The sequence below is a fragment of the Microchirus variegatus genome, assembly GCF_963457635.1.
Source record: "Microchirus variegatus genome assembly, chromosome: 20".
NCBI lineage: Eukaryota > Metazoa > Chordata > Actinopteri > Pleuronectiformes > Soleidae > Microchirus > Microchirus variegatus.
This window is the reverse complement of record NC_139821.1, coordinates 8,108,094-8,597,790: the sequence shown is the minus strand read 5'-3', so window position 1 is coordinate 8,597,790 and position 489,697 is coordinate 8,108,094. Positions and strand designations below refer to the sequence as shown.

At 40.7% G+C, this 489,697-nt stretch overlaps 11 protein-coding genes and 1 long non-coding RNA gene across 16 annotated transcripts in view; 4 read left to right on the top strand and 8 right to left on the bottom strand.

Moving 5' to 3' along the window:
• Positions 1-10,816: 10,816 nt before the first annotated feature.
• Positions 10,817-126,349, bottom strand: LOC310941400 (ELKS/Rab6-interacting/CAST family member 1-like). 2 transcript variants are annotated; one of them, XM_083906564.1, is made up of 22 exons: positions 126,169-126,349; positions 116,050-116,850; positions 115,066-115,143; positions 114,694-114,849; positions 101,309-101,565; positions 101,047-101,218; positions 98,932-99,006; positions 97,676-97,831; positions 96,922-97,014; positions 95,311-95,478; positions 95,049-95,216; positions 92,038-92,175; positions 90,641-90,781; positions 88,483-88,623; positions 86,037-86,224; positions 70,950-71,085; positions 68,726-68,857; positions 64,236-64,396; positions 45,934-46,081; positions 40,197-40,304; positions 35,055-35,240; positions 10,817-12,980 (listed from the first exon to the last, which is right to left on the bottom strand). In XM_083906564.1, exons 2-22 carry the CDS (start codon positions 116,533-116,535, stop codon positions 12,843-12,845), a joined length of 3,426 nt encoding a protein of 1,141 aa, XP_083762690.1. In that variant the 5' UTR covers positions 116,536-116,850; positions 126,169-126,349; the 3' UTR covers positions 10,817-12,842. The 2 variants fall into 2 exon arrangements, with proteins under 2 accessions (XP_083762690.1, XP_083762691.1); XM_083906565.1 differs by lacking the exon at positions 96,922-97,014.
• A 3,316-nt stretch (positions 126,350-129,665) lies between these two features.
• LOC310941468 (ninjurin-2-like) lies at positions 129,666-159,936 on the bottom strand (the record flags this gene model as incomplete). Its single annotated transcript, XM_083906648.1, has 4 exons — positions 129,666-129,835; positions 130,414-130,493; positions 130,578-130,714; positions 159,841-159,936. 4 exons carry the CDS (start codon positions 159,934-159,936, stop codon positions 129,666-129,668), a joined length of 483 nt encoding a protein of 160 aa, XP_083762774.1.
• A 15,129-nt stretch (positions 159,937-175,065) lies between these two features.
• wnk1b (WNK lysine deficient protein kinase 1b) lies at positions 175,066-267,389 on the top strand. The gene is made up of 40 exons (XM_083906951.1): positions 175,066-175,616; positions 179,172-179,281; positions 179,372-180,839; positions 225,827-225,999; positions 229,993-230,213; positions 231,665-231,822; positions 235,870-235,958; positions 236,393-236,532; positions 236,641-236,720; positions 236,846-237,172; positions 237,612-237,681; positions 237,941-238,125; positions 239,328-239,633; positions 240,964-242,409; positions 244,897-244,992; positions 245,463-245,537; positions 246,754-247,023; positions 247,948-248,018; positions 248,115-248,268; positions 248,447-248,563; positions 248,854-248,964; positions 249,258-249,309; positions 249,403-249,540; positions 250,288-251,152; positions 251,605-251,918; positions 252,847-252,908; positions 253,230-253,286; positions 254,406-254,489; positions 254,574-254,610; positions 254,704-254,783; positions 254,867-255,151; positions 255,733-256,025; positions 256,113-256,188; positions 256,283-256,412; positions 256,785-256,982; positions 257,352-257,444; positions 259,548-259,589; positions 261,222-261,394; positions 261,860-261,916; positions 262,671-267,389. The coding sequence occupies exons 3-40, from the start codon at positions 179,895-179,897 to the stop codon at positions 263,103-263,105; spliced, it is 8,505 nt and encodes a 2,834-aa protein (XP_083763077.1). The 5' UTR covers positions 175,066-175,616; positions 179,172-179,281; positions 179,372-179,894; the 3' UTR covers positions 263,106-267,389.
• LOC310941733 lies at positions 248,701-251,697 on the bottom strand. The gene is made up of 3 exons (XR_014593086.1): positions 251,564-251,697; positions 249,202-249,294; positions 248,701-248,940 (listed from the first exon to the last, which is right to left on the bottom strand). It is a non-coding gene; the product is annotated as an uncharacterized lncRNA (long non-coding RNA).
• A 10,273-nt stretch (positions 267,390-277,662) lies between the features above and the next one.
• LOC310941421 (proline-rich protein 5-like) lies at positions 277,663-294,195 on the top strand (the record flags this gene model as incomplete). Its single annotated transcript, XM_083906593.1, has 9 exons — positions 277,663-277,688; positions 281,674-281,862; positions 284,145-284,225; positions 285,513-285,619; positions 286,416-286,507; positions 286,913-287,053; positions 293,318-293,462; positions 293,558-293,827; positions 293,915-294,195. 9 exons carry the CDS (start codon positions 277,663-277,665, stop codon positions 294,193-294,195), a joined length of 1,332 nt encoding a protein of 443 aa, XP_083762719.1.
• A 2,390-nt stretch (positions 294,196-296,585) lies between these two features.
• Positions 296,586-303,478, bottom strand: napepld (N-acyl phosphatidylethanolamine phospholipase D; the record flags this gene model as incomplete). The annotated part of the gene is made up of 10 exons (XM_083907132.1): positions 303,361-303,478; positions 299,773-299,848; positions 299,121-299,225; positions 298,782-298,922; positions 298,102-298,326; positions 297,917-298,020; positions 297,651-297,816; positions 297,366-297,514; positions 297,056-297,170; positions 296,586-296,717 (listed from the first exon to the last, which is right to left on the bottom strand). The coding sequence occupies exons 1-10, from the start codon at positions 303,435-303,437 to the stop codon at positions 296,586-296,588; spliced, it is 1,290 nt and encodes a 429-aa protein (XP_083763258.1). The 5' UTR covers positions 303,438-303,478.
• An 840-nt stretch (positions 303,479-304,318) lies between these two features.
• yeats4 (YEATS domain containing 4) lies at positions 304,319-306,059 on the bottom strand. The gene is made up of 7 exons (XM_083907381.1): positions 305,929-306,059; positions 305,678-305,797; positions 305,508-305,574; positions 305,279-305,373; positions 305,090-305,179; positions 304,694-304,781; positions 304,319-304,605 (listed from the first exon to the last, which is right to left on the bottom strand). Exons 1-7 carry the CDS (start codon positions 305,977-305,979, stop codon positions 304,436-304,438), a joined length of 681 nt encoding a protein of 226 aa, XP_083763507.1. The 5' UTR covers positions 305,980-306,059; the 3' UTR covers positions 304,319-304,435.
• Positions 306,060-306,637: 578 nt separating this feature from the next.
• Positions 306,638-318,739, bottom strand: cpsf6 (cleavage and polyadenylation specific factor 6). Of its 4 annotated transcripts, none has more exons than XM_083907317.1 (11): positions 318,671-318,739; positions 317,182-317,391; positions 316,991-317,094; positions 316,745-316,890; positions 316,445-316,642; positions 315,730-315,837; positions 314,404-314,905; positions 314,207-314,322; positions 313,929-314,082; positions 313,573-313,794; positions 306,638-309,072 (listed from the first exon to the last, which is right to left on the bottom strand). In XM_083907317.1, the coding sequence occupies exons 1-10, from the start codon at positions 318,728-318,730 to the stop codon at positions 313,587-313,589; spliced, it is 1,806 nt and encodes a 601-aa protein (XP_083763443.1). In that variant the 5' UTR covers positions 318,731-318,739; the 3' UTR covers positions 306,638-309,072; positions 313,573-313,586. The 4 variants fall into 4 exon arrangements, with proteins under 4 accessions (XP_083763443.1, XP_083763446.1, XP_083763444.1 ...); XM_083907320.1 differs by having other exon boundaries at positions 313,573-313,773; XM_083907318.1 differs by having other exon boundaries at positions 316,445-316,621.
• Positions 318,740-321,065: 2,326 nt separating this feature from the next.
• On the bottom strand, positions 321,066-389,701 carry cacna2d4a (calcium channel, voltage-dependent, alpha 2/delta subunit 4a; the record flags this gene model as incomplete). Its single annotated transcript, XM_083906901.1, is given in 41 exon segments — positions 321,066-321,158; positions 321,262-321,332; positions 321,555-321,561; positions 321,566-321,680; positions 322,144-322,264; positions 322,930-322,950; positions 324,296-324,351; positions 325,009-325,061; positions 325,158-325,233; positions 326,334-326,404; positions 327,002-327,064; positions 327,313-327,357; positions 327,821-327,835; positions 332,469-332,530; positions 372,580-372,648; positions 374,164-374,291; positions 374,609-374,701; positions 374,804-374,897; positions 375,195-375,292; positions 375,377-375,422; positions 375,527-375,594; positions 375,762-375,823; positions 375,943-376,014; positions 376,102-376,188; positions 376,280-376,354; positions 376,710-376,790; positions 376,915-376,992; positions 378,590-378,723; positions 379,505-379,583; positions 379,707-379,820; positions 379,942-380,031; positions 381,211-381,285; positions 381,870-382,020; positions 383,215-383,275; positions 383,760-383,891; positions 383,975-384,137; positions 384,266-384,325; positions 384,407-384,523; positions 386,212-386,293; positions 387,581-387,768; positions 389,673-389,701. Coding segments are annotated over 40 exon segments (3,345 nt in total). The 5' UTR covers positions 387,748-387,768; positions 389,673-389,701.
• lrtm2a (leucine-rich repeats and transmembrane domains 2a) lies at positions 355,327-366,544 on the top strand (the record flags this gene model as incomplete). The annotated part of the gene is made up of 6 exons (XM_083906902.1): positions 355,327-355,402; positions 362,987-363,216; positions 363,454-363,579; positions 364,013-364,101; positions 364,712-364,869; positions 366,027-366,544. 6 exons carry the CDS (start codon positions 355,327-355,329, stop codon positions 366,542-366,544), a joined length of 1,197 nt encoding a protein of 398 aa, XP_083763028.1.
• Positions 389,702-393,547: 3,846 nt separating the features above from the next.
• On the bottom strand, positions 393,548-405,530 carry dcp1b (decapping mRNA 1B; the record flags this gene model as incomplete). Its single annotated transcript, XM_083906642.1, has 10 exons — positions 393,548-394,925; positions 395,326-395,538; positions 395,747-395,988; positions 396,501-397,263; positions 397,369-397,467; positions 397,718-397,946; positions 398,135-398,201; positions 404,202-404,329; positions 404,911-404,951; positions 405,378-405,530. The coding sequence occupies 10 exons, from the start codon at positions 405,528-405,530 to the stop codon at positions 394,845-394,847; spliced, it is 2,016 nt and encodes a 671-aa protein (XP_083762768.1). The 3' UTR covers positions 393,548-394,844.
• Positions 405,531-415,462: 9,932 nt separating this feature from the next.
• cacna1c (calcium channel, voltage-dependent, L type, alpha 1C subunit) overlaps positions 415,463-489,697 on the top strand; it is a gene marked incomplete at both ends in the record, with an annotated part of 156,889 nt that continues 82,654 nt past the window's right edge. Inside the window, 3 exons of the mRNA XM_083906641.1 lie at positions 415,463-415,520; positions 469,115-469,547; positions 474,582-474,687. Of these exons, the coding sequence (XP_083762767.1) occupies positions 415,463-415,520; positions 469,115-469,547; positions 474,582-474,687 (597 nt within the window). The remainder of the gene's footprint in view (positions 415,521-469,114; positions 469,548-474,581; positions 474,688-489,697) is intronic.

Sequence of the window (489,697 nt, the reverse complement as noted above, 5' to 3'; positions counted from 1 at the left end):
GCTCTTTTATCGTCAGCCAGTACAAGAAATAAAGACTGAAGACATAAACTTAATCATCACGTTAAAACACTATATATTTCACACACACACACACACACATACGTACATATATATATATATATACATACATACATACATACATACATATATATATATATATATACAAACATATTTGTATGTATATGTATGTATGTATATTATACATACATATACATACAAATATATACAAACATATATACATACATATATACATATATATACATACATACATACATACATATATATATACATACATATATACATACATACACATACACACATATATATATATATAGTATATGTATTATATAGAATTAGAGAAACAACCAATTCTTGGAAAGTAAAAGAAAATACAGTATAAGGAACAAAAAGAAAACCATTATCTGCTCTCTCTTTATTTCCCAGTGTAACAGTGTTCTGTATCACCCGGCAAAAATCCTCCGCTGCACACAGGAAGTCATTTGTTTGAACGCAGACAGACAACAGCGACAAAACACTCGTAAAGTCTGCAAACAGATTCTATTTGTTTGGATTATGAAAGCACAAAAGAAGAAGAGCCCATGAATAGTTTCAGGAGGTGAATCCTTCTTGTTCCCCGCCCGCCCCTGTGACGCCTCTGTATGCACACAAACGCTCCTTCAGTCAGATCTGATCGTTTACTGATGAAGTAACAACATCAACAAAAATGTCACGCACCGGAGCTTTAAGTTCAATCACGTAATAAAAACCACACCGACGTTTAAATAGAACAGCAGTTCAATCTCAATCTGAGCTTCTTAGAAGAGTGAATTTGGTGTAAATGAAGGCAACGGTCGGAAATATCACTCATTAGCTCGTTAGCCGCGTGTTTAGTTATAGCAGCTCCTCTGGTCTGGTGGTGTTTGTCTTGTGGACGTTTGGTCTGTCCGTGTCTCCTCATACGAGCCCTGCTGCATTTAGAAAAACAGCCCCAGACTCCATAAAGTGTCCAATAAAACACTTTTACTATGAGTGCAGGACACTGCGAGCATACAGCTGCTGCTGCTGCTGCTGCTGCTGCTGCTGCTGCTGCTGCTGCTGCTGCTGCTGCTGACCACTGACCACATATGTACATCACACACACACACACTTACTGGTCAGACACATTTTGAGGACAGTTGGAGTCAGGACCTTTGCCAAAGTCTAACCCCATGTCACCCCACCCTGCCGCCCTGATGACATCACTGCATAACCCTGAACCACCAGCCCAGAAAGACCTTCACACACACACACACACAGTCTGGTTTCCATGACTTCAGAGGACATTACATCGACTTACATTCAATTCCCTGGAGACTCAGTATCACCTTAAACATAACGGCCTTATAAAGAAGACATGTCCCCATGATGTGCCTGCGTAAAACAGATAGGTCCCCACAACAAGAGTAACACCTGACGCACAAACACACACACACACACTTATGTGTATTAAAACCAGCTCTTAACCTTCAAAAAGCACTTTTAAAGAGGTGACGGCACAAAAATGTCCTCATTTCCCCAAAATGTCCTCACTCCCTATGGTTTATTCATTTGATTGGTCCTCACAAAGACGCCCATACAAGAACACACACACACAGCAGATTAAGTGCAGGCTGGCGACAATAATTCAAGTCACTGACCTTGTATTGCAGTGTGTTTTAGTGTGAGAAACATTTTTTATTTGCCAATATTGGCGACGGAACGTGACATTTTCTCTATTTTACCTCAATATTTTCTTATTTATTAAAGTGTGTCTCGTCGCATCCGAACAAACACTTTCTACCTGTGAACAGACCCACGTGTTGTTCTACAAGTTTCATCAAACACCTTCAATGTGCGTGGCATCAACCAGTGTGACTAAATCTGAGTGGACAAGCGCTCACACACACTCACACACACACACACACACACACAGGAGTGAAGGGGGCTCCTCTCTCACACACACTTTCCTGAGAGAAATTCCCACGATTCAAGTCGACCAATCGGAGACGAGTGTTTGAAACGCTGGCTCTTGAGCTGGAGAGGACGTCCACTTCACATCCACCACGGTCTGCATACGTGTGTGTGTGTGTGTTCTTGTATGTGTTACCTCTTTAGGTCATTCTCTGGCATAAACACACTGACTTTGGACCAGGACCAGTCGTCCTCATGGAGACCAAAAACATGGTCCTAATGAGGCAGAAACCTCATTTCTGAGAAGCGTCTTAAGTTAGGGGCTAGATTAACTGGTTATCATGCTTTGTTTAGATGAGTCCTAATGAATGGAAGTCAATGCAGTGTACTCAGGAGAACAGCTGCACAAACCTCTGTGTGTGCGTGTGTATATATATGTGTGTGTGAACACTTAACACTGTGTCCCTTCATGCCATATTTTCACCTGTGTCTCTGAGTTAGAAAACACTCCACGATCCATTGTGTGAACATGTGACACACACACGCACACACACACACGGACAACCTTGAGGATCCATTGATGCTTGCAGCAGACAATCTTCTCAAATATCTACAGACACACACACACACACCTTCCCTAATGACCGTGTCCTAATGGACGAGACACTTGAGCACTCGTGCTCGTCTTTGTCAGCAGTTTTTCTGTTCAGACACACAGGAATAACCTGACGATGAGAGGACTTCTCATGAACCTGTGTGCATCTATAGAGAAACATGACGTTTAATATGGTTTCTTTAGCTCAGCGTGAAGGAGTCGTGTGCAGACGTCTGTGGTGGTGATGATGATGGTGGACAGAGACGGAGCAGGAAGACGGATTATCTCTCTCTAATGGCTGACCTGTTGACAGCAACACTTTTCACCACCTCTATCTACACATCTAACTTTACTATCTACCCTGTCTCTCACACACACACACACAGACTTTTTAAAAAACAACAAAAAAAACAGTGCAAAGAGAACCGGAGACGTCACCGCTGGAGCTGGACCTCCACTGCAATCTCATCACATGCTGAAAATGAATCTAATCTGCTCTCCTATGTGCTGACAGACGGAGAAACTCGCTTCCCTCTGCTCTGACTGACACCGACGCGTGAAGACGAGATCTTTTTTCCTTCTTGAAAACCAATAAATATAAATGTGTTTTTATGCGGAGGAAAGTTTCACGCGCTCAAAGTGAAACGAGGAGCGTTGTCTGCATCTGTGCTGTTGTCGTACAGGACAAAAAACTCTAACCTTAAAAAGAATAGATCTGCTTAAATCTGGACACAACGGAAGGACATCAGACATGTGAACCTGCGGATGGAGGCTTTAGAAGATCAACAAGTCCATACACGCTGGGATCTAAAATGACTGATTTAATGTATGGACTTTTGGTTAAAAAAAAAAAGGCAGAATATGGTGAAATTAGAGATTAACGATCACCTGAAGCTTTGACCGCATTCTCAGAAATGCAGTGGTGCAAGGGCATATACACAAGTATATAAAACTATATGCATCAGCACCATAGCTGTTTCTTGCTCTACGCAAATGCATCAGGCCTCCAAGCCACCGGGGGGGCCCAAAGCTGCATGTTCAACCTCATCTGAGTTCATTAAATCCTTTATATGGGTATAACACATTTATAAACACATTTTTGTGTTTTTTATTTATTTCCTTGCATTATCTTTAACGTAGAGTGGCTCAACTTAAGATGCTTTAATATTTAATATGACGACTGTCGTCTGTTTTGGTTGTGAAGTTAAATAGATCTTCATGAATCATCTAAGGCCACATCCATGGAAACAAACACACTGTTTTCTTTGCCATTTTTAAAAAAAGTTCCCTGTAAAGACGGTGTCGTTTCAGGATATTTCCACACCGAACCCTCTGAAATTACTCAAACTGCTGCAGTACATACACCTGGCCTGCAAGTGGTGCTGTAACGGTTTTAAACGTTAAAATGCTGCTGAAAAAGTGGAGAAGAAGAAGTGGGGCGAGCTGAGTACAAACTCAAAACAGGAAGACGGCGAGAGCAAATTCAAAGGCAAGAGGAGAGAGTCTTCGGTTTGGAGCGTTTACTTTGTGTCACTTTGGACAACAAGTACGATGTGCAGAGACATAATGGACGCATTTCGGACGCAGCGTCAGAGGGACAAATTGCGGGGGAAGGATTTCCCACACGACGCCAAAAGCACGTCAAAAACTCAGCTCATCGCCAAACTGAAAAACACAGCAAATACAGACAGGCAGTGGATACCAGACACCCGTGTTGTTGTTGTTATGTCCCGTCACGGGGGGTTAAGGGGTTAGGGGGAGGTGGAGCTATGACATCATTATTGTCGTAAAGTGGCGTATTTACGATCTACACGGAAACACAAGGCTTTAAGGTTTTCAAAAAAGTATGCGTAGTCATCCAGAAATGTGGATGGCCCCTAAAGTCCCGCCCAGCACCATCTAGCACAGGGGGCCCCCCACAAAAGCTAGAAGTGGCCCTGATAGGCTTCTTCACCCACAGGAGAAAATTTAAAAGGCGCCATATGTAAGAATGTGGCCAAAAACAGTTACTACATTCAAATTCAAAATACCGAGGTCTTTAACGTAACTCGCAACCCGTGGTTGCTCGGCAGCTGAGACTCTACCGACTGCAATGATTGGTAGACGGCGGTAGGTGGCGCCACATGCCAAAACATGATTTCAAAACATAAACATGATTTGCAGTCTGCAAAATGTTTTTTTTTTAATGCAAATATTTTGTCTGTACTGTTGTTGTTGGTGAGTTCAGTTTGTTATATGAACATTATTCCTGAGTCTCTGTGACATATTAGGAGGATTTTATGGCCACTTGCTTTAGATTTATTACATAATGCACCTTTAACTCAAAGCTCATACAGGACCGCATCATCTGACTCCAAACAGAGCTTTTCCCTCGTCTGTCTGCAGAAGCAGGAGGCATCACAGATGAGGCCAGAGCCGCCTCTGCACACTCACAGAAACATTTGTGCAACATTTTCGACCCAAAAATAGTCCTGGTCTTCACCGCAAAAAAGCGAGAGGGCCGCCTTCATTCAACTGGCACATCACTGTCACACACACACACACACTGCAGCTCAACACTGTCTGCAAGAGTCAAAGCCAACAAACAAAAAAAGTCATGAAATGAAAGCATTATTTCAGTGACAGCAGCGGAAACACTGCGAGGACAAGTTCAACTGGAACAAAGTCCCAAAGCAAAGTTTGAAGCAGCAGCAAATGCACATTATTCTCTGTGCAGCATCATAAACATGTTCAAGTGTTTCCCCAAACTTTAAAAAGATGACAAACCTGCACATATTTAACACTTTAAATCATTTTTTTTTAAAGAGTCACAACTTCTATTTTACGCACATGTTACGCACATAAATGTTGGGAGATATCTGAGTAAATAAAACTAATGATAATAAAAGTGATTGTATTCGTTTACCTGGTCTGTTGAGCTTAAATCCAGTAGTTCCTGCAGAAGAAGAAGAGAACACGGTCCTCCTGGCACCATCAGGCGCGCTCAAGTCCGAAAAGTGCGACTCTTTGTCCGGCTGGGAATCGACAAACACGTCGGTGTTTCCATCCAAAAACAGCAGCAGCAGCACTTTAAACAGCAGAGTCCTCAGTCCTCAGTCCTCACAGAAGGTAACGACCAAAAGACAAAAGTTGGACAGATGCGTAAAAGCAGCGCGCGCCTCTGTCCTTTCGCAAAAGTCCGAGTTTTAAAAAAAGAAGAAGATTTTAAAGCCGAGCTCGTGTCTGTCTGTGTACAACTGTGTGTGTGTATGTGTGTGTGTGTGCCGCCGTGTCCTCAGCAACAGGTGTCAGAAATAAAGTGAGATTTTCTCCCCGGCCATCACAAGTTTCCAACTCAACTAATTACGCACGGAGAGGAAAAAGAGGAGGAGGAGGAGGAGCGAGAGGGAGGGAACACGAGAGAGAGAGAGAGAAAAAAGAGAAGGAGTGAGAGAAGTTTTCTCTCAAAGAGACTGAAGTGAGTCTCCACCTTCAACTGTGGTGTCAAAAATCCTCTGTCAGGAGTGGGATTTGAACCCACGCCTCCATTCGGAGACCAGAAGTCCCAGTTTCTCTGGAAGGAGATTGTCCTTGAGTCTGGCGCCTTAGACCACTCGGCCACCCTGACGATGAGTTCTTGGAAACACACTCTTCACACACATTTGTCTCTACTTTCTTTCAACTGTTTTTTTTACAACAGACGCCAAATTCCTTTTCCTTGTGACGCAGTTTGCTCATTAACGACTTGATTGAAATCACGTGTGCAGCTGATTCAATGAGTTTCAATGAGTTTCAATGAATCTACTGTCTGTGTGAATTACATCTAAATGGAGACCAGAGGAAGTAATATATATATATATATATATATATATATATATATACATATACATTTTCGAGGTGTTTCACTCAGATGAAACAAACTTTTTCTTGTTAATCTCGACTTAATAATCTCACCTGTGCAACTTCATTAAATGTGTGCTTAAAGTAAAAAGTGTCAGGAGTGGGATTTTAACTACATTTGGAGACTTTCGGTTCCCGCAGCTTCATCCTTCAATCAGATTTTTCTATATTTCAGTAAACTATTACAAAAATGTCATAAGTGAGATTTGAACACGTGCCACAAATCCAATTTTCTGTGATATATTTATCGATGTAACTGGTGTTTTCTCATTTTTACTCAGACAAAACAAACATTTTCTAGTTAATTTTTCAAACTTAGACCACTCGGCCATCCTGACACTATACTAGACTTGTTTTTCATGATCTACGCCAGTCATTCTTCATTAAAAATGAATTAAAAGTGAAACCTCCAACTTTTTTGTGGGATTTGAACCTTCACACCTTCACATGGAGATCAGAAATCCCATTGTTCAGGAAACAATAAACCACTGAGCCCCCATGACACCGCTCACGAAGTGTTTTCTTCAATACTTCTGGACTTTCTGAAGGTTTTTTATTTAAAAAAAATGTTTTTTACTTCGCATATTAAAGTAATTATAATCTGTGATTTCCCCAAAACTAACTTGAGAAGAGGTGAATGTTGTCGCCTGAGCGCTACAGTGTGTTCTTTCCTTTGCAACACTCTGTCTCGTTACTCCAGACACGAATGTTTCTGCCACCATGTGTTTTTGCCTAATTTAAATGTGTGTTGAAAAGAAAACACATGTCAGGAGTGGGATTTGAACCCACGCCTCCATTCGGAGACCAGAAGACCCTTTAGCTGAGGAAGGAGAGCATCCTTGAGTCTGGCGCCTTAGACCACTCGGCCACCCTGACGGTGTACAAACCTTGTTTTTCATGATTTTCGTCAGTCCTTCGGGGTCAAATATGTTTTTAAAGTGAAACCTCCAACTTTTTGTGGGATTTGAACCTTCACACCTTCGTCAAATCCCATTGTTCAGGAAACCATAGACCACTGAGCCCCCATGACACCACTCACAAAGTGTTTTCTTTTCAATACTTCTGGACTTTCTGAAGGTTTATTTTAAATGTTTTGCTTTGCTTCACATATTAAAGTAATTATAATCTGTGATTTCCCCAAAACTAACTTGAGAAGAGATGAATGTTGTCATCTCAGAGAAACAGTGTGTTCTTTCCTTTTGCAACACTCTCGTTCGTTGCTCCAGACACAGATGTTTCTGTCACCATGTGTTTTCACGATTTTATCTCATTCAAATGTGTGTTGAAAAGCAAACAGTTGTCAGGAGTGGGATTTGAACCCACGCCTCCATTCGGAGACCAGAAGTCCCTTTAGCTGAGGAAGGAGTGTGACCTTGAGTCTGGCGCCTTAGACCACTCGGCCATCCTGACGAGGGTCTATGGGGAGTCACCAACGTTAGAATCTGTCAACATAAGAGAGACTTTGTGTGAGAGCAGCAGAGGTTTATCGATGGAGAGACTGTGGAGGGAAAGAAGAAGAGGAGGAAAGTGGATGTTTGGCCTGTCAGTGGCTAACAGCTTATTTTAGAAGCTCTCCTCCACTCATGTTGTTTTTATTTCCTCTCCGAAGTTTTCCGACCGCCCCTCCCTCCCTCCCTCCCTCATTCCACCTACACTTCAGTAATTTATTTACTTTGCACGCCATTTATTAGAAGAAAAAAAAAGAACAGCAAACGTGTAAACGCGAAGTGAGAACCATCAGGACACAAGTTAATGCCCCCTCGCAGCACAGCTGAGGTCATTAACTATTTAGCTTGAAAACACGTACGAGAGCGTTTTAAGTCGAGCTGATGTTTGTTTTGGTCTGAGAACCTCCGTCTCCTCATCTCTCTGTTTTCTCTCTCTCTCCATCACCCTCTCCGTCTTTTCCTTTTCACTCATGTGTGATGTGATGTGTGATGATTGAAACCACATCGTCCCAGAGCCGGCCTTTGCAGGACCTCCCCACTTCCTCTGCAGTCACACACACACACACACACACACACACACACACACACACACACACACACACACACACACACACACACACACATATTGTATATGAGTGTATACGTGCAGCACACTATGGAAACGACACTTTGCCGCACACGTGACCACAGACGTTATCTCAAGGACATCTGTTGGGTGTTTTTTTGGCGTGGCGATCCCGTATCAGTGGGATCTTATCAACACTTTTTTTTAGTGCGGAAACATCGCGACTGTTACGCGGAGCATAAAGAACACGTGACGCTGCTCTGACACACTTTTACACTGCTCGAAAATGGGATTATATACATACGCCGTGTTCGGTATATGCTAAAAAAAAAGAGCTTAAATAAATTTAAGTTGATCAATCTCTTATCCATAATCTGAAATAAACAATAGATTTGATCAGATAATGATAAAACATAGTCTGAGTCCATGATGTTATCATCTGATTGCAACGTATGGCAACGTGTGACAAAGATAAGGAATAATCTGATTATACCTCACAAAAGTACGAGTTTAATCAGGTTACAAGTATGAGAATATTCTGTTTCCATGGCAGACTGTCGTCTTAGTCAGATTAATATTGACATATTGCATAAGCAAGACACTTAGATTAGGAAGTGCTAAACTAAAGAGGAACAAAGTTGTAAAAAAAAAACCTAAAACTATATAAAACATATAAGTAAAATAATAAATAGATAAGATAAAGCAGATAGTGACAGTATGACCTGAGGGCATAGTCCGATTATGACTGATGCCAACATTAACTCCAGCGCTGTGAAAACTCCTATAGGATGTCGTAATACAATTAAATCAGATTAAAAGATTATAATACCAATACTTCAGATTATTGTTTACGCAGAGATCGGTAAAATGATCTTTACATGGCAGTGTTTTAATCCAGATTAGTGTCTGAATCAGATTAATATGGGGATATATTGGTATCCATGTAAGATCAGTCATGGATAAAAACTGGATTAATGGTCAGATTATGTTGTTTTTGAGAGTTCATTTGCTTTCAATGAAGACAAACAGATAAAGGACGGACCTTTAGGACAGTGAGAGACAGATGAGCTGAGACACAGGTGAGCAACAGGAGCCAGGTAACAAAGCCCAGGTGGACACAATCGTCTCCATTCTTTTCCCGTTCTCTCTTTACTCGACATAACTCGTCCTCTTCTGTCTCCCTCCACGGGCTTTTATGAGGACGGTTGATGGAGGGAGCAGAAGTGATGCTCACACACACTCACACACACACACACAATCAAAGTGTTGCCACATGTGAAGGTAAACGTCGGCACATATGCTGCGGCGTTTACACACCGTCAGGAGTTCTGTTCTCCGTGCGTTTGAAGTGTGTTACAATACGAGAGCCCGAGTGACCTCGGTGACCTGATGATGTTTTCAGTCCCTGCGTGGAAATACTTCACAGAGGAGGTCAAAGTCAAGGTTAGGGAGGGGGGGGGGGGGGGTATTTAAAGCCGAGCTGAGCGGGTCTGTTAACCCAGATTTTCTAGTTGAATGAACGAGCTGACGCCATTTATGAGAAATGTAAATGACGAGGAGGAAGCGCGCTGTTTGTTTCGGGTGCTGCCGTCTCAGTTTCGGTATAATTAACCTGCTGCAGTCACCTGCCGCTGCCCTCAAACACAAAAGAATTCACCCCATTTCCATGACTATGTCGTGATGCATCTGAAACCAGTTAAAGCCGTTCATTCGTCTGGTCTCCAATTTGAACAGCGCACAGAAGAAACTAGATTTTTAATTGTTAATTAAAGGACAACACGTGAGATTAAAGTGTGGATATTTAAGTGAACGGTTTGACGTTTAAATCAAAAGTAACAGTGTGGTTCGAGTGTGTGTGCAATTGTGGGCGGACTGGAAAATAAACCGGTGGTGACGAGATAAGATAAAGAGATTATTTCTGATTAGAAAGGGAGGATAAAGGAAGGCAGGTGAGGACAAATGACTCGTCCACTCAGTTTAAAGTGTCTGCGAATGAAAAAAAATTAAAGCTGTAGTACGTGAGCGACTTTTAAATATAAACAAACGTCTACTACATTCAAACCTCAAATGAGTGAAGCCTTTCAGCTCCACATGACTTCTCCTTGTGTTTTCCGACACGTTTTAGCTACACTATGCTAGTAACACGAGACGGCTGCATACATGTGGAACATCCATGAAAAGAGTCAAGTTTTTCTAGTGCAAAAATACATATATACATCACAATAACGATTTTAGTTTTCTCACTAAACGTGATTGTCTGGTATTGAAAAATGTGAACTCTCTACTGCTGTTCCTGCACGATGCGGCTCCAAGTTTAAAACACAGATATACAGCACATCTTACTTTGCATGAACAGAGAGACAAAACAAATAAAATACGACCCCCCCGTCCTCGAAAAAATTAAAGATAAATTCATATTTTATTCCATTCTCTTATTTCAGTTTGAAGTCCAAAACAAAGTCACGGTGAGTTTTTCCAGTCATCCTCATTCCCCCCCATAGATGAAACATTATCAGTATAAAACACACAACTGAACACTGGATTTACAACACAAGCTCATTCCTGACAGAGTTTCATTTCCCTGCTCCCCCCAAAAAAATAAAATAACCTTCATTTGTCAAATGTTACACAAACGTTACTCTGGAAAAAAAAAAGGTTCAGAAATAAAACTTGTGTGTCGTGTATGTAAATGTAATGTAAATCCCTGTCTTTGGGTTCTGTGTCCACCAGGTTTGTAGTTTTTTCTCAGGTTGCTAAGTGGCTAACGGCAGTCACGTCTTCTATAAAAGACCATAAAAACCCCCTTTGACTCCGGTGCGAGCACATCCATCCATGCTGAGGCCGCCACACTGTGGGAAACATGCACTCCGAATGTCATGTCAACTGTAAACAACAACAACAACAACAACACACAGACGTGATCGTGATGAAACCAGTGAACACAGAACCTGGAGAGAAGGTGTTATGTTAAAACTGTCCACTTCCTGCAAATCATAACACACAATAAAAGATATAAACACATAATGTAACCTATCAACCAGCAGAAGACAATATGTTTTTTCATATATATTACCAAAAGCAAAAAAATATATATATAATAACAATTACATTATATTCCGTCCCTCCCGAGAAAGAAAAACATATGTTTTAATAAAAGAGGGGAAAAGAAAGAAAGTGCAGACTCCTCCTGATGTAAAGTCTAAAGGGATTGTCAGAGAATGTGTGAGGGAGAGTTCATCTGAACCTCTGCGTCGTTTCAGCGTCAGCGCCGACACCAAACTGAGCGTTGTTTTCTTTAGTTTGAAGACAAACACGAGCCCGTCGCCGCCGCCGTGTTTTCGTAAAGGGAGTATTGCAAGATTTATTGTCGCTTGTGGCTTTTTGCGTTGTTAATACATGAGAAGTGTCATGTCATGTCCCCTCCCCCCTCGATGGAGCCGTGTTTCTGTTTAATTAAAACTTCTCTTCTTTACAATTTACATTAAAAAAAAAAAATGCAAGGCGCGACGTTTCATTAGATACCTGTCAAACTTAATAAGAAAGATAGCAGCAAATGATGTACAGACGGAAAAAAGGCAGCTGAAATAAACCAGTATCAATCAGTCAGAACCGGTTAGAACCAGTCGGAACCAGTCGGAATTAGTCAGAACCAGTAATAACTAGTCAAAATCAGTAAGAACTAGTCATAATCAGTAATAACTAGTCAAAATCAGTAAGCACTAGTCACAACCAGTAAGAACTAGTCACAACCAGTCGAAATGTTGTGACAAGTGAAGATCTAAGCAAACACCACACTAGAGCTGAAACAATTAATCAATGAATCGATTATTAATCGATTACTAAATTAATCGTCAACTATTTTGATAATCGATTAATCGGTTTGAAGCTTTTTTCGTGATTAAAAAACATGATTTTTGATTGTTTTAACTTCTTAAATGTGAATAGATTCTGGTTTCTTTGCTCCATATAACAACAAAACCATTGAGAACATCGTCATTTCCAGGTTTGACAAACACTGATCGACGTTTTCTGACATTTTATGGACCAAAGAGAAATCGTGACTAAAGATTAATCGTGAAAATAATCGTAAGTTGCAGCTCTTCACCACACGTGTTCAAATACAGGTTTTTTTTTTCTTCCTCCACATAAAAAAACACATTAAAGTCACACCCAACATGGCCGCTGTGAGGGGCTGAAGGCTCCTTCTGTTTTGACGTCATTAATTAGTGCGCCGACAAAGCTCTGCGGTCTGAAACGTAAACAGTGATTTTCTTTGAAGGTGTCGGTGAAACTAAGGTGAGTGCAAAGCAGGTGAGAGAAGGACATGTCCTCATGTCCTCATGTCCTCACGTCCAACACTGTGGTTCTACTGGTGTTAATGAATGTGTTCATTTACCCTCATTTACTCTGTGTGTGTGTGTGTGTGTCAGGAGCTGTCCTCCAGCGCGTTGACGACTTGTTCCAAAATGTCCGGGCACCTGTCGGCGATCTGCTGCAGGATCTGATTGGCGTACTCCTGGAGCTCCGCCCCCTCCCTCTCGCACAGCTCTAACTCCGCCTCCAACTGAGAGAAAGAGAGACAATTTACAGCCATGTAAATAATAAGACAATCCAAATATGACACAAACATCATCATCTGTGGACTAAACTAATTACCTCCTAATTCATGTTTAAGTGATGGATATGTGAGCGGTTTTCATGTAATCCTAAAGAAAGCACATATTTTTCCCATAACGTGGAGCTCTTAGTTGAGTTTGAGTGAGCGAGATGACAAAGATAAGAGATTTAAATCTAACTTAAGTCTTCTCACAGCCCCATGGATGACCACACACACACACACACACACACACACACAGGCTGTAATCTGGAAATACCGCAGTGTCGCTCTCTCTCTGACCAAACAGTAGGAAACATTTCAGAGAGGCAGCGCTCGTGTTGTTTTCTTTGGCTGCAGCTGCAGCTCAGAGTCAAACCTAAATGACCGATACATCTGTATCAATAAGCGTGCCACTCAAACACCAGCCCACTGTGTGTGTGTGTGTGTGTGTGTGTGATTCCTGACTCAGATATCCTCTTCCCTCTGTTTCTCATCTGTGAGCCAGAAAACCTTGTCATGTCGGAGGGTTTATTTATTATTCAAGTGTGAAACGGCAGCGAGTAATAACACTGTTTATAATTAATGGAAAAACACATCAACAAATATGTAAATGTGTCTTGTAATAATAGCGTGTTAATTAAACGCAGAGCTCACAGTAGTTTTCATCGAGTCCGTGCTATAAATTCATGACGCAGGTACAGCAACGTGACGCTGCATTGTGGGATCGACCTCAAATATCTGTCTTTTTTTCACTATTTTCAATCAAATCTCTTAACTTAACAGAAGCACTAACACTCCCAGTCACTTTATTAAGTACACTTGTTTCAGAAAACTAGAGCAAAACTAGAAAATTCCATGCTGAAATTTTGATCGTGCCTGCTTCTTGCTGCCGATTTGGGTGGATTGAACCTTTAAAATGTAAAGTATTTAGACAAAGTAGTACTTTTGCGGACTTCCCCTCCCCCCCTTCAAAACACCTGTTTCTCACTATCCAAAAACAGAGAAAGCAGTGTGTTTTAAAGTTGTCGTATTTCAAAAACGGTTTATGATACAGATTAAATTTTCGGTTTGTGACTGCAGGACGCTTTCAGGAACTACCATATTTAAATTGGTGAAAAACAGGTGTGGATTGACCGAGAAATGACAGTTTTAAAATCACCCTCATCTTCATTTTTGAAGTTTGTTTTAACATGTGAGTCAATGGGAGGTTTGACCAGAACGCTCTGTCTGTGCCTCTAAAAGTGTTAATTTACTGGGGTTTGTGGTATAGATAGAATATGTGATAGATAGAAAGGCAACAGTTACTCAAATATAAACTCTAATATCAAAGGTGTTGTAGGAGACTATTTTTGAACACTCTCAGCACCTTGAAGCAGACGGACAATTATTAGGTGTTCTGCGTACCTGATAAAGTGGCCACTGAGTGAACATTAATAACCCTAATAATAACCACAGGATTCAGGGGGCCGTGCGGCGGGATAGCGGCGTGCACTGTTGCCTCACAGCGCCTGGTTCTCCCTGTGAGTGTGTGGGTTTTTCTCCGGGTTCTCCGGTTTCCTCCCACAGTCCAGAAACATGCAGAGGTTAATCCTACGCTCTAAATGAAACGTAGAGTGCGTGAGTGTGAGACTGATATATGTTGATGGACAGTGTGTTACTCTATGTCTTAGTGTCTTGACTTTGGTAGAAGTTAAAAAATAATATTACTTAAGTAAAAGCCTTAAAGTACATGACATTTACTGCACTTAAGTATGAAAAGTCATTTTCTCATATACAATGTACTTAAGTTTTAGAAGTAAAAGTATTAAGGCCATGGTGGCTCAGTGGTAGGGCGAGTTGTCTTTCAAATGGAAGGTTGTGGGTTAAATTCCTGGCTCTTTTATTCTATATGTGTCCTTGCAAAAGACGAGAAGAGAACCTGAGGGCAAAAACAAGCGGTGATAGTGAAAGAAGGAGGGAATAAGAAGAAGAATGGAGAGAATGAGGCGGTGAACGAGAGAATGAAGCCATACGAGGAGAAGCAATGAGGCACGACTACTCCACCCTTCCCTGTGTGTGTGTGTGTGTGTGTGTGTGTGTGTGTGTGTGTGTGTGTGTGTGTGTGTGTGTGTGTGAGCATGATGTGGCCTATTCTGAAAGCTCAATTAGCATCAGACGGTGGGGAACCACCCACCCACGACACACACACACACACTCTCCTGAAATAGGAAACACATACTTCTCTGTGTGTTCTGCCAAACAATCCGTGAAACATTTCAACAATAAGAACGATGTGAGTGATAAACTGACACGGCAGAGAGAAAAGAGCAGAGCGATGAGTCCTGAGAACGTAGTCCATCTTTCTTTATCAGCGTTATCTATCGGAGCTTTATCGGCTTCTCTCGCTCTACACCTTGATTTTTATCACTTGTGACCATTTTGTTATTCACATCTGCCAAATAAGCTTCAGACCAACATCAACACACTCTCTTTGTGTGTGTGTGTGTGCGTGTGTGACACACATCAACATATTTCCTACATGTCAGTTTAAGTGCGCGCAGGTAATTCAGCTCAGCGCCTTTTAGCCGTAATCCCACAGAAAAACACCGCAGTAAAGATAAGTGGCTGTGATACCAGTGAGGACAGATAAATGGTATGTGTGAGTGTGTGTGTGTGTCTGTCGTCTGCTCTCGCTGACTCACACAGCCCTGACCTTGTGTGTCCAACAAACACACATTTGAATTCAAAAATGGGATTCAAATGCAGAGATGATGCTCAGGAGAGTATATACAGTTTATATAGAGAGATATAGATATAGAGACGATCGGACAGAATTATCCTATATATCTTATTTTTAGTGCTGGGCACGTTAACATATTTAAACATTGTTACTGTTTTATAGTTTTATTGTTTTTATTTTGTCTCCTATGTTTTATGTGCCATGTTTTATTTATTGTACTGTTAAGCACTTTGTACCAGCTTTAGCTGCCTAAAGCGCTCTATAAATAAAGTTGAGTTGAGTTGAGTTGAGTTAACGGCACGCGTGACAGAAGAAAAAGATGTGCATGTTTACGTGCCACCGCACCGAAGTCCATGCACCGTTTACCAATTAGCTCTGTTAGCTCCTTTAGCGCCGTTAGCGCGCCTACAGTCGAACTGGAGTGGTCTGTTTATTAGTGTCAAACGTTAACGCGTCAACGGCGTTTAACAGCATCAACGTTAATGCACAACACGTTTACATGACGACTGAACGGAAAAAGACGCGAATGACGTCATGTTTACGTGACTCCCGATTGTTAAAATAAGTTTCTAAAGTATGGCTAAACTTCAAAAACAGAGGCACACATACGCAGTACACAGGTACGCTGGTTATTTGTAGCACCACTCTTTTCGTTTAATAAACAGACCGCTCCAGTTCGACTGTAGGCGGGCTAACGGCGCTAAAAGAGGTAACGCAGCTAACTGGTAAATGGTGCCTTGACTCCGGTGCCTTGCCACGTAAACATTACATCACGCACGTCTTTTTTCGATCAGTCGTCATGGAAATGTGTTAATGTGCGTTAGCGTTGAAGTGCCCAGCACTACTTATTTTACAGACTGTAAACATGTAAAATAAAAATCAGCAAGAAGCATTTTAGCCAAGTCATGTTTGGGGTATTCATTTCCTCATTCGTTCTCTTCAAACGTTCATAAACGGCCTAAAAATGACTGCATTGGGCTAATATTGGTAGAAAGTCATGTTTGTGATATCTGTATCAGTATTAGACACAAAGAAATGGCATCATCCCACCATAAGCAATGAGAAAATGGCTCCATACCATTTCTTTATGTTTGATACTGACCAATATCTACCCAAAACCAAGAATGACTAATTACCAATCTGTTACTCAACCCCGCTAACCTCATGTGCTCATGTAACTGCTGGTTCTGATACTGTTTTACTCACTTATTAAATGAAATGAGTCTAAGAGGCAGTTTTAGACTCATAAAAGCTCAAGCAGTGAAACACATGTTTGACATAATCACCACTTCTTTTGTTTTTCTCGCACATCGCACATGTGTACGATCTGTGAGCAGCTCCACGGAAAACAGCTTTAACTGGAAACACACTTTAAATTCATCCTCTAAACAAGGATGAAATAGTGAAACTGTGATGTCTTCTGGGGGAGTCAAAACATGGGAGAATGAGCCTAATTCTCACATGATTTATAACATCAGTAAACATTGTTCTGAGGAGTTAATGATCTCAATCACGGAGGCTTTCGGGTCTTCTTCAATAGACCATGATGTCACTTTGTAAATGATGTTCCCATTAAAGTGGAAACTAGACAATAAATCACAGCACATGTGAGCAGACACCAGAGTAATTAACAGCTGCTATCGTCCAATAAGAGCTCGGCTGCAGGTTTTGAGTATGACACAAGTGTGAAGTGCAGAATCTAGGCATGGACACAGGGAAGCAGGGGTCTCAGGAGATGATCCGACTGCCTAATCAAATTATTCCCCTCCCAACACTCCTAAAATGACTGAAAAGATAACAATTTTATAAATAATTTGACTCTAAAGGTTTAACTTTTGGAAGAGTTTCGTGACCAGTCACAATGTGGAGCCTGGTGCAGATAGATTTACAGCGAGGGATCAGGTCACAATCCTTGATCAGGACTATTAACCTGAGGAGTAACATGTTCTCATAACTGAATCAAACCTTGGCCCCAAAACGAGGGAAAAACACCAGCCAATTTTCCTGAGAAAGAAAGAAAGGAATCACAATTGATTCCTCCGCAAAGGAAAACATCCCCGCGTTGCTAAGCGATAAACGTCGTCTCCTGCTACACTCGATCCAAAGCTCATTTGAAGGAATTAAGTAGAAAAAACATGGTTGCACAACACGAGAGCTGTGAGTTCAGATGTGGTTTACGAGCTCTCGAGGATCACGTCGCAGGCAATTCACAGTGTGTGGTCAGAGAGACATGTGGATGGAATAATGTCAGTGGGCAGAGAAGTGCTGCTGCCAGACTCCTGTGTGTGTGTGTGTAAGTATAGAATGCAGGAGTGTAGCTGTTACTGAAAGTGTGTGTGACACAGTGGTTTGGGTGTTTGACATGACAGGTGTGTGTGTGTGTGAGAGTCTAAACTGTATGTTGTATGCTCAAGTTCTAATTTAGTGAGTGATGGAGAGGAGCGTGGGGAGCAGGAAGCACATCGAGGCAAGGGTGAGCTGTGTGTGTGTGTGTGTGTGTGAGAGAGAGAGAGACGGTTTGTTGAAGATGATCTTTACTGCAGCCATTAAAGCTCCATTATCATGATGGATCATTATCTACCTTATCGCAGGCCCAGAGGAACACACACACACATAAATGTGTACCTTTATGTGCATGCGGTGGCTATCAGCTTGAGAATGAGGACGAGGGTAAGATCTCTTTCTCTGTGTGTGTGTGTGTGTGTGTATACATTGACCCCTTGACACACATTATAGAGCTTAAACCTCTTTGCACTGGAATGCTAATGTTTTCTAAAGAAATCATAACTCAGCAGAGAGAGAGAGACATGGAGATTAACACACACACACATTCTTGTACAGCATTCTCAGTGAGGACACTCATAGACATAATGCATTCTCTTGCCTCTTACCCTAAACTGAATGCCTAACCCTAACCTAACCCCGAACAATAGTTCTAATCCTAAACTTAATCCGTCTTAACTCTGAAAAAGTCCATTAGATTTGCAAGGACCAGCCAAGCTGTCCTCACAAAAATAGGTACTATACACACACTCATGTAGGTTTTGCATTCTTTGTGTGGACACTCACAGACATAACCCATTCCCCAGTCGCTTTCACTAATCATAACCATCACAACGAAATGCCTAACCCTAACCTAACCCTAACCATCAGAGCTAAATGCCTAACCCTAACCTAACCTAACCTAACCCTAACCATCAGAGCTAAATGCCTAACCCTAACCATCACAACTATATGCCTAACCCCAACCCGAGCCCTAACCCGAACTAAATACCTAACCTTTACCACAACTAAATGCCTAACCCTAACCTAGCCTAACCCTAAAACCAGGTAACGATTTAATGATGATACTGAACTCCACAGCTTTTCATTTACAGGTGTAATTTTATCAGAACAGTCTCCGTCCACTTCACGCCTGTGTATTTTTAAACAGTTAACCTCACCTGGCTTTGACTGCTTAAAAGGAAAACGGTGTTCTATGAATCAGGAGGTGATGTGTCCTCACAGTGAGGCCCACTAACCTACTTCCACGGGCAGTATCAAGTGCTGCACAAATACTGTCGTTAGTCCTCCTGCTGTCAGGAGAATATTAAAGGGTTTTGTTTCTGTTTTACTCAGAAACAAGACAAAGTTAGTCATAGAAAACAGTGCTTGATTACTGATAACGCATATTAAAAACTCTGGAATGCCATCTCTCTGAAATAAAGCAGCCTGAGAGCCAAAAACAACTACATCATAAATGTAATGTCGTGCTTTAACGGTGCACATGAATTACACAAATGGAAAAATTACATGATTCATACGGTTCAGTAAAAAAAAAATTAGGTCATGGATGAAGGAAGGGTTTTTTAAGTTTGGCTTTAAATTACGGCAACTATACGAGAATTTACGTTTTATTTTCACGCTCTGCATTTTTTTTTCTCTACTTTCCCACCGTTATCATCCAATTTTCCACACAAGTCGAAAACGCTAAAACAAAGTCTGATGTTATGGTTATATAAAGAAGTAAATATGCAGGGTATGAAAACACAAAAAAATGTAGCAGATAAGGTTGACTTTCAAATGATTACATATAGATAAAAACACACTTTATTTTCAGTCAACGCGACCGAAAGACAGTGGGGGGGGGGGGGGGGGGGGGCGAGGACATGAGGGTCAGAGAGCGTGACGACATACTTTCACTGTGTGTGTGTGTGTGTGTTGATATCGAGCCTCTGTTTTGGTAGCAGGTCTGGTAGTTGCATTTGAGTAGCTTGAGAAATTCAAACGGTGCTGTTTAACGAGTGAAACCCCCCCCCCCCCACCATATTCATGGATGTTAGGATACAGCTTAAACAGCTACAGTGGTGTAGAAACATTGTTGTGAGTGTAAAGGGAAGAATAAAGTAGAACTAGCACCGCAAGCGGTGGTAACGGGTTCGAGCTTGACGCTACGTCGCGACCCGCGCCCACCTCGTCGCTTGCGCCCTGATCTCGTCTCTCGTTCATTCGCTGCTTGCTGTCGTAGTTCTAATTGGCGCCGTCCGTGCGGATGTTGGGCTGTGGAGTAAAGTCATATATTATTTCCTGTTAAGTGCGTTACACTTTCTGTCGGGAGGACATTGTTTGCGTGTTCAGGATAGGTCCCTGGCCTCACATACCAAGTTCCATGCAGAGCGGTCAATGTACAGTAAAGTTAGAGGGCACTTCCTGTTAAAATGGCTGACTTCCTGTTGGGTCAGAGCGTGTCTATTAACATGTTCAGGGAAGTTCCCTTGACACACATATAATGTTTCGGGCAACGTACGGCAAAGTTAAATTCTACTTCCTGTTTTGGCGTTCCACTTCCTGTTTGGAGTTTAGCTTTTGCAGACATGTCCAGGATAGGTTCCTGGTCTCACGTGTCAAGTTCCGTGCAGATTGATCAATGTACGGTAAAGTTACAGGGCACTTCCTGTTTAAAATGGCTGACTTCCTGTTTGGTCAAAGGCGTGTCCATTAACATGTTCAGGGAAGTTCTATTGACTCACATATCATGTTTCGTGGCGATCGGGCAATGTATGGCAAAGTTACATTCTACTTCCTGTTGCGGCGGATCCACTTCCTGTCAGGAAGTCATCTGTTGCTGACATGGTCGGAGCGGTTTTGTGGTCCCACATATCACGTATGAGGATGATACAACAATCCCTGTTATAGCAGCATAAAAAAGTGTGATATGTAATGTTATATCCAGCAACCAGGGGGCGCTGTTTTTTAAATTGAAGATTTTCATATAGACTTTTTCAGGGTAAGACTGTCATCAATCCAAGGAAGTTTGGTTCAGATTGGAACAGGATTTACAAAGTTATACCAGTTTCTTTTGTGTTGCACAGTAGATGGCATAGTCTGCTGCCACCAGGGGGCGTCGTTAAGACATTGAATATTGTCATATAGACTACTCCAAGGCATCAATCCAGGGAAGGACATTGGATCCTCCATCGCAAAGTTATAAGTGTTTCGTTGTCTGTCTTTACAAATCAGAATGTTTGCCAACTTTAGCGCCCCCTATCTCGTACGCCGTGCAACATTTTAGAAAGCTTTCAATAACATTTGATCCTCAACTCGTCCACATTGACCTCGCCAAGTTTGAAGGTGATAGCAGAAAAGCTCTAGGACAAGATAGATTTTATAGCAAATAAAATTCTTTCTGTTGCCACCAGGGGGCGCTGTTTTCGAAATTAAATATTTTCAGGTAGACTTGTTCAGGGTCGGACTGTCATCAATCCAAGGAAGTTTGGTTCAAATCGGAACAGGATTCACAAAGTTATCATCATACATGTACTTTTTTGGGGTAATATTCCTCTCACCACTAGAGGCGCTGTTTTCGAACGTGACCGTTTTTTCATATTCATCTTTAAGAACTATCGATCATGAACCACGGCAAGTTTGGTTCATATCTGACCTTCCAATGCAAAGTTATAAGAGATTTGGTCAACATCAGAATGATCGCCAACTTTAGCGCCCCCTATCTCGTACGCCGTGCGACATTTTAGAAAGCTTTCACTAACTTTTGATCCTCAACTCGTCCACATTAACCTCGCCAAGTTTGAAGGTGATAGCACAAAAGCTCTAGGACAAGATAGATTTAATAGCAAATAAAATTCTTTCTGTTGCCACCAGGGGGCGCTGTTTTCGAAATTGAATATTTTCATGTAGACGTCGTCAGGACTGGAGGAACATCAATCCAAGGAAGTTTGGTTCAGTTTGGACCAGGACTCGCAAAGTTATAAGAGTTTGTTTTTTTGTCGCAAAAATCCGACTTTGCTCCGCCCACGCTGCTACACCGTTAAAGAATGCGCTATCATATTCAACACGCATCATCTACCATGTGTTTTCAATGTTTCAGTGTCATTTTGAGTGACACTTTTACAAACTCTGTAAAAGTTATTACCGAAATCGTAAATAAACTTTTTTTTTGTATATTCTCTTCCACCACCAGGAGGCGATGGTTTCAAACGTGATCATTTTTGCATAGCTGTCTTCAGCAACTACCCACCATCAATCATGGCAAGTTTGGCTCCGACTTGACCTTCCATCGCAAAGTTATAAGCGTTTCGTTGCGTGTTGGGAAAATTTGGAATTTTCGCCAACTTTGGCGCCACCTATCTCGTGCGCCATGCAATATTTCAAAAAACTTTTCAGATTAGATCGTACCTTAACTGGTCCACATCGACCTCGCCAAGTTTGAAGGTGATTGCTCAAAAACTGTAGATTTTGGTATCTACGGCAAGTTATGCTGTAAATTCGCCAAAAACGCCTCCGTTTTCGCCTTCAATCCAAGATGGCGGCCTTCCTGTAGGACTCACAAAAAACTTGTGATTGACTTTTGCCCATGGCACAACCTAATGAACGTGTGTACCAAGTTTCGTTCATGTACGTTATTCCCGACAGGAGTTGACCTAGAAGCACTTTTTTGCGTCAGTATTTAGCCCCGCCCACTTCCATTTTTTGATGCACATTCCCCGAACCACTTTCGTTCGGCGATTTAAGCTAGGTCTGATGTTGTCCCAAAAATTCGTGAGGTTTGAGATCCGTTTAGGCCTTCAAAAAAGCACTTTCTTCGTGGGAAAAATAATAATAATAATAATAATAATAATAATAATAATAACTAGCACCGCAAGCGGTGGTAACGGGTTCGAGCTTGACGCTACGTCGCGACCCGCGCCCACCTCGTCGCTTGCGCCCTGATCTCGTCTCTCGTTCATTCGCTGCTTGCTGTCGTAGTTCTAATTGGCGCCGTCCGTGCGGATGTTGGGCTGTGGAGTAAAGTCATATATTATTTCCTGTTAAGTGCGTTACACTTTCTGTCGGGAGGACATTGTTTGCGTGTTCAGGATAGGTCCCTGGCCTCACATACCAAGTTCCGTGCAGAGCGGTCAATGTACAGTAAAGTTAGAGGGCACTTCCTGTTAAAATGGCTGACTTCCTGTTGGGTCAGAGCGTGTCTATTAACATGTTCAGGGAAGTTCCCTTGACACACATATAATGTTTCGTGGAGATAGGGCAACGTACGGCAAAGTTAAATTCTACTTCCTGTTTTGGCGTTCCACTTCCTGTTTGGAGTTTAGCTTTTGCAGACATGTCCAGGATAGGTTCCTGGTCTCACGTGTCAAGTTCCGTGCAGATTGATCAATGTATGGTAAAGTTACAGGGGACTTCCTGTTTAAAATGGCTGACTTCCTGTTTGGTCAAAGGCGTGTCCATTAACATGTTCAGGGAAGTTCTATTGACTCACATGTCATGTTTCGTGGCGATCGGGCAATGTATGGCAAAGTTACATTCTACTTCCTGTTGCGGCGGATCCACTTCCTGTCAGGAAGTCGTCTGTTGCTGACATGGTCGGAGCGGTTTTGTGGTCCCACATATCACGTATGAGGATGATACAACAATCCCTGTTTTAGCAGCATAAAAAAGTGTGATATGTAATGTTATATCCAGCAACCAGGGGGCGCTGTTTTTTAAATTGAAGATTTTCATACAGACTTTTTCAGGGTCAGACTGTCATCAATCCAAGGAAGTTTGATTCAGATTGGAACAGGATTTACAAAGTTATACCAGTTTCTTTTGTGTTGCACAGTAGATGGCATAGTCTGCTGCCACCAGGGGGCGTCGTTAAGACATTGAATATTGTCATATAGACTACTCCAAGGCATCAATCCAGGGAAGGACATTGGATCCTCCATCGCAAAGTTATAAGTGTTTCGTTGTCTGTCTTTACAAATCAGAATGTTTGCCAACTTTAGCGCCCCCTATCTCGTACGTCGTGCGACATTTTAGAAAGCTTTCAATAACATTTGATCCTCAACTCGTCCACATTGACCTCGCCAAGTTTGAAGGTGATAGCATAAAAGCTCTAGGACAAGATAGATTTTATAGCAAATAAAATTCTTTCTGTTTCCACCAGGGGGCGCTGTTTTCGAAATTAAATATTTTCATGTAGACTTGTTCAGGGTCGGACTGTCATCGATCCAAGGAAGTTTGGTTCAAATCGGAACAGGATTCACAAAGTTATCATCATAAATATACTTTTTTTGGGTAATAATCCTCTCACCACTAGAGGCGCTGTTTCCGAACGTGACCGTTTTTTCATATTTGTCTTTAAGAATTATCGATCATGAACCACGGCAAGTTTGGTTCATATTTGACCTTCCAATGCAAAGTTATAAGAGATTTGGTCAACATCAGAATGATCGCCAACTTTAGCGCCCCCTATCTTGTACGCCGTGCGACATTTTAGAAAGCTTTCACTAACTTTTGATCCTCAACTCGTCCACATTAACCTCGCCAAGTTTGAAGGTGATAGCACAAAAGCTCTAGGACAAGATAGATTTAATAGCAAAGAAAATTATTTCTGTTGCCACCAGGAGGCGCTGTTTTCGAAATTGAATATTTTCATGTAGACGTCGTCAGGGCTGGAGGAACATCAATCCAAGGAAGTTTGGTTCAGTTTGGACCAGGACTCGCAAAGTTATAAGAGTTTGTTTTTTTGTCGCAAAAATCCGACTTTGCTCCGCCCACGCTGCTACACCGTTAAAGAATGCGCTATCATATTCAACACGCATCATCTACCATGTGTTTTCAATGTTTCAGTGTCATTTTGAGTGACACTTTTACAAACTCTGTAAAAGTTATTACCGAAATCGTAAATAAACTTTTTTTTTGTATATTCTCTTCCACCACCAGGAGGCGATGGTTTCAAACGTGATCATTTTTGCATAGGTGTCTTCAGCAACTACCCATCAGCAATCATGGCAAGTTTGGCACCGACTTGACCTTCCATCGCAAAGTTATAAGCGTTTCGTTGAGTGTTGGGAAAATTTTGAATTTTCGCCAACTTTGGCGCCCCCTATCTCGTGCGCCATGCAATATTTCAAAAAACTTGTCAGATTAGATCGTACCTCAACTGGTCCACATCAACCTCGCCAAGTTTGAAGGTGATTGCTCAAAAACTGTAGATTTTGGTATCTACGGCAAGTTATGCTGTAAATTCGCCAAAAACGCCTCCGTTTTCGCCTTCCATCCAAAATGGCGGCCTTCCTGTAGGTTTCACAGAAAACTTGTCCACGACTTTTATTTAAAGCTCAACCTAATGAACGTGTGTCCCAAGTTTCGTTCATGTACGTTATACCTGACAGGAGTTGACCTAGTAGAAGTGTTTTGCATCAGTCTTTAGCCCCGCCCACTTCCATTTTTTGACGCACATTCACCGAACCACTTTCGTTCGGCGATTTAAGCCAGGTCTGATGTTGTCCCGAAATTTCGTGAGGTTTGGGATCCGTTTAGGCCTTCAAAAAGGCACATTCCTCGTGTGAAGAATAATAATAATAATAATAACTCTTTCAATTACAATAGGGTTCTTGCACAGTCGTGCTCGAACCCTAATAATAACTCTTCCGATTACAATAGGGTTCTTGCACAGTCGTGCTCGAACCCTAATTAAGCTTTTATAGATGATAATCAATGTCTCTTGCAACAGTAACAGGCTTAAGAGTGTGTAGACTGAGCCATGTGACCAAATGTATGTGAAGGTACTATATATATATATATATACATATATATATATATATATGGTCATCGTCCAGTACAGCTCAGGCTAACAAGCTGCAGTGGGAATAGAGCTCGCACCAGGAGGAGTAAAAATGTGCTGTGCTACGTTCTTCACTGACTGTTGAAGAAAAACAGAAGGGAAGGCTGCTTTGTGGGCAATTACGTGTTAGCATTTTCTTCTAACTGGGTTTCTTTAATCTGCCAAATTAAAGGATTAAACCACTAAAATCTTTGATTGAGCACTTAACGTACCTGTTAAAAGAAGTATAGATGCATTTCACAATGGTTTGGGAAGTTAAATCTGTCACTTCAAGTCTCCAGTATTGACTGAAGCACCTAAAAATGCAGGTTAAGTGAGTCGTGGGTTGGCAACTACAAAAGAATACCTTAAAAGTGAGCAAGTCTTACATATATGAGAGTAAATAAAACAGACTTTAAACCTTAAATTGGCCCCCAGGTTCAACTTTACATGGCTGGACTTAATGGTTGCAGAAATAAACAACAACCAACAACAATTTAGTGCACTCCACTCCTGTATAGTTTAATTTTCCCCAACAAGAATACCAGACGTTATTAATACCTGTGATCAGTCACCTTTGCTTGTTATCCACAAAATCACGTACACATAGATAACAGTGCCATGATTCACCGAGTTTAATCCCAGTCTGAAACACAAGTTGACATTTTCTCATAGAAAATAAGAAAGTTACCAGAAATGACTCTCTCTCTCTTCGGTACATGAAGTTTACGACATATGATCTAATAAATGTTTGTGTTACATAACGCAAGTGTGTGCATGGCATTTGTACAATTCACGCTGCTTCCAAATAAATGTTCTTTTAAAGCTAGTTGAGTGTTTGTAGAAGTCAGAATGATTTTTTATGGCTGTCGTTGAATATACAGTAAGTGGCCATGAGGCAGTGAAAAAAGGAACTTGAACTCGGTGGAGAAGGAAATGTCCACACAGCGCTAATGCAGGAGAAAATGTGTCTGCCATTGTGAATAAAGACGAAATGAAGAGACAGAGACAACAAGCTTCTCCCTTCTCCTCACCTGTAACCACCATGAAATGATGGCTTCACAAAAAAAGTGTGTGGAAGTGGCAGTGACAGAGGGATGTATTATGAAAAACTGGGAAAGAAAATGAGGACAAAGATTTAGAAGACACAAAGGAAACAGTAAGACAGCATGAAAGAGAACAGGAGGAGGAGAAGCGAGTGACAACTCAGACACAGTGGAAAAGATCAAGGGAGAAGGAAGTGAAAGAAAGGAAAAGACAAATGCACGTAAAAAGAAAAAAAAGGAGGTCGACTGACTGGTAAAGCCATTAAGTCTGGACTCAATAAATCTGCATAAAAAAACCCAGCAGCTAGTCTGTAATGACCAGCAAATGTGTGTGTGTGAGAGAGTACACGTGAGGCTATGAATTACAGGAGGTTCTGAGGGTCAGACGTGTCTTTTGGACCGTCTGTCCTTTTTGTCTAGGAGTGTGTGTGTGTGTGTGTGTGTGTCATGGTTGTCAAAGACCTCCGTGTCGAATTTTCAGAAAAAAAATAAAAACCCCAATCATCCTTGGAGCAGAGCTGCCCTAATGAAAGTCAAGAGAGACCACACCGCAGCACTAATGGATGATTCTCTGTCTTTCCCTCAACACAAGTCAACCTTTTTAAGTCACTCTTCTCCAGCAAGTTCAGAGGTCACCATCGAATCACATGAATTCCTCAGTCCGCCCGCAACTCTCTCGTTTAAATGATGCAGCATCTGCACATCATAAAGCTGAATTAGTAGCAGACACTAAGGTTACATCCACGCTAAGGCCTATAGGTCATAGTTTCCATGCTCCGTGTTTGCAGAGAGCCACTGCGCATTACTGCACGCCGGTACTTGTTCCATTCATACTAAAAATGAGGGTCCGCCGCGTTAGTCTGGGTTTCCACGCATGAGTAGTCCATCTCACATTCCTTCTCGCCTGAAGTTCACCCCCCGATTTCTATATCCTTGTAATCTTTGAGTGATGCCTTGCAGAGGTGTGAGTACTGGTTCCTTGTCTGTTTTTTGACCAAAAACTGCACCATCAGCATGCAGAGTCAGCACATACTCTATGGTCTGCCCCGGTCACAAAATGCAAAGGTGCTTAGGTCATCTTTATCCTACACTTGAGGGTCACGAGGGTCGCTGGTGCCAATCCCGGCTGATATAGGGCTGAAGCTGGGGTACATCCTGGACAGGTCGCCAGTCCATCACAGGGTTACACATTGAGACAAACAACCATGAACTCTCACACTCACACCTAAGGTCAATATAGAGCGTCCAATTTGCCTAATCGTCAAATCTGGATGTTTTTGGACTGTGGGAGGAAACCCACACACACATGGGGAGAACATGCAAACTCCATGCAGAAACTAAGGCCCTTGTTCTGACCCAGATCTTCTTCTTCCTTCTGCATGTGCTAACCACTACTAGGTCAGTTCAAGTCATGTTTATTTATAGAGCACATTAAAAACCACAGGAGTTGACCCAGAGTGGTTTACAGAAGGCTCATATAAAATATAGGACAGAACACGAGACAAAAGATGAGTCTTAAGTCTTGGACGTCCACAAGGGTCCACACACACCGCCACAGACAGGTGGGACTACAGTATACATACATATTCATATCCCAAATGTTCTAGCCATTAGATTCCTGGTAGCCAGGTTCAACTACCATTATGGGAAACTTATCACTGTTTCATGGTTTGAATCCTGGATCAGGTCAAGGGCTGTGTTTCTCCTGAGCAAGGTCCTGCTACTGGTGTGTAATGAGGCAGACTGACATAAATTATCACTAATTGGCATGTATGTGCAAATCTAAAGAAACTCTAACATGCCTGTGGGTGGTTTCTCGTTTCAACTCCCCAGCAGAAACAACCCACATGACTATTACTTAGGTTTTTATGTGACGCACTCTTGTGTATGAAACGGGCTATACAAATAAAGTCTGATCAGTAGACAAAGTTATGTGAACACAGGTGTAACAGGGAAGAAAGAGAATACAGAACTGGATCAGACTGAAAGAGTTCTGTTTTATGGACTTTAACATAATGTTAAAACCAGGCACAATCAGGCAGAAGTGATGTGTGAGTGTGGAGGCCAAGCGGGGCCAACCTGACACTGTCTACATTACTGTTATTGTTGGAGGATATCATCAGGTCAAAAACCTGAGATGAGAGAATGTCTCATAGTAGTCAGGTCCAAGTCAAGCTGACCTTGAAATGGATATATCAAGTTGTCTGGGGGTTAAGAACATAACAAAAGAAAGAAGTAATCTTCACAGGAAAACGACACATACATCGCTCTCTCACTTAATCTTCTGCCTACATTACCTTTCTGATCTTGGTCGTTTCAGAGTCGTGTGTTTTTCAGCTTCAGTGTGACCTCTAATCAAGAGTCATTTCAAAGAAACCACCACAGATAAGAAGAACACAGACACTGACGCCGCACTGCCTATCAGCAAACTTCGGAAACTTTCTGTCACACACACATATTATCCACGCACGTGAATATCAACATAACAGTAACGGCGAGCGTTATACAGTGGTCTTTATCAGCCGAGACGGACACGTTTCGGCTCCACCTCGTCCTGTTTTTGTATCTCCTGTCAATCAGACATCGTGACACAGTCGCACAGTTCACTGCTCTGTGAAGAGGCCATCGTTTCACCGCAGGGTCATCAGGCTGCAGGAGCTGACAAAACAATGATTGTGCTCATTTCAAAATCTATTTGTACGGCCAGACAAGCTCTTTGTAATGTAGGTGTTATTTTTTTCCATAATGGATAACATGATGTTGATGATGTACTCACATGTTTATCTGTTAATGTGCTAAATGATCCCAGTCTGGCTGCTTTATTTATGAATCTGACCACACCAGATTTTCCTCTGGTCTTTAGCTTTCTAAGATGTGGGTGTATTTTTATGATCTTGACATCTTATCCATGCTACATTGTATTGAAACTTGACCTAATAATCGTCAAACCCTCTGGAAATCTGAGATTCACTACCGTTCAAGTTTGGGGTCACTTGTGTCCTTATTTTTGAAGGAAAAGCACTTTTTTTCAATGAATATTAATCAGAAATACACTCTATACATTGTTCATGTGGTAAACGACTATTCTAGCTGCAAACGGCTGGTTTTTAATGGAATATGTACATACTACACATGTACATATTCAAGTAAATCTCGTTGTACAACTTGTATAATGACAATAAAGGCATTCTATTCTATTCTATTCTACACATACATAGAAATAAAAGTGCTAAGTAGAACCAAGGTTCTTTGGCTTGTCCTCATAGGAGAACCCTTTTAAAACCCTTTATTCAGGAAAGGGGTTTTCAAGGGTTATCTGGATCAAAATGGTTCTTACTGGAACCATTAGTGCTACCAAGAACCCTTGAAAAACCTTTTCTTCGGGAAACGATTTTTAGGAAGCAAATGGTTCCAGGTAGAACCTCAGCCCTTGTAGAAGAGCACTTTTGGAACCCTTATTTCTAAGAGTATAGGTGTATAGAGGCCCATTTCCAGCAACCATCTCTCCAGTGTTCTAATGGTACATTGTGTTTGCTAATCGCGTTAGAAGGCGATTGGATGATTAGAAAACCCTTGTCCAATTGAAAACAGCTTTGTTTTGTTTTGTATTTTGTATAAAAATCAGTATTTCTACTCTTGTCAATGTCTTGACTACATTTTCTATTCAGTTTGCAACTCTTTTGAGAAATAAATGTGTGAGTTTTAATGGAAAACACAAAAAATTGTATAGGTGAGCCCAAACTTTTGAACGGTAGTGTGCCTGGTGTGTACGTTTTAAAGATGGATGTAAAATGAACCAAAGAGAGAGTAAAAAAACCCCAACATGTTTTCTCCTGTGAGAATCTTGCTTTTGGACATTGTAACAACTTAAACATCTGACGTCTGTAATTGTGTGGGTTTTTTCCCCCCCTTCATTACAATGACATGTGGAGTTGTAAATATGTGTAGTCAGTTTTCAGTGAGGTTTCCTTCGGTTTGACTTGGCTCACTGAGTCCCGCAGTCACACACACTCAATGGGAGCCATTTAATTGGAGTCGATAGAGTCATGGGCTGACAATTCGTACTGGATTCATACGGGCAGCGGCGGCAACGTCCGGCCCCGGCCAATAACACTTACTACAGTTTTTTTTTACAGCACCAAACACATGCAGGCATGAATATAGAAAACACTCAGTCACACCCACAAACCCACCAATTCTTGTACCTTCACACTTAAGGCTGAAGACAGAGAAACGTCCTCAGTGTGTGTGTAAGATTACGACGCCAGTTCTCTTCAGTGCTCATTAGAGACGTCGTTGAGCCGTAAAGGTTATTATTATGACTATGGCACTGAAAGCAGCTCCTTGAGTAAAACCTCACATTTGGAATCAGCGTCGCTTTTGTAGTTCAGCTAAGGTTAAATAGAGACATGGAAACACACGCGGACGAAATAATATTAAATAAACATCAGTGCAAATCCATCTTTTTTGAAAATTGGCCTTTCTCTTTGCAGCAGCTCGTTGCTGGACTCCAGGCGGCTCGAGTGATTAAGTTCAGACTGCGCACATATCAAAAAGACCACAGTCTGCATCATTCTGGACCAAAGAGTTGGGACCGGTTCACAAAGCAATACTTCAGGTGTTCCAGTCAACACTGACTCTGCTGAGCACCACCACTAAAGTACACCTCAGTCTCCATGAGCCAGCCTGCAAACGGCACACATTCATTCTCATTGATAACATGGCACGATGCTGAAGGCTGCTGGCGTACGTTTTGGGAAGAGAACGTTCAGCAAATTGGCTAAAATCTGGTTTTTCCTTCTGTCCCTGCTGAAAGCCATGTTATCTGTGAGAGCCAGTCCCAAACTGGAAATGACGGTGAAGTTAGTGTGGATAATGTGTCAACCTAATACAACTACACTTTGAAAAGAAAGCTTTAAAGGAGCCATATTATGCAATATCAACTTTTTAAGCATTTTTAATATTTGGGACTCTGGAGGCCCTATGAGTAGGCAAAGTGTGAAAAAAGTCATGTTTTTGTGGTCCACCTCAGTCTAAGTACAGGAGATAAAACACACGATGTTGACTTCTGCGCTCATTGCTATGTCACAATGAGACATTCCTGGAATTGTTGTCTCGCAGAGCTCCGCTTTGTCCCTAAAACGCAGAGTGCAGGCCAGGGCAATAGTATCCGGAAGAGCGGAAGTCGGCTAAGTGTTCTATTCTTGGCTGCACAGTGCAGCACAGAGTTCTACACAAACTTCCAGCCTCTAGAGGATTTACGTGTCCAGTGGATACATTTTATATATGACGGCAAATTATGGCTTTTCCAAATGCTAACTGCTGTTAGCTGCCGGAGCCTCAGTGACGCTGACATAGTTTCCTGTTTTCTATGTGCAGTTCCAGTGCATAGTCTAGAATCAGAAAGGACTAACACTAATTGAGGAAAAATGACTGAAATATGATATGTATGTATGTTAGAGGCTGCATCCAAACCTAAAACACCAGTTAACAAGGACTGAAACAATATGTTACATAGTTGTATTGAGACGCACTTTCCTTCTGTTACACCCAAGGCCTTTCTATTTGTTGAATTGCAGCCTTTTAATTAGAAGATTTTCCAGAAATGCCGAACCCATCTAAGGTACAATCCTTTGAGCTTATCAGTAGAGGAAGGAGGAGGAATTTTTCCTCTGCGATTCTTTATTTATGGCTTAACCTCCCTGAGTTTCCCCTGCTCTCAGTGTAACCAGTTATCTGTCATGGGAGGTGTTCAGTTGATAAAACCTTAAAGACCGACGTGTTCTCCCACCCACCACTCTCTAACGAGAGCCGAGGCTGCTGCCTTCGCGGCTCTTTTGTTCCAGCTTAACAACAGAAAGTTACATCAGATGCTCGCTGTGTCAGCGAGGTGTTGGAGCTGGTGACGCGCGCCGCAGAGGCAAAAACTGTCAGGTACACGAGGCGCTGGTGTTTATTCACAGCTACTGTGAATTCAAGGGTGGGAAGCATAATATGTGGGTGCGGGATATGTAGATTTCCATGTGTGTTCTACATGCTATTTCAGTACGAAAGCTAATGGCTTTTTACAGAGTGCCAGGCGTTTTCACAGAGCCAGGGAGAGGCTGTAAAACACACACACTTACACACACTCACCACAGGACAGAGGAAAGAAGCTGGCACACTGGAACATGGTGGTCTGGAGGGACTCTGTGTGTGTGTGTGCATTAAGAAGGTCAGTCAGGGTGATGGCGACACATGACGAAGGAAAAAGGAGAAACGCGGGTTTGAATCAAAGACTGGCAGTGTGTGCATCTGTGATTGTGTGTAGGCAGGGTCGGGGTCTGAAGCAGACGCATGGCGCCAAGTGGCACTGCCTGCGTATGGGTGGATTTGTACAGAGGAAGTGAAGGAGAAGGAGAAAAAAAATCAAAATGTGATGTTTTAGGGGAAAAAAGCAGCTCTAAAAACAGAGCAAAGAGTGAGTATTTTTAAAGCTGTCACACCTACACTGACACCGACATAGAGCAAGTGAGAATGAAGATGTGAGAATGACTGGTGATGGAGGCACTTTGTAAAAACAGTGTGTGAAAGAGAGACTCTCTTTTCTTGAGGGGGAAAGGAAAACATAAAGGCATGGAGTAATAAGAGGGTTTGAAAAGTGATGGAGAGGATAAAAGAATGTTAAATACAAGTTGACAGAGTTTTCACGTCAAGGTCAAAATGATCAGAATGGCTCTATTGAGTGCGGTATAAAAGAATCGTTTCAAAAACGAGTAAATATGTTCGGTCCTGTCCTCTGACATGATCTAAAGTGAGTTTTTACAAAAATCTCTACTTGGACCAAGTCCATTTTGAACAGCTTTACTAACCCAGTCCCGTTTTTGAAGAAAATTTCCATTCGCTTTCTAACGGCAGTCACGCAAGGCTGAACCTTGACTGTCGAGGTGGCAGATGAGAAATTGCACACAAATCAATATACGAAAGGAGTCATAGAGAGAATATTAGAAGATGCTGCCAAATCTGGGTAAGAGGATACGTTAGGAGTGCATTATTCCGTGCGAGGATAACCTCAACAGTGATGCCAGGCGCAATGTTTGGTGTGTAATGGATGAGTTGGTTTTTTTTCGACCCTGCAGTGAAATAAAATGTGCCGAATACAAAAAAAAAAGAGCCAACCGAGAAATTCAAAACATTGCAGCGTGCCACGAAACTGGTTAGCGGCAACGTAACATGTAGGTGATTTGTGGTGAAACGGGTGAATATGATCGTGTTTTCCTCCGCTGTAAATTTGACTTGGATGTGGTCGCAGTTTTGGTCGAAATGTTTTCGGTTTGTTTTTCAGATGTTTTAATAAATACGAGGTTGGGATAAATAAAATAGGGCTGTCCGTCCGTCGAAAAAAGTATTCAATCTTGTCAGATAAGCTTTCACAGCTGCTCACATAATCAGTTTCAATTCAGAGAACGTTTTTTTTTTCGACTGAACCGCAGAGAAACCGTCTGCCCTTCCATTCATGGGCTGATTATGAGAAATACGTACAGTAATTGTCTGTCCGCGGACGTCACCCGGACCATCGCTCTGTGCCTTTAATGTACAACGATGATAAATGACGACTTAATTCCCAGTTTATCTAAAGTGACGCCGAACCACTCGGCGCCCGTAGCTGAGGCAACTCACGCTAAACAGAGACATACAATAGGGGTTTTCTGCAGGAAACTAGTGCCGCTGTGCCCTAACCACACACTCTGTCACATTACTGCGAGCATGTGTACGTCTAGAGTTACCGTTTTTCAATGTGTACCACATGTAGCAACCGACGCCTGATATGTTTTCAATATGGAGGAAGGGGCAGACTACTACAGCGAAGCAGGTTATCGAATCTTTCTCCGTCTATACCCTCTTATTTCCCTTCCTCTTTCACCAGAAAGACAAATACATTCCTCTCTCTCTCTCTCCTCCCTTGCTCTCTATATGAACCAATCAACTTCCTGCTGCCAAATAGTTTGAAGCAGCGCTTACTCCCCCGAAAAGAGCAGTATTTGTTTCTCTGCCAGGCGCTTGTCGTCAGGTGACCTGACAGAGGCAAAAATCTCCTCGACGATGTCAAAAGCGGTGCCAAAAATGTGCCGCGCTGACCAGTGCGCGCCCTACTCCTACACAACTACACACAGACGCACACATCTGAGTTCTTTTTTCCCACACACACATACCTGTTCCTGTGTCATGCTGTGCAGCTGGGTATGCCAGGAGGCGGGGTCAGTGCGGTTATAGGAGGGAGGCGGGGCAAAGTCCTGCAGTATGACTGGGTCTCGCTCCTGACACAGCGAGGTAAGGTGACTGATGTACAGCTTCAGTTTGCTGCGGTTCTGATTGAGATCCAGGAGGGGAGCGAGAATCTGTAGAAGGGGGGAAAGAAAAGCGCGTTAAATTTCGTATTTCATTGTATTGTCACTTCACGTTAAGAAGAATCATTGTGTTGCTCGACATATGAACTATGAAATGCACAAGCATAACAGGAATGGAGAGAAATACATTTTAGGGAGGCTGATGCAGACATAAACACTGTATATCACAGTTACATGGGAGAAACCTGAATTTATTATTGACCTCCGCAAAGGAGGTACAGTTTTTTCTGTTTGTCTGTCTGTCTGTCTTTTAGCAACATAACTCGAAAAAGTCGCAGGCGGATCTGGATGAAATCTTCAGGAAATTTCCACAATGGGACCAGGGAAATTTTTTCCAAGGACATTTTTGGTGTGATCCGTAGACGCTAACACTATTTTTGTCGCTATTTTGTGGCTGCCTTGGTGGAGGTCTGCGCTCTCCGAGTGCTTTTCTAGTTAGATAATGCAATCACTTTAATGATGGTAATCACATTTTAACCACACTGAATTCAGTCCTCTGGATTTAGTTGAAGAACACGCTGACTGATGTGAAAACTACTGCTTTAAATCTAAATTTGAAATAGATAGACAGGCCCGGGCCGATTATCGGTGCCGATATTCGACATTTTTTTTAAATCCGACAGCTGATAAAAGATCAATTTATTTATTTAAAATTGTATTTAACTTAAAGACATGCTGCTGCGCATGGGAGCTTCCTGCACTTTTTGTTAGAATTTTAAATCAAAGATGTCTATTGTCTAAGATAAAAAAAAAATCTTTAAAATATGCTAATGCTTAAAAGGCATTTAAATGAAGTGTTGGTGTTTGTATTATCCAAATTTTGACGCCAATATTTTAACTTTTACTGCAAATGAATATCCGCTCCAAATATCGGTTATCGGAACTCCTTGACTACTAATAATCGGTAACGGTATCGATCCTGAAAAACCATATCGGTCTATCTCTATTTGAAATCAGCTACACGTATGTTCAACTGTGTCTTATCACATGTTAGAGCAGACTTTATACAAACACTGAAACAACATTGACCAAAAGTAAAACCTAAGAGCAGATGTAAAGGATTTATGCTGCCACATCGGTGTTGAATGACCACGTCTCAGTTGCTGATGAGAAATGCAGTCAAACTCATGAGATGACTCTGATTCCCATGATGCCGTTGTTTTACTGCGGCCATGACCGACGTACGACCAAAACATACACAGTATATAAACACATTTTTTTTAGGGGGGAGGAAACGACAGAGGGACCCCCCAAGACACGCAGGCCCACACTTGCAGATAAGACATGCTGACACACTGCTCTCCTCGGGGGAATAGCAGGATTTAAGTGCAGAGGAAGCATGTTAAGAGGCTGTTGGTGTGTGTGTGTGTGTGTGTGTGTGTGTGTGTTGGTAAAAGTGGATCAAATCCCAGCTGCGTCTGGACTCATTGTCACTCAGCATGGACATTTGACACACAGCAGGATGCTTTTACGCTGCCCTGTAACATCTCTCTCCCCCACACACACACACACACGCACCATTGTCTCACATCTTAATTTGACATTTATTCCTAAAAAAACACATGCTGTATATTCTTGATTCTGATGCTAAGTGCCTTTGCATGTATGTACTCAAAATGTGAATTTTACACACAGCTGTAACGTATTTTCTGAAAGCCCCAAAACTGTCTCAGCTGTCAAAACAGTGGGGGATATAAAAACACACACGTTTGAATAAAACACAACACATAAACCTCTATTACTCATTATTCAATAATGTAAGCTATCCTGACAAACAAATTAAAAGAACTAGACGTGGGTGGTTTTCGTGCGGGGGGGGGAAAACTTGTCTCTGTCAAAATAAAAGCTGAAAGTAAAGTGACATCGAGTCAAAGTAACTGTCACGTCTCATTCAGAGCTTTATTTATTGAGAATACAGCACACACACACACACACACACACCACAAATCAACCTCAATAGGTGCTGGTTTCTCATCCATACAAACACACACTTAATAAATATGCAACCTACACTTTGTGTGACCCAAACACACAAATATTTAAGTTTTCCAGTGACTTCCCATAACTGAACATTTCTTGCCTTGGAGAACAAGAAGCAGCTTGACAGGGGATATCTCCAGAATATTCTACATTTAAATGTCGCTGTATGGCGTGATGTGCGCTGACAGTTGCAGTGACAACGCCGCTGTGTGTACAATGACAATATGTGAACACGTCGCTCAGAACGCACAGTCAACATATGTGCGGCAGCTGTTCTCTCTTAGACCCAGTTTAATCTGGACTATTCTGTCAAAAACGTCCACACTTTCCAGCTCTGTGGATCAAATACACAAAAACAAATGAGAAACAGAAGTAACAACACTGCTGCTTTCTCCCCCCTTTAAGAACTCTACTACTACAAATAATGTGTAAAAATAACTCATGCTAGTAATAACAATAATATGACAAATGAACAAAACACTCTTTTTTTAATTTACTGATTTTATTAAAGTGAACAGTATGTATGTGCCTACATGGTTTTTATTGCATTACACAACCAGCAGCAGTCAATGTATGCAGTGTGTGCTTTAACGAGTCCACTATGACTCCCGATGTCTTACTGTACTGTGAGACAATCCCACAGGAGGCATCATTTTATACAGCACTGTTTGTGTGTGTGTGTGTGTGTGTGTGTGTGTGTGCCTCTTTATTATCCTCTCATGACTGCAGAGCAGACTCTACTGTTCTATGAAACAACTCCAAAGAGAGACATTCACTGACCAGCCGCATTTAAAAAAAAACAAACAAACAAACAAAAGAAAGAATCTATGACCACATGTGGTGAAAATCAGGACTTTTTGTTTCTCCACAGATTCCTCTGTGACACACACACATACACAGAAGCCCTGACACGTTTATGTGACCAGGAACAGCATCTATGGAGGAGGTAGGATTTCAAAGCAGAACACTTTCAGAGTTAAGAGTTGTGGCTGCTGATGCAATGTGAGTAATAAACACTCGGTCAGAGGGAAGTCTCTGAAAGGTCTCAAATAAGACCTCTTCAATACCACCTTTTAAAACTATTCAGGAAAGGGGTTTTCAAGGGTTCTCTGGATCAAAATGGTTCTTACTGGAACCATTAATGTTACCAAGAACCCTTGAAAACCCCCTTCTTCGGGAAAGGGTTTTTCAGAAGCAAATGGTTCCAGGTAGAACCTCAGCCCTTGTAGAAGAACCCTTTTGGAACCCTTATTTCTAAGAGTGTATGTCTGCTATGCCAAGACAGATCATGAGACGATGCTCAAGGTCTGAGCAGCGCTATACTCTGAATACAGATCAAATGTTTGCATTTGCTGGGTATTTACTGTATTTGAGGGTGTTTTTCTAAATACTTAGAATCTATGAATGAATATATCAATATATAAGCCTCACAAAAACCATAACTTTTCAGAGTCATGTGTGCTCCCTGTCCTTTTTAACTGATGCATCTCGTACAACTCAACCCCTAAAAGCACAAAATACCATAATAATCCTGACGACAATGCTCCGCGTGTTCTCTGCCGCAGTTGTTTCTCGAGCATTTTTCCCTCTGCACACTGCACAGCACAGAATCCTCCGAAGAAAAAGCGCCACAGTCGTTCACTGTTCTGATGTAATGTGCTGTGGCGAAGGCGCCCACCTCACACATACACACACACACACCCACACCGAGGAGTCTGTACATGTGTGTGCAGCTATTCATGAGCATGTAATGTTAAAGAGATGGAGTGTGTGTGTGTGTGTGTGTGTGTGTGTGTGTGTGCGTGCACAGCCTTCCCTCATGGCAGGGAGGCGCTACTGCTAATTAATAACCAGGGACAAATTTGGATCTGCTCGAGAACCTTTGGGCTTTTAGCATCCTAGTGGGAAATCCTGCTGCAGGGACTGTAGAGCGCTAAAAGCAGCATGTGCTACTCATATGTGGCTATTTCCGACCAATACCATTCTTTTAATCAGGTGAGTGCAAACTCACATCCCATCGTTACATTATTCTCAAAATTTCTGCACATTTTCAATAATATCCAAGAATTTTGCATGAGTGGCTTCATCAGATTATGAAGTATTAAAGTTGCACTGGAAACACCCTCGATTTAATTCTGCGTTAGATGAAATTACGAGGGATTTACAGCGGTGTGTGTTTTCATTCTTGCTCGACTTGAAGGTTGTCATGCGTGTGCGATTAATGACCTCAGGGGGAGGCCTTCAGAATTCTGAAAAAAAGCCCTGTTTGTGTAATTTGAAAAAACATAAGAAGGCAAAGGTCAGTGGAAACAACCTTCCTTCTAATATTCCTTTATAAAAAAGAGCTTTCTTTGTGGTTCTTCTGCATCGCAAACCTGTGAAATGACAGTCTCATCGGGGTCAAGCAACGACGTGAAGCAACACGATGAACACGTGAAGTTTCCGATAAGAAAAAGGTAGAACAAAATGGTGAAGACAAAAGAGGAATGAAGAGCAAATAAATTAAATTAAATACTGCAGGCAGAAGAGGAGTTTCAAGATCCAATAAACATGAAGCGGGGGTGAAAATGCACAACGTAAAAAACGAAGAGAAATCGCAACACCAGAACGACCACAAAGCCATGGATGGAAAAAAGAATGACACGACACGTACACGGACTGTATCCAGATAAAGAAGACGCTCACCCTTCTGTACAAAATGGCGGACTGAGGGAGAGAAAGAAGGCAAGTGATTGGCTAGGCCCAAATGCCCTCCTCATCGTCCTATTGGTTGGTTTTCGTGTCCAACCGCAGCGTGAGTTCAGAGAAAGCAGGAAGTTAGTGAGTAGGAAATAGAAGTATTAAACCAAAGATGTAAATGAGCATAGATTTGTTAATGAATGTAATAGAAATAAAATGAATTATGTTAGAGCATGTTGTAGAGTAAAGGGTCTGGGATGTTTTGTGGAGACTGTTAGAGGTTCTCACCTGATCTGGGGAGGGTTTGTGATTATTGGGCAGCTCTGTGTTTGGAGACGAGACCTTGACATGGTCGTCCTCGTAGTTGTCTGCCATCAGCTTCATCCGGTTCTGAGTCTGCAGAGAAAGAGAGGACAATTAGGATCTCACTGAAGACAGTCAAAATGTAACATGAGTCAGCTAATAGTCCTGTTTGTGAAGAAGAGGAAAACCCTCTCTCTCTCTCGCTGAATTCCTCCAGGAGTTAATTTGCAGGGAAGAAGATGAGAGGAGCACTTTGGACGTCTGCCACGAGCCTTTTTCCTTTAACTAAGACGCGGTTTGTGTTTTTGTATGTGTGCGTTTGTGTATCAGAGAGAGAGAATTAGTCAGGAATGGACAATGAGGAAAAGGGCAACGGACAGACACACGTGATTATCCACACACATTCACACACACACCACCTGATGTGTAGCTTGTTCACTGGTGCGGAAAAATAACAGGCTTGTTAGCTTGCCTCTGGGGGGTAAATCTACGAGGACTTGGACAAATATTAGGACACACACACACACATATTCTGGTTCCCATGACTTCAGAGGACATCCATCCAAAAGTCTCCATAATGTGGCTGTGCAAACAGATTTAAGTCCCAACAGCTTGTGTGTTTTTATAGTTGTGGGGACCACATTTGTCCTCATAACTAAAGAAACATGTTATAATACTACAGGACGGAGGCCCGGAAGAAGCGAGGTAGTGAAAGAGAGAGAAGGAGTCAGTCTAAATCTGTCTTGTACGATCTAAATCCCTTTAGTCTCTCCCTGAGCCCTGCAAGGACGAAGGGCTTAAGTTGGCCAGACTGACGTTTAATGCACATTTTTTTTTTGAGACATAAACTGGAAGAAATATGTGAACGGCAACATTAGCAAGTGATTGTTTGACAGCTAAATGGATGATTGGTATAAAATGTTTTACTCTGTGTTTGTACGTGGGACCACACTGGTATCCATTATTACTTGAAGGCAGCCTAAAAATACATTAAAATATCCACTTAAAACAAACTAACTCCACTACCATCTTATTTAATCTTGTATATGATGATGATGACAGACCGAGGTGTGGCCCATGTTAACATCTGTTTTCAGTGACCTGATCACAAAGTACAAGTGAGAACGCATGTCGGGACTCATTTGAGATGGGACCACCAGGACGTCTGAGACACGTGTGGCTACATCCTAGAGTCAAAAGCCACCTGAGCCACACTGAAGGACCAATTACATGGCCTCTGACTCACTCCTTTTTACATCAATGGACCAAAAAGACCAGGGTTCACAACCTGGTTGGATTTCACTAGGTTCTCCAGTATCTTCCCAGAGAGGTTAATTAGACTCTCAACTGAGAGTGAATGGTTGTTTGTCTCTTGTGGTGACCTGTCCAGGGTGTAGCCTACAGAGTGGAGGATAAATTGGTAGTTAATGGATGGATGGATCAGTGTTTCCTATGCTTTGTTGTTCAGGTCACTGCCACAAGTCTAACAACTATGAAAATTATGCTTTCAACTGCAGGAAAACCCTCTGTAGTTTATAAAATGATATCAGGTGATGGGCAGATTCTCTCTCTTTCTCTAAAGGTGGCAGATGAGGCTGAGATTTGAGAAGACCATTCCCATCCTGACATATCCAGGTATGAGTCCACCTCAATAACCCTATGTACAGAAGAGTCTAATGATTACGACATTTTGTCTGTTGATTGCATTCAAAAGATGTCGCCCAACGTGGGGCTCGAACCCACGACCCTGAGATTAAGAGTCTCATGCTCTACCGACTGAGCTAGCCGGGCTGGGCACAGGGGGAGTGGTGATCCGAATTCGACGTGGAGTCAAAACAGGTCGGGTTTCAAGTCTAACTTCTGCCTCCATGTCCAGAAATAGACACAGTGAAAACTGTGTTAAAGTCAGACTGTGGCCTTAATACTCTTTTGTACATCTTGGAGCTTATTAATATGCATTTAAATATCCCCTTACGCCCCAACTTTCCTATTTTTTTATCTCTCTCGTTTTCCCACATGCACATTATTGATCTCTCCATCCTTCAACAAACATCTAACCTCTTTGTTTTTATTACTCATTTTTAGTGCAAAACAGTATTTTACATATCTTGACATATCATCAACAAGCCTTCAATCGGTCGTTCTCTTTACTCTCCCTTTCCATTTTAGATTGTGTTTGTGCATCTTAATTGGAACATTCTTCTCATTACCTACACAAACGCACATAATATACCAATCTCTATCCATGTGGTCTATCACACATCCATAGAAAACCCTACTATAGTGGTAAACGGCCTATTGAGCGTCCTAACTGACAGTAAAGAAGCACTTAGCAGGCTTGTTAGCGTGAATTGCTTTCTTTCACATGTTCAGTGGATTGTCTTTGTTGAAAGGAATGACGGACAATCCTGAGAACAAAAGGACAAGACGGACTGAAGGTGAGAGGAAAGGCAAAATAACACCTCTCTATTCAGTCCCATTCTAATTCTGCTCTCTGGGCTTTCTTTACATCTTCCCCCTTTTTCTCTCATTGTCAGGAATGCTGACCTCAGCTCTCTTGTTTCCGTGCCAACCACCTCTTCTCTTAATCTAATCATCACACCATTATTTCACTCCTCTTCCTCCCCCTCATTGTTCCCTTCTTCCCTCGCCTCTCCTTCCTTGCGGCCTCTGCTGCAGCCCACTGACAATGTGGAGAATGGGAAACAAATGAACGCTGAAAAAAAAAAAAAAACCGAGGAGGGCAAAAACTGCTGAGTCATGCTTGGCAGAGAAGTATCTCATCGTTATGAGGCTCGGCGGAATATTATATGAGTATATTGTTTCATCGTTCCCTGCAGTGGTGAAAGAAAAACCCTTTGTTAATATCTATTATCAATTATGAAAAGTTGCTGAGTCATGAGTGGATGAGAATGTTTTTCATCTTGATAAAAGAAATTTGCCCCCCCCCCCACTACCCACCCCTTGTTTTTCTGTCAAGTTGTTGATACTGTAAGTGTAAAATTACAAATGGCAATGAGAAGTGTCAGAGTTGAGCACTGTGGGTTATCTCATTTTAAAAACATCTGTGTAGACCGATAAATTAGATTACATCCACATTTTTTCACTTTTGTCAGCCAACGGGAGAGGTCGCGAGGATTATAAAACCAAGAATGAACAAAGTTGTCGAAAGAGAAGTATGAAAATAATTTCTCTCCAGCCTCTTGTCCTTCTTTTAAAAATGTTCAATAATAATAATCTGTAAAATAACGAATCATCTGATGAATGAAAAATATTTCCTCACAAATGCGGTAAAATATTAATCTGTTCACGAGTCACTGAAGGTGAAACTATGTTTTACTGTAGAGAAGTGTTTTTTTGTGTGTTTTTGTCTTTTGCTAATGTTAGTTCAAAGTGCAGTGCATAACTTTTTTGCCGTTGTTGCCGCAACATCCTTAAAAAACAAGCTCTGTCAAGCAATACTATCAGACCTGAATGAGGGAGTGCGCAGCAAACTGGAAAAATTTGTTTTTTTGAGCATTCATTTGACAATGGTTAACAAGCAAGGTTTTTATAGCTACAGTAACTACATAAAAGCTTCACACAGGTGGGAAACAACGGCCATTGTCGCACACAACCTGTTAACGTTGACCACATGTGTCTGTCTCTTCTTTTCACCTTCCCCTCCCCCTCTTCTTTCACTTCATTTAATTGAATTATTACAGTCGCTCGCTGGTTTTCTTTGCTTTCACACAAGCGGTTTCAGTCTCATGTCTCTCCAACACGCTGCTAAAGTAAACTACAATAAGAACGAAAACAGTATCACAGTTTTAAAGAAAGCAGAGGAGCAGAGAGTGAAGAGAAGTGAGGTCACCTTAATTTATAGCATCTAAACTGCTTGGGGGATACAGGTCAAGATGCAGGAAACACACACTTTGTTCTTATGTAATTTAAAATAGTGGAAAGATCAGTTTAGATGATTATATCCATTCATTCAGTCTCTTTATTTTCAGTGCACACTGTGCAGCATTAACACAACGCGATGCTGTAACATAGCATTCAGCAAACATCCATCAATTCAATAAAAACTGCGTCTGTGTGTGACCTCTGATTGACCTTCAAAAAACGTCCAGACATCCATGACATTTGAAAGACAAAGACACATCCCCATGTAGGTGTCTTAATCATTCATTTAAAGGTGCAGTATGTAAGAGTGTAAAAAAGGGAGGACTCCTCCCAAGAACTTAAGGGAACTACAGCAGCATTTACATAGAATGAATGTACTTTTTTTGTTATACCAATGGGAGGATATGCAACACTCTTACATAAAGTATATATCATTTAATTTCATATCACAACACAGGTTATAAGTGGCAAAGTATGTGCATGTCCCCACTCTGAAGGAGCAAGCTAAAAATACCACATCAGCCTTACGCTCTCCATCATACACACGCACACGGATATTAAGAAAGTCTTAGCCGCGATCCATCATCGAGGAACTGTAAATGATGACATCACAGAGAAAGCCCAAAAGACCTCTCACACCTTGGAAATCACACACACACATGCACAAAACCGTATTAACAGACAGTTAAGAGCCTCCGTGTTGTCAGTGACCACCTTCCAGACCCCGAAGTGTCATTAATGACTTCAAACAGAGATGAATATAGTGACTGGGCTATGAGGGGAAGGAGCAGGAGGCGAGGTGGTGCATGTTATAATGACTTCATTTTGACACAGCCACTTTCCAACACTTCCTAATTCACCAGTCCAGACTGTCATTGGCACACACACACACACACACACACACACACACACGATGGTGTTGTCTGTCTTTTTTGGCCCACATGAGTCTTCAGATGTTCTCAAATTCAGCACTTTTGAGGGCGAAAAACTCAAGTCATGAGAACTGAACAGCAGTTCAATTGCATAGTTTGAAGATTTACAGATTTGATGTTTTTATGCAGCAAAATCTGCTATGAACACATGTTAAAAATGAAAAAAAAGAGGCATGTGTACATCTTGTATGTGTCATGCATGGACAGCACACACAGAGAAGAGTGAGGACAATCAAAACCTGTCCGAGAAGGTTTATCCACTGGGTTAGTTCACTATAGGGCCACGAGAACCTTTTTACTGTGTGTGTGTGTGTGTGTGTGTGTGTGTGTGTGCGTGCGTGTGTGAATAGACCTCTGTGTGGAACCACAGAGGCATTTGGTCATGTTTATATCCTTGTTTTTGGCTCGGGTGACTGTGTACATATCAGGGAGTGTGCACATATTTGTGTGTTGGAACTCTGTGGAAGTGGATGCATACCACCGATGCTGCATGTGTGTGTGTGTGCGTGTGTGTTTGCGTATATACGCTAAGCAGACGAGCAAAAAATGTAAATAATATGAATACAAACACATATGAATACAAAAAGTCGTAGGAAAAGGGCTGTCAGCAGAGATTTGAAGCAGATTTGGACTCGGCGTGTGTTTGTGTGTGCGGTGAGCGTCGGCTAATCCTAAATTTATCGTTGGTGGTCGGAGGCGTGTGGTCACATCTGGACTCAGTTTCTTGTACGCATTGCTCTCTTGTTTTCTTTGCGCCCCCCTCGTCACAGCCACCTCACCTGTGCTCTCAGCCTCTCTGACAACTGATTTTCTTCCACTTTCTTCTCATTTTAAAAATATCTTGAGACAAACTTTCTTTGTTTCCACTTGGATGACGCGTCGTGTGTGTGTGTGTGTGATCATACCTGCTGTTTGAGCTGCTGCACCAAACTGTCCTTTTCCCTTTTTAGAGTTGCCACCTCTTCCTGTGTTTTCTTCTTCTTGGACGAGGAGAGCTCCAGCAGGGCAATGTTGGCATCTTTCTCACTTATGGCTGCCAGCAGCGCCTCTTGCCTGCAGAAAGAAAAATCACACTTTAAAATTAATGGATTGTCTTTGGCACTTACTTTTCCGAATTAAAGGTGCAGGTAGATGAGATAGAATGCTGTGGGAGCACTTCTATAATCACTATAAGACATATGAATGCCGTTTCAGCAGAAACACCTTTCAGGGTTTCAAATGTGTCCAATTAAATCGAGTCATATTTAGTTTTCCGCTGCTGGTGTCACGCTCCTCCAGTCACCTCCCTTTTTAATGACTGGGAGACAAGAATCCCAGAGATGAGATATCTAAAATCTGGATAGAGGAAACCAAAAGTATTTGCATGACTAGATACCAATTTGGGGTGTGCTTTAATGTTATGGTGAACCCACGGCATGTCAACAAAAGTAGGGAAATCTTCTTAATTAGAGCACCGCATTGTGATAAAACTGGGCCATTTTTGCAAAAACGCGACTCGAACCATGTAATCAAGAAGTCGGCCGGTTCATTTATGGTGGAGATCATATGGCATATGTATAATCTTTGTCTTCCCTAATTTCTACCCACACCAAAAAAATATACTTAATCTTCTGTGCAGGAAGCAGTAAACATGTTTATCTCAAGTAATAAAATAATGAGACTTTTAGTTCCAGCAGCATATACAGTCACTTGGGCCTGTATCCCATTTTCAACCCCCACTAAGAAAAGATCTATAAAGGCTAGAGATTAAAATCTACTGCAAAATGGGACCAAACACAAGCAGACGTTACTTACAGTACATGTTTTTGTCAAGATCCATTAAACCAAAGCAGAAAACAACTTGATATCCTGGGAATACTGGTGAACCTATTTATGCTAGGTATAATTTATGCTACGTATGAGTGCAAACAAGTGTTGTAATGGTTCGTGGAACCAACGTAAGCGTTGTGATAGTAGCTGTAGCATCCTAAGATTTGGTTCATTTTTAGCCTACGTTTAACCCTTGAACACCGAGCGTATCGCAGACAGCGCGTTTGTGCTAGCGCACTTTGCATTACTGCAATTACGTGATTAACGATTACTGGAAATATTCCAACGTTTCTGAAAGCTACACGTCAAAGCTAACATGTGGTTATTACGGTAATTACACCCAAGCCGGAGAATCAGCATTTTTATCACCAGAAAGGAGAGTTTCAATTTTAAAGACAAAAACTTTAATATTTCATTTTAAATATCATTAGCCTAATAGCATAGTTGCCTAAGTCATATTTGAACATTTTCGGAAAACAAGAAAAAAAACTTTTTTTAGCAAGCACATTGGTAGAGTTAGGCAGATATCACAATTACCAAACAATTACTGAGGCAATTATGCTAATAGGCTAACGATATGTTTTATACTATTTAACACACAAGCTCATGTACAACTACACTGTTTGTTCTCAGTTTATCTTCATTTTAAATTGTAAATAACTGCCATATATGGATAGTTATTCTGGAAATATGGGCAAAAACTGGCCCTTTTATAGTTAAAATAAGCAACAACAACCAAAAAGTGCGATTGGATATTTTGAGGCTTGGGCGTTAAAGGATTAATAGCTCTTCACTTCACAGTAGTCCTCTACCTCAACAGGAATCGGGACAACCTACGCCTTAATGTGAATGTGCAGAACAGAGATATAGAGCTGAATTGTAGGGTCACAGGGTGAAATGGTGATTAAGCCTTGATTAAGGGGAAAAAATATATAGAAATCTAGTCATCTGCATCCTCTGTTAGTCAACTTAGCAATTGATAACAAGGTGTTTAAACACACAGAATGTATCTCATTCAAATTAATAAGAAAAGACGAAGTTTGATGAAACTGGGAATCAGCATCAGATCATGACGAGGTACCAAATTTTTCTTTTCTCTCTCTCTGACATATCATAAAGGTTTTGCCGCAGAAGTTACAGCAGAGACAGTCAAAGTGCAACTCTCACATACTATATCTTTACCAACACAATCACACACTCACATATGACTGCATCTACTCTCTTTCTGTCTCCTTCCCTGTCTGACAGACAGATAGCGTTCTGTGTGGTCAGGAGAGCTGCATCCCATCCATCCCATCCACCGCAGAAGAAGCCACACTGCCGCCTCTGGGGGATCCCCCCCTCCCCTCCGTGACTCCAGTTTTCTCTGGATTCAGTCAGCTTCCAGAGGGACTGTGAATCACAGTGGTTTCCCCCTTCCACAATCACACAGCAGGGCTCAAGGACTGACCACACACAAACGACACAAAGGCTCACATATGAAGAAACAAATGTCTTCCATCCAGTAGATACTGTATATTTTACGCAGTGTGATATCAAAGTTGTGTGTCAACATGCTCCTTGTCATTTCTCTTCATGGACATGTCTTTAAGCCATGACAAACAACATTTTACTTTTATTTCTCCAGGACTGTGAGACACTGGAACACTGTTGCAGTGTTTTCTCTTTGAAATACAAACACACACAAAAAGCCAATGGAACTTTGGTCTTTTGAAAGCTCACGGTGCATCCAGTTCAATACTACATCCAAGAGCGTTACCTGCCAGCACTTGCAGCTTGTAAACCCCAGTGATAAAATTATATTTATTCCAGATGCACTCATCTAACTCTTCATCTCTAATGCACACACACACACACACACACACACTGAAAAAAGCACTCTCTGCTCGGGCCTTTGCAGCTAAACACGAGCTCGTGACAAGTACAGGTTGTGGTTACTTTCTGTTACTTTTGTGATCAGTATAAAAACCAGGTGTTTAAGTGTCGCAGTATATTCTGCTGAATCTTGAGAGAGTTTGACCATCAGAGGACACTTTAAAACAGTGTGTGCTCTCAGCAGTGCTGGCAGCGTGTCCTTTCAGTTGAAAACAGTGAAGGCAGTGCTGCGAAAAAGACGAAAAAGTTCCCAGCGGATATGATGCCTTGGATGTGTAACTTTTCAAGTCTCTTCTACTGTGTAGCAATATGGAGGATAAAGGAAGGTCTGGAAACAGTAAGTGAAGAATAAACGCTCGATATAGAGGTTATCACTGAAAGTAGACATATTATACCCTATTTCTCCAAGTTAACCGAGTCCCCTGGTGTCCTAATGAACATGTCTGTGACATGCTTTGGTCAAAATACCTTAAGGATGAAACACCACAGCAGTTCAATCACCCTGCCAAAACTGCCCTGTTCAGAACTCGGTTTTGAGTGCCTGTATCTAAATGCAAATGAGACACAGGAAACTACGTCAGCGTCACTGAGGCTCCAGCAGCTAACAGCATTAGCATTTGGAAAAGCCATCATTTGCCGACTCTAGTTGGCACATTGCCGCCATATATAACATGTATCCACTGGACACGTAAATCCTCTGAGGCTGGAAGTTTGTGTAGAACTCTTCGCGGGGATCCACTCTTCCAGATACTATCGCCCTCGCCTGCACTCTCGCGTTTTTTAGGGACAAAGCTGAGCTCCGAGAGACAACAATTCCAGGAATGTCTCATTGTGACGTAGCAATAACTGCAGAAGTCAACATCACGTGTTTTATCTCCTGTACTTAGACTGAGGAGGACCACAAAAACGAATTGTGGTCATCTTTTTTCACCGACTCATAGGGCCTCCAGGAGCCTCATAGGAGCTCCGCTTTGTCCGTAAAACACGCGAGCGTGCTGGCGAGGGTAATGGTATCCGAAAACCGGAAGTCCGCGAAAAGTTCTAACCTTGGCTCCACAGTGCAGCACAGAGTTCTACACAAACTGTTATATATGACAGCAATGTGCCTGCTAGAGGCTGCAAATGGTCACTTTTCCAAATGCTGATATCATTTCCTGTCCTTTAAGATACTACTAAACAGAGCATTCTCAACAGGGCTGTTTTGAACTGCTGTGGTGCTTCATCCTTATGGTATTTTGACCAAAGCATGTCACAGACATGTTAATTAAGACACCAGGGAAATAGGTTAACTTGGGAAAATAGGGTATAATATGGGACCTTTAAAATGATTAAAAAGTTGATTTAGCATAATATGTCCCTTTAAATGACCTCCTTCTGTCATTTTTATAGCATGTGCTGCTATCTTGCATGCAGTTCAAAGAAACACTGCTCCTTTCACATTGCACAAAAAATACACCCTAAAAAAACCATCCACTACACATCTGGCTTTTGTCTTATAGAGGGGAAAGGGGGTACAATCACCATTCATCCCCAGGTGAAATGACTCGGGAGCAGCAGCAGTCACAGATACTTATTGGCCTCGGCTCCGATGGAAACATTACACCTGATTGGACACGCTGAATTTTCATCCCGTCTCTGCGTCATAGCGTCGCGGGAGGCAATAGAAACTTGTGGCCTCTGTCAGTAACTTCTCAGACTGTTTGTCTCCTTCGGGCCACAAATTGCATTATTCTACATTCAAGCAGCATGTGTGCATATTTCAGTCTGGAAGTCAGAGTAGAGGAGACTGACTGAAAAAAAACATGAATACATAACGTTTAAACATCAACGAAGAAGACTCGCAAAAACAGCGACAAATTCCACCCCTCTCTCTCTCACTCATTCCCTATCAGTACCTCTCTCACCCACCCTGCCTTCCTCATCTTCCTCTTCACTTTACCCCGTCACTCACCTCTATCTCTCCACCCCCCCCCCCCGCCTGTCATCTTCACAGACAGAGAGAAGGGAGGGGAATTCTTTCCATTGTTCGCCAGTCGTGTGCCATGATGTCATCGCCGGGGCGACGAGGTAGACAGTAAGCAGAAACGCACACAAGTGCACCAGACACCTGACCTCGACACACACATGCACAGAGGCTTACTCTCTCCCCCCTCCCTCCATCCTAAAACCACTTAAGGCCCCTCGTTTTATCAGAAACACCAAAGCCTCGTCTTAGATCACTCACATATTTCTACACACACACATTAAAGCAGCTTCCAGCGTGTGCTGCATTGTCTCTTTTAGCTGTCACCCTTTACTGCAATCTCCAGTGTGTGTGTGTGTGTGTTCAATGATAGCTGTATGACTGTGTTATGACAGCATGTGCTTCCATGTGTGTCCATGCGCTTATAAGGATGTACTTGAGAGGATTCTGTGTGTGTGCGTGTTCACAGGTTGTCTCTAACTTCTGTGCATTTGTATGTGTTAGAGAGAAGTGTGTGTAAAGTAGATTCAGTGTTGTGTGACAATGGCCAGTCTTTGTCGAAGACAAACACAGAGCATTATTACTATTTTTAATACCCCCCTCTCTTCTCTCTGTTTCTTACTGAACAAAAGCAGCCCTCCGTTGATTTCTGTGACACTGTCTGATCTGGTTACACATGTGGCCACGCTCGCAGGACACCACCGTTTACTCTTTAACCCTCAGCAGGATGCGGTGAGGGTCAAGCTCGACCTCATTTCTGCGAGGGGGGAGCTTTACAGTCCTTAATGGACTCTGAGAAAGAGTTTTTGCCAGAAAAGATTTTGAGATTTTGCCAAAACCAACTCAACAGTCAGCAAGTTTTCACGCACAGTTATGCAGTTTTATTAGACTGTCCTTGTCCCAGTATGCTAGGAAATAAAGTGTGTCTGTCCCTTTCAGCTTGTTAACGTTATGCATTTTCAGGTTGACCTAGGATGTCACCAACCACTAGGGTTGGGTACCGATTTGCGTTACTACAGAGTATTGGTTAACTTTTAATCAATCGGTGCCAAATTTCGGTACTTGAAATGTCTGGGAGAGCGCGAGAATGTGAGAGCTGCGCGTCACGAGACTACGAGAGCACGACAGCAATAATGGCAAGCCGAAAGTGGTTGAAAGGGTCATTGCATTTCACACGAATTAGACGAAGACATCGCTCAAAGTAATATTTGCGACAAGAAATGCAAGGTGGGCCGGGGAAACACCTTGTAAAGGCAAATTCAATTGCTTTGTCTCAGAGCTAGTGCCTTTCCTAACACAAGATACCAGGTCCTTCTGTGTATTCAAATTAGGATGTCTAGACACAACTTGGCCCCAATACCTGCAGTAGACAGAAGGGGTGTAAAAGTACGGCCTGGAGAGGCAGACCCCTTCAACAGACAAAGGGATCTGAAAGTGGTGTTTCCTCAGGTATAAATGTTTAGGTCTTCGCCATGAAGAACACCCAGTCAAGCTAGAAATGTTACTACTACTTGAAAAAGAAGAGGTTAAAAAAATAAGAAAATGGGGAAAAAGTGATATAAATGGTGTTCAAGAGTTACACACACACACACACACACACACACACACACACACACACACACACACACACACACACACACACACACACACACACACACACACACACACACACACACACACACACACACACACACACACACACACACACACACACACACACACACACACACACACACACAACTTCAGTTTGTGTGTCTAAAGCGAGGGGGCCCCTTTAGAGAACTGCTTTTCTCTTAGCTGACAGCTTCTGTCCTGAAGTACACAACTATCGAGCACCAGGCTTCGATCCTATTCTCGTCTGCTCTAACACACACACACACACACACACACACACACACACTGAAGGTGTGAACTGCTGCTGCTGCCTCACAACTCCACTACTCAACAGTAAGAAAGAAACAGGTGCAGATATAAGAGGCAAGCATGAAGGCCTCTTTAAAATTTCATACACCTTTTAAAAAACAGTTTTATGGCTGTACACGAGCATAAATGACAGATCAGTGCAAGCTTTATGAAACATTTCATGCTGTTCTGCTTATATGTGCATCAAAGCAAAGACAGATTTATAATAAACCATTCACTGCTGCTCTCCGTCCTGCAAATGTATCAAAGTTTTCACTTCACAGAATTATTAACAGCAGTTATTTGAGGAAAATGACCGACACCTACCACAGTAGTTAGTTCAGTGAGAAATGTTAAAAATGCTCTCCAGGGTGACATTAAACACAACAAAGGGATAATGGCATGGAAAAAAGAGAGAAAGATGATTGATAATTGCAGTAAAGAATGTAATGTCCCCTCTGCTTTTATTCAACGCCAAAACCAAATTGTGTTTACTGATCTGGAAAATTGTTTGTAATGACAAAAACGGCTGTGTAAAAAAAAAAAGAAAGAAGAAAAACGTATGTGCATTCTGTCCGGCAGGCAGCAAGTTTGTGATTTGGTTTATCTTTGACTCTTTCAGGGAAACATATCCAGCATGTATGAATTAGTTACATCTAATGGTGAGATTACAGATTATAACAAACAAAGGATTCAGTCTTTTTGCCCTCCTTTTGCCCGAGTGCATCAGGGAACTACAGTGGCCTTCGCATACCAGAAAGAGCATTGTTTTTTGTTGTTGTTGTTTTTGTATTTTTGATTCCTCTTGAAATCATGCTCTGGCTGGTGTGTCTGTTCATGCTGCTGTAGTATGAAAGGCAACAATTTAAAATATTACACAAAGACATTATACACTTATTCGTTATTGTTATACTTAATTTCTGCCAATTAGCATTTCGGCTACTTTTTCCATTACTATATTTAAACGAATATGCAATATAGAGTGTCTTATATCCTTCAGCACAACAAAAAAATACATATAATTTCACCAACTATATAAACACACTCAAGCAAAAAGTACTCAAAATGTTTAAAATCAGATTAAATTCGTGAAATTTGGAAATATGTCGCAGTTCAAAGTTCACTTTCACTCGTTTTTATGAACAAAAAATAAAGAAAAAGGTCTAGTTTTTGTTTAACTTCTGCACAATTATTACCACTATATCACTACTAAAAATGCGTTATATGATGAACTATTACTTTGACTTAAAAAAATTGTTTTTTTAAGTCTGAATATGACCTATAAACACAGACCCCCTGGATGTCCATATAAGGAGTTGTGTGTTATTCCCATGTCAAATTACCATAGGTGCACAGTCTGCGGCATGCACTAAGAGTTAAAGTACCCTGTTGTATAATGTAAAACAACACACAGTAAGAATAGTAATATTTTTAGGTAAGGATTTCTCTGTCTGTGTGTGTCAACCCTAGTGAAAGTAGGTCAGAGACACTGGACCTAAAGGGGTGAGAGACAAACACAGAGAAATTGAATAAGTGAGAGAAAGAAATTGTTCGAGCTGGTGTACAGGATACCTCTGTGTGTGTGTGAGAGTTAAAGAGGGAGAGAAAAGCTTCCCTCAAGGAGCTGTTGTACATCAGAGAGGCTTAAAGAAAGACGGCAAGAAGACTTACACACACACACACACAGAGAGAGTGAGAGAAACAGCACTGACAGGGAAAAACGAATAGAATAACAGGAGGATTTGGAGGGAAAACAAATCAAAGAGATGTGAATGGGGACACGAACGGAAAGATGGGGGGGGGGGGAGTAGCAGGAAGAGGAGGCAGAGACACAAAGGAAGTGAGAGGATGGTAAAAAAAGAGCGAGAGTGCAAGAAGGGCAGGTGGGACTACTGCATGACAGAATGAGGATCAGATTTTGACATATTTCCCCCCCCTTTCACTCAAACACTGCTTTGCTCTCGCTGGCTCCTTCACCTCCTACTCTCTGCCTGTATCTCAGACACACACGTTTAAAAAAAAAAAACACACTGTGACTAATAGGAAAGGTGTAAAGAAAGCATTATCCATGGTCTGCGGGAGTTCGCAGGACCACACACACACACACACATACACAGTGAAGTGTGACTAAAGATGCAGCTTCTCTTAACACTAAATCCATTTTTATGCTGAACTCCAGAGAGCGAGACATCTGCTTACAATCTGTCAGCACCAAACCTGCTCCTTTAACAACACCTGGACACCTGTGACCCTCTCATGTTTGTTAAAACACACAGAAGAGTGGCAGATGCACAGTGTGACAGTCTGTGGATCTGCCGGATCAATGGACATTCTGTCACACAGCTCTATCATGTGTTCAACCAGACTGCGCTGGAACAAAACAAGACGGATGCAACTTTCACACATTCCTCAGTGCAGTGAAATCTAGTACGTCTGTCGGGTTTAATGGTTTTGTGTGGTTTTCCCTGAGATGGACGTCATAAACACTCGGATTTTGGCAAAGAACTTCAGATGTAAACGTTTTTAGAGCATCATTTTAGAGCAATCGCTGTAAAAATCACTTTTGAATGAAACTCAAGCCAAGATATGGTGAGTTAGCAGCAGCATCAAATCACTACATGTCATGGGGTACATAAATTTGGCAGTCATCTGCATAAACACAACACAAAGGACAAGATACAGGCAGATGATCCGCTGTCGTGACCCCCTAAAGGTAGAAGCAGAAAGAAGAAGATCTGCATAGAAATCCAAGGGGAATCAGGTACAACAAAAAAAGGAGGGGTCCCAGAATGGAACCCTGTGGCACTCCACAGTGTAGAGATAATGCGCAGAATCGTTCAGACTGATGCAGAAACTTCAGGTAGGAATGAAACCCATCCAAGGCTGCACCTTTAATGGCCATCCAGTGCTTAGGATGAGAAATGGCTAATTTATGCTATGCTAAACTAAAGTTAAAAGGCGCCAATGGTTTAACGGGGAAGAAAGAGATCAAATAAATACTGACACATGATCTGAGAACACCAGATTAACTGCAGATAGACCACACAATAAGACCAGGTCACATGGTCAGGACAACACACGTCAATGTTAAAATCCTCAACCACTATAATATATATATATAATACATATTCGCTGTTTCAAGGGTTGTAAGGAACATTTTTGTAGGTAAGGAACTGTATCTAAAAAAAAATCCAACTGCTTTTTTATTCTGTTTTTACTGCACTCAAGTGTAGCAAAGTACAAACACCAGCCACGTTTAATTGCAAACAACACAGTGAGATATTTTCATTATCTGTAAAAGCTAAATTGCTGTTTTTATTGCATATATAAAAAGCCAAATCATTGATTGATTACATATGTGCTTGAATCTAAAAAATCTGACGTCTTCCTTTTTCACTTTAACAATCCCAATTCTTCCACTGGTCCATCCTGTCCTCCTCTGTTTGTCCGTCCACTACCGCTTCATTATTTCCAGAATAGAAAAGTAATCGCTTGGCAGTCGTAACGTACAATCAGAGGGATTGAAAAAAAATGTGTGTTTTGTTTTCTACTTCTTTTTCTTTTTGATATGTTTTCCCTCTTCATTGCTCCGTCTTCCTCTTTAATTGCTGTTTAATGATCTGTTTGATGGCCTGGCACCAACAACGTGTAATCAGCTGAGGTTTTGCCGCATCCCTTGTTTTTTTTTCCTTTATCTGCTCTTTTTCTCCACTTGTTTCTTTTGGTTCCGATGTTGTCTTCACGTCTTTGTGCTTAGTTCTTACCGTTCTTTTTTGTTTCTACGCTGAAATACGTGTGCAGACACATGCAATAAGTGACATAATCACGACACATTACGACGCAAAAGGTCAGGACAATAAAAAGAGGCCCTGTCGCAATTTCAGCTGAAGTTTGCAAAGCTTCGGAAAACCCTATTATTTAAATACAACTTCTGACTGCAGCACATCTTTTATAGCCTCTATTTTTCCCTGATTCGAATCTCTCTCCCAGTCTCTCACAAGGGAGAATGAAATAAATCAAAGAGGACAGACGAAGACAGAGAGAGAGAGAGAGAGAGAGAGAGAGAGAGAGAGAGAGAGAGAGAGAGAGAGAGAGAGAGAGAGAGAGAGAGAGAGAGAGAGGGCGAAAAAGCGAGCGCTAAGAGGGGAGGACGGAAGAAAGAGAGCAGGGCGCCCTGTTTTCAGCGAAGTGTCAGAACCCCATTTTTTGTCGCACTAAGCTCTCGACATGTCTGCTACGCATACACACACACAACAACACACAACAATTACACAGACTGGTTTTGGCACAGTGTGGATTAATCTCATTGCTGTCTGACAGGATCAAAGCTCTCTTCTGTGCGTTTAGAGGACTGCCATAAGCATGTGTTCATGCGTTTGTGTGGGAGGACGTGTGTGTGTGTGAGTGTGTGTGTGAGTGTGTACGTAAATCTCCAAACATTCCTCTGGGAGCGAAATCTTCTCAGAAGTCGTCCTATCTTGTCAGTTTTTTTGGATGTGTGTGTGTGTGAGCTTGCATGTGTACCTTTGTGAGGACCAAAAACACTGTAAGAAGTGAGGAATTTGGGACATTTTTGGCTGGTTTTCACTATTTTACTTGGGTTTTTTCAGGTTATATGAAATGCATTATGTCTGTAAGTGTCCTCACTAAGAATGCTGTACAAGAATATGTGTGAAGTTAGTGATGACTCTCCGTCGCCCGAATCGCAGACGCGTTGAGAGCAGAATCGTTTGATTACAATCATCGATTATTTTTGGAACCTCGCGAGAAAATAAATGAACGAATGGAAGAATTAACGCTCGACCGAAATCCTTCAATAGCGGCACTTCTTGACAGACGTGGGCTTCGACGGAGAGGAGACGGATGGCAAGTCGAACGGAGGAATGGAGGGAAGCCAGGATGCAAGGAATGAGAAATGAAGGAGGATGAAGGGGGGGGGGGGGGGAGGAATACCAGAGCAAGCGAGGGATGGAGGGGTGGGAAGAATGAGAGGAGGAATGACGGAAGGGGTGCAAGGAGTGGGTTGAAGTTTACAGGGAAAGCAGGGAGAGAGATAAAAGGAAGAGCAGAGCAGCAAAGGAGAAATAAAGCGAATTTATAGTGTTCACCTTGAGGCATCAGACAAGGCTCTGACAGCAGGAGCCACAAGACGGAGCAGCGACTTGCTGCTGCTGCTGCTGACTTTCTCTATGCCTGTAATTATACACGTGATTCAAAGTACAGTGTGCGTGTACAGGGTTCACGGAGCGGAGGATGTCCAGATCCTTCAAGACTCACAGACTATAGCAAAAACAGCACAATAGATTCATATAGGTTTTTCTTTCTACGTTAATGCATGGAGCGTTTCCATGACGACTGACCGGAAAAAGACGGGTGTGACGTCATGTTTACGTGCCGCGACACCGGAGTCCGGGCATAGTTTACCAGTTAGCTCCGTTAGCTCCTTTAGCGCCGTTAGCACGTCTACAGTCAAACTGGAGTGGTCTGTTTATTAAACCAAAATAGCAGCGCTACAAATAAACCAGCGTACCTGTGTACGGCGTATGTGTGCCTCTGTTTTTAAAGTTTAGCGTTACTTTAGAGACTCATTTTAACAATACGGAGTCACGTGAGCATGACGTCACGCGCATCTTTTTCCGGTCAGTCGTCATGGAAACGCGTTGTGCATTAACGTTGACGCCGTTAAACGGCGTTGACGCGTTAATGTTTGACAGCACTAATAAACAGACCACTCCAGTTCGACTGTAGGCACGCTAGCGGTGCCAAAGGAGCTAACTGGCATGCGTTAACATTGACGCCGTTAACCGTCGCTTATATTAAGTGAATATTAAATACAAGAAATCAAAAAACATCTTTTTAATTTAGCTTTTAAATGGATTTTGCAGCATTTATCAATCTTCTGATGAGAAAATAAGCCAATTATGTCCAACTTTTACTACAAAAATGAGAGAAAACAACACATTTAATATGATTATTTTGTTTTTAACCCCAAAGCAAATTTAATCTACTAAGCTTCATTTACATAATTATTATTTTAGGCATATACTCGGTGTTGCTGGTAGTGTTATCAGGCTGCAGCAGCCTCCCACATGCAGACAAAGCAACTACAATATCACATTATTCCCCCTGACAAAAGCAAACAAAAGTAAACGTGACTCATCGTTCGTCGCCTGCTGCTGGAAGCCTTGACCGACAGCGTCGCCAAAACAAATTGACAAGTGCATCGCTGCCTCTGTTTCTGCACAGCGGGCCTTTGCCTCAGTGTTATTACTTGTAATAAATGTGATTTTTAAGCATTGCTAATGTGAATAAAGTCCTTAATAACCTCCCAGTGTCTCAATCATCTGCCAAAATCTGCAACAGATACATTCTGGTAAAAGATCAGGAAATGAAGGTAAAGGAGGATGTTTGTGCTAAATAAGTGCTAATATTTACTGTAGAGAGATTGATAGATGAACGGAAAGAGCGCGGGAGACGGAGATGAAGGTAATATAATTTTTTGGGGGATATCACACGGCTCCGTTGGCTCGTGTGAGTTGTTGTTGGACAGCTGTCTTTCTCCTCAATGCTTTCCTTCCTTTTCCCTCTGCCAAAAAAACATTTCAGCTTCTTCTCTTTCATTTTATTATCCTCCTACTGTCTCTCTACCCTCAGAAAAAGAGATTTACAGCTCTCGCCGTGACCTCTTCAATCTTGTTTCTTGCTCTGTTTTTGTCCGCAACTTGTTTCGTGTCAAATCCCTCGCCTTTGTCCTCTCCTCTCCATTAGTGAGTCGGGGCAATAAAATAAATTGACTGCTTTAAAATGGAGCGATGTTTGCCAAAACCACATTTTAAATTAATTTACAGAAAATATTTATGCATGTGGCTGTTCTGATCAGTAAAACACATGAGCTTCTATGAAAACGCAATCCTGTGATGGAAAGACACTCCGAATTCAGACTACTTCTTGGAACAAAAGGTGGGGGGGGGAATGTTTTTCAATAATTCTTCATAAAGCTGTCACTGTCACATTTGCTGTAACAAATCACACGTGATGTACGAAAAAGTTCAAAACCACCAGATTCTGATGTAAAGCCAGTTTAAACGTCCACAAATCAAAGGTTGTGTTTAAAACACAGCGGGTCTTTTTCACCCTGAATAAAGTCGGCGTGACAAGGTCATCGAGAAAAGCCTCAGTGAGATTTCCAATGTTTAATTTCACGTGTGTGTGTGTGTGTGTGTGTGTGTGTGTGTGTGTGTGTGTGTGTGTGTGTGTGTGTGTGTGTGTGTGTGTGTGTGTGTGTGTGTGTGTGTGTGTGTGTGTGTGTGTGTGCGCACTGTGGTTATGACTCTCATTAAGAGACCACCGAAGTAATATGAGATTTTAAGTAGCCGAAATGTTCTTTTTCCTCACAGTCAAGTTACAACCAATTAAATCCAGTTTATGCAAATCAAAACCCTAAAAACAAACTTCCTGGGCTTTTAAAAGGTGTAGAATATTTATTGTCCAGTGAAAGCCAAAGAACATCTTTGTATGTTACATTATATTTTTCAAATACACAAAACCAGACCTAAGAAACATGTGTCTGTGAGGTGCTGTTTCTCACACACACACACACACACCTGCAAAGCCCACGCTCTGCAAACACATGTGCACACAACGCTGGGAAGGAAAGCGAAAACCGTGTCCATATTTTAATATATATCACAAAGAAAATATGTCTGTGTGCTTTATGGGTGTGCGCGCATGTGTGAAGGTCACTGCAGGTGATTTATCAGTGGGGGGGGAGGTCACATGTTGGAGCACAGATGTGTGTCTGTGTGTGTGTGTGTGTGTGTAATTCTCTTCCGTTTGCTTTCCATCTTTAGATTTGTGGGCTATTTACTCATTATTTTCATGTGTATTACCATGTTTATGGATCCTATAGCATACAAATAAATAGTCAAATATACAGAAACTAACAATAATCACTTATCAGCCACATTATTAGGCACAAAGGCCACCTCATTCCTTACCCTTTACCTTACACTCAGAAATAAAAGTTCTAAGTAGAACAATTTTTGGCTCCAAGTAGAACTTTTTTATAAAGGTTACACAGATTACCACTTACTGGATATTAACTCTTTTTTTGGACTATTCGTTGTAAAAACTACAGAAAATTCCAGTAAATCAGCTGTTTCTAAAATACTAACGACAACCATGCTACATTCAAAGTCACTTAAATCACATTTCTTACCCATTGTGATGCTCAGGTTGAAATTCAGCAGGTCGTCTTGACCATGACTACATGCCTAAACGCAGTGAGGTGCTGCCGTGTGATTGGCTGACTACACATTTGTGTAAAGCAGCTGATCGGGTGTACCTAATAAAGTGGCCAGTGAGCGTATCAGACTTAAGATGACTAAATAGACAGGCTGAGGAAAACATGTACAAATTGCTTGTGAAAATGACCAAACACAGACACTCTAATAACTACATTATAGTGCGCTTGTGTGTGTGTGTGAGGCAATACGATTAAGGAAAGGGAGGAAACAGGGAAAGAGTGTGTGCGCTCTTCCAGCTGTACTTGGAATAAATTTCTGCATGTGTGTGTGTTAATATATTCCGTGTCTGTCCCAGAAACCTCTGAAACATGCCGTATCATATATCATGTCTTACAGTAACATTAAACCTTACACCAATGTAAAAACTGGGCAACAAATCAGACATCAAGCCTCTGAGAGTTATGGCGGCCTGTGTGCACGGAGACAGTTTCATGTGCATTACACCGTGATATACGGACACCCAGGACACAGCCACCTTAAACATCTCGTGTTTTACATGTGGGAGAAAGCCAGAGAGAGATGACGTCTTCTCCCCGACCAAACCCTAATGTCTTGTGAAAAATACGAGCGGGTGGCGTCATCGCCGTTCCTCACAGCTACCTGAAACATCTAAACTCCTTCACCGAGGGTTAACTGGGGAAGAAAACGCACCGTATCCCAAACGTGAGAAGAATAATCTTCCCACAAGCTGAGAAAATATCATGTATAATGCAAAAGTAGAAGTTTTAGAAGAAAGAAAATTCTCCATTTTATCCCGGTGAGCTGTTAAACACTAACACACGAGTGTGACAAAGTCTACACAGGCTCCTGAAGACGATTCAAACGCACACTTCAAAGAGCAGTTTCCACTATGTTCTGTGCTTTAATCAGAAAAAAACCCACACACACACGACACATACGTGAGAAAACACTAGGAACTAAGAAGCTGTGGTAGCACTAGGCAAAAAAAATAAAAAACATGAGTTAAAAGAAAACTGCTGGCCAACGCAGACACTCTAACCAACAATAAATAATTTATCCTGAAAATGTAGAAACACTGTTCAGGGAGCAACAAACTCTTCTTCAAGGTCTGCTGCCACAGATTTAATGATTTAAAGTGCTTTTTTTCTTCCTTTACCAGTATGTGCTACCAAGGTGTTATCAATAAAAGTGGCCTCCAAAAAAAAGGAAATAACACTTACACACAGCTACAAAATGTGTCTTGTTACTGTCACAAATGACTCGCATTTTAATTAACTATGGAACATGGAAATGGCTAAAGATTAAAATACATTTTTGCAGCTATGCACGCATTCGTACGTGATATCTTAAGTATTTGCAATTAACAGAGAAGTGTAGACTAGAGAAACAATTACTCGATTAATCGGTTTGAAGGTTTTTCCATGATTAAAACAAGATTTCTCATAGCTTCAGCTGCTTAATTGTGTATATTTTCTGGTTTCTTTGCTCCACATAACAAAGAAATCATTAGAGCTGCAATTAACGATTATTTTCGATATAACGATCAATTAATCCGTCGATTATTTTCTCGATTAATCGATTGGTCCATGTCTCAAATGTCTTGTCTTGTTTTCTTGTCCAAAACCCAAAAATTATTCGGTTTTAATGATTTCTTTGTCATATAGAACAAAGAAACCAGGAAATATTCCCATTTAAGAAGCTCAAGCAAAGAGAAATCTTGTTTCAATCATGAAAAAAGCTTCAAACCGATTATCAAATGAGTTGACGATTAATTAATCGAGTAATTGTTTCTCGAGTCTCCACTTCTCTCTTACATGGCAAATACTTAAGATATCACGTACAAATGCGGGCATAGTTGCAAATACGTTGATCTTTATTATAATCTGTAATTAACATATTCCATATTTAATTACATTGCGAATCAGAAAACTTCCTTCAGAAAAACACTCAATTAATTGACGTTTCATTTAGTCATCCATTAATAATCAATTAATCGAGTAATTGTTTCAGCTCTAGAAATCATTAAAAACTGAATCATTTTGGTTTGTGGACAAAAACAAGACATTTGAGAACATCATCATTTCCAGGTTTGAGGGTTATTCTGTGGACCAAGCGATTACTCGATTAATCGCGATAATAATCGTTAGCTGCAGCTCTTTCAGTGCAGACTGTGTGTCTGCGACAGAAACACGCAGATGCAAACATCTGGTCTCTGTATGATCCATCAGTGGAAACTCACAGAGTATATACAGTACAGTATGCCGGAGGGACACACAAGTTAAATGATAGCACAGACTCAACTACCGACTGGAGAGGGATAAATCTAATCATGCATGGTTAAGATCGTCTGCATGTTTGCATGTTGTGCTTGTGTATCTGTATTGACATAATGTGTACATCTCTTCACCTGTGTGTGTGTCTGTTACATAAAGACTCATCGCGGAGCCCCGCGCGGTCATAAAAGGAAACAGAGGACAAAGACGTGACATCCATAAATCAATCAAGCACGCGGACAAACACATGTGTGCGCTCGCGTTCACATATGGAAACAAGGCTATACGCATTCTGGAGCGCTGACGCCTGTAATAATCACACGGGTCATTTACTGCAGCTATAAAACGGCCAATAACTGGCTCACCTGGGCTGCGAATGGACATACTGCTAGACACACACATACACTCGATACAGAAATGCAATGTAGGTAGAAAATGTCAAGGACAGCGTGCAGGACGCCTAAATCACACAGCGTGCACTCGTTTTCCCATGATGCCACAATATAAGATGTCCCACGGCTGTGTTTAAACAGGCAGGACGGCGCTAACTCGGACCTTCTTCTTGGCTTCTATTTCAGCCCGATAAATTATGTCTTGTTGAATGTAACACACATAATCATCGGACCTGCTGGAGCAAAACCATCTATTAAAATTGCACTGAAACGTATTAATTCAGTGTGCCAGCGTTAGGAAATCAATTACACGAAGAGCACGGACAGTGGGTAACGTGGTTATCGGTTAACAGCTTTTTAAAAGAGTGAAGAGAAAGACAGAGGAGATAAAAGAAGACAGCAGAGAGAGTGGAGGAAGTGGAGGAAAGAACGCAGTGTTGATGAGGTGTCGGGTGAAGTTCACCGCGACAACTTAACACCTTCTGGGAACGCCGGAGACACGAGGGGACGCGACGGCAGATATCGTAAGAGTTGCTAATTTGAGAGGAAGTGTTGAGGGTCAAGACGATCCTGGTTTTAAGTGATTCAGTCATTTAAGGTTTAACAAAAGAAGAATACACTCTTATTTTGTATTGAATAATGGAATTTGGGAATATAGGAACCAGATATATATGAAAAAAACTACATGTTAGCATTAATATAAGTATTAAGTGACTGTGCTCTTACTTCATCTCCAGCAGCTCCCCCAGGTGCTTCCGCCTCTCGGCCCGCAGGGCGGTCAGGTGACCTTCCTTCTCAGCCAGCGAGAGCTGAGTCGACGACAGCTTGGCTTTCATCACGTCCAGTTCCTGTTTCACTCTGTCCATGGCAACCAGCAGGTCCTCCACCTGACACACACACGCACAACGTAGGACATGATTTTAATATACTCGCTTTGTCATGCTTTAAAATGCTAGTTTTTTATCCCACATTTATGGTCAATTTAATGCTTGTGTGTTGTTTTTACATGAAATGCTTCGCTGTAACACATCGAATTTGTATCTTTTCTCTCTCATGTTTCTTTGGCTACTATACAATTCACACTTCCTCCCCTTCTGAATTGTTTAAGGGGGGAAAAACAGAAGAGCAAAAACATCAAAAAGACAAAAAGGGGGATACCTTATTTTAATTACTCCAATAAAAGAAATAGTGTATTTCATGTTTTTCTACCATTATTACATTCATAAATAGTTACTATTTCATTCTTGGAAGAATCTCATGGAACACCCTGAAGATTATGATGGAAAAACATGATCATTTAGTGAAAATATTGGCTTTTTTTTTTGTTTTCTTCTGGATCTGTATTGACTTTTAAAGTTGGTAGAGTCTAACAAATAATTTCTCTGGTGTCATCGATAGCAAACATCAACACAAACATGTAATGTTCTCTTCGTTTCACGTATTGAACCAGCTGTTAGAGCCGTGGTGTGCACAACAACAGCTTTCATAAATCTGTGGGGGGGTTCTTCGTTTACAAAAACACAGGGGGGGGGGGAAGCAATGGTGAAGTAAATAATACTGTTTCTGTTTGTTACCTTTGACCACCTAAAGCCGGCTGTGGTGAACTCATGCATTGGAATATGAGAGAGCTGCGTACAAAAAAGAGCAGAGATGGAGAAAGAGAGGACAAAAAAAACGGAGCAGAGGAACGAGGTGGCGGCGGTGAAAGGGTGGAGAATAAACCGGAAGGGAAATAAAGAAGAATAAAAAAGTGGACATAGGGAAGTGAGAGGAGCGGAAGAGAGGATGAGGGCATAGAAAAAGGTGATTAGAAAGAGATTACAGAGTTAAAACAATACACGGACAAGGCAGAAAGAGAAGAATTGTGACACTCGAGAACATGAAAAGCAGATGAATATGCAGACAGTGCAAGTATGTAATACAGTCATAAACACAGGCAGTGTTAAGAATCTGATTCAGAGGTTGGGAATAAAATGAGAGGACAGATGTGACCTGAAGGAAAGAGAAAATGAGGAGCAGGAACACTTTTTGGCTGACATTAAGAGATGTAGAGATGGAAGAATGAAGCGGTGAGGAGTGAAGGGCCTGGAAATGAAGGAGCTGGAGGACAAGAGGAGGTCAGGAGGACTGCAACCCTTTCAGTTTAATGGCCCTGTGTGTGTTTGTGTATTTTTGAGTCAATCCACGTTTATTCTATTCCAGAGAAAAGAAGAAGAAAGTGCAGCGAGTTCAGAAACTATAATTGTCTGCAAAAAAACGAAGAAGAGAAGAGAAGTCTGTCTTTGGTTTGGTCTGTGAAGACACTGATGGAGTGTGTCACTGATGACTCACTTCACTGTCTCACACACACACACATACACACCTTGCTTCAGTGATCACACACACTTGTGAGTCATGTCTCGCAGAAAAGGTTGAATATGATTTCATGTGGTCAACGGTTTTGCCGGTCGAACCCAGCGCACAGCTATTCTCCAGACCTTCATTCTGTTTGACAACCTAACCCTAACCATCTATAACCAGTTAATGCCTAATACATCTTAAAACCAACCAGCCCGTAAACCACTTCCTCAGAAAATAGGCTCAGGACCAGGCTTTGGTTCCCATGAGGACTGCTGGTCTTCACAAGGTCAGCATTAATACCAGAACAGGGTCCTCGAGAGGTAACAAAAACAAGCACACGCTCGCTAATTCAGCGCTCATTAAGAGAGAAAACTGCCTCGGCCTCTGTCGTCATTTTAACGAATCATTATGCGAAATGATGTGGTTATAAAACAAGGACGCACAAATGTTTATTTACAATTTGCTTGTGTATATAAAGACACGTTTCCCGTTAGAGGGCCGCGTCCACCTGGCTCCGGCTGAATGCTGCGCTGTGCCCAGTCGGTGTACTGCTGTTTAACTAGCAGTTAGCACTTCTTTCCGCCATGTTTGCGCGTCTGGAGCAATCTATGCATGTGTAACACTGTCCTGTGTATTACTGTCCTGTCTGTGAGAGCATATATATATATATATATATATATATATATATATATATATATATATATATATATATATATATATATATATGTGTGTACTGAAAGGCTGAGTTAGCGTTGTTGATGTTGGGCGACGACTGCACCAAGTGTTTTGGCTCTGCCGCCTCCGCTCGTCCACCGCACACTGACATTTCTGCTCCTTCACTAAAGCATTTGAGTGCGAGGACGCTCTGCAGCACCCCGTCCTGGACTAAATGACCTCGATTCAGCCTAATTGAAGCTGCCACTTCTATCATTTTTAGGGTTTTCAGTACATTGAGAGCTAAATTGAATGTGATAGCTTTGGCACAAATGGGTCTAAACAAATTAAAACGAGAGGATGAACATGTTGGAAGTGACTTTTTCATTTTTTTCCCTTTTCATTTTCATCGTTGTGAACGTTTGTTGTGAGTTTTGTGCACAGTAAACCTATTGTGTTTAAATACAAACTGCTTCTCTTCTTGCTTTACATCAGTACAGATGGAGGCAACAACAACAATGCGCTAGTAAAGCGAGACAACTGTAAACAGGTTGCAGTTTGACTGAAAACTAGTGCTGTCAAACGTTAAGGCGTTAACAGTGTTTAACGCTTGACACGTTTCCATGACGACTGAGCGGAAAAAGACACGCGTTACGTCATGTTTACGTGACTCCCGATTGTTAAAATTAGTCTTTAAAGTAACGCTAAACTTTAAAAACAGAGGCACATATACGCAGAACACAGGTACGCTGGTTATTTGTAGCGCCACTCTTTTCGTCTTATAAACAGAGCGCTCCAGTTCGACTGAAGGTGCGCTAAAGGAGCTAATGCAGCTAACGGAGCAAACTGGTAAACGGTGCCTGGACTCGGATGTCGTGGCACGTAAACATGACGTCACGCGCGTCTTTTTCCGGTCAGTCGTCATGGAAAGGCGCCATGCGTTAACCTATTGCACTACTGAAAACATGAAGAAGTGCCAATCAAAATTTCCGAAAAGTGAATTCTACTGCTCAAAAATCCCAGCGATTCAGGAGTTTGCTGTCACACGACCATGCACTGCCGCAGTATACAAACAAACGCTCCCTCAGTCAAGTTTAAAGCTGCAGTTTTAACTGACAGAGCCCAGTACTGAATTACTCTCTGTATTCTATTCCCCCGATTACTCCAATAAAGCTGCATTTATTATTATATTCAAACTCAAAACAAGATTTATTTTGGTTGCATCATTAAATTAAATTAAAGAAAAATAACCATGTCTGAAAATGATGCACCACAGGTCTGTTCCTGTCTGTCCGTCTGTGCTTCTTTTCCATCATTCCCTCCTCCGTATCTGTCTCTGGTACTGCTGTCTTGCTCATTAACACGCGCCACGAACGGAGGTGTCAGCAAAAATACCTCAAAATAAAACATCTGCTTGCATGCCTGCCCGTCTTTAAGGTGTCTGTCCAGAAGTAGTCTGGGCGAGCAGAGGGCCAGAGAGGACGGCCAACATTCAGAGGCAGTAATAACAATGGAGTCCAGCCGTTTGTGCCAAGAGCTACAGCGAGCCGTGTTTTCACAGGACAGTTTTCATCCCCCACAGCCCACGCTGTTTTTTCCCCACTTGTCAAAACCCATCCTGGCTCCGAGGAACGTTTCCCATCTCTATGGCCTCGTTAAGTCATTGGTGCCCAGGGGAACAACACACACACACACACACTGGTCTGTGGTTGAATCCACTAAACCTTTCCCTTCTGAGCCTCGGAGCTTTCCTACTGTCTCAATATAGATGTAACGGATTACAAATTGGAGAGGTCGGCTCGCGCTCGGTTTAAAGTAAACCCGTTTTTGTGTGTTCGGCTGGCCGAGGAGGACAAAACACGAGCTGTTCTTTAAATAGGGATGTGTTTACCTCTCCTCCAAATGAGGAGTGACTGGGCAAACACATATAGAGAGCCACACCTGAATGAGCTCAGCTGGCACAGGAGGGGGGGCATGTGTGTTGCCACTGCCGTAAGCCACATTTTGGCAGCGGCGATGTTGGACTATGTCAAAAAGTTTTTAATTTGCCCTAAAGACGTTTTGTCTGAGTGCGTTTCCTTGTATGTCCGTCTAAAATGTCCCACAAAGACAGGAGAACGGAGGAAAGAAGGCTTAGAAGTGAGGATTATGTTTATTGGTTGAGGGGGAAAAGAGTCATAGACAATGCTGGTGTTTGTGTGCTTCTTTTTAGGATAAAGTACCTGTCTCTCAGAGTGTGTGCGAGCGTGCTCCTCTTGGGCCAGCACCAGCTCTCGCTCTGTTGTGATCTGAACGCTTTCCCTCAGCGCCTCCTCCAGCTCCTCGATGCGCTCCTCCTTCAGACGGAGAGAATCCTACAGAGAGAGACAGAGAGGGAGAGCAATGTGAAGACAGCATGGACAAGTGTAGTCTCCAGAAATACAAAGTATGAGCGATGAGAATTGCATTAGTTTTGGAGGATTATGATCACAGATGACGACATCTCATCTGAAGAGAAACATCTGCAAATTCTTCTCTCTATTTTTTTATATGTTTTCACTTTCACTTATAAGTTATATATTCTTCATTCATTTCACGATACATCCAGAAAGCTCCTACAATATTATATGAAATAATAATAAGATCAAGAAAAGCCCTGCGGTGAGATGGCAGAAAAGCCAGGTTCTAAACAATATTAATGCTTTTCTGACTTTATAAACTCTTTATAAAATTATAGAGATAATGCACTCTTTTATTTATTTTGTATTATTATTATTTTTATTATTATTATTATATACATATATAATTGTTTTTTTTAAAGAGCGTGATAACCACAAATGTGAACAATATATTTTGACATCCTTTTATAGCAATACCAGCAAAAAGTTATTTTTTTTATTTTTAAACGCTAATTTTTATTAACTATGAAGACATTAAATGTCTTTAATTTAACATAGATTCTTCGAGAAGTTCCAGGTTTCATGAAATAATATTTTATTTTTATTTATTTTTTTTATAAATATTTGTATGTCCCATGTAGACTTCCATCTTTCTTAAAGAACTTGGGAATCACACTTAGAGGATTTTTATTTTTAAACATTATTATTATTATTAATAAATTATTATGATTTTTTAAAAACTATTTATTTAAGTTTTCAGGTTTCTCAAAACAAAGAAAATAATAAATTATTAATAATAATAATAATACAAAAAAACAATAGAAAAATGCGCATATAAAAAGCAAGAACACTCAGGTTGACTTAGGCCAGACAGGCTAAGACATTAGAGCAAAATGGTGTGATCTTTTACACAGAGGAGGATTAGAGGATTATTTAAAGTAAAATTAAACTTCCAACCACTGAAAACATCTTCCTTCTTCTTGCCAAGTCCATTAGAAAGAAGTGAAGGAATAACTGGGACAAAGAAGGTGAGACATTACAGTGTCTGTAACCAAACCTCCAGTACGACACATGTGCTGTAACTCTGTAATTCTTCTCCAGGTCCCACATGACTTGGTGTCTAACTATGCGACGACGCAGACCGACTTAAATTGGATCAAATATTCTTATTGTTTTTGAATTAAATTCATGGTCTAAATTACACTCGCATTCCTTTCCCAGTCCTCATTGGTGGTTAAACACACACCAGTTATGGTTGCGACCACTGCGGTCTCATAAGTCTGAGTGACTCACACAGCTAACAGCTCATCTCCTTACCGCACCATATGCACAAATGACAACTTCCCCAACCTCCTGAAACCGATGATCGACCGTCGCTACAGGGAGCAAACGCAGAGAGAGTGTTCTCATCTGCCTCTAATCAGAGAGGCCAGTGAGGTTAACGATTACTGGAAGAGGAGGAGGATGAGCGAGGGAAAAGAGGAAGTGAGGGCGACTTGAGATGAAATTTAGGGTGAAATTAAAGGAAACGATTGAAACATCGAAATATGAAGACAACCACCGTCGCAATCATCACCCCCCACACATGACTATTCATCTTGTGGCCACTTGACACCGCAGTAGACAATTAAGAGATGCTCTTACACCACAGGAAACATTTAAAACCCACAGCATTCACTTCATTGTTTTGCGGGTGTCTTCTTTTCCTTTTTACCCCCCTCCATCTCATCACTTCTTCTCTCGCTTTATCAACCTTTTCTCCCAGTTCACCTCACCCACCATTTTCCCTCTCCGTCTTCCATCTGCCCGCCGTGTCAGTCATCCTCCTCGGTTACCCGCGCTAACACTCCCCCAGCATGAGCTGCACCATGTGTGTGTGTGTGCGAGTGTGAGTGTTTGACATTGCCTCAGGCTGCTCCCTGTCATAACTGTCACATTACGATGAAGCATTGTTGTGATAGCAGACAATACTTAAGGTAGGACATCGAGAGAGAAGGTGGAGAGAAACTTTTCACTTTTCCTCACTCTCTAACTTCAGCCCTCCTCCTCTTCCTCCCTCCATCCATACCTTAATCTGCTGGGAGCTCTCGTTCAGGTTATCCTCTCTCTTCTTGGCCTCCTCCATCATCTGAGCGTTCTTGCTCTTCTCCAGCTGCTCTTTGTGTTTCAGGTTGGCCACCTTCTTCGACTGGTCCTTCATCTGCCTGCAACCACATACACACATACATTCATTGTCAAAAATGCAGCAAATACAGAATTAGTGTATGCAGATGTCAACAAAAGCCATCACAAATAAACATTTAACATGACAAAGTGGGTTGAAATACATGCAATAATAAATTTCGATGACAGGAGATGTTGCTGGACACCTAGACATCGTCAAGGACTCGTATTATACCCTGTTTCTCCAAGTTCACCTAGTTCCCTGGTGTTCTGCTTTGGTCAAAATACCTTAAGGATGAAGCACCACAGCAGTTCAATCACCCTGCCAAAACAGCCCTGTTCAGAACGCTCCGTTTTGAGTGCCTGTCTCTTTAAATGCAAATGAGACACGGGAAACTACGTCAGCGTCACTGAGGCTCCGGCAGCTAACAGCAGTTAGCATTTGCAAAAATGTATCCACTGGACGCGTAAATCCTCTGAGGCTGGACATTTGTGTAGAACTCTGTGCTGCACTGTGCAGCCAAGAATAGAACACATTTTTCGGACTTCCGCTATTCCATACACTATTGCCCTCGCCTGCAATCTCGCATTTTTTAGGGACAAATCGGAGCTCCGAGAGACAACAATTTCAGGAATGTCTCATTGTGATGTAGCAATGAGTGCAGAATTCAACACCGCATGTTTTATCTCCTGTACTTAGACTGAGGCGGACCACAAAAACATGACTGAGTCATCTTTTTTCACACTTTGCTGACTCCAGAGTCCTCATTAAAATGATTAAAAAGTTGATTTTGCATCATCCCTTTAAAGATTTGTGACATCTAATGGTGAGATTGCAGAAGGCACATCCACTCACTCCTCCTTTTCCCAAGTACATCAGGGAACTACTGTGGCCTTTGTTTGTGTAGCTTCTGCTTCAAAATAAGAAATGCATGCTGTGGCTGTTTGTTCTTCTTTGGTAAAGCAAAACCATAGCCTAAAGTACACATAAAAGTCTTTTCTAAGGCTACGAAAACCACCCAAAAGTGATTAAACACTCAAACTGTCTTTTTCTTTTCTTTCTGCCATTTAACATTCCTACAAAGATCCCACTAAACCTTTAAGATTCGGATTCCAAACAACAAAGAATCTACAAAAATAAACAATTTACCCCCAAGTAAATCCTATTTTTTGTTTGTGTGTTTGTATCAATTCAGTCCTATAAAAGACAAAAATGTTGGGGGGGCAAAATCCTAAAAATCTAAATATATTTGAACACATATGAAAAGGAGGATTATGTAAAAAAACACATCCAAAGAATCTTCAAACCTAGTGAATGTGCTTTCTCCACAAATGCTTTCTGACTGCACAAAACAATCCGACACAAACACGACAGCAGCAACAGCAACAGCAACAGCAACAACAACAACATGAGCAATGCTGTCAAACATTGGGTATTTATTTATTACAATGTCGGCTGACATTTGATATATCGAGACAAACCATCACATTCTGGACTCAACGCCTGAGATTCTGCTCAATACAGAGCATGAATAACACCGTAGGGCCAATATAACGCAAAGATCGGTGACTCGAATGCAACGGAAAGCGGCAAATCAATGACACGGGATGACATTGGAGATTTCTCCACGGTGGGAAGCATGCGGATCATTTCAGAGAGGGATTACAGGGTGTCGGGAAGCCGGGTTTAAATCATCATTTAGGGAATAAATGAATAAAGGGGGAAGGGAGGAGAGAGAGAAAGAAATTCTTCATGTGAGAGAGCAGAGTTGGAGGATGGAGAAAAGGGCTTAATCCCTGTTTAAGATGTCTGGAAGCCATTGTGGCTCTGTCACCGACCTTACAGTATCAACTATCACCGCAGCTTGATTTAATCAAGATCTTTCATACCTTTCTCACACACACACACGGACTTAGATCATCCCAGAAAGGTTTAACAAAAGTCTGCTGGATCATGACACAAACAAAGGGAAGAAGTCAAACACTTGGGGATGGATGTGTAAGCACACACACACACAGACGCACACATGTTCTTCACACAGTGGCACTTTTCCAACGAAGACAAGTCGCGAGACGAAAATAAACGAAGCGGCTGACGCATCAGAAACTGATCAAACTCAATCAAAGGCATTCTTTTTCACTCGGCTATGTTTGCCCTTGAATCTGTTGTATGTTTGTTTTTTTATGTGTGCACAATGTCTGCCTGCGCTGTGCAAATGTTATGCTGTTATGTTTTTTTACAGGCTCAGAGATTATCTATAATCTCACTGCCAGTAAAAATGACTCCAGTGATGGGAAATCCTCAAAAAGTTTCAGTTTAGTTTCGCACAAACAAAATCATTAATCTATAAAGCAAGTTGTGTCTGTGTGTCATATTTATTTAGCATTAGCACGCTACTATTTTGCTTTTAAAGGGTTCTCTGGATCAAAATGGTTCTTACTGGAACCATTAGTGTTACCAAGAACCCTTGAAAAACAATATCTTCAGGAATAGGTTTTTCAGAAGCAAATGGTTCCAGGTAGAACCTCAGCCCTTGTATAGGGAACCCTTATTTCGAAGAGTGTAGGAATACATACTTCCGACAGGCACTGCACTAGTCTGAATGACACTACATAGTTTGTATTTTAATTTCAAGCATTTCATCTCCATAAAGAACCATCCCATTACACTTACTTTTCATTACACCTGAAGTAAAATACCTTGTCGTAGAGTGTAAATATTTAACTGTATGTGAGCCTTTAACTACCTGCTCCGCTAACCTGAAATACTGGTGTTAATCCATCAAATTTCTTTTATGTCAGCGTCGGTGCCAGAAAAAAGTTGAGAAATGATATTGGCAGAGGACGGGGACATAAAATCCTCCCTCCCCCCCCTAACTGCAAAGCGTCCAGAGAAATTTAGTAACCTGGATGAAAATCTGATCCTGTAAGTGACGATGGGGCCAAAAACTCTGCAGCACCTGGCTGTGCAAAACTCACACAATAATAATGACTAAGAGAGTCTCTGTGTGTGTGGCTTTTTCTTTAAGGATTAACATATGTGGCGTATTGTTAGAGACTCATTATGGGGTGATTTTTGTGTCCCCGTCGGGGTCCCACCCTGAATGAAAAGTTATTTGAATATTTGGGATCAATTTTTGTGTGAAATACGCCCCTGTGTGCATGTGCAACAGGTCATAAACAGGCAGGAATGTTCCTACTGGAGGATTTCCAGGAAGCTCCGACCATCTGGTTAGCTCTCTGAGGTTCCCCCCCCCCCCCGCTTCACGCTATATTGACTCCACGCATGTGAGCGTATGTGCATGTGAAATGGACTTCTGGTTTGCAATATTTCCAATTGAGTCAACACTCGAGTCCCCACTTACTCTCTCTCCGTCCTCTGATTTCCCTGATACTTAACACTTGTTTTGCTCTAACTTCACTTACTTGCCCGACGTATCACTCACCGCGCGTGTAATATGAATGGCTAACTATCACGCATTCGCCTTCCGACCGCAGCGACTTCCTCTTCATCTTCCTCTCACATCAGCCGTCCAAAACCAAAGCCCGACTCCCCCCCCCCCCCTCTCCCACCCTTGTTTGCCATTTATTTGGACACTGCAGCAGAATCGCTTGCTTGAAAGCAACTCTTTATTTACACCACGTCAATCTCGAGAGGACAAATGCACTTCTCCTCACCGCGCTCTCTTTTTCCTTCCAGCTCTGAATCCAAATGCAACATTAGCCTTTACTCTTCAGATGAAATATTTTCATCAGACCATGAACCATTTACTACTTTTTCCCCCTCTGCCTTATTCCTGCCTCTCCCTCTTTAGTCACTCTTGTCCTGTGTTTTACCTTCACAAAAAACTGTAAAACAACCGTTTCGACCATAATGTTTCACAATCTGCAAATATTTCAATGTTATATGTATATAAAATGCATTAGGGCTGAACAATTAGGGTAAAATATCTACTGTGATTGCAACTTTTCTGACAGATATTGCAATGGGAATTTGTTTTAGGATAGATTTGATGTATGCATTACATATTCTAATTGGTCTAGAACATACAACTATCATAAATGGAACAAAAAGCTGTGGCTAATTGAAGAACAAGCAAGTTTTAGGATTGTTTCAGCTTCTTAAATGGGAATATTTCCTGGTTTTTAAGTCAAAAACTACTCTGTAAAAGTCTGGATATTGGCTTCAATGCTGTGTTTTATATGAAGAACCTTTAATTCTGCCAGGGTTTAATAAATTAATATCATGGCACTGACTGTAATTACTATTCTAAGACACTAAATACATCATTCATTACATTGAGTTAATAGATTTAATTGTTTTGGATGTTGCCCTGCTCCAAAAACACCTGATTCAGATGAAACATTACATTTAATTAATAAATGAATAAATAACAAAAGTTGAAACTCTTTTTGAAAAAAAGGATATATATATATATATATATATTGACAAAAAATATAACTTTAAAAAATGACAATGGCTGAAACAACATTTTTGATTCTTTTTTAAACATTAAATTATTTGAAAAAAAAAAAGACAAAAGTTCGTTATCAGGCTTGACGAGCTGACGATTCATTTGAAAAAGTACCTCACAAGGTTTGAAAGAGTGTTTAGATTCTACTACATCACACCAGCTCCATCCTTTCTTTCCGCTTTCTCCGTCTCAAATAAATACAGTTTATATAAAACTGAAGTTTTGATTTGAACTCGATTACTCTGCTCGGCGAAGTAGTGTCAACATGTCAAATATTCCCTTCCTCCTAACCCCTGAAATCACAACAAGTTCACTTGAGCCACAACACTGTAAACACAACCACGTCCGCACACACACACGTACACAATCACACGGTATAAACAAATCCAAACACAACCTGCATGGATCAAATGTCTGAAATTGGACCACACGCAAATCTGTGTACGGAACATAACAACATGCATCCACTGACACACACTCAAAACACATGTGTGTAATAATAATAATGCTGTAAACATACACAAACACCACCCAATTGTGCGTAACCACAGCGATATCTCGACGATAAACACGCAATCATGTGATCTACACAAACACAGAGCAGCGGCCTTCATTAAAAATGTAAGGTTTTAAAGGAAAAGTTTTCAACTAAAATAAAATAAAATAAATAAAACACACATATACACACGCAATCTTCAGTAAATATCAAGAAAAAAAAAGTTTTAACTTCCCTCATTAGCATGCAGCTAATACCCAGGGAACCACATTAAGGTAATATTAATATTACATTTGGAGACCTGTATAAATATTTGATCAGAAATGCTCGAGGGGCTCATGTATGTTTACTGCACTCAGTTCACCCAACATTAACATCAAGGATTTTCATTTAACTAGTCTGAATTCTGTATTTCCTTTGAAAATGCAGGAAATATTGGTTTGGTTTAGTGAGCCTATAAAAATATATAAAACGTAAAAAAAAAATTTTTAAACGGTACTTTTACTATACTTTCACGTTGCCGATGATGTGGAATGGTACAGGGAGGACGTGAAGAAAGAAAAGATAACAATTATTTATGAATTACAGAAAGACTGTAGGAAATTCCTTTAGCGAGGCAGTAAATTTGGTTTGTAAATAAGGAGGTGAAGCAGCTGAGACTTGTGAGTGTATGTGTGTGTGTGTGTGTGAAACTGAAATTTAGGAGCTCTATGCACACTTAAGAACAAACCGTACATTAACACTCAAAGTGTTTAGATAACAGTAATCGTGTAAGCATGTGAGAAAGAGCTGGGGGTTGATGTTGGCAGTGTCTTTGTTTAACGTGGAGAACATTTTAATCTCATACCTGGCATTGACAGCAGCCTGGTGCAGATCTAATCTCATGTGGACAACTTTCAATAGAGATGTGATCGCACTTCACATGTAAATGAGGACGCATTCAAATCCAATCACTCAGATACTCACAATATTTCCTTCTTTGGGAAAAATCTTATCGACTCGGTTCTTGACAAAAATTCCAAATGAATATGTGTATTTTGTATTTTGATAAGGTTTTCTATTTAACCCTAAGTGCTCACGTGGCATGGATCTGTGCCGCAGGTGCACCCTTGGGAATGGGAATAATACACAACTCCTTATATAGACATCCTGGGGGTGTGTGTTTATAGGTCAAATATTCAGGCTTTTAAAAAAGTTTTTTAATTTTCTAATGTTGTTGTTGAGTCAAAGTTATGAATCATTTTGTCGCATTTAGTATAGTAGTATAGTAGTGATATAATTGTGCAGAAGTCACAAAATTAGAGCGTTTTTCTTTGCTTTTGGTCATAAAAACGTGTTAAAGTGAGCTTTGACGTTCCAAATTTCATACATATTGAGTCATTTTTGGTCAGGTGTGTTTATATAGTTGTTTAATTTTTTTTTTTTTCATCAGATTACCTAGGATATAAGGCTGACTGATTTTGAATAAATATCTAATTGCGATTATTTTGACAAGAATTGTCATTGCGATATGATATGTGATATCGGAGGGAATGGTGATTATTATTATAATTTTTTTTACTAATTTTCATTCGAAAAACGTATTTAAAAGGGTAATAGTCTTTTCTCTTGTGTAGAGTAATATGTGTATAGATCAAGACAATAATGAATCTAAAATGATATTTTGACTTCGACAAATATTGCACTTCCTGCAATTTAAAAATTGCAGTATGTTCAGCCCTATTATGTTGCGCTGAAAAAAAGGATATAAGACACTCTAGCCTCTGTATATACTGTACATTTAAACATAGTCATGGTGTTCTAAGGGTTAAAAAAAAAAAGGGCAAAACAATAGAATAGAACAGAACTACAATAGCTTTCTTTGGTCTCATCATAAACTATATCCAACTAACTCACTCACCATCAGTGCATTTTTCAATCAGCATTTTGTATGATGTCTAGTCAACAACCACACAGACAGTTGTCAGGATGGCCGAGCGGTCTAAGGCGCCAGACTCAAGATCACACCTTCCTGACTAAAGGGACTTCTGGTCTCCAAATGGAGGCGTGGGTTCAAATCCCACTCCTGACACATCTTTGCTTTTGCAAGTTCCCTGCTGTAGGATGAACAAAGCATTATCTAGTCTTATCCAAGATTTTATCCAAGAAGTGTAATAATCAGCATTCATCCCTTTTCTGTGTATTTCCGTGTTTGTGTGGAAGACAGAAGAAAACAATGTGCATGTTTGGTGGTAGCATGTGTTCTTGTGTGTGTGTGTCTGCTTGTTTTCACACATTAGCTGACAAAGCCAAGCACAACCACAGTGCTCCAGAGTTGGAACGGGGACCTCAAAGGGACCACACGCACCAAAGAAACGATGCAATTCCCTTTAAAGCTCGAGAAACCTTGATGTCAGATGCTTAACAGTGGAAGAGGAGTTCCTTAGCTTGAGATCAAAACAACCAGAAGAAGAAGAAGAAGAAAAAAAAGAACAAAAACCCAAACGGGGGACAGAAGAAGAAAGATGCGTTTTTTCGTCATGTTACCAGACAGCATGGCAATGCTAACTTTTTCTTTCACTTCTCTTCCCCCTCCAGAGTTGAATCACAAAACACCAGAACAACAGCGATGAAAACGCTGACAAGACAGCAGCGGGAACAGTGGCTCGAGAAGTTAAAAAGAAAAGAAAAGAGAGAAGCGAAGAAAGAGCTGGCACTTGGAGCACGAAGTGTTACAGCAGAGCAGAGCGGGGCCGAGCACACACAACACACAACACAGACCACCAGATTAATTCAGGAAACAGCAGGAAGAAGTAGTTATTATGCGGTTGATCACAAAGTGTAGGTCAGAGAATTTGCAATACGACTTTGATACGTCTGTAAAATTCAGACTCTGGGTTTTTTTTTTGCATGCTGAACTCTCATCATGGAGCTACTCCACGTCATATTTCTAAAAAGGATGACAGATTTTCAAGCTTGGGATGGGGACCCAGATATATGTTGCCATAGAGAAAATAATAATCTGACATATTCACTTTACAGATTACAATAAAACACATCCGAGAGACAGCTAACATAACCTACATCAACTACTATATTGGCATTTTATAGATAAAATGATCTATGGCAGCAGATGACATGCACAGACTGAACTGATCAGTCAATATAGATACGGTTCATATGTTTAAAACATAAACAGCGGGAGAAATGCAAATGTGCTTCTTATCTCAAATCTGCCATTTTATTTTCTCGTTTATTTGCCACTTTTAATATCGTAAATCTGTGACTCCAAGCCTGTGACGACTTCCGGTCCATGGAGCTATCGCTCCCAAATTAGCCAATCAGCAGACATTGTCCTAAGGGCCGCCCACAAACGTAAAACCATGGCGCAACAAACAAATCAGGGAGCGCAAAGTATAAATCAGGGAGCGCAAAGAACAAATGAATTTTCAAACAATAAAATAATATATTTTTGAATGATTAAATTCATTTTTTTTTGCTTTGTGAAAAGTGTTGTTTGAAAATATTAACACAAATCTGATTCCATACAACGAAAGAATGAGGGCTTCATTTTTCTCACAAGTCACAATGAGGTGAGACTGAAAGTATTTCATTGGAGCTTCTCCTTCACAGTGGACAGCTGAGTCGTGACTAAACAAGAGCCAATCAGGGAGTGAATGTGAATAACCGTGTCATCATTTGTAAAGGTCTTGGGTTTTTTTTCCCCCTCGTCCAGAATAAAAACTGCAGAGCTGCAGTTTTCAAACAAAAATAAGAAGCCATTATATTTTTCCTGGGGATGAAGACAATGGAATAATATAATATAAAGTAGGTGTTGAATACTGAGCTTTGCAGTAAATGTGCTGCTAATGAGACTTAAACACTTTTGGACAGAGCATTATTCTTCCAGTGTTAACTGAGCTAACGCCTCCTTACCAACACTAACATATCTATTTTCCCTCCTGATAATAACGTAAAATAAGCTTGTTGCCTAAAACTATTTATTTAGGGACCTCACACATTAGGTTAACAGGCAAATTGCTGAGGTCAAATCCAAATACAGGGAAGCAGACCAGAGATTATAATGAAATCCGAGTTAAGGGGATGAAAAATAAATAGTTAGCCACATCTTGAGCAGAATCCCAGGTCATCTTAACTGCGTCATAAAACCTGGAGCGATTTCTCAACAAAAGACTTTGAGTAAGAAAGTTCACGGTTGTCAAAGTTATAAATTTCAACACCATGTTTGCTGTAGTAGCCTTAAATTCAAAATTATTCAAAGTTCAAATGCCGGCGAGGCGATGAGACGTGCGCGGTGTCGTAATGGAGGGTGAACGAGGAAGACAATCGTGTTTCCTCTTCAAATAGGCAGCAAAGGTGTCAGAGAGACAGAGGGAGAAGAGGGAAATGTCAAGGTGTCTCCTTCAAAAGAACAGACACATTTGATGAGAATGATTAAAAGAGCTTGTGACAGCGCGAAGGAGATGAGAGAGTGTCTCAATGCAAGGACAAGAAGTGTGGCAACTGAGGAGACAGATGAGGGAGACAGTGATGGAGGGGGGGGGTTGAGAAAAATAGGCATGCAGTACTAACCTTGAGGCAAGACTGGGTAGAGCAGTGTTGCATTGTAAAGATAAAAGAAGGAGACAAGGAGGAGAAGGAAAGGTGGTGGGGGGGGAGGGGGAGACAGGAGTTGAGCGTTAGGTTAGCCGGCTTGATCACCCTTCAAAGAGGAAAGAGATGAGACACAGAGGAGGTGACAGAGAGAGGAGGACAGAGAAAATGCAGACAAACAGGACAGGACAGGCATGACCAAGCAAACAGCTGGACAGGCAGGTCGACGACCACATAAACATACTGTCGCTCAAATGCAGGTATCTCTTCTTTCTTTTTTTTTTTAGGAGAGTCACATTCTATCCAAGAATCAGATGTCTGGGGGGGAGAGGGAGTTCAATCTCAAACATTGAAAGCACATTAGAGTTCAAAATATACAGCATAGAAGTGGATTAAGCCTTATAGTAGAGCAGATTTTGCATTTTGTTTCCAGGAAACTCGTTCACAAGTGGAAAGAAGCCCTAAAATTTGACTGAATGTACCTCTTGGGTCATCCATCCATTCATTATCTACAGCTTTATCCTGTGTGTATAGGGTGCTGTGCCCATTTCAGCTGACATAGGGCGTTAGGTGGGGTACACCCTGAACAGTTCGCCAGTCCTCTTGGGTCATTCAATTTCAAAATGTAAATTTCCAACCGTCTTTTACATCAGAATTTTAATTTCCTGGCCCGATTTCATTGATTTTGGTGTCAAATTATCGGTAAAAATTTGAATTCTAATTTGTATATCTCTTTCTCCCATTTACTTGGAATATTTTCAAAAATAATGTACAAAAATGGTCATCATGAGGAGCTGAATCATTTGCTTACTACTGTACATATCATTTGTACAGCATGGCATACAACTAACACAATGGTATAACCAATTATAACCTGAACATTAGAATCAATGTATATAAAATGTTCTTTTCTGAGTAAATGGCAGAAAGAGATATAAAAAGGACTTCTGATTTATTCATTCAAATTTTTTACCTATCGTTTGACACTGAAATCACTGAAATTGGCCCAGGAAATTAAATTCTGATGTAAAAGATGGTTGGAAATGGCGCCATTTTAAAATCTACGTGACCCAAGACCCAAAGAATGACCCAAGAGGTACATTCAGTCAAATGTTGGTGCTTCTTTCCCGTTGTGAATGATGTTTTTGCTAATCTGCTCGACTATTAGCTTCTAGCAGAGAACTGTGAGCACAGCTTGGCCTAAAAACCACTGTGAATTTATTTTGTCTTTTGGCTGCTGCCTCCCTAAAGGGTCGCCACAGTAGATGATGCGCACATTTGATTTGGCAAAGATCAAAAGCCCAGGGGGACTTGAACCAGCAACCCTTCAGTCACAAGCCAAGGTCTCTTTTTCTTTGGCTACGAGCCGCTGCGTAAAAACCACTTTGAAATACATCACGAAAACAAGACAGCGATGATCTAATGTTGGGGTTTAAGTTCTTAACCTCAAGTTTGGACACAAAGAAACTAAACCGTGTTCCCAAGTGAACGATCACAACACCAAAGCGCCTGAAAAGTGGCGTGTGGGAATATTTCTGGTTCTGCACCACAGACGACAAAGTGAGGAACAAATAGTGGACTCACTGTTACAGGGACAGCCCTACCTCCTTTACCTCACATGACCTCTACAAAGACGATAGTACACACACACACGCACACACACATGAAACTGCAATAACAAACCATTGAAAGTGAGCAAATAGCCAATCAAAGCAGAAGCAGAGACCGCGCTCACTCTTCTCCATTGGTTTTAGACATTGCGGACGACCTCTTAAGCGCCTTGTTGGGGCCACTTGAACAGTGCGGCGCTTGTGGAAAGTCTCTATTAAAAAGACAGGAAAACAATTAGCGTGTGAAATTTGAGGAAAATTTACTTCCCCAAATTGGTTGACCCCAAAATATATTCCACACGATCGCTCTTCCTGTAACTGGCAAAGCCCAAACTCCAGGGTGAACTTATGCCTGGGAACACACTCACAAATGAGAGCGTGCCAGAGACAAATTGTCCATTACAGAACAATATAACACGCAATAAACTTCTCTAATTTCCCATTACTCTGGTTTATATTCTTCATATCTCCAAACCAACTTCCTCTTTCTATTATTTTCGACCACTTTTATCCCTCTCTCTCGCTCATTTGCTTCCCCTATTCCCACTATGGTGCCTGTTCTTTTATACGTCTCCACCCATTATTTCAGTTCCATCTTGCTGTTTTTCTCCCTCTTTGCCACCACCTTCCTTTCACTTTTCCTCTTTCTTTCCAGCTCTCTCTTTTCCACTCTTCCATCCAAATCCTTTATTTTGGCCATCAGGGCAGATTTTCAGCTCCATTTCCCCTCAGTGTGAAGTCACTCAAGTCTGTTCCAATTACTATCCTAGTTACTGAAATAAATAACCTGGTACCATTACAGCTGGTTTTACACTGGAGAGGAAGACGTATTTTTTTACTCTTATTTAACCCACATCTGATCTTTTCATGAGTAATGTTCCCACTGCTCACTCGTAAACCCAGGGAGATTAGCCTTGGTGCCAAGCTAAGAGTTGGTGGAAGGTGAATGCGTTCTCCTCTGGTCTACCCGTTAGCTTGAGGCTAAGTATAATAATTTACAGCAGGGTTATGTAGCCCTGTAGCTATGTACACTTAATGTTACAGGGTCAATGCTTGTGGGTCAGAAAAAAAGCCTGGTTAATGAATATATTACAATCTTAAACACACAAAGCTTTTTGAAGTGTTTCCTCAGCACCATGCAAAACACCGCGATATACAGTTACTGGGCAACCAGTGACATAGCTGGGTTAAAATGCCTTCACAGAGAGTTTTAAGACAGTAGTAAGTAAAATCAAATGAGGCTGGGCATCACTACTGATTTCCAGATTTGTTCTGATTCAAATTCACAAAGTCCCAATTGTGTTGATTCACTTGGAGAGCACTTAATATGAACAAACAGTACAATCATAGGTGATAATTCAAGCTCAAACTTAAGAAAAAACCTGTTCAAGTTCAAAATATACAGCCTAGAAGCGCTCTTTGATCATCAGAGGAAAACAGCAGCGCAAACTAAACTATCCTCTTGAGCATGTGGGAAACCTATATAACCTATATAAACCTATATAACCTTGCATCCTCTAATATCACGTCTTCACAGGAAAGAATAATTCCACTTTTCTAACCATCTCTGGTGAGAAGTCCTTCATCCATGTATTCCCATCATTACAATCTGCATCTGTCAGACTAAAACAACACACACACACACACACACACACACACACTAAAATCCACTGGTTTAAATGCAGCAACAGCTGAATTATTTATAGTTTATTCTATTTCAACTGTGCAGACTGAGACTCAGAGAGGAAATACTGAATACCCCTTAAAAAAAAAATCATTATCAACTATTCGTTTTTAATGAACACACAGGCGGACAGAAGCTGAGAGGAAGGTGACAGTAAGATGGACCGGACAGACAGCAGATATGAAAGGAAGGAGTCTTTACTCTTGACCCACTTTGGCCTCTCCGTACACTTCAGTTTGTTAATAATGTTATTCTAAAACTCTTGGCCCCTAAAAAAAGAGGGAGTTTTGACTGTTTTTGTACTCGTCTTCATACGGTGACAGACTGAACAGACAGGAGGAATGAAACAGATTTGAAAGGAGACAGTTAGACACAGGCAGACATGCAAGCGGAGAGATAATAGGACAGAAAACAGAAAGAAAAGACAGATTAATGCTACCTAATGAGGTAGATAGAAGAGTACATACAAATCAAACGACAGGTAGATCCAAAATTAGACAGACACATAGAAAAGCAGACAGAAACAAATTGTTAATAGAAAATAAATAGATTAAAAAAAAAAAAAAATCATAGCGAACTGTCCAGTGAACTCCACCCTCTTCTGAAAGTAAAACAAAAGTGATAGCGTGAAAAAACAGAGCCACTGAATGAAAGAGTTGCATCATTGACAGGAACAGAGGCTCAAAGTCTTTTTCAGGGCTTTACAGCAAAAAGACTCCGCTGCCAAACCTTGCCCTCGTTTGATGAACCTCTCAGCTTTGGCTTGTCGTACACACGCCTGAATAACAAGAACCTCTGCTCAGGGTTCAGAGGAGAATGACTTCAACTGGAGCGCTGATTGCTGAACTTTTACGGGCTTTCTTTTCTGTTACAGAGTAGCTCTGAGTAAATAAATACTGATCCAATGCTGCAACTCTTTGATTGGTGTTATTAGTGAACATACTGAGTGTTGTTCCCATATGGAGGACCAAACCTGACGTAATAATTAATAAACAAATAAATTATTTAATTAATTAATAAATGCATACATAAATAAATACAGGAATAAATAAATAAATAAATAAATAAATGACTACTTTTCTATTCACCTACATTTATTTGTTTATTTATTCCTGTATTTATTTATTTATTTATTATCACGTCAGGTTTGGTCCTCCATAGTCCCATGTGGAAAAGGCTGGTAAAACGTAAAATCTCCTTTAATTATTGTGACAAAACCTATATTATTGTACTGATGGAGGTTACTAGTTTGATTTTCCCTTCTCCCATTTTTCAAAACAAAGATATTCCGTTTGATTTTATGGATGACAGTGCGTTTTTTTATTCAAAATGTTGAAAATTACACATTATTTTAACTATAGGCAGCTGTATAGAAGGTATGATTACAGTATGGCCTAATCATAATGTGAATGTGACTTTCATTTGATATTTTAATCTGAATAAAGGATCCTCTCTGAACAATCTAAGTTCCCAGGGGCTTGTGGTCCTCTACGATGCTTGAGAAACTTTGAATGAAACTGTCCTCCATAATTCACGTCTGAAATATTACATTAGAGAGACTTTTCCACATGGGAGTAATTGCTCTCACGATGCTTTCACATCCCGGTCCCTCTGACAAGCAAAGTGAGTGCTGTTTTTTTGTGGGTTTTTTTCGATCGTGCATTTGTCAAAAATGACTGACAGGGCTGCCAGCCACTCACGTGCCCAGGTAGTCCCACATCATCAGCCCCCCCATAGGCTGCTGAGATGCAGCAGCGGGGGAGGGGGTCGGATTTTGCGACTGCTGAGAACGCCACAGATGAGAAGCAGAGGGGGTTCTGAGGTGTGATGGACACGCACACACGCACAGTATCATGTGCATCATACACGCATGAATAAGGTAAACAAAGGAGATAATGGAAGGAATAAAGTAGAAATTAAAGGATTGGGGAGAAAGAAGGGTGAGAAAAAGTGAAAACTGGAGGATTAGTTATTTAGGAAGACTCCAACTGTAATTGAATCGAAAATGATCAGCAGAGTGTTGTTGTGTTAATTTACATTTCAATAAGTAAAGACAGTCCTAGTTGTTTTCTATTGATTATAGAAGAAGGACAGAGTTGCAGTTCCAGTCATTCTCCTCCTCCTCCACTCTCACCTCTCCAGTTCATGGATCTTCTTCTCCTTGTCATTCTTCTCATTCTCCATCTCCCTCAGGATCTCCAGCAGCCGCTCCACCTCGGTCTGGGCCTTCCCGGCATCCTCTTTGTGCTGGGTCACTTCCTGCTCCAGGCAGAAGATGCGTTCGGAGAGTTGACTGTCAGAGCCGGCTGCTGCACTGTGGGCCTGAAAGAGAAAGGCCAGACACTGGATTTGTAAACATTTATATACACAACATTTGCTTTTGATTAAGTGCATTCAGCTGTTCGGGCAGATTATGTACAGTAATGTGTTTTTAAAAAGCAATGCTGATGAAACATAATGTGGCCTCATTAGTCGTGATTAATATCAAAAGAAAACGATGGTGGCAATATTGAGGCCTTGCTGATGAAAACAAAGGATTTTCATGTATTATATATAGAAATAGGGCTCTTTGATGCCGTTTGAACACGCATAGATTTGTTTTAATGAAGAGAGATGGCTGATATGCTAACAATCGCATACTAATCGCATTTTTATCACTTTTAAAAATCAGTAATCGGAACGCAAACAGCTTTATTACAAGTCATCGTATGAGAGCTGAGTTGTAAATATGCACTGAATAAATGGAAGGTTGGCGTCGTTCTCTGCTGCTCGCCGCAGCTTTGCAGAAGAGGCAGAAAATGAGAAAAAGAAAGAAATAAAATCAAACAAAAGAAAGGAAAAAAACACAAGTTAAAAGCAGCTTAAAGGTTAGAACAGCTGTATGTGTTTCCCAGAAGCAGATGTTGCTCTTGGGACAGATTGAATTTGTGCATGTGTGTGTGTGTGTGCACATCTCTTGGTCTCACAATGCATAAAACCTATTAGTTTTGGAAGTGCACAACAGTTTTTTACAGGTCCTTCTGTGGAGAGGAAATGTTTGGGTGTCTGACTGAAAAAAGATCTGGGTGGAGGAGAACAGAGAAGGAAAGAAAGGCAAATAATAATAAAAAAGGATAAAAAGAAACATCACACACACACTATGTCATAGACACAATGTCAATCAGCTTGCGCACGCAGACACAATTTATTTTGTCTTTTTTTCTACGGTAACAGAAAGAGACTGAGAAATAAACTCAGATAAGATAGGAAAAATAGCAGAGACTCGCTGCCACCTTCATACACATCCTCACTCTCTCTCCATCTCTCTCACACACACACACACACACACATACAAATTTGAGGGTGTGGTGGAGCTGCTGTCTTCTCTGCTCTGTGAAAATGACTTTAAGGCTGTCAGCGAGCCGTCACACACACACACACCATTTCATGGTGCTGCTGTGTGGGGGAGAATATGTGATATGAGAACACTCTCACACACACACACACAGAGTGAGATGTTATTAAGTTTAAAACTCTCTACTTCTCTTCAGTTGTGCTTTTACCTGTACACTGTTTTATTTCCTCCACAGAGATCCACTCATAATGATGAGTGATGTTCAACTGAATCTTGTCTACACCTATCATGGCCAACATTGATAGTACTTATATTGAAAATAAGCTTCATTTACATAGCGCCTTTCAAAACACAGTTATAGGTAACAGAGAGAATAAAATAAAGCAATGAAAATGAACAAAAATACAGGTGGAACAAAGAAGTTAAAGTGTTAGGAAGCATAACAACTAGTGCTGGGCACTAGGTTAACGCATGTTAGCATGACGCGTTTCCATGACGACTGACCGGAAAAAGTCCAGGCACCGTTTACCAGTTAGCTCCGTTAGCTGCATTAGCTCCTTTAGCGCCGTTAGCACACCTACAGACGAACTGGAGCGGCCTGTTTATTAAACGAAAAGAGCAGCGCTACAAATTACCCCCAAAGGGCCAGATGTAACTGTCATACAGAATAAATGTAACTAAATGTAACAAAATATAATGTAAAATAAAGGTAACTACTCCGTAACATATTGCTAAATAACTTCCTGCATTTATTACTTATTCGATTTCACTCGTCGCATGATGCATATACAATGATACGCTGCGATCTAGTGGCGATGCCGTCACTTTGCGGGGAACGCAATCGCCATGCATCGTGGGAAATGTAGTTTATGGTCAACACACGCCGTAAAGCAGCATAGACCTATTTTAACACAGACCAATTAATCACTCGCAGGCCACATAAAATGACGTGGCGGGCCAACATCTGGGGGGGCCTTGAGTTTGACACGTGTGCCTTAGAGACTAATTTTAACGATCTGGAGTCACGTAAACATGACGTCACAAGCCTCTTTTTCTGGTCATTCGTCATGGCAACGCATCATGCGTTAACGTTGACGCCGCTATTTCGTTACCGCGCCCAGCGTCAATAATAACTAAAAGCCATGTTTAAGAGACAGCAAGGGGTATATGGAGTTAAATGCTCAGCTTAATTAAGAAGAAGAAGGATTGTCATTTTGATGCTTTAATAACCTCCTCTCATTCTCACCTTTTTAACCTGGTTCTCCAGTTTGACACACTCCTCCCTCTTCTGCTCCAGACTGATCTCCAGACTCTTCAGCCTGTTGTCCTTCTTCAGAGTGGAGGAAGCCAGCGATGACGCCTTCTCCTTCAGGTCCAACACCGTCGTCTGGGGGGGAAAACACAAGTGAAGGAAGTGAATACCACAACCAGTGTTGTCAGTATAGCCCTCGTACAAGGATAACCATAGTTTATTATTTTAACTCTGCTCTTATTTTCCTCTCATTTTCCTCTGCTTAAGACAACCTTGTATTAACCACAGTAATTATTCTTCACCACACTATTACGTAACCAGAAGGAACAAGTACATGTGAAGTGTCATTTGCAGGTTTTAAAGTCAAATTAAACATCAGTGTTGCTGCAACTTATCTTTTTTCATATTTTTGCATTGATATACAGTATAATTGGCAGTACTGGCATCATAAATAATGACAAAAACTGGACTAGAACAGCTGGGTTCTCCAGCAGAAGTTTTCCCATGACCTGTCTCTTTTCTCACTTGTTCAGCTTCATTCCTCCATCTCTGCAGTCTCTCACTGCCTTTCTTTTCTGGTCTTTTCCTCTTTTGGTGGGGGCAGTGAAAGAGAAACCAAGCAGACACTCAGACGTGTAATTTTACCCTTGACTGACAATACCAACTCCGGACTATGGATCATCATGTTTGACTGGGCTGTTGGTCAGAGAGAGACCTTGATGCTAACTCCGATTATATTTAGGTAGGCATATATATTGTTGTTGTCAGACAAACCGCACATCTGTGTTTAGCAGTGCAGAGAGGAATGTTTTAGGGTTTTTTTTTTCATGTATTTCTGAATTTATAACACTGGGGAGGAACGGGTCAGGAACATTTGCTGAGCAATCACAAAAAAGGCAAAAGGGATTTTTCCCTGGGGCTTTTTAAGAAGCTGAAGTCAAGCAGGTGATTAGCTCAGCTTAGCTTTAGCTTCGTTCTATATGCATGAATGAAATCATCTTTCAGCACTTTCTGTCTGTGTGGACAACCTTCCAAAATATCTCCAAAAATGTAATAAATTAGACTCTCATCACCTCTGAACACCAGGCTTACACCTGCTTCTTTTTGTGATTTAAAGGTGATATATGCAAGATTTTTTTTTTTATATAAAGACATAAAATGACCATGATGTCTCATCAGAGATTTAGGAAACATTACAGTATTTGAGGGCAGAGGTTTCGATTGATCGGTTTGAAGCTTTTTTTCATGATGAAGATTTGATTGTTTCAAATGTGAATATTTTCTTAGTTTATTTGTTCCACATAACAAATAAATCATTAAAAATGAATCATTTTGGTTTGTGGACAAAACAAGACATTCGAGAACATCGTCTTTTCCAGGTCTGACAAACACCGATCAACTTTTTTGAACGTTTTCTAACATTTTATGGACCGATCGATTACTGGACTAATCGAGAAAATAATCTACAGATTAAACGATTACAAAAATAATCGTTAGTTGCAGCTCTTAGCCCACAGGATGCCAACAGAGTGAACTGCTATAGGTAGAACTATTTGAACAATACCAGATATAAACAACCTTTGTACCCCACTTAAAAAAAACACTGGAAACTTCAGCCAAATTTACCTACTAACAAACTAATTTGCCACAAAGATGGTGTGACATTTATGTATGTGTATGATGTGTAGAGTGTAAGTAGTGCAGTGTCTTATTTCCATTACATTTTCAATGCTAAATATTGCCATTGTACATATTATGTTTTTTGTTATGCGGTACATTTTGCTGCTGTTAAACTGCAGCGGGGAGAAAACGGAGAAGACGTCCTCTTCTAAAAAGGCTTTGTCATTCCCCCCATCTCTGCATCTCTGCTTCAGCAGTGCGGTTTGCGATGAATCATGTGGCTTTTTAGAGCAAGAAACAACTCGTCTCCCCGTCACCGTTTCCACTGGTTATGAGTTTTGCATATCGTTGTCAAGGAAACGGGACTATTTTATCACGGTTGTCCTTCAGCACGCGGGGACCCTGGGAGGATTCAAGGTCTTCTTCTGCAGTGATAACTCAATCATGTTTCCCTGACAGAGACAAATAGAGTGTGTGTTCTTCTGATAAATAGCACAGATATGGATATATGTGTGTGTGTGTCTTTTCCAACCTCGCGGTCAGCCAGGTCAGCCTGCAGCTGAGAAACCTTCTGCCTCAACTCTTTCAGCTCCTTCTTGCTGGACTCCATCTCCTCTCCCTTTTCTCTCTCCTCCCTCTCTCGCTGCTCCTTCAAGCGCTCGATGATTCGCTCCTGAATTTGAGAGAGGAGGAGACAAAAGATAGGGTCAAAAGAAGGAGCGATGGAAAGAGAGAAGCAGACGGGAGAATTCAAAATCACCTCTTTGACTCCCAACAGTCACTCAATATCAAGTTTCTATACCAATAACACTCGCATTAAACTTTATGTACATGGCAGCTTTGACAGGATCTAACAGCCAGCAGTGATTTTCAGACACATTCTGGCTCAAGATATAAAATTTACAGCCACTAAAACGCTACAGACGTGGACCAGCGACAGAACAACACGGCAGCCAGTTCAGGAAACAGTTCAAAAGTTCACTCGCACAAAAGAAGTGACATTTTTTTGGAATATGAGGATATTTCATTTACAGTCAAATAAAAAGACTGTAAGTAAACTAGTGTGTGACATAATAGTATAAGGTTCACTTGAATAACATTCGACAAATTTGGACTAATTTTTTTGGTCCAAAAATAAAACAAATCACATATGATAGGAAACATACGTCTTGTTTATACAGTAACGCATCGACAAAACATAAAACCCAGCAATTATCATTAAGTAGCTTGAAACACAAACAGGATGTTCCACATTGGAGCATGAAATGTTTGCTTTGAGACGTTACAAGATGAAAAACAGTGTGTGTGTGTGTGTGTGTGTGTGTGTGTGTTTGTGTGTGTGTGTGTGTGTGAGGAAATGATTCAAAATGAGGTCGGAACGATCGAAAAAGCATGAAACCAGGAAAGAGAGACGTCCAAAAGAAGCAGAACAAAGAAAATGAAGTGATGAAAAATTCCTGTTAAAAGTTATTCGAGTGAAGCAGGAGTTCATCCGGCCAACACTCACACACATCGAGTGGACACCCCGAATATTAGTCACTGTTGGAACAATTAATATCCCTGTTTCCTTTACGTGTGTGTGTGCGTGTGTTTGAGTGAGTTGGTAACAATTGTGCAGAACATTCCAACAATGTGTTCTCATTTAAAACGTTTAAGGGTTTAAGCTTTGAATACAAAAACAGGGAAATGATGGTTTAATTCCCTGTAGAATAAATAGATAAGTGGACAGATTTTAACTGTTACTGCACGTGTACAATGGAATTAGGAAGCTATTGCCAAGGAGCAACCTAAAATATAGATAAGGATAGATTCTGAAAAAGAAGAATTAAAGACAAATACTTCATGACGAGGGTTTTTTATACACCAGCAGTCGTATTAGGGGTTGGATACTTTACCCAGCAACCCTCTGGTGTGTATGTGTGTGTTTACCTTCTCAGCCAGAGCCTCCTCCAGTGTTCCCAGTGCGGTGTCAGTGTTGGACGTGTCGGTCTGCAAAGACTTGACTCTGTCTTTCAGGCCGCCGAGCTGTTTCTCTTTATCCCTCAGCTGATCCAGGAGGTTCTCTATCTGCAGACGGGACAAAAAAAGCAGAAAGCAGAAATTCAGTTTTGACTCTTGTACTTCGGCCCAGACAAAAGTGGATTTCCAAACAGCACGTACTGTAGAACATTTACCTAGTATATCTATTAATGACAAAACTACTAATTCAACTTTACACAACTTTAATAGGATCTAAAAACGTTATTGTTTTGCCTGTCGTCCAAATCTCCCACATTTCCTTTCCTATTTTTCCTTGACAATGTACTTCTACCACATTTTTTCTTAACCACAAGCAGCAAATTCTTTATAAAATGAGTCTCATGTGATTCTATGTGGAGATTTTCTAAGACCTAAGAAGAATATGAGGTGCAGCTTCCTCAACTTTAACCCCCTCCTCCAAATCCATCCTCTCCCTAACCCTACACCTTTTCCTCCCCTTCTCCATCTCTCATCCAGCTTCCTTTCACAGTGATTTTTGGTAGTAGACTCACCCTAAGCCTAGTGTGTGTGTGTTTGTGTGTGTGTGTGTGTGTGTGTGTATGAGAGAGAAAAGATCACAGACAAAGATAAGGCGTTATGTCAACTTTGCGGTCTTCATTAAAACACGGACGGAACGAGCGGTTGAAAAAGCGCAGAGAAAATATATTCGGTAGAAACGACGAGACGGGAATGGAGCTGATGTAATGTGTTATTGTGAGAGGAAAACTGGTCAAATTGAAAAATCTCTCTCTCTCTCTCAGTCTGTTTCTCGATCCTGGCAGATAGAAGGGCAAGACGAGCGATTGACAACCTGTCACAGAAAAAAAAAATGAAAGGGAGATTGGTATGCAACCTTTGACTCCACTGCAGCCAACACACACACACACACACACACAACACACACACACACAAACATTTACAGTACAGCAGAAAGAGTGTGTGTGTGTGTGTGTGTGAGTGTTCATACGGTAAAACGTTTCAAGCGCCTCATTAATCTATTGACCTGACAGCTTGACTGACACCTTCCCCTCTCTTTCTCTTTCTTTCTCTCACTCACTCACTTTCACACACACACACACACACACACACACACACACACACACACACACAGTCTACATGTCTTTACCACATTGTGGGGACCACGTTCGGGACTGGGCATAATGTCCCCACAAGGAAAAATGTCCCCACAAAAAAGGTGTTTTGCCAGGCGGTGGTCCACACAAGGATAGAAAGACAAGAGCGCACACACACATCTACGTCTTTACCACATTGTGGGGACCACATTCGGGACCGGCATAAGGTCCCCACAAGGAGAAATGTCCCCACAAAAAAGGTGTCTTGCTAAGCAGTGGTCCACACAAGCATAGAAAGACAAGAGCACACACACACACACACACACAAGAAGCAGTGAGACTCTTTGATCCTGTCTGCACTTCCTGAATCTGACAACTGCTGGATGGCTGATACGTGCACACATACGCACACACACACACACACATGCACAGCATCTGTCCTGTCCTATTTCAGGCCACAAAATCATCGGTGATAATGAACTGGAGTACGTTAACAAAAGGAGAATCTGCCTGACGCCTCTTTTCATGATGTTCCTCACATAAAACAGAAAATTACATTGAACAAACAAAGAAAAGGAGGACGATGATGGGGGGGACGTTAATTGTCAAAGCACTCAGGTAATTTCCTTCATTTCTAACAAAGAGTGACAGATGAAAACCATGTAGAGGAAAGGAGAGGTGGACAATGGATATTTTTAGTTTTTTTCCACATGATGAAATAAAGGAAATCATCAGCGCAAATGATATAAAAGGAGGAGTCAGCAGCAGCAGCTCTGTCTCCCTCGCAGACACTGGACTGTCTTCTCCACTGGCACAGCGTTTGAAGACAGCAAAGGTCATCATTTATTGAACAAGAGCAGCTCATTAGTATGCATCTCTCCTCCCCCTTCTTGCTTTATGTCTGCTTGATTGTCTCAATCAATTACCCCCACACACTCTCCATTTCCATGTTTTTTTTTTTTCTAAATGGGGCGAGTGGAGGGAGAGGGAAAGATGTAAATGTTGATGTTTTAAGTAAGAAATAAAAAAAAGTCTTAGTGTGTGCATACATACTCATAACATATACTGTATATGGCATGTGTTATTGTCTTAAGACCTGCACCATATCCATCCCTTCAAATCCACTACAATACCATATCATTCCATCTGACAGCATCACTGCAGAGATGCACACAGTAAACAACTCTATATCTGTCTCTCGCTCTCTGTAGGTCGCTCTGCTTTAGCGACTTGATCTCAACACTGTCTTACAGCTCCATCTAGTGGTTAATCTGAGAACAAGCAGATTTCTGTCAGTATGAATGAGTGCAAACCAGAGAGTAATTGAATAAATGTGTGACTTCTCAAAAGCTACTAAAATAACTTTATTCTACTCTGGAGAGTCAACGTTATCTACACTACCGTTCAAAAGTTTGGGGTCACCTATACAATTTTTTGTGTTTTACATTAAAACACACACTTTTATTTATCAAAAGAGTTATTCAAAATGAATCGAAAATATAGTCAAGAGAGTGACCAGATTAGAAATAATGATTTTTATTCAAAATAATAAGTTTGCCAAAGAGTTGGCAGGGTTGTCAATCATCCAATATCCTTCTAACAAGATTAGCAAACACAATTTTTCACCAGAACACTGGAGAGATGGTTACTGTAAATGGGCCTCTATACACTTATGTCCATTAAAAACCAGACGTTTGCAGCTAGAATATTCGTTTACCAATTTAACAATGTATAGAGTGTATTTTTGATTCATTTTATGTTATATTCAATGAAAAATCAAAGCGCTTTTCCTTCAAAAATAAGGACATTTCTAAGTGAACGGTAGTGTGTAGTAGTGGCTTGACTTACCTTCTTCTGCAGGACGTTAACTTTGCGTTCCTTGACATCCAGCATGTCCTTGAGGTCGCTGATCTCTCCCTGCTGAGTGCTCTTCTCCTCTGACACCTCTGATATTTGCTGACTCTTCTTGGACAAAAGAGACTCCTTTTCTTCCAGTCGGAGGCGTAAGGCGTCCACCTGTGCACACACACACACACAAACATGGTTATTTCTAATGTTACAACACGTATTTTGCAGCAATGACGTTATAGTTATAACAGAACGGCTGTACCTCAGTCTGCAGTATGGCAGCTCTCTGTTCTTTAGCGGAGAGCGACTCTTTGAGGACGTCCACGTGTTGTTTACTGTCAGAGAACTGGTTGTTCAGAGTTTCCAGTTTGGTCCTGAAAGCCAGGAGCTCGCTGTCCTTACGACCCAGGTCCTGCTTCGCCTGATCCATCTGAGTAACACACACACACACACAAGACATGAAGAGTATGGGTAAAGTGGAAAAGACCTTTGAGTGTGTGTTAGAGAACATTACATGCGTATTAAAGCATATTACTACATAAGCACTCATTCTACAGGGAGAGTAAAGGTTTTAGATACTGGTCATAACTCGCGTGAAGCGTTAAAAACCGACTGGAACAGAACAAGCGGAGAACAATCTGCACTGGAAAGGGCAATGGACTGAATATTTGCAAATGGATATGACTGTGACATTTCAAAAAAAAGAGAGAGGATTAACATAAAATCACACATAATAGTCAGTCCTTTAAAACCCTTGCGAAATCAGATCCCCAGCTACTGAGAGAAATCTCATGCAAGGAGGGAAGAACAAGCAGGTTAAAGAGTGTAGGACAGCATGGGTCTCAGTTAAATGTCAGTAATTGTACAGCTCAGACTGCAACAACAACTATTACTATCAAAAACCATTGGTGACAGACAGACAGGGAAGAAGGCTAAAAAGCCTTCTATTTTGGTCAGAAAGTATCTTAAATTAGACTGTAAATGATCAAATACATTTGTTTGTAGCTCTATAATTTTAGACATGCTAAGACATGGACTGGCTTCTATATTGGTCCTGCTGGATCTCAGTGCAGCATTTGACACAATAGATCATGAGATCCTGCTTCATAGACTAGGGCAGTTTTCAATTTGTTGTAGTAACAAGGAATCCTCCATACTCACAAAAGTCAACTACGGAGTTCCTCAGGGTTCCGTGCTCGGCCCAATTCTTATTTACCCTGTACATGCTGCCACTAGGCAACATCATCAGGAAACACAACATAAATGTCCATTGCTATGCAGATGACAGCCAGCTATGTATCTGTACGGCCTAATGACCCAAACCCCTCAATTAAACTCCAGGATTGTCTTTAAGACATCCAGAGTACAGTAGAAAAAGCAGATCAATCAATGATGGCTGAATTCCAATCATCTGCTAGGGGTGTAAATGTCTTACAGTCACATCTTTAACTACAGAGAGTCAACTTTAAATGTTAAATGTTATTTTATTGCTTGAACAGCTCCACTACTTTATGTCTGGTGATTCACAGAAATGAGCGTTAATTACAGAAAGTATGTGAACATAAACCCCGGGAATAAGCACAAAGGTTAATTACAACATTATGAGGAGCAGTACAGTTGTGCATAAATTTAGAGGATATTTTTAGATTATCGTCTTTATTTACATGATGATGACAAGATTAATAAGATACGACGAGATGTGGCTTTGTATAATTGATGTTTGAGAGTCATAGTTGCTGCTGTCTGAGCACATAATATTCACACGACTAGGATTCTAGTGGGGGTCTATTCAAGCTGCAGCCGTTAGCCAGTCAACCTGGAAGGAAAGAAGGAAGTAAGGAAGAAAGAACAGACACAGGGGCGTGTCTCTTACTGCTGACACCTCCCGCTGAAGCTCACTGGCTCGTTGCCTTAGCTCCTCCTTCTCTGATTGGCTGTGAGTTAGCTCTCCCTTCAGCTGCTCAACCTGGCAGAAGAGGAGGGGCGTCACCGTGACTACAACACATCCAAGCACCTGACATGCTGACAATCACTGAACTGGCTTATTCTAAGGCTACAAATACAGCTTTTTAATGTGATTATTCCCTTACTGCATGTAAACAATCCAATCCAATTCCAATAAACCCTGTTACTGTTACACACTTGACATTTAAAATGGAACATGGACATTTGTTGTAGCAGCACTTGATTCATCAAGTGCTGATCATGTACAGTATGTGCGGTGTAGTGTTAGTACACCAAAAAGACATTTAGTGTACATCAATAAACATCCTAGAGTGCAATCAAAGAGAGAATCACAGAAAGAGTATAAAAACACTTTCCATATGTGAGATACATAAAAAAATAAATTCAACTCTCTCCTAACAGAGAAAAATGAATTTCTAAGCTATGCTCGACTCCCCTCGTGACAGAAATGACGGTTTCTGCTCCCAAAGAAACACGACTACTACTGCAGTATTGACATTGAAGCTGTATCTGTCAACGGTAGGCAAAAGGAGCAGAGTCATTTTTCCAGGAAGCCAGAGATTCCAACAGTTTTTTTTAAAGCACAAGGTGAAAAAATGATGAGACAAGCAGATATGTCTATGTGTGTGTGTCTGTGTGTGTGTGTGTGTGGTATGTGTCACCTTGTTCTTCATGAATTTGGAGTGGGATCTGTAGACCTCCATCTGTTTGATCTCCTCCTCCCTCTCCTCGCTGCTCAGCGCGCCGTTGGACTTGAGCATGTTTACTTCCTCCTCCAGTTCCCTCATGCCGCGCTCCATTGAGCTGATCTTTGCATCCTGACAGGACATCAACATACGCTTGTGTTAGAGGAGCTGCTGTGACTGACTCTTACACAGCCAGTGTAACAAAGGAAAATAAGCCGAGTTCTTATAGTATTTCAAAAATTTACGAGCAAAGAAAACAGATGAAACATAAAAGATGTCAGAGAAGCTAAACCTGATTAATTTATAATAATTATAAGGTTTTATCATAATGGCTCTGTGGAAACAACTGACATGAACAATAAATGGATTGATGGAATTATGGGATTATCATATTCCAGCATGTAACTTTGCCTGATTTGATCCGTGTGGCCTCCTGGAAACACTTATTTCCTGTTAATACTGTCAATATTGCAGATTTGAAAATCTGTAACACATTGCAGAATTACTGCCGCCAGAGGAAGCTTCAAAAAAGGAGGAGTTTCAAAAAAACAAAAACATTTGGCTGAGTTGTGATTGAAAGACTACAAAGGGAATTTATAGAACAAAGAAAACACTGTATTAATGAAACTGCACTAAAACAACACAGCTGTGTGTTTCAATCTCAAAAAAAATCTTGTTTTCACTCGATTTTGAAGAAACATATTTACTATATTATATGGAAATTAACGACATTTAATCCATGATTGCATGAAATAACTCAGGGGTGTCAAACTCATTTTCTCTGAGGGCCACATCAGCATAATGGTTAACCTTTAAAGGGCCAGATGTAACTGTCATACAGAATAAATGTAACTAAATGTAACCAAACATAAAGTAAAAAAAAGGTAACATATTGCTAAAAAACTTTCTGTATTTATTACTTAATCAAGTTACAAATATGATGCATTATAGATATAACCTGGTGATGCCGTCACTTTACGTACACCCTTTAAAACCAAATTAAAAATAAATAAACTGTGCATATTCAACAATAAATGATAATAAATGTAACATAACCGAGGACACAAATATACAGTATACAAATTATTAATAAAATACTAATTATGATGCAGCAGGGATTTTGTTGCATGAGTTCAATTCAGGTTCTATATCCATGTATGCCTCGAAATACATTATTATTCCTATATTGAGGTGACATATCCAAATAGAAATAATTCTCAGCACATGTTTACCTTCATTTCAATGACCGTCTGCAGGGCCTTAGTCTTTGTTGACTCTGGAGCTGCTTCATATCTCCTGTGCAGCTCCTGAGGGACACACAGACCACGATGGTCAGCAGATGATAGGGACAGAGGCGCAGGAGGAGGACGGAGAGAGGGGTTAGGGTTAGTAATAATAGGAGAGGAGACAGCAACTGATGGAAAGGAACGGAAGGAAGGGTGGACGGCAGGTGTGGGCCGCGGGACAGGAGCGCGGAAGGAGTGCTCTTGGGAAGGGTGGACAAAAGAAGGATAGTGGGGAGGACAGGAGGACGGCAGGACTATGGGATTGATGGAGTGGCGATGGGACGGAGAGGAAGGCGCAGGGAAGGAGGGAGAGGAGCGGAGTGAGGAGTGGCGTGAAGGAGGAGAGGGCAGGAAGGGCGGAGACACGTGGAAAGGAGGTGGAAACGGGATGGAGGGAGAGACGGGGAAAGAGGGAGAGATCGGAATGGAGGGAGTGGCAGGACGGAAATGTTTCCCTCTGACTGAGGTGCCGCCTTTTAGCCTCCTGGGGTCGAGCCGTCCATCCCACATCTTTAAAACTGTAAATACTGGAATAATGTATCTTCCTAAAAATCCTAAGAATTCTCAAAAAAATATTCCAATATCAAAATTACAACACAGTGATCTACAAGCAAGAGAATTCTCTCTCTCTCTGTGTCTGGCTGTTGTTACCACATCACATCTCACTCATCAAATGAAGAGACAGTGAAGACGCAGGGGGTGGTAGTAGTGGTAAATGTAATGGCACTAAAAGAAGGACAGGGAGAAAGAAAGAGAGAGAAAGAGAATGAAGGCAGAGACGAGGTCGAGGCAGAGTATGCATCACCGCTTTTCTTTTGAGGAAACGCAGCTCAAGGTCTCACAAAAGGCAGCTAATGCATGAGCCCGGGAAGCAGGAGAACACACATACTGTACGTGAAAGGGACACTTGGGTGCTAACTTGGCCTGAGGCACAAGTTAGTATAGGAGCTATGAAAGCTCATAAATGCACAGGAATTCATGTTTTTATTTTGATAATCATTTCATAGAAAGTGTCTAGATCAGGTACTTGATAAGATGTGAGGTAATCGTGTGATGTGAGGTGATAAAGCGTGACAATGCTCGACTTCATGCACGTTCCTGAGCTGTGGCTCAAAAGCTTCATTTCAGAGCCGATTGGTTCAGTGTAACTGAAGCAGTGAAGGCAAGATGATCTTCACTGTCACGTTTACTGTTATGGCATATTTGTATTTTACAGAGTGTTGTGGGAAAAAAAAGAAAAAACTAGAGAAAAGCAGTATTCAATCAAATGTATGTTGTCTTGCACGAAGGCAGGACTCATTTATAAATGTGCATGATTTTGCTTTAATTCACTTTATTTTGTTTGCCTATTAAATCATTTAATTTTCAATTTAATTTGGGCTGTTGGAAACTTTCACTAATTAGTATTAAAAATGGTTATTGGTTACCAAAAATCATGAAAAAAGATGGCACAAAAAAAGGCATTTACTGTCTATTAACAATATATCACCACTAGAGGGAGCTGTTACATAAAACAAAACACTGGAAGTTTTAATAGCCGAGAAAAAGAGAGAATTGGAGAGTCAGAGAATTTTAGTCCGAGAGTTTCTGAGTTATAATAAATCTAAGTTAAGAGCCAACAGTGGAAGCTGCCAAAGGGCCTGGCCTAGAAATCTAGATTTGACACAGACTGAGTTGTGTACACGGACATCTGGCTGGGTACACAACACACACACACACACACACACACACACACACACACACACACACACACACACACACACACACACACACACACACACACACACACACACACACACACACACACACACACACACACACACACACACACACACACACACACACACACACACACACACACACACACACACACACACACACACACTGACTTCTTTTCATTTGGAGTCGAAAAACAAAGTGTTATTCCTTATCTTATCCATAACCATAAGACTAGGTTTTTGTCTCCATGAGGACTACCGGTCCTGACAAGGTCAGTGTTTATGCCACAAAGACATTAACACAGTAAGAGGTAACAAAGTACACACACACACACACACACACCTCTCTGAGTTGTAACATCTCTTTGTCTTTCCGCTCCAGCAGACCCTCCAGTTGATGGATGGTCATCTCAGCATCGGCCAGTCTCCTCGTACGCTCGTGGTCTTCTTCTGTTGCCCGTGACGACAGGCCTTTACTCTGCAGCATTTCCAGTAATTTCTTTATTGACTCGTCCCTGTTACAGAAAAAAAATGGATTTAAAAACAAATAGAAGGTAAAAAAAAAAAAAAGGAGTATATTTCAACCTCTGGCCCTGTGTCTCTACCTGGCTGTAAGAGTGTGTTTCTGCGTGTCTATCCTCAGCTCCATCTCTTCCACGGTCTTCCTCAGGAGGAAGAGCTCCTTCACCTGCCGCTCGTACTCGCCGTGGAGGCGCAGGAAGTTCTCCTCGGTCATTTCCTGAGGGTGGAGGGGCTGGTGTGGCAGGTGCCCGGACTCCGGGTAATCGGACTGAAAGAGCTGGTTGAGATCTCGCTGGATTCGGAGCTCGTCCTGCAATGCCTGGATGGTGCACTGGAAATGCTAAAGAAAGAGAGAGAAATTAATTAAAAGTTATTATATTAGGTAGATGTATTGACTTTAACTATCTTTTTTTTAATACAAATGGAACATCATATTTCTGAGGAAACCAGGAAATGAATCCACAGTGTTGCTTTAACGGCAGCGTTTCATACACAATGCATTCAGTCTAGCACCCACACATGTACAGTACAGTAAATATATGTATTTTTTTTCTATTTCAGCTTCAAGCATCTAGAGAAAAATATTGTGAAACTACAAAATTATAGGATGAGATGCAGTACATGTAACCATAGAGTCCAACTGTTTAAAATAGATTAGAAACGGAGAAGAAAAAAAAAATTACATTTTCTTTCTTCCCTTTTCTTTCTCCTGTTGATTTTGACAGAAAATAATTCATGAATTTAAACAATATTTACAGCTCTGCTAGTTTTGTGTTCATCTGTGAGTACTCTAATAAATATATAAATATAATAATACATAAATAATACATAATTAAATGTCTGATTTATGATTGGTTGAAATGACCACAGAGAGATGATACAGTATGTTTATGTCATGTTGCGTGAGCGTGTTATATAACAGCGTTGCCAGGTTTGCATCGCTACTCTATGACACAACTACGTCTGAGTCACACAACATACAAGTGTGTGTGTGTGTGTGTGTGTGTGTTAGCGTGTGTACAATGTCACTACAATGTCCTGAGGCGGCGTCACAAAGCATCACGCATAACCTGAACCGCGTAGAGGTCACAGTGCGTTTCCAGAGATGTACAGAAAAATAATATACAGATAGCACACGGCGAGGCATGAACAAGAGTAGATGTAAACAGGCGATAAGTTAGGAGATTAGAGAAGGCAGAGATGCAGCTCTGTGTCGTTAATCAACACTGACATGAGAACAACATAAATAAATAAATAAATAAAAAGGAGAGAGAGACAAATGCGATGTCAGGTGAAGAAAACCAATTCTTAGACATTGAGGGAAAAAAATACACAACAGCACACATTGATTACAAGTGAACTACAACGCTAACACAAACCGTCATGATCACTCTGCTTTATGTTGCGCGGCAGCCATGTCAGTGCGCCTCATCTCTCTGTTCATTTCTGTCTACTGAGAAAAATGCATTTTTATAAGGCTTTTCTGTCCTCAATATATATATATACATACATATATATACCCATATATATATATATATATATATATATATACATATATATATAGACACATATATATACACATACATACATATACATACACATACATACATATATATACACATACATACATATATATACACATACATACATATATATACACATACATACATATATATACACATATATATATATAGACACATATATATACACATACATACATATATATACACATACATACATATATACACATACATACATATATATACACATACATACATATATATACACATACATACATATATATACACACATATATACATACATATATACACGTACATACATATACACATATATATACATACATACATATATATCTACATACATATATATACACATGTATATAGATACATATATACACATATATATATACATACATATATATACACATACATATATATACACATACATATATATATACAAACATATATATACACACACATATATACACACATGCAGAGAAATGAGCTGACATTATGCTGACATTTCCAGGATTTCCCTAAAGAGTGACACAGACCACATTCCCTCTCTCTTTTAAATATTCCCTTTGTGGTGTGTCTATCTGTTATCGTGCCAACGCTAACTCCTCCCATTGGACAACACACGCAGACACGGACACACCCGAATGATGAACGCACGCAAGAATTTGCACACCATCTCAAATGTGTTCTTCATCAAAAGTCAAACTTCTGCTTTTTTTTTTTTTTGTCAAAATAAGCACTTATAAATATCCTGCATGGGAACCTGGGAACAAATGAACATCGCACTTTTCTTACATTATGTTTAACATCATCTTATAGACATAAATGTGTTGTGCAAAAGGGAAAGTCAGAGATAAAACACGCATGTGTATATAGATTCTTGCCTATCACAGTAAATATAGAATATTATAACACACAACAGGCTATAAAGACATGCACATGCACGCCTACATACACTTCAATCACTCAGGCAAAGAAATAATCACACACACAATTCCATTAAGCATCGATAAATATGTCAGAGCTGCAGAAATTAACACACACACACATAAGCAGCCTCGGTAGATTTGCTCACACAAATACAAATCAGTGAGCATGAAGTCAAGCAAAATGGAAACGCGCACACGACTTCAAAGGTTACATATAAAGAATTCCGAAAACACACTCGAACAGCACTCCTCCCAACACACACACACACACACAGCAGGAATGTCGAGCTGAGAAACAACAGGCCAGCTGAAAAAGGAAGGAATGGAATATAAAAGGGCAGCAAAGCAAAGAAAAACAAAAACAGAAGAGGGCGATAAGGAGGGACGGAGCGAGAATGCAAAGAAAACAGAGTGTAAATTGTAGCCGACGCCAATTGAACGGGTGTCGAAAAGAGGAGGAGAAGACGACGAGTAATGTTTTTCCATCTCAGTTTCTGCTGAGTCGTCTGTGGCTCGTTCACCTTTGATCCTGTCAAAGGATTCCTGATTCCAGAGGAGTGAGGGGTTCACTCACACAGTCACAGAAGTATGCACATACTATGCACACATTCAGGTGTTAGAATTACACTGTGAGTTGCACACAATGCAAAAAACAATAATGCTATCCATTTAATAGAAATAAGAAACATGTTAATACCAGTGCATATTTGCATTTACAAATGAATAAAGAGCAAGAAAAAAAAGTGAGCGCTCATATTTTCTTGGTGGGAAGTGGCTTGTAAAAAATGAGAGCATGCATTAACAGATTTATATCACAGCAAAGTGGATTAAAATGACACAGCCGTGTAATATACGAACGGAAAGCAGCGAGACACCTCCTTAAATTTAATAACTGCAAAATAGCATGTGGGGCAACCACAACGACTGCATTTGCGCAGACAAAACGTTTGTATGCATGTGATATTAATCCAAATTATTTCACAACAACCTGAATTCCTCGGAGGAGGGACAGCAATTCATAATGTTTAATTCACGAGTAACAACGTTACCTGTGACACCAGATTAAAAACAACTGAAATGAAGCCTCATTTGAGCCTGAGTATTTTTGCTCGACTCATGTCTCGTCCAGTGAGTCATACATGAGTAATACTGTATTCTTGCTTCTACAATCTTTCCACAACTTGTTTCGTTTGCCCCAGATCTGGTGGAAGAACCAGACATGAGTGGAAAATATTCAGACAAAAATCTCACTTTTAAGCCAATCCTGCACAGGCTCATGTACTCAGTCAGTTACAGCAGCGTTCATAGTCATTTCTGTTAGTGATTCCTTAAGATGAAGGAGAATTTAATTGTGTTGCCTTGTCAATGTTGTGTCCGTAGGTTTGATACATTATTGGATTAATTGTGATTTAGCTTCTTTTTTTTTTTTTTTAAACGGACCTAGAACGGAAGTTCCAATTAACGTTGTAACTTCTGAGAATGCCGGTCTGGTTAGATAACCAGCATTTCTCCTGAACAGCAGATCCTCCTGGCCGGGCACTAGTCCAGGCACATCGGGTTGCGTACATTGAACGGCAGAAGAAGAAGAACGTCCGTTGTGGAGACGTTTCGCTTGCGACAGTGTCTTCTGACTCTGGGTCTGACTCCGGGTCAAAGGCGTAAGTCAGGGAGTCGTGACGAAGCCCTTTTTAAACACTGTTAAAACAATGTTTTGATAATGAGTAGCAGTGCATCCACCGTTCCAGAGGGGGAGCTGCGCTTCTGAGAGCTGGTGTGCTGTTTACGTCACTTCCAGGTATTGGCCAATCACAAGACAGTTGGGAAGGCTCTACGCTGGCTGGCCAATCCCGACACAATCTGTCTTCTGGGGGTGAGATTTCAGTCTAAAACAGCGCAACTGACGAGAGCTTCAGTCAGGTGTTTTTAGCTGCAGAGATGTTGGCCTTTACTGGCATTTTCTGTTTTCTTCCTTATAAACATACAAGTCCTTGTATGTTTATTACTTACCTGGCAATAAAACTGATTCTTTGTTTTTGCTCCGTTTCAGATTATTTCTGGGTAGTGTAGCCAATAATGGCAAGGAAGTCGGGGCAGTCAGGTGTCGTTGGGTTCAAAAGATAGAGGTTGAAGCAACTTGAAGCTTAAGTGTCAGAGTTCCTACAATAGAATAGATTGCAGTGTACATTGCACACATATGGAGAAGTACGTCTAATTACAGTGGGGTTTTTGACAAACTAAATCTGTACGTCTGTAACCTTGTCTAGTTCTGATTTGGGACTGGCCTCACCTCACCATGAGGATTTAAATTAAACGTTAAGGGCTTTATTTACACGACAGCTGCCCAGTTAAATAAATACACAATTCTACTTACTGTACACTGCATGTTAGCGAATAGACGAGAAGACAGAAAGTTCATGTTAATGTTGTCACCATTTTTCCATCCACTCCTCATCCTCCTCCTCCTCCTCCCCCCTGAGGTCACTGCTCATCTGTCATTTAACATTAACTATATCTCTGTTATCTCCTCCTCCGTCTCATCCCTCGCTCTGGGTGAGTCACGCTCACAAACAGACACACACACACAATGACGGGCACAAAATAATGCAAAGTTACGCACGTGTGCAGAGAAGACACCATAAGGGTTGCCACCATGTGTGTGTGTGTGCAGTAGTGTGTGTGAAATCTCTGTGAGCAGTTTGAAAGCATCGCCCACTAAGGAATCAGACAACAGGCAGATTAACACGACTCTCCATCCCTGTCTTTTCTCCGAAAATAACGATGGCGGATGAAGAACATAATGAGAAGGAAAAAAACACTCTGAAAACCCCTCAAAAATGGGAGAAAATAGAATCAGGCTGTATGAAAACAAACAAGGACGTCAAGAAAAAGAACAGATGAAAGAGAGAAAGAGCTAACATGTAGCTAGAGGGAGGAGGAGGAGGCAAGAATAGAATGTTGACCCGAACCAGTGACTTTGAGATGCACCATCAGGGTCAGTGGTGGAGTTTAAAGAGCGAGAGGGAGGGAAGAGGAGGAATGAAATCTGTGGCTGTCACATTTATTTAGACGCATTTATACACAGGGAGGCAGACCTTAAAGAAGCAGAGTGAGAGAAGCATAAGAGGAAAAAGGGGGAGTGACTGTGCTGTAATTCTGTTCATTCCTCACCAACTCTTCCCCCAAACCCCACACCTTATAAGGAAAGACATGGCGACCACAGCACAACCACACGCTGTCTCACTCTCGCCGAGAGAAAGTGGCAAATGTCAGAGAAGGAGAGAAGAAAATCACAGCCTTGTTGGCAAACAGGACAAACAAGACTCTTTCCTTTCACTCTCAAATCTCTCTATTTCTTTTCCACAGGAAAGTGAACACTGCGCCTTTTGTAAGAGAAAAACAGTAAAAAACAAGGCACACATATTTCTCTCTGTGCAGTGGCGTCACAGGTTTATGTGACTCCCGAGTGTGGAAACCTCTATTTTTTCCTTTCCCTCCTTATTTTGCAGATTCTCCATGAATCTTCCCTTTCTTTCATTTACCTTCCTCTTTCTCCTCTCTTCATCTGCCATCTCCTCCCCCACTATCATTCTCTGTATTTACCTTCCCTCCGTCCATCCATCCCTCTCACCTATCTCTCTCGCTCCCTCCATCCTGACTAAACAAACACATATGTTTGAGGGCCATCTGCTTCTGCTGAGCATTCATGTGTAAAAAACAACCACACACACACACACAGAAGACCTGATACACATACACACACACAGAAAAGCAGTGGTAAATTTACAAAAGAAAGGAAAAATGATCACTATGCACATGCACACACAGAAAAAGAGAGAGAGAGTGAGGAGTAGAGGAGGAGAAGCAGGTAGACGAAGCAGTGAGACGATTGCTGTGACCTGCATCACATTCAGATTCAGTCACATGGTCATACAGGTTTTTAGCAAACTTTCAATTTTGTCCTAATCATTTTGAATATGCAGCAAAAATAGCCTATGTTTTATTTTCTGATTTAGTTGTGATCTACTTGACTCATTATACAGGGTTTTCCTCACTTTTACGTCTGTGACCTCAAAATAAGACCTCATCCAACACATTGTGTGTCATGTCGTGTTTAAACAGAGTTAAATCAAAAGTGAAATCGCGTTGCTGTTATTCTAACCAGCAGACGCTTACAACAGATAATACTTGAGGTTCCTTCACATTCACAGATCCTTCATATAAGACAATAATCTCACGTAAACTGCAAACAGCACACACCCTCTCTTCACATGTTGAATGAGATCCAGGTATTACTAATGTTGTGGGAATTTAAACGTGTTTACACAATCACACTTGTCGTCTTGATGGACAAAAAAAGCAAGTCCTCTTTGCATTGGAGTTTGCATTTATTTTTATTTAACCTTTATTTAACCAGGAAGGTCCCATTGAGATTAAGAACCTCTTTTTCAAGGGAGTCCTGTGCGAGTATGGGTTTCCTCCAGGTTCTCCAGTTTCCTCCCACAGTCCAAAAACTTGTAGATTTGGGGATTAGGGCAAATTGGACTCTAAACTGACTGAACACTCCTTTTATAAAGGTTCCACCTGGAACCCTTAGTGTCACCAAGAACCATTTTAATACCCTTTATTCAGGAAAGGGGTTTTAAAGGGTTCTCTGGATCAAAATGGTTCTTATTGGAACCATTAGTGTGACCAAGAACCCTTGAAAAAACCCTTTCTTTGGTTCCAGGTAGAACGTTAGTCCTTGTAGAAGAACACTTTTGGAACCCTTATTTCTAAGAGTGTAGGTGTGAGTGTGAGAGTGGATGGTTGTGTCCCTGTGATGGACTGGTGATCTGTCCGTAGTGTACACCGCCTTTCGCCCTATGTCAGCTGGGATTGGCACCAGTGCCACACCCCCGTGACCCTCATGTGGAGGATAAAGTGGTAGAAGATGAGCGTGAGTGAGGTGGACACATGATGTACGGTTAAATGGGTGATGGACAAGATGGACAGATGTGTCAGTTAGGGTTAGGATGAGAGGAAGGGAGATAGGAGGAGAGTGGTCAGAGGATAAGGGAGGTAAGGGTAGGGTTAAGCCATTAGTAGATATGGGTTAGAGTGAACATAAGTCTATGTAATGTCCTCTGAAGTCATGGAAACCTGACTGTGTGTGCGTTAGTGTTTCTCTCTCTCCATAAATCCCTCCCCTCCCTCTGCCTCATCTCCGACTCTCATTCAGGAGATTTACATCAAACCATTTAAAACAAGAGGAAACATCTCCTGTCACCTTGTGTGATTCCAGTCTAATTCAAAAACTCAATTCTGCACACTTTCACGTTAAAAGATAAAACAACACTGTGCTACCTGCCTGGACCTGTTATGGTTCAGATGAGAAGATAGCACGTTGATAATACATATACATTACGAAACAGCTGGCAAAGACAATGTGTAACTGGAAGCTCGTGTTATTGTGTCGGTAATTCACCCTTGGGCTCCTGCCATTTCCCCTTCTCCATACTTAATCACCTTCATCTATCAGTTCGTTTTACACACACACTCTTCCTGTTTGCTCATTCCTCTCTGTCAATCAGTCTTTCCAATTCTTCTACATTTCATCAGGGTTTCTTGAGCTCAGCTCATCCATTCATCTCCTCTACCTTTCCCCTCTCTCCTGCTGGCACACATCCCCAGCTTTGATCTATCCTCTGTACTTCCGATCTACTCCTTCTTTACACATCTTTACATCTCAATCCATCTTCTCCATCTCCGCTCTCTCCACACTCTCCTTTCCCTCCAGGTTCCTCGCCGGTATATGGATTGTCAGGCAAAGCATTTTTGAAGCCAGCTGGCACAAAAAAACTCTCACTGGCAACATTTTTTTTCTATACAGTAAATAGAAAAACTCACAGAGGAAACAACTGGCCGTATCTGTTACGATTGGACTCAAACTCATCCTAGCGCTCGGGTACGAGCTCAACGCCCTCTTGGAGTAATGACATTAGAAATGCAAGATGCTGAACTTAAATCCAGGTGTAATAACATTAAGTGCTTGGCAGTGATTATAAATCTTTTGACTCAGTCAGCAAAGATGCCGGTCTAAAGTGCTTTTCCAGTCAATTTGAAGAAGTGAATGAAATCAGTTTTACTTATTTCAGGTGGTTGTAAAGGCACAGTATGTAATAGCTGCCGCGAGCAGTTCCTCTCTGCCACTAGGGGTCAGAAATGTGATGTGATATATTATGCGTTTAAGATTTAAACTGTAGAGGCAGACCAGTTCTGATATCAGTTTCTATAACCTCAGTGCGTTTACATACATGCTAAAAGTCTGGCTTTAGTCAGACTAAGACAATAGTTTAATTTTCTGAGTGTAAAATCAATGAGTGTTACCATGACGACTGGCTGGAAAAAGACACGCATCACCTCATGTTTATGTGCCGCGACACCGGAGTCCAGGCAACGTTTACTAGTTAGCCACACACACACAAACAGAGAGAACTTCTGACATTAAACCACTGCCAAGTGCTTTACGACAAGCAAATAGTCGCATGCAAATAAAAAACAGAAATAGCAAATAGAAATGGTCGCTGCAGTACAGAGCAGTCCTCGTCGACACATGCACAAGAGCGTACAGGTCCTTCGCCATGCGCACGTACATGCAGCAAACACTTTCTTGTATGTTTTGTTTTGACCATAAACCAAAAATTCTTCCGTTTTTATGATTTATTTGTTAAATTGAGCAAAGAAACGAGAAAAAATTCACATTTGAGAAGCTGAAAAACTACAGAATGATTAATTCTGTAATGGATTTATAATCAATTAATCAAACAATCATTGTACACACATAAACATACGAACAACCATGCAAACACACACACACATTTGTGGTTACAAAAAGCCCATTTGTCCTGACACACACACGTAAGCCTGCCAACACATGCAGGGACAAAGATTTCCTCCTGCTGCTCTCCCACTCCCTCTCTCTCTTTCTCATAATAAAATGCACACAACCAAGTCCCCACATACACACACACATTAGCACACACGCAGCGTCTGATGTCACATGACAGGTCCTGCAGTACAGTGGACCACAGAAACCCGGAAAAACAGACAAACACAGTTGTTATTGTTCGCGGCTGTGATTCATTGCTGGGACATGCCACATAAACCAGAGGAGTCTGTTTAAGTCACTTCCTGATATATTGTAGGAGAACGGGCACATTTTTGATGTTTGTTGTCCTTCATTGTATTGGATATGCCTTTGAGTGAGTGGATGCAGAGATGCATCATGGTTACGAGCATGAACTGCTGATGTATTTAAAGGAGACATATTATACCCTATTTCTCCATGTTAACCTAGTTCCCTGGTGTCCTAATGAAAATGTCTGTGACATGCTTTGGTCAAAATACCATAAGGATGAAGCACCACAGCAGTGCAAAACAGCCCTGTTCAGAACGCTCGGTTAAGTTGCATCTCTTTAGGTCCACCTTAAAGGTACACCTTAAAAAAAAGTAAAAACGAAACTTAAGGAACAGGAAATGACATCAGCCACAGAGGCTACTGGGAGCTAACAGCAGTTAGCATTTGGAAAAGTTATCATTTGCAGGCTCTAGTCGGCACATTGTCGTCATATATAACATTTATCCACTGGACAGATAAATCCTCTGAGGCTGGAAGTTTGTGTAGAACTCTGTGCTGCACTGTGGAGCCAAGAATAGAACTTTACGCAGACTTTGCGGACTTACAGTTTTCGGATACCGTTGCCAGCACTTTCGCATGTTTTACGGACAAAGCGGAGCTCCGCGAGACAACAATTCCAGTAATTAAGTGCATTGTGACGTCCAAATGAGTGCGGAAGTCAACATCGTGTGTTTCATCTCCTGTACTTAGACTGAGGAGGACCACAAAAACATGAGTGAGTCATCTTTTTTCACACTTTGCCGACTGACAGGGCCTCCACAGTCCCAAATATAAGCATTTAAATTATTTAAAAAGTTGGTTTTGCATAATTTGTCCCCTTTAAGTGAAAGCTGACCACTGTCGGCGGGCAGAGAAAAAGACAAGAAAGCGACAAATATTGTGTACGTCTGTCAAAATCTGTGCAAGAGGCAAAGAGAGAGAAAAGAAAGTGGAGCTTTCCATTGACATTCCACACATTCCTTCACCTTCTGTTTCCCCCCAAATGCTTCACTTTATTTCTTTCTTTGCAAAAAACAGAGTTCACCTGCTGTGATCAAAGAGGTGGAACAAACTGGGTGGACATGATCACTTTCAGTGCACAGAGACTGACAAAGGACAGCGACGGCAACACTGACCACAGTCGTTACACGCTGAATAGAAAGAGCGTGTGCGCTGCAGTAGATTTGCGAGACCAGGGTGTGTCTCGTCTATTGAACTGTGTTTCAGTGGCACAAGCTGCTCCACAGGCCCAGATGGAGGGTGAGGAGACAGAGGAGCAACAGAGAAGATGGAGAGCGTCATGACAATGAGAAGAAAAGTGGTCGAGAGCAAATGACTGGTTGTGGGTGGCGGAACAAGAGAAATCAACTGGCTGTTAAAGAGGCAGAGAAAAGCGTAATTTAAAGCTCATCAGGGGCGAAACATTGCCTGACAACTATATACAAGTATGAGAAGCAGCAGTTCCTCACATTCAAGCATTTCAAATTAATAAATACATAAATAGTTCCATAGATTAATTATCAGATAAAAAAATTTATTTAATGGCTTTTTAGTTGGGTTAACTATGTAGGTATCATTGTTTTTATGATATTGCGACCTGATATTATAGTAATTCTTTTTTTTTTTTTTTTAATAAGTAGACACATTGTTTGTATTTCTGTTCTGCTTCTTTGTTTTTATTTGTGAATTTCTGAAATATAGCAATATAAGTAAAGATAATTATTGACCTCCGCCAAGGAGGGTATGTTTTCGCCGGAGTTTGTTTGTCTGTCTGTCTGTTAGTGACCAACATAACTCGAAAAGTCATGGACAGATTTAGATGAAATTTTCAGGAAATGCCCGCAATGGGACCAGGAACAAGTGATTAAATTTTGGCCGCGATCCGTAGCCGATGTCTGTGTGTATATTGTAGGCACTGAGCTGCCATGGCGGAGGTCTGCCCTCTCCGAGTGCTTTTCTAGTTGTTGTTGTATTATTATCACTACATCAATCTTCTGAGGCCCACCAAAATATGCAAGGCTATAGGTTAAAGTGTTTTCATATATATGTATTATTTATTTCATAAACATGTAGAGAATAACTTTTAAACTATGAATCAGGCCTCTGCATAGCTTAAGTACAAAATTAAGCACTTATCCATTCAAATGAATGAAACAGTTTCTAATAATCAAACATTAATATGTCTGCATTGCTATTTTTATAATCTCTCATGAGGACTATACACCACCTACATACGTATATGCGCACCAGGAGGCGCACACTTTGAGAATCACCCCTATTAATAATGAATGACGTTATCATTTATTGGCTCTTGTTTGTGTCTGACAACAAGCACAAGTTTGAGATGTGGAAAATGTTTTGTTTTTTTTGTGTCTCCTTGTTACGTCGTAATGATATGAGAGGAAAGGCGTCACGCACGTGGGAGGAAGAGATAAAAACAGAGGCGAGCGGAAAGAGAGGTGAAGATAGTGAGCAGGGCAATGGAGGAGGAGGAGGTGAATAAGAGAATAAGAGAGGAAGTGTGGAGGAAAGAAAGGAGGACGTGTGGATATAAAATATGCATTCCTGAGCAGGGTGTGTGTGCACGTGTGTGTTACGGTGTCCAAATGAATGAAAGAACAGCTACACAAACCTGTGTGTGTTAATGTGTGTGCGTACTTAATTTGATTTCTAACACTAAGACAATGGCAAAGAAAGAAGAAGAAGAAGAGGGAAGGTAGGAGGAAGAGAGGAGACAGAGAGCAAGAGCTGACTCACCATGTGATGACAGAAATAGAAGAAGAGAAGCAGAATGAGTAAGGAAGGAGAGCAAGAGAGAAAAGACGGAGCTGGGGGACAGAGGAAAAACAGATGAGCAGAAAGAAAGAGGACAAGTAAAGAGGAAGGAGAGTGACAGGATAATGAGAGCAGGAAATGAAAAGGATAGCTCGGGTTAAAAAGATGTGATTTGTCTTTTGAGAGAAAGACAGGGATTGGAAGTTAAAGCAATGAATGAATAAACAGAGAGAGAGAGTTGCACAATTGGAGTAGAGGAAAATATTCAAATACATGTCAAAACATGTATTTTATCATTATTGACACACACCCAAGCAGGGAGGTACGGGCAGGTGTTAAGATGTAATATATCTTAACACATAATATTTTGCATACATTTTGCAGGGATTAAAGCAGATTAGATATATCATAGATTTATTAAATGCTGCTTTGCTCTGTTGCTAATTCGCGCGCACACACACATTATGACATTTTGATTTAGGGATGCACACGCGCCAAAAACACTACAAATCTAATTTTCTTCCAGTGATTTATCACAGTTTTTCTGACATATCATTCCACAATCTTACATATTATACCCACACACAAGCTAAGAGCAAGAGTGTTAAGAGTGTCAATGACCAAAATGCATAATTATGCCCTTAAAATAAAAAACCAGTGCGTTAGAGCACGCTCTATGCGCTGATTCACGACAGCATGAGAAATGTGACACTGCAAGACAGCCAGCGACGGCATGTGTGCATGTTTGCATCTCTTTCATAATATCTCAGCCTCCTGCCAGACCGGCTGTGTCTCTATCTCATCCAGATGGCTTCTGAACCAAAAAGACAGCTGGGAGTCCCCAACCAGGCAGCCCGCTTTATCTGTTTTTACCCGTCTTCAAGGTCGCAAATCCACCAGAACAGTCTGCCCCCCCGTGAGCTGCTCCACAGTTAGGTGAGGATAAACCTCCTCCAAAGCAAGGCTTTGAACAGGAAATGATTTCCTTTCTGTTTCCTTAAAAAAAAAAACCCACTTGGCTTTCCTCGTCAGTGTTCCGTGGACAAACACAAACACATGTATCTTCCTACCTGTGTTTCCTCCTGCACCACTTTGTATTGCTCCTTCCAGACGGCCATCTTTGTGACTTCATCCTTCCTGAGCGCCCTCTCTTTCTTCAGTTCTGGACTCCAGAACGTCTTAATGGAGTTCATGGAGGAGCTCAGCTTGGATTCTTTCGCCTCCAGCTATAATAAAAATAAAAAGAAGTTTGATTTAATAAGTGTTTATTAAGGTAAATCCAACAGGATACTTCTGTTGTTCCCTTTATAGAACCACTTATGTTTTATTTCTCCCCGCTCGCTCCAATTTATTTACATTTGCATATAGCTGCACTCTGCATGCATCAAACACTAAATATTTAAAGTATCATGCTTTTGTGCGTCTGTTAAAAACGTCTTTACTTCTCTGCGTAGCAGTTCGTTTTCTCTCAGCACTTCTCTGAGTTGCGTCTGTAGGTCCGACATGGCGCCGTCTCTCACCTGTTAGAAATAAAACACACACAAAAAAAAATCACACAGGTTCAAATTAACACGTCAGGAAAACAACATGAGTGAGAGTGAACGAGTGTGATGTTGCTGAAAAAAACAACAAAACACTTTTTAATCTACTTTTCTGATTGTTACCAAAATAATGTTGCGCAGTAAACCATTTGTAGAAGGAGTTCCTGTGTAATCGATTAACCTGAAACCTTATCATCACAAAATACATACAAGTTATAAACTGTGTGTAAGTGTGTCAACGTGATAGAGATGTGATTTTATGGAAATAAGGGTTAACTAAGATGTAAGAAAACAGATAGACAAGCTTTTAGGTAGTGGGGGGGGCAAGCCTTATCTATTTTAAGTAACACAATGTAGGATTTCCTCTCGGGTTCCCCCCACAGTTGGAAAACAGTACTGTTTGTAACAGCTGTCACAGTAACCACGTCTTCAGACCAGGAACAGTAGCCTGTACAATAGCATTTTATACAGATATGACTACACTGTGGGGGGGTGAGACGTATGCCATAAAGTAGAAGTGTTGTAGTTCTTTTTTTTTGTGGCCATGACCTGAAACTAGAAGTTGGTGCCAGTGTAGGAAATGCAGAGTCAGGCTTTTACAGAGGTGACACTGACCCTGTTGTAAGCTGATGTACCATCAAAATAATCTCAGTGACATTATTTAAGGGTTGAAATCCGACCTTACATTGTGTCACTTTAAGAAACGATAAGATAAAATGTTTTTTCCTCACTGTCTGTTCAATATGAAGCTGTAGCCAGAAACATTGACCAGGGTTTAGCATAAAGACTGTTGGACAAATAAATATAACTTAATTTGTAAGTTTTGGAAGGGCTGGTATTTCACCATTTATCACATCAATAGAAGAAGACACAGCAGCGTCTCACCTGTCTCATGGAGTGTGGCACAGTAGCTGCCTGTGGAGGCTGGTTTTGAACTTCTCCAAAGGCTATAGCATCAGTGGGCATGGCCACTCCTCCGCTGTTTATATTTGGATTGCTCCCCATAACAGCTGTCCTCAAACCATAGGGAACCCTGGCCCCGGCTCTCCCCAAGGTCATAGTGGTTTTAGGCACCAACGGATTCAGCCCACTGCCCAGACTCCCGATCCCGACCGGGTCATCGGCTGTGTCCGAGAAGTACATGGGACCACCGGTGGCATAGGCGGCGTTAATAGACTGAATATTCTCCATGGACAGAGTTTTACCAGAGCCCGTTAGTCCACCGGTGGAGCTGTTGCTGCTGTTCCTCCTGTGTCCAAGGTGCGGGGAGCGAGGAAGGCGAGGGGAGCGACCTGGACTCCCAGAAACTGAACCGTTACCATTGGATCCAACAACGTCCAGCTTTGAGATGGAACGCGAACTACCGTACATGGTGAAACAATCAACGGTGTATAACAGGGAGAAAATAAGGGTCAAATTATTACTTGAGGTGACTCAAATTAAAAATGTGAAAAGTCAGCTGATATCCTGAGAAAAATGAAAAAGGAAAATCTGAAATACTCGAGGTGTCTAATGTCAGGCTTCTTGAGTAAAAACACTGTGATGCAGCGTTGACATGGCTGTGATCAAGGCTTCTCCAGACCCCTCAGTCAAATCCATGGGCTTTGTTGGAAAACGGTAATAAACAGGCTATCACTATGAATAACGAAGCAGGTCATTCCACAAGGCCTGGTGTGATGGACTCACCTAGAACAAGACAAAAGAAAGAGATTTAGTGATCATTAGTTTGAAGAGTTATCCTCACCCAGGTTATTGTTTTGATCCAAGTACCTTCTCTCTTTTGGTTTTATTTCATTTTGTTTCAATGATCATTTCACAAAGTGTTAATGGTGAAAATAAATGTTTTAAGTGTCCTATACGCGTCTGTTTGAGCTCACCAGTCTTAGTGCTTAGTGATGGGTAACATTTACTGCACGTCTGTCCGTCCAGGGAGTGGATCCCTCACCTGTGGTTCTCCCTATGGTTTCTACCTCTTTCTCTTTCCCTATTATAAGGGTTTTTTCCCCTGGTAGTTTTTCCTTAACCTGGTTGAGGATGTTACCAACACTGTGAAAGCCCCGTGAGACCAACTGTGTTCTGTAATTCTGGGCTATATAAATAAATTTGATTTGATTTGATGCTTTAATGTGATTTTCAAGGTGGGATTGTATCAGTGCAGAAGGAGGTGGAGCCTGCTTACTTAGTCAATACCACAAAAAAATGTATTGAGGAAACAGATCCAAATCATTTTTGCAGTCTCATCACACAGTAGCTTAAAAAAAATGAGAGTGATACTGGGCAGCTATAAGAAAGAAAAAAAAATCAGTTCAAAGAAACAGCTTACAGGCCAAAAATATTCCATTTACTGTAGTTTCAGATCATATGACAAAAAATGTACTGCTGACATCTTCAGTCCACGGACTGGAGTCAGAAATCGCTTGGATTCCTCTGCCACGGGCACAAGCATCACCCGATGATGTGTCAGTTCTTATGATCGCACAGACTTTGCTTTGTCTCTTCACCAGCCATTACAACTCCTTCAGATCACACTCTCTCACTCTCTCTCTCCTGGCACCAAAATCAAAGCCACTGTCCTGCAGCTGTAATCAACAAGGTGATGGTAGATGACGCTCAATCTGCTGATTTAGTTCACACAGGGATAGTATTCTGTTGGACAAAGTGGACGAATCGCATGTATTAATCTGTCCACCGCATGAAAATAAAATCAGGTCAAAAGGAACCTTGTAATAATTAACAGATAAATAATGGAAAACATGTCATTCCTGTGACACCATACACTGTACATAATTTCATTTAACACTGCATTTGGCGACATTTCACACAAAATAATTGGAATTCATAAGCACTTGTTGGCACACGTTAGTCATGGATGACAGGGGAACTGTTTTGGATTGGATTTGGAATTGCTTAAATTTGTTTTCATATACAACAGGGAAGAGGAAACCAATGTGTGTGTGGATACTGGATAAATATACTAGAAGAGTATTATTATAAATTATTATTATTATCATTATGACAATAATAATTAAAAGCTAAGATTTACAGTCTAAAGTAACGTGTGACATACTGTGTCTGAACATGCAGCGTTTTAACGATTGCTAACTTCAGTCAGTAATTACCATTTCAGTTGAAAACTGATCACCAGCGTCGCTCTTTGGTTTCCTCCTTTTCATCTACCCGCAATTGTCCCTACCCAGAAATGTTATCTTCTAACCTGATGTTCCGCAGGAGGCTCAGTCAGATCTTTGTTTGGGGCGGGGTGTTCTCACTGACAGCCAGTAACAGACACTTGAATTTAAAATGGGGACCATCTGCTCTCTCGGCCCTCGGGGCAAAAACACACACCTGGACAGAAAAGAGGCCAGAAATGCTGCAGCTGCACGTACACAGCTACGCTTAAATACGTGTACAATGAGCAAAAGCTGTGCAGGCGTATATGCACAGCTGTATCAAACACTGGAAATAGTCAACAGCAGCACGCTTACGAACAACACACACATCTAATGCTTCATTTGACATGAGACCGTAGGGACAGAGAGGGGTTTCATCCTCCTCCTCCTCCTCCTCCACTCTGGACTTGCTGACCTGTACATAATGTATATGCTCATGTCCTAAATCTTTCTATAAAGCAAAAAAAAAAAACACAGAGTGATGTCTGGCTTCTTTTTTGTAGCCTGTGTTTAAACGTTTATCTAACAGACACCAGCACTCTCGCTGGTCATGACCCGCCGCTGCTGAGTGGTTGCAAGATTAAAAGCCTTGCTCAAAGGCATCTCATAGATGAAGGCCTTGGAAAATAATCATTCACCTCCTCTGCGGATATTTTGTTTTTCGCCCGTAGGATTCACAATCGCTCCTCTGTGGCCTGAAGGTCTCATATTACTTCAATTCAGTGGTGACTGTATATTTTCCTGAGTCATAAAGTGTCATATGGTTTACTGTATCTTCTTAAGCCACATGTGAAACAAGTGTTTAGGCAAACACACACAAAGTAAAACCATTATCTGCGTCTGAACTGTTTATCTAGATAAGGGTTTCAGGGTAGCTGGAACCTATCCCAGAATCCGAGGTACGGCCTGGATGGGTCATTCATCTAATCGCAGAACACGCACGTCTTTTTGTTTTTCTTGGCTTGAGGACCTGATGGAAACCACGACACACACACTGTTGTCTTTCCTACAGTTCGAGTTCTAAGGGGTCACATGAATAAAACAGTTTGACGATTTATCTGCGGCGGTTTCAGACCGAGAGAAGACTCAGGGTTGGGGGGGACAGCACAGACAGTCGGAAACACATAAAGCTCAAGCGCGTGATTTTGTATTAACCAGACGACACAACAACAAAAATGTTTTTCATCACTGCACTTTTAACTGAATTTGCTGGAAATGTTTTGGAAAGATTAAGTATCAGGTCCAAAAATACTGACGCACTCGGAGTCATGAGATGCAGCAAACACTTGCATATGACCGTCTAAGACCCATTTGTCAAGCGCCCCCCCGCCCCCTTTCTTACACAACTGTAAAAATCCAATGTGTCGTCTGTTTGACACTGAAAGTTCATGGGTGTCTGTTTCTGACCTTAAAGACATGAATGTTCTCTTAGTACGACTTGATTTGCAGATGGTGTTTGGTCATTGGGGAGCTGGGTAAAGATCTTTTTGTTTGCATATTTAAGTTTATGCTTTTGAGGGCCGCAACTATTGACCCTTTAAGGTACGGACCAAGAAAAAAACAAAGTAAAAATTATTTCTTTGCATATCTTATTTTATTTTTATTTACTTATGATAACAATAACGACAATCACTTTTATGTTTTTTATTTTTTTTAAATTAGACCCTACAGTATTTCAGATACAGGATTCTACCAAATGGTTGAGACGTCTGTTCATAATAAACCTGGTTTGCATAATTAATAAAGTACAACATTCAGAACAGGTGACATTAAGTGTTAGTGAGTAGTACCTTAAAGGGTTAATCCTTTAATCAATTATCTGGATTGAGTGTTTTTTTTATATAGTTGAAACAAGCTCTCTAAATCTTTCTGGTTTCTTCACTCCATTCAACAATGAAATCGTTAAAACTTAATCATTTTGGTTTGTGGACAAAACAAGATATTGTGAGAACATTATTTTGAGGTTTGGGGAACACGGATCATCAACATCTTCTGACATGTTATGGAGCAAACAACTAATCAAGAAAATATTCAACAGATTGCTTGTTGAAAACAATCCTACTGCAACTTCACCGGTTAGATCTAAGCAAGCATGACCATTTTTTTTGTCCTGCATCTGGATGACCACGAAAATTTAATAATTTGTTCCATGCACTGTAACAAACATTCCCACAAATCCAAATCTTCCCTCCGCTAACTGAACTATGCTACCCAAAGACAGACAAATTGACAAATATAGATCAATTTTGACTGCAGCAAAGTCCAAAAGCTTCAGCCCTCACTCAAAAGCAACTGTGTTTGTGACTTAGCTCAGCTGCCTTTTATCACGTCCTGCACCACAACCACAACATACCCAATTAAAGCCACTCTACCTACTGGATGTGATCTCAAAACAGCCCAGGAGAGAGCTCCAGAACTAAAATAACCTCACCCCATTTATGTCTAAAAACACTATGCGGGAAACACCAGGACATAAAGATCCTTTTTGTGTGTGTGTGTGCCTGTGTGGCCTTCCTGCACCGTTTTCTAACAGTATAATCTCATCTCCCCCTCCACACACTTCTTCCTCACACACACTATGTTGTCTTAGGCCTCACAAAATTCTAGAATATCACACCAGGCTACTAGGAATTTCTCCGTGGCTGAATGCCAAGTACTTGTACTTGGGCAGATCCAGTATGTGTTGGCACAGCAGAGGACAGACAGAACTCCAGTTTTATCATTCATATGCTTCGATAGAAACTACATTTTAAACATTTTAATAGCAATGCAAAGAAGATATTTTAAGCAAATACAGCAAACTTCACAGTCGAGGTCCACTGACTTTTTTTTCTTTTTTTAATAAAAATAGTTAAAAGCATGAAAAACTGAAAGCCCATAATCGGCTGACTTCAGAAAAAGATGAAAAAAAATAATAAAAGCTCAATTATAGTACATTTTAAAAACAATAAAAATAGCTACCTAGTTAATCGATCATCTACAAGGTTTAATTCACGAGGATCACTGAATGCACCTCTAAGCTCAATGGATCCAGCAGCAGTCTGAATCACATCATTTCATTTGGAGATTTAATTGTTGTTTTTGTTATACAATCACAGATATACAGAGCAAAATTGGCCTTTTAAATGGGTTAATATCGCATTGACAGTGAATCATATATTGTGCTTGGTGTGCTACTGGCCAGTAGCAACCATTGCTGTGGAGAGTCGATGAAAAGGAGTGAGCTGCGTCTCCACATGATGAATGGAGGCAGTGCAGCCACACTCTCAGAACCAGGGTCTGCTAAATGTGATCGGTTGCAAAATGTCCACAACAGAGATGATTAGTCAACTAAAACTCTGGTCGTGGTCTCCAAAGGGATATATTAGACTGTTTAGCAGCTGATGCCTTATTATTTTCACCAGCTAAGCTGTCAGATCTTTGGCACTGGGCTCATGGCCTACAGAGGAGATTGTATGGGGTTTCTGTTTTCAGCAAAAAAAACAGACAGTACACTCCGAATGACCCAAAAATAGTGACGTTACTGCTTGGAAAACAAAATGAGCAGACACCAGTGCTCGATTACGTATGTAACTCCACACAGCTAGAGCTCCAGCTAAGCAGGCATGACAGGCAACTTTTTTATGTTAACTTATACAAGAGACAGAGGTTTTTATCTAAACGCATGAACTCGTCTCTCCCTCTGTTACCGCTCCCACTCTCGCTTTCCTCCGTGATGATTTCACTCCTTCTTACAGCCTCTCTTATTCTCCATCAGCATTCCTGAAGGTGTTCAGCATGTTCTATTTGTGTGACAACCACCACATATCCGTCTGTCACGCCGCACAAAGCAACACACCACTCAACCTATACTTAGCCAGCTTGCGTTTCAGGCAGCGTGGGAGATGAATTTAAAAAAAAGTTTGTCTCTCGCCTGAGGATCGGGTCTCATAAAAACACGTTACACTCCACGCAAACATTATTATTACTTATGTGATTACGATGATGGGACTGGAAAGGACTCACTGGTGCTGTCTGGGGATTCACATGCCACTGAAAATCAGCTTGACAGCTTCGCTGAAGGGGAGAGCCACAGTTGCTCTGCATCTACTCTGCCTGATGATTTAAAGAGATGAAGCACTGTTCGGCAGATTCAACATTTTTAACCTTTACAGCCGCTTTTTATCAGGACACCGATAACATTCTCTCGGTGAAAAGCTGGCTACTGTTGAATGAGTGCAAAGGTGAGGCGAATTATCTTCAAAAGCCTAATAGTATCAGTGTTGCGTCACTGTAAATACAAGACAAAGCAAGACTATTAGCAGCTACTGGTGATAAGTTAACTTCTAACAACAACAAAGTCATATGCTGTGTATTTTTATGAAAAACTAACAAGTCTAATACAATTTTTTGAACCCATTTTTTAAAATGATAATCACAACTCAATTCAATGTGTGCATATAGTAACATTGTTGACTACTTTTACTGCCATCTACATAAAAACTGCCATTTTCAAGAAATAAATCACAACTTTGTTACACGCATTTTATCAAAAACATTGCTAATATAAACTACTACCTGTACACAAGATACATTAAAAACAGGGTAAGGAGCTCTGTAAAGCTTTTAAATAATATAACAATCTGTTCTTTTTCATGAGAAACATGATGGATATGAGTGAAAGTGAATCATATTTCTATCCATTTTCACATAGGTTTGATAAATAGTGGCCCTATAGGTCACAGTGCAGTGGAGTTTAGCAGGATTCATTTAGCATTGCTGCGCAATAAATAACAATGCTGCCATTTGGTTATCAGTAGTCTGGCTCTGATCCATGATAACAGGCCATAAATTAGATTAGATTATAAATCACTAATCATCATCATCATCACTGATCATTTTTGTGTAGATTGAAATAAGCTCTACACGATGTGGAAATGTTATTAAAGTATTTAAAAGAAGCCAAAACCACAGAGGGAGTTTTATCAATTAACACCAGCATCCTATTTACATCGAGGAGAAAACATCAGCATTCGTCTGTGACAGTGAATATTGTGTCAGGCAGAAGATGTCTGGGCAAGATACGCCAGACAGAGAGACCAAGCCACGAGTCCTGTCCTGCAATAATATAGAATACAGTTCAGACACTGGAGAGCACAGCGCTGATAAGCAACAAGATAGCATCAGCTCCACTCTGTTGTGTACCACAGGAAATTAATCTGCGGCACAGACTGGGGCGAAACAAAGCACAGAGCGCACACAATTAGGAGGTAACACAAAGACAGTGACTTGTACACGCCCATGTACAGTACATAAACACAGAGATGAAATTATGTCGATTCCATGCACAGTAAGCGTACTTATCTGATCTTTGCTGATGATGCTGCTGCCTACATAAAAAATAAGGAAAATGTACTGTAAAGATTCAACAATTAACTCAGTTAGTGGAAGAGAAAGTGAGCTATCTATCTATCTATCTATCTATCTATCTATCTATCTATCTATCTATCTATCTATCTATCTATCTATCTATCTATCTATCTATCTATCTATCTATCTGTCTATCTATCACGTAGCATGTTTAGCTAGCGTGAACAGAAAACTGTCAGTATAATAAGTCACCATAGAATGTAGCATGTTGTGCTAATGACATTTTCAGCTAGCTACCAACTGGCTTTAACCTTTCAAGACATTGTTTGTCTGTCTGTGTATCTATCTATCTATCTATCTATCTATCTATCTATCTATCTATCTATCTATCTATCTATCTATCTATCTATCTATCTATGATAGATAGCAGCTTGAGGATTGTGCAATAGTCTTTGAGTGTTTTTAACCACTGGTTGTGTGCAACGTTAATTAGTGCAATTTTTTCATGTTGTTTTGTTTACAGGGAACTCTGTTTTTGTTCGGTTGGTAGTACGTAAGTGAATAAATAGTACAAGTACCTTTAAAATCAGTCCAGTCGAACTGTTCGGCCCACAACCACAGCATACGACAATAGAGTCCTACAAGTCAACATGAATATTCTACATTTTGTGCACAAAAGGGATTTGTTTTTGCCAGAAAAACAGCTCTGATTGTTAATCTAAGCATCTGACAACATTAATGGAGCACTGGTGTGACTCCATTCTCATCCAGTCTCAGTGTGAATGCCCTATCTTATCAAATAACAGGAAAAAAAAACATAAATTAAATAAATCACTAAAGATTGAATGGTCCTACAGTGTGAGCAGTAGGTTTATAGAGAGGTCTGATGGCATTCCAGAGAGGCTCATCAATATTTATCAGGTCAGACTAAGTTTTTAAAAACTACAGTGAAAACATTCTAAATCAATATGAGAATAAAGTTTACCCTTTGGCGTGCAGCACCGGGACATTTAAAAATGTCCAGTGTTTACAATAACCTCAGAGGAAGGAAGCGGCTCAGTTCCTTGACTCGTGTTCCCAGAGGAGGGGGCGCTGCAAAGACACTCCTCCCTCACAACATGAGTGTTGCGAAACAAACGCAGTAGATTTCCACCTCATCAATACGATCATAAATTCAATAGATTGCTTAAATAACTGTAGTTTGCCTGTTTTCAAGCCTTAACTCGTGGGGAGTGACCTCTGCTCAGCTGGCTGTTGACACTAGTTTTTTTTTTTTTTTTTTAGTAAGTTCAAACATGAGGAGCAAGAAGGATTGCGTTTGAAATACTGCAACACAAGCGGAAAGTCCCTGTGGGAATGGAACGGCAAGGGATGAAACATAAACATATTATTGACTACAACAGGCACACTTCACATCCCAGTGGGAATATAAGTAATATCACTGAAGATAGTATAACCGATTCTGTTTGCATGGACAGCAATATTTCTGGATTAACCAAATTAAGACGATAGTCTGAATGTGAAACTGCCATTTTTTGATTACTTTACCTCTCAAATAAGGCTGTACTTGGAAAAAAGGTTCATGTGGAGCATTACTGAAATTAGCTGAAATGTGCATGTCCTAAATGGATTGTACCATCTGATAGGAGTATAATCACATTACGCTCTGTGACCTGTAAACAGGAATATGAATGGATTATTCTATTAGCAATACGTGTAAACATCAATATAAGGCCAATAGAGAGATTATTGATGTGCATGTAAATGTTGGCTTACATTAATGGTTCTCTAATGGGGCCCATGTTTTCTTTAGCTTGTAGAGGGACCTTGGCCCGAGAAAATATTGATAAACTCTGGGCTAGAGAAAAACAAGGTCTTCGAAATACAGATGAATAGAACAGGCTAGCAAGATTGTCAACATTAAACCATTTATGTTTATTTTGTGCAGGTAACTTAAGGCACAGCTATTTTTTATGCTAACCAACATCGACAGCTAACAAATATAGCCAGTAAAGGTAAGAAAAAGAGTATCGTCAACTGTAATTGGCATTAATAGAGTCTCAAACTACTTAAATGTTTGTTTTTGATATGTATAAATTAATTTCGCATCATAAATAACTCACTCATGTGAAATGTTGCTATGCTAATTTTTTTTTTATCGCGATGCGTGACAATATCGTCATGACACAAAGTCCACTACCCTCTACTGGCGGAGTACTGACAGTGCCACTACCACAGCTGACCTGAGGCTGCTGCAGCTCAAAACCACCGCCATCAAATGTTAATTGTGTGATTGCACAATCGTGTAACCGTTAAAACGGGGGCTAACACAAACACACACACGCATGAGGTGGACCGAGAAGTGACTACATCACACACAGAGACACTCTCACACACGGAGGCCTGTGTAATAAATCATGTATGTGTACATTCACTCACACACACTCACACACACTCACAGACAGACTGAACTTCCAGTACTCACTGCGGCTGTTAACGTCCCTGTCCTCGGTTGTGAAATAAAGCGTCAGTGTTGAAAAGGCAGTAGTTAGCGGTAACGTCTCTCCTCGACACGTCTCCTGCAGCTGTCACTGACGCTCGGTAACGGCACAGACGGTCAGCTGAGGTGAGACGAGCGTCGCTGTCTTCCTCTTGTCTTCTGTCTGTCTCTCTCTCTCCGCTCTTTTTTTCTTCCCGTCTTCTCCAGCCTCTCTCTCTCTACCACTGGTGGCTTCCCCCGCTGCTCGGGCGCTCCCGTGACGTCACGACGGTGGAGAGCGCGCCCCCGACACGTAATGGACGTCAAGTATCCCACCCTCTCTCTCTCTCCTCGTCCTCCTCCTCTTTCTCCTCATGTCTTCCTCTTCCATTAACACCCACCTCATCCATTCATCATTTTGTCATATTCTGTAGCTGTAAAAAAAAACAAAGAAAAGCCATTTTACTTCTTTTTTTTTACTATGATTCAGCAATGTGCTAGCTTTAGCAATGCTAACATCACCTGTAGCCCATGATGTACAATGTTGCATACCTGAGTATATCTCGTTCTGAAGCTTCAAAAAACGAATTGTTTTCACTTTAAAGGGATTGTAAACCTAACAAAAACATATTTATGTGCAGTGTATGCACTTTCTGTTACACTCACAGTTAAGCATCCCCATTTTCGAGTGCTGCATGTTCTTTGCCAATTAAAAATACAACTAGTTTACATCCTTACTGTAAAATACTGTAATAGGGCTTGGGCACCGCATTGCATTCTGGGATGTGGCGGCCATGTTGATGGCTTCACATGTACAAGTACAACAAGCTCATACTGTATATATTCTGATTACTTCATGTCTATAATGTAATACATTCTATTTTTACCTTTGCACGTCTATTATTTACTAACTTTATCTTGACTGTCTTTGCTCCTGTGACCCATTGACCTACATTATAAACAGAGAAAATTAAACATTAGAAATAAACATAGAAATTGAGTTATAAGACATGTTTCTACTTTACCTTTGAATAAGCATCAGTATTCAAAGTAAATGTACAAGATGAATGAACAACAGCAGATTTGTTGTTGTTGTTTTAGGATATGTCAAAAACAGGTGTCACTAATAATAATACTTTTATTGTGTTGCAGCAGTTCCTGAAACTGAGCTATTGCCATCCACCTGTTGTTTATTTTCCTTTAAAAAGTAAACATGTCTGTACTTAATGTAATTTAAACTGAACGTGCTGCACCAATCTAAGGTAAATTATTGATGCTTTTCATCTTCTGCTTTTTTGAAGGAGGTGTGTATAAAGAGTATGTGGCATATTTTTCATCCAGTATCCGCTGACTCTGACCTCGCAAACACACACACACAATTGCACATCATCTGAAAGACATCTCTGCTGCCAGACACTGACCAAAAGACACACACACACAGTGTCCCGGTTCCCTGGGCGCCAGTCAGTCACACAGCTGAGGTATAAATAGTTTGCTGGCTAAAGTTCCCCTTGAGAGACAGAGAGCAGGAGCAGTGAACCAGCGCTCTCTTCTGAAATGTCTGCACTAACGCCGTCAGCGAGAACATTTACTGGTGAGCGTAGCTGCCAGGGCCCGTGAACTTTTTCCTCCTATCATGAAACGTATATTGATAATAGGTTTGAAATGATTGGATTTAAGGTACTACTCAACCATTTGGTCGAGCACACTTTAAGTCACTATATCTCATTGAAAAATGCATCACGCTAAACTCACTAACACTAAATTAATGTGACCTGTTCTGAATGTTGTACTTTATGAATTATGCAAACCAGGTTTATTATGAACAGACGTCTCAACCGTTTGGTAGAGGATCTAGATCTAAAATACTGTAGGGTTTAATTAAAAAAAAGACTCAAATGTCTTGCTTAGTTTACAGAAAAAAGAAGCAAATTTCTTTGAAACTGTTTTATTAGGGCGTTTACGAATACATACTATAATATATAGCAAACACTTACAGGTTTTAAGCTCACAATTAAGTTAAATTTTTTTAATGTTAATTAAGAATTAGATGAGGGGGGAAACAGTGAAGTATCAGTGATGTCATCAGCACATTTGGCTCATCCCACATATATAAACAACCAGAATAGAATATTTATGTTTTTGTCTATTGTTAAACTACAGTATACGTGATGTGCTTTTTTAAAAGTAGCTATGAAAAATTTCTAATGATGTCATTGATGTTTACTCTATTGCAGATCAGAATATTGGTTAAATTATGGTGCCACCCGCTGGTCAAGAGAAGGTAATGCAACATGTATGTATGTGACTGGCCTTCACCTTTCTTATAAACAGTGATGTGATGTTACTATGAAGTAATGAAGCGTGTGTGTGTGTGTGTGTGCGTGTGTGTCAGTGAAAGCGCATCATTAGCCACGGGAAGTATCCAGTGCGCTGCATGCCGAAAGTGCTGATGAAGAAGTTGAGGCCGGCGGTGATGACGACTATAATGGTCTTTACGTTGTTCAGATAGTCCAGGCGCGTCTGCAGAGCAGAGTTATTCAGGTTCCGGCGTCCTGTGACACACAGACACACACACAGTGGGGTCTCTGTGACTTCAGAGGGCAGTAGATCAATATTATAAGCAGTGTGACTGTGTTCAGGTCCCCACAACATGAGTAAAAACCATCTCACGCTTTCTGTGAAACACATTTTTTTAAATAAATAACAATAAAACAATAAAATTATGCTAATTTTTGTCCCCATGACTGACATGTGTAGAACACACAACTGGGCAAATGTGCAATAACAGTTGGTTAAAGTGAATGTTAGTAGGATTAACAGCATGAAAGCATCAGTCAAACACCTTTCAATGAATGGATGGATGAATAATATATACAATGTAATGCTTGTTCCTTTCTACTTTTTTAAAGCATTTTTTTAAAGAGTGTATATGTGTGTGTGTCAGAAGTGGAGTCGAGCCAGCAGCCAGCGGAAGAAGCCTGTCCTCTTCGATCCGAAGAAGCTGACGAAGAAGTTCACCACGGTGGTGACGAAGATGACGCCCGTGGCGACGTTGTTCAGGTAGTCGAGTCGTTTCTGATTGGACACCACGTTCAGGTCCCTGCGGGCTATACCACACACACACACACACACACATACACATTTTAAACACACACATACCCCCATTCAAACAATGGTACAATTCCCACAAGCAGCAAATCCACTCGCAGTCCACAGTCACACACCCTCCAGCCTCTGTCCAGTCTATCAGTTTGATTATATACAATACAATTAAATGCTGAATGTGCAAAAGTGAGTGCAAATACAGAAATGGATGCTCAACAGGTGCAAATATGTGTTTGACAGTGACGTCACCTGCAGAAATAAGAAGGCAATCAACTGGACATCAAGTAGCCAATGGGGTGCTTTGTTTTTCTCTTTGAATACAATCACAATTTGACGAAATGCTTGGCAGATTTTTGCACGAATAGCTCAGTACGTACGGTCTGCGTGAGCGCGTCTCATAGAACGAAACGCTGAAACAGCCACTGCAGCAGGCAGCTGCGCTGTGTGCCGTACGCGGCTTTGATGATGTTGGTGATGAGGGTGAGGAAGATGACGCCTGTGACCAGGTTGTTCAGGAAGTTTAAACACCGCTGACAAGAGGGGAGGAGGGTCAGTTCCAAACGAGCTACACACACACACAAACACACACACACACACGGGTCTAGTTGGTCATTTGGCTGAATAAATTACATTTAAGATCTCAGAGTAGACTCACACTGTGGCAGATTAGTTAAGTAAGTAGAGCCGTAAGTCACACTCCTGTGTGTGTGTGTGTGTGTGTGTTAGTGGGTGTGTTGTGTACATCAGAGAGTCAGAAATGCATCCTGGGAAAGAGGCCAGTCCTCTCCATCCCCATGACGGAGATGAAGATGTTGGTCACAAAGATGAGGAAGACGAGGATGGTGAGGAAGTTGTTCTGACTGTCCAGGCGTTTCTGGTTGGCCTCGTCGTTGATGTCTTTCCGTGCTGCAACGCGCCGTGGAAACACACAGAACAAAGAAAGAGAAAAAGCGTGTGTGCTAAGGAGAAATAAGTACACACACACAAACACACACACTGCTAAACTGGCTGAAAAATGTGGATTAATTTACAAAAAAAAATGGACCAAAGTACATGAATGCAAGTGTGAATTAGTGTGTTAATATGACAGATTAAGCCATGGGCGGTGGATTTCTGAAGGAGATCTTTGAACATAACGCTTACCGATGATGATGATCAAGACTCCAGCCACGATCTGCAGCCCCAGGGAGAAGGAAATGAGCGTCAGCACAGCAGCGTAGTACCTGAGGACAGTGACGTGACGGAAAACACACACATTTAATTCGGTCAACGTTGAACAGAAATGCAAAATTTAAATGATCACACACCTGTATCCGGCTCCCTGTTCGATGACGGTCTTCATGTGCGTGATGTTTGCCAGGAACAGAGCGATGTCCAACATGCCCTCAGCTGCTGTCTTCTTGGTGGCGTACAGGTTCATGTTCAGGTTAGAGGGTGAACCTCCCTGAAAAATAGAGCAACAGATGATTGATTCTGCCCATCATTCAAGCTTTAACTCTCAGAATAGTGGATTTAAAGTGTGTCGAGGTCTCCAACTCAATTTGACGTGTCCCACCACTTAATATCAAGTCATAATTACCTATTTCCGTATGTTTTTTAAATGTTGCATTATAAAAACCTTTAAATTCTAAACTATATATCAGTACATATGAAGAGAGAGACTTTTATTTTGAAAAGCTGCAACAAACACCACTCCTCATTTTACGGTGATGAAATCATAAGTATTGACCAGCAGAGGGCAGCAAAGACCATATATATCACACAGGATACTGCCAGGGGAAAAAAAATCATACTTACTGTATAATGTAACAAGTTCAACAATAATTTTAACCCCCCAAAATCCCCTTTTTAGCCCCTTTTTTTAGATTTAGTTTTAAGCATTAAATGTGAACAGAGAGAAAGTCTTTATAGTAATTTAATCCGATAGGGTTTTAGGATTAGAATGACTCTTAAATACACTTTTCTGTTTTTGTTTGACTGAAACCATGTTGGGTTATCGTATCAGTTAGAGATCATAAAGTCTTGGTTATTTTTGGAGTTACACTGTCTGTGCACTTCATGTCACGTGTGTGTGTGTGTGTGTTGTTTGAGTTGAAAAGTCTGTGCATGTCTGTGCATGTGTGTGTGCAGACGGACAGAAAGGAGCATTAAACATCATTACATAAGACCCCATGCATGCATGTATGTATGACTCATAGCACATGTCAGGAGCTCAAATTTACAGATCCAATTATTGCGCCGCTTCACTGCGTGAACTCTCCGTTGCACCGGCTGCACATGCTGTACGCGTTAACGCTGAGCTATAGATGAAAGTATTCAGCGTTTTTCCACAAATGGATCATTTTAATGCAAGCTGTGTCAGTGCCGTTTAAATCAGTGCAGTGTGTGTGTGTTTTTTTTCTTTAAGATGCACAAAAATCTTTGTTTCAAGGACATTTAAAAGAAAAAGTTGCTAATATCAACTGTACCAGTGTCTGGTTTCAATTGTTCTCATAAAAAAAAGAGGTCGCACACAAGAACTACATGTGAATATGATTTGAAGAGCAACAAAGAGATTCGATCCTTGACGTTTTTACGACATATTTTGACACCAAAAAACACTGTGTCGTGACTTTACTGTCAAAAAATAAACATAATCAACAATACTTTCACTGACAGACCCTCGTTTGTCGCTGACATTTACATCTCTATGCTTTTTAAACGCCCTCTTGTGGTTTTTGCAGATAAAAGCTGCACATCAAATTCAGTCCTCACCACTTTGTTTTTCTTTCTTTCCTCAAACTGAAGCAGTCGTTTTATTTATAGTGCACAAATAAAACTGCCTCAAATCAACCACAGTGTAGTCGCGCCATAAAACTGATTTATGTGCAATGTGTAGTTTTAGAAGTTACATCAGAAGCAGCTTTTTACTGCGTCTTCCTCGAGAGGATGAGGGCGAACAATGTGAGTTGTTGTTATGAGGGCGGGAATATTTTGATTTTATCTGATAATTGATATGACTTTGTTAAAAAAAACAAAAAACTGACACATGGGTTCAGAGTGAGCTCTCATATTTGCCGTTTCCTGTATACCAGTGTTTCCACAATCCTGATGTTGCCCTCTTCCAACACCCCCGATTCAAATGAACCGCTCGTTATCAGGCGTCTGCTGAGCTCTATGACGATTCGCTGACCGTTTTAATCAAACGTGTTGGTGATGTTTCCATGGCTCCAACACACCTGTTTCAAATGGTCAGCTCGTTATGCAGCTCTGCAGAAGCCTGATAACAAGCCATTTATGAGAATCAGGTGTGTGATTCTACTGCTTTATCCTCCACATGAGGGTAAAGTGGTATGTTGTCAAAATTCTGACGACATACTAAAGTATGACTTTATTTTTGTCAAATTTTGGACTATAGTATGTATAGTAAGTTTGAACAAAAGGTCATAGCAAAAAGACATACTTTAGTATGTCGTCCAAAATTTGACCAAAAAGTCATGCTATAGCATGTCATCCAAAATTTGCCAAAAAATCATAGTATAGTATGTCATAGTATAGCATGTCGTCCAAAAATGTGTCAAAATTTTTCATCCAAAATTTGACCAAAAAGTCATAGCAGAAAGTAGTACTTTAGTATGTCGTCCAAAATTTGACCAAAAAGTCATTGTATAGTATGTCGTCCAAAATTTGACTAAAACATCATACTTTATCATGTCGTCCAAAATTTGACAAAAAAGTCACAGTATAGTATGTCATCCAAAATTCGGCCAAAAGGTCATAGCAAAGAGTCATACTAAAGTATGTCGTCCAAAATTTGACCAAAAAGTCATAGCAGAAAGTAGTACTTTAGTATGTCGTCCATAATTTGACCAAAAATTCATTGTATAGTATGTTGTCCAAAATTTGACTAAAACATCATACTTTATTATGTCGTCCAAAATTTGACAAAAAAGTCACAGTATAGTATGTCATCCAAAATTCGGCCAAAAGGCCATAGCAAAGAGTCATACTATAGCATGTCATCCAAAATATGCCAAAAAAGTCATAGTATAGTATGTCATAGTCCAAAAATTTGTCCAAATTTTTCATCCAAAATTTTACCAAAAAGTCATAGCAAAAAGTAGTACTTTAGTATGTCGTCCAAAATTTGACCAAAAAGTCATACTTTAGTTTGTTGTCCAAAATTTGACCAAAAAGTCATACTTTAGTATGTTGTCCAAAATTTGACCATAAAGTCATACTTTAGTATGTCGTCCAAAATTCAAAGTCATAGCAAAAGTCATACCCGCGTTAAACTCCACAAAAACTCTTTACAGAAACCTCACAAATAGCCACAGAGAATGAATCTGTCTCCCATGACAAGTAAACATCAATCCAGAACCAGGATTGAGAAACCCTGATCTAAAACATGCAGTAGAGGGGTCTCCGAGGACCAGGATTGGGAAACACTGCAGTAAAAATCAATTAATGAAGGAATCAGATCAGCCCATATTATGGACTGCCTGTGTTCAGATGAAACTTCATACAAACAACATGGACATATTGAAATGTTTTTTTACGCTGACCCTGCACTATGTTTTCACTCGCTTCCTCGACAGCCCTTGTGAATAGGAGACATTTTTTGTGGCGATAAGCGCCAGCATCCAACCGAATCCGCTGTGCAGCCAAGCCAGCGTGTTTTCCACCCACTTCCCTGTGGCACACCGTTTTCTGCACGCAGTCACTACCAAAAAACTGTGTTCTTATGAGGTCTGTGGCTTATCACAGCCAGGCCAGGGTTTGTGGAATAAGATGTTGACATTTTCAGCTGTAGCTTTTGGACTCTCTCAGTGCCACAGCCAAAATAAAAATGCATTAAAGGTATGTTTTTTTGTTGGTGTTTTCTGAATAAGCTTGCACCTTGCAGTTTATCCAGATGTTTGGCAGTCACAGTTTGTAATTTGAAATCAAATTTTGGTGACCACGGATTTACCTCTTCTGTACTGTAGCATCAAACTAGTGCACACACGATGTTGTTTTTGTTCTGGAAAACTTCATTTCACCCCCCCCTCCCTGTATGTAATAGTACATTATGTTCCAGACTGTGTTAATCTTCAAGGGAGTATGAAGCAATTCCAAAAACTGCAAGACTGTCAAAACACCGTGGACATATGTACAACAGCCTCTGGTATGTTTTTCTGAGCATGTGCAACAGATAGAGCCAGAGAATTTTTTATTTTTTTTAAAAGAGAAGGAACTTAGAAATATTGAGAAAGACAGAGAGGGATGAAAAATAAGACAGCTTCAGATATCGAGACGCGGGGAGAGGAAAAACTATGTTTACATTCTGTACGTTCTGGCTCGACTCCATCATTTCACCTTTGGGAACTCAAGTGCTCACATTTTATCTACATCAGGCTTGGGAATGATGCCAACATACACTCACACACATACACAACCAAAACACTGGAATCTCTCATACAACTTAATGAGCTATGCATGTCCACTTTTTGTCTCTAAATGTACTGACAGTCTGTTGTCAATCCATCCAACAGGTGAATCCATAGATGTTTATTTCCAGCTGCAGCCTGAGGAGGTGGCTGCAGGAGGTCAGTAAAGTTTCAACATTTTTTTTTTACTCTCAGAAGCTGTGAATTACAACCAGGCGGCCACGGAGCAGCTCCATGACCACAAACATGGACATGCACATATGAAGCCCAGGTGACGTAAGGCAAGGGCCCCTTTTGACAGACATTTTTATTGATATATTTGGATAATCTTTATATATACTGTATACATGTGTATATGTACTGTGTACATATATATACATATATTTATATATATTGTGTATGTGGCCCACAGCATCAGTTCCCTATTAAAAGTGTATAATACTGCCCTAATCTTGCATATGAGTTCTGCGAGAGAGCAGTCATTTTGTAAAAACTTGTTGAGAAAGAGTCTGCATGATAGGTAGTAAGTAGGTACAAAGACAGTAGGTAGATATGCAGGTACATAGATAGTAGGTAGGTTAGTTGGTAGGCAGGTAGTAGGTAGGTGGATAAGTAAATAGATAGGAGGTAGGTAGGTACATAGATAGTAGGCTAGTTGGTTGGTAGGTAGGTACATGGATAGGAGGTAGGTAGGTAGGTACATAGATAGTAGGTAGGTAGTAGGTAGGTACATAGATCTAAGGTAGGTTGGTAGGTAGGTAGGTAGGTAGGTAGGTAGGTACATGGATAGGAGGTAGGTAGGTAGGTACATAGATAGTAGGTAGGTAGTAGGTAGGTACATAGATCTAAGGTAGGTTGGTAGGTAGGTAGGTAGGTAGGTAGGTAGGTAGGTAGGTAGGTAGGTAGGTAGGTAGGTAGGTAGGTAGGTAGGTAGATACTTAGGTAGGTAGGTAGGTAGGTAGGTAGGTAGGTAGGTAGGTAGGTAGGTAGGTAGGTAGGTAGGTAGGTAGGTAGGTAGGTAGATACTTAGGTAGGTAGGTAGGTAGGTAGGTAGGTAGGTAGGTAGGTAGGTAGGTAGGTAGGTAGGTAGGTACATAGATCTTAGATGGTAGGTAGGTAGGTAGGTAGGTAGGTAGGTAGGTAGGTAGGTAGGTAGGTAGGTAGGTAGGTAGGTAGGTAGGTAGGTACATATATTGTAGGTAGATAGGAGGTACATAGATAGGAGGCAGGTAGGTAAATAGACAGTAGGTAGATAGGTACATAGATCGTAGGTAGGTTAGTTGGTTGGTTGGTAGGTAGATAGATAGGTAGGTAAATAGATAGTAGGTAGGTAGGTAGGTAGGTACATATATTGTAGGTCGGTAGGTAGGTACTTAGATAGTAGGTAGGTAGGTACATAGATCGTAGATATCGTAGGTAGGTTAGTTGGTTGGTAGGTAGGTACATACTGTAGATAGTAGGTAGTTAGGTGGGTACATCGATGGTAGGTAGGTTAGTTGGTAGAGAGGTAGGTACAAAGATAGTAGGTAGTTACATAGATATTCGGTAGGTCAATAGTTACGTAGGTAGGTAGGTAGGTAGGTACGTACATAGATATTCGGTAGGTCGATAGGTATATAGATAGTAGGTAGGCAGGCAGACAAACATACAGATACTATGGATAAAGGAGTGTGTGTTTATAAGAACAGGATATTATCCAGGGCCAAGTCTCCACCAGCTTCAAGTGTCTCTCTGTGGACTGATACTCAGCAGCAATTTGTGAACCTAGCATATAAATGTATCCCCACCCTCAGCTCTTACATAACTATCCAGATGTTAGCAATTGTTGAGTCGAAATGTACACAGACACTATAAGGATGAAAATTGCAGAGCCTGCCAAAAAATGTGCAAATGTGTTTTTAATGTGTTTCAGCCTCAGGGGATGCGATGCTATGGAGACAGATGTGTCATCGAGCAACCTAAAGAAACCTACAGGTATGCAGTAGAACATTTATCACATTATGAATAACACATTACGGCTGAGTGTTTTCTTTCACTTACTATCTTTAAAAGGGCCAGTGTGTAACAGTGTGCGTGTGCATTTATTCTGCTGATTGATGAATGATAGAGTTACAGTTGAATAATAATAACTGCTGGGATATTTACAATAACTCTGGAGCAACGTGGCCAGGTTTTCCATGTGGTTCATGCATGACTGAAAACATAGTAACCCTGCACAGGACTGAACTCCACCTCCCTACACGTGCTGTTGAATGTATGCTTACATAACATAACTCCTCTCTAAGAGAAGTCCAGCGGGCTCGTAAAACAACCGTTTTAGAAATTCACTGACCACACACACACACACACACACACATGCACATAACACACCTGTGCATTTGTAAAAGAAATAACCAAAGCAAATTGCAAACTATACTTTTTACATTTTTGACTACACACACACACTCACTCACAGAGAAGGCCCCCCTCGACCTCACAGGAAGTGCTCCTCCCCTGGACTCCTATTGGCTGCTATAATAACCAATAGGAGCAAGAGCCCCACTAGGTGTGGAGCTGTGGTTTTCTTAAGTGAATACCTTATTTTAACTCCATCAGTCTGTCTGTCTGTGTCTGTCTGTCTGTCAGTGCTTTCCTATTCATTTTTTCTACCCCACGCCCCCCTTTTTCTCCTCTGCATTTTTCCACGACTCTCGCCGCCTGAAGGCATCGTCTTTCTGTTTGCTTATGTAACTCTGCACTTAGTGCAAGGGAGTGGGACGAAAGCATAAAAGCAGATGAGGAGAAGCAGATAGTGACACAAGGAAGAGGAGTCAGCAGAAATGAAGGAGCGAGTGAAGGAGCAGTGATATATTTTTCTATATCTCTCTCTCTCGCTGGCTCGACAGTGTCTGCAGTTACTGCTTTCTCGGATTGTTTTAGCTGAGGATGTAACTCAGTTTATGCTGGAAGCTATGAGCATCTCTGTGAGATGTTTCTTTATGTGAAGCTTTTTACTTATGTGCTTTTTTTTAAGTTTAAGAAACAACCATTCAGTGTTGGTGTTCTGTAAATGCTTCTATATGCACTTAATGTGTTTCCTCATTATAAAAGAATACTTTCTTTCTGCTAAATTACTTTTGCATACATATGCCATTATGCATTTCAGTCCCTGAATGGAAGATGCGTACACTGCTCACCGCATTAGAGGCACACACCTACCTGCTGTTACCAACGGCAACCTAAGGTGTTGTCAAATACAACTTTAAAAAGAGAGTACAGTTTGTTTTCTATAAGTCAGGTATGGATAAACACATTTCAGCCACTCAACAAAAGGCTTCATCAATAAAAATCTATTTCCTACACGACCTTTTATTCGACTGGAAACTGAAGTTTGTAAACCACCAAATTCCATACAGAAAACCAACAATTGTACATTATAGCACACGGGGGTCGTTGATCCCGATCTGTGTCCATCATTAAGTTTAAATGTGCTATTGTGTGATTTCGGCATTTGACATTCATTGTTTGGATTTACTTAAGTGATAAAAACTCAACAAAAGAGGCAGAAGAAACAGCAACAGCAACTCCTGTGCGCCCCCTCTCGTTAAAATGCTAATTTTCTCTATGGGGTTTGGTGTGCGGAGTGGGCAGTTTACAAAGTGAAGTTTCTAATATATATATATACATATATACTTATATATGTATATATACATATATATATATTCACATACATATATATATTTATATACACATACATATATACATATATATATACACATACATATATACATATATATATATACACATACATATATACATATAAATACACACATACATATATGTATAAATATATATACACATACATATAAACACACACATATATACAGACATACATACACACATATACATACATATATACACACACACATATACACAACTATAACTGCTTATCGAACCATTACTTGCTGAAATCTATTTAAACATTCAAACTTTTTAGAACAAAAAAAATTGAAACTGAGACATTTCCTGTTTGTTTGAGCTGCAGTCGACACGTGACACATTCTGCATTAGTTTGTATATGTGAGTGTGTTAATGAGGGAGGATGGTGGCGGTGTGAATGTCGCTGAATAGACTTACTATGTTTTGAAACAAACAGCCACATTCTGCACGTGTATACAAGGAAAACTGAAGACTAATTAGGTAAACTTTTGACATGGAGGGAAAACATTGGGCAACGGGATGTTAGCTCTACACATGTGCACACACACACACACACACATGAACACACACCATTTTCACACACGTGTAGTAACTCCAGAGCAAAGTGACTCTTGACCTTTGCCCCAGTTCCAGCTCTCATCGCACTGACCGACCGGCCTGCAATTAGCAGTGCGGGGAAAACAACTTTTTTTAAAAATGCGAGCGTGCGTTGTCACGCGCTGAAGTGAAGTTATCTCTAACAAACCTGTTTCCTGCTGCGTCCGCCTCGTCTCAGCTGAGTGAACACACGTGTAGTTTTTAACACGACGGATACAAGCTCTTCATCCTATTTGATGCTCTCCTTCCTCCTCACTTCCTCTCTCTTTACAGTCACATAAATCTTTCCTCTTACGTCCACTTAGAACACTCGTACTCAGCTCGAGCCTTAGTCGTAGGAATTTGACTGCATTATAGAGTCTTTTGATGGTAGTCCCTCAATAACATCTGGTTCTAATCTAATTTTCTTACACAGTGCCCAAAATATTCACTTCAATATTCATTTTTAATTGCTTCATGTTCTATTTTTGTCCTGTTGGTGAATCGCGACTAACACAGGAAGTCATTAGTGTTTCACAGATCATTACGACTGGAGACTTTTATTGATTCAAACCCTTCTTTGAAAGGACTTTTTGACCTTTTTGGCTGGCCTTCACACATTTAAAGGGCTTTTTGAGAGTTAAAACTTGACTTAAGTGTCATAATTGAGTTTTAGGTTAGACATGGGGGGGTAGAAGCTGTTTCCTATCATGGTGGAGAGGAAATGAACAGTACATCCTCCTATATCTTTGCCTGCATGGTTTTGTACAGTCCTGGGGTCGACCACCTTAAAGCGGTTCAGTTTTAGTCATGGCCTTAGTCCAGGCTGTATAGTTTTTATGTAATAGAAAAGGTTTAATTATTTGTTTTTACATTAAACTGTCTTTCTTACCCTCACACAACGTTTCAACTCCCTTGCGTCTGAACCTGTGTGTGTGTCCGTCTCTGTGTGTAAGAGATAGGGTAGTGGGGGAAAATCAACAAGCCACAAAACCTCGGCGACCTCTCCCCTTTGACCTCTCACCTCCTCAGCGGTGAGCCGAGTTAGTTCGTCGCCCACACACAGAGCCGTGCCGTGTCTCGCAAGGCCAGAAAGCAGAGATAGAAAACCCTGAGTGGTGATTTAGCGCGACACGCGGAGACACCGAGTGGAGACGTTCACAGCATGCGACTCCCACACCACTGCAATACACCTGCTGTATATGAGGAGAGGAGAAAGCGGGAGACTTTTATCTGACATCAGGGAGTAAAGAGAGAGCAGCAGTGATCTCATGTCAGTTATCTGTGATTATGATCCTGTGGTGAAGCAGTTTTTCACATCACTGACTGAGACCTGAGACAGCTGCTGCTTCCAGCCCTGCAGGAAACTCCTATAAACTTACTCTGGCCCAGTGTCCGCTCCCTGAAAGGACTATATTTTATTTCTTTATTTGCACTTTTACAATGATGCTCAAACAAAAATGTTGCGTTTGTTGTTGTGTGTCAAAAATTGAGAAATAGACCAGTAGACTAACTCGACTAAATAGTCAATCCTTGGAGGATAACTGCTATTGTTCTACTTTTCAAACATACCCCGTCAGTTTTAAAAGAATTTAAAACCAGTATGTGTGTGTCCACATCCATACACGTGCATACATGGTTGTTCTATGACATCAGTCATACTAAAAGTGACTATTTCACAAGAGGCACACCGTTATGGCTTCATGGAATACTACGACCCTTTGTGTGTGTTTGTTATCTCTTTAGAACCTGTAGGACCAGTAGTCCACACATAGGCCAAATCCTGGTCCTCTTGAGGCAAAACCTTATTTCTGGGAAACTGGGAAACCGGTTTAGTTACTGTATGTGGTCAGGGTCAGGTTTTAACTAGTTATAGATCTGTTTAGAGATAAGGCTTTGTTTGTTGTGTTTATCTGCATGTTGCCAAGTAGGTACAGTATGCGTGTGTGTGTCACATACCAACAATGTATAATTTGCTCATGGCAACACTGCAAACACACACATAAACAGAAATCATCCAAATGCTTTCTCTGAAACTGTGACCTCACTTGTGTTCCAGTGCCAACGAGCAGGAACGATGAGCATGTGCAGCCACAGTTACTTCACTGATTCAGAGCACATTTTAGTCCTCTTCAATGTCAAAGCCCAGGAGACCAGGAGGACCAGCAGCCCTCCATCTGACCTCACAATTCTGTTGTACATAATGTTATATAATGGTATATAATGACAAAAAAGATAATTCCCTTTTCCTCTTGACACAAACCTGAACCTTTGTACAGATTGTGTGCACGATATAACGTCTTTGATTCCACTTTTACTACATCCGCTTCAATCTTAGACCTCCTTAAGGCCCTGGGATACTTCGGCGACCCTGGTATACTCGTGCGTCAGGGGTCCTGTAGTATCCCACTTCACCATCGGGTGGTGGTACAAGTCTGAACGCTGGGAATAGGACGGAATTCCTACCAAAGAAGAAGAGAATGATGCTACAGCTCCCTCGGACACGTCTGGTTCGAGTGGCTCACGGATGAAAGGCCAAGTTTTGGTTCTTGGTTCTATTGATGGAGGTCAAGAGGTTAGCATTAGCAGATCAGAGACGGGCGGGTGGTATAGGAAAGGTTGTTGAGAGCTAACCAGGCAGCGGAATGTTGTATGTATTGCAGTTTTTTGGAGGTCAGTAGAGAGAAGGCAAGTCTGGAGGTTACGAAGGCGTTGACGAGTATATCTGCAGCGAGAGTGAGAGAGGAAGAATGATGTCCTGGTGATGTTGCTGATGTGGGATTTGAAGGAGAAGGCCGAGTCCACAAAAGCCTCGGAAAACACAACAGGCACTTGTGGGGAAATGTTGGTTATAACTTCCAGCGTGGCTCGAAGGATTGAAGTTTGAGACACAACCCAAAGTTTGGTCGGTACCGCAGAAGCATTCAAGGTTGATCCAGCCCTCGGTGTAACGATGAGAGGAAAAACCAGGACACAACCGACACAAAGGATCTTACACGAGAGTAGAAACGGATAATTTCTGCAGGAATGTTATCAAAGAGAAACAAACCGGCGAGGCCATCGTACGTATAACTACCATACGTAGTTATGGTAGTTATACTTGATTACTTGACCCCGCCTTTATTGTTTGCACCATAACGGTGCAAACAATAAAGGTGGGGTCAAGTAATCATGTGCACAGGAAACAGGAAATAAAACAGCAAATGAAAGATGTAACACCAGTCTTGGGTAATTAATGAAAATGAAGATCGAGGCAAGAATGAGATGAGCAGAAATGCAATAAATGGTTTGTCTTCGGGGAAAGGAGTCGCAATTAAATGAAGTTTTCATTCCCTAAATCACGTTTCCTTACACTAAGATGATCTTCTTGTTTGCTTCAGAGTCACCTTGCAAGTGAGAAACACCCAAAACCATAAGTCCTGCAAATACAAACACGTCAATGTCAAGAACAATATCGAAGAAAGACCTCAGTCATGTAGAAAGACCTCGGTCGCCTACTGATTTGTGGGGGGTTGTAAAAAATACCTCGGACCATTGTCGAGTGTTTGCCGTGAGGTTTTACTACAGGGTGGGCATGTTTGGAAAGTGACCGACTGATGTCAGAGATCCTTTGTGACGACGACAGCGACGGCGGCAGCAATAGCTGGAATTCCTCGTGTTTCTTTGTGGCGTTGCACCCGTCGTTAAAAAGACTTATATATACACTCACTCGCTGAGGCAAAACAGTGGGTTTTTGTTCTTGAATGGATGCCAATTATTTTATTTTTTTTTGTAAAACCCAAAGAGAAATAAGGGCAATCACTATGTTTATGCGACGCTTCAGGAGGTCAAAGTTGAACAGACAGGCGCTCAAGGACTCGTCAGCGGTGTGGACGTTCGCTCCTGCGGGAGCTGCTGTCAAAGCTTCCATTTGAAGTAATGCCGTCTCAAAACATTGACAACCACCCGGCTGCAGAGGGAAATGCCCCATAAACTAATGACTACGCCGTGAGATTTTGCACCCACCCACACACAAAATACTCGGAATATTTTTAGAGTGGCCTAAGATTCCTGTTAATCTAAAAATTTCCTAGCGGTTTTACCAGAAAAGCAGCAGTTCTGCTCTTTCTGCCAGAACGACCAAGGAATGGAGGCTAATATATAAATACAGCAGAGGTTAAAAGTGCGGCGTTGTTGCACAAGAAGACTTGACATTCCTGTGAACTCAAGACAACCTGCATGAGATATGTTTTTTAAAATCACAAAATGCCGCGACCATAAAGGCAGATTATATACAGATACACTACCGTTCAAAAGTTTGTGGTCACCAATACTATTTTTGTAGTTTTCCATTAAAAGTCACACTTTTATTCATCAAAAGAGTTGCAAAATGAATAGAAAATATAGTTAAGTCAATAATTGCACAAGAGTTTTCAAGGTTTTTCTAATCATCCAATAGCCTTTTAACGCGATTAGCAAACACAGTGTACCATTAGAACACTGGCCTCTATACACCTATGTTCATATTCCATTAAAAACCAGACGTTTGCAGCTAGAATAGTCGTTTACCACAACAATGTATAGAGTGTTTTAATAAGGGCATTTCTAAGTGACCCCAAACTTTTGAAATGTAACCACAGGCTAACACAATCTGTGAAAGTACGTATTTTAGAAGCAACCACCGTGAGAAAATCAGGTAAACCAAAGAGAAGGAAGTCAAAGTGTGATGGATTGTACACAAACAAGACTATCTGCTTATTTATTACAATATAATAAACTGTCATATTGAATGTCAGTCATGTTCTACACCACAGGTGTGGAAATATATAAAACTTGTACCACAGACAGATTTATCTTCTGTCTCTGATTTATTTCATGGATTACTAAGGGTGCAGCACACAGATGGAGCAGGTTAGAGTTAAGTTTTAATATTCTGTGGATATGAATTAGGTTCCTCTTTTAGAAGAATACTACTTTATTTTTTAAGTTTAATTTCGCTCCCAGATCAAATGTTTGGGAGCGAATCAAAAGTATTTTAATCACATCAGCGGGATATATTCGTTTCTTCTTTATCTCTTCTATCTTGCCCTCGTTGCACAAGAAATAGCGCAATTTGGCAATCAAGCATGAATGTTTGAAGTGATCCTCGCTTTTTTTAAACATGGAAACAGCAGTCAACATCCTGTATTTTCATGAATCATATCAAACGATCAATTTAACGAGAGACAGTAGTAAATCCATGCAGGGATGGAAAATTAACCGTTTTTTTTAGCGCCTTCACCCAGGTTTAAAAACAACACGCCAGCCAAAAACACCACTGCTGATGTCAAATTGCTCCTCATCATCATCTGTTGTGTTCTCTGCGAGTGTGAGAACAAAAATCATTAGCGTGTCACGACCAGCTCCAAACTCGTTAGGGTTAGGTTGCATTATCATCATCCTGTAATTCGTCGAAGAAGCTCGGTGAGAAGCTTGTGATTAAAAACCAGTCCTAACAATGTCTGTGGTTTGGTGTAATTACAGCCATATTTCATTGAGAAGTTAAGATTCGCACAACAATGAGATCTCAGCGCTCAGTCACACATTTCAAGCGACCGTATCGAAAAACAAACAAGATAACACTCACAGTGTGAGTTTGTGTTTATGTTGTAAACAGATGTACAGGGTTTTTTTTCCGGTTTTTTTCGGTTTAAATGTCCTTCAGGCACACGAGCCTTTGGGCCTCGGCCATGTGTGACACTGCAGGACATTCCTCCCAAGCACTTCCTGGCTTTTATTACTCCACAACACACACACTTCCTTTCTCTGTGTCCAGAATTCCACCAATGCTGCTGCTTTGTATCCGTCTGTCACAATATGTATGTGTATGTATATGTATATGTATATGTATATGTATATGTATATGTATATGTACATATACATGTACATATACATAACATACATACATATATACGTATAAACAATGTATATACGTATGTATTCTATGTATGTATATACTGTATGTATGTGTGTATGTGTATGTATTTATGTGTATGTATGTATGTGTATATATGTATGCATATTATACATACATATATACACATATACACATACATACATATATACACATATACACATACATACATACATACATACATACATACATACATACATACATATATACAAATAAATACATACACACATACATATATACATACATACAATACATATATACATACATAGGGCAGCAGCCTGATTACATTAAAAACAACAAACAGCAGATACAATTTGAACTCATTCAGTGTAATGAGGGCTTGAATTTTGTTCAGATTGTAATTTGTTCCATGCATTAGGTGCTGAAAATCGCTTTCTGGCCCAGTTCAGTTCGTACTTTGGAGACGAGAAGTCGCAAAACATTTGTCGATTGGAGATCGTGACTTCCTTGTTTCCTCGTTAAAAGACAAGACAAAATAAAAAAAGGGAATAATACCCGGAATGGTTTTGTCAGTGACTGAGGCGTCGGGCACATTAAGAGGTCCAGTTAACTTTAGAATAAAGAACACAAAGGGACCACAGTGCCGCATGGTAAACACTATCCGGCTTCAGCATTCATCTCTGTAATCAATAACAGGCAAAAATATTCAATATTCTCCACCAAATAAAGTCATCAGGGCATCTAATGGCGCAGCAGGACTAATACTCGGTGTGGTTCTCTTCTACTGCTGTCGTCCATCTCCTTTGGTCTTCTGCAAAGCATGGTTGCAGTATTTATATCTAAGCATTTAGTAGATGCTTGTATCCAAAGCAGACAGATGGTGAGAGTGCAGAAGTGGATCCTAGTGCAGAAGGAGATCAAGGACAGAAGATGCTCTTAGAAGAGCTGGGTCATCAAGAGCTTCTTCAAGATAGAGAACTACACCCCCTTGTTCTGGTAGCGCTCAGTAGGTCATTCCACCAGCGTGGAACGAAACATGAAAAGAGTCTTGATTGTCTTGTGTGGGGTGTTGGCACCGCCAGACGACAATCGGAGTAGTCGAGGGGTAACATAAGCCTTTATGAGACTTTATGAGACCACTTTGTAGTCTAGCATCAGTGATTTGAATTTGATGCGGGTGGCTAAGGGTAAGCCAGTGGATATTTGAGATATTGTTGACTTTCGGTCTTTTCTGACCAGCCTGGGCGTCTGCGTCAACAAGGCATTTCTGCCCAGAGTACTGCTGGTCAGTGTCTGGGTATTTTTTTTTCCTTTTTTTGGACCATTTTCTGAAAACCCCAGACATGGTTCCATGTACTGTAGATCAACAGAAGCAGCCTGTCTGGCTCCAACATCGATGCCACATTCAAGGTCACTGAAATCTCCATTCTGATGCTCAGTTTTAAAAAGTGAATGTTGTGAGGAGAACACTGAGGGAAAAACAGAGAAATATCCCCTGAATCTGAAAGCAATCTCAGCTTGATCTGTCGGAAAGGCAGCATTACAAACCCTGAGCCCTTTCTATCGCATGAACGGATTATTATTAAACACAGTGGATCCACATGTATTCCCTAAAAGTCACGATATTCTTGACCAATGCCACATAAATTATCATTTTAAAAAAACAGTAACACATGTCCTCGTCTTTTCCAAGAACATAACTCGAGAGGAATGTGCGTGAGATTATGGCACGTTACTGATAACTAGGTAAATAGTTACCATATGGACACAACTTCAGGAACAAAGACGACATATCGTGCAAATGTAATCGTCAAATAATAAAGTTTTGGATTTCATTCACCATCACTTACACCGTCACCCAGAATATAACTCATATCCATACATACAGTATATATGTTCTGGTCTTTATTAGACATTTAAAGTTACACTCCCAGCCTCCTGAGAGCGGCCCAAAAAGTGGGTTTCCTCCCTCAATATACAACGCTTTGAAAACTTAGGCCGCCATTAGTTTTGTTGCTTCAGCAATGCTCTAATGATCGTACCGTATATTTATCTTGCAATCACCTTTTTGGAACACATCCAGAAAAAACGGTACGTCTAACGTGTAAGTGTCAAGTGTGAAGTGTGACCTACCCTTAAACTTGAACAATACCACGACCCTGGATCTTTTAAATTTGGAACGGGGCCCTAATTTGAAAGAAACCCCCAAAAACTTTTACACAGTTCTGTGTACACTGAGCTCGCTCGGGATTTACTGCGGGATTAGGTTTAGTGCAAACAATGATCCAAAACCACAGTGTGAGATCCTTTAAAAATCCCGATTCCTGTTGACATTTCATAGCGGAGACATAAGAGCTGGAAATGTACTGAAGCTGCACGTTTTTGCATTTTTACGAGTGCAGTCACGTACGACTTTGATGCTGCTCAACCAGTCAGACATGACCGACCACGCGGCGGGTTACTACAGTCTCTGTACGTGCTCCTGCACTTGTCTTCCTTATGGGGTAAAAATCAAGTCCCCGTAATGTAAATTACTACATTTTAAGGTGAAGACATGTTTTAAAGTCAGGCTGCTGAGGTGATGGTAGGATTACGACTCACTCACAAGAATAAGACTTTATTCTCAAAAGATTGCAATTTTATTCTCATAGTAGGACTATTCTCGAAGATTACTACTTTACTCTCGAAAGATTGCGATATTACTCTCGAAAGATTGCGACTTTACTCTCGAAAGATTGCGACTACTCTCGAAAGATAGCAATTTTTTTCTCGAAAGATTCCGACTTTTTCTCGAAAGATTCCGACTTTACTCTCACAAGATTCCGACTTTACTCTAACAAGATTACGACTTTACTCTAACAAGATTACAACTTTACTCTCGAAAGATTCCCAGTTTATTCTCACAACATTCCGACTTTACTCTAACAAGATTCCGACTTTACTCTCACAAGATTACGACTTTATTCTCGAAAGATTACGACTTTATTCTCAAAAGACTACGTCTTTATTCTTGAAAGATTACGATTTTTTTTCCGATAAGATTATGACTTTATTCTCACAAGATTAGGACTATTCTCATATTACAATTTTATTCTCATAATATTCCGTCTTTATTCTCATAATATTCCAACTTTATTTTAATAATATTACGACTTTAATCTTGAAGGATAACGACTTTAAAATTACGACTTTATTCTCATAAAATGACAACTTTATTCTCATAAAATGACAACTTTATTCTAATATTACGACTTTATTCTCGAAAGATAACAACTTTATTCTTGTAATATTACAACATTTTAATGTGGCCATGTAAAAAAGCAGCCTCGATGCTCTGTGTTCTAAGGGTTAAGACAGAGTAAATCATTCCATAATGTTTGAATCCCTTCTGCTCAGATTTTGACTCTGAGTCAACAGATAAACACACATAAGCCTCTACAACATGGTTTGGCAAGTAAATTCAGCCTTGGGGCAATTTTTATTTCCGCGCAATTGAATACCAGGTCGTATCACTCCTAACCTTTTTTTTCTTCTCATCTAAACTATACAGTCTTGTTGTCTTCAAGAATTTGCCACAGATGTTTACTCGTGTCTGACTGGGTTCTTGTTTTTTTTTTTTTTTGAATAAAAGCCAGTTTTTTTTTTCAAATTAAATGAATTTTAATTCATTCATTCAGCAGCATTATGTGTGCATAACGTGTGTATGTGTGTGTTTGGTCATTCAGGAATTTTCATCTACCCCTTTGACCTCTTCAGGGAAAATAAACAGCCATAACTCCTCTTAAACAAATATCCTCCCTCTCTCCGTCACACACACACACAGTTGACATATTCATGTAGATCTCGCTGTAGAGGCTTATGTGTGTTTACCTGTTGGTCCTGAGAGACTTTTAAACACAACAAACACATTTGAACTCAACAAGTTTATGGCGATGGAAAAAAAGAAAATGCCGTTAAAAGATTAATGTTTGGGGCTCGTGAGATTCTTCGGCGTGCTGCGACTAAACCGCTACTTAAATCCCAAAGACATATTTAAAGCGACTTCACAGCCCACATGCTTTCAAATGCCATGCAATTTTCTCTCTTAAAAGCACCAGAGACTGGGATTTCCCACAGTCTCTCTGCGTAATAATTTAATATCAAAACATCTACATATGCAGATATATTATTTTTCCCTGATTTAAAGAGTGTGTGTTCCTTTAAGGCCATGGTGGTTTTAAAACAGAGAGCCATTAATAATAATAACAACAACAACAGAGTGTCATTGTTTCACTTTCTGGCGTGACCTCATTGTGCTCAAATCAACAATAGTCCCATGAGCACCGCGGGCACCAGACGACATCAGCTGCACAATGAGTGGATGAAGTAAGACGGAGCCTCACCCTCGTCGCCACATTACAATCACACATGACCTCACACACACACACACACACACACACACACACATTAAATGTAATGGTTACCATCCATCCATCCAGAGTGTCATGAGCTGACACGGGGCGAAAGGCGGGTCACACCGTGGACCAACACATAACGGACGAACAACCATACGCTCTCACACTCGTGCAAATTCAATGAAGAAAGGTGCTGGTACTGACCAGAACCCAGGACCTTTTTTTGCTGCAAGGCATCAGCACTAACCACTGTGACACTAGGTGGTGCCATGTTGCACTGTGCATATTATAAAGAAACACATTTCTGTTACATTCAAGCCAAAAGCTTTGTGAAGTTGATGAGCGCCACACGACTCTGGGAGGGAAGCTGGAAGCCAGCTACGCTAGTAAAGCGAGACTAAAGCAAACTGAGATTTAGGTTAAGGAATCAACCCCGCTTCTCTGAAACATGAGAACGTGGTTGCACTAGCAGTGTATTGGCAACAGAAGTTACGCACGGAAGCTTGACATTTAAACTCTAAACATTTGTATAAAATTCAAACATAACGCTAACTCTATAGCATAGCTAGCATGTCAAAAGTCTAAGTAATGTTATTTTGACCTGTTTTTAGGTCGCCACTTATAAGACTTGTAATTGTAAATAAGGCCATATACTCACATATAATATACATTTTGATACACTTTAAAACATTTTAAGAAAAGTTAAGAGTTTATATACACCAATTCCTTTCTTATTTACATTATTTAAGTCTTAGTAATGTTAATAACACTTAACACAAGGTATATATATATGTTAACAAGCCTATACGGTTACTTAAAAGAAAAGAAAAAAGTTAATAAAAGGTTTTAATTAACACTTCATAGTCCAATAATTGCTAATACATAGTTTGTCAATATTTATGACACCTATAAAAACTGTTTAACAGTGTCGTAATTATGGTTTTATTAGCACATGTATTGACTTATTCATGTTTAGACGCATCTTTTGTGGATTATTATTTGTTAATGATGAGAAAGTGAGAATGTCCTCCACATACATGCAGCCATACAAGACACACGTTTTACCAACATATCTACACGTTACATAACGTCAGTGTTTCACATCTGTAATGGCCAACGTCCAGGTCTGGGTTCTTTCACACACACACACACACGCACACATGCTCAGTCTTATTTCGATGAGCGAACACTTCTGCTGGAGGGGAAGGAAAACAGAGCTGCAGCGAAACTCTGTGTTTACCTTTAGATCACCCTTCAATTAACATAAACACACTCATACACACATCCACGGACCAGCAGCCACTGCAGCGTAGCAACACGTTTGAAAAAACACAACACGAGGGGTCAGATTCTGATTTGATTTCCCCCTCCCTCTTATAACCTTCTCTATGATTTTACTCCCGATTCCTCGCTTTGTTTGTGATTTCTGCTGCTTTGAATCAAAACAATGACAAAAGCATTAGTTTGATGACATTGGGATGAAGAAGAACGAGTGCTTTTTCATCCAAAACACAATAAACTAACTCAGGGTCAAGAGGGGGTCAGTCTACAGAAAAAAGAAAAAAAACTGTTAGCAAGGGGGCAATACAAGAGATCCATGATGATATTGGACAGTTTTTCAAAGTAAAAGTGCTTGTTTTGATATAAAATTATGCATACGTCATAATTAAAACATATTTATGATGCACAAAAACAGAAATAAATAGAATGATGAGGATAACTGTAATTAAAACAGCTTAAATATATGTAATGTAATGTCGAGTGTCATATATTTAATAAAGTAATTACACTTTAGCAAATCCCAAAGTTCACAGACGCTTTTCCGCTATAATCAAAAGAACCAGTGACCAGCTAACCGGACGTTTTTTTCTCCATGCACCCAAAAGTCAATTAGCCAATCTTACATGTATAAAGCACCACTTCCTGGCTTCTTCTGGCTTTCAAAATAAGAGCCACGACTTCCATTTTTTACTATTTCTTATATCAATCTTTTGCCATAACATTCACTGTATAAGTTAATTAAAAACTGGGTCTGTCTTTGGTACATTCCCTTTCTGTAACGACTGGCTTTTGTACAATTGTTTTTGGGATTTGCAAAAGTATTTCACGTTCTGTAACAACGCCTTGCTATAACGTACGGTGGCCTGGAAGTGCAGAGACGATAAAGCAGATACATTCAGACATTCATTTAAGGTTTGAAGATATTTGAATTTTCTTTTACATATTATATCTTTACAAACACATTTTTTAGCCTATGTGTTATATTTAGTTTAGAAAACACATTCATGTTGTCTTTCTAAGAGAAAGAGGAACAGACGAGTTTTGCTTCACTGAGCACACAGAATGATGCAGCCCCACCGCGCTCACAATCTCACGAGCGTTGTTCACGTTTACGACATTTTACATGTTTATCCTTCCATGGACGTGTGGCCGCACGTGTGTCTGCATATTTCTCTGCCTACAACAGCAGCAGCAGCGGAGTTACAGCCGCACAACTCTGCAGTTAAATGTGTTATTATACGTCATTAATAAGCAACTGGGTCATTCTGTAAAAGTGAACAAATCCTGATGAAGTGTTAGAAAAACAGTTACACTGTAATGAGTTAAAGGTGCAGAAGTCTTAAAGTGTGAAGTCTTAAAAGATTGTCATGTAGTGAAGTAGGATTTAGAGGTCTGTGTGCATATGTGATTTATGTCCATCTGTAGCCTTATATATGTGTGTGTGTGTGTGAGAGTTATAAGAGTATGAGTTACAAGGTTCCTCAGCACAGGGAAGGGGGTTTTCCTGTTCTTTTCGTAGGCTGGGTCAAGTGTACAGAGGAACCAATGTGCGACACACGTGTTGTGTGTATAAATAACACATACAGAGTGATGGTCGCTCGGTTTTAAAGCTGCAGTGTGGAACTTTTAGTGACAGTGAGAGGGCATAAAAGCTGACTGCAGGTCAGGAGGTCAGGGGTTATTCTAAGTTCAAGTACACATTTTCTAATGTTCCAAATACTCTATTTGATGTTAAAAAATCAAATGTATGAGCTGGAAACACAACGCTGTACAGTTATCGCATGACTCGGCTCTGCATTCGTGATAGTACCTGGTGCTTTTTTTAAGTAGTTGCTACGGAGATGTTTTAAGCGAGCTGAGCTGATACTACAACATTGTAGTATCGACAGACTGCCGACCACTGATTGGTCAGAGAGTGTCGTCACTGGAAGAGCCATGAGCGCGGCGTCCGACACAGAAATCAAGCCGAACAATGCCAATGCAATGAAAAAGACGCGCGTGCCGTCATGGTTTACGTGACGTCATGTTTTACGTGACTCCAGATTGTTAAAATGAGTCTCTAAAGTAACGCTAAACTTTAAAAACAGAGGCACACATACACAGTTACACAGGTACACTGGTTATTTGTAGCGCTGCTCTTTTCGTTTAATAAACAGACCGCTCAAGTTCGACTGTGGCGCGCTAACGACGCTAAAAGGAGCTAATGCAAGCTAACTGGTAAACGGTGCCTGGACTCTGGTGTCGCGGCACGTAAACATGACGCCAATGCGCGTCTTTTTCCGGTCAGTCGTCATGGAAACGTGTCGTGCGTTAATGCGCGTAAACCTATTGCACAGCACTACATTTAACCCTTTAAAGTACTACTCAACCGTTTGGTTGACCACACTTTAAGTCACTATACCTCATTAAAAAATGCATCAAGCTGAACTCAACCTGAATGAGCCATCTCTACTGTTTGGTGTATTTGTGCAATGCTAAAAAAATCCACTAGATTGCACTGTGTCTGTGAGCAGTACGCCTTTTAATACACAGCGAGAGAGAGCGTCATGTGGAGCTGATTAGGCTTAATCAACATTAAGTGACCTCATTAATCAACGGTTTGAATGGACGCTGACATTATGTTTGCATTTAAACTGCAGTTATATGACAAACACTGTGATGCCAGGCTTACAGAGGGGTTTTATTTTTTTTCAACGGGTGAAAAGTGAGAGTAAGACTTTAAATCCCGCTCAAGTGTCTGTGATGACAACACTCGTGTTTTATATATCTGCTGTAGTTCACTCGGGACACAGACGCTGCTCTGTGATCCACTCATCTCATACAAACTATTATTTTACACACACACACACACACACACACTAACGCATACATTACACATAAGTACTGCAAAGCTGTTTCATATTCAAACAGAGTCCGCTGTCATCTCCCTCCCCCACATGAAAATGAAAAGAAAACACACATTACCCCCTGGACAGAGGAGGTTGTAGAAAAAAGAGGAATGTAAAGAGAAACAGGCAGAGCTTAAAAAAAAAGAAAAAAAGGAGGATAAAATGATGGACATATGAAGAAAGGGGAAAAGCAGGCATGTAAATCCGAGCATTAGGAACAATGCTTCTTTTATATACTTTGAGTTTTGATCACCAAAAAATGTACACGGGACAAAACAAACGGCTCCACTGTCTCACACAGGGCTGTAGTAGAGTATAGTATGGTATGGTATGGAAGCACATACACCCTGACAGCTTTGTTATACTAAACACAACCCATGTGTTGACACAGGGATATCTGTGAGCGTCTGTTATCAGACGACTGCAGGATGAAAGGAATCCACATTAGTCATTTTGGTTGTGTTTTTCCTAAAGTGCACCCATTTCCACAAGGTCTGAGAAGTAAACCTTGGGGTTATTTTATTTGCTGCGAACCATTAAAATAAATGTGTCGCCATGTTTTAAGAATTGACAGCACTTAATAGAGATGTTTCTAGTGTGTGGAGGGAAAAGGTTGTCTTTAAAAAACCTCACTTTTTGGATATTAGTACCTACAGTACATGTGGACTAGGACTGAGCGAGGGCCTGGCGTTAAAGGTTGAGAAACCAAAATGATTCAGTTTTAATGATTTCTTTGTTTTATGGAGCAAAGAAATTAAGAATATATTCACATTTAAGAAGCTGAAACAAGAAAAAAGCATCAGAACGATAAATCGATGATCAAAATAGTTGATGATTAATTTTGTATTTAACGATTAATTTACCGTAATTACGCGACAGTTTGTGCGATCAGAAAAATTCCAACAATTTCTGAAAGGAGTTGCACGTCAAAGGCAAGATGTAGTTATTACGGTAATTTCTTTTTGTCACCAGAGAGGAGAGAGTTGGAAAAACGGCTGCATCCTGCAAACTCTGGTGTTTTTTCAAATAAAACTGTGTTTTTTTCTTCATTTTAAATTGTTAATACACTATTTTAACATGTAGTAAATTGTAAATAACTGCCAGATATTGAAAGTTATCGTGTAAAAATGGACCAAAACTTAGTTCCAGGACATTTTCTTGCCCTTTTTTAGTCCAAATGGACATTTTGAGGCTTAGGTGTTAAAAACATACAGCTCGAATGGACAAAACAGCAAAACCAAAAGTCCATTTGTTACAATCTGCAGTGTCACCATTAGATGTCTGGACTTGAAGTGTTGTTTCTTCATGTGTCATAGGAAACCGGACGATATAAATCTACCAATCCATAGATATACACTACAGGGCTTCATGGTAAATGTTGGAGGAAAGAGAAGCGGATATTCTGTTTCTATAAAAACATACAAGAGCCTCAGAGAACACGTGTGCCACAGACTGGACGCACAAAGCATATTTTATATCACACACACCTGTTACGTAACAACAGACGTTTAAAGACGAGACTCGGTTCAGTCTCAGAGGGAAGTTCCCGGAATCACACACACACACACACACACACACACACACACACACACACACACACACACACACACACACACTTTCTCGCACTTCACACCCACACTCAGAATGTGGCATTTGCCATGCAGAGGCCAAGATGGGGTTACACACGCTAAAACACACACACACACACACACACATGTAATGTCAAAGAGTGACAGTAAAAGTATTCTGGGAGGTGAGACAAGTGGGAAGGAGTCGAAAAAAAAGGGGGACGGTGGTCACTGAGGGACACAGTGTGTGTGTGTGTGTGTGTGTGTGTGTGTGTGTGTGTGTGTGTGTGTGTGTGTGTGTGTGTGTGTGGCACAGCGCACGCTACAACACAATCAAAACACATGCTATTGTGTGTTAGGACACATTTTTCTTTTGATACACATCAGTTTTTTACTGTTATTACTTTGTGAGTGACATGGAAGATGTGCAACTGCCAAAAACTGCTCGGTGGCGAGTTCAGGCGTGTTCACCTGGAAGAAATGACTTTACACGTGAAGTGTGAAATCAGCTGCCGCGCACCTAAAGTCTGCTGTGATCTCAGCGTCAGCGCTCCAGGTGTCTTCCACCGTGGAACTGGATGGTATGTTCCAGTGTCAGTCTGGGACCACACACACACACACACAAACACACAATCTAACAAGAGTTTTTATTTTTATCTATATGATCATCACATCATCAGAATCTTTACAGAAATGATGTAAACACAACTGTGCCATAGATTCCTCTGACTATAGAGAGTAGAAACTAGAGAGTCTGTAATCCTTTATGGTCCAGTGTCTGTCGTCAGAAATGTATACAACTCTGGATTACGGAGTATTAGGGCCACATGTAAAAAGAGCTTTTGAGAGAAAGTAGATTATTCTTTTAGAAAAAAAAGTAAGAATTCTGCATCTCAGTATTCTTAATTTAATCTCTGACTTTAATCTCAGAATCCTGACTTTAATCTCTGACTTTAATCTCTGAATTCTGACTTCTATCTCAGAATTCTGACTTTTATCTCAGAATTCTGACTTAAATCTCTGACTTTAATCTCTGAATTCTGACTTTAATCTCTGAATTTAAATCTCAGAATTCTGACTTTAATCTCTGACTTTAATCTCAGAATTCTGACTTTAATCTTTGAATTCTGACTTTAATCTCTGAATTTTGACTTTAATCTCAGATTTTTAATCTCAGAATTCTGACTTTAATCTCTGACTAAACTCAGATTGACTTGAAAATCAGAATTCTGAATTTAATCTCTGATTAATCTGAGAATTATGACTTTAATCATAGACCATAATCTGATCATTTGACTTTTTCCCACTGCTTTAGAACATATGTCAATTTATGTTACCTTTCATCAACTTAATAGTTGTGTTCTTATTTCTTGTTGACTCCAAGATGAAATAAACTTTCAAATCCATTTAAGTCAAGTGTTTATGAATCAGCGGGATTAAAAAAAATCTTGTTTCAGTTAATTTGGTATAAGCCTTAGTATGATTATCATTTATTCTGAAGGTACAGCGGAGTCTTAAGTTTAATATTAATATTCCAGTCACTGTCCTGTTGCATCTTCTCAGTAAACTGAATTATTCTATTTTTTCGATTACTTATTGACTTCTTTCTCTTGTCAGAGTGAGGTCATCGCCCCGGTCACTGAGTCATGTCTGCCATGCTTGGAGAGACTGTGCGATTCCTACTAACGCTGTGTCACAGCTCCACTCCCCGCTGCTGCGCTCTATACATAGAGAGTGACTGAGATGTGCAAAGCATTCGCACCGTAGAAATAGATTCATCACGGCAGCTTCACACAGACGCATAAATCTGATCTTAAGCCAAGTGCACGCCTCCCTTTGGACCTGGTTTGAGTGTTTTTATGTCTGCGCGGTGATACTAAGAGGAAAATCAAACGGATGAAACGGTCAAAGTGACCCGACTGAACTTTTGACGCACGAGGGTTTCATGTGACAACTCAGACGCTTGGATTATCCCACAAAATTTACAGTGTAAAAGTATCGCTGAAGAAATCCAGTGTATTCAATGTCTCTAAGGTCATGTTTGTAAGATGATAATATAAAAACTAGACAAGTATTAAGGTCATAAAATAATATTACATCAGGGTTAATGTTACTAAAATGGTGGTGATAAAGCTCCTATACTTAGGAGTCGCTCTTTCATTGTACTTAAGTTGTGTAAAAAACATTTTACACAAGGGCGAAAATTGTTGTGGGAATAACACACAACTCCTTATATGGACATCCTGGGGGTGTTTGTTTATATGTCACATATTCAGGCTTTTAAAAAATGTGTTCTTATGTGTTGTTTGAGTCAAAGTTATGATTCATTTTATATCACATTTTTAGAAGTGATATAAAGTAGCGATAATGGTGCAGAAGTGAGAAAAATAGACATTTTGTTCTTTTCTTTTTGTGCATAAAAACAAGTGAAAGCAAAATTTGAACTGTGACGTGTTTCCAAATTTCATAAATTCAATCTGATTTTAAACACTTTGAGTACGTTTCGCTCAGGTGCGCTAATATAGTTGGTGAAAATGAAAGAAATTGCCTAGTTTGTGCTGAAGGAAAGGATACAAGACAGTCTATATTACACATTCATGTACGTTTTAACATAGTAATGGAAAAAATATTATTTCTTAATCACACATTGTGTACCTTCACTTTGCATATTTTAGGATAAGATTCAAACGGCCAACGTTGAAACGAAATAGCTGTGGCGAGGACTTGGCACGCGATGTGATCGTTACGCCAAACTGTGTCACGAGTTCCATGGTGATCCTTTATCATCGTCTACAGCTAAGTTAGTCATTTTGACTCTCGCTGTGAGAATGTGCACCCGGGGCTCACTGTGGTTACGCTAATCACTGTTTACGCTCGACGAGATACATCTGCGACACATATTCTCTATGATCACATACAGAGAACGTGTGTGTCTGTGTGTGTTTCTTATTGATTTAAATGTTGAACTTCTATTCATTATTTGCGTTATTGTTTATTGTCATGACTCCTGGAACTGAAACTTTATTTTGATTTGATTTATTTGAAGACTTTTATAGTTATTATGTCTTCTTTGTCCTGTTTTTGTCTCGCATTTATTGGCGTCTTAATTTGTGTGTGTGTGTGTTCAATCATCTCCTCCTCCCTAGTGTATTTATGTATAGTCTCAGTCGCTTTTTCTCTTTGTTTCTTTTATGTTTAGTCCCTGAAGGAAGATGGGAAACAGTAACACACAACAGTTTGTCTTCCCTCCTCCATGTCCTCGCGTCCCCCTCTTTCAAACTGTACAAACAGCCTGAATCAATCACAACAATATGTCTTACTCTTTTCTCCCAATCCTACCCCCACACCACCCAGAGAGGTTATTACATTACAGGTTACATACTGTATAAGAGCTATGGATTGGTTTCCTGCATACATTGATCATAATCATCACGCTTGAGCTAAGAACGACTAATCTTTCTAGGGTTCTTCTCTGTCTCATTGAGGATTCTGCATCGCATCGGGCGCTAACTTCTTGGCAAAGCAGCAGTCGAACTTACTGCATCCATTCATTTACAAAAACTGTAGACTGGCAGATATATTTTTAGATGACTTTCTAACCCTTTACCGTTTTACATGCATCAACAACTGATTTTTTTTATCAGTCAATGTAGCTCTAAACCACATCTTCAAGCTCATTTCATTGAGAGGATATACAGGATATGAAGCCATTAGTCTTGAGCTTCACTTCCATTTTTCCACCACCAAATCGGAATTAATAAAATACAACATATTGTTATTGTTTGCACATTGTGTTTGTTCCAATCTGTGACTTGGGGAAAAAACCTAATATATTTATTTACAGCCAAATCTTGAAGAAAACCAGGAGATCTCAAAAGGCTCAAATAATTTTCCTTGTATAAAACTAAAACAATTCCATTACAGGCAGTGTTTAAGATTATTTCCAGATAAAGCAGATGTCTATCGTGTACGTTTATCTCTAAAGAGGTGGTGTCATTGAGTAAAAACATGCTTGCTGTGAGTGAAGGATGAGTCTCCATCACTAAATGTCTTCACCACGAGTTCTGTTGGACTGAGTCGACTGGACGCTGCAGTGACTCACTATCGCCTCTTGAGGTACAACGTGGTATTAGAGAAAGGCTGTTCTTCATATTCTGTCGATCATTTAACTTAAAACTTTGCATATGGCAACTTTAAAGCTCTGCTATGATTTTTAATGCCAAGTATTATTCCAAAATATCATTGTTCTATTGCCACACATATGCAACTGCCATACCAGAGTCCCAAGAAGGGACATTACTGGCCCCAACACCAATAAATAGCAACAAAAACTTAAGCTAAACTCAAAAATATTGGAAAAACAAAACTGAACCGTCTGTTCATAAAAGTCCTGTCAATAGCCACAGACCTGTTCTCCAAAATTAACCCTTCCTTCTTGGCATTAGCGAGTACCTGCTCTGTTGACCCATGCAGCTACATTGTCTTTATAAACCTTTTGCACCCAGACTCTAATTGATATTTGATGGACGTCGTGATCAATTCCTGGACTCGGAATAGATCAGAGACACTCGGCCGAACCCAGAGAGACACACAAAAACAACACAAACAACCCTCTGATCCCCAGCTCTCACAAAGGCAGGACATACCACAGCTCTGTGGCAAAGCTAAGACAGGAGCAGCAATTTAGAGTCACACATCGACCAAGACAGAGAAAAAGAGATGAAAGTGTGAAGGGGACAGGGACGGAGAAACAGTTGGACACACAGAGGAAGAGCGAGTATTCACATTTTTTGCTTTTTCTCTTGCAACTTCTACCTGGAGTGAACTGAAACTGAGTTTTCTGTCTGATTTGGGTGCACTAACCTGCAGGGGGCCGCTGGCTGGCATGGTGGATCTCAGCGATGTCAGGTCAATGTCCCGGCCCTGCTCCCCTCTCTCTGTCTTCCCCATTCCCTGCATAATCAGACGCACACTCACGCACCAACTGTTGCCCCTGCTGCAGCGAAAATGCTAATGCACGGATGGCAGTGTCCGTTATGAGAGGAAATCAGTCCTGATGCCAGGCACCAAGCGCCAGTCAAGGCCACAGAGGACAAACAAACGGCTCATTCACTGCCCCATCGTGGTCTCTGTCTCGCTCTGTCTTGGTCTTTGTCTGTGTCACACTATTCTCCCTTTGTGCAAAATCATTTTTTAAAAGTGGTACGTGAAGCACCACAGAGAAAACCAAGCAAACACGATGAGAGATTTCAGTCTTGTCCTCATCTCATGTACGACCGTAAATTCAATCACCACTTCACTGTAAACCAATAGCAGCAAATCCCAACCAGGTTCCTTCTATTTATGCCTGTTTGCTCAAGAGAAACATTCGGCCGTATTTCTGTTCAGTTTAACTAAGGTCAGATGTATTACCAGTAAAGAACTGAGACTCCACTGTGCAGAGTTTACACGTTACTGTAAACCAGGAGAACCCAAGGCTCTCCAACATTGACCCAAAGACACCAAGTGCTACGGAACAAGCCTTGTAAACCTGTGAGGACGAATAAAGCCACATCGCTACAGGCGAATAAAAACAAATACCTCTAATAATTTCCATAGAAACAAAAGTCAGTTTCCATGACTTTTGTGTTCTCAGCAGACTGTTCCCGTCATGACGATACAGCAGTGGTAAAACTTAAGTAAAAACAAAAGTATGCTTGGAAATGTTACACAATCGATACCTGATGAAATCTGCCCTGCTCTTCATTGTTCTGGATAAATAATTAATAAATAGAATTGATGAGTTATATTTCATGAGAAACTCAAGTGTAAAAGTCCTGGGAAGTCCTCATAGGGATTGGGAATGATAACATTTCCACATTGACCGCGCACACTTCATGAGAAATATAATGATGTTCTTGTATAACGAGTATTATTTCAACATTCTGACTTAGACAGGGGTCTAGATTCATACGGGAGCCCAATGTGCAAAGTACCAAGACAACACAAAATGCAGTTTAAATAATGTTGTATTGATAAAATAAATAAGCAATCATGAAAAAAAAAACACAAAGCAGTCATGTCAACAAAAATAGGCCTGAATTTAAACTTTTCCCGTTTTGAATAGTACTTACAGTTCCAAAGTTCAAGAGAGTTCACCATCCTACAACAATCTGTGACATCCTTTCTCCTTGTTCTTGGGGTTCGCTCGCCATCATAATGCCCCTTTATGATAAAAAAAACCTGACCTATTATAGATCACAAGGTATAATTAATCATTACATTGTACAATCCTTTAAATTGAATATTTTATGTTCATAATATTCAACAATCATTATTGTAATCAACCAGGTCAATCAATTAATCAATCACTAAATCAGTCATTAAATTGAGTTAACCAATGCACCTATAAATCAAACAATTAATCATTAATCTCTAAATAAATAACACTGTAAACTTTGTTGCATGCGTAAACAGTGCTAAATCTTTTTAAACAAGAGTCAATTCCAACAGGCTAACAGAAAATGCAACAAACAAAAAGGCTAATGGTCTAACATACAAAGGCTGACACGTTAACAGTAAGCTAGTAAGCTGTAAGCTAACGGGCTAACATACAAATACTAACATGCTTATAAACAAAAGCTGTATTTGGCTAACATATAAATGCTGACATGCTAACAGTAAGCTAGCAATCTGTAAGCTGATGGGCTAACATACAAATACTAACATGCTAATAAATAAAAGCTATATTTGGCTAACATACAAATGCTGACATGTTACAGTCAGGACTTAGAATCAACCCAAGTCAAACTCAAAACAGAAATCAACAACTCACCGCAAACTTGTGAACATTCCATGCTACACACACACATTCAGGCTGTTAGTTTAGAATGAGTTTAGTGTGTGTGTTTCTCTGGGCTCTCAGGTTCAATTGTGGAAAAGAGGAACAGGAAGTGACCTCAGTGACCAGGAAATAGTAACAGGAAGTAAAATCTCCTGGTCCGGTCGTATCTTTATTATTAATTTTTTTAATTTGTCTAATTAAATTGTACATTACAATACCTTTGCCACTATTTATTTATGTTTTCAATCTGGGTTACACCTGTGAGAGAGATCAATTTTCTCTGTTGTCGTGCAAGGCCTTTATTTGGACTTGCTGTTCTGTGCTTGCACCAAAATGTCCTCCCTGATCGACTGTTCTATCATGCTGTCGAGGATATAGATGACATTTGTTTTTGCAGTTTTAAGTGTGAACTGGCACAGCACCATCAGTTACACCATCACTGACATAAGAGTTTATATAATATCTCCTCCGTTTGAAGAAGAACGTGTTATTCCTTCTTTCAACAGCTGCATAATCCAGCTTTAATGCTGAAGAAGCTCAACGCAAAAGCCACGGTTTTAAATAAAAATGCAGGATTATTAGATTATGAGGGTTGAATTGAACGGCCTTTAATTAAAGCGGAGGTGACACAGGAATGTGCTGTTGTTGACTTTCGGACAGAAACTTGGAGGAAAGAGGGAAGACAGGCGGAGGAGAAGGAAACTGGTCTGTCGCACACTCTCCGATTGAAGCCAGGAGGAGCTTGTGATAACACACAAACATAACATATCAAAATAAATGACACCAGTTAATACTCAAACTGCTTCTCACAACACCAACAATGAAGGAGAAACACAAAAAAGAACAAAGTATGTCTTTCTCTTTCTCTCGCTCTCTCCTGTTCAAACACTCCAGCACAGAGAGTCCTGTCACACATGTCAACAGTGATTAAACACACCGCGCTGCCCTGAGCCCGTAATCCTCAAAAAATGATCACCTGAAAGGCAGGAATTTCATTATGTTAAGTGTACGTGAACAAAAGCATCATACGTAAGCACGATAAAGTGTTGTATCGTTTGGTGAAGACGCAAAGGGCCACAGGTGTGGGAGTGAGCAAGGCCCATGTTTGTGTCACTTTTGGTTTTAAAGAGCCCATATTATACCCTATTACCCCAAGTTAAACTAGTTCCTGATGCCCTAATGAACATGCACGTCATATTTTGGACAATAATACGACTTCTTCTGACCTCTCTGTGTGTTTCTTAATCATATCACACTCAGGACTTCATCATTAAAGGTGCAGTTGGCAGGATGGTTTTTTTGTGATCTGAGTGATAACAACACTTCTGAACCTCTTCTCACAAGATAGTTCAGAGAAAGTGGACGCACCTATGAGGTGTTAGCCCACACCAACTCTACATACAGCTCAGCTTAATAGAAAGATCGCTACACTCTTAATAATAAATAAGAAATAAGGGTTCCAAAAGGGTCCTTCCACAAGGGCTGAGGTTCTTCCTGGAACCATTTGCTTCTGAAAAACCCTTTCCGGAAAAAAGGGTTTTTCAACGGTTCTTGGTAACACTAATGGTTCCAGTAAGAACCATTTTGATCCAGAGAACCCTTCCTAAATAAAGGGATTTAAAAGGGTTCTTGGTGGAACCCTCCAAAAGGTACCACCTGGAGCCAAAAGGGTTCTCCTATGAGGACAAGCAGAAGAACCTTATATGGTTCTACTTAGCATTTCTATTTATAATAGTGCGGGACATGTACTGCATGGCGTTTTTTACTCAAAACAAGGACGCAGTTGTGTCCAGAATCAATTTGGTCAGCACTTTTTTTTAAAGTTGGAAACATCTTCCCTTTGACTGCATTTTTTTTTAATGTCATGACAGTTTGCATTAACAAGTTTCCAGGAACTCTTCTAAACTTGGCTCTGAGACGTTCATTTGTGTTTGCGGGTTTGCTCCAGTTGCACTTTGTGAATATACGGGTTGTTACAGTGCAGTTTAGTCACTCATATGTGCGTCTATTGATTCCACCCCCCCCCTCCTCCAAGTTTAAGCAACAGATTCCAAGTTGTCCCCAAAGAAGAGGTTAAAAATAAACCGGCCTGCCCACACATTTTCCTAGAAACGCAGTGGTTGCATGAGACGACAGTTACAGAGCCAGTCCTGCTCATTCTCTGATTCCTAGAAGCTGAGTTTTCAGTAGATACCAATTACAGCATGCACTGACTTCTCCCAAAAAACCCTAAAATGAATCACAGTTGTGCAGCTGAAAGAGCTGGACTAATGTGAACTTGACTTATCCTGTTGGCTTACAGAGACTTTACAGTGCGGCGTTTTTGATCGACAGCCTGCTGAATAATGTAATCCTGCTTAAGAAAGGCAGCTTTTGTTTTGTTTTCACGCTGCGCAAAGTAGCTCATGAAGGACATTGTCGAACTGTTCCCCGGGTGTTTCTGTGTTTACATGCGGGAGCTAAAGCGGCAGCTCTAAAGACCATATACCTGTACTTCAGCGTAACATCAACACCGCCTCCTCAAGAATAATACTCACCGGATTTTGCGGCACCTCAGTTTTTAAACTCTTTCAGCTCTTAATGCAACATTTGTGCTTGAAGACTGTGTAAACAAAGTTGTGGAAAGGTCTTGCACAACCTGAACCAAAGCTGCAACCCCTGTATCTTCTGCACGACATTCACTTTCTTTTGTATATATAGGAGAAACATTCTGTCCTATTTTCCCACGAGTCAATGTACTCCACTATCTGGCAAGGTTTAAAAACAATGATCATGAACTTTCTTACCCTTTAAGGTACGCACCAAGAAAAAACGCAAAGGAAAAATTATTTCTTGGCATTTTTTTATAATCTTATTATTTTTATTTTATTAATTATGATAACAATAACAACAATCAATATGTGTTTATTTTTTAAATTAGACCCTACAGTATTTCAGATACAGGCCTCTACCAAACGGTTGAGATGTCTGTTCATAATAAACCTGTTTTGCATAATTCATTAAGTCATTAAGTGAGTTCAGCTTGATGCATTTTTCAATGAGATATAGTGACTTAAAGTGTGGTCGACCAAATGGTTGAGTAGTACCTTAAAGGGTTAAAAAGGCTGCTCATAGTCAAAGACAACTTCCTAGGTGGAGGAACATGAAATAACAGTGTTTATAAAATAAAGTAAATGCAAATCCATGGCCTTGTCCTCGCTCAAAATGATCAGTGCATCATTTTAAACAGCACAGAAGAGACGTTTAAAATGCACAATGTAAAAACCTGACACTTTGTGTAACTGAACAGAACAAAAACAGTCATTTGTACTCACTCACACACACACACACACACACACACACATTTGCACAGCTAGTCTTCTTAGAACAGCTGTGCAAATCATATCCAGCTAAATTTAGCGTCTTAACTAACTCAATCATCTCCGCAGAAAGTAGGACGGGTTTTTGGGCTCCACGAGGACTGCTGGTCCTCACAAGGTCAGTGTTTAAGCCAGGAACTGTCTGACAGAGGGAACAAGTACACACACACACACACACACACACACACACACACACACACACACACACACACACACACACACACACACACACACACAGAGTGGTGTACCAGGCAGTGACATCTCACTGTCTTCCTCCGTCTGTCTGTCATACACGTGTGTGCACACATACGACCACACAATAACCACACAGTGCCAGTCACTCATTTTGGTGATGATAAAAGGCCTTTTATTCATGACACACACACACACACACACACACACACACACACACACACACACACACACACACACACACACACACACACACACACACACACACACACACACACACACACACATTTATGTACAGCTATCTTAGAGAGGACACTGATAGACAACAAATACGTTAACCCGTTAACACATAAACGGGTTAAACACGTTAACACATAAATTAACCCTAATTCTTATGTTGACCCTAAAACCTGCTCTCAATATATATACATACATATATACATATATATAGATGTATATATTATATACATCTATATATATACATAGATGTAAGAACTGTATTATATTATGGCAGAAAATGACCATGAAGTGACACCTACGGTTATAAGTCGTGTTATTCCTGTATTTTAATTTTATATTCTATATTTACAAAATAAGATGCATTTTTAGGGCCGTAAACAGTGTTTTTTTGTATGCGTGTGTTGGTCTGTTGCACCATCAACCTTCCTCCATGCAATTACACAAATTATTGTAAGTACTTTCAACACACAGGATGCCGCCAGAGCAAAGTGCTGAACCGGGAAAAAAAATCCCCTGCACCCCTCTCAAAAACTGCTGAGGGACATGCATGTGTTAAAATATGGAGAAAGTAACTTCAGCTTTTATGTTCTCTCTGTCTCATACATTTTGTCGTATATTTACAGTGGCGTATATTCCATTTCTTACTTTTACTCCATGAACAGCTCTTTGAAGGTGTGACCGACAGCAACACAAACACCGACATGAACGGACACCACACATGATCACATTCACATGCACAAAGACATGTGATTGGAACAGTTCGCCTTGGGACATGAGAGCGAGCGCAGCGTAATATTGCACAACACACACACACACACACACACACACACACACACACACACACACACACACACACATTGATGTTGTTGTTGCCAAGTTATAATAATAAAGCCGCGCTTCACAGAGACAGAAAAAAACTGTGTGACTAACTGACGCTTCTCCAGATTAAGATTGTTTTTTTGTTTCAAATTTCGGTATTAGTTTCACCGAAAGAGAAGAGACCTTTGATAACTGAAATAGCAGTTGGTGACTTCCTATAGAAGGGTTGGCATCTTCTTGACATTTGTCATTATGTTTGACAGTTTATATATATATATATAAATATAAATAAATATGCTAATTCACTTTCCCACATTCATACAGAATGTGTCTGTTAAATTTCTGTCAGCACCTTCTGGGGTTTGGCAGCTAAACAAAGAAGTCTAACATCACCTCCACTGCTCATTAACATACTATTTTAATTGATTTAATCATTTAATTGAATGCAAACAGTTTACTTTGTCTGGGATTGAAGCGAAAGATGAGAAACTTGACCCGTGCATCGTCATCTGACGTCAAGGTTGAATAATAACCAGCATTTTAATGCACTTACGGGTCAAAAAAAGTGGGTTTTTTTATGTAAGTGCTTGTGAGCTCTGCAGGTCCTGCAGCCATTAAAACTGTTTTATAAGAACGACCGACCGCTCCAAATAAAACCTGAGTGATTCAGTCGCAGTGGGAGGCTGAATAAACAGGATCACAAAACGAGGCTGTTTGTTTGTGAGAGACGGTGACAGAGAGTGCAAAATAAAAATAATAATAATAAAAAAAAAAGAGACAGTATGTAAACAGTAATCTTCTTAAAAATGTTGTTTTTGTGTCATGAAAATTAAAAAAAGTCAGACTCAGTAAACTTTGAAAATATGACTTCTCAGACACACATCATTTCCTACACTGGGGAAACAGGAAATTACATTTTCAATCAGGGCAGCAGATAATAACAAAATGAGGCGTATACACGTTCTCAAAATGCAATATTTTCTATACCTTAAGTCTTTTGACAAAGTCTCTTCTATCTTGCATTTTACATTCCAACAAAGCGCACATGTGAACAATAACCATTTTTTCGTGGAACAAACGGTTGCAGGCTGAAAAAAAGTTGAACATGTTTTATTACCCTTGTAACTGGGCTACTACATTTCAAGGCCATACTTCAATATTTATGAGAATTGTGGTTTTGGACAAGGTTTCCTTGCCGTATAGTGCAACCCGTAGTCTACCCAGCCTTGCTGTTAGTCTGGCAAAAAAAGTCCCTCGGCCATAAAGTGTATCTTCATCAGAAGTTTCCACCTAAATCCTGTTTTCCAGGTACCAAAAACAAACAAAGAATGGTTAGCAGTGCAAAAACTAGTTTAAAAACAGGTTCAAACTGTAATTTTCCATACATACTATAATGATTACAGGACTGTAATGTTTGTAGAATAATTTAAAAAAAAAGAAGCGTTTGTTGCAAATGCATAAAACACAGTTAGGAAAAAGTTCTTTGTGAGGTAGAATCTCCAGGGACTGAGTACGGAGCGTGTTGTCCAGTTGAATTACTGAGAGATCATGCAGAGAAAACAGGAGACTGCCTTTATAATCCAATGAGATGAAGACACTGGACTCTTTAGTGACACGACCTGGTCAGATGATGCACTGCACGCTGAGAGGACTTTTTTTTTTTTTTAATTTGACACAATTCATTCATGCATTCACCTGCTTCTTTATGATTTGGACGACACTCAAGACAAATGCCAAAATGTGCCAAAAACAACACGTCGACATCAATGCATTTCCTCAGGCTCGTAATAATAAAATATACAGTTAATGAGCACAAAGTACACACAAAAAACACATTGTAAATCAATCAATGTACAAAAATAGAAATAAAATAATGTTTTGTGAAAATGTTGTGCTATTTAAATACCGCATACATAGTTCCTGTATTGTCTTCTTGTATTCCAATAGAGATATTAAGATGTATATGGTGTCATGGTGCTTAATAATAAATTACAATGGTGACAATAATAATAGTAATAATTATTATTATAGTGCAAGTATAGTGAAATACACACAGTGCAGAAATGTAAAAAATAATATAATAACACGACTTATAGTACATACTTTTGACACACAGGATGCCGGCAGAGCAAAGTGCTGAATCGGGGAAAAAAAGCCCCTGTACCCCTCTCAAAAACGGCTGAGGGACTGTAATGCAGTGATGTAGTGAAATACACACAGTGCAGAAATGTAAAAAATAATTTAATAACAATATACAGAACTGAAAAATAACAGAATATGTATAATATGCTTCTTCCTACTTCTTCAGACATAGTAGTGATAGTAAATATTAGTATTATTATTAAGTATTTGTTTTGTAATATAATCTTGTATATTTACATGAAAATGTTCAGTAATATGCCTGTTTTTTCTATTTTAAATTCAAAAATAAATGTTCTTGTTGTGTCTCAAGTGAAGTAAAGTGAATATTAATGACAAATATAATATAAATTATGATATAAGGCTGCAATACTGTATGTCCTGGTATCTGCATACATGAAACCAAAGTCTCTCCCTCTCTCTTTCTGAGCTGCACACAGTGACAGAGTAAACAGGGAAGTGACAGGTTTTCTGTTGCGACACGAGGGCATATTTTTAAAAAAGCACATCCTTTGACACGTCCACTGTCGCACAGCACATAACAACATAACTGCACACGCGCCGAGTCAGTCATGATTAAACAGACCTGACTTTGAGAATGTCAAACGGAACTAGCCAGAGGACAAAAAAAAAGCAGCAGCATTCATGTCATTTTTTCTTGTTCCTTTTTGTTATGCAAAATGTTTCGAGGTAAAACAAAATGTGCCTGTTACCTGACAATGAAATATGAAAATAGAGATGGAGAGGCGACAAGCTCACCAACCTGCTGTTACTTGTTGGTTTGTCAGGTCACACTTTGCCCTTTAATAGAGCAGACACTTCGGATCTTCACTGTCATTATTTATTCTTATAAAGATATTTTTATATATATGTGCTGACAGCAGAGTTTCACATGAACACATTTCCCCTCTGCACTTTCTTCACTTTCACTGTTCGGCGAACGGTTTCACTGTTAAAGGTCAAATAAAACAATTCTGGGAAGAAAAAAAATAAAAACCAGCGAGGTGTGAAGTTGGTGCGATTCAACAGAACAAATGGCTGAAAAAGAAGAGATATTTATAGCTTGTTAGACATTATATAGACATTTTTTCCTCCCCACATCACCACAGAAAACGTTGCATTCCAGGTCTGCACTATAGAATGCGTGGATATTCCCCCTCCTCAATGTAAACATAGCTGCTAAAGGCTGGCAGGCCTTGGTGTTGGCAGCACTTCACTCAGCCACTCGTCGGACAATGGTTCTGCAAACGATTTACCTTCCTTCCTAGAAAAATACTTTGCCACGATAATATTTTCTGTTGGAAAGTTTGTTTGTTTGTGTTTAAAGGAGAGAGCGAGAGAAAAAAAGGCTATATTTGACACTTGGACACTGTGAGTTCTTCAAAGTAGGAGAGTTTGATTAGACTGTGCAGTGAAAGTCTTGTGTAAACATTTAGGTTTCAGGCATTTCATTAACGTCCGAGAAAAAAGTCAGAGCTGGAGCCTAAACTGTGGAAGTTGTTAAGAGAAACAAGTAGTAAAACTTTTTTTGGGAAAGTCGACTTGTTTTAAGCACACAGGCAGCAGTAAGTTAAAGGGGATTACTGGTGTTTTCCTGACCTGGGCCCTACACTATGTTTATAAATGTGTCCGAGTTACGAGAATAGCACTTACAACAAGTTTCAGAATTGGTCCAGTGGGCCATAAAAAATGTGCTTCGCGATCTCGCGAGACTATGTGAGATCACGCGAGACTACGTGAGATCGCGCGAGACTTTATGAGATCGCGCGAGACTTTGTGAGATCACGCGAGACTACGTGAGATCACGCAAGACTACGTGAGATCACGTGAGACTTTGTGAGATCACGCGAGTTGTTTGCAGGAAGAAGAAGAAGATATGTATGCAAATGACTGCTTCAACTGCTTCCTGATGCAAACATCTAATAAGCAGCCATTTAGACATGTCAGCATTGTCAAGATGAACTGCTTACGTATAAACCGAGCATCAGAATTTGAAAAAATGGTGATTTAACCCTTTACCAGGCAAAGAAATGTATTTGGTAACTTCCGGAGAAACCTAAAACTGCAATACCACACTCTTAGAAATAAGGATTCCAAAAGGGTCCTTCTACAAGGGATGATGTTCTACCTGGAACCATTTGCTTCTGAAAAACCCTTTCCCAAATAAAGGGTTTTTCTTGGTAACACTAATGGTTCCAGTAAGAACCATTTTGATCCAGAGAACCCTTTAAAACCCCTTTCCTGAATAAAGGGTTTTAAAAGGGTTCTCTTATTAGGACGAGCCGAAGAACCTTATATGGTTCTACTTGGCACTTTTATTTGGAGGCGTGGGACGCTCAAAACTTCAAGTGCAGTTCCAGAAGGCAAAAAGCACGGTCATATGGCTCGGTTTCCTTCTATATTCTTATGTGTATTTGGGCAAGGAACCATACATGGTACTTTAATTCAAGGAAAAGGGTCTTGTTTTTAAGTATCAATGAGTGCCCTGTAATGGGTTAAGTGTCTTTTAACACGGTTTGGTTGTTGACATGGAGTATTTCAGGAACTACTGGAATTTTCACACATAAAAATGGCCTGAAAAAGAGAAAATACCCAGTGAGCCGCAGATCTCTGGGTGAAAACATCTCTGTGATGTCAGGGGTCAGAGGAAAAATGACCAGGCATGGTTTTGAAAGGACAGAAAGGCAACAACGTAAATCAAAACAACCTTTCATTACGAGGGTGTGCAGAAGAAGACGAAGATTTCTGAACACGCAAGTGAACCTTGAAGCAGATGGACTTCAAGACCGCACCAGAGGCCACTCCCACCACTTTATTAGGTGTCTTGTTGACCTAATGCAGTGGCTGTGTATGAAAGGTATGAAGGTATGTGGAGATAAGTGAACTTTAGACATTCTGTGACTAAAACTGTCTCCTTATAGCCTTGTTTTTAAGTTATGGCTGAAAAAAAGAAGAAGGCCAGTGTAAGGTCAGTGTGTCAGTGAGGACAGTGGATCTGACACTCAGGTCTCCTGTCACTGACACCTCCTGCTTTGTGACTATCTCAGTCGCCCGAGGCTGCTCCGCCGTGTCCCTGCTTTCAGTCTGGTATCGCAGGAACACTTGAGGCCAAGCGCTGGGTGAGAGTCGAGAGCAGGTACAGGTCAGAGCACAGAGTGGAATAAATCATTCATCGTGACAGAGTCATTTTCTGGGGCAGTTTTACAGCTCGCTGAGGGAGGAGGCCGAGGTGTGCTGAGGTATGTGTGTGTGTGTGTGTGTGGGAAAGCTATACTGCAAACAGTCAATAAAAAAAAGGGACCACGTGTTGTGTTTCTTTCCAGGAGATTGTTGTATCCTCTTCGTTCATTTTCATATTCCACGCTCGGTTTACAACAAAATCTGTACTGAGTGGGGAGGATCTGACCAATCACAGGCCAGTTCAGAGAGTTAGGTCACTCCCATTGGCTGGTGGGGGGAAAGGAGAAGAAAATGAAGAATAAAACAATAAAAAGTGTCAGTGCAGTAGTATATAATACACAACACTTCCCTTTAAAGTGGGATAAGATTGTAAAAGTAGAACCACGGAATGTCAACATGTAGATTGATGGGGTTCATGAAGATTGCGCTGATAAAGAAATGGACCACGTACGCATTTTTGAGGTTAAAGAGCAAAACACAAAAAAAAGTAAAAGAGAATTTTAATAATCTTGGTGAGAGTTTGTTGTCCAAACAAATGATCTGGTTTCAACTTCTTAACCCTTTAAGGTACCCTACAGTATTTCAGATACAGGCCTCTACCAAACGGTTGAGACGTCTGTTCATAATAAACCTGGTTTGCATAATTCATAAAGAACAACATTCAGAACAACATTAAATGTTAGTGAGTTCAGCTTCATACATTTTTCAATGAGATATAGTGACTTAAAGTGTGGTCAACCAATTGGTTGAGTAGTACCTTAAAGTGTATCCATTTTTCATAGCCTTATAATATGGCTTTATATGTAATTCATTCAAGGGCCTTGTTTTATGGAGGTCATGAAGCATTTTTTTAAGCAAACAGAGAGAAACAAGATTCTGTCTGACATGCAAAGGCCACCGTAGTTTACTAACATATGTAGGGAAGGGAGGGGTGAGGGGAGGAGTCGCTGTTTCTTCCATAGTGGACCTTTAAACGTGGACATGTTCTGGTTTATTTGCTCCTCGATTAACCTGAACAACCCTTAATGTGCAGATTAATCAAGAATAAGTTGCAAAAATGATTTATTTTTTACTCCTGGTTGGTGCGTTTCTCAGTATTAGCATTTTTTTTTTAGTAAATTTTAAACTTTCAATGGCTTCAAGTCCTCACTTGCCACTTGTCATGTTGTTGTGTGGAAACCTCCCATATTGTTCAAATGCCTCGGGCGGAGTACAGAATAAACATGTGCGGCATATGTGTGCACAGGCAGAAGAGCAATAACCCCCCAACCCCACCTCCACACACACACACACACACACACACACACACACACACACACACACACACACACACACACACACCCACACACACACACACACACACACACACACACACACACACACACACACACACACATGCACAAAGGCATTAACTCTCCTTTAGGACCCAAATTGAATAAAATGCGCTGAACACACACATGGGCTCATATTCATGTTCTGCTGCAAATCATATGAAGCCCCAGAACAACACAAGTCCGTGACCCAGTTTGTGACATGCAACCTCCCTGTTGCTGTGAAAATTGCAGATATACATAACTATACATCAGCAAAAGGGACTTAATATAATGTCAGGGTTTGTTTGCCGATTGTGCAACGGACAAATTAACCCTGCTCTTATCAGAAGAAGTTTAAATAACAGTTACATTTGATAAGATAAGGCCGTTTATCGATTAGTTCGCTTTATTGCATATTGTGATTTTTTTATGGGACGTTTTAAGAGAGTGAGCATTTGCACTGATATGTGGTGCAAGTGTCCTGTATTGATGTGTGTTTCTTTGCTGACATATTTGTCATATTCGGAATGAATAAAGAAAAGAAAATGACTGTCCTATATGAATTATGCTTCATAAAAAGTAATTAGTTTCTACTCAGGCTAAGGAGGGAGACGCCTACCACGGCGTTTGATGGATATGTGGTGGTTATTGTGTGTCAGAGCGTGTTCCTCTTTTTGTGATTCATTTTTTATTTATTCACACTTGAGGGTAAGTGAGGACATTTAAATCAGGGGATTCCTCTTTTGTATCTGGTGTCAAAATGTTTGGACCCCTGATGACAAATACAAACAGGAAGATCCTCAGAGAAAATGGAACAATAGAACACACACTCACATGCACACACAGGTTTGAACGGCTATTCTTATAAGGACACTGCACGAAACAAAGCATAACCAGTTCTTTAGAAATTAGATTCTGTCTCATTAGGAGCAGGATTTGGTCTAAATGATGACTAACTGGTCCTGACAAGGTCAGTGTTTATGCCAGAAAAGGTCACACACACACACACACACACAATATCACACAATATCAATAAGCATCAATTATAAAGGTTAATACTGAACAGAAGACATTAAAATAAACACATGATGAATGGCATGTGTTGGATGACACTGCAGCTGTTGATCAGTTTTTTTCTCCACACACCATCTTTCGCAACAAGCTAGTCAAGATCAACAGTGTCTTTTCCGGTTACGGATGTCAAAATAAAAGCTTTATCAGTAAGGAGGTGGCCCTTCTAAAAATACAAAAAAACCTATTAATTTAAGAATACATTGGGTTCAATATCATAGTGGTAATAGTTTTTTTCGAAAAATGACAGCAGATAAGTGCATCAACAATAACATTATAAAGTCAGTGAAATAGGAGAATCTATTTTTAAATATTTTTTTAAAATATTATTTTAAATGTATTATAAATTATTATAAATATTATCAGTATTACTATTATTATCACAACAATCATACACAGTGTTGATGCTACAGCAACTGCTACTACTGCTACTACTACTTCTACTACTACTACTAATACTGATAATAAATGAAGAATAATAAATATGACGACAATAATAATATAAAGTTACAAGATGCTTTACAGTACAACGTAATTAAAACTAAACTAATGACCCAGATGTTTATTACTAAACTATTAGGTATTATAATAATAATTATAATAATAATAATAGTGAATTACCAAAACACAAACATAAAATATGACAAAAAAATAATTTTCTTTCTCAACACTGAATTTAAAGTTTTTTTTAAACTATGTTAAGGATCTCCTCTGAAAGAAAAAAAAAGCTGTTGAGCAAAATAAAATGTCTAATCAATTAGATTATTAAAAGTAAAAATTGGCTGATTTTGTGTGTGGTTTTATGGACGCTAAGTTGCTTTATTTTGAAATAAGCACACTTCACACGCTTCCTGTACGAGCTGTGTTCACTTCCGCTGAATTGACTGCCTCTTCAGCCTGAAAGCGCACAGCCGTCTCCGTGTCGAGTCATCGTCAGAGCAGAGCAAAGCGGAGCAGAGAGTGGAGCACACGCATCCCCGCCTGATGCCTGAGAAAACACACACTCAAACGTGGGTCACCTCGGATTAATCGCATCGCACAAACCGAGCGGCGGGAAACGGCGGCGTTCGGACGGGTCTGGACGGATGAGGATACTGCGTCCTGTGACCGAGGCTGGTGCCAGGAGGTAGCGGAGGCAGCCAGGGAGAAGTACCGGAGCCGCCGCGACATCAGCGGGCGAACTTGGCTTCCCTTCCCGGTGGGAGGCGTGTGTGTTACTCCGCCGTGGAACGCTGTCCTTCTCGCCCTCAGCGTTGCTACCCGGACCTCGCAGGAGAACACACGGCTGTAGCTGCTACTCTGTAATGATTGTGGACATTTTTTCGGGGTATTTTCATCAACCAACTGTGGCTTTAAAGTGACGCACTCCACTGACACAGCGCTGTGAGTCGGAGCGGACCCCCACTGCAGCAGAGGAGGCTTTTAAAAAACAGGGCTCTTAAATCAAGTTTTTGACCCACGATTTTTCTACCGTGACAACGTCAACCCACACCAATGTAACAGGTAAGGGCACATTTCGAATTCTATTCAGAGGCTTTATTTAAAACCGTGGTTATTTGTGGGTCGTGTCTTGTTTTTTGCCTGTAGGTAAAGTTAGCTAGAGTTCTTCCACAGGCAGCAGGAGCAACGTGAACCCCACAAAACATGCACTGTTGAGTCACAGGTAAAATTCTAAAAACCCACTAGTTTACAGTTTAGCTAAGTTAGCTAAGTTTTTATTTACTTAAAAATAATAATAATTAGCACCAATTTGTGTTATTCGTCTAATTAAAAACACATCAGGAAACTTGTAGCAACCACTAAAATGAAAACAGTATTTTCAAAGTCGGTTCTATTTTAGTTGATATGTAGCACCTCTCTGTGTTATTTGTTAAATGTTAGCCACCAGTGTCTAATTAAAAACACTTAAAAATAACTGGTGGCAACTTATAACCATTATGTTGTGAATATTTCCTCATAATTTATACCTATACGCTTCGTGTCGTGTTTACCTGCTAGCTTATTAACTCGTAGTGCAGCTAAAGACATTGGTGCCACTTTAATGTTTAGTTTGTTAACCCATTAATTGAGAGTATAGCTAAATTAACTATTAAGTTAGGTGACATGTTTAGCCTTAAATCTTTAATAGGTCTACCTCAATGTAGTTTTATTTAATTGCACCTATGTTGCACCCTTTCTTAAATGCCAGGCACTAAATTAAAAAAACAAACACCTGTAACCTTCCTGTTTAGTTTTATCACGCTGGAGTCATTACATGCATTATATTAGACATGGAGTCTGTGAAACCTGAACAACAAAACTGTTACAAGTGTATTTGAGTATCTAATTCAATTCTGCATGTATTTATTTTAACAATAAACCATGAATGGATTCGGTTGAAATAGATGAAAGGCTAATTTCAGGTTAGCTAATTAGTCGTTGAGGGACACCTGTGGTGACAGTGATGTGTCTGTCACAGTTTAAATGCAAATCTTGTACAGGTGATCTTTTTTATTATTATTATTTTTACCGTTACAGCAAACCAGGAGAGGTTTTACTCTTGTGAAATCAAAAACGTCTCATCATGGTCCACTTCTTAAATAAGCTACACGTCAATCACAGTGACAGAGAAGTCGTTGAGCACCATAATTACATTTCATTTAATGTATGCGTTTATAAACAGTTATGTATCTGTCAATTCTAGCTTGTCTGAGAGATTTGTTCTGTGACGTAGACGAAACACAACCCTCTTAATCTCATACCCGTCTTCAGTCAGTGTCATTTTATTGTGAAATGTATTAGCTCATCAATCACTGAAGGTCTTTTCTCTGTAATGCACACCTGGACTGGAAGATGAGACATCTGGTTGAGTGAAAAATGCGTCCATCACCCTCTGCGGTGATATAAACGCAAAACAGTCCCAAACCCCATAATCTCAGGGATTATTTCATCCGCATTAATAACTATGCAGCCCGTCATTTGGAGGGAAAGATTGGGGGGTAGGATGTTGATCTCTTTGTTGTCATTATGTCATCCAGCATTTTAAAACAGAGTGATGAAAATATAATTGCACAAATAAAAACATGAGCTTATGAAGCTGCAAAATTTAACGGATTGCCTTAAGGCATATACCTAATATGTGATGTGACTGTGTCCGCTCTAATCCCTCACCAGCTTCTCCTGTGGGGTCAAGTCAAGTGGCAACTGGTTGTGATGTCGCCCATGAGAATCTGAACTTCTGTGTTTGGAGCCTTGAGTTTCGCGATTTGGCTGGCAACATGTTGACGCTGTGCAAACACGTTCACCTGCGACCCAGGCGCCTACTGGACAAAAGCAATCCGTCACTCTGACGTCCACTCATGCATATGCCGTTTTCCTCAAAAGGGAAACATAATTTACAAAACTGACATCATGTATTATTTGTAGAAGAGCCGAAACTAGTGATTCAGACCATTAACTGAGTAGAACAAAAGTAGTAGCCTCATGTTCTCTTTGCAGCCAGCCCCCTGGTGGCCAATCAGTGTATTACTTCCTGATTGACGTCTCTGAGGAAACCAGAAGGCTCTGCTCATTTTTGATTATGTGGTTTATGGGTCAAGTGTAATCCCCGTTGTGGAGTATGAAAACTGTAAGCCCATGTGAGGACTTTGCACACAGTAGCTCAGTCAGGGCAAGTTTAATTCCCTTTTCACATGCGACTGATATAATTAAAGGAAATCTGTCGACAACTTCACAAATATGTGACAGTTCTTTGCTGTGCTGGAGGTTCCGAGACGTGAAACGAGCTGTTTTACACGTGAATAATTTGTGACTGAATGATTTCTAGCATCATACACCAAACGCAGCTGCTGCTCAGCAAGAATATTTCTTACCTCCTCCTCCATAAGTTTGTCTCTTTTACAGAATGTAATGTAATACACTTGTACACTGTCATCACTTATGCACTTAGTTTCTGTGCAGTGGCTCTATCTCAGTCACTCTGAGTGCCTTCCCACCCCCTCCCACCCCCATTCTCTCATGTTAAGCTGCTGAATTGCCACACAGGAGTAGTCTAACCCTTGGGGTCAGTCAGGCTGTGGTGACTTTGGGCTAAATTTGGAACATGGAGCAATTAGGTGACACTCTGCTCCTTCACTCCACTGCATTAAGTATGCAGCCGTTATTTGGAGGGAAAGACTGTGGGGGGTGGGATGCTGATCTCTTTTGTTGTCACTGAGATTGAATTTAAAGCTCCTGCTGGTCAAATCCCAGTCAAATGATCATATTTAAAGATATATATTGTGATGCTTTTTCATTATAAGATGGACTTTGCAAACACACTTTTTGGCACAATACATAATCGCTATTAGGGATGAAACCACAAACCAAAATGATTCGGTTTTGATTTTTTTGTTATATGGAGCAAAGAAACCAGAAAATATCATATTTAAGAAGCTGAAACACCAGAACAGTTGTTTTAATTATTAAAAGTAACACTCAAACTGATTGCCAAAATAGTTGACGATTAATTTAGATAGATCTTTATTGTCATTGTAAAGAATATATAAGGAGATTCATGGTATCTGGTCTTAAACCACGTTTATCTGCTTTCTTTAAAAAAAACTTTAAGTAATGATTAATTTATAATTATCTTTTTTTGCAATTTAATTATTTATATTATCTTATTTCAAACTTATTTTTTAAAAGCCATGATCTATCTGTTGTCAAAATCACCCAGAGCCCTGCATTTTTGGTGTGAAAGACCCACCATGTACCCATGACAGGAAAGCGGGAGAGATTTTCCAGTTGTAACATTCTGTGGCAGGATTTGGCTGGCGTTCACTTCCTGCCCCACTCGTGCTACACTGGTCACAGACCCATTGGTGTTAAAACCTCACAGTCTCTGACAGCTTGTTTTTCTACGAGACACTTTGGCAGAGAATCAAGTATCACTTGGGGAATCTCGTAAAGTGGGTTAGGTCAGGGATACAGTCAAGTTAAAGTAGATACTGTACTGCACTGTATACTGTACTGCACTGTATACAGTGTGAAAAAAATGTTTCACTTCTCTTTTGTCTCTCTTTTTTTTTTCTCCTTCAGCAACAAGAGCAGAAGAAGACCAAGCTGGGCCAGGCTCGGCCAGGCCAGGCCAGGCCAGGCTCACCTAGCCTTCTGTCTGGCCTTAACAGGCAGGCCAGCAACCTCTGCCTGTAATCCTTCCTCCAGTGAGCACTGTTGGTACAAACACTCCACTGGCCCTCGGTAACACACTGGATTCCCACCCTATCTTGTCTCATCAGCCTTTTGGAGGCCACGCTGGTCTGTTGGATCTCCAGTTCTTCCATGTCGTGGTGGTTGCTCTCTGGATGTTTGCAGCAGGATGGATTCAGGTGTTAATTTGACAGGTGTCACGTTGTTGCAGTCCCTGCACTCCCCCTCCTGTGACTGCCTTGTGTCCCTTCCCTCCCCAGTCTTGAAGAGTAAGCCCCTCAGCCTCTCCTGGGGCTTCTCTCAGCCCTGTATGCAAAGGCCTTTCAGAAATTGTTGTATGTCTTGTTGAAACAAGTTGACACTGCAAAGGGGCAGTAGAGTTCATAAACCCAACAACTACAGAACACAACGAAACTTGTTGTAGTCAATAGATTTTTGTTTTTTTGTCACTTTTTCCAGAGTTTGATCAAATGCTTTTCATTTGAAAAGGGAGCTTGCTGGTCAAGATTTGCACCCACAATCAGTTTACATATATTGGTCTGATTACAGATACTTATTTTTTTTTATTTATGCATATAGAATTTTATTTTGTGGTCTGAGCCGTGTGTAGGAATGTCTGAAAGTAACAGTAGCAGTAAAGCAGTGAAATTATTGGCTCCAGCCCCGCCTCCTTCCTCTGCTTCTCCTTGTCCATCACCCCAGACCCCTCACAAGAATGTGAATGGCTCTGCAAGTTCCGACTCGAATTTGGTGGAGAAGCTCGGCGGACAACCAGAGGTCCGACGTCGGCGCCACACGATGGATAGAGACTCTAAAACAGCCGAGCACCGCTTTTTCCGTCGGAGCGTCATCTGTGACTCCAACGCCACAGCTTTGGACCTGCCCAGCAAAGCAGCCGTGATACTCACCTCACCTCCAGACTTTGAAGGGCGGCCCATCTTTCTGTCTCCACCGACTTCAGGGCCTGGACCTGGGGTGCAAGATGTAGGGGAAGGGGAGGCCTCGAGCGGTTTATATTTGCAAGGTCCTTGTCTCGTGGTCGGTGGGGCTTTTGCAGAGGGGCACGTGCAGAATGCTGAGAAAGATTTAGGTCTGGGCAGCGTCGCGGCTGATGTTTCCACCAGTAGCAGTGTTGAACAGAGTGCAGATGAGACAGAAAAAGAGCCCACCCCGGCAGTATTGGATGTTACAGGCAAAACACCAGGCAAACCGCCAGATGTCACGTTGCTTCCCAGAGGGTCTGAGAATAGCCAGCAGTTGGTAAAAGATGAAAAAACGATAGGACCCGTCGAGGTTAGCAGCGTTAGCAGTCCGACTGAGGAGAAAGAGAGGGAGACAGAGGAGGAGAAGGGTCTCGCCAAGGCTCGAGCTGAGCAGAGAGAAGCCGAGAAACGAGTCCAAGAGGATATAGAGGAGGTGGAGACGAAAGCTGTCGGGACTTCCCCCGATGGACGCTTCCTGAAATTTGACATCGAGATTGGAAGAGGGTCCTTCAAGACCGTGTACAAGGGACTGGATACAGAGACTACTGTGGAAGTGGCGTGGTGTGAACTCCAGGTAAGTCCACACAAGTAAAACTGCCACCTCTTCTGCTGTCTCCTGCATCTCTTCCTTGCTTATATATCCAAGTTTTCAGTAAAATGTCAGTTCGTCGTCATCCTTGAGGTCTTTACAATTTCTTGTACAGTGTGTGTTTTTTTGAGGCTACATATGCAACAACCTCCTGCTCCCCCATCTGTTTGCTGATTGAGCTCGAGATGCTTTCACAGATTACAATCTGGCTAAAGCTGCCTGTGTTTGGTGCTTTGATTTTTTTTTTGTATTTTTTGTATTTTTTTTGGACACATTTTTAGTCTAAAAAGGCCAAAGTCCTACCAGCAGGCAGCAAAGTGCAAAGCTGGGAACATATTTATTCAGATGGTTCCTATCAACAAGTAATTAGTGGGTAATTTAAAGCAGCATAAATGAGGTAGTTCATGTTCAGACCTTATATTGGGTTAAATTCTTTTGTCTTAAGTATTCAGTTACTTTGGATTTAATTGCACAGTTCTCCACAACTGTTTTATTGCACGATATCTCTCAGAAGACTTGTTTTGAAACAGTTTTAATAGCTGAATGTCTTCAACTTTTCTTAGAAACTGATCTTTGGTGCTGATTTTGCTCGACAAATAGACAAAATAAAAGAAAATGGGACAACTGTTTGCCCGCCACTATAGCTCAGGTACTTCCTTACCTCTTACATGTGGTTTTGTTTTTTTCATTACTACATGTCTTCAGTTAACCTGCTCTTCAGACGCCATGCTGCTAACACCTCATTTATGTATGAGAACGGATGCTGTGGCTAATCAGATTACCACTGCCGCACATTTCATACATTAGCATCAACGATGGAAGAGGATGCTGATCAGTCAAAGCCTGAAGATGATTTTCAGATGACTAAAGCAGTCTGATGTGCAGGAAAAAACAAACCTCATAAATCTGCCTGCTTGAAACTATCGAGTGTGGGTGATTTAGATCTTTAGAATATTCACGTTTAATCTCTACAGAATTTCTGGGAAATTCTGGGGTTTGGATACTAAGTGAATCTGTTGCGTTTGCTCACCTTTATTTTCAGGACAGGTGATTTCTCTGCTGCTGCACAGTATTCTTTCTCTGGCTTATCTCAATCGGTGCATACATAGAGGTTTACAAAAAGGTGAAACATAAGATGCTGTTGCTTCACTGTGGAAGTATAATGTATGTACAGCATGTTGGGGAGAATTGAAAATGGAGCTGACCTTTACGGCACGTCTTGTTGACAAGAAACCAAGATAATGGTGCGTCATTTAGCAAGTCTTAATCAGTCATAAGATTTCCTGGACTATGAGGAGAGATTTTCACAAATAAAAATGAAACACGAACTCACGAGGAACTGCTTGACCTGATTTACAGGATTAAAAAAAATAGTTTTACTTAGTGTTTGTCAAATAACAACACGGAACAAAAATGGCTTTTCTTCTCTTAATCGAAAGGCATCGGTATCACAACAGTCTTTGTTTCACTTCATGACCGATTGTTTGCTTAATTACGTTTGAAAACTGGGTCAAACCAGGTCAGATTGCGTAAGCAAATGCTTTGGCTACAAATCTGCATTTAGAACAGAGCAGAGCAGTTGTTTTAGTGTCACCTCTGTCACAAGTTCTCCTCGAGTCCCTCTGAATCCCAGGAGATAAAATCAGCTTCACCTGATGCCCAGCGCCTAGGAAACTGCAGTTTGTTTATCAGCAAACACGTCTTACCCTCTGAGTCTCCTCGCATGCCTCTTTCTTTCCCCTTTACCCTCTCTGACATGGTTACATGCATGCAGAAACAAGTGCTTTCCTATACTACCTGAATGTGCTCATTTGTGTGTCTGAGAGAGAGAGATAATACGATGACTGAGCAGCTGCTGACATGTGGCAGTATGATGGGGGTTAAGTTACATACACACATGCACACAGACGCACATGCAGCACACACACACCACCACCAGTCACCTCTACTCACTGGGTGGGCATGGCAACCGGAGATCTGTGGGAGTCCACGATCATCTGGAACTTGTCTTTTCCTGCACGTCCCGGTGTGCGTCTGTACCTAAGTGTGTAGGTGGTATGAGCACGTCTTTTGAGTCGCTGCATGTGTAAGTGAGCTGTTGGTTTTCTTTGGTGTCTGCCGAGATAGATTTTGCAGGGGGGTTGTGGCTTTAAGCTCTCTGGCATCTGATCCAAACCAGGTTAACTTTTGTTTCCAGAGGAATCCATTGAGGGGAGAGCAGGAGCAGGAGGAGGAGGAGGAGGAATTAGATGGAGCAGATAGTCTTGCCTTAGCTTTAAGGAAGGAATAGATTGATGAATGGATAGACAGATGAAGAGAGAGAAAGGAGGAAGGTCACGTGGTTGCTTATCTTGTGGTGCCTTGTTAGGCTGCTTGGTAGATGATGGATGGGGAAGAAGAGACTGACACAGTTCTCCAGGAATGGGAGGAAAACAGACAAGGGAGATCGTTTGAGGTCAGTTTAATCTCAGGGCAGCAAACTAGGAAAAAATGTTGATGATAACAGTGTCTGCATACGGCATAACTTACTTGAATTATCTGGAAAAAAAACACAGTTTGTCATGAAACTTTTTGTGTGAAATTACAGATGACATGATGCTTCTTAAATCTTTGAGTTTTAGCCTCAACGACACGAAACATTAAACATCCAAGTAGACTTCATTCCTTAGCTCATGGAATTGTGAAAAAGATGTACATGATGTACATGCTTCAGCACACTAAGGACAACTCCGCTATGTGGTAAAAAAGAAACTAGAAGAAGCTCTAATAAGAGGGCACAGATGGGAGTATAGGCGGTTAAAAGTCAGAGTTTAGCCTTTCGAGAAAACGGTGGTCACTTGGAAGCTTTCCAGTCTAACCCCAACCACCGCTGGCAAAAACATTTAACTAAAGAACAAGATAAAGAGTGGATTGAACAAATTGAACAAAAAAACATAAAAAAATGTAGTTGAGGTGAACTCTGGAGGACAGGAGCAAGGGTTAGAGGAAGAGGAGGGGGGGTCACTGAGAGAATAGGGAAATGGGAAACATGGGTGGGAGGGAGGAGGGAGGAAAAGAGGGAAAGAAAAGACAAAGTATAAAGTGGAGGAGGAGGGAGAAGACGCACTGTGTGTGTGTGTGTGTGTGTGTGTGTGTGTGTGTGTGTGTGTGTGCATTTGTTTTGCTATCTTGGTGGGGACATTGATCTGAATACACACCAACACCATAGGGACCAGAAGACACCGTGGGGACCAAAACCATGGTCCCCACGGGTCGACCCCCTTTAATGAATAGGAAATGACATTCCAATATGGCTGACGAAGTTTCCTGAGAGTCCCCTGCGGACTTGTTTTTTATGACTTTGTGTGTGCTCTATAGCAAACCCGGAGGCCGAACCTGGTATTGCAGTGTTTACGAAAAGTCCCCAGCAGACTGGATTTTCGGAATTTGTGTGTGCTCTAGAGCGACCCCCTGAGGCCAAACCTAGTATTACAGTGTATGAACAAAGTCCCCACGAGGACTGGTTTTTCAGTGTAAACTTTTTAAGTGACTGAATGCCATTTTTTGTCATTGAAATATGTATATTACCCTTTAATACCATTTTTGTTCCTTGATCATTACATTTTGGACCTCTTATCTCATTAGAATTAAATATAGTTTGTTTATTTGTTTAATTTTGTATGCTTATTACAAACTGTCCAGGGTGTACCCTGGACAGTTTGTAATCGCCCAATGTCAGCTGAGATAGGCACAGCACCCCCTGTGACCCTCTGGTGGAGGATAAAGCGGTAGATGATGGATGGATGATGTATGCTTATTACAATTCACAATTCAGTTTTTCAGTTTACAAAGATAGGCTTGACACGGTTTTAACATTTTCCCACCAGTTAATAAAACAACAACACCATGTGCAAAATCAGACAGACTCACTGCTCAGGATGAATGTCTTTATAAAATGTTTGGTTACCAGACCACAATCACATATATTAATCAAAAGCTCACAGCTTACAACAGGTCGTGCCCCAAATATCCAACATGACCTTACCAGGGCCTGTGCAGGTTCTGTCTGAGCCTGGTTGGACCCATCCTATTACAGTTATGGGTCCAAAACTGTTTTTAACCGGACATTTTCTTAATATGTTGGCTTTTATAATTAGATGCCACGAGGTGGGAAGGAGTCAGGAGACACACTGTGTGTCCATGAGTTTATAACGTTACTTTTAACGTTTTTAACTATTATATATTGATTCCAGTAAGGTTACGGTTACAATATAACGTTTCTAATTATCACAGTGTGGAAGGAGAGCAAGGTTCACTGCAGTTGATTGGCAGATATATTTTCAATAATTGACCTCCGCAAGGAGGTATATGTTTTCGCTGGCGTTAGTCTGTCTGTCTGTCTGTCTGTTAGCACGATAACTCGAAAAGTCGCCGACAGATTTGGATGAAATTCAGATGTTTGCAAAGGGACCAGGAACAAGTGATTACATTTTGGATGTGATCCGTACACGCTATCACCGGCTACAACACTCGCAGTCTGACCATAACGTTATCGCTGGTTGCAACACTCGCTGTCTAACCCAGGCGCACAGGCAGGGTGTATTTTGTAGGCACTGAGCTGCCTTGGCGGAGGTCTGCGCTCTCTGAGTGCTTCTCTAGTTACTTAATCATTTCCACAGTACTATAAGGGTTTGGGTTAGGCTCTGTGGGGGTCCTATCATAACAGGACAAAACAATCCTAACAGGAGGCTCTGTGGTGAACGACATAGTCAAAAATCATAACACCCTACCTCGATGTCTTTATGAATTTTCACAAAAACACACACCTCAACGGCTGACCTTTGACCTTTCCAAGGTTGCACGATTCTGAAACTCCGCACCCTTGATCAGTCTTAGTTCTTGATACACATACTCTAATTTCAGCCCCCCAGCTCAAATCCTTTTAGAATTATTGAATTAAAAAATTTCCCTCCTTTTTAGGTTTGAATTTTACACACTGTCTCTTTGGCTGCTACACGGTGACCTTTGACCCCAGGGCCCCCAGACTCAGAACAGAGGATCCTCCGGAGCCACTGAACAATAATCCGGACAAAAAAAAATAAAAAGTTCTTTAGAATTTTTATGTATCTGTGTCAAAAACTGAAAATCAGATCCTGTCAGACTCTATACAGTCTCACACCCTTTGGTCAGAGTGGAAGTTTTGGAGGAAATCTATTTCTAAAGGTCACAGGAGTCTGATTTTTTTATATGTTGTTTGTGGTCCTTAGACGAGCTGATAGACGTCAGTCTTGTGCCGCTCAGACCTGTACTATTCGATGGGCGGAGCTTTGAAAATTCGATTTTTCCTGGCTTTGAGTGCTCGTCGTTGCCACAAAAATGAATTGAACGGCGTGAAACTTGACCTGTGGACCTGACCTAGGACCCTTATCAGTCTACCAGAGTCCTAACTCTGTAGACCCTCAGCAAAGCTAACTAGCTCTGTGGGGGTATTATCGAAATGGGACAAAACAATCCTAACAGGAGGCTCTGTGGTGAACGACATAGTCAAAAATCAGAACCCTACCTCGATGTTTTTATGAATTATTACAAAAACACACACCTCAACGGCTGACCTTTGACCTTTCCAAGGTTGCACGATTCTGAAACTCCGCACCCTCGATCAGTCTTAGTTCTTGATGCACATATTCTAATTTCAGCCCCCCAGCTCAAATCCTTTTAGAATTATTGAATTAAAAAATTTCCCTCCTTTTTAGGTTTGAATTTTACACACTGTCTCTTTGGCTGCTACACAGTGACCTTTGACCCCAGGGCCCCCAAACTCAGAACAGAGGATCAGCTTTAGCTCCTAATACACATACTGAAAAAAAAAAGAACTCTGTCTCAATGCATTTATGAATTATTACAAAAAAATACACCTGAATGGCTGACCTTTGACCTTTCCAAAGGTAGCGTGGGTCTGAAACTCGACCCCTGGATCATCTTAACTTCCTGATACACATACTGACATTTCAGCCTCATAGTTCCAGACACTTTTGAATTACAGTTTTCCCTCCTTTTTTTGTTTGAATTGTTGACAGTTGACACACTGTCTCTTTGGCTGCTACACGGTGACCTTTGACCCCAGGGCCCCCAGACTCAGAACAGAGGATCCTCCTGAGCCACTGAACAATAATCCGGACAAAAAAAAAGAAAAAGTTCTGTAGAATTTTTTTGTATCTGTGTCAAAAACTGAAAATCAGATCCTGTCAGACTCTATACAGTCTCACACCCTTTGGTCAGAGTGGAAGTTTTGGAGGAAATATATTTCTAAAAGTCACAGGAGTCTGAATTTTTTATATGTTGTTTGTGGTCCTTAGACGAGCTGATAGACGTCAGTCTTGTGCCGCTCAGACCTGTACTTTTTGATGCGCGGAGCTTTGAAAAGTCGCTTTTTCCTGGCTTTGAGTGCTCGTCGTTGCCACAAAAATGAATTGAACGGCGTGAAACTTGACCTGTGGACCTGACCTAGGACCCTTATCAGTCTACCAGAGTCCTAACTCTGTAGACCCTCAGCAAAGCTAACTAGCTCTGTGGGGGTATTATCGAAATGGGACAAAACAATCCTGACAGGAGGCTCTGTGGTGAACGACATAGTCAAAAATCAGAACCCTACCTCGATGTCTTTATGAATTATTACAAAAACATACACCTCAACGGCTGACCTTTGACCTTTCCAAGGTTGCACGATTCTGAAACTCCGCACCCTCGATCAGTCTTAGTTCTTGATACACATACTCTAATTTCAGCCCCCCAGCTCAAATCCTTTTAGAATTATTGAATTAAAAAATTTCCCTCCTTTTTAGGTTTGAATTTTACACACTGTCTCTTTGGCTGCTACACAGTGACCTTTGACCCCAGGGCCCCCAGACTCAGAACAGAGGATCCTCCTGAGCCACTGAACAATAATCCGGACAAAAAAAAAGAAAAAGTTCTTTAGAATTTTTATGTATCTGTGTCAAAAACTGAAAATCAGATCCTGTCAGACTCTATACAGTCTCACACCCTTTGGTCAGAGTGGAAGTTTTGGAGGAAATCTATTTCTAAAGGTCACAGGAGTCTGATTTTTTTATATGTTGTTTGTGGTCCTTAGACGAGCTGATAGACGTCAGTCTTGTGCCGCTCAGACCTGTACTATTCGATGGGCGGAGCTTTGAAAATTCGATTTTTCCTGGCTTTGAGTGCTCGTCGTTGCCACAAAAATGAATTGAACGGCGTGAAACTTGACCTGTGGACCTGACCTAAGACCCTTATCAGTCTACCAGAGTCCTAACTCTGTAGACCCTCAGCAAAGCTAACTAGCTCTGTGGGGGTATTATCGAAATGGGACAAAACAATCCTAACAGGAGGCTCTGTGGTGAACGACATAGTCAAAAATCAGAACCCTACCTCGATGTTTTTATGAATTATTACAAAAACACACACCTCAACGGCTGACCTTTGACCTTTCCAAGGTTGCACGATTCTGAAACTCCGCACCCTCGATCAGTCTTAGTTCTTGATGCACATATTCTAATTTCAGCCCCCCAGCTCAAATCCTTTTAGAATTATTGAATTAAAAAATTTCCCTCCTTTTTAGGTTTGAATTTTACACACTGTCTCTTTGGCTGCTACACAGTGACCTTTGACCCCAGGGCCCCCAAACTCAGAACAGAGGATCAGCTTTAGCTCCTAATACACATACTGAAAAAAAAAAGAACTCTGTCTCAATGCATTTATGAATTATTACAAAAAAATACACCTGAATGGCTGACCTTTGACCTTTCCAAAGGTAGCGTGGGTCTGAAACTCGACCCCTGGATCATCTTAACTTCCTGATACACATACTGACATTTCAGCCTCATAGTTCCAGACACTTTTGAATTACAGTTTTCCCTCCTTTTTTTGTTTGAATTGTTGACAGTTGACACACTGTCTCTTTGGCTGCTACACGGTGACCTTTGACCCCAGGGCCCCCAGACTCAGAACAGAGGATCCTCCTGAGCCACTGAACAATAATCCGGACAAAAAAAAAGAAAAAGTTCTGTAGAATTTTTTTGTATCTGTGTCAAAAACTGAAAATCAGATCCTGTCAGACTCTATACAGTCTCACACCCTTTGGTCAGAGTGGAAGTTTTGGAGGAAATATATTTCTAAAAGTCACAGGAGTCTGAATTTTTTATATGTTGTTTGTGGTCCTTAGACGAGCTGATAGACGTCAGTCTTGTGCCGCTCAGACCTGTACTTTTCGATGGGCGGAGCTTTGAAAAGTCGATTTTTCCTGGCTTTGAGTGCTCGTCGTTGCCACAAAAATGAATTGAACGGCGTGAAACTTGACCTGTGGACCTGACCTAAGACCCTTATCAGTCTACCAGAGTCCTAACTCTGTAGACCCTCAGCAAAGCTAACTAGCTCTGTGGGGGTTCTATCGAAATGGGACAAAACAATCCTAACAGGAGGCTCTGTGGTGAACGACATAGTCAAAAATCACACTCCTGTCTCAATGCATTTATGAATTATTACAAAAAACTACACCTGAACAGCTGACCTTTGACCTTTTGAAGGTCGCACAGTTCCGAAACAGTCAAATAGTCAAAACTGAGGGTGAAGGCCCAATAACACAGATCGCTCCCAAACCACTGACTTCGCCACATGATTGTAGCCACACATGTAATCAGTCATTTCTCACAGTTAGAATTGATTTGCATGTTGGTGATGTTAGTTACAGTCAAGCAGCAGCAAAGAAGTTGTGTGTTTCTTCATAAATGAAACTATACAAAAGATATTTGCCTAATATTTTCTTCATGATGCATGTCTGTTAAAGTTTGAGTTCTCTACACAAATAGAACAGTCTCGCTGAATCAAAACTGAAAAGGATCTGAGTGGTAAACTGTAATATTTATGAGTATGACCATGTATTTGTTTAAAAGTAGTGTCTGTGAATATTATTTTCCTCATTCAGTGTGAATGACTGATCTAGATGATTCATGTCAATGAAAAGGAACGATTTAGAAAGTAATTTCCCTCTGAAATGTTGTTGACTTTTAGCCTTAGTCAAGTAGGCTAAAAGTACTTCAAATTTTAACTTAAGTACAGTACTAGAGTAAAAGTACTCAGTTACTGCCAGCCACTTTTTAAGTGAAACGTCTAAGAAAGTTAAGGAGAGAGACTTTAATATTAACAAGTTTCTAATTTGCAGCGTACTGTTGTGTTAAATGTGTGTTATTTGCAACACTAGCCTGTGAGTTTGTGTGGAGAAATATTGTGTGGTCCTGGCTGAGCCTTAATTAATGGCCCATCGGCTTCAAAAGGGCTCCGCCCCCTGCACCTGCACTGCTCTGTGTACTGAAGCAGTTCTGCTGCTGAGGAGCAGTTCTGCTGCCCATCCCCCACACACATGCTCTGATCATGACCTCAGCGAGAGAAGACCTGCAGAGGTTCAGACGGAGAATCAGCTCATTAAGGACTCATCACAATGACTGTTTAACAAGGCATCAGCAGATGGTAAGATTTTAAACATTTTAATCTTATAGTATGTTGTTTGTCTCTTTTTTTTGTTTTGTTTTGTAAAAAGTCATTGATTTTGTAAAAAAAAAAATCAGATTACCAATGCAGCACATATTTGAGTGGATTTTATTTTTTGAAGATTTATTTTTTTTATATTTTATTATTATATTATTATCATAAAATAATGTATTTTTTATGAGCAGCAGCAGGTCAGAGGAGTCGACATATAACGAATAACACGTGTTTGTAACAGGATGTTCTTGTTGTTGATGACAAACATAGGAGCAGAGATATTTTCATATGAAACATGACAACTGCACTTATAAAGCTATTATCTGGCCTTTGTTAGACAGGGAATCTGCAGACACACTGTTTTAGTGGGAAAAAACTCCGCGAAAAAAAGTAAACAAAAAAACTCCGGGGCATCATGGGAACTCGTGTGCTCCAGCTGCGGTGCAGACAGGTGCAGGTAGACTCTGCAGCTCAGGTAATTTACCGAATTAAGTTTAAAAATTAATCAGCGATAATGTGTGTTATTAATCACAGGCCGCGAGGTCACGTGCATGAATGATTTTTAATCGATGGGTTATGATAAACAGCAACGGAGCCATGCTAGCTAGCGTGTAGCTAACTACCGTGCTAACGCTAAGATGCGTGTTCCGCTGTCGGCTCGTCGCCAATATTCCGCGTGTAAATCATGCACACGGAGTCCGGTGTGAAATGTTCGCATTCTTGTGTTCTGATTTCGTAACTTACTTCGTAACGAAAAAAGTCGCGGTTCATTGTCTGACAGGAGTGCGCAAGCTCCGCAGCGCGCACAGAGCCGGCTAACAACAATAACAATAGCAATAGCAATAGCAATTGTCTGGGCCCAAGCATTTGTGTGTGTGTTGTTGTTTTTAATAACTCAGAATAATGACTGTATTTCAGCTAGAAAACGTGAATCTCTCTCCTCCCTCTGTTATTGTTTACATTTGTGTCGCTGCGTGGCGTTCACGTGACTTGTCCTCGTGTTGAAAACGTGACTTGTCGCACACGTGACATCACTCGTCACGTCTTTGACTCCCAGCAGTCAACTACAGTCGATAATAATCACTATTATTATTTTACATCCATATAGAGCTAAGTTAGTTATGCTGATAGTGAACTGTTATTCGGACTCAAATGTAAGGATTGAGTCTAACTGTTGTGGACATTAGACTGTGAACTAGTGAGACCTGCAGCCTTTCTAAACAGTAGCATGTATTCATCATTTATGACTAATGTCACATTTGATCAGTGCATTGATCATTTAGCTGCAGCGCTGAGCTGCTTTTGAAACCATAGAGAGGAAACACAGAGATCAGGCCAACCTATCCACACTCATACAAGTGGTTACATATTTGTGTTTGCACTAGTGCTGTCAAACAATTAAAATATTAAATCACACGCACATTTTTATCTATTCTAAATGTCCCCTGATTTATTTTTGTACCATTATTTTTCCTCATTTTAATACTCCTATCAACATAGAAAAATGCACCACCTTGCTTTGTGTAAATGTTTTTCTATTGAAAACAATATTGGCATATACTGTAGTGTTGGGCTGTACAATTAATCCAAATGTATCTAAATTGTAATACAGTCTACTGAAATTTAAAGACACGATTCCAGATGGAGAAACACACACCACTCGCCATCCACTCAAAACGTAACGTTAGCGTGCTGCTCTTTGGCCTCACGAGCCCAAACAAGTGAGCGCAGTGCGTCTGTTGTTTTGTTTCCGGTCTAGCTAGATCAGGTGTGGTGTTGTAGTTGTTCTAAAAAAACAACCAAAAAAAGAGCATTGACGCCGTTAAAATGGGTTTGCATTAACACCGTTAATAAAGCGTTTAACTGACAGCACTAGTTTACACATAATATTCTTTGATAGCATAGGTGATCAAAAGGGTCACACTGTACAGCCATGATATAAGGTTGTTTCTTGTGTGTCAACTGTATTTTTTATCATAAAGAACATGAAGTTAGGCATATGTGAGTCCTCATGGAAATACAATGAACAAAGTTGTGATTTATCAATTGTATATTTTTTCTAAATGGCTGATTTATTTATCTAAGTATATAATTTATAATCAAATGAATCATGAATAAGTTTCTTCTCCTGTCCTGCTCTTTCATCTAGGTTGAAGCCATGGACGACCAAAAGCAGCAGCAGCAGCAGCAGCAGGGCTCTGCAGCCCTGAAACTGTCGCAGCAGCTCAAGGTGGATTTGCCCCCAGAGGAGACGACCACTACCACCACTGATATCAGCCCCCTGAAAGACTTGGAGCTGCTCCTTGCTAAGGAGAAGAACAGGGAGGTGAGATGGAGACCTGCAAATACTCTAATACCTACTAGCCATATTTTATATAACAATTTAAGAATCTTGAAACATTAATACTCAAACGCAACGATACAACAAATGTAGGCTATTTTATTAAAAGTAGTCAGCAGAATGAGCTCGTTGTGACCTTAGTTAGCATACAACAGTAAAATAAAACAAGTAGCCTTATTGTTTTTTTAAATTAAAGGTCAAAAAGAATGAATCTGCAGATTTTTTTGTATGTCTCCTGTTCTGCAGAAGTTCTGAGGCTGTTTACATCCCACAGAACAGCTATTTTTTATACAGACGGTGTTGGATGGCTTCAAACATTCACCGAGGGGTTTGTTTTTACTTCAGAGAAGTGGACGTGTTTGTAAAAGTCACATGTAAGGGCGATGTGGGGGAAAAAGAAAAATCTAAATTTTTTTCAATTATCCGATAAAGATAATCTGACAATATCCTTTAAAATGTGATTTTGTTTTTTAGTTTTTTTTCCAGAACATGTTGTAAAACTCTAGTTACTTGCTTACCAGGACATCTATGGATAGACACAGCTTTTCAGAACAGCTCTTTTCTGTTAACTTAAGCACTCAAGATACTCCCAGTTAAACTCCAGTGTGGAAACATTAAATGAGTAAGGTTCTCTACTCTGAGGTGAATTGTACAGCATACAATCATTGAGCAAATAGATGACACATTATTTCTTAATAGTGTTACCAATAAGAAGTGTTACTTCATACATGTTCTGCAGAACATACATACACATATGCTATGAAAACGTTGTGCCTCTGAGTTGATATTCCTTGGTTGATGTAATCTACAGGAGTGCTCCAGACTACCTGTAAACACATGCCTAATTATGTCACTGCTGACTGGTATTTTGCATGTTCTTATCTCAGTTACAGAGCCAGACCTCGCCTGAAAAGTCAGACGATCAGGAGGAGGGAGACGACACAGATGAGCTGCAGGAGGTAAGTGCAGTGGATGTCATGTTCATTTGATATTGATCAGAAACTCAGCGAAATGTTGTTGAACGGTAATTAAACTGGTTCTGGCCATTTTACTGCCAAAATGTTATGCAGCTGTTCTGGTCCACTGTTTTGAAAAATGTATTAAAAAAATGTATTTAAAATAAATGAACAAGCAACGAGACGAGGCGACCTGCCACAGTCTGTCACAGTAAAAGTATTATGTTTTTAACGGTGTTTCACCATCTTACAGCTCTGTCAGTCGGCTTGTTCATATTCGCGATCATCACACTTTTATTTTGCAGCTTGACAACACGTAGAAAGATGTTTAAACATGTAAAGAGAACACTATGTTAAATCCGAAAAGCATGATGGTACACACCGCGTCATAGGGTCATGTCTAGTGAGTTGTGAGTCTTACTTTACGAGAGTGGATGCACTGTGTAGACGCAACAAAGCTTAATTTAAGTGATTTATAATTTGAGAATTAGACACATTTAGTTAAATACAGGGATACTCAAACATTCCTTGGCATTTTATTCTTGCTCTCAATGCACACAATGTAAAAAATGATTATTCTGTAATTGGACATTGTATTTGACAGTATGTTTTTGGTTGCTCTTTCAGGAAATGGACCAGTGCCCTTCAGACCCAGACGTTCCTCCACTGACGAGAACTGAGAGTGTGTTTGTAAGTTTGCAGACAAACTAGTGTGTATTTTGAAATCAGTTGTGATGACAAAATTATGAACTATATTATTTTTTGATGCGAAAGGCATAATTGGAAAATTAAATGGGAAATATCATTTAAAAACGTAGTAATTGAGTCTGACTTCCATCTGACTTTTTCTTTTCTAGCTTACAAAGAAAATGCTTGGGATCGTTGTAGATGAATCTATGACGAGCAGTGAAATAAGTGAGGATGAGTATGTGCCTAGTTCTAGTTCTACAGAAGAATCGGAGGAAGAAATCAAGCTGCGGAAATCTATAAGACGGTACAGTTCATCAAGTAAGAGACAGAACACATCATCCTCTTCCCATTCCATGGCAGACTGTGAGATATCAGAATCCTCCAGTGACAAGGATGTAAAAATCCTGACGCTGAAAAAGAAAATCAACGGCAGTAGAGTGTACAATAAGAGGCACTACTGTCTGTACTGTTTTAAACAATATGCCAAAATCGCACGGCACCTGGAAAGAAAACACAGCAACTTGGCGGAGGTAGCACAAGCGTTTAGTCATCCAAAAGGTTCAGCGGACAGAAAGATGCAGTTAAATCTACTTCGAAATAAAGGCAATCGTCGCCACAATTTTGAGGTCCTGGAGGAGAGAAAAGGGGTGATGGTTCCCTCTCAGCAAAGCAGTGAACCAGTGAATGTGAAAGAGTATTTACACTGCGTATACTGTGAGGCACTCCTCAAAAGGAAGGCGCTATGGCGCCACGTGAAAAGATGCAAACTGGCAAAGCAAAGAAACGCTGGAAAGCCAGGCAGAACTAGAGTGCAGTCACTTTGTGCTGCTGGACAGCCTGTCCCAAAGGAGACAAATGGAAAAGTCTGGGACCTCGTAAATGACATGAATCAAGACAACGTAACACACGTAATTCGGCAAGAAAAATATATTCTGTGGTTAGGAGAACACTTCTACAACAAAAAAGGCACAGACAAAAGCCAACACCAATACATCAGACAAAAGATGCGGGAAATGGGAAGATTAGTTCTCCAAGCAAAGACCCTTAGCAAGCTGAAAACAATAGATGACTTCTTTCTGCCAACAAACTTCTGCCATGTTGTGAACGCTGTGAAGATGGTCTGTGGATGGAGTGAAAATACCTGCATCTTCAAGATTCCATCCTTGGCACTCAAACTAGGCCATAGCCTAACCAAAATAGCAGATATTGCAGAGTTTGACACAAGGATGTCTGGGAACAAGAAGGCTCTTGAAAATGTGATGACGTTCAGGACACTGAAAGAAAAAAAATGGGACGAGTGGGTGTCGTCGCACGCACTGAGGAACCTCAGAGAGTCAAGATGGAATAAACCTCTTCTTATCCCCTACTGTGAAGATGTTGTGAAACTGCACAACCATATTGACGCAGAAAGACCTAAGTGTCAATCCAGTCTTGAAGCTGCACCAAATAAGAGGAACTGGTTAAGTCTTGCTAGACTGACGCTCTGCGAAGTGATCGTCTTCAATCGTAGGAGAGAGGGCGAAGTGTCGAAGATGTCCTTGAATGACTTCATGTTGAGAAATACCTTTGCCAGTAATCCAGATCTTGACCTTGCCTTGACCGACGTGGAAAAGAAGCTCTGCAAATATTTTGAGCGTGTGGAAATCAAAGGTAAGCGGGACAAGAAGGTCCCTGTCTTACTCAGCCCAGACATGGTGTCCTCCATACAGATGCTGGTGAATTATCGGCGAAAATGTGATGTGCCGGATGACAATCTGTATTTGTTTGGAAGACCAGAGGCAGAAAGTCACCTCAGAGGATCTGATGCTATCCGTGCAATGGCATGTGAATGTGGGGCGAAGGACCCTCAAACATTGACGTCAACGAGACTCAGGAAACAGATGGCAACAATGTCACAAGTACTAAACTTGAGAGACAATGAAGAGGACTGCCTAGCAGGGTTTATGGGTCACAACATTAGAGTCCATCGACAATATTACCGGCTCCCCGAAGGAACGTTGCAGGTTGCCAAAGTTGCAAAGTTGCTTATGGCCTGTGGGAGAGGAGAGCTGGCACAATATAAAGGGATGACTCTGGACGAGATCAACGTGGATCCAAATGGTAAAACCTCACCGTGCACACACTATTTTTATCATTTTAATTTGAGATGGTTTAAATGTGTCATGTACACATGAGTTTGTCATGCTAGTTAACAACATTTTTTGCCGTGTTTATTCAGAGGAAGTAGCTGAAGACAGCTCTCTATCTGGAAGTGAAGATGAAGATGTGATGTTGAGTCCATCCTCTAACTCATCAGGTACATTCACTGAACCAGAGGTTCTCCTCTCGGGGTCTGGGCACCTCCTAGGGAGGGAAGCTTTTCTAACATCACATCTTTGTGTTTTTCAATGAAGGTCAAAGACCAGTGAAAAAGAACAGATCCATTGAGAGGACAACTACAGAGGACGACCCAGCGTCTGATGTTTCATCACAGCTGAGCAGAGGTATTTTAACAATAACCTGTTTCACAGAGTTCTTTCTCTAGTATACACAGCACTTGCTGTTCTCTGATCAGTGCTCCTTTTGAAGGAGCTTTTTAAAAAATCTACTGTGAATCTGTTTGCTTCAAGGTAGATCAACTGTGAAAAGGACCTGGACAGAGGAGGACCTTGAGTCTGAGACCTCATCACAGCCCAGCAGAGGTATTTTACCAATAACCTGTAATAATCCACTTCATTTCATCTTAACTTCATATTTTTTAATTATCGACTTATTGTAATATCAGAGTACTTTCACAATATAATTTCTCCTTTTTTTGTAATTGGACTATTTATTTAAAAAAAACAAAAGCGATTAACTTGACAACAATGCCACTTTAGCTGTATTCTATTTCTCATGAAATTATAAACCCTATACCAACTTGGTGCATTGAGTGCTTCAAGTGAACGTGTCTACCATTGTATCTGTTGTTTTCTAGCAGAGCCTAGAACTGTGAAAAAGACAAAGAAACTGATCAAGAGGAGAACAGAGGACAATGATTCTGAGACCTCTTCACAGCCAAACACAGGTATTTCACCTATAAACAACAAACCACTTAATACACCATTCATTATTTTAATTAGCAACTTTTTAAATGTCACACTTTTGCTTTGTCATTTATTGGTTCTGAAGATGTGGTTCTTTTTTAAAATTGCACTGTTTACTACTTGGGTTTATTTGAACTCTCCTGTTGTCCTCCTGGGTCAAGCAAGGAAGGAAAGAGGGGAGGAAGGAAGGAAGGGAAATGGATTGTGGAAAGAAGAAATGGAGAAAGGAAAGAAATAAAGATGGGGAGGAACAGGTTGGGTCAAGGAAGATAGAAGAAGGAAGGATGGAAGGTAGGGAAAAGGGATGGACTAAAGAAGGAAGGGGAAAGGAAGGAAAGAAAGATGGAGGCAGGGAACGGATTGGGTCAAGGAAGGAAGAAGTAAGAACAAAGGGGAAAAGGTGGTGAAAGGGAACATAGTGAGTCAAGTAAGAAGAAGGAAGGATGAAGACAATGGAGGGCGGAAGGAAGGAAAGAAGGGAAAAATGATGGTGGAAAGAGGGACCTGTTTCAATGGATTTAATAATACACAGTTAATATTTTTTTTTATGATCTACTTCTAGTAATACTAGTACTTTTCCTATATAATTTATTGGTTTTTAAGCTTTCCTCCTTTTTTGTGAAAAGTAAACAATAAAAACTATTAACTTGACAACAATGCCACTTAAGCTGTATTCTATTTCTCATGAAATTATAATCTCTATACCAGCTTGGTGCTTCAAGTTAACTCGTCTACCATTGTATCTCTGTTGTTTTCTAGCAGAGCCGAGAACTGTGAAAAAGACAAAGAAACTGATCAAGAGGAGAACAGAGGAGGACAATGAGCCTGAGACCTCTTCACAGCCAAACACAGGTATTTTACCTTTAACCTGTTTAGTGAGTTCTTTTCTAGTCTCATACAGAAATTGTTGGTTGAGTTTGGTGAGTTCAGTTTGTTATATGAACATTATTCCTGAGTCTCTGTGACATATTAGGAGGATTTTATGGCCAGTTGCTTTAGATTTATTACATAATGCACCTTTAACTTTTATTCTATCTTGTTTTATTTTTATAGAGTCATCAAGAAAGCAGAGGAAGGTGTGGACCAAGGAAGAAGTCCAAGCTGTGGAACAGAAGCTGATGCACAGCATTAAGAGTGGCAAGGTTCCTGGTAAAGCACAGTGTGTTGAGTGTATCCAAGCATTTCCAGAGGCACTCAAAGGTAGGAGCTGGGATGCTGTGAAATACTATGTGAAAAACCGTATAGACACTTGGAAGCGGCGGTCTAAGTAACTGCTAGATGATTATTTTTCTCTTGTTTTAAGTTTGAAAGAGAGGCTGTTAATGAAGCTGTGAGAAAGTGACCTCTGTTTGTGCTGTTGAAGCTGAGCCTCACAGGCCAGTGTTTGAAGTTCCTCTAAAATAAGTTATCTGCTCAGGTAGATCAGTGATCGGCCCAATTTGCACTTTATTACAGTGTTTCCCAACCCTGGTCCTCAGGACACACTGCCCTGCATGTTTTACATGTTGTCCTGCTCCAACATACGTGATTCAGCTGAACAGCTCGTTATCAGGCTTCTGCAGAGCTTGATGAGGAGCTGTTCAGCTGAATCACGTATGTTGGAGCAGGACAACATGTAAAACATGCAGGGCAGTGTGTCCTGAGGACCAGGGTTGGGAAACACTGCTTTATTATATACTTTTATCTTATTTTATATACATTTTATATACTGCTGGCTACCTAAGCAGATTCCATCCATGCCAGTCCACTGCTGCACTGTTGAAGCTCTTGATGTCGTATTATTTTTATACAAACGATGAAAGTTTACTTGAGTTTTGAGTTGAGTTTTGCACTGCGATGTCTGCTCTTAAAAATAAAATAAAGTGCAAGTGTCCTCTCTCTGTCTCTCGTCTCCCTCCATCCTGTGTATGTCTTTAACCCCTCCCCTCCACTCTCCTCCCTCTTCTGCTCAGTGTGGACATGCAGATGCGTTCACACATCTTTACCAATCACTTGCAGCTTTCACCGAAAACAAAGCAGCTGCCCTTGTTCACTTCAAAGATCCGACTCTCAGCTGGATCATTCGTGACTGACACATCACTATTTGTAATCTATATTTCCACATCATGTTGCTTTTCCACAGCAAATTTCATCTTAATGAATAGTTCAATAGAAAAGTGGTAAAAGAGACATGTTCCCACTATTTTAGTTTAAATTCTACTTTATACTTTATTTAAATGTATGTTTCCACACACCCCTCAAAACGGTTTAAACCTACTCTACAGAAATTCATCTGTTTTTTATTTAGAATTGTAATTTTTACAGTTACTTCTGAGTGTAAAATGCAATAGCCTGCAGCCACCAAAGGGGGCGCTACGGTCCCCTTCGGTCCCCATCGTGTTGTTAAATTTCATATGCAGTAAGTGAAAAATTAGAAATGAGAAATCTTGATATTTAAAGTGATATATGAAATTCTAAAATTAAAAAAGATTTTTTGGACCTAGAACCATGTCTGTATCTCATTCAGAAAGGGTGGTTCCCAGCAGACACCTCTGTGTCCATAGTCCTCACCAGGCAGTATAAACGAGTATGTGTGTGTGTGTGTGTGTGTGTGTGTGTGTGTGTGTGTGTGTGTGTGTGTGTGTGTGTGTGTGTGTGTGTGTGTGTGTGTGTGTGTGTGTGTGTGTGTGTGTGTGTGTGTGTGTGTGTGTGTGTGTGTGTGTGTGTGTGTGTGTGTGTGTGTGTGTGTGTGTGTGTGTGTGTGTGTGTGTGTGTGTGTGTGTGTGACCTCAGGCTTTCAGCGCTATTGGCATTCAAAGACCTTGAAATATCTCTCTCAACACATAAGGTGGATTATCCTTTTTCCCCACAGAGACATATACAAGCCTCTATACATACTTTTGGGGCTATAATGCCCCTCCTTCAACAATGCTTACATTATTAGCGTAATAAACCGCTCCAATAATTAGCCCCCATTATCCGCTACTATAAATCAGTCCTTTGAACCACGGCTATAAATCACTTTCTAACTACTATAGAAGCTGATCTCTGAGCTCACACAACGAGTCCTGCAACAATGCACAATATCAGCTTTTTAATTTATATTGCTCATGTTAAAATCACTTGTATGTATTTTATTTTTTTAACTATTTAATCCTCATTTTATTTTGGTAAATCAGATTCGTTATTTACATTTTGCATTGTGCTTAAAACACAACATGTGGATGAATCGCTTAAGTTAGAGGCAGAAAGTGAGCGGAGCAAGAGGGAGAAAGAGGATAATAAGATGTTTGTCAAGATTGTTTGTACCGGGCTTTTAAAGTGTCATTTCCCAGAGGCACTTTGACTAAACAGTGGCTTCACTGTTCCACTTTGTCTCTGCTTTGCTTTTCTTTTGGCTCTTCTAAAAGTCTTACTGCTGATGACTTCTTAATTTGCTTAATTTGCTGTGAGCATTCCCTAAAAATACTCAGCGAAAAAAGGAATAGAAACTGTGTTTGCAGCTCAGACATTTTCTCGTAAATATATTGACTACTGACTACAAATAAATACCATGGTTCCTTTTTCTTGTTTGCAGCTTAGGTGTGACCTCTATCACATGGGGATAAGAAATAACTATTTTCCTTTAATTTAATTTCTTTTCTTCTTTTGTCACTTTGCAGTTTTCCGCTATGCAGGCAGAAAAATTTGCATGAAGGTAACGACTTGAACGAGTTGAGACGATGTAAAGTAAAAGGTCCATGCGAGAGACGTTTGCCCTCTAAACATGTTTTACCACTTGCATAAGAATCATATCAGGCAGTGCAGAGAGAGTATCCAGTTGCTGTTATGACTTGCATGTGCAAAGATGTGTTCTATACAGTTTAGAAAAAGATTTACGAGTAAGTTCTGAAGTTGATGAGCATTTAACTGTAATATACTGTATATACCTGGGGTGTGGCTGTGGGTGAGAGTATTGTGGCAACATGCATGTTCCATATCTGTGCAGAATATGCCGTCAATCATCACGACACCATCACTCATGAGGCTGTTATTCTACTCGTAAAAACCAACTGTTGCATCTCCACTGTTGCATCATCATCGTCATCATCATCATGGCCAAACAAGTTTGTTGTTTGCTGGCCCATAAACTTCAGGAATGACCGGCTTCTTTACTGTGAGAGTGCAGTTAGCGGCTTAAACAAACACACTCTCCTTGTTCTGTAACATTTAATAATAATAATAATAATAATAATAATAATAATAATAATAAGGGTGATGATAGGATTTGTTTGGCGAGTTTGCATTTATGAGCGGTGAAACAAAAGAATGTTGTTGTCATGTTGGTGTTTGGCTCTGGGACTCAACACAGGATAAGGATTGAGGCACTGAGGAAATCTCTTTTTCATTCGTTTGATTGCTCTTTCTTCCCTGTCGTCTTCCGCTTGCTTTGTCTTGCCTCCTCTGTCATATGTCAGTAAAGGAAGGGAAACAGAGCAGCAAACACTTCCTCAAATGCAAACCATTGCTGCACTTCCTTCCTTGTAATTGGTGTGTGTTTTTGTGTGTGCATGTGTGGTTAATGATGATTAGTAAGGTCAGGCAAACGTATTTTTAAATAGCTAATCAGAATTAATGTGAGTGGAGGGTATGAGGAAGAAGAAGCCACAACATTAAAATAGCACACGCTTGTGCACAGTCACTGAAACATTGTTAAAATATCGCATGTAGTGTCGACCTTCCACCCCTGGGAGTGCTGCATTTTATCACACTCACATAAATCTCTCTAAATAGCTTAGAGGCCTCAGATGTATGTGTGTTAATAGCCAAGTAATGTCGTGTGTGTGTATGTTCACGATGAAGAATTTACTAACCGTTCTCCCTCTCATGCTTTATTTAGGAAAAGATAGTAAGTATAATTCCCAGCTAAAGTTGAAGAGAATGTGTGCGTGTGTCTATAATGTATATCTTAATTGTATCATGGTTTAATTGGAAACAGAGTGTGTGGGAAGCAAAGGCGACAGTTGATGCAGGGCTTGTGTGTGTGTGTGTGTGTGTGTGAGTTGGAAACTCTGAATGCATCAGGCACATGATGAATGAAGTGAGACACGATGACGTTGCTCGTTCACCGATACCTCTTTTTTTATCTCCGTCATTCATTCCTGCTCCTCTGTTCGGGTCTGCTCACCTTCATCTCTTCTCCCTCTCTTCCATCTCCTGTCCTCCTTAAATTTCACACACGAGAAAGATTAAGTTCACGTCGTCGTCGTCCTCCTCCTCCGCTGCATCGTCATTCATTTAATCATCAGCCATCACTGGTCTGCTAGATACTACGGTGCTTAGAGAGAGAAGAAGGGGGAATTATGAGTTTTCCATTTTTAATGTTTTGCCTGAAAGCTGCTTAACAATACGGACATTGTCGGCATAATCACTTCCAGGAAATTTAGGGCAATTATTGGCTGACAGCTGCAGATCAGAAGCATGCTATCGGGTCACGTCCATTAACAGTTTCTCTTAATTTTCAGACTAGAAACCCTGTCATACACTGATAATTGTACTATTTTGATACTTAATTTTCTTTGCATTAGAGGAAGTTTAAGAGTCTGGCGTGAAAGAATGTAAGTGTGTGAGACTGCAGAGTGGAACAAACGGAAGACCATTTCCTCCTCCTTCTTCTTTGTTGGTATATGTGGGTAGAACCGTTCTTGTGGGTTTGCATTGTCCACCTCAAAGGATGAAAAGGCACGTCCATGTATTCTGCTGTGTAAGGCTGTCACCTTGTATTTGAAATTGGATGTTGTTTTGAACACAGGATGTAAAGTTCACAAGCTCAAACTGCAGGCTGCACCTCATTAGCACCTATTTAAGTCACTTACAATCCAGCAAATTATATGAATAAGAAACTGACTTTAAGTTTCTATGTTATAACATGGAACGGATTAAACATACTTATGTTTCAGCTGCTGGAGCTTCCTCCTGTTGTCAGTGATTTTAGTAATAAGTAGTTTAGTAAAAGTTAATGGTAAGAAAAAAGTAAGAAAAATTGTGTGTTCAAACTTGATTTTTGGAAAAAGTGACCTCCCTAATATAAGACAAAACAAAAACATGTTTTATTTTAATGTCGTTATACAAACCCTCCTAAGTTAATTTCCACATTAAATGTGCTAACATCTGTGCTGTTGTTGTTTATCCTCATTTGACCCTCCTTTCAACCTGGTTTAGAATCCGAGGGCTTCTCTGGTTTTGTAAACATCCTCCCTCTCCAAATAGAGAATTTGATTAAATGTTAACAAGGCTTTATTAACTTGTAATAAAAAATTAAACAAAATTGAAAATGACTCCCTGATGAAAAGGTCTCCCAAACAAATGTGAGACCCTGCAGTCGCAGACATCTGTTTGTGATACAACAGCCAGTAACTGCAGTGCTGAATGGATGCAATGGACCACTTTATTCCCTGTAGGAGAGAAGATTGTGTGTGTGTGTGCGACCTCAGTCAAAAATAGATCAAGTCTCTAAATTGCCTGTCGTCTGCATCAGCGTAAAGTGACCTGACCTGCACATCCAGGCTGCTTGCTACAACAGTGTGTGTGCATGTTTATGTGTGTATTTTCTTCATCTTGTTTTAGTCTGCACTGACTGATCTGCTTTGTGTGTGTGTGCACTCAAGTCTGCCTATAGAATGTGTGTGTTTTTTTCCTTCTCTCTCTCTTTGTGTTCAGCTCTTATAGTCTGTGTGGGTGTGTGTGTGTGTGTTTGGTGAGGAGGCAGCTCCCTGGTTTCATTGTATCCTTCCCAGATTCCCCACATTCCAATGATAAGATGTCATTCCTTAGTTTGATGGGCCCCTGGTTTGGGGGGGCTGTCATAAAGTGAGCCCCTCCACCCTCAGGGCCACAGATTTTTTCATTAACAGTATGTTGCAAGGTGGCATCAGCTTTTGTATGGCGGTAAATTGTGCAAGTGCATATCGGTTTACAGTTGCCACTAAGCGTCCGAGTAAGCCATATTTCCGTTATCTATAGCAGTTCATAGCACTATATTGCAGGGATACTTGAAACCACTTTTTCATGTTCAATTCTGTTTTCAATATCAGGCTGATGCAATTGTTCTACGTCTTTTAAAACACCTGGCTCCTGGAAAGTGCATAAATTCCCCCATATTTCCAGTTAAAAACAAGCAGAAAGATATGGTTTTGTCGCCATATTAACTGGAGACTGAAATATTCTACTCAAGTACCACTATTTTTGAAATGTAACTCTAGCACATATTTAGGAGTAAGAAAGTAGCTTGTTTAACATTTACTCAGAGTAAAAGTTTCTTGGTTACTTTTTAAAAAAACAAGTTTGGGGACACAAATCTCACATTAATTGTTTTTAATTAAAGGCAAACCTTTACAAATGAATGTGCTGACAAAATAAAACATGTCAACACATAATGTATCAGTCAAGATGGGTCAAAGGTCACGAATGCTTTAAATTTCCTCCCCTTAATTAGTGCCAGTTCACCTGTCCTCATCATTCACTACCAACATTTCTGGTGCATAAGCCAACGTATTTTTACTCGGTAACAGATGTGATTTAAAACATGCAGTACTTACAAAATACACACTTAAGTTCAAAGTAAAGTACTACCTACACCACCTACCTACTACCTTTGAGTAAAAACCAGTTGATGCTGAAGATGGAAATGTACACTGAACAAAAAAAGAGGTAAATTTGCATTTGGAAATGGAACAGAAGACCAGATTCATGGGAAGAACAAAGTGTTGTGTTGATGCTGTCTGTTTTTTTGTGTGTTGTTGTTGTTATTGTTGTGCTCTTTCTCTCCTCTGCCACTCTCCCTCTATCGTCTCTCTCTTCCTCTCCTGCCCTCTGGCTCTGTCTCTCTCCGTCTCTGCATCCACGGTGACCTCAAATAAAGCTTCATGGGAAAAGAGGCGAGCGAGACAGGGACCGAGACACAGAGAGAGAGAGAGAGAGAGAGAGAGAGAGACGGAGAGGAGATGGGATTTTTCCCTCTGATTTTTTTTCTTCTTCTTTCTTTGTACTCTATAAATAGCAGTGTCATCTGCTGACCCATAACTAGAGCAGAATGAGTGGGGACTTTGTGGCTGCATGTGTCAAAATGGATAAATGTGTCAGACAGAGTCTGTGTTGGGTCTATTTTATGCACTTTCCTTAATTAAAAACCAAACAGTCAATCCTTACATTTGAATTGTGGGAATTGTATTAACATCTGCCCAGTTTGTCGTTTCCTAGGAGCCAGTGGTTATTTTCATTCCTGGATTTACATGCTTATTCGATACTCGTAAACCTCTGCGTCACATCCCGTGAGCGCCACATGTTTTGAACGTTAGCCCGACCTTCTCATCCTAACGGTCACTTTCATGGTCGGCTTGTGGACACGGCATCAGGCTGACACGATGCTGAGTCAATTGCAGTATAACGGGATAAAGACATGCACAAAATCAGGCAGCGTCACACACACACTGTGCGGTCAGCGAGGTATAGGAAGTTCTCACCAGATTAGGAGTCAATCCCACATAAGCCACAGTGATTAAATCACCACACTGCGAGGTTGCATGGATGGTATGCAGCGCTTAGTGCCGTATGAATTAAATTGGGAAAACCCCTTCTGTCCTTTTATGCTGCGGTTGGCTGCGAGGACGAACAGCTGCATGACGATCAACTGTCCACTGCCACAAATCACTTTTTAATGTGCTGTAAAGCATGATGTTGAGGGACAGCTGACTGCATAACGGTGTAAGTCTTAGTCTTGCATGTGGACATTAAAAGCATTTAATCCTCGTGAAATGAAAATTTCTTGTACTGTATGCCTGTATTAATAGTTGGCTTGCGTAATGCTGCATAGTTTAAGGATAAAGTCAGCATTTTAGCTGACGGCAGTTTTTGTCTGAAGATGACGCATGACATATAGAGACATAGTGGGAACAATGCCATCCAAGAGATCACTGAGAGCTCGTACAACCAAGATGTAATGAGTTATGATGACCGCAGTTTGTCCGAAATGTGTATATTTAGCTGTTAAAGCTATAACTTACGTATACATACTCACACAAACGCGTACTGCAGCGCAGACTTGCACACAAATTATAACGAGACAGGGTTGACTGAGAGGTCACGTCTGTTTGTTTGCTGCTGTCCTCCTTTTGTGTGTGTGTATGTGTGTATGTGGACGTGTGAGTTATGTTGCGTTGTGCCTATTCATTGTGTATTTACTGTGATGAACAGCTCACCCCTGTTACCCTTGTTGTTGACTCTCAGCGCTTAGTTTACAGAGAGAAGAGGGCAGATCTAAGGCATGGAAACCTATACAATCTTTTTCCATTTTGTTTTTAAAATGTCCTTGTCCACAGGAAAACACCCAAAATGACTCTAAATGCTGTAGTACATGTGCCACGCCTGTAGATGACGCTGTATCTTTGTTACAGTACTGTAATGCACCAATTTATTCAAATTAGCATACATTACAGTGTATATAATAGCCGATATAGAGCCAGGGTGACTATGGAAAGATAATAAAAATCATCATAAAGCGAATAGACTATGATATCATAATTTTCCTAAAGTAGTGTATTGTACATGCAAAATCATAAGGGTGGCATTTTGACATTTTCTCTACTAAAACATCGTTTTTAGTGCTCCTAAAACAGTGGTTCCATGTTGAGCTAAATTTCATGTGTACGGCCCCAAAATGAAGTAATCTCATGATTATTTCCTACAATAATCAGTTGATTGTTTAATCAATCAAATGTCTGTAAATATTAAGATATTTCACAACAATCAGCCATGCAGGGTGTTTCCCCCTGTATTGTTGACGTCATATTATCGGTTCTGCTGCGTCTCTTTGTAAATTGGTGGTTAGCAACCAAAGTGAAAATGGACACGCAGGATGATAAATAATATTAATTTTTATTAAAGGAGTGTACTCCCTTACCAGGCAAATGTACATGTTAAGTGTATCATCCATTTTCTACCATATACTATGGTATACCACAAGATCAGTGCAACCCAATCTTCCAGAATCGAATTGCACGATTGCTCATTGTCTTTTATTTCCAAGCTGTATCATATTCATACTTATATACTATTTCGATCTTATGTGTGAAATGTATTTTGTTTTTCTCATATCTGCAGTTGCAGTATAGTGTTGTGATTAGTTTGAATGAGCAATTATTTAATGCTCAAATGGCTCCATGAAAGACTATAGATTTGTTTAGTTTAAGAAGAATGCACAGCCTCGTGAACTAAGGCTTCCGCCGCGACACGAAAAAACAATCTTGTAACAAAGACAAATACAGAAAAACGGTAAAGACAGACGGGAAAGGATGTGAGCGCTGAGAGATGGAGGTGAAGACCAAGGCAAGGGCAGAAACAATTCAAAGAGCCAGAAAGGGACTGATTATAAACAAACTAAAAGCGCGATGTGAACAGATAGATGCAGACAGACGGAGATAAAAAGAGAAAAAGATGGCAGACAAAGTCAGTGAGACAGAGTGAGAGTAAGTGAGGGTGACGCAGACAGGGAGAGAGTGAGACGGGAAGTTAATGGGGAGCTTTAGAAGGTAATGGACTGTAGATCCCCTGTGGTCTGATGGTCGTCACATTCGACCTGTGTACTTTAGACATTGTCTGCTCCATTGTATATTCAATATTCAGATGTTCCCCAGCCCTGGGGCTTTGGCAGAAGAGCACTGGGCAGTTCACACAAACACCCGTAGTACAAGCTGCACTTTAGTCTCTATTTGTATTTTGTTTGTATTGGATTTTATGTGCGTTGTTATGAGCTCGTTTATTTCCAGAAACTAAAAAGAAACTGAGAATGTGAAATTATCGAAAAATGTCCTTTCCTTTGTCTTCAGTGCCTCTGTGTGAGTGTCGTAGAGTTTGTGTGTTTGATGTGTGGGTGGCCATGTGCATTTGTTTGCAGAAGAACAGGATTGGTTGTTTCCAAACATCTTTGAATATCAGGGATGCAAGGCTTAACGCCTTATTGGGAATCCATAGTATTCAATAAAATAAAGTAGGTAAGGATTTCAAGCAGTGCACATAGTAGATTTTCTTCTTTTGTTGCAGCAGTGCAGTCTGTTTTGCAGGTGGTACCAAACCACACTACAGCACATCCGCATTGTTTGGTAACTGCATGTGCACACAGACACTTTGCACGGTGCTATTTCTGTACGTTAAAGAGGCACATGTCAGTTGAAGTGTGGTCAGCCGCCAACTATCTGCTCCCTGTGTATATGTACTGTAGCTTTGGTGTGTTTATACACACCACTCCATTTCCTGCCAAACGCCGGATTGACACATTTGCCACAACAGACTCCTGCTGGTATGTTTCTACAGCCAAATGAGGATGTGTGCATTTTTTTTAATCACTATGAAGTTCTGCAAAGTGTTTAGTTTAAGCTGACTCCACGGCAGTGCCAACCAAAGTGCATTGTGGGCCCTTTTGCCTCACTTTGCGTGCAGCAAAAGTTGTGAAATGTCACACTTTCCAAGAAGCAGCGGGGACAACTGACCAATCGCATGTTGTGCAAATATTCTAACACGTTAGCAAGTTAATGTGGTTAACAGAGTGCACCAAACAATGGTGTCTATCAATGTAGAAACATTGAGATATCTTGTTGCGACCGTTAAAGCGATGTATGTGTGCTAGTCCTCTGTAAGCCAACATGGACGATAGCACAACAGGCTAGATATGATATATAACAAAAATGAAACAGTGAAGGTCATAATATGACAATGCAATAATGCTGTGAAAGTATTTACTATTTGCATTGTTTTAGTGTCTTTTAAATCAACAGTTTATTAAAACTCTGGATGTACAGTAGAATGGCAACATGAAAAAACAACCCAAAACATTTTGCGGGTGTGTAATTTCAGTATTTTATGCGATTATGCTTGCAACAGAGCGCGTCTTTGTTTCGGGTTGGGTCATGAGCCAAAAGGGCGAAGACCTGCTGACATTTTTAGTAAGTATCTTCCAGCACAATTTAGGGAGGATTTAACTCTGAGCGCTTTAGACAGCTTCCTTTTTGTTGAACCAGCAAATCTTCTCTGACTGCAGCGGTAGAAGAATGCCTTTAATTAGCCCCAAACATTAGCTCTGTTTCAACTCAGTAGCTTGAAGCGGGGCAAGAGGGAGGATGAGAAGAACGAGAGGAAGATAAAAAGCTACCAATAACTATGACACTGCTTCTGATTCAAGCTCAGCTTTTGGCACCCGTTCCTGTAGCTGATGTTTATTTTCATACCCTTCGTTGTTATTGTGGAAAAGCAGACACTTTGAACGACACCTACCAAACTATTTCACCGTAGCTTACAAAGAAATGCGTCTGTGTGCCTTGGTTCAATATTGGGCAATTAACCAAATGTCTCTGCTGATGTGCGAGTTGTTTGTCGAAGAGTAAAGGGACGGGCAACGTGAAAATGACCCAAGCCGAACCACAACAATAAATTCCACCGTCACCCACCATATTTCAACATCCCTGTGACTGATTGTTTTATCAGACAAACACATCTGTGGTCTGAGGTTTTTTTGTTGTTTTGTTTTTCTATGATTTCATCACATTTCTCATTTATTTCGCTGTACAAATACAAATATATACCCTTTTATTATATATAGCAAACCAGCCAGTATTTCTGGTTTGCTAAAGAAAAACAAAACTGTTTCAGTTGAGTTTTTGTTGTGTCTTTAATGAGACACACAGGCACCTGCTACACACCTGCTTTTGTTAAAGAGAGTTTATAAAGCTTTAGCTCGGTTTATTATTAGAACACAAACTATGACGTGAGTGGCACTTTAATAGACGTGCAATAATACACAAACAGCAAATGGGTTTAATTAGGCATGTCAAAAATGGTTTTGCGGGTTTTGTTCCTGGATGCTCGGAGTGCATTTGTCTATGTGATGGATGCTTATTTAGTACCGGACCATCATAAAAATCCATTATGTGTGGGTTGTTTTTTCTTATTCCAGGGGAAACATTGTGTCATCCAAAGCCCGTACAATGAGTTTAGCGAATGAGTTTAGGATAATCCGCAGAATTGTGTGTATTGCATTGGCTTTTTGTACCCACAAAACTGCCGTTTTGGAAGCCCTGAAATGCTATTTTTGGCACCAGTGGCCTTTTTTCGTTTATACAGCCAATACACAACTTGTATAAATATGATGATGTCATTGCCTCACGAGTCTCTTGCATTCACCGTCACTGTCTTAATCATTGTCATCTTTTTTTTTCACTCTTTCCTACTCCAGCTCTGCTCTCTTTTCATCTCTTTAGTCTACAACTCTGGCCATTCAGAGGATTCTTTTCCTTTTTTGTCTTTCATTCTTCTCCTCTGCACCTCTCTTCCTGCTGTCTAGTCTACGTTTGTTTCTGAACTTCTCTTCTTCACTCTCTTTCTGTCTGTCTGTTCTCTCTCTTTCTGTCTCTGTCTATAAATAGCAATCTTGTGGGCTGAAGGTGTTTACAGCATAACACCAGCAACAGCGGTGCATGATTCATATTTCTCATTTGTCATATTCTGTCTCTCCTCTCCTCTCCACACATGAAAACATCTGGATCACATTCAAATGACTTTCACCCCAGCAGTAAACTGCGTATCATTGTCCTCCACGAGGAGAGGCCACAGAAGATCTTGACCTCCATTCATCATCAGGCGGTCTCCTCTTCACACACAGTGCACACGGGCCATAACATAGGAGAGTCTGGTCGTATGGAGAAGATAAACTAATGAATGTGAAGCTAGCAGGGTGTCCAGGGTGATGTAGAGTAAAGACATTGAATGGATGTCATTGTATCAGTAGAGCATGTTTCTCATAAAGTCGTTTAAACTGTACGATGACTTTGGGGGCCATTTTGCTTGTTTTACATTCAGTCATAGTTGCTTCTCAGATTTAACGATAAATTCTGACGGAGCGCGCTGACAGCTGGTAGTTACTGTCAACACCAGTCAATATCAGCAACAATTATCCACATGGATTTTTTCCAAACGTATAAATCATATCGTCAGACATTTCACATTCGTCAGATGTCGCTAAGGTACTTTCTCTTAATTTTTGTGAAGCCTTAATTGTGTCTTGAATTTTAGTCGAACTAGTTTGTATTTGCACTACAGCAACACTTTAACGCTCACTAAGGCCCTGACACGGTGGCTTTCATACGTGCATTGTGTTCCTTAAACTTTTTTAGACTTGTGAACAAAATTGTCTAAGTTAGCTGAACCATAACATAGATCCCTAATACTCAGCCCCTGCTTATATTGAACACAGTATTTTCAGTGTGTTCAATGAGGCTGTAAAGAATATTACTTGACACACTATTCCTTTTGAAGATATTGGGGAATTATCACATAAACAGGACATTATTGATTACTTGTTGCCATCAGTAATGCCTCATACAGGTGGCGCTAACGGCTTACCAAACAGGTCTGTTTGTTACTTTGCCATCTATAGTCTTCCACATGCAGCTTTTAGATGCTTTGGTGTCGTGATAGTCCGATTCGAACAGTTTGGCTTACGTGTGTTCTCCATATTCGTAGCAAAACAACAACATATACTGTCTTGTTTAGGATTTAAGGCCAGGCTGTGCTCACAGCACCCTCTACTGGATCACAAGCTAATTACGTCAGATGGTCTGATTCACATTTCGTTAGCCATTTTTTTGGTAATCGTGATATCTGCCGAACTTTACCAATGTGCTTGCTAAAAAATTCTTATTTCTTGTTTTCCCAAAAACGTTCAAATATGACTTAGACAACTATGCTATTAGGCTAACGATTTAGCCTTCATCTTCTGAATGATTTTTCAGGATTTTTAAATGTCCCCCCATGTTTGAACAGATGTCTGAACTATAGCTGCAACTAACTATTATTTTCATAATGGATTAATAGTTTGGTCCCTAAAATGTCAGAAAACTGTTGATCAGTGTTTGTCAAACCTGTGACAGACGATGTTCTTGAATGTCTTGTTTTGTCCACAAACCAAAATGATTCACTTAATGATTTATTTGTTATGTGGAGCAAGGAAACCAGAAAATATTCACATTTAAGAAGCGGAAATGATCAGAAATCTTGTTTTAATCATGAAAAAACCTTCAAACCGATTAACTGATTATCAAAATAGTTGACGATTAATTTAGTAGTCTGATCTTCTGATAAATATTAATAACCTTAGTCTATGAAACTCTATGAAAACAGCTTGTGATAAATGCGCACGCAACTGTCCACATCAATGTATTCACACACAGTGAGAACACACAAAGAAAAGGGTCGTCGAGTGTCTCACTGAGAAGAGGGGTCTAAGGGCATATTTAGGGTCAGCGTTCGGGTCACTGGAAGGGTCCGTCAGCGTAGATCTTCTCTGAATGATGACACGTAAGCAGAGAGAGAAAAGAGGAAGATGAGGAAGAAGAAGACTTTCTCTACACATGATTCATATCTGGTATCCTGTGCTGACTTCACAGGATGTGAGTGTTCATGCTCATTGTTAATTCTGCTGTGTGTGTGTGTGTGTGTGTGTGTGTGTGTGTGTGTGTGTGTGTGTGTGTGTTTGTGTGTGTGTGTGTGTGTGTGTGTGTGTGTGTGTGTGTGTGTGTGTGTGTGTGTGTGTGTGTGTGTGTGTGTGTGTGTGTGTGTGTGTGTGTGTGTGTGTGTGTGTGTGTGTGTGTGTGTGTGTGTGTGTGTGTGTGTGTGTGTGTGTGTGTGTGCGTGTGCGCTCATGCATGCAAATCTGTCATCACTCTTCATTAATGCTGCTTGGCTCTGTGGTGAGCTCACAAGGCAGATTAGCTTTTGAGTAAGAAAACACGGACGCATCGGTTAATATTGTGCTTCTCCTGACTCCACAGTCACTAATAATCTTTATGCTGTATTTCCTTTCTGTTTAAGTTGACTTAACGCAAACTACCATTACATCGTTATCTTCTCTTTTTTTTTTCTCCGGGACTGGAAAACAGACGAAGAACAAACCCGTGTCTGTTTGTGTACTAAACTGTGCTGTACATTCTGTACTATACATTGTCCACATGTCCACAGGCTTGTGTTAGAGGCACGCCTTTGTTTTGGCTTCGCGTTTGATGTTGTTCCCTATTTTACTCTTAATCCTATCCACTTTTGTCTCAAATTAAACATTCTTAAGCATTTCCAGTGAATAGAAATCTTAATTTATATAAGGAAGTCATCTAATGTGACTGACATAAAGCATGACATGGTGCTCAAATGTTCTTATTTCAGCACGTTGTTGTGTTGTATAAATGAGGTGGTCAGAATGTGCAGAGCATTTATTTGGCACCGGTCTTTATTTGTTCAGAAAAGCCATGCCTAACAGCCATAATTGGAGACCTGGCAGGTATACCGGTTCGGCAGGTTGTTTTTCAGCGATGATGTAACTGCAAAATAGTCTCATCTTCAATAGATAATCTGTCAGCATACATTAAGACCCATTTGGATTTTTTTCATTTTTTTTATTTTGTTATGACAGTGTTGGTTATTGATATAAAAATAAAGGATGACAAGTTGCTGCAAAGTTGCAGCATCATCTGTCAGTGAACTATGTTGGTTGCACATTGATTAATATCACACCTCTGTGTTGACCTTTTGTCAAGCTTGCACCCAACACAGCACATTATTCCGAATTCCGTCTGTTTTTTTTGTGTGTGTAGCAATGAAAACACCATGCTATGAGTCAGTAAATCTAAATCCCTGTGCCCATGATGCTTCTTTGACAGGACACAGATGTTTATATAATTGTCAGAGTTACAGAACATGACTGGGAGGCAAGAGAGAGAGTGATACGGTTCAGGATTTTCCCCCAGAGGATAAATAATTTTTACCCCTGGGCTCTAATGCTGCTGTAGGTGTTGGCTCCAGCACTTAAGTGTGTTGCGTACAGGTGTGCACATTCACATAAGCTGTTTGATCGGGCTGCCGTTTGATAGTGAAACTGCCTTTCAAAAAACCAAATGTATCGGTGCAAACATCCTGCTGGAGCAGCACATCCTTTAGCAATTCAACAACACGTGCTTTGTATGCGTGTGTCTGGCCTGAGGTGTTCTACTGTACAGTGTGTGTTCACAAACTCAAACTCGTAAACCTTTTTGTACCTGCAGTTACTTCTTCCCTCTGACTTTAGCCTGTTTTCCAGCTTCTCACAAACCTCGAGCAGAATGATGTAACCTGGGTTTGTGTTTGTGTACATGCGCATGTGCTTTTGCGTTGTCACGTCAGTTAAAAAGTCTACCAGAGGCATTTCTGTCGCCTTTTACTTCCCCCTCGTTATCTGTTCGTGACCCTCGTCTGGAACATTTTGGCCTCTGTCGTGCATTTTGCGCGTTGACGATGATCTGTCAAAAGGAAAACTTTGCCTCTTCCTTTTGCACTTGTTATGACAGTAATGTTTTATGTGCACACCCATCTGCCAATATATATATATATATATATCCGATATTGGCCAGAGAATTTTTACTTACTTACTTACAGTGTAGAGAGTTGCTCATGGACTAGTTTTATTGACCAAATTTAAATATTTGGTATCTGCAGTTACTTAAATTAATAATAAATCTTTACAGAAACAACATAAGCTTAACAGTCATCACTAACATTTGGTAGCCCATCACATACTTGGCGTACCACGATGACAAATTGGCATCTGCAACAGTCGTAGCTCTGCTCATTTCCCCTTCAGGCAGTTGTCACTGTACTCTGAGGAATCTGACATTACCTTATTCAGTGTCTCCTCCTCCTTCTTGGCCTAACCCTTTTTTTATCATTTCATCATCCTTTGTGTGTGGATATTTTAAGCACTGTGTTGTTATCCTGGGCTTTAGAAGTCATACAATTATTTCTCATTGTTGTCATTGTTCCAGAGACAGAAAGTTGGACATCATTTATTGTGTCCCACATTCAGGTGAAAAATAGGGTGGAGGCACTATATAAAAGTTTTTGTTACTGATCACGTGTGTGTGAGAACGTGGATCCTTAAGAATGACAGTGTACTTTTGTGTGTGCGGTGCACACATCGACCGCAATAGGCACTCAGCTATTTCTAAATCTTTGTGCAGCTAATTGTAGCCAGATGTACTTTGTGATTAATTATAGTGTTTCCCTTACCGAGGTGTCAGATCTGTACATTATTGTAATTATCTAGCTGTTCTCCAAAAGTCGAGCTAAGAAAGTCTGCCAACCATTACACTGAAGCACAAGCAGGTGGAATAACAAACTCATGAGTTTAGTGAGTTTGGCCAGGGATCCACAATGGGACGCAGGTTATAACATCAGTATGAAATGTTTGTGTTAAGTTTAATTTCAAGGTGTATGGATATTTGAGTATTTGAAGATCTAATTTTGGGTCAAATTGGTCTTGAGTATCAACTTTTTTTGTACACTGTATAAAATTGTCTTTGTTAAAAGTTTTAAAAGAGTCTTGTAGTTATCAGAGTATAATCGTTTCTTCAGCAAAAGGTTTTTGTGAATCGCTATAGAAGTCTCATTAGCAAGCACTCATTATGAAACATTACAATGTTTTGCTTTTGTTTCAACTGACAGCTCATTATCTGAGCCATCTGTGCCATCCCACCTCCTACATCAGGCTTCTGCTCCTCGTACCCAGTCTTTCAATAATATCCTCTCCCACCTCCTTTTTTAGCTTAGTACGTACTGTATGACCAGTCATTAACACGTGACATCCTCTCCTCCCTCTGGTCTTCAACCTCACCTTTTGCATGTTTTTCATCTCTGTACAGATTTCTACCCTCCTCCTCCTCCTCCTCCTACTACTGTTCCCTCCTCGTCTTCCCTTAAACTTGGCACATCTAGTGCGAGGAGAGTGTGCCAGAAATGATGTAACCACCACTGGTGTGCAAGTGCTCAAAAGTGTTGAAGTTTTTTTAAGTTGTGCGTAACTGACGTGTATGAAAGAAAACTGGCTGAGCAGATTTGGCTTTTTCTGCAGCTCTTTGACCCAGAGACACTCGTTGGCTTGTATGTTTATTGTGCCTTTTTACTCCCCCTAGTGGTTCTGAGGATATTGACGCACATTGCACGGCAACCAAAAATCGCTGCTCCAAGGTTATAAACAAGGCCTTTACTTTTATCTTCGAGAATACTCCTGCAGGGTCTGGAATTTCAGTTCAGCAAAAGACAATCTGAACTTGCAGGGTTGAGTTTTCACCCAGCAGCAGCAGCAGCATCATCATCTCTCCTCGTCTGTCCCATGTGCTTTTTGAAGTGATTTTTTTTTTTTTGCTTGACAAAGGCTCAGTGTCTATCTCGTCCATGTAAGTGCTAGGCTGACTCAGTCCTTGTGACATTGACATCTGTCTCTCTGGGAGGCGTTACTGAGACAGACAGGCACCTCTGAAGTAATCCTACCCTGTGTGTGTGTGTGTGTGTGTCTTTCTGTGCACATGATGGTCACAGTTATTACATCATTGTGTCATACAATCCAGCCTCCTTTAATGCCTCTCAGTCTCTCCTCATCTAAATCAGCTATAGAACAGTTGGCTACACATTTGCTGTCAAGGAAATAGTTCTCTTTTGTTGTTCTTCTTGAGTTTTTCTATCAAATCAACAGTGAATTTGTCTTGCTGTGGTTTCAAAAGAGTCTGTAGTATATGAAAAAAATGTATGCATTGTATGCCAATACCTCTTACCTCACTTCTGTCTTCATCATTGCACTCCCCCCTACTCTTCAGTCACGTGGCTGCATCTGGATATGCTACATAATTATTGGTGCATGTATTGTGTTTAGAAGGTGAGCTCATTTTCTATACTCGTACGTGGCCATCAATGCGTCATCATGTTAGAGATGAGGTTAACATGTCTGTTTTAAAAGATACATGCATATGTGTGTGTGTGTGTGTGTGTGTGTGTGTGTGTGTGTGTGTGTGTGTCTGAGTGTCCTAGAGACAAAACTAAGAAGAAAAGTAGGCTAATGTCTTGTAACTGTGCACTTCGGGCAGTAATGGACTCTCATCTGGAACAAATTAACCCCGAAACCTGCATGTAACAAAACCACAGTCAGTCATCACTCAGACCCGCACAAACATGCTCACAGCACACACACACACACACGTCTTTTTGGAAGCTGGATGTTTTCTGGAGCCCGTCCAGTTGTCTGTCACAGATTACTTTGGTCTCTAGTGCAGCGCTCTGTCAGTAGCCTGTATCTGTTTAACTTCTCTGGTTACCCTGTCAGGGCCGGAGCCTAAATCAGTTCCTCGTCTAAACTAACCAGCTGCCGAGGATATGTAGGCCAGTGAGTGTGAGGAGGGTAGGAAAGAACATTGACCGAAAAGACAGAAAGGGACATAAAGATATGAGCGGGAAGAAGAGAGAGGGGAAAAATGATCCATGACTCATATTCTTTTATTTCTAGCCCTGCCTCTGCCTTGTTACCTCCCTCCACTCTCCCTTTTTCTTTACACAAGCTAACCCCCCTGTTATGTTTGTTGTAACGATGGCATGTCTTTGTTTTTATGTGTGTGGTTTTGTTTATTAGTTCCTCTATATTCTTGGGTCTTCAGTGTTTCGGTTAATCTATATTGAGATGATATGAGCACAAGCTCTCGCATACACAAACACAGTGTGTGTAGTATTCTTAGAGTCGCCCAGTATTTGTGTACATGTAAACAGGCAGTTTGATACTCTCGCTATAATAGTTGTTAGGCTGACGGAACATAAATATTGAGCGCTCTAAATACTCAACACAGTTTTTAAGGAGCTTATTTTACTCTCTTCACTCTGTTGGTGATGTAAACATTTCTCTTGTATGCAAATTATATATATTATTTATTACTGTGTCACCATTTGAATCTGATTGAAGATTTTGGTGCCAACCTCCGTGGTGAGAATCAGACTCCTCTGACAAGACACTGACAACACTGCTTAATAAACATAAAAGAAATCACTATAGCTTTGTCAAAGTCCTGCTATCTATACTTTAACATGAAAACAATTACAAAAGTAAACTGCATTGAGAGTTTATTTACTGCCCTCTCTAATTCTCCCATCTTTTTCATTTAAACTCCCATTTTCTCCCTCACTTTTCTACTCGCTTACAGAAAACCGTCGTCCAAACACACTCAAGTTTTTGTTAATTGCTGAATTAGTGCGTTCTTACTGTTTGCTTAATTATATTACACACACAAAGTGCTGCTGCGTGGTTGGACGCCTATGGCTGTTGCGATGATGGTCCTCACAGTGAAACCGGAGAAGTGCTAAAGGCCATCACAGGCGTTTAAAAAAGAGGAGGCTTGTATAGTGTGAAGGGATAGTCTTCTCCGCATTATGTAATAGTTTTATGTGCGATGGCCCTCGGCCTCTCTCAAACACTGGCTGTAGCCCGCGCTGTTAGGTCATCACTTACTGGAGAAGTGTCAGGACCTCGCTTTAAGGACGTCATTTACACCCTTGTGGATTCCAGTGGGTTCTGCGTATGAGCGCATGCCACATTACAGGCATGGATATACAGTATAATGTTTCTTGGTAATGAACTCCTGGTAACATCTGTTTGTATTTTTGTAGGCTTTAGGAGGGATTTTGTCCATGATCCTCATGCTGGCATATGGTCAGTTTCTTCTTTCTTCAGTCCATAGTCGCGTTTTTCATGATTAGAAAATGTCGCTCCTTCACGTTGTGTGAAAGAAACATCTTGAGCAGTCGACAGCTTGACACATGAGGAACACAGATCGTATCCATCGACATATCCGTGACTCTCTGTTTGTTTATGAAGTGTTGACAGAGAGGCAGGTGGACACGGACTATATTAAGGCTGCAACCTTTTTGCACGACAACACACAAGCACACACACACACCTTCAAAACCTATGAATATGTTACTACACCTGTGCGTGTTTAACTTGCAAAATTAGGGACATAGGTGAAAAAACAAAGCTGTGGAACTGCAATGATGAGCCAATTAGCACGGTCACAAATGTTATTATGCTACTCATTTACATATTGGATAGTGTCGGCCTGGATTAGCCCTGAAGCTGTTGGCTTCCCCTCCTGCTCTGTGTGCTCAAGGCCTCTCCGTACTTTCCATACTCTGGATCTGCATGTAGAGCTGCATGCACTCTTCAGTCGGTGTTTACATTCATACTAAATTGAAGGCCTGTGTGAGTCTGGCGTCACAAGCGTTCGTACCTGTTTCCGACACTCTGTTCCCGTTTATTGCCCTCCCTGGAGCATGTGCAGTCGGCACATAGAGTCCTCGTGGTCGGACATGGAGACGTGTGGACAGGCACACTTGGAATGGCTATGAATTGGCCTTAGTCCATAGAGGTCCAGTGGGTAACATTTAGTTTATTGTCTATAGGTACAGCATGTATATACTATAGGGTATAATTGCTTTAAAATCAAGATTCTTTTGAGTTCTTGGTACTTTTTTTTCTTGGCAGTGCCAGCAAGCATTGGTACACTTCTATGTTGTTATCACGTCAACATGACCCATATAATGTAATAATGCTAAATGACTAAATGCACATTACTGTAAAACATTCCAAAAATATGTTTGAAAGACTCCCATCCTCTAATACTAATTGAAATATTAAAAGAATTCCTGAAGCAAACAATGCAAAGCTTTCTCATGGACAACTTTGGATCCTTCCTGTTTTCTTCCTCTGACTTAATTAGAAAAGTTGTTTCCTGTTTGAGCCACAAAGACGACTGTCACTTGCATCAAATCCACAATGCAGCCTTTTATTAGGACCCCATATTTCAACAGGTTTGATCATCTAATTCGTGAATTGGGTATTAAATTTGTATCATTTTATTAGTTTGAGAAGGAGGATGTCGTCACATATTATTTGATACCAGTGTTAAAGGGAGAGTCTGGCCTGTTTAACTCATTAGCTTCAAATATGGAATTTTTCTTCCTCTGTTCAGGATTAACACTTAAGAAGGAAAGAACTTCACACCAGAAGTTCCACTCATTATCCTCAGATTACCTGTTTGTTGCCCTTGGATCGAGATGATGGGCGGATCGAGTGGCTGAACTGTGGAATATGATATGGGACAGAGGCCAAATGCTTTTCCGTATTTTTGGGGAATCCCATAAATAAGAGGGAGGGGGGGGGAGTTAGTAAAGAGGAAACAATAGGAAAAGATTCAATAAAAAAAAAGGTGGTGGAGAGGGAAAGCAGTGAGGCATGGTCAGCAGAGCAGAGGGTAATGACACATGGTGGGTGTGTTGTGTAGATCGCTTGTGTATTAACAATAGGTGCCATCCCTGCCTGCCCCCGACTGTGCACTCTATTGTCTCCTTTCTCTGTGCCTGGCTGCGCACACACACACGCGCTTGCATCCTGATGAAAGGATTTCTTTGTGATGCCTGTTAAAATCACAACAAAAAGTGATTAATATGTCCTAAAAATAGATGTATTCCTGATTAAAGTTCACGCAGAACACCGTTGCAACTGACTTTTCAGCCTCAACTTGGTCAGAATTTGCACACAGACGGACACATGGTGCTGGTTACTGCAATTTACAACACAGTGATTGATGGGAAACCAAAAACCACCTAAGCAGGAGAAAAGAAGGAGAAAGCGGTGGGAAGGAGGGGAGATTCAAAGAGTGAGCGATGCGGTGTGAGAGGAAAAGGGAAGGAGAAGGATAAAGCAAACACAGGGATCCAGGAGGAAGAGGTGCGAACAAGTGGACGCTAAGCTTAGTTTTTCCTTTGTTTTTTTTTTTTTGTCAAACAAAACTTAAACATTTTTGTTTTCGATGATGTCAGTCCCCGCCGCGTTCTCTTCTCTCCCTTTTGACTAACTGGAACAAATTCATCGACTTTTCAGTCATTCTTATTCATAACAGATGCTCTCTCGCTCACTCTCTTGCGCTCTCTTACTCTCCCTGGGTAACCATAACAAGCTGTGGTGAAGTTCTTGGAGAGGATCATGTGACTGTGTGTGTGTGTGTGTGTGTGTGCATGTTTTGGGGTGGTGGGGGGGTTGCGGCTCTTTGCAGGAGAGCATTTCCAGAGTTGTGGGGGGTTTGAGTTGATACTAATGCTGCACACTAATGGAGCATGCCGGTGAACACACACACACACAAGCACCTATCCACCTCCACTGTAGGTCTTTACTGTATGTAGAAACAAATTGGCTTAATCACTAAGCCTCGTCGCTTAATGTGGGAAAGATTTACGTGGCCTGATTTCTTCTCTAGAGCATGGAGAGAAAAATGTAGGTGAAGTCAATCAGAGGAAAGTGAAGAAATGACTTCATGATTATGAGCTTTTTGGACATATTATTTGCTCAATAACACTCTGTAGAAATAAGCTTGACACCTGCAAGCCAGAGCTTGCCTTTTGGGTTTCTCTTGGTCTCTCAGGGTTGATTTGAAAAAAAAGCTAAAGTGGAACAGAGGGCAATGAAAGGGATGATGGACTTGCGTTATCCTCCCAAACTGAGGACACAAGGGCAATTGTGCAGAAATGTGCTGCAAAAATTATATAATGGATTGATATTGTCATAAATATCAGTCTATATAGGAAATGTACAGTTTTTCCCTTATCACACAGCCCTGTTTTAAAGCATTGTCAGTGCGAGGAACCTTTTTTTGAAGGATTTATTTGTCTACTTTTTATGTCCTTTTTGCTTCTTATTTGATTTATATTGTGGTCATGTGGTGGGTGTGCTTGTGCATTTCTTGGCATATTCCTCAGAGACATACAGGATGAATGCCATCATTGACATCATTAGAAATCCCCCGTGGAACATCTCACAGCACAATTGTCTCTATATGTTGGTAAATGCATTGCCATTATGTGCATAGATGACGCAGAGTTGAACATTTGTCCTCAAGTTTGGGGGGAAAAAAAAGATTACTTCCCTAAAATACTTCCAGAAAGTGATCTTCCAAAAGTTGTTTGCCTTGTTTAGCCTCACTTTTTTGATATGTAGTGATCTGACTTAGTCATCAAGAGAAACTGCTGCAGGTGAGAAATTGATCCCGTTTTATTACTATAATGACGTCAGCTCAAGGTCACACAATATCTGTGTCGACTGCGTGGAAGCTTTATGAGCTCTCTGTTTCAGTGCATATGATATTCTTCCGTGTCTTTGAAAGCGCACACAACACAAGCATGTGCTTGCAGATCTAAATTCTCAGGATTAGTCTGTGACTAAACAGTGAACGGAAACAGTAGAGTATGTTCCCCCTTCTTCCATTTTCTTTGGCCCATCTGCGACTATAGGTCGAGGCAAGGGCCTCTGCCTGGATTACACGGCTTCATATCACTAAATGCTGCGCAGGGTTCATCTTATATAATGTGAGTCCTGAGAACCAGATCCTATGGAATGATGTTATCCTATATTTAGGCTTCCGCCGTCCCCCAGAAGAGATGAAGCACTTTAGATAACATCCTGTGAGTTTGGAGTACAGAAACTATACAATATCATTTTCTGCCTCCTCGTCTTTTTTTTTCGTCTTCAGTTGCGACCTCTGTCCATCTGGTGCTGTGTGAGTTACTGCTCAGCGGCTATGGCAGACCAGAGCAGATGATCGCGGACCGTTAAAGCACAGCAGGAAGTCCAGACGAGATGAGTTGATCAGAGGGTTTCACGTTTCAGCCTTCGCTGCAGGAAGCTGCATAATTCTTTAACACTGGCGATTGTGTTTCTGCTCGCCTGTCTGGCTGCCTGGGGTTTATGTGTGCAGAAACAGGACGGATGAACTTGGACTTTATTGTGTCTACTGTGTTTGTGTGAGCCTCTGTGTATGGAGAAAAAAAAGGATGGAAGAAGAGAGAACATTGGATGGAGAGTGACAGGGGTATTTCTGTGTTTGCCTAATTCAAGTCTCATGATGTTTTGAAGCTTGTAGCCAAAAAGAATGGATGAAGAAAGAACAAGGAGACTTGGATCAAATTAAATACTCAAACAGATTTGTTTCGCGTGCATATGTTGGACCTTTTAGATCACGGTGTGTGTGTAAGATGAGCATCGATTGACACAGAACAATGAAGAAGGAACATTTCTAATGGATAATAATAGAGAGGAAAGCCCACCTAGACTTGCTGACTGCTCTGTCTTTCCCTGTAGTAAGACAACGCTGAAAGAGGGGAGAGTTGTCTTCACAGTGATATGGGTGGTCAGAGTCTTTACTAAGTGCTGCTGGGAAATGGTATGCTGCCTTCCAGCTAGTCAGGTGACCTACTGTGCTTTTTTTTTTTTTTTTTCTTGTGACCACTACATCACATGGTCATCGGAGTCAGAATGGAAGAGGAGGAGCATCCATGGATGTTTTTGTGTGTCAGCTGCTAATGGGCCATCATCAGTAAATGGGTTGCTGCAGGATGAAGGGATAAGCCGTTACGGACAGACACACTTGCACAGATGCTCGCATTAATGCATTCGCTAAGACACTGAAGCTTTCAGACTTTCTGTAAAATCATATGATGTAGACGAGGTTGTTTTGACAAAAAAAAGAAGAAGAAGAAAAAAAAACTGGTTATACAATTTGATCGCATCACCGGGTCAGCTCATCGTGACCTGGCGGACTCTTCAGTCGCGTTGAATTGATTTATTAAATAAAACAATGATACCGTCAAATTGAAGACACGGTGTCGTTCATTGTACCTATTTAAGAACTGGTTGCCGTGGTGATCATTTTTATAATATTGCTAGAACCAACATAATCTGTCACCTTAAAAATACCTTAATTTCTTCCTGCTCTTTTCACCCAGAGTTCTAAGATATTGTAAGACATGACAAAATGTTCTGCATCTTTGTTATGGTTCGTCTCGTGGAGACTTCTCATAGCTGCTCATTAGCCGTGAAAGACGATGTTTGGCAACGTCACTTTAAGTCGCAACCATGTTTGTGCACTTGGGAATGAATCCTCTGAAGGATTTGTCGCCTTCTTTTATGCTTGTGCTCTGATTTTGTTTATTTCTGGGGCACTGGTGTGCTGGATGTGTCGGCTACAGTTAAGACACAGAGCTGATGAAGAATCAATGTGAAAACACACTCACATACACACACACTCACGGCCCACACAATATCCAATGAATGAAGATACTATGGAATATATTCCTTTTTAGATAAAAACAAAACAATGTCTACGTAAAAGATAAGTTCATTCTCTGTATTTTGTGTCAGGGATTTTCTTTCCCTCATGTGAATGTTTATCTTTGTGAATAAAAATAGCCTCCATCAGTCAGTGCGAGAGGACATGTGGCAAAGTCTCAGCGATTTCAGATTTAGAGTGGGTGAAATTGAAAGATGAAAGCACAACGTGTCGCCCGTTTCTTCATCTCGTTCAGTGTTTATTTGCGTGTTCTCAATGGTTGACACCCAGTGGTCAACCCTGGTATTAATTCTGTCCTACCTCGGGGGGGGCGGAACCCTGACTTCTCTACGAACACAAAACTCAGACTGGACACAGCCTGCGTAGCTGCATTTCTTTACCCTGGCCAACTTACCCACACTTCCATTTACATCTGTGTTCATTGCCGTATCAGTGGTCGAGCTGGAATGACCATTAAACTGTGTGTGTGTGTGCTAACGTGTCTGAAGTGGCTCATCTTCTACAGGGTGGAAGAATGTAGCCTGTAACTTTCTTTTCTTTTCTTGGCTTGTTTTTTTTTGGTTGAGGTCTAATAAAGACTGAATTAAAGTCTGGTGCAAACACTCATGAGTAGGTGTGACTGAAATCACTGCTATTTTCCTAATTCCCTCTGTGACAGACGCTTAATTAGAGCTGAATTAGTGATTAGTGGATTTGTCAAGTGAGAGAAAATTAATGAGCAAGTTGGAGTTTAAGCATGTAAATGTCTTTCTGGCTTCTCCGATAGGAAAATCTGATTTAATTCATCCTCGAGTCGCTGACCTTTTATAGTCCTGATGAGTTACCAAGAAGTGAATCAAAGACAATTTTCTTTTAGCAGCCAGACACTCAATAGCTAGTAATATAGCTAATATATAGATCAGGCTTTTGCTTGTCCAATTTCACCTCAAGTGTGAATTGATGTCAGTTTGTTATTAATCCCCGTATAAACCAGTTTGTCTCCACATATAAACCGAGCAGGTAGTGTGTACAAAAAGGATGGATCAAAAAAAAAAGAAGAAAAAACAGCCCCAGACAAACAGTAATGGATTTTTGTGGCCGCTTTGAATTGAGATAAAGGGACAAGTCTAGTGTTTCATCTCCATCCAAATCCTCTGCTGGAGCTATTTTAATGTACTCAGACCAAATTTTCTGAGTGCACGCCTTGTCTCAGATTTCATTTGAATTTGTGTTGAAATGCAGTGTTTTTGATGCCGCACGCATCCAAGCGAGAGTTCCTGTTTGATTTAATTGTAATCGCCATCATTGTAATTGTGATGTGTTTAGTTTGGAATAAATCCATCTTTCTTCCAGATTTCTCGATGAACAAACTTCCCTTACTTATATTTTCCCTCTTCTGTCCTTGTCCTAGGATCGTAAGCTGTCCAAGTCGGAGCGACAGCGCTTCAAAGAGGAGGCGGGGATGTTGAAGGGTCTCCAACATCCTAACATTGTCCGCTTCTACGACTCGTGGGAGGGACCCTGCAAAGGAAAGAAATGCATTGTTTTGGTCACTGAGCTCATGACATCTGGCACGCTAAAAACGTGAGTACATAACATGTTCAATTCATTATTTAAAATGTCAAGTATTGACAAAGGGTCTGCAGTTTTTACCATTAGCTCACTCTACTCAGTCCTGGCACACTAAACGGGATGCTGTGCAGTTGATTTTTAACTAAGACAGAAAACCTGTGTAACCACAGACGGTGTTTTTGGTGGTGGTCCACTTACGGTCAACGTCAGTGCAGCTATTGAGCAATTTTGCCCATTTTTTGAAGAGCAATGTCATTACAGATAATGACTCGCCCACCTTTTTAATGAAATGTAAAATTGACACAGAATTACACACATTTTCCAAACTATTCTCCGGCTCAAATACAAACAGGCACTTTTTCCACTCTTTTTGTCGTCTCTCTTCAAGTGGCCTTTACAGTTGTGTCGTAAGCCCCCTCGCGTCCCAGCGTGGTTTCTGTGCTGAGTGCAGCTGTTACTGGGTCATCCAGTGTGTTTTCAACTCATTACACGTATAAAATGTGTTTTTCGTTTGCTTCGTGTTGGGCATTTATGTGATTGTGAGTGTGCATGCATAACTGAAGGGATAATCACACTGTATATAAACTGTATAAGCATCAGTTTATGGTGTTTACAGCATACTTTCACCCTGAGAATGCACAGGATCTCCATCTGTGGTTAGCACCACTAAATTCTTTGTGTATAATACTGTTAACGGTTGTGTGTGTCACCGTCATTGTCCAGTGTCATCACCGCTGTGCACCAGTGCAGTCTGTTGACCCTGACAGAATAGATGCGTTACAGTGGATTCAAAAGTGATGAGCCACAGGAACAATGAAAGCTTTAATGTGGTGAGAGTAGCACACAACATGGCCCGTGCAGTGCATTGTGGGACTCTGGTCCACCTGACTGCTGCTGATTCTGCTGCAGATTCCTCTCATTCCTCACAGAGAGGGACAGAAAGTCTGTGTGACAGAGAGTGATACAGTCATATTTACAGATGCAAACAAATAATTATCTACTGTAGGTATCCTCTTTAAAGGCAGACAAACCAATGATTTACCTGAGTGGGACAAGCATATGCATGCACTACCAAGAGCAGTGGCTCCCTCAAGTGGAAGAAGGAATGAAAAAACTTTGCTGACACTTGCTCAAACTTACACCTACGCCATTAATTCAAACAATTTTGAATAAATATCTAATTGCGATTATTTTTGACAGGAATTATTACTCATTTTAAAATGAACATGTTCTCTTAAGTCTGTAGAGTAAGATGTGTATAGATCAAGACAATAATGAATCTAAAATGATATTTTCACACACATTTTGGCTTTAACAAATACCGCGCCGTATTGCGATTTCGATATAATTCCGATTAATTGTTCAGCCCTAAATTCACAACAACAACAAAACCTCACCTGCAGTATAAAAAATGCAGATTTTTTTTTAACATGAGTTAATTACCAAGTTACCAGAATAAAGCGGCAAATTGAAAGTGAAACAGTGTTAGGATAATTTATTGGTTAATGTATAATCAACAGGCCATAACCCTAAAGAAATTCAATTTAGAAAAAGCCCATAAAGAAAGCATGTACACATTTCTACTGTAAGTGCTCTTCACCAAGTGCAAACATGTACATATATGAGCAGGTTCAAGGCTGCGCTGCCATTTTGGCCATCGGCCCAGATCCAAACTGGGAAAAAGAGATCAACTCATGGAGTGAAGTGGTGGAAAAAGTCAGCGAGAGAGAGAGCACTGATAGGCAAGATGGTGAGGATGGAAACGCTGACGTGTGTGTGTGTGTGGGGGGGGGTCGTTATCTTTCTGTGTCCGTGGCATGGAGGGGTGTTTGTGTGTGTGAGACACACATATTCTGTTACTTATTGTAATACACTATGTATCTATACTGATAGTAGTAGTGTGTGTGTGTGTGTGGGGGGGGGGGATGTGCTTTGTGCACCGTCACTCCAACATTGCTTGCCTCAGAGATGTACCTGTCCGTCAGCACTGTTCAAACTTCTGATGATGAAGAAAGGGAGAAAAGGCAGAGCAGACAGGTTGACTAGAGGAGTGCAAGAGTGTGTGAAGAGAAGGAGGGTGCAGTACACAAAGAGGAAGAGGTGAAAAGGACGCCGTTTCTTCAGAGACGGAAAGCAAGAAATGGAGTGTGATAGTACGGGGGTGGGTGTTGAAGTGTTTTCGTGTAAACCCTCAAATAGGTTCTGCTCACTTGAGAAGTGAAGGTCATTTATTGTCTGTCAACACATTTGATCAACTTAAAGTCACATTTTAGTAGCTTAGATTTGTTGTGGTAATAAATTTAATTCTTACTAGTGCATTGCCCGTAGGAAGTATATATTCTATATAGTGGGAGCTGTAGAAGCTTTTTCAGTTTTATGGTAATGCATGATAAGGAATGTAAAGGCTAACATAATACAAACACTGTGCAACCTCATCAGGCACAAGGCACAACTGGCGTGGCTGACAGTCACAACAGCTAGCTACGCTAATGCTAATCGAAAATTAAAACATATGCGTTGTGCCTAATGAGGTTGCACAGTGTTTGTTTTGTTAGCCCTACGCTTATGCTAATGGTAGCCTCGCTAGCTTACCTTTGGAAACAGGTTCGCCAAGTTAGCTGCAAAATAGTAGCATGCTAATGCAAAATAAATATGTGCTTGCATATTGGTGAATGGACACCTGGTCGTTTCATTATAACACCATGTTCTGCGGTGAACTGTGTGAAAATGTCTCACCCGCCGTGAGGACGGCCTCTTCACTCCCACCTCCCCGCTCCAGACAGCGCAGCTGCTGCTGATGAGCTGCTGCCTGCCTGGTGCAGTGTGATAAATCAGCGAAAGTGCAAAAAAATGATATATAGTGGGACTTTTAACTGTACTGGTCTAATCCACGTAGCCAGACCGATAATCTGGACTCGGCTAGAAGATCCTTTTATCCTCAGCTATTGTAAGCTTCGAAACCAAGCTATATTTTGTATATTTAAGTACCTTAGAATGACATGAAATTGTCGTCCACTCTGGTAAAGTAAGTGAAATACAGCTGTATCATGAAACTTAACCTATCACTTCATGATTGTGACAGAGCAGGTTGGTTCGTGTCAATGTGTCCACACTTGTCTGAACTGTCCCTCATCATTGAAGACCGATTTGAGGTTGTTGAATTATTGGAGCAGCTGCTGACACTCAGGGATGTATGGAGCTGCCAGTGATGATGGAGCCAGTCCTACTGATGCTGTTGCTGCTGCTGCTGCTGTGGCTGAGCTTTGTGGATTTGGAGCAGAAATGCAGAGAGGGCTTCAGCGATTGCGGACAACATCTGTGCAGTGTCAGTCAGAGCAGAGGAGTTAAAGAGATAAAGAGTCATTAAATGGATGATCTCTTTTCAATCCTCCGGCTCTTCGAGCTGATCACAGAGTAACCCAGGAGCAAATTTCAATTTCACTGATGATTTCTGCCAATAAACCCTCAAAGTAGATTATTATAAAATGAGACGAAGCAAACAGAAAAAAGACCTGATGTCTGTTTGCTTTTGTGTGTACATTTAATTGAATCAGATATTTTGACAAATCTATTTAATCTGAATTGTTTCTCAATAATGCACTAGGGTTGTATAAAATTGAATTTGTTATTGTGTGTCTTTCTCCCATGTCACTCTATTAACAGACTATTGTCTGCCGCTGCAGGCTTTGGCATGATTCATTTCCACCCTTTGTTGGTTTTTGGCGACGTCCTTCATTAATATTGCTCTAGTCATACAAAACCTTTATAAAGCATCATCCGAGTAAAGCAAAAGCTCAATTCAAAGATAGCGCACTGTTTATTACGAGTTCTGTTTACAGCATCCTTCAAATAAGAAACTAATGGGTAGTTTTATGTCAAGACAAATGCCTCTTAAACAAACTGCGGTTGATATACAGCTGACCCTGATACTATCTATACATTTTTGAACACTTAATCTCACTGTAGAGTGACGAGCCGCCTTCTGTGTTTTTCCTTGTCTCGCAGCTACTTGAAGCGTTTCAAGGTGATGAAAATCAAGGTCCTGCGCTCGTGGTGCAGACAGATCCTCAAAGGCCTGCACTTCCTGCACACCCGGACGCCGCCCATCATTCACAGGGACCTGAAGTGCGACAACATCTTCATCACTGGGCCCACGGGCTCGGTGAAGATCGGAGACCTGGGCTTGGCCACTTTGAAAAGGGCTTCCTTTGCCAAGAGTGTCATAGGTGAGAAGATGAATGTACACAAGCACAAAGGGACACGGAATTCCTTATCACTTGCACACAGACACACCTGCCTGTTGTCAAGGTGTAATGTTGTGTATGTGAATGAAATGTGTAGGTTCTTAAATAATTTGCCTTTGCAATAACATCTGTGTCTTGTATAAGCAAAATATGAACCGCACACATTCTGTACAAGGTGCACACACCTACTCTAGATTAACTTTACTGCCGCTGAAACGTCCGGGTGTTAAAGCAAACTGCCGATATTTAAAAAGTGAAAACCGCACAGTCTGTTACTGAGCTAGGATTAAGCTGTCTGAACATGCACTGGCTGCAAACACACCCTGCCTGTAACACACACGCACACACAGCAGCTAAAGACTGCATGTTCTGCTCCATAATACCTGTGGTCAGCTATCGCTGACCACAGGTATTCTGCTATTCAAGCGTTTTGCTCCCAAGCAAAGAAGACAAATGCACATTCTCTCCTACTCTAAAGGCAATAAACGATCGGCTTTATTCATTTCACAACTGCTGCGTAGTAATTAAGCAAGCCTCAAATATTTGAACACATGAAAGGAATCCACAAACGCTAACCGTACTATGCTATGTGCAGTTTGACATGTCCGACTTTGTTTACAGAGTCTTTTGGGATTTATTTCCTCTCTTCATCCCTTACTGTACTTTATAAAAAGAGCCTCATACTGTGCAATTTAAATGTTTTTCACTCTGTCATGGGATTTATTTGGAGCTTCATAATCTGGGAAAGGATCAAATTCTGCTCATGACAAATGCATAGTTGTCAAAGACCCATTTCCCAGAGGGATAAGTGAAGTAAATAAGAGCAACGAGACATTTTCTCGGTCAAGGACAAAAACAAGGAAATGATTTAAAGTGATTCAGCCTCTCATTATTTTTGAATGATCATAAATTCAATCATGCAAATTTCCCAATGACCTTTAATATAGCCATTTTTCACATGACATATGTTGTGTTTGAGTGAAGAACAAAGAACAAGGTTTTTTAAGGTTGTTTATTCTTATTTATATTATATATCTACTTATAAATTCCAGGAACGTCTGTGTGTTATTCACATATCTTTCAAACCGACGGTCAAACTTGACGGGTGTCTTGCTACCGGCTCGAGTAAGTGCAGTGCCAAGTTTGACGTTGTTGGGATAAGTAATGCAAAAGATATTATCTTTAAATATATCGGTAAAAGAAGCTGCAAACATTGGCTTTAGCTGCTCTACTGTAGCTACTCCCCCGCTCACTGACACAGCACTGTGATTGAGACAAAATGTGAATCAGAATGAAATCATTTACAACTTTCACAGTTGTATATGGACAGATACAATGGCCATATTAGCTTCCTTTAATAGCTATATTAAAGGATAATTAAAGTATGGTGACCGGGTTATTAAAGCCGAGTTATGTTTTTTTGTTTTCATCAGGTACGCCTGAGTTCATGGCTCCAGAGATGTATGAAGAGAAGTACGATGAATCCGTAGACGTCTACGCCTTTGGGATGTGTATGCTGGAGATGGCCACCTCAGAGTATCCGTACTCTGAATGTCAAAATGCCGCTCAGATCTACAGGCGGGTCACTAGTGTAAGTCCATTCATCTTCTGTAAAAAAAAAAAAAAAAAATTAATAAGTGGAGACGCCAAGTTCATATAAGACGTGTTGTTTATCACTTATCGACTTCCTCCTCCACTGGCTTGTCCTTGCCACTCTACCCATACTTGTTTACTGACTGTATTAATAAGTTTGGCATGAGCCACAGACGATCCTGTCATATGACACTGTTTTTTTTCGAAACTGATTACTCTCTCTTGCACTCGCTCTCACCACACACTTTGTTTTGTAAGAGGGAAAAAAGAAAAATGGAAATGTGGAGTAACACGTTTAGTTTTTTTTTTTTTTTTTTTTTAACTCACAAGGGAGAATTAGTGAGCATATTTTGTCGTGTCAGTCCAAAACTAATGTTCCCTTCACAGAATCTGTTGTTTTGGCCTTGAGCAAAACTAATGCTGTTAGCGCTACTGGCCAAAGGTGTTTTTCACACTGAGAGAAAGCTGAGGAGGAAAAAAGAGAATCACATTATGTATCCACTTCAAAAATGATCTGCAGATGAAAACAAAGAACTAAATGAAATATAGGGGCAACCAGTAATATGAGTTATTTTATGGCCAATGCCAATCTTGATATGGCATTTTCATCATCGACTATTCTGTCGATTATTTTCACAATTAATCGAGTAATCGTTTGGTCCGTAAAAATGTCAGAAAACATTGAAAAAATGTTGATTAGTGTTTGTCAAACCTGGAAATAATGAGGTTCTCAAACGTCTGTTTTGTCCACTAATCAAAATTATTCAGTTTTAATGATTTCTTTGTTATACGAAGCAAAGAAATGAAGAAAATATACACATTAATGAAGCTGAAACAATCAGAGAAACTGGTTTAAATCTTAAAAAATCACTGAAACAGATTCATTGTAATTAGTAATCGATTAATCGAGTAATCGTTTCAGCCTTAGTTCCTCCCATCTGATAAAATATAGCCGTTATGCAACTAATGATGCACTGAATTGCGTAATTTGCATAACTGCATTGCACAAAATGTTATAAACAGGCCATCAAAACAATACCAATCTGAAAGGTTTTCATTGAAAAATAAAGGTTGGACCTGTTACTACCTCCTAAATATCTTTTTAAAGACAGCAAAAGGATTCTCTGCCTCAACCCCTCAAGTAGTGCATCAACATTTACCTCTATATTTTTCTTCAATCACATGGTTTTAATGTTCTAGCATCAGCTCATTCTGATTTGCACCTTATTCCCTTGTTAGTTTTTCTAACACTTACAGGCATTGTTAAAAAAAAAATGTAAACAAAAATTAAATAGAAACAAAGAGAGAGATGAAAACACACACGTGGGGAGAGACAGATGCGATCACGACCTGTTTTAGATTAAGTGCTGCTGAGCTCATCTCTCTCACACACACACACACACACACACAGGCAGATGAGAGCTGTTTCTGTGGTTTCCTCACGGGACTGAACAGCTCTGTTCACGCTGACAGTGATGGTTAATGGCTGTTGGAATATACTAGAAATCTCTTTTCTGTGTTTATCCCTCTGTTGTTCCTCTACCATCTCTGTTTTGTCTCTGCACCTCCCTCCCTCCCTCTCTCTCTCTCCTGTTATTTATTTAATTTCAGTTCACTAAGCTTTATTATGATAAATGTGTGTCTGCATTTAATTTACTTTATTAAAAAAACAAAGCAAGTATCATCACAGCACGCCTAAATATTTGACTGGTAGTACTATAGAATTGCGGTGATATGAATAACTTATGGACGACTGCATCACACCCCCCCCCCCTCAGCTGAACTAGCGCAGCTGTTACCTCAGAACATTAAAATTTAATGGTAACTCAAGACACATTTGCTGTTGGGGGAGTTAAAGTTTTTTTGTTTTTTTTTACGTTGTATGCCAGATATAAAAAATAATGTGTAGCAGCACTTATTCTTGGCTCGCTATAATTTAGATAACGATAATCAAATGAAAGCTCCTCGAGCTGTGTCTCGTGACCTATGCAGCTGTCGGCCCATAATGATCCAAACGATTTCTTTAGTCATGGGTCTACGTTGCACCGTTGTCATGGTCCTGTGACCCCAAGATAGACTGCGAACATTTTCGGCCAGTGTCAGAGACGTTTCATTGACCGTTTCGCGCTGCTATCTTGGCCGTTCGTAACCTTTGACCTCAGTATCTCAGCCCCCTATAGTCCACATACATACATCAAACACGAGTTGCAGTGATCCTGTAAGATTGCTGAAATTGCACAGTCTGTCTGAGACGTTATCTACAGAGCAGAATAAATTGAGATAGTGTATTTGAATGCATTCCCTGCATCAGCCTGGCCTTCCACTGTCATATCCCTATCTTTCTTCTCTTCTTCTGTAAGTGTTTGACAGAAGATATTATTTAAGATATTAAGTTTTAACATAATCGTACTGAAACAGTATTTGCTTGGTTTTACACAAACGGGTTCCTTCCTTGTTACAGCTCTATGAGCTGTAACAGCTCATAGTCGATGTTAAGGAAGCGGTCATTCAACTGTTAATTGGTCATTTGGCATGAGTCAAATGGGTCGAATTTGTGTTTTTCCTCCACTTTCTGGACGTTTCCCTGCGTCATCTGACCCTGGAATCAGACTCTTTCTTGATTTGCCACCATCTGACTTGATGCATAATGTTGTTGACCACGTCCCTCTGGAACATTCCTTTTCTTCCTATCAGCCCTGCTAAATTAAAATCTTTCTTTCTGTCCCTCTCTCTGCTTCATCTTAAGACTTAATACCATTACCTCCTCTATCGCTCCTAACTTTGTTTGGTCCTTTTTGCATATATGTGTGTGTAGAGAAAGCGACATGGGGGGGCAGTTATGTAACAGCGTGTGGGGCGGTTGCAGGGGAGAGGCCAAGAAAGTAAGAGAAAAAGGCAGAATGAGGTGGTCATTTGCTGTCACAGACAGTTTGAGATAAAGTGTTTTGTCCGTTTTGTCCAACGACCTTTAGAACTTTAGACTTCTTCTCCTGAGTACTTCTCCTGGTGAGTCACTTGTGCTGTCTTTTATAAATCCTTTTGTATGCATTAACCTTTTAAGATCCCATTAAAAATTACGATCTGTGTGATTTAAACGTCTTGTTGATTAGTTTTATTTGAATTCCAGGAGGGCACTACCAACTAGAATCATGAAAGGTATTCAGATGCATGACGGAGGGAGAGAATGTTGAGTTTTCTGAAGTTTTTCAAAATTCAGGATTTAGTTCCTGCTCTATTATTTTTTTTGCTTCATCCTTTGTTTCGCCCCTCCATTATCAGCGTTTGAACAAACTGACAGGTTGTTAAGTTGCCTTGTGGTGAGTTATGTCGGACTTCCGAATGCTTTTTATCTTCTGCCATTTACTTTTTTGGCACCTGAAAGAAGCAGTCTTTTCACACCAGCCTTTTTAGATACACTTAAAACCCTACAATCATCTTGTTAATAGCTGTGATTAAATGTTGCTTTTTAACTTCCTCTTCTTTCCTTTCTTTTTCAAACCAATTGCACTTTTGCAACCAAATGCCTTTTCATTTATTCGCCTCAGAAGTGTCTTCTCTTAGAGCTCAGCTACTGATTTTACCCCAACTGTTATCCTTTAAAAAGTACACTGCGATTCGTCATTAGCTGTATATATATCTATATATGTATGAAAATATATATGAAAATTATCACTGGTCAATCACTCACACTGTCGGATGCCTTCCTGTCACATAACAGTCTATTAGAGTGACTCACTTTATGATGGGTATTTCACACACCACAGTTTTAATTGATTATCAGGAAGGATATATTAGGATTTTTAATTTTTTCCAGTCTGGTAGCCTTTTCCTATATTCTCTTTCTATTTTACTTTTTAATCGTTGCTATATTGTTCCCAAAGCAAAAACAAGACTAACAAAAAAAAAAAAAACAGGTGGTGAATACATCTGTTGTATGGATCAAAAAACACATTTCCAATATTATGCTCCAGTATGTGTGTGTGTGTGCGTTTGACTCCAGTTTCTTCACTTCAATCCTCTTTCTCTGTGCGTGATTTTGCTGCAGGGGGTGAAGCCTGGCAGTTTTGACAAGGTAGCCATTCCAGAGGTGAAGGAAATTATAGAGGGCTGCATCAGGAAAAACAAAGACGAGAGGTGAGGCGCACTCAGAACACAAGCTGTTTTCTTGGATTTAAGTTTTTGGAAGTTCTGTAGTCTCTCGAAATGTCCATATAGTCTTTAAGGGATGATAAAGTGATTTGGATTTGAGGCGTTGCACTAATGTTCAACTGAGTTTTGTGATTTTTTGAAAAGTTAAATTCAAGGGCTTTGTAAAGATATCTCTGCTCACAAATTAAAACAACACAAATGCAAATGGAAAGATGTCTGTGGACTTTTAATCATGTCATGTTGAAGTTCCAAAGCAAATTAATGAACTTCAATGCCCCTTCTGTTTTCTTATTAATGTAGAATTGGCGTACAATGCCTGCCTTATTCAAGGACTAACAAGTTTAATCAGTTTAATCAGTTTAACCCTCATTTTTCACAATTTATTTTCATTTCACCGGTTCCTTTCTTCGTTTCTACAGGTATGCCATAAAGATCCTGTTGAACCATGCCTTCTTCCAGGAGGAAACAGGCGTCAGGGTTGAATTGGCAGAAGAGGATGACGGAGAAATGATTGCCATTAAACTCTGGCTCAGGATAGAAGACGTCAAGAAACTGAAAGGCAAAGAATTAGCTCCTTTTATCATATGATTAAGAAATGCTTCCTTTAATTTACAAGACATTTGTATTGAGTGAGTAACATATTTACATCCTCGTTGTTTAATTTTAGGAAAATATAAGGACAACGAAGCCATCGAGTTTTCTTTTGACCTGAACAAAGATGTCCCTGAAGACGTGGCCCAGGAAATGGTATGTGTGTGACGGAGAGAGAGATGGATGAACTGTAGAGTGGGTGGAAAAAGAAAGTGATGGATTTAATATAAATGAAATAAGAGATTTGGATAATAAGAACATCTGTCACTAAACTCCTCCAGGTCGAGTCTGGCTATGTTGCTGAGGGTGACCATAAGACCATGGCCAAGGCAATCAAGGACCGTGTGTCTCTGATAAGGAGGAAGAGGGAACAGAGGCAACTTGTACGAGAGGAAGAAGAGAAGCGAAAGCAGGAGGCAGAGCAACTTCTGCAGCAGCAGCAACAACAACAGCAGCAACAACAACAGCAGCAACAACAGCAGCAACAACAGCAGCAACAGCAGCAGCAACAGCAGCAACAACAGCAGCAGCAACAGCAGCAGCAACATCAACAGCAGCAGCAACAACATCTGCAGCAACAGGAAGCACTCAAGAGTTCACACACACAGGTTTGTTGACGTTGTTCGCAAGTCAGTTTGTGTGTGTGCTTCATGTTTATTAGAGTTTTTAAAGTTTAGGTTTGGAAGAAAACATCTTCTATTCACTGTTTTTATACCCTCAGACCTAACTGAGGGAGCGCTTGTGTGTATAGCAACAGCAAAGGGGCGGGTGGGGATAAACCAGGGGCTACACAAGCATTTATCCCATCAAACTTCTAAAAAAAAGTGGATTTTTTGTGCTGTAGAATTCACTTCTTGTGTTTTTAGTCACACTCCAACCTGTTGCAGCTCTCTCACTATAGTCTTTGGTTGGCGCTGACAAACAAATCACTTCCGGTGTGCAACGTGGGAATTTGGCCAGGCGACATGAGATCTAAACACCACTATGGCTTGAATGTGATGGGCATTTGTTCATTTTGAAAGGTTCACTCGTGTTTGTTATTAACAGGCCGAGGCAGAAGAATCTGAAGTGGAGCAACAGCAGCTTCACTATCATCAGACGGGGATCCCTCACATATGTAAGATCATCACATCCTCAACCTTTCTGCCTCCATGTTATCATATTTTATGAAATAAATACCTAATTTAAGTCGATTATTTCTGTGATGTGCTGATTTGTAAAATATGATTTAAGATATCTTGGAGTATTTTCATTAATTATGAATGTTTGTTTTGGTCCTTATTTGAGGTTGGCATTAGTGGAGCACCTTCAGTATAATGATGGGTAGGAGAATAGTTATTCTTCTTCTGTTATCTTAACATACTTCTCTCTCTCAGCTGAAGGAACTATGGACAGTGGCCAGGGTTCCTCAGTGTTCTTGGGAGACCTTGCTCAGCTGACCATGTCGTACAGCTGCCCCCCCTCCTCGCAGCCTCCTTCCCAGCCTCAGACCCCCTATCCCCCCACCCCGTCTGCTTCCATTCAGCAGCACCCAGGCTATGCCCAGCCGCTGCAGCCAATGGTGAGTGGCGATGTCGTTCCAGATAAGATGTGATGCATGTGTAGGTGTCATTTGAGGTGTTTTTTTGCACAGATCTATGAATGATGCTAAACTCACAGATGTGCTGAAACGAGTGACTCATCAGTGTGAAGTGATTTTGGAGTGGGAGTGAAATGGAACGATGTTTGCAGTGTTTGTGAGTAGGCTAGGAATTCAAATTACAGTTAGGTCTTTTAACCAAATACACAAGAGCATAATACGACTGTTTTTGTTATTATTATTATTATTATTATTATTATTATTTGGACCTATCTTTAGAACAATCAGATATGATTCAGTATGACATTTATTGAAATCTTCAGCTGATGAAATAGTCTATGGCACACAGCCTCCTCATCTATACACATAGCTGTTTATTTATTTATTTTAAATTCAGTCGGTGTTCTGTGAGTGACTGGACTATTTTGAAACACTGTCATTTAACTGTTGACTTTTTAGCAAAGCTGAATCAGAAGACGTCTTGCTGAAAAACCCTCTTCACGTTGTTGCTAATGAAGAAGTTGCCTTTTTTTCCTCTATACTTTTCCGTGGAATGACCTTTTCATGACACGTTGTTGTTTTTTCAAATTACATCTACCCGCTCTGGCTGATTTATTCCTGAAATGGATGATCGCTCTGTTTGTTGGCTGATTGAATAATTCAGGGATGGTTCTGTCGTTTTTTTAGATTTGTATTGAAGTGACTTGAAATGTCTTTGTTAACTTGTAAACTGTAACTTACTAAATTATTTTTCATAATTTTTATTTTCTGTTTTTGCACATTTGTTTAAAATTATATTGATTTCAGATACATTTTCTAGGGTGCATTGTTCTGCTTATTTTGTCTCGAGATAATTACAGAGTCTTTCTGTTATTATGTTATTTAGAAATACATTTTAATGGTATGAAATAGAACATGTAAAGAACATTTTCTTTTTCGACCATTCAATTTGTTAGTAGCTGTTTTTTTCCTGTTAATTTATTCTAACTATGTTTTTGAATTCCAGATTTTTGTATTTTCTAACTTCAATCATACAGTTGATTTTGTTTTCTGTTCCTTCCCTTTAAACTTCATGTTTTTCTCCTGTTATTGTTGTTTTCTGTTTTAAGTAAACTCTTTTTTTCTATTTATTTGTTTTACATGTTGACCCCACCCCCTTTCATCACCCCCTCCCCGGCCTGCAGTCTGCGTCGTGTCGTCGTCGAGGTCGTAGCATGTCCATTTGCGTCCCCCCCTCCTCCTTCTCCTTTTCCCATGCTCCTCCATCCTTGGCAGTTCCTCCAAAGCGGCCCTCCACCCCTCCTCTCGATCTGTCATCCTCCTCCTCCTACGTCACCTCTTCCCCTGGCATGCCTCTCGCTGCTGAGAGAGATACATTCGCCGGGCGCCTCTCCAAGGCCCTGGAGACCGTTTTACCCCTTCAGCCTGCCTCTTCACTGCCCAGCGCCAGGCAGCGGAGGGCCAGCCTGCCTGCCCTGTTCTCCACCCCCGTAGGTTCACAGTCTTCATCGCTTAGAGACTGAGAGGAAGGGAGACAGACATATTTCAAGGGTTTGGGCCACATCAATGTCTGAAAATTAAAAATAATCTTTAATGACTATTTGACAAGTTTCCATTGTTGCTATCGACGAAAACCCCTCATAAATCAAATGACCTCGGTTCGCTTGATTTTTCCTTACTAATTAACCCAGATTGAAAGACTTGTTGATGCAAGTACAACATACTTAAATCAGTATTTGTCACAGGTTTAACAGCTAGGTAGACTTAAATATTAAATAAGTAAACCATATATTTGGAAAAAGAAGTACAAGCAAATTTTGGGGACTGGGCCAATATGGTAAGTTTGTTAATTAACAAATAAATAAAAAAACTGAACGTGCCGCATACTCTAAGTGTATGGCATTGTCTTTTACCTTGAGTAACTACATTTTTAGAAGCTTTACGTTGCTTTCAGACATTGTTGTGACTCCTCATACCCAAATATTTCTCACTCTTTCTCTCGCTCACTTTCTCATAAACGTTGTTACTTAAACTTCTTTCTTGAACCTTAATGTTGCTCTAAGGTTCAAATACGTTCGACTTTGTGCATCTGCCACCAGGAAATCTGCTCATTTTAATATCAAAGTTTGTGTTTTTATTCATTTAGCACAAAGTATACAGAAAAACCATTTATCTTAACTAAAATTGACTAGTGTTTCAACAGAAGAAACTCAGATTTTCTCTCATATATAAAGTGTTCATATGTATACTGTGTCAAAGATATGTAAACCTATATCTATACCTATAACCTATAATTATTTAGATACATTATGATCTGTTCTTTTTGTTTTTAATAACTCGTGTTTAAATTTAAAGTCACTGAATGCAACAGCTCAGTTCCAACTTGAGAACTTTGAAGGTGAAATTCAATGGTAAAACAGTCTTCTTGAGTGCAGATGTATCAAGATAATGCCAAGCTTAAAGCCAGCGTTTGGCCTTTTTTTCTGTCTGTGTGTGTTCTACTTTGACTAGTGAACTATCTCTGTGTGTCTCTTGTCCCTGTGTTGTCTGTCCTTGGCCTGCACCAGTGTCATCTGATCCGTCTTAACCCACATTGCCTCTCCTCACTACTGAATTTCTTCATCTCATTTCAGCTCTGTTCACTCTGTCCTTCAATAACCACTTCATTTGTTTCTAGCGTGGAGAGAAAAATTGTATTCCTATTTCTGTTGGTGTTTGTTATGAAAGTATTAATTACAATGTGGGCCTTTTGGCTGTGGTTCTCTCTTTCTCACTCTCTTTAAGTTTTATTCTTAAATCCATTGTATCTCATTGTCGCAGCAGCATTCAATGCCGCACCCCTACAGTGGAGGAACAAGCACAGGAGGAGGAGCAGGAGGGAGCATTCCCCTCCCAACTCTTCCCGATCCCACTGCTATTTTCTTCCCCTCCATTCCTGAACGCCCCATTTCTTTCTCACCTCCACCCTCTGTACCTCCAAAGGCGTACAACACCCAGCGACGCAAGAGCACATCCATTCTGGAGGCGCACACTCGTCACTTCCAGCCTGCTTACGTTCGATATGGGGGGAGCTTGCACCCCTATTCTGGAATGGAGGGTGTCGAGACCCCGTCTCTGTTCATGGTGAATCCTGGTTTCGCGGCAGCCGCTCAAAGACTCGGCGTCGGCGAGACGCTGCATCACCCAGGACAGTCTGACCCGAGTTTGTATGGCTATAAAGACATGAGAGCAGAGCATGAAGAAGTAGTGAGGAGGTTAAGTTTAAATCAAGCTGCCTTATTGGACCATTATGAAGCGATGGCGTATGGAGGATACCCAATGACTGCACACCAGCTTGGTCACTTAAGTTTTCATCAGCAGAGACAAGCAGCTGCAGCTGCGGCTGCTGCGGCGAGTATGGGTTTTGATCCTGGTCCTCCACCTCAGCCAGGCTTTCTGCATCCTCACATCATGCAAAGGATGAGCACACACAGTCCCATCCCTCCACCTTTACCTCCGATGAATCCATCCACTGGTGGCTCCGTCTCTTCTTCCTCATCCGAGGGCTGCTATCCTCCACCACAGCATGCTTCTCCATCCACTTTCCCGATCTCTGCACCACCGGTAATGGCTGACGCGCCGCCGTCTTCTGGAAGTGTTTTTGAGTTTCATTTAGCTGCTGCCGCTGCAGCCGCCGCCGGAGACCCAAACCTTCTGGCATCCAGGCTTTACCGGCCCAGAAGAAGCTCCATGGACCTCCCCTTGGAGGACAACAGCGGAACTGGATCAAGCGGATCGGGTTCATACAGCCGTCTCCAGCCAGTGACAGAAGAGCTGTACACTTATGTCAGTCCTGAGCTCCCGTTACCTCCTGGGAATCTCCTTCTCCACCACACTGGTGTCATTATGAAGGACAGAAGCCCAGAACCTTCTAGTGACTCTTTGACCTCTTCTGATGCAGGAGAGTTCCAGTCACCTCCTCCCCCACCTCTCATCCCCTCATACGACTACTCAGCCGCTCAGTCCATCCCTCACTCATCCTCCAGCCTGCTCTTCGACTCATCGGCAGGAGCGTTCCCCATAGAACCACAGGGACATCCACCATCCATGCATAGCTTTCTACCCACCACTCCATCCTCTGAGCTCCTGCTCGAGGTAACGTCATCCGCTCACATGGAGCCTCTGATCCAGAGTGCCTGGGCCCGGCATGGAGGGGTGGTACCAGCCCAACCTGATATGACATACCATGAGTCATTACTGGCCATGCAGGCTGCAAACCCCACTCTGGTACTGAGGTCAAACTTTTAAAAACACACCTTAGACCCCTGGGTCAATTACTAGTTTGAATTGCATGGCTGATTTTTGAAAATCTACACCCAATTAATGAAATATTGTTATTTAAAACATTCTATAGATGGTGCCAATTCTACATAATGGTAGAAGAAAATTCAAAATGAACATAATCCATAATTTACTTTGATAGTAATTTGACCCAGAGGGTGTAATACCAATCCCTATTGTTGTTTTTTTTAATTTTCCCACCAACCCATGAGCCCCAGCAGATGCTTATTTGTCACCCTATTGTCTTAAGTTTTGATTTTAACCCCCTCCAGACCTCACCACAGAGTGAGTCTCATGGTCTGCCTTCACGGTATCTCGCGTTATTCATTCCTTGACGGCGTTTGCTTGCGAAAGAAGATTTTGTAGAAAAATATTTGCCTCAAGCGGGAAATCTTGGAAATCTGAGACCAAAAATATTTGAAACATTCAATTTCTAACCTTGTTATTGGTAGATAAGTGATAACTTCTTTTTAAAATATTCCGAAGGCAGTCTTTGAGACGCTCTCTGTTACACAAGCTTGATAAACCAACAGTCTGAGCCTCCTCCTTTCTGTTTTTATGTTGTAAGTTTCATTTACTTGTCAAATTCAGTAAGTAATATTTTTGTCTGTATGTTCATATACGAGTTTATATGAGAAATGTGTGTTTGTCCAAGTATACTGTGGTCTATGGTATATTTGAAATATTGATTATACAAATCCAAAGTCCAATTGCACCAAAGATGAACAGAAATACCACTTACTAAGCATTTTATATATCAATCAATCTATATATATATATATATATATATATTTATACTATACTTTATTCTAGATTTGCACTATTTATTTATTCAAACAAATACAGTTAGCATGATCTAATAAAGGTGGTGAGACTTTGTTGATTTGTATGTTCAAACACACAGAAACATACAACAAAACTGAGGGGGCTCAGACGAAACCTCGCAATGTTACCATGCAGAGAGACTTTTCATTTGTTTCTGTTGTTTTATTCCTGTGTTGTAATTGTGAAAGATGATTTTTTTTTTCTTTTTTTAGCATATGTTGTTGTTTTCTCCACAACTCAGTTGCCACACAGGGTTCAAAGGTTGCTGCAGGAATTCATTACACCCTTAGAACGCTGATATTATCAGTGTCATTGTTTACAATCACTTACCTCCCTTAGTTTCCCTCAGTCGTTCTGTTCTGTTCCTTCATTATCTCAGCTATTTTTTTGTTTGTTTCTTGTTCTTGAGTTTTTCATCTTTTTTTGTTTTCATTTTATTTTTGTTATTAACTTTCTGTGCTGTGAAAGACTATATGTGACTGGCTATGATGTTAGAGCAAGGCAGGTTGTTAGTGTGTCTTATACTTCACTTCAAGCTTAGTTCACACTTGATGATGATGATGATGAGCTTATGGTCAAGTATAAAGCTGCTTGCAGCCTTCTAAGGGTTCAGTCAACAATGGGTCAGACATTAATGCGTCTTTAGTGAAGAAATAATTTGGGTAACACTTTAGCGAACACATATTCACCATTAACTAGGTGCTTACTAACATATATAAGTAGCATACTAGCCCTTTATCAGTAATTAATTAAGCACGTATAAACACCTTTTTCTGCATAACCTTATTCTACTTATGAAGATTTCCTACATAAGGTGTTAATACATGCTTAATATTTACTAATAAAGGGCTAGTATGCTACTTATATGCATGTTAGTAAGCACCTAGTTAATGGTGAATATGTGTGCCCTCATCTGAAGTGTGACCGAATAAATACATAGAAAAGGCACTTGCACATTAGCTCTTTTTATTGATTTGTTTTGGTCTGGTTGTTTTTATTGGTCAGTTAGCATCTTCCTTAGGTTCCTTACGTTGCAACATCAATTTCAAAGGGTTTTAGGACACTTATCATTTCCAGATACCTTAGCATACTTGAACTACTTCAATCCTCAGCTTTTCATTTTGATGTTTCAAATGTTAGCCGTTTAGCTACTACTCGATTGTGTAAAAGCCACTTCAATCATCAAAGGTCTGTTCTGCATGTTAAAGACAATCCCCCCGTACTCACTCCCCTCCCTCCTAACCCCAGCAGTGTCTGTACTGTTGTACACGCTACACTGTGGCCTGTGTATGTATGCATATACATGTAGACGCCGTAGGTTTTCGTTGTGCATATACCTGTTGCCAGACAGTTAACACATGTAGCGGTCGTGCATGTGTGTGATGTTCAAGACTAAAATCTGTTACCTAGAGAAGAAAACCACATAAGTAACTGTAACCGTTTTCGATCCAGAAACCACAGACATGTTCTGACTTCTGTTGATTTTTCTCTCTTCCCCTCTCCCTATTTCCACTCTCTCTCACCTCTGTCCTTGTCTGTTTTGTGTTGTGCATCATTGCATATGCTCCTCTCTATGTCTCTCTTTGTCTTGGATCTGTTTCTAAGCAGCAGCAGATCCAGGCTCCCGCACCACACCAGTCAGCACCAGGAGCCCCTGTAGTCCCCTCTGCCTCCCAGCCAGCTCCACCCGGGATCCCCCAACAAGTAAGAGAAAAACAACAGGAGAAATTCAGACTTAGACTCTTAGATTATCACTTTTCATGCAGGTATACACCATAAAGGTGAGATCTGTGACCCTCACAACTCATCACTGCTGTGAACTCGTTGCAGCACTTTATTTGATTAAGCATGGAATCTTAATTGCAGATCAACAACTCCTTCTTGTCAGAATAACATGGACTGTAATTTAATATTGTTTCTCTTTTAAACCACCAAAACAGACATTCCTGCACGATCGGTGTCACCATGTTTATGTAAGAGTTGCATTTATCCTCCAACTTTTATACATTTTATGACGGGTGTTTTAGCATTTTAACTGAATATAGTTAATATGGCATAACTGGGAAAGTTCAATAAATTAATCAAACCAAGGATGACTTTCAAGTGAATGTAACAGTAATTACTTTTTTACTGTTTATTTTATCTGTGCGTGTATGTGTGTTTTTTTCCTCCAGGTCGTTTCATCCAGTCAGGCGAGTTCATCAGTTCAGAGTCCCACACACACCTCTCTGCCACAGGGGTCTTCACAGGTACAAACAGCACTCTCAAATCCAATTGATCTAATAATCGCGGAGACGTTTCTGTCACTAAACCAGCTGAACAACCGATGAAAACAAGCTTTCTGCAGCACACAAACATGTTGAGAACGTCTCTTTGGTGCTCTGCCATTCAGCGAGTTTAAGTGTAGTCACGCTGCCAGTTAACAAATGAAAAGGAAATCAAAGATCACGTTGCCTTTTCCTTCATCTAAATGTAATTACTGCATGTTTAATTTTTTTGTGCTCGCTTATTCATTGGCTCAACTTGTTTCTCCCAATTTCTTTGTGCTCTCCGGCTCACCCATTGGCATGCTGCCTGGTTTGTTTTTATTCGTGTTTATACGTGTACTTTTCTGTCTGTGTACATGTATGTGTTTTTTTGTGCTTAGCTGTTTGATCTCACGCCGTCTCCGAGTATAGAACGGCTTTACTTTCTGTACCAAGCTGCTGAACACGCTCTGGTGCAGGTACACATTTGAATGGTCATATTATGTTGGCGTGCTGTAGGTGTCTGTATTGTCCCTATTGTTGTTGTCCATCTTTAATGTGATGTGGTTGGTGAACAGAATGTGGATAGGTAAAATCATTCCCCTTGTGACTTTGTTCCTTAGTTCTGTCTTGTGTTTATGTCCTTTGTTATTAGTTTTTATGTGTTCTTTACAGTTACCTTGTTCTTTAAATGTACAATTAGTTTTCTACTAACAATCCACGACATAGAAAAGACTAACATTACACAGTATAGTTGAACCAGGTTGTCAAAAAAATGTCAATCTTTTACTGATAATTGACATTTGGGTAGCTTTTCACTCCTTGAACACGATGTTAACGAGTGCTGCCCATCTGCACGACACAAATCCTTTTGCCTGGCGATGTTTTGTGGTTGCATGGTCTTTGGTTGGTGTTGTTTTTGACGGTTGTTTCACACGTTGTCACTAACAGGCTTGATCTTTGATCTATATTTGTCTCGTTCATTAAATAGCCAGTTGAGTCTTCATTAGTTAGCTGTAGGCAATTGGACGTGCTTGACTTAAGACATTGGCCCCATGTAGAAGAACTTGATGGCGTTACCTACTTCCTCTTACTTCCTGCCTTTCTGTTTCTCCCTTTTTACCCAACCTCTTGCCCCATTTTTCACTTTCTCCTTTTTATTTTCATTCTGCTTCTTCTTCTTCTTCCTCTTTCTGGCCCTTGTGCCTCCTCCTCTCAGCCCAGTAAAACTCCTCCTTCCTCTACCGCGACACTCCCTTCTCCATCGTCGTCCCTTTCTATTCCCATGACGACGGCGGCTGTGGCTTCCATGCCTTCTCCGCTGACACTCCCTGTTGGGGTGTTTTCTACTTTTGTTTCCCCTCCTCCTCCTCTTCCTCCTCCACCTCCTCCTGTGTCCACACCTGTGCCTCAGCCATTGGTCAACATGGTGCCAATCATCAGTGTAGTCACCGCCCCACCTGATACTCCTGTCGAAGAACTTCCCCAGGTACTGGCTTCTAGATGGTCAAACCCACCAAGTGGATGTCAAGTGGCACGCTGTTGTCGGTTGTTGAACGGGAAAAAAGCAATTAATCTAGCGATTGTTCCTAGATTAACAAATGATGTGATCGTCTTAGAGTCTGGACTCTATGTGTGACTTAACATTTTTAAAAGTCAGTCATGCAAGTGTTGCATCTTCAGTTGTCAACTGTTGGATGTTCTCCAGATTTATCAAGTATTAATCCATAATTCCTCCTACTTGTTAAAGGATTATACTTGTAGTAATGCAAATTGATGAGAGTGATTAATGTTACTGGAGTCGCAGTGAGGTTGTTGGTGGTTTACTTGGAGAACCTGTTTGTGGCTCATGCTTAATACCTTGTGTGGTTTGATTTGGAGTAGAGCAATACTGAGTTGTTTCTTTTAAAAAAAACATTACACATTGTGAAATTGAGCCATTACACAGATGAAAAACATTTGTAGAAGCACAGCACTTATTGGTCCATGATTAGTCATTGTTTAATACAATGAATCTGTCACTGTTTGCAGATTTGTTTTTTGGGCCCAACAGCAAGAGCCAGCCTTAGATGAATTCCATATTCAGGACCACTTTGTTTTCTTTTTCAAAGGAAGCATGTGTAGTTGTAGATACTCCATGTATCTAATAAAGGAAATATGATTTTATTTTCTTTACGACAGCTCTTGCTCTGCGTCATTTGTTCCCTGCTCTAGTTTTTGTTTTTGTTCAACCCAGCTCTTGTTATTTAATCTATCCTGCACATTTAAATTCCTGTTGCCTTAAAATCATGCTTTGCAGTTTGCTTAAATGTCTTACTTTCCGTATATATTTTATGCTTTTGTGCCGTTTTCTGTTCCTCATGTTGGTGTTTGTGCTTATGTATGTGTATTTTAATTTGTCCGTGTGTTTCAGTCTGCTTCTCAGTCTTCAGAGCTGTCCCAGTCCCAACTACCACTGCCTCAAGTTCTCTCATCTATAGAAAGGTAATCACTGCACAAAAACCAAAATGTTCCTGGTCACTTTACAATCTCTTTTGGTTTGCTTCATGTTTTTTTTTTTTGCTTATGTTTGTACCTCAGTGGCCACTCTGAGACCTCAGGTCTGAGTGATGGCAACGAGGGAGGAGGGGGAGGTCGCCATGAAGGTCGCTCCACCAAGCGACACCAGAGGCGCTCCGTGCGAAGTCGATCGCGTCACGAGAAGATCTCCAAGGCGAAGCTCAATGTTCTCAATGTAAGAGCGCAAACCATAAACTGTACAATGTCATACTTAAGTCATAAATCCTCCTGTTCTACTCGGCCAACGGTCTGTGTTTTCGATAAGAAATGATGGTGTCATGAGCAAAACTAATGAAAATCATCAGATTCACTCATCTCGTTTTATTAAAGTGTCTTTCTTCCCATGTGCGTAGATCTCCAACCGAGGAGACCGGGTCGCTGAGTGTCAGTTGGAGACGCACAACAGGAAGATGGTGACCTTCAGGTTTGACCTGGACGGTGACAACCCCGAGGAGATTGCTCAGATCATGGTATGCACGCCATCATTGGTTTCATGTTGTCCAACAGTCCTTTTGATTAATCTAATCTCATTGCCCATCCTAGTATTATGTTAACAGCTCATATTAGACTGGAATAGTCCTCACATGTCAGTGGACGTGCTGCTGTTTGTTCTTTGTCCTCTGAAACCACTGAAGTACACATGATTATGTTGCTCTTGTCCTTGTGCTTTGACTGAGAGCCTATTGCTTTGTTTCTGGCACACACAAATATCTGGATTTCACATTTAGACTGTGTGTGTGTGTGTGTGTTTTTTTTGCAGGTCCTGAGTGAGTTTATCCTGGAGAGTGAGAGGGAGTCATTCATTGAGCAGGTCAGAGAGGTGATACAGAACGCTGATGAGAAGGGTCTGGAGAGAGATGCAAACAACCAGGTAAATAAAACCCCCAACATGAAAATGCATTCTATTTTATTATTTGCACAAATATATCATTTAAAATAATATAAACAATTATTATGATTGGGTTGTGCAAAGGAAAGGTCTCCAATGAAGACGTAAATCAAAAACCCCATTTGTTGTAAACAAAGGCAAAAAAAGAAAAGAAACAATTAAAATGATAACAAGAATAAGGATAAGAATAAACGCTGTACAATAATAGACTGAACTCACTGTGTAATCATCTGCAACTTTGAGTCTTGAACATGTGTTGTTTTATTGATCTACAGATGTCAGGTGGCACAGTGCAGCAGATTCCTGCAATATCTGTCCCCATGCCAGGTAAAAAAAACAAAAGAAATACAATAGTATTAAAGTAACAACTTTCTAATAGTTTGGTAGTAAATAGTGTTATGATTTTTTTTTCTCCCTCAGATATCCCTGCCAGTCCATCGGCACAAGTGGTTCATTCAGCCGGTCGGAGGTTCATTGTTAGCCCAGTGCCTGAAGACAGGCTGAAAGAAGTGTTTCCCATTTCTCCTCCTCCTGCCACTCCGACCACTCTTGAAACTGGTAAGGACTGTATCTTATGTGCATGCTTGTCATGGTTTGAATGCTAATATTCCTCTCTCTGCATTGTACTCCACTGTCAAACATTGAGTGGAAATAATATTTCCAATTGCCTCATTTTAATATGCTGTCATCGTGACGACTAACATGAAAATGGGGAATAATGAGAATAAGGCACAGGTTTATGTCCAATGTTTTAGCTCGAGACTCCTGAAATTCACACTAAATGACAGACTGTGTTCTGTGTACCATCCACACACATGTTCCTGTCAGGACACTCATAACGCAATGTATTCCTTAGCCCATTACCCCAATCTTAACCATTTTCTAACCCTCAAACTAACCCTAATAAAAGTCTTTATCCCTAAAAAGCATGTTGAAGTTGTAAGGATAGACCAAAACTTGCTCACAAGGTCAAATTGTCTAGGTATTTATAGCTGTCCAAATGCAATAATACACTGGAATTCATTTAATTTGATACTGTACGATCATCAGATAGAACACTGGAATATGAATAGCATTTTGACCAATTTTGTTATAATCCATGTTTAATTTTCTGGTATTTACATACATTTGCAAAGCGTTTGGAAGGCTCAGTAGACTAAATGTAGACAAACTCAGAAGAGGCACATGCTGAAACCTGTCCATCTATAATGTGGTAATATCCCTTGATAAATGTGATATAAATTGTGTGAAGCTGTGCTGGGATAGCAGACTTTTAATTAAAACTGTCTCTTTCCATTTCTTCAGCTCCACCTGAGACTCCAGGTCAAGGTTTGCCGTTGTCCCAGTCTGCAGGAGCAATCAATTTACAGCAAGCCTTCTCTGAGCTTAGACGGAACCAGAATCAGTTTGACGAGGGCCCCAGCACTGCCCCGGCTGCCATCCACTCCACCCATCCTGCTCTGCAACCTTCAGCTGCCTCTGTCCCTGCACAGGCTAGCATCGTCCCCTCTGCTGCTGATCCTACTGTCCCGTCTAATTTAAACAAGGCACAGGAGCAGGCCTTGGATGCCTCCCCTTCTCCCCACTCCTCGTCCTCCACCCCCTCATCTGTGCCTGCCGCCTGTCTCAGTCCTCCTTGTTCCTCCTCTCCTCCACCAGCCTTTGTGAATCAGCCCATGCTTCCGTCACAGGTACTGACGCAGACGGGGACGCAGGATGTGTCCCAGGTCCAGGGACAAGCACAAATTCACCCCCAGACTGTTTCAGCTGTCAATCCTATGACAGTAACTCCCACTTTAGCACCGGCAAGCATCTCCAACATCTCCCCGACAATGCTCACCTCCCCTCCCAATGGCCATGCTGTGTCCTCCCCTCCGTCCTCCACTCTCACAGCCAGTGAAGTGTCCTCCAATCATCTGCCCCTCTCCTCTATGACATCATTTACTCCTTCCCTCTCCTCGTCTGTCGTCCCGACACCTGCCATCCCAGGCCCACAGCTCACCCCGGCTGCTGCCTCCCTCCCCAGTCCCCCTTCCTCCTCGACTTCTTTGGGGCTTCAGCCAGTGACCACAAATGTCCCATCAGTCCAACCGACCTTGGTCCACTCTCAGCCTCAGACAGCAGCGCTGCCTGGGCAGGCCCACACACACTGTGGGGAATGTGACGCAAGGTGAGAGGTGATCGATGCATTTTTAATTATTAATTAGGGCCATTTAATACCGTGAGTCAGGCACAGATTGCCTGCTCAGTTTCATTCCTCTTCTTTCGCCTATAAAATATTAGTGCATATGAAGATTGCACTAGTAAAGCTAGACAGCTACAAACAGGTATGACTGAGAAGACTGAGAAGAGATCACGTTACATTTCAGAGGTGCCCCAAATACCCTGTAGTTCAGCATTTTAACAGTATAAATAAGTCTTGTCCCTGCATGCCCCTGCACTGCTGCTGTTTACACACAAAAGCTCCCTCAGTTAGATGTTATAGAGTTGCTGCAGAGCCCCTTTTCAGACCAAGGAAGCAGCATACAAATTTATGTTTACAAAGACCAAACAAAAATCACCAAACATTATGCACACATACCTGAGAGACTCATCAAAGCATCGACAATCCTCTGTTCTCAGATGCGAGGCGTCGGCTGAGTCCCAAGGTAAACCGGACGACATCCAAGCTCTGGAGAAGAAGCTGCGGTCTCTCTTCATGGACCTCGGCGTTCCCTCCACCCAGGGGGATATCTTAGCCGGTGACGTCGCCTCTGTGGCTGGTACCACATCCCCGGGGGGGCCCAACTCTACCTCCACCTCATCCGTCAGCACACCTGGCTGCAGTCTGCCAACCAATCCTCTTCAGCCCCCTTCCAGCCTCCCCCTGGGGTCACTGGGGTCACCTGCTCCTGGCCAGGCACCCGGGACACCTATTTCCACTCCAGTACCAATGGGTAGGTTGAAGAAAAATGTCAAAGGCCTCCCCCCCGGTTCAGATTCAGACAGGGTATTAATATCTGTCCTGAGAGATTGACTGTTCACACCCGGCATTAAAATGCGTCCCCCCCATGACATGTGATCAGAGCTCACATCTGTGTGTGGTATGCAAATACACACAAATATAATTTCTGCTCACAAGAACAAACACAAAAAACATATACACTAACGTTCAAAAGTTTGGGATCACCTATACAATTTTTTGGGGGGCTATCCATTAAAACTCACACTTTTATTCATGAAAAGAGTTGCAAAATGAATAGAAAATATTGTCAAGACATTGACAAGATTAGAAATAATGATTTTGCTTTCGTCAAAGAACCAGCAAAACATCATTGCACAAGGGTTTTCAAGGGTTTTCTAATCATCCAATAGTCTTCTAACGCAAACACAATGTACCATTAGAACACTGGAAATGGGCGTCTATACAGCTATGTACATATTCCATTAAAACCAGACTTTTGCAGCTAGAATAGCTGTTATATATAGAATATTGTATTTCTGATTCATTTAATGCTCTATTCATTGAAAAAAAGTGCCTTTCCTTCAAAAATAAGGACATTTCTAAGTGAACCCAAACTTTTGAGCGGTAGTGTCAATGTGTTTGTGTGTGCACCTGTGTCTGTGTGAGTGACGAGCTTACTGAATAAGAAATAAATAAGTTATGCAGTCATTATGCAACCATTAGAAAAATAAATTATGCAGTCACTTTTAATGTTATAGCACTTGCTATAAATAAACCAAGAGTATAGGCACTAATCAGTATAAAGAAATACTCAGAAACCACCTTGGAAAGTGTTTTTTGTGATTAGATCTTAGTTGTTGTGGTGTGTTGGTACGTGTTTTGTAATATTACTTTCTAACTTTCATGTTTTTTCTGTGCAGGCATCCCTGCCTCATCCTTCAGCCAGACCACTCCATCCAAAACCCCCCTCTCCAGGGTCCCGGTGAGTGTTACAGCTTTTGCATTACATAGAAATATATTACTTCATTTAATAGCTTCCATTTAACCATTCGTTGTATTTTAATTCCATGGCCAAGAGAGCATGTGCATGTCGAAGGTGAAACTTTGAAGCTAATTTACATTACTACACTTTTTAATGGTTGAAAAGTCACAGTTTTGTCTCCTTGCCCGCTCATCTTGCATGGAAATTTCTTTTTTAACATTCTCAGTGAAGAATTTTCTTATAACCACCTCTGCAACAGATTTTCTCTCTCATTTCTCCCTCTTTTCTTTCTTTCCATCGTCACTGTTTTTCTGGGATTAGGCCAGTTCATCTCCTTCAGAACTCCTGCCATCCTTCCCTGGACCTTGTCCTATACAGGTGTTTTTTTTGTAGTTTTTTCCTTTGCTCATTTTAAAAAGAGTGCCTTAAAAATAATGTTAAGACTGTATTTTATAGTTCCTTATTTACCTGTATTTTACCTAATATGGGTACGTTTGGTTTATAAATGCTTTAGCTCAATTCTACTTGATTTAAAATATGTTTTAGTGAATCTTTAATACTTAAAAACCTGGCGGTGTTGCAATTTTATCAGACAAGAGACAGAAAGACATTATTTGAAAGGTACATGAATAAAAGAGAGAGTGACCAGGTACTTGAAGGCTGAGAGACGACTGAGAAACTTTCATTTCCAGACTGTTGTATTGTGGCTGTGCATGCTCCATCCCAAAAATAGAAAAAGCCAATTTAAGTGGAGCGGAACACACAAAGCGATATGACTTGTAGCCACTTAATGAAAAATCAGACCTGACATGTTACTGATATACACTTCTCGTCTCCCCCAACCCTCATGGAGGAGACTTGTCTTGTTCAATTAACATAATCCTTCTGTGGACCAAGCTCACATGAGGCTGCATGTTAATGATTAAAAATGATGTAATCACATTCAACTAAAGTTAAAATATCTTATATAGTCATGATAATTTAAACTATAGTATATATTTTTGAACTGATTCTTTAAAAGACATTTAAAAGCATGCAAATTACCACAATATTAATATGAGTAATAATAATAATATATGTATTTAGGGTTGCCTTTCAAAACACTCAAGGTCATCGTACAGTACATGATTAAAAAACAGGACACAATAAAAACAAATAAAATACCGGTGATAAAAATACAGATGTCAAAGCTCAAATTTTGAGAACTTGAAATAACAAAAAAGCTAAAAAGGTAACGTAGAAAAGCTGGGGGGTCAGAGGGTTCTAAAAAAGTGTGTCTTAATTCTGGATTTGAAGATGTGACGGTAGTTTATATTATATAGGAAGTATTTATAGTATCGGCTAATAAAATAAGTTAACTGATGTTTAAAGCAACATTTGTGCTTTTTTGTGAGGTTTCAAATCAGCAACAGATTTGTAGAACGACGAATGTGAATGAATGTTTGTCTTTTAATGTGTTGTTCATCAACTTTTATGCGTGTATCAATCCTTCTTTAGTCCCAGCAGCCACTGGAGGATCTGGATGCACAGTTGAGGAGAGCTTTAAGCCCAGAGACTGTTCCTGTCAGCTCACACTCACAGGTAAACTCACACTGTGTATAGTATACACCGTTACAGTCCCGCTAATCGTTATTAATGTCTTATCTCTCTCGTTGGCAACCCCAGGCTTCTCACAGCAGCATATCTGGACTAGGACAGCCAAGTATGTGTTCTAAAGCAAAACAATCAATCAATTTAATGACGTTTTGTTTCTTGTATTAGTTTCTGTTTTATATCTGTGTCGTTTATCTTTCAGTACCTTTCTCTATGGATGAAGACTCTGTGTTCTCTCCTGCTACTCCTCCTGCTGGTGGAATAAAACTGGGCAGATTTCAGGTAAATGCTTTTTTCCCTGCTGCAGACTCTTCATGAATACAGACAGTTTTCTTAATTTCCTTCTTACTCTCTTTCCTGCTTAGGTCTCATTGGCGACTGAAGAGCCCCCAGTCCAGCACCAGATCTGCACTGAATCATCCACCACATCGTTGTCCTCATCCTCCTCTTCCACCTCCTCGTCCTCCTCTCTTTCCAGCCCTGAGAACACGCTGCATAAGAACTCGTCTCCTCTGAAAAGAGCAGGAGGACAAAGAGGAGACATTGTGGACGGGCTCCCCCAACGGACCTTGATAGCATCTCAACAGTCCACCCCTTTTACCTCCCCCTGTCCCTCACCGAAACCCACAACTACCATTGGACGTTTCCAGGTATTTACTGGGGGGTTACTGTTGTATGTGATGCAGGGATTTGGATTAAAATATTAAATTAAGAGATACACCATTCAAAAGTTTGGGGTCACTTAGAAATGTCCTTTTTTTTTTTAAGGAAAAGCATTTTTTTTCAATGAATATAACATTAAAAGATTCAGAAATACTACTACTATATATACACTCTATACATTGTTGATGTGGTAAACGACTATTCTAGCTGCAAACGCCTGTTTTTTAATGGAATATGTACATAGGTTTATAGAGGCCCATTTCCAGCAACCATCTCTCCAGTGTTCTAATGGTACATTGTGTTTGCTAATTGCGTTAGAAGGCTATTGGATGATTAGAAAACCCTTTTATTAATTATGTTAGCACAGCTAAATCATTATTTCTAATCTTGTCCATGTCTTGACTATATTTCCTATTCATTATGCAACTCTTTTGATGAATAAAAGTGTGACTTTTAATCGAAAACACAAAAAAATTGTCGCCAAAACTTTTGTTCTCCACGTTAAAAGCCTTTTCCAGTTTATTGAAAAGCGACCTGCCAACACAAATTCTTTGTGCTACATTCCCAGGTCACCTCCAATCCAAATGAGGCTCGTGTCGGTAGATTCTCGGTCAGTCGCGCCCCCCAGGAGCAGAGCGCCAGAGTTCTGCCAGAGTCCAGGCAGAACCCACTGCCCGCTGTCCAGACTGCTAACGGATCCAGTGGTCCTGGACAGATTTTAACACCGGACTCCCCTCATAAATCCTCCCTGCTCAGTCTGAACAACAATAACTCCTTCAACAACTCCTACATCAGCAGTGATAACGATTCGGAATTTGAGGATGAAGACTTCAAACATGAAGTCACCCGCCTCAGAGAAAAGTAAATATGTTTTTCTCCCACTTTCCTCCATGACTTGTCTTTCTGTCTTTATTCCAAGTTTTCATCACTTTTTCCTTCTGGCACCAGGCACATGCGTGAGATCCAGGCCCTCCACTCCCGTCAGAAAGAGGAAATAGACGGTCTCTTCACCAAGCTGGGAAAGGTAAATCACTTCTGGTTGCGTCAGTGGAGACACTTTAAACACCAGCACATGCAGTGAGTAACAAGGAGCCATTTCTCTTCTGGTCTTGGCGCAGATTCCTCCGGCTACAGTTATTCCTCCTGTCGTGGCTTTGACCGGCAGGAGGAGACGACCGACGAAAAGCAAGTCCTCCAAATCGTCCAGAAGCAGCTCCAGACAGGGCAGCAAGAGTCCTTTACAGCCAGGTAGGTTCTCACTCGTAGACACTCGTCGCACAGTAAATCACAACAGACAATAAGATCGCAAACATTTACACTAACATTACACCATCTTTTGTTTATTGCATCTGTGTGCACGTGCGCGCGTGTGTGTGTGCATATTTCTGCATGTGAATGTTGGGGTGTGTGCTGGAGCAGAGGCTCAACATTTCTGACTGCTTTTCTTTTCTGTTTTTCTCTGTGTGGATGCGTCTGTAAATGTTTGCGGTAATGGGTGTTTTTTTTGTGTGTGTGTCCGTCTGCTGTCTTTTGTGCGTGTGTGTTTTTGTGTGCGTCTCTTCCCTATTGTGTGTTGTTCCTGCCCTGTCCTCTACTGCCACTGCCTTGTGCTATTTCTAGGCAGCACTTTATCCGCCCAGAGTGTCCCAACCATGCACCCCGGACAGCTGGCTCTGTTAGCCCCAGGAGGATTAGCTGATTCGGGCAGCATCCCTCTGCCCCAGCCACTCAAAACCTCTCCCTCCAGTGATAACCTGTGTTCGGCCTACACTAGTGAGGCAGCACTCTCTGTGCCCAGCCTGTGTGCTCCCACCCCAGGTAGGCATTTTGCTGGGAACACTGCTGAGACTGTCATAACACTGACATAAGAAAGTTTGATTTGACACAAACATTGAGCTTAAATTGCTCATTCTATCCTTTTTTTTAATGCAGGAAAAGAAAGAAAAGACAAATTTGTTTGTCACTTCCTGTCTTGGTCTATTTCTTTGCCTGTCTCTGTGTAAAGCAGCGTGATGGCTAACTGTGATAATGACATTATATCTGAAAATCCATTTTATTGTATCCTCCTTGTCTTTCATCTCTCTTTGATCCCTTGCTTTCCTGTCTTCAAAATCTTCGCCTATCTCTGCATCTCACTCTACTCTCTCCTTTCTCTTCATCTCTTCTCTCATCCCTCCCTCTCTTCAGGCTGTGTAAAGTTCAGCTGGGGTTCGGAGCGTTTGGCCTTCAAGCCTGGTGGCAGGAGGACGCGCTTTCTGAGTACGCCCTGCTTGGCTCTTTGTGTGTAACGCTTTATTTCTTTGCTCTTCTCTTGTATCCGTCCTTCCTTTCATTCTCTTTCCTTACTCCTGTATCTGTCAAGTCACAGTCGCCCCTGTCTTCCTGCGGGGTTTTTTCCTTCTTTTACGGAGAAAGACTGCCTCTTATATCACAACTGTCCTAAATCCTAAACAAAAATAAGCTTACAAGGCATGAATAGAGATGATTAATGGATAAGTTTTATGTTTAAGTCGGTTAAGTATCAATAAGCCCCAACAGTAAAGTTGTAATGTTGATTTAATGAGGCGGTAGCACAGGTACAGTAAGTACAGGTGGTGTAACTGTTAACACTAAAGCTGAACCTACTTCTGTTGATTTAATAAAACAAAAAAATAACATCATTAAAATCCTGCTGTTGTGGGGGATTACTTTTAGTTTTAAAAACAGCCCAAACATTAATGAAGTGGTGAAGTTTAAGTCCTTTATCCAACAAGCAAGACAAGTCGAGACGTGATGACTTGAGCGTTTTCGGTGCCGTACAAAAGTCTGAGGTCACCATGAGAGTTGTTGTTTTAGCAATGCCGTAACAACCATACAGTGTCGTTATTTCCTCAGTCACACAAAAAAAAACCTAATGGGTAAAACTTCTTAATGCCAGTGATGACAGAATTTGACAGACATAAAAACAACAAAGCTGGTGGTTCCCCTGAGGCGTTTGCACAGCACGTAATTATTATATTCTTAGAATTTATCTTAAGACAAACTATAAAATTAGTGTGAATGAAATATTTTGTGATAAAGGGATATTTATAAATGCATCTAAACCCCTCTCTGCAGCTCAAACCCTTCCTCTCTCTCTTCCTTTTCCTCACTCCTGATCCTCACCCCCTCCCCCTCTGTCACTGCACAGCCAGGAGGAGAGAGAGACAGACCTGGGTCTCAATTCTTATATAAATTCTTCTTGTCATTTAGCAGGTTCTGTAGCTTAGGGGGGAAAAGTCTATTAAGTATTCTGTTAAAGATCCATAATATTTGCCTGAATATACCTTTGGAATAAATTGGAGTTGGAATGAGATCCATCTTTATGTTTATACGATGTTGGACCCAGTTCTGTTGTGGACCTGTGAGCTGTAGAGGAGACTCAGAATCACGTTAGAAGAAACGTGTCGTTCGTTTCCCAAAAGCATCACAAAGCCACGGTACACGGGCGAAAACTCTGAGGTCTTTACCAACATATACTGCGTGTTGTTGGTGTAACGTCATTGTTTAAAAAAAAAAAAAAGAAAGGTTATTCAAGAGCTTCCTTTTGAAAAGTATTTCTACTCAAGGAGTAAGTGTTGCTTGTCAGAACTTTGCCCACTCATCATGGCTTTGTCAAAAAAGAGGATCTTTGACCATGTTGTTCTTATGAATAAACATGTCAACATCCTGCCTCTCTCACAGTGCAGCATACGGATCACATAGAGTTTTCACGTGCACTGTAGGGCTGCACCATATCAGGAAAATGTGAAATACAATAACGCCGATACAAGCAATTATTTATCCTCCATTGCTACCACAAACCAACATTACTGCTATTTTCCTTTGGTAAATAAAAAGTGCATGGATGCAGGCCAAGCTGCATTCACAGCAGTTTGAATTTGAATTATCACCAAAGTCTTTACTTTTGCACGTTGTGGTCAAATTAAGCAACTTTGGTCTCTTTTAAATGTAAACATAATATTTAGTAAGTTTTTTAATGATGCACCAAGTGTATAATTCACAGTATTAGTTGACAAGCAAATTGACATGGAAACTGAAATATCTCTAAATGAATCAATATGGAATCAATACCTATCCCTACCTACAGTAAGTACACACAGTACTATCGGTATCGGGATCAACTTCCTATATATTGCGCAGCCCTATTTCACTACATTTTAATATATAACGTGCACTGTGTGAGAGGTCGTGACCTCTGTTAAGATGTTGTTGGGCAGCTGAACCTTCCCCATAGCATTGTTTATGAACTAGTTCAAGTGATAACAGTTGGATTCACTGCATTTCTTCTTCTTCTTGTTGTGGGCGGGGTTTAACTTTGACTTTCTCCCAATCCTCCCAATTGTTGTCTTCCGGGCCGCACAGGGAAGATGGTGAAAAAAGTCTGCCCCTGCAACCAGCTGTGTAGTAACTATCTCTCTTTTTTTGGTCTCCTCCCTCCCTCCCTCCCTCCCCTCCATCCATTTTCCCGTTCCTCCATCCTTGCACTCGCTCTCTCCCGTGTTTCTCCTGCTCTCCGATGCCCTGTAGATTTAATGTTTGAGATCAGATCAGTTCAGTCGTCGCAGACCAAATTCCAAATGATGAAATGACTGATCTGATCCGTCATGGCAGACTCAAACTGACAGTGCATGCCCTCACACACACACACACACACACACACACACACACTTACTCATCAGAACGGCTGTTTGCCTCTCTCCCCTCCCTTTCCCTCTCCCTTGTCACAGCTTGTGGTCTAAGACTACGTTGCCCAGAGTTCCATGCTGCTGCAGTCACTCATGACTCAGCGTCTCCATTCATTATTTTTTTTACTCCATTTTATTTGGCATGATGTGACAGTTTTTTGACCAGGCAAACAACAACGTGACGACCTTTCGTTTGGACTGATTCCTGCATTTTATGTTCCTACTTATGTGTGTGTGTGTGTGTGTGTGATCGGAGTAGATCATGTAAATATTTCCCGGCTGAGATCATTTTTGTCAGCGTAGCTTTTTGATTTCCATCTGCTCCTGGTTCTTATACTGTGGATTTTTGAAACTGTGCAGTAAAATATTCATCATATTACTTAGAAATAAAGATAGTAGTTCTTTAGTGTTTAACTGCCTTGAATTATATGAGAATTATATACGTCTGTATATTTGATTGAAGGAGAATACCTTAATTCTAGAGACTATGTGAATTATCTTTTAATGGTTTGATAGTGAGGCACTAACATGCAGAAATACAGCAGTACAGAGATGGTCCTGGTATCATAGAGTATGATCTATTCCTGTGTTTCATGTTGGATATACAGGAGTTTGTAGTGTTTGGCTTTTTTATTTGCAGTGATTTTGTCATGATGGATTTCTGAGGGGTTTGGAAAACGTCCACCTTCTCTTATGAGGCTTGAGTGCCACCTAGTGGTCATAAATTGAAGTCAAAACACCCAGGATTAGTGCTGCAAGAGGGCAACTGTGGTCAACAGCAGTTTAGAGCTGAAACGATTAATCGGTTTGAAGCTTTTTTCATGATTTAAACAAGATTTCAGATTGTTTTTGCTTCTTAAATCTGAATATTTTCTTCATTTCTTTGCTCCATATAACAAAGAAATCATTAAAACTGATTCGAGACTTTCGGGAACATCGTCATTTCCAGGTTTGACAAACACTGATCAACTTTTTTTTAACATTTTCTGACATTTTATGGACCAAACGATTAATCGAGATCAATCGTTAGTTGCAGCTCTACAGCAGTTACTGGCCATGTCAGCGTTGCTTCTCTGGTGTCCTATTTATAAATTAAAACATATTAAACTGATGAGGTTTTCATAGATTTTTGGCTGTTTGATCATCATTAAAAACTAAACTAGAACTGTAGGACCATGTCATCTTCACTGATCTTCCAGTCACCACATAACAGCCCCCTTTTCATGGACCAAACTGGACAGACATTCACATTGACCCATAATATATAACCACAGCTCCATCATGCTGTTGTTGTTGTTTGAATAATCCCTCACATGTTTTTCCTTCTCCCGCTCTGTGTTTGTCCTCGCAGGGACGAACAGCACCAACGCCGTGAGCGGTTCAGGCGGCCTGTGCCAGAGTCAGACGGGTTCTCAGTATCTGCCCTCCAGCATGACGGTGCCGCATCAGAGGAAAGGAACCTTCACCGACGACTTCCACAAACTGGTGGACAACTGGGCCAGAGACGCCATGAACCTCTCACAGGTTTTTTTAAACCGCCGTGTTTATTATTCCGAAAATGTTCCGTCAACAATGACTCACCGGCTTTATTTCACTAGCTCTGCTCAAAAAAAAGACAAGACGATGAAAAGAAAACGCCACAAATGATTGATGGAGTAAACAAACCTCAGGCAAAACAGTCTGTCTCACGGGATGTTTTTAAATCTGCTGTGATGGCATGTGTCCATTTTGCCATTTTGAGTGTTAAGTCAACAGCAAATCTAAATTCTCATGTTATTCTCCACCCAACCCTCTAGCACTAATGTATTTATGTATTTTATTTTGAAAGAAAATAGCTGAGGGTTTTAATTTGGAAACATTTTGGACATCTTTTTTTAAGTTCCCAGCTTATCCCAGTCTTTATTCATTGATTTCTGGACATTGTAAAGATCGTTTGTGTCGTGATGAATTATTATGTTCAAGAATTAATCACAAAATAATCTTTTCCAGGGGAAGAGGAGTGCCAAACAGCTGCCGCAAGCTCCAGCACAGGGACACAGCTACGAGGTTAACAAACAAACACAGACACACAGTGCCTTTTTAAGTACATATGAAGTTTGATACGAATTAGCTTGTCACTAATATTATGGTAATCATATATTTCTATAGTAATAGCTCGGTAATAAAGATTAAGAAATGTTTGTGGGACACAAGAGAATGAATATTAACTTAGTAAAATGGAAATTAGCACTTTATTAGCACAGTTATTACACTGATAATAACCTGTAATAATTGTCATTTCCAAGATATAACTTTGAAAATAACATGCTCTTACTTTGAAATTAATATCACCTCACATTTCAGTATTATTACTGTACTATTACCATTCATGTATCTAAAATGAAGGCTTTAAAATTTAGTTCAATGGTCTTAAATGCATTAGTCAAAGGTCTTAGATATTTAAGGGAAGGACTATTTATTTATATATTTTTTCTCTTTCTCATGGGACTTGGAGAAGGAGGTATACTATACTATACAGCTATTGAACCAGAGAGCACTGAGTATCACTTTATGTTCAATAAACAGACAAAAAGTCATCTTGAATGAGTCTCATTGAATGACACACATGCTATCCCCCATCCATCGCCTTATTTATAGTGTTTTTAGTCTTAAATTTCATTCAAGGTGGCATTAAAAATTCTTAGTCTTAGTAATATAAAGCATTGCCATTTCGTCAGACATCAGATCAAATGTTTCTTGGGATTAAAGTACTTTCTGACCAAATTTGAACATGTTCTCTTATGTTTCCTGGTCTGTGCAGGTCATTCAGTCAGCAGGTCTGGGCAGGAAGTATTCAGCTCCCGGCCAGCTGTGTCCCAGCAGTATCGGAGGCTCTGCACACCTCCCCACAAACCCCAGCACCACTACCTCTGTGGCCGCCCGCAAGGGCTCCCTGAGCCACGTCCCCGCCTCCTCCTCCGCTCCGCCCCAACCCCAGCCTCCTCAATTCATTCACTACAACCCCACCCCCGCCTATAGCGCACAGTGGTCCGGTCCAGCTCTCGGTTTGCCAACGCCACACCAGGCCGCCGCACAGCCTGGACCTCTGCTGGTCAGCACTTCCCAGCCCCTGGGCCCCTACCCCACACCACAGGGCCATATTCCCGGGCAGGGGCCATTCCAGGCTTTCCACGTGACCAACGCTTTGCAGAAGTCTGTCAGCAACCCAGGAGGACCCAACCTGAGGACCACGTAGGGCTGGGGGTGAGGGGCCGGTGTGAATCACTGCCCCGCCTGGCCTGAACTGGTGTGGAGCAGAGTTAGAACTGGAGTGGGTTAACGTGTCAGAAGCTGTGGATCGGAGAAAGACGGGACGGACGAGAGGAGGAAGGAGAAATTGCTTTACTGTGCAGTTGCTTTTACTTCCACGCAAACGCAGCCATGTATGGATCTTCCCACCCTGCTGTTTACCGCGTGCGGGGCCTGTGACGGCAGCCAAAGGAAAGGACAAAGACTGAGGAGTGCAATGTTGAACGGCCAAAGAGGTTCTGAGTCAGGGTATGGGACTGGTGTTAGTGACTGTGTCTGTGTGCCGTGTCGTGTATGGACTTTCATGATCTGTCAGGGTTTGTAAGTCCATACACGATGACGGCGGGGATGAAATGAAAAGGTTGAAGGGGTTGAAGGGAAGAAGGTGGTGATGTGAATGTCTGCTGGTAAAGGCTTTGATCTGAAAAATCTGTGATTATTACTATTGTGAAAACAGTCCAGTTCAGTATTCACATTTTTTTCCCCTAAAAACCATTAAAAGCACAAAGGATAGCAAGAACAAAGTCACTCGGTGAAGTCGGAGAGAAGTCGTGTTCCTCCTCCTCCTCGGTACTGACGAATCATTCAGAGAGAGGAGGAGATGGAGGGAGGACGGAGTAGGTAAGAGAGAGAGATTTGTATAAAAGCCAAACACCAACTGTTGTTGAAAAAGCACTTATTAACAGACACGACGAATGCTCCTCGTCCTCTTCCTCCATCCCTCCGTCCTCTTCCTCCTCTCTGTTGCCAATCAAAGCAATAAAAGCAGTAAAAAAAAAAAACCTTTATAGAAGGAAAAAATCCCGAGCATGAAAGGAAAACGTGGCCTTGTTATCAGAATAATATCAGAGTCCCTGTACAGTTAGTGTTTATTTTTCAAAAATGTCAGAGGTGATGATGATGATTCCATTTTGTTTTGGTTTTGTGTTGTTGTTTTTTTTGGGTCAGGATTGTTTGCTAGCAATCACACACACACACACACACAGATGTTAATCCCTGAATACACACACAATTTATTAGTTTCAACATCTGGGTTGAAATGATGTACATTATTGTTAATGATTATTATTCTATTTAAAAAAGAAAGAAACAAAAGAAAAGTGTGTTCTCTGGACGGACCTGTCACACACACACACACATCGGTGCTCGATGTGGAAACACTGTGATTATTGTTGTTTGTTAGATTTAGGGTGAAATGTCAAAAACAACATAAATAAAAGGAGGAGAATACAGAGGACGGTTTCACTTTCAATTCACTGCTTCCTCAAACGGATCGTCCAAAAAATAACAAAAAGTGAGAACTGCTCGCGACTAATCGAGCGCGGTTTGGTTTGCATCCGTCGAATGGAATTGAGAGTTGAAACTGACCTTTAAGCCTGACATTGAAAAGAAAACGGTTGATTTTTAAGACTTCAAAAAAAACAAACAAAAAAAGTAATGCTAGCTATTTTTTGTTCTTCTCTTAATACAGTACTTATATATCAGACACTTTAAATAGCCCTCCTCTTCTCTTCCTCCTCTGGTTTTTTTTGATAGATGAATGTGAATGTATAAACCAACGGTGTCCATTTTAATGTACTTGAAAAGAAAACTGTTTTTTTTTTGTTTTTTGTTTTTTTTTTGTTTTTTTTGCTCTGTCTGTTTGCTTCTCCTGATCCGATTCTCCCCCCACAGCCTCTGGTGAATACTGGAGGTATTTACTAGTGCCTTGCATCCTTCATGTTGCTTCTTTATTATTCTGAGGGACGTGTGTGTGTGTGTGTGGATAGAGGTCACTGTGAGGTCACTGTGAGGTCACAGCTGGTTCTGGGGGGGTTTTTTTGTTGGATGAAAACATGAAATTACCCTTTTCTGAGTCTGACCTCTGGTGACCAGACGTGAAGATGTCACCATTTTTTGACGTCAGTGTTCTTTTGAGGTGAATGCTGTGCTACAGGCCCAGAGGTTGGAGAGAACACGATGCGTTATATCAGTGCCATTTTTGTTGTTGTTATTTTTCAGGGTTTTAATTGTAAATATGTGGAGAGCGGGGTGTTGAAGATTGTATTTGAAGCTTGGACCACTCTGTACTTTAGAGGCACAGGTGCAGCATACAGTGAGGAGGAGGATGCAGTGGTGGATTTCAGTTGAATCCTTTTATACCAAAAAAAACATGAGTCTTTTTTTTCTCTCTCCCCTTTTATTCAGTGAGGAAAAAGTGAATTGCAAGAATCTTGCCTTTTATTTTGTGCAAAGGTCCAGTGTGTATTTAGTGAGTATGTCTATTTTAAGTACCTAAAGAACACAAAGTAATTAATATTTTAAGCAATTTTACACACACACAGTCATACCGATCCAAAGTTTGGGGTCATTTCCATTAAAACTCACTCAAAAGAGTTGCAAAAGGAACAGAAAATCTAGTCAAGACATTGACAAGATGAGAAATAATTAGAATTAGAACCAGCAAAACTGTTTTCAGCCGTGCTAACGTAATTGTACAATGGTTTTCTAATCATCCAATAGCCTTCTAACGCGATTAGCAAACAATGTACCATTAGAACACTGGAAATGGGCCTCTATACTAATATATTATATTAAAAACCAGACGTTTGCAGTTAGAATAGTCTTTTACCACATTAACAAGTGTATTTCTGATTCATTTAATGTTATATTCATTAAAAAAAAAAAGTGCTTTTCCTTCAATAATAAGGACATTTCTAAGTGACCCCCCAAACCTTTGAACAGTAGTGCAAATGTGGGTCCGTATACGCCCTCCTGAATGTGACACACTGGACCTTTAACTGACCAAATTGATGAGGCTGTATGACCAATGCAAGAATATGTATGACATACTGTCACCTTTTCTCCTTTTTTTTTAACCAAAGTCCAACCCAGTAAGGCGGGAAAAAAACAAACAGTTTTGTCCCACTAAAGCAACAACACGTCAGGCGTCTCCTCAGCGCCGCGCTGTCGTCTGTCGCCTTAACAGATCGGTCAGTGAGGGCCCTCCTCGTCCGAAACTGAAAAACAAGTCTGCAAAAGGTATGAATATTGTGTTGTGGAGGCTGCACCGTTCAGGGTTAAACACGGCGGGTGTTAGTGGTGGTGGTTCTGATGATAATTGATGCCTTTGACGCCCTGTTCTGCTTTTCAGTTCACATGCTCTGGTACAAACTTAAATCTTATTTTTCTGGGGTTTTTTGTGTGTGTTCTGGATTCACATAAATAATATTGTGCCATGGTTATTTCTGTAAAGTTTGTACAAACAACCTTTTTTTTCCCCCATTTCTCATGAATAATCTTACTACTAGGCAAGTTTGGTTGAAGCTGTGAATAATCTTTGAGCCACTTTTGCTTTAGTTCAGTCAAATCTCTCTTCTTTTTTTTGCCGATTGCGTGTTTTTACCTGCTGTTACTCACTGGAGCTGGTTTTGGTTGCCAGGTAACATCCTAGAGTTTGTCAAGTCTCGCTTGATTTCCACACAAGTTGTTTTTGGTGATATTTTTACTTTTGAAAGAAGCGCCTTCTGTGCAATGGCCACAGTGCAATATTATACAGGTGACAGTTTTCTGAAGGGTTTTGGAAAGCTTCTAGGGTTCAGTGGTAGTTGTAGCAGAGAGCTCTTACTGTGAAATGGCGTGTAATTGGGGGGAGCTCTTATTGTGAAATTACATTGAAGTTGTGAAGTGGAGGGGCGGAAAAATAGCATGTGCAAAGTGTAGCAATAGGTTTATTTAGGTTCTGTCTGTGATTTACAGTTTAGTGTGTTCAGGACTCGCTTACCTCTAATGCGTTGTTACTGTAGAAGTGCCCACATGTTAAGAAAATAAAAGCCTTTTTTATTTACACTCACACAGACGACTGATGCATCTCCTCACTTTGTCGCAGCTTTCTCCTGTGGATCTTTGTCTAGTCTCGAGTTTCTGTTACTGAGAAAAAACATGTTTTTCTGTTTCTCAATTTTTTATTTCCTCACTCATTTTCTCTGCAGTGTTAATGTCGAGCAGCGCCTGATGTAATTCAGTGGTTTTTATTTTTTTCGTCTGTATCGTGTTTGACCGTGTACAAAAGTGGTTGAAATAAAACGTTCAAAAACATGTGGATGAATGAATGAAAAACAAACAAACAAAAACGTAGGGAGTCATCGGCAGCCTTTAACGGTATGTTTTGCACTAAGTATAGAGAGTGTTCAAGCTTCATCATTAAAAAAAAAATACAATAAAATTTGTTACTTTATTTGTAAAGACTTAATAAAAGTTGTTAAAATGAATGAGTGGTTACTCGACTTTCTGTGTTTTTGTGTGTAAAATGTGTCCTTTCTTAAAAAAACGGTGACGAGAACACAGTGAAAACAACTTTAATGAAAAGGATGGACAAACGTCAGGATGGAGAGGTGTCCCTCATCTTTGAGCTCCGGGGTGAACGGGGAGTACCCACATTTTGGTTCCGCCTCATTCTCTTTCCTCCTACGGCGGTTTATCTTCCACAATAATTAATGAAATCTTATTGAAATGAATACAATAATGTATAAAATCATACACTCATGTAAACAACAGATCTGGACTGTACCAAACAAATGTACCCACTTTAAGGTGTACCACATTTGCCTGGCCTAGACCCATGGATGTAGACCTTTTTTTTTTTTACTCGTTCTTAAAGCTAGGGTGAAAAACAACAAACAAACAACAAACTATGCCTCTGCCAGGCTCACCTTTGTCACTGGGGTCGTATCTTACCAGGAAAATGACTTTGGTAGAAGTTGCAGTCACTTTTTTTAAATTATATTACTTCAGTAAAAGCCTTAAAGTATATTACATTTCCTTTACTTAAGTATCAAAAGTCATTTTCTAATAGAAAATGTGCTCATCCACAGATGAAATTAAGACCATTTTGTTTCCTTGATGTTGCAGTACTTATTCTCGCCACACGGCTGCAGCACTTTACTTCATGAAGTGTTTTCACCTGCAGGATGTAAGTGACTGTTCTCCTCCCTCCTCCTCCTCCTCCTCCTCCTCCTCACCCTGACCACAGTGAACAGCTTCTTGCTTCCAGGATGTTCAGGAAACAGCTTGTTATGAGGTGTGAATCCTGTACTTATTATGTGTCGCTATGGATACGGCGAGGATACACACACACACACACACACACACACACACACACACACACATACATACAGTCAACCCAGAGAAAAAGAGGCCCAGAGGAAGGAAGGAAGGAAAAAAGAATCATGAGTGATAGATTATAACAATAATATTCCATCCAGCTTTGACATAAACATATCTCTGTGGAAACAGTTAAACTCAACGAATTAGTTCTGAGGAAGTAACACTGTTTAAGACCGTAACAATACAATAATGAGAACAATATACATGCGACACATAAAGGCACAGGAAGTAAAATATATATATATATATATATATATATATATATATATATATAAAACACTTCCTAAAAAGTGGGTTTTGTATGTTATGTAAGTTTAAAAGAGTTTTTTTTGTTGCCATATGAGTGGCTTTTATGACATTTGTTTAATTTTAATGGATAAGAAATGTGTCTCTGTTCTAAAAGAGACTTTATTACACCAGGAACCAGGTGTTAGACCCCCCCCCCCTCCCATGGACCCATTTGACCTTTAAGTTAAGGTCATTCATATGTCAAATCTGCTGCCATGACGAAAGAACGCGACAGATATTTATTTTATTCTGTCGACTGTGACGGAAGTGAGAGTTTCCTCCGCTGAGGAGTTTGTGATTTGGAGCAAAACCTTAGGTTATTTATTAATTTGTCTCTATTACAGTTGAATGTGGTGCTGCTGTCTGCTGTATAAAGTACCTTAAAAGTATAAATATATCGCCAGACATAACTTTGGTAGAAGTTGAAGTCACTTTTTTTTTTTAATACTACTTCAGTAAAAGTCTTAAAGTATACGACATTTACTGTATTTAAGTATAAAAAGTGAGGGTTAAGTGTCCTTGAGCAAGACACTTAACCCCATGTTGACGATGTGTGTGAATGAGTAAAGCAGATCATCAAGACTAGAAAAGCTCTATATAAATAAAACTCTTCTTCTTCTGATTTTATTTGGTAGTAACGAGTAGTAAATGTAGTGGAGTGTAAAGTACAGATAGGGGAATTTTGTACTTAAATAGAGTAAGTTACATGACAACACTGACCTTGACCTCTTGACCTCTTGACCTCTTCCTGGTCATAATAATACTACTAATAATGAATATTTGTCTCTGCTCCAGACTCTAAGGATCAGGGCCTGATTACCTCGTATTCAACCCCCACAATTATCTGCCCAGTGGAGCGCACACATTAACCACAAGTAAACAGTGGAGTCACAGAGTGTAATTACACATAAACACAGGAAGAGAGAATCTGTGTCTGCACTGCACTGTCCCACAGAAGGACTGAACTACACCAGCGTGGGAGTGAAAATTGTCATTTTCCAAAGAAAAACGCGACAGAGAAGAGTGATTGAAAGTAGAAAATCAGCTTCACTTATCAAACTATACAGGATTTATTTTTTTTAACCCTTTAAGGTACAACTCAACCATTTGGTCGAGCACACTTTAAGTCACTATATCTCATTGAAAATGCATCAAGCTGAACTCACTAACACTAAATTAATGTGACTTGTCAATGTTGTACTTTATGAATTATGCAAACCAGGTTTATTATGAAAAGACGTCTCAACCGTTTGGTAGAGGCCTGTATTTTTAAAAAAAAAAATATATATTTATATATTTATTGTCGTTATTGTTATCAAAAGTAAATAAAACATTTTCTTGGTGCTTACCTTGTGATAATGGTTTTAGATATAGACGGAATGAACATTTGTTTAAAGTTATCGTCCGCCTCTGTCGAATCAAAACTTATCAGCTGAACAGAAACACAGTGACTCTAAATATGTGACAACTGTTCTCGTAACATCGTGAGAATGCGTTATCGTCGGTGTTTTTGTTTATTTAAATCCACAGATAAAACACCTCTTATGTAACCGGTTTTAGCTGACTGAGAGTTTCCATACAGGACGCAGCGAAGGCCTATGTGTGTGTGTGTGTGTTTGTGTGTGTGTGTGTGTGTGTGTGTGTGTGTGTTTACTAAACACGCGTCACCCTTGAAAAGTGTTTTTTTTTTTTTCCTCTTCTGTCCTTCAAATCAGAACATCCTCACAGATAGACTCATCTGTCCATCTGTCTTGTATAAAGTACATAAAAGGGAGTAAAAGTACAAGTATTTTACCAGAAAATTACTTTTGTAAAAGTTGAAGTCACTTTTTTTAAATAATATTACTTCAGTAAAAGTCTTTACTGTACTTGAGTATCAAAAAGTCACTTTCTGATATAAAATGTACTTTCGATGTATTAAAAAAGTGAGGAGTAAGGATTGAGCCATGGTTCAATTCCTGTCCTTGAGCAAGACACTACAGGCCATAATATCAACTCTTCTTCTCATTTTATTTGGTAGTAACGAGTAACAAAGAGAGTTAGAGGAAATGGAGTAAAAGTTGCTCAAAATATAAACAACAAAGTAAAGTACACATATGTGAATTTTGTCCTTAACCCTTTAAGGTACGCATCATGAAAAAAAAGCAAAGGAAAAATTATTTCTTTGCATTTTTTATTTTTTAATTATTTTATTTTATTTACTTATGATAACAATAACAACAATCTATTTTTTTTTATTAGACCCTGCAGTATTTCAGATACAGGCCTCTACCAAACGGTTGACACGTCTGTTCATAATAGTTTGCATAATTCATAAAGTACGACATTCAACAAGTCACATTAAGTGTTAGTGAGATGAGATGTAGTGACGACCAAATGGTTGAGTAGTACCTTAAAGGTTTAAGTACAGTAACAAAGTATTTGTACTTGTTCCATTACAACACTGTTGTATTTATAATAGAACACTTTTGTCTCATCTTAAAGCTGCTTTAAACTAAAAAAATTTACCACTCATTCATTCACACAATTCTTCTTCATTCCCCTCCATCTTTAATCCACTCCCCTTGATTTGCCCGACAGACTGAAGCCTCTTTGACCTCGTGGCTTCACACTCGAGCTGTGACACATGTGGGTTCAGGACGCCGGTGAAGTGGAAACTGTAAATACGGGTTGAACTCTGACTTTGTGGAACGAAGCAGGCAAAACGAAAAGTCTATGAGAGCCCAAATCTGCCAAACACACACTTTTTTTTTTTTTTTTTTTTTTTTTTTTACCATGGTGACACCAACCAGGAAGCTGTGACTGCATGACATCACCTGGTTCTTTTCAGGGTTAGGATCTTGTTTTTAGGATTAGGATTAAGATTAGGGTAAGAGACTATAGGGAATGCTTTGTGTGTGTGTGTGTGTGTGTGTGTGTGTGTGTGTGTGTGTGTGTGTGTGTGTGTGTGTGTGTGTGTGTGTGTGTGTGTGTGTGTGTGTGTGTGTGTGTGTGTGTGTGTGTGTGTGTGTGTGTGTGTGTGTGTGTGAGCAAGAACAAGAGGAAATGACATAAAAACCTGTCAAAAGAGTTCATCATTATATAAGTGTGTGAGTTTCACATACATGAACATCAAAAACTTTTTTACATCATACATGTACAATCCTCTACGCACTCGTGTGCTGTGGTTTCTGAGCCTACGCCTTCCTTGTTAAAATGGACTTCAAAGTGCAGCGTAAAAAGCACAAATTGCCGTCATAAACCATATCAGAAAAGAGGTTGTGGAAAAAAACAAAACAAAAAAACACAGGAAAGCATTTTTACTGCCGCTGTACTGCGGAAATATACGAGCACATCAACTCGTGATGTGAGGCCACGTTATTTAGAATTACCTCTCGTGTAAAATAACACGTTAAATAAAAATGCATTCACAAAAAGTGAAAATGTATATGGTTAAATACACTATTGGATTAGTCAAAAACACTAAAACACGTATACAAAATTAAACATACACAATAGATAATGATGTGTCGCTAATTTACAGTGTTTATGTGACGTCAAAGTGTTTTTTTCCGTGCTTGTGTTAAAGTCCTGATAAAGTTAAAGATAAAAACTTAAACCTGTTCCTTATTACACTGGGCTAAAGGTTGTGTGTGTGTGTGGGTGTGGTATTCCTTATGTTGTGGGGACCTCAATCTGTTTACAAGTCAACAATAATGTGAATGACTACATTTTAAGGTGAAGACATGTTTTTTAAAGTTATGTTATTAAGGTCAGGATTAGGATTAGGTCAGTAGTAATTATAGTTAGCGTAATGTCCTCTGATGTCATAGAAGCCAGCATGTGTGTGTGTTAGTTTCTAGCATACAGTGTTGTACAGATACTTTGTTACTGTACTTAAATACAAAATTCACTGTATTTGTACATATTTTACTTCACTACATTTCCTCTAACTGTCTTTGTTACTTGTTTATACAAAATAAAATCAGAAGAAGAAGAGTTAGCAGAGCCTGGAATTGAACCCACAACCTTCCAGATGAGGAAAATGACTTTTGATACTTAAGTACAGTAAATGTCATATACTTTAAGACCTTTACTTAAGTCATATTATTTTAAAAAAGTGACTTCAACTTCTACACTCTTAGAAATAAGGGTTCCAAAAGGGTTCTTCTACAAGGGCTGAGGTTCTACCTGGAACCATTTGCTTCTGAAAAACCCTTTTCCCAAAGAAAGGGTCTTTCAAGGGTTCTTGGTAACACTAATGGTTCCAGTGAGAACCATTTTGATCCAGAGAACCCTTTAAAAGCCCTTTCCTGAATAAACCCTCCAAAAGGGTTCCAGGTAGAACGGTTCTACCTATAACCAAAAAGGGTTCTCCTATGAAGACAAGCCAAAGAACCTTATAATCTTCTACTGAGCACTTTTATTTCTAAGAGTGTACCAAAGTCATTTTCTGGTAAGATACTTGTACTTTTACTCAAGTACTACCTTTAAAGTACTTTATACAAGACTGTTTGGTGCAGGATTGAGAGCAGTTCACCGATTCCCTGAAAAGCCTCAAACGCTGACGACATCTTACCCTTAAACCTGACTTATCTCTTCAATATATTGACCTGCAGATTAGATATTGCTGCTGCTCTTGTCGACATAGAGATAATTACATTTAAAGGCACATGAAATGAAAACAAACACACACACACACACTCAGTGTACAGGAGCTGCTGAGTGTCCCTCAGTGTTGTGATGTCAGTGGGAGGCTGTTGTACTGCTGTGCCTGTGAATTATTTCAACATGAATTAAACATGACTGCGCTCTAATCTGCTCGTAAACAAAGACGTCCAGTGTTTTCAGTCTGCTGACAAAAGCTGCTTCTATCCTGCTCTCTCTCTCTCTCTCTCTCTCTCTCTCTCTCTCTCTCTCTCTCTCTCTCTCTCTCTCTCTCTCTCTCTCTCTCTCTCTCTCTCTGTGTGTGTGTCCTCTCTCCTCCACACTTTTGTCTGAACAAGACATTTAATCTTTTATACTAACATCCATGAATCCTAGAGGACGACTCCTAAAGACGGTGGTGATCCTGCACGTTTGTTTGTGTTACGTCTCAAATTGTTATATTCTTAATCCCCTCACATAATCTGACTTTAATGACTGAGATTAGTAGTTTAAACTGAGATTTAAGGATGGAACACTTGATGTCTTGCCTGTGACAAACCATTTCATACTGTAACTATACACTCTTAGAAATGAGGGTTCTAGAAGGGTTCTTCTACAAGGGCTGAGGTTCTACCTGGAACCATTTATGAAGAAAGGGTTTTCCAAGGGTTCTTGGTAACACTAATGGTTCCAGTAAGAAACATTTTGGTCCAGAGAACCTTTTAAAACCCTTTCTTGGATAAAGGGTTTTAAAAGGGGTCTTGGTGGAACCCTCCAAAAGGGTTCTCCTATGAGGACAAGCCGAAGAACCTTTTATGGTTCTACTTAGCACTTTTGTTTCTAAGAGTGTAGAACATGTGCTCTTCAGGACCTTTTCTGCCATAAACACAGACCAAAACCTGGTCCTAATGAGATAGAACCTCATTTTTCTTATTGAACAAGATACTTTTAGGGTTTGAGATTTGAGGCATGGTCAGGTTAAGGTCAAAGGTCAGCCATTAAAACCCTGGGGTTCATGACCTGGGTTTAGAACAAGGGTCTTTCTGCATGGAGTTTGCATGTTCTCGCCCGTGTGTGTGTGTGTGTGTGTGTGTGTGTGTGTCAGTGTTCTTGTACTTGCAGCATACTGAGGACCAGTGAGGTTTTTAACCAACAAAGTGAGGTCATTTTTACGAAGTGAGGACATTTTTGTCTGTCCTCACTTTGTTTTCATTGAAATCACTTCCTTAGGTTGTAAACATACTATCTATTAACAGAGATCCTCAATTTGTTTTCCAGCCCTGGTGTTTCACACACTTTATGGTACTGCACCCAGTAGTTCTTTGAAGATGTCATTCATGAAGTGGATATTTGTAATTGTGTTGATTTATAAAGTGGAAATGCTGGTCCTCAGTATGCAGCAATTACAAGAGTATGTGTGTGTGTGTGTGTGGGGGGGGGGGGGGGGTTGTGAGTCTGTGTGTGAGAGAGAAACCACAAACAGTTTCCACGGGGTTCGACCCCTGCATAAACACACACACACCCACACCTCTCTCTCTCACACACACACACACACACACACTTCCTTCTCTTTCTCTCTCTCGCGCGCGGACACTCCTGAAGTGCAAGCGCGCGCCGACAGCAGCTCGCAGCTCACGCGCACCTCATATCCTCCTGATGATCTCGGATCTTCGCAGCTGAGAAAGTGCGCAGACCTTGACACGCGCAGTTAGTCTGCGCTAAATGACCGGACACTGTGGACACTTTGACCTCCAGTCTTCAGGGGTCTGTACATCTGTGAGCGACCACAACAAACGTGAGTATCAACAACTCCTCCAAACTGTCCTCGCGTCTCGCGTTATTTATTTATTTGACTCCATTCAGTGGTTTAATGTGTGCTAAAGAAGACAGAAAACCCTCTTTACCTACTGAAGTGTTTCTGGTTTCCCCTTAAAAAAGAGACACTTGAGCGAGTTTTACAGCAGAACCTCAACTTGTGGTTTGGTTTAGTGCCAGAAGTGAAGCTGTGAGCAGACAAACCTGCTGCAGCAAGGTGCTAATTTCCCTGTCATGTCAGTGTGTGTGTGTGTGAGGGTGTTGATTTCCAACAGTGGAGTCTCTCTAATGAAGGATAAGTCAGGTTTTAAATGTGTGCATGTGTGTGTGGGAGGTTGCTGGTTTCATTCCATTTTCCTTATTCTAATCAAGTTCACACAACCACAGTCTGTGACTGCTCCAGGTCCAGGAGTGTGTCTACTGTCTGCTGTTATGTTTATGAACATTACACAGGGATTTAAAGTGAAAGCGTCAACAGGAGTGGAGAAGTTGTATATGTTAAATATTCACCAACGTCCTCTCTGTTTTCATGCTTATATAAAATTAAATGTCGACATTTGTCTTCCATATTGGTTGAGACATTTTTGAGAGGTTTTTTTTTAGGTTTTGGTAACGTTTCGCATGTGTGATCTTCTTTCTGCTTCTCCCTCCATCTTTCCCTGTCCCTTTTGTCCTCGTCTGTCCTCTTCTGTCCTTGTGTCCTCCTTCACAACATCCATGGACCTTCTCTGTGGTCTTCTGCTTTTCCTCCAGGCCAGCAGCTCCAGAGAGCGACACGAGGCAATGAGGTACGTTTCTGGACTGCAAAACTCCAAGAAAAACAAATCTTTCCACACATAAGTTCTGTTATTATACACGACAATAGAGGTAAACAAATGCTCAAGTTTGTCTTACTCCCTAATGAGCTAAAGAATGAATTGCCAGAGACATCTTTTGTCCAATAACAACACATTTGCACGTATATGTATTTAAGTATTTCAATGTAAAATGCCTCCTTATTGACATTTCTTACATATATAACTCTGATGCCAAAGACATCAGAGTTATGGCTGTACAATTCACCCTTTTCATTTTTAACCAAACACAAATCTTCACAGTTGCTTTCACCTTGACTTTATTTTTAATGTATTTACATTTTTTTGCTGAAGTTAAAGTTATTTTGTCAGATCTAGGAAATGCATGTCATTAAGAAATAATAATAATAATAAATCTGCATAGTAAAACAAATAGATGGAACAGACCTGGAAACATCTGTCACTGCAGGAGAATATGGTTTATATTGCGTAGCAGCAGCAAATACAGTTTCCAGGAAGTAAAGCCTCGGCCACTTGAGAGTCAGTACTGAACAAACGACATCACCAATATCATCTGAACACGTGATGATTGCACCGACTGTGAAATTAAAGGTTTTAACGGTGACCTCGACCGATGCGGCGTTGCATAATTTTCACGAGCAGGAAAACAATGGCTGTAATTCACACGGACTTTAATGTCGCGTTTTTACAACAATGTATAGTGAGAAAGGATGTGGAGCAAAGGGCGGTTGATGTGGGTCATGAGGAAGTCTCACCTTTAACCTGTTTGGTCCTTTAATACAGGCCATAAAGCTGCTTCATGTGTTCTAACTGAGTGTCAAGTGTCAGTCTTGGCCTCTTCACTGTAATTTGATTAAAAAAACAACGTTGCTTATTCATTTAGAGTTTAGACAGACTGTCCAAGTGATTTCTCTGTATCTTTTATCAGTTTATTTTTTTAATTGCACGTACAGTAAAAGGAATAACAAGAAATGTAAAAATATAAATATATAGTACACAAAAAAGAGAAAAAATAGTACATAGAACTCTCAAATGTGATCATGTCACTAAAGCTTTATTTATTTATGTGTCAATAACGTGCAACAGTCTGAGGCCACCATTTGATTTGTTTTAGCAACAGGTTACAGGTCATGCTAGTGATGTTCAGGTGTAGGGGAAGGTCACTTTCCCACTAAAAAAAAAGTGTTATTTTAAAACTGCCTCAATGTTTGAGAAATAATTATTATAATGTCGCTAAAACAACAAATATCATTTAAAAAATCACTCAATTTACCGAAAATGTGAATTTAAATAACATTATATTAATTTCAGATGAGAAAAAAAATGGTATCGAGCCATCCCATAGTTGGTAAACCATAATTATTGGTGTAAATAGAGTGATTAAGTAGATGTTTGTGGTCTCATTGACATAGAGGCAGTCATTATCTTCCGTGTCTGTTTTAAAATAAACAACATGGCTCTTCTCTTTGCAAATGAATCACACAAATTGTCATTTCGCAAAGGAGAAATTTTGTGTCGGCTACAGCGGCCATTTTGACCCCGACACGGTAAACACAGGTGTTCCTAATCAGGTTAATTAAAGCTCAGAGTGGCTCAGAACCCTCGTCAGTGTCATTAGTAACACCTGCCGGCTGCGAGGAAATGTCTATACCACGAAACATTAGTGTTATTCTTTATTTCCTGCTTTGACACATCAAATAAAAATATTATCTTCACCGAGAACTAGAAAATCAACTTTAATCGAGGTATGTTTGTTTCCTTCCTTTGTCAGATGCTGATTGGTGGGTGGACTCTAGATCACAGCTGAAGACCAACATGGAACGAGAGGGCTCTTTTAGGAGGTAACAACAAACACACACATGCACACACAACATAGACATAATGTTAGGGCAATCCCCTTAACGTACTCTTAACCATCACAACTAAGTGCCTCACCTTAACCTTTAATTAACGAAGGCCAGATTTGATCATGTGAAGGCTTGTGTGGGGTTTCCTTTTAAGGACTTTCATTGATTTACTTGACTTGATTTGTCTTGACTTGACTTGACTTGACTTGACTTGACTTGACTTGACTTGACTTGACTTGAATTGAATTGAATTGATTTGACTTGATTTGTCTTTATTTGATTTGATTTGATTTGACTTGAATTGACTTGTTTTTACTTGATTTGTCTTGAATTGAATTGACTTGATTTGTCTTGAATTGATTTGATTTGATTTGACTTGACTTGACTTGACTTTTTTGATTTGATTTGACTTTTTTGATTTGACTTGATTTGACTTTTTTGATTTGTCTTGAATTGACTTGATTTGACTTGACTTTTTTGATTTGACTTTTTTGATTTGACTTTTTTGATTTGACTTGATTTGTCTTGAATTGACTTGAATTGAATTGACTTGATTTGATTTGATTTGACTTGACTTGATTTGACTTTTTTGATTTGACTTGATTTGTCTTGAATTGATTTGATTTGACTTGACTTTTTTGATTTGATTTGATTTGATTTGACTTGACTTGATTTGACTTTTTTGATTTGACTTGATTTGTCTTGAATTGACTTGAATTGAATTGAATTGATTTGACTTGACCCGATTTGACTTTTTAATTTGACTTGAATTGATTTGACTTTTGATTTGTCTTGTTTTGACTTGTTTTGACTTGACTTGACTTGATTTGACTTATTTGATTTGATTTGATTTTACTTGATTTTACTTGATTTTACTTGATTTGACTTGACTTAACTTGACTTAGTACCAGAAAATGACTTTGGTAGAAGTGAATAATATTACTTAAGTAAAAGCCTTAAAGTATACGACATTTACTGTACTTAAGTATCAAAAGTAAGGCCTTAGCTTAACCTAAACCAGGGGTCTCAAACTCAAATGACCTGGGGGTCACATGAGGGTCAAGTCTGGTAAGGACACAACTGTGTGGAGAAAAACAACAGTAGGGCGTGGGTGATATTCTCTTAAAACTATACCAGGATATTGTGACGATAGTTGACATCCTTTCAGAATAAAGGTGTTTGTTTTGCTGCTTTATGATCCATAATTCACAACAGAAAACACATTCATGATGCAAAATGAATCTATAAATATCACACACATTTAAGTGACGGGCCGCATGGCATCGATGGAGCGTTTGAGACCTCTGGTTTAACTAAAGCCTTCTCCCTGACCTTAACCATAACCAGTGAGTGACTAACCTTAACTTTAACCTGCCGCCACATTTCAAATGTCAGCCCTCAGCTTAACCAGTTCCTCAGAAATGAGTAACACACACGTACACACACGTACATTCCTGAATGACCTCATTCTTTCATTCATTCATTCATTGAGCGCGTCCCTCTTATCCTCCTTTGTTTAGTAATTACTCTGCAGCCTTTTCTCTCTCGCTCTGAACTCACTGAACAAACAGTATCAGTAACTCTCAAACAAATCCCTGCACATTTAGAAAAGAATGAGTTAAATTGGGTTAATTCCCGGCAGCAGAGAGAGAGATAGTGTTTTTGTGAGTTATTTAATTATAGTTCTTGAGACGTCGTCGCATCTTGACTGAAGTGTCTGTAGATTGACACAAAGTACAAGATGACACCTTCCAAAGTATTTGGATAGTCTTACTTTTTAGTGTGTGTGTGTGTTTGTGTGTGTGTGTGAAGGAGAGACTGAGCCCAGAGCTCCTGTTTCTCACGCTGACCTATTTATGTGGAGCTGAACTCAGATCCAGGCTGACACACACACACACACACACACACACCTATCCTCTTCCTCTCCACATTATTCTTCAAGCCGCTGATTTTCCATCCCCTCTTTCTTCTCTTTCCCACTCCCCCCCCCCCCCCCCCTTTCTTCTGTTTTTTAAATCCAGTTAAATTTAATTCCATTGATATGAGAAGCGTCCACAGGACACGGATGATTCCAGATGTTCTTAAAAACTAAGATTGAAAGCAAATGTTTCCGTTCAGCTTGGTAATAAAAGCAAAACACAATCAACGCGGTAAATGAAGTGAGCGAGCGGTCAGTGAATTGGATCAGCTCGTCGTGAAAAGCCTGACCGACGACTCACTGTGTTTCAGAGCAAGTACAAGGTGAAACGAGTGTCACCTTCTAATTCTTCCCCACCCATTTGGCAGCTTTTTGAACCTGAAAGAGTTGCTTTGTTCGCTCGGTGGCACAGTCGCTCGCAGAATGTCACATGATCACAGCCTGGCACAGACAGGAAGACAGAGAGAGAGAGAGAAAGAGAGAGAAAGAAAGAAAGAGGAGAGAGAAAAGGTGGAGGAATGTACAAGTGGAAAGAGAAGAAAGAAGAAGAGAAGAGAGAGAAAAGGAGGAGGTGAAAGAGAGCGAGAGACACTTATTTTTCCACATAGATTTGTGTAGGTTTCCTTTTAAGAACTTAACTTAACCAGTGTAAGTACCTCAAAGGGATACTTGAGTAAACGTACAAGTATATTACCAGTAAATGACTTTGGTAGAAGTTGAAGTCTCTTTTTTATCATTATATATTACTTAAGTCTTATATGACATTTACTGTACATAAGTATCAAAAGTCATTTTCTGATGTACAATGTATCAAAAGAAAGTGAGGATTGATGGTAGCAGTGTTGTCTTAGAACAGGAAGGTTGTGGGTTCAATTCCTGGCTCTGCTAGTCTATATGTGTCCTTGAGCAAGACACTTACCCCCATGTTGAAGCGTGTAAAGCGGCTCATCAAGACTAGAAAAGCTCTAAGTAGTAAAACTAGAACCATATAAGGTTCTTTGGCTTGTCCTCATTGGAGAACCCTTTTTGGTTCCAGGTAGAACCTTAATAAAAAGGTTCTACCTGGAACCCTGAGTGTAACCAATAATCCTTTTAAAACCCTTTATTTAGTAAAGGGGTTCTCTGAATCAAAATGGTTCTTACTGGAACGCTTAGTGTTAACAAGAACCCTTGAATACCCCTTCTCCAGGTTCCAGGTACACTCTTACAAATTAGGGTTCCAAAAGGGTCCTTCTACAAGGGCTGAGGTTCTACCTGGAACCATTTGCTTCATTCAAGGGTTCTTGGTAACACCAGTGGTTCCAGTAAGAACCATTTTGATCCAGAGAACCCTTTAAAACCCCTTTCCTGAATAAGGGGTTTTGAAGGGGTTCTTGGTGGAATCCCCCAAAAGGGTTCCAGGTGAAACCTTTATAAAAAGATTCTACCTTGAGCCAAAAAGGGTTCTCCTATGAGGACAAGCCGAAGAACCTTATATGGTTCTACTTAGCACTTTTATTTCTAAGAGTGTAGAACCTCAGCCCTTGTAGAAGAACACTTTTGGAACCCTTATTTCTAAGAGTGTACAGACCATAATACCAACTCTTCTTCTTCTGATTTTATTTGGTAGTAATGAGTAACAAAGATAGTTAAATATAAATAACAAAGTCCAAATGCATGTGTTTGGACTTTGTTACGTTACAACACTGCTCATTAGGACCAGGTTTTGGTCTCTATGAGGACTACAGGTCCTGACAAGGTCAGTGTTTATGCCAGAAAAGAGGAGGGATTTTATATATCGCCAGTTTTCTCTCTTCCTCTCTGTGTGTGTTTATTTCTCCTGAGTTCACCTGCTTCACTCCTCTACAGCACATTAGCTTATGTAAACATTAACAGATGGCTAATAAAACGTAATCACCCTCCAGTAAAAAAAAAAAATCCCAACGTTGTCAGCAAATAAAAAATCAAAACAAAAATATAGATCTATAGATTCACGTCTGTAAAACAAATAATGATTTATATTTATATTTGTGGTTATTACCGTTGTGTCTCTCTATCTCTTCTTCTTTTTTGGATTTCGAGGAGTCTCCACAGCAAACTGAGGCTGGGCAACAGCTCGTCGTCCAGTCTCAACGACCTCCCGCTGGCTAAGAGCCCAGCAGGGGGAGGAGGGGACAGGGCCGGAACAGCCGGGGAACGCCTGGTGGACGAGTGCAGCAAAGACAAGGGGACGCAGCAGAGGAGAGCCGGGGCCAACGCTACCTGGAACAGGTCAGTGTGTGAGAGAGAGAGACACGTGATTATTATGTTCCACGTTCATGTTCTGTCCCAAACAGACCAGGAGAAGCTCATTCATGCTTTCATCTCCACTCGTCTGACAGGAAGGAGAATTAAACAGCTGCAAGTCATTTGACTTTAACCAGAACAAAAAGATCAGAGCACATTACTCCAGTTTTAAAGTCTTTACACTGGCTTCCTCTGACTTATAGAATAGACTTACTGCTGCTGCTGCTGCTTGTCTACAAATCACTACATGGTTTATGTCCATAAAGACACATTAAAATAATACACACCACATAGCCAGCCCCAGAGTTCAGATCAAATAAGGTAAAGCATCCTTTACCATTTACTGAGTGGAACAAACTACCAGTGGAACTGAAACCAGCAACGATGTTTTTGTTATTTTTCAGATTACAAAGTTGAAAGAGGCAGAACCTCGTTTCTGAGGAACTGGTTTAGTTTAGTTTAGTTTAGTTAAAGCATTGATAAATTTTAATCTTCTGCACTATACTTAAAAAAATTAGCATGTTTAGCATTAGCATTATATTGTTTTCTTTATTTTTATATATATATATTTTTAAAATATGAATATACATGTATTTTTTATAAGCCGCCTTATCAGTCAAACACAATCTTTCATTTCTTTTCCCCAGTTCCACTCAGTGTTTTCAATAAGGCTTTTATTGTGAAGGACCTGCAGTTTTGCTCGTTACTGAAGAACAGACTGTTTAGAATTGTATTATTTGTGTCAATTTTCAACATAAATCATACAGTAGCGGCTCCACAAGATGACTGAAATGAATGAAACTGTCCGTTACCTTCAATATAAATACAGATTTACTATGGATGTAGTGGAGTGTTGGAAACATTTTTGCTAATGCAAGTACACTATTTAAGTGTTTTTAGATCTGTCAGTGCAAACATTTCTTATCTTACATCCACTCTCCTGCACACACACACACACACACACACACACACACACACACACACACACACACAGTGGCGGCCTCTGTCATATGCAAATATGTCTTTGCATGTGTGCACCTTTTTCACTTGCCATGTCATGTAAGCATAAGCATCAACAGAAGGAAGCCGTATTGTCGCCATTGTCCGTGCTGTGAATATGAAAACTCTAATGCGTGCACATAAGTACCAACTCATCCTGTCCTCTTCCCCTCAGGGTCCGTTTTTCTCTCTCTCTCTTTTCATCTCTGTCCGTCTCTCTCATCTCATTCTGCCTCATAGGTTCTTTTCTCCTCTCTCTCTCTTTTCTCTGGTTATTTTTGATGTTTTTTGCAGCACAGATTGTAAAGAACGCGCTCTCGGTTCTGCACCAACCACATGAGCTGGACTGAATCTTGCAGTGAAACGTGCTCAAGTTCCTGTTTCACACAGTTGTTTTCATTTTATTTTTACTTTGCATACACTATAGGTTTTATGACTTTAACCCAGATACATAGTTTGTCGAGGTTTCAGGACACAGACACAGTGTGCATGTGTGTGTGTGTGGTGTCATGTTCTACTGTTACTGTGCTTTATTGAATGGAAATGCTTTATTTTTAGTGTTGTTATTTAAGTCTATTTTGGATTTAGTTAAGGCTGCAATGATTATTTGATGAATGGATTATTAAAGGGCTATTTTACCCCACTTGGTCAAATGAAGGATAAACTTGAAATCATAATGATGCTGCTGCTGTTTGTTTAATTCGACCAAATACGATATAATATAGTATATATATAATATAGGGCTTTTATTTTTCTTTGAAAGAAGTGACTTTGACGTCAACTTTTTGTCCGTTTTATTGATTTTTTTCATTAACGGTGCATTATGTAATAAATCTAAATCAACTGGCCATAAAATCCTCCTAATATGTCACAGAGACTCAGGAATAATGTTCATATAACAAACTGAACTCACCAACAACAGTACAGACAAAATATTTGCATAAAAAAAGATATTTTGCAGACTGCAAATCATGTTTATGTTTTGAAATCATGTGGCGCCACCTACAGCCGTCTACCAATCATTGCAGTCAGTAGAGTCTCAGCCAATTATGTCAGAAAACGCAATCTAAAAGACCTCTGTATTTTGAATTTGAATGTATTAACTGTTTTTGGCCACATTACATATGGCACCTTTAACTACCAGTTAAATAAAGCTACATCATGTGTATTTTATCCTCGTGCAGCAGCAGCAGCAGCATCATATTGATCTCCACATTACTCATTCAAGTCTTCATCGACTAAATGTTTCCCTGTGTGTTTATCTGCAGCATCCACAACGCTGTGATCTCGGTTTTCCAGAGGAAAGATCTGGGAGAAAATGAACTCTACACTCTGAATGAAGGTGTCAGGTTAGCTTCTCTTTCTCTCTCTCCATCCATTCATCCATCTGCATGCAAATCTGTGTTTTTGTTGTGTGTCTGCACTTTGTTTGTCTGACTCTCACTTTCACACAACTATGCTCGAGTTTTTTTTTATTTTGGGACGTTTGACTAAATTATAGTGTTTTTCATCCTCCCCTCACTTCAGCTGCAGATTTCTTTGCCGAAAACAAACATTCTTTCTGTCAAACGCTCGCAGCGAGAGCTTCGGCGCGTCATTGCTAAGTTTAGTCTTCACTGAAAATGTTGTACACGTTGTTCCCTCGACTGTCCGCTGAAACAGGGATGATAACAGGCTGCAGTTCACAGGAGTCACTGCTGTGTGTAATCGAGGGCGTATGAAACCAGGCACAGCCTCATTTCTGAGGATCTGGTTGAGTTTAAGACTAATATTTGAACTGTAGTTAGGTTAAAGGCGCCATATGTGAGAATGTGGCCAAAAACAGTTACTACACTCAAATTCAAAATACAGAGGTCTTTTAGGTTTTCTCCGCCATTGTAGCTCAGACGTAACTGGCAACCCGTGGTTGCTCGGCAACTGAGACTCTACTGACTGCAATGATTGGTAGACGGCAGTAGGTGGCGCTGCATGCCAAAACATGATTTGCAGTCTGCAAAATATTTTTTTTTAATGCAAATATTTTGGCTGTATTGTTGGTGAGTTCAGTTTGTTATATGAACATTATTCCTGATTCTCTGTGACATATTAGGAGGATTTTATGGCCAGTTGATTTAGATTTATTACATAATGCACTGCTTAAACTTTCGGCATTAATATATTCATATTTGGTCAAGTAGATCACTTTTATATCCATAAAAAGTGCTTGTTTTTGCCAATAAATGGTTTGGATTGTTATTGTAAGCAGTAACAGAAGGTAGGAGCATTTTCTGGCATAAACACTGACCTTGTCAGGACCAGTTGTCCTCATGGAGAGACCAAAACCTGCTCCTAATGAGGCAGAACCTCATTTCTGAGGATCTGGTTAAGTTTAAAACTAATGTTAGGTTAAGGTTAGACATTAACTGGTTATAGCTGCAAAAACATGTGCATGTGTGCATGTGTGTGTAAAACAATGGAAAACCCCCATTGTTAAATATTCCTCATTTCCTGGTTTCGCTGCTGTTTAAACACAGCGTGTTAATGTCATTATTTCAGCTTCATAACCACGTGTATGTATGCATTTACCAGACTCTGCATGTGCACAAACAACCCATATACTTTTTTAAAAAGTTTTTTTTATTATTATTATTTTGCAGACAGCTGCTAAAGACGGAGCTGGGCTCCTTCTTCACCGAGTACCTTCAGAACCAGCTGCTCACTAAAGGCATGGTCATACTGAGAGACAAGATCCGCTTCTATGAAGGTACACGCACACAAAAGAACACCCATAAAAACACTGGAGAGGAAGTATTTTTGCAGATAATAAAAAAGGTAAAAACGGGCCATGTTGTTATAAATTAAAGAGGAAGATTTAATGACTGTAGATTGGTTTTCACAATTAATCTATTAGTTGTTTTGTCAATAAAAGGCCTTTACAGAGATAAGAAAAACTTTATAAAAAAGATAAATCTGTTCTGTACTTTAAATTGATTTTGATTATCTGTTGTAGAGAATTTATGGCAGCAGTTTTTATCTCAACATGACACACTCGCGTAGCAGAGCCAAATAATTATTGACTAAACATCCAAATGTAGAGTTAAACATTTAACTATTAGTTTCAACTGTGAGAACACAGTGTAATCACTGCACCATCACACACACACACAGAGTGAAAGAGTGTGTCTGGGACGCTCTAACGATTTTCTTCTCTCTGTTGTGGTAAATGTATGACTTTTAGTCAAAGTACCAGATAAATGACAACACACACACTTACAGGAAGTGTGTGTGTGCTCTACGTCAGAAAGAAACCGCATTGACTCTTTGTTCTGGTTTAATCAGATTTAGTCAGTGCGTGTTCATGTGGAAATAGAAATAACCCCACTCATCAAATAACTGGGTATTTTCAGGAATAAATTATCTGTGACATTTAGGAATTTATCTATGATTTCAGTGAGAAAAAAATGCCTGTTTCATTTCAAGTTGACTTTAAGGCTTTTAAATTATGTTGCAAATATTGAAGAAACACTTGTTGGTTTTTTCATAATTTCTTCCCACTGTAGGTCAGAAGTTGTTGGACTCTCTGGCCGACACGTGGGACTTCTTCTTCTGCGATGTTCTGTCCATGCTGCAGGCCATTTTCTGTCCTGTACAGGTACACACACTCACTAACGTTCTCCTGTCCATCACCCTTTTCTAACACAAGATACCAGGTCCTTTTGTGTATTGTGTAATTAGGTCTAGACTGAACTTGCACCTTCCTACAACATCTGCATCCGGGAGTCGGCTCCCCGATACCTACAGTAGACAAAGAGGTGTGAAAACACGGCCTGGAAAGGCAGACTCCTTTGTCTATTGGAGGAATGTGAAAGGGTAGTTGCTCAGGTATAAATGTGGAGGGCTCACTATGCTCTGGGTCTTTCTCCAGCTAGGATCACTCGTGTATAAAATAAAAACCTTGTCGGCCGGCTAGAAGTCTCTATTTCATTCTTCACCAGCAGCAGAGAATTTCCACAACTCTTATCACGTCGATGTCACGTTTTGTCCTTCTTTTCTTCAGGGGAAGGAGCCGTCAGTGCGTCAGCTCGCTCTTCTCCACTTCAGGAACATCATCACCCTGAACCTGAAGCTGGACGAGGCTCTCTCTCGACCCCGAGCCAGAGTTCCTCCTTCTATCATACAGATGCTGCTAATACTACAGGTATATATATATATATAAACACTCTTTCACCTCATCCACACACACAGTCAGACACACAACATGTATCTTGTTGTTGTTGGTGGAGGAAGCAGGATAAGTGACAGCAGATGAGAAACAAGATTTTTATTTTTTTCTTCTTGCAAAGGGATCTCACAGGAAGTGGTGTCAGTGTGAACAGTCGCATTCCCATGACCACTTAATCCCCTGTGTGTTGTTGTGTTTGTTGCCCTGTGAGGACTTTTTGAAGGTTAAGACTTAAGGGTTAGACAATTCATGTTGATAAGTGTATATACAATGACTTAAGTCTCTGACAGTCATGTGCAGCCTGTGGATAATTGGACATCATTATATTCACTGATCAGCGGGTTTTTCATGTTGCGGTTGAAAATAAGGAAAGTACAAAACAAGATTTAAATCAAATTACAGCTGGTTCACAATGGATTCTTTCACAATACACCATGGATATACACTTTAGTTATGTTTACAATGATATATATATATATATATAACTGATCTAGTTTGTAATCTGCTGTGCGGTGAGGCTTCTCAGCACACAGTTAACTGTCCGTTACATTCATTTCCTGAGGGAGCAGAAAGAATTGTTTACTTATTTGACTTAATTCAGATTAAAAATGTAAAATAAGGACGACAACATGTGTGAGTGGATGTTAGTTTGCTATGACAGTGCTCTTGTTCTCATATTTTTAACATTTCATACATTTACTGTACTTTTACTTTGTCTGTGACGGTGTTAAATGTCCTTATGCCTGAAAGTGAGTCACTGTTGTGACTCACTGGCCCAAATCTGCTGCTTCCAGACTCAGACAGGTAAAGTGAAAAAAGGACACAGGGATTTGTGCAGCAGAGTCATTTTAATGAACCTGTTTTTGTTTTGTCTGCAGCGTACACTATAGAATGAGCAGATGAGGAGGTAGATTCATGAGTGGAAAGCAGTGCTTCTTTGTTTCATCTGTTAGTAATTTCTCTTTCATTCTGTCAAAATACTGTGACGCCAGTTTCACTGAAGTCTGCTCTGTTGATGTGGTTTGTCTCTGCGCTGTGGTTTAGAAGCAGGGGCTCGGTGATTAAGACTATTGAAGGCTGATTGATCTGAAGACAAATGCATCACATGCCTCTTGTTGTTTATAATATATGGACACTTTGAGGTCATAAAGTGGCAACGTCCTGATAATGAGGGTCTTTTATTTGTAGAGGATCTTTAAAGAACAGACGGATATGAAAACTGTGATGTAACGTTTAACAAGAAGAGCTATTAACAAGCAATAAACAGTCTCCACATATGTACGGAGGATGAATGAAGTCTTTATTAGATTAAGAGATTTGCATCAGCAGCCATTTCACGGATTTTCGTACTCATCGACTCCAGTTTGTTTTTTCATAGATGTAAAACATGAACTCAGCCTGTGTCCTGATCTAATCAGTGTTTTCACAGTAACAATGGATGAAATGGCTCTGTGTGATGTGAAATGTATCAGACTCACAGAGTTTCCAGTCAGTGATGTGAAACTTGGTGTGTTTGCGCTCATTGTTGTGGTTTTACAGCTGCTTTTGGTTCAGTCTCAGCTGCTCACACCAGAATTGCTCACGTAAGAGGCAGTCGACTGTTTTCTTTTTTATATATATATATATAATCCAATTGTGTTTGTTCAGATTTTGTTTCCACACAGTAATATCTGACAGAAGTGTCATTGAGTCTTATTTTCATAAACTCTTTTTCATAAATAAACAGATTGTTGCAACCAACCAGCCTCCTACTACACCACTTACTACTTTTACTACTTTTATTACTACTACTACTACTACTACTACGACTACTTTAACTTTTTTTGACAATTTTTGACCATTTTTGGACCACATACGATTATCCTATGACGTCTTTGACCATTTTTGGACAACATGCTATACTAGGACATTTTTGTCCTAGTATAGCATGTCGTCCAAAAATGGTATAGTATAATATGTATTGTCTTCACATACAAATGTTGTTTTCTGTTTGTTACAGAAAGACAAAGACTCCAGGAAATGTTCATCAATGTTTGTCAAACCTGGAATTGATGATTCTCAAATGTCTTCTCTTTTTTTAATCCACAAGCCAAAAATGATTCTGTTTTGATTATTTCTTTGTTATAAGGAACAAAGAAAGCAGAAAATGTTCAACATGTGAACAATTGTAAAACAATTAAAGAACCAACAACAATTGATTGATTATTAAATTAATTGTTAATTAATTTAGTAATGAAGTAATCCTTGCATCCCTACTTGTTTTGGGGGGGCTTGAGCACAGCCCCGATCTCCCACCACCACACCACCGAGTTATTTCTTGGGACTGCGAGGTGGAATCGAACCAACCACCAGCAGACTGGCACTACCTTACAGGTGCAAATGAAACCACTATGCCACACATCCCGGAGCTCTTGGTGCTTTTCAGTATTCACTTTGGATGTGGAGCCTTAAATGTTGGAGTATAAGTAGATTGAACCCATAACCTCAAGATAGGCTGCTCCTTAAGCAGTTGAGCTAACTGCACACTCTTGCTTTTATTTTCTAACTGTTTGGCTGCGTGTGCTGGACTGACGTTATTAAGTAGTTCAATACGTTGAGGTCATGGGTTCGATTATTTTGCAGATAAGCACACAAGGACAAATAGCTCATGGGACTAAGAGAATGACTCAAGTTCCTAAGATTCGTGTGAGTATGGGTTCAAATCTTGCATGGACTGATTTTTAAATACAATATTCAACCAGATAGAGTAAATAGGAGTTTGAAAAATGAAAGAAAGAGTCTGGCGTTAGCTCAACTGGTTAAGGAGCAGTCCTCAGGATCCTGAGGTTATGGGTTCAACCCTTGGTTCCTGTGAGTATGGGTTTGAATTTTAAATACAATATTCAACCACAAACAGTAAATAGGAGTTCGAAAGATCTAAGTTTGAGTGTGGAGTTAGCTCAACTGGTTAAGGAGCAGTCCTCAGGATCCTGAGGCTATGGGTTCAATCCCCTTATACGCCAACATTTAAGGTTCCACATCCAAAGTGAACACTGAAAAGCACCAAGAGCTCCCAAATCTCTCAGGGATGTGTGGCGTAGTGGTTGAGTTCACAACTGTAAGGTTGTATCAGTCAGATGGTGGCTGGTTCGAATCCACTTCGCCGTCCCTAGAGATTACTCGGTGGTGCGGAGCGGCAATGGAGAGTAGGAGAGGGAGGAGAGGAGAGTAGGAAAGGAAGAGGAGAGGAAGAGGGAGGAGAGAGTAGAGTAGGAGAGGAAGAGGGAGGAGAGGAGAGAGGAGAGTAGGAAAGGAAGAGGAGAGGAAGAGGGAGGAGAGGAGAGAGGAGAGTAGGAAAGGAAGAGGAGAGGAAGAGGGAGGAGAGTAGGAAAGGAGGAGAGGAGGAGAGAGGAGAGAGGAGAGTAGGAAAGGAAGAGGAGAGGAAGAGGGAAGAGAGGAGAGGGAGGAGAGGAAGAGGGAGGGGAGGAGAGAGGAGAGTAGGGAGGGGAGGAGAGGAGAGGAGAGTAGGGGAGGAGAGAAGGAAGAGGAGAGGAAGAGGGAAGAGAGTAGGGGAGGAGAGGAGGAGAGGGAGGAGAGGGAGGGGAGGAGAGAGGAGAGGAGAGTAGGAGAGGGAGGAGAGTAGGAAAGGAAGAGGAGAGTAGGGAGGGGAGGAGAGGAGAGAGGAGAGTAGGGAGGGGAGGAGAGGAGAGAGGAGAGTAGGAAAGGAAGAGGAGAGGAAGAGGGAAGAGAGTAGGGGAGGAGAGTAGGAGAGGGAGGAAGAGGGAGGGGAGGAGAGAGGAGAGGAGAGGAGAGGAGAGGAGAGGAGAGGAGAGGAGAGGGGAGGAGAGTAGGAGAGGAATAGGGAGGAGAGTAGGGAGAGGAGGAGAGTAGGAGGTAGGAGAGAAGAGGGAGAGTAGGAAAGGAAGAGGAGAGTAGGAGAGGATGGGAGAGGGAAGAGCAGAAAACAGAAGGATGACTTACTTCTCCCTCGAGGTGCTTTTCAGTGTTCACTTTGGATGTGGAACCTTAAATGTTGGCTTATAAGGGGATTGAACCCAATCCTTTCTCCTCTCCTCCCTCTCCTCTTCCTTTCTCTCCTACTCCTACTCTCCTCTCCTACTCTCCTCTCCTCTTCCTTTCCTACTCTCCTCCCTCTCCTACTCTCCTCCCTCTTCCTCTCCTCCTACTCTCCTCTCCTCCCTCTCCTACTCTCCTCTCCTACTCTCCTCTCCTCCCTCTCCTACTCTCCTCTCCTCCCTCTCCTACTCTCCTCTCCTCCCTCTCCTACTCTCCTCCTTTCCTACTCTCCTCCCTCTCCTACTCTCCTCCCTCTCCTACTCTCCTCTCCTCTTCCTTTCCTACTCTCCTCCCTCTCCTACTCTCCTACTGTCCTCCCTCTTCTACTCTCCTCCCTCTTCCTCTCCTACTCTCCTCCCTCTCCTACTCTCCTCCCTCTCCTACTCTCCTCCCTCTCCCCCCTCTTCCTCCCCCTCCTACTCTCCTCTCCTCCCTCTCCTCCTCTCCTCCCTCTCCTCTTCCTTTCCTACTCTCCTCTCCTCTCCTCCCTCTCCTACTCTCCTCCCCCTTTCTCTCCTACCTCTCCTACTCTCCTCCTCTCCTCTCCTCCCTCTCCTACTCTCCTCTCTCTCCTACTCTCCTCCCTCTTCCTTTCCTACTCTCCTCTCCTCCCTCTCCTACTCTCCTCTTCCTTTCCTCCCTACTCTCCTCCCTCTTCCTCTCCTCCCCCTTTCTCTCCTACCTCTCCTACTCTCCTCTCCTACTCTCCTCTCCTCCCTCTCCTCCTCTCCTACTCTCCTCTCTCTCCTACTCTCCTCCCTCTTCCTCTCCTACTCTCCTCTCCTCTCCTCCCTCTTCCTCTCCTACTCTCCCTCTCCTCCCCTACTCTCCTCCCTCTTCCTCTCCTCTTCCTTTCCTACTCTCCTCTTCTCCCTCTTATCTCCTCTCTCCCATCCTCCACTTTATTGCCGCTCCGCACCACCGAGTAATCTCTAGGGACGGCGAAGTGGATTCGAACCAGCCACCATCTGACTGATACAACCTTACAGTTGTGAACTCAACCACTACGCCACACATCCCTGAGAGATTTGGGAGCTCTTGGTGCTTTTCAGTGTTCACTTTGGATGTGGAACCTTAAATGTTGGCGTATAAGGGGATTGAACCCATAGCCTCAGGATCCTGAGGACTGCTCCTTAACCAGTTGAGCTAACTCCACACTCAATCTTATGTCTTTCGAACTCCTATTTACTGTTTGTGGTTGAATATTGTATTTAAAATTCAAACCCATACTCACAGGAACCAAGGGTTGAACCCATAACCTCAGGATCCTGAGGACTGCTCCTTAACCAGTTGAGCTAACTCCAGGCTCTTTCTTTCATTTTTCCAACTCCTATTTACTCTTTTTGGTTGACTATTGTATTTAAAAATCAGTCCATGCAAGATTTGAACCCATATTCACACGAATCTTAGGAACTTGAGTCATTCTCTTAGTCCCATGAGCTATTTGTCCTTGTGTGCTTATCTGCAAAATAATCGAACCCATGACCTCAACGTATTGAACTACTTAATAACGTCATTCCAGCACACACAGCCAAACAGTTAGAAAATAAAAGCAAGAGTGTGTAGTTAGCTCAACTGGTTAAGGAGCAGCCTTCAGTATCTTGAGCTTGTGGGTTCATTTCCCTTGTACTCCAACATTTAAGGCTCCACATCCAAAGTGAACACTGAAAAACACCAAGAGCTCCTAAATCACAGAGGGATGTGTGGCGTAGTGGTTTCATTTGCACGTGTAAGGTTGTGCCAGTCTGGTGGTGGCTGGTTCGAAGAGATTACTCACTGGTGGTGGTGGATTTATCTAAACTGCCCTCCGGTGGACAAACATGATACTATGTCATTCAGGGCTACACTATGACGTTTTTGACCATTTTTGGACGACATACTCTATGATGTTTTGGTCATAGTTTTTGACCCTAACGTTTGGTCAAAAACCTCAGAGTAAAGTATGTCGTGTTTGGTCCAAAATTTAACAAAAACATCTATACTATACTTTGTCGTGAAAAAAAATGTTGATACTTACAGTACTCAGGGATTTTTTATATTGTATTATAAGAAAAACATTGACAACATTAAGTACTTGATGATTAAAAATGCAATTCTGATTGTTGGTCTCATTGTTTGATTTAAATGTCAAAGTACAGTTATTTGTTAATAATTTCACTGTATCCTGTCTTTCATTAAATTCAGGGCGTACATGAATCTAAAGGTATAACAGACGACTACCTTCGTTTGGAGTCCCTCATCCAGAAAGTGGTCTCTCCCTACCTGGGGACATACGGCTTGTATTCCAAAGATGGATCCTCCAGTCCAGACTGCTCCCCCCGTTTATTAGGTGTGTGTTTGTGTGTGTGCGGTCGCTCCATGTTACCTCATGTAAATGTTTTCTGGAGTGTGGCACGCTTTTATCTTTATCTTTTCTCTCTTCAGAAAAACGTCGACAGCGCGCCTGGTCGGGCAAACCTGGCAACACCTCCGCTGCCAAAAACCCAGTGGTGCGTTCCAAGAGCTACAACGTTCCCATGCTGTCACCTGTGGTGGAATCTGACACGGACTCGTCGCACACAGGAGGTGGCACAGGTGTCAGACGACACTCCGTCTCAGAGATGACTTCCTGTGTTGAGGAGAGCAGCTCTGGGGTTGAACCTGCCGCCGGTAACGCCGCCACATCCTCCCTCATCAAACACTCTGTAGTGTCAGGTAAGGTTGTCGTTTTTTTTTCATGCAGTCTTGTTTTTGTTTTTGGTGTGTATTTTGGGTTGGGTTTTAAGATGCGTTTGTTTCCAGACACTGTGACCTCCGGCAGCCTTCCCGAGCCCTCACCCTGTGAAGACTCACACAGCACCGGATCCATGATGTCAGACTCACCGTCGTCCCCCAGAGTCCTCCTGGCTCCAGGCACCAGCTCCGGTCCCAGTCCGTCATCCAGTCCGGAGATTGCGATGGACCACGTCGTGGAGTCTCTGGACTCGGAGACGGAGCCGGACGGCATCTTTCTGGACTTCTCGCGACGATGCTCTGTCGGATCGACACACAGCAGAGACAGCGGCAGGCAGAGTGTGGCGTGACGCACACACACACCAGCACGTTTATGGAAGGAGATGCTAAATTATCACGAATTAAAACAGATTTATTTTTCTACAGATTCTTCTGTCTCTAATGATGACCGGCAAATATATTTGAATTTGGCATTTTCTGACGTGTATTTCCACCACTGAAAAACAAAAGTCTAACTAATAAAAGAGTTTTTATGTTGACACTGATGTTTTCATACTTTTCTCTCAGGCTATGAACTGATGAACCTTCTCATTTGGATCAAGATTTATGTCAAAATAAAGAGGAAAATGTAGCAGAAAGTAAATTAAACAATGAGTTTTTTGATTAAATGTAATCCTAAAGAACCCCAATTTTCTTATCAACAGGGATTTAAAATTGCAACCTCAGCGCCATCTTGTGTCAATGTCATCACTGTGCAACGTGGGTGACTTTTTAATTGGGCTAAGTATTATTAGTATTATTGGCCTGCACATTAATACAGTTATTAACAAATGCACTGTACAGCCCCTGCAAGTAACTTTAAACAGTTTAGTAACAAAGTAGTAAATTAAGAGGGAAAGCATTTTGTAACGGAACAGAAGTCAAATATTGAAACATAGGGTGATAAATATCTCATCTCTACAACTGCAGTCTGTGTCAGTCTCTACAGAATTAATTATGTGGATATTTTTAAGATTAGAGCTAAAACTGGATCCTTTGATTTTTTTCCGATGCAATGACAAAGTACGTCCAGCAGATGGCAGCATTTCCTAAGGTGGCAGGTTTTCTCTCTGATTTTAACTGAACATTTAAAAAGTTTAATCGCCTGCTCACGAGACATTTATTGTGAGAAAATAGTTTCCGTACTTTAATGCAAAACCCAGTTAAATTGTGATTTTGCGCTGTTTTTATACTCCCTACCACATGGGGGTGCCAATAAATGTTTTAACATGCAACAAGTGGGGTTTTTTTTTCAACTCAGACAAAATAGTTGTTAAAATAACATTAAATCAGTGGGAACCACAATGAAAAAAGTACATTAACTTTGTTCCCCTGAAATCCCTGAATTTAGGCCCACATTTTAACCTTAATGGTTATTCTTGTACTAAATTGTTTCCCGACATCAAGAACAAAGACAGATTTGAAATGCAACTTGCATTTAATGAGAAACTGACACAGTAAGCCCTGATTGACCACAACATCATGTCAACATTTCTGCTCTGCTAGACTTAAAACAGTAAAAAAGATAAAAACTTTATCAGCACTAACACCAACATTAATCCACTGGTGCTCTGAAGCATGTGTCGATGATGAGCAGATGTTGTGGTTTCAGAGAATTTAAAGCACGTCCTCCAGTGAGTTTAGTTAATCCCAGCTCAACTCAACAGCGTACTGATGACACTACAGCTGCATTAGAAGCACAAAGATGGAGATTCTACTGACCTTTTTGTGTGGAGTTTAGTGCTGGTCTTTTTCTTTGCAACAGCTCATGAAGTTGTGTCCAGCTGTGAGCGAGTGTAGCTTCATCATGACGGTTTGTTATTTTATCCTACATTCATATTCACCTTTTAAGTGCATTGGTTACTATAGTAACATATATCCAGCATTACTCCCACCATTTAATTTCATAGGATCTTGATGGTAATGTCCGGATAGAGAAATGGCACTTGTCCACTACATAGTCCCGGCACGTTTTTTTTTTTGCCTTTTGCCGTTTTTTTGAGCGCAACATCCGGCACTAGAATCAAACAAGCTTTTTAAATGAACCGATTCTAATGATTCAGTTACAGCGAAATTTGTGTGTGTCGCAGAGGTTTCATGCAGCCGTGCTGTGATGACACCGCTCACGTTTAGGAGGTTTACATTACTATAGTAATGGAAAAACAAATCAAACTGTGTAGGAGTAGAGCAGAGCCGTGCTGGGTCTATGTAGTGGGAAAAGCGTCATTGGTCAATAAAATAAAAAGAAGCCTGCACACATTCGAGTCAGTGGATTTAAGTTTCCACAAACCAAAGGCAGAGGCACATGTTTAATTTCAGTGTTTGCTACTTTGATCCGGGGAAAAAAAGTGTTCCACTACAACTTAATAAAAGGCAGGAGTCCTTTTAAAACTAATCTACTTCTGTACATACAACACTAGCCCAGCTAATATTTGCCAGAATTAAGAAACTTTTTTTTATTATTATTATTATTGTGATGGAGTCACAATCCCTCAGTGACAATGTGATGGCAGGGCAAACATTTAGTATGTAAACATTATTGAATATGTTTTTGTTTTTTTAAATTTCCCCTTGGATCAACTGTATACATTTGTAATTGTCATCATTAATTGACTACAAGTCTATCTACAAAAATGTTCTTCACCCTGTTACAGATGCAAAGCTACAGTATATCCTCCTACCAGGAGGGAGGGACTGACGATCACTCGAAGACGTCGCCTTCCCGAGACGTTAGGAGGCGAGACTCCCCGTGATGCAACGTGAAGAAGGACTTTGGATTCAGTCCTTTCTGTTCCAGAGCCTCTCTGAGACGGACCGGCGGCTCCAAGTAGTGCTGCACCAAGGAGGGAGCAGAGAAAATGCTTAGGTCAGTTGATGACTCAGGATGGTGTGACATTGATGGAACCTGGCTGTCATTTATTGATATATTTACACCTGTGTTTTTCCTACTGTGACGAGTCAAGAAGTTTCCCTCTCTTGAGAACAATGGTGCAACTTTACCCTGTTTCTTTGCCATAGTCTTGTCTCTAAACCCTACAGGTATCTGCTCTTAAATACATATGAGGCCTTATTTAGACAGATGTGTGCTTTTAAAGCATTTTTGCTGTTGCTATAATAAATGACTTATTCTATTTATAATAAGTCAGACTGAGGAAAGTGTGTGTGTCCTACCTCATAGGCAAGTGCGAAGGTCCCCCAATGAATGGCCAAAGACTGTTTAGCCTGAAGGTCCTGGTGAATCTGAACAGCCTCCTCTGGATCCACATGTTGCCCCTTCATCACATCCCTGAAAAATACACAAATATTCACAGGTTAATGACAAGATTAAAGGATTTTGCACAGTAATTAAATTATTTATTTTAAATTAAATCTATTGCAATCCACTAAGCCATAAATTCCACCACTAATTCCACTAAATCATGTTCGGTTTAAAGCTAAAATGACCTCATGTAGTTGAGTAAATCGTTCATCTTTACAGTACCTGGGTAAGTACGCTCCGATAGGAATTGCTGCGAGGTCAAATGGTCCAAAACGTTGTCCTATCTCCTGGAAGCTGGAGCAGTAGCCTGTATCACCACCGAAGAAGAATCGATGGTCTGGACCCAAAACTGTCCAGCTGCCCCATAAAGACTGAGAGAGTGAGACAAGGAGGGAGATGTGTTTTTATAAACTCAAGCTGAACTGAATTAAAGGAGAAATGTGTCAGAGAATCAATAGCAGAGGCAGCAGTGGATGAATTCCGAGCCACAGTCGGAGCGACATTTACCTTGTTGTCATCCAGAGCTGTGCGTTTGCTCCAGTGCTGAGACGGCGTGAAGACAAACGTGACATCGTCGTGACCCGGGACGCAGTTCTCCTCCCACCAGTCCAGCTCCATCACATTCTCACAGCCCATTTTCACCAGCCAGTCCATCAAACCCAGGGGCACGAACCTACCGAACACACGTGTCACTGAATGTTAAAGGACGATTTGACGATTTGATTGAGTCTTGATCCAAATAGAGAAACAGCCCACTGAATGATCACACGTACCAGCGTAGCTCCCCTCCGAAACGTGCGTTGAGGCTGGCCACAGATCCGGCGTCCAGGTGGTCGTAGTGAGAATGACTGATGACGACGGCGTCGATCCTGGGCAGCTGTGGATAGGAGAAAATCTGAGTGGGTTGTTGTTTTAATAAAAGGGAATTCCTGCAAGAACGAGACAAAAATGACTAAACCTGTTCCACAGTGCAGGGAGGCCCTCTGTACCGTTTGGGTCCCATGAACTGGACAGGTGAGGCCCTCTGGCTGAAGATTGGGTCTGTGAGAATATTCAATCCGTCCATTTCAACCAGGACTGTGGCGTGACCGAGCCACGTGACTCTCAGACCTGGATTAGAGTCGGGCAGGTCTCGTTTTTGGACAAAGAATGGTTCCATCACTGGGAGCTCGGCGTCCAGGACCTAGAACAAACCAGTGCCAGGAAGAAAAAAAGCATCATGGAGGAGTAATAAAACATTATGAGACTTGCTGTCTGACGCATTTTTTATAGTTTTGCGTTTCTAAAAAGTGCTGAATGAAAAATGCCTTATTGTGCAGATAAGGGGTTAAACAGTTTTCTACTGTTGGGTAAAAGCTTCTTCCTAAAGCCTGTTAAGCCTCGACTGAGCTCAGCAGAGTTTCCACAGTTGCTTTACTGTGTGGTTTATGAACCCGACAAAACAAGTTCAATATTTCTACATACAGAATTAGGAAATGTGCATTCCTGATATTAAACAATATTTGGATAATCTGAATAAAACCCTACATGGGATTACATTGGGATTATCATTGTAAAAACATAATTATTTCTGTTGTGACATTATGAAACAACAACAAAAGTGAAGTGAAACTGTTTTGTTTTTGTCTGATTACCTACTTCTTTATTCGTTGGCACATTGCTGTGATTTTTGTCCCACAAGAAGAACCTGAGCATGGTTGTGTAGGAGGGAAAGCGCCATGTGGGCCAGGGATTAATCCAGCGACCATATTTGTCTTGACAGGACTTGGTCACTTCTTCCTGCAGAGAAAAGATTAATTTTTTTGGTCGTTACTATTTTTTTTGTTGTTGTCCAAAATTTGACCAAAAAGCCATAGTATAGCATGTCGTATAAAATTTGACCAAAAAGTCATACACGAGATCCCATGTTGACAGAGGAATTGTGTGGAAATAAAGTGGTTTTATGTGAAGTACTGTGAAGGTGGAGTGAAGTTTTACCTCCAGCCGATAATCCAGACGGAAACTCTTACGGGAGGAGCTGCTCTTCCTCGAGGTCCGACGGTCCAGCTCTCCGCCCTCAGCTCCTCTTAGCACTTCAACATCCTGAGGTAGAAGCACAAACACACAGGAGCTTCATCTGGGTGATGGAATTTCAAAGCTCATTTCAGAAGAAACAGACCAGCGTAAACCTACTTTTTCCTGCAAAATGTTTAAAAGACTAGATCATTATGCCATGGTCTTAAATCTTAGCTATGGTTATAAAACACTTTAAAGTGGAAAATGAATTTCAGTGACATCACTTACGATGTTTTATTTTTTTAAGGAGCCAAAAATGCCATAAACACTATATTTCACATGTTGGATTATTGTTTTCCCAAGATATATTTTTGTTAAATTCCATGCTCTCAAGATAAAGAGTTTGTATCTTGACAGATGCCAAAAAATGTCATACAATAACAAATATGACATTAACATTATGAGTAGTACCAATTAAATTGCACCACAATCACAACATCTGTCAAAATAGTTTCTTGAATGTCATCCATAACAATTCAAATGCAAAAATGTAACTCATTTAACTCATGACCAGAGCAGAAACGCATCACTCAGTTTGGCATCATCTCATTTCAGGTTGATTGGCCGGATTTACCTCCACCAGGCCGGTGCTCTCCTCCAGCTCTGCTCTGCCTGAAGGGGATGGCTTCTCCATGGGCACAGCACCACACCTGTGAACACGACAACAACACACAGTTAACGTCTCATTCATATTCTACTCTTGTAACAGCAGCACAGGCAACTTGCCTTAAAGAACAACAGAAGCTGCTGCTGATTCTACGGAGCATATTCAATAACTGTCACTTTAACCAGTTTGCATATGAAACGCAAAAGACACTAGTAACACAGGAGTTATTTTACTGTATGCAAATCAAACTATCAGAGGTGAGGGATATTTTAGTGTTTCCTTCCACACACACAATCAGACCTGCTCTGGCGATAGGCAAAGTCTCATTTTCAACATGAATCGTTTATGAACCATCTTGGCAAGAAAAATAACCTACATTGTAGTTTTTTACTCTTGTATAAAACACATTGGGAAGTTACTCATATGCTGAATGCAGGAAATAAAATGTGAATTCTTCCCAAAAAAAAAAAGGCCACAGGCTGAATAAATGGCACTTTTATTCAACACGAGTCCTGGCCTGAACTGTGTAATAAAAGGGATTTTCCCCCTCTTGCAGAAAAGGTTATTAAGAGTAACTCTGACATCGTAATTTAAGGGAGTTTGTGTTGAAACAACATTGACTCAACTCACACAACCTGATGTTATCGTCTAATCATCACATTTCCTGATCCTACCATTATCCACGTGAATCACAGTGCAGACAGCACACACCCTGACTCACGGACGACTCTGCCATGCACTTACACTGACAGAGCTGGAAATACAGTCGGAAAAAACAACTTTCACTGCTGTAAAGTATTGATCGAGGGGAAGACAATAATGGATTCCTGATGTACACGCGCACACACACAGTGCACCAGTACAGTAATGCAACATAATGAGACAACTGAGCACGTGTCCACTTTGATGATGATGATGATGCACTCAGCCTCATGAATGGACTTAAACTGCACAGTACACACAAACACAGGGACAACAATGAAGCTCTGTGGACAACAACCACAACAAAAGGTCCATTTGTCAAAATAAGGTAATTTACTAACTTTGGCCCAAACAACTAATCCAAGAAAATAACATGAAACAATCGTGAGGATAACAGCCAGTGTGAAGTCACAGATTATCACATTTTCTCCACCTCAAACTCTCCCCACGAAGAGCGAGCAAACAACTTAATGACAATACTGATGTTATCATGAAAGCATCACAAGTCTGTGCACGAAAGCACATGCACACACACACAGCAACTCAACAGCTTCCTCTTTAAAACATGTGAACAGATATTAGGACACTAGAATTTTACAACACCATGCTGTACTTAAAACACCAGAAATGCCATTTTTGCTATACGACTATACTATACGGCACTACCGTAATATACATGTACTACTGCACTATATTGTACATGCTGCAATAAACACAACATGCCATACAATTACTTTTTCGTCAAATAAAAGGTAGCATAAAACACTAACCAGCTAACTTACCAGTGATGCATGATATTGGACATTCTGCCTAGTAATTTTGTCAATTCTGTAGTGAAATTAACATATTTTCATCCATATTTTGTATTTTTGTTTAATCCTTTATTTTGCCAGGAAGGTACAACATCTCTTCTCTTTCAGGGAGTTCTGGCACATTATGTGGATATAAAATACCTTTATTGTGTTACATAAATAAGCATACAGCTGTAGGGGGCGCTAGCATAGAAGTCAAGGAGGTAGCAGCCTACTGTTTCAGTCATTAGTCATATCAGCATATCTGATAAAATACAGATATTGTGAGGATACTATTGTGCATCCCAATGACAAACAGGAGTGGAAAATAAGTGTTAGAATTGAACGACATTTGGCTCAATTACAAACTGGCTAACTGTTGAACTGAACATCTAGAAATCAAAGTTAGAATTCCAAAATAAAACAAATCTGGAACATAACAGACTAAAAGTTAAAATACCCTCACACTCTCACACACACACACACACACACACACACGTGGGTACATTCTCCACATCTCCTGTGTGCAACTTTAATATCTCAGCTCCACTCACCTGAAAAGTGAAAGCAACAGAAAAAAAATGCCACCAGTTGTTTCCTCAACAAAGAGACATGTTTGCAGCAACTGCGCACGCCGCACACACAGCCGTCTCACTGGGAAACATTAGCAACATTAGCTGCATTAGTAGCAGTAGATATCTACCCGCGCTGAAACACGTCCACTTCACGTTTGCGTCACTGTCTAACGGGTGTGTTTGACAGAAACGACAGCGACAGGAACATGAAAAAGCCGCAATGAAAGGCAGGAAGTGTGTGAAAAGACGTGACGCTGTGTCGCTCAGTCACGCAGCGGCAGCAGCAGCAGGAGGATGATGAGGATCATAGCAGCTCCGTCTGTGACGTCAGTGTCAAAGCTCTGATCACGTGACCGCAGCACAAACTTAGCACGACTTTATAAATACCTGCAAAGTGATACTTTTTTTTTTAAAACAGACTAATACCGATTATTGGAACGAGCACTGTTAGTAATGCACGAGTTAAATATAAATATTAAATATAATATTGGTAGTTTCGCTACTGTGGTCAAACTATCAGACGCTTAATTTCACCTCCTCCTTACAAATGTTACGGTAAAAAAAAGAAGTCTATGAACCAATGACTCGGGCGGATGTGTAAGGACAATAACATTCGGTTTTCAGAGTAAAAGCACTGACAGTACCGTGTCTGAGTGCATGTTTGAAAGCACATTTTTTTTAATTGGAAAGATAATGAAAATCCTCACAGTTGTTTCACAGACGCAAGTATGACTGTATGAGGAGAGTTATCTAAACGTTTTGAATAAGAATGAAAATGCTGTGTTCAACACATTGATATCTACTAATGTACTGGATATCAATCATTTTTAAAATTAAAAGGCCCACGTTCACATTTTTTAATGAACCTAGTCTGTCCTGATCAAAATTAGGGAAATTTTAGTTTTTATTACATCTCAAATCAATTTTCAATTAAAAAGTGTCAATAAGCGACTTTTAATTGGAAATATATCTGAACTATCCAGTACACTAGTAGATATCAATGTACTGAACACGTTTCCATTTTTATTCAGGTATTTAAAAAAAAAAAAAAATCAAAATCTTTATACAGTTGCTCAAATCCAGTTATAAGGTCTCTGAAACAGCTGTGAGGATTTTCATTATTTTTCCCCATTCAAAAAAGCCGTCAACGTCCACCAGGGGACAGCAGCCCATACTTTGGCAACCATTGTCCTAATCAATCATTAAAATGGCTAAATATCCAAGTTAAATCATTTTAAAGCAAATTAATAACGAATTGTTGGCACAATTGACAGCAAAGGTAATTTTACTCAGTCATTTTCCACGTGTAAATCAGCTCCAACTAAGAAAATGTATCGCTTCTGTGCATTTCTACTTTCAGACGACGATGAAAACTCTCAGACGTAACCGAGAAAAAGACAGAGTTTGACAAACTACTTTTTCCTCCTGTTTTTTTTGTATTTAAATTAACCATTAAAGCATAAAAGCTGACCTTTGTGATGACTCACCTTGAGTAGCGCCTCCTGCTGCTGATGAGAAACACCTGGAGGGATTCGCTCAATCTTTCCGAGTGTTTACGACACATAAAAACACCCGTGTGTAACAAACGAGTGGACCTAAACAGTACATTTTCCATTCCAACTCTTTGTATTCGACCATATTTGCTTGGTTATGTTTTAAAATACTAAAGAAACCTCAGAAGTACAAAACACTGCATGAATGCAGTTAAGCGGGGAAGGAACTTGTTGGTGCTGCGTTCAATTCCGTTTCCTTTTCTAGCTGTTTTCTCAGTTGTTTGTCCTGCAGTGCCCCCGCTCGGTGATTAGGGTCATGACATGACTGGGTGGTTGGTTGATAGGCCGGAAGTTCTGAAGCAGGGAAACATACTTTGACAACTTATTGTAATTTTACTGCTCAACACCTTCACAGACTGTTCAAATCTGTAACTTCACTTCACAAAAGTCTTACTTAAGTTTTAATGATTATAGAAAATACTTCATTCACTTTTTTCCTTTGCTGGAATGTCCCATTAATTCCTGTAGCACGTTTATCAAAAATTTTAATTTATTACAATTTATTCTAAATAGTTTTCTTTTTTAGATATTTTACTATAGGATAATTCAGTTTTGATTATTTTGTAAACATGTATGCAGCCCTACTTTTATTTACTATGTGGGTAGATAATATAAAAACAAGGTTCAACACCTTAAAATAGTTTTTTGTTTGTTTTGTTTTAACCCACTGTAGAGGTGGCAAATAATAATACAAACAATAACTGCTTTGACTGATAGTAAACTGTAAAATAGTCAATATCACTACAGGTGTTAGATTAAATGGTCATGACTGCAGAAAATTCCTCAAACAAAGATACTGCAAACATCTTTACTTTACATAGAAAATGATAAAATCAAAAAAAAACTAACAAAAAAAAAACATTGAATATCAAAAGAGGTTTACCATAAAAAAAAATAATACAGAAATATGTTTTGTACAGATTCATCAACAATCAGAAAATGACAGAATTCTTGCTGGTACCTTTCAGTACAAAACAATCTTTCTTTAAAATCATGGATGAGGGATGTGTCAGTGATCCTTGTGGTCTCCTTCCTCCTCCTGTTTCCTGATCTCTGCCTTCAGGCTGTTGATGTTCTCCCTGCTGGCTTTTAGTTTGTCTTTCAGCTCTGTGATCTCCTGGCTGGTTCTTTTCTTTGCCGTTTCCATTTTCTCCTTGGTCCTCTGCTCCAGCTCAGTGACTGCAAACACAGACAGGCAAGGAGACGCACATGAAGCGTGACGATAGTATGACAACAATGTGTTTGTAATTTCATTGTGTGTACGTACACTCTGTCTCGTGCTTGTATGCTCCAAGGGTGAGTTGTCTTGATGTAGTCAGGAGCTGCTGCATCATGGCTGTGGGATCCTGGAAGATCTAAAAACAGAAGACACTTTAAGTTAACCTCTTTCCATCCATCCATACTCTGGATGGCAATCCTAGCTGACAGGTCACCAGTCCATCACAGGGCCACATAGAGACAAACAACCATCCACGGTTCCTCGGCACATACAGTCAATTTAGAGTGCCCAATTTGCCTAATCCCCAAATCTGCATGTTTTTGGACTGTGGGAGGAAATCAGAGAACCCAGAAAAACACACACACACACGCAGACCGTCTTCTTTCAAAGCCAAACATGTCAAATGTAGACAATAAGTGGCTGCGGCATGAAGAGCAGTCGTACCATTTCATCATAGAATTCCGAGACAACGGTCTTCTTCGGCATGGCGCTGGAGTCGGACTGGAACAGCTTCAATAGATGGTACAGCGTCACCTAACCCACACACACAAACATCAATAATCAGCATAGTGCAAGTGTATTTTTACTACGGTCACCTGGAACATATTAAACATGACTGTGTCTAGTTCTTACAGGTCTCTCATTGGGGTCAATGAAGAAGATCTTAACAATGATCTCGAACTCTCCCCAGCCCGTCTCTGTGATCTCATATGGAGGCTTTGTCACCACTGGAAGATACATAGTACATAGTATTTTAAAAAATTATAGAAAATTAGTGTAGGACATTGGACGTGTAAGATATTACTCGTATATATTTTAATGCACAGTTAATTCAGTCTAGCTAATCTAAAGTTCTGCTAACCTCTCAATGGATTACCATAACTCTCATGCAGCTTGAACTGGATCTTCTTCACATAAGCGGACATGTCCTGAAAGAATATTGAGAATCAGTCACATGCAAAATCCATAAATGGGAATATTTTAAGTTTTCTTTAAATTACAAATAACAATGAAAATGTGTGGCTGTCAAACCTCGTTCCTGTATGGCTTCACATAAACGGACCACTGATGTGTGTGTCCGTCTTCCTCTCTCTTCTTCCCGAAGTAGCGGGCAACGTTCCCAAATACTATCGGCTTCACAATCGTCACGCCCTGCAGTTAATACACAAACACGTTAAAGATTAGATTTTAAGGATAAATCATCGCTAACATTAACGTTTAAAAAGTCATTTAATGCTATCATGTTTATATATACAGCCGTAGCTTGTGTAATGTAACGTTACCTTAACTCGCCCCCCGGAATCTGGACCAAATTCAGTCATCTTTTTAAACATATTCCAGAAAAGCAGAAGTGAAGTGAATCCCTGGTGCGCTCGATAATGCTCTTCTTTACCCAAAGCGCATATTTATGTACAATAAACCTGACGTTTACGAGCAATAACTATGCTACACGCGGGAGCCATCGCTTTTCAAAATAGAAGCCAAAACAAGCACCGGAAGAGGCGAGTGCAACGTACTTAGTTGTCCGTCAACATTGAGACAGCGGATCAAAGGTTCCAGGAAATGGAAGAAATGACGATGGATCAAAACCCACCAGGTTATTATTATTATTATTATGCATATTCAATTACTTTACCAGTTAAATTATTTTTCTTTATAGTTCGGTCTAGTTAGAAAATGATGAGACAGAATAAGTAGGTCAGACATTTGTTATTGTTTTAGCGTGTTCAAAGCTAGCAAGATTTTTACGAGACTCTTAACGACACATTAATTGCAACTGACATCCAGGCAGCTATGTTTAGGATTGTTTTTATTTATTATCTTAAATATGCTAAAAAAAATTATTGTGATTAACACACCACATAGTATAAACATCACTTTAAATAATTAGTTAGGACCTCGTAGAAAAGAAAACGCCACAAAAAAATCTGTTTCTTTTTAGTAGCTTTTATTTTGTATGAAAGCAATCAATTTGTTTCGTCTATTCTGGACAGTAAAGTGATTTTCAGAAAACGCTTTCAGAATGCTCACAAAACTCATCTTTAAAGGAAGCTACAGTCAGTGGTTATTCATCAAAGACACAAACATGACTGACCATCAAACTGTTGTTAAATAGCCTTCAAATCACTTGGGCCTAAGGAACAATTCCTCTTTTTATGTTTTCATATGATCTGCGAATTAATTTGACTTTAAAAATCATTTTCCAACACTTACCAGTTTGTTGTTTGGGACACAACTAGTGAAAGTATATCTTACATTAGACTATTAAAGTTGGATTCCTTTTTTTTTTCCATGTAAAGAAATCACTTCAGTAAATACAAAACAATATTCTTTCCAACACCTTGTGTTAGTCAAAGTGCCAGTCTGGCTGTTTCTTCTCATCTGCAGAACACGACGACCTGAAAACACTTACCTTTAAGGCTGTGGAGAAAATCAATACAAGGCAACTACAGTGACACCAAACCAGTCTACGAATGGAAGCCGTGCACATATACACACTAAAACAGGCTGATGAGACATATGCTGAAAGGTAAATTTAGTTTGCTTATGTCAATTAAGTCCGGAGTAATGCATCAGCTGTACACACCCGAAGAGAATCAGCCAGTCAAAACAATTAAAGCAGAGATGTGCAGGAACTGTTTCTTAAGGTTTAAGAAATCCTTTAAGAGAACTAACATGGTGACATTTCCCTTGTGTTTTGTTTTTTTGTGTGCATAGATTGGTGCGTCTATGAGATTTTTACAAGAACAAAAATACATCTCATACAAATGAGTGTTTTAAGGTGGACTCAGATAAACTGTTTCCATTACAGCGACCAGATCAAAGGTAACGACCAAAAAGTCCATTCAATACCAACAGAAAGATTATATTGGGGGATGGTCATTGAGATTTAAACAAACATTCGGGACAAAAAATAAGCTTAAATAAAGAAAAAACAAGGCAGGGGGGTGTTTTATAGTGAACATAATATCAGCCTAAGGTGATATTTGTTCATATGCCTTTGTTTTGAAGTACAATGGAAACAAACAGCAATATGGCAACTCTCATTAAACACTTATTTACTCAAATGTAAAAACCCTATAAAACCATTATCGTCTATATTACAAACCAAAAGCTTGGCATCACAGTGTTTACAATACTCAAAACTTCAGGCGTAAATACAAGTCTGGTATAGTGGACCATTTTGAAATGCCTTGTCAAACACACTGAATTTGAATAACCAGCTGTGTTATAACTTTTGTCAGGGTTTTAACAAAAGTATAAACAAAAACAAGTCAATTGCATAAACTTAAAAAAAAATAAAATAAAAAAATACTTGACTGCAAATGTTTCCACCGATGGAACAGATCGTGAGTCCCAATTCTGGTTAAGCTTTGACTTCAATAGTTGCACCAACAAACATTGATAAGTCGTACAAATTCATGGGACTTTACATTCACAAAACTGACAGTTTGGTATGGACATGGTCTTGTGATGACCGTTCAGTGAGGTTACACATGAATTAAACATCAGAAACCACAATAAGCATTGTTTTTTTGGGGCGGGTGAAGGTTTAACAGTGTGTTTTCCAAAGCTGTCAGAAAATGTGCTCAAGGTTTCCACTAAATAAATATTTCCCGTCCAATCAGAGAACGGGCATTCTCGTAATTTCTTATACCATATAAAATATGCGTTTTCGAAGAAAAACAAAAGGTTTAGAGAACCCAATAACACGTGTGAGCTAAGACAGTTTCAATATGAAAATCAGCTTACATTTAACATAAATGAGCTTAATATAGAGGAATTCACCAAATGCAGAGTACCTCAGTAAACATTTTTTATTACAACACCATCTAGTTTTTAATCAAAAGCAGAGACATTTACAAACATACTAAGCATGGAAAGAATAAATGAGAATGAGAGAAGGGTGGGAGAAAACATCAAACACGTACCCTATAAAAACTTATCTTTAAACCGAATGTACACAGTACAGCGAGCCAAGGAAAATAAAAAAAAATATAGGATGTAATGTTTGCGTTTTCTATTTGGGAGTCGTGCGGGGGCATTTTATCATTTATTTGCAAAAAAAAGCATCACACATACTCATCTTCATGTCAAATAAAACATCGTAAAAACAAAAGAGCCATTTGGAAAGGTTTGTTTTTTTCTTTCATCTTTAGTTACCATGAGTATAGGTGTTTGGATAACATAGCCTTACACAAGTCTGGGTCCTCCATCCACTGCTCTTAGTCAGGCAGACAAGATGAAGACAGAGAAGAATGGGTGGAGAAGGAGAGGAGAAGAGAGATGAAGGGGTGGAGGAAGAGGTGGTGGTTGTAAATCCTGTCCGGACATGCAAGGTGGAGAGGAGAGGCGAGGTGGTAGTGGTGGTGGTGCACTGAAAGCGTTTCCTCCTTTTCCTTCCATCCATCCTTGATCCGCGTGAGCTGAAAGGTGTCAAAACGAAGGGTGGAGTTTGGTTTCGAGGCAGCCCAACAGTGAACACTCCCCATCCCCACCATTAAACCTCTACACTACACATACATATACAGTGCACAGCAAAGGCTGGGTTCAATTCACCATCATCACTTTGAGTCAGGATACCAGAATTCATCCAAGTTCACTTAAAAAGGGCGCATTGGGGATGAGATTATTTTTTCCCCCAATTTACAGACCTAAAAAGGTTTCCAATTTTTTTAATTAAAAAAAAAAATTTGAGAAAAAAAATGTTTGTTACTCTTAAAATTTTCAGGTGATCATGTATTGCCCCCAACCCTTGCACAGACAGAAACATGTCATGCAAACTCCAACAGTCAATGGAAACATAAAGGTGACTCTTGGGACATACAAGTCTGACATAATAATACCAGAGCTGTGTTGAGTGAATTCAAAACTACATTACATGCTGTAACACCATTTTTCTTGCTTCGGAATTACAAAATGTACTGGTTTTAACATTAATTAAGGCAATAATTGTTGTATAAATGTCCAAAAATGGTTTAGAGAGCTATGCTAGCATCTCAAGTTGGTTGACAACTGACCAACAACTTCGTCAAATACTATGATTTTAACAAACAGTGCATGCAGCATCATTGGCCCCCTTTACCACTGGCATTAAAATGCATTTTCTGTGATTGGATTGTAATCAGATAGCGCCTGACCACTAGTAAGTACAGGTGTAAATGCACCCAAAGAAGGATTGTCATCCCACCTGTGCAGACGCATTGTGACCAGATTGAACAGAATTGTAAATATGATGCTACTCCGCTCCACCTGCAACAATTACACGTGGTAAAGTGCTATCTAATCGCCGTCTGATCACAGAAAACACATTCTACTGCCAGGTGTAATGGGGGTCATAAGTTAACCAAGTAAAACAGATCAAAACACAAAGCTACAAAATGCACGCATCAGACTCAGTCACATAAGGTCATACTTTGCCACAACCCAGTGGTGTGGTAGCCACATAAAAATCATTGTCATATCAATGTGATGTTTTTTAACCCCCCCCCCTCCCCCCATTTAAATGCCAATATACAGTAAAAGCAGCAATAGTAAAGTCTATTATGAAACACAGCAGACTAAAATCTCTTCCTCATAATTAGAGCAAAATACTTCAAGACTATCAACAATTCACCACCGACCTGATGACATTACTGTTTAATTTGTCATTTGTAATAATTTTAAATCAAAAATAGTGGGAGCCCTAACAATACATTTTATTCTGTAGCGTAAAGACGCTAAAGAACTGGTTCTATCAATTCCCCCCATAGGCATCAGATCAAATTAGTACATATGATTTCATGAATACGTGATTCAAAGATGCAAATGAATATTGGGACTTTTTGAGGTTTTGTTCTAGATGGTGCATGTTTACAGACAAAAACTGTTAACCCCACATTCAAAGTTTCCACAACACAGTCATCAAAACTACATGGTACTTCTTGTCACATAGACGAGAACATATGTTACAAGGGGGAATTGGAGCTGACTGAAGTTCTTTCTAAATTTGCCTTATGATAAAATGTCAGTCAAACCAGGGCCAAGCAATTCAAACAGCCTGACATTTGATACTTACCTTTTCAAACAGTCACAGGTGCACAAGGACACTGTAAAAGCATCACCTTTCATTCTACTGTCTATTATAACTGTTCAGAAAAAATTACAGACCTGATATGTTAGTAAAAATTATGTTCTGCTTCATATTCATATTTTATTCTACACTTCGACTTAAGGCTATCTTTCAATGTCAGATTTAGTTCATCCACATTATCCCTTAGGCCCATTGTTAATTTTAAACTTAAAGTGTTTGGCCCTGGTTGGACATCAACAAAGTCTATGTTTTCTTATTTTCAAAACGAGCAATAGAGCCACGATCCCGTTATTTCAACCTAGTGGAAGCACTGTGTTCCACCATGACAACATGAACAGATTAAACAGTATCAAAACACATAACTGGACACAACAAAGCCATACTACGATCAGGAATAAAGTTAGTAACTCTCCTGATTTACATACTGTGTGATGTCAGACTGAACGCAACGGCAGATTTTGGACATAGTCATTCGGACAATGAACAAATTTGGCTTTCATATCATATTACATACTGAATATTGCCCACTTCCTTTAGATCTCAACTTATTCAAATACAGTTTGGTATCTTTACATTACCAAATATTGAACTTGAACCCACTGGGGATCTCTTATCGAATCTAAGATGTGTTTATAAAGGAGAACATTCCCATTGCACTGCTACTATTGGAACTGCAGAGGTCTAGAAAACCTCAGCAGCTTTGAAAATATGCAAATTATTTGTCCAATCAAATAATGTTAGGAAAAAACACTTTGTCAAGAGGTTCCCAGTGGGCACAAGCTGCCTCTCATGATAAAAAATCATCTTTGACTTGAACAGAGGTGAGATTAACTGAGCTCACAAAATCACATTACAGATTACCGAGACAGTCACTATGTCACATTTTTTGGGTACGAGTTTAGCCAACGTTCAATGTTCAGCAACTCCACAAGCAAAACCACCCCAGTTAATATTTCACAGAATCAGAGGAACTTAAGAAAACACTCATTTGCAAATACCGTTTCAAACACAGAACATACGTTCTGCTCCATGGGCGCAACCTAAGACATTTAAGTGCCATGAATTAAGGTTATTTAAAGTGCATTTGAATGAAATATTATTTGGGGTGATGCACAACTATACAGAGATGCTGAAGGTCCAATACACCCGATTTACACTGTGCTCTACAAGGACTGGTTTACGCAACAACACGTCTCGACGCGTGTCAGAGCGACACAAAACATTTCAATGTCAATATTACATCTGCTGTTACAAAACTTTACAAAAGGTTATGTTTGTCAACACACATGTGACACAATGGAAGAAAGCATCTTCCCACAAATTGTACAAGATGTGTGTAACCCTAAAACCGAGAATCCATGAACACACTAGCACAATTTCACTAAAACTATTAATTAACCTCAAATAGTATGACAGCAGCGCAACGTTATGTTCTACAACTCAGCTAAATCATCCGAAAAAGCCATCCATTACCCTACAAGCCAAAATATGAAAATATAAGTAGCACTACAGCCCAAGCGTAAATCATCAATCTCAATAAAAGTCACATGAAAGAAAAAGATCAAAATACTACAGCTCAGTAAAATACAAACACAAAGTAACATACAATCAATGATTTGGTTGTTTTAAGATTAAGAATTCTTTTGATTTTTATGTACTACATATATTTGACAAGTTGACAGATCAAATTAAGGTTTTTTAATTTAACCGTCTCATACAATTACATTATCAACAATGACCTGGATTAAGGTACAAAGGCTTGGACTTTGAAAGCAGTGATTCACTCGCTTAATAACCCGATATGTGCATTAACTGCATCACAACTGGGACAGCAATGTTGTTGATACAGGCATGAATATGTCTCACTTCACCTCAAGGTATAAATTTGAGGAACAATGGCTCAGAAGCAAGAAACACTAAGCTACAAATGATTGGACTTTGCACAAAATGCCAAGATATATTAGTCATGCAAATATGGCATCATTACATTGTCAAATTATTTTGTATCCAAAACAAAACCAATTAACCTTCTCTTGTCAACATAGCATTGATATATTTTCAGCATTAAAGAACAAATGAATAGCAAAGTGCATACAACATTACTATAAACCAAACAATTACCATGTATAGACTTATCCACTTTGAACAAGTTGAACATTGAAATCGTTCTAAAAAATACAATCAGATGTACAGACCATACAGATTGCTGAATCTCTACAAGATAGTGTGCAAAACGAATGGGAAATAGTGTCTGAATCTGAAACTCGCCAATCAGGCACCACTATTCAAAATAGTTGTAAACGTACATAATAAAAAAGCCACAGTTATTAACTTTTGATCCACTGGTCATAGCTGGTGGTAAAATCCAAATTCAGATTATCCCCACTTTGTAATCTTATGTGTTTATTTGTAGGGGCGAGTTTGCCAATTTTACAGTGAAAAACAGCATCAGGTTAGTGCTGTGTTATGGGTTCACTGAGATCTTATTAGTGGCTACTGAATTAAATAATTAACCAGCCTTTGAGACCTGTAGGCCAAAAAAATAACTGCCTGTGTTTTCTCCATTTTTTGGCCAGTGGTTTATAATAAACCACAACATGGACACAATTCTTACAAACACAGTGAGTTAAAGTGAATACAAGTATGTTTTGACACATTTTTAGAGAAAACATAGACATTAATGTTATTATCATAACTGAAACAAAAGCACTTACCTGACACCTACCTGCTAAAAAGCTTCTCATTGTCGGATGAGGCCTTAAAGAGTCTGGCTTGACCGAGGTCCAAGACAAATACGGTCATGATACAGACAAGAAGAGGGTTTAAGAGAAAAGAAAACGAAGGTTAAACCAACCTCTACGTCCTCGCTTAGCGGTGTCTGTACTCCCTCTCCCTCTCTCTTTCGCGGTCTCTGTCCCGGTCTCTCTCGCGGTGGCGGTCCCTCTCCCGGCTGCGTTCTCGGTAGTAGTCCTCGTGCCTGTCGCGGCTGCGGGATTTGTGGCGTCGGCTCTTTTCTCTGGAGCGGCTGTGGTCGCGTTCTCTGGAGCGCTCTCGCCTGGCAGAGACAAACGAGCTACTGGTGTCAAAAGCAGAACAAGGGTCTTCAGAGTCTCAAATTAAGCTGTTATGACAAGACACATTACAATATGCCTTTTTAGGATGATAAACACCATTAATATCACATTCAAGAACTATAGATACAAGTCTTACCTGGAGGCAGAGCCATAGCTTTTTGATTCAATTCCATGGAGACAGTCCTGTAGGGAACTGATGAGGACCTTACAGCGGTCGTCTGCTGACACTTTAGACTGCTTAATCAGACTGATGGCGGTCACCAAGGTCTCTATGGCGCTGCCATAATCAGCTTTAGGGGAGACATAGGGTTTGATTCAAGGTTAATATACTGTTTGTAGGATTTCAAATTTCAGTGTTCCTGCCAATGTGCGGAATGTAGGTAGTTAAAATCTTTGTACTTGTATGCTTGTTACCTGCACTAGCATCAGACACAGCCCGGGATATGGCGCTAGAGGAGATGGCTCTGTTTCTGTTCATGATCTCCTCGAATTCTGCCTCGCTCAGAGGTGTCCGTGAGGCCTCCATCTCCCTAAAAACGCCAAAAAAACGTTAGTTTACATGAACACGAGCTGAAACATCGTGGCAACATAATGCCACCACTTTTTCTTACCGGCCTCCAGGACCATAGTCTCCTCTCTCATATGGTGGCGGGCGTCCGTATGGGTCGTTGGGACCTGGGGGCCCTCTGCTGTCGTTGGGCGGCATGTTGTTGTTGTTGCCAGGTGGGGGAAAGAAAGCAGGATTGACATGTGGGGCTGGTGGAGGTCCACCTGGTGGTGGGCCTGGCATGTGTGGTGGTGGCGCCAAGGCCATGGGGGGTCCAATGGGACCAGGTGGGCGTGGTGGGAACGGTCCTGGAGGTGGCAGACCCTGTTGAGGGGGTGGCGGACCAGGGGGAGGGCCATAACCTGGTGGAGGGGGGCCTGGAGGCAAAGGTCCCATGGGTGGCTGACCAAATTGTCCAGGGAATAGAACAGGAGGAGGCGGCCTGTCACCACGACTTGGAGGACCAGAGAGGGGAGGGGGGAGGCCCTGTCCAGGTGGTGGAGGTCCTGGAGGGCCAGGGGGTCCAGGTGGACCAGGAGGAGGGCGTGGGGGACCCTGCATGCCACCTAAAATAGAGCACAAGGAAGAAAAACCGAGGAAAATTATTATTTATGCTGCCGCAAAGACAACACTTGCCATCATCTTTGGGTACGGGGTAACAAGTGTTAAAACAAACAAACAGAAGCAGACTTTCTACATATCTGCCTAACCAATTAGTCAGCCATGCTCTAATTAACATGTTGCACTAGCCGGTGTTTATTTTATGTATCCATGTTTATGTTTATAATCCATGATAATGACAGATTCAAAAGCAAGCCATGGCTATGGGGAACAACTAGAGAAAACAGATATAAACTCAAAATAAATGGTTTTAAAATGGCTATTTCTTTTTTTTCCCTTGAAAGGCCTGTTTCAAGTGCCAGTTTCTTTTTCCTCAGCACAGCCTTGTAAGAATGTCACCATCACACATTCAAAGACTTTATAATATATGACTGCAAATTAAGGACTTGTGCTAAAACGTTTCAATATTCAAGCCAACAACATATCCTTTGAGGATTTGGACCCAAATACAGAAGTTCTGTATGCATGCTGACAAAATTTTGCCCAAGACAGTGTGGCTATTATGAAGCACGATGTAGTGTGCAGCATGTCCTTATGTGTGCTGCTTAAAGATGTGCTCTTCCACTGATGTTTCACATATAAATATTTTATCTGGCCTCATGAAAGACCAACAGTTTTTGAGTGGATTTACATAGCTTTGATCAACTCAGCTGTATTTAGAACAATGTCACATTTCAATGGAACAAATTCTACCAATATAAACATTAAAACTAGGATAAAAAAAAGTGGTCGGTCAAATCAATCCATGAGATCAATTGAGGTGTTTCACCTCTGCCGCGCCAGCTCCCGTTCCTGCCCCCCGGCGGGAAGGGATTGAAACTCATATCCATCAGAGGGCCATCTTGGTGCCTAATCAGATCTGGTGCCATCCCCGAGCCTAAAGGGGAAGAAAGAAAACCAATCACATCTCTTCCCTTCATACACGACTGCCTATGATCTGAAGGCCTTTCACAGCCCAACAGCATGGGCACTAGCCGCTGAGCAATGCAGGTGAGAAGAGGGATCAATGGAGGCCAAAGATGCAAAAAAAGGGTGAAAAAAAGAAGACTGCAAATTCTGTTTTTCCAAGTTAAAGTATAAGGCAGTTAATGCAGGTTTAAAGTTGAAGGGTGGTAGTTTGCCTAGTAAAATCTGTAAGCAAATGGCTAGTCAAGGAATGGTGCTGGAAACTGTCAGTGAGCCAAACTCGCAGCCAGGGGGGATTATTTATATATTATTTGGGGGAAAAAACAACAACAAACCAGATGGGGAGGGATGCATGCAAAGAAGTCACAAAAAAAGAGCAGAGAAGCAAAGCCTGGCCTGTGCCCTTTCAAGGCATTTGTCACACTGATGATTTCATTATTTTAACGCTGAGAGATTTTGCATCATCTCATCTCAAGAAACCATACGCAAAAATTACACATGTTCTAGTCTGCTTCATGTCAGACACTTAAGAAAGCTATATAAAACATTATGGCACATATGGGTGTTCCCAAACTAACCAGGAAAGTGTGGTGGAGGTCCTCCGGGTCCAACAGGACCAGGGAAACGGTCTCCTCCAGGAGTAGGTGGTCCAGGGAATCTGCCTCTGCCTCGACTACCCATGGGGAAACCACCCCGAGAGCCTGCACCAGGGGGACCAGCTTTCCCTTCACCGGACATCTGGCCCGTCTGAGTGCCTGAGGTATGACAATACTCACCTTTAGCACATCATATTTGAGAAATATGTGCGCTGTGAGGGCACTAACAAAAATAATCAAACACTGATTTTGTTGATCTTGAAAAGTGCAGTCATCACTCACTTTTGCGAGACTGCATCTCAAACTGGCTGAGTGACTGTTTGTTGCACGGCGTGACGATGGGATTTTGACCATGGAGCTCCCTCTTTGACAGGAGATCCATTAACTTCCTGGATGACGCCTCTGAGCCCACACACACCAGGGCAAACCTGAGAAACAAATGCAGGACATTAACAATCACATCTGCACTCAAACTATTTTACCAATTGTTCAATTTGTTTTTTTAATTAACACAAGAAAACAACTCACCCCTTTGACTGGCCATTGGCTCTGTTCTCAAAAAACTTGATCTCTATCACATCAGAAATTCCTATCACTTGGATGGCTTCTGTCAAGTCCTCATCTGTTGTCCACTACATAAGAGAAGACAACAAAATTAGTAAATCCATAGCGATTTGCTTCATTTGATAATCATGTCAATTGATGCAAACTTTACCCACCCATGTGAGGTTTCCTATATAAAGGGCAATCCTTTTTCCTGTGTAGGTGTACACCACGTTGGGTGGGGCGCTCTTTCCCCCCTCTGAACCACCTGGTGCAGGCAACGCATCCAGGTAATCACGGTCCTCTGGGGCATCGCCATTATTGGCCGATGGTGAGATTACATCATCGTAAAGGTCGATCTGCTCGTGAACTGGGTAGTCGCTTTCCTGTTGGGCATGACAGAAAAAGCGATCAAACACTTATTGACCGTGATAACATTAACAGAAACAAAAAAGAGGGAAGGCAGCTACTCCTATAAATCATTGCACTTAATAACCGATGCCGTCAATTATGTAAACACTTCAGTGAAGCCCTAATTTTGATGTGATTTGAGTTGATCCAACATAATATCCATACATTTCGTACCTCTATGATATAACAACCAAAAAACAAAATTGTTCATATTTTAGCGAGTTTGACTTTATTCAGACTAACGACAATGATTCTCTTTACACCCCATGGTTTGTGTGTTATGCTAAAAAAAATCCAATAAAGGTTGTAGGTTTGGAGCAAATAACCATTGCTACTATACCCATTCACAGCTAAATTGCATTTTTCACAAAATACTTAGTGTCCACATCAGGAATATTTAAACGGGGAAATCCCGAAACATACAGTGCATTGAGTGGATATAAAAGTAAATAAAATCCATTTAGCAATATTGATTGTACTTTTTAACCAGTGACCCCGTTATCTCAGTTAATAGTGTCGTCTTCACGGGCTAGTAACATGCTAATAACACGGTTTTTCAATATTAATTTGTGTTTCAGCGTGAGTTTGTATCGCCATTCATCAAACAATTAGCAGCCTAGGTATAACAGATGTGAACTTAGTGAAGGGGCGTGTATAAAAATAAAAACAGCAGCTCGCGAACGAGCAGACAACTACTACTTGCTAACAACTCACACACATACGGGATAAAAAACGATCCATATCAACGAAGGATTATCATACTAACATGTAATTAAGTACATTTCACCCTCAAGATGCGTCCGTGTGATTTGGAGTTACGAGAATTTAGAAAAATAAATTATAAACGGAGACGCAGCTAAGTGGCTAACTCTTAGCTAACTAGCAATATGTGTTTGTTTGTCGCCCGCCACCACGGGCGGCCATGCTGAGGCCTGACGCTGAGGAAGACGTAGGAACAATGGCGGCTATTTTAGCACATACGCGCAGGTGTTGACGATTTAAGCACGAGATGCATCCACAACTACAAAATATCGCGCGACGCTCTAAATACAGACAACTGCAGAAATTCGAGATTTTAGCCGTTCAGTGATAGCTGACGCTGCGGGTTTGCATCATGGATGAGAACGGGGCCTGTATGCGTTTGTTTGGGCCACCGTGCGCGACATTCTTCGAACATGAAATTGAAGTGAATGTGTTACACGGACGTACAGAAACTAACAACATTGACAAAACGTGTTGGGGATGCGCCATTACCTGGTTGAATTCCTCCTCTACGTCGGCGTAGATATCGATGTGATCCACACCGTCCGCCATTTTCCTCTGACCCACCGTCTCTCTCCGCTCGGCGGTGTGGAGCGAGCACAAACAATGAGCCAGAGGGGGACACCGAGCGCCCTCTGCTGGTCAACTCCATTCATTTGGAGAGGCCAGTCGCGGCCCCCTGATGGACATTGGATGTATTACATGTGGAAAACGCAATTTAAATTTAGTTATTAAAATATATTATTATTGAAACATTATTATTATAATATAGTATTATATAGTGCTTGATAAATGTATTACTAATAGTTTTATTCCCAATCCTGAGCCGGCTCGTTAGGTCATTAATTAATCAAGCATAACATTCAACCACTAAAACATAACTATAAACTATATAAAATATAACTATACTATTTGACATCTTAATCAAGAAATAATGTACTTAACTTTTTGTTCATCCTTTTTTTGTAAAACTGTACATACAATACATATGTGTATATATATATATAATTTAGATATAAATACAAAAGTTTTACTTTATTTGGTATTTACAGGATTAAATATGTATTAAAGTATCCAAGCACCCCAAAACAAATAACTCACCTTTCTTTGATTTATGATCATAACATAAAGTCTCTTCTTGTTTTACAAAAATACAAACAAACTGGGATATTTCATTTATTCTGTTCAAAACATGGCTTCAGTCAATCATCACACAGTGTGGACATATCAACCACAGGAGAGTGTATTATGGAATTACACACAAAAAATAAATAAAACAAAAGAGCTGTTGTCATAATTCCAGAATCCCTGCACTCACACAATATGTTTTTGAGTCTACTGAGGCAATTTAGTGGACAAAATGAGTTCAACTCAAAGACATGCATTGTAAGATGATGACAAAATATTACAGAAAAAGCTACAGGGACACTAACAGTCCAAAATACAATAATATGAAACAAAAGACACAGACAGATGTGTACAAAAATACCCTGTGCATTTCAAATATCAACATTTTCAAAAATCAAACACATACAATTGTTCCTTTTAAGAGTGAATTCGACCTTTGCTTTTCTATTTTGACAATATAAAATATTTCTTTATTAATATTATTGTTATTAATGGGAGCGTAAGTAGCAGATGCAGTTGTTTTACTCCTGAAAACGTAATAATTTAATGATAATCCTTCATATTGAACACATGCAGGTTGACACCATACTGTATATGTGCAACTGTTTAAACACTCCCCACCACACATACACATAAAAAAACAACAGAAGCAATTTGAATTTAATTCCACTCATATGTTGTCCATGCTGATTGCAGACTGACACACTTACTTGTAAGAGTACAGGTTTGCAAACAGTGTGCACACATTTAACACAGAAAAAGACACAGGCGATGAAGACAGAAAGGCAGACAGACATATTTTATTACAAGAAACTAATATTGTTGTTGTCATGGTGTCGTGGTAGCGACCTTTCTGCGTGGAGTTCTCTCTGTGTGTAGGTTTTCTCCAGGTTCTCCAGTTTCCTCCCACGGTCTAAAAACATCAGGATTAGGCGAATTGGACAATCTAAATCGAGTGTAGGTGTTAATGGGAGAGTGAATGGTTATTTGTCTCTCTGACCCCTGTTTACCTCACCATTCGCCCTATGTCAACTTGGATTGGCGACTCGCACGTGGAGGATAAAGCAGAAGAAGATGAGTGATTCCCCAAGGTACCTACCTACTTACCTAATCCCGTTTTTTTCCCACAATGTGACCAGTTTCTAGGCACTGAGATATAAACCTTGTGGTTCCCATTAGCCACACAACATTGTTTCTCCTCATCTGTAGCCCTTGTCTCTGCATCTATTACACATTTTTATTTACAAAAATGAATTCAGTAAATAAAGCAGTGCGGGTGATAAATGATGGATGTGAGTCGCCTGGAGGTGTGCATGCTTACAGCTGCATATATAATATGTATCTGCATCACACAAGTCAGTGTGACGTGGGAAACGAGAGACGCGTTTATCCCCTGGGACTTTATTATGCTGCTGTGACTCCATCATATTCACCACCACCTGCATCTCTTTAGTCCATTTCCTTTTTAGATGCAAAGTGACACATGATAAAGTAACTCATGGAAAAAAAGCCCATCCACTCGCTAGCTTTCCAGTTTTTCGATTGTTTCAGATAAAAAGGGTTTTCCAGGAATGAGCTCCAAATTCTCATCCACTACCTCACACGTCACACTGGGAGCAGAGACCAGACGAGATGTGTGGCCGCCGAGAGCAACTTGTCCAGAATTGGGTACATATTTAAAAGATGCACTTGAGGTGTCAAGGGTCCAAACACATTTCTTGAGTTATTAAAGTCTCCAACGGATGACGTTTGTCCATCATCAAGAGACAATTGCTGAGAAGGAAAGACAGATAAAGAAGAGCGAGACTGAGAGAGATACGAAAGACGCCCGTCCACAGTCATAGGCATTCTCCTGCAACAACAACAACAAAAAATCACTTTGAGTTTTTCTACATGGTTCACATCATTTTTCACAAACATGATGTACAGAATGAGTGGGCCAATGAGGAGCTGACCTGTGGGTGGTAGGCGTGGCAGGACTCAGGTCGCCTGCGAATCTTCTGCGACCTCATTCTGTCACACTTTACTGATGCATTATGTACAACGGGGGGTTAAGGAGCAACAAGAGCAGCAGCAGCAGCAGAGGTGTCGCATGCATTGTAATTCAAATACCAATACAATACTTTTTTTTTTCACAGGTACATACATTCAGTGAAAGTAAAGTGAATATGACTTTGGCATACAATACTAACTTGATTTATTAGCTATTAGCTAAAGGAAAGCAGCAAACACCTTAAAAAATGAATACATAAGGATATATTTGACTTCCTTGGGCTCCATGGTGATTGGTCCGTACTGTCTGGAACAATCACAGTCCGCCTGGACCACCAGCATGAGTAGGTTACTCTCTGGTATCTGTTGCACCACAAACATTCTGAAACAGCAAGAGATACAAAGAAATTGTCATAGCACATCAATATATTTCCCTGTATTGTACAATAGCAACAACAGAGCAGTGGCTGTGATGTGTTACTCTTCTTCTGTCCTCATGAGGGCGCTCATGCACAACCTATGATCACAAACCTGATGCACTAACACAACCAGTGTTTCCTCACCACGTTTCTGCCTCTCCAGACATCAACACAAACCTCTCACCCTCTGTTTGCCTCACTCTTACATCCCTCAATATTGTCTCTCACCCTCCATATGCTTCTCAGTCTTTCTATAACCTCGTGCAGCATGATCTAATTCTGATTCCATCCTCTTCATACCCTTGATTAAACAGACACTTTTCTCAGTGTGCAGAGCCGAGCAAAGCTGTAGCAAATGGAATAATCCAGGGACAATTTAATATGGCTCGTGTGTGTGATTGTTTGTGTGTGTGTGTGTGCGCTTACTTCTGGCATCGTCCACACTTAATAATGCTGTTGGTCTCTTTGACTGACGGCTCATAAACGAAGCTGGGGTACTCGGTGTCACACGGCTGCAAGATGTCCCCCTTCTTCTTATGAGCTGAGGCTAACATAGAAAGACAAAGACAATGTTGAATGTGTGTGTGTTTGACAGTGTGACTGACAATGATCATTAAGGTGTCGTCGGCAGTACAGATCAAATGATCTGTTTGAAGCAGAAAGAGGAGCCGCACCGGGTGTCTGCTTGTGATTTCCTCAACTGCTTTGGGGCGAAATCTTATACTCTGCATTTGTTTTGGAAAATGTGCTTGCATTGGAAATTGGACATAGCAAAGTTGATTTAGTTTGAAGGAGGCTTCAAACTAAATCACGAAACACTCGCCTCTGATCACATCTTAATGGAAATCTTTGATATTTCAAGTGGTGACTCAACAAATAATAGCGCACAATGCTGCTGGAAAGACTTTTTCTTTTTCAGAAGTGGAATAAACCACTGGAATCTCAATCTTCATCAGGATCTGGACTTTACTGGGTAGTCTAAAACCTGTTTAGACAAAATCTATTATTTAACCAAGTTGTTGCATTCTGTAATGTCAGATTTTATCTTGCTTTTATTTTCTTTTTCCCTTTATCCCCTTCTTCTTTTCCTTTGGACCAGTCTTGTTTTGTTGTGTGCATTTATCTCCACAAAGACTTTACCACACAAACAAAATACAAAAAGCAAAAACACATTTATTTAACCCTGGCCCATCTTGAAAGCGAGATACTCACACACGCTGAAAGACGGCTTGGCTGTGAACGGAGAGGGACGATGAGGATGACGAGGATGAGCAGATGATTGACAGGCGGAGAAATGGGTTTGGGTGAATAGGAGATTGATGGAGAGAAAGAAGCAGATGAGAGTTGAGGGGATCATTGGTCACAATGGTGTAATTAGACCATGGCTGCAGACTGATGATCAATGTCGCATGCAGAGACTACAGGTGGTGTATAATGACGCTCGGAGACTCTTTACTGAAAAGGGCCTTGATGGTGCAGTGCCAAAATGATATGTGTCAGTGTGAGCTAATACTGTTCAAGCTGTTTTTCCCAGAATTCTGCTTTTTAATTTAATTTGATTGATGCTCAATCAGTTACTGACATCATTTGTTAACAGCTGTGAACCAACTGTGGAGACAGTGGTAAAGATTTTGAGATTATAGGGCTCTCTATCTGACACCTGAAAAAAATTCTGTTGCTAGTTTTCATTTTTACATCCAGAGCCTATGTTTTGTAGGTAGAAAAATTGACATTGGACACTTTTGATCAAGGGAGTCAAACTCAAAAGCCCCTGTGGCCAGTGAGCGTCTAGTTTGGTCTAGAGGGGGCCGGGCTAGTGAGAAAGAAGTAGGAAAAAACTGAACTGAACAGAAATTTCAAAGTAAAGGTATGGAATGATGTATACATCACAGTAAAAATATATTATAACGGTGCAAAATAAATCTATTTCATATCAAAAACAGAGAAATAAATCTAAAATGAAGGCAATAATAACGTTGACAACTGTTATTAAAACACCAAACAAGCTTGTATAAATGTGTGATTTAATGTTTCAATCAAATATCTTATTATCACGATAATAAAAAATATTGCCAGGACATTTATTAAGCATATTATAGTCTGTTTGACACCTCTGCTTTAGATTATGTACAATAGATCTTTCAAATACGGCCCATGGTTATTTATATTTACCGTATGTACCTGTTGAGATACTGCATTATTATGAATTTGCGCTTTGTTTTCATCCTATTTTCATTTTACAGTTACTTAGTAAAGTCTGAATTCAATGAAGTCTGTCTTTAATGGAATGGTGCAAACAGTTCTGTTTGTCATTAACGTAACGATGATGAAGATGAAATGTTTTTTAGGAATTGAAATGTTGATGGTGAGAAGTCACGCAGATATATACAGTGTTGCCATGTATGTGTATATAGATAGATAGATAGTATCTATATGACAGTATATAAACTAATGTTGCAGTGATTTGCTCTGAAGCTTAAGATGATTGATGAATTATACATGATTTCCCACACATTTGTAATTAGGATGCATGGTGATGTACGTTATTGTTTTTTTTTTTGTCTCCCTGTGAGCTCACCATCAGCAAAATGCTCTGTGTGCCAGAAGCCACAGATATTAAACTCCAGAAGAAACCTTGTGAGGAAGAGAGAGAGAAGAGAGGAGAGTGGACAAAGAGAGGGAGTCAATTAGGCAGCCTTCATTATAGACCAAAGCAAATTGCAGGCAGCTTTCACAAACTGGGCCAGAACCCAAAGTTGTACCATGGGAATATTAAAATGGGTCCCTAAGTTATACAGCAGTAATTGGAAGCTTTGTCTTAACTAGATAACTACCCTGTTGTTTTTTAATGGAGATGCTGTTTGAAGATGCACCACCTGACTTCAGCCTCGGCAAGTCACAACAGCAAAAGCTGAAGCTGTTCTTCTACATGAATAGAGAGGCCCCTGTATGAACTTCCTGTTTCCTCATAATACTAAATATCTTATCTGTTTGTGTTAGGGCACATTACGGTTCTGTTTGGTTAGATCTTTAACTTCTGCTTAGATTTTGATTACTCACTGTACGTTAATAGTCATTTTGTAAAATAACGGCTGTATGATAACTTGAAAAGATCTCCTTCTCTAACGGCATGTAGCTATCAAAAAATCAGTACAACCTTTTTGTGTGTTTCCCTGTTTCCCAACAACAGAAACTACATTTACTACTTTTAAAGATTAAACTTTAATCCACTGTACTAAATGTTTCAATTTGGGGCAGCCGTCTCCAGTCGTTGCCCCTAGCAACACTTACAGTAGGAAGTTGGAGAGGAACCACTTGAGGGCTGAAGCCAAACCGTAGAATGGCTGAAGAGAGAGAGAAGTATAGATTATAGTTCCTGCAGAGTCGACTGGATCATGATGGTATTGATATCATGCACAGACTGAGTTTACTGTACATACACTGAGGAGTGGACGGGCGCTGCTGACTGAGTGTGGGTTCATCTTACACATGGCCTGGTAGTCGAACAAGGAAACCCTGAGGAAACACACACACACGCTGGTTTTGCATTGTCTGTGTGGACACTCATAGACATGCATTCCCTCGCTTCAATAACGTATCTATCTATCTATCTATCTATCTATCTATCTATCTATCTATCTATCTATCTATCTATCTATCTATCTATCTATCTATCTATCTATCTATCTATCTATCTATCTATCTATCTATCTATCTATCTATCTATCTATCTATCTATCTATCTATCTATCTATCTATCTATCTATCTATCTATCTATAACTCTAACCTAAAAACCAGGTCTTAACGATCATAAAACTTGTGTGGACCAGCCAAAAATATCCCTACAAAGTCAAAATGTCCTCACAAAGGTAGTTTTGCTTGACATTTGGACCACACAACCTACACACACATCTATTTCATTAAATCTATTTTACTTATTTATATCGGTTCCTTGACCCCGTCCACTAGACCTTTGAAATAAAAACCCTGATTCATAACGATAAACAAATCATTTCCATGCTAAATTGATATATTTGCACCCTGCAGGCACAAACACAAGAACATATACAATATATGTGCACAATTGTTTAGATGCACAGTAACTGAAGTTCACGCATGCTCAAAAACCCCTTATGTAATATCCTGTGTCAAATGAAGCGTGAAACAAATCTTTTAGTAGTGGTAAAAATAGCCCGTCACTCATGACTTCAAACATAAAAGATGGGGCAAAAAGTAAGAGGGGGAAGAAATCTAGAGCAGGCAAAGATACTCAGAGGGTTTTTCTTTTTACACCACAAACACCAAGATGGGTGAATTAACGGCTCTCACTCGACAGGGAGAACAACACAAAGCAGAGACTATGACATAAAATCAAAGCTCGTAAGTCTCATGTCGGTAAAGAACACCCTCCAGGCCATGGGTTTCATGCATACTAATGTAAGGCTGAGATCTATTAAGAGCCAAAAACACGAGAGGAAAGATTTACAAGCTGACCTCCAGGTGAAGTCGATTATAGTGCTATAAGCATGAAGTAATGGATTAAATGCAACAGTTACAGAGATTTAATCTCTTTCAGGAGTTAAGTAATTCCACATATGGGATGACAGGTTTTTACCTTTTGAACATGCCCATTCTGATCAGTGTGGTCATCACCGATCCATCGATTTCTCCAAAGAACCTCCCCGCCTATTGGAGGGGGGGGGGGGGGGGGGGGGGAGAGGAGCCAGACGGGCACTGTGTGAAATTAACTGATGAATCAATTCAATTCCTGTCAAAATAAACTGCCCCCTCATTAGCGCTCATCCCTGCAACTTTCACCCCAGTGTGAACTGTATGATTAATTATTCATCCCTGTTGCTACTGTGTGTGTGTGTGAGTCATGTATGTTATGACACAGAGTCTGTAGAGGTGGTGCCGCGACAACCGTCCTGACAAAACATCTCTGCAGTGTAACTTATTATTATTAACAAATTACATCTCGGGTTTTTTTGTTGTTTTTTTCCCCCAAAAACAAATTAACTAAAAACTACACACACACAGTAATTTAGTGGTGTCTTTCTTGTGAGGTTGCCAGGCAACAAGTGGAGGCCAATCTAACGAGACCGTGACTGTGTTTAATTCTTAAAAAATAACAAACTATTCCTTAATCACATGTTTCCATGTCCACCTTTTTCTGCTGTTCACGCGAGTTAGGATTCATATTCAAACTTTGTGTCTCGTTGGTGTTGAGGTGATTAATACTGACGTGTATACGATCGTGTGTGTGTTTGTGTGTGAACTCACGTCGTTCCGTTGTTTAGAAATCAGGACAAAGCCATTATTGTCAATCACATAGCACTCAATATCCTGAGAGGAGGACAGAGACAGAGACGGACCAAGTCAATCACACGCACAAGGAAACAGAGTATTAAGGCAAAGCATTTCTACGTAATTTTCTAGAAATATGGCTTCACAATGTTGAGGAAAGAGATAAAAACGACAATAATTAATATCAATATTACATAGTTAGATAATACACTCTGTTTCTGTCTGGGCTTGAGTACCCACATGTTACAGTTACATCATAAATTCACGCTTGCTTGCTTTTTACTCACAACGCTGCCACAGCGAAGAGGACAAATCCCTTCGACGTCGGAGCACTGGAGGGCAAACACAGGGAAGAGAGAGAAGGCAGGGAAGTGTCAGCGACAGTGTTTCACCAGCACCAATCCAGTTAAAATAACAGAGGTGAAAGCGATTGTGCGAGTGAGAGGATTTATGATGTGATGTGTCTGCAGAGGAGGCCATGTTTGTGTAAGGCGAGAATATCTGAACACAAGCTCTGTCTGTGGAGGTGTGAAGACGTCAGGAAGAAAAAAAAACTGTGTGCTGGTGAGGAAAAGCATTAATTAGCGTGCGATAAAGCTCGTCTACCTGAGATGAGGCCCTCAAGTGTTTGCACATCCTCCAATTTCTTGCGAGTTTGCGGATGCGAGCGTGTAAGCTTTTTAACTCGGGTGTGAAGATGACTTCACTGAGCTCGGCAGGTGCGAAAAAAATGTTAAATTTGGTTCAGAGTGATGCTTTTGAAGAGTGAAAATAGGAAGCATTATTCATACTCACATCTGTGTCGTTTGGCTGAAACAAAAACAAGAGCATTACTTCAGTTAATGATGTGTAAGTTGATGCACGGTCTAGACGTCTTCATTCTCACTCTTACTCTCGTATATTTCGCCGCTAACAAAGACATTCACTCAGTCAAAGAATTTGATTGATAAAGTGATGAAAAACCTTTATTTTTATGACTGGATGTTTGAGTGGCTGCCCTTGCACTGAGCTTTTTGTAACATAAAACATTATGTGCACATCTCTCTCGCTCAGCAGCAGACTGGTCATGAGTCAAAAATGTCAGTCAATTTTTTTTGCCCCTTTGACTTCAGGGTCATATGTTATGTCTGCAGCACCTCTACTTGTGGATTAGTGTTACTACGGACAATATGTCTTTGAAATCATGGTCAGGCGATACAGAGCGTGTCGATGTGCCAACGAGACAATCTATCATCCTCTTCAATCCTATTAAGTTGCACGTCTCTCTCTCTCTCTCTCTCTCTCTCTCTCTCTCTCTCTCTCTCTCTCTCTCTCTCTCTCTCTCTCTCTCTCTCTCTCTCTCTCTCTCTCTCTCTCTCTCTCTCTCTGCCGCCAGAAATAAAGTACGATTCAGTGAGAGCTCTGGCAGAAATGACACAAGGGGCAAATGACGATGTTTGATGAGGGAAGAAATTTGATGGAAATTATATATATTTATATATATAGGCTGTATCTGTCTGTGTCAATTATGTACAGTCAAACTAGTTTAAATCAATCCGACATTTCACAGTGTTGGTTCATCGATTACCATTTTATTCTAAGACGAAGCAATAATTCCGTATTTATACTGTAAATCCATATATCATTTTTCTCAATAACAATATAACAAAGGTTCAGTGCTAAGTAGAACCATGTCAGGTTCTTCAGCTTGTCCTCATAAGCGAACCCTTTTTGGCTCCAGGGTTCCTGGAACCACCAAGAACCCTTTTAAAACCCTTTATTCAGGATTTTTTCAGGTTTTTCAGAAGCAAATGGTTCCAGGTAGAACCTCAGCCCTTGTAGATGGACCCCTTTGGAACCCTTATTTCTAAGAGTGTATATATCAATATAATGTTTATGAATTGTGAAAAAAAACTGATGAGTGATTGTGGGTTGTTTTCTGGCCATAAAGAACTTTAAATTCAACAATTAACTCAGTTCCACTCAGGAGCAAAACTCAACCTTTAATTATCGATATTGATTGATTTGTATGGTGATAATGTTGTTGCTCATATCGTTCAGCTCTATTATATCAGTGAAAACAGCAAATTTGCACAACACTTTTACTTAAAAACATTATTATAGCACATTACTAACATTAAAAGTAAGAACGTTATGATTAACTCCTTATTCTACATAACTTTATTCTACCTCTATTACGACCTGAATTAAGATTTTTCCTGGTGTTAAGGGTATTAATATGAGCTTAATATTTACTAATAAAGGGCTAGTATGCTACTTATATGCATGTTAGAGAGCACCTACTTAATGGTGAATACGTGTTCTAATCTAAATCTAAAGTGTTACCATTATAATGTCTGTACACACATGGAACATTTTAACCTTGTAAATCAAAAGATGGACTGAGATACATCCGATGAATACAAATCTAAACTAAAAAAGGCTTTTGTTTTCTAGTATACACAATATTCCACGTACAGGAATATCCTCTCTTCTTTGTGCAACAATTCTCCTCAGTCTCTGAAACAGGTTGCATTCCTCTAGTGACTTCTAAATCGAAGGCAGCACATAAAGCTGTTGCCTCAGACCTTGTGTCTGTAAATGTGTCTTGTCTGGAGGAAGCTCCGGGAGGAGTTCAAGGTGAAGGCAAGGGCATTAATTATCGCCCATACCCAGAAACTCAATAGAACAGTTTCCTCTCTGCAGGTGATGATCCCACAGTAAAGCTGGGGACACACTACATGGCTTTAAACCTTGATTTTGAAAAGACACACGAACCTACTGGTTTCAGCAGATTTTTCTAAGCTGAATGAAAGTCTGGTGGAGAGTATTAGTATTATATTTTCTGCCATGACGATTAATGTCGAGTTTAATCTCGACATTTCGTCTGCACAGAAGCGGCCACTGAATCTCCGGACAGTCAGTCTCAGACGTGGTTGGAATGTGAATATGAGATTCTTTTCTTGACTGGAAGTGGTAAAATATGAATAACGTAAAGTCTCTCTCTTTAGTGACGTTACCGACCATGGAGAACTCAAGTTGTAAACCTGGACACCCAGTGCATGTCCTAATAGGCAAGATATTCCAACTTTTACGTGCCAAGATTAAACTCGAACATGATATTCCAACTGTATTCTCCAGTTTTTGAATCGAGATTAATCTCGCAATGGCTAAAACTATATGTTTCTTCATGCGTGGCCCTGATAACACCTAAAAAAAAAGGAAATTACATCAGCCACAGAGGCTACTGGGAGCTAACAGCAGTTATCATTTGGAAAAGTAATAATTTGCAGGCTCTAGCCGGCACATTGCCGTCATGTATAAACTGTATCCACTGGACACGTAAATCCTCTGAGGCTGGAAGTTTGTGTAGGACTCTGAGCTGCACTGTGGAGCCAATAATAGAACTTTTCAGCGACTTTGTGGACTTCCAGTTTTCAGATACCGTTGCCCTCGCCAGCACCCTCGTGTTTTTTTGGGGACAAAGCGGAGCTCCACAAACAACAATTCCAGGAATTTAGCGCATTTCGATGTCCCTATGAGCACAGAAGTCAACACCGCATGTTTTATCTCATGTACTTAGACTGAGGCGGACCACAAAAACATTAGTGAGTCATCTTTTTTCACACTTTCCCGACTGATAGGACATCCAGAGTCCCACATATAAGGATTTAAATGATAAAAAAGTTGATTTTGCATAATATGGGACCTTTAACTTCCACTCCATCACACGCACATGCATTATTTTTGAAACGCTATAGACGTAGACGGAGCACAGTGTGCTGCGCAGTCATGTCATATTAACATTCTGAATGACTTCCATTAGATGGAGACTCATATTTTATTCTTACGCTTCCCAATTCATAATTCATAGACTAATAATGCATTATTTCAAGCTAACTTAATACTGTGGCTTTAACGTCAGATGTGATTTATACGACTTACGCAACACCCACTTCAGTGCAGATCTGCAGACTTTGTGCTGAGGTCATAAACTGAAACTATTTTTATGTCGTTAGCAATGATTTACATGATTAATATTAGTTAATTTTCATAAAAAGTTGACCCATCCAACCATTGATCTGCAATAGATAAGAGGCATTATCTCATTTAAAATGTCCTCTTGCATACAGGTATTTCATTCAGGATTCACCGCTGGTACTTTTTACTTCACCCTCAAGGGAACTGAAGCCTTAAAATAAACCATACAGAGGATTTCATGCACACACACAAATATGCAGCCAAGCACATACTGTTAGTGCCAGCAAACAAAAACCCATATATGTAAAAAATAAAGATACCTGCAAGTGAAAAAATGACAGGAAGAGAGCATGATAATGTAATCTGTGAAATACTGAAAAACTGAAGGACGATTAGAGCAAAGAGAATTTAGAAGAGGAGATTTGGAAGAGGACGGTGCAAATGAGAATGAGAGAGTGCGCTGCATAAATCTTGGAGATAACTATTGCAGATGCTGCTAATGAGTTCTTAGTTGATGAATGTGGACATAGCATCACGTTTGTGCACAGATGGATACGCATATGGCTGCTGCCAAACCGACATATTAGCAGATACATACATACGCGGGGCACTCTATTATTCACACCTCTGCAAACACACATAAATTTAGCCACGTGGTCATGGCTATCCATCATTTAGTGGCTAGCCAGCAGACTTAATGCTCTTTTAACTGCTGTCATCGACAGCCATGTGCGCAAAGGAGGCGAGCGGCCAAGCTATCAATCACCCACTACAGCAAAAGGTGCTACGCCAAATTAAGCTAATGTTCGCTTGAAGGTGTGGAGAACCATAAAGGTTATGCCGCTGAAAATAAGCACCGCTGGAATTCTCAGAGCGCGCACAGCAAAAATATCTATGAAAAACTATTAATTTTTCACCATTATGTTTGAGGCAGAGTGTGCAGCTCTGTAATGGCGACATAGAAAAAGCCTCTTTGAAGTTTAAATGCAGTCATTAAAATAATGAAGCAAAAAAATATAGAACCTATGGTTATCCTTGTCGTCAGTAATATAATGTGTCACAGTGAGGTAATCTTAAATATAGTCTCTATCTGTTACAGGAAGATACTGGAGCTTCATCATTTCATTTATACTGTGAACGTGCAATAATAATGTTTTAGGGAGAAGACACAATTAAACACTACTGTTCAAAAGTTTGGGGTCACTTAGAAATGGCCTTATTTTTGAAGGAAAATCACTTTTTTTTCCAATGAATATAACATTAAATGATATTAAAAAATACAATATGAATTCTCTATACAGTAGTGCCTGATATTCATGAGTCATATTTTAAATTACATACGGTTTCAACAACTAAATGTCATTGTTTGGAAAAGATAGCTTAGCTTAATGTCCGCTATTTTTCACAGTACTACATCTAAGAGAGTCTAAATAATCAGGATGAAGTTAGTGGGTCACAACATTGAGTGTGTGTATGTATTCACCTGTGTCGTGATGGCCCAGAATCTGGCCTCCAACACTTCTAGAGTCATCTGGACACCAATGGCTACAAAAGGGAACAAGAGAGAGAGAAAGTGAAACGTCAATTACGTTCAGCAAAATGAACCAGATCGTTAAAAAAAGAATAAGCTCGAATGGGATATGGTAGACTTAAGGATAAAGAAGGGCAGTGGAATCAATCACGAGAACGTGACGAGGGTAGAGGAATATATGAAAAAGGAAAAAATAGAGGATGCAGAGGGGAGAGACGTAGATGTAGTTGTGCATGGAAGGGTAAAAGAAGGGCAACGTGAACGAGACTGAGGCACGGAAATCCCAAGGTGCCCCTCCCGTCTAGTAAAGGCAAACGTCCAGTGCAGATATACACAGCACATGCTGGAAGTGTCATGGCAACGGAATGGAAGCAGGAAGAAAACAAAGTGCTCGGCATGCGGTTGCACAGCATGATCTGTCCAGTCTTATCATTGTCATCATTTTATGATGCACTCTTTATGCACTCTCTCATCTTTGTCTGTAGTACAGAGGGTTTCCACACAGTTCTTTCGATGACATGGCAGCAAAGTATTTATACTTGTTGGACTAATATGTATTAATATAATTATGTGATTGTATATAAAAAGCCAGTAAACAGACAGATTTTATACACAGTAGTACTAATGACAACTGGAAGTGGCAGAGACACTGGCCAGTAAAATAAAGTATAAGTGGGAGTAACGACAGCTGTCAAAGACGGCCGCGCCGTAACGCACTTCAAACTGCAGTTTAAACGCTGGTGATTCTTTCGGAAGTAATGGCAGCAGAAGCAATAGCAGACCATAAACGAAGAGAGGGGACTATCATTTTTAGCAGTTAGAGGCAAGAACATGAACGAGCGGATTACTGTCCCAGGGTGAGAGACTCTTTCTATCTTTCTCTCAGGCTGCTGGAGCAGATGACGAGCGGCTCTGCAGATCAGCTACGCCTTCAGATCTGAAATTATGGAGGAAAAAAAAACCCCTCTACAGTAAATGACCTTCTGAGCCTCCGCACTGCTGTGTGAACTGACTGTTCTTAGAGAGAGAGTGTGTGTGTGTGTTCCTGTGTCTATGCGCGCATGTGGATGTGGATGTGTCCATCCATCCAAGCCTAGAATTAGTGTCAGTTTCCACACAATCCTACACGTTTGTATATGATACAAACAAACACACACACACATATATGGTGGCAAAATAATTGCTTGTATCAGCTTAGGGCTTGCACGTCCGTCAGCATTTCAGTCAGCCTGGGAATGAAAAAAAGATACTTTAATTGCATAAGTTCTCAGAGCACACATACTGTATACACCTACACAGACCATAAACACACACACGCACGCACGCACGCACGCACACACACGCACACACACAGAGGGAGAGCGAGGGAAGGGATGACACTTCATATCAGCGTCAAAGATTCAGCGTTTTTTTCCCAGCTTGCTTTTTACAGCCACTCAGGGAAAGCCTCACAATACACACACACACACTACTTTCTCACATCGTTGCACATACAGTAAAGGTACACATACTGTATAACGACAGGCACGTACACAACCACACACACACACACATTATTTACTGAAATAAAAACGAAAGGAGAATAACTGTAATGAAGTCTCTTTAATCACTTATATGTGTATATAATATTTTTAGTTGTTGGTACGATGACAATGTTGAAGATATTGAATTTAGGATAAATTCATTGCTATTTATTATTAGAAATATTGATGGTACAAATATGATTTTGTACTCATCAAATCCTTTATCTACATTTGAAAAACTGCCTGGAGCTGTGAGGACATTTGTGGTCAAAGCTATGGTAAATAAAGTAAATAAGTACATTTCAAAAGTAGGTCTTTTTATGCCTGTTTCAACAAACAGCATGTTTAATTAGTTACTCAAAACCTTACACAACTGAAATGCAATGTAATGTAATTTTTCATTAGTTTTTACGCAGTAAGTTGGGGAATAAAAGGGTTAAAAATAAGCTACAGCCTGAACATCACTCACTGGAAATAAGAGAGTAGATTAATGTATTTTGTACACTGACAAATACATACACAACTAAACTATTACACTGAGGATAATAATAATAAAGTGTGAGCTGTTTGTCCTTATGGTGATCATTTTTAATTTTATTGCGCATGCTCTGTCTGAGTGTTTCTATTTTGTTGTTTTCTTTTTCTTGTTGTTGTCTACATGTACAGTATGTGGAATGTGTGTGTTTCTGTGTCAGATGTGATGTAATCGGTCATGTACACACACGTGTTAGGGGGATTCATACATTGTTTATGTCTTGAAACTGCTTTCTCGAGTTAAGTGTCAAATGTGGAAACAGAAACTGATTCTGTGGAAATGTCAGCAACAAATGTTTGTATGTAATCTACTGTTTTGTTAGGTCTACTGTGACAAACAACATGTGAGGTTTTTTTTTTTAGGGCTATTTGAGGACTTTCGCACATACTCACACCCCCACCTGGCCTTGAAGTCATCTTCCCCCACAATAATCTCAGATAAAGTGTTGGAAGGCCATTATGGAGGTCAGCAGTAATCTGCCTTCTCTCCTTCTCGGAGGCTGACAGGCAAAATCTAATTAAAACCATCACATTGATCTTTGTGTGTGTGTGTCTGCAGTCGGCTGTGAGGACAAACTTCAATTCAAGCCTATCTTTGTGACGACATTTTGGTTAATGGTTTGTACTGATACAGCGCTTTTCCAGTCTTGTTGGCCACAAAAAGCTGCTTCACACTACAGTTTTGCTGTTCACTCGTTCATTCACACATTCATACAGCACAGTTTTATGTGCAGTGTTTTTTTCTATCACATATATTTCATACCCATTCACATGCTAACGGCACAACCAACAGGTATAAGATGAGGTTATGGGACAAATCGGCATGTAGATGACCCAAGAAACCGGAATAGAACTTTAAACCTTCCATTTCAAAAAAGACTCTCTCTACAACTCATCCAGTGTGGCTGGTGCTCTCAAGGGTGTGGGTTAGGGTTAGTTGTCACGGTTAAGGTTAGGATAAGGGGCTAGGAGGGGCTAGGAGACTGTCCTCCAACAAAACCTAACTATCAGTCATATGCAGAAATAAGACTCTTATGGCGTGTTTCCTCCGACTCGACTTTCGCCTTTCCACTAGCGATAGTACCTGGTACTTTATTAGTACCTGCTCTGGCAAGGTTCCAAGCAAGCTGAGGCAATACTATGTGTGATGTCGTCGGACTGCCAGCCACTGATTGGTCAGAGTGCCGTCACAGGAAGACACATCCGACACAAGAAACAAGCCGAACATTGCCAAAGTGTAATCAGTTAAAAAGACTTCAACAATCCTAAAAACGTGGGTTAATATTCAACAATTACCAGGGAAATGGTCTAAAATCTCAATATTTAATGAAAGAGTCTGGTGTATTTAGCGACAGCGCTGCTGATAGCGACTGACAAGCCTCATCACAACCCCTGCTGCTGCATTTCAGTTCAGTGACTGTGTCAGACGGAGCCACTGCTCCAGTCACGGAGGAAGTATTGAACAATATAGTTTTTAATTAGCTGATTTTAATGATTCAGTTACACTGAAAACAACTGCTTTACAAGTCACTCGTCACTCGTCAGTGTGTAATGTGTGCAAAATGAAGTCACGGCAGTTTCATGCAGCCGTGCAGTGATGACTCCGCCCATGTTGAGTAGGTACTCTTTTGTAGTGGAAAACCAATCTAAACCGTGCCGAGGCGAGCTGGTACCATAGGTGGAAAAGGGGCTATAGGTAAGTAGCTCCGATAAGGTTCGATCGGTAGTTTGCTTAGTGATTAACGCATCATACTTTGGTGTGATTTGACACAGGTTTGACTCTCACATTAGACCTTTACATGTGACACACTATTACTTTTTTTAATGTTCTTTTGTGTAATGTACGGCCTAGCCCCGTTTTTTTTTTTTTAGCCCTATCCCAAACCTCACTCACACTTGTGCCTAGTTGAGTTGAAAAATATTGATGTACTATTCAGGGATTGGCCAAAACGACCCATAGTTACGATACATTTGGAGGACAGGTTGGATTATAATGTGTGTCCCCACTAAGGAGGCTGTACAAGAATGTGTGTGCTTGCCTGTCTGTGTGTGTGTGTGCTAATGCGACAGCGTATCTTGTACATTCACAGTCTGAGTTGCAATTAGCGCGAGCTGTCAATCATGTTCAAAAGGAAATGAATTATTGAGAAAAAATAAATAAAAAAATTCCAGCAACCAAGAGCTGTAGTTAATTGGTTATTGCGTTAATGAGATGGAGAGATGAGAGACGGAGAGATGTGAACTGTGAATGATGAGGGGGGGAAAACGAATGTGCGGGAAAGCAAAGGGAGAGCAGGCTCACTGCACGGTCGCCTCAAGATGTTGCCAGGACTAAATGTACATTAGTGCATTTTGTTTTTGTCGCACAAAACAAGTGGTTATAGAAGAACATAACAAAGATTGATGACTCACTGCTGCTCAGCAGGTAAAGCAGTCACCTAGTAACGTAAAGCTGTATTTTTACATATTTATTGGAATGAACTTGAAGAGAAATCCTCAATGTTTGTTCATAAATATGTATGCACCTACACACTCGTGTGCTGATTCAATTTGCACTGTTAATCTGATTTATTGTGCCTCTACAAGTATTAGGATTCAACAGTGGAGATAATTGTGATTACCCTTTCTTACGTAAAACAAAATTGAACGATACATTTATTAAGACAATAAAGCAAGAGTCGTATATCAAAATAAATGCACATCACAAGTCAGTCTCCTATTTATCTAAATCGAGTGGGACAGTGATGTATAACATTTACAACTGAAGTTCACTACTAAATATAAAAGGACGGGCCCAAAATAATTACAGCCCGACATTTGTGACACTAAATAAAAGTTGTAAGTAGAACCATATAAGGTTCTTCGGCTTGTCCTCATAGGAGAACCCTTTTTGGCTCCAGGTGGAACCTTTACTTTATTCAGGAAAGGGCTTTTAAAGGGTTCTCTGGATCAAAATGGTTCTCACTAGATGGTTCTCACGATTTGCAAATAACACTCGTAAACGGACTTCCAATACTTTTGAGGTAAATACAACTAGGGATGGGATTCGGTATCAGTCTGATACAGATTAAAATCACTGGATCAAATATCAGATTCAATCCAGTATTTTAGCCGAGTCATGTTTGGGCAGTCTCTTTCTTCTTTTTGGGAGAACAATAATATTTCTTACACGGTTGGAGAATCAGGTCTTTAAAAATGACTAAGCACAATGTGTTGATTCCAGCTTCATATGTTCATAAATGCTCTAAAATGACTGTATCGGACTAATATTTCTAGTGATATCAGTAACAGACAGTATTTTTTTAGCTGTTTCTCTTCATCAAGCTACTGGAAATATCATTAATCTAGAACAGAAAAGAAATCTCCCTGAAAATAATCCAGACATATGTATTATTTTAATTCTTTCCCCCAAACATACTACAGTGCCTATCTGTGACTGTGTAGTTCCATAAATGACGTACACATGCATTCATAAATGTTTGACGTCGTTTACCGTGTTGTTGTGTTAAATGACTGGTGAGAAGATGCAGAGCCAATGGTTTTCTTTTAGAAAGACCCTGGAGACAAGGCTAAGTATATAAGACACACGTCACCCACATACACATACATATGCATGTTGACGGATATAACTTTGCAGGATATTACATAACCCTGAATTCATTTGTCCAGACCGATCTTACATAAACCACTGAACCGCAAATCAACATCTGTCTGCGAGCGGACGCTCACTGGTCTTTAGTCTGAAGGAAAATACACAGTGCACACAATGTGGAGGTCATTATATTAATTTACGTCTATATACCCCCCCCCCCACACACACACACACACACAAACACACAACATGCACACTAAAACAGGTGGAAACAAAGCAAAGGAAGCTGGAAACAAACACGCAGACAGCGAGGAAAGGTCATCGCAATGAAAGGAACAGATTAATTGTTGTAATGGAATCAGGTGGCCCAGGTGGTTTGAGAGGGATGGAGGGATGAAGGGGAACAAGAGAGAGACAAAGACACAAAAAAAAAAAAAAAAAGGCAGACGGGATAAAAGATTAATTGATTTTTAATAATGTGTTATGAGTTGGAAAAGCTTTTCATTCTTTACCAAGTGCGGCTATTAATAATGGAGGAAGTGAGATCAAATGGTGGTGCGTGAGCTTTGCACGGGGGTGTGTGTTACTCATTCTTTCTCAGTTGTGTGTGTGTGTGTGTCTGTGTGTGTGTGTGTGTGTGTGGACGAGAGGGAAGTGTCGAGGGCAAAGAAAAGTTGAGCTTTGTTGAGATTATTGCTGTCAGATGAAGTTTTAACGAACTGTTGAAGCGAAAAAGAGCCTGGGTCACGTTTTAAAAGAGCAAGTAACGCAGAAACGAGGTGATTGCAGAGGAGTTTTCTTGCCCTTGAAACCAAATATATCTGCATTGCACTGGATCTCCCCAGGCTTTTGATGTTAGACCTTTAAATGTCTCCATTTAGAGGAGAGAATCACTGGCTGCTTTTTCCACTGTCTTGTGTGTTTTGATAATACAAAAAGCAACAGATTCACCAAAAGTTGAGGCCTGGAAGTTGTGTGATGTTCGACTTGAAGCGATTGTGGACAACATGATTACTGTTTATCTGAGCAAATGTCAAAGTCTAATTATGTCTCTGTGTGTGTGTGTCTCTTTTGTAGCTCTTTCTTTTATACACACTGTCAGTGTGAACTCCCACAAACATACACAACAAGGCTAACAAAGACACAATCGTAGCAGCGCAGACACGCACACACACGGGGTTAGAGTTTTCTCACTCAAGAAAAAAACTTTCTCTCTGTCTCACTCACAAACCGACACAGACGTATAATTACAGTTTTGATCAAAACAACTGCCAACTTTATCAGAGCGCTACTCCTTTTTTTTAAAAAACCACATTATCTTCATTATGGGAGTGAAAAAACGACAACTCTCATTCATTCTAATCTAATCGTAAAGAGAAGAGAAGAGCTGCAACTAACGATTATTTTCGTAATCGATTAAGCTGTCCATTATTTCCTCGATTAATCGACCAAAATTATTCAGTTTTAATGATTTCTTAGTTATGTGGAGCAAAGAAACGAAGAAAATATTCACATTTAAGAAGCTAAAACAATCAGAAATCTTGTTTTAATCATGAAAAAACTTCAAACCGATGAATCTATTATTAAAATAGTTGACTAATTATTTTCGTAATCCATTAATAATCGATTTATCGTTTCAGCTCTAGAGAAGAGAAGAAGCCCTTGAAAGTTAATGGCAAGATCAATTAGAGTATTTGTCACTAGTATTCAATAGGATACTATTATAAAACAATGTTTGCCAAGTGTTAAATGTAATTTGCAAATAAATCATTATTTATTTCTCCAGTTCAAGGGTTCTTGGTAACCCTAATGGTTCCAGTAAGAACCTTTGAATGAGTGTAGTGATGTTTTTAGGTTTTTTACTCAAACTGATTCTACATCTAACTGTGAGTTTATTTTGAAATTGTCCTGGAACATAAAATATCATACAGAATTGTATGCACTGATGTGGGTAAAAAAAATATCTATTTCTACACTCTGCTAAGTAGAACCATATAAGTTTATTCGGCTTGTCCTCATAGGAGAACCCTTTTTGGCTCCAGGTAGAACCTTTTTATAAAGGTTCCACCAAGAACCCTTTTAAAACCCTTTATTCAGAAAAGGGGTTTTAAAGGATTCTCTGGATCAAAATGGTTCTTACTGGAACCATTAGTGTTACCAAGAACCCTTGAAAAAGGGTTTTTCAGAAGCAAATGGTTCCAGGTAGAACCTCAGCCCTTGAAGAAGAACACTTTTGGAACCCTCATTTGTAAGTGTAATATAGGTTTTTGTTCTCATATAATATATGTAAGAAGCATAGTCACTAAATATTTTCTCTGGATAAGAGCCTCCTTCGTCTGACTAATATCTTGCATCTTCCCACATATTAAAAAAAAGAAAAAAAAAAAAAAAACCTGACAAAAGTAAAACTTGCTCGCCACACACACACACAGACACACATGTGGGTGACCTTTAAACTCAAATAACAAAATTATTGCTTTGTGTTTCCCAAAAGCAGCAGGGCTATGTTCAACAAAACCTCAGCAGAACCCGTGGCATGAGTTTTCAATAACTTGAAGTTGCCAGGCAACAAACACAGCTCCAGAAAGTAAAATGAGTTATGTTCGACTCCTCCAAGAAAAAAAAAGTAGAAATCCATGACGTCTGAGTATGCACTCAAACATCACACACACGAAGCAATCAGGGCAAAAATAAATGTTTACATAGACAGGCATTTAAAACTTAGCTGTTTTTGAAACAGACACACGCTCACAAAACACACAAACACACACACAAAAACACAGACATGAACTGACGCACGTTCTGCTCATCTGAACTCATGTTACAAACAACTAAAACATGACCTCTGACCCCTAAAGTTTCCAAAGCCGAGCTATACGTTCGGTGGCAAACTTTCGGGGAAAGAGGTGCAAAGAGCACACGACAGGCAACACACACACACATAGACACACACACACACCTCTGTGCTGAAGCCTGCTTACCTCAGAGGACTTGCCAGAGGCTACACTGACATCACGTTACCAAAGCAACAGGCAGAGAGCTGGGATTGGACGAAAAGAAATGATGATGACTCAACCTCCCTCCCTCATCCTCCTCCTCTGTTTCACCATAATCTCTCACTCTCATGCTCTGGATCTGGAAGAAGTGCCTCTCGGTTTTTTTATCAAACTTTGTGAACAGACAAGAGGTCACATGGCGTTTTCCACGTGGAAGAGTGGAAGTGGTGGCACGTAACTATAGCTCCAAATTGTACACATGTTGGTGGAACGCTCAAAAGACTCCGTTCGATCGTGTCAGTCCATGAAATTATTGTAACGATTACATAAGAGGTGGACTGCTGCTTCTTTAAACTAGAAATAATAGCTGTTGACATTGGGGGGAGAGCCTAACTCAGGTTAACCTAGTTTCACAGAGGTACTACGCTTACTAAATCATTCATAGTGGAGAGACAGGGCGATACATGTTCCTCTATATGTGTGTGTGAGAAAGAGAATGAACAAACTGCTCAGCTTATTCTGGAACAGTTTTATTACGGCGTTAATTAAAGTGCGTGTAAAGCAAATGCAAAGTTTCTCCTCTTCACCCATTAAAGTAGTGGCGCTGAGAACATGCGGAAAAAAACTTTGAAGTAAAAAAGAATGATTGAGTAAAGACTTCTGTTCTGTTCAGGGTTTGTTTTTTTTAAGGTGTGATTTATCCGTTTAGCACTCGCGGCTAACTGCACCTGCTCCTACACTTGGGATTTTAGAGATGTCTTTGTCCCTTTAACATTGAAGGAAGGAAATACAGAGCAGACTCCTGCTGTTAGCTGTACACGCATACACACGTTAGCCTCCCCCTCTTTAATATGAAAAGCTTGATTACTGCAGCTATAAGAAGATTAAGAAGCATACGCAGGAATGCTATTTTACTGAGGAGAAAGACACTGTTTCTTTATTGCACTTAAAACTGATTAATGGTAGAATAAATCTACCTAAATCAACTATCCGCCCTATCTATTTCATGCCTCGTCTTCCCTCTCGCTCTCCAATATCCCACTGTATTATTTGGTTCTCTGGTTGATTGTCTACTACACACAGCTCTGTTCCATGCAGCCTCTTGTTTTCTGTCCCTCCCGCTCACCACCGTCTCCTCCTCTAGGAAATCCCTCTCAAACCATCTGTCGAGGCTGCGATGAATTTCGAGCCTTTCAGAGCAAATCAACTCAGCCAAATTAATGAGGCTCTCTCCACGGGGATCAACAGTATGTGAACACGTGTGTATGTGCGTGTGCGTGGGTGTGAGTGCGAAAGAGTGTGTGCAGCTAAAATACTTCATAATCCATTGACTGTACCACTTCATTTAGTCTGCTGGTGACAGATTGCATGTCACGCTGAAGTGCAACAGACCGGGCTGTTACAGATCAGGACCTCAGACAGGCCTGTTTTTGGTCATTTAAAGATGTTCACTTTCAGCTTTATTTTGCAAAAACAAGCTCGACAAAATATTTTAGGTTACCAGCAATTTTGAATTTGACGATCAAGGTCATGCTTGTGTGTTTGTATAAATGCACCAAATTCAGAATATGTGAGGCCACGACGGTATCTGACTTTTCAGTTTAGTCTGACCCAAAACGACTGGTGTGAACGGACTAAAAATCTCAAATGACTATTGTTCAAACTGAAACTAATAATTGAGACAGCATTAAACAACCGAAGGAGAAAAAGAAGCCAAAATATGTGATGAGAGGCAACTTAAGAACACATATAGAGCTTTTCATAATCGATTTGTCGTTTATTTTCTCGATTAATCGAGTAATCATTTGCACCATAAAATGTTGAAAAAATATTGATTAGTCTTTGTCAAACTCAGTTTTAACGATTTCTTATGTTATATGGAGCAAACAAACCAGACAATACTCACGTTTAAGGTGCTGAAAAATTTAGAAAACACTCAAACCGAATAATCGATTATAGAAATACTTGACAATTAATTTAGTAATCAATTAATAATTGATTAATCGAGTAATTGTTTCAGCCCTAATCACATATTTTTTCTATAAATAGGAACAGCAGTTATAACCTATAACCACTTTCACTATAGGCACGAATAGAAAACCTTGTATGACCTCATTTTATCGCAACTATTAATACTGTGCTTTAAAACTAAAAGCAGCCGTGGAAAACACGAACACGAGAAATCCTGGATATTTAATGAACGTGAAGGCATAAGCGATGGTAATACGATATGATAATGAATAAAACCTCAGTCTGGACAAATGTGTTTCAAGGCAAGAATTAAAATATGATTGATTTCTAATAGAGCAATCCTCATTAGCCCATATTGACCGAAGGGCCATAAAAGTGTCTGGTCAATAAGAGGCTGATTCACAGATGATAGAAAGATGCTGATGAATTTGGACACAGACACACATTACTCGTTGGGTGGAACCATATTTATATTTCATCTCTCTCGCTTACTATTTTTCTTTGTGCGTGCCTGCAAAAAGACGGATGGTGCCCTGTAGTCAATATATGCAGGAACTAGTGGTAGTCGTGCCAAACGTGCCGGGCCAGACCTGATGTTAATACAAAGACCAGAGCCAATTCATCTTCACTGACACTCACCCAATAGCACAGTAAATTACAGTGTGAGGGAGGGGGGGGTGAGAGAGGTGAGTGTAAAGAGATAGAGAGTAAAGGATGGATGGATTGAACTGGTGGAGGAGAGAAAGAGAGGCTGCAAAAAGGGGGGGGACACAGTTCACGAACGGCAACTTATAATGAATGTAATAGAACAGGTTTAAATTCATCCATCATCAATATTAGAGGCAGAAGACCAGCAAGGATTTAATCATGCGTCCAAGATAATAAATAAACCAGTGTGCCTGTGGTAGAGGAATGAATACATCTTATAAAGTTATGACGGGTCAGAGTACAACAGCCTAGAAGTTCAAAAAATAATACTTTTCTTGCTCCGAAACACTGCCAGTAATCATTTTTCACGACATGTATTTTCTGCATCATTGACAGAGCAGAAATGGCCATAAAAGTAGCCTTGGCTGGAAGTGCTGGCACATATAATGGATCCTGAAGCCAGAAAGCCTCTTTGCTAGACACATAACAGCTCGAACAATCACTTTGAAGACCAAATACATCAAGCTCACCCTGTGTTTCTAAACTGGTGTTAAAAACTGCTTCCCTCTCAATCAGTGGACACGGTCTCAAAGGGGCTTCCTGAGGAGATTGGAACAGCCACAGGTACACTGCTGTTTAGTGACTTTAACTAAGTGCACCATCTACATTCTGTACTGCGCTTTTTGTTAATACCTAGAGTCACCTTTTCTCTCAAATACTGAGCTTCTAGCCACGATAAGAGGTAAAAACTGTGCTCAGTGCAAAGGAAAATGAGCAAAAACTCATTTACATAATAGGTTTTTACAAAAAAAAGAGGCAGTGACAATTGTCCCTGTGCTTGAGTGCAAGAAGCCTTTTTCTGTACTTGTCCTCAATCATGAATTGCTTTCAGGTTACGCAAGTGTCGGCTCATATGCTAAGACATGAATAACAAAGTCAAATTTAAGACCTATGTAATTGTCAGTGTAGTAATGGGATGTGGAATCCGTGCTGTCTCAGCTCTTTCCACTGGAAATCAACGGCTTTATTCAGACCCAACGCAGTTCTTTCTGAGAATGAGTTCCAAAATTAGTGCTGGGCGCGTTAACGGCGGTTAACGGTGTCAACGTTAGCGCACGTTAACGCATGATGCGTTTCCATGACGACTGACCGGAAAAAGACACGCGAGACGTCATGTTTACGTGACTCCGGATTGTTAAAAAGAGTCTCTAAAATAACGCTTAACTTTAAAAACAGAGGCACACATACACCGTTACACAGGTACGCTGGTTATTTGTAGCCCTGCTCTTTTTGTTTAATAAACAGACCGCTCCAGTTCCACTGTAGGCGCGAGCTAATTAAACGAGCTAATGCAGCTAACGGAGCTATCTGGTAAATGGTGGCAGGACTCCGGTGTCGCGGCACGTAAACATGACGTCACGCGCATCTTTTTCCGGTCAGTCGTCATAACCTAGTGCCCAACACTATCCAAAATATATTGTTTTTTTGGGACGTTGCTTGTGTGAACTGTCAGATCTTCCACTGCATAATGAAATTAATTCAATATTTAACAGTCCAGGCACTTCCTGTTTGTTATTTAGTGTCCTGGCACTGAATTCTTGGAAGGCTGCATAACACACACACACACACACACACACACCAAACACACGCAGCAGTCATGCGTTCTACATCAAAATGAAAAAGGAAAAACAATCGCAAGTTTAAGCCAAAAAAACATTTTCTAACGACCACTCAAGACTGTGTCCTATATAGTCAGCACTGGCAGCAGCTACTCCTGGCAGCTAAAATAGAATTTGGTTTGTCGGAGAGTACATTCAAGTGAAATGAAGCCAGCGCAGCACCCACATTTGAGCAGGAAAACACAGGGGGTTCAGATTTAGGGTGTGTTTGTGTGAAATGGGAAGCTGACCAGTCTTGTTTTTAATAAGCCTGTGCAACAGAGCTGGATGAAAGTGGCTGAAATCCAATATCAGACAAAATGATCTTGGTAATGAGACGCGAAACACTTAAGTGTATTTTATACATGAATGGATGATAATACATGTCGTATACTTGGTCCATTGCGTTCTTATTTATCCGGACAAATTACATTTTTGGTCTTCAGCTGCAGTTACAGAGCAAATTTAAAAGCTTTACTGTGTTAATTAGTGAGTTATTATATTTATATATATCAGTAATCTGCTCTCTGATGCTGGACTCACCAGTTATCTGTAAAATAACATTGATTACAGGGAGGAAAAACCTTGTCTGAGAGCTCAGTTTGGGCTGTGTAGTTTGGCTGTGGAATATGATGAGTGATTTTGATTTGTGGACGCTTGGAAAGATGAACTTTTCTTCAACTTCTGCTGCACGCAAAGATTTGGTGATGTAGCGTCGTCCTTCCTCGTGCTATGCGATCATCGATACGCCAGGGCAAATGTCAATATTTTAATTAACTTGGGCGGAAGTTACCTGGCTGAAAAATAGGGAGTTTACAGAAACAATTAATAGATTACAAGATTAACTGTCAACTATTTTGATAATCGATTAATTAATTTTCTCAATTTTCTGTATTTTTCAATACATAGACTTCATGCAGTGTGTTTTGTAAATAGAGACACCTTTTCACGGACGTTTTTGTTTTCTTCACTTCACACAGATATTGTGACGTTGATGATTGTCTTGAATAGTGATTATCACAGAATCGCTGTATCGCCATATTATAGATATCATGTGTCATATCATATCATGAGATACCCTGTGATTCTCACCCATCGCGCAAAGCAAGCAAAGTGAAGCGATGAACCTGACAATGCAATATGGATTCACTTGAAACTGCTCCATTCAATGTGAATGAGCAGCGTTTCATTCGATGTGAGACAAGCATGACGGTCCTTTGAGATGACAAATGGCTTCCACAGTGGGTTGCTTTTGTCTTTCTATCCTGCTTCCTTGAATTTCCTTCGCTATTAATAAAGTATCTGTCTACCTGTCTATCTATCTTTTCTTGTAGTTGTTTTTAATACATTGCAATGGATCATGTACAGCCCAAAGTTTGGAGGTTCCCCACTCTTTTTCAAGTATTTATTTGCGGCTGAAAATTAGGTTTGACTGAGTAAATAGCAAAAACAAGGCAATATAAATAATACAGTTTGTCTACATGTCAAAACAGCTAGACAGAAGAGGAAGGTTGATTCTTGAAAAGTTTCCTTTATGGAAGCATTCAGTCCATAGAAGGAATCAGCCGAGTAATTATACGTCTGTGTGCAAACAAACACACACACACACACACAGTCCCAACCACCAGCACCCCAACCAACACACACACCTTATGTATGCCTGTGTCAGTCTGTCTCAAAAGCAGTGACCTTATATAAAGTCTGCTAACACACTTCTCACCCACAGGAAACTTTTTTTTGCTATCTCACAGTGATTGATGGTGATGATGATAGAGAATTGATCAATCTCTGACGAGCACAAACCAGACACCAGTCCCTCAGAGGATAGTCTATTGGTTTACTTGATTTTCTTAGAGACCTAAGCATTATTATTATTCCTTTTTCACAAATCTAAAATATCATATTTTTACTTGGTGGCGATTTGTCCCCACAATACCAGCATTTTTGAAAATGCACGCTAAAACAGCCATATACATGCTACACACACGTACACACACACACACACAAACGCTGTCACAGGAAATAGGATGAAAATGAAAGCGAGGGAGATGTGAGGAGAGAAAAAAAGGAAAAAAATTGAGGGAGGAGAAAAGCCCATGAGGCAGAGGGAGATTCTCATCTTCACTGAAATCAGATGATCTCTCCCTCCCTGTAGTGCTACAGCTTCTTCCTTTCTTGCGTCTCTCTTTCTCTACTCCATCTCCTTCTCCTCTCCTTCCCCTCCTACCTTTATCTTTTTTTTCCAACCAACCTCTTCTCTCTTTCTCCTCCCACTCTCTCACCACTTTCTCCTCTCCCACCTTTCCCCTCTCCTCCTCTCCCTTATTCTGTCTCTCTCTCTCTCTCTCTTGGCTTTCACTCTTTCAGTATTATCACTCTCTTTATATTCCACCTCCCTCATCCTCTCTCTGTCACAGTGGGAGAGCTGCAGGCAGGCAGACAGGAGCGGCATACACTAATGTTACTATATTTGACAAGACACACACACACACACACACACACACACACACACACACACACACACACACACACACACACACACACACACACACACACACACACACACACACACTCCTGCCATATGCACGACTGCACACTCATATGGAAAAGAAGAAGGGGAGGTTGAGGCACTAACACACACACACACACACACACACACACATGCAAGACAACCCTCAAGTGCACATGCATACACACACACACACGCTCCGACGCATGCCGAGCAGGAATCACAAAACATAGCGACACACACACAAGAGCTAGCGCGTGATGCAAGCAACCTTACACTGTTGTCTCTCTCTCTCTCTCTCTCTCTCTCTCTCTCTCATACACACACAATTTGTCTTTCTCTCTCTCTCTCTCTCACACACACACACACTCTCGTGCCTCTCAAACGCACACGGCAGTGCACAAGCCAGCGAGCAGGACGGCACTGGACGTATCATTCATATAGATCCCAAGGAAAGGATTAACCATCTCCATCCCTCTCCCACTAAGGACCTTATCCTCTCTTTCCTACTCTTAAGCCTCTCTTCACCTCAATTTTTTCCCTCTCTACACACAATCCCTCCTTTTTCACAAATCATTGGAGGGGATTGTTTCTATAGAGAAAGCAGGATTACTCTCTCATTATTATTATGACCAGGATCTTGAATGTATGGATTTCTTTTACGTGAGGGGGACGGCTTCTCGTCTGCGTTTCCTCCTGTGAAAGATTTTTAATTTTTCTTCTATTTTTGGGATTTTTTTTGTTGGTGGTGGGGGAGATGGCTGAGAGCCGAAAGCTGTGAGGCTGGTGCTGGTCTGAGATATTTGGTCAAAAGGTAGGTCTGTTTGTGGTGGGAGTTACACACACACACACACACACACACAATCACGCACACACACACACACTTCATTGTTCCTAACTGTTTTCCCCATCTTATTTCATGACTGGAATTAAAGACGTATTTGTGACACAACGCAGAATTTATAGACAAAGACAAGACGCGAACCGCTGTGTGTTTGACAGTTTCAGCCCGGAAACCTGTTTCCTAGAAGCACACAACATGTGCATTCATGGCAATTTTTGGGGCTGTGGTTTAGGGGCAAGGCTTTGAGCAGTGCGAGAATGTGAGTGAGTGTGAGTGTTTATTCGCACACGAGTGTATGTTTTGCATGAAAATCAGTTTGGGAAAAGCGTTCCGTTATTTTTATTAAATAGCTAAATACGTTCTACACTGAAATATACGGCTTTAATATTGAGTAAATGTTTTTGTTATATATCGACCCACGGGTTTATTGAAAAAAATATTTAAACATAATTTGTATGGTGCAGTTTTTAGGATGACTAATACCGTAATTTACCAGCGTTATCACCCATGGGCACATTAAAGATTATGCAACATATTCAAACATGGCAACCAATATTTGGCACTAAAATGCTCATGTGTGGCACAAACTTTACATTTTTTTTGAAAAGTTTTAAATCTGCAAAATGCTCAAGATATATTTTATACATGTTTGTGGACGTGTATGGTCCAAAAGGTGTCTCTGAAAATTCCAGGTGTCATGTGACCAGCAGGTCCACATTTGGCCACCACTTCACTTGTGCTACTGTATCTGTGGAGGCTCAGGGGAGGTTACTCACTAACACGCATTATGAGCAAGGTCAGAGCTCATTCAGCGAGTGTAACAATAGAGCAATCTGAGTTTAGCTAACGTCTTATTATACAGCGCCGTACTGTACATCCATGGAATACAATTAACAATGTGTTCCGCGTTCTTTTCCTTACAAAAACAGCAACAACTTGTTATAAACATGCATTTGTGACAACAGTAAAAATGCTAATTTATTACTTGTCTCATATTCTATGACCTTCACAGCATATTAATGCCATTTTAATGACTTTTAAACAGTGTCCTGTTGATTCTATGGCTGATTCTCAAGGTGTAGTGCACTGCTGTTTGAGAACTTTTCCTTTGTTACTGTAAGTAATCAACTTGCACGCAGATTATATAACAATGCAGGGGAATATTAAGGCTCTCCACTCCGCTGACTTCCTCAGGCGAGATCTGGGAGTCGAGCAGATGCGTTTGCACTGCACACGTTGCCAAAGAAAACAGATATGAACACTAACCGGTGCGGCGTGGTTCGGATGCTGTCGTCTGACATGTCTACTAATAACGTGGCTAACACGTCAGGCCATGACAGCTGTTGTGACACTGCTGTAATAATTTCCACTACATGTGACACATAGTGATGAGGCATAAAAATACATACTGAAAACAACACATATGACCCATCAACTCACAACAAGTGCATTCTTGTTTGTTCAAATGACCCCAGTGAAGCTACACAAGCATTTTGGTCATTTATTCTAAAAGAAATCCTAATATAAATCATAACAGTCACACCAGTGTATGTCTGAGGTATTATGTAAAGTAAATGTATGTATTATGTAAAGTAAATGTCGACATACATGCATACAAACATGTGCAACTATATATCTGTACATATTTTTGCACCATGTGCCTGTCAACGCCCACAGTATGTGGCTCTATTTGTCAAGCTATGAGCATGCACTTAGGTGTGTGTGTGTGTTTGTGTTCTTGCGTTGCCCCAATCTCTCTCCCTCTCCTGTGTACAAAAAAAATAATTAAAAATTAATACAGGGAGCTTGGCTGCCTCTCTGCTTTTGTTACTAACCACACCTACACAGACATACTGTACACACTCATGCAAACAACAGCAGCAGCAGGTATAAACTCACTCACTCACTCTGCACTCGCCATGACCTTCTTTTCCCTCTTTTTAATGAATATGGAAGGTAATAATTTGACTATGATTGGCCTTAAATCAGGGATAAACAACACTCAACTGCTATTACGTGTGTGTGTGTGTATTTCCCTGTTTGCCCACCTAAGCCCATTTCTCATAATGTTTCAACTTCTCTGTGACAGGCCTACTTGGCTTGACAAATAGTTTTTAATCAACATGGCTGTAATTCTGAAATTCAACTGCACACAAGAGGACAATTACCCATACGTGTGTGTGAGTGTGTGTCAGTTGCTGTCATGTGACCCCTGAATGAGTGACATCACAGTTGTCAACATACAGCCCGATCATAAGCACCCTCAGCCTTAATTTAACACACACACACACAGGCATGCCAAAGATTTCAACTTCTCCATTAAGTTTCCCGATAACAGATTACTGTTGCATAAAAAACCTTTAGTTAATTAAAACCTAACATAGTACAACACAACGCTAGATTGCTGCACTGTACATTATCCAGCTGCTGTGCACTCATTACGTAGTAATTGCGTTTGCCCCTCGACTCGCTGTAGGGATGTAGAGATTTTAGTAAATGGATCACAAAATACCATTTGACTGGGTACTATAAACAAGATTAGTGAGCCACACAATCAATATATATACATCAGCGGTGATATTGTTTTGTTGATTTTGATGCAGAGCGATGATAAAAAAAAACGTCTACGCAATATCACAAAAACACACAAGGATAGATTATCGTACCTCAACTTGAACATAAGCGATTACCGCTGCTTCCATAAATATAGGACAGCACAAACAGTCCGAGCTCACCACTCACACAGCTCTCAGCCTTTACTACTGGTTATAATTTTTAGTAAATGCACATTAGAGCTCAGCTCGGAGCCTCTGCTACAACCTGTTAAGTTCAAATCCAGCTTAAGTGTGGACAGGAAACAATTAGTGGAATAAACAGAAAGGTAAAAATAGGACGGAAAGATGAGAGAGACGGGGAGACGAACAGAAGAGGAGGGGAGAAAGAGGAGGAGGTATTATTTCACTCTCCAACATGCAGGGCCACTTGGACACCCAAGCATTTACACGTGTGTGCACACGCATGGGTGCATGTGTGGATTTTTAGCTTCCCGCGATGTCCAGGTCAAATCGGTAAAAAAAGCTTTCTGAGAATAGCCTGACAGGAGGCTTGCCGCCACAGCACCTAACACGATGGGGAGTGATGGGACGAGCAGTAATATGTGGCTGCAGATGTGACCTTCTGCTACACCTCTAATACATCATTTAAAAGACAATCCCCGCATGACTGCACACATAATAGCAATGTTTTTTTTTTCCAGCCCTCTGAATCATTTCCTTGACAGTATAGAAACCTATACTGCTCTGGACTTCAGCAAAACTCTGTTTCTTGACAAGAACGCCGCCAGTTACAAGCTGTCAGAGTTCACTGCACACTTTAAATTCATGGATATGAATCCGTTAGCTGCATTAGTTCCTTTTAGCGCCAGTTAGCGCGCCTACAGTCGAACTGGAGCGATCTGTTAAATTATACGAAAAGAGCAGCGCTACAAATAACCAGCGTACCTGTGTAACTGCGTATGTGTGCCTCTGTTTTTAAAGTTTAGCATTACTTTAGAGACTCATTTTAACAATCCAGAGTCGCGTAACATGACGTCACGTGCGTCTTTTTCCGGTCAGTTGTCATGGAAACACGTCATGCGTTAACGTGCGTTAACGTTGACGCCACCAACGCGCCCAGCACTACTTTTGAAGAAACATCTAATTGTGATTGCAATATGATTCCTGAATGGTCATTTTGACATCATTATTCTCATTTTCATTTGAAGAACATAGTTAAAATGATAACTGTTTATGATATTTGTGCAGATCTGTGAGAAACAATCTGTTACATCTTCAACTTTCTGATTAACTTTTCCTCATCCTACTCCAGAGAACGGTTAGAAATCATTATACAAGCATGTGACAAAAATAGTCAATTTGTTTTGATTCGGACTGTAGCATGACAGGATAGCGTGACGCAGCTATTGGTGTGTTTTTATTAAATTCATATAAATCTGGCTCAACATTTTGCAGATATTTATACCCACACTGAATGCTTTTCATTTCTTTCACTTCCTGTCATAACGTAACACCCCGCTTCCCAGCCAAACGGTCGCCCTCCTCGGAATAAACAAACAATTTACAGAACCATGAATCATCTGACGAGTGGCCAACAAGCAATTTAAGGCGACACGATGAAACGAGGATTTAAAAAAGTGATTTCCCACGATAACCGATCGCTGCAGGAATATTAAATTGAATTAACGGCTGCAAAAAAGGGAAAAATTAGAAAGTCATATCGCTGTGTGACAAATGCTTAGCCTTGTGTGATTAGCCTTTCTGATTTAAATCAGAAGATATACACAGTGAAAAATGATGTTAACAGTGTCAGTTAGTCTTGACATAAAATCACATCTACTAAAGCAGAGAAATAAGAAGGTGAGAGAATCGCTTGCTTGAGTCACTTTATCTTAAGCTGCACCTCTGATTTTGTTCACATCATATTTTCAAATATATGGAGAAAACAACTCAACGTTCATGTTTGCATGTTCTGCCCTGAGGTCACCTGTCCAGGGTATACCCCGCCTTTCGTCGTATGTCAACTGGGATTGGCACCAGCAGCCTATATACATATACCCTTAGGATAAAGCAGTAGATAATGGATGAGAGTGAGTGAACTCAACAAGAGGCTGCTTAACGTGACTTTAATCACATGCGAGAAATCCATCAGCTGAATAATACGAGAAGGAAATGTTGAAAAACAAATGTCTTAAAGGCAAAGACAGGAGAATGAGAGAGTGCTGGAGATGAGAGGCCGAGAAAGTATATATTATGATTGAATAAGAAGCTGAGAGAAATGAGCGATTGGACAAGTGTTTTATATTTGCCCTTGTGTCTGGCAGCTACTAATAGCAATGATGATAACACAAATAACACCACTGGGGCGCAAAATCACAGTCACACCAAAAAACAAAGGGAGCGTGGGGGAGAATTTTAATGTACTCCCTGTTTATACATGGAGCATTCTCTCATCACTGTCTCTTTCTTACACCTCTCATCATCCCCTTTGCTCACATGTCACCTCTCCCCCCCTCTTCCTTCCTCCTTCCACCCTTCCAAGTTTCCACTCACACTCTAAACGTATACATATATAGTGGCACTGCATTGAAAGGCCAACATTCATCTTTGTCTGCATCCATATGTCAAAATGTTTTCTTACTCGTCTGGGTATGTTTGCCAAACAGTGCAAATTTGCGGCATATGTATGAGTGTAAACATGTACAAATGCAGGCAGCGAATATCTTTACTGCAATATTTGTAGACATTGTTCCAACATGTCGATTGGGTTTTGATGATACTTTGTGGTATCATGTGATACTGAGGCTCCATGGTAATTTCCCATTTTCACTGTAATGACTCGACTGTTTCCATAATCTGGGACATGTTTCATTACACTGCTGTAACTAAAATAGTGCGGTCTGGTTGTGGAAAAGTGGTTTCATGTATCTCCACATCTCACTCTAACTAGACAAATTTAGAACTGCAAACGAGAGAAAAACACACCATTTAAACTAATTATACATCTAATTATTAGTCCTTCGTATTGGAGTGATAGAATGGTCTTACTTGTTGAGCATTATCATTGAAAAATCATTGATGCTCTGACATTCTCTATCGGGTAACCCACAAGTTTAGAAGCTGATAGCAGCAAGATACTATATAATGGTATATGAACTCAGCTGAGGTCAGTGTTGCTGTGTTGCCTGTTGTTATTTAGCAGAGTTTGTAGGTGTGTGCAACACTTTACAAGGATATGTTAGTTAATTAGTTCCTCTTAGCCCTTCCACACTTTTATATACTGTATTTCTCACCCTTGTCTCTGTATTTCACACTTTCCACCTCCATTTCTCCGACTGTCCTGTTTTACATCAGTCGCCCTCTCTCCCTGTGTCATTATGTCATCATATTCCCTCTGTGTTTGTCAGTCTCTGTGCCAGACAGTAGCAGTGGGGGGTCTGTCTGTGGGAAACTGGAAAACTGATTGTGTAAACTGCCAAACACTTTCACATCTATTATTTATGCCTTTGAATTACTGGGGGGGGGGGGGGGCTTTTTGTGATGTTGTATTCACATTATACACACTCAAGCTATCTTAGATACAAACATACATAACACACGTGATCATGTGTGTATGCTGTAACCCCAGATTAAATAAAAAATGGATGTAGCTTTCAGTTTGAAAAGTGAGGTACAGGAAGTATAAATAACACACTATGGATGAAAATCTATGGGAGCTTGAACTTCTCATTTCTAGTGGCAATTTTGTAAATTGTGATCCCATTTTTGAGACAAACAATACAATATATCATGGCACGTGATTAACTGAAAACCAACATATCTCATGTTTGTCCTTTCTCTCTCCTCAGGTGTTCTGGTGCGCCCTTTTTTTTTTTTTAACTTCTTCCCAGACGCAGTGCCAGTGGAGGCTGCAGGCATGGCGGCTTGATGCCCCCATAGCCCCGCCCCTCTGACAGAGGTCGGCTACAAAGCTCTGTGTCATGCCCCCCCACACGCACCCACCTGGGGGCAGTGGCCTGCCCCTGCCCAGCGCTGCCACCCACTTGGCCAAGACTGGTGAGTCGACAAAGACGAATGCCGATCGCGAGAGAGAGAGAGAGAGAGAGAGAGAGAGGGGAAGAAAGATTAAATAAACTGACGAGATAAGACGGAATATTATTCCATTTTATTCCCATCTATTGTACCTCTAACGACGCATGAGATGAGGGATGCTGTCTGTTTTGACAGCTGCTAATGTCAGCATGCCCAGCATGCTTGAACACACACACGCACACAAACAAAAGATGAGGGCTTTGAGCATGTTGTGGCCACGTGCCAAGTCCTACACTAAAATGCCACATCACTGTATGTATTAAACACAGCCAGGAGGGCAGGACTGATACAGGAGAGACATGCAAATGACTTTCAACTCTTTTTAGCTTCATTTTCTATAACTTATTTGCTTCTTTTTTTGAATCCCTTCCAATCTTTTCTGTTTTCGACCTCATTTTTCACCTCTCACGTATCCCGCTTCCCCTTATATCCCTGTATCACCTGCCTCTTCCTCTTGGTATCCAATTCAAGTCTTTTTCCCATCTCATATCATGGATGAAAAGAAACACCCATCATAAGTAGGGTAGGATAACAACAGATACAGTAAATGCATGTGTGTGAAACCTTCAACCTTGCTTTCATCACTGCATTAAAAACTCTAACTTTGTGAGCACACAATATTACAGTAACAACAGCTCAGTTTCTCTGACTCTTTCCTCTTGCAAAGCCTTCTGATCTCCGCTATAACATCACATGTGCCAGCCCAGCACACACACACATACACACACACACTGAGTCACCAGAGGAAGCAGAGTAATGGGTAAGCAACCCCATCAAATCACGGCCAATGACTAATGTGAGATTATCACAGCTCCATACATCAAATCACGGATGTGTTTCCTTCCAAAGGCGATCAATTAGAAATGTAATTAAACGCAAAACATTCATGTTTATTTCGTGCAAACTTATCACAAAACTGGGATGATGGACTACAGCAGTGTGACAGAAAACAGATCAAGGAGAAACATTTACAGTGAGTGTTAGTATACTTTAGTGTCAGAAAGTGTTGGCCCATTTTCCCCCAATAATGCAAAAGGTGGTATCATTTTTGGAAGGTTGTAGAGGATGTTTCAATATTTATTTCTGGTAAATAAACATTAAAATTCATTTACATACGTAGCTTTCTGTTTTTCTAACAAACTGACTTTGAGATTTTTCCAGAGGATACTGAATGTTCCCCTTGATTAATATGTGTTTATGCTAAAGTATATACTTTGGGTTTAGCTATAAGCCATTAGTCCTGCAGTGGAAAGCACAATAGAGTCATATCAAATGTCAAGAAAACTAAAAGACAAAGATTCCAAAAGAGGCCTGACGTTGACACAGAATGCCACAGAAAAAAAAGAGAAGCAGTTTAAACGCAGAGAGGCAGAGAGACGATAAAGTGTGAACGGCATAAAGAGCGAGCACAAGAACGTAAGGGGAAAATTGACAGAAACAGTGGGGAGTAAAGAGGAAAAGGAATAGCAGTTCAGGAGCAGAAGAAAGGGATGGAGGAAGAGAAAGAGGAACACTCTGAACGACACAAAGACCATATGGTGCCTGCAGGCCTGCACAATCCCAGCAGACTGTCTCAACTGATGCAACACACACACAAGCAATCATGAATTCACTCCTATTCACACAGATTTACGCATAAACACACACGCACACTGGTCATACTGTGTGTGTATGTGTTTATGGTGCGGCTCCAAACAAAGCTGGCAGATTATCGGACCGCATACTGTCGCTTCTAATCAAACCGATGACAGAGAACGCGACAGAGAGCGAGTAAAAAGCAGTAAGGATTTGGCTTTGAAAGGAGGCCAAATGCACCAACTGAGGTTAGAACCTTTGGTTTGGAATCAAGCCACTGCACAGTGACTAAGGTTGTTGCATTATGCTTGGACTACAGCTGTAAGGTGGTGCAGTGATTACCCTGAAGATCAAATTGGGGTTACAATAGAGTTAAAGGGGCTATATCAATTTGAGAAGTAACTTATCATGCTGTTAAATCAACTGTTTTTTAAGTCGTTAAAGATACTGGTTGGCTGCGAGCGTGTGAATTCATCACCGGGCGATTAGTAGCTGAAGGTATTTTAGCCACATCAGTGTGACACAGTGTGTATCTATGAGTAGCATTAGCTTTGGAGAGGAGCCTCGTGTTACATGAGACTTGGGAGTTAAATAGAAACTGAGTCGACAGCTTGTTGGCAAACAATCTTCAGCATCTGACAAACTCAAGTAGTGTGACAAACGGCTGTATTAATGCAACTGCGAGCTGATTCAAAACACAGGTATCACATTTTACAAACAAAAGAAATGTCACTGATTTAGTTTTCCCTTTTCTTTTTTTTTCATAACATAACAAACATCACTAATTTATTTCCATTCATCTACACTGGAATAGATCTAGGTTGACAGAAATATTAACTCCTGCCCTGCTGGGCAATGCGGCTCTGACCCTTGACCTCTTTAAGGGATGACACATCGTTTGTTGTGGTGATTTTACGTCAACTTTGCAGCACGTCAAAGATACATGTGAATAATCCTCGGCACCGCAAACAGAACACATGAGACTGACACTCACTCTCACACTCACAGCAGGACTAGTATGGGTTTCCCGTGTGGCTGATAACTCGTGACGATCAAAGCACAGTCGTTTCTTGACAGGAAAAACAACCGATGATGCTTCTGCGCGACAATAACATTCGCTTGATTTGTCTCAGTTAATAAGACACAAACAAGTTCAAATGAACTGCTAACATTTAAATGAAATTTTCCCAACTGCCACTTATTCACTAATGAACTGTATTTCAAAGTTAAGGAGAGTGTTAATAAATATTCAAGTGAGTCTATAGTGCAATGTCTTTTTATTATTATTATTATCAATATTTAATGTGCACTTTCATTTCTGTCTGTGCATTTTAAATGGGGACTCTGCAAATCTATCTATCTATCTATCTATCTATCTATCTATCTATCTATCTATCTATCTATCTATCTATCTATCTATCTATCTATCTATCTATCTATCTATCTATCTATCTATCTATCTATCTATCTATCTATCTATCTATCTATCTATCTATCTATCTATCTATCTATCTAACAAGCATAAATCTAGTGAGTGTGCTAGCATCTATCTATCTATCTATCTATCTATCTATCTATCTATCTATCTATCTATCTATCTATCTATCTATCTATCTATCTATCTATCTATCTATCTATCTATCTATCTATCTATCTATCTATCTATCTATCTATCTATCTATCTATCTAGTAAAACAACACACTAATTCACCAAAAGCTTGTAAAACAATGGCACTAAAACCACACAATGACAACTGTCTGTCACATATTGTGTGTACGTGCACTTCCAATCAATACCATCTGTCTATCCATCCCTTCTGAGGAATGAGTGGGCAAATATTACGACCTGTCAAGGATCCAACGCAGAATCCATTCTATTCGAGTTGCGCTGATGTGAAAGTGACATCAAGACCGAGTGTCCTTCGTTTTAGCTTCAAATTGTGAATGCGCTCTGCCAGATGGGATGTCAGGGAGAAAATGATGCCGCGTTCTTTATAGATGTGTCACACGGAAATCTACAGCTACCTGGTATTTGCTGCGAGTGCCCTGAAATTATCCTTCAGCAATGTTTTTCCCCCACACCACTTCACTCCCCTGTGTTCCTATCTCTCTATGACTCCATCTCTTTGTCTTACCTGTCACTCTCGCTAATTAAGAGACAATCTCACAAAAACCAAGTTACTGCGTGTCACACACACACACACACTGATGTGTGTCACAACAAATTGATACAGATAGCGAGAATTAAAGAGGCAGATGAGCCTACACGTTGGCGCACTCAACCCCCCCTTCAAGTCAAAATAATGATCCTGTCTTACTGACACAGAATTCATGGAGTGTAGACGTGGGAAACAGAGACTTTGTGAGAACAGGTGGGAGAAGAAGAATAAAAGTAAACACAGAGGAGGCACACAGAACAGGACAGAAATAGGGAGAAGTAATTGGAGGTAATTTTATAGGGAGAGGATGAGGGGAATTACGTATAAAAATCAACGAGGCATGTCGACACCTCTCTTCTCATCAGACTCTCGGGGGTAAACCCCCCTGTCATACTCTGTACCTACTTATCCTGAGTTACATATGTGTGTGTGTGAGAATAAGTGATTATACATGGTTGTACAGTCGCACAGGGACAGCTTGTATAAGTGAGATTTAATGTGAACAAAAAAATGTCTTTCCCTTATTTCTCCAGTGCTCTTGCTAACACCATCTACAGCTCTTGGTTGCTATGGTAATACAGCATTGCACTGTCAATGTTGAAATAATGTGCTGGGTGAATTGAAATAATACAGTAGTGGATACATGTGTGTGGAGCTTGTATACCTTTATACCTAAGACAGTGAAGTCGTGCTAATGAGGCAACACTCCGTTTCAGGCACGCAAACATTAAACACAGACAGACACGCTGTCTATTTTCCATCTGCTAACTTAATGAAGTCTCAGGTTACGTCACCGACAAATAACAGTTGCCACTGTTGCTGCTTTAAATAATGAAACGCATAACATTATTTTGTAGCATCAACACAATTAAAATAAACTGGAACAGTGTATCTGCAAGCACATAATGTAATATGATGTCATTATGATGCAACTTTGGGTAAAAGGGAACTTCATTTTTAAGACCGCTTGGATCATTTGACAACTTAAATGAGCTAAATGCTAAGGGAGTAAGGGAATCAGTGAGTATTACTAACTATTATGTGTTGAGATGAATGTGGTCCCAGCTAGCCAATGTGACATCTTCAAATTAATTGTTTTACTAAGATATTTAACGACACTGTTTTTGCAACACAACAGAACTAAATCAAGATAAATTATACTCAGGTCAGAAGCTCCCACAGCAGGAGAATGGTGTCAGATGCTTGCACAGAAGAACCAAGTAAAACATTAAACAGTTAAAGGCAAACAGGCGAGTGAGGGTGTTGCATGGAGGACAGCTGGTCATTCTAGTAACAAGATAGCACCAAGTCTGCCGCTCGCACGGAAAACAGCTTGGCCCTTGGTAACATGCAACTGGGCTCAGTAACCCGAAGTGTCTGTGCTGGTGACATCATGGTTGGGTCCAGTATCAGCGAGGGGCCCCTGGATATAACCTTACAGACAGCTGAGGCCCCAGGGTTCACGTGGAGTTGCCTTGGAGACGCTGTCAAACATCACAGTTAAGTGATACCAGAAATTCGTTTCATCCATCTTTTGTGGCCTTAAAGGTGATAAATTGTGAAAATAAAATAAAACTAACTACTATATACACACACTGACTCAAGAGTTAATTGTTCATTTCAACAATTTACTTCTGATTTCCTGCTTTTCACAGCTCGAAACACCCACGTGGACGCACACACTTTTACAGACACACGCTGAGACTGTAAACAGTGCGTCAGTATCCACATTACCAAATAAGCTTGGCTGCTGAAAGGTGGTTGGAGAAAAAACCTTATATAATATATATACCTATTCACAAAGAGACAACATTATGATTATTTTAAATGAGACAAATAATTATTACCAACTGCTCAATCCATATTGCATCTAGTTCAGGATGTTGAGGCTCTAAGTCAGTCGAACCATGTTGCTTTAAGCATTACCAGCCAGCATTTACCCAAGTTGACAGCACTTTTACAGCATGAAAGATTCTCTCTCAGGTCTGCTCGGACTGAATTAAACTGTACAGAATCACTTAAACATTATTTGGACTGAAAACTTCATTACTTCCTCTGCCTGTGGCTCATTGTTTTCTCTCCTGGTTTGGCTTGCGTGCACAGCAACAGCAAAGAGGCTCGGCAGCAGCTAAAATAAGCCAAAACAAAACTACCTCCTCCACGAGAGCAGCTAAAAAAACACTCATAAATGTTGGAAGATATACGCTTCAATTCTGGGGTAAGAAGGAGACGAGGGCAGATTATAACATATAGCAGAGGGGAGGCTGGGACAGAAAAGACGTAATGATGATAAGGGAAGAGAGGAAGAAAAAATATCATGGCAGATTGAAATTCATGTTGTAGCCTGAGAGAGATGAATGGAGGACAAAGACAGCCGCAGTTTAAAATTTAACAAGGTATGAAGAAGAAGAAGCAGCTAAAATAACACTCTCAGCTATGTAACAGTGCCTCTCTCTCCGCCTGAGCTACACTGCTCTCACAAATCTCCTGCTCTACTGTACCTTTTCAAAGGCATTATGGTAAATTCAAAGCTACATTGCACGAAAATCCATCTCGACTCCTGCTGAGCTACCTGCAACAAATTGATTGTCCTGATAAACCATTTAGGACAACAAAGCCAGACAGAACCTCACTCTTGAGGACACTTACAGTCAAATCTCTCTTTTCATCCATTTAAGAAGGGGGAGTTTGTATTTTTCCCAGTGGTTAGGCTCATACTGTAGACTAGGAGGAATAGGAAAGAGGCCAACACAATGATCTTCCTCTCAAGGCCGCATTTTTTTGGCTCCCAAATGCACTGGTTATGCAGTGTCCTGGTTGTGGGAGGTCATCTTCTGTCTGGCAGGTAAAAAAAGATGCTATTCTTAGACGGTGTCATTGTGTAATCTCAAAAACTGTATAATGGCAGTTCCAGAGGGTTTGGTGAAGTGATGCAGTCAGTAACGCCGCACAATACTGAATAAGATGAGTACCGTACAAACAAACCTTCAAAATTAGGATTGAATGAATCCACTGCCAGCCTTCTATCTATCTATTCAGATTTTATTCCACCATTTGTAATGGAGGATATTTCACAATCACAACAGGGACAGGGAAGATATAATTGCGGAATTAAATTAAATTTGAAAAAGCATGCATGTGTGGTCGTGACGACAGGGAATTAAGTCTTGATTATGAGCAGGAAATAAAGCAGAGAGAGAGAAAATGAGAAAAGAAAATCAAAGTAGAGCGAAGCAGATGGACCAACACAGAGAAAAATCACAGCAACAGTGAGAGGGTGAGACACAGTGTGAAAGAAGGCGATGGCACACTGAGAAATAGATGCTAACTATATATCCAGATGATGCCAGTGATCAAATGTGCTGGAGAAGCATCAGAAAGTGAAAAGTGCTGTGTCTACGGTCTGGACTTTAATCAAGTGTAGATTTCTTAATACACGCTCGGGCACATCAGCAGGTCGTATGCCCACACACACACACACACAAACTCACACAGACAGAATAAAGCATACGCCATGCTGATAAGCCATTAGATGGAACCAAAGGCAGCCACTGCAGCGAGGCACAGCGGGAATACAAAGAAGAGAGCCGAGAGATTCACGGTGAGAGGGAATGAGAAAGATAAAGAAACTCAAGTGGGAGCGAGAGAATTAGAGAGTGGAAAGAGGCACAGGCGGAGAAACGAACACAATTTAAAACATGAATTGACAGAAACAAAAGAAGGACGGAAGAACAAAATCTATGCTGTACTCCAACTCCTAAATAAACTAAATAACCATGTTTCTCTCTCTTTTCTTCTCTGTCACTTCCTTCAGTCTTCCTATGTGTCCTCTGCCTCCTGGCGGTGCTGCTGCCCCCAGCCTCGTCCTGCCCTCCTCCCTGTCTCTGCTCCTCAGACGGCCTCGTGGTGGACTGCGGAGGCCGGGGTCTCTCCTCCCTGCCTCCCCTGCACCTCCTGCCTCCCGGGAGCCACTCGTTCCTGCTAGCCAACAACAAGCTCGCCTCGCTCGGAGCCTCTGCCTTCGCAAACCTCTCCTCTCTCGAGGTGTGCAGCGCGTTTGTTTTATTATCAGCGCTGCAGTTTCTCTGATGTAGAGCGTAGCATGTCTCATGTTGAACGAAGTGAGCGTTGCTCGCAGTCTGCAAGGATAAGACAAGGCTTTCCCCAATATGAATCACCATTAGCATTACTGCTTTGTCTTTTTTCCCAATTTAATTCTACAAGAAGATACTTTATACACAATTAATGTCAAGTTACCACGCACTTTTTTGTGTATTTCAGGAGCTGGACCTCTCTAATAACTACCTAGACAATTTACCAGCTGGATTATTCAAAGACATGTCCAACCTGACAAGACTGACTCTGCACAACAACTCGCTAACAGTCATGGACAGAGACCTTTTCCAGGTAAGCACTGCACTTATAAAGTACAACACTGAAGAGAGGCCCCATTTATGAAGACGATACTGTAATCCCCAAAAAAAGCTCCACTCAAAATGTAAAATATGCACGTTCTACACGTTTTAGGAGATCTGAAATGAAATGACTCAATCCACTAAAATGTTTCATTAATAGTGCAGTTTTAAGTCCTGGGTGAAGCTCTGTGTAGGAGTACTGCCAACCTGAGCAGATACGCTGACATGACTGGGCTTCCGTCCAGGTGGTAAATTAATAATAAACCATTTGCTCAACATCTATATCCACTTTTATCTGAACCATGACAGCCTGAAGGATGAGGCTGACTCAGGGATTTATTAAACAAGATAAGGCCATCAAGTCATTCTTGTTGCAGTAATAATACTAACATAAACGATGATAGAAGACTGATGTTTCTCCACAGGGTTTGGGGAATCTTCAAAGTCTGGATCTGTCCCTGAACGGACTGTCCTCCATTCCTCTGGGGCTGCTGGACGAGCTGCAGAGCCTCAGGTAGACACACACAAACTCTTCTACACTGACATTCAGCATCGTCCTTACAAAGCCCCACAGCAAGACCAGAGATCGATAAGATTCCCAGATTATAAACAACGAAATAATCCTTCGGTGAGAAAGGTCACAGTCAATGTCCTTGTGAGCACAAAGTTTGATTTTAACTAAAGCAGCCATTCCCAAACTTAAGAATGTCATGGCCCATTTTATATCAAACACAACCTGTAACTATATATTCAATATTTTCATTTCCAAGATGTTTACAACGTACAAAGAGAAATGTTAATTCATTTCATCCAATTTCACCAAATTTCCCCCAGGAATGACTAAATTAATCAGTATTCTAATTTGTTTTATCTAAATTTGGAGTACAAAAAATGGCTCTAAAATGATCTATAAAAGGTCCAAATCCATCCACAGGAACATTTCAATTTGCAAAGCAACATTTTATAATTATTTGAAGATTCGTGACGAAACTCATTCCGAGTGGGCGCACTGATCCGCAGAGTTTGAGTGAGCAAGATGTTCAGCCTACAGTGTCAGCGAGAGAGAGAGAGAGAGGCAGTACTTGGGAATGAATGAATGAATTTTAATTCTAATTATTCTATAGGTGGCTGTCACTAGCTGGTAACAGGCTCCATGGTTTGGAAAGAGCAGCGTTCGAGCCCCTTGCCAACCTGCAACACCTGGAACTGGGAAACAACCCGTGGGAATGTGACTGCAACCTCCGTGATTTCAAACACTGGATGGAGTGGCTGCTGTACAGAGGTGGATGCTTGATTTATCTCACAGAACCTTTGGTGTGTTTGATATGAATAAGTGGATAACACAAGAGGGGAAAACAGGTCAAGGGAAGTCGTGGGCGAACGCTAGAGAATGTATATGTTTTCCCTGTGAGAGAGGAGGAGGAGGATTGTTAGGTGTGCATATTTCATTTGTGCATCATGCCTCAAGCTCAATAATTGCATTCCAGCCTGAACGCACATTACCACGCTCATTGTGTGTTGTTGTGTACACTGTGTTACCCACGTGTCTCTGCAGACTGTTAGTTACATCAGATAACCACAGCTGCTCTCAGCTCTCTCCTCGTGTGAAAAAAAAATCTACATTCACCTCAGCGTGGCCGCCTCGAGCATCAGCTGCCCCGCTAATGAAGCATCTCTTCTCTTTTCTGCTCCATTCTGATCTGTGCTTCATGCTGTCCTCTTCTGCCTTGCTGGGCTCTGTATAGTAAACTTCAAATAGAGACAAACTCACAATAGATATGATCCATTAATACTCGTCAGAACAGTGGCAAAAACTACAGAGGAAGAGCGTCTGATGGGCAACGCGTGTTCAAGAAAAAACGACAAAGCGCTGAACAAGAGTGGGGAAAGCTTTGTGACAGCAGCATGTGTTGACTTCTGTCTTCTTCAAACCACTTCAAGCACACAGCTGGGATATTTGGAGAGAGCGAGCTGTGTTTGAGGACAGAGTTCCCTTGTCACACACTGAAATAAAAGCATCCGGGGGCTAAAAATTCAACTTTCCTAATTCTGTCTCTCTGCTACCTTCCCTCTTCTGTCTCTCTGATTCTGATGCTCGACGTGTCTGCGGGTGCGGACCAGTGGTTTCCTCAGATGTGACCTCGAGACGAATACATACACGAGTGGAAAAACAAATACAGCGTAGTGCCTAACATGTTCCCGACTCCTTCAAACACACACTAGAGCTTTGCTAAAGCTAGGAATGTCATCTTATGAATTATAGAAGGGTTTAGTTAAGCCCATCTTCAACTTAGTGCACAGGGCAAAGCAAACTCTGTGTGATTCATGACTCATCCTAGTGTTGGCATTACTGACCTCCCTTCTCTGTCAGTTAATTGGAAGTGCTGTACAGGAATAAGTCGTTTTTACTGTCACTGCAGTGCTTTCTCTCTCCTCCAGGGGGAAAAGTGGACGCGGTGGAATGCACGCTACCGAAGGACCTACGCGGGCGAGACATCCGGGGTGTTCCCGTGGAAATGTTCAACTACTGCCTCCAACTCGACGACGAGAATGGAGGAGGAGGCGACGGCTCCCGTTCTGGACAAAAAGGCGTTCCTCCCTGCAGCAGGAACCCTCTTAACCCCAGTGGGGTGACGCCATTTTCTGACAACAGCGGCAACACTGCTGATGACTCCTCTTCGAACACAGGAGGCGGCGCCGCAGACACTCCGTCAGATTGCGTCCGCGCCCGATACCGACCCGTGAGCGTGCGCCGTGCGATCGGCACAGTAGTGATTGCCGGCGTGGTTTGTGGCATCGTTTGCATTATGATGGTTGCAGCTGCGGCATACGGCTGCATCTACGCATCCCTAATGGCCAAATACCAGAGAGAGCTGAAGAAGAGGCAGCCTCTAATGGGCGATGGAGAGGCCGACGGGGAGGATAGGGAAGAGAAACAAATATCCTCTGTGGCCTAGAGGAGTGACGGGACAGGCGAGGGTTGGTGTGTCAAAGGTGAAGGTTGGAAGGGTGAAAATTTAAAGGGCTCAAAGAGGAGAGAGATGGAAGAGTTTGTTCAGCACACACACAACAGTTATGGTATCTCTCCCTCTGACTCTCAAACTGACACCTTTCTCCCACTTTTTGTCTTCCTTTCTTTGTCCTCTTTCTATTTTTAACCGTCTCCCTCTGTCCCTTTCTCTAACACACTCCCTCACACACACATACCTTATCAGTTGCCTGATTTTCTCTTTCACTCTTTCACTGCAGTATCTGTTACCAATCGTCCCTCCAGCCTGCCTACCAAACCACCTACTACTGCTGTTGGCTGCTCAGATCATATTTATATTATTTAGGTTTCAACAGCAATGTATATTGGCAAAGAGGAGGAAAAACAAGTTTTACTCTTTCTAGTATGATACATATCATTTAAGCTATAACAAAGCACTTAAAGTGTAAGGTCAGTCAGTATTTGTAAAAGCTGGATTGAATTTTCAGGGATTTACAGTATGTATTAATGGTGTTTGGACCAATATCCATAATAATTAAAAATAATGCACAGTAATTGTTTTGTTGATATATTTCCCCTTCTAAACCTCCAAAAAAAAAGCAGTTCCAGCCCAGGACCCTTCGCTTTAGTCTGTACCTTTGGACCTCCACATCCCAGAGAAACAGCCCATACTGAAAAGACTTGGAGGAAAATGAGGAAAAATGTTTGTGTATAAACAAAAAGAGATGTCATAAACACATGTTTCAATGGGAGAAACATGATTGTGTGTTGTTAGTAAAAATGAAGTTACGGAGTCTTTCGTGTCAATTAAAACTTGTTATGGATGGAAACCATCTGAATCGATAAATGATCATTTGTTAATGGCTACAAAAAGACAAATAGAGCTGTTTCTCACTGGCTCATCTCTGGAACAACAACATCCTCCAGATGTCACAGACTGGAGCTCTATGCATGATGGGATTCTACAGTGGATGTTATCTATTGGTTTGGTTTAATGGGCTATTTGTTCATTTTACTCAGAAAAAAAGGCTCTTGCTTGCTTTCATGCTTGTTAAATGATTATGATCACTATCTGGACAGATTAAAAACCTTGTAGCTTGGCATAAAAGTGGCTCTCGTAAATTTTCTGGTGTGACTCGGACTATGCTTCCAGGCTGTTTCAGCGATGTCTTCAGGACACCAGACTTAGTTTGTTTGAAACTCCTTTTCAGACTGATTTCACGCAGAGATTAAAGTTTGCTATGGCATGAAAACACCCACTCTCAGAGAACCCTGCTGTCTCCCCGCAAGGACTACAAATATTCATTTTAGGACTACAGAACTTCAGACTCCTGCACTTTACTTCCCCAGTCAGTGACCCTCTGGCTTCCCAGTCCAGATTACCTTTCTTTCTTTTAAAGATGGATAATTTGCCCAGAGGGATTATACCGAATAAGGGATTAAGCAAAAAGACGCTGCTATTTCACCCCCCCCCCCCCTTCTTCTTCTTGTTCTGTTACCGCTCCATCATCTCTCCATCCAGTGCTATTTAAGGAAAGTATCTTTTTCACCTTGTTTATTTTATCCCTACATTATTCCATGTTGTTTGTTTTCCCCAAATGATCTGCAATATGCGATGGAAGTTGTTTTACTACACTACTTGGATTATTTACATATCGATCACATATGGATCTGTTTTCTTGATGCATTAGCAACAAACGTTGATTTTACATCCTAATTTATGTCTTTGACATAAAGATTTACGTTCCACAATCTCACAATCTTCATTGCATATTGCTCCCTTACAGTAGAACGATTGTTCCCCTCAATTTTAATTGGCTGGAAGTAACCTTATATTAATAGTGTGTTATCTTATACATATGTATGATGCAGATAAATATTACTATACCTGTCTCTACTATGGTGTGATGGCCCAGAAATCCCCAACATGTTGAAGATGTAACTGTTCATGGGTTTCCGTGTCTCTTCATGATGTATGTCTTTTTCTTGTGTTTATAACGTCTATTTTTTGTTTTGTTTTATTTGAAGTTTTAAAATCTCTGTAATGTTTGATTATCGTGTTTCATTATATTTGTGTTCAGTAGTCGGAGGAGTTTCTTTCAGGAGGCATAGAAAGAGTTTGGCCAGAGTGAAAAGGGCCCCATGTTGCTGCCTCGTCTCTGAAATTCATTATAATAACACTGCTAATCACCAAGTTACATACACGGCGGAGAGCTTAATTTGCTTGTTGCTGTAGGACTCGCTCTGTGTCAACACATAACTCATGCTTTTGTTTCAATGCTCATGATTTGCTACATCAACATCGCACTCCTTTTGGCTTGAATAGCCATACAAAAGTCGCACATAAAGATTATTTGTAGGAAATTGAGCTGGTGGGACGCATGATAAAAACAGAATGCACTAAAGCTGGTGTTGGGTTAACAATTATCTGTTAGCTCGGTCCAAAACTGAGATGGCAAAAACAGAAATTAGGTATACATTTAAACTATCAATTGGCATCTTTAGGAAATATGGTGAAAACAAGGTGAATCAGTGTTAAAGAGAGATTAAGTATAAACATAGCGGTTAATGTCGCAGTGAGTCGCGGGCAGTAACTGGACAAACGCCAATGTCTAAGCTCTTTCTATACGTATAGAATTGTTGTCCTCTTACACCTCTGGTCTGCAGGTCTCATGTTGTTGGTAGCTAAGTATCTTAGCTGAATCCTGTCCCTATAGCCTGTCTGTGTAAAGAATAATAAATTATAGTTTGCTACGTAAAAAGACTGCAGCAGCGGGCCTGGAAGTCTATAAATGGTCCAGAGACCTACGGTGTGTTGTGTTATTATGACAATTGTGTTTATGAGAATGATAGGATGATGCTGAAGCATTTCCTGGTCAATACACAGTGATTTGAATAATAAAAACAATAACATATCACACTTATGTCAAATGTAAGCAACCATCATCTATTGTTTCAAAATGAACAGGAGCACAAAATAAAGCAAATACAGAGAAAGCTAAGAAAGGGGAATGCTGGAAGGTTTTCTATTTAGATATGTGGTGTTGAGGAGAAATTTTCCAGTCACAAAATCCATAGGTTACCATGAGTCAGCTGCGATAACACTGCAGCCTCTCTCTCCTCTAACCTTTTCTATCTTTCTCTTTGACGCTCTTCTTCCCCTTTCATTTCACATATCTTGTCACCATTTGTCTTTCTGTTGCCTCTTCTTCCGTCATCTTTTCACCTTCCCTTTTCTCATCTCTGCCTGATATCCTTTCCCTTATCTAGTCTACAGTGTGTCCCCTGTCTTCTTTTTTTCCTCTCTCTCTTTTTTATCCTGATTCTCTCCTCCTCTCAAATGCTTCAATGTCTTTCTTTTACGTAGTCTCAGTCGGCTTCTGTCGGTATAGAAGCACATTATGTTTATTTACATACATCATGTCACTTCTGCCACAGAGATACACTAATCTGTTGCAGAGTCTTGAAACAGCACAAACATCAGCTTCTGAAATACCAAATCCCTGGCCTTCGCCGCAGGAGGAGAAATTGAATCTACAACCAAATCAGCATGAATGCTTAAAACCACGGGGATTGGTGGAAAAACTGACAGGTTAATGTTCAGACAAACACTGACACTTAGTGGTCAAAAGGAATCGAGAACAGACTTAATTCCCTACAACCACAAACGTTCATCAAATAATTAGCAAAAGACCTATGAAAGAAAACAGAATATCAGATCATTTAAATGTCACATATTTGATAGGAAGTTTATCTAATCCTATTTTGCACCACATTTCAATGGCACATTCTTGTTTTATTGAAATGCAGACATGTTTATATGCTAGATTAAAGCATGAAATGATGAAATAAAAACACTGGGGTGATGCCAAAGGTGGTTACATAGAATGTAGCATGTGTCGCGTGTGTGTGTGTGTGTGGACGTGCCCCCTTTCACGAGGCAGCTTTTGAATATTTGATCCCCTTATGTTCAAGAGGGAGTTGTGACTCATGACTAGAAAGCTTTGCCTATTAGGATATGGCGAGAAACAGAGCAGGAGTCTGAGCACAAAGAAATGAAAAGAAAGAACGACTTGACGAGGCATAGACAGCGACAAGGGGAAAGAAATATACAGAGAGAAAAGCATCGGGCAGGTTAAAGGTGGCAGGTCTGACAGCTTAGGGAGAGAGAGAGGCTTAAAAAAGAGGCCCAGTATGGGAGGATTTAACGGTGTAAAGAAGAGTGTCAGAGGGTGAAACACACTGAGTCATGTTTGTGTGAGTGTCTGTGTGTGTGAGAGAGACCCAAACAAAGTCAGATAAAACACTGATACAGCCTTTTCCCTCTGTGTGTTTGTTTAAACCTGTTCTAGCTGTCATCTGGTGATGCAGAAGAGAATAAAAATGTCTGGTTCTATGTCCTCATATCGTCGAACATCATATAACAATCCGCCTGCAGCAATAATCTGCTGCTACAAACTGATGAATAACATCTCATTACACGTCTTTTTTTTATCTTTTCATCTCCTTGAATATGTTTTGCTCAGCACTGTATAACAGCATGTTGCTGATCTGTCTGCCATTTCGCTGTGGATTCAGCATACTGTGATGCAATATCCCTAAACAAGCACCGAGAGAGTAGGAATGAAGCAAAAGTGACAAAAAGCAGCAGCGGAATGATTAAACTAGACACAGGAACACAGAAAGTGTAGATTTATGAATATGTCATAAGCTCTGCGGGTTGTACTCTATACTGAAAATAGATCACTTTGCTCTCAAAAATGCAGTCGTACTTGTCAATCAGTCTCTATGGGAGGCAGAGCTCTCAGCTGTCAGGCTCAGACGCTCCCCTCTCTATAATTAAATACAGGCTTAAACTTTTAAAACTTTCCTCTTTGGTGAAGCCTATAGTTAATCCCGGCTCTCATGAGCCCCCGTGCCATGACTTGCCCTATAGTGAGCACTCTCTCCTCGCTTACCCCCATGTATTTATGACACTACTACATGCCATTAATTTTTTTCTCTCTCCTGTAGTGTCTGCTTCCCCCCTCTCTGTCCTCTCCCTCCTTTTCCTCATTTCTGCAGGTACCTTTGCCTCCAGAGTTGTAGACTGTGGATCTGCCACTAATCACCATCATTATTAATAGCGATACAGCTGTTCCTGCCTGGTCCCTCGCTCGCTTTCTGCCTTAACCGGTCAAGGCAGACAGCCAACCACTAACTGTGGTGCAATGAGAGGCTTTGTCTTTCTGTTCTCCACTGTCGCAAAGGTACACGTTCACAGTCTGAGATGTTGGATTGCTGTAAAATCACAACCTTATGACGCAAACTGCCCTTTGTATGCTATTATTTGGCATTTCAATGTGAAACACCAAATGTATACATTGGAAAATGCTTAGAAAATTCACACACATGCTCTCAGGAAGCAGTAGGGCATGTGCTCTCATTCTTGGCATGTAAACCCAATTCTGATTCTAATCAAGAAGGAACAAAAAACAGGGAACACTAAAAATTTAAGGGATTCTGTAGAAAATAAACACCACACACAATCACTTAATTACAGCACATTTTTTCCTTCCTTCCTTCCTATGATAAAATATCCCACACATAATCATCAGGAGAGAAATTACAGCATTTCAGGAACATAATTATAATTGTAGTGTTCCCGATAAGTCAGAAGGGCTGATATTATTAGGTGCAATATCAGAAATAGCAACTGAGAAATAATACAAGGTCCGTTTAATTGTTGTTTTTGAGCTTTTGGTAATTGGACATCAGGTTTTATCTTTGCCTGTGCCATTATTGTTTCTTAGTTTTTCAAATTTCATATTTAATTTTACCCCTAATCTTATATTTCATTATGTATTCTATTGAGATATTTTCTATACATGTAAACATAGAGCTACATAAAGCAAAACAAGTGAGGTCTATTGCCAGCACGTTTAAATGTGAGAGACAGCAGGAGGTAAGAGATAGAATGTAAGAGTGTGTATCAAAAGCAAAAAAAATAAAACTTAATCCTACCTCCAGCTATGGCGGTTTTCTTGCCAACCGTCACAGTGACAGCAGTGGTAGCGATTGCAATCCTCCCTGCTGTGTGCACAACACATAACAATTAGAAAGAACTCCAATAAAAAAAGAGGACTTTGTCAACACATGGGTGCATGCAGGTACATCACAGACACATGCATGAGGATATGCACGTTCATATACAGTATATATAAAACATATATCACAATATACATATTTCTGTTAATACTTGTTTTGCGAGCACTCACAGTGATAGTGACAGCTGAGGTGTCGTGTCAGATAATATGCCAAAAATTTGTTAAAAATACTGTATGTGTGTAACAGATTGACTTAGATGGATGAGGTAATAGGTAATGAGGTCATGCGTTTGTTGTCAGCATGTCTATTCACAGCCTTCACGCCAGCAGATGCCAACTGTCACCGAGCCACAGATTCCAGCCAGATTATCATTTTAGGCATTATGTAACAGAGATTATAAGAGCTAATCGCCTAATACACGCATAACACAGGGATTCTGTGTGTATTATGTGATACTGGACACCATGTATTTCTCTTATTCGTTCCTCTAGGACAAAAAAAACAGTGTGCTTGAACTTTGGAGACTCTGTCATGGCTATTTATTTAGTTTTTGAGCTACTGCATATTGTAAGATAATAATTAGGCCAACAAACACCTTTCCAGATCCCGACTTTTCAAGAGTTCACACAATCAGCATAATAAAAGACAAGCCAAAACATATTCGGCCCAAGGAGAGGAGGTTCCAATACTTCTAATACATGCTCATGCAATGGAGAAGAAAAAAAAACAGAGTAGAGCTCAAGAAAAATCGAGGAAAATGGTGACCATAGTGACTGAAATGGTGAGGAACACGGGGATTAATAAAGACAGGAGGCATGCCAAGTATCAGTAACAGCTTTCCTATACCCTCCTCCTCTTCCTCCTCCATTTCCTCCTCTGCTTCCCTTCGTTTCCTCCCACCCTCCTCCATCTGTTGCTCCACCTCCTTTGCGCTCAAGGTGGTGCTAAAGTCATAGTCCTTAAACACATCTGAGCATAAAACACTATATTCATCACCACCTTAGCAATAAAGGACGATGGTATGTTTAAATCCATACAAAACATCCATATAAAATGACATGAAACACAAGTCACTAACTTTAGAGCCTCTAACATATGTTTATACACATCTTCTACATAAAGAGATTATTAGATAAAGCAAACCAGCTTCATCACAATTCATTGGTGCATGCATTACACAAACTACATTTAATGTAATTTTTTTGTGTCTGCACCAAACATTGAAATCCCCGTCCTTTCTTGCCACCTAAAGCAGTCTGAGGTCAATTTGTTTGACTGCTGTGTTTAAAATTACATGTAATTTAAATCCAGCAAAATAACCCCCTTTTTAAATGTTCCTTTTCAACAAGAATTTAAAAATGAAGTTAATTGTTAGTATAATGTGATGATAGATTGGCTGTTAAAATGGTCATTGTGGAGCTGTGTGCAGTGAAACACGTTGAATTTTAAATACTCCAAAGAAAAAAGAGGTTTCTTTAGTAATAATGGCGCCTCCTATACCTCGAGTTTCTCGTCTTGGCATGTAGTATAGGAACTGTCCAGCTGGGTACTCTGCTGCTCTGCGGTACCATACTGGGAAATGATCCAGGGTGAACATATTCTCCTTGTCTGCGGAGGTCAGGAAAGACCTGGGGAGAGACAAAAATAAGTTTAAAGAACAAAAACACTGACGATCCATGGCCAAAGAATGATGACAAAGGTTGAGACAGAGGAAGGAAACAAAAGGAGGACAGGGACATGAAGATCTGGAGGCAGATAATTAAAGAAAAAGGATTAATAGGGAGATAATAAAAACGTGTTTGTCATCCAGTAACAAAAGCAGTTCTTCTGCTGACCACCAGAGGGTGACAATACACTTTCCTGCAAGTGTTGTTACAAGCGCTATATCAATAAAAGTTTACTCGCTGACTATAATTCAATTTGATTTGATATGACTCGTACTCACTTGGCAACTCTTTTCTCAGTCCCAGCGTAACGCTGTAATCTCAACAGGCCTGAACGAGTGCCCAAGAACGCTGTTTCTACGCCGTCGTCCATGCTGACAAAGACGGGAGTGTGATGAGAAGAATATGAATTAATACAAATAAAATGTCTTTATCAGAATAGTCATTTAATTAGATGCGCCTGTGTTGCTATTCACCCAGATGTGTTGAGCATCAGGGCAGTCCAGTAAGCTTCCATTGGAGCTGTGACCACAGCATCAAACAGAGTTTGTTGCAACAACTGCGCGTCGCCTGTGGAGAGGAACCAGAGGGGGTAAACTGAATATAATCTAATATTAATGTTAAGAGATTACAGAGGAGAATAAATAAACAATTGTATTTATTTATCACAAACACAATTTGCCTAAAAGGGCTATACAGTCTGTTCAGCATGTGACACCCTCTATCCATAGACCCTGACACCTCAAGGAGAGGCACAGAGAGAGGATCCCTCACGCAGGACGGACAGAATCAAATTCAGCAAATTGCAAACAAACATCAAATTTACAAAGAGAAAAGAGATGTGCAGAGACGGAAGTTCTCACTTACACTCAAGATCTAATTCTTTACCAGTGAGGTATTGCACTACAGCTTCTAGCTGGCTCAGCTTGCGATGGGCCGGGTCAATGTCTGTCTCACAATACGTCCTAAAACACACATACACACAAGAATTACAACTGGTTATATCATGTGAAACCTTAAAATACTATTGATGGACTAGTTCTATTTACCATTCATTGGCTATGGTCAGATCTGGAGTCAATAAATCATGAAGACCTGAGGGAAAAGAGAAAAATATTATTATTATTTTTTTTTTTTAAATGCAGAACAGTAAGACAGTCAGACATAAATAGACAGACAGACAAAGCAGAAATATTTACCTTCTTCAACAGAGACATTCCCTATGAAGATATATTCTCCATATCCTCGAGTTAACACTATGCCCAGACTGTTAAAGACAGAAAGAGAGAAATGATTTTAATTGTACCATATGCTGTAAATTATTCTATTTTCTATGTTTATAAAAAGAGAAACAAAAGAAAACTTATTGGCAGCATTTATATAATCTTAAATTTGACACAGTAACCCTGTTGAGTCAAAATCAGTTGAACAAACCTAAATGGCGTCTCGTTGATGACAGTGTGGAAGTAATCATTCTTCAGGAACATCGCTCTTGTCTGTGAGAGAAAAAGAGATGACAGAAGTATGAACAGCTGGCACAGAAGATATACTAAAAAGTACTAAATTAGTTAATAAAATACAGGTAAATTGAATTTCTGATAGGATATTCACTCACTCCTTTATCCACAGTAGCTTTCACGTCTAAAGATAGAGTTCCAGTTTCTCCTTTAACCATGGCTGTCCTCAGCTGAAACACAGACATTACATATTTTCTATCAGTGAATACAGTGAAAGCAAACCGAATTGGAAAGAAAGAAAAATAAATGTGTCCCACTTTCTCCTCAGTGTCTTCCCATTCCACCTCAGACAGATCCACGCTGTTATAGTTGGGCTTTGGCTTAAGCTTCTTCCCCTCCTTATACTGTCACACAAAAGCATAAACAAACAAGTATATAAAGTTAGAGGAGCTCACCAGCTGCAATCACCCAGTGTATTATACAATACTAATTTACCAGAGGTCTCAGGTCAGGATGAGACAGGATGTAGCCATTGTTAGTGATCAGGTACACATAACCATGGACGCCCAACTGAAAAGACAAAGCATTGAGTATAAGCGTCACAGATCATTGACGAGTGAGGGCTATTTGCACAGCAGCCATTTTGACATGTTACAGCAGGAAAAGCAATAGATCTGTTGTTGGGTTGCCAACTTCCTGATAATAAAAAGGACTGGGATTAAAATACTCTTTATATATTGCAATTTACACACATACATCACATGGACTACATTATTCCCACATACTACACACTTTCACAGTTGAGTAAAAGCTGCAGTGTCCCTATGGATATCTCTGACGTCATTTTGACTATTAAAAAATAAAACTGCATGCCATACAGCTCTGTTTGTACAAACTAAACAGGTTACTATATCTGAACATTTACCTTGTATCTTGGAGCTAATCTCATCAGTTCTCTCAGGGCCACATCAGTTCCCACCACTCCCAGCAGAATACCATGAGATAGCTACAGGAAATACAAGCAGCTTATATGGATTATTGTTATCATTACACTGCACTGTCGAACAGAGAAGCCATGGAAGTCATGAAAATAATGGACATAAATACAACATGATAACATGAAGACTTACAGTCTCTTGCTTCTTGCTGAAGACAGGCATTGCCACCGAGGTCATCAGAAGCAGGCTTTCAGCCTGAGTGTTGAACAGCTGTGACACACACACACACACAACACACTGATTCTCACTCAAAGTTGTTATATTATGAGCAAATGACGAAATTCAAATGAGGCCAGCAGAAAAAATTATTCAGCAAAGTGAAATTGACCATGACATGATGATGATGTGTGGAGCAGAGGAAATGCTTAATTTGGTACATTTAATGACAAATATCGCACAAAGGAAATAATTGAGAAGTTGGGAAATGTTTGACAAAAAGAAGAAACATTACTGAAAATAATTAGGGATGTGGTGGTGGTGCAGACAATATTTAAAACTCTGAAAATAAACTGAGCAAGGCTAGGCGGAGCTATGCTAACGTTAGCATGTGAAGCTCAAATAGCTAACACAAGGAAAAAGTATGGTTTTGGGTTTAATTAAAAAAGGAAAATAGTGTCTAATAAAATTAGTTCAGTAAGAGTTAACATAGTGAACACAATTCAAAACTGACAACTAGTTAGCACAAAAGAAACCCACATTGCTACAGGTGTTGGATAAAAAATGGAAATTAAACTGAGCTAGGTTAGCGTAGAGGGTGAGCTATGCTAACGTTAGCACGTGAAGCTCAAATAGTTAACAACACAGGGGAAAAGTATGTTTTTGGGTTTATTTAAAAAAGGAAGATATTCTCTAACAAAATGAGTTGAGTTAGAGTTAAAGTAGTGAACACAATTCAAAACTGACAACTAGTTAGCACAAAAGAAACCCACATTGCTGCAGGTGTTGGGTAAAAATTAAGCCGAGGCTAAGCTAGTAGTGATGGGACAATATACGATATTAGCGCTCATTGTGTTAAAAATCACTTTTTATTAATTCATTAATTGTGATGACATTGTTTTATCGTGATATTTGTGAAAAGATAAAAACATTTATATTTACTTGAAGAGCCTGCATAACTCACCCACAAACAGTCCTTGTGATGTTTTCTTTTATGTGCCACAAGGGGGAGCTGCATCTTTCCTCATGTGATTGTATTAATTATTTTTCACAAAAATAGGTGAGGACAGAAAGCTATGCCTGTTTGAATTCAAGAATCTAAAAAGTATATATAGTTTTTCAGTCATTTCAATAATATCGTGAATCAAGAAGTAATTTTATATTGTCCCATACATACATACTAGTTTGTCTCTAATGCTACTGAAAACAACTAGAAACTGTTCAATTTAATTATGCAATACTATACTATAAATGCTATAGACTGCATTAGACTGCTAATGCTATTTTTTATCTTGTACGGTTACCTTTTCTGTGTTTGGCAACTGAAGATGGAGATGGAGGAAAAGACAACACAATGCATGACAATGGCAGAGAAAGCAAGTGCTAAACACGATGCACATAAGGCGCTATTAAATAGAAGCAAGGAAACAAGAATCAATAAAGTATATCCATTTTTTAAAGTAATATAACACTGGTTGTTATTTACTGAAGATGAGTTTTATGGTGCATAACATGGTGCTGCTGGGTAAAGAGGATAAAGTGAATGATTTATTGATTGTTCTTGCCGTTAGTGGGCTCTATATAAGGTTGTTTGCTCGGTCATTTACTGAGCGTAGTGCTTGGTGTTTGTTATCGACATATAGACACTGACCACACTGTCCATGTAGGCCTCGGTCCATATGATGTCATGATCGTGGTTGATGACCATAGGCCTGCTGAGAACATGGAGGTACTCCATGACATTTTCCTGCACATCAGCCAGCGTGGAGACGTGTGTGTAGTAGCCTGCAGGACACACAAACCCACATGTACATTATATTCACTTATATTCACATTATATTCATGTTATTGTTATCTTTTTGCCTCAATAATTTCAGTATTATTTGAAGAGCAATAGGTGTCTTATCTTCTACAAATGGAAGACAATGACGCCAGTGACAACAGGATTACGAAGCACTGCCAGGTAAGGATATGTGAATTTGTGTCTTCATTAATACGTAGTGTAACCTTAAGAATGCTGCCTACAGATGGGTTTTGGGGGAGAGCGTAAAAACAATAAGCATGTTTATCTGCTTATGACATTTTGTTGTTGGCAGAGGCAACTGCCAGTGTACACAACAGACGGGAACACACCTGTTACCCATTACACACACACACAAACACACACAAACAGATATTGTGTTTTTGGCTGGGGATGTGTTTATAGTGTATCTGTGCTTATAATCAGGTATTTAGTCGAGGGTTTTTGATGTACTCAGAGCAGGATAAAGTGATTATTTTCAGACATGAGCTGCTGTAATTCACAGGAGGAAAGCACCAGCTGGGAACACTACAGAGGACAAAAAGACCTTTTTATCTTAAAAACAAGTAAAACCTCAAAGCCTTGTTTTATAAAAGCCTTACATGTTTTCACCACATGAGAACTACTTTCACATCATCGGTTATATATATACTAAACTACCTCAATCAACCAACTGGGGGGAGCTTTTTTATTTCAAAATGAAGCAGAAAAGTGTTGACTGCAGTGGATTTCCCATTGTTGTACACAACTGTACATTTGTTTTACCTTTATTGTTGCAGGCAATCCATTTAACATTTTCTGCAAATGTCATCTCTCGTCCAATTAGATAGGTGAACACTCTGACCTGTAGTGACAATTAAAAACATATATATAAGCGCATCCATTTGATTTCCCCACTTAACCTCATAAAAGATGTGAGTGACAAGTGATTTCATCAGTGCTTGTGTGTAAGAGTGTGTGTTAATACCTTTCGTTCTGGCCAGTTTAACGCCTCAAAAACATCCCGGAAGTCCTCCATTGCTCCGTCTGTAACCAGCATGATGGCCTGGTTACACAGGCTGCCCTGGCCCAGTGCAGCAGCCTTAAGTCACACAAGAACACAATTATGCAACGTGTTGTAAGGTATCATTCATAAGAAAACAACGAACTGGGTTCTACACACAATTCACACAGCTCTGTGGTTGTTGAAAAGAGGAGCATACCTCATTAAGGATCTTGAACGATTCCTTCAGTGCATTTTTCACTTTGCCCTCTCCTTTGACATGGAGTTGTTCAACGAGAAGCTTGAAATGCTGGAGAGAGACACACAGCGGATACAAAAGAGTGACACTGTCAGGTCACTATGAGGACGTGTCAAACTCAAGGCCCGGGGGCCAGATGTGGCCCGCCACGTCATTTTATGTGGCCCGCGAGTGGTTAATTGGTCTTAAAAATCTGTGTTAAAATAGGTATGCTGCTTGAAGTCATGCATTGACCATAAACTACATTTCCCACAATGCATGGAGATTGTGTTACCCGCAAAGTGACGGCACCGCCACTAGATCGCAGTGTATCATTGTATATGCATCATCCGACGAGTGAAATTGAATGATATATTATATATATATTATTATATATAATTGTTCTGAATTGTTAATTGTGTGTGAGTGAATGGTTGTTTTTCTCCTATGTCCAGTTCGGTAAAAGATGAATTAATGGATGTTGAGTCTCTTTTTTGACTTACAGTGGGATTAAACGAGCTAAAAATCACTGTTATTCGATACAGAGACTCTGTATAACGACAACAAAACTTAAAATCCTCCTCCTGTAAATGTGTGCTTGCCACGCGTTTATGCTTGAGCACTTCAGCCAACATCTGTAAGCCCATTCTGTTACTGCTTGCCTCACAAGGCTTTCAGCCTATCCAATCCCTCGCTGACGGGTCATGTGACAGACTTAATATTGTCGGCAAGCAGCAACCTTACCTGATCTACCACTACGTGGGGGTGGGGGTAGGGGGGTTAGAAGTAGGGCAAGCATCCAACACACACACACACAGAGGACTGATCAAACTAAGCAGGTGGTGAGATAGAGAGAATGAAACTAAAATAGATGAGGAAATCTGTCTGAGGTGTGCATGGATATTCATAAAGCTGCAAAAGAAAGAGACGAAATAAATGATTATAGGAGGAAAAGAGATGACAGGAGGAGGAGGTGGAGGATAAAGACAGGAGAGACATCTGTGGTTTCGAAAATAAAGTGCGAGTTTCCTCGCTAAATCCTGGGAAGAAATGTTTTCCTTCCAGTGTTTGTTCTCTGTGATGTTTTAAGAGTCATCTGACGACATCTGAAGACTTTGTCCTGAGAGGATTAGCGAGATAACGGCTTATGATTAATAGGTTAACGGAGGTTAAGTGAATGAATTAGGTATGACCCCATGTGAGCGTGCGTGCACTCGAGTGTGTGTGTGTGTGTGTGCGTGCACGAGTTACCTCTCTGTTATCCAAATCAGCTTGAACCAGCGTGCCCTTGAAGCAGGGTTCAACATAGCGAACATAGTCACTGTACTAGAGAGAGAGAGAAGACACATACACAGAAAAAATCAATATAATCAACCATCACAGCAACCAATACAATAATGTATAATAGAAAAATCAATATTACACTATCAATCCTAATGAGTTTCTTATTCTGTTGCACAAAAACGGAGATAAATGAATTCTTCCGCTTTCTAGAATTCACATCAAGTCCAAATTGCAGCGTGTTATTCCTGATTAAGACCCTTTTATTGACGGAGAGTAATAACTCATTCTCATTCTGCTGCACGGCATCTCCACTGTGAAGCACTGCAGCTTTAAATGATGTGTTAAAACAGCTTAAAGGCAGCGGATTTTCAGTCACACCAGGATAAACCATGCTTATTATTACACCACTATGTAGTTGTGCAACTAAGTGCAGCGACGAATAGTGAAACACCTAAAAATGTCATTTTCAGATCCCCATGATGAATGTATTCACCTTAGTCTTTTTAAAGAACCTGCATCTTAGCATGACAGTGCATTTGGGTGTTAATCTGTCTGTCGCCGCGACTTAGAAACACTTGCGTTAGCAGACTGCTCATGCATGTGTGTGTGCGTGTGTGTGTACTAACAGCGATAATGTTGACAAAGTCATTTTCTCCCAGTGTATCCAGGATCGTATTGATGGTGTGTTTGGCGATGGTCATTCTGAGTCCCTTCATGCTGCCGCTGACGTCCACCACAATCACCACATCTTTAGGGGATGTGGCTGCCTGAATATACCTAGAGAGACAGACAGATGGATTTGTTTGCAGTACAGACCAGACCATGTAACTCAAATAACAGCGTCATTAACAGCAGACAAAGGACAGAGTTCAATCCTTATCCTTTTATATGTTCCCCTGTTTGTCTGTCCAGTCTTCCCTTCATCTCTTTACTACCGTCCCTTGATTTTCCCAAGCTCATTAACATCAATGAGATTTCCCCCAGCACAGGCTGTGATGGGCAATTTTTTTTCAAAATCGGAGCCGCCTTTGTACAATAATGTTCCGTCAGTCAATCAAGCTCCTGTTTCATTCGGAAGACCTTTCACACAGAAGCTATTTAACACGTCACAGTCGGAAAAATTGTGTAACAAAAGGTCTATTTAACAGCTCTGTGTCGGTGTCACTCAGCGTTATGGCTGCTGTCGCGGCGTCATGATTCATTCTTGGCAAAGGCCAAAGCCGTTGACGATGTTATTAGTTACACCTGAGCTTTTCCTTCGCTCGGAGAAGTCGAAATGTGAAAAAGGGGCCAGTTATCAAGACTGACAGACAGACTGAGGGCATCATGTCAAGCACTGAACAAGAAAAACTCAAGGCGATTTCAGACCATGCTTCTGGTCATGAATGTGATTAGTGTGGATGGTGCACTGACAAAGTGCCTTCCAACCTCACAAGCAGAGAGGTAAGAGGATAGTTTTTGGCTCCTGGTTGAATAACGTATTGTGGGTTACTGAGCGAAAACTAAATCAGTGATAGTTGATTTACAGGGCCCTGGACGCCTCTTTGGTGAGGTGTTTCCGGGCACATCCCACTGGGAGGAGACCCCGGGGAAGACCCAGGACCATTGACCTGGGAACACCTTGGGATTCCCCTGGAAGAGCTGGAAGAAGTTTCCCGGGAAGAGGGAAGTTTGGGCTGCTACCCCCGCGATCCGACCTCGGATAAGTGGTAGAAGATGGATGGATGGATGGATGATTTACAGGGTATTTTAGCCAAGTATCTCACTGATAGCAAATTGTCAGCGCAGAACAATGATGACAACCTGAGACAGGTTTTTTTCCTGCTTTATGTTATTTTCCAGTTAGTGTGCTTAGTCTTTTGTTAGATCCCAAGGAGCACTTGTAGAACTTGTAGAACTAGAACAACCTACAGATGATAAACAGTGCTCATAAAGCACAGACATCAAAGGTAGATTTCATCGAGGACATACCAATTTCTGTTTCTGCAATCAAAAGTGACCACGCCGTTTTCATCTGGAGTCCACTGGATCCCTACAGAGAGAGAAGAGGGACCGATCAAACACTGACACTCAGATGACAGAGCCCATGCTTAGCTTGCAGGTTGAATGGATGGATGACGAAAGAAACAAATGCACGTAAAAGCGGGTGGTAAAGGGCTGTCAAACGAGGGAGTGATTGATCGGCTGTGTCACAAATCCTCTGCTAATTAGTTCTCAAACACACACACACACACACACACACACACACACACACACACACACACACACACACACACACACACACACACACACACACACACACACACACACACAGAAGAGGGCTCATCAGCAGCCACGCTGCAGCAAAAGACAGAGTCATCACATTTGACTGACAGCCTCCTGCTTTGTCAGTTGCTGCGTAAGTCGTTCCATTCGGCTTGTGCAGCTGGATGTTTCTGCACGGCTCGCGAGAAAGAGCCACGGAAGAGGAGGAGGAGACTGATGTTTGTTTACGGCAGAGTTGTATATGTACATGCCTGGGTACAGCCTGAAGAAGCCCGTAGAGCTGCCAAAGTACTGCCACGTGAGCGTCGGGTCTTTCTGGAAGTTGTCGATGAAGACGTCATTCAGAGCCTCAGACATGTAGACTCCATTGATAATGTCTGGATCTGGAGAAAAAGAATAACAAATGAAATGGCTGATGGTAATAGGATGCATTATAATGTGCTGTACATGTCTGTGCGTGTGTTACCTCTGTTGTAGACATTAGTGGGGACTTGTATGTTGCTCAGTTGCGTGTTGACTGGAAGTGAATTGAAGTGCTCATTCGCCTCCAGAGGGAATTCTCCTCCCAGCGGCACAGAGTTCCCATCCCCGTCAAACGAGTTGATAAGCATGGAGTTGTAATAATCAAACTAGATGGAAAAATAACAAATAAGGACTTTACGTGAACTGAAAAAGTGCCTTTAGTACATATACATTCAGACAAATAAGTGTCACAAGACAGTCTGTAGATGACAGACGGAGGTATTTTGTCACGTACCTCCAGCGTCTCGTTGTAATCGTGGTACAAATCTGCATCCTCCGCTGCTTCTGCTAACCTCTGTGATAAAACAGAACTGGTTTTTAGAGACAAGGCTCATGGTGACTGACACAACTGTCCGTTTACAGAATGTACGTTGACCTTCACGGATTTCATCTTCCTGCCGAGCATCTCCTCCATCTCCTCCGCGAACTTCTTCACCAGCTCCTCTCCGTCCACCTCCTCCAGCTTCACCACGCCCTCGATATCCTTGTATTTCTTCAAAAACCAGACACACATACAAACATTACTTTATCAACGTCAAGTGTTTATCACAGAACTAAACATACTTAAGCGTCTACGTGGCTATATATAGTCCGTGTTATTACCTGTGGACTGAAACACTCATTCCCTGCTGGAGTCGTTTTACATCACCTTCAGTAAGATTATTTATTGCCCTTGCTCAGCGCTCTGATATAGGTTATTAAAATGTCAAGGTTATTGGATTCATGAAAAATAGCCAGTGCTCAAAATTTCCAGCAGAAAAGGTCCATTCATAACAAGTCTTTGAATTTAAACTGAAGATATATTACAGCTCTTCCCCTGGTGTCGCTTTTCAATTTCCTTGACAAAACAAACCAAGCGGAACGGAACAACAGATAAGACAAACAAATAGATATAAAACAGAGAAAGGGTGAAATCAAATCATCTGAGTGCATGACTTGTTTGTCATTACACCAGAATGAACCTTTTATATTTATATCAGCTCCTCGGAGATGGTCTTTTGGACATCCATGTGTTTACAATAGCACATAGTGAGAGATATTCAGCTGCAACTCCACAACATGTACGATATAACAAAAATCAACACAGGTGAGCGCTGTTCAAACCGTGTGATAAAAGAGCGATAAGTATAAATCTGGAGTTTAAACAGAGAGACGGTGAGTCGGTGCACATTTCTGTAGAGACACGGTTTGTGTGTGTGTGTTTGTGGCAGATGGTGAATGGGCCTGCTGGGGATTGTACAATGTGGCCATGCAGGGAGAGACCGCACATCCTTTAATTACAAAAACACACACGAACATGAACCTCCTTCCTCTGGAGCCTCTCCACAGTAAGAAACACAGAAATGTATGTATACGTGCTTATAAAGGACTTCTTATCTTATAGAGAACAACATTATGGAACAAAAACAACAGTAATGGTCCTCATAGGGACCAGAACCTGGTTCTTATGTCAGAACCTGACTTCTGAGGAACTAGTTAAGGTTAGGGCAAGCGTGCCATCACTGCGGGTCTCTGGGCCATGTGCAGATGTTACACACCAAATGTATGCCAGTCAGTTGTGTTCTCATTGGCTGATGTGGCAGAGGGGGAGAAGGAGGGGGGAGGAGGGATTAGCCATGTGACCTTTGATCAACATCCCCCTGTAAATGATTATTTGTTTGTTGTTTTCGCATCTGGGTTTGTTTGTGTTCTGCGCTCCCACTGTAATTTAAAAATTATAATAATGGTAATGCAATCGCAAAATCATCTACATAAACCTTTCTATCAGCAGCCACTTTATTGGGTACAACCGCTCAGCTGATCATCATTAACAAAATCAGCCAATCACATGGCATCAGGACGTGCTGCTGAGGCTCTAACCGAGCACCAGAATAGAGAGGGAAAGTGACTTTGAGTGTGGTTGTTGGTCCTTTGGGGCTCGTCTGCGAGTTTACAAAACTGATGTTTTAATTGGATTTTTACACACAACCATCTAGAATTTATACAGAATGGGTAGACAAAAAGAAAGTATCCACGTAGCAGCAGTTATGTGGTTCTCAATTGGTTAAAAACTATAAAAAGGCATCAGTAACTCCCAACAATCACTCAAATAATCACTTGTTACAACCAAGGTATGCAAAGGATCATACACTATCATAGGAATAATCAGTTAAAATGTTTAAATTCTGTGTGTTCTCCTACCTTTTGCAGCAGTTTAGCTCCAGAGTATCGAGCAGACAGAGCGGCGATCTCTTTGCCAAAGGACACAGCCCACTGCTGAACCCTGGACACGGAAGGAAACAAAATCCATCAGATACACAAATGATTAGGCTTTTCTTCTTGCATCAAGAGATGATGGTTGATCATGTAGTGGATTTTGGTCCAGGTTCTTTTCAACCATCCACATCTTATCGTATCATATCGCTCAGCTCTAAGTGTGTCAACAAAAATGCTGTTGCCACATTATTAGTATCATTTTGCAATATAAGTCATGTCTGAATTCAGAAATAGTGAAACACATTATAATAAACGTATTGGAAGTAAAAAGTGCCAGGAGTTAGAAAAGCTTATTCAAGAAAACAAAGACAATACAAACATTTATATACAGTTCATGTCAACCTCTGTCTAAATCTTGTTTAAAAAAAAAATAAGTGGCTGATAAAATGGTTTGCACTGAAGGGTGGAAAACATGATCAGCCAATCATGTTGAGAGGTTACCGAGCGTTCACCAGTTTCAGATTAAGAGAGATTACAGTGAAGGTGACAGTCAAAGCTGACATGCTTCCAGGTCACGGAGTCATTTTGTGTTCAATAATATGGAGTCATTCTGCAAATCCTCCAAGTGAATGCAGCCAAGGTAAGATAAACAGAACAGAGGTCAGGGAGTAGACAGGATGTGACAGATGGCTCGACCAATAGGGAGCCAGTCGGCTTGCTGCTAGTCAGCAGGCAGCATTGTAACGGATAACCTGCCAGCCTTGGTACTAAAAAAAAAAACTTAACTTGTTGATATTTTCATAACAAAATGTATGTGTTTTCTGCCGAGAGAGGGAATATAACTCATGAGAAATGAAGCGGGGGGACATAGTGTAAAGCACAAATAGGAAAGGTCAAAAGGTCAACACAGCCACAGATTTGTATCAGCTTGGATAAATAAACTGTGAAAATAAAAATATGAAATATAAACTGTCATATACCTATTTATTTTAAATGAATTAATGAATGTGTTTGGTTATTAGCTCAATATATACATCAATTTATTTTGGCTGAAGCTGCAGAGGAACTGGACGAGAGTTTGGCAGTTTAGTTCTGCCCCGCAGGTGCCCATATGGCCCATATATATTTATATATATACAGTATACAACAGGAACTCTATTGACTCATCCATCTGACATGTGGATTCAAGGATATAAAGCTACTTGTTGATGTCCCAGGGTGTCCATATTTGGTAAAACAGCTCATGTAATGTCTTTATAAATATACATTTTGTTGTCTTTTTTGGAGTAAATAACCAAAAACTGTGATCTGCATTTGTGTCCTCGTCAAATTCTCTACTGCGAACTGTACTCACGTCTCTGGTGGGATCTTCATCTGACCGTCGACCATCAGGCACAGCGAGCCGGACAGGATAATCCACATCAGCATCGTCAGCCTCCCTCTCTGCGGCCAACTTGTATCCCATTTAGTGGCATTCCCGGCATTCCGGCGCTTCATCCCTGCAGCTGCTGCCATTTGCATTAGTCCAGCGGTTGTTGCACACTGGCGCCAAAAAAGAAAGGGACGGAATCGGGACAAAACGAAACTGAGATTAGACATGCTCAGATTACAGTGCAAAAACATTGAAATAAATAAATACAATCAGAGAAGGGAGCGTTTGTATCATATGGCCAGAACAAAAACAAATTATTACTGCTTTCTGACCACAGCTGCTGTAACACTTTTTTAACTTTCATACAGTTTTAGCAATCTCTACATCACTGAATTTCTGTATAGATGAATAACTCATGTTTGTACTCAACTTATTTTACCCTTTAAATTCACACTTTAAAAATAAAAGACATCGTCTGTGTAAGTGGTTCAGCTGTCAATCAACACTACATCTTTAACAAATACCAGCTTTGACTTGAACTATAACTAGCTATTATTTAGTCATTTACAGGCAGCAGAAACACATTTTAAACATGTGTTATCTATGTAAAAAATGCTTGAAAAGTAAAACTTGTCACTAGACTTTTAAGTATCAACAATAGATCATATAAAAAATAATTCGTTAATGGAGTTATTGGTCTCGAACAGAACTAGTTTCAGGTACTCTACAATAGAACATGATGTCAATTTTGCAAATTGTGTTCCCATTTAGTGGATAATAGATCATAATATACTCATGTGCATGTATACAGTATATATCCAATAGGATGCTGGTTGCAAAACGTGGCACTGGCCAATTCTAGGGGATTCTGATGGATACTGGTCTACAACAACTCCTGGGGAAAATATCTGGTTCTTAAGCACCTACATTTACCAGTTAGATTCTAACTTTGTCCATGTGTCATGTGGTGCTACAGAGATTTGTTCTTTGGAAATAACTTCCTGCCCTGGCTGAAAATGATGCTGATGAGAGCAGAGAGAAGGCCATGTTTGAGGGCCATGATTGAGGGACCTTTCTGTAAGAAGTTTGCATGTTCTCCCCGTGTGTGCATGGGTTTTCTCCGGGTTCTCCAGTTTCCTCCCACAGTCCAAACACATGTGACCCTCAAGTGGAGGATAAAGTGGTTGACAATGAATGAATGAATGAATCCGAACAGGCTGCAAAGTCTAAAGAAGCTATTAAGTTCATTCAAACTGAGGGTGACTGCAGATATCTGTGGAGGCATTACTGCATTATATGCCCTCTTTATTCACGACGTATGTGTTTTCTTGAGTGAATGAAAACAGTGATCAGAGCTGCACTAAAAATCAACCACAAAAACTTTTTCCTCAACTTGCCTGGTAAAGTAATTGTTACACAAAGTTTAAAGTTCAGTCGAGTTTTCTGACAGACATTCATGTGGAGTTCAAATTTTCAAAACTGTCAACAGACTTTGTCACTGAAGACTCAACACATCCTGCTCAAGAGGAGCAAAGGATCCAGGAACACCCGACGATACACTCTTAGAAATAAAAGTGCTAAGTAGAACCATATAAGGTTCGTCGGCTTGTCCTCATAGGAGAACCCTTTTTGGCTCCAGGTAGAACCTTGGTTCCACCAAGAACCCTTTTAAAACCCTTTATTCAGTAAAAGGGCTTTTAAAGGGTTCTCTGGATCAAAATTGTTCTTACTGAAACCATTAGTGTTACCAAGAACCCTTGAAAGCAAATGGTTCCAGGTAGAACCTCAGCCCTTGGAGAAGGACCCTTTTGGAACCCTTATTTCTAAGAGTGTAGATAAAAGCAAGTCACAGAATTAGGACTCAATGTGGCTTCTTAGAATGAATGAATGATACTCAGAAGCCACAGAAAGACTTGAAGCTGCTTTTTCTTACGAGACAAAGGAGTGAAAAGGTCCCAAGAGCTGTCCAGAAATGCAGCGGCGTGCAAATTTAACAGCAGCATAAAAGTGGGTTGCAAGAAGATTGACATACTCCAAACAATGACAGACTGGACGGCACAGACCGTTTACTCACTGTGTCATGTCGTTTAAAAACAGACAGAATTTTTAAAAAAAGTGTCTGATGAGTCGATGTCAGCTGAGCAGGTTGTTTCGGCCAACGAGCGAGTCTACAAAGAGTTTCTCTTGGAAATCAAAGGTCACCTCTTCGCACCAGGAGTCAAAACAGAGTCCCGCCATAGTCCTACACCTCCCTCACTTCACCGCTTGATCCTAGCTCTGCTCCTGCCATCGTCCACCTCTCTCCTCTCTGTGCTCCCTCTCTTACAGTAGATCTTCAGGAGAACTGGGATGTCCTGGTAAGACTTCACAAGCTCAATCCTTGTGTGGTGTTTCCCCTGAACTAAAACACACACACATCCAAAAGATTCCTGAAGTTTCACATTTTGCTGCTGACATCACAAAACCCATGAAGGATCCAAACCTAAAATCAGGCAACACCTGAGAGTCAGATGGTTGGAGTGGACAGAGGGATAGAAGGACTTCCTCCTCCTCCACCTCTCTCTCTCTCTATAGCACATCTCTCCCTGCTCTCTGGCATCAGTTTATACCATAATCCAGGCAGGATTAAACCCCTCCTTACTCCTTTTCTATCTCTCTGGCTCACTCACTCACTCGCTCACTCACACATCAACGCAAATGCTATCTCTCTCATCGTTGTCTAATGCTCTTTGACCTAAACTGTGTTTCTAGTCCTTCTCTCTGTTTTTTTCCCCTCCTTAATCTCTCATCATCAGGCGTTCTCTCTCTCTCTCTCTCTCTCTCACCTGACACTTCTCCATTCTTCTCTCACTTTTGTGTCTTTCTCGACAAAAATAAACAGAGGATGAGTTGTTACAATTAAGAATTATCATTTGGAAGAAAGGGGGAGGGGGAGGGCAAAGAAAATGATGAAAAAAGACAAATAAAACGGACAAATGGAAACAAAGCAAAGGACAAAGAGTCGTGATATTGTTGGTGGAGGAAGATGCACTTAATTAACACTTATTTACAACATAAACACAGTGAGACACCTAGTGGACACTTGTCTTTCACACATAAATTACATACACAACTCACACCCGTACAAATGTCAGTCTATAAAAAATATGCTCATATTTTACGTTTTTTCTGGGTGAAAGTGTGTAAAGACTCCAGTTCATAGGTAAAAAGTATCATCCTATGGGATTACTGAGCATACATTTACATTATGTAATGCATATAGATTTAGTCTGTAGAAGCCATTGCACAGTTTAGGAATATCTGTGTCTAGATTAGATATTGTAGGGATTTTGCAGTGAACATAAACTTTGTATCGTGTACCTTTTCTGAATATTTGCACTTATTTGCATATTTTAGCCATTCCTCCTGAGCAGTATAATGTGTGTGTGTTTTTTTAATACAATCTGAATAACTATATGAGAGCAAAGACATGATGCTGAAAAGAGGCGGAGTTCTTAAATGGTGCTGTCTGCTGCTGCTGGGACCATTAATCCACATTTAACTACATACGAGGGGCGAACAGTCAGAAACACACACACAACATATACACACATACAGCAATAACACACACACACACACACACATTGTAAAACATCTGTTCATGCTGTTATTGAAATGAAAACGCAGTGAAAACACAATCTGGCACGCAAAACCCCTGAATGCTGCCATGGAAACACAAAGGGTTCAGATTAATACGAGACAATAGAGACTGAAAGTGTAATACAAACAATCCTTACACACACACACACACACACACACAGTATATCCAACCACACACAGCTGTAACTCCCCTCCTCCTCCCCCACTGACCCAGATCACTGATGATGGAGATGAACTCAGCTCAGAGAAGCTCGTCAGTGTCAATGGAGAAGTTTGTGTAAAGAACCCCGCGCATCATAATCCACTACTGTCAAAACAGTACATATACAATTATTTGTGAGTGTATAAAATACAGTATTTAAAACATATACATGTAAAAATAATGTTTTGGCTAAATTTGTTTATACGTTTATTGATACCTGAAAATTTAGAGTCAGTTTCTGTTGTTTTTTCACTCATTTAATCTAATTTAGTCATCTCAGTCATGCATTTGTGTTTTCACTTGTCAAAGCTATTGTTTTATTTATGCATTTTAAGGCATTAAAGGACATTATTCCACTTTTGTATTGACATATTTACATGCTCGTCACCTTGTGTAGATGTAGAAGTAAAAGCATAAATGTGTGCAGTCACTCACCTGTGCGTCTGTGGAGCTTCTTTGATTGTGGTTCCTGAAACCTGGAAAATGACATGAGACGATTCTTAAGTTTCACCTCTGACACACAGCCATTCTTATGTATAATTATTTCTAGCTTCTGATTTCTAAACTCAACTTTCTCAATGTTTTTTTTTGTTCAGTTTGCTGCGTCGTTAATAAGGACACAACCTCTGTCCTGTCGGAGAATACGGACAAACCGCGGAGTGGCAAGAGGTTTGGATTTTCTTTTTCAAACTGGACCCCGCCTCTCTAGGAATGAACACACACACACACACACACACACACACACACACACACACACACACACACACACACACACACACACACACACACACACACAGTCATTGATTAGTCTCAGCATGGGCTAATAGTCAGCTTTTACTTTTAGCTCCATCAGCTAAACCAATGGTCTGGAACCTCTGGGTCACAGAAACAGTGTGTGTGTGTGAGAATTTGTCCATGTCAGGACCAGTAGTCCTCATGGAGACCAAAACCTGGTCCTAATGAGGCAAAACCTTATGACTGAGTATAACTAGTTAAGTTTAGGGCTGAGATTTGTGTCTACGAATTGATGTTAAACTTTAAGTAAGTTGTTTAGCATCCTCTGCTGTAAATAAAAGTATGACTTGCGATGTATTCCCACGGTGTTGTGCCGAGGAGACGAAAACAGGCAGGAAAGGGAGAGAAGGAGTGGCAGCAAAATCCCTCAGTAAATATGGTGACAGCTCACTGATTGGGTTCCTGCGGGTTTTCCTGCAAGTGTTTTTATTCTTTACAAGTCATTATGCAGCCATTAAGGGCTTTGACGAGGCAAATTGGTGCTAATAGACTCGTATAATAGAGGCAGGAAAACACACAACACACAAAGAGCGTGATGAATCCTGAAAGAATGAAAATATAATAGAAACAGACAAGAGCACTTTTTATTTAAAAACATTCTTGATTTTTTCCTTGCTGTGTTTTCCATAATCAGTCTACTTATCATGGGAGTAGGTGATTGACAAGTCATTATCACAATTGACCACAAAAAAAGCCCCTGTGGTCGCCAAGGGACAGTGAACCGAGAAGCCACTTTCAGTCAATGTCAGTTTGACGACTGTGCAGCAAATTAAGTCACGTTTTTTTTCTTTTGGATAACAAAGATTTAATGTGGTGATGATGTGAGAAAAGAAGTGAGGAAGAAAAGATAGTCTTTATTTTTTGATGTCATATGTATGTAATTTTGATTTATTTAACTAACAAATTGTAAATATATGTTTGACTTTATTTCCCCCTGGTGAAATCGGGTGGGTTGTTGTTCCAGCAGTTTGTGGAAGAGATGTAATAATGATTATAGGTACAGTTTATGACAGACTTTAACTCTTGTCAACAACTCTGTTATTGTGAGACAAGAGACAGAGAATGGTTTATTATCGGAAAAAGTATTAGTAAGTATTATGAAGTGTACTGTCAAGTACTGTTAGTAGTGTATCCATTGTTAATAACAGTAATTAATACCAAAATCAGCCACCCAGACCTATATTATGAAAACATCAAGAAGACAAGAAACAACAGGAGCAATAGGAGAATATTTAATATCCAATTAAAATAGATCCCAGTTTCTGTAAAAAGCAAAAATCTTCCTGAAAAACAAAAACTGTTTCTGTCAACATTTGAATGATGTGTATAGAAAAATGGATGACATCTTTTAAATTTAAATAAAACTTTGGCATCTGTCACATAACTGTCAATAAACATATAATGCAACATGACGGTTGTTGTTTTTTTGTTGTACTATGAGAATAATACATTTGGATTCTTCAGTAGAAAAATAGGGAGAAAAATATTTTTGTTTTTCTGAAAATGTGCTGTTTTTTTGTTTTGCTTTTATTGTGACTACTGTTTTTTTGTAGTTACTGACAAAAAGAGTGAGTGTGTGTGTTAATATTAAAATTATTTATAAAAACAGATCTGATGTGATTGTTATATTTTTTCTTTACTTAGAAAAACAGGTGTACAGCCCTTCTGTTTTGCTTTTTGTCACTTTAAGACAATTTAACGTTTTAAGTGATTAATTTATGCATCCGATGAGTTTGCGGTTTTATTTCGCCTTTTTCTAAATCTATAAATTCCTGACAAGTTTTCCAATTGCATAAGTATCTGCTACGACTAAGTAAAAACACAGTTGCACTTTAAAAACTAGCTCTCTGTGAGGTAGTGCAGGCCGAGTTCTCGTTTCTTCAATTTGACCAAATAAGTTTACACTTAAATAACTAACAGATGACTAGTTAACTTACAAAGTGCAAAAGTTCAATGACTTTGTCTCCTACGCACCGGATATTCCTTTGTGTTTTCTGAAAAAACACACATTGGGATTGTATTGTATAAACACGATTTTCGCGGGTTAACAAAATGTGTTAGAGAACAACACAATTTAACGACATTAACTAAAATAACAGTGTAGATTTCACATCTAGCATGTGCTAAAGAAAGAAGTCAAAATTGCAATGCGTTATTTTCGATAAACATTTGAAGGGTAAGACATTCTTGCTGGAAAATTCCTTCACAAAGCAAAATCTACTTTCAAGTCTAAAAAAATGACATTTAAACATATACTCTTTTTCCAAATGTACAGAAAATTTTGTACGAGTTTGAACCTATCTTGAGCACGAGCTCTGAGAATTAGAGGACTTGTTTGTTACTGTATGTACAATTTAAAACAAAACAACATCTGCAAAAGTTGGTAAAAACAGTATGGGGAGACTGAGGTAGCAGATCCTTTTGTTGTCAGTGAGAGTGGAGTACAGTATTGGCTACATTTTCCCCTGAACTACACGTTTAGAAATGGTCATCAGATTTAGAGAATGTAAATAAATGTGGACACACATAATTTGAAGTGAAGGGAGTCCGGTTGTGTGCGTGTAAGAGGAAGTTGTACATCCATATGAGTGAGACAGGGAGTGTCAAGAGTCATTGGTACTTGGTGCTGGAGCTGTTAGCACAACGGCTGATGTAGGCCTTATGGATGGTGTCCAGGAATGAGCCATCAGTCTGGAACACACAAACAAAAGGTCATCACGATACAGACTTAGGAAGACGATTTCATAGGAAGACATCCACCATTATTTTGCGAGAGACTTCCGGTTTGGCATGTCCGGTCTGTAGTCAAGTAGCTTTGCACAGAAGGCAGGACCACAGCAGTTGGTTTAAGAGAAACGCTTTAATGGAACGGGAATGTTTTGTTCATCGGCCACAAAATCACACTGTTCCTGTGTCAGTTAGTTTCAACCATCCACGCCGAGCATCAGCATCATGTTCTCCCACTCTGGGACCTCTAAGAACACAGACTCACTTTGTTCAAAGATACGTGAAGGAAACAAATACTAAGACTGCCACACAAAAACAGGAAGTCAGACCCCTAGATGCTACCACAGCCTAATATTAATTTTACCTGGAACAGGTGTAGCAGTGTGGCTTGGAGCTGGGACCTGGACAGAACTGGCACTTCATCCTTTAGCGCTGTTCTTGGCAGGGTCGAGGGGGCGGGGCGGTTCTCCTGAGCAACTGCTGATGAACCACTGCTTGGCTTTACCTGAGAAAACACACTGGGAGAGAGGAGCAGGCTGGGGGCCACAGTGGCTGGTATCCGATGAGGGGAGACGACCTGGACAGACAGGGACAGTTATTAGTTATATACACAGTTTACAGTAGGACTGCACAGTCATATTACATGGTAGGAAACTTTACAGGCGCCCTCTGCTGATTCCTACAGAGTACTACTTCAAGTGGTCTATGAGACTGCAGCATGCAATTTTAACAGGTTACAGCTCAAACTTATACTCCACATTCAAATTATATAGCAATAGACCTACCTCAGAAATGACTGGCAACTGCGTAGCAGCCTTTTGACCGACAGTAGCTGCAATCGGATTTGCGCCTGGACCCACAACAGAGCAAGCACTTTGGCTCTGAGTGGATCCCAGGAACCGAGGGGCCAATCCCGGACAGTGTCGAGGAGCTTCACTGGAAGTCATGCTTTGCTCCTGCTGAACCAACTGGAGCTTTTGGAGGAGCTCATGTGGAGACACCACGCCAGGCATCTGGCAAGACAGACCTGACAAAAGAAAATAAAGGACCCTATAAATGTAGTTATTCTAACAGCGTACACACATAACATTGGGCATCTTACGGCTTACATGGAGTAATGGAGACACAAATGTCATGTGCAAATGCCTGTAAAACCATTACAGAGGTATTCAATCAGTTTTAAAGACAATAAATATAATAAATGAATAGTGATTAGATACACAAAAATAAAGGCAACAGGATCTGAAGAGAGTCACCCTTGTATCTGTGACACAAATTAGACACCACAAAGTGAGTGTTTACTTAAAAGGAAATGTGTGAATATTGAAGGATTTTATTATTTCTCACCTGAAATGGCAACAAACCTGAAAAAGTAGTAAAAATGTATGTATGCAATGTTTTTATCTTCTTTTTGATATTAGTATTTTCCTATAATATGGAATGCATCACTGACAAAGTAGCAAAGAGAGTGTTTACGGTACACTTATTCATCACATGCTGTTTGTTTGTGGTACATCGATAAATGCAGTTACTGCTCACCTGCATTCTGTAGAGCTGATAATGAGATAATGTTGTGCTGGGCGTCTGTTTGAGGCTTAGAAAGGCTGAAAAACAGCTGCTGGTTTTGTTGGACTTGATGGTGGGAACAAGACCCAGAATCCACCAGGTGGTGGGGGTGCTGCTGCAGAGGAGAAGGAGGCGGGACGGCGCAAAAAGAGGGAGCAGCTGGGGCGAAGGAGGACGAGGGAGGTGGAGGAGGAGGAGGCAGTTGAGCTTGGAAAAGTTTTTGGATTGGGTCGTGATGTTGAAGCTGTTGCTGTTGATGGTGAGGATGATGATGGTGCTGTTGATGATGGTAATGATGGTGATGTTCCAGTGGCACCCCGTTGTCACACAGCCTGTTCTCGGGGGACTCGGACAAGGTCTGAAGGACACCTCTCTGTCCCTGCATGAGCTTCTGGATGGCTGGACAGTGCTGCTGCTGCTGTAACTGTTGCTGCTGCTGCTGATGATGTTGGGATGTACTGGGACTCGGCAGCAAACCTGCAACAACATTTCCACCACCCACCCCAGTTACTGGCCTGCTCCCTCCATCTGAACTCTGAACACTTCTGCCAGACTTTATCAGGGTGTCATCATAGGTCAGCGTGCGGGCCACTGGTGGGCGAGAGCCTTTCCCCGCCGCTGACCAATGCTCTCCTGTGGCTGTGCCCGTTTTGGACGAGTGGTGATGTTGATGCTGTTGCTGAGAACCAAACAAAGTGGCCAGAGAGAGAGATTTGGGTTCTGCACCTTCACTGTCCTGTGGCAGACGAGACAAGAATCTTTTAATAAGGGCTTTCATCTTTAACGGGAAAATAAGACATTAAGAGTCGATTAACGAATTGGTAGGGACTGGGAGTTTCACCTGAGTGTTTGGTTTAACAGGTATTGGTTTGATCAGGTTCGGGTTTCCATATATAACACTGCTGCCACCAATCTCTTTTGGCTCTGAAGTAGACTTTACCTGAAACAAATGGAATAAAACATTGGGAAACAATAATTAACAAACATTTATTCATGCCATCCTAAACTTAAATCTGTTACATTATAACTGTTGTATTCAAGTACCAGAAAACAATGAGGTTTGTTGTTGTTGGGACAATTTATTCATTATTTCCACTGCACTGTAGTGAATTAAATCATGTTCTGTCTTAGTGGCCTTTAAGGTGTATCAATAACACATTGAAAGGTGCTATTAAATGGGCTTTGCCTACCTTGTCATACTCTGTCCGTGCTTTAGTCAACATCTGGAGGATGTCGACTGCCTTCCCTTCACTTCCTCCTCCTCCTCCAATGACTTCTCCTCTTCCTCCTTCTCCTCCTCCTCCAACAACTTGTCCTCCTCCTCTTTCCCCTCCTCCAACAACTATTCCTCCTCCTACTATTGCTGGGTTCAGCCAGCTGCCCTGAGACTGAGCCAGGACCTGCTCCTGATGGGTTAGACTACAAAAAAGGAGTATATAAACATACATGGGCAACACTCGTAGTTCTTCAAACATTTATAATAAATGCAGTTAAATACAGTAAATTAAATCACAGTTCAGAATAAGGCCATGCTCAATTATATATAATTCACCTAACCATACATGTGCTAGCTGCCTGAAACACAGAGCCGTTAATGCAGGACTTACATCTTCATTCTCTGGGCAATTCGTTGACAATCCACCTTATCGTAGAACCAAATCCCATGGATCACCACTGGTAAGGGAGAAAGAGAGGGATAGATTTAGGTTGAGAGGAAAACAGAAACTTGACTTCTGAACATTTAAAATATACACCATTTCATAGTTTGGTGTCATGACCGAGAAAATCAAATTCCAGACTGACCCGCCATTCCTGTAAAATCAAATCAATGCACAGACATGTTATAGTACAATTAGACTATTATACCATCAGTGCAGGTTTGATAGACATGTTAATGGTTTATTATTAGCTCTGCTGCTGCGTGTAAACCTTGAGCTTGAAATGAGTCTGCTCTAGTCAGGCCAGTGGGAACAGAAGCAGCAGTGCCATTATACAATGAAACACGAGGCCCAGGAGTCTCTTAAACTACATAAACATGGTCAACAAGAGAGGAAGGTCACAAACGCCTACACACAGCTGTAAATAGGTAGGGTAGGTTTGGATTACATGACAGTGTGACTCATTTGTGTTGACTTCATTAGTATTTCCTTTTAAATAATATTAAAGCATCATATATTCTAGTAACGGGGTACATGAAACAGAAACAGTAGTTTATGTATTGACTCAACAATTACTTGCTTTCAATTCATGAAAAAGTACATATTGCACCATAAAGGTTTATATCTATCACACAGCCAATGCTGAGCTGTAGATTGTCTTAAAAAATACATTGCAAATCAAAATACCAAGCAAAATCTAATACAAACTGTCATACTATGTGCCTTAAAAATACAGTAGAAAATTAGCAGATACATGTTGTTTTTCACACACACAAACATATATAGAGGGAGAGTACTGAGCAAAACTCTTAGCTTTGTTGTTTTTACAATGTAATTAATGACCATTAAGTATAATCCAAAAAATACAGTAAACATGTAGTTTTTAAATAATTAAATAGGTTAAAGTGTCAAATATTAAGTAGTGAGACATACCCTTATATTTCAACAGTAGCACAACCCTGACTTTGGAGTGGAACCCTAATTTGTGTTATTGGTAAAACCAGTGGAGACTTATCTGAAAAGGTCTATTACGGCCAGAATCTGGATTGGAATTATGTGACTAGAGGTTGGTCTTCTACAATAACAAGTATAGTAGTATATAGTATTGCTTGTTATACTGGCCAGAGAGAAACTTCAAGCAAAATCACGCTTCAGTCACCCTTAAACATGACAGCAAGGCATCGTGTAACACCTCAACACACTTCCTGAAATGGACTCATGGAAAGATAAGGCTAAAAGCAAAAAGGATAGAGGAGAAGTGGTTAAGATATGATAAAGTAGAAGGAAATAGAAACTGTACAGTATGTCTCTGCTGGAGAAGAAGGAATGAGAGTCGGCAAGAAATTAGATGATGAAAGGGAGAATGAAAACGCTTTATACGCTTTATAGCTCGTACCAGTTTTACCACCAAAGACACACGCATTCCCACAGAGACAGACTGATGAAGTTGGACAAGCCGCAGAGGTCAGTTTAGTTTTTCTAAACTGTGCAATGACACGCACGCACACACACACACGCACACACATATGCACAGGGTTCAGCTGAGCCTGGGAAAATAATCCAGAACCAAATAAGTCACTGCAGCGGGAGACTGCGCAGTGGAGCCAAAGCCACTTAGTGCTCACTGGGGATGAGACTGTTTGACAGAGACAGAGGGAAACACAGTCAAAGTCAGAGAGACGGAAAATAGAGGAAAAGAAAAGAGTGAGTCGGATATAAAATAGGAGTGACGCGCTTTAGAGCAGAGATTATCAACCAGTCCATCAAAAGAAAAACAGCGAGTTTTCAAAGCTATTTAGCTGTCAGGGAAAATAAAACGCTGCCAGTGAATTAAAAATATTATGAAAAGACACATGGCGAGACAAGAACCAGTGATTTTTAGACAGTCAATTTGACACTGATGCTATCAGGCATATCCAAGGGAATAATGAAAAAAGGAGATAGGAGAGTCTTTTTTATAAAAGGGATTTCATGATCTTCAACAAGACAAAAACAGTTGAAGGGGGTGAGGTGAGGGGGGGCAGTGAGAAGTTGAGAGTGGGAGGAGGAGGAATGAAACCAGTAGCACCATGAAAGACTTGGCCATGGACACAAGAATAAACTCTCACAGTAAATGTTAACAGAACAGGAAAAGTCAAAGGGGGCGGCTCCAGAGGAAGAAAGACGGAGCAACATCTGCACATGTTGAAGGGTGAAGGACAATTTCTGGCTTGGAACTATCTCCACTACAACATCATAAGGGCAAACAACTACACTGGGACCATGGCCAAAGGCTGAGATCACTTGCTTGGATGAGTCACCGACTGAGAAATGTCAATTCACAATACAACGTTATCTCTTCTTCACAGTGTGAGTGATGAGGAGTTCTGTTCACGCTACTGAAGACCATAAATGATCCGGGGACCTCAGCTGTGTGGTCCTTTGAAAGCAGCCGCGACAAAGCAGCAACTCGGTGAGCTCTGGGCGCACGTGTGCTTTCTGCAGCAGACCTCCACTAAACTCTCTGATGAGACACCAGTGTGAGATTTCTTTTTTAGTTTTAGATTTCATTTGAGATTTTCTCTACGCCTGGGAAGCAGCTCTCAAACCTGCCGTCGTTCTTACGACTCTGTTAGGAGTCAGACATTTATAATCACATCTGGTTTATGTGTTTTTGTTCGACTTGTACAAGGACACAGCGGTTAATGTGCTTCGACAACACATGCGAGTTTGACTATAACCCAAACTGCACGGCTGGGACTCCACAAAGAACACTTTTTATGCTGTTTCTTACCTTTTAATACACTTAGTTCTCAAGTCGCATTGGTAAGCCGCACTATAGTTGAAGATGGATTAGGTGTGCTTTCGCTGCAGTGTGTGTGATCATTTGTGTAGAGTGCTCGCAGCATCAGTAATAATGAACAGTGCTGTTTGTCTGTGTTTAGTTTCCTGGGGGTTTGACAGGGGTGCGTGCTACCAAAGTTATGCACATCCATGCCTTGAATGATTGTTTTATGAGAAGAAGAATCACTTCCTTTGCGTGCAGAAATGGAATTCATAGCATCGAAGGAGGAGTAAATATTGAAATTTGCAGCGACTTAAACTCTCATCTACGAAAAATATTATTACAACTGCAGCACTGTGTGCCTTTCCCCTCCTGAGATCGTTCACTCCTGAAGTCCTGTTCTAAGGAGGCTTTGCCATTCCTGCTGTGACCTGACGAAAAGGCCTTTGTCTCAGTGTGACCTTCCGACCGCAGCCGTGCATCGCAGAGACACCTTTTGCTACAGAAAAAAACATTGCTGACGGCGAGACTACAGTGGAGCCATGCTGCGAGGACTGTTTCAGAGGAAACCTAAACATGAGAGGCTGCAGGAGGAACCTGAAGTCAGATTTAAAGGCTTACTGGTGTCAGAGAGAGACCTGGAATACACATATGTGCGACCTGGAGGTAAGACTGCCCATACACCTGATACACAGAAAGAGAGCATCACTGTTGTGTTACTTGGAGTGCTAGTGTCAGCCACATCCAGCGTGTATGCGTCTCATAGCAAGGCAGCAAGATCAGCCTAACATCAGTGTTAAACGTAAGGGCTGACAATACAATAAAAAAGCCTGCAGCTCATGATTGTTTTCAGTATTTATTAGGGCTAATGTACGAGCAAGAATCTGATGATGAAATAAATATTATAATTACTTTCCACTATAAAAGTCATTAAAAATAAAATCTTATATGCATACAAAGCAGTAATGAGGTACTTTTCGAATAGTAAATTGTTAACTAATCTTATAATCGATTAATTGGTTTGAATGTTTTTTTTAAATATAATTACAACAAGTCTTTAGATTTTTCAGCTTCTTAAATGTGAATATGTTCTGGTTTCCAGCTCCATATGAAAAATGAAATCATTAAAACTGAAAACCATTCACTGTTATTTTAGTGTAGCTATATTTTTTAACAACCCTATAATTCACAAATCTCTAAGCTATTCAAATGATGGGGGGCATTTGCAGTGACCCGGGTCTGATTTCACCCGTGGTCCTTTGCTGCATGTCTTCCCCCTCTCGCTCCCTCCTTTCACTGTCCTGTCCAATAAAGGCGAAACATTTTAAATCATAAAATTAAACTACGTTACATTTGGCATTTCATAAAATGAACTCAGTTATTAATTTATAGAAAGAAACTGCACTTAAAGGCCCTGGATTTGCTTCATGAGGCGGAGTTCAGGGTGACAAAGAGCTAAGGACAGAAACATGTCTTTAAAATTGTGCAGTACTGCACATAACCTTTATATTGACCTGAGATCTAAATCTTTTAAATGGGTTTGTTCCAAGCCTAATGTATTATTTTAGCCACTGGAATAGACACATTCACCAGCCACAGCCAATGAATCAATTAAATTGCAAATGTCAAAGAATCACATTCCTATGCAGATAACCGGGCAAATAAAGCACTAACAGGAACTGCCAGTTTTATAGCAAGGAATATAAAAAGTCTCCTCAGTTGCTGTATAATGATACTGTATTTGTCAGAAAAATGAATTGCTCAGGCTAAATTCTCTTCCTTGAATCTTGCCCAGTTGTGTGGTATATCTCAACAGATTATTTTTAGCCCAGGGTGCCACTTTGTGCCAATTGCCATTCCAGGAAGTTACGGCAGCACTGAGAGCTAGTTGTTTGTCTTCTGATAAGATTCCACGACCCCTGCGCACAGAGGTCGTGACACAGTGGGACTGGCAGCATAACCAGCAGCCTGGGGTCTAAATAGTACCACACATCAAACGTTTGCCTCTGCAAACACATCTTTCCTGAGATGAGATGCATTCCTGTGAACACAGCTTAGTGGAAACAAGCATCCAGTCAGAGTGATTCAATGTTTAGCCCATTCCTGCTGTACTTTGGAAGTACTTGACTTTTTGGCAGAACAAACAGGTGATGATTCTCAAATATATATACATAGGACTTGTTGGTTAAATTAGGGAAAACCTTGCCAAATAACTTTTACCTCTCCTTTTTTGGGTGTTAAATTATTCAGCTTCAGAGTAATCATCTGGAGCAACTGACTAATAACTTTGTTATATAAACACCAACAACCCATTACCTCAGCCCATAGTTATTTTTTATCAGAGGAAATAGTCATCAAATGGGTTGTGATAACCAGCTTTAAACATTTTTAAATTCCACACTTCCCAGCACCAGTGAATAAGTAGTTGTAATTTATGACCCATTACTGATGTGGTGACTACAACTAGATACCAGTACTATCACATGTTATTCCACTACGTTTTCAGGTTGTTTAATAATGACTAAAAGACTGATGAAGTATTACAATAAATGCAGCAAAGTAGGCGAAAGGAATCCAGTCGTATCTAAACTCTGCATTCCACCTGCCTCTTACCGAGTCTAACGGATACTGTGCGACCAGAGAGAGGGCGGTCAGTGTTTGTCAGCAATTCCAGTATGTGAGTATGTGTGTTTAGACTATCAGTGACTGGTGTGGTGTATCTAATCTCGGGCTGGCTGGTTTTGTAGAGCTGTCAGACTCCTGTCCCACGGGCCCACTTTGCAACGTGTCTGAGTGTGTGTGTGTGTGTGTGTGTGTGTGTGCCTACGTCAGAAGCAAGTCTGAGAGGGAGTCAGGCTGATAGAATTGACCACTTTACCTTTGCTCCTTATATGGAGCAAGTGGTTCCCACTCACTTGAATTGAATGCTGCACACTGGGGCTGAAAAACATTTGTTGTTTTGTGTGCGATGTGATGCATTATATCAAATGTACTAATCTGACGTATTGGGTTAACAGTTGACATAGATTAAACTACATATAAAGTGGCTGGGCAATATAACTGTCAGCTAAGACATCTCACTCTAGCACTGATTTATTATGATGATTCAGTCAGTGCAATGAACCTTGCACCAAAATGGAGAATGAAATGGTCGTAAAAGTGTCAGTTTACATACTGTATTCAGTGAGTATTGTGAATAAAATAGTTGCACAGACATGAAGGCATAAGAAGTAGGTCTACGTGTCTCCTTACAGCGTGCGTTGCGGTACAGCAGGAAGGGGTCCTGGAGCTGAAAGTCCAGGTCCTTAGTGATTGGCTCTGTCAAGTTCTCCATGCGGAGTCTGTTCATTATGGTGAAGCCATGCCTGGGAGACGCCAACCTGAAAGACATGGAGGAAACAGTGTAGATATGTGTGAATAATTCATGCAAAACTGGTCATTGACAAACTTTAGGGAAAAAAACACTTCTCCTATCATTACACAGTTACCAATTATTTAGTGAGGAGTTTCCTATTAAGACTATTATAATATGACTTTTATATAATATCTGATATAAAACTAATGTGAAAGGTGTTAAATAACTATATTCTATCATAAAAACTTGAGTTTTTAGCCAGCCAGACACCAGAGGTATGATAATAGTCAGAATGGTGGCTAAAATTGTCTTTTCGTGAACAAATTCAGGGAGAATTCTGCATGTTAATCACCTTTATGGAACCTCATCACACCTTGATTGACATCAAATTTTTTGATTTGCATTTCCCAGGCATCATGTAATTTGCTCTTTCTGACCCAACAATTTTCCTCAAATTCAGAAATGTAAAAAAAAGGATTTCAAAGACCTGTGGGAACCCTGTTCTATAAATGACAAACATGCTGCCTAATTCAAGTACAGACCACATTATAATGACTTTAAAATGGGAAGATATTAAAAAGTTTTGTCTTGCAACCCATGCCTTACCTTGTGTAGATAAAAAGTGTTCCTTCCACCTCAGTCTTCTCCTGAAAAGCACACACACAAAAACCTGGTCATTTAAATGAATTAAATTAAAATTAAAATATGTCAATCTGGCAAACCAAAGTACGAAGTGTCATATCCTAGTTCTGCATGAAATTACATCAGGAACGGACAGACCCCCGAGGAACTTAAATATTGACAATATGCCGTTTGCAGCAACGGTACAAGTTAACTACACCATGCAGTAATATTATGTAAAAGGTAAAATAAAGCAGACAATAAATCATTCTATTTTGAGAAAGATAACTGGCTGGACTGCGAAGAATCACGTCCATCTGTGTTTATTAACTGATATAACTTTTAGCGTGGCAAATCTGTGTGTGTGTTTGTGTGGCAAAGCGCGCATACTCGGGAGGGAGACGAAGCTAAGCTAAGTTAGCACAACGTCTTTAAATAAAGTTCAGACTTACCCATTCATTTGACCTGTTGTTGTAAGTGTACAGAGCCACTTGACTGGCCACGTCCACGATATTGTTGATGTAGGGGTCTTGTCGTTTCAGGGCAGCCAGACTTATATCCAGTCCTTTTGCGGTAAGGCAGCTCCCTGCTGAAGTCGCTGTCATTGTTCCCAATGAAAAAAGCTAGCTCGCTAACTAGCTTAAGCGGCGACCGAGTTGCAAAAAGACGAGATAATATCCAAAATAGCAACAAACTGGAAATATTGTTTGATTTAAAAAACGGTCCGTATTTGGTTTTGTATTTTAAGACCTGGAAATGCGTTAAATTAAGGACTTATGGGTCTCTAACTGTCATAACTGTGTTAGTTGGCGGCCATGTTTAGCAAAGATTTGTAAACAACCAGACATGAGTAGCTGTGCCCAGAGCGTTTGGCAGCAGTTCGATTGCAGACGTACTAGTCGAGTGAAGAAAAAAAGATGCTTTTCTACTGCCATGTGAATAAATGAACTTTCAAGATTCAGTTATTCAAACGGATAGCTGCACTTCCAGGAGAAAGGAGACGACACCAGAAGACAATCACTTAGGAACGAGTTTCCACGTCCACTAGGTGAGTTAAAGTCATTGTCAGTGGGCTATTTATGACACGCCACGAATTTGTTGTTGCTATGCTATTTTAACTTTAGCTAACTGTCACCTGACCTCACCTCATCTAAATCAGCAGCTGGTGATTCCCTTTCATTTCTGTGTGTATGTGGCGTCATGAACACTGATTATAACTGATGATGTCTCCCCAATCACAGCTACATTTCTCTTTAGATGCACTAGGGGGCATCACATGGTTGGATAATAAATATTAAGCATCATCATCCATTCTGTCTTATTTTACTGTAGGAGCTGGAGCTGAGCTTAAAACCAAGCAGGGACCCCATGCATGTGTGTTTGTAAGTACAGTATCTCCCTAAAATATAAAACCTAGAAAAGAAAAGAAACCTTTTTTTCACTGGAATACATTTCCATTCAAAGAGAATCATTGAAATGTGCACTTAATGGACAGTTGAGGATATAATTGCTTTTATTTCTGTGGAAATTCTAGCAATAAACATGACAATAATTACAATAGTTGTTGTCAAGGTCACATTCATTCTGTAGATTCTGGTTCACACATTTTTAATTTTCCAAATTCCCATTCAACAACGCTGCTGCACTTGTATGTTCATACTGTTAACAGTGAAGACTGAAGTGTCTCCTTGTTCGTACAGATGCAGTATTTCTTATGGATATACTGTATCCACTGAATCTCAGTTTCAGAAATAATGCACACCCCTTCCTGTTTTTGGAAATGAACACCCAATAATGACAGAGCAGTAACTGATACAGGCACTGGACCTTCAGGACTGTCGGTTCTTGGAATCCATATGAGCAAAATGCAAAAATATGAGCTGAGTCACCTGACAGTGCAAATTCAATATTCAGTTCAACACATCCTGTTCTCTTCAAGGACACCTAAATTCACCTTTTGGAGTGAACATGCATTCAGTGCATACGTGATAGTAAATATGGCCCCTCTCCTCTGCAATGAACTGTATACAAGCCACTTACAGTCACGTCAGAGAGGACTTGAGAACAACAATGAACCCCCCCCCCCCTCTCCCCGACTGCTCACTCACTTTAAGCATCACTGGATGAAAACGTCTGTTTTAAATGGGAAGTGCCACTTTGCCACTTCTGTCCACAGCCTCCCCTCCTCTTCCATATGAATGAATCACTTCCCGTTTAGGTTCCGACACGTCTGCCTCTCTCGATTAACATAAAAATGGCTCCTTTGTGATTCAGAATGTAGTGTATTTTTTTTCCTCGTGACAAGTGTGTCTATTACTTTGCTGTCAGCGCGGTCGGCCTCGGCGATATGTGTGCTTAAACGTACGCAACGTGTGTCTCTTTTGTCGGGATGATATCTATATATAACTGTCAGGGGCTGCGTGTTCATCAATAATGAGACTAATGAGTTATCTATCGGCTGGTCAATACTGTCTATAACCGTTCAGATAAGATTGAGTGTGTAGTTCTTGTTGGTGTGGACAGGCTCACTGGTAGGAAGGACAATAGGATGAAACCACTGCACAGCTTACTGATCTTTTTTTTTGCCACAGTAAGGCTTTTCGGCACGGCCATCCTTTGTCATCGCCCCTGAAGGTAAAGAGGCATAGTGAATGAAGGATTGATGATCTTGTCTGTAGTGTTCAATTAAAGTGCATCATTAGCTTTGGCTCCAGGCATTGAAGACATTAACGCTTGGAACACTTTTATTTGTTTGACCCTGCAACACCTTTACGCAATACTCAGTATGTTACGATACAGTTTCACCTCAAGTGCTATTCCCCACAGGTGACAGGATGGCCAAAATGATGATGTTAAAGGTGCATTATGTAATAAATCTAAAGAAACTGGCCGTAAAATCCTCCTAATATGTCGCAGAGACTCAGGAATAATGTTAATATGACAAAATGAACTCTCCAACAACAACAGTACAGACAAAATATTCACATTAACAAAAATCTTTTGCAGACTGCAAATCATGTTTATGTTTTTGAATTATGTTTTGGCATGTGGCGCCACCTACCGCCGTCTACCAATCACTGCAATCAGTAGAGTCTCAGCTGCCGAGCAACCACGGGTTGCCAGTTACGTCAGAAAACGAAACCTAAAAGACCTCTGTATTGTATTTTTTGTATTGTATTGTTAGGGATGTTGCTGATTTTTACTATATATAAGAGGCTGATCCGGATCATATAACAAGGAATAAACAAATACAGCATGCTACACACCATAGTGCAATGGAAAGCAGTGGAAAGATGATAGGTGCATGTAATTCTGATATAGTGTTTAATATATTTATTAATCTTTACACAGACGTGTGCAAAAAGCAGCAATAACAACAGTTTTTCAAGAAAGGAAAGACAAAGAAACTCGATATATATCGACTTTTAGTGAGTAAATCAATCAGAATACTGAATAAACAGTCACTCGTGTACCTTTGTCGATGGTTGGTTAAAAAAAAAGTCAGAAAAGGCCCCCACACCGGATAAAAAATGTATTTTCAGAACCCCTCAACACAAATCAAATTTTTGCCAGTTTAAGATGATATAATACATCTTTCACCCAATGTGAAATAGTAGGGGGGGCAGCATCCTTCCATTTCAAGAGGATCAAGCACCGTGAAAAGGCAATGAGCTTCCAACCCCCGACAGGTAGTCCAAACCCCTCACAAAGTGACCCCAAAAAGCAGTAAAAGATTAAATGTTATATTTACACCAAGAAGAAAGTACATCACAACTATCTTCCCAATACTGCTCGTTTAATTCTCATATAAATATATCGTTTTTGAATTCTCCCTCATTTCCTTTTAAATAATAAAAAAAATGAAGGTTAAAATGACTCTTATGAGTGACATGTTTAAAATATGGAGATAGAGAATTATGTAAATGTGAAATAATTCATTTTGTGAAATGACGAGTTTAAATATTTCTTGGTTTGACCATAGACTGGAACGTTTCATATTCATATGAGGGGAAGTTCTACCAGCTAAATTAAGTACGTTCCTCTGTTATAGAGGAGGGGGATTTCCCTTTGACTGTCCACAGAATATTGTTAGTTTCCCACATGGTGTACCAGTGTTTCAGTGTTTGTCTGTCCAGAGATTCCCAGAGACCAACTGGGCTTTAGAGTCGCCCACACTCATGCACACACACACACACAAAGGGGGTCGGGAACTACAAATATAGAACAGTCATAAATAGAATTGATATTCCATGTGCAGGCAGAATTACAGAGGACATTTTTGTGTGTGCGTCTGTGTGTTTGTCCGTCCCCTGGGCACAAGTGTCTGTTCCCACGACCTGCCCTCCAACTGTTCTTCCTTCCCTCAGTCCTTTCTTCCGTCTATCTTTCCCTTCGGAGGCCAGTATAATTAAACGGAGACTGATTTGGCAAGAAGACTGCCATTATGCCATTTGCTGTCCATCTGTCTCAGTACCACAATAGAGGCATTTTTTTAAAGCATTTCTGCTGAGCAAGAATTCCTCTCGATATCATGTCTCGGATTAAATTTCCCCATAAAACAAATTTGAAACCATGAGTTTGGAGTTTGGAGCCGCTGGGTTAAATTACAATACAGAAAAGCACTGGCTTCACCTTGAACCGACCTTAAAAGTAAAATTCGACTTAACCCTTTTAACACCGAACGTATCGCAGACGAGACATTTTGCATTACCGTAATTATGCAGCGGTTATTGACGGTGCTATTGGAAACAATTCCAACTGTTGCAATTCTAAGCCACGTGTGGTTATTACGGTAATTTATTTTGCACTGTTGCAGGAAGCTGGCGAATCAGCGTCTTTGTCAACAGACAGGAGAGATTTGGGAAAAATGCACATTGAAGACTCAACATACTCAGATACTGAAAGTTATTCTGGAAAAATGAGCAAACGCACATTTTCTGACCCGGTCATGGTCAAAATAAGCAACAAAGTCCACACATTGGACATTGGACATTGAAGCATCAATATTAATACTTTTCTTAATTCAATCTGCACGGTTGTTTCCTGTGATTTTTTCATTTTTAAATGTGCAGTTTTTAAATGCAACAATATATACATTGTTCAGCATGAGACAATGCATCTGTCAGATATCCTAAATAGAATGGTTTATTAACCGCCTCTACTATGTCTTTAGTGACACATGTAGAGAAGTGCTTTATTCTATTACAGGCTGGTGGGTGGTGATTTTGTGCTATGGCTCTGAACAGATGAATGCAGGCTGGGTTGAGTCATCAGATTCACCTCTTGATTATCGCCCGCAGTGAGACTGACATGAGGCCTGCACATTGTGATGTTTCCTATTCAGTGTCAAAGACAATTACACGGGACGGTCGCTGCTATAATTAGAATATGAAAAATGCCGCTCCTCGAGTGCCTTCAATAATACTTCCTCGTGCTTATTGAGCCCAATTATTTTGTTTTGTGAAGCCATTTTTTTTGACGCGTCTGACATCTTGATCATTTAATTAAGCGTTTTGAGTGTTTGGTGTTGAGGTTCAAGCTCTGTTCAGAGGAAGGTTCTTTATTGTAAAAAAAAAAACTTGTCGGTGAGCTGAGGCTGTGTTGGCAGGGATGCTGGCTCTTGAGATTGGGATCCCACTGTGCTGGGCAGGCAGATGGTGCAGCACACAGCAACTTCAAACCGGGCGGGTAGACATAGGTGTAGCAGGAAGTGGCAGGTTTGCTGGTGAGATGCCCTTCAGGAAGGAGCACCAACCTACGCAGAGTGTACAGTAGTTGTTGTGCTGAATCACAAGTGTGCCGTGTTCAGGGGATGAACAACATACAAGACAGAGAAACTCAAGAGGACACAGGGAAGGAGAAAAGAAATGTCGAAAAAGGTCAAGAACCTTTTGACAAAAGCATGTGTCCATGCTGCACATGGAGAACTTAAAGCTGCAGTGTGTGTTTTTTGGTGATTACTCAGACCTGACTGAGGGAGCGTTTGTGTATATACACTACCCTTCAAAAGTTTGGGGTCACCTTTACAATTTTTTTTGTGTTTTCCATTAAAAGTCACACTCTTATTCATCAAAAGAGTTGCAAAATTAATAGAAAATACAGTCAAGACTTTGACAAGATTAGAAATAATTCAAATTTTTGAGTTTTCAGCTGTGCTAACACAATTGCGCAAAGGTTTTCAAGGGTTTTCTAATCATCCAATAGCCTTCTAACGCCATTAGCAAACACAATGTACCATTAGAACACTGGAGAGATAGTTGCTGGAAATGGGCCCCTATACACCTACACTCTTAGAAATAAGGTATCCAAAAGGGTTCTTCTACAAGGGCTGATGTTCTACCTGGAACCATTTGCTTGATTTGACCATTTGCAAATGGTTCAAGGGTTCTTGGTAACACTGATGGTTCCAGTAAGAACCATTTTGATCCAGAGAACCCTTTAAAACCCCTTTCCTGAATAATGGGTTTTAAAAGGGTTCTTGGTGGAACCCTCCAAAAGGGTTCCCGGTGGAACCTTTATAAAAAAAGATTCTGCCTGGAGCCAAAAAGGGTTCTCCTATGAGGACAAGCTGAAGAACCTTATATGGTTCTACTTAGCACTTTTATTTCTAATAGTGTATGTACATATTCCATTAAAAACCAGGCGTTTGCAGCTAGAATAGTCATTTACGGCATTAACAATGTATAGAGTGTATTCTGATTCATTTCTAAATGACTCCAAACCTTTGAATGGTAGTGCATGCTGTTGCCTCTACGTAAAACAAATCACTTCCTGTGTGCAGTGCGTGAATGACGCTGTCCAAACACACAGAGAGTTGAGTTGTGGTTCACTGAATCTGCGTTGCGTGAACTCATTTGACAGTGGTTTGAATTAGCAGGACATTTGTTGATGTGTACAAGTGACTCACAACAGGTTTTAAATAAACAGATCAATTCAAGAGCCGGTGTGGTATTTGTGCATGTCTGTCCAAAAAAAAAAAAAAAAAAAAAGCCTCAGCAGGAGCTGTGGAGCCAAGCTGACTCAATGTCATCAGAGTCTGCTCCACGGTTATTTAGTTAAGCGCTGATGTTGCTCTGAGTGTGTTTGACATTTTCCTCCTAAATGAGCTTCATTTCGCTGTTGTGTTACCTCAGAAAATTGGCCCATGTCTGCGTATGCTGTAGGGGCTGGGACAAATTTGTTCCTGACCATGGAGAACAATGCCGAAACATACTTCACTGTCCTGAGGGCAAAAGGAAAGAAAACAACATAATTGAATTCTAAATATCAGTTTTATTGCCTGCGAGATGAAAAGGTTTTCATTTAGTCTTTTGAGCATTGACCTTCCCGAGTCCGTCCTCTTCATATTCCAGATATTTGAGTCAGTATTTACACAGCAACCAAAGGAAGAAGAAGAAGAAAATCAACTTCCTTGTGGTTTTCTCCTTGTTTAGGAGAGCCATGAAAGGATCAGAGGCTCAGTCATAAAAGAGTTGAAAAAGCAGATATTTAGTGTGTGTGTAAACACAGTCGTGGCCAAAGAAAAGAATGAGGCTAAAGGAGTCCAGATGTGAAGGAACGACTAGGGGCAAATCAGATGTACAGTAGGTACATCGGCTCTGATCTCTGCTTCCTCCTGCAGAGCCAGTGCAAGCTCGCTATGGATCATTATCAACACACACACACGCACACACACACATGCATGCACACACAATGTCACATTTTCTCTTTCTATTTGATCGTGCTCACCGTCGCAAACGCACATGATTTTGGCAACCTTAGTTTATTTTGTTATGGACTTTTTCCTGCCTCCTTTAAGATCTTTATTTGAGTCCTCCTCCACACACACACTGCATTGACTTCTCTTCATGTGGACACTCAGCCAAAGCCTTATCCCGAGCCATAATCATAACTAGTTAATGCCTTACAGTTCATTCCCCAGCCCCGTAACCCTAACTGTTACGAATCAACGACGAAACCGATTATGCAACAACGTTAACTGTTCATTGACTTCAGCCAGATCATGGAGCACAGCGTCATCACAACACCTACAACACCTGTGTTCTCCTGCAAGGACACTAAAAACACAACACCAACCTTATCACCATCTCAAGACCTAGACCTAACGCTAACCCTAACCCTACAACCAAGTCTCAAACCTCCAAAGGCTCTTTGAAGTTGCTCAAATGTCCCCACAATGAACCATACTTTGTCTTCACAACCTACTTAATACATGTACACACAAGTATCATAACCCTAACTTTAATTTAAATTCCAAGTGTAAAGCCAACTTTTCCCCAAAAAAACACATTTTTGAAGTTGTGAGATCCTTGTAAAAGGTCCCCACAATGATGGTTTTCAACCAAACGTTCTCTCCACAGCTTAATAAAGACATGTACACAAAATGTCCTCACAATGATGGTTTTGAACCAAACTTTGTCCTCACAACCTAATAAAAATGCACACACGGGTAAAATAATTACCCAAATTCCAAGTGTAAACCCAACTTTTAACCCAAGAAACACCTTTTAAAGTTGTGAGGTCCTGCTAAAATGTTCCCACAATGATAGTTTTGAACCAAACACTGTCTTCACAGCTTAATAAAGACATGTAGATACAGGTATCATAACCCTAATCCTAACTTTTACCTAAATTCAAAGTGTAAAGCCATCTTTTAACCAAAACGCTGACTTCTTAGACCAAAAACCACCCTTTGAAGTTGAGAGGTCCTGCTAAAATGTCCCCACAATGATGGTTTTGAATCCTTCATTCTCTCCACAACCCAATAAAGAACACGTACACCCAAGTAACACAATCCGAATTTTTACCTAAATTCCAAGTGTAAAGCCAACTTTTAACACAAAAAAACACCTTTTGAAGTTGAGAGATCCTTCTAAAATGTCCCTACAAGCATGGTTTTGAATCAAATGTAGTCCTCACAACCTAATAAAGACATGCACACACAGGTAACATAACCCTAATCCTAACTTTTACCTATATTTAATACCTATATATAAGTATAAAGCCAACTTTTACCCCAAAAAACACATTTTTGAAGTTGAGAGGTCCTGTTAATGTCCCCACAATGATGGTTTTCAACTAAAGAGTCAAAGAACTATATCCTCACAACCTAATAAAGACATGTACACACAGGTATCATAACCCTAATCCTAACTTTTACCTGTATTCCAAGTATAAACCCAATTTTTAACCCCAATAACAGGCTTTGAAGTCCTGCTAAAATGTCCTCACAGTGATGGTTTTGAACCAAAATGTTGTCCTCACAACCTAATAAAGACATGCACACACACACTCATCATCTTTGTCCTCACCACCACCATCATCATCATCATCATCATCTGGATACCAGCCGCCTGTTCTCCACTGTTGCCTGTGCAGTCTCCCTCCCTCCTTTTCTCACTGGCAAACACACACACACACACACACACGCACACACACACGCGCACACACACATCTGGAAACAGTCAAAGCGTCTACATGCACGGGGAGGGGGTCTCTCTCTCTCTCTCTCTCTCTCTCTCTCTCTCTCTCTCTCTCTCTCTCTGTATCACTGCAGAGCTGAGCTGCAGGGGCAGCACAGGCAGAGAAGAGAGAGAGCTCCAACTCCCGATCAGTGAGACACAGGCAGACAGACTGACAGACAGACAAGTAAGCAGACAGACAGACAGACAGACAGAGCCGGACCATCATCATGGACTGGATCAGGACTGAGAAAGCAGTCTCCGGATGAGACGGGACGGGCCTGCCTTCTGTGTTTTTTTGGGGGGGAGACTCTGCTGCTGTAGATTCGTGGAATAACCGAAAGCCCATCGGGAGATTTAACCCCGCGCTACCCGTGATGGAATATTTACACTCTTCTCCTTCCCCAATGTTTCTCCTCTCCTCTTCCTCCTCCTTCTCTCCCTCCACCACCACCTCTATCTCCTCTCCTTCATCATCCTCCTCTCACATTTTGACACGCTGCTGCTGCTGCTGCTGCTGCTGAAGATGCGCACGAATGCGTCTTTTGCGCACTTCCATCGCCACCGCCACTGACAGCGCCCGTGCTTTGTAATATTTTTTTTTATTATTATTTTTTTGGCGGGGGGGGGAAACCTTCTCTAAAACGCAACAAGCGGGGGAGAGAAAAGAAAGCAAAGGAGAGAGGGAGAAAGAAAGAGAGAGAGAGAGAGAGAGGTGTGAATTGAATTGAACGCGGTGCTGGTCTCATGTTTCTCGCCTAGGGCCCGGATGTACCGAGGGATGCACCGGTCCGTTTTCCAAACCGGTTCCGCCGAAAGCTCCCTCTTTATTCTCGCCTTCACCTCCATCATGGGGATTAGGTAATATTCACTCCATCGGAAGAAACCCTCCCCACAAAAGGAAAACGGATAAACCCCAAAAAACTGTCCGTGCCAGACAGTTCTCTTTTCTCCCCCCCTTTTTACATTTCTTTATTTTTGGGGGGGCTTTTTTCCCCCTCTTGTTATCCCCCCCCCTCCTTCCTTTTTGCTCCTTCTCCTTCATTCACCTATAGGGATAACGCCGGACTACATTTATGGTAAATGAAAGCAAAAACATGTACATCCCGGAGGACACCCTTGAGAACCATCAAGGTATGTGATGTGTGTTTGATTTCTTTTTATTTGGAGGTGACAAATGTCTTATAAGTGGGCACAGGGGAGAGGGAAGGAAGGAAGGAAGGAGGGGGGGAGTGTAAGAGAGGTGATGATGATCCCGAAATGGGGATGGGATGGGGGAAGAGGAGGAAGGAGGGTACAGCTCCCTGTGGTTTTCAACAGATGGACAGATGTTGGTTTCTTTCCTCCACTTTGACTCTGTTTCGCTTCCCTTTTTGTTTTTTACTGAAGCGCACTTATTGCTGCATGTGAACTTGTGCCATGATGAAGGCTGCAGTTCCACAGATATGGATGATGATGATGATGGTGATGATGGGGCCTGTTATTTTATTTTCCTTATTCCTTATTGCTGTGGTTAAGTCCAAGCGTGTGGGTTTGACAGGCCCTGCCCACGGGAGAAGTGTGGCACACTGGGTGGGCAGTGGTCATGTTGAGCCAAACGGCACTGGGAACGCGCGCGTCCAAGACGCTGAAAATATTCCAGTTACCAAAAAAAAAAAAAAAAAAAAATCACACGCGTGTGGTGGACACATTGTTCGGCAGAAGCGTTTCATGAAAGGGCATTAAACCAAAGTGCACATGTATGTTTGAGGCTGCGCGTCCTGAAATAAACACACAGGGAGCGAGGGATTGAAAAGCGCACGCTTTTACGCGCACCATTAACCGATCACTTCCCCCTATAATCAATAGTCGAATCTGTCAGGGGGGGTTGAATGCAACTTTGGCGTGATATATTCCCAGCTGGTGTTTTTTTTTTTTTTTTTTTTAAAGAGCAACGCGCCAGAGAGAGAGAAACGACACAGGGATGACAGGTGGCAGGAGGAGAGAGGGCCTGCAGGACTCATGTGTCTGCTGAGAATTGGGTTGACGATTGCGAGCTATTTCTAGGGGGGGAGGGTTACAGTTTTGGAAGGACTGCGGGTTGTGACGACTTTCCAAGTGTTTACAAAAGCGACCAGACTGCACACACACACACACACAGAGAGATAGAGAGAGTGCTTTGCAGAATCCGAGGCTGCGGTCTCTGTTGTACGGTGAGGAAAGGGTCTGTTTGCATTGCGCAGTATTACGCGTCGCTCCTTCCACCCACGTTGCAGAGAGCAAAGCTCTCAGTATGTATTCGTTCACGGCACAACCGGCTCCTGCAATCCAGCGAGGAGGAGGAGGAGGATGGGGGTGGAGGTGGGGGGGCATTATTTATCCGATCACTATTATCATCCCTCATAAGCACCATCATCATCATCATCACCGTCGCCGTCGTCCACCACCACTTCCACCACAACCACATACCTCTCTGCCTTGGCGACAGGTTCCATAGCAACAGGGGATGAGGAGAGGGGTGTGCGTGCGTGTGTGTGTGTGTGTTTGTAGGCTGTGCAAGTGTGTGTGTGTGTGTGCGTGTGTCGCAGCGAGACACATCCACCAACAGTTTGTTTCCGGGGAGCAACTAATCACAGGCTTAAACCTGCACATCCTATACTACCTGCTCTCATGTTCAACCAACTACCACTGTATATACTGACAGCTTAAACATCACCATGAAGGCCAGGCCAGGTGTGTGTGTGTGTGTGTGTGTGTGTGTGTGTACTCTTTTTCTGGCATAAACACTGACCCTGTCAGGACCAGTAGTCCACATGGAGACCAAAACCTGGTCCTAATGAGGCGCAACCTCATGTCCAAGGAGCTAGTAAAGTTTAAGGCGAGTATTTGATGTCAGGATTAGAACATTTACAGGTTATGGTTAAGGTCGGGGATAACGCTTTGTTTAGGCTGTGAAATGAATGGGAGGCAATGCATGTCCTTAAAAGGATAGCTGCATGAACCTCTCTCTCCCACTGTGTGTGTGTGTGTGTGTGTGTGTGTGTGTGTGTGTGTGTGTGTGTGTGTGTGTGTGTGTGTGTGTGTGTGTGTGTGTGTGTTCCAGGTATTACTCATGGTACCTCATGGGGACCTAAATCTGTTTACGCAGTCACATGATAGGGAGAAAAAGCAAGTCCTTATAACGTAAATGACTACATTTTAAGGTGAAGACCTGTTGTATGGTTAGGGTTAAGGTTAGGTCAGTAGTAGTTATGTTTAAGTCAATGCAATGGCCTCTGAAGTCATGGTAACCAGACTGATTACCATTATGTCAATTTATTTTCCTTCTTATTCTAAAAAAGTGTGGTTGAACGATTTGTCATTTTCAGTTTTCAAATTCAGTTTTGTTTAATTAAGTATTTGTGATGAGGCTTCAAATCAAGTCAAAATCGGAATACAGTATGTCAGAAAAAAAAACTGCTATTAGATATTTTCCCCAAATCTACCGTCCCATGAAAATAAACTTCCCAGAATAATAAAGAAATAATGAATATCATCATCATATCAGAGGTGAAAAATCAGTTTATCACCACTGAGAATCTCAGCCAAATTCCTTGGACAAATAATTGGGCGGTCCTGTAATTCTGCATGACATGACATGATCTGTCTTACCTTATTAGTACTGCCCTCTTGTAGGTGGCTGGTCTGCTACTAAATTCTGAATAATTAATGAGCTCAAATGTTGCAGCAGAACGCCGCTGTGGCTCGGTGAGAGGAGAGAGACACAGGACTGCAGGACAGCACCAGCGTTTGCCCATTTATATGTGCCAGCAGTGGTGAATTAATGTACACACCTGTGAGTCAGCTGTAAAACAGTGCATTGCACTTCTACTCATCAGCTGAATGTCAAGTTGAGTCAAGTGTATCTGATTTTCAAGAGGAAGCCTTTTTTTTTTTTTTTTTTTTAACCCCCCCGTGTTTCATTGTTAGAGCTTGAGAGACGCCTATAAGCCAAACCGCTGTGGGATTTCTATCACATTGAGGAAACTACTTGGGTGGTGGTTTCAGCACCACGGACAGTTCATTTTTCATTGGTCTGTTGACAGTTATACGTGACAGCTACTGAGGCAAAGACGGGGCGGTGGGGGGGGGGGGCTTGACCCTGAGATATCACTGATTGTAAATATCACTGTTTACTTCTCAGATCTGAGCAATGGGCTCATTTGTTTTGTTTTTTAATTCCGCTCTACAGCTTTAAGGGCAGTGGTGAAGTGGCTATTATCATGTTGGATGTATTATTGTAGAAACCTAATGAGTTTCCTATAAATTAAATGTCGCGTCCTTTGATGGAAAAAGTCCCGGCAACTCGGTCCTACCCCTAACTCACACGAGCAAGCGTTTGCCAACACAATGAAACCTCTATCATCCTGTTAGACGCTGCTCTGTATCTGACCCCGACCTTGCTTCGCGCTGTCAGTGGAGCCAAAACAAGACAAATTATTCCTTCAGGGATCCGGGGACAAAAAGTCCTACACGGACAAACAGAACAGATGATATCTAATAATGTTACAGTCCCTGATACTGATACCCAACACCAGCGTTGACACTGGTGTCTGATTTTCTCTTTATTGTCAATTACAAGCTTTATATCTGCTCCATAATTCAAACCAAGCTGATGTTCCACATGATTGCGCTCAATGCTAATGCTCACTTAATGAGCCAATTAGACATCAGGGTTTGTTTTTTTCTCCCTTTCTTATTATTATTCTTTTCAAATGGAAACATACACACAAGCAGCTTTTTGACATCCATTCATTTGGACAGCCTTAACAAACAAAGCGTCATCCCTAATCATAACCATCTAACCCTAACCTAACCTAAGCCCTGAACTTAACCACTTCCTCAGAAATGAGGTTCTGCCTCATTAGGGCCAGGTTTTGTCTCCATGAGGACTACAGGCCTTGACAAGTTGGTGTTTATGCCAGAAAATTTTCTTACAGAAACAGCACACACACAAAAATATGTCTTTTTCTTGCTGGTGTGCAACAAACTCACACCTGTAGCATCTACTGCATGCATATGAAAATGCTGAAAGTACACACACACACACACACACTGACACAAACACAGATCTGAGCAGCAGTGTTCAGCAGTGTAATCAGCGAGATTATTCTCCCTGTGGGCACTGTGCCAGAGACATGATACCTCTGTTAGGAATATTAATTGGTTTCCGATGGTTACCCAAGGGTGCTGGCCGTCTGCCAAATCACCTCACTCTAATGACTTGACTTGATAACTCTCATTGATTCCATTGAAGCCACCTCAAAAGACGTGTCGCAACAAACCCGCACGGATCTGTTCACCTCGTACGGCGTGTCGCCTTTCTGTTGCCCCGGTCTGTGGACGGAGGACGCCGCCGCCGCATGTCTGCAATTGTTTAGTGATATCATCCCTGAAAAGGGGGGCGATATGTGCGATATTCGACAAAAGCAGTCCAAATTTTGGAAAACCTTCCCCCCTTCCTCTCCAGAGACTCAAGGTTGCCAGGTAGTTTTAGAATCCAATTCCTCATGAACTGAAAGACAGATCTATATGGAGCTATATTATGCGAGAGCTGCAACTATCGATTGTTTTTGTGATCGATTAATCTGTCGCTTATTTTCTCGTTTCATCGTTTGGTCCAGAAAATGTTAAAAAACGTTGATCAGTGTTCATCAAACCTGGAAGTGACGATGTTCTCGAATGTCTTGTTTTGTCCACAAACCAAAATTATTCAGTTTTAATGATTTCTTTGTTATGTGGAGCAAAGAAACGAAGAGAATATACACGTTTAAGAAGCTAAAACAATAGGAAATCTTGTTTCAATCATGAAAAAAGCTTCAAACCGATTCTAGCTCTAGTGTATGCATTTTCCTAAACATAAACAGTATTTGCAGCTCTGTAAGTTAACATTTTAATTGTGAATATAGCTGCTCTTAATTTCATGGTTATATTGTGACTTAATACATTTCATATGTACAGCTCCTTTAAAGTCAAGCTTAATTAATCCATTTTTAAATGGAATAGAACAATATAATAGAAAACACATACAAGTAATCATAACGTTCATCTTGATTCGATGACTTTAAGGTAGATGTAGTTTTCTTAGGCGTGCGAAAGTCGGCGATTACAAGAGAATCCAATCAACGCAGCAACTCCTCTTAAATGGATAAATCAGCAGCAGGTGGCAAAGTGGCTGCCGTCCTCAAACACAGGCAGCAACCTCATCAAGTCTTTCCTTCAAACATGCTTTAATTAGAATCCACACTAGGGGCAGGGAAACAGTTAAGCGAGCAAAGCCATCTATCAGCGCCCTCGACTTAGATGGAAATCTGGGCAATTTAGCACCAATCTGCCACTAATCAATCCAGTTGTTGCCCGACGGATATCACAGTATTTGTGGAGTTGGTGCCGATTGGAAACCGGTCTTTGGACGACTGCGACTGTGGTTGGGATTGCGTCGCGTTTTTTTTTCATCTGCGACTTGAAAGGCGCTCCGTCACAATGATGAAAAACACATCGCTGTCTAATCATGTAGCACATGGTCTGTGCGCTTTACATTCCCGAGCCACTGCGCTTGATTGACTTTCTGTCCGATCGCGACTCGTTCTGTTATGACGAGTGTTTGGTAAACCTGCCTGTGAGAGTCCAGCGCCTTTTTCTAATCACGCTGCGTTAACCTCGGTGATTGTCATTAGAAGAAGAAGAAGAAGAAGAAGGAGTTACTGCCACGCGTGTGTTGAGATGTAGTTTTTAGGATGGACTTTTTTGGAGGCAGCAAACCCAATCGGGGACACTGTCTTTCTTTAAAATCAGCAACAAAGACGCCACCTTGCTGGTGTGGTGCAGTCAAACATGACCCATTTTAGTGAGACATTTTATCAGAGATAAAAATCTGCTGTTTGTTGTTGTTGATTTACTAGCTGTTATAAGCAGGTGGGCACTACATAGTTATCCAGTTGTTTTGGAAATGCAAGGCCTTTTTTTTTTTTTTTTTTTGGCCTGTAATACTTTTATTTGAGCGCTTGTGCGAATGTGCACAGACGTATCCAATTTCAATAAACACCGTGGTTGCAAGACAGAACCACCAAAAGTAGCAAAAACATGCCCCCACACCAAGAAAATGACTTTTATTCCCGACAATTTGGACGGTAAAAGATACTTCCCATAATATAGACGATGTGATATTTCACACTCGTCTCATCTCTAACCTCATTCTTAACCTAACATTGATTCCTTTCACTATCCATAATGTTTTTATAGTTCGTCTTTAATACCCTTTTTTTTTTTTAGTCTTTTGCTTCAAAGGTCAAACTAAATTTTATCCCAGGCGAGGACAGAAGGACTCTAAATATGAGCCAAAATAGCACGGATTCAAGTATGAGTCAGGGATACTTCTGGATCATTTAACATCCATAATGCAGCTTAATAATTCGGGTGTCACTGCTGCACCAATTGATGGCTACTTGTTAAAGGTCTGCTGTTTCAATGAGTGTACTACATATATACAGTGTACGCGTTTAAAGAAGTTTACATCGGCACCTCGGGAAAAGCGTTTTTTTACAGCTTTAAGTTAAGGATGTGACTCAACAACAGATGCTCTTAACGTAAAAAGAAAGAACACGCATGTTTGGAAGAGGGACACAGGCTAAAGGAGATACTATAAGAGGAAGGAATGAAATGACAGAAACAATGAGTGGACCCAGTGAGATAAAGGGAGAGATTGGAGGGAGCACAGGAGGAGGAGGAGGAGGAAAAAGAGGGAGGATTATCTGTGACTCTGTGTTTCTTAAGCTTCTGGTTGTGTATTGGAAATCCATCCAGAGGCTTTCCTCTGCTCCACAGCTATCAGGCCTCAGTTTTTTATTTCTGTTAGGATGGTACAGCGATGCTGGCAGCACTGTGTATGTGTGTGTATGTGTGTTCCTTTTCTGGTTAAAAACATGGATTTTTCTCAGGACCATTAGTCCTCGTGGTGACTAGAGCCTGGTCCTGTTGAAGTATAGAACCTCATTTGTGAGGCACAGGAGGGATCACTCATTCCGTTCTGGTTCCCCTGTGTGTTTGCTCTTTACAGAGAGAGCTTTAGCTTAGCTGCAGAACGTGCCGCACATGGCAAACACACTAGTCGTTGGTCCATTAGTGACAAATGCACACGGTGATATGAAAAACTAAAGACAAGACACTAATATTGCACATTTTATGTTTGTATTGTGTTATAAAAACACACCACACATTTCTGCAGGTGGAAAGTGTTGTTTTTTTAATGCAAAAAATATTACATATTATACCTTTAAAGTGAAGTTAAGGCTTTGGTTGGGCTTTCCAAGTGAATAGGAGACACACGTACACACATTTTTATTGATCTGGCTGAAGCCACAAGTGGAAATAATGGCTCCAGACCTTTAGCATCATCTCTTTTATTGCTAATATTCGCCCCTTCTCCTTTTTAAACCACATATTGTCTCTCTCTCATTGTTAATCTTCTTCAGTAATTCTCAAATTATAGGTAACTGACTCACTATATCCCCATAAAAAGAATCTAGAACTTCATGTTTTTGTCGTTTTAGTTATAAAACAACTGGTATTAAAACCTCCCATGTAGGATAACAAGACTATTGTTATTTCATTATTATTGTTGCCTTTATTTGGTTCACGAGGATGTCATAATGTCCTATATACTTTGCAGAAGGACCCATTAAAACCCAAACCATGTCATTGCCTCCCTTGGCTGTGAAGAAACGTGTTAAATATTTACGACGTACACGTGCATGTGACACATGACCCCCGTGACCTCTCTAAAGAGAGCTGTATGTGTGTTTGGAGGCTATGATGCCGCCGTAAACAAACCATGCGTGCCCCATGTATGCGTGTGTTAGTCTTGTAAAAGCTGATGGATGTAGCGAGGCAAGAGTTTGATGCAGTTTATATTATTTATGCCCTGTCATGTATCTTCCTTCTCCTTTCTGCATCCTTTCTGTTTGACAACATCACTTCAATCATCCCTCCTTTAGTAGATAATTGTTGTCTTCTGCCTCCTTTTCTTCCCCTTTATACCCTAACCCACCCTCCATTTTGAGTTATTATTGCTTCTCTGGAATGAGACCGCACTTATTTTGTCTTCCCGTGAATTAATTGGCCTCATCTCATCCGCCTTTACTGTAAAAGTCGAGTAGGCGTTTGCTGTCGATCTGACCGCAGGAAAGCCAAGGATACAAAAACACCATTTACTGTCCCAACAGAGAATTCAGGCTCTCAAAGTTGTGAGCACTCAACAACAACAACAACAAAAAAACCTGCACATCGCAAAGTGGACAACCCACAATTCTATCCTCTTACAAGAACATCTAGAGCCTTCTACAGCTGAGTAATGGCGTGTTTCCATCATGGTATAGTTCGGTTTGGTAGGGTATTGTACGGTTTGGAATGGTACACTCTTAGAAATAAGGGTTCCAAAAGGGTCCTTCTACAAGGGCTGAGGTTCTACCTGGAACCATTTGCTTCTGAAAAACCCTTTCCTTAAGAAAGAGTTTTTCAAAGGTTCTTGGTAACACTAATGGTTCCAGTAATTTTGATCCAGAGAACCCTTTAAAAGCCCTTTCCCGAATAAAGGATTTAAAAGGGTTCTTGGTGGAACCCTCCAAAAGATTTCCAGATGGAACCTTTTTAAAAAGTTTCTACCTGGAGCTAAAAAGGGTTCTCCTATGAGGACAAGCCGAAGAACCTTGTATGGTTCTACTTACACTTTTATTTATTTTATTCAGGGAAGAGCTTTTAAAGGGTTCTCTGGATCAAAATGGTTCTTACTGGAACCATCAGTGTTACCAAGAACCCTTGAAAAACCCTTTCTTCAGGAAAGGGTTTTTCAGAAGCAAATGGTTCAAGGTAAAACCTCAGCCCTTGTAGAAGGACCCTTTTGGAACCCTTATTTCCAAATAAGTGTGGCTCTAGCTCCATCGTATCGTGCCATTACTCTGGTACCGCTAAGGAAGGGTAGCAAAAAATGGAACGGTTGGAAGCAGTCATTTTGGTACGGTTCCTAATGAAAACGCAAAAAACTACGTACCTATTGTGGATCCTTAAAAAGTCTTACATTTAATTGTCAAAAATAAAGTCCTTAATTGTAAGTAATTCTGGAATCCAGCTTTCAAATGTTTCTAAATCTACCACAGACACAAAATGCTTCACTTTCTTTTGAAATCTTTGTAAATAATTTGTAATTAGTGTTTTGCATTTTGGCAGAACGGAGATCAGCTCGAGGAGAACTACTCTATATTATCGTTTATCTTTATAGTGAGAGTAAAAATAGAAAGAAACTGATTTTTTTTTTTTTTTTTTTAAAGTCCTGTGGAGAATAAAGCATTTATTACGAACATATAAGTTGATGATGGAGCACGGACATGAAGGTCGCTTCAATGTCTCTGTCTGCTCGCTTTCGATTTAGTTTGACCGTTACCTTGCGCCGCTCTCCCCCTCTTTCTTTCTTTGGAAATCCTTTTCCACTCTTGGAGTACGTCTTTTTTAAATGGAAACATGTCGTGGATTAAGGCTTCACAAGACGACCTCCCTGTGTATCGATTGTTCTGCGAACTGGGCACGAACCTTACGTCTTGAATGTTTGGTGTTTAATGTGATTCAAAGGGGTCTTAAAGAGTGTATAATGCATTAAGTGTCTTATGCATTCAAGTGTAAACTGCTGGCCTATACTGTGTGTAGTTAAATCTACAGCTGTTTATAAAGCCGCTTGAAATTGCTTACCAAAATTGACCCTGGGAAATTGTAAGCGTTTATTTATTCATTTAAGCTCTAATAAGAGTTTAAATAATAGTTTTATTTGGAGGTCATTATACATTACATACATTACTTCTGACCAGTGTCCAAACCATTCTATGGATCCTCTTCAGCACAACACAACACAACACAACAATAACAGTAAAATTCCTGTGTTTATGTTAGTTCCCTGTGGTCAAAGTAAGACGCTAATTGAGGAAGTAGGTTTTTAGAACCTTTAATGAACTATAAAGTACACATTAATGCTTTTAAATGGGCTGAATTTTCATTTATTTGAGTGGTTTCTTCGTTCTATTTATTATTATTTTCCAGCATACCGTATTCTTTCAGTCTGTGTCGAGCTGAACTGCTGTCTGCCATGTCACGCTGAACTTTGACCACTGTTACACATGGGCACACACAAGCATCAGCTGTCAGGATCTCACACACACACACATATACACATATACACAAGGTGTGTTTATAAAAGAGGAGCTTTGCCCTTTATTTCAGCCGTTCAGTCTTTTGGGGCTGAACTGTGTGAACTTCAGGAACAATGAAATGACTGCATGCTCTCATTAGTGGCTCTGATTGCAGTAACACACACACACACACACACATATACACGTTTCAAAGCACAGTTAAGTCCAGCTTCAGTTGTGTCTCGATTATGATTTTTAACTGACGACTAGATCTATTGAACTAGAAAAGCACTCGGAGAGCTCAGCTCCCCCAAAAATAAGGCGATAAGGACCCTTTCAGCTCGTTAGAACGCTGCGTTTTCCTGTTGACATATTCCGTTGCAGACCAAAACAACTTTAGTGGTACCATGTCCAGTGCAATTCCGTGTCTTTCTACCAACTGTAGCGTAAATCCAGTTTCCTCGTCAGTCTGCGTTTTGCCATTATTTTTGTGGAAGGGCGGGGTTTTCTTTCAACTGGAAGGTTGTGGGTTCAATTCCTGGCTCTGCTAGTCTTTATGTATGCAAGGCCCCGTCCCATTTTTCCCCCTTAAAATTTCCACTTGGTTTGGAGTGCCCTCATCCGTAAATTCCCCTCGTTGAGGGAAGTGGCTTCCCTATGGAATTGGGACATCACTATATGCACATTAGCGTAGTGAACGTAACAAACGCGATAACCTAAGTCACATGTTGACAATTCTACCGGTGGAGTGTGCTACTACTCTCTCGAAGCACTCGGCGAATAGCCACTAGCTAGCTAGTTAGCTAGTTAGTTAGTTAGCATATTTTGTGACATTAGTGTCCAAAGCTCAACGGTCCTCTGGATGTATATCAAACCAACATATTCCAACACATTTCGACATTGTAACGTGCTTATTTGTGAAAATATACTTACAACAAAATTGTTCCTCCATAGTTCCCGCCATAGTTTTTGAAAAAAAAAATCAGCTGGCTTGCTGAATTTGCAAAGCATCATGGGTAATTTTATCTTCCACTTCGTTTTAAGCCCGCATCAGCGCTCACTACGTTTTTAGGGTTGATTATAAGGGCAAAATCGCACTCGCCCTTGCTCCCCCCTACACGAGAAGGAGCAAAATTTAGGGTTAGGGCAAATATTGAGGGTTAGGGGAGGTATTGGGACATGGCCTTAACTTGTCTTTGGTATGAAAGATGTGTGAATGGCAACAGTATAGTGGAAAGCAGCTCATCAAGACTATAGAAAAGCTCTATATAAATACACAAAGATAGTTAGAGGAAATGTAGTAGAGTAAAAGTTGCTAGAAATACAAATATCAAAGAACGAGTCAGTCATGGAAGGTTGTTCATCACCTTTATCACTCTCATGTTGTGCTTCTGTTTACTCCAAAAGTGACCCCGTCTCTTTAAGGAGAAATGTCCCCTAACAACTAAACATTCTTACCAGTGAAGCGGTTAATTGAATGTGCGAAGATTAGACTTTGTATCCTGTTGAGTGTTGTTTTCTCTCTCTCTCTTCATATCGAAGCACCATGAATAATAAATACGTTTATGAACAGCAGAGTGTTTTACATGACCACCGAGGAGACGTACACACCACGTTTACGCTGGGTGCTCGAGCGGCGAATAAGAGAGGCCTCCAATTATACGTTATTACATTTTTTAAACGCATTTACGAGCAATCGTACGTAGCGTGTGCGGAACGTCGTTTCCCTGTTTCGTCTGACACGTGTGTTTTTTATCGGGCTTTTACACTTACAGTAGTCTTGTTAGTCGAGCCTCCGGTGGATTGGTCATGGATGGATAGTATGGCGTCATTATAGTGCCATATTCCGCGAGCATAAAAACATAATCAGCGAGCAGAAAGACCACTCTCCGCGCGCTCGCGAACACTCTCCGCGCGCTCGCGAACTCTCTCCGCGCGCTCGCGATCTCTCTCCGCGCGCTCGCGATCTCTCTCCGCACGCTCGCGGTCACTCTCTACGCTCTCGCTGTTTCTCTCTATAACTTCTGCTCGCTCGACTTTGCTGACTTTTGGCACTGGGGGGCGGGTATTGAATAGACGCCCCGTAACACCCCTCCTTTCTGATTGGTCACTTAAACGCCTGGGTCAGAGCCAATCCGAGGCAGAGTAGGGCGGGTCATCATTGCAGTTGGTGGCAGAAGAATGTGATTTAGAACGGCGGACGGAGATGTCAGAGAAAAAAGTGAAAGAATGAGTAGTATAAATAAAATTGACTTTTTCAAAACTACTCATTCTTTCACTTAATTAAAATGAAAAAGAAAAGGACATTTTAATAAAAATGAAAAAGACAAGGAGATTTTAATAAAATAGGTTGATTGATTGATTTATTATTCTTAACATGAAATGCAAATGCATTTCAGTTTAAATGTTAGACACGTTTTGCTTCCATAGAAACTGTTGGAGCTATTTATTTATTGTTATTATTTAGTGCTGTTTAGTTTAGTATTTTTGTTTAGTGAGTAGTTAGTTTTGGTTATTCTGTGCAACAGTGGCCTTTTGATTCACATAATTTGAAGTTTGATTTGAAATCATTATTTGTTTGACAAACGGCCACTACAGAAACTATGGGAACTATGAAAGTCTAGTCTGTTTTGATAACCCATGTGCTTTGATTTCAAGGAGCCTCCATCCTCCCTTGAAGCAAGTTCTTAATTTAAATATCTGTCTGTTCCTCTACTTACTTATTTTTTCTCCGTTCTAAATCACATTCTTCTGCCACCAACTGCAATGATGACCCGCCCTACTCTGCCTCGGATTGGCTCTGACCCAGGCGTTTAAGTGACCAATCAGAAAGGGGGGGTGTTACGGGGCGTCTATTCAATACCCGCCCCCCAGTGCCAAAAGTCAGCAAAGTCGAGCGAGCAGAAGTTACAGAGAGAAACAGCGAGAGCGTAGAGAGTGTTCGCGAGCGCGCGGAGAGTGGTCTTTCTGCTCGCTGATTATGTTTTTATGCTCGCGGAATATGGCACTATAATGACGCCATAGGATAGTCTGTCGCTGTAGGCCTACACACACACACACACACACACACACACACACACAAACACACATATGGGTTTACACTACTATTCTTATTGGGACACTGCAACCTTTACTATGAAAAGAGCCATTTATGTCCCCTCTCCAGTTTAAATAAGTTGATCTAGAGCCATGAAACCCATTTGACCCATAAAATTAAGATAATATCACATGTAAGTTTTTTTATACAGATATACTGTGTACAAAATCGATAGTTTGTTGCATTAAGAGCTATAAAAATTGCTGTTTATAGCCAAACCCCACTTATTTGACAAGTTTGGTTGAGTTGTACAACATCGTAAAGTAAAATAAAAAATATGCACTTTTTTTTATTTCAAAAAGCTACAAGGGGCCACTGCAGAAGGCCTGAAGAGCCACATGTGGCCCTAGAGCCACAGGTTGCAGACACCTGGCCTAAACAAAGCCTAACTAGTTGCTTGAATGTTGAAATGTGGGTTTGCCTTATTAGGACCAGGTTTTTGGTCTCCATGGCGACTACTGGTCCTGACAAGACCAGTGTTTATGCCCAAAACACTGACACACACACACATATACAGTATATATTCACATGATTTCTCTCATTTTGAACACACTATGAAATAATGTAGATTTTTGTGCATGAATGTTGTTGTTTTTTTTGCCCTCAGGTGTTTGTGTAAATGCATTTCTGCAGTGGGAACACTTTCTTCTGTGTGTGTGTTTTTGGGGGCCAATAGTTGTCGGATCACTTATTGCTTCTAAGAATTGTGGGTAACCGAATACAGGCTTGTTGTGTGGCCTGGGGAAGCCTGAGTTTACTGTTATTTTCCCTGTTGCACCCATAGACTGTGCATAAAAGTGAAAGTGAGGCTTGCTGTTCGAAAAAAAAAGGTGAAGTCTAGGAAGGTTGTGTGGAAGGAGGACTCCACTGGGTTTTTAAAGACAGAACGCAGCTGGAATTGAATAATATGGGGGGAAATGAGCTTCATCAAGCACATGTGAGGAGACACCTCACACTTCATCATAGGAGAGTGAATGTCTGCCGATCTTAGAAGGGCGTGTCAAACATATCATAAGGCCCACGGGTCACAACCGGCCCACCAGAGGGTCCAATCCGGGCCCGCAGGATGACTTTGTGAAACTTCCCTTCACACAATCTATGTGAAATAATCTGAAATCCTATATTTTTCAGATCCAGATACCTACACACATGTGTAAAGTGTAAACTTAGACATAATATTGTTGTAATTGCACTTATTTTTCTCAAGAAATTGCTCAAGAAACACAAAGGGAAACATTTGGAGTATGTGGCCCCTGCTCTAAGCAAACAAGAAAACCCCAGATTTAATTCACTCACGGTGGAATTTTAAGCTCTGGTAACAGCCTAGACAACAAAACACTTAGTAAAGATGAAGGGAAATTATTTTACTATTCATAAAAAAAATGTGAAGACAAAATCCGTCAATCAAGTCAACACTGCCGTCTCAGTGAATATTGCACTGCTGTAGGTGTGTTGTGATGTTCTCATCAGCGCTGATCCTTTATGACTTGGCTTTATTTCCATGAAGGAGGGGGAGGAGGAGGTAATCATACCTGAGAGCCTCCATGATGTGTTTGTTTGTGCCATCCAGCTTTTTTTTATTGTGTTTCACAGGGAGACACTAAAGCAGATGCCTTAAAAAAAAAACCTAAAAAAAAAACTGACTTTTTAGTCCTTAATTTGACTTAAATGCTAAAAACAGTCACCTGACATAAAACTATTTTAAGAACGGTGACTCTGGTTTTTAATGATAGCCATTTGAAGCTTGTGTTTTCTCAGCGATAACACAGAGAAATCTCACAGAGAAATCTGACGTGACCTGTCCTTTACTCCGGCGACTGCAGTCACTCGCTAACGAAAGTTCGTCATCGACGAGGAATTTGTAATCACGGTTATGTGCTTTTTTTCGACGTCCTGTTCACTTCAGTTCTGTTCTGTGCGTGTTTATTTCCGTCCCCCGTCTACATTTATGCTTTGTTACGTTCTGTTCTGTTCAAAAGTGGTTACCATAGTGACCGGGGCTGGTCTCTTTTATCTCTTTCTTTTGCCATGGCCTCCCTTTCATTATTATTATTTCTTATTTGCGGAATTGTTTTTCCTCTCTCTCTCAGTCTCTTTTTTTCTTTCTACCTCAACTGTCTCAGTATTTTTCATTCACGTGTCTCCTTCCCTCTTCCCTCGGTTTCATTCCATCTCTCTTTTCTTATTACTGTACGACAGGGGTGAGGCGTTCTGCTATGAAACAGCCCAACTATATAGGCCAGAGATTGTCCTTGACTATGTAGGTGTGTAAAACAGAGGAGGAGCCTGGTGTGTGTGTGTTTGTGTGTGCGCGTGCGTGCGTGCACGTGTGCTTATGTGTTAGTCCTGCTATCCCATCTATCTAGGCCAGTCTGATGTGTGTGTGATCCATGGACCACTTCCCCATAGACCACACTGTGTGTGTGTGTGTGTGTGTGTGTGTGTGTGTGTGTGTGTGTGTGTGTGTGTGTGTGTGTGTGTGTGTGTGTGTGTGTGTGTGTGTGTGTGTGTGTGTGTGTGTGTGTGTGTGTGTGTGTGTGTGTGTGTGTGCGTGCATGTGCACGCGCGCTCTCTACAGAGCAGTCCACTTCCCAAAAGACCAGACTCACTTTCACACTCTGCAGTTATAATGGCTAAAACAGGCTTGTTACAGTACTCTTTCTACAGTGTGTGTGTGTGTGTGTGTGTGTGTGTTTCCATCTCCAGAGGTGCATCTATAGCCAGCTCTAGAAAGAGGAGAAAAAACTGCCTGGTTTAACTATTTTTGCGATTCTTGTGTGTCTTTGTGGTTCAATCTCACAAATGTCGTACTACTAAAATAACTAATAATTGTGTCCTACTGTTGAATGGATTACCCAGGAAATCTGGTTAAATGCAATTCAGGGTTCTTAGATGATGTGTTTTAGTAACTGTTTTTTGGTCCTCTTGACTGTTTCTTTCGTGCCACTTTGAGGGTCAACGACTAAAAATATCTTAACAGATATCCAATCGCTCACTACATTTTAAGGGTTGATTATAAGGGCAAAATCGCACTCGCCCTTGCTTAGGGTTAGGGCAAAAATATAGGGTTAGGGGAGGTATTGGGACGGGGCCTCAAGGCCACATTATACTTCTCCGACTGCGTAATGCATTATCAAACTGCATAACCACGGAGACCCCTCGAGCCTTCATAGGTCCCCGTCGTGGTGCCGGATATGCACTGCAATTTCCCGCCCGATCAGTAGGGGTCGCTACGCAAGGTTGTTGTGCTTCTTGCTACAGTGAGCAATGGCATCCGAGAGAGAAAGACTGTTGTTGTTGTTGTTGCAGCTGAATAACATTGAAACAGTGGCCCTTTCTCACCTGAAATAAATATTTTTCTGTGTCCCGGAACGCAGTTTTAAGATCATTTGAGGCGAGAAATTTGCCATTTAGAGTCTAAACATGACATTGTGGTTTGTGTATTAAGATATAATGCATTTATAGTTTGGCAGCGACGTTGTCGGCGGTGATCAGCTCCGCCTCTGTGGACGCTCGGTGCGCACAGTGGCCGGCACAGAGCAGCGTTAGCTCGGCCTGTCCTGAGGACCAATCGCAGCCCTTGCCGTCTCCGTTGTCCCTTGACGGAGTGACGGACCCTTAAAAAATATTTTGTTACTTGTTACTTTACGCAGGAGTATACTGTGGCCTCAAGACTCTCTGCCTCTTGAGCACATGAGCAGACTCAGACTCTCAGACAGAGAATGCAAAGCATCTTCTTCACGTCTGCTTTTCTCCTTGTTGCACGATTGATCGATTCTGCACGTGTGTGTGTGTGTGTGTGTGCACCTGTGTTTTCATGCCAAAGTCTCGCAGCATGGGAAATGAGGGTGAACACTCGCTCCATTTTTCGGGCAGACGGAGGGAGGGCGAGGAGTGGGCGTGGCAGTAGTTGAAATGTAACTATTCCTCCCTCTCTCTCCTTCACTCCCTCTTCCTCTCTTCCTCTGCAGTCCTTTTCGTCTCTTGTTGCTCTCATCCCAATTCATCTCCCCCTCTTCACGCTGTACTCCGGGCTCATCTCCTCCTCAAATCTGTGCTTTGTATTCCAGATCAATAATGTCTGACGGAGGGAGAAGAGGAGATGATGGGATTTTTTTTTTTTTTTTTTGGTGGGGGGGATAGAGAGATTGGCATGGCGCCTGTAGTGATGTCATCAGCCCGTCTGTTGTCATGTCGACCAAAAAGCAACTCAACATGCACGCATATATATATATATATAAAGAGAGATAAACAGGAGGAACAGGGTTGAGCACGTGTCAGACGCAGGACTCGAAATGTTCGTGTGTGTTTTTGTTTTGCATGTGAAAACACAGACTTATCTCCATGACACACACACACACACACACGCACGCACACCTCAGTGTGTTTACTGCGGCACCGCGCTCACTGTAAAATGTCATATCGTCTTCTGTGTGCACGCAGTGTGATAAAGTTGATGATTAACGGCATTACCTCAACGTGGCAGACCCCCGTTGCCATGGCGATGGCGCGTTAAACAAACAGAACAGTGAAAGAGGGATGGATAGATGAGGGAGGGAAGGAAATGGATCCCCACGAGAGAGAGAGAGAGAGATTAGATGAAAAAGGTGGGACAGAAAGAAAAAGGAGGGCGGGCTAAGGGAGTTGTTTCTCTGTGTGATCTGCTATTCTTCACTGTTTTGATGCCCTGATAGCTTGTTCTCCATCAGCAGAGGAAGTCAGAATACGGCACGGCCCCTTAAAGGCTCGTGTCACTCAATAATAATGAATAGTTCGCTCGCCATGTCAGGAAGGAGTGACATAACTGCTTCTCTATTTGTTACTGGAACAGCTTCATGGCCACTCGTGCACTAAGTAGTGGTTTCTGAAAGTGGTTAGAAACCCACATAGGCTTTGAAACAACCTGTATCCATCTCCTCATGTTTACTTCCTTTGCCGTTTCCAGCCCCTCCCCTCCCCCCACTCCCTCCTTTTAATTCCCGTTCCACTCTTCCCTCCCCGTTTGCTACCAGTTCCCCTGTTTCCGTGACTCTAGTTGTTGCTAATGAAGCAGGGATCTGCCTCGGGCTGTTCGCTATCAATATTCTATGCCAGTTGCCAGCGTCTGGATATTAACACTCACACTGGGAAATGTGTTGCACTCCTCGGCCCTCTCATTACCTCACATATGCACCATATTTGACGTCTTTTAGCAAATGCAACAACGGAGCGGGTTTGAAATCATTGTGTGATCACAGGCTGTTCATACAGAAGAACTAAGGTCGAGTTACGGGAACATATGTTTATGAAAATGGACGTAGACTTCAGGTTTGAAGAGTGAAGCCTGTGGAGAAGGATAGAAGTGGCAAAAAGAACTCAATTGAGTAGAAGTCTATGAAAAAATGAGCCTGAATCTCAACTTTTAGCTTTTCTTTCTTCAGTTGAAAATTCAGTTCTCTTATAGACGATAAAGCATGGCACACACAGTATGACTGACACCTGCTATTGTCCAATCAGGTGCCTGCTTGTAGGTCACCTTTTGCAACTTGAAGACACCGCACCCGTAAACCTTTACTAAACCAAATTTCCCTTCTACTGTGACACATGCAGCCAACTACAAGAGCGACTTATGCATTGAGTAGCTACTCATGACCTTTGACCCTTGTCTTACACACTGTAGTGTTGACTTCAATGGTCTTGGTGGAATGTTGTATGTCTAATACTATGGATGCACAATATTTGCTGATATATCGAGAGTGCTTGGGCCGATAACCGATACCAATATATACGTCTTTCCTTTTGCCCAACTGCAGAGGCCATTTAGTCTCTTCTCTAGTGGAATTTGTCTCTGCAGATGTGGATATAAAATATTTTGGTGCAAAATAAATAAGCATCAAACAGACACAAGCGTCTTTTTCTGGGTCAGTCTCCATGGAAACGCGCCATGCGCTAACATTGACGCCGTGAACGTGCCCAGCACTACCGATAATTCATTTTAAAGCCAATATCCACCGATACCGAAATGAAATGTATTATTTACCTGTGGGAATCTGTATAATTGATATTCACACATTAGTGGGATCAGCATTAGTTGGAATGCAGGAACCGGGTGATCTGTAGAATCTTTTAGCGTTAATGTAAAATCTGGTATCATTTCTAGACGCACGTTCATCTTCAGAGTGTTTCATGTTACTTAATTTTCTCAGCAACTTGAAATTGTTCGCTTGCAGTTGAGTTTGAACAAGGAACCGAAGTAAAAGACACAAAATACAGCTGTAACATCCCGTTTTTTTGTCGTTTGGCTTCACCCTGGTCTACTCTACCTATACGCGCTAATAATTGCAGTGTGAAAAAGACTCAATTTGGTTTTTCTTCCCACGGCGTACAGAAGAGCCCACTCAGCCTCGGCGATGTAATAAATGCTAATTTCCCACATTAACTTATGCTAATGCTAATTATCGCCAGTGATAACTGCTCAATCTGACAGCAGGTTGCAGAGTGTTAATGATGCAGGAGGATATGTTGTGGTTCTGCCATTGATCAGAGCACAGATGTTTAGTTTATTATTATTTTTTTGTGCTGGGACCTTTTCTGAAAATGTTAGGGGTAATGGTCTTTGAAGCACCCTCACCATGGGATGTGAAATTGAAAAATGCCTAAATATGGTTGACTTTCACACTAAAGGGGTCAGACGTTCGTGATAAGCTGCACGCGTGGTGGCGTTTTTGAGGAAGACCAGGCCGTGAATGGAAAGTCTTTGCTTTCAGGTGAAAGAAATATTAATTTCCCTGATAAAAATCTCCATTTGTCAAAAGCCCGTAGAATGAAAAATGTCATCCCGGTGCCTCTGGTGGTAAAAAAAAACCTTTTCTGTCTCTGCCAAAAACTGGGAAGAGATTGAGTCACACACAGTGAAACGGTTGAATAAGGAGTGACTAAATCAAGCTGCTGGTCAGAGCTAATTTACTTTTTGATTTTTTTTTTGACATATGCGGGACTTGCCAGAGACGAGCACTTGAGGCCTTGACCCGTGTTTTAAACGCTGCCTTAAATTATTTAAACGGCTCTAAATTTAGATTGTGGCCCCAGCTGAATTTGATGGATGTGCGTTCCAGAGTTTACCCGGCGATACAAGGACATCAGTTATTAGTTATTGCTCTGAATATTAAGCTCATTATCCCACAGTTATTCTTGATATATGGACTACATTTCCCAGATTGCAGTATATCTTTCGAAATTCAGGGTTATATATAAGTCAATGATACAGTATAAGTTATATATGTATATATATGTGTATATAAGTATATATATATATGTGTGTATATATGTTTATATGTGTGTATATATGGATATATGTATATATGTATATGTTTATGTATATATGTGTGTATATATGGATATATAATATGTGTGTATATACATATATATGTGTATATGTTTATATGTGTGTATATATGGATATATATGTATATGTATATATGTATTTGTATATATATGTATATATATATATGTATATATATATGTGTTTATGTATGTATATATGTGTATATGTGTATGTATGGATATATAATATGTGTATATACATATATAATATATATCCATATATACACACATACATACACATATTATGTGTGTATATATGGATATATAATATGTGTGTATATACATATTTTGGTATATATGTGTGTATATATGGATATATAATATGTGTGTATATACATATATATTTATATATATAATTATTCAAGTTGTTGTGACAAACAAGGCCAGACAGTCCAGACAGGCATCACCAGTCGCTCTCACACTCTGAGCCAGCTGCTCATTGACAGTCCGATCTGATAGACGTCGCCGATTGAGGGTTTCAAATGAGCGCACGCATGGCGAGCACTCGCATATGCATGTGTTTGAAATGCACTCTTATAATCATTACACTCTGTTAAGTGAAATAAGTGTCAGCTTCTTTACTTCTCTCTCACACACATACAGCACAGTGTTCCTTAGAGGAACCCACATCTGCTGCATCTGGCCAATCACAGCTTTGATCTGAGGTCACATCACATCACAGGCCGTTCCGCAGAAACGCGACAGTGTTGTTTGTCCTCAAAAATGAAACTCAGGTGGAAAACTCCCACAAACTTTTTTTTTTTTTTTTAATCAGGGACCCACTTTTGTTTTTGTTTTTTGTTGTTGTTTTTTTGTACAGAAAACTATTGTGACCCAGTTCACAACATGAATCGTGACTGACAGGAGGGAAACTGTGTGCCTAACACAGGGTTTTGCAGGATATACTGTATGTGTGATAATGACTGAGTCACACCTTTCATGCATTTCCTTTTGAAAACAAACACACACACACACACACACACACATTTAATTGGATTTAACTAACACTGTATATAATGTAGATGACAGAAGTTTAGTGTGCGCTGTGAAAAAACACTTTCAGACACAAAACACAATTGTGATTAATTTTTTTGCCTCAGATTTTAATTGTTTCTAGGTTTAACGAGTGTTTAAGTCATTTAAAAGTCATTTTACATAACCCTTTACCCATAACCCCTGAGACCCAAAATGTTGGTTCTTATTTTAACCACAAAAAGTGCTTTTTCCAGAATAACTTAAAGTATCTGGCAGTTATTTACAATTTACTGCCATATTAAAATAGTATATGAACAATTTAAAATGAAGAAAAACTAAAAGTTTTATTGAGAAAATACACTGCAATTGTACATGAATACCAGATTCAAATTTGAATAGTATAAAACATACTTAAAATAACATTTGTTAGAGTTTTTGTCTCTGTGTGCAATAATAGAAAAATCTGAGTCTATAAAAAAAGCTATAAAGAATTCAGCAATGTTTTTACAAGAATACTAATCGATTACTAAATTAATCATCAAGTAGTTTGATAATTGATTAATTTGTGTTTTTTTTAAGAATTCAAACTAGTTTTCTGATTTTTCAGCTTCATAAATGTGAATATCTTCTGCTTTCTTTGTTCTGTATGACAAAAAACTGAATACTTTGTGGTTTGTGGACAATATGAGACATTTGAGAACATCATCATTTCCAGGTTTGAGAAACACTGAGCGACTTTTTTTTTCAAACTATTACGCAATTTATGGAGCAAATTAACGACAGATGAATCGATCCTGAAAATAGTTAGTTGCAGCCCTCATGTAATATATAATATACAAATATTGGACATCGTTTTTTAACACTGACTCACGGTGCTGTTTGTGTGTTAAAGTTTGTGTGCTCGGCGTGACTCCGCCTCCAAGTCAGGCATCTGGTGGCGATCAGAGTTAATCATCCAAGCTTCCTATAACTGCCCCTGACACACCAGCGCATGCAAACAAACAGCACACACAAAGCATTTATTGGAACATGTCAGTGCGTTAAATGACGTTGGAAAGGAACCCGAGCGGCATGGCGGCGGCCAACATGGCAAGATGAAGAAATGGAGGTCAGGGAGAGGCCACGTGGGAGAGGGGGGGGGGGGGAAAGGAAAGAATAAGAGATAGGACGCAGAAGGGAGAAAATGAAAAGGAGTCGATTTGTTGAAACACTACTGTTGAAAAGTTTGGGGTCACTTAGAAATGTCTGAAATTTTGAAGGAAAAGCACAAGTTAAAGGTGCATTATGTAATAAATCTAAAGCAACTGGCCATAAAATCCTCCTAATATGTCACAGAGACTCAGGAATAATGTTCATATAACAAACTGAACTCACCAACAACAACAGTACAGACAAAATATTTGCATTAAAAAAGATCTCTTGCAGACTGCAAATCATGTTTATGTTTTGAAATCATGTTTTTGGCATGTGGCGCCACCTACCGCCGTCTACCAATCACAGGTTGCCAGTTACGTCAGAAAACGAAACCTAAAAGACCTCGGTATTTTGAATTTGAATGTAGTAACCATTTTTGGCCACATTCTTACATATGGCGCCTTTAATGTGGTAAACGACTATTCTAGCTGCAAACGTAGGTGTGTAGAGGTGTGTGTGTCTCTCCAGTGTTCTAATGGTACATTGTGTTTGCTAATGGCGTTAGAAGGCTATTGGATGATTAGAAAACCCTTGAAAACAGTTTTGTTGGTACTTTATGTTTATTATTTCTAATCTTGTCAGTGTCTTGACTATATTTTCTATTCGTTTTGCAACTCTTTTGATGAATAAAAGTGTGACTTTCAATGGAAAACACAAAAAAAGTTGAATAGGTGACCCCAAACTTTTCAAACGGTAGCATATATCGGCACCTTGCTCTCGTTGTATCGCAATATTGGTGGTATCGCGTATCGTATCTTTAGGTCCCCTGTGATTAACAGCCCTACTAAAACAGATCATCACACAGGGATGAGAGTAAACTTGATAATGACACTGCTCCATGTGAAAACGCCTGGACAGCTGAAGCAGTTATCATATCGTGAGTGCTCCAGTGTGTGTGAGTGTGTGTGTGTGTGAGTCAGAAGAGAAACATATGAAAACAAACACTTAAGGCTGAGTGTTCCTCTTAAGATGAATTAATGTCTGATTAAGTGGATATTTCCGACCTAATACGCCATGTAATTGATCACGCTGCCTTTTAAAAAAAAACAAAAAAAAAAAACCCCAAGGATAAAAATAAGTCCTAGCAGAGGTCAGAGTCAAAGTCGGCTTTAGCGGCCTCACAGATAAACTACAATATCACTGGCACTGTTATTGTGACAAAGACTTTCATGGTCAGGTTTAGCAGTAATTTGCAGGGCTCAGCGGAGGGAGGGAGGGCTGTCCTGTCGGGGACAGCAGGTCAGGGCCTGGAAATGATAAATCCACTTATGAAAGTTAGACAGGGAGGGAGACGGGTCCAGGCTCTGCTCTGACACTCCGCTGCCTTCCTTCCGTGAGCCGAGCTGCGCCGCGGTAATCGTGATGAGGGAAGATGCATCGCAGTGCGAGCTGATGGAGGAACGGTGAAAGGTCAAATAATGTCTCAGCTGTTACAGTCTCATTTAATACTTTTGCCAATTATTCTTCTTCTACCCGGAGAGGAAGTACTTTCCTATTCGCTCCTTTTCCTCATCACTCATTTGGTGCCTGCTCTCTTCACTTTGAGTGAAACTGCACTTTGTCCAGGTTGCAATAAAAAAAGGGCCAAGCTGTGGCATGTAAGCTCCACAGTGGAGGAGTTGTCAGGCTGAGTAAGAAACAGCTGTACGCCATCGCAACTGTTTACTGTCAAACAGACAAAGGTCAGGACACCTGGTACACACTGTATGTGTGTGTGTGTGTGTGTGTGTGTGTGTGTGTGTGTGTGTGTGTGTGTGTGTGTGTGTGTGTGTGTGTGTGTGTGTGTGTGTGTGTGTGTGTGTGTGTGTGTCCGCCCTTTCTGACTCCATGTTCCTTCACGCCACCTTCCTTTCAACTGCATCCCTCTAACTGTCATGTTCTTCACTTCCTTCTGTTGTGCTGTGGTTTAAAGGCAAATGTCACACATTTTCAGGGCTGCAGTGACTGCCCTGACATGTTTGTTTTTTTTTAATGTGAGGCTCGTGTGAAAATGTGCCTACGAGGGTCCACATCGGGTTTATACGGAAGAGTATTAGGACCACAAAAAAGTCAGAATTCTGACTTTTTTCTGACATTAAAGTCAGAATTTTGACTTTTTTCCTCAGAATTCAGACTTTTTCTTTAGTCTCAGAATTCAGACTTTTTTCTTTAATATCAGAATTCAGAATTTTCTGAAGAAAAAGTTTGAATTCAGATTTTTAATTTTTTTTTAAATCTCAGAATTCAGATTTTTAAAGTCAGAATTTAAAGTGGGGAATTTTTTTCCCCAGAATTCAGACGTTTTCTTTAATCTCAGTAATTTTTTCTTAAGGAAAAAGTTTGAATTCTGATTTCTTTTCTGAGATTAAAGTCAGAATTCTGACTTTTTTCCTCAGAATACTGAATTTAATCTCAGAATTTCTTTAAGAAAGTCAGAATTCTGATAATCTGACTTTTTCTTTAATCTCTGACTTTTGATTTAATCTGAGAATCCTGACTGTAATCTCAGAATTATGACTTTAATCTCAGTTTTTTTTTCTTTAATCGGAGAATTCGGACTTTGATCTCAGAATTCCGATTTTTTTTTCTTTAATCTGAGAATTCAGACTATAGTTTCAGAATTCATGCTGGGGGTTTTTTTTGTAATAGATTTAAAATTCAGGTCCATGCAGTTGTGTAACGCGTTTCCCAGATGTTTATGAAACAACATGCTGCTAATATCTGGACGAAAAGTCCACTTACACTTATTGTCCACCGTCTTCTAATCCCTGCACAATCTCTCTCTCTCTCACACACACACACATGCGTCACAGCTTGAACAGCTGTGCTCACAGTGAAGTCGCAGTGAATCAGAAAATTCTCCTGATTGACCTCCTACATAAAAAGATGTAAAAGTAAAAGAAAATCCCATTGATAACAGACAAGTATACACGTGTATGTGTAAATGTGATGTGGGGAGGAAGTAAATTTTATCATTATATTTTGGGAATAAGTTTTCAGTTGTTGATATACAGTTCACTCTGTGAATGTTTGTGAAGTCCTGTGAATTGATGTAGTTTTTGACCTTATTCGTTTTAAACTATCGCTTCTTTATCCTTTATGTCCATCGTGCCAAAGGCTTTGGTCGAAAGTCGTGACGCGTTTGTGTCCTCTGTGAGCGTTGCTGAGTCGCCGGGCGTTGATTGGGTGGAAGGGAAAACGCCATGGCAACAGTCACTTGATGGATTAAAGCTCTAATTGGGAAGAGAAAGTCACTATGATTACACGTACACACACACACACACACACACACACACACACACACACAGTGTCACTTGATTAAAAGAAAGCGGAAGCCAGAGGACGCTTACTTTCTCTTCGTGTGACACTGTCAGCGTTTATCTTAACCCACACGCACACGCACGTATACTCAATCACGCCGTCGCTTCTTCAGCCGCGTGGCGGGACACAAACATGGAGGCCTCTCCCTGGGCTATAGCGCTGTCGTATCTACGAAGGATAAATGCAGAGTTTCCCCCCCGCGCGCGCTCCTCCATCATCTGCGTTAATCAGCGCCGTGTGGAGCCACTCCACATCCATTACTCCTTGATTAATTCATTAATTATGAGAAAATTCTGTTCGATTGTCACTGAACACGACGTGGGCGTGTGTGTGTGTTTGTGTGTTTACCCCCACACGTGTCGTGTCATAGGTTTACATTACACTTTTAATATGTATGGATTGTCGTGTGTGTGTGTGTGTGTGTGCACGTGTGTGCTTTGAATGCATTATTTAACAAAAGTTAATGTAATTTGTCGTAGGGCTAATAGAAAGCGGTCATACAGGCGAAGGTAGTCGTGCATTACAAATCCCCGCTGCTGGCTCAAGGTGACTTTCAGCTGCACACGGTTTACCTGATAAGGTGCACACCAGGGTGGGCGTGTATCCTCCTGTAGTAATCAGACATAGAATTTATTTTGTCCTTTCTTTTGTGATTAATATAGTGCTTCTCTCTGCAGAGGACAGCACTTCCTGTAAGATAACACCTCCCTGTTCCATGTTCTGGGTCTTTCCTGAGGTCTCCTCCCAGTTGGACTTTACTTCCCCCCCCCCCCCCCCCCCGAGATATCAAATATTTGAACCACCTCAGCTGGAGAATATAGAAGTGGGAAATATTCCACGCTCAGCCCTTTTTCGAAATGTCAGAGGTCTCTTAATCCGCTCCCCAAGAGTGAGCACACACACACACACACACACCCTGAAGAGGGGAGACTGATTTCAGCTCTGGAGGCTGTGGTGACTCAGATTGGAGAGCAGGTAAACCCCGCTAATTGGGAGTTTGTTGGTTCAGACGGAGGTAGGATATTATAGGGTACACATGGGATTTATTTTTACACATATGTCTGAATACATATATATATATGTATGTATATATATATGTATACGTATAAGTGTATGTATATATGCATATATATGTGTTTATATACACACACATCTATATTTATATGTATATATACATATATATATATATATATGTATATATATATATATATATATATATATATGCATAAATATTATTTATGCATAGCTATTGTAGTTCAAACCCCAGCTCCACAACTCCACGTCCAAGAGTCTTTTTTTTTTTGGGCGAGACATGATACTTCAAATGGGTGCAATGGCTTTGCTGTCGGCATGTGAGTCAAAGACACTGTAGTGCTATATATAGACTTGCTGCGTATGTATATGTATATATATATATATATATATATATATATATATATATATATTATAGGAAAATGTGACTCATGGTTTTTTGAGTCATCATTTAGACCAAAGTGCTATATTATTAATGTAGTGAAAAAAGACAAATCTCTATTGGAGATGGATATTTGGGGACAATGTTGGGTAATAATGTGTAATAAATTACTGTAATTTAATTAGAGTATTACAGTAATACTATTGTAATTACTAAGCAAAGTAACATAGGGTTTGCAAGTGGTGTGTGTGTGTGTGAGTGGCGAGTACAGATTTTTGTGACATTTATATGTTATTATTGCAATGAAATTCCATGGATATGGCGCTGTTTGTGGATCAAACCAATATAAACGTGCTGTTAATGCCTGACAGGACTGTTAATGACACTTTAGATGTGTTCAATCTCAGTTTAATCTAAGTCCTGCACCACACGGCAGCAGCAGCAACCAGTTCCAAAAGAAACCTCTTGTACATCACTTTTTGATTGTACTGTCATATAACAAGTTACTTATAATATTTGATACCAAGAAACGGAGTGATAGGTTATAAGTAACTTGTCCCCTGTAACTTCGAAGTTAACCACATTTTACCATCAGACTCGAACGTTCTTCTCAGTCTTGACCCCCAGTTGACTTCCTCCACTGGGAGACCAAGTAGAAAGTGGTCAGATTATACCTCCTTTGACTGTGTCTTGTCTTCAGATTATTCCTGTAGACAGTCTATATTTAAAGCTGCAGTCACTGGACACAGAAGCGCTCGTAAATTCACACACAATCAAATCCTGTCACTGCTGCAGATCTTCTCCGCCTCCTCTTACGTCTTTCTGTGCAGGGTTTTTTCTTGCGTGTCATCTTTGGCTTTCGCTTATCCCCATCCTCTCTCTCTCCCTCTCATGGTGGATTATTTTTGGACTGCCTGGTTAACTTCAGTAGGAAGTCGAACTCAGTGCCAGGGAAGGAGGATCGCATATATATATAAAAAATGAAAAGACAATCGATGACATCGTTTGTTTCGGCTTTTTAAACACACATAATCAAACTCATATCAGTGTTCGAGCAGCACGTCCACGATGCTGCCAAAAAAATCTGAGATGCAGCAAGGTGCCAGCTCACATGTCTATCAGCTGCTGTGCTTCATGCTACCGTGTCCTTGAACAAAACCCTGACACCGTGATAAATCACCACACTTTACTTTGAAGAGCAAACGTCGATTACAACCCCCTCAGATGAACTCTTGCGGGTTTATCGTTTCACCCAGAATTGATTTTCTTCTTCTTCCTCTTCTTCTTCTTCTTCACTGTTGAATGTATAAGATGTGTGGATGTAATAATTCAGCACAGAGTATCTGTGATCCAGTCAACAGCGCAGAGTGGTCCTCGTGTGTGTCTGACTGCAGATTATACTTTATTCCAGCAAAGAGGATGATTGAGCTTATTCATTTAATAAGAGCTAATGGAAAGATCAGACAGTGTATGTGAGCATGAATGCCTTTTGTGTGTCTGTGTGCATGTGTGTGTGTGTGTGTTTGTTTTTATTATTTCCTGCTGGTTAATGCTACCTCTGCTTACGGCTGTGGCTCAGCATGAGTAAGATTTACTCCATCCTAGCTTATTACTCTATGTGTGTGTGTGTGTGTGTGTGTGTGAGAGTGACAGCCACAGGTTACACTTTAGATGGTCTCAATATGAAGGCAGCACATGATCAGCTTAGGGGACAATACGCTGCAGGACACACACACACATATAAACACACACACACACACACACACACACACACACACACACACAGGCGTTAATATCCTCATGGGCAACACGGTGACTCACATAGAGCTAGATTGCCTTCAGGTGTCAGTGTAAGATGAATAATTCACCCAAAGGACCCTCTTGCAACCCCCCCTTACCCTTCCTCTCTTGGTCTCACCCAGACTGGCTCTCTCCTCCCCCCCCCCCCTGTAATTAGTCTCTGTGTGTGAGGGCAGTGGCAGCATATGGTGCACTAAATCAAACGATGCACAGAGCTTTAAAGAAGGGGAATGAACTGCGCAAAAATGATAAAGACGACATCAATGGGAAGTCGTTGTTTGGTTTGATTATATAATCTCTATGTTCCCGCCGTCCTGTTCATCCTTTTTCTCCCACTTTATCCTCCACATGAGGGTCACGCGGTCGAGTCAGAGTGTCGAATTAACCTAATCCTCGATGTGTATGTGTATGTGTGAATATCAAAAAAAACTTGACAGGTTGAACCGGATTTGCTGTATAAGGCCAGTGTGGACTGGACAACTGGACACCATCAGAACCAGGAACTGAAAGAGGGCACATCGCCACCTACTGTAGCGGAGAACATATTATGCAAATTCAACTTAATATTAATATTAATACTTATATTTGAGACTCTGGAGGCCCTATGAGTAGGTAAAAAAAGATGGCTCGGTCATGTTTTTGTGGTCCTCCTCAGTCTAAGTACAGGAGATAAAACACGCGATGTTGACTTCCTCACTCATTGCTACGTCACAATGCGCTAAATTCCTGGAATTGTTGTCTCGCGGAGCTCCGCTTTGTCCGTAAAAAACGCGAGAGTGCTGACGAGGGCAATAGTATCCGGAAGAGCGGAAGTCGGCGAAGTGTTCTGTTCTTGGTTGCGCAGTGCAGAATGCAGCACAGAGTTCTACACAAACTTCCAGCCTCAGAGGATTTACATTTTATATATGACGGAAAATGTGTCAGCTAGAGTCGGCAAATGATGGCTTTTCCAAATGCTAACTGCTGTTAGCTGACGTAGTTTCCTGTGTCTCATTTGTATTTAAAGAGAGCATTCTGAACAGGGCTGTTTTGGCAGGGTGATTGAACTCTATGGCGCTTCATCCTTAAGATATTTTGACCAAAGCATGTCACAGACATGTTCATTAGGACACCAGGGAACTAGGATAACTTTGAGAAATAGGGTATAATATGTCTACTTTAATAAATTGATTCACAATCATCACGATCTGGTCGTAAAACAAGGGCCTTTCTGCATGGAGTTTGCATGTTATCCCTGTGTGTGTCTAAATTGACCATAGGAGTGAATGGTTGTTTGTCTCTATGTGTGGCCCTGTGATGGACTGGTGATCTGTCGAGGGTGTGACCCCCCCGCCTTTTACCCCTATGTCAGCTGAGATTGGCACAGCCGCCCCGTGACCCTCATGTGGAGGATAAAGTGGTAGATGATGGATGGATTCCAATTCAATGGTGTAGTCCAACTTGGAAGTTTCGACTTGGAAAAACACTGAGTGAATTAGAAACTGTAGGGCAATGATTTGTGCATTATTTCAATAATAACCTGAACAAAAGAGCCCCATATGAACGTGAGTGTTGAAAAGTCTGAATTTAAACGTCGGTTACGTCTTCTACTTTCGAACCAAATCCAAAAGTATGATATCATTCTGTGTTCGGATTGGTCGGCAGATTTTTTTCCATGATAATCCAGTGTGCATGTGTTCCCATTTTGTGTCTTTGATGCATCAATAAAGCTGTCAAAAATTAGATAAAATTAGACGCGTTTCTTCTTGTCTTTGAAACTGTTTAAAAATACGCTCTGTCATTTTCATTTCTTTATTCAGTCAAGGAGCGTCTCATAACAAAAGCTTCTTCTTCTTTTTTTTTTTCTTCCTTCCTATCAGATTTCGGCCACTCGAAGATGCTTTGCTTAAATTGCACAGCACAATCACACGTAGCACACGGTGCAGTCTTGTGGAAAGCAACAGTTTAACAGCAGAGCAAAGGACAGAAAGAGAAGTCACTTTCGAGGCTAAAGGGGGAGAAAAACACACCTGAAGATCAGGGGGAAATAGAAACTGTGCCGTCACTTTTCTTCTCACCCTGTCACAGAGTTCTCTCCCTGCACCAGCGCGGTCACATCCTCATTGGAATGTGACATGACTGAATGAACAGGAACCATCCTTTTCCCACCACATACACACCCACTTTCCCTTTCTGCGCTCACCTCTTCTTTTCTTTTTTTCTCCGTTCCACCAGTGTCCAAAAATACCCTTAAAACCAATTAGTGGAATTAATTTCACTTATAGCAAGTTAATTATTTTGTGATGGATCGAAAAAAGAAGGAGGTAAAGAAAGAAAAGAGTGGAGCGAAGGACAATGAAAAGAGCAGAGGAACCTGAGAGGAGTCCTCAGGGGGGGAGAGCTAAACTTAGTCTCTCTTTTCAGTCTCTCTGTCACTCTTCAGCCTTGTTCTTTATCCAATGTGTCTGTTCATGCTCTCCCTACCTGTCAGTCGCTTGTCTTTCTCTTGTTCTCTCCATCACTCTGCTGTGGTCCAATTTGGTGAATTGCCCAGAAAGGCACAACATGTTATCGATAACTCTCAGCAGCGAGGCTAATTATTTATTGCTCGCCAGTGGCACATTAAGAGTGACCTTACAGCAGGTCCAGGTGCTGTTTAAAGCTGCAGTATGTGATCTTTGTCAACAGAAACGACGTCACATTAAGTGTATGCTACAAACTGAGGGAGCATTTGTGTGTGTATACAGCAGCAGCAGCTGAACCAGGTTTTTTTTTCCGCGTGTCTTTGCCTTATCATTCACACCGCAACTTGTTTACAGCTTAGCTCGCTTTACTCGCGCAATGCTACTGTTGCCTTTGTCCGTCTTAACATAAAACAAAGCACTTCCTGTTTATCTATTAGAGCAGAAACAACGAATCGATTACTAAATTAATCGTTAACTATTTTGATAATCGCTTTGAAGCTTTTTTCATGATTAAAACAAGATTTCTGATTCTAAAATGTGAATATTTTCTTTGTTTCTTTGCTCCACTTAACAGAGAAATCAAAAAAACTGAATCATTTTTGTTTGTGGACAAAACAAGATCATCATTTCCAGGTTTGACAAACACCGATCAGCGTTAATCGATTACAAACATAATCATTAGTTGCAGCTCTAATATCTACATATTTGAATGTAACAGACATTTGCTCATATTTAAAATTCAACACACCACACCAGTGGAGTGTGTCTCCGTTTATTACAGACATACAGTATTGGCTACGTTCACATCACCAGCCGCATTGTCCAATTAAAATTCAGCTCACGACTCCCTAACGCATGTCTTTCGTCTGACTTTGACGTGAAGGTGACTGTCCTCAAATGGCAGGCATGTGTACGCTGATACAGTACGTATCAGGAAACGTTATATTTGAGTCGGCTCACTATTGAAACAGTGGAAAGGTCAGAAATAGAAGCTGTTGGATTCAATGTATGTGTAAGAATTGCCTTAAGAGGAAGGAACACTCCTTCATCTGTGTGTTTGGCTGTGCTGTGCTGCCAGTGCAGATCTTCATAGATTCATAGATGACCTTTCTTACTCGCATATAGGATATACATCTGATCCAAGTGTCACAAATCTGATTTCTAGATTTCTGTGTCCACACCGAATCAAATCTGAGTCACATTCTTCTTCCTGCTTCTATCAGTCCTCCTTCACAACATCCACAAACCTACTTTGAGGTCTTCTTCTTTTCCTCCTGTCCTGCAGCTCCATCTTCATCATCCCTTGTCCAGTACAGTATAATCACTGTCCCTCCCTCTACATGTGAGCAAACCAAGCTAATTATTTGATGCTTTATGAGGACTTGTACAAAGACTGACTGTGCACAGTCTCCCAAATGTCCAACCTATTTCCTATGGCACCCCAGGTCATTGCAAATACATCATTATTGATTCCGGGGAAAAGACAGCTTAAGTTGTTGTTCTATGTTTGCCGAGTCGTCTTTTGAGTTTTTCTGCGCGCTCGTCCGTCCATCAGCTTACTGATAAAAACAGGTAATAGGTTGACTTGTCTGTCGGCTCATGTTGACAGCCTAACAACGCTGTCAACATGATACTGAGCAAGATCGCTTTCCATTAAAAGACAGTCAACGTTGACGGGTTTTGGAATGGACATGGCAGATAAATGCTGCCGAGACGCACATCAAATACAAACAGTATCAGCAGATGTATCTCGGGAAGACTATTCTATTGATTATTATCTCATCGAGTAACTGGAAATGTCTTCACTTCTAACGATGAGTGTCCACAGTAGTCTTTGAACGCCCTCCCTCCACCTCCTTGCTGTCTGGGAAAACTTCCAGTCATAAAAAAATGTCACATTGCTTCCCAGTATTCCACATTAGTCCAACTGGAAGTGTCGAATTCCTTTTTTTTTCGAAATGCAGCTCCGAAATGCCGTCAAGCTGAGGAATGTCTCTGGGAAACACTTCAGCATGTGCCTATGTGTCTGTGTTATTCATTTTCCAATTACCTAAACAGGAAATTTTGACAAGACGGGGGGGGGACAAAGGAATAAAGGAGCACAAAAGCAGATACACACATACTGTATAGGCTTCCATAGAAAAGTGAAGAGAGAGCGCGAGAATGTGTGATGACTTGGCTGATGGCACTTCAGTCTAAATGTTTACACTGAGACCTTTGGTTATGAAAAGAGGAATGCAGGAGAGAATGAAGCCTGTGCGTGGCCAGATAATGACTCAGACGTACTGGCAGTCATAAGGTACTATTGTTGTGCATGTGTGTGTGTGTGTGTGTGTGTTATAATCAAGCCTTTAAACATGAGCGGTCACTTGTGTATTGATACATCAAACCACACACACACACACACAGGTTCGCGAAAACGGTTCTTGTCACGACACGAGCCTCAACAAAGCATTATCTCTAACCTGAACCGTGACCAGCTCATGCCCGAACCCTTACCTCAATCTTAGCCCTGTTCCTCAGAAGTGAGGTTCTGCCTCATTAGGACCAGGCTTTGGTCTCCGCGAGGACATAAAAGAGGCAACAAAAACAGCTCATACCGACACACTGTGGTTTTTCTTTCTTGTCTCTGAATACCACAGAAATACGGACACACACACATACACAACAGACACACACACACACACACCTTCAGGCAGGGGTATTTTGCTTTGGCCGTCATCGCTCTGCATGTGTGTGTGTGTGTGTGTGTGTGTGTGTTGAAACCGAACTGCTCCAAAGAGACTCTTTTCATACCAAGAAGATCTGCTCACCCCAAAACTGTACTGTGCGATTGCACAAGCGTTTTCGTTTCCACTGTCTTAGAGGCAAAAAAACAACTGTGTGTGTGTGTGTGTGTGTGGTAATGCGGTCTGTGTCTCGCTAAAAAAAAGTTGGTAAACATTTACCACTCCTGTTGTTGTGTATGTGCATGTTTTTTGTTCTTAGTATCCCTAAAAGAAAAGGGCATCTAGGATGTGGAGTTGTTCGAATGCTGCAGCACCTGTAAACCTGTTTTTATGTACTTGCACTCTATAGGTACATGTTTGGAATTCTTGGGCAAACAACGCAGTTTTTGAGCATACACAGATGTGTGTGTGTGTGTGTGTGTGTGTGTGTGTGTGTGTGTGTGTGTGTGTGTGTGTGTGTGTGTGTGTGTGTGTGTGTGTGTGTGTGTGTGGTCCAGGAAATGGAGCATGTGCTTAAGCCAAAGTGATAGCGTGGTAAAAACTAGGTCTAAAAAAGACAAAGTTCACTTCACACAGTAGGAGGGTCTGATGTGGTACCACTGCTGCAGCTGTGTTAGAAGATTAAAAAAAAAAAATATGGAAAGTGACAAGAAGAACAAAAAAAGAGCAGAGCAGGGGGAGGGAGAGAAAAAGAGAGGGGGGGGAGTTAGATGTGTGACGGGAAAAAGAGGATGCCACAGGAGTGGATGAGGATGACTCATCCATAAGCTAGTGATGCCTCACGGACACACACACACACACACACACACACACACACACACACACACACACTACACATACAAATATTTAGCCGCACGCTTCAACACATGCACAAACACACACACGCGCACACACACACAGCAGCGCGCACCAGTCGTCCATTAGTCTTATACTGATTCACCGAGACACGCATGTTGCTTCAGCAGCTTGTTCTTAATGAGCCAAAATGGCCGCTGACGCGCCCGCCGCTTTTCCAGGCCAGTGCGGGGTATGGCCCCAGGGGCAGAGAAACTGGGCGAGTGGAAGGATCAGAGGGGATGGATTTAAATGGAGCTCATTAGCTCGCGGTAGCCGTTAAAGGTCCACACCCCCCCCCACACACACACTGAGGCGAACACACACACACACAGACACACACATGATTGTGTTGTGTGCATATGTATGGACACATGTAGACGGTGAAGAGAGTTACATGTAATGGTGTGTGTGTGTTTGTGTGTGTGTGTGTGTGTGTGTCTTTTGCCAGTCGCACCCCCTTCAGTGCTCATCCACCCACTCAACATATGTCCTCTCTCCTCCTCTCCTCTCCTTCTCTCCTCTCCTCATCCCTAATCCGTCTAATCCTCATATACTTTGTTGTGTCATTTCTTGCAGCTATCTGCACCAACATCAATGTGTGGTAGTATGGATATTTGTGTTTTGAGAGAGTGCCCCTTGTGCAGCACTTCAGGGCTTTTCTGTTGTATTTATAACCACACACACACGCACACACACACATACACACACACACACAGTGCCTTTTTCGTTCTCTGCAGCCAAACTCTCATCAAAGCGGCGTTTGATTTCTTCTTCTGTTGCCCAGGCCTCACATGCATGGGTGGTGGTATAAAGAGCAGAGGGGAGGGGAGGGGCTGAGGCTGAGGCTGTGAACCCAGCACCAACTGAGCCTCATAACCTTACATCTGAAAAAGAAACTAAAGCAAAAATAGATCATTTGTTATGTATTTTAAATACTAGGCTCATGTTTGGTGAGGATTTTCACATGAGATTTGTCATTAGTCAGCGCTGATTTGCGAAAAACGCATTTTTCACATTTTAAATGACGTTATTTAATGAACACAGACTGTTCAGCAAGGATTAAGCACATATAGAAGAAACCGTGCTCCCAGAAGGAAATATTTTTTTACATTAAAATGACTAATGAGTGTACTTAGCCACGATTGATATGACCACTTTATTAGGGACACCCCTGTTCAACTGCTTGTTAAACCTCTTGTGATTTTATGGAGTATAGAGTTGTCAAAAAATGTTCCCCTACTGTTTACAGGCCTCTACCAAACAGTTGAGATGTCTGTTCATAATAAACCTGGTTTGCATAATTCATAAAGTACAACATTCAGAACAAGTCACATTAATTAGCATTAATTAATTAGTGCTAGTGAGTTCAGCTTGATGCATTTTTTTTCCCCAATGAGATATAGTGACTTAAAGGTGCATTATGTAATAAATGGCCATAAAATCCTCCGTATATGTCACAGAGACTCAGGAATAATGTTCATATAACAAACTGAACTCACCAACAACAACAGTACAGATCTACCAATCATTGCAGTCAGTAGAGTCTCAGCTGCCGAGCAACCGCGGGTTGCCAGTTACGTCAGAAAACGAAAACCTTAAAAGACCTCTGTATTTTGAATTTGAACGTAGTAACCGTTTTTGGCCACATTCTTACATATGGCACCTTTAAAGTGTGGTCGACCAAATGGTTGAGTAGTACCTTAACGGAATATTGGCGCAAAATGAAATGGTCTACGGTAGAGTTGCGGTAATCGGGATGTGAAAGGTGATTTAAAATTCTGATCTAACTGGGATTTTCCATCTTTAAGGTTTTTTTTTTTTTAGAAATGATTGATTGATAAAGGTTACGGCTCATTCCATCTGAGGTATTTCAAGACACTTTCTCTGAGAAACTCCTTGAAGCTGATGGGCTACAGTCGCCGTAGACTACACATGGTGGCCATCTGAGTGCACGCACACACTGTGCTTACTTAATAACATGATTTGAGGCTGATGCCATTGTCGTAACCTGTTTTTTTTTATGCTTTAACCGACTGAACGCGTAGTCTACGTCTGTTTCACAGGTCAAATTAAAAAGGTGCCTGTTCCTGACGAGGGGAGGGAGGGGGGGGATACGATACAGTGTGGGTACGACCTGAGTCATAAACCTAACGCTCCCTCCGAGACTGTCGCGATTGTCAGACTGCGGAGCTAAACTACGAGAGTACATTCATTAGCGTTTTACGGCTTTGTAATCTCGTCAATTAATCACAGGCGTGCCGACACTTTTTACTGCGCTCAACGCACAAAAAAAAAAAAAAAAACACACTAGGAGGGGTTTGTGCAGCAGCGGCAGAGACTGGGTGTCTGTTGTGTGTCGTCGGCGCTTCCGTAACAACACAAAGACATTACAGCATATGTGCTTCGTTTGATGGCTCCCTGGTGCGTTGTATATTTATACCACAAGTTCTCCCTGGGTTCATGTATCTGCTCCTGTGAGATTACTGACACACACGTAATTGTACAGCGCTAACTTAACAAGGACACTCGTATAATGCATTCTGTAACCTTAGCCATCCCAAATGTACGGAAGAGGATTAGGGTCACACGGGAAAAAAATTGATTTTAAAGAATTCTGACTATTCTCAGAATTCTTCCTTTAAACTCAGAATCCGGCCTAAATTCTGACTATTCTCAGAATTCTGTCTTTATTCTCAGAATTCTGACTTTATTCTGACTCTATTCTCAGAATTCTGACTTTATTATCAGAATTCTGACGTTATTATCAGAATTCTCAGAATCACTTTATTTTGAGAATTCTGACTTTAAACTTTTTAAACATTCTGAATTTATTCTCAGAATTTGTGACTTTTAACCCAGAATTTCTGACTTTGAACACAGAATTCTGACTTTTTAACTCAGAATTCTTTACTTTATTCTCAGAATTCTGGGCACCCGTAGTTCTGAGTTTAAAGTCAGAATTCTGAGAATAAAGTCATAATTCTGAGTTTTAAAGTCAGAATCCTGAGTTTAAAGTCATAATTCTGAGTTCAACGTCAGAATTCTCAGTTTTAAAGTCAGAATTCTCCATTTTAAAGTCAGAATTATGAGAATAAAGTCAGAATTCTCAGTTTTAAAGTCAGAATCCTGAGTTTAGAGTCATAATTCTGAGTTCAACGTCAGAATTCTCAGTTTTAAAGTCAGAATTATGAGAATAAAGTCAGAATTATGAGAATAAAGTCAGAATTATGAGAATAAAGTCAGAATTCTGAGTTTAACATCAGAATTCTCAGTTTTAAAGTCAGTATTCTCAGTTTAAAGTCAGAATTATGAGAATAAAGTCAGAATTCTCAGTTTTAAAGTCAGAATTATGAGAATGTGGCCCTAATCCTCTTCTGTTCAAATAAACCTAAAATCTAGCCCTAAAATCGTAACTTTCCCACCTCCTCCTGTGAGGACATTATTGACTGTACAGTAAAAAGGCGTCACCTCAGCTCTGCCGGAGTCTCCTGGTGAAGGTTTTTTATTGAAGGAATCTTATTAGTGGTTAATTGCAGTTTAATTTATAGTTTCAGGGCCATCTGTGTTTGAGGCGGACATCCTCATAATGACAAGTGTTTCGAGAGGAACTTTATGGCGTGTCCTTCTTCGTGACCTTAGCAGCAGTCCAAAGTTATTAAACATTTTTACTGCACTTTTATTTTGCAGCAGCAACATTCATGTCCCCCCCCCACCCCATTTAATTGAATTTCACAATTTACACTGCTCATGTGCAGTTAGATTCCGAGTATTTACGACTTTATACCACAAAAATAACTCGAAAACAAATAAATAAAGCGGCTTTGCCCTCGTCTCAGACATTCACGAAAGGTCCTTGTGATACCTCGGAGCGGAGCAGACGTCAAGAGTTATGGCGCCCGGCTCAAAGTCGATCACGTGGTCAGAAGACGCCAAGGCTAGAAACATATGGAAGGTTTTTTTTTTTTTTTTTTTTTTTTTTACTTTTTATGTTGGTTAACATAGTTAGGGATCAAAGTAGATGTTGTAATGAGTAATAAAATGTTTAAGACGGAACAAACAACAGGATATCCTGTAATTAAGGGCAAACACAGACATTCAGTCACATTCAGACAGAAGTGATAAAGCCCTTAGAACACAGAGCATTTTGGCTGCTTTTCTCCATCACTGTATTTAAACGTACAGTATACAGAGGTTATATAAGAGTGTGCAATATAGAGTGTCTTATATCCTTATTTTCAGCTCAACCTATTCAATCCGATGGGGAAAAAAAACATTTTCACCAACTATAAACACACCTCAGATGGAATTTTTGAAATTTGGAAATGCGAAAAAACACAGCATTTTTTAAAGCCTGAATATGTGACCTATAATCACACCCCCACAGGATGTCCATATAAGGACTTGTGTATTATTCCCACGGCACTAAGGGTTACAGATTCAGTGTCAGTTACTTGGTTATTGTCATGTCGTGTCTTTTGAAAACATCATAGTGTGGATGTAGCCTGATAGCCAAGAGGTTTTGAAAGCATTACAATCCATTTCGCCTCTAAAATAAGTCTTATACAGCTTTTATGTTGTGTTTTCTCTGTCATTGTCATGACATTGATTTCTCTCCCATGTACAAACCTGACATTCATTTTGCAGCGGCGCCGTCACTGCATCTTGAATTTAGTGCTGACCAAAAGGATTGTTATTGGTTGAAGAGTATATTTTTCTTTTTTCGCCCTCAATAGCAGAATCAAATCGGGTGCACCGAGACCATTCCTCAGTGCTGACGCAGCATGGTGGAGATGAAAATATGCTTGTAGTGCATGTTGATGCAGTAGATCATATGCAGTTCACAGTCATTCCTTTAATTATGTAAAAGAATAGTTGTTCTTAAGAGCTGTTTTTCTTATATGGACGTTAAGATTCACACAACCTCGAGTCAAAGTATATTAAAATTGTCTCTTTGTGTCTTTGCCATGGTAACCCTTTTTCAGGAGGTTTCCCGAAAAAAACTTTCAGACTTAAATTTTTTCCGTATATCACATTTAAACGCAAGAAATTGAGCATGTGAGACCTGTGGTTTGTTTTGCTGCCAAAGCTGCGGCGTTAGCAGCCAAAGCAGACATCTATCAGTGCTTGGATTTTGGCTGCTGATATTTTTCAAAGCCTGGATGAGGAATCAAACGGCAAACTAACTAGAAATAGAAATTAATAAAGGTTGGCTATATTTTTGGCACTAATATGAAAAATAATACTGATGCGGAAAGTTTGTTAACTACCCAATAATTTGCACTATATTCTTGTGACTGGTGTTAAACTGATACTTAGGTAAATGAGGTAATACAGATGAAACAGTGGCTCATGGAAAGTGGCTTAATTTGCTGTTATGATCTGGTCTTGTAGATTCCAATCCTATAGTGGCGTTGCTATACACTCTTACAAATAAAGGTGCTAAGTAGAACCATATAAGGTTTTTTGGCTTGTCCTCATAGTAGAACCCTTTTTGGCTCCAGGTAGAACCTGGAACCCTTTTAAAACCCTTTATCCAGGAAAGGGCTTTTAAAGGGTTCTCTGGATCAAAATGGTTCTTACTGGAACCATTAGTGTTACCAAGAACCTTTGACAAGCTATTTATTCGGGAAAGGGTTTTTCAGAAGCAAATGGTTCCAGGTAGAACCTCGACCCTTGTGGCTGGACAATTTTGGAACCTTTATTTCTAAGAGTGTATTGGTACTAAGTGGCAGTTGCTGGTCTTTGAAACAGGAGAAGCTCATTTTGGGCCCAAACAAACAACTAGAAAATGCGATAATTACAAAAAATTGAAATGCTATAATAGTGTTTTCATTGACAGTTTATATATGTATGATCCTGCAACACACTGTCAATCAACAACTGGCTCCGCCTCTCAGAAAGTTCCTCCAATCATCGTGCAGAAGCCCATGCAGCGTCGCCGCCCGCCCACTGCTCCACTGACTCCCAGAGAAGCCGAGCTTCCCTGGAAGTGACGTTTTTGCCACATTTGTGGTTTTAATGGGCAGGCTACTGCGGGAAAATGAAAGATTTCCTGCTGATTCTGATCTATTCGTGTTCTAGCGCACGTTTAGTATTGACATGTAAATACAACACAATACACGTTTGCCTTCCCTAGCTGCCACTGTTGGTACCAGTTCAATGCCTAACTCTACAACCCTATCAACACATTATGTATTCCAGACACTGGTTGATTGTACAGGTGGTCATGTGGGGCTCAGCCGCCTCACGGTGACCTTGCCAAGGTTATGAGTTGCATTCAATGGGACTCCATGTGCGATAAACATATGCAATTACTTTGCCCGTGAGGCACTTTGGATGAAAGTGTGTGTATCCGAATGGCATGTACGATACATTAGGAGACCACCGTGCCCTTTAGTGGCGTAAAGGGCAGCGAGAGGGATGAGCAGGGGGAAAGACCAGGGGAGGGAGAAAATGGAAGCAACAGGAAATATGGCGGAAGCGGCGGAAAGTGCATGTGGCAACATTAGGAGGGAAAAAAATCAAATACCGCATGCCAATTAACCTCAGTCTGCTAAAACACCACATCAGTGGGCAAAGCCATCATCTCCGTACCTCCCCCATCTATCCCGGCGTCTCCACAGCTCAGAGTGCCCTTGTGATTCAGGAACAGAAGCTTTTTATATTGTTTCAATGACAGCAAAGACGATAAAAGAGAGGCAGCCAACTGACTCATATAGAGATCGTGAGTACTGGATGTAAAGGAATGATGCAGCGAGAGAGAGAGAGAGAGGGAGACAGTTTGTAACTGGGTTACTCTGGCCTCACATCTCTCCACTGCAGATGAATATTAATAAGTGGTTATTAATATCTGCTGCCTGCACTCTGTGTGTGTGTGTGTGTGTGTGTGTGTGTGTGTGTGTGTGTGTGTGTGTGTGTGTGTGTGTGTGTGTGTGTGTGTGTGTGTGTGTGTGTGTGTGTGTGTGTGTGTGTGTGTGTGTGTGTGTGTGTGAGGTCGGCAAGGAGGCACAGTGTGGACAAACATTCCTCCTCCTCCTCTCATTTCTTCTCTTTCTCCTTGTCGATACACACACACACTCAAACATACTCCATCATCACTTTCAGCTCGTCTTTCCTCCTCCTCACATTTGCCCCTACTTTTATTTTCTTTCTCACAACTTCTGTGTCGTCCTTTATTCTTGTAATCTGTCCATCTCGCTCGCCTTAATCTACCCCCCCCCCCCCCGCGTTCATCCTCTGCGCTGATGCTTTCGCTGGCGTTGGGTTTTTGTCATAAATCAAAGTGAAGCGACTTAATTTTCGACTCTTTGTCAGACATGTGATACATTTCCTCTGTCGGATTCATCTCGAGACCAAAACGTATCAATAATGCTTGGTAATGTGGCTGTCAAACTCTGTTGTGCAGAGACATCGAGCGGAGCAGGACGCAATTTTGTTATACTCAGACGCTCGTGCTCGTGCTGCCTTCACGTGCGATCGCAACGACGATACGTCCTTTTTGTGGAATCGGAAGTAGAGGAGTAGAGGAAGCACCAGTCTTGTATAAAGTACCTTAAAGGTGCATTATGTAATAAATCTAAAGCAACTGGCCATAAAATCCTCCTAATATGTCACAGAGACTCAGGAATAATGTTCATATAACAAACTGAACTCACCAACAACAACAGTACAGACAAAATATTTGCATTAAAAAAATGTTTTTGCAGACTGCAAATCATGTTTATGTTTTCAAATCATGTTTTGGCATGTGGCGCCACCTACCGCCGTCTACCAATCCTTGCAGTCAGTAGAGTCTCAGCTGCCGAGCAACCACGGGTTGCCAGTTAAGTCAAAAAAATTAAACCTAAAAGACCTCTGAATTTTGAATTTGAATGTAGTAACCGTTTTTGGCCACATTCTTACATATGGCGCCTTTAAAGGGATACTTGAACAGAAGTACGTTACCAGAAAATGACTTTGATAGAAGTTGAAGTCACTTTTTGTTTTAGAATATTACTTCAGTAAAAGTCTTAAAGTCTATGGTATGATGAATTGTCTTTCAACTGGAAGGTTGTGGGTTCAATTCCTGGCTCTGCTAGTCTATATGTGTCCTTGAGCAAGACACTTAACCCCATGTTGAAGCATGTGAATGTGTATGAAAGATCGTCAAGACTAGAATAGCTCGATATAAATACTCTTCTCAACTCTTCTTCTTCTGATTTTATTTGGTAACAACGAGTAACAAAGATAGTTGGAGATGCTAGAAATATCAATAACGTTAACGTAAAGTACAGATACGTGAATTGTGTACTTAAGTACGGTAACGGCAGTATTTGTTCTTCGTTGCATTACAACACTGGAAAACCTAAATATTTTGGACACGATCAACAATTAAGGACAAGAAAGGAATTATTCACCATCTTGTCTTACTTTCCGCCATCTTGAAATCGGGAACTCGTATTTGTCATAATTCTGATGAAGACTTGAATTATCGTGCAGAAGCAACATTAAAGAGACCCCTCCCCTCTTTCTCTCTGTCAGTCTCATCTCGCCGTGATTGCGCAGTAATGTAATCATAAACTTTTACACCCGACATCTGTGAAAAATCTGCTCCGTTGCCTTGAAATTAGCACCTGTTCATGCACGAGTGCAACCATTTGTGTAGAGAAAAAAAAAATGCCTGACGACTTTAAGTTCTCAACAAGATGGCGGGTTCATGGCTCTTGAAATCGTCTGCACGTCACGTGTGCAAGAACCGTACTCGTGTTTGTTTGGATTAAACAGATTTTGTCAACCTTGGACGGATCTGTTTTCCCCATCTTAACAGCCTTCTTCTTCCCTTAACTCCAGTCAAAAATGGATTAATATTGTAGTGTTGGTTCATACTCTTTCATAGAGGTGAATTCACACCTACAGTATACTTATATGATAAAGTTTCAATTTAATATCTAGAGTTAAAGTCCCATTTATTAACTAAGAAGACACTTTATCAGTTCCTCAGTTGACAGTTGAGGGCCGGGCTCCACAGTAAGAAAGTAGAAAATCTACATAACAGTGAAAATATATATGCTGCTGAATTCACGGGGAAGTGTGTGTAATTCATACATATACGTACACACACACACACATGCACTCTTTCATTTCCTCTCCACTTCACTTTCCACTTCAAACTGTGTGTCACACTTTAATGAATAAATCCATATAAGATAGGGTTTTGTGGCCAGAGCTCAGTGCAATGAAAAATGCAATATCAGCATATAAGAAGGTTCTTGCAAAAAAAAAAAAAATAATGTAAATTATGTGGAGCACCACAAGTATCTGTAGCCATTTTGTTGTCAAATGACCTCAGTTATGACTTTAATTTTTTTTAAAAAGGGAAAGGAAAGAAAATGGGCTCTGCCATAACAGCTTTTTGTTGACTGGAGTGGGAAAAAAGAGGTCAAACAACATGAAGTGGGACAGACAGATGTGTTTTCACTGCCGTGTCGTATTCAAATAAATGAGAAGCAATTTATTTTAAATGTGTCGTAAACAAACCAAGAATTTCCCTCCACAATTCAACCTTTTGTCCGTTTTTGTCCACTCATATACTGACGAAATGTTGGACACCAGGAAGGTTTATAGGTCTCAGAATACTAACATTGAAAGCTTATTTATTTGCTACAAATATATATATATAAACATATTATATATATATACATACATATATGTATATTTATGTACAGGAAAACACAACCAGTTGATGCAGTTATTTAATTATCCTTACTTTCAAACAACTAACCACAGGCTGGGCCACTTAAGAAGCTGGTCATGTGCTGCATGTGGCCCATGGGCCGCCATTTGAATCACTTCTCGAGGCGCTGTACATCCATAGTAAGGCAGAAACCTTTACAACCTTTATTAAATAGAGAAGGCATCAGTGTGGAGGGAAAATCTGTGACAGAACCAGACTCAAAGATGTGCAGCGTCTGCCTAGACAGGTTGGGGTGAAAGGAAAAACGTCGGACAGAAAGGGACACGTGTCTTTTTGTGTGATCATTTCATTTTTCCCTTTTCAAAGTAGAATCCAACTACACGCGGTCACGCTGCGTGGGTTCTGTGCGCAGATGCTAGTACGCGCGCCCGTAACCTTCTATTCGGCGGGGGTCAAAGGTTAAAAGAAGCAGGTGTGTTGTGTGTGCGAGTGTGTGTGTGTGTCCAGGTGTATATGTCGGTGCATACGTGAGCTTGTGTGTGTCGAGGGGAGCAGGTGTGACTGTGCGCTGTGTTCACTCAACCAGATAATGGCCACATATGGACAGAGAGAGAGACGGAGAGAGTGGAATGCACACAGGTAAGAGTAATAGTGCTTCTGTATCGCTTGTGCTCGTGCACACGCATATGAATTGTGAGCGTGTGCTGCGTCTGTGGTGAGCGGATCGCACATAAATTGAAATAAAACACAGATCTCAGTTACAACTGGTATTTACGATGACAACGATAATGATAGGATGCCGTGTAAACCTTGAAAAAAAAAAAAAAGAAGCAGCGAATGAGTGACAGTCACAGATTTTGTGTCAAAGATTTGATTATCCCTCGTCTGGATTATGCCGTTTTATGTTTAGCCTCGAGTCAAAGTTGAATAAAAACCCCAAACATGTTCTTTTTAGTTGCACACTGAGAGCTAAATAATTGTCTGCAAATGAGAGGGAGAAGCAGCGAAGCAAGCAAGATAGAGAAAAATGGAAAGAGGAGGAGGAGCAGATTGATGGAGGAGAGGAGGGAGGGCGGCTAAGAATGAACTTGTCCACTGCTTTGGAGGCAGTGGAGGGAGTGACAGCTGTATAGATTAGGAACAAAGGAAGGAGAGGAGCGGGAGGAGAAGAAAAAGAGAGGTGGTGTTGTGGTTGGCAACTGTTAATAAGTATCAAGGAGATGGATGTAGTCTGGAGAGCGAGAGGAGGAGGAGGAGATGGAAAGGGGGGTAGGGGAGGAGAGATGTTTGAAGGGTTTGGCAGTGATGAGGAAAAGGAAGAGAGGAGGGGAAACGGGAGATGAAGAAGTGCTGTAGCATGGGAGGGAATGACAATTCAGCTGGGATATCACACCGAGTGTGTGGGTATATTTGAGTATACTTATATTTTTTGCCTCTTCAGGATCTTTTGTGGCAAAAACACTGACCTTACCAGGACCAATCAGTGGTCTTCATGAGATTAACTGGTTACTGGTTATGGTTTAAATCGACCCTGGACTGTGTGTCTGCAGTACAGGGAATGGTTTCTGGTTCCATTCCTGTTAAAGGCGCCATATGTAATAATGTGGTCAAAAATGGTTACTACACTCCGATTCAAAATACCGAGGTCTTTAAGGTTTTAGTTTTATTACATAATGCACCTTTAACTCTAACTCTATAGCTCCCCCTCCTGTCACTTGCAGAAGTTGTCTGATGACTCTGCAACTGTCCCACCCCCAACATTGGGGAACATACAGGGAGTAGATATCAAGATGGTGACATCTTATAATGACAAGAACCTGGGTGTTCATTCAAGCAATAAACTGGACTGGTCTGACCATGCTGCTGCCCTCTGCAGGAAGTTGTCAAAGCCTCCTGACTCCTGTAGACCTTTTATCAATGTGCAGTCGCATCAGCTGTCTTTTTTGGATTGTGCTGGAGCAGTGGCATCTCCACACTGATTAAAAAAAACCAGCTTGGTCCCAGGTTGCTCCCTTGACCCAGTTGAGTTCGGTGGGAGGATGATAGCCAAACGATCATCTATGATGAATAGCTTCTTCTCCCAAACCTGCAGGACACCATCACAGATCCCTGTAGGACTGAGGGGAGGAGAATGAAGGAAAACAGAGAGAAAGGGAAGGGTTTTACAGGAGGAGATGACATGAGAAAATCGTTTAAAGCGCCATAATTTGATTGTTCCTGATCGTTGTCTGTGGATTTCAATGAGCCAGTTAAAGGAGGCAGGGCAACTCATGACGTTGGAAGTCTGGTTTATGTGATGTAGTGTGTGTGTGTTGTGCGATCATTATTGTATAGCTGTATTTATTTGTGTGTGTGTGTAGCAATGACATTTAATGGCAGCGTGCTTAGAGTTGAAGCGATAGCATCTCTCTCCCCAGCCTTTATCATTCAGTCGGTATCAGTCACACTGACTTGCGTTTTTATCACAGCTCATTACGATCCACAGTTCAGTTCACACTGAAGTTCACCTCTGTTAGAGTCATTTCTAGTTCAGTGAGAGCGAACGCTGGCTGTCGTTACAGCATAAACCGAGGTTTAAAGAGGCATAAAACATATTTGCTCCGCAATGCGCTTCATTCATGCCTTATTATGTGCTCTAAAATCATTCTGTTTCATGTCATTTTTCCACTCCGACGACATGTAAATGTATATACGTACGTGTCCCTGCGGAGTACTCGTACTCCAGCAAGAGACTGCAGTGTTATCCTGAACTCAGACACATAAATCTGGAACAAAATCAGCCGGCTATATACACCGACCTTAAAAATATCTCATGGATCAGAGACTTCCTAACAAAACAAGACGCATAGAAACAGGAACGTTTATTTCTAGCACACTTTGACTGTAAAGGATGTTTAAAAAAAGCCTTGTGATCCAAAAACAACCAGCAGGTCAAGAACTAAACAGCGACACAAAAAACCCATCTCTGCTTTCAACACCAGGGCCACACATCCCTACAATGGCAGCAGAAGGTCATAGGATCAAGTTACCTAGCACATCTCCTGACCTATAGTTTGAACTCTTCAGACCTTTCAGACAAAACCTCTGCTCAGTCACACACACGATCAATGGTATAATTTTGTTGACACCACATTTAAAGGGGACAAATGATGCTAAATCAACTTTATTAATCATTTAAATCCTTATATTTGGGACTCTGGAGGCCCTATCAGTCAGCAAAGTGTGAAAAAAGATAAGTCACTCATGTTTTTGTGGTCCTCCTCAGTCTAAGTAGAGGAGATAAAACATGCGATGTTGACTTCCACACTCATTGCTAGGTCACAATGCGCTAAATTCCTGGAATTGTTGTCTTGTGGAGCTCCACTTTGTCCGTAAAACATGCGAAAGTGCTGGCGAGGGCAACTGTATCCGAAAACCGGAAGTCTGCGAAGTCCACAAAAAGTTCTATTCTTGGCTTCACAGTGCAGCACAGAGTTCTACCCAAACTTCCAGCCTCAGAGGATTTATCTGTCCAGTGGACACACGTTATATATGAAGGCAATGTGCCCACAAATGCTCTAGTAGCCTCTGTTGCTGATGTAATATGCTGTCACTTAAGTTTTGTTTTACTTTTTTTAAGGTGGACCTTTAAGGTGGACCTAAAGAGATACTAGTAAACAGAGCGTTCTGAACAGGGCTGTTTTGGCAGGGTGATTGAACTGCTGTGGTTCTTCATTCTTATGGTATTATGACCAAGGCATGTCACAGACATGTTCATTAGGACACCAGGGAACTAGTTTAACTTGGAGAAATAGGGTATAATATGACCCCTTTAATAGCTGATAAGAGCCTAAATTCTGCAGTTGAATTGTAACAAGAGCCTCTTTTTTCACTTAAGACGTTTGGACTTGTCACAGTGGAGCAGGCATAAATAAAACTAATCACGGCTAAATTTAATATGGCCACTTCATTGTCAAGGTCTTGGTGTTTTCTCATGCTGGCTTCACTGCAACGCTTAAATAGAACCCGAGCCGCCACTGTTAATTTTATCAGCAACACCTGCGCTTTCATTACGACGGCGAGCTAACGTGTCTGCTGTGAAATAGGCCTGTCACACATTCTGGATTATTTATTATGATGATGCCTTTCATATTTTTTTTCTGTATCGCACCTTTTAAAGTGCCTCGCTGTTGGAATGTGCGACGCAAATAGATTTGGCTCGCCTTAGAGGCAATGGACACGTTAGAGGAGGAAATCAACTATGTAGCACAATCATCCTAGTACTTGTGACTACATCTAATCTACAATTATGTATACAGTATAAGTTAATACAAGTGCTGGGCACTAGGTTAACGCACGACGCGCGTGACGTCATGTTTACGTGCCGCGACACCGGAGTCCAGGCACCGTTTACCAGTTAGCTCCGTTAGCTGCATTAGCTCCTTTAGCGCCGTTAGCGTGCCTACAGTCGAACTGGAGCGGTCTGTTTTTTAAACGAAAAGAGCAGCGCTACAAATAACCAGCGTACCTGTGTAACTGCGTATGTGTGCCTCTGCTTTTAAAGTTTAGCGTTACTTTAGAGACTCATTTTAACAATCCGGAGTCACGTAAACATGACGTCACGCACGTTTTTTTCCGGTCAGTCGTCATGGAAACGCGGAATGCGTTATTGTTAACGGCGTGTGTCATGCTTAGTATTACAGTCGATTGTAACAGTGCTTTACTAACATAGTATAAAATTGACTGTAATACTAATACGTAATCAGCCTTTTTACGGAGAAATGACACAATAATATTATGTGCTGTCATTAATGGTAAAGGCACTCTAGCCCTCAACACTGACAGGAAATTGGCATTGCTCATTTTCACTCATAAAGTGACTTAATGGACATAATAGATTATTGGATTATGAGCAGTCATTAATGGTTACGCACTCGACCCCTCTGCTAGAATTTCCGCTTTCTGCTCTTTCCTCTTCCTCTTATAATATCAACAGCCAATATCTTCCTATAGATTAGATTAGATTAAAGTTTATTCATCCTTGTTGGATAATCAACTTACATGTTCACATCCATGCATTTAAAACAGTCTTATCTTATCTTATCTTGACACTTCTCCCATCCCTTTCCCTCCTCTTACATCTTAACTTCCCTTCATCCTCTTTTCCCCTTTGCCTGCCCCCTCCTTTCTTCTTCTCCTCCTCCTCCCATTCAATCAGAGTCACATTTCCAGGGGCTGCTGGGGTTGTTGTTTCTTTTTTTCTTCTTCTTCTCTGCAGCAGTATTAGGGGGGGTGCTAATGGAATTACGCTCTCTCGCCACAGTCTATCATACAACACGCAGGAAGACTGTGCTTATGCATGAGACAGGACAGAGAAACACATGGTCAGACAGAGAGATTACTGAGCTCAGTATTATTAAAGTTTTACACTGTCTCTAATCCCCGCACACACACACACACACACACACACACACACACACACACACTTATAAACACACTCTCAGTGGACTGCACCCTGCGAGAGGAGCAGGCAGTGTGAGATAAACTGATCAAGCAGCAGTGTGCAGAGTGATTATGTGTCTGTTTGTGTAAGTGTATGTTTGAGGGAGATATTGAGCGAAAGAGAGCGGGTTGATGACTATGATGTGCAACAGGAGACGGATATTAACTGGAGTCAGCAGTGGAGAGAATGAGGGAGGATTCTTTCCAGTATGGATAATCATCTGGGACAGTAGCGCGCAGGGCATGAATGTGTGTTTTCATTGCTTTATATATATATATATATATATATATGTATATGATGAATTTGTGTTGACGTTTCCATTTTCGAGTGTCACGGGGAACCTCTGCTCCAGAGGTTTTGAGAAAATGAGGTTTAAAAAAGATTCCCTGCCCAGTAATGAGGTGAACGAGAGGCACCACGTCGAAGCAAAAGTGGCATTTTCCGTGAGGCACAGCTGCGTCTGATATTAAATGCCATCATCGCTCATGAATGTAAAAGAGCTGCATTGCTCTATTCAATGCACACTGTTCCTACTGTAAACATCTGCAGACATACTGTATCTGCAGTTGTTGTTTATTCAGCACATTTGTTTTATTATTACCTTTAGGGTATTCCACTTTTCTTTTTTCTTTTGTAGCTGTAATGAAAACAATAAAATAGATCTGTTTAGTATTTATTGAAACGATTATTACATTCATTAAGTTGGCATTAAAAAGAAAACAAAATTAAATGCAGTGATAAAAACGAACAAACTGTAACATCAATACAATAAATAATAGCTTTACATAAATGGCAGCCAGTGGCCAAGAGGAAAGGATGGGGCAACGTAAGTGATGCCCACTGCTCCTGCACCCGTGTGGTCTGTGTGCAATAATGACTAAATTTCTTTAAAAAAAGATAAACAAACTAAGAAAAAAAATCTCTAATAATAACAGACTATCCTCTCTTTTTTACACAGGTGGGTGTAGTTTGCCGTTTGCACAGCAGCCATTTTGACAAGTCTCACAGGTGTAAATAATCCAACTAACGACGGCGGCGTTCCATTTAGCGTCCTTTAATTAAGGGCACACGCATATTCCACTGTCCAATTCAGTGAGTATAGAGTACAGTTATTAATTCAGCGACAAGCAAAGGGGTGAAAAATAGGATTTAAATTGTGTTAGGTGTCTTGTACAGTTACTTCCTGTGCTATGTGTTGCTGGCTGAGAGGCTAGCTTGCGAAAGCTAGCTTGGTCCACAGGTGGTGCTCACCCTTTGCCTGAAATGGAAGACTACACCTGGTAATAGTGCCTTTGCTCAGTTTACACACTTGGTCATGCTAACTGACTAGCAGCTAAGTTATTTTGTGTGTTCTATCACTTTTTTTGTTCCCCCTCTGAAGCGCTGTGTGTACCATGTGTGTCTGTTCCTGATGCTAAGCTATCTGCTAATATAAAATATTAGCACAACCTGTGTGCACTGCTAGCACTTCAGCACTTAAGCTAAGTTCTTCTGGAGTATTTCAAGTGAATAACACTGGCAGTCATTCAATGTGATAAGACAATGCATATTCTTAACCACTTTAATGTATTTATGAATGAGAGATTATGAGAAAAGTGTGGGTGAGGGTTGAATTGGAGAGCATTAGTGCAAGCTTACATTTTTAATGCAAATAATTATATTTGCTGGAGTGCAGTTTGTCATGTAAAGCAACGCTTAATGAGTTATTAGAGGAGTAATTGATCACGTGTTTTCAAACACTTACTGAATTGTAAATGGGGATTAACAGCTGGTGTGTAATGTTTCTTTGATTGTCTGACTGTCAGAGATCTGACATGTTTTTAAGTTGCTGAGTAAGTGTGTTTTTAGACTAAATTCCCACTTGAGGTGATTTTAAAATGCTGCCTGATGCATGTTCTCTCAAAACATTGTGCAGATACTGTAACCATCCTGCAGTCATACAAAGTATATGGGATAACCTCGCCTAACCTCAACAGTCTCTCAATTTACTTTTCTTTCCTAATCTTTCTTGCTACAGCACATCATTGATTGAAGTTTACCTTTTTTTTTTTTACTCTCTAGGCTAATCTTTATGGGATTTTGGTAATTACCTCTGTTCAAATGTGAATTTGTAGTGCATAGCATAATGAAAAGGTGTTCAAAGCACTGATAAAAATGACTGCTTCTGCATACAGTAACACTATCAGGCTTTCACTGGGGACGACCTATGTTAAAAATGTGTTAACACTTAATGTGTAGGATTGTATCACAGTGGATATTGATTTATTTTGCGATTAACAAAACCTGATGCATACTCTGTTTTTTTTTCCCTGATGCAGTGCGATTATCTGATTATAATTTATATCAATATCTCAAAGTTCAAGGAATGTGCATTGTCTTGACCAGAAGAGTGTCATGGACGGTGCCATGTCACTTTTGTGATGGTGTAATCTTGTGCAAGATGATAGCATTTCAGGAATTTTTATTCTGACGTCGGAGTGAAAGAGGTGGTTGAGGGGGGTTATTATTACCGACTTTAATCTGGCTAAGCATACAGTATGGATAATCCGCTCTCTCTTACTTTTACTCACTTAGTTTTACAATTCCGACTATGTAATCTCAAGGAGATTATTGTAATTCTGCCCCTCATTTTGCTCCAACATTCTTGGTTTTTATTTTATTCCACTCGATGGATTTGTTGTCTGCCGTACAGCTGAGGGAACACTCATTTGAGAAAGAGGAAGTTAATAACTTGAATTGTTTAATCTGCTGCAATGCTGATGTTTTTGTTATTTTTTTAGATTTTTTCTCAAATTTTGCCAAATGGCTCATAAAAGCGTAACTTGAAGTGTGTGACAAGTTGGGATCAGTGTTTTATTATTCCGATTTTTTTAAACTTAACTCTTGCAACAACACAGTTGATGTATTTTCAAGATCATGTTCGCTACACCACACGATAGCTGCTGGTCTCATGAGTTGTGTTGTGTTGCAGCAACATAAACACAATATGGTGAGAAGCTACACATTGTACAGTTATTATCTCTGTTGTACTTGTACTTGACACGTGGGCAGTATGTTAGTCAACAGTCTGTTCTATCAAGAGAGTTCTGAAAAATATGCAGAGGTCACTAAGTGATGAAAAATCCTGTTGCAGCCTCCAAAGTAAACACAGTAGCTACTCAACGTGTTGTATTTAACTTCGTGGGATGTGTGTGCTTTTCTAACTTTTCTCTCCCTCATCTCTCCACTCCAGGCTCCGACTATTCTCCACCTCCCCCCCTGCCTCGGCCTCCTCCCCCCGGCCTGACAAATGAGCACAGCGATGGCGGGAGCCACGGCGACCACGGCGGACGAGGGGGCAGCGTCAACCACGGGGTCGGCGTGGTGGGCCTGGCTCCGGAGCACATCGCCACGCCGGGGGCGGCCCTGAGCTGGCAGGCCGCCATCGACGCCGCCCGGCAGGCAAAGATCATGGGCAACGCCGCGTCGGGCGGAGGGGCGGGGCTTGGTTCGGGAGGGGGCGGGCCCATCTCCACGGCCAGCTCCACTCAACGGAAGAGACAGCACTATAGCTCCAAGCCTAAGAAACAGACAACGACGACCGCCACAAGGCCGCCACGGGCGCTACTCTGTCTCACACTCAAGAACCCCATTCGCAGGGCCTGCATCAGCATTGTAGAGTGGAAGTATCCTTTAAATAACCTTGAACGATGGTTAGTTATGTTCTCGAAGGCTGACTGGTGACTTGTTAACTCACACTTATTTGATACTTGTGTCTTTATTATCTATGATATTTAAATCAAGTAAGCCAAATCCATTCATTCATTCATCCAATCATCCATTCATTCATTATCTATACTGTTTATTATGGATGGATGGATGGATGGATGGATGGATGGATGGATGATGGGCGGGCATATGAAACTCCCTATTTCCTCTCCTGAAATATCTCCTCTTTCCATTCCTCACTCAGTATGGATTCATGCTTTCCACTCCTTTGTTTTAATCCCTTCTCTCGGTCCTTCTCCCTCTCTTTCTTTTTCTCCACCAGCCTTTTTTTTGTTTAGCAAAATTGTCCTTTTCATCCATCATTCACACCTTTCCTCATGAGGTCCCTCCCCAGCGCTTCCCGACTGCATTCATCCACTTACCCCCCCAAGGTACATCCATTCCTCTATCACTCCTTCAGCTCCTCCACATTAAAGTCTCTCCCGTCGTTTATTATCTCCCTCCCTCTCTCCCTCCATCCATCCAAATCCCTTTATTCCTGCTGTTCCTACACATGCCCTTCTCTCTCCAGCCATGTCCTGTCCTCTGGAGTTTTTTTTTTAAGCTGCAAAACATAATAAGGGAGAGAGACAGAAATGGTCAGAGTCACAGTCAAAGTGATCTATAATAGGAGAGGGTCCACATGAGCTCACCAAGAGCACATACACATGTCCTGGGGGGGGGGGGGGGAGGAAGAGGAGGGGCCAGAGAAATGAGAAGGGCAGGGACGTGGGCAGGGCATGGATGTCGACAGGAGAGATGATGAAGCAGAGCGGCTGAGGAGGGAGGGACTGAGCAAGGGATCCAGGGGTGGATGGGAAAGGTAAACAAAAATATGATGAAGTAGGGGGAGGTCAAATAATAAGTACAGAGGGGGAGGAGGTGCAGGCAGAGGAGATGATTTATAAATGGTGCATATGATTGTGTGTTTGGACTGCATTCGAGAATACATTCAACAATAGCGATTTTTTTTGCTTAGTTTAAAGGAGACCTATTATGCAAAATCAACTATTTAATCATTTTAATACTTATATTTGGGACTCTGGAGGCCCAATGAGTAGGCAGAGACATTCCTGGAATTGTTGTCTCGCGGAGCTCCGCTTTTTCCGTAAAAAACGCAAGGGTGCAGGCGAGGGCAATAGTATCCGGAAGAGCGGAAGTCGACGAAGTGTTCTATTCTTGGCTGCACAGTGCAGCACAGAGTTCTACACAAACTTCCAGCCTCGTAGGATTTACGTGTCCAGTGGATACATTTTATATATGACAGCAATGTGCCGGCTAGTCGGCAAATGATGGCTTTTCCAAATGCTAACTGCTGTTAGCTGCCGGAGCCTCAGTGACGCTGTAGTTTCCTGTGTCTCATTTGCATTTAAAGAGACGGGCACTCAAAACCGAGCTTTCTGAACAGGGCTGTTTTGGCAGGGTGATTGAACTGCTGTGGTGCTTCATCCTTAAGGTATTTTGACCAAAGCATGTCACGGACACCAGGGATTAACTTGGAGAAATAGAATATAATATGTCTACTTTATGTGAAAATCACACCACTTAAATCAATAGAAACACGCTCTTTTTAAACAATAAACAACTATAAAGGTCCCATGGGAACAAGCCTGCTGTTTTAAATGTGTGTTATCACCCTTTTGGCTGTAAAACAGCGGGTACAGACGGCGCTTCTACTGGTCACCTTGTGTATGTATAATTATCAACGCTCGGATGTCAGAAACTCACCTCACGCAACACTATCCAGCTGGGCAAATGCAAGAAAGGGGAAAAAAGAAAATTAGCCGGCAGACACCCTCAGGGTCACTGGAACAATCTCCGCCAATGACTGATGAGAGTTCAGATCATTACCCACAATTCCCTGAGTCATTCATTTAAACAGCCTTGAAATGTGGGAAGGAATAAAGAGCAAGGGGGAGGTGAACACATGAAATGAGTGTAGGGAAGAAGAGCACGTTTAGAGAAGAAAAAGGGAAAATATCATGTCTTTTGGGATGTGCGTCACTGTGACTTATTTAAATATAAGATTTTGTTTTGCTTCCTCATTCTCTGTGTGTTTAAATGTGTGTGTGTGTCTTGCGTCCTGTATTCTGTGAGTACCTGTGTCTCTCCCAAAAATCATCCTCTCTTCCTCTCCTGCTGTTACCAAGACAACAACAATGACTGCTCTCAACAGGTCGATGGGGCCTGTCTGAGCTCAGACGTACACATGAGACATACTCGTAGATTAGAGGACACACACACTTACACCTGGATGATAAAAGACACACACACACACACACACACACACAGAGAAATCGCACTGTCACATGAAGCATTACCTGCAGACTTGCAAGGTCAGCGTGAGAGACAAGGATAGCGCAGGCTGCAGGTGTATGTCTGTGTTGTCCATGTGAAATCACACTAAGTGGTCGTTTTTAAAAGGTGCACGAGTGCATTTACACACATACACACTCTGGCTTCTGGCGAACAGATTATACATCAGGTGGCACAAGGGGGAATACGCTGTCTTTATGCATTTTCTGCTCTGATAAATGCTTCCAGAATCACAACAGCACAGTTCAGCTCTGGACTTCCTTTCCCAAATAACATCAGTGACAGCATCCTGGTATGTAAAATTACAGTACTGTATGTAGTTTTCAGTGCGTATATAATTAGCTCGTTAAAATTCAGAATGTAAATGTTAAACAGGCAGCCGTATCCCTGTGAACCGAGTGCAAAAAATGTTCGACAAATTTGAGATTCGTGTTCATTGTCAATTGAGTTCATACAATGCTGATTAAGTCTTTCAGCTGCACATGACTGTGTTTCCCCACAACAGTGGCGTTTAAATCTCGTGTAATCTTACACTGCTTTTTTTTTTACACTCGCAATTAAATGTATTATTAGAGGAAATTTCGGCTGATCTTTGGTTTGATTCCTTGTCTAGGCTTTTTCTTGTGTTGCTTTCCTCTCAACAGCAGAGCAGACATGAGATTTATTATCATGTTGATGGAAGCAGACCTCAAGGGTTTTCTTAAATTATGGGTCAGGAACCCAGAGTGAGTCATAGGCCTGTTTGTCTGTGGGTGCCCGCATGTCTGGAGTGTGTTTTTAATGAGCCCCCAGTACAAGAGTCAGTGATTAACTTAGATGCGTTTTCGGTCCCCGGTTGAATGAGCTAAATGACCTGAATGATCTTGTGGCCGCTGGTGTTCAAGGGTCAAGTCTTAATCCAAACATAAACAAAGTATTAGCACTACTGTAAAAAAAAAAAAGAATCTTTTTTTCTGCCTCTCATTCTTTGCCTTAAGGCCTTTTACTAAAAATAGTGATTGAGCAGAACACAACAAGACTGTGAATAGTTGAGGTCACTTCTTATTTAACATGGTTATTTCACGTGTCACACTCTGACTAATTAAACAGATTTAAAGGGTTAAATGGATTTGGTTTGCTTGGGGATTTCGGAAACAAACCGTTTCACACTTGTTGTGTTTTTCTGTTCTGTAAATGATGATTGGACCTCGAGGCTGTTGGGAAATTTATTTTGTATTTTACCATGACTTTCTGATTAGATAACCAGGGTCAAACTGATTAGGGCTAAAGCAACACATGTTTCAGCGTTTCACAATCCAATCCTGAGTGAGAACATCTTTTAGTGATTTCATTTTGTCAAACTGCATCAGGATTATGTTAAGGCTTTTTCTGCCACTTTAGCCACTTCCTGGCTTTTCTTTTTTTTTGCTGATTTCCCCTGCACTTGTACGTAATCCAACCATTTAATGTTTTCATAGTGTAGCAACAGGGGAATGATTCCTCATTGGCTTTCCACCTGCCAAAGCTGCCACTCGTGCTTAACCTTGTTTCTGACCTTCTGTGTTTTATTGCTTGATGCAGCGTGTTGAACACGAATGTCGGCTGAAAAAGGCGCACGTTTGCCTTCACTTCATCTTCTGGATTTGAGTTTCTGACAGTGCAAGTCATCAGTATGTCGCTGTTTATTTTAAAAACGCAAAAGAGCTCGAGTCCCGAACCGATTTAACGCGCGGCCAAACAAGACCTGAAGGAAGGAAGGGAGGCAAGAATGGGAGAGAAAAAGGAGGTGGAGAGAGGTGACAGCAGTGGCAGTTACTAATTGTGTTGATGAAAACCAGACCTCCTCTATCTCTCCTTCACATTCTCTTCCCTCCCTCTCTCACTCTGCCATTCTCTCACATTGTATCTCTCCGAGGCCAAAAATAATGAGGTCACTCCCCTCTCAAGGACCGCTCCAAATAAAAACCCTCCGTGTGTCTCTCTCTCTCTCTCCGCTCCCTCTCATTCCATCTCCGCTCTCACTCCGTCCACATCCCGTCTTCCACGCGACAAGCCCGCTCCTCGCTGCGCCCATATTAGGACATGCACTGTCTCTCTCAAACCATCTGCCTTGAACCCACCACCCAACACACACATGCACTCTGAGAGGTCCCTAAGTGATCCAGTGAGTCCTATTGTTAACAAAAAGGCAAACTCAACAGCTTTGATCTCTCTCATTGTGTACATTGGTCGTGCACTTTGCTGCGTGTGTGTGTGCGCGTATATATAGGATATATAAATACTTCGTATATGTAAGATTGTTTAAAAAATACCTCTTCATTGTAATAATGTGCCTAATTATTGAGGCTTTTTCACACTGTATTATTTAGTGCTGTGTAATGTCCTCATCCCTGTCTTGAATGTTGTCTCGATGATGCTGATAATGTCAAACTCTTGAGTTTAAAGGTCCAGTGTGTCATATTTAGGAGAATTGGCAAATTGAAATTGAAGTATGTTGGTGTAACTTTGGAATAACTTTAGGCAGAGGGGTCAGCAGATTAAATGTCACTCATTCTTTACACATTGGACCTTTAAGTGCATGAAAAGCCGACCTGTTATGGTCTAACGTCATTTATTGTTCTGTCAAAGTTGTTTATATTCCTTAACTCTGCTCTCAGACCGTTCGAGATCATTATCCTGATGACCATTTTCGCCAACTGCGTGGCCTTAGCCGTCTACATCCCCTTCCCCGAGGATGATTCCAACGCCACCAACTCCAACCTGGTGAGTTATATCTACAACATTTGCAGACGCTCCCTTTCTTGTTTGTTTTTGTTGGTCGCTGAGAGAGTGTTTTTGGTCTTGGCTTCAGTTGTTTGCCGGACACATAAATGAAATATGTTGACTCACGTCTTGTCTTTTTAGCTATGCAGGTTTTTCTGGTAATTAGCATTCCAGAGCAGCGTGTCATTTGCATTTCCAGCTGATTCAAGTGTGATTTGCTGCCATGTGTTTAATAAGCAGGAGTAGTAGATGCTACGTGATGCTATGAATTAATTATTAAGGTATATGACAAGAAATTCTTGTGGTTTGGATTGAGCAGAGTTGGTCATTATGATGGTTTTGGTTGCTTTGACTCGAGGAGTTTCCAGTTGTATCAGATAGAGCCAGTTGTGTTTGATCAAAGGATAAGCATCATTGTCTTCTGGGGGAAATAATGCTATTGGCAGAGGAGAAAATAACTGTTATGATTGAGACTTTATGAGCTCTCGGTGAACTGACATGACTCTTTTTTGCGGTTGGCAAAAACGTCATCTCTGCTAATTTAATAAATGTACTATAATTTAATCTAAAGGATAACATATCCCGCTAAACAAAGACACGTGCTGCTACGTACTCAGTGGTTGTGAGTGTTTTTGCGTTGCCAAAATACCACTCTAATTACCTAACCCTGGCCACTCATCAGGATGTGTGAACTGTCGTGTGTTATGTAAACATAAATCAATATGAATACATGTATCTGTACAATGTGTGTGTGTGTATGAGAGTGAGAGCCCACAGTGTATTAGTGTGGAGAGGATGCTAATCCCTCTGAGGCCATGTAACATCTGTCACTCTGAATTTCTAAGAATGATTCCCTAATTCTTCTGTGCTGTATACGGACTCTGCCGTCAGCGCATGTCAGCATGTCCTCGGATTGTCTAACCACCGATTTGCCGAACTGAATTAGTATTAGGGAGAGCTTTGTTTTTTACATAATCTGGATAAGATGGAATTTTTGCGCTCATGAAGTTGCTTTGGGGGGCGCGCTGTTTCCAAGGCTGTAAGCGTGTGCAGAAATGACATTTGTTTTCACTTGTCTTACAATGAGTGATCTGATTTATCCTTTCATGATATCATGTCAGAGCCAGTTTATGAGTGAGTGGGAGGGTAAATGGAACTGAGGGAGGACACATGTTTGTGTTTTCTCAATCTGTGTCTGTTACCCTTTCTCTTCTCCTTTCATATTATCGCACAGATACAGATATCACATTCTTACCAGTGGGAACATAATGTTTTACCATTTCAATTGAAAACTAGCTAAACACATATTTGCAGGAACCTATTTTATAGTCTACTATTTTTTTAACAGGGTTATTTTGGACTCTACTTGAGTTTGTAAAGAGATAGAAGACATACATAAACCTATTCAGTGCCACGACAGATGTGGCCAATTAGTTTTATAACCTTCTGACAGACAGGAAGTAAAGTGCAGATGTAGCAGCGGCTTAGACACACAGTTGAACCGTGTTTGTGTGTGTGAGAGTATTGAGTTTGAACTGGTTTATTACTACTTTATTTTAGTGTTATTATACACGTTCGACACGGTTTGATGAATTCTATATCAGCTCTTCTTGGCCTAAAGACCTCTTAACAACCTCTAAATGACAGACTTTTTCATTAGCACGGTGTAAAGACAAAGCCAAGGGCATGTATCGAGCATGAGTCAGAATTGAAAACATTGCATCCATAAACAGCGCCTTCATTTGACATTGGCACAAGTGCATCTTTAACTGTGCACACATTGTGTTCGTAATAAGCATTCAGTTTGACAATTGACCTTATTTAGTCCTTTCATTGTGCTTGCGAGGCAAGTAATTAAACCTAGGACTGCCATAATCCATATTACTTGCCGTCGCTTCATTTGCCAGAGTGTCTGCTGTGATTTTCATTATAGTCACATTTTAGTCATTTAGATGATGGGTTTATACAGAGCTGTGCCTGTTTTACTTAAACAGACCAAACCGTCACGTGCGCATTTGCGAAGCATGAGAGTGTGACCCTGTTTCTAACACTATTAAGTGAAGGTAACCATCAAATATAAATATATCCTTAATCATTAATTATCATCAATGCTTTTAAATGTTCATTTACACTTTTGTCTCCCCCCCATATTTTCCTTGTGAGTTCAAAACAGCTGCATCACCACTGTAGCTCAGCGTCGATGAACTTCTGAAGATTTACCTCTGACTGTTTGTGCGATCGAGCCCCAGTTTAGAATCAATATGCCCCCCCCCCCCCCGTCAAATTTGCACAAGCCTTTCTTATGTAATAGCAGAGATCTGTTGTATTGCCTTCAATAAGATTTCTATTTCTGTCCGCATCCCATAATGTGCTGCTCTGTCTCCTTGACAGCATGCCCAATAATAGCAGCAGGAGAGGTTGTCATGGATATGGTAACCGTAGTGATGCTCCTCATCTGTCCTTGGTTACAGAGGAAAGAAGGGGTAGGAACCAAAGTGTAAGAGAGTCTCTTTTTCTCAGGGAGGAAACAGACGCTGCACTCTGGCATGTTCAGTCTCAGGAACAATGAAAATGAACTATAGAGGTTTTTTTTTTGTCAAACTCAAGTGTGAAGCTTGAGCAAGAGAAACTTCTTCTACTCTCTTCTATTTTCTTTCTTTATTTCTTTCATTAAGCACCGTTCACCCGCTTGCCATCTTCCCCTCATTGTTCCGTCTAATCAGATCAGTATAGATAGTTCCACACATACACAATAATGATGTCATAACCAAGCAATTAGCTAATCAATACACCAGGCGCTAACTGACGGAGAGGCAATAAACACACTCAAGCTTACACACACAAACACCTAAGCCCCTGAGCAATAATAATAAGTTAATCTGGTTCATAGTGACTTAGGACTCTGTGTGTGTGTGTAGGTGACGAATTACCTGTTGAATCTGCAGTAGGCTTTTCTAATACACTCAATGAATCACCTCTTAAAAGCCAATGCACTTGATGTTTGTGTTATCTGGTCTCTTGTGAGTGTACTGTAACTTTCACATAGTTGTATTACAGTCAGAAGAACGCTTTTGTGACGTCCAAAGCGTCTTAAAGGGGTTAGGGTTATAAATACTCCTGTTGATCAGTCTCCTATGATATGATACGATAATACTTTATTGTCAGAACGTGCCTGAAATTTTTCTCTTGCATCACAGCAGCTTTGTTTGCGGAAAAAAAACAACAACGTATGAGACAGAAAAGAAACAACATTACAATTAACCACAGACATAAATACACACATATTATAAGTTGAGCAGAAGACGGTGTTTAAGGCTCCTTAAAGTTCCATATTTAGTTTCCAGATTGACATAGTGCACAGAGGCGTTTATCAGTCTAACCTTATTAAGACTGTGGAACCCTGTACCTCCGGCCGGATGGTAATAGTCTGTATTCATGCAATGTTTTTTTAGCCACACTCAACATGTTATAGTGGTCAGGTTATTCATATTTTTTCAACTGGTTGACCTATAATCTTTGAGCAGATTTTCAGATTTTACAGCAATCGACGCTGTAATGTGATTGAGACTGTTTGCCTGAAGAAAAACATGCTTTTTGTGTGTATGTGTGTGTTTTTTTGTTTTTACCGACCATCTGCCACTTTGGACCCAGTATGTTTGAAAGTCATCACTTTGTTAAGTGTCTGCTGAAGATTTTGTTCCTCATTTACTGTCCGAATGATAGTCTTTTCTTCACTCTCCAGTCGTTTTCTTTTTCCCTCTCTCTCTCTCTCAGTTTGTTCTGCTGTAGAGGATCAAGTTAACATACTGTTCCTTTGGGTGCGAGTCTGCCGGTTGCTAGGAGGGTCTATTTATAGATGAGAGGAACGATCAGTATCTAGCTGTACGTACACTTATCTAAACAATGTTGGTCTGTGTTTTCTTCTAACTCTTTGTGTGTGTCAATGCACCTCTGAAGTGACACAGTGGAATGCAGCCACTCAGGGAGAAGTGTGTTTATGTGCGTGTAAGAATAGCTACTGCGGAATTCGATTAACGGCGTATTACAATTCAGTCGCCGTCGCATATATGTATATTTATTGTGTACATATGATATGAGATGTATATGATTTAGGACACAGATATAAAATGTGAAATCCTTTGTCTGTCGTAGAGGAAACGACAAATACCCCAGTCACCATTGTGTTGCTCAACAACTCCAGAGTTACTGCTTTAGACCGTTTCACTGTTTGGGTTCTGCTCTATTGTCCCGAGTCTTAAGTGTATCGTGAGATTTAGTGTGAATACAATTTCACCTTGGACGTGGAGGAAAAAAGGCACTACAAGGCAAGTTTTTTTTTTTGAAGAACTACTTCCCGGCTCTTAAACAGGATCAATACTGTCGTGAGCAAATTTTTGTGTGTGACACTGTCCCTCCCTGTCTCTATTACTCTTCTTTACCTTGCTCTTATCCACCCCCTATTTACCTCCAATAAAAGTAAAAGATGAAGACACCAAATGATGGCACCTGTGGCACCACATTAATTACAACATTATTTCCTCTTCCTTCCTCGCTTTTTTTAATAGTCCCATTTTGCTGATAAAGATAGGGACCTTATCTTTTAAAAAGAGCCCATTTATCATGAACATACTCATGGTTTAGTATGTGAGCCCCCATTGTTTGTGTGTCTCTGCTTGCAGTGCAAACTTAGAACAACATGGGTGTATTTTAGGCTATTGTGAGAATGCTGCAGGCATCTGACCCATGTTTCCTGATCCTTACGTGGAAATCATCCCATGTTGCAACCCTGTAAACCTTCATTTAAGACCACTGCGATTTTGAGGCTGTGTTTGTCTATACGTGTTTTGTCGAGACATAAATATATACAGTATAACCGCGTGGGTTTGTTTTATGTTACTTGGCAAACAAGTAGGGGTGAAGAGGTCCTGAAACTAAAATAAATATAGTTTCCTAAATGCTAAGGCAACAATCAGTAACATTTCACAAAGGCTTAGTCGAATTCTTGATCGTTAGATTAAAGCTCCGCATGTGCCAGCACTAAAGGCAGGAGAGGAGAGGGTTTGTGGAGAGAATGAACAGAAAAAAAGATAGAGCAGGGTATTTTTACTGAGCTAAAAGTGTCCACCTCTGCCTCACATCGACCCACATTAAAGCTCCCACAGAGCACACGCAGGAAAAAGAGAAAGTGATGTCTCTGTCCATCACTGAAAACTCAAAAGTTCTCAATGTACTCCATACCACAGGGAGCAGAGCTAATGTTCCCGTTTCCATCAGATATATCCTCATCATACACTGTGTTTGTAGTTGAGCTTTACAGTTGTGACTTGACAATGCTGTTCAATGTGTCCTTGTCTCAGTATAAGCACTAGTAAGGTTATTGATTTATTGATTGATCTATACTCTGCTTGTGGACAAAACACCCCCTTTTATGGTTTAGCATGGGCCTAATTGTTAACACAGTCTTCCAACCGTCCATTAATGTTGTTGTTGTTGTTAATCTTGTGTGTAATCTGTGTTGTATATGTGTCAAAAATACAGATGGGATCCTAAAATCCCATACCCGGTGTCATTACTGGAACAATAATAACGGTGCCTTTATCAGATTTGTGATCTGTGTTTTAAATTTAACGCTTAAACTCTGTGGGCAAAACGTTGCATTCAGCCCACTCAGACGAGTCAGAAGCAGTGGGAAGACACACGAGCACAGGCAGGACTGTAAGACTGACTGTCACTGAGAGAGGAGAACGGCAGCCACTGCACATTCACATTTTCACATTTATTTATACTTTATTAAATACTAAAAGCCCACTGTGTGTGCGTGTGTGTATATATATATATATATATATATATGTATATATATGTAGTATATCGTATTATATATATGTATGTAGTATATAGTATTATATACTAAAAGCCCAACGATGAGCCCCTGATCACAGCATGGTTAGTTTTCGGGCTGTTACATTTTTACATGTAACCTCCCTATCACTGACTATCCCTATCCCAGTATTACACACACACACACACACACACACACACACACACACACACACACACACACAGCAAAGTGCACATACAGCAAACAGTAGAGTTGTGGCAACACAGGTAATGGAAGTGCTCTGTAGATCTCTGGGCAAATTAGAGACGCAAACAGGTGTAATGTGTACTCTCTCTCTCTCCGTGTGTGTGTGTGTGTGTGTGTGTGTGTGTGTGTGTGTGTGTGTGTGTGTGTGTGTGTGTCTGTCCGTGTCCGTCTTTATCATTCCAGACTAATATTTGACCAGCCGTAAAAGCCCCGGTGTGACATCACCAGTGGAGTAAAGCAAACTGAAAAGCAGCTAAAAGGCCTCCTGTCATTTGATTTCCACCCTGTGTGAGAAAACTAAAGACTACTGAGCTGCAAACGCTGACATTTAAAAGTAACAGGAAGGAGCTGGCCTTGTCAGTAAAAGTAATCTTTCCCCCCCTCCTTTTTGTGACGTGCAATATTAAACTGTGCTTTTCTGCAACGCCCAGCTCCTGCTTTTTAAAGCCTCACATCAAAGACTGTAAACACAATATCTGAATTATCCTTCAGTGCATGGACCCTCAGCTCGCTGAATGAATAGGTGATGCTTTGTTGCAGTGTGTATCGACTGTGTTTGGGAGAAGTAGTGATGTTGGTGTGGTATTCACTGACATTTAGCCATCTGGTCTGGGATCTGGCAGTCTCTCTCACACACACACACACACACACACACACACACACACACACACACACACACACACACACACACACACACACACACACACACACACACACTCTCTCTCTCTTCCTCTCTGTCTATTTGTCTCCCTCTTTACTCTATACACCCACATGCACACACAAGGTGAATGTTTACATAGATGTACACAGGTAAGGTGTGTGTCCGTATGGCTGTGTGTGTGTGTGTGTTTGTGTGTGAGTGATGCTTTCTAGCGTGCTCTGCATCATCAAAGGGCCAGGTTCCCATAGAAACAGATGTTTCCGTTTCCTTTCTTGGTGGCAACATGTGTCAGACAGTCTCTGTGTGTGTGTGTGTGTGTGTGTGCAATGTACACTGAAAGTATTAACTTAAGGGCTTGTGCTTTTTAATTAGAGGTGCATCCACTTAAAGGTCCTTCTCCCTTATTGATCTTCCCCCACCCTTAAATCTATATCTACCACAAAGACAGAGGTGTGGATAAAGAGAAGCACATAAAGGATTTGCAAGTCTTAAGACCATTGAGGAGCTGCTGCTAAATGCTGGAAAGAAGTTTGTTATATTTTTACACATTGATTCCAGCATTTGTTTTTAAAGTTTTAAAGGTTTTTTTGCTTTTGCTATTGTTCTATCTATTGTTTGTTGTTGAGAGGCTGGTGTGAGGCACATTGCTTAAACTAATGTCCTTATTTTAAGCTAAAATGTACCCTTTAAGTAGATTTTTTTACGAAACATAGAGCTTTTCATGATTTAGGAGAAACTTTGCACAGTTTGGTCTAAATGAAACTTAATATAATATTAATATATTAAATTAACGTGACACTTCCTGTGAAAAATAATCACCCGACTTATTCCACAGTTGGATTCATAGCTCTATAACTTGTGTAAGATGCATTCTTTTGTACAGTTACTACACCTATAAGAGGCTGCGAGTGATGACAAAGCTTAGTGAGCATTAGGAGAGGCTTTCATTGTTTGATATTGTGAAGCCAGATTAACTATGAACAGAGCAGTGTATGGAGAGACTTTAAATAAGAGGATGTGTGTGTATTTGTGTGTATATTACTTTTATGAAGCTCAAAGAGTATGTGATTTGTATCATTTGCTGTATCTGGATCGCTGATCTCACTTGTGTTATCTCATTTGACCTATTCTTTGGCTTCATTGTCTTTCGTCATCACATTTTTCTCTCCAATCCTTCAGCTTTTTAGGACAACTATCAGTGTGTGTGTGTGTGTGTGTGTGTGTGTGTGTGTGTGTGTGTGTGTGTGTGTGTGTGTGTGTGTGTGTTGTACCCTCCCGCTCCTGGGAGGTGACCCAGTTTCCCATGATCCAGTGCGGTTGCTGCTGCTGCGTCGTTGCCGTAGCGATATTGCGAGGTCCTTTAATGCCGACTGTGCCATGAATAATGGATACAAAGAGTGACAGAGTATTAGGATGAGGGGTTGTTGCTGGTTATGGTGGAGGTGGGGAGAAGAAGTCATAGAGGTGAGCGAGTGAAAGAGGTGCAGAGATAGAAAATATAAAAATTAAAGTGTGTGTTGTTGGTGCGACTAAGTTGTAATCCTCATATCTCCCTCTGTTACTGCTGTTACTGCTAAATGCTGCTCACACCTGTTGATCCATGATGTAGCCGTCACATGCGCTAAAACACAAACATCCTGTCATGGAGACTTATGCTGTCCCTAACCACTATTTGCAAATCACTGATCCAAATAGCAGCGTTTTTCCAGTTAAGGACGCAGCTTTTATCTATAATTGCAAACGCTATTCCCACTAGACTGACTTTTATTTTGAAATTTCATCTCCAAAGTGCACCCTACACTTCACCTAACCATAATTCAAATCTTAGTCCTGAACTCTTTTATGCTAGAAGCGGCGATATCACACTCTTATTGGCTATGGTAAATAATATATTTCACTCCATCTAAAAATCTGTTCACAGAACCCCTTCACTTCAAAGCAGGAGGTTACCACAGGCATGCATACATTTACTCCTTAAAAAAAAAAAGTACAGCGTTTAAGTATCCAGATATGCATGCTTTACAGATGTTGCTGCAGCTGAAAACATGTCTAGCCCTTTCAGATTTCCTGTCATGTTTCAGCGCGCTCTGAAGGAGAGCATCTGCAAAATTTAGACGAAGTCCGTGTTTCGAATCAGAATCTCTGTAAATATTGTAGAACGTTTGAAGTGCTGATGTGACACATGTTCACGGATCTTTTCATATGAACTCATATGAACTAGTCAAAATCAGTACAATAACCTTGTTGTATATGTATAAGGAGAGTTGGCAAATGTATGACATTGGACTTGAAGTGATTTAAGTTTTATGCCAAATAAATAACCATGTAATTGATTAATTAATATTAATACTAAGTAGTAAGTAACTCAAGGTATCATGTGACTGGCTTTGATGACAGAGTGTTTATTCACGATGAGCTAGGCTTACAGAACTGTACGATTTGAGCCATTTCCTATTTTTATAGGACTCCAGTTTCACGAGTTAAGACGAGTCAGCTGTTATACATGTGCTGCACACGTATACACACGGTACATTATACCGTCTGTGCTCTCTCTTACACACACACACACACACACACACACACACACACACATACACGGAGCAAAATGGTTCAGAAGGTTAGGCAGTCCATGGCTCCACACGTGTTAACCATTAGCTTTTTACTATTAGTCTCACCAAGTCTGCTTAACAGAGGCTTTGAAGTGTGTGGGTGAGCAAAAGACAGAAACACAGACACACTATAAGAAAATAGCTTCATACACTAAAAAAAATCTCAATATCCATCATCATTTAATGATATAGATATCAGGAAGACATGGGAAATGTTCTTGACATTGGTTTTGTGTTGTATTTAAACCTCCGGCCACTAGTTGGCAGCAGGCTTTAGGCCACATGACTCTCTGACACCTCTGCCCTCACATTATACATTACATTACTATGAGAGCTTTTTGTAAAATAGACAGTTTAAATAAATGGTATCGTAACCCCTGCTTTGGGATGTGTATATGAAGTATTTAGAGAATTAGAAGGTGAAAGAGGGAGGTGGAAGAGAAAGACTGCACTCCCGAGTTGCTTTTAAGAAGATTCAAATCTTGTGAAAGAAGCTGTTTTTTATATATATTATAATATGTTATTAATATGTGGATATTTTACGATGATAATATCAAGTGATTGATCGATCACCTCACCAGATCAGGCACTCAGATCAGGTTTAGAAATGACCAAACTCAATCAAGTCAGAATTTGATTTTTGCCTGGAGATACAGTGGTAATGAAAAAAAAAATGTAATAAGGTGCTGCTAAAAAACTATTTCAAGTTTTCAATTTGGACTTTAAGCAGTTGCAAAGCTGAGCATCTATGCACACATCCTCAGATCTAACATAAATAAAGTCTGCTAAGGTCCTGATCATCTGTGCCCTGTCTGTGGTCTTTCCTAACAAGCTGCTGCTGCTGCTGCTGCTGCTGCTGCTGCTGCTGCCCGCCTCTCGTCTGTGTTCCTCTGCGTTTCTTCTTTCTCACTTTGTTGTAGATGTATATTAAAAGTACAGATTAGTTCACAACAATAATGGCTTGGCTGTGAGATTCAATCCAAACTTTTAGGTTGCCAGGCAACTCCGGCAACACCACTTACCCTACATGGACTTGTCTGTTTTTATATTTACTTTGGACTTCCTGTCACTGACTCTGTTACTTTCTTCTCACACTCGTGCTCCTTGTTTGTCGGCCAGGTGTTTTCTGCTTTCTCTTCCCTTTTTCTCAGTCTCACACCCTCGTCTTTCTACCTCCTAAGACACTTCCAGCACATGCACCCTCACTTACTCCATCTGTCTTTGTCTTTGTGTTGACTGTTTCTTCTTGTGAAGCAGCACGTTAGCCAAGGATGCAGAAAATAGTGCACAAAGACCAATAAAATGGACCGGTAGACGGGGAAAATTAACTTGGCTGAAAAGGGGATGAATGGAGTGTGAAAGATACTATATATGCAGTATATACTGTATACTAGTAATCACATTTGATTATGGACTGTGGTTAGTCAGTGCTGCCTAGCAACTCTGCTTCTTTCTATTTCATGATAAAGAAATAGATGATGCAAATGACATATGTGTTTGTATGTGAGAGCATAGCGGAGAGAAAATCATAGCTACTGATGCTAAATTTCCTTCCATGATGTTCCATTCCCCGCCTCATCTTCACAGTGTTCCCCTTACACCTCTATAGACATTTATATGTGATCCTCAGCAAACCGAAGTGTGCAAATATCTCATATACAGTATTTGCTGTTAGGCATGCAGTAATTGAATTAGCTCAGTGGCATTATCGATCCAAACTTCATCGCTTCCTGTGGACTAATTGGGAATAATGTGTTTTTGTGATATATTCATTTCTGCATATGGTTTTGTTCGAGCTTTCCTTGTGAATTTAATTGTTAGTGTTTCAGTGTATATATACTGTATAAATAGCCTCCGCTTTAGGCCGTTTGTAGCCACAGTAAATGTTTGAACTTCACATTCTGTTTGAGTCGTGTAGCGCCAATAACCCATTTTGCTTCAATGCGGTGTTACAGCTCATTATCACTGGCGAAACCTATGAAAGACGACGCTTTACCACTTACTGTATAGATAATCCAGTGTGTATGATGCACATGAAAGTGTGCTCCTGCCGTCTTCTCCCTCTCCCTCTCTGCTTCTTATCTATTCCCCCTCTTTTCTCTTCCTTGCTCTTTCTGTCTCTGCTCCCTGATCTAATTAAAATGCCATCTTCAATTCACTGGCGAGCCCCCACCCTCCGACTCCTCTCTGTGCTCTGCTGCAGTGTAAACATGCGATGTCATAATTTAGAACGTCTGAATGTGCTGTGTCATGATTTGAAACGCCATGTTTGGGAATTTGACAGTGTTGTATCAGGCAGGATATTCGGTATGTTTAAGCATGCTGGTATGAAATGAAGTCACATTCTTTTTTTCTCCCAATAGTTGCTCTTTCCAAAATGGAGGTGTTTGACAGTCGCAGACCTGCAGCATCTCTAATGAGTCCGAAAATGAAAAGTCAATTCTTCTATGACTCTTCCCTCGTGCATCATTATTTAAAACATAGGTCATCACACACATCGGGAAGAGTCACTTCAGTTCAGCCTACACATGTGCTTCTTCACCATCTTGTGCTGATCTCCTGTTTTTAATCGCCTACTAATGAGAGTCAGATCATCAGCAGGAAGTAACTTTGCCATTGGCCCAGAGCTGTGATGTTACGTGGTCTCTACAGTATGTTACTACGTTGTCGGATGAGTGTTAAACTCTAATCTAATTCCATCAAAGTCAGATTGAACTATTATATCCAGCACTTTGACAGGGACAGATTGAAATGCACGCCCACCCACGACAAAAGAACGGAACACAGTGTATGATAATTCATTGAAGAAGGAAAAAAAATCAGCTTTGCGGGAGGCAAAGATGGATTAAAGTTACGTCATTGCAGATGGCTGACCACTTCTGTTTCCCTCACTTTAAAGCTTGCATTCTGGCAGCGGCGTTTTCAGCTGTTTAACCTATACTTCTACATTTGATTTCAGCGATTTCAAGACTCACAAAGTGTGAAAACAATTTGTCAATTAACTGATTAAATGTTTCACTGAAGGAAACTTTCCTTTTCACCGAAAATTTGCTGAAGCTCTCCGTGTGGAAAAATCTATTATACTCACACTGGTAAAGCATCTGGAAAAAATGATGTTTTAGCTCATTGTCACTTCTATTAAATTTCATCCTTTGATTTCACAGTCATTTTTTCCCCCCATCTTCACTTTCTGAGTCTGTCTCTCTCTATATCTCTCTCCTTTTATTTCTGTTTCTCTCTCTTCCTCTCACTCTCTCCCTCTCTCTCTGTTGCTACCTGGCAACAAGCTGGTTTCCTTGGTGATGGAGCTTAGTAGCCTCACATTTGCAGAGACGGGGGTGTGTATGTGACAACTCGTACACACGCAGAGCATGCAGCAAAGAAGCATGCTCGCCTCGCACTCATGCACGCATGCATGCAATACACATGCAGAGAAGCACTCCACTTGACAAATTAGCCATTCAGTAATTTTTGAGTTAATATTATGCTAAAAAGAAGAGAGGCATCTTAATATATCGGGGCTTTAGAATTATTGTGCGGTTTATACTGAAGTTTGGAAGTCCATATACTTTATCTGAGTGTCCTTATACTATTATTAATGTGCTTCTCTGCATCTAATGTAGGCCTTATCCAAGGGTTTATATTCTTCTGTCATTCAAAGGTCCTCTGATGTTCTTGTTTCTGGTTCTGATTCCTTGCATTGGAATATACTAGTGCAGTCGGCTAACATAATACATAATAATACAAACACTGTGCAGACTCATTAGGCACAAGGCAAATGTTTTCATTTTGGATTAGCATTAGCATAGCTAAATGTTGTGACTGTCAGCCACGCCAGTGCCTAATGAGGTTGCACAGTGTTTGTATTATGTTAGCCCTACGCTAATGCCAATCGTAGCCTTGCTAGCTTACCTTTGGAAACAGGTTCACCAGGTTAGCCGCAAGGTAGTAGCATGCTAATGCAAAATAAATATGTGCTCGCGTATTGGTGAATGAACACCTCGTCATTTCAGTATAACACCATGTCCTGCGGTGAACCGCCCCACCTCCCCGCTCCAGACAGCTGCATACCTGGTGCAGCATGATAAATCAGCGAAAATTAAAATTCCTCCAAATAAATGCGAAAATCACGGATGCACACCATCGGGCCATGCTCAACCCATATCCAAAGTCTTAGGGCGATCTGACTAACGTTCAGCGAGATATGCCTCACAGACACACAGACTTGCTTTATAGATAGATGGATAGATAGATAGGCCAGTGCAATATTTTGCCTAAATCATCCAGCATTAATTCTGTTGTCTGATCACCCTACGATGGGAAAAACGTCATAATTATGTGTTGCACGAATCAGGCACCAACATAATTATGACGTTTAATATTATAAATTATTTAATTATCTGTAGCACTAAAAGAGTTTGAGCTGAGAGCAGGCACCAGTCCCAGCTGACATGGGGTGAGAGGCAACGTTTCAGGGTAACAGGCAGGTCATGAGTCTAACGTACAGACTCCATACATACAGCCAATCTGCATGTCTTTAGAATGGAGAGGAAGTTCTATGGAACACTGGGGAGAAAACCTGCAAACACCACACAGAACTGGGGGTTTCAAACATAGAATCTTCTTACTGTGAGGCACCGATCATTTATTTATCAGTTCTAAAATGACATTTGTCACTTGTGCTGCTATGGTTTTCCTCACTGGCTTCCTCTGCCCTCAGGTTATGTCCCGGCGTTGTCTACTAATTGTGTGAAAAGATTCTTAGAATTGTGTGTGTATAAAAGAACCATGAGAAGTGATCTCCCTCTGTGACTTTCACACTCAAATTTTAGGTTGTTGTCACAAGAAAGACAGATGGGCCGCGAAGAAGACGGGTTTAGTTACAGTGTGTCCGAGAGAGGGAGAGATGTTTATCAACCACTTGACGGCTAGACGCACACACACACACACACACACACACACACACACACACACACACACACACACACACACACACACACACACACACACACACACACACACACACACACACATTCTCAAACTGTGATGGTGCAGCTCTTTTCTGTTTACCATGTTTGGAGAAAGAAGGTGAACAAGTGTCACAATGAGAAAGCAAACGAAAGAGATGGATTCTCTTTGGTGTTAAGATGACATTTTAGCGAGTCAAAAAGGCAAAGAGGAATGGAGGGAGTGAACGGGAGAGGAGAGATAATCTCGTCTATGTGGCTGACAATTTAGAGCTGACGGTAAATGTTTGTTTTTTAATTCTGTCCATTTTACTGCTCATAATTACACTCATTTCCAGTTAACAAGCATGGGCGTCTTGTTCCCGCGTCTTTAAAACATAACATCGTAAATGCTCAACAGGTTTCTACAAGTGACATATTATTTTTAAGCTCTTGCTACTCCTTCCTCTGTAATTGCCATTGTTCAGCTACCTGACTGCTCCCTGTGTGTAAATTCATTTTTCATTTGAGAAGAACACTGCTGGAAACCTTATTCAAAGTGAAAGGTTGGGTTAAAAAATGTGTGGCAGGCAAAATCATAATTTTGTAAATTACTTGGACCCTGTAGCAGTTGAGTGAATTACAGCACTGAATCACGTTGATTGGGGATCTTTGGGTGATGGTTTATTATGTGAGATGGCGGCTCCGA

What these genes read in the sequence shown, in the direction of transcription:
- LOC310941400 (XM_083906564.1), bottom strand. Translation starts at nt 116,535, where the DNA reads ATGTACGGTAGTTCGCGTTCCATCTCAAAGCTGGACGTTGTTGGATCC. An exon ending in AAACACACTCTTACAGCCAG is followed by an intron (nt 101,219 to 101,308) that starts GTAGAGACACAG and finishes TTTCTGTAACAG; the next exon opens with GGACGAGTCAATAAAGAAAT. An exon ending in TGGAGAACCAGGTTAAAAAG is followed by an intron (nt 86,225 to 88,482) that starts GTGAGAATGAGA and finishes TTTCTCTTTCAG; the next exon opens with GCCCACAGTGCAGCAGCCGG.
- wnk1b (XM_083906951.1), top strand. Translation starts at nt 179,895, where the DNA reads ATGTCTGAAAGTAACAGTAGCAGTAAAGCAGTGAAATTATTGGCTCCA. An exon ending in TCTACAGGCGGGTCACTAGT is followed by an intron (nt 231,823 to 235,869) that starts GTAAGTCCATTC and finishes ATTTTGCTGCAG; the next exon opens with GGGGTGAAGCCTGGCAGTTT. An exon ending in TCTTCACCAAGCTGGGAAAG is followed by an intron (nt 256,189 to 256,282) that starts GTAAATCACTTC and finishes GTCTTGGCGCAG; the next exon opens with ATTCCTCCGGCTACAGTTAT.
- yeats4 (XM_083907381.1), bottom strand. Translation starts at nt 305,979, where the DNA reads ATGTTTAAAAAGATGACTGAATTTGGTCCAGATTCCGGGGGGCGAGTT. An exon ending in TTGACCCCAATGAGAGACCT is followed by an intron (nt 305,180 to 305,278) that starts GTAAGAACTAGA and finishes TGTGTGGGTTAG; the next exon opens with GTGACGCTGTACCATCTATT. An exon ending in ATACAAGCACGAGACAGAGT is followed by an intron (nt 304,606 to 304,693) that starts GTACGTACACAC and finishes CTGTGTTTGCAG; the next exon opens with TCACTGAGCTGGAGCAGAGG.
- cpsf6 (XM_083907317.1), bottom strand. Translation starts at nt 318,730, where the DNA reads ATGGCGGACGGTGTGGATCACATCGATATCTACGCCGACGTAGAGGAG. An exon ending in TAGAGGAGGAATTCAACCAG is followed by an intron (nt 317,392 to 318,670) that starts GTAATGGCGCAT and finishes CATGCCCAACAG; the next exon opens with GAAAGCGACTACCCAGTTCA. An exon ending in TGTGTCTGATGCTAGTGCAG is followed by an intron (nt 314,083 to 314,206) that starts GTAACAAGCATA and finishes TCTCCCCTAAAG; the next exon opens with CTGATTATGGCAGCGCCATA.